This window comes from Pomacea canaliculata, linkage group LG1 (assembly GCF_003073045.1).
Source record: "Pomacea canaliculata isolate SZHN2017 linkage group LG1, ASM307304v1, whole genome shotgun sequence".
Lineage (NCBI taxonomy): Eukaryota > Metazoa > Mollusca > Gastropoda > Architaenioglossa > Ampullariidae > Pomacea > Pomacea canaliculata.
Window position 1 is genome coordinate 4,617,525 of NC_037590.1, and position 545,791 is coordinate 5,163,315.

At 41.5% G+C, this 545,791-nt stretch overlaps 13 protein-coding genes, 1 long non-coding RNA gene and 1 pseudogene across 24 annotated transcripts; 6 read left to right on the forward strand and 9 right to left on the reverse strand.

The window, feature by feature from the left end:
• Positions 1 to 994: 994 nt before the first annotated feature.
• LOC112553608 lies at positions 995 to 7,918 on the forward strand. Of its 2 annotated transcripts, XR_003097095.1 has the most exons (7): positions 995 to 1,174; positions 1,982 to 3,867; positions 4,184 to 4,359; positions 4,877 to 5,008; positions 5,527 to 5,581; positions 5,842 to 5,859; positions 6,184 to 6,252. XR_003097095.1 is itself a non-coding variant. In XM_025220987.1 (6 exons), the coding sequence occupies exons 2-6, from the start codon at positions 1,995 to 1,997 to the stop codon at positions 6,381 to 6,383; spliced, it is 2,322 nt and encodes a 773-aa protein (XP_025076772.1). In that variant the 5' UTR covers positions 995 to 1,174; positions 1,982 to 1,994; the 3' UTR covers positions 6,384 to 7,918. The 2 variants fall into 2 exon arrangements, 1 of the variants encoding a protein (XP_025076772.1); XM_025220987.1 differs by lacking the exon at positions 4,877 to 5,008 and having other exon boundaries at positions 6,184 to 7,918.
• Positions 7,919 to 8,748: 830 nt separating this feature from the next.
• LOC112553708 lies at positions 8,749 to 12,626 on the reverse strand. Its single transcript, XM_025221145.1, has 4 exons — positions 12,485 to 12,626; positions 12,072 to 12,223; positions 11,589 to 11,665; positions 8,749 to 8,900 (listed from the first exon to the last, which is right to left on the reverse strand). Exons 1-4 carry the CDS (start codon positions 12,573 to 12,575, stop codon positions 8,792 to 8,794), a joined length of 429 nt encoding a protein of 142 aa, XP_025076930.1. The 5' UTR covers positions 12,576 to 12,626; the 3' UTR covers positions 8,749 to 8,791.
• Positions 12,627 to 12,755: 129 nt separating this feature from the next.
• On the forward strand, positions 12,756 to 86,750 carry LOC112553782 (dynein heavy chain 7, axonemal-like). The gene is given in 73 exon segments (XM_025221262.1): positions 12,756 to 12,935; positions 15,786 to 15,978; positions 16,803 to 16,941; positions 17,113 to 17,218; positions 17,720 to 17,824; positions 18,146 to 18,224; positions 18,510 to 18,708; positions 18,929 to 19,048; positions 19,271 to 19,454; positions 20,612 to 20,791; positions 21,719 to 21,877; positions 22,524 to 22,640; positions 25,501 to 25,628; positions 26,060 to 26,363; positions 26,798 to 26,944; positions 27,743 to 27,879; positions 28,809 to 28,944; positions 30,872 to 31,135; positions 32,452 to 32,600; positions 33,126 to 33,399; positions 33,726 to 33,832; positions 36,447 to 36,645; positions 36,938 to 37,291; positions 40,957 to 41,066; positions 41,524 to 41,692; positions 42,387 to 42,489; positions 43,050 to 43,177; positions 43,380 to 43,585; positions 44,158 to 44,398; positions 44,724 to 44,837; positions 45,074 to 45,223; positions 46,800 to 46,982; positions 47,462 to 47,638; positions 48,488 to 48,619; positions 49,155 to 49,250; positions 50,877 to 51,002; positions 51,824 to 52,021; positions 52,393 to 52,548; positions 52,961 to 53,129; positions 53,269 to 53,395; positions 53,699 to 53,915; positions 54,799 to 55,115; positions 55,428 to 55,569; positions 55,767 to 55,880; positions 57,995 to 58,113; positions 59,041 to 59,221; positions 59,474 to 59,703; positions 60,494 to 60,683; positions 60,980 to 61,067; positions 61,070 to 61,119; positions 61,324 to 61,527; positions 61,894 to 62,036; positions 62,458 to 62,709; positions 62,988 to 63,102; positions 63,479 to 63,642; positions 64,004 to 64,157; positions 64,639 to 64,830; positions 65,158 to 65,291; positions 66,517 to 66,649; positions 66,994 to 67,272; positions 67,409 to 67,654; positions 67,887 to 67,979; positions 68,883 to 69,059; positions 69,894 to 70,055; positions 70,258 to 70,458; positions 71,334 to 71,495; positions 76,615 to 76,800; positions 77,383 to 77,520; positions 81,614 to 81,844; positions 82,052 to 82,204; positions 82,798 to 82,975; positions 84,237 to 84,340; positions 84,676 to 86,750. Coding segments are annotated over 73 exon segments (12,036 nt in total). The 5' UTR covers positions 12,756 to 12,920; the 3' UTR covers positions 84,883 to 86,750.
• A 2,084-nt stretch (positions 86,751 to 88,834) lies between these two features.
• Positions 88,835 to 99,075, reverse strand: LOC112566738 (fatty acid desaturase 2-like). The gene is made up of 11 exons (XM_025243080.1): positions 98,701 to 99,075; positions 98,013 to 98,108; positions 97,441 to 97,638; positions 97,070 to 97,171; positions 96,560 to 96,685; positions 96,030 to 96,090; positions 95,431 to 95,507; positions 94,832 to 94,929; positions 93,665 to 93,841; positions 93,271 to 93,396; positions 88,835 to 93,157 (listed from the first exon to the last, which is right to left on the reverse strand). The coding sequence occupies exons 1-11, from the start codon at positions 98,884 to 98,886 to the stop codon at positions 93,109 to 93,111; spliced, it is 1,296 nt and encodes a 431-aa protein (XP_025098865.1). The 5' UTR covers positions 98,887 to 99,075; the 3' UTR covers positions 88,835 to 93,108.
• Positions 99,076 to 102,547: 3,472 nt separating this feature from the next.
• On the reverse strand, positions 102,548 to 106,952 carry LOC112575369 (transcription elongation factor, mitochondrial-like). Its single transcript, XM_025257185.1, has 4 exons — positions 106,802 to 106,952; positions 105,990 to 106,367; positions 103,947 to 104,096; positions 102,548 to 103,451 (listed from the first exon to the last, which is right to left on the reverse strand). The coding sequence occupies exons 1-4, from the start codon at positions 106,838 to 106,840 to the stop codon at positions 103,002 to 103,004; spliced, it is 1,017 nt and encodes a 338-aa protein (XP_025112970.1). The 5' UTR covers positions 106,841 to 106,952; the 3' UTR covers positions 102,548 to 103,001.
• A 2,005-nt stretch (positions 106,953 to 108,957) lies between these two features.
• LOC112575384 lies at positions 108,958 to 109,798 on the reverse strand. Its single transcript, XR_003101618.1, has 2 exons — positions 109,739 to 109,798; positions 108,958 to 109,186 (listed from the first exon to the last, which is right to left on the reverse strand). It is a non-coding gene; the product is annotated as an uncharacterized LOC112575384 (long non-coding RNA).
• A 2,388-nt stretch (positions 109,799 to 112,186) lies between these two features.
• On the forward strand, positions 112,187 to 115,073 carry LOC112575365 (annotated as a pseudogene).
• A 1,126-nt stretch (positions 115,074 to 116,199) lies between these two features.
• On the reverse strand, positions 116,200 to 119,467 carry LOC112575357 (transient receptor potential cation channel subfamily V member 6-like). The gene is made up of 5 exons (XM_025257142.1): positions 118,893 to 119,467; positions 118,472 to 118,621; positions 117,764 to 118,211; positions 117,050 to 117,160; positions 116,200 to 116,829 (listed from the first exon to the last, which is right to left on the reverse strand). The coding sequence occupies exons 1-5, from the start codon at positions 119,429 to 119,431 to the stop codon at positions 116,644 to 116,646; spliced, it is 1,434 nt and encodes a 477-aa protein (XP_025112927.1). The 5' UTR covers positions 119,432 to 119,467; the 3' UTR covers positions 116,200 to 116,643.
• A 103-nt stretch (positions 119,468 to 119,570) lies between these two features.
• On the reverse strand, positions 119,571 to 138,526 carry LOC112575374 (transient receptor potential cation channel subfamily V member 1-like). 2 transcript variants are annotated; one of them, XM_025257207.1, is made up of 7 exons: positions 136,964 to 138,526; positions 136,300 to 136,357; positions 122,367 to 122,448; positions 121,652 to 121,824; positions 121,158 to 121,445; positions 120,311 to 120,544; positions 119,571 to 119,720 (listed from the first exon to the last, which is right to left on the reverse strand). In XM_025257207.1, exons 3-7 carry the CDS (start codon positions 122,374 to 122,376, stop codon positions 119,604 to 119,606), a joined length of 822 nt encoding a protein of 273 aa, XP_025112992.1. In that variant the 5' UTR covers positions 122,377 to 122,448; positions 136,300 to 136,357; positions 136,964 to 138,526; the 3' UTR covers positions 119,571 to 119,603. The 2 variants fall into 2 exon arrangements, with proteins under 2 accessions (XP_025112992.1, XP_025112984.1); XM_025257199.1 differs by lacking the exons at positions 136,300 to 136,357; positions 136,964 to 138,526 and adding an exon at positions 126,840 to 127,198.
• On the forward strand, positions 131,016 to 134,473 carry LOC112575363 (actin, cytoplasmic-like). Its single transcript, XM_025257157.1, has 2 exons — positions 131,016 to 131,234; positions 133,317 to 134,473. The coding sequence occupies exons 1-2, from the start codon at positions 131,109 to 131,111 to the stop codon at positions 134,319 to 134,321; spliced, it is 1,131 nt and encodes a 376-aa protein (XP_025112942.1). The 5' UTR covers positions 131,016 to 131,108; the 3' UTR covers positions 134,322 to 134,473.
• Positions 138,527 to 140,629: 2,103 nt separating the features above from the next.
• Positions 140,630 to 169,230, forward strand: LOC112575350 (kinesin-like protein KIF19). The gene is given in 21 exon segments (XM_025257134.1): positions 140,630 to 141,147; positions 141,709 to 141,789; positions 149,356 to 149,385; positions 149,387 to 149,467; positions 150,711 to 150,798; positions 151,556 to 151,650; positions 151,652 to 151,693; positions 152,225 to 152,350; positions 154,367 to 154,646; positions 155,136 to 155,320; positions 157,618 to 157,762; positions 158,127 to 158,301; positions 158,640 to 158,704; positions 158,873 to 159,051; positions 160,118 to 160,331; positions 161,308 to 161,423; positions 162,831 to 162,880; positions 163,265 to 163,811; positions 164,113 to 164,194; positions 164,694 to 164,786; positions 165,094 to 169,230. Coding segments are annotated over 21 exon segments (2,871 nt in total). The 5' UTR covers positions 140,630 to 141,093; the 3' UTR covers positions 165,237 to 169,230.
• Positions 165,970 to 178,950, reverse strand: LOC112577320 (sphingosine kinase 1-like). The gene is given in 9 exon segments (XM_025260379.1): positions 165,970 to 174,237; positions 174,303 to 174,337; positions 174,423 to 174,543; positions 175,099 to 175,180; positions 175,182 to 175,320; positions 175,908 to 176,023; positions 176,372 to 176,466; positions 177,050 to 177,199; positions 178,177 to 178,950. Coding segments are annotated over 9 exon segments (1,872 nt in total). The 5' UTR covers positions 178,589 to 178,950; the 3' UTR covers positions 165,970 to 173,515.
• A 284-nt stretch (positions 178,951 to 179,234) lies between these two features.
• On the forward strand, positions 179,235 to 181,603 carry LOC112557060 (60S ribosomal protein L18-like). Its single transcript, XM_025226683.1, is given in 9 exon segments — positions 179,235 to 179,302; positions 179,431 to 179,517; positions 179,872 to 179,979; positions 180,210 to 180,311; positions 180,738 to 180,792; positions 180,795 to 180,836; positions 180,839 to 180,859; positions 181,043 to 181,112; positions 181,451 to 181,603. Coding segments are annotated over 9 exon segments (564 nt in total). The 5' UTR covers positions 179,235 to 179,299; the 3' UTR covers positions 181,527 to 181,603.
• A 15-nt stretch (positions 181,604 to 181,618) lies between these two features.
• On the reverse strand, positions 181,619 to 322,961 carry LOC112577331 (caskin-2-like). Its single transcript, XM_025260389.1, is given in 26 exon segments — positions 181,619 to 186,798; positions 187,075 to 187,264; positions 188,253 to 188,385; positions 188,546 to 189,286; positions 189,289 to 190,056; positions 190,058 to 190,491; positions 190,647 to 190,785; positions 191,046 to 191,089; positions 191,092 to 191,146; positions 191,845 to 191,955; positions 192,488 to 192,655; positions 192,853 to 193,074; positions 200,184 to 200,248; positions 205,910 to 206,066; positions 208,948 to 209,063; positions 210,062 to 210,508; positions 210,967 to 211,078; positions 222,880 to 222,974; positions 247,724 to 247,832; positions 262,434 to 262,542; positions 263,315 to 263,445; positions 265,162 to 265,257; positions 265,595 to 265,740; positions 268,926 to 269,023; positions 286,682 to 286,733; positions 322,366 to 322,961. Coding segments are annotated over 26 exon segments (4,941 nt in total). The 5' UTR covers positions 322,463 to 322,961; the 3' UTR covers positions 181,619 to 186,692.
• Positions 322,962 to 334,345: 11,384 nt separating this feature from the next.
• On the reverse strand, positions 334,346 to 450,627 carry LOC112558319 (voltage-dependent T-type calcium channel subunit alpha-1G-like). Of its 9 annotated transcripts, XM_025228740.1 has the most exons (38): positions 448,429 to 450,626; positions 398,841 to 399,086; positions 388,279 to 388,302; positions 385,627 to 385,724; positions 384,399 to 384,567; positions 383,593 to 383,878; positions 383,079 to 383,171; positions 381,668 to 382,478; positions 376,453 to 376,647; positions 375,305 to 375,426; positions 374,608 to 374,759; positions 373,548 to 373,733; positions 370,241 to 370,394; positions 367,209 to 367,364; positions 366,513 to 366,678; positions 365,881 to 366,149; positions 365,461 to 365,714; positions 365,080 to 365,100; positions 362,736 to 363,084; positions 362,119 to 362,207; positions 361,461 to 361,584; positions 361,034 to 361,102; positions 360,575 to 360,759; positions 359,998 to 360,124; positions 359,634 to 359,762; positions 358,849 to 358,938; positions 358,138 to 358,354; positions 353,838 to 353,989; positions 352,694 to 352,803; positions 352,045 to 352,175; positions 351,207 to 351,356; positions 350,896 to 351,017; positions 350,343 to 350,498; positions 349,317 to 349,340; positions 348,022 to 348,126; positions 346,018 to 346,146; positions 344,446 to 344,572; positions 334,346 to 343,812 (listed from the first exon to the last, which is right to left on the reverse strand). In XM_025228740.1, the coding sequence occupies exons 1-38, from the start codon at positions 448,905 to 448,907 to the stop codon at positions 341,882 to 341,884; spliced, it is 8,397 nt and encodes a 2,798-aa protein (XP_025084525.1). In that variant the 5' UTR covers positions 448,908 to 450,626; the 3' UTR covers positions 334,346 to 341,881. The 9 variants fall into 9 exon arrangements, with proteins under 9 accessions (XP_025084525.1, XP_025084532.1, XP_025084543.1 ...); XM_025228747.1 differs by lacking the exon at positions 365,080 to 365,100 and having other exon boundaries at positions 376,441 to 376,647; positions 448,429 to 450,625; XM_025228758.1 differs by lacking the exon at positions 349,317 to 349,340 and having other exon boundaries at positions 376,441 to 376,647; positions 448,429 to 450,625.
• Between the last annotated feature and the right edge of the window lie 95,164 nt (positions 450,628 to 545,791).

The following is a 545,791-nucleotide window of genomic DNA, read 5'->3' on the forward strand; positions in this document are numbered from 1 at the left end:
GGAAGGAAAATAGGTAAGAAGAAATAGTAGGAAAGGAGACAATCAGTTATGGAAGGTATTTACAATAATAATGGGTAGCTCGTAAAGCCAGTTTTAGTATCCACTTGTTGGGCAAGACTTTTTCTGTTTCGCCACCAATTTCTGCCTGGCTCTGAAGTCCGCCTTCACATTGAATATACCTCTGCTGCTAGAGTTAAATATTTGTTTCAGCAAATTTATCACCTAGAGCTAAAGTAGTATCAGCCATTTCAGTACGTTTTCTTGAACTTACTGTGTGTCAAGTGTTTTCTCGACTAGAGATCGACCTCGCTTGATTTCACTAGTAGGTAATTTATGCTCTGTAATGGGGGCCAGAATTTTTTTTCTTTTTGAGCAGTGCATTAAAAGGCCATACACTTCCGGGCAGTAAATCACATTTAGATCTTGGAAGAAATAAGTAACTGGGTCATAGACATACATAAGAAAGACACTGCAGCAAACTTTCTGAGAATGTATTGCTAAAGAAAGTTGTGAAATACAGTGATACCTCGGTTCTCGAACATAATTCGTTCCGGTCGAGACCAAATTGTTCGGAACCGAAGCAATGAAACCCATAGGAAATAATGGAAACTGGATTAATTCGTTCAAGCCCAGAAAATGCCTATTACTGGCCTAATTGGTATATAATATGTAGAAAAACATAGTCTCAACAAGAAATAAGAATAAAAGTGTATTTATTAAAACAAAAAAAACAAAACAAAAAAAATGTAAACCCCTTTTAAAACCTTCAGTTGCTCTTCGGGTGTTTCTGTTCTCTGTATCTTTTGCTGACAGAATCAGTTGCTTGCTGAGCAATTGTTTGCACTTGAAATAATGGCTCAACGATCTCGAAGTTCGATTTGAAAGACAAAATGGCGAATAAGTAAAGTCAAGGCCGAGGCTGTACTTGTGTCAGACATTCCATTTCAATTTGTATGTCGATTGAAGCAGTTCACGTCGTAATTCATTCATTGTTTTAGGAATAAGATGGCCGCCGAGGACAAGTAAAACATTTCCGTTTTCATGCAAAAGATTCGAAGCTTTGAGTCTCCACAAATTATGTTAAAACTTTAATTTACTCTAGAATTCAGCTTTAATTTGTAGAAAAGAGAACGGAAACGAACGAGTGTTTGCGAATGATGTGTACATTCTACGAGTAAGTACCCTCTTCAACATTACTAGTCTCGGTCTTTAAGTGGCCCTAGTTTTAGTTCTGTAAATCATTTTATTAACGTAAAAACTATAGTTCTAGCTGTATAGAGAATAAAACAAGGGAAAGAAGAATACCCAGTAAATTTTCAAAAGTATACTTTTAGCAACCCTGTTGATGATAATCGGAATCACATAAGTTTTGCCAAAATATTTGAGTTCCAACACCTGTGTGGAATTATTTCTGAGTTATAAGCTATGCCATTGATCACAGTAAATTGATTACATTAGGTATTAATGAAAGAGACGGACTTTGAAGAATGTTCTAGTTTCTAATTGATGTATTTAATTAATTAAATCTTGGGAAACCTAGAATCAGGAAAGATGTGTAAAAGAAACACATGACGTACACATACATAACTGTATACCTGTTTGAAATCATATGCAGTATAATACTAATAGAAAGAAGAGTAATAGACAGAAAGGGAGCAATCCTTAGCATGAATATCCAGAAGCTGGCTCAGCATTATCCTATTGTGCAATAAATAATGCTAGTTGAAGGAAACTAGTAGTGTTGCATAAGAGAATAAAAACTCTTAACTGCGAGAAACAAAAATGACCTTAAGCACAGAATGCTTTTGAGCTTTACAAGTGGAGAGGTTTGTTGCAAGGAGTTTGCTCATAAGCACATTTACATCAGAAATATTTTCTAAACAAAGGAAAAGCTGTACCAATAATACTTGCTCTTAGTATCTAATCTGTTTGCAACATTAAATGAGAATATATACATGTTTACATGAATCTTGTGTTTCAGATAGTAAATTTCCATGGATTTCGAAGATCAGTTAGTAGACCCAGCCCTCAAAGACATAGACTATCTTACAAAAAATCTTGGTACTGCCCGTCCTTGTTTGAAATCCGGTAGAGGCACAATACGACACATTTCTGCTGCTGGTAAGAATGTCACTGCAAACTGGGATGCTTCACTCGATTGGCACAAAGACAAGACCAATAAGAGAAAGAAGAAGAGATTTTCAAAACTGAGGAACACAATTGGATCTTTCTTTTCTTGTGTCAGTAAAGTTGAAGATGAAAATATTTGCACTGCTTGTACTCAAAGAAAGCAAGAGTTTCCGGTTCAAAAGGATGAGTCTGCTGAAGCTTCACTGGATGAAAAGTCTGTGCTAAGGGTTTATAAAGAATTTTCTGATCGAACTCAGGCTTTGGAGGAGCCACCAACAAGAAGAAAATTCCTCTCTGAGACAACAAAGAATAATGTCTTACTAGACTTCAAAGATTTGTCTTATCATCATGTTGATCAAAGTCCTGAACAGAGATGCCTAGATCTTTCAGAACAGACCTTTAGAAAACTACAGAGTGCGGATGCCCAAAAAATGGAAAATGTTTCTCAAGCTAGAGAATGTGTAAACAATGCAAAACTCTCTAGAAGAAGTGTTCTTGCTACTCGAAATACGGCCATTGGGAAACTTTTACAAGTAGATTCTACATCAGAACTGATTAGCCATTCTCATTCTAAAAGAAATCATGTTGCAGGTATTTCACATTTTGTATCTGAGGAAGTCCAGCCTATCTTTGATCAGTTTAGCAAGTTAAGAAATAGTCCTAAGATTTATCCTTCTCTGTTAGGAATGACACGATCACGACATAAAAGTTTAGAAAGAGGAGGAGTGAAACTGGGTAAGGATTTTAGATATGCCCTTCATAGAAAAGTCAACAGAAGTTGGGCTGTACGAGATCTAGAATACATTCTGATGATGATGCATGTTGAGGAATGGTTTTCACCACGTTTTGCTGCAGAGGCAGTCCGAGTAGACACCATGAATGAGTGCACAAGCCTGCAGCTACAAGGATTCCAGCCACAAGAACTTGCTCGAGTAGGGTGGTATTTTAATGGTCGCACCTTGCTAACATTTTGCTGTGGTATGGAGATGCCTCAGCAGCCGCGTGGACAGCCACTTGATGTCCATCGAGGGCTGTCTCCACAGTGCTCATTTGCTTGTGGGGTTCAGTCCCCAACTGACATTGAAAGGGAAAGGGCAGAGCAGAGGCAAGAGCAATTGCAGGCTTGTGGCAGTCAAGCAGACATTGGCTATGGTTACCAGCCAGTTGATGACCCTTATGGTCTCCATGCTCAGGAGTTTGATGCAGCTTTGTTTGATTTAAGCTTCAATCAGAATGTTGGTGTGCAACAAGAAACCTCCCCTGATCAACACTGGAGGACAGATGGAGATGGAGCGAGTTACTCTTCACCAATTCCTTCTGCTCAGGAGGGCAGGCTGTACATGGAGAGTGTTGTCACCAACACCACACCTGCTGATGCAGACAGACGGCAGCCAGTTGGTGCTACCTCCCGAGCATCAGAAGCTGCTGCACGACCAGCAGAGCTGACTCGTGATATACCTCCAGCCATTAATAGTCCATTTCTCATGCCAGGGGGGCTTGCAGCAGATCCTCAGAATCATGGTCTTCTAAGCCTGCTTAGGGGATCCATTCAGAATCCAGATCTAATTAATCCAGGCATGTTTTTTGATGAGTACCAAGGACGTGAAGGGATTCAAAGACATCCACGACATCCCCAGTATGCATTTCCTAACCTAAGGCTGCTTACCTTTGAAGGCTGGCCTGCAACACACCAGCAGAAACCACATGATCTTGCAGAAGCAGGACTATTTTATGCTGGTGAGTAAGTTTTAAGGTTTGTAGATTTTTAGTGGTAACAATCATTTTTCCAGAAGCAAATAATTGTATTTGAAGGTAGTCTTTAATAAGAGGGAAAAATTAAAACATCAGCAGTTTTCATTGTTCAATAATGTTGAATGCAAATCACTCTGCTTCTCTCTGTTTTTCTTTAAGCTTTACAAAATTGAACTATAAACAAAACTCTACATGATTCGTAAGTTTATAATGATATTATAACCCTTACTTCACTAATGTAAACTTTACTTGGTGCCTTACTTTTTGATCATTAGATGGGTTCTTTTCATTGATGTTTCAGGTTATGGAGACTATTGCTTGTGTTATTTCTGTGGTATTGGTCTGCGACACTGGGAGCCTATGGACAATCCATGGATTGAACATGCTCGATGGAAGCCTACTTGTGAGTTTGTGCTGGTGAATCAAGGGCAAGATTTTGCTCAAGCAGCCCGAGAGTTGACAAGTAACAATAGACATGTAAGTGTGTATGCTTACTTCTTTTTTCCTCATCTTTCCCCCTCCCCTTAAATTATTTTATATAGTAATAATAATTGATGCAAAATTTGTAGAGTGCATACTCACACTCCTAAGGAGCATTCTCTTAGTGCTTTACCCTCTTAGTATGATGGCCCATGATCATGACTTTGCCGGGAAGCATGGGGAAGGTAATGTTTATTACTTTTATTGCAAAGTTCAAGTTTTCTCCTTTCCAAAAATATATAGGTTTCTTGGTCTAGTGTTTACTTCAGAATAGCTATAATAAAAACAAACTCCACCCTATGTCGTCTTCACAGTCTTTAGTTATAAGTTATTGAAATGTTATATTTTTACATCGTGCTAAATGGATTAAAAACAAGACTTGGCAACATACGAAGGACATAACAAACAACATATGAACTACATAAGAACAAACAACAGTACCAATGATAAAGAGCAAATGCAGAAAAGACAAAGAGGGGCTGAGAGGACTAAGAGTATTGTGATTTTGCAAAAGGAAGATGAGCAGGGAAGTTGCAATAAGTGGAGAATGGGGAAGGATGTGAGAAAGGACTAGCATTGTGGGACCAGGAGTAACACTTAAGGGAGAATTGTCCCTGAGATGCTTATCTGAACGTGGCATGTCCAGGTAAGAACAAGCGTGTCATAATCAAATGTTTCTTTTAAATGTACATCTAAAATTAGCTTCTATATGGATCCTTTAGTTGAGAGTTTACTACTACTCTCAGTAATTACTGAGAATGTGTGTAATAGGCAGCTCACATACTTAATGCTAAGCTCTCCAGAGAACTCCAGAGACCTGCTGTCTGCTTTTACATGTGACATTTTGCATGTTGGTGTTAATTTTATCACTATAAGTTTTAAAATTAGAGATAAACTTAACTACTGATTAATTTAGTCAGCAAAGTACTACCAGATTAAAATCTGAAGTTTATAGTGGAAACTCTGTTGTAGCCTTTGATATCTGTCACAAGAAACACTAGTTTTAATGAAAGCTATAATCATATTTTTAAAGTATACTTTTTAAAGTATTGACATTGTAACAGTTATGTGCTTTGTGCACTTTATTACAAAGAATAAATGGTACTTTAGGATATGATGCATTTATAATAGCTTAAAAACTTTTCTGATCTGATTGCATTTTAGCCTACACTTGAAGAGGTTACTCAAGCAGCACAGCAAAAACAGCGCCAGCGAGAAGGTAAGATGTTGTCACTGTCAACAACTGGCCAGGAAACACACAAAAAATATACCCCTTACCTATTGGAGTAGAGCTAGTAAATTTCTGATACTCTGAGGATTTGTCTATGTATATTTTTTCAAAATGAAAATATGAAATATCTTAAAATATCTCTGTGTTTAGGAAAATTTACATTATGAGTTTACCCTTTTTTTAAAAAAAAAATCTTTTTAGTTTTTGTTTGTCACCTAGACATGAAAGTTTTTTTTTTGTATGTGCAGAAGCTTTGCCTGTATCAGGTAAGAGATGATATAGCAGATGCACAAGTTCTCACTTCCTCTCTCTCACACACACATATCTACGTGTGAAAAGAAAAGTGACAAAATCCATCTGTTAGCATCTTAAGCTCCTAATTGTTTCTGCAGAAGTCGGGACAGAACCAGTTATGTTTCATTAAGCTGATTTATCTGTTTAGGACATGTTTTGACATTTATAATATAATAAAGGAAAGGGAAAGGGATTGTAACTGTTCAGCTTGGTCTGTTCATGTTATGCTTTTGATAGTGAATGTTTTAACATTCTGGTTCACCATTTAAGACTGAAATAGAGATGTGTATCTGCAGCATCAGGAGAGAGAGAAGATACGGATTCAGATGAAGAATCAGAACAATACTTGTGTAAAGCATGCGTCACCCAAGAAATGGACACTGTTCTCATGCCATGCCGACATCGGTGCCTCTGTCATCAGTGCAGTCAGAATCTAACATCCTGTCCCATCTGCCGTGCTGTAATAGAGTCAGTTGTGAGAATAAACCAGGATTAAATATTTTGAGCCATCTCAGTGATGGAACTCTCTGAACTTTGCCGCTAATTTTTTTGTGCACCTACCTGACAATATTAAATGTGAATGTGCTTGTTATGGTTAAAATGATGGAGAAGTTCCTTCAAAAGTTGGTTTTAAAAAGACATGTGCTTTCTTTATATTTATTTGAAGATTGGCTTTTGGGACATTACATTTTTTAGGCTTCTTTCCAAAAAAAGCTTACCATTTTATAATACAAAAGTGGTATGAGAACTATATTACTGTCTACTACACTTTGAGATTTTTTTGGTGTGCATTACATGGCCACCTTATTTTGCTTGATTACTTTGTACTCATTAATGTTTGCCAGGAGCACATTGAAGAAAGGATTGGGAAGTGTGTAAAATTTAATGGCCTTTTCTTCAAGCACTCCTTTTGATTGTCCAGTCCAGTAAAATGATGTTAAATTTTGCAAACCACTCACATCGTCTAAATTCATTTTCAAAAATATGTATTTCTGTAGCTCTTGAGAGATTGTAATGGATTAATTTTTTTTATTTTATGCCATCAGAGTTAATCAGTTAATGCTGTATTGTCCTTTGCAAACAGGCCTTCCATTGATCAGAGCATATTTTGTCTTTGCATAAAGTTATGGATTAGAGAGTCTTTAACAAGGCATAATAAAAGAGGATAACTCTTCTTTTAATTTCTTCTAACATGAGTACAAGATATATATTTGGAAAAACGGAAAGATATGCACTATGCTTGCCACATCCGTACTACTTTGAGATCCCATTGAAAAAGATAAGATGCTATCCCTATTCTGATTAGATCTGATACTTTGTGATAATTTTATTTACTACAGTAATCCCTTTTTTTAAAACAATTTAATCAACAGTCTGACTATTAGAAACAGTTTTTTTTGTGTTTTTGTATATTGATGTCTTAACTTCATACAGTAAGACTGTTTATATTCTAGTCATTCTAGACTCTTTTTAAAATGGAAAATATTTTAAAAAGAAAATGCTGGAACCTATAAAGACAATATCGTTGTTCAATTAACGTGTCGGCAAAGCATTTATGAAACTCGGTGGCAGCTAGCTGCTAGATGATGGACAAATTGACAGACAACATAGCCAATACTCTATATTCTAATCAGTTTTCCTTAATGTCCTTCTTTGCCAGCCATATTTCTGAATATGTAGATGTTGGGCAAATTTTTACAATTAGATAAAACTTAAAGTCATATACTAGACCAGGGGTGGGAAGTCTTTGGACCATCCTGTTTACAAAAATGTGAAGTTTTCATTTTTTTTTAATTCAGCCTAGGTTGGTTTGATTGAAATTTATCAAGTACAACATCGTTAGAAATTGACAGTCCGTAACATTCTAATAAAAAGTACAAAGATAACAAATAACACAGCTGACATGTCTGATGTAGTCATTAGAGAGCATTGGGGATGGATGCATTCAAGGGAAAGGCTGGTTTTAAAGTTTTATTGTGAGAGAATAGCAAACATCTTCACTTGACACAATAAACTGGTAAGTGAATACCATTACGTACTCATTTGTTGTGCATTCCACTATGTTTATTTTGTTGTTGCTTGGCTTGGGGTTTTTGGTATTTTATTGGCCTGTTGCATAGCTCAAAATTTTGAGACTGGCCTGCAAAAAGAAAACTTTACCCATATGGCACAATGTGGTCATTTTGTAGTTGAAGCAAGCCCAAACTGGCAACCAGTGCAGTTTATGGTGGTTTGGTTTAGAATGGTGCTCTTAAATGTCCGGTTAAGAATCTCCATGCAGGCACCTACACAGACACTTTCTAAATGGAAAAGGACTTTGCACAGTAGTAGTGTCTATGAAACTAACATTTAAAGAAAGAAAAATGACTTGTAAACCATGTGCAGCTTCTCTGATGTCTGGTGACAGCAAGGAGGTTCTGTTAACGTTTGTGATCTTTGATGTATCATTTGGCACTTCTTTCAGCACATTAATAAATGTTGCACATGTACCTGCTCATTGCTTTGCTTTTACAGACTTTGTAACAGATTTTGGTGTATTATATTATTGCCTTGGTGTATTATATTGGTGACCAAGGTGACCTGGCTACAAAAAAATGAACCTGAATACCATGCAGGTCTTGTGTAAGAAGGTCAATATGGCCATCCACAGCCTGAAGGGTGAGAAGTCTGCAGGATTTGATAATGTTCAAGTGAAATTGCTCAAATGTGGAGGGAAAGAGACAATGAATGAAGGTACTCCCTGACCTGTGTCACAAAATTTGGAATACCAACCAGTGGACACGAGAATGGATGCAATCACTGGTCATATCCCTGCATGCATACATGCGTGCACACACACAAATGTACACATCAAGAAGCAGTTATCAGCTGTGCCAGAATGTTTCAAATTTAGTGTTCAGCATATCATGTTTTCTCTTTCTCATAGGGATAATCTTTCCAGTTCTCTGTCTTGTGGAATGTCCTTAGTGAACTTAGTTTGCTGACCTCTAGATCCAGCCGAGTAACATCCCAACTGCACAAACACAAAAATACAATTACACTGTGCAACATACTCAAATTTTTCAAACAACAACAACAACAACAACAACAACAAAACAGTTGCATGGGTCAGCATGCATGTATATATGCACACACTCCACTGGTAGCAACTGAAGAGTGGTTATGCTGGTTTGTTAGTACTGGTTGTCAGGGGAACAACTGACGGGTCCAGCGCCCAACAGATCATGCTGCTTAGGCCTGTCTTAAGCAATAACTATCCACATAGAGCATAATGCATAAACATGTACATGAAAGTAAACATTTAAAGTGGTACCTCAGAGCACAAACATACTGGCACCAACTGACAAGGAATTATGCTGGTCTCTTGATACTGGTCATCAAGGGAAACAATTGGACAATGGCAGTGCCATACAAAGCTCTCTTTTTAGACCTGCTTTGAGTAGTGGTGAGCACCACCCATGTCTCTGTGCCCCTCAGTAGGAAAGTTTTAGAAAGACATGCTGTTCACATCACTGAACCAGAAAAGCCTGGGCTGCTTCAATATTGTGATAAGTGATTTCTTTTGTCCTATTAGAGTGGCAACTGTGTTCCATATGGTCATTGTTTCCTATACAATATTTGGAGCATCCTGAAGCAGTTGATCTTGACTCTCTCCTCTCTGTATCAGCAAGCAGAGTTCAAGCCTCACAGCTGTACAACAGAGGATATAACTACAAGGAACTTATGATTTGCTGCTGTCATTATTGCAATCCAGATGTCTGCCATGCAGCTGCCATGGAAAGTGTGGCTCCAAATATTTTAAGCTGTTCACCCCATTGAACTGTACTATGTTCATGTCATTATGTTGGAGCAAAGATGGATAACACCAAATGCATAAGCCCAAAGAAATGCCTATCGATAATCCATGAAAAGAAAACATCATTGCTCATAGGTCAAGGCCTCAATCAACAACTGCAAGCTGTACTAGCAGGCTCCAAGGTGGGAACAGTGAAAAGTGTACCACTGAAGGCATATCATCAATAAAGCTTAGAGAAGGAATTTCCATAGGTATATAGAATATATGCAGTAGTGTGGCAAGGTGAAAAAATTCACCCATGAGCTACAAAGATACCAATGGAACATTGTGGCACTGGCAGAAACCAGGCTCTGGTGGGGAGGAAATCATGCAGGAAAGGGGTTGAAGCTATCATCAGTTATCCATTTCTGGTTGACATCTTTGTCAGGCCTCACAATGTCACCAATGTCTAAGTCAGTCATGAACATGATATAAAATCTTGCAGGCCAAAACTTTTTTTTTCCAGAATCATGATGTTAAAAATGAAATTATGTTGAGTCTGGTTAAAATGAGCAGGCTGGATGAGGCACTTTTGCTGTTCATAGGCTGGGCACTCCTGGTCTAAGCTAACACTGACATTCACACACCAAAATGACAAAGTGGAAAAGTTCTATGATGAGACAGTACCTAGGAAGGACATCCTAGTCGTATTCTGGAAATGCCAAGATCAACTCAGATACCAACAATTGGCTGCAATGGTGGGCAAATTCAGCATAGAGCTTGCAAAGAACCATTGCCTCTCCTTAGCCAATACCCTCTATTCCAACAAGGAATTCAGGACAGCTACTTGAAACCATCTAAATTGTTTGGTCCACAACCAAAATTAAATTCATCCTATTGTCAAGGCATTTTAAATCCAGTACCGACAAGCCAAAATGAGAACGTAAAATATCCAGGCACTGACATAGGCAGTGACCATAATCTTTATCAAACCTGAAGTTCAAGCGGAAGGCAAAATGCCAACCAACCAACTCCTGCATCTGCTTTGACGCTGATAAGCTGCATGACCCAAATGTTGCTGAAATCCTAATCCAAAAGGCTTAAGCTGAAGGCAATGTTGGTTTCCTAAACATGATGGACTGTGATGTAGACATCCTCTCTCAAATATCAATGTGCTTCTACTTTCAATAGCTCTTGAAGTACTAGAGAGGCAGAGGAAGAAGAAATATTAAAGGTTCTATCTATGGCACTGAATGTGTGAACACATCCAATAACTAGTCATACCCCTTTCATGGAAAGGAAACAGCAAATAGCGCTCAGCTACAGAACCATAAACTTAATCATCCACCCAAGCTAGTTATGCTAAAAGTTATCCAGAATCTCACTAACATCACTGCTAAAGAACTGGCTGCAAAAGATGAGGCTGGCTTTACACCAGGCAGGAGCAGAGTTGTATCCTGATATGAAAACATCTCCAATACCAGTAGGATTTCTTCCACAACTTCATTGACTTTAAAAAGGCATTTGCCAGAGTCTGAAATAAGGGGCTATGTATGGCCTGTGCTGTGAAAATTCAGCATCAAAAAGGACTTGATAAATGAAAAATAAAAGCCAGTGGACAGTGAGGTACACTGAGAGACACTGTACAATATAGAGATGAGGCACAAGAGAAGAATGTAAAGCAATAGATGAAGGTATGAAGGGATATAAACAATGTAAGATTGTCGTCACATGACAGTTAGCATGACAGACAGTATTGCCTGGGAGTTAAGTGCTGTGAAAATTCAATCTTGGTTATATATCCCAAATGATGGCTATGAGCAAGTAGCATTAAACTACACACTATCACTAAAACCAGTGCTTGGGCATTAATTCCACAAGATTTTAAATAAATGTAAACTACTGTCCAGTCCTTGGGGTGTTTACCTGTCTCCAGGCTTTTCCCTGCTTGCCCATACATATAGGGTTCCTGTATCCTTGGATCCTTTTAGAGGGATTGTAAGCTGAAAAATTTCAAGTTTATATTTTTTTTCTGAAAATAAAAAAATCTTGTGACAATCCATATACCTGAAGAAAAAAATGGCTCAATACCAAGTTTTAAACATGACCTATTTATGCAAATTATATTCCATGCTGCCTTTATTAACATAATCATCAAAATTTCATGGCATTCTGAATTAAAATTCCAAAATTATCGCCCCTTTTCTTAAATCCCCTCCTTCCAGACTAACCTTATGTTTTTTATTTGGTATGACAAGTGTTCATTGCAACTTTTCTGCATCCCTTCTGATGCAGAACCAACTTAAATCCCCACAGCTATCATTATGTATTTATAGTTGTGGACACAACAGCAAGCAACAATAACAACACTTGTGATAAATATACAGAGGGGATAAACGTTCAATTTACTTTTGCTCGCAGGCCATCGACTCTGTTCTTCCCAAAGTCACCAAGATCCATACGCTTTGTTCTGATAGGATGACCAAGGAGTTCTACTGCAGGACCATACTTTCGCAGCATGGCTACAGATTTCGTGTAGTACTCTCCACGTTCAAGATTTTCTGAAATATTCAGGCAGAGATGTGTTACTCAAGAAAGTAAAAGTATGCAGCAACACCATGCATTGGACTAAAACTGGAACTGTGTATCTGATAAACAAAGCTTTGAAGTACACAAAGTTACAGCCTTCGCAAGATACAGTTTCCTTGGTAAATGCGACATAGATCATTTCCTTTGGATGACACCGAAGTATTTCCTTTCAAATCAAAGAGCTTTAATATATAAAATTAAAAAGTACATGTATTCTACAGTAAAAAAAGTACCATGAATTCTTTGAGTTAAATATGCTGCTCCAGCAACAGATGCAATAGCACCGTAAACTGCTATTTTCCCCAAAGTTGATGTCTGCACCATGGTCAGGAAGAGTCATTGCCCTTCAATGACCTCTTTCTAAAACTGCTATCTTACATGATATGATCTGGTAGCATAAATTTTACAATTAGTTATGGATTAGTGACATAAATAAATACTTTAAGTATAAAATACAGTGCATCGCTAGTGATTCATGAAATCACGCTCATACGAGAAGCGCCTAGCAACGGATCTCATAGCGCCGCCATCTCGTTGCTGGCGGACGCCAATGCTGGTGTAGTAGACTTGCCACTTGTGCACATCTTTTGCACCTTAATTATATCCTTTTTAAGGGATTCATCCATACATCGCCTTAAAAACAAACAAAAAACTGGACTGCTAAATTGAATGGCGAATGTAAAGGTATGTTTTGGCATTGATGCTTTAACGATGTGATGTTTACCGCATTTATCATAGACGATTTTGCTGGACACAATTAAGTTACCAGAGATTAATAGATATTTGCTTTTCACCATTTATATATCTTAGAATTTGTGTTAAACAAATTTAATGTAATCTTCATTTTCATCAAATATTTTTCTTTTAAAAACTCCTGTGTTGTGTTTGTTTATAAGACTGTACGTATATATTTATGCATATACACATTTAAAGTGGTTAAAAAGCACTTTGATTACTCATAACTCTTCACTGTTTTGCATTTCTGCTGGTAAGAACTGAATTTTCTGCATTGATTTATACTTTTTTAAAATTACTTTGAAACTGTGTAACTTTGCTTACAAATTTGCTTTTTTGAATGACTTGAAATAATTGTTGTTTTTTTCGTGCATTTTGTATTTTTTCTTAATATAAAATAATTTTGTGTTATTTCCATGTAAAAAGCCATACAAAGGCAGCAGAAAATAGAAGTATTTAAATTTATTTCTCTTCCTCAGATTTATTGTATGTGTATATCTATATGTCACAAAAGAAACAACATATACACTTTGACCTAAACAGTTATAAAAACAAGAGAATTTTTAATGATAACAACAACAATAATAATAAAAAATAAACACAGTCTCTAATAATGATCAAGGACTAGATATTAGAAGATACATTTAAAAAATTGATTATGGAATGCATGTTAATTGTAAACTGCTCAAATTATTACACATCATGTTTAAAAACAGCTAATAGAATATAGTATAAAATATAGAAAGGAAAATAAATTTAAAGATGGAGGATGTTAGTCTGACAAGTTATAGCTCATGTTTCATCTTTAGTAAAATCTGTTGCATTTTTTTTGTTTGTTTATCTACTCTTTCTTTCCCATTTTTTTCTCGTATGCTTTGATCTCACTTAAAAAAAAAAAAAAAAGTTTATACTGTGTAATAATGATAAGCTTCAATATGCCATGTGCACATGTGTGTGTTTACAGGTGTGTGTTTACAGGTGTGTGTTTGTGTGCACATGCATGCACATGTGAGATTATAATAGGTATTATTTATGTAGATATATTCACCAGTAATTATAACTCCATAAATATTAATAGATGATGAAATCAGTTTTGTACATTATATATTTTTCAGTCTTCTTTCCTCTGTGAATGGGAATAAAACGTCTTTCTAGGATTAGTCTGAAAGTTTATAAAAGTAAATAATTATTATTCTTATTAAGATATAATTGTAGATAAACACATAATTGAATTAATAGTTTGTATTAAAAATAAATGCAGTTTTTTTTTTAATATTCCCCATAGCATCAAACATTTATCTGCATGTGGAGAGGAAAGAATCAAAATGAAGTATGCTGGGCAAATCTCATATTGAGTATTTGGGAAATTTGTATTCTACATTTCAACCTTATATGTTGGAATCTATGTAAATGTTTACTTTATTTACCTAGGTATATAGCAAACAATTAAATAGATCAGAAATAAACAGCAGTTACTTATATTTAATATCTTAATAAGAGAAAAGTTTAGGTTATTGGGAAAAGTGTCATTTCTTTGTTTAGTTCAGCGATGCAGTTTGCCAGCACAGATGCTGTCTTTAAAGTGTTTATTCAGAATTCAATTTTTCAGATCTAACTTTGAGACCATAAATTAAAAGTCGACCTAGTGGTTCCCATAATAGGGTAGGATTTAAAAAAAACAACAAAACCGCTTGATTTCTTATAGTAGAAATTTATATGTTAGGGCTTTCGATACTAGGGTTTGAATGTATTTGCTCGTTCAATTAGTAGAGTAGCATTACTTCTGAACAAAATAAAAAAAACAGGTTTACTGAAAATATAATCACTGTATTTGCAAGACTGGTATGGTGTTAATTTTTATTTAATTTTTTTGATAATTTAATAGTAATAATAATAGTTATATATTGCCTTTCCCCACCTGCAAATAGGCTCAATGCACTTTAGTAACAGCATAAGATGAGTAGCATGTACACAACACAGCATGCAAAAAGAAAGAACATTGAATGGGGAAGGGAGGAAAAGAGGGCAAGAATTGAAGATATAGTCACAACAGAGGTGGGTCTTTCAGTCAGCCTTGAAAGTATTGAAGGTCATTGTGGAAAGCAATAGAGGCAAGGCTCGAAAGACAAATAGTGTCAAATTGGTGTATTTTACATTGAGCATTGATTTTGGGGGGTAGATCTAGGATTATTTTGTTCACATAGTTTCATGATGTTAACTTATGTAACATAATCACTAAATAGCTAGACAAGAAGGCTGTATCATGTATGGGCACAAGTGGGCCAAAGTTAACAATAAATATAATGAAAATGATAAGTTTTTATTCATGATAAATGTTTCAGTAATGAGTACAGCAACTACTGCTTTTCAACTGTAAATGTATAGGTCTTATATTACGTTTAGGTCTTATCCACATGGTGATGATGGCAAAAATCTTTGATAGTAAAGTATGTAGTTAAAGTTTCCTTTACTTTCTAGCAGTACTAAGCAGCTTTTTTATGAAGTCAAAAATATTTAATAGCTGCAAGCTAGCATTTCTTGTAAGCTCTGATAGGATTATACTGCTTAAAAAGTAAACATTAAATATTTTTTTTATACCTTCTCAAAGAACTGCAATTGCCTGATTTTCTTATGCAGTAGCATATGGTGTTTATCTTTCCTCTGTGAATTGATAATTTACTTACTGCTTATTTTCTTTTAACTTTTACTATGTGGGATTCATTGCCTTCAGCATTCACACTAATTTTAATTGCAATAATGAGCACTGTGGTGACTGTGGTTGTTCTTATTCCTATACAGCAGCTGACTCCCCGAGCAGGGGGAGGAGGCAGCAAAGGAAAGGGTACAGATGACCCCATACGATTCCTGCCAGTCCTTCCACTGAAACGCAGTAAACCTGAATGGCATGACAACCCTCCATCTTTCATTCTTTCCACCAAATCAGAAGATGAGCAGCAAGGCGCCATTGACCTTGTCCGAGAATTGACAGCACGTGAGTAAAGCTCATGAATCAGTAATAACATTGCAGCTGTTAATAACACTTGTAGGCTTGTAGCATAAATAATGCAAATGAAATGCTGCTTTGTTGTCATATATCTGTTTTTCCTATTTATGTCTTTTTCCTGTTTATGTCACTATCATGAAAGGTATTTTCCTCACAACTGAATTGCTTAATGGGAGTACGATTTTTAAAGCTTTCAGTATGTTTTGTGATAGTAGAGGAGAGATCATTAAGATCAGGCATTGCATAGCATAGTGCTGCCAATCTGGTTTATTTATGAAGCTGTCTCATATCCTACTAGATGAGCTGGCAGGGTTTCAAGTAACATGATCATGCAATCTTCTGAGTGCAACACTTTACTCAGTCTGCTTGTACTTGGCAGTTGTTAACAATATTTTTGAGCACAGTAATGTTGCAGCAATGTTAAAGAACATATACCTTGTGTATATCTTTATTTGCATGCATTTAGAAAGTCAGATATCACACCAAAAGTTGACAAGTCAAGTTTTCATTTAGAGTTTAGCCCATTGAACACAAATTCTACAATTTTGTATCATTATATAAATAGGATCTGTAATTTTCTAAGCAAATTAAATGTTTTGCTGGTCACTAATAAAAACTAATAAAATAAAAATGTATTCATTAAATTTATAGCATTGAATTTTTAATAAAGTGCAGGTTATTGGAGGAAGGTTATTGCCTCATTTTGTTTACAGTTAAAATATACAATGGTTATGAACACTTAGGTACATTATATATTTTATATTTATAATGGTGAATGAAATCTTTACATGAGGTGAAATTTATCTCCTCAGGGGATTCACCTCAGCGCAAAAAACCATCTCGTTTGAAGCCCATGGAAGGGACATCTCAACAGAGTGGAACTGTGGATTCCAGTAAACAACCTAAGAAAGACAGGGAAAACTTTCGTAAAGCTCTTGTGGACATAATCCTGTAATTTGCCTTTTGTGTTTTAAATTTTATTTTCCCTAGGATATGGAGCAATGACCCAGTGCATCTGTGTACCATTTCAATGGAATATTCTGTATAACATCATTGTAGTACATAAGAAGTAACATATAAGTAGAAAAGTTTGATGAGGACAAGATGACATGTTTATTACAGACAAGATGACACATCATTACCACAGCCTGCACCTATAGCAGAAAATGGGGAACTTCCAAGCACAGCTAGGGTAGGATCCCCAACACCTGCTGAAAAAGACATTCTGGTAAGTTGAGAGCGTTAAAGTCTTAGCTTGCAAGTGTAACCAGTAGCTGGCTTGCATATATGGTCATTAGTAAATTCTTCAAATGAATTCTGCATGACACACACCCAGAAATCAGGTCCTTGTTTGACAGCTGACCTTTCATTTATGAAGAACTTGCAGTTTTATGATGCATTTTTTTGCTGGGGAGTGACGTGTTAGTTACCATACTTTCCTTAGGGCCAGCTCTTTTTTGTGAGATCAGTGCCCATCTCCTCTCCCCCTCTGCGTTACCTTCCTCAACCCTATGATATACACCATATAGGTTTCGAATCGGTTTACTAGTCCTCTAATCATGTGCCTATTCACTTCCCCATATATAGATAGCATAATTGCTCACTTATATATGGGAAAGTGAATTGCTGAGGGGTTAGAGCAGCATATTGTCCACTGGCTTACTCCCACACCCACCCAATAAGTGCAAGTTTCATATTTTTATTGTTCTCTTAATGTTTATTGTGACAGCGCTACTACTACTATATCCATAATGGAATCGATACAGAGCATGTGGCGCCCATGGAAGACTACTGGCTTGACAATGTGCTTTCTCTTATTTCAAATGACCTCAAGGTGAGCCTGTTGTAAAAATAGTCTCTTTAAAGTCACTTACATTTTGAGATTAGCTGAGACATACATATTAATATGTTATTTTGAACCTAACAATGTGGAAATGTTTTGTTATTTGGGACCAGAATAAAATCTTATCTTGTCAAGAAGTAACATATATAATTTTGCCTTGGCTTTAATTACCTTTTCTCCATACCTGGTTAAATGAAATAGGTCAGTTATGCAAGAAATTATGCAACAATGTATTTTAGAGGAAGATATGAAACAGTAAGTCTGTCACAGCTGTTCGAGCTTTTTCAGCTTAGTCACAATTTATTTCTTCAGAATGGCCGCACGGAGACCATTGAAAACTTGTCTGATGAGATGCGAGAGGATTATCTTCTTAGTGTCAAGAAAGCCATTGGTGTGTGCATGTTTTATTTCACCCACAGGACATTGTAAAATGCTGAATTCTGGTCAATCGGAGAATATGAAAAAAGTGTGTATGCTGTCATTAAAATGTGACAATTATAATGAAGAGCTATACATACACTCATACGCTTGTCTGATGGGAGAGCTAATGATATTCATGATTCCGCTTTCTTTTGTTATTCCGCATTCTTTTTTCCTCTATGATTGTTTGCATGCACATGCATATGCATATGCTGCATTCTAGTTTTTATCAGCTTCTAAACAATGTGTCTGGCAGTTGACTTTGTACTGAAAGATCCACGACAACCAGAAGATGAGAAGAAAGAGAAGCCATTACCTCATCGAGAGGAGATGGCTGTGGTTCCCAAACCATGGCATCAGTCCTTCATGACTGCATTTGAAGCCATTGCATACAATCTTCACAACACCAATCCTTGCATGATGCAGGTTCTCAGCCTGTGGCATACTTCCTTCAGGTGCTGTGCTATGACATTCAAGATTTTTATACATGATGATGCTGTAATATACAGTGATGTGATGATTTATAGCATTAGGTACATCTGAACAAGGAAAGCTTTTTTCTGTTGACTGTTGGATTGAAAATTAAATAGGGTAAACTTTTTAGTGCATATGTGCATGCATGCAAATGAGAAAGAGAAAACAAAGTGATCCTGACAAATTATTGTATATTTTCAGCGGTCTGCGTTTTATTGATATCGAAGAATTTCATAACCGTACTGACTCCATGGAACTGAAGAGTGCTCAACAGACATTCATTCGCCACATTGAAGCTGCTAAAGAACGGCTGCTGAAAAAGTGAGTGTTTATAGAGTAGTGGGCAAAAGCATAGTTATCAGTATGTTTGTGCTTTTTATTCATGTAAACTGTGATAGCATGTTAGGCCCGGGGGTATTACAAGCTCTGAAAAGTAACAAAGAACTGCCTTGTATTGAAGTAAAAGAGATGCAAGGGAACTGATTTTGTGGCATCATTTGGAGAGCAAAACCAAGTATGGCTAATAAGGTGACTATTTTGCAGGTGGTTCCCTGAAGTTCAAACCATCTTTTATCAAGGGAACAAACGCAAGCAGGTGCCCAGCAACCAGGATCAGGCCAAGCTAGAATCCTTCTTCAACTGTGCAGCCACTCTCATGACAGATAACTTGCAGCAGCTAACCCTCAACTCAATCAAAGACTACACAGACCTGCTTTGTCAGCCCCCAGTATGTCGGCCCATTGTGACACATTTTAGTGTGGGCAGTCTTAGTTTCTGTTTTAATCACATAATAAAAGAATACATTACTGTAGGAGGGGATATGGGGTTGCTTGCCCAGTCACACTGCAATAATGAAAACAGTGAACACTGTCGTGGGTATAATGGGCTTTACTTGTAGGCCAGTTGGTGTTGCCAGCAAAAGTGAAACATTCACAAGGAATCTAAACAATCTCTAAACTCATCGGTGGGGCGATGCTCTCACCTTGACAACTCTTCCTCCCTGTGAATCCCCTCTCCCCTCATTGCTACTGTAACCAACACGTCAGTCTCTGATGGCTACGTAGGGTTGGGCTAGTCGTACAGGAATAGCAACAAAAATGGAATTTCCGCACACTGAAGTTTCTTTTATTCAGTTTCGCTCGGTGGCTGGCCTGATGTCTCTCCACTCTTACTTACAAATCCAAAATGCCCCCTCTTCACTGTAAAGCTATGCTACTTATTCTCCCTACCATCGAACCTTCCAGAACCATCTATCCCCTTTCCCAGCCCACGTGGCGCCACTGGACACACCTGTCTGGTCATTGTTTCCCTAAGTGGCTCAGGCACCTGCGTAACTTCTGATGTAACAATGACCAGTAGCCGTGGGTGGGCAGCTAAAGGCTGGTTATTACGTGTGCACCCGGCGTGGGAAAGGGACAGTCCTGGGCTGTTTGACGCCTACTCTCTACAAACAATTACATAACTCGGTACACTTCTAGAGTGCTACAGCTACTCCCGAATATTCTAGAATCTACCCCCTCCTCCCATCTCCTTCTCCTTGGAAAACCCAGGTCACAGGGCCACAGGTCGTGAGGTTGGAAAAGCCAGGGAACAGGAAGCTGGAGGGAAGGCTGGCAGCCTCCCATCCCACTTTCTCCAGTGGGGATGACATTGCCAGACCTTGGTCACCTCCACCGTGCCGCACAAGTGTGCTAGCCTGTGTGTGTGTGTGCATTACTGCATGCATATCGGTCCTTTCCTAACCCCTCACTATCTTATTATTATGTCATTAAATGTATAACCATCAGTAAGGAATCCCACATTTGTTTGGTACTTTGTTATTTATTTTGTATGAAATTTCCTATATGCATGCTCTTAAATAGGTTTTTTTGTGTTTCATATTAGCTGTCAACAAGGGCTTTTGAGCATCCAGGTTTCATACAGCGTTTGATTTTGGAGGATACTCAGATCAAATTTGAACCAACATTTGAAGACTTTGAAGCTGTTTTGCTCAATACCTTCGACTGCATAGTGAAGGCGTCTACAGTTGTTCCCAGGGTGGAAACTAAACTCTACTCAGAATGGGTCAGTTTCAACGAGCAGACCAAATTCTATGCCTACAATATTTTTAAAAGTAGATTGGATCTAATTATAAATATCTTTGCACTTATATATTTGTATGTTATTAATCTTTGCATATGCACCCAGTGTTTGGCCAAAGTCTGTCAAGAAGATACTTGGAAATTCCAGATAAAAGAGTATTTCAATACTCCATCCTTGCAGCAGAAAGGCACAGATTAGAGTTTTAGTTGCATCATGGTGAAAATGTGACAAATGGTACTGATCATACAGAGTTCAAGGTAATCATTTTTGCAGACATAAGAAAGAAATATGCTGATGGAAAGGCAAAACTCTAATCGAGAATGATATAGGATTGAAACCAGGACAAAGCAACATCATGAATACCAAAAGGCTGCTGAATTCTGTGTAGAAGTATCGAATGATCCCCAGCATGAAATGCAGCATACAAATGTCTAACAATTTATCATCGTCAGCACGAAGTGTAGATCATTTACAACTTTTAGAAGTGCTGATTCAGTACCATGGCCATTTCTATTAGATGAGTGGAATGGATTAAAGAGAGGATTTTGCTGCATAAGCTGGGAAAGAACGATCTTTTCCAGAACCTTAGACAGAAAGGACAGGTTTGAAACTGGTCTGTAACTGCTTAAGCAGTTATGATCTAAAGATGGTTTCTTTATAATAGGACGAACAATAGCCAACCTGAACTCAGGAGCAAAGTGCCCAGAAGATATGTTAGAGAAGATTTTAAGATGTGCATCACAAGTTATTGACTGTGATCATCCATCTCTTTCCTCATCACTCCTCGTGCATGTACCCAGAAATCAGTTGATGGTGCTAGCATGTCTCCTCCATGAAGCATGTTAAAAATAATTCAAATACATTTGAATTAAAGTCTGTTGGTTGACGGATAATTGTTGTTATTTACAGCATGGCGACAAAGCAAAAATGTATTTGAAGCCTGTCATATTAGAGAGTATCCTGGTGACCCACATGAGGAAGGTGTCTGACATCATCAAGAAAGAGAGTGCTGGCCCCATAGAGTACTGCAAAGTCTTTGACAGATATTCATTCCTCATCAACAAACAGGTTAAGAATCCTATTATTATCCTATGAATCCTATGTATTATCAATTCTTAAATTTCTGGCTTGGCAGGGTGTCCTCCTCCATCTGTTCCCGAGTGCTAAATTTTGCTGATGACATTTGCCAAAGGAGATAATTGTACTTTTTTGTACAGAAAATTTAATAGTGAAAATAAATTTCAGAATGCAAATAAGTATTGCCTAACATTTCAAATTTCCACTAATGATAAAGGTTAAATGTTGCCTAATAGTAACTGAAGACCCAGTCAGAATGATACAAGTCTGGCCTCAGGCAAGGATAAATTACATCATACAGAGGTAGAGGAAGTTACATTTAGGAGATGTCTAGAATGCATCAATCAAAACAGTTTAAGTTGCTGAAGAACAATGTTCAGTAATGTCTTCATGGTTTGTCTTTAGTGCATATAATAGTTATAATGAGTAATTCACTAATTTTTAGTTTTGTACTCTGAATCTAAGTTTTCCATGTCTTTTACACTTAAACGTGTAATTTCTGAAAACTAACATGTTTTTACTTTCTTTGCATGAGCAGTTTTTGTTCTTTTGCCATGTTGACATGTCATATTATAATAGAGAAAGCTGACATGTTATTTCATCACAAAAAAATAGTATTTGTATTGCTCTCTTGCAGGCTGATGCAGATGTAGACCGTTTCATCACAGAAGAAACTCACACATTTTCAGAATATTGCAATGAAGTCAAGAAGTACCAGAATCTTTATGAAGAAATATTGTACAGCTCTCAGAAGGTGGGTTTAGGTGACCTTGCCTTGATCATTTTAATAACACTTAACCTTATGATATCTAAGATCTCAACTTTTCTTTTGTATTTTTTTTTAACATTACCATGAGATGGTTTTTCTTTTTACTCTTCTGACAAGTCTTATGGTCTTGGGAGTTGGAAGAATGTATTTTAAGGCATTGAAGGTGGGAAGAATGAAAATATCTTTTTAATGTGTCTTTCCTGCAGAAAGTTGGCACTGTTTCTTATTTCTATTCTAAAAGCAATGGTCATATCAGGCAAGTGGGATATTCTGTATTTTTTGTTTTGTTCTTTTATTTCATGACTGTACTTTTAGTTTCTTTTAAAATATTTGAGTTTTTAATACGATATTGTAAAGTTTAAGAATGTTAAGAAATTTTGGTGACATTTTCTTGTTAAAAAGATTTTGGGATGTCCTTCGGTATGTCATATTTTGAATTATTTCATTAGCCACCCCTTCACACTGCACGGTGTCTTAAATTACTTAAATTACCAATTGAGGTACTATAAATGTACTTCATGTAAATAAAGGTTTACCACATTTTTCAGGTACATTATACATACTTAAATGCATCAGTTTATTACAATCATAGTTAGCGATTATTCTAGAATTGTCTGAATTTTCCACATTACAAATCTTCCAGTTAATTTTCTTTTGATTGTGCATATGCATGAAATACAGTCAAACCTCCTTATTAAGACCTTCAATATTGTGATCCCCATCTTAGATTAAACCTAAAAACTTTTTATGCATTTCATTATATAAACATCATCTCCATTACAAATACCTCCCCAACACAGCGTATGACCTACATGTGTACTTTATTATTATATTTTGCAGAAATTTCATATTGAAAAAATTTATAAACATTGTAAAATAGACTGTTTCTGGCTGACCATTTGCACTGTACTATGTCGTTCTGCAGAAATAACATGAAATAAATTAAGTACATTCTGAAAGAGACTGCTTGTTTATTGGGTCACCAGTCATTTTGACTCAAAATCATATTGACCACCTGCCTTTGGAGAGTTATTTCCCTTTATCTCTTCAATCAATCGAGACAGTTGCAGAATAAATAAGCATGACTGATAGAAAGCAAAACCAACAAAGAAAAGCACTATGATATGGTTTTAAGCATTATTTTCAACATTTAAATAAACGAAGGAGTTTGAAGTCATATAGTTCTTGGAGTGAAAGTCGATTGGTCAACCCTTCTCAGTTACAGCCTGATTTTGATGGATTTTTGGCAGGTCTTAATAAGGAGGTTTTAATTTTTGTCAAGGATGAGACACTTGAGCTTATTAATGCTTTAAGATGGAAGGTGCTTTACTTAGTAATTCATTAGGGTGCTTTAAGCCAAGGATATTGACTTGATGTCATTGTGCCAGGTAAAAGGTGACAACTGGAATTAGGAATCACTTCAAAACTATTAAAGCAGGGATGCACAACCTACGGCCCGCGGGCCATATCCGGCCCGCAAAACTTCTGCCCACAGTGCAGGAAATCGGCATGTTAGTAATAAAAGAAGACCTTAAAAAAACGAAAAAAAGGGAAGAAGAAGTATTTATCCCCACGTAGGGGCGTCTCTCCATCTTTTTTTCGATGGACGAACATTTCGATTCAGTGCTCCGACTTGGTGTCTCTACGATGAGGCCGGACATTCAGAAGTTGGTTTCGGGAAAACAACTTCAAATATCCCACTAATTACCACATAATTAATGGTAAGTACAACTTGTTTCTAATAAAAAAAATGGTATCTGCTCTATTTTTTTGTATTTTTGCGGTGAAGTGGCCCGCGACACGGCTGTCCGAAATGGATATGGCCCGCGACACGGCTGTCCGAAATGGATATGGCCCGCAGGCCGAAAAAGGTTGTGCATCACTGTATTAAAGCATATAAGAATTTGTTAAGTATTTTGCCTGGTAAAATTTTGGGAAATTGCATGTGAGTTTTTTTTTGTAAAATATATAATAAGTATTATGAAAATTAAATTGTTTTATTGATGTTTTTATAAGAACACCTAATAGATTATTGAAATGTAAAGCTACACTTTAAATAAATAAAGATTTTTATTATTTATTTAAAAGATTTCTTTGTATTATTTGGGGCAGCACAAATCTTGCACATCTCTTGATGTCATTTAAATGTTTTTTCTCATAGTCACACTTACACTTTATGCATAACCCTTGTCTTTTTAGAGTTAAAATGTTTTTTCTTTATAATACCACAAATACACCTAAAACACCTTAAAGCACTGACTTCTTGCATTCTTTTTAATCCATACATGGACACTACTATTTATATATAAACTTTCTGAAACGTAATAGATTTTGTGTAATGTTTAACAATACTTGACTTTTTTAGCACAATACTGCTTTATGTTTGCTGTCTGACATCTTCATTGGTACAGTTGTGTCTGTTTGGGGTAGGGGTGATCGAAGAGGGCACAGAGTTCAATGACTATCTATCTGCTGAGTCTTTTATGTATTCTTTATTCTGTTTATTTTGTGATAGATGTTGTAGTCATTCATATTTATATATAATTTATATTAATCAGGAATTTCAAATATTCTCTATATTGGCTTTGTGACAGACATATATAGCAAAAATATTAAAATTATAAAATCATCAGAAATCATGTTTAAATATTCTACAAGCTTCTTTTGAGATCTGAAATTACTATGTAATCATGGATGTATAAAAAATTTTTAAATCATAAATTAAAAGAAGTATTTCTATTAAAAGGTGCTAAGTGTGAAGACCAGTTTCCTGAGCAGAATGGTGTTTACTGCTCCATTATTTTTGTACCCGCATATCAGTAAATGGTTGCTTCTTACCTGACAGGTGAGTAGGCTGGGGATGTTTGAGCTACACTGTCAGGACCTGGTTCATCAGCTGAGTAGGCGAGCAGAGAACCAGCGCAACAAGCTGATGACCAAGATGTGCAAGGATCATCAGGAAGAGAACAAGCAGTTAGTACCTCCTTGCCTCAGATGATAAGCTGTCATTCATCAGCTTAATTATCTGCTGTGGTCCGCAAAAGTTTTAGAAGACTTTGCAGAACCAAATGGTGACCAGCATACAAAGTTTTGTTTGAAAAATTTTTAAGATATTGCCTAAAACTATATTGTTTTGACTATTAGATAACAGTTTCATGATATAAGTTCATCCTGTTTTGAGGCATCTGTCAAAAAAAGACCAACAAATGACTACAGAATGATACTCTAATAAATTGGTTTCTTGTCATTTTTTTCTTGCACATTCATAGATCATAGATTGGTTTGTAGGCAAACTTCCCATTTAGGAAGAGGAGTTTATACATTTGTCTGTAAATGATGTTCTCTTTATACATAAATTGTTTTTAGAAGATTTAATATTGTGAGTGTGGATGGTTTTTTTACAGACTTTGTGATGACTATGAAGCCATTGCTGAGAAAGCGTTGACCACACCTTCCAACACAGAAGAGCTGATGAGCTTGAAAACATTCATTGAAAAAGTGGAGTCAGACACTATCTTCTTGATGGAGAAGCGTCTCATGGCTTCCAGGGAACGATTGAGCTTCTTGTCAGATTTTTCCAGCTTTTCACCTGCTGAGATTCGTCTAAATGCACAGGTCTTTATGTGGCATGGGCGAATGGCAGCTGTCTTTGAGGAACACAAGCTTATCATATCAGAGAAAAAAGCACAATTCGAAGAAGGGCTCAAGGTAAGAAAGAGATTATTACTACAAACTATTTTCATCATTAGTTTTGGTATTTCAGCAGGACATTATCATCATGCAATCTTTCTTCTGAAGAAGATTAAAAAGACTCCAACCTAATCAATGTTTCTCAGACAGCAGGTAGCAGTACATATTTTTCTTCTTAGGTTAATTAAAAGCATAATGCATATGACTTCAGTAAACATTTTTTTACATACTTTCATGTGGTTAAAATGAAACTTTCTGCCATGAATGCTGTATAGTGTAATCAAAAGAAAAGGGAAAGATATCAAACTGCATGTTCATTAGCAATAGTTAAATTATAACCATTGATTTTCCATCTACTGTTGCTACATCCACTATATTTCTGGCATGTATACCAGCAACAACATGCCCACTATTAAATGTAACAGTTTTTCTTTGAAAATATTTATTTACAGCTTCGGCGTGAACGCTTTGTGGAGGAACTTGAAAGCTATAGCAAGCAGGTGGAAGAGTTCCACAACCTTGGAGAGATGGCTGAGATCAGTCGCTATCTCAAAAAGTCACAGATGCTGGACGCTAAGCTTCAGGCTGCTGCTGAAAAGGTGCCAGTCTTTATTTATTGGCTTCATATCTAAATAAACATGGTAATCTTGAAGGAATGTCACAGCCGTGCTTATATAAAGACTTGTTTGGTTTTAATACAGTGGCAGTTTTGTTTGCTATGTCCCTCTTCTGCTTTATCACTGACAAAGTGTACAGCATATTTTCTGAATAACTGATTACATACCCTAAGTCATATCTATACAAATTTAATAGTTTATTTGTCTTATTTGGAGAAAGTAATTTCCTGGTTATTACCTGTTCAGGAAACACAAGCCCTCAAACATTGACTTTCTCACCTCTACACAGGGAGAGGTCAAATAAAACATTTTATTAGAACATAGAGTTAATTAGTATACACTCCTATCTCTCCTCTTGGATGTAATCTTGCAGACATAAGCATTTGATAAATTCTGTAATCATGTCACAGAAATGAAATCTTTCTGTACACATTGATGTTTAACTCATTTTACAACTTGATTTTGCAAAATTCTTAATCAAAGGCTATACCTTTACAGGGCATTGTGGTTAAAAAAGAGCAAATCCAATTAGCAGAATTATCCTTACTTCACAAAGATTTTATCCATTTAATTTTGTTTTCACCTTGTTGTAGCCTATGTGAAAAGAACAACTTCCTGCTACAACCCTGTACAAATTCAAAGATAAGATAACTGGTTCTTTTCAAATTAGATGAAAAAGGGTCACAGCCTTTTTTTGATTTCTTCATCAGGTATTAGTAGGGCAGTAATTGACATTGGTAAATAAAGTTTTTTAAAATGATAAAATCTGGTCTGCTGCAGATTGAAGCCTTCAATAGTGAGGAAGAGGCCTTTGGCTGGGAAGTAACAAACTATCCTCAGCGTATGGCTGTCATTGGTATTCTAAAGCCCTATCTCAATCTGTATGAGGTCACTGTCGACTTCAACAACAAGTACAAGTAAGCAGCTTCTCAAACCTATCCACATCACATAAGGTAGTCTCAAAACATAATGATGAAATAGAAGAAAGAGAACCTGATAATTGCAGACACGGTGATGGTTCTGATAGACCCATTATTTTGTGAAACAGTAAATGGTTATTTCATGTGAATTATTATTTGCACTGCTGACTCAGGTAACATGATGCAGCAAGTCCCAATGTCAAATGGCGTAAGCTGGTCTGGCTCAGACATGTGACCCAGCACAACGCTCTAAGATTATCCTTCAAGGAATTTTGTTGATGCCTAAGTGGCCAGAAAAAGAACTAGCCTACAAACATAAAGGAGTGGATGTCATTCAGTGCAAAACTTACTCACCATTTCTTAAGACAAGCCTGAGTGGTGGTCCTTGTCATTTGCTGCATCTATCCATATGCTTCTCCCCCAATAACTGGTACAAGTCACGGGACAAATGAATGCAGCCTAAGCATTGTCTGTCTTAAATTACAGTTTTTATTATAGTTTCCATAAGCTTTCTTAATCTCAGATTTGCTGTTGTACTTGTATAGATCATGTACTTGTCTGTGACCATTTGGCAAACATAAACTTAATAAGATCAAAAGAGAATGAGTGAGCAATAGCTATCCCCCTATGAACTGTTTGTTAGAATCACCTTAAATCTTTCTGAATAGTGTTTTCCTTCTTTTACATATTTGCATGTATATGAATATTCAGATGAGAATCTTTTAAATAAATGTGCTTGAAAATAAGTGTATTGGAATGCCGAACAGGGGACCATAAGCTCTGTGCATATTTCAACTTCCACTAAAAGTCTTTCTTCAAAAATGACAGTTCAAAATGGCAGAATCATGGCTATCATGAGGAGTGTTTCTAATCTTAAATATTGAAAATAATGGCTGCTATTGCTTTTTTGATGCTAATGATGGCAGAGCATGGATGGAAGGACCAATGAGCAATGTCAACCCAGATCAAGTGGACCAGGATGTTGGGAACCTCTGGCGTTTACTGTACAAGCTGGAAAAAGGTTTCGAGGGTGTTGCTGCTCCAAAGAAGATTGCAGCTAAGGTGCTGAAAGTTCATGACAACTATTTAAGACTTAGTCATTTGTAACACCCTTATGTAGATGTTACAAAATTGAAAGTGACAGGACTACTATTTCAGCCATTTTTTTTCTTGTAAGACATTGGTGTCTGTTCACCTGACATTTCTCCAGTGCCTCGATCTGAGGTCACAGAACTTGAAAAGAGGAAATCAACAGTCTTATATTTCTCAATGGTCATGGATAGTTTTCAGCTGAAGTGCTGCCATAAAAAAGAAACTAACTATTAGATGAGCAACAAATGCAAAAGCAAAATTATTTACTTTTGAAAAAAAAAACTGCTATGATGGTAGAGAAGCATCATAGGACAGTAAAACCTCCTTATTAAGACTCTCTAAAATCCACCAAAATTGGGTCATAACTTAGAGGGGTTGTAGTAGGGAGATCAAACAGTCTGCTTTCATTTTGTGAACCATGACTTCAAACACCTATAAATTCAAGTTCGTTTATTTAAATGTTGAAATAAGGCTCTTAAAAACCAATATCACAATTTTTTTATTGTTTTCACTTTCACTTGATCATGAATATTCTGCCAATGTTCAGCTGTACTGAAGATTAATAGGGCAACTCTAACTCCAGGTTAGAGCAATCGATTAACACCATGGCAGAGAAAGACGTTTTCTTAAAATGCACTATTTATAATTTTTGAACATGATTTCTTCAAAAAGTCACAGTAAAGCACAATTAGTCTCAATTTTATGTTTAAAGACACATGGCTTCTACAAAAGTTAACAAAGCATAATTGACTGATGTGTGCTGGTAAAGAGACAGCAATGATCGGGGATGAAGGGGCTGGTAATTTCAACCAAAAACCACATCACCTTGGCTATGTTGACCTCCCACCTGAGTCAAATTGACTCGGCCATGACTATATCATCCCACATAAGACCACATTGTCCCAACGTCAAAAGTCGAGTTGACCAGGCACAAATGATTGCTCAAGGAGTCACACCTATTTCATATAAACCTTTGCATATAACTTAATAAGAACCTCCAGAATAATAACAACAAATGCCATTTCAAACCCCACCCCCCAAAAAAACAAAAACCTCTCCAACAATAGTTTAAAACAAAGTTATATTATGCGCCATTGTATGATTTGTTCTCCGAATGTGTTTCAAAGTGGCCATTTTTGTTAAGCATGATAGTAGCTGAATTTGTTTGAACAATTTGTTTGTCATTGGAGATTGATTCGTCTTTTGAGTCTGGATGGATTCAGCTTCAGTGTTGGGACAATATGGTTAGCTGTAACTGGAACGATATGGTTTGGGTTGAAATGACAGGTGACCCACAGAAAAAGCACTTATTTTACATGATATCTGCTGAAAATCATAATATAGAGTAAGAGGCTTGGCAGAAGCAGTATATTTTAAAATGTAATACATTTTTGTCAGCATGCAACTTTTGCAAAAGATTGTAATAGAGCATAAATTGTTGGTCATAAGTCAGGTTGAGGAGGTAGTCATAAGAGACACGATGTTTATTTAGTGAAATACGTCCATGACAATTTGTTGGATTGTAACTAAGAGGGGGTTGTAATTGGGAATGTCTTAATAAAGAGGTTTTACTGTATTGTTATAAATGGTATCATTAATATGTGGGCCAGCACCTTTAAACTGCGACAGCATCAGACAAATGCATTTGTTTTTTCTCTGAATCTAAACTCGGAGTGGATGCATTCTTTGTCTCAGAAATTATTTTCTTAAGCCAAACATAAAGCAGAAAAGAGCATTTTTGGTACAGGTATAAGTGATGATGAATTATGTGGCAATGCCATATTTCAGTAGGAGTTTATAAAGCATCCTTTCTGCACTAATGTTACTATGGAGAACCTGTTACCTGTGGAACTCTTTTTATTTTAACATGTGCCCTTTTTATTTGTAATGTCAACAGGTCAAAGCTAAGGTTGAGGAGTTCAAAGAGCACTTACCACTGGTGCAAACCCTTTTCAATCCTGGTCTTAGAGACCGCCATTGGGAAAAGATTTCTGAAATTGTTGGCTTCCCAGTTAAGCCAGATGAAACTTCATGCCTGAGCAAGTTTGTTGACATGAACCTTGAACCTTACATTGTAAAATTTGAGGGCATCTCTGAAGCTGCCAGCAAAGAATATGGGTTAGAGAAGGCTTTGGAGAACATGAAGAAAGAATGGGCACCAGTAAGTTAATGGAATTTATGTTGTTTTTGCTTTTTTTCTAATCATGAAAGAATTTGCAGTAAGATATTAGTTCATCAGTGGTAAAATCTGAAAACCTAATGAATGTTAACACAATTGCAGTTAGGTGTTTACTGCTTTGTGCAAAATATTAAAATGGAAGCTGTTAATCTAACTGGATGACCTACCACATAGCTCATACTCATGCACACTTTATAAAGATAATGCTTGAGGTGTAGCCGGAAGTTGTTAATACCTTTGCTTTGGTGACCGCTTGCTGGCCACCTGCAGATACCTGTGCAACCACTGATTAACAGGGAAAACAGGCAAGCTTTCCACTTTGTCCTCAACTGGGCTTCTGGTTAAGATGGCAATGACTTCCGCTAGCAGTGCTGGGGCATGACTTGTTCTTGCCAAGCTTTTCTTGGCCAACTCTCTCACTGCACTTCTCCCTCACCTTTTGTATCCACCTGGGGGATAATATATGATGGCTGCCCGGCCAGATTTGAAGGCAGTGCTGATTGTGCTGCTGGGGTTCATCTAGCGGAAGGTTTGGTGTGGCCCCCTCCTTCACCCTGAAGCCACCTCCATCCCCTCTGGACACAGTTACTACTGCTGACCAGTGTTATCAACCAACTAGCCTTCAGCTGGCATCTAAGCCAACCTCTGCCACATTGCATTTATTTAAAAAGATTTCAAATGAAAAACTCGTACATAATGTTTCCTGAATCCAAAGTTCACTTTTCCTGCTTTGCAGTACTTGTTGAATTTAGGTACTGGAATTCAAATCTTCAACAAATAGTTTACACATGTTGCTGATTGATGATAGAAAATACACTATGAATGTCTGTTATTACAGATTGATTATCTGATTCACTGTCTTAATCACAGTCTTTGGATCAATTTTAATATAATTTCTGCCATCAGATGTGTTTTATCATGCTTTGTTCTTTTCACTATCTTTGTGATGAAGTGGGGAGGAGAATCTCTATTGCTGCCTTTAAAGTAACCATATGTGGTCTCACAGAGTAAACTCACATTTGTAGTTTTCTAATAACATGGTTACTTCCATTTATACATTTCATATTTTCAAGAAAATATGTTAAAATACTTGTTTGAATAGCACTTGGCTAGACTTTACATAGAGTAACTACTTAGGATTAAAAAAGTGGTTTAGCATTAAACTCTGTGGAATCAACTGTAAACCAGCATGCATGGATGGATTCATGTCATTATTAAACCTTAAAGACAAACCAGCATAAGAACTCTCCTGTGACAAACTAAGTTTTAATCATTTCTTACGTGATTTTGGCTAACAGATGGAGTTCACCATTATCCCCTACCGAGAGACAGGCACATCGATCCTATCTTCGATTGATGACATTCAGCAGCTGCTAGATGACCACATTGTCAAAACACAAACCATGCGAGGCTCTCCCTTTATTCAGCCCTTTGAGGCCGAGATGAAGTACTTGTTGTTAATAGTCTGTGCATTGCCGTTATGTTGTGATGTATGAATGATGCGAGATGTGATGCCTGAGTATTGCAAGAAAGTAATTTATTTGTACATGTATTTGTCATCTTTTTACTGTGCAAGGACTGCAGGTTTTCTTAATGAAGTTATATTCTTATAATTTAGTAGGCCTGTTCATTATATCAGCTTTTTTTGTTGTTCACAGTCCTCATCAGTGTTTATTATTATGTGTAAAACCTTTATTTGTGTGGGCACTTAAAAGCATTCACATTTATTTATGGCTTCATGCTTCTAGGAAATGACCAGTTAGTTGGAACATAAAGTATTGCATTAGGGTCCTTAAGGTTTCCACAAGAGATGAGAAAAGGAAAAGATTAGAGATGCATGTCTTATAGCAGGGTTAAAAATACTGAATTTGTGTTTTCAGACTTTGTTCTTAAAAAGTCGAAGATTTACCTCAGTGATGAAAAATATAAAGATGAAGAGTTTGATGTTAATCTTTGTTATATTGTCTTTCAGGGATTGGGAGACAAAGTTGATGACGCTACAAGACATCCTGGATGAGTGGCTAAAGGTACAGGCCACCTGGCTGTACCTAGAACCAATCTTCTCTTCTCCGGACATCATGGCTCAGATGCCTGAGGAAGGACGAAGGTTCACCACAGTTGACAAAAACTGGCGTGACATAATTAAATCTTCACTTCTTGATAAGCACGTGCTGGCTGTACTCAACATAGACAAGATCCTAGAACGCTTGAGGAAGTCCAATGAACTTCTTGAGTTGATCCAGAAGGCAAGAGAATAGCTTTTCAACCTATCACATGTGGTCTTTTATTGGTAGTACATGTACATGGAAACAGTTTCATTTCATTTTCACAAAAACAAAGCAAGGAGTTTTCTTGAAAAAAGTTTGTCTTCAGGAAATGATGTTGATTTTAAGTGAAGATAGCTTAATATTTTTTAGATGCTTGCCATGTTGATGATACATGCATATATTTGATATATAGCTCAAACCAGTAGAGTAACCTTGTAGGTGGATAATACAAATTTGTGTAGCCCAGTCATTTTTGGAACAAATGCCTTGAAATCCTACTTGAAATGTGTTTGATGATGTGACAGGGTTTGAATGAATACCTGGAAAAGAAGCGTCTCTACTTCCCCCGCTTTTTCTTTCTGTCTAACGATGAGCTGCTGGAGATCTTGTCTGAGACAAAGGATCCGACCAGGTGACACATTTGTAGATCATTGAAACATAATCTTCTGCTTATCTATGATGATTACACAAAGAAGTGAAGGAAATGAGTGAGAGTTGCATACATAAGAGATAACATGATAAAAAGCGAAAGGAACTACAGCAATACCTGCTGTGCTACTACTTATTTCCATGGAAACTACAACAGGCACAAAGAATAAAGTAACAGTAAGAATGAACTTACATGCTGTGATTGGAAAAGTTTGCACCAGCAGAGGTGACTGACTCTTTTATAGCTGCTATGATGGCATTGTTGCTAGCAACATTGTGACCACACAGTTCCTCTTTCATTGACCCAAGTAGAAATCAGAAGGCACCAAATCTGGACTATACAGAGGGTGTTGTAGGACAGTCCAGCCAAGATTGGCAACATGCTCCACAGTCTTATATAAGGTCTGGAATTATCGTGTTGTAAGAGAAAGGTTGTCTTCTTCTCTGGCCTGTCATTGGAAATTTGAACGTTCAGCTTAGTGTCAAGATGTAGTGGTCAGGGTTGATGGTTTCTCCATGCTCCAGAAAAGCTCAAAGGATAACCCTTTCCCTCATGTCCCAAAAGGCAGTGGACATCCCCTGCTGAGGGATACATCTTGAACTTAATGGAAACCTGAAGTTTGGCATAATTCATCACTTCTTGGATTGCAGTTTTTACTCCAGTTGATAGTAGTGATTCGTCCCAACACTGGTGATGATGAGATCTAGAAAACCTCATATTGGTTCAGTAGGTCTTGATATTCTTGCAGACACCATTCTTTGTTACTTTTTGAGTGTTCATAGGACACACCTGATGTATTCTAATGTTGCCTATATTGTTTCCAATGAATTGAAGCCAATATTCAGCTCCTCACACAGTTTCCTGGTTGTAATACATCAGTTCACATTGATGAGCTAATTAACATGCTTTTCATTTTATAATGTGATGGCTGTCTAAAATGGAAACATGGCTTGTCTTTCATATTGCTGTTCCTACTGCTGAAATGTGCCACCCACTGCCTTACTATGCTAGTGTTCACTTTTTGGTCTTCATAAAAGTTCACCTAGAGTTGATGCATGTCACTGGGTGCAATGAGGGAATTCAGTTACACAACTTTGCTTCATAAGCACTATCATGTCAAATGCCATTTTTTCAGACTTTCATTCCATCATATGACAAAAAACTTAATGGATATTGGTGGGACGGTTCAAACTCATCTGTCAAGCTGTCAACATTCCCCTCTGACATCAAGGACCAACACAATCAAATAAGAGTTGTTTCAGAACATCCATCACATATAATAACAATGGGTATTTGTAATGCGCAGCATCACTGCCAAGAAAGATTGCACTGGCTTTGCAGACCAGTGATGATAAATGAACAGATAGTGGATGGTGAGATATGTATAGGCACAGAATGTAAACCAATGGATAGAGGTATGAAAGATACTGTAAAAAAGTTGGATCCGTACTTGATGGTTAACATGACAGACAGTATTACAAGGGAGTTAAGGATAGTATTTTAGGGATAGTACTTTGTGAACAGATATGTTTTCAGAGAGTGTGCGAATGTAGCCTTGGAGTCCGAGTGGTGAATGTGATGTGGAAGAAAGTTCCACTGCTTAGCAGCACAGAGGGCGGACGTCTGTTGTCTGTATGTGACTGTCTTTGTGGGAGGCAAGGATAGAATGCACGAGTCTGATAAAATGTGATGAGATATGAGGTTAAAGATTATTATGAGAGACATTTCACTGTGACAACTTTGAATTCCTTGCTAAATAGCATTTGCTTCACACCATCAAACACCAGCATCATTGGAGAGCAATTTTCATCAGGATTCTTCTACCATTCTATCATGGTTTTAAAAGGAAGTTTCTAACATGTCATTTTGTGCAGTCAGTGTGTCAGAGTAGTGCTGCATGATTTCCTTTTTACATCTGATGATTATTTTCTGTTGAAGGGCTATTCTCATGTTTGCAATATTTTCAAGGTTTGTGCATGCAAGATTTCATTTGCAATGTAGCATTGCAACACTGTTTTCCTCTTACACAGCAAGGCCACTTGCAAATGGCTTGCAAAGTGATGTCTGTAAGAGGACTATGGGTAGTTAGCAATATAGCAGACAACATTGACAAAAAGATACTTTTGGTAACTGCTGCGGCTGCCTTAGTCATATTACTCAAGGGAGCAGAGAGAGAAGAAGAAATAGATATAGGTGAGGGAGAGAGGACTTGGTTAAATGTACATGGGTATATTATTCTCCTACAATGATTATAACATGACACATTTCTCTTCAAACCTCTTTGGCATTTTTAACATTATAATTTTCAGGTAAAAAGGAGCCTACAATACTACTACAGCCATGCAATGTAGGTCATGCCTTGTGGAAAATAGAACTACGTCCTGTCTATGCAAACCTTGCCTCAGAGAGCCTTGCGCAAGGCATACAAACCCCAAAAAGCGCTGTACATTGCAACATGAGACTAGCCATTAAGTATCAATTAATAGGTGATTTTAAAATATGTACTGAGAGGGAGGGATACATCTAATGCTAAGTAATCTTTGTATTTGTACATGCAAGCATATTTTTTCATGTGTATGTGTTTGTGTGTAATAAGAGTGCAGCCACACTTAAAGAAGTGCTTTGAAGGCATTGCCAAGCTGGAGTTTACTGACGTGCTTGACATAACACACATGAAGAGCAGTGAAGGAGAGGTTGTGCTGCTGCGTGATGTCATCTCCACATCGAAAGCTCGTGGGCAAGTGGAGAAATGGCTTCTGGAGCTTGAGGGTGATATGATTGCATCTCTCCACAAGGTTAGGTTTTCTCTAAAGTTTCACAATAGAGACAGAAGGCTTTCAAGAGCTGCAAGCAGTTCTCTTAAAATTTTTTCCAGAAGGCCCAGAAGAGTGATTTTTTTTCCCCAGTCATTGGGTTGAGCTCAGGACAAAATTCTACTTTCCAAATAACTCCATTCTCTATAAATATCACAGTGCACAGAAAAAGACCCAGACTATGACACAAATGTTCACAGATACAATTAATTTATGACAATGCCTGACAATAATTCAGTGCAATAATGATTTCATGACTGCATCTTTCCTTAAGGTGATTGGTGAAGCTATAGCAGCTTATGATTCCACACCTCGAGGGCAGTGGGTACGTCAGTGGCCTGGTCAGGCAGTCCTTTGTGTTGGTCAACAGTTTTGGACAACCTATGTTCACAAAGCCATCAGGGAAGGTCTTAAAGCCATGAACGCTTACCTTGATACCAACAACAAACAAATTGATGAAATTGTAGGCCTTGTGCGAGGAAAACTGTCCAAGCAGAATCGAGTCACCCTCCAGGCATTAATTGTTCTAGATGTTCATGCTCGTGATGTTTTGGCACAGTTGACCAAAGACAAGGTGGAATCGGAGCTTGACTTCAAATGGCTGTCACAGCTGCGTTACTATTGGGAGGTCAGTGCAGCATTATAATATGGTTGATGTTACACGAGCATTTGAGACTTTTGGTGGTGAACTGTGCTTTTGGTGGGATAAATTCTAGCATGAACGAAGTTTGGAAATTTTATGAAGTTAAAATGTGCATAAAAACATTTGTTTTGGCATGTTATTTAGTGATAAATTTATTGCTGTGGATTTCACAGAACTTCATTGTAACTGCTCACTAAAAATACAATATCTATATATGTGATATTAGTTACCTGTAGTTTTCTGTACATCCACATTTGCACATTTTTTGAAACAGCCTACAGAGTTCAAAGGAAAAACGGTAAGGTGTCAGTCATTCATAATGAGGCACAATTTAGAATTTGCTTTGCATTAAATTAGCTTTTGTAGAATTGATGGTGGCAGAGATGAGAAAAATCTTGTGCTTGCAACTGTAGATTTTTTTTTTTTTTGGAGATTGCACCATAGCTGAGTAAAATTGCTGTGATCAATGAAAAGTATATACTTATTCTTTACATAGATATAACATTCAAATCCATAAAGTTGAAGAGTCAAATTAATCCATTTTTGGACTTTCCTCCTCTTCTGTTTTATCGGTGTTTCATGCTGGCATTGCTGCTGTCCTCTGCAGAGAATAACTGAGGAAGTGCAGTGCATTTTCCAAACCTGACAGGGGCTAATACATTTTAGCTCTGGGTTAAATAACCTTGACCAATTCACAACCTTTCTGTGTGTTTATTATCCTCCTTCCAACAAAAGAAACAAGCTTGACAACTTTGAATTCCTTGCTAAATTGCATTTGCTTCACACCATCAAACACAAGCATCATTGGAGAGCGATTTTCATCAGGATTCTTCTACCTACTGGTATGTGAAATGCCTGAAATCACTTCTGCATGAGTTTATGTTGGTTCAACCCATGCCCAACGAATGACATTGCTTATTCTTCTTCTTGCTCCTAATCACCCCCAGTGGAGCATAGGGCCGCAACCACACCCTGCCATCGAACCCGGTTCTGGGCGTCCCTTTCCAGTTGGGACCATGTCTTGCCAGCTGCCTCCACCTCTCTATGGACTGATCTACTCCATGTCTGTCTGGTTCTCCCAACCCTGTGCCTCCCTCGTGGGTTTCAGCCCAGAGCTTGTCTTGTTAAATTGTCTGCTGGCTTTTGCAAGGTGTGACCGATCCAGTCCCACTTCTGCTTCTTGGTGTCTTGGCTGGCAGGTTTTTGGTTGGTTCTCTCCCACAGGTCTGTATTGGAGATCTTCTCGGGCCATCTGATGTTGAGGATGTGGAGCAGACATCTTTTGATGAATGTCTGAATCTTATGGTTGTCACACACCATGTCTCAGATCCCTCTTAGCACAGGGTTCTGATGTTTCAGGTCCCTATCATGGTTTTTGCCTTGGCTGTGAGAAGATGGGTCAGCGAGCTGACTTCCTGAGGGCTTTTGCCAACAGGCGTCATAGTGTTCTTTATCATTTAGCCTTTTCTGTGGGTCATGCAAAATTTGGTCAAGCATTAACCAGAAGCATGGTACTTGCACACCTCAGACATAGTAAAAAGTTTGATGACCATTGCAAGCCATTTTTTATGACAGTTCACTCTCTTTTCCAACTGCCAGTTGAACAGCTGCTGAGGTTAATGCCCATGTGGGTTCTGAAGACAGCTTGTATAGGAACTCATGTCACTGTATCTAAGATTTAGTTGACAAAAAATTATCAGTGCACTGAGGAGGATGTTGAAGAAGAATGTTATTGGCTGTCTTCTTCATCCAATCTTTCTAGCCTACAATCTACATATGACATTAAGCATAACAACTTCATGCTTACTCTTTTTGCAATAAAGAATTGTATCATGGTTCTTCTTGTTTACTGATTGGAAAACAGCACCTTTAGGCACTACAGTTTTTACAAAGCTGGTGGGAAAATTAAATTTGTGTGTTTTCATCACTTTCCAATTTGGGAATTTCTCTCCTGTTCTAGCATAATCTTTAAACTATTGAAATGTATTTCGTTAAGAGTTCCATGGAAAGGTCTTGGCTAGTTTTTAAAATCTGTCCTGACATAGCTGCTTTCTAAGTATGGTTCCATGGATTTCATCACTGTGTGACTTCTTATATGATCAACTCTTTTGCTCCTCTTTACCAAGATATGGCTTTACAGTGAGGCAGTACTTGGATAAAATATTTATGGCTTCTTTTAGCAACATTAAGTATGCCTAACTTTAGTGTGATGGCAGAAGGTAAAAGTAAAAAGGTAAAGGTCATCCACTACCCTTTTCAGGTCATTGGGGGGTGAGGTGTTAGACACCTCACTTTCCTTGAGGCTAGCTTTATGTGAGGGATGTGCCCATCTCCTCTCCCTCACTGCCTTACCTTCTCCAACCCTCTGTGAAGTCAGGAACCCATTCCTGCCAGCTGGATTAACTATGGGGAAGTTTGCTGTGCTAATTGGGCATTGAACCAGTGCACTTTCAGATTGAATGCCAGTGCTCTTAACAACTTGGCTGTCCACTTCCACCATGGCAGATTGTCCAGACTGAAGATTCCAGTTTATTTGACAGTGGTAGTGCCAACATAGCAGATGCTGGTGTATAAACAATGGCTACAAACAAGCAGAACTGTAAAAAGCACTACATTGGTAACCAAGTAGCTCTATTTCATTGATGCAGCAGGACAGTAACAGTGTCAATGAGAATCAGTTAATGAATTAAACACTTAAGGTGTATCAAAATAATCACCATTCTAAAGTTAATGTCGATGTGCCCACTTGAACTTCTCATGTGTGTACTTTTTATAAATACACTTTACCTCTTTTCATTAGTATTTTTCATAATTTTTATTTTACATTTCCAATCAGCTTGCTTGATTGTAAAGAATGCTTTATTTCATAAGAAACTGCTGTGTACTAATGCAAAGTCATCTTGTGATGAACTCTAGCCTTTCAAATACTACTTCATTATTTATTGATAATCATTCATCAGCAATTCAGTAGATTTTTTTATGTTGATGTGTCTTTACTTCAGCACTAACTCATTTTTCTTTTCTTTTAGTACTAGCTGCTCTAAATCACTAACTACCTGGTTTTAGATACTAAATGTCTTAATTTAAAAAAAGTCACCCAGACCAAAGAATTCTGTTTTTATTATGGGTGTCTTTAAGGTAGCAGATAGAGCAATCCCCTGTATGGTATTTTGCCACTCTATATATCAGTATATCACTACATGCTTTTCCCTACGATTAGAAAACATTTTAATCTCTAGGACCATGAAAGCATTAAAGATGGGCCTCACAGGTTACTGTTGGTATATTCACCTCAAAAGTAAATAAATCTGCATAAATTTTAAAGCAGTTGGTGTTTCCCGTCACCATCATTAAATTATGTATTTAGAAAAACATTTGTTTATAAAGGCAAGGTCCTTAACGTGTTTTTTGCTTCATCTAAAGTGCTTTATCTTTTTGTTTACATTTGAAATTACATGTATATGTTTTCATTAAGTTTTTCTGTTTAGATTTATTTAGGTGTGTTTTGTGCACACATGTACATGGTATTATAATCTCATCATTTTTGTGGGCATACAATGTATGTGTGTTTCTTATTTATATGCAAGATGTTTGTTATTCTTAAAAAAGGATTACTGAATTTGTCTTGGAATAGATGCTGTCTTTTACAGGAGGAAAACATGGTCACTCGCATGATCAACTCCATGCTCAAGTATGGCTATGAATACCTGGGCAACAGTGGTCGCCTTGTCATCACCCCACTCACAGACAGGTGCTACAGGTGAGTTCTAAATTCATCAGCTATTTTTTGTGATGGTTATTGTTGTCAAGTAACCTTAGACTTCTGAATCATGTAATATGTTATCATCTGACAATTGGGTCATAGAGGCTGTATGTCTGAGGATTTGCCAAGTTTTTTTCCACCTCCGTCTCTTGCAGATGAGCTGTAGCTATGTAGACATTCACATGTGTGGGTGCAAACTGTATAGGAAGAGTTCAAGAGTAATTGTAACCCTTCATCTTCTGTGATCATGTCATCTGACAAATCTTAAAAAAAGAGAATTTGCAATAAATATTTTAATTTTTTTAATTGGGCACTTGACAGAGCCTGTGCACAGGTTCATTTGCGTTAGAGTTTATATTTTTTGTCACTGATATGGATTGCAGAAATTTGTTGAGCTTAGCTCCAGTATCAATATTTAGGTAATCTGCATTTCTGTCCTTGGCATTGATTGCAGAACCCTTTTTGGAGCTCTGCATCTACATCTTGGAGGTGCTCCAGAGGGGCCAGCAGGAACAGGCAAGACAGAGACAACTAAAGATCTGGCCAAAGCTGTTGCAAAGCAGTGTGTTGTCTTCAACTGCTCTGATGGTCTAGACTATATTGCCCTTGGGAAGTTTTTTAAGGTTTGTTTGGACCTAATATAGATGTGAAAAGGTTTGCTTCCTTTTTTTTGCTGATAACCAATTGTTTTGGGTAGTTAAAATCTTAACTATAGATAATTTTGTTGTAACAGGATAGATGGAATTGCTTTCCTGGTCTCACCACAAGAACAAACACAACACTCTCATGGGTTCCAAGTCCTTTTACCTTAATGCCAGTTGATGGTTCTGGCTAGGGCAAAACCTCCACACCACACACTTGTGCTCTTGATGAGTTGTAGCTCTCACCTCTGCGCTGTCCCTGTATGTTCTGTCCTCCTGCCCTCTTTACCCGACCTTCACACCCCACTTCTCTCCAAAACATCCCTGCACCTCCATCCTATCACTATTCGACCCCCTCCTGCTCTCCTTTCCAAGCCTTTACCTGTCCTGTGTGCATGTGCGAGCATGCATGTGTATGCATCCCATGTTCCATACTACTATTTTGTTACTTCACATTAAGTGTAGTCTTACTCAAGCAAAACCTAGGCCTGTACTGATTAGGAATGCATGTGCAGAAGGCACGCCTTCATCAACCTCCTAGCTCTTATCTAATTGTCCTAGTTTGGTTTTACAAAAATTCTACACCAACTTAAACATGTCATCAGGGCTAAGGATAAGTCATTTGTTAATGCTACATTTGTATATATTGTAACTTTTATTGTATGTTGATTGTTAGGGGCTGGCATCGTGTGGTGCCTGGTCATGCTTTGATGAGTTCAATCGCATCGACCTTGAGGTGCTTTCTGTGGTGGCACAACAGATTCTTACCATTCAGAGAGGTTAGCTTCCATGATTTTAGTGAATGCCTCCTCATTTCATTACAGTCTAATTTTTTTTCACAGGGTCCACTAAATTTTTATTGACCTATTATGAACTTCAACAAAAACCTGATAAAACCTTAATAATTACAATTACTTCTTTATTAACAAGAGGTAAAATAAGCTAAGCAAGAAGATTTTTTTTTCCATTTAGCCCTTGCCCTTTACAGGGAAAGAATAAACTATGTAAAGCAATTAAGTACCATGAAAATAATTAGTAGTAAACATAAGGTAAGATATCTATAAGGTCGAGAGTAGAGGGTGAATATGTACAAAAGTGGTGGTTAAGAAAAACAGATATTTTCAAGGGTCCTGGAGTTGGAAGGTATCTCTATAGGCCTCATCTAATTTTCTTAAATAAAATGCACTGAGTCTATTATAAGGTAGTTTTAAAGTCTAAATAATGATGTGGGTCCAAAAGAGCAGGGAAGATGTACATTCATTTTTGTTGACCATTGACACGAAGGTTTGGTTTGTTTTAATATTCAGTAGGTATCTATTAAATATTAAATATTCAACAGGTATCAATTCTGGAGCAGAAACACTGTTGTTTGAGGGCACAGAGATTAAATTGGATCCAACCTGCTCAGTCTTCATCACCATGAATCCAGGTTATGCTGGTCGTTCAGAGCTGCCAGATAATCTAAAGGTAAATTCCGAATAGACTCTTTGTTTACAAGTATTGCACAGATAAGGCAGTGTGTGTGTGTGTGTGGGTGGGGGTATGGTGAGGAAGATGAGAAACATTGTTGACAAACATTTTTACAATTGAATATTTCCTTTTCTTTCACAGTTAATAGAGATTTATTCAGGCTACCTGTTTGCATGACTGGATTCTAATAAAATTTCAGGCACTTTTCCGCACAGTGGCTATGATGGTTCCTGACTATGCCCTGATTGCTGAAATCTCTCTGTACTCTTGTGGCTTTGTACAAGCTCGCCCATTGTCTGTGAAGATTGTGGCTGTGTACAGATTGTGCTCCGAACAGCTGTCTTCACAACACCACTATGACTATGGCATGCGTGCTGTCAAGTCTGTACTTACAGCTGCAGGGCAATCTTAAGGCAAGGAAGATCACTTGTTTGATTCAAGTTGTGTGAGGGGTCATTGTAAGCTTGAACGCACTGGAGGCTTTTTTAAAAAAATTTTAAAGGCCTTTTTCTTGAGAGAAATATTTGCATTTTGCAAGCATACTGATGTCATCATCCTCAGCTTTAACACTGAACAGGCTTATGTTTTATATAAAAATTTGTGTGTATACTGAGACCATCTATGCTCAAATTTAACATGAGAATTTCCAGCTGGCATGTGTTTTTAAAGATTATGATGAACTACAATGATCTGGGAATAGAAATTAGATAGCCATGGTGTCCAGAAAACTTTCAAATGAAATATTGGCTTCTTGTGAAATGTGGAAAAAAATTTCTCATCCATTAGTGTTACTTTTGACATTGGGAACTCAAAAATAAATGAACAGTAACTAGACTTCTGATAATCAGAAAAATCAAAAACTCAATATCATGAAATATCTTTTGTGGCTTTCTCTCTGCTGAATCAAAATATCTATGCAAGGATGTCCCATTTTTGTGGCCATTGTAGATCATGGAGAAAATGTATGAACCTGTTTTATTACAGCTAAAATACCCAGATGAGGACGAGAATATTTTGATGTTGCGTTCAATTATTGATGTCAACTTGCCAAAATTTCTGAACCATGACTTGCCACTGTTTGATGGTATCACATCTGACTTATTTCCTGGTATCAAACTGCCTGAACCAGACTATGATATCCTGAATACAAATGTCCGTAACAACTGTGAAAAAATGAACCTGCAGTGTACCGACTTCTTCCTAGAGAAAATCCAGCAGGTCTGTGCAGATGATTTAACCTGTTACTATGTGACCTTCGTGCTATAGTGTCTCAATCAGTAGTTCTTATCAGATTCATCTGAAAATTTGATGACTTAACAAATTCAGCATTTCTGTGCACATAAGCATATGCATGCCTATGTACACAATACTACTTGTGTTTTAAATAGTGACATATTTAAAATGTGCATGATATCAATCTTAAATTCACTTTGAAATCATTCGCTTTTTAATAACTGGAATAATGTGAGCTGAATTTGTTAAAATATTTGTCTTATGTTTTTCCAGATAGTTACAGCTTTTGTCATTTTGTATCTTGCTACAGATTTATGAGATGATGATTGTACGACATGGCTTCATGATCACTGGGCTTCCTTTGGGTGGCAAAACCTCTGCCTACAAAACACTGGCAGGAGCTCTGGGAGACATTGCTGAGCAGGTGTGGTTTGAACAGGCTTGGCATGGTGTAATGTGCATGAACTGGAAGGTTTATTAGATAAATATATGTTAAAACAGTGTGTTTAATAGTAGTACCAACTGTGAAAAAAAAAATAGTCTCACAGAATCATACCCAAATGTTTTACAGAGAAATATTGCTAATAAAGGAGTTGACCAATCTAACAAATATAAATGTCAGCACTGTATTTTCATTTAGCTGAATTCATCATGGTACAGGGTCTGATGGAGGAGAACAGGGTACAGATTACTGTCATCAACCCCAAGGCCATCACAATGGGGCAGCTGTATGGTTGTTTTGATCCTGTCTCCCATGAGTGGTCTGATGGTGTCCTTGCTGTCAGCTACAGAGCATTTGCTGTGTCAAATGTGAGTGACCTGCAAGAAAGTTATTTCAAATGAATCATCATTGTTTACTTTTTGCTACTGGTCTTGCTAAAAATACTTTAAGATTTTTCTCCAGATCATCTGTTCTTGGTGCTTTTTCTGAATACAATTGTATGTACACACTTTGACAACTTGTGCAAAATTAATAAAGAACTGATTGCTGTAGATAACTGGTTGTTAATAAGGACTGCACTCTGAGTTAGTAGAATATCTTTATGACTTGCACCAAGCCCTCCTGTTATGAGTGCATGATTCTCTTGTAGTTCTCATCACTCTGATGGCCTTATTGTGAATTTCTCTCCCTCACTCACTCTCTGTGATGTTCCTCAGGATCTCAAGTGAACAGTTGTTAAGCCCCTTTTGAAGAAACCTGGTCTTGATTGTGATGAACTCAAAAATTATTGACCTTTGCTCAATGTCCCTTTTACTTCTAATACTTAGGGAAAAAGTTCCTTTGGAACAGTTTCAGACATGTCACTAAATGATTTCTCTGATGTTGTTTAGTATGCATATAGGTAGGGTCACAGCACAGAGACTGAATGACTGCACGTCTCGGATGATCTTGCTAAAGCAGATAAGCTTCTGGTCACCTTGACCTCACTCTTGGACATCAATGCTGCATTTAACCTGCAGGATCACTTCATACTGCTTCAGCCACAGCACTGATTCAATTTCTATTATCAGGATCACCACTGGTCTGTGTCAATGGCTCACTATCAGAACTAACTTTCATGAACAGTGTGTCGCAAAACTTTGTCTTAGGTCCTGTTCTCTTCAGCCTCTGCACTCAATTGTTGTCAGATGTCACTGTTTCATGTGGCTCTTCTTTTCACAAATATGCCAGTGGGACTTAGCTTTCTGACATTTCTATCTCTGACCTTTTTCTGTCTCATCATTTTCAGTCTTGTATTGCAGATGTCCTTATCTGGATAAGAGTTATAAACTAATGCTCAGTACTGACAAAATAAAACTGATGTATGTTGGCCTCAGCAAGATTGATTTGACTTCTCCTGCTAAACTGATCTGTTGCCTACAAGGGGTACAGAATAGCTCAGCCTAATTAATACTACAGAAGAGAAGATTTGACCATGTCTCTCCTCTACTTGGGTGACTACATTAGTTTCCTGTTACTATCCCTCAAGTACAAGCTGGAGATCCTGGAATACTGATACTAAATGGAATTTCTACTCCCATATCTTTCTTTGCTGCTGTCTGTGGTCTTTTGGGGAATTGAATGTTGAGTGTATGATGTCTTGTAACCTCTAAAATGCATTGTAAGAATCTTAATGGTTATGGCCACAAAAGTTTCAGTGTGGAAATGTGAGCAATGTGCCTACCCTGGAGCAGTTAAAGCGTTACCTAAAAACATACTTGTTCTGCTGGCCAGATTTCTCATATGTGTGTGTGTGTAAAATGAGATACAGGAAAGTTTAGTGCATCACTGTACGCTACCTAGTGCAGTGAATCATTTCTTTTAGATATATTGCAATTAACTAGAGTTCATCATCATCATGATGTAACATTGACTATGTAATATATAGGATACATGACTTTTCAGACACCAGATCGCAAATGGCTAATTTTTGATGGCCCTGTGGATGCCATCTGGATCGAAAATATGAATACAGTACTTGATGACAATAAGAAGCTGTGTCTGATGAGTGGTGAGATCATTCAGTTGGCACCCACCACCAACCTCATATTTGAGCCTATGGATCTAGAGGCTGCCTCACCTGCCACGGTACACCAATATGTGTTGCTAGTGACACTTTGGAACTATTATTTATGTTTTTATTAATTTTGTTCATTTTATTATTAACAGGGATCCTTTTACAAAAATTAGAGAACAGAGATAACCCCAAAGTTACTTGTTCACTCTTTACAAAAAAAACTTGAATATTATTAAGGACTTGTGCACTTGTAAAGGTTGGTATTCAAAGGGAACCATTCACCTTTGTTAGTAGGGTGAAGAATTTAGATGGGGAATTTTGTGTGTGTGTGTGTGAGAGAGAGAGTCTGTGTGTATGTGTGTGTGTGTGCATATGCATGCATCTTACATAGATATAGGTATCTATAGATATATCCATACATCCATTCACATGTGAATGAATACAGATTACAGGGTAGAGCAGGCTTTGCAATTTTTTGTCACATCTTTTAAGTGGATGTACATAGTGCCATGTTACCATAGTAGTTTAACTGTAGAAATTCACCTTGCAGGTGTCACGATGTGGCATGATCTATATGGAACCTCAGACACTGGGATGGCGCCCTCTTGTCAAATCCTGGATGAACTTGATGCCAAACACTGTAACAGAGACGTACCAATCTGTCATCACTGAACTGTTTGAACGATTTGTTGACCCAATGCTTTGTCTCGTACGCAGATGCCTGAAGGTGGGGTCACCACTTTTTAAGTGCTATCGTTAAACATTTACAATAACCTAGTTAATTGTGTATCTTTAATGAAGATTTCATTGTGTGTGTGTGTGTATATACTTCTGGTAGCCTGTCATATATTGCACACAAGGAGATAATAGTGAAAGTGTAGCCATTGGATGGTAATGCTTTATTATGACAAGAGCTTGCTCCTCACCTGCAGCTTCTAGCATGACCGTGCAGCAGAGAAAACTCAGAAGCTAAGACTGTACATAAACCCAAGTCCTGGCCTGCACATTCCATATAATCTAGTGTACATGAGGAAACACCTGTGGCCAGCAAAGCTACACTGGCATTCTGGAGGATGAACATCCATCCATTAACTTTCTTTATTCTCAGACAGGTTGGTTGTTGAGGTAGTGAGAGGCTTCTTCTCTGATCCCATTTGAAGTCTCTGCCGGCTGTTTAATGTTGGGCTACACCTTGAGACCCCAGAGAGCCCGCTCCCCTTTGATCTCCACTGGGGAACTTCTTTGTGATGGATGGTTGTACAAATTGGAAGGCAGCACTGTTAGGGATGCTGGGTGTAACTAGCAGTAGGCACTGCCCCCTCTGTCTCTTCTGGACCAAACAGACCCGCATGCCAAACAGCATATCTGATCAGTCAGCCTTCAGCTCATGTCTAAGCCAGCCTTTACTATTTATTAGAAAAGCTTGCTCAAACAAGGGTTAGCTGGGTCATATGTACAATATATTTTCTGAATTTTATAGTTAGCATGGAATCCAGTATAATATTTTGAAAAACGAGTGTTATTACAGTGTGTCGTGTTTGTGTAATTTATTGTAAATTTTATTTTACTGGTATAGGAGTTGTCACCCACAACTGACTCCAACATGGTGAGGTCCCTTATGAATTTGATGGACTGCCTCATGGATGAATTCCAGGATGAAGCTAAAATTGCACAACTGGAAGAGAGAGAAATTATTACTTGGCTGGAGGCGAGTACAGTTGATTACATTTCATATATTTCTATTAGAAAGGATCGGGAGATGTAGAGAGAGTGCAGCACTTGGTTGGAGCTGAATACAGTATATTAACACATTTGGTATGTGACATAAATGCTGTTTCACATGCTTATGCCTCAAAATGATTTTGGTGACTACTAAAATAAATTTTTACTCCAAAACAAATTTGGCAGAAATGGCCCACAACGGAATGTAACTTGACACAAAACTTTAGCTTCAGATTTCTAAATTGACTACTTCCCTTACCTTACAAAAGGCAAAGGAAGATGAAGAGGATGATGGATAAACTGTAGGATACAACAGATTTCTTTTAGGCACTTAAAAAAAAAGTATAAGCATGTGTCTGTAAAACTCAGCAGTTAAGTCTGATAACTGCCATAAATTTGAAAGAGGAGAAACTTCGGAAGCAGTAGTTTTTAAGACGGCCTTTGATTTTATATATTTCGGAAAATATATATAATATTGTATCTGTGCTTCTTAAATGTGGATGTTAATTTCTGTCTGATAGAGCATCTTCTTTTTTGCGCTCGCTTGGTCCTGTGGTGGGAGCACTGATGAAAATGGTCGTGTTAAGGTGGATATGTTGATGAGAGAGCTGATTAGTGTATGTATTATATTTATTGCCAATAATATTTATTGTATATAATTATTGTTGGGTCGATAATAATAATAATTTGTAAGGTGCCTAACCTATAGATCTAGGCACACCCAGTCATTCACACTGCAAGTAGTCAACCTAGCCACAACACCTATAAACAGCAAAAGCAAGAGTTAATTGAATCACTGTTAAAAGATGTTTTGAAAGTCTGTTTGATTAGTAAGATTTCAGGGTCTGTCTGTCACTCTTTTTCTCAATGTATTTTCATTGGTGTGCCTTTGTTTTTTTTCCTTCCTCTTCTCTCTCTCTTACCAATAGACATACATATATGCACATTCACACGTGCACATACACCTACACAATCAGAAGCAGTCAACATTGTCAGAGGGGCAATAACATAAATCTATTGTCAAAGTTTATTATTGAATATTGTGTTGAAGAATATAGTACTGAAAAATAGTCTGTAAATGTTAGATCATCTAACTCCATCAGCAAAATGTTAAGTTTGGGAATTATTTAAAAAGCAGGTAACAACACATCTGTTTGCCATTCTGTTTTCAAAATATTCATTATCAAACTATCAGTTTGACCAAAAGACTTCATAAAATGTTTTTAAGCAAAGGTTCAAACACTCTTAAATACTCTTTCCATGCATTTTTCTTTGCACTTTTATGAACAAAGACAATCCTTTGTCAGAACTTAACCTCAGGGTCCATCTATATTTATTTTGCTGTGATGTATTGGTACCAAACTATCACGTTTTAATTTAAAAGCTAAAGGTTTCTTAAATAACTCAGATATATCAGATATATAACTTTAGTTTTCTGAAGTTCTGTTTCTTACCAACGGCAAAGATCATCTGTGTGTTTCAAAGTATACATGTCCCATATAAAAATGAAGTACACAACAAGTTCTATTTTTCTTTTGATTGGCATTATTTATGCAGCGCAGATCAAAACCTACCGAAGAAGAACTGGTACAGATTTTCTGTACTTCTTTGCATGCTGTTATGTTTTAAAGCACTTTCTTACTGTGCATGGACAAGAGCATGGTTGACTTGAAAATAAATTTGAATCAGATATAGTTTCTAATATGTGTAGTGCACATGGTGTGCAATTATTTGTTGGTAGAACCATTTGCAGAGTCAAATTCTTGTGGCATGTGCATGAATTCTGTTGCTGCTTTTCTTTCATTAAAACATCATTTTTGTTTTGAAAGATTGGTGTCAAACACTATCTGAAGCTGATCACATTGCTATTTATTTTACAGGGAACTTTTATGGGAGTAATCTTGCTAATGGGCATGAACACTGCTTGAAATTTATCATCAAAGCATTAGTTTTCCTGTTTACTATATGTGTTTTAAAAACAGTGTGAGCTTTTTCAGTTACATTTAGAATGAACACATATTATCTTTTTTAAAATAAAAGAAAAGGTTCAGCTGAGTGGTTTAAGTTATTTGATTGTACATGAAAAAAGTATGTATGTATGGGGTAATAGAATAATTTTGCTGTATTGAGAATATTTTAGAAGCTAAACAGTTTCAAACTGTGCATGACTTAAGTTGACTTTATTTACTTTTGTTTCATTGCCTCTGCTTGCATGTCTTTTCTGAAGTAAATTTGGTTCACAGGGTGGCATGAGTGAAGAGACTCGAGAAATCATCAACATGGCAGATCTGGTTGAGCCACCCATGAAACCCTACCTAAACCCTATACCTCCTAAAGGCAAAGTCTTTGATTACAGATTCGTCAAGGAGGTAAGCACCGTTTCTGAGTACTTCAGTATTGGATGCATACAAGTCAGTCAAAAGGACACAGTTCTTTTGTCAGTGTCAGTAATTCATGATTGGCAGATCTTCCCCTCCCCCTGCTGCCTGCAGGCTTGCTTACCCTTGTTCTTGGCTGGCTAATTGTCATCAGCATAATAAGCTGATCTGCAGCTTGAGACATCAAGTGTCACATGTGCTCTACTTGCCATCTGGGTTATGAGAGGAGAGTGAGGAGGGGAGAGAGGGCTGTGACTGTGCAGGGGCTGTCCATCCCATCTGTAGTACTGTGACTTCCATCCACCATGGACCAAACAGGTTTATTCAGGCCACTCCTGCAGGTCACTCATACATATAGGACTAGTGTCTAAGTTTGCCTCTACCACATTTCTGTTTACCAGTTTTATTTACTTATTCATTTTTACCTTTTTTTGTGTGCTTTACTTTTTATTATCTTGAGCTTTTATTATGAGAGCTAGAAACTATTGGTATTATCATTACCTTAACTGGTAATGGGTGAAGAAGTGGCACTTCATGCAACAGTCTCACCATGTCCACATCACAAATTTTAACCTCAGTCATAACTTTTTATATCAGACAAACTGCTGGTCTAGAGAGCAGAAGTCACATGATGTTATTAAAAAAAAAAGAGAGAGATTTTTATGGTTTTTATCATTATGTTAGGCTGAGAAAAATTAAAATTAGTTGACTGATAATAGTGATTACTGAGAAATCTTCATCTGTATGATACATGGTTTTCTTCTGGAGTCAACTTCTTAGATGCAACAACTGTCCTGCTGATTGATGTGCAGGGTTCAGGTCGTTGGGTCTCCTGGAATGAGGATATCAAGGAATCTCCTCCCATTCCAAAAGATGCCTCATTCAATGAGATTATTGTGCCGACTGTGGACACCACGCGCTACATGTACCTCATGAGCATGCTGGTGCGTCATGAGAAGCCATGCCTCTTTGTTGGACCCACAGGCACAGGCAAAAGCTGTTACATCAATGTAAGTGACCAGAAAAGGTAAACTTCTTATGTTGAAGGAAACTTCAGTTTTGTTAACATATTTTTGTTGAAACCTGCTGTTGCAGGAAAAAGATGCTGCATTGGCATAATCAGAGAAAAAAAAGCTGGCTTAATGTTTTCAGCTTGGACAGTACGTTATAGGAATGAGTGTGCTGTAGGTTTATTTGCTACAAGTGATGGATGACTGATGGCAGCTTCTTATAGTCTTTAAACATTTTTCTTAAGTTTGGTATATATGATTTTAGGTATTTAAAATTTTATTAGGAACTGTTTTTAACCACAATTCAGACTCATGCAGAGATGAATATATTTTTAGTTTTATATGGGCTTTGACCCTTTCTTTCATTTTAGGAGTTCCTTCTGCACAAACTGGATAAGAATATCTACAAACCCAACATCATAAACTTTTCTGCCCAAACCACAGCCACTCAGACTCAGAATATTATCATGTCCAAGCTGGACAAACGCCGCAAAGGAGTTTTTGGCCCTCCACTCAACAAGAAAGCTGTGGGTGAAGTGCTTTTTAGGCTTGCCCATTGGTGGATGGGGCATGGAATATTATTTGTACTATCAGACGTACCATTGGAGGATATTATGGGGCATAGAATATTGTTAGCGTTATCAGACTTACCCATTGGTGGATGTTATGGGACATAGAGTATGTTCGGAAAATTTGATAACAAATTTTCACCAATTAGGTAGACATCCAGTTTTATAAATTGGTAGTCTGCTTTGTTTCTGCATGTGTGCTTGTATCTCTAAAGATTTAGTCTTTTCAATGCTTAATGAACGTAGTTTTTCATTCTTGTCAGTTGGTCTTGAGAGATTCTATGTGCCTGTTGTAAATTACTCTTTTTTTTTTTAACAAAAAAAGCTGACCTCCAGTCTGTTTTTCATTTATTGTTGTCTTTCCTGTTAGATTGTCTTTGTAGATGACCTAAACATGCCTTTGCGTGAGACATATGGCGCTCAACCTCCAATTGAACTGCTACGGCAGTGGTTAGATCACTGGAACTGGTATGATCTGAAGGATACTACACCAATTAAGCTTGTTGATCTGCAGTTTATGGGAGCTATGGGTCCACCTGGTGAGTAGACAATTTGTTTGCAAATATATCTTTGACTATTGCTTGATTAAGGGAAATATTTTTCTGAGTTCTTTTAAGCTTTTGTCTGAGATTTTGCCATGTTGTACTTCACAACTGACAATAATATGTGAACAACTAGGTGGAGGCCGTAACCCCATTACACCTCGTTTCTTGCGTCACTTGAACACAGTCACCATAAACGAATTCAATGATGAAACCATGATGACCATCTTCCGCAGTATAATGGAGTGGCACATCTCAGCCAGGTTAGTTTCTTGTGCTCTGTCCACATTTTTGTTAAACCTTTTTTGGGGGTTATTTTAATGGCTATATGCTACAAAGATTTCTGTTCTCAAAATATTTTTCTAGTCACCTGTTTTGTAACTATTTTAAAACATTGATAAAAGAGCTTTCTTGGTGTTCAATTCTATTTATGCTGAATGTGTAACTGACCTCTTTTGTGGGGAGTGGGGCAGGAAGTGGGACAGAGATGATAATTGCTGAGTTAATATTTAATAATGCATGAGTCATTAGGTCACCTCTTGAGCACATTTCTGCTGAAATAACAGGGGATTCAGCAATGAATTCAAGCCATGCGTGGACCAGGTTGTGCAGGGTACATTGAGGGTCTACAAGGAGGCCATGAAAAACTTGTTGCCCACCCCTGCCAAGTCTCACTATCTCTTCAATTTGCGAGACTTTTCCCGTGTGGTGCAAGGTGTACTTCTGTCCATGCCAGAAACGATGGAGGATCCTGCTGCACTGAAGCGACTTTGGGTCCATGAGGTAAATCCAAATATATTTTTAGATAGCTTGGTGGACTATCACTGGTACCAAAGTAGATACCAAGAGCAACTAATTTAAATGAGAACTCGAAGACAGGCCACACCCTCTTTACACAAGTAAACGTCGCTAGATTCAGACGATCGTGCACTGGCAACAAACACACCCATACACACAATCAGACGTGCATGCTTTCATACTTTTAGACTTTTAGACTGATACCAAAGAGAATCAACTTTGCTGATACTCGTAGAAGAAGAGTGTGGCCAGAGATAGATCTGGGTCAGCGCGGCTTTACTTTCCTGTCCAAGTGGTTTCTCTTGGTATCCTCTATGCTGGTTCTTTGTTCAAGATCTTAAGGTTCAGTACTTTATTCCCGGAAAAGATATAATTTAAATTTTTTTGTTAAATTTCATTTATCAGAATAGTATGTTAGTAAAATGAAAGAGGCACCATAGCCTGGTGGCTAATATGCTTAACTTTGGAGGAGAAAGTCACTTAATTGGAGATTTATGGAGACCTTTCTCCTGCTACCCAATAAATTAGTACCTGATTTAGCTGTGAAGGCTGTTAAAGTTAGCAGAAGATTGCACGCCACTTTACTATGCCATGCCTTAGACTTTGTGAGCTACTTAACATTTCAGTACTTTGCAAACTCTTATGTTTGCCTAATAGTAAACCATGTGTGCTCAGCTTGTGACTGTGGAAAACTGTGCATTGGTAAACTCAATATAGTTCTACAGCAGTATCGTGCTAAGAAGTTATAATGTGATTCTGAAGAAAGAAATTGTAGTCAGACATGGTTGATTGATTTCTTTTTTAGATCAGATGTATCAAAAGAAAAATAGTTTTTGCTATGATTTTTTTTTTTACCTTGTGTTCAAAGGTTTTCCGTGTATTCTATGATCGCCTGGTTGATGATGACGATCGCAAGTGGTTGTTCAATCAGTGTCGTGAAGTGATCAAGGAGAACATGCAGCAGAATTTTGATCAACTGTTTGCCCACCTAGACTCTGACAGTGATGGAACTGTCACTGAGGATGACATCCGCAGCCTCATTTACTGTGACTTTGCTGATCCCAAGTCTGATTCTAAGCTATATATAGAAGTGCGTGACTTAGATCAGCTGAGAGTGGTAGCAGAAGGCTACTTGGAAGAATTCAACAATATCAGCAAGAAGCCTATGAACCTTGTTCTCTTCAGGTGACACTAGCAATGACTTTAAAAAGCTATAGACAGTCTTCCAAACATGAAAGAAGCAAAGTCAATAAATTTCCAATTTTCAAGAGATAAGGCAGATATGATACTGTTTGATGTGACTTGGCAATGATGACATTCCTTCTTTTAGCCATAAGAAGTTTTGACATGAGTTAGAGGGGAAAGTGTTGATTGTAAAGTTGAAGAGACTGTAAGCCATATAAAGTTCATTAATATTTCTTTTATTGTACAGGTAAATTGACAGCATTTTCAGTGCAGTGAACAAGTCACCAGACTAATTTTTGTGTGTATATTCAGGTTTGCAATAGAGCATGTGTCACGCATTGCCCGCGTTATCAAACAGCCCCGCAGCCATGCTTTATTGGTTGGCGTGGGCGGCTCTGGTCGTCAGTCACTGACACGCCTGGCTGCACACATGGCTGACTATGACCTTTTCCAGGTATTCAAGATCTCTCTTTTGGCTATCTTTCATGACAGCTTACAGATACAAAACCCAACAAGAAAGCGATCAAGAGTCTGATTAAATTAAATTAGCCTTTTTAACTGTTACCAGTTAACATAATGTGATCAGAGTCTTTGTGAAAAGTTTATCTAAATGGGGTTATTGATAAGTTTTTTTCTGGGTCTTTTTTACAGGTGGAGATCACTAAGAGCTACACAACTAATGAATGGCGGGAGGATCTGAAGCGAATCCTCCGTAAATCGACTGAGACAGATAATCATGGTGTCTTTCTCTTCTCTGACACTCAGGTATTATCAAATACTGAAAGTTGTCAGTGTTGCTTTTCATTGGAAGCTGATTCTGAAATTATATTAGCTCATGAAAAAATATTATACATGTATAATTTAAAGACACATGGCAGATTCATCAGAAGGATCTGTACTCATGTGGACAGTTCATTTGACTTCATAGCAGAATGTTTTAGGTGTGGAGCTTAACTTGAACTACTATTATCCCCTGAGCAGAAAATATGGACCTGACAACCAGGGAAGTAAAAGGCAGCCAAGAGAAGGAGGTGAATCCTTTCACATGCAGTGGCTTATACACAGGGAACTAGCAGGGAAACTTTACCTTGTATGTTTTGATCTTGAGAGACCATGTTAGTGTTCCTGTTTGGGAACTAACTTTGGACATGGAAATATTAAACATATATAGTCTTTTGAAATCAGAAGCCTGTAGCAATGGTATTTGTGTCACAAAGTGTGGTCAAGTGTCAAGGCAGAGCTATATGTTTAAAAAACAATTCTTGATGACCTTCTGTTGCTGACTGTGCTGCCTGTAATTCAGCTTGTGTTAACTGAAGATGGCTGATATTTTACTTCTATTTGTAGAAAATCTGAATTACTCCATTCCTGTTGATTTAGTTTTGGGAATGTACTAGGGGTGGGTGAGTGGGTGAATGGAGCAGATGTAGTCTTTCTTCACTCTTGAATAGTATTTTTGTTTCAATGTACTTGTTTTCATGCCTAACCATGCTAATGTATTTTGCAACATGGCAGTATCTGTAGTAAATGTGTGCGCCCTTACAAAAAAATGGTTTAAGTGTTGTAAATCTCTTGTCTACAAGCTGCGGGATTATTTATTCTGCGAAGAAGGGCAGGATCTTGAGGAGTCTTTAGCTTTGGTAACTGAGAGTCTGCCATGATTGTTTTGTGTAGCTCACACATCAACACTGAGCATGGAAAAACTATGGTCATGTTTTGTTTCTTGTTTTTCTCTAACTCACTTTATTCACTTTATAAATATGTACTATAGAGGTGGCGTGCTGGGAAGAGGTTATATTACTATGTGCAATGATAACATGTGTGTGAGGGTGCTGTGAGGTCATATAGCTATGTTCCATAATAATTAATATGTGGGGGTGTTGTGAGGAGGTTATATAGCTATGTTCCATGATAGTCAACAACTATGTGGAAGTAGGGGTGCTGTGAAGAGTTTACAGTTTTGATGTAGAATCCTCAAGAATTTGATTTCTCTAAAAGGACAGAAGAAAAAATCTTGTCAATTATCTTGTCAATCTATGTTAGTCTATATTCTACAGATTCTGGCACAGTAGTAGCTTAATAAGAATGACTGCTGTTCCTGACTAAAAAACATATTATAAACTAGAGGAGCATGATCAAACACATTGTACTAGAAATTGGTGTGCTGTCTTTTTCGTAGATACACTTTTTGGCAGTTCTGCATGCACTCTACCTTATTCACCGAATTAATATATCGGTTGCAATTTGTCTAAGTGACTGGACAAGAGCTGTTCAGTTTACGACTGCACGTATATGCACATTGTTATGTAATGTTATGAAAATGTAATTATGATGTCACCACTGTATCTTACCTCTAAAATCATCTTTTACATAAACATTAGAATCATAATTTTGACAATAAGTCAATCCAGTTATTTCTTATTAAAAAAGAAAGATTGCTAATATATATTATTTTTATTATTTTAAATTGTAACTGCTTGCCACAAATTATTTTTCCAACAATCAACTTGTCTGCTGACTGGATGCTTCTGTTGACAATGACAGTTTCCGGAAAACTTCATGTCATTTTTCAGTGTAAATGGAGTCTATGTTTAAAAATAGGAATGGCATTTTACTGTCAAATCTACTTCTGTGATTAGAAATGAATTTATAATTTCACAACTCTGTCTGCTTATTAATAAAAGTTAGTGATATTTAAATTTAAGATTTTTGGAATAATACAGACAGGTATTTTCAATGAAAGCCAGTGGGGTTTAACGTCTTTTGTGACTCACCCATTTTTATTTGGTTGAGACCTCACTTTCCTCTTAAGTTATTTAACTTATGTTAATCACATTTACTAGACCCAGTAATGATCATAAAAACTATCTTATCCACAGATAAAACAAGAATCCTTTCTAGAGGATATAAATAATCTGCTGAATGCAGGTGAGGTACCCAACCTGTTTGCGATTGATGAAAAGCAAGAGATCTGTGAGAAGATGAGGGTGATTGACAGGTGAGAAAAAACTCCTGTGTAAACTTACTGCTATTGACTTTTTCATTTTTAGAACAGTTAGGGAAGTTAATGACAATGACAATGATCAACTTTATTTGTTCCCGTTGGGCAATTTGAACATGGAAAGGTGCTCAGTTACAGAGTAAAAGTTAGAAATAAAAGTAAGAATAAAGTTCATTGCAAGATGCAGTGTTAAAAGATGTCGACATGAAAAATATTAGCAATGAAAAAAGAAGGCAAGTGACAAATATATATGAAACATAAAACAAACAACAAACTTACATCAAGAATAATCAGGTTTACCTACAACATCACACACACACCACTGACACTTCATCTGAGTTTGAGCAGTTGGACCGCAGATGGCACAAACGATTCCAGGTGTCTATTACTTTTACATCTTGACATGGAATAACTTTTAACTGAGCTTAATAATACAAATTCTTAATTAGTACATGTTCAGGTATTGACATTATGCGTGAAGCTTTCCTTACTATTTGTTGATCACACAAAGAAACTAAATCCCTCTGTTTGATACCAATTATCTTAGAACAGATGTGGACAATACTGTTCAGACTGTTCCTATCATGGACAGAGAGATTGTGCAACTAGCATACAAATGAAAAAGATAAAAGACTCTCAATAAACGACTGGTAGAAACGGCCTAAGATTGCTTGACTAACTGAAAAACTATTAAGCTTACAAAGAAGATGCATTCTTTTTTGGCCACTCTTAACAATGTTTTTGGTGGAGAATCCTATTTCTGAAACAGGCAAGGTTCTTGTAATTCGTTAGTGATAAAAAGTAGGTTGAGCCATCTTTATGTTTTCTTGTGTTCATCATAGAAGAATAATGGTCAGATAACCAATTTTTGATGTTCCTTTTTCTTTAAGTTTTGTATTTGGATGCTTTGGTTTGTGTCTGTAGACAAAGAGACAAGACCAAACAGACTGATGGGTCACCAGTGGCTCTTTTCAACCTTTTTATTTCCCGAGTCCGAGACCAACTTCATGTTGTGCTGGCAATGTCACCCATTGGTGATGCTTTCCGTAATCGCCTGCGCAAGTTCCCATCTATGGTCAACTGCTGTACCATTGACTGGTTCCAGGTGTGAACATATTTCATTGATAATATGATAATATTGATATAGCAATGCATCATTTATAGCAGCATTACACACCTACTTCATATAATACAAAGATCCAAGTTTCTAAAATGCTATATATATAGACATGTCACTGAAACTGCATGAAAAGGTTTGGTTTAGTATATTTTGAATGTTTTGAAAATCATTATGCATCATGGACTGAATTCTATAGTTTTATGAATGCAACAAAATATTGTCACATGTATGCAACAGTCTTGGCCAGAGGATGCCCTCCAGGCTGTGGCCACACGCTTCTTGGAAGAGATTGAGATGTCTGAGGATGAGCGTTCGGGATGCATCACCATGTGCAAACACTTCCACACATCAACACGCATCCTCTCAGAACGTTTCCATCTTGAGCTTGAACGTCACAACTACGTGACCCCAACATCCTATCTGGAGCTTATTAACACCTTCAAAGTTCTCTTAGACAAGAAGAGAGAGTAAGTACTTCAGTGACTCTATGCCAGTGGTTCTTAACCTTGTTTGAAGTACCGAACCCACAAGTTTCCTATGCACATTCACCGAACCCTTCTTTAATTTCATATGCACATTCACCGAACCCTTCTTTAGTGTCATCACGAATTGAGGATGCGTCTTGACCTCCGTGGCGGAGGCTCCGCCGAACCCCTGAGACCGACTCGATCGAACCCCGGTTAAGAACCACTGCTCTATGCTAATCCTTGTTATCCATTTATTGTAAAGCTGGGGAAACCTAGATTAATTTAGGTTTAGTGTTAGGACTACCATTAACATCCAAATCTTCCACCAACCTTTGGAGTGAAAAGACTATTAATGTTCAGATATACGTCACACAAAGATGTTTTTTTAGAGGTTTTTGCAAGCATCGGGTGACCAGTTTAAAATGCTAGTATTACGATGGCATATTGTCTGCAAAAGTTTCAACAGATATGTCACTGTGGGGAAGTGTGACTTGCTTTTTTGCATCTGCAGTAATGCTTGATAAATTAATTGGCTTTAAGACAGTACCTTCTGTGTACTAGTTTTCTTTGATAAAATAAAGTTTTGTACATTTAAAATTTCCAGCTTATTTATTGAGAATATTAAGCCAGTGGAAGGCTAACAGCAAGAATCACAAAAAAAATGCTATAAACATTTCTTTATGCAGTTTAACAAAACAGCATTTCTGCACTTCTGTTGTTTTTTAAAAAAATTTATCTGATTTTATATTATTTGGGTAAGTCGCTGATATCTTTTGTTTTTGTCCTGCAGGGAAGTTTTAAAGCAGAAGAGGAGGTATGAAGTGGGTCTAGAGAAGCTTGACTCTGCAGCTGGTCAGGTGGCTGTCATGCAAAAAGAGTTGACAGACCTTCAACCTCAGCTGGTTATTGCCTCTAAAGAAGTGTCTGAAATCATGGTTGTCATTGAGAGAGACTCAATAGAGGTTGCCAAAGTAGAAAAGGTATGTCTTTTTGAATCCAAAGAATCTTTGATGCTGCAAGTGTAATCTTGTATACTTTCACATACAGGCATAAAAACACATGCACATTTGCACATGTGTCAGAATCTCGACTCCTTCCAATCTTGTGAGTCAAACAGAAGATCAAACAGAAGCAGAACAAGTAATTCATACTAGCTGAGCATAGTGAGGACTATACTGTACAAAAACTTTGCACACATTTGAACATTGACACAGAAGTGAGGTATTGTCAAGTTCTAGATTCACTGAAAGTGTCATGTCAAAATAACATCCAACAGGTGGTTAAAGCAGACGAAGCTGTGGCCAATGAACAGGCCCGCGCTGCTCAGGCCATCAAGAACGAGTGTGATGCTGATCTGTCGGAGGCTCTCCTGCTTTGAATGCAGCTCTATCTGCTCTGGACACTCTCACACCACAGGTCTGACATCTTCATTTCCTAAATATTTATCATCCTGGCCACCATCAGACCATAGGTCTGAGGTATCTTTTCCTGAATGTTTCTTATTTCATATTTTATGTTTCATAATCTTCATTCATGATGTTTTCTTAGAAGTGGTGACATAAGAGGTTTTAAGACACATATGCAAAGATTGATGAAGGTTTCTGGTGCTATTTTGTTCAGGATATCACAGTAGTGAAGAGTATGAAAAGCCCACCTGCTGGTGTACGACTGGTGATGGAGGCTGTCTGTGTACTGAAAGGTGTCAAGGCTGACCGTATTCCAGACCCTAGTGGCTCTGGCAAGAAGATTGAAGATTACTGGGGGCCATCTAAAAAGATACTGGGTGACATGAAGTTTCTTGAGGGTCTTCGTGAATATGACAAGGTGTGCTTTTGTGTTGAATTGTCATGTTAGCTTTTAGTGCCTTGATCTACATGTCTTAGGGGGAGACAGGAAATAAAGCAGCTGAAGGCTCTGCTTGGCTCAACAGGGCAGGGCAGGGCTGGGATGTCTACAGGAATCCTTTTTTATGGAACTGCCATTTTATGTTTCATTATCTTACCATTTTGTTTTTATGTATATGTGTGATTTCTGAAGGAATGCACATCCATTTGCTGAAAGTATCAAGAAATGCTTGTGCATGTTTATGTGTGTCTATTTATGTATGTGCTTGAGTGAAATTGTCAGAAATCAAATAGTTTCTGATTTCACTAAAAACAAGCATCTCTGAAATGCTGTATTCCTCCATAGGACAACATACCTGTGGCTTACATGAAAACTATACGGACCAAATTCATGACAAATCCAGATTTTGACCCTGAAAAGATCAAATTAGCCTCCACAGCCTGTGAGGGCTTGTGCAAGTGGGTGCGTGCAATGGACATGTATGACAAGTAAGTACAGCCACATGTCCACAGAATTGTGGATATTTATGACAAGTACACCCATATGCCCACAGTAGTGTGGCCATATATGCTAAATAATTATACCTTTATTCCCACAGTACTGTGCAGTAGATTGCAGTCTTATTAGAATTGTCAGTGTCATTTATAGTTATATTTAAGAATAGAAAAATACATTTTCATGTTTTATTTCATATTTATCAGTTATAAAGCTGGGAGAAAAAAGACCATAATGGGTGTTAAAGAATCACTGTTGATGTGAATATGTTGTAAATTAAATATTTTTGTTTGAGATGGATTTTGCAATTGTGTTAAAGACCGTTCATATTGTCTGTGACTTCTGTCAATTGCATTTGAAGAAGATTAGGACTGTAAGTCATAACTGTGAAAAATAAGCAAATTTGGATTGCAGAGTAGCCAAGGTGGTAGCTCCCAAAAAGGAAGCCCTGAAAAAGGCAGAGGGAGAGCTAGCAGAGGCCATGGGTTCCCTGGAAAAGAAGCGTGCCTCACTGAAGGAGGTGCAAGACAAGCTGAACAAGCTGCAGGATACACTGGAGGCAAACAAAGCCAAGAAGGCAGAGCTAGAGAACCAGGTTGACCTCTGCACCAAGAAGCTAGAACGCGCTGAGCAACTCATTGGGGGACTGGGAGGCGAGAAAGACAGGTAGCTTGACGACCCCAAATTCTTTTTTTTTAAAACTTGCAGTGTTGTACTCTGTTTGCAATATTTGCTGCAAGTTTGGTAAATCTTGTCAGGACTTAGAAAAAAGGTGCTTGTGAAAAGGTGTCATAAAATAGTAAGTGCAGGTTTTTTAATGTTGCTAGGTTTATGTTTTATAACAATCTATAAATTAAACAAACATGTCCTACAACAAATTTTACTCTATGTAACTTTCAAGGAGTTTGTATTAAAAACATTCTCTTGGATAATGCAAAATACAGGTGGAACCAGGCTGCGAGAGACCTTAGCAAGAAATACATTAACCTGACTGGAGATATACTGTGCTCTTCAGGCATCATAGCTTATCTGGGAGCATTCACATCTGCTTTTAGGCATGTATGTATCAATCTTCAAGTCATTCATGTCTGCTTTAAAGGACCTTTTTGATGGTTGTCATATCCTTGTGCCTCTCATTGCACTTGTGCAATAAACTATTGTAGCCTTTTTATTTTCTTCTTTAGACTTATGCATAGACATGCTTGAAACATGTACTTTGCGTCACCAGCCTTAAGAATGAACACTAGAATGCACACACACACAAATACACATGCAGAGAACTTGTGTGTCTAGACAATCTTGCATTACAGGCATACATAATATTTGCTTTCACATGATGTTCCCAATAGGGCACAGTAAACTGTAAGAGACAACTGTATAACATTGTTGGCATATATTGTGACATGAGAGATTTCCTGTATTTTGAAACATACAGGATCAGAGCAAGGAATGGCTCCAGGCCATAGTTGAAAAAGGTCTGCCTTGCTCTAGTGACTTTTCTTTAGTCAGCACACTTGGTGAGCCTGTTAAGATCCGTGCCTGGACCATTGCTGGCCTCCCAACAGACAACTTCTCCATTGAAAATGGCATTATCATCAGGTATACCCTCCTACTCATTTTAGACAGCTATTCATTAGCTTTAGCCAGAATGAAATAGTCTATTTCTTAGATAATGTTTTTTGGTACAAAAAAACTAAAAGAACTTCATATTATTTTTGGCATAAGATAAGAATGAATTTTGACTTTTTGTTGAAAGTGGAGAGATGTGCACTCATGCTATAGCGTGGGGATGGTGAAACAGTGGTAACAGAAACAGTATGAATGTGTTTTTACTCTCTAGCGGCCTAGAGGAAAGTTTGAGATATTCCTCTAAGCATTCTACTCTTGAGATGTCTGATATTAAAAAAATAGTTTGGTTAGTATCAGTCATGACTTGACTTAAAATCCTCTTCATTTTCAGCAACTCTCGACGATGGCCTCTGTTGATTGATCCACAGGGTCAGGCTAACAAGTGGATCAAAAACATGGAGAAAGCTAACAATCTGCATGTCGTCAAGCTTTCTGATTCAGACTTTGTGCGCACACTGGAAAATTGCATTCAATTTGGCACCCCTGTTAGTATATATTCTTTGTGCACATGCATACATGTTATATATTTCTGTCTACAGTTATTGCAGGTATGCATGCATATATATGAATATGTGTGTCTGTGTAAGCATGCTTCTGTGTATGCATACATACTGACATGTTTATAAACTGTGATATTCTGGCTATTGTGTATGGTCACAAAAATCTTGCTACAGATTTAATTGGTATATGAAAACTTGGTATTTTTTCCTAGACGGAATTAAGCTGGTGTTTGTTTTTTTAAGCTCTGTCTTCCTCCTGCAATTTAAAGACAAAATAATGCTTGCTGTGTTTCAATTGTCTTGACATGGAGTATTCCAGGGAAGATTTCTTTTTCATTGCAAGTAGAGTGAGCTCCCTTTTTCTGACTGGCTTATAATTGCAGAAACTTTATTCCTATGCTTGAGCAAGAAAGAGAATTTACTTTTAAAAAAGTCTTTTACCTATGAATTCTTTTGCCTGTCTCAGGTGCTTCTGGAGAATGTTCAAGAAGAGCTTGATCCCATCTTGGAGTCATTGCTGTTGAAGCAAACATTCAAACAGGGTGGCAGTTTGTGTATCAAGCTAGGTGACTCAACAATTGAGTACTCCCAGGACTTCAAGTTCTACATCACTACAAAACTTCGCAACCCTCACTACCTCCCAGAGACTTCTGTCAAAGTGAGGAACATTGCATTCAGTCTGTATATCCCATGTCTGATCAAAGTTTTTTTCTCTTTGTCTCACTTGCATACATGTTTGCACACATACATACACACTCTCACATTTACTTGTTCACTTTTTGTCTTACGCATTCACACTTTCCCAGCAGCAGATGAAGACATAAGCATAAGCAAAGAACTCATTTATGTGTTTTGGTCCATGATCATGGGTTGTAAATCTTTTACAATTACAGGCAGAAGAAAAAAGACTGTAATAACTTGTGACTGTAATGTTGCAAGCTTTCTTGCTTATGTTAACCATTTGAATTTCTTTAATGCTGTCCAGGTGACGCTGCTCAACTTCATGATCACACCTGAGGGTCTGCAGGATCAGCTGCTGGGGATTGTTGTTGCTAAAGAACGGCCAGAGCTGGAGGAAGAAAAAAATGCACTTATTTTGCAGGGCGCTGAAAACAAAAGGTAACCTTCACAACATAAGGGCTACTGGCATGTACATTAAAGTTGAATAGTAAATAAAGGATGAAGACATCTTAGCAGAAAAATACAATGTTAAAAATAGCCATTCATTTGTCAGCTTTTTAAATTTTAATAGCTATCTATTCAAAACTGCCATAAGGCAGTGGTTGTATTTTATGTGCTTTCTTAGGTCTCTTTGTGATAATTACTCAAGATTTGAGTCTTAAAGAGCATGAGTGCAACATTTGTTCTCAGTTATCTGGTTTATTTATTTTAAAACAATAATTCTCCAAATATGAGTACATATATATAATTAAGCTTAAGAAGCATTCCCACTCAAAAAACAACCAACTACTCGATCTCTACACAGGAGAGCTGTGTCACACAATAGCAGTATTTATAGCAGAAAGTATGGGCGAGCTCAGCAATGATGCACAAGTCGAGTCAGAAACTTTTCCTTTCCACTGCTGGTATGCTTTCCTTGGTAGATGGAGGGTAGGGGGATAAGGATGCATGGGGGTTGTATCTGTTGAGGAAAATGAATAGGAACTGGAGTGGGTAATGTAACATATTATTTTGACCATCATCATAACTTTAACAGGTCACTAATAATGCATAGTTCAAATTTATAAAGACTCCTTTTTTTCTGTACTCTCAATTTCCTAAGAAAAAATAAAATAGGAGACTATTAATGTTCTTACAATTTCAAAAGTTTTCTTGCTTATATCATAAACTGATGGCTCAACAGATACAGATACAATGACTCCCAAAGCAAAGCCATCTCAGTGTTGTCAGCTGTGCTCATTATTTCTGCTTGATCCTTGTTTCAGTTTTTCGCAAGCAGTTGTAGTTGCTTTTGACAGCTCATGTTTTATTGGGATGAAGTTCACATGGTTCATTTGAGCAGAGTTGATCCCCTGGTGTTTGTAGCCAGTATCTTTAGAAAATGAGTACAAACTCCATCTTACTGTATAAGTGAACACTCAGCAATTCACATTGTGTCCCTGTTTTCTTTTTAGATATACCACCCTTTCATCACTTCCTGCTTTCTTGACAAATGCAGGTGTGATTCAGAGAAAAAAAATGGATATATTTCTCATCCCTCTTTGTCAAAAAATACCACTGGAATATGTTTCAATGATACTTTATGCTCTATTTCCAGCAATTTTTCCGAGTACTCGGCTTAACATTTAACATAGCCTTTTGCAGACATTGTTATGTGCTTCAGGCAACTGAAGGACATTGAGGATAAGATCCTAGAGGTGCTTTCGTCATCTGAAGGTAATATTTTGGAGGATGAGACTGCCATCAAGGTGTTGTCCTCGTCCAAGAAACTGGCCAATGAAATCTCTGAGAAACAGGTTAGTAATGTCAGGATCATGATTAACTGTTGGGAAGTCTCGAATTGAGATAAATCGATCCATGCTTATCACTTCTATGTTAGATGCTGATTGTGATCAGCTATTTATACAGTACAGTGTGAAGCCATGCATTGACACATAATAGATTTCATAATAGAGAGATGTATTAAAGATAACAAGGCTATATTGATGAAATATAAATAGATTAATTTAAAGATTTATAATTGTGAAAATATTTTACTTTTGATGAATTTCCAAGACCTTAAGTGGTGCAGTAGCTTTTGAAACACTTGAATGAAATCCTGCGCCTATAAAGAGTCTTTTTGGCTTTTTTCATGCATTAGGCTATAGCTGAAGAAACAGAGAAGAAGATTGACTCAGCTCGTATGGGCTACACTTCCATTGCTGTGCACAGCACTATTCTCTTTTTCTCCATTGCTGACTTGGCCAACATTGAACCTATGTACCAGTACTCTCTCACGTGGTTCATCAACCTCTTTGGCATGTCCATTGAGAATGCTGAGAAGTCTGAAGACCTCAAGACCCGGCTGCAGTTTTTATATGACCACTTTACATACTCCTTGTACTGCAATGTCTGCATGTCACTTTTTGAAAAGGACAAGGTAAGAAGTAGTGATTTCTGCTGCTGTCATCTTATGAATCTTTGACTGTTGCTGAAGTTAGAATGTTCTCTGGTTACAATCGATTTGTTATTATATTTCTGCTGCTGTCATCTTACGAATTTTTGTTGGTGTCCAGCTGCTGTTTTCCTTCCTCCTGTGCGTTAACATTCTCAAGCACAAAAATGAGGTGGAAGATGAGGAGTGGCGATTCCTCCTGACTGGAGGCATTGGCCTTGACAACCCACATTCTAACCCAACAACATGGCTTCCTAGTAAGTCCTGGGATGAGCTTTGTCGTCTTAATGAGCTGGCCAACTTCACTGACATCCGCAAGAAGTTGATCGCGCAAAAGGAGCAGTGGAAAACCATTTATGATAGCTTGGTTAGTGACTTTTGTGCTTTGTTTCTGTTTCTTATTTTTTAATTACATTAAATTGTTACAAGTGACTTGCATATTAGTATATTTTCTATGTTAAATGCCATTAACAGAGAAATTTTTTTACATTTCCCATGCATTTTTTTGTGAATGAAGCAAATAGGAGACAATTATTTTCCATTTGTAAAGACTAATTTAAATTATTGCAGCTTTGTAGCAACAATTATTTTAATGACAGGAACCTCATCATGAGAAACTACCTGGTGAGTGGCAAAATAGCTTGCAGAGCTTCCAGCGTCTTCTCGTCCTCCGATGCATCAGGCCTGATAAAGTGAGTGTTGGTCATTGAGTTAGTCCCTTTGTGTGGCCTCATATACTAAGAGAGCTTTGGGACAGTGCAGATTACAAATATTCACTTAACTTATGGTTATGTGAAATGAAAACATAGCCCTCCCTTAAGCATTACTCTTAACAACAGTCCACACAATGCTAGTCCATTGTCACACCCTTCCCCCTCCCCCTTTTCCTCTTATTGCAACTTCCATACTCTCTTCCTTTGCAGTATCATGATATTTTCAGTCCTTGTTACTTGATTTCTCATTGTGTTTTCTGTATTTGCATTTTATTTGTCATCAGTATTGTTGTTTATCCTTCCATCATTCATATGTTATTTGTTTGTTCTTCTGTCCCTTGTATGTTGCCCATGTCTTGTTCTTCTTAAGCACTACGAGCATTCTCCTTATGAGTGTGAGTTTGCGCTACACAAATCTTGCGTTTATTATTATAGGGACCAGTCCTTTTTGTCATGTACACCAAAGCAGTCTGTTCCCTTATTAACACCAGGCAGCCTGGTGGTGCAACTGTTAGTGCCTGTCACCATTACAGTGAGGGTTGGCTTTCCTTGGTTCAGCTCTTGTCTCAGGCACGCTGTTCTTTATCTGCATATGGTATCTGTTTACATGGCTGGCTGCCTTGCTGTGATATAGCCTTAGTTATTGGCTCGGCATAACTCACTATTTCTCCCCCCTCACACTCTTTATTCTGTCATCTGCTGTACCATCCAACCTCAGAGTGGGTTAGTGCGGAGAGCATGGCCACATGCTGGGATTCTGCACTATAGAAGCATCATTGTCATGATGATGACTATTCATAGACTGTTCAATATGTGAGTGGTTTATTTTACAGATACTCATTTAGTGGGTGTTTGATCATTTCATTTCTTTGCCATTGATAGGTTGTGCCAGCTGTGCAGGAGTTTGTCACAGAGAAGATTGGCAAGAAGTTCATCGAGCCTCCACCATTTGATCTGCCGAAGGCATTTGCAGACAGCTACTGCTGTGCCCCTCTATTGTTTGTGCTCTCTCCTGGTGCAGATCCTATGGCTGCCCTTCTCAAGTTTGCTGATGACCAGGTAAGGACTACATGCAATGTCTTCATGGTTATGTATTTGTTTTTGTTGCTGTATATGTAAAATGAGGTATGTGTTTAAGTATGCGATGTTTAAATTGTGATGTGAATAGAATACTACTCTGTATTGATAATACTAAAAAAACTGAGCATAATATACTGGTTTTGAATGATAATAATAATAAATGCAAAATTTGTAAAGCGCATGCTCACACTAAGGAGCATGCTCTTAGCGCTTAAGAACAAGAATGAAAATTGGACAGCATATGAGGGACAGGAAAACAAACAAATAACATATGAACTATAAAAGAATCAACAACCATACGAAGCGAAAAATAAAATTAAATACAGAAAACACAAAGAGGAACTCAAATAACAAGAACAAGAGCTGAGATTAACTTGATATTGCATAAGGAAGGGTGTGGAAAAGGACTAGCATTATGGGAAAGGTTGTTAAGAGAAATGTTTACGGAAGAGGTGTGTTTTCAGTGCACATTTAAAGGATTCAATAGTGGGTAGGTGGCCGATATGGAAAGGGAGAGAGTTCCATTATTTTGCTGCACAATAACCTAAAAATCCTGTGGCCATATGTTGTTTTGGTGACAGGAAGAGTGAGGAGACTATAATCAGACAAGAGCAGAGTTGTCTAGATGGGACGTTAGGGAAGTGCAGTTCAGAGAAATAATCAGGACAGGTGCCAGCAAAGATTGGTTGTAAAAACTCATAAAATTAAAATTCTATTGAATTTGGACCGTTAGCCATGGTATGACAGTGTGGTTTGTGAATACTTTCACATAATTACAGCTCTGATGTGTTTGTGGTCTATGTGTATTTACAGGGCTTTGGTGGTGCCAAATTCGACTCCCTGTCTCTAGGACAAGGTCAAGGCCCCATTGCATTGAAGATGATTGAAAAGGGCATCAAGGAAGGTACCTGGGTCATGCTGCAGAACTGTCACTTGGCTGCCTCATGGATGCCTACCCTGGAGAAAATATGTGAGGTATGTGGAGAGATTTGGTAATGGTGGGCTTATAAACTTAATATATGCTATTTTCTGGAGACAAGTCAAACAGATCTTTTGACTAACTTGTCACTGACTGCTGAATTATGAACCAAGAAGAATACACACAAGTAAGCTGAGAGAATGAAAGGGAGAAAATTAACAGTTACACAGCAGTAGTCATAATTTTCTCTTGTTCTAGGAATTTAACCCAGAGACGACCCATCCTGACTTCCGATTGTGGCTGACCAGCTACCCATCAACTACTTTCCCAGTTTCCATCCTGCAGAATGGTGTCAAGATGACTAATGAACCACCAAAGGGTTTGAGGTTCAACATCATCCGTTCCTACCTCAGTGACCCCATCAATGATCCTGAGTTTTTTAGTACCTGCAATCAATCTGTGAGTTATGGAAGGATGCACTGCTGGTTGAAATCACCAGCTCAAAGTTACCTTGGTGTTTGTAACAAGTGGCTTTTGCATTGTAGTGGAAAACTGTATGACTGGTTAATGCCATATTTGATACTGCTATAGAAATGAAGGTATTTCATCAATTATTCAATTATGCATCAATTATTCAAGATATACACCGGTCAATGGTTAAAGTGGAAGCAGGGGTTCAGTCTCTTAGCCACTTAGCCTTTGCTGAGATATACAAACATAAAGAGGTTGGTTGATAAAAAAAAGAGATCACTGTTGGGTAATACGCTGTCACAAGGGTAAAATTAAAAATTTCAGGAAAAAAGTGATCAGTTTGCCTGATGGTAAATACTAAAAGTGCAAAAGATGAAAATTGTGGGTGCAAATGAACTAATTCGTGCTGACAGCAAATTCAACAGCATTCAACCCTGACATTTTTTAATCCTGATAAATGACCCTTGTTTAATCAGTTAGATTCCAATATTACATGAGTATGAAAGTCAGTAAAAACATTCAAGTGACTATGACAAGCAGAACATCCACTGACAGTGTAAGCTTGAACTTCTTTGCCAGGCTTGGAGAAAAGTAGCTTAAAAGGGATTGATTCTGAAATAACAGCTGGTAGAAGAATTTAATAATTGTGCAAATTAGCACTTTTGCAAGATATACATTAATAGATAATCACAAAGCTGTGATATCATAAACATTTAAAGAATGAAGCCATGCATAAACAGAGAAATATGCAGAGGTATGTTTTACCTACTGTCTTAAAATTTCACCTGGTTAAGAAAGAGGGGTTATATTGGGCAACAAATCTGTGGACTAAATGAGTGAATGAACTTTGTCCTCTTGTGCAGGTCAATTTCCACAAGATGCTGTATGGGCTGTGTTTCTTCCATGCCCTGGTGCAGGAGCGACGCAAATTTGGTCCTCTAGGCTGGAACATTCCTTATGAATTCAATGAAACTGACCTGCGCATCAGTGTCCGACAGCTGTTCATGTTCCTGAATGAATATGAGGTTTGTGAGCTATTTCCACTTTATGTTTTATTTCTCCTCAGTTGTAGGAGTGCTGCTTGATGACGTACAAATAGAGCAGCTGGTGTGACATAAGGCAAGTGTTGGCCTTATTCCCAAAATGAACAATCCGTAAAAGGTTTAGTTCCGGTTAGGAGATTTAAATATACTTGGGCGGGAGCCGACATGAAGCTGTCTCTTGTGTGTTTTCTAACTGGACAGTTTAATGAGTGCCACCTCTAATACCCACAAACCAATAACACAACATGGTGTCAGAAGTGAGCAGCAAAGTGCTAGCTGTGTGATTTCTCCAGAAACTTTCAGGTGGGCACGTTTTTCTCTTTTTGAAATATTGCGCCGTACGTTCGCAAAGTGACATTTCTCGCAAGATGGCAGAGACACATCAGAGAAAACACTTCACTGCAAACGTTCCTGTTCCCTCAAAGCTGGATTTGTCTTCTAACATTGAAGTAAATTGGAAAAAATTTATTCGTCAGTGGCAGAACTATGAGGTAGCTACGCGCCTTGATAAAGAAGATTCAGCTTATCGTTGTGCAGTTCTATTAGCTTGCATTGGTGAGGACGCACAAGAAATCTACGAAGGATTATCCTTTGCAGAAGGGGAGAACGACAAAGATATTCAGACTGTCATCGACAAGTTCAACGACTTTTGTTTGGGTAGCACACATGAAGTGTATGAGAGCTACAAGTTTCATTGCCGAAACCAAAACAAGGATGAGTCAGTTGATACTTACGTCACAGTTTTACGCAAGTTAGCAAAATCATGTGATTTCAAAGATGTTGACCGCATGATTCGTGACAGACTTGTGATCGGTGTTCAAGATGACACTATGCGTGAAAAATTGTTGCAGAAGAAAACACTCAAGCTTCCAGAAGCAATAGAAATTTGCAGAGCTCATGAGACGTCCAAGACTCAAGCACACTCGATGTTGGCAAGCAACAGCGAGAGTACAGTTGAGAAAACCATCAACAAGATTCAGAAAGGTCAGCGAAAAGTTCGTTGCGGTACGAAGCCAGGCCTTCGGGGAAAACCAGAGACTAAGCCATGCTCTCGATGCGGAAAAGGTTCCCACAACAGAGATGGTTGTCCTGCAAAGAACGCTAAATGCAGAAAATGTTCCAAGATTGGTCACTACGCTGCAGTCTGTCGCTCTTCAGGTTCTTCTAAGATTCACACAGTGGAAGAGGAAGAAGAAGACGAAGAAGCTTACATGGGTATGATTGTGGGCAGTGTGACAACAGATCCTTGGAAAGTCAGTCTCCTGATGGAAGACACAGAGAATGTATTTAAGCTTGACACCGGAGCTGATGTTACCGTCGTACCTCAGACCGCAGTTCCAGCAGCCAAGCGACCATTGCAGAAAGTGCGCAAGAAACTGTATGGTCCAGGTCGTGTTGAGATAGCTGTGGAAGGCATGTTCAAGGCAAAACTGACATACAAGAATGTCTCTACACTGCAAGATGTGTATGTCGTAAAAACACTTGAAGAACCATTGCTAGGTCGACCAGCCATTACAGCGTTGAAGTTGATTGAGAGAATCAACACAGTTATAGAGGACCACGAAAAACAGTACAAGGAAGAATTCCCAAAACTCTTCAGAGGACTAGGAAGTCTACAAGATCCTTACAAGATTCGTCTGAAAGAACAAGCTGTTCCATATGCAGTAGCAGCTCCAAGACGCTTACCTTTGCCCTTGAAACAGAAAGTCAAGGCAGAATTGGATCAACTTGAAGAACAGGGAGTGATTCGCACAGTCACCAAGCCCAGTGATTGGTGCGCCCCAATAGTAGTGGTGCCCAAGAGCGACGAGAGAGTCAGAATCTGCGTCGATCTGAGCAAACTAAATGAAGCAGTTCGCAGAGAGAACTACCCGTTACGTCAACAGATGAACTGTTAGCCCAGCTGTCAGGAGCAAAAATGTTCACAAAGCTTGATTGCAAAAAGGGTTTCCATCAACTTCCACTGGATGAAGGAAGTCAGGAGTTAACAACCTTCATCACACCTTTTGGAAGGTACTGTTATACACGCTTACCTTCGGGATAAGTTCAGGCCAGAAGTATTTCAAGACGAATGTCTCAACTTCTTGCGAACCATGAAATGTGATTTGTGACATTGACGATCTGCTCATTTTCGGTGAGAACAAGCAAGAACATGATCGTCACTTGAAGAAAGTGATGTCGACGCTTCAAGAAGCGGGCATTACCCTGAACGATGAGAAGTGCCAGTTTGCCAAAGAGAAGATATCCTTTCTCGGCACATCATCTCGAAAGATGGATCGCCATCGACCCAGAGAAACTGTCTGCTGTGAAGAATTTTCCCAAGCCAGAGAACATTTCTGATCTCAGAAGATTGTTAGGAATGGTTAACCACGTTGCGAAGTTTGCAGGCCCTAACCTCGCAAACGACAGCAAACGCTACGTGACCTGCTCAAGAAAAACATAGAGTGGTGTTGGGACACTGCTCAAGAAACATCGTTTGAGAAGATTAAGAAACAGCTGACTGAAGCTCCAGTGTTGGCACACTATGGTACTGACAAAAACGACCGTCGTCTCAACAGATGCTTCATCTTTCGGTCTCGGTGCAGTATTACTTCAGAAACAGTCAGATGGTCACCTCAAGCCAGTTTTCTACGCATCAAGAAGTATGACGGAAACTGAGCGCAGGTACGCGCAAGTTGAGCGTGAAGCACTCGCAGTGACTTGGGCGTGTGAAAAGTTCTGTGACTACATCACAGGACTTCGTGATCTGACAATCGAAACTGACCACAAGCCATTATTGGCTCTACTGAAAACAAAGAACCTTGAAGATCTACCTCCGAGAATTCAGAGATTCCGGATGCGCCTGATGAGGTTCAAGTACAACATTGTCTACACAAAAGGCAAGAATCTCGTGACTGCTGACACACTCTCACGAGCCCCAGTAAGAAACACTCAGAAAGATGAGAGAAGTGAAGAAGAAGAGATCTTCATCAAGCAAGTGATTCAGAGCTTGCCAGCCAGTGAAAAACGCATCGAAGAAATCAAGAACGAGACTGCAAGAGATACTGTTTGTAAGACAGTGCTGTATTATCTCCACAATGGATGGCCACGTTCTAGTCCAGAACATGAAGAACTGAAAGCGTTTTGGACAGTACGTTCAGAAGTCACAGAACATGAAGGACTTCTTCTCTACAGATCAAGACTGATCATCCTGAAGTACTGAGAACAGACATTCTCCACAGACTTCACATTGGACATCAAGGCATCGTAAAATGTCGTGCCTTGGCCAGAGAGAGCGTTTGGTGGCCAAAGCTTTCTCAGCAGATAGAGTCCATGGTACAGAAGTGCACAATTTGCATCAAGGAGAGGCCAATTTCCCCTGAGCCACTCATTCCCTCTGTCACACCAGCATTCCCTTGGCAGAAAGTTGGCATGGACATCTTTGAATTGAAAAAAGAACAGTACTTACTGGTGGTGGACTATTATTCACGTTATATTGAGTTGGCACACTTGAAGAATACTTCGGCGGAAACAGTCATCAACCATGTTAAGAGCATATTTTCCCGCCATGGAATTCCACAAATTGTCATCTCAGACAACGGCCCGCAGTTCTCCAGCAAGCAGTTCCAAACGTTCGCTCAACAGTACGAGTTCACTCACACAACAAGCAGCCCCGTACTATCCACAAGCGAAATGGCGAAGCCGAACGCGCCGTTCAAACTGTGAAATCAATCCTGAAGAAGGCAGATGATCCTTATTTAGCGATTCTCACATATCGCGCTACGCCACTTCAGCAAGGTCTCAGTCCAGCAGAACTGTTGTTCGGGAGAAGACTACGCACCATGGTCCCCACCATACCATCTCAGTTTTCCGAGAAAAAGGAAAAAGAAAGGAAGGACTTTCAGAAGAAAGACGAGATGCAGAAGTTGAAACATAAACAGAACTTCGACAGAGCACACCGTGCCAGACCAGCCGCTGAGTTGGAACCAGGTCAGCCAGTTTGGGTGAAGCCAACCCAGACACCAGGGACAATCATCAAGTCTCTGCCCAACAGGTCATATGAGGTAGAGACTCCCTACGGTCGCCAAAAACGCAACCGCCGTCTCTTGATTCCCAGAGATCCCAATCCAGAGACTCCCAGACCTATCCCAAAGACTCTGTCGTCCCTTATTCCAACAAACCCAAAGTCCGAAGAGGATCTCGACCCCTTGTCTGATACACACTCAGATGATCCAGACATTCCTGTTACCAATCCAGAGCCATGTCCAGGAGCCGCAGCCAGGAAGATGCCAGCGTCCAAAGTCATCGCTCCTCCAGACCAGCCTGTCAAGACTACCAAGAGTGGTCGCACCATCAAGATCCCACAGAGACTTGACTTGTAAATGATTGACTCGAATCAAACGCACATAGACTTGAATAGGAAATTCAAGAATATTAAAATTAATGTTAATTAAGTTATATTGAAACAATGTCCATTTTAAAGAAAGGGAGATGTGACATAAGGCAAGTGTTGGCCTTATTCCCAAAATGAACAATCCGTAAAAGGTTTAGTTCCGGTTAGGAGATTTAAATATACTTGGGCGGGAGCCGACATGAAGCTGTCTCTTGTGTGTTTTCTAACTGGACAGTTTAATGAGTGCCACCTCTAATACCCACAAACCAATAACACAACAGTCATCAGTCTAACTTTTTAGATAACTTGATTCAAGACCTTCTTAGATTACAGTTTTATGCATGAGTGCGTACCTCTGTGTGTGTGTCCTCACATGCATGCTTGCATGCCTTTATGCGTGTGAGTGATACATTTGTAGAGGGCCGGTAGTCCAGCGTTGTTGTTGTCAGGTTTGGCATGGGCGGCGGATGATTATTTGTTTTTTGGCGGGACCTGCTGAGAGAGGATACTTGGCAGTGATTGGCTAGGGTTAAAGTTCGTAACTGCCCTGGCCATATAGGAGGATCGCAAAGTTTTCCCCTCCCAGAGGTATATAAGGGCAGAGCTGAGGCGAGCCTGTGTAATAAAAGGGTCACACGCCTGCTGACTGTTCCTGCCTTTGTTTGAGTGTTGGACTGTTGTTGTCACTCTACAACCCCCACAACTCGGTTTCATCTTCCTATCTTACAGGAGGTCCAGTATGATGCGTTGCGCTACCTGACAGGTGAATGCAATTACGGTGGGCGTGTGACAGATGACTGGGATCGCCGTACACTGCTGACCATCCTACAGAAGTTTTACTGTCCAGAGCTTGTGGAACAAAGATTGTACTTCTTTGATGAGAGCCAGCTCTACTATGTGCCCCCTGAGGGAGATGTGAGTTGAAACAGTAGTCAAAATATGGATAATTCTCATGCACTTGAAGTGATGTATGTGGTTTGCTAGTAAAATGATTTTTTTTAATGATTGAAATTGTTTACTATAAAAAATTGTGTTAAGATGCTCTGTGTGTGTTTATATTAATATCATGTTATTCATTTAAATCAAATAGCATTTATTTTGTCAAGGGAGATTGAGAGGTGGTCTAGTGGTGCAGTAATTAAGTACTAGTGGTCAGTACAGGGAGGAAAGGATGTTCTGGGCTCAGATCTTGTCCTGGGTGTGCTACTATTTGTGACATCTGTTTACATGTCTGGCTGCTTTGCTCTGACATAGTTTTAGTTTCTGGTTTGGCATAAGGCAGCAGTTTCCATGCCCCTTAGGAGAATTGACAAATTTATTATTAGCTTCTTTGCTCTTTTATTCAAATGAGATATTGGAGTATAATATTAAATGAATGCAACAAGGTCATATATGTGTGTATATATATTTGCTGTGTGGGAGAGTGTCTTATGTAATATAGGCACCATGAAGGATGTGGAAATGATGCCACCAACCTTTTTGTGCTTTCTTTGCCAGCATGAGTCTTATTTGGAGTACACTCGTAATCTTCCCCTGAACCCATCACCTGAAATTTTTGGCATGCATCCTAATGCCGACATCACCAAGGACAATGCTGAGACCCAGTTACTGTTTGACAACATCTTGCTGACACAGGTATGACAACTCTTGACTAGAACTGTCTTGGATTACCTCCTGTCTTTGTGGTATGCAATGATCCATACTAGCGATGAGGGAGATATGCCATTGTAAACTGAGCAAGCATTAGCAAATCAACTGGGAGGGGTGACAGATGTTGTTGCAAATATAGCAAGGTTTGACCTCTATTGGACAAAACCTTTGGAGAAAAAAGTCTTTGTGGTGTGAGCTTCTTTATTTGTTTTAGTAGTTAACGTGACAGGCCTAGAGCTCAGGTTTTTAATTATTTTACAGGTTTGGTGTGTTTGCATTTTATCTAATTTTGCTTAATTTGCACACATTTAAATTTTTGAGAAGCATGAAATTTGTTAAAATATGAAATGGGAAAATGTGCAATATTGTTCAGTAAGTTTGATGATAGCATGCACCTGTTGCTTTCTTAATTCCCTTAAGTCTGCCATTATATTTAGAAAAAAAGGAATTGTGTCCTTTGTAAAAAATATAAAAAAGAATAAAAACTCTCTTTAGGGAATATAGAACATAAAATGATTTTGGTTAAAAATTGTTTAATGCACATATTTGATTTGGCAGATCATTTAAAGCATTGCTTAGCATAGAGGAAAAATACAGTGTCTACATGCATGCGTCTGAGCACATACTTGTGCACATAGGTGCATTGAAATGATTGAAGACATTTGCACAAAGCTACAAGAAGTCACTGCTTATGCATTTTGTTTGGTTTACTAGTGCTTAAACATTTGTTGTGGTTGACACTTTGATGATTAAAAAACAGTAGATGATATGATGTAGCTGGTGAAGTGACCACTGCTTATTTATGCCATGTGTGTTTGCTGTCATGCATCATCTGTCAGTAACTGATTGTTTCACTTGTTTGTGTTAATGTTCCTATGGCGTGGCACAAAATTGTCAACTATGGCATCTGTGTTATGACAGAAACGGGTAAGCCAGGGTCGCCTGTATGATTTCAGAATTATCTAGGCTTCTTGTTTTCTTTGCCTCGTAGATCTGATGCTTTTATTTTTGCCTTTTATCTGGCTAGTTTTATATTGATATTTTATAGTAATAGTTTACGTAAACTTTGGTCATTGTTTTCTTGACATGTAGTCTGACTTACACTAGTTTATCTTGCATATTGTATTTACTTACATTTATATACCATTGCTTGTTTGTGCTTCATTTGTAATCTGCATAATGGGACAATTGGTCTGTGCCAGGACATTGAAACTAACCAGCTCTTCTTTGCTTTATTTAGCCACCAGGACTTTTGGTAATGCTTTTGATGCAGGCACTAGAGATGGCACAACACTGCAACACTCCCCCGGGTCTCCCCTTGCCCATTCGTAACAACCTGGTACTTTATACACTGTAGGCCATCAGGATTGCTTACCACAGCTTCTGTACTGGTTGGCATTGATCCACGTATGATTATCAAAGAGGCTTCTAGATGATTAGTGAACTACATCTGTGACTGCAGCTTAGGGAGAGCTTCCAGTTATGCAGCTTTCTGTTGCTTGTGGTGTGGGTACCACTGTCATTAAATAGGCTTCACCTTCTGATGACGATACTTAGAAAAAAGCAAAAATATGTATAACTGAGAGAGGGAGATATAGGCACTATGTGTGTGTGTGGTGTGAAAAAGAGAGGCATGTTTTTTTGAGATTACATCAGTATCAGAGTGATCTAATTTTCTTTTTGTATGTCTGTGAGAGAAAGAATGGAGAAGGGGAAGCAGAGATGGACTATGGAGGGGGGAACCATGCCCACATGTGCTTATAGCTATTTGTTCATATGTGTATCTGTGTGTGGAATTGTGTTTCAATGTGTTTGCACATGCAAATTTATCTTCAGGATGTTCAGGTTTAAAAATCTCCTAATTTATCCCTTAAAAATATGGTTTTTGAGGTGGACTCCTTTGAGTGGATCACATGGTAGTCTTTCCTGACAATCTTCTTGGAGAAATAACTGCGTGATATAGGTTGAGAGTTGAAGATTTGTCTTCGAAAGAGTCTTTGTGTACAGTGCAGGCTGTTGGAAGATTCTGTGTACAAAGCACCAGGTCTGGCTCCAGCCAAATTAGGCTGGAGTGGTCTTAAGGGGGATTCCCAAGCATCAAATCAAATCCATTTATGCTCACAGCATGTCATTGTGACTGATAATGCCTCAGTTTCACTGTTGACACTCTTAAAAATAGCTTGGCTGTGTTTTTATCAAGCTGTTTATACAGAGTGCTTACTGCAGGCAAGTGTTGGTCATGGGAGTTTTACTGCATGCTGCCTTACTGTCATGCATAATAGTGCACTGAGTCGGTTGTGTTCACATTAAAAATATGTACATACTATTCCAGCATTATGATTTGCAGGTATTTATGTTTAAGACAAGGTATTTCATAACTATTCTGCAGAATTTATCATCTTATGTCAAGGCACAAATAGCATGACCAACACACTTACACCTGACAATTGCATGTTCTTTTAACAAATAATGATTGCCTCAGGCTTCCCAGATTTCGTAGTCATGGGCTTGGAACTTTACAAGCCACTGCAGCATGAATAATTTGCAAAATTAAGCATCAAAACAGTGTTCTAACGAGAACAGACACTCCAAACTATACGATATCTTGTAGACCTATAGTACACTCAAAAATCAATCTCAGAATACCCAAGTCACACTATCAAAATAAAACTTTACTCACACACCCCAGTCACACTCTCATACTGTCACACAATCTTGACAGATCTCACTGTCCCCTCATTGTAATTGCCAGTAATCGATGACTTTACTTGCAGTTTTGAACTCTAATCCTCCAGAATTGTCGTCCTTCAACAGGCCTGCAAAACTTAATTCTGATTAGCACAACACATATGCTGCAGGTTCTGAATCTGAGAATCATCCCTCAAGGGGGATTCTCTCCATCGATCAGGTGATACCGTACGGACATGGCCATGTCAGCAAGTGTGTGACATTGTAGTTATAAAGCATGATGAGTGTGACCATGTACAGGCAGACCAGCAATGCAGGGATGGCATGTTAGATGGTTGCCTGGGCACATTCCACCATAAACAGGAGATGAATCTGAAGGGTCAACACTGATCTGTACATTGTATCTGAAGACGATGTCAGCAAAAAGTTATGCTGGTTGCACACTTGAGTTGATCTAAACATACGCCATCTTCCCCACACCCTTCACCCAGTGTAATGCCACTGAGTTTATCGAGCACATTGGGTTGATAATTCTTGTAATGCATGATTTCATCACACTGAGCACCCAAACTGTCACACTTTCTCTGCAAATCTTTTTCTTAAATGTAAGCATGTCTTATTTTACAAGTCAGTCATGCAATTTTTTCCTGTTATGCTTGATAATAACAGACACGTACTGGTTTAATTACTTTGTGATATTTATTTCTTACAATTATACCATTTACATAACTATAATTTATTATTGTTTAAAACTAATTGCAGTATTATACAAAAGCATAACTGAAATGTATTTATATGCAATATTAGACTGTGTTGGAATCAAGATTTAAGTGCACTTCACCATCGAATCACTTCAGTTACACTCAAAGCTGTCATAGCCAAAGCTTTTAGCTAGCTGGTGTAGCATAGGATGTAACTCATGACTTAAGAATAAGAGGTTATTTTCTTTAATAATTGCATATGTACCTGATTCAAATGTGAAGGAAATCTTATTTAATAATGCTCATGTTGATCTTCTCTCAACAAGATTTGATTAACACTGTACATCTGATATTGTCATATTCTAAAAGAAGTAAGCAAAGAGCAATTCTGTTTGACTATCCATGTTTACAGGTAGGAAGTTGTCTAGTTCTGAAAGAGTAAGTAATGGATATTCTGTGTGATTATTCATGGGTTATCAAAACCTTCCAAATAAAAAGTGTGACATTCAAAGACAGATTCTCTTTCATGTGAACTGGGTTTTCTTAAACAAAAATGTTGTGACAAGCTAGAAGTTTATTTTGATGATTTAAAAATTTTGTTTAATTAGATTGCCAGCTGATGATGGCTATGTTGGATATAATCTGCAACATGTAACTATAACCTATAATCCTTTTTCATGCATGTACAGGCAAGAGCATCTGCCAAGGGAGGAAAATCAACAGATGATGTGGTAGATGAAGTAGCTGCAGATATTCTGAGCAAGCTGCCACCCAACTTTGAAACAGACTTAGCATTGCGCAAGTATCCAACATCGTACAAACAGAGCATGAACACTGTGCTGGTGCAAGAAATGGTGCGATTTAACCGACTGCTAATTACAGTTCGTGAATCACTCTCCAATATCCGCAAAGCAATCAAGGTAAGCTAGCCAAGTAGGGATCATTTTCTTTGGTGTTGCATGTATGACTGGGGCAGCTAATTATAGGGAATAAATAATGAAATGACTTGGGGAAAAAATCCACAGTTTTATTATTTCTCAGAATAAAACTTGTTTTCAATTGAAAACAAAACTGGTTAATTATATATAATAAGTTTTAAGTTGTGATGACTCTACTGCCACTGTCAGGGTCTGGTGGTGATGTCATCTGACCTGGAGGAGGTGGTCATGAGCATCCTGAAAGGCAAGATTCCTGGCAAATGGATGAAAGTCTCTTATCCCTCATTAAAGCCTTTGGGTTCTTATGTCAACGACTTCCTCACCCGCTTAAAATTCCTTCAGGTAACTTTCTTACTCCCATTAGTCAAGATTACAGTTAATACCAATGTTGAGAAGTGAATGGGGAGTGAGCATTCTGCTTAATGTTTTTTGTCTCCAAAGAAGAAAGGCCCACAAGTTCATGTGGTGTCTTATTTGACACAGAGGCCTCACAAATGTACTGTATGTTACTCTCTCCTTTCCTCTGCCATATCTTTTTTGTTAATAAATGGAGAGAACTCTGTTTTAAGACAAGAACAAATGATTCCTGTGGTGCAATGCCTTTGTAGATTTACTGATTATTATTTTTTCAAACTTTTTGCTATAAGCATTCAAGTAAATTTTTCAAGTTTTAAGACTTGGAATTATTTTTGCATGATTTCTTATAAAAGAAGAAAAAGGGGCGAAATAGTTCACTAAATACTTTTTCATGTTTGTTTTATTGGTAACAGTGACAACTTGTAGCTGTAGTGCCCAGAGCAGCTTCAGCTGTCTTGGCTTGGTGTCTTTCATTTGCCTTGCAATGTATAAACAAAATAGTAGTTGCGCACCCGACTGTTTGAAGCTTCTTTTAGTTTCAGAACTGGTTTGAAGTGTTACGTTACCTCTGGTTTCAGGACTGGTATGACGGCGGTCCCCCAGTAATCTTTTGGATTTCAGGGTTCTTCTTCACACAGGCTTTCTTGACAGGTGCACAGCAAAACTTTGCCAGAAAATACACCATCCCCATTGACTTGCTGGCCTTTGACTATGACGTATTGGAAGACAAAGACTATAAAACTCCACCAGAGGATGGTAAGGTTTTGACAATTCTCTACACTTTGGGTATTTTTATGAGGGAATGAAGTTCACTAAGTGCTTTATTGAGCTACCCTATAAGTGCTTGTACCAACTGTGAACAGTTATCCTCCTTTCCCACCAAACTAAAGCCTGTAACTAATGCCATGAGATGTATAGTTACATTCACTATGCAACTGACAGAAACAAGTATGTTATTCAAATACAAACACCTACAAACCCACAACAAAGACAACCATAATTATAACACCATTTTAAAAAGCATTTTTTAACTTATTAAAAATTCCATCACCATCCTCTTTCATTCTGATTTCAAGAAATATTTTCTTTGTTTTCATATAGTAAATCAGAATATATATTAAACTATATATACATATATCAAATTATGGAAAAAAATATTTTTTGAAATCAGAATGAAAGAGGCATAAGAGAGTGGAGCAGACAGTGTTGATGGTCTGTCATGAGGAATCAAGTTTTAAAAAATCATTTACACCCTATGTATAATGGAAGGTACAAAACAGTTGAATTTATTTACAAATATTTTGTCCTTTGTACTTTTTGTCCTGACAGTATGAGCAGCCAAATGCTGTCCACAACATGGCTTTGGATTGACAGATTTTCAGATACTTTTAAATCAACAAAACACTCTATTGAACCCTTAATTAGCTGTAAAAGGTCAAAATAAAGGCTGTTCCTTAACTGTTTAGATTGTTGGAAGTGAAGTGTAAGAGAGGGCAATGTTCTCGAGGATAGCTTTACATGAGGCCGGCTGCCATCTCTTCTCCTTCACTGCTTTACCTTCTCCAAACCCTCAATGAAGTCAGGTACCCATTCCTGGCAGCTGAGTCGACTAGGGGAATTATTAAGCCTGCAAGCTTCTGGCTTTGGACACCAGTGTTCTAACAATTAAGCTGTTAAAGGAAAATAATACAGAATATGGATTGAAAGGCCTAAGGGTATCTTCTTTTATTTGCTCTTGCACCTTTCACAGCATAGTATGTTTTGTACCAGGATTGTTATGAAAAGAACATCATGATGCAGCGGTCATGATCTTGTAAGTGGGGGAGGAAAGAATAAATTAAGGGTGTTGGACCTATTTCATTAACAGATGTGGCTATCACCACAAAAAACATTGGGTACCTCATGTGTTATATAGTATGTCTCAATTTGGATGCAAAGATATGCCTGGAAAAAGCCTGATTTATAGAAGGTAACTGTCTATATCCAAGTATTTTCTTGAACTGTGCACTGTCTGCAGGAGTGTATGTGAAAGGCCTGTTTCTGGAAGGTGCACGATGGGATCGGAAACTAAAAGTACTGAATGAGTCATATCCAAAAGTGCTGTTTGATACTATGCCAGTTGTAAGTTTCTTTTAGCTCTGTTGTTAAAGCACATTTGTGTGTACATATATGTGTGTGCGTGTGCATTTCATGCATACATTCATATATGCAGGTTTATTTGCATGTTGTTTTCCTCTAAATTGCCTTTTTGTAATAAAATGATGTAAAGATAAGAAAATCAATCAAAACTGTGTAAATTCTGACAGATTATCTAATCATAGGCTAGATTTCTAATAGTCACTCAACTTGCTTTATTTGTGTTTAGTGTGGTTAGCGGTGTTAAAAAAAAACCCAATAAGCTCCTAACTCAAGTCAGACAAGTTTCATATTGGTTTATCTGTTTCTTGCTTTTCCAGATGTGGCTGAAACCCATCAAGCGTTCAGACCTCAAAGATACCCATTCCTACCTGTGTCCAGTGTATAAGACCAGTGAACGCAGAGGAACACTGTCCACCACAGGTCACTCCACCAACTTTGTCATTGGAATGATGATTCCTTCAAACAAGCCTCAAGAACACTGGGTCTGCCGTGGCGTAGCCCTTCTGTGTCAGCTGGACAATTAATGTGCCATTGCCAGAACAATGGATCTTGTGGGCCATTACATATACATGAGGGTGCAGGGAGCATCTCAAGCAAAAGTAAAAGACAGTCTACACTTCACACAATGTACTCTGTATAAAAACATGATATTTAGGAGAATTCGAAGACAATTCTGTATATAAAAATCCCAGTCATTGTTTGCACATGAGAAAGTCAGGCTTTGTTTGGACAAGTACTTTTGTTCCACATCATGACTTTTATTGGCATGTTGTGTATAATCCCATCCCGGAAAAATAGCTATTTACATTTTTTAATCTTTTAATCTGTTCTGAGCTCTTCTCTGCAATCTTTATTTATTCATGTCCTCCTTTTTATGGGATATGCTCTTTTTTATTAGTGAGTGTGGGTGTATATATATATATCTTTTACAATCATTTCCCTCACTTGCCACTTAACATGCTGTCCATTTTTTATTGCACTAAGAATATTTACAAATGTTATGCCTATTGGCTACCATTTTAAGAGTGAGAGATATATATATTTAACAAAGTATGCAACTGACCAAAATCTGTTTTTCACATTCAGGTATTTTTTTTTAAATTGTCCTTCATGTAGAAGGAATTGTGATACAAAAGACTTTGTAAAACATCTCCATATCATTAATATCAATATTGATCTTAATTTAGAGGCTCCTTCACATGATGGACTACTTTTGAGTTGGTGGTGTTTGAGATGATGTCTGTGTAAAGGCAAAGGACTTACATAAGACGCTGCTTTTATTTAAATATGGTAAATTTTAGGAAAACCTAGGAGATGAGATCACCGAATCATCAAGCCTTGAGTAAAGGTACAGAACTGAGATAATCCAATCACTGCAGGTGACTTCGAGTGAATACATAGATCCATCACGAATTAATATCCCACATCCATGGATCTATCTTTCACAGCAGCATGAATATTATTACATCATCAAACAATTGTAATGCAGAACAGAAGTGAGATCACATCATTGTCATGTTTTGCGAGTAGGAGAGTGAGGTTACTACACTAAGGTTTTCTGTGTTCACTGATTTGCCAGAAGTCCAAGTATTTTTTGGTTGCAGTGAATTTGGTGCTGGTCAGAAATGGTTAATACTGTGCTGTGTTTATAACTAGTAGTAGCAGTGGACATTTAAAGGTTTTTGTTTTTCAGGCCACGTTTGTAATGGTTTTCCTGTCCACAAATTTTGTTTGGAGATAGTACTTTAGCTGCTTAACGGATATATCAACCAAATCCTTGCATAGTTACACTCACTGATTTTAACCATAACAGTATTTAGAGAAGGACATCTTGGGGTTCAGAGGCATTCCGTATAGCTGGAACTCAGTTATGTAACTGCTGACATTTGTTCACAAGCTGTTGACTGAATGTAATGTACATTTTTTTCAGGTCTGTGATACTTTTGTGTACATAAGGTAGAGCAGCGGAAATTCTGTTTGGGATAAAAAGTTGTTTTTCCCCTCATAATTTAGCTTTACCCTGTAATGGCAAATCATTTTTGTTGAATGATTAGAATGTGCTGTCTAATGACAAAATAATGAAATTTAAATCAGAAAGAGTGGCTAGGACTTGGGGTGATCCTTTCAGTTGGAATGATGATCAGAATCTTTGTTCCCTAAACATTAAGCTGAAGGAAGACTAAAAGTGTAGACTGTTTTTCACTGTTAATTATGAGACGGTGTTAACTTTCCTGATGGAAAATATTGTTAAAAATACTTTATGTATATTTATTTTACAAATATTGTGGAGAATTTATTCTTCAGACTCATAAACCATCCTTGTATATTTTGTTGTACAGATTGTAAGTAAAATTTTTATCAGAAATAAAATTTGAATACTTTAGCATAATTACCACAGTCTAAGCACATACACAAACTACTCTTGAAGGCTTAAATAAAAATCACAAATTAATAACAATAATAAATGCAAAAATAAAGTGCTTACTCACACTCCTAAGGAGCATGCTCTTAGCGCTTAAGAACAAGAAAGAAACATGGACAGCATACGAGGGACCGGAAAACAAATAAATAACATATGAACTATGAAGTAATAAACAACCATACTAAACGAAGAATAAAATCAAATACAGAAAACACAAAGAGGAACCAAAGAACAAGAACAAGAGCTGAGAGTAACATGATATTGTAAAAGGAAGGGTGTGACAAAGGAATAGCATCATGGGAAAGGTTGTTAGGAGTAATGTTTATGGAAGAGGTGTGTTTTCAGTGCACGTTTAAAGGATTCAATGGTGAGTAGGTGGCGGGTATGGAAAGGGAGAGAGTTCCATTGTTTCGCTGAACAATAACTAAAAATCCTGTGGCCATATGTTATTTTAGTGACAGAAGAGTAAGGAGACAATCATCAGATGACGAGCGGAGTTGTCTAGCTGGGACATAAAGGAAGAGACAGTTGTAACTTGTTTAGCAGAATCAAGTCTGCAGTGACAATGAATCCTGATGGAGGACGCAAAGGTGATGTTGGTTTCGCCCACCTTGATGTGACTTGGTGGACAAAGAAGTGAAGATGGATTTCTTCTTCTCGAACATAGGAGGGCTTCCATTTTATCATCTTGGAGTTTACGTTTGTTTGACACCATCCATTGTTTACATGTAATATTGCCATGCAAACAACAACAAAATAACTTCTGTTGGGAATTTTAGATCACATATTACATTGGTATTGATCAAATGTCAGTAGAACATTTGCACTTTTGGTTTAGCCAGAAATCAATGAGAGATAATTAGTTGTTTCCAATTCTTGAGATTAAAATGGGATGATGAACACCACAGGAAAACATGAATTGTTCAGACAATGGAGAACAATAACTGGTCAAAAATGATTAAATTTGGAGCACAAGCTTGCAAGCTTGAGAGATAATTAACTTTTAAAACTTTTTGCATATGTAGGTGTGTGCAGGTCATTAGCATCAAAGTTGTTCCTGACATTTGTCGCGCACATAATTGACAGTATATTTACAATAGACTGAATAGAGGATACTGAAGAAAATTACACATTTAACTATATAAATAAAGCGTTAGACATTGTTATAAGCTTAAATAAGAGACTGCAAGGGACAAATATGTTGGTAGAGATAAAAATGACTGATATTTGCAGCCATCATTCAAGAAAAACTGATCCGACAGATTCCCCCCAGCATCACTCAATGTCCATAGGGGGTGGTGATGTTGAAGTCCTCTAAAAGGAGGACAGGAGGAGGAAATGGGGCCAGAAAGACCTTCCAGGTCTTGTTGAGAGATTTGAGCAGGGGACACACTGATCGTCTTGGCCAGAGTTACTCATGCAGCATTCATTTGCTTGAAGAGTGTAAAGAGTAACTTGGATAAACTGAAGGGACATCAGTATGTTGAGTACGCAAAGCACGAGGGGCTTTGAAGAAAACAGGTGGAAGGTAGGAGGTAAATCTCCTGTAAAAGTATTACAGAAAAGAAACATGCTGCAAGACAGTGTAGATACAGCTGCTCAGCAAGCATGTTCAGGTGTGGTAGGCACAGGTGTGTGGTTTTCACTGGTGATTATCTCTACCACGTATCTTTCTTTCCTCTTATTCATTGTTGGGAGATTTGCTTGATGCAATCTCCCTCAGACACAGATCACCTTACATGACAAAGGAGGCTATAAAGAAGAGACCAAGGGTAAAGATAGCATAATGGAGAGAGACAAGACAAAGACTAGTAGGAAGATAATGCAGCAGGATAGAAGGTGGAGAGTTAGCTGGATAAGACTATAGATGATTGAGAAAAGAAAGGGGTGGGTCAGCACAGACACCCAGCCAGAGAGGCTGTTGAATATGGTACCACCCCATGTTTGTACTGGGCAAATAGTATATGTAATGTTGACTTATTGACAAATGATCATGATAACCAAGTACACATGGCTACATAGCTGGCATTTGACACGTTCAACAACTCCAAGCATTGAGTGACAAATAGCTACTTTAATCAGGCTGCACTGACAGATGCCTCCTAGTCACACTACCTGCCTTATAACAGGTCAGTGTTGTTCCACCAGTTCACCCAAATCCCAGCAATTAAGACTATCAGTAAATTCAAAAAAGGACTCAAAATACCTATACACAGCAATAATTTAAATACAAAAATAATTTAACGACACAAAGTAAAGAAATATACTTTTACAAATTCCATCACCATTGAAAGAAGCTAATTTATTTTCCCCTCTACTTTTTTTTTGTCTTTGCCCCTTGATTTCTGGCTGCAATGATGCTTTACATACACAGCTACGTGATATGATTTTTCTCACAGCTTCTATACATCTTCCTCTAGAGTCTAGATCACCTACACTTGCATTTAAGACTATGCACACATCCCAACATTTACACAGTGGCAAATGCTTATTTGAATTAAAATATTGCTGATACTAAGGAACCGGCTAAAACACAAATAGCTCCTTGCATTTGAAATAACTGTTTTCCAACTTCTAGCAGCACTGCTTTATTGCTACTTCTTAGTGCTTGCATAGCACAGTGGAAACAAACTCTAGGCTGTCTGAAATGACATCCCTGGATAGTACTTTATTAAAAACCTTCAATGTTTAATATTAGCATAATATGAAAATAAAACTATTTTAACACATCTCTCCATGCACAAAGGTGTCATTTAAAAAAAACACCAATGCAAGACATTTTCATTATGATCTTCGTTGCATAATCATCTTTAATATTTGTAGATGGGTAAACACATCAACCATATCCTTGACATACCCATGCAATGATGAATCTGAAAGAAGCACAGTTTTTGTACAAGAACAAATACAACAATGAGTCAACTATTCGTATGTAGGTCTGCTGCAAAAAGATAAGTTACCAACTTTTCTCATGCCTACAGAATGAAAGAAAATGTGAGCAGATGTAACTTGTACAGTGAACAAATGATCACTGTAGCTTGACACACTGAACCATGTATTCTGATGAAGCATGTTCTTACACTCTTCTGAGCACATTGCTCATTTGTTCAACTTTTGTCCATGCCTTTTGGAAATATTTGACCTGGCAGATTGCTGTGTATTAAATGAGTATGTCAAATGATGCATAGGACAAGAGAGAAAAAAAATGCAGAAATTCACATTCCAGCTTGAACACTTGCAATTCATTTGGCTTCCAAAACATTTACAAACTCTCAAAAGTATTCATGCTTACGACTATTTATTTTTGATAAAAAATACTTACACAAAGAAAAAAACATTATTCAATCTCAGAAAGACATAACATACCAAAAACCATTACGTCTAATAAAAGAAAGTTTGGAACATCAACAATTTTTTTCGATTGAAAGTCTCAAGTACATAATCCTTTGTTAGGATATTAACCAAAGGACTGCACATCTAGTGTTTAGTGATAAAAAAGAGTATTGTCATGATGTAATAATGATGCCAGGTTCAGTTTATCAAGCTGTCATTATGTATTCAACAGTTGCAACAGGGTCAATAATTTATGTGCATCTTCAAGGTACATCCAAAAGAAAATAAAAGATACCAAATAAGGTATAAACTTGGTAACAAAGCATTACACAAAAAAACCCAAACAAAACAAGCCCTATGCCATGACTAAATTTGTATGGCATTGTAATAAGAATTTGTTAAAAAAAGTTTAGAATACAAAATAAAAATGTGCACATCAAGATTTGTAATATTGCACATATTACCTCTGCAGATGCTGGTCTGGACAATATATTCTAATCAGAGTAGATGCCTAATAAATGAAGATAATATGAAAACTTGAAAGATGCCATATTTATGTGGATGGGAAAAGTACACTAAAATTTAACAAAAAACAAAAAAAAAAATTACACACCCCCACCCTCTAATAGTTAAGTAGATAAATTATTGTCTTATTACTTTCAGAATGAGCAAAGCCAAGAAAACAGAGACATTGACAAAATCCTGAAAAATCACAAATCACTGACCCACATCTGCAATTGCACGAGAGTGCAATCTGCTCGGCCTGCTTAATATAAAATGCAGCATATCTTGAAAGATAAATTACTTGAGAGTTGTAAATTTGCCACCACAGTTTAAGCAATACAGATTTAGAGAGAAGCTTCATCATGCTCTACTTTGTGAAATCTAGTTTACTGTAATCCTATAAAAATGTAACATGCTGAAAAAATATTCTCTACTAAATGTAAAACTGTGCATGCACACATATGATTGGAACATTACTCCAACAGCACCATTACATTACCTAGTCATCAGCCATTTAGAATCAGGCCAGATAAAAAGTGTTAAGTAGTCAATTCTTCCACTAAGTCAAAATCCACTCTTGCACCATCCCTTTAAATATTTTGCTGAATGATCATGCAACCCATTAGTGGCAACACAATCCACTTGAAAAACATAGCTCTGAATGTTCCCCCAACTAAGGAAATTGATAAGTGGGTGGAAAAATAAAAAGTGCCGCCAACTTCTGATGTCTCAAACGCATTCAGGTCACAGCTTTGGTCTATGGTTGCTCATCAATTCCTTTATCTTTGCCCTATCCAAGTGTTTGTGCGATTACTTAAAAATCATCTTTTCGAAAACGAGTAAAAGTTTAGATTTAAGAAAATGATCAGTTACACATCAAAGTTAGGTACACCACTGAAAAAGAACTATCAGCAACTCTTTAACATTTGTATAGGAAAGATGCATAGTCAGTAGACTCAAGCCGACGGGCAAGTATCAGTAGAAGGGGGAAAAAAGCAGTGAATATATGTACACAAGCACACCCAAGAGACTTCAACCCAATCTCCCATGCAACGTGAACTGAGGCAGAGTTAACAAAAGTATCTGGCCAGAGGTGGCAGAGTGAGGAACAGCAGGGACCAGCTGATAGCAAAGAACAAAATGTCTGGCATTCACTTGACAATGGACACAGGTAGCAGTCTTCCAGGTGCTCAGGTACAGACTTGTGTGCATCACAACTTTTTTTAAGGTCTCTAAGGTTTTAACTCAGCGGCAGATATCAACAGTGTCACAACCACAAAGATGGATATTTCATATAAATTTGTTTACATCTCTACATTGTTTAAAACACCAGGCTGCATCTTGAAATATACTCCTGCCATTCTCATCTGGGTAGCAGCAAGGGTGGAGATTAGTTAAAACCAGAAAAATATGCTGTGTAATGCTAAAGCTAACTATGAATCCATACTTCAACCAAAACGTTCAGTCATTAAGATTTGCTCTCAAGGCAAGCTTTGCAACCTGTGCAAAATGCAGTGTAACTGGCTTCTAACTAATCAAGGCAGTTTTGCTTCAGTTGGTCCCCACATCTATTGCACACGTATTTCTGGGGAGTAGGGTAGGAGAATCACCAAGGACCATAATTATATAACAAATGAGGGATGCTACATAGAATTCATCATACATGACAGCATTGTGCAACAATTGAAAGAGACAACACTAAAATTCAGCTGGAAGAGATCAGAGATGATGTATTGCATGTCTTCTTGCTCAAAGGTACGTTTAGTTTTGTGCTTTGCTATTATTATTAATTTGTAATGTTTAAGTACGTGTTAATAATTCATTTGTTATAAATATCTTAGGACTTTAAAAAATGCTTGATATTTCCAATGTGCATATATTTTTCCCCAAACACCAAGACAGTTCTTCTGTTAAGATTCATGCTGTATATACCGCTCAGAATACTTTTCAACTACAGTAATACAGTAATATGCGTGTGTGTACACAAGTGAAATGCAAATCGAGAATCAGAAGAATGAGTGCACATACTACATTTTGAAACTATTCCCATTTCAATAAAAGAGACGTTTACCTTTACAAATAAATAAAAAGCATATACTGTATTGTTTCACCTAAAAATTTGACAAAGTCTCTAAAGGACTGATATGTAACAACAGAGAAAAAAGCCTCTATCGCAAATGTGTAAGCAATGACACAAAAATTACAAGCTCAAGTCCTTAACAAGTTTTAAAACATGATCATGATTTACACTTTTCTTCAAGGTCTTAAAACTCTAATAAACAGTTTGCAGCAGTGAATGGGATTTGCATTGCTCCAACACTTACTTTGTCCAAGGAATGTTGCTATTTGTTATGGAAAGAAGATTGTATTATAAAATCTGCACAACATAATCAGATGCACTGTAATAATAATTTTTTGTGAATGGTGCATAACTTTAACCCCTTCCCTCCCCATCTCAAAAGGAGAAAAGCGTTTTGGTAAGCCAGGCAGTTTACATGTGGTAAGCTTCATACCATAGCTCCCCCGACTTGCGCAGTGACCTGCAAAATATGAACAGATTTTTCAGCATCACTAATTAGTAGTTGTAGGTTGTTTGGATAAGCTGTTGACTAAGCAATCCAAGTAAAATGCCACATCTACAAGTACGACATACCCTATAATATCTGCAAATGCTGTGAACAGAGTCTTGGACTGGTAGTCTAATCCGTGCTTCTTGCAGAGAGACTTCACAAGTGGAGCTGCCTTGTGTAGGTTGTGTCTTGGCATGGTCGGAAACAGACTAAGAGAAAGAAAGATACCTTGTAACTTAGGTGAAGAGATTGCACTGTCAACTTTAATGATGTCAAAAATCTCTGAAAACTTATCTATAAATATATTAAAAAAAGCAATGAATTGGAACTGTAATGCCAAAATGCATGCTCACATATACATGCACACAAACAACGTTGGTCAAACAGTCTACATTAAACTAAAATACAAGTTAAACAATGCCTTGAAAATTCATGCTCGTCTTTACTATGCAAAACATCAAGAGATGTAAAACATACTGATGCTCAATCTGAAAGTTGAGATGGCCTGAAAACCAGTCATTGAAAAAAGACTGGTCCACATTACAAGTAGCCTTGAGTTGACCAGTGACCCAGTCGTCATCCTGATCTGTGTCTACATCCATTGGAATGTGATTCATTTGTGTTGTCCACACAAACCAGTGGCTTTCCAAAAACCTGTAAAAATATAAAAAACAATGAACACCACAAAGTTATTATGGACTACGATAGGTAAAATGGTTTAACACACGTGCACATTTATACTTTTAAATCAACTGTATAAATGATCACATGGCATGAAAAACATTCCCATACTGAATTTTAATTAGCAAATTTTGAAACATCGATCGTGTATAGATTATGATAGGACCTTTGTGGCTTCCCTCTACATCTGACTGCTAAAACAGGGACATGCATATCAAGCCTGTACTGAAAGTTATACTTATCTTGTAACATTAAACTTACAGAACTCTAGTTCATTGTTCCCTATACTTTAAATTATTATTTGTTTTGAACTGACTGCAAGTTTTTATGAGATCACTGGTTTTAATGTTCTTATGCTTTTTTTCCTGCAATTCACGTAAACTATATAGCTAAAATGTCTTACTGACAAACATTTTAACCAAAAGAATTTTTGAAATTGAACAGAAATTATATCCCTTATATTTGTAGTAAAAAGGTTGTATGCACAAGAATTTCTTCCAGCACAGCATGTTTTAAACAAGGCCAAGGCATCAGCAATGTCATGGACAATACAAAGACCAATACAAAATTCCTGCCTCTTTCAAAATATCTCATGACAATTTTTGTTTTACTTATCATCTTGACTAAAATATATGAGCTGCATGTCAGCCACTAAGATATGAAGATAAATCATACTATTTTTTATTACACAGCTTAATTGAATAAAGCCAACGAGCATTTAAGGTGATTAACCTGTTACAAAAAAAAAAAAGCCTGTTGCTTTGAATACCAAGGTCAGGGTCTCTAGGGTTAGAGATCAAGTTACTTTTATCAAAGAACTGATAAAGGGGCCTTTGATAATCATGTCATCAGCACTCATATCTTCAAATCCAGCACGTCAAAAACTGTGACTGTGCGACTAGCTTTTACATTCACCACTGGACATTGATCCCAACTAATTTCTGACCTTATTGGCCCACTAACCTGATCCAAAGATAAAATGCTAAAGTTCCTCCAACACCCAGGAAAGATGCAAACATCACGCAGTATCGCACAAAAAATGCTACCATCCACAGAAGTTCCTGAAAAAATGGTTTATTAACAATGAGCATGCTAGATATCAAGAGAAGGTATTTTGTGTGTGCTATGTTTTTTCATTTTTATCAATCACAACAGTATCCATATTGTTGAGAGGTTGTTCACCCCTTACACTTTTCTTTTGATGTGTACTATTTGCTTATTTCTACATGTTTAAGTATGTTCCTATATCAACATTTCTGCATGCGCAGGAGAAAAGCCAACAGCACTAACTTTGAAAAATATTTCTATGGGCCTGATTCATGGATACAGCTGTCAAATCATCTTTAAGCATTCTGTGTAAAGATAACAGCAATTAGAATTATGCTGTAAATTGCCTGGGTCCAAAGAATTAATGTTCCAATATATCCCTATTCTTACAAGGTGACTTAAAAGTATAAGTTCTGACTGCCAATTGAGCTGTTTTTAATTTTCCATTCATTCATGAACAACAGTGCATACAGGAAAAATCAGAAATGAAGCTCAGATTAGAATCTTGCACTCACCCCCCACAGTTTTCTGGTGATGAGAAAATAGGGTATCTCAAAGTTGAAGTACAATGGTAGGAGAAGTGGAGGCATTACTGAAGAATAGATAAACAAGAAGTTTCAGAAGGCAGAATGCAAAGAAAAGAAATTAAAGCATATAAAAAAGCAGTTCATGAGATAAACTAGCTTGTCCCAAAGCTAAAAGCTGCAAACATATACTAAGCCTGTTAATTCATACTATTTACTTTACACCGTACTGTACAAAGAATTTTGAAGTTACAAGTTGGTTGTAGATGGCTTTAAAACAGACATTTATTTTAAAAATTCAAAGTAAGAAATTCTGCAGTTGCATCAATAAGACAATATAAGCCAGATGATATTTTTTAAAAAGGCAATGAAATAAATTCCTAAACTAGCAAGTACAACTGATAGGCAGATTTGAGGACAAGGAAGTAAGCAGCTACAGGAAGATTTGTTTGGGGACAAAAAAACTAAGCAGACTTCCGTATTATACAAAGCTATATGTTTCCCCCACCACTCGGTTACACAGTCATGTAATGATTTTTTTCCCAAGCATCCTTTAATTATCTTAATAATGACCACTGGTAAACACTCACTCAGGAAGAAATATTCGTGCTGATGGTTGAATGGCATTACCCCTTTTTTCTTCTGACCCCACTGGAAAATAAAAAAAGGCAATTTTACGAGTGGTCCAAGAGAGTGAAAAAATACTTTTTCATTCAATACTTCTTTCCTTCCTCACTCAATATACCTGCATGCATGCACAAATACTTCGCATGTGACAAGAAACCAATAGGAACACTAGCTATGTCTATACAAAATGTAAGTTCCTGATTTCAAACATAGGTTCCTTAAATGAGAAAGGGGAATTGCCGTTTTAAGCCAAGCCAGCAACTATGGTTATATCCCTTCAAGGAAAACAAATGCCACACGCAGAGAAAAAAACAGTGTGCCCGAAATAAAAGATGAACCCAGGACAGCCAAGCCTCACTGTACTGGTGACAGGCGCTGTTGTGCCACTGGAGACCACTGATGAAGTGAAACAGTAATTTTTGTTTACAATGCCTACAAAATAAAAAATGATGGAATATGTTGGTTAAAAATCATATGTATGTAGACTGAATACCTCAACAGGCTGCTTTTTCCCCAGTACAAATAAGTGGTCAAATCGTATATCAGGATCTTTACGCATGCGATTAGGCTTTGCATGATGAAGGAAGTGCCTGTAATTCCACCAAGATGATGAGGCCCCCTGTGAATGACATTTTCAATATTTTCAAAATGTAACATATTTATGCTTCACTTTTTTTAAAAGTGGAAAACAGATGCACCATTGTCTATTTGCTTCTGCTTTCAATGATGGCATTTCGAGGACACATTTCACACACAGCACTACAATTATAATGCAAGGATTTCAACTTTTAGATAAAAGATATGAAGTGTTAGTGTTTATGAATAAGCAGACATACACACACATCTCTAACAATATTAAAACATGAGGAGAAATTTTCATGAAAAATAAAGGTTAGCATCAAAAAGAATTGGTTTAAAGTGTAGGGTTAGAAACAAACGTCTCTTTAACTCAAAATTTAAGGAGTGCGAAGTTTTTCATATAACAGCAAAGTGTGTATCATACCTTGAGAAAATTTATGACAAATATATGCATACTATGGTTGATCCATGATGATTTGAATACTGAAAGGTGCCCATAATCATGCTGCGACCACCCAGCCTGTGCCTACATTCATGACAAAAAACATGATGCCATGTTCAAGGGATTAGGGCTACTAGGCAGCAAACATTGTTTAAAAAATTCATTATTAGATAAGAGAACCATAGGTAGACAGATGGAGGAATAAACATTTAAGTAGGTAGGCAGATAGAACATATGAAGACAGATCTGTACATAACCTTGTCTATGTAAAGAGTAATTCTTACTTAAATGACTTGAAACATCACTTTAACATCATTATCATTGCTTTTATGACCTCTGTGTATAGGTAATACCTGTGCAGTAACAAGAAGAATGGATGCCCCTAACAAAGTGATCCAGCTTGTTCCACAAGTGTAAATGAGGAACCAGGCCAGCACTTCAAGTGCAAGGATATGTAGCATGATGGAAAAAAAAAATAAGGGGCTGGCTTTAAACAACCCCATTTCTTCCGTTTTGGCTCTCAAATCTCGGAAGTCTTTTATCAGTTCACTCTGAAAGGCAAAAACAGCATTTCTTTAGTGTGCATATAAGCAATGAGTGATTGAATAAGAGATAAAAGCGTGATCAGCAATTACAGCCTGTTAACAAAGAATAATTTTACACTTCAGTTCATTTTATATTTCGTTCAGTGAATGAACAATTGAAAATGTTTAAGCATTTTTGTAATGATTTACTATGAAACACAACAATTTTGTTTTAGAATTACATGCAGAAATCTGTCCATCAAAAATTAATATTTCTTATTTGCATGGAATTTGCTTGTTTTAAGGGGCTGTTTGGGTTTATCTTCATTTCTCCACGTCTGTTGAGATGACACACTTCACTGACCATAATATTTTAAAATATGAAGTGCTAAATCTTTTACCTCCTTCTTCTCTTCATCTTTAAGAAGTCCCACCAGCAGAGGCTGCATGTACTTGCACACAGCTTTGTGATCATTGTGAAAAGCCACCCAGGCATCCTATCAGCATAGTGCATACATATATAGAAATGTGTTCATGTGAATGTATGGGCATAATAATATATATGCATTAAAGTGCCCAATAAGAAAAATATTTAAACACACACACAGAAAGCAAACAATGTGAAATTGTATATCAACACTACACTTACTAAGAAAGTAGATCACAGTTCAAGTGAAATTATGCCTAAAATGTTTATTATAGTTCCAAAGTTCTGGAATGAAACATCGACAGGGGTTAGCTTGCCTACTTCAATGTTCTAACAAATATTTGAATATGTCTACATTATAAAAAAAAAAAAACCACCAAAGAATCTATCATAATTCTGCATTATTCTGGAAATCAATTACAGCTAACAAAAACTTATTCAATTTTTCTGTTTAATTCAGAATGTTAAATGTGTTTTGAAAGCTTATTTATCAATGTATTTTTCTCTGCCAATGTCAGAGCGTTAACAAGAATAGAATCATTCGTAACGCCGGTACTGTTCACCTTCGAAGAACCCTGAAGCGACTTTACATTCAGTTACATAAGATCCCAAAGACAAGGATGCACACCCTCTCAATATCAAAAGATTCACTCATGAATTACCGTTGCATCCTGTCCGCAATGATGAGCAATGATTCTCTCACCACCTGGATGTTTTTTCGCCCACCTTGTTACATCGTAAATTCGTCCATCCACCACCAACCATCTGTCGTTTTTGTCTGCATGCTTCCGAATTTCATCCCATCCATATACCGGCAACTTGGAAGTGCCTTTCTCCTCCTTGCACATAATGTATATCGCGTCAATATCTCGCTGGCAAGTAAAAAAATACTAAGCAAACGAAAAATAAATTAACACCAGTGATCGATGACGACCGTCTCATTCAAGTCAGCGAGCGCGCTCAAGAACAAGCTTAGCAGACGCCACACCATGCCGGTGTTCGCATGCTCAGTGCACTCGTAATGTAATCAGCAGGCCATCGAAACGGCCTTGACCCTTTTTGTGAGAGGTCGTGCATGATCGGCAGACATAAATGACCAATGAAAAACGAGGTTAGAAAAAAACAATATGACGTCCATCAATGAAACATGAACTTAGAAAAAAAATATGATCTCCATCAAAAAATGTTTCTCATGTAAAAATGTGGCGGGCGTCGTCTGCAACGAAAGCGAAGCTAAATTATATCTGTTTTAGGAAATAGGGAGGGAATGGAAGAATATTTAGCAATAAGGTTGGCAGTTCGAAATGAAAGCGTTTCTATCAGGGATATCGAACGAGAAGAATCATAGCTGGCTGGGCATGCGCAGCATTAATGTGGAACCTTAAGCAACATTTTATTGTTACGTTAAATTCAGCTGTAATTAATGCTTGTTAAATAAATTAAATGTATACCCAGAGGATGAGGGAATTGCCTTGCAGGTCGTGCAGGTGCATCGGTCATCACCTGACACCTGCATGGTTGCAGCGATTGTTCCTATCGTCACGTACGATCTGCGGACGTGCCGTGGTGGTGATGATGACAACATATCACGGCGACGTGCCGACTTCTCTCACGTGACAGCAGCCTGCACCTACATGCTGCATGATCGTGCTGTAAAAAATGTAGTAAACGTTCAAAGTCTTTCTCACGTATCTATCATGCGTGCGTGTGTGTGATTACAGCTGGATGAAACGAGTCACCATCGTCACTATAACGTTTTCGAACATTAAATACTCCATCGCATACTAGCTTTTTGTTTAGTATTATGAGCGAGTTCCTAGCTTTGTCTTTTTGACTCCGATTGTTCACAAGGTCCTTGTCTGCTCGCAGTTCCCACCATTCAATGCTTTGGCCCAAACACCACGCAAACGGTCCACACTACTGCTTCAGTCGGTAGAACTTTAAAACTCTAATCATGATTAAATTGGTGCTCTAATAGCTCTTATTGCCTTTATTTTTGTAGTTTTCGCTGACTCCTTAAGTTGCGCCGTTTTATTGCTGTTGTCAGAGCGCGTTCTTTGTAGCCCTCCATGGAGAAAACCAAAAACATATATTAGCTTTTGGTTCCACACAAGCACTTGGATTTGAATGAATGCAATTCCCTCCTCCCGGTGCGGGTGGCTTCTTCTCCAGTCCGAGTTTATTATCCGCAAAAGTGATACCGAAAGTTTGTGCGAATTAAGTGAAGGATGATCTGTGGAGTGAGCGGAACAGCACTCTTGATTATGCAATGTATTTTGTAAAGAGATGGGTTTTATAGCCGGATTTGAAGGTTCGAGCGTATGCAGTTCGAAGGGGAAGAAAAGTATAAAGTATAAAAGTAATCATTGGTTTGGCGTTTCTTGAGAAAGATTTGGCGCAGCCTTCTCAAGCACTTGGTCTGGAATGCCTGTTTTCTTCCCTCCGTATGGGCTAGCAGAGTCCACGCCAGCAGGATGTGAACCACGAGAGACGCGAACAGTGTAGCAGGTAACAAATCCTGTCAAGTCTGGCCACCGCTGTGCCGTGTGCGGACTTTTTGCCGACGGACGTTTCACCGCCGGACGTTTCGGAGCCGGACGTTTTGTCGACTGGACGTTTCCGGAGTCGGATGTTTTGCCGACCGGCGTTTCGCCGCCGGACGTTTCGCCGCATTATGTCAGAGAGAGAGAGCTTACTTACTTCTCAAAGAATGAAAGTAACTACTAGATTACACAATAATTCTTTACTTCAAACAAATTTTACACACAGACTTCACAGACAGTTCACTTTGATTGTCCCAGATTATGCGCAACAGCTTTGAGAAAAAACATTGATACAATGGCGAGAGAAATGTGTGAGCTAACGGTTCACATGAGGAGGGATAGTGAGAGAGTTCACTGATACATTGATACAATGGCGAGAGAAATGTGTGAGCTAAGGGGCGTCACACACTTGACTTCGGCTAAATGTCCCGCGTGAAATGCCGAAATGAAGTGCCCCGCGCCGAAACGTCCGGCGGCGAAACGTCCGGTCGGCAAAACGTCCGGCTCCGAAACGTCCGGCGGCGAAACGTCCGGTCGGCAAAACGTCCGGCGGCGAAACGTCCGTCGGCGAAAAGTCCGTGTACCCCGCTGTGCAGTTGCTGTGTTAGAAAAGGGTGAGTCCTGAGTACTCAAAGCTGTACTCCACTTAATAAACCTCTGCTTTGCTTTTGTCAGTATTGTCTCCATTCCATATGCACGTGCACCATCAGTTTTTGCGTTGGAATCATTTGGTTTTGGCAGGGGTCGATCTGATCCTGGGTAGAAGTCGATATGTCTGGGTCGAAGTCACCAGTCCCCGCTCCGCGTGGCTCAGATCAGAGACGTTAATAACGTTATTTAACGTCTCTGCTCAGATGTGGACTAGAGATCAATGCCATCATTCCGAAAGTGAAACCACGGACTGCACAGAGACACGGCCATTAATTGTAAATTCGGAAACGCTGAATCACTTTAGTGTTGGCAGATTTCGGTATTCATCCGTGCTACCCACGACTCTTCGAATGCAGACGGTATGTCTGCAAAAATCCACGTGTCGCTAATACATGCGCGTGGGCAAAAGGCTCCAGAATACGTGTTAATAAATGTAAAACCCGAAGAGCAAGAACGAATGCATGACTAAGGTGACAAGCTTGCCACATGTCAGAAAGAACCAAAGACAGCCGCCCCAAGAATGTGGGGTGGGATCACCGACATTTCAGACAAGCGTGGCACGTCTCTACAGAAGAAAAGAGAGTTGAATACGGACTGTTGGTTGTGTCTCAGCCGTCTGAAAAAGTCGCCCGACACGCTGATGGGTTTAAAACCTATATAAGCTCGTGAGACGCACGACGGAGAGCGGAGAGAGCGTGGGTTGGTGGCTCCCGATAAGGGCTAATGCTGCGAGCATGTTTCTTCTTTTCTGTTCACCTGGCATTGTGAGACCAAGGCCTTCTCATTATCTTTGAAAGATTCCCAAAATGTTACATAATTAGGATAAAATATACATTTTGAACAATGTATTGACCAAATACACTCTATAATGTCAACCATAGACGGGAAAAAAAAAAAACCAACAAAAAGCCAACCTTATGTCTTCTTTCTGTGACACCAACCATTTCCTCGAAGTAGTACATATATACGTTCATGATGAAACGGCACACGGGAAAGGGACATAGCCACTATTTTAAACTCTATGCATCATTAGTTGTATCCCTTATATTTGTGTATAGAAATTAGAATTCAGCATCAAACATTATTGTTGCTGTTTTAGGGGTAATGAGCTTTTGCTAGCGATTTTCCTGTAGACCCAGACGTAAAGTGTATTGAAGGCACATAAATTATTTAAGCAGTTTTTGAACAGCTGTTTTCATTATCATTAATAGATGCAGGATGGCTTTCAATGTTGTGCTTTATAGTGGCATATCAATCATATTGTGTTTAAAAAGCTGTGTCATAAAGCTATGAAAAATAAAAAGCAATAACTAAATTTTCACTAGCTGAATGGAACTTTTTTTATCACTTAATAGAAAATTGTCAACACTGATACTTTCCAGTTAAAACTTAATGCGAGAAAAATGATTACACAAACATAAACAGCCTTCTAAATCTCCAGTGTTATAAAATTATATTCTTCTCAGCACACCACTAAAGTATTGTTCAGTCCAACTTGACAAGCCCTTAACATTTATCAAGGCTTAAAAAGAAATTGTCCTCTTTTACTGGTGCATTTGTGCATTTTAATGCAGAGCCATTAAAGACACTACGTTGAATGCATCATTAATCATATTAAAACATAATTAATGGCTTTTAATTACCAAAAAATTAAATAAACTACACTGAGAATAAAAAAGATAAAATATAAAGTGGTAGCCGCACGATAATATAAACATCGTTTTAAATAAATCTGCAATTATCAATAATCAAGTACGCAGAAATACAGATCACTGCTGCAGAAAGTGAGTCTTCAATACCACCAGTTTGTAAAAAGCTACCGCTAATAGAAGACAGTTTGACAATCTTTCTTGACCCAAAGACTTCTCATTCCAGTAGGTTCCCCATAACATGGATGGCACATTAACATTGGAGACAAGACTTTTGGGATCTCTCTCTGGCAATGCGGTGCGCTGGATATCCTGTATTATGTGCCTGCAGCTCACTTTCTCACCTCCAACAGAGAGATTGAAAAATTTCATGACTGAGTTTTGTTTGAGAAAGAATGTTCGATACTGGCATGTTTGGGCAAGGTCTGGGTTCAACAGTGTCACAAGCATGGCTTCCATGAGGCGAAGATTGGTGAGAAAGGGAACAATACGAAGATTAGTGTAGCGGTAAATCTGACTTTCTAGTACATAGATGTCTGCTTTTGGTAGTTGTTGCACCACCTGCATAAGCTGTAAGTAAAATATAAAAGAAAGTTGAAAAAGCCATACATGTAAATGTTGTTAATTTGTTTAGCATAAAGTATTAAAAAAATTGTGCATTGTTAAATCCAGATCCAGTATAACACAACAGACAGACAATTTTGTGCAGGACCACTTGAATTAAAAATTGTAATGTAAGCTTCATTGCATAAATAATTTTTTTTCTCTATTTGCTTTTGCATGAGACTACCACCATTGCAGTTTTCAAAAAAAAACCTTGTGTGCTGCACAATTTAGAAACTTACAAGTTGTTTTAACAATGCTCTTCATATCATTCAACAGGATTGAATTAGGATAGAAATGCATCAACATACTTCATTAGCTTTAACTGATTGATGATAACATTAGTTATTTCATTCCTTTTGCTCCTTTGAGGAGCATAGGGCCGCAGATGATAACGAGACATAAACAATATTTTACAAATTTTGATCAGAAATAAAAAGAAGAAAAATTCAAATGGTCTACCTTATCTAACAATTGCACAGGGTCGACACGTTGGAATGGCTTGTCAAACAATGGAAGTAAACTCCATGATTCTAGTGTCATGTCACGAGTCATATGTGCAAAGCCAACACAATCTGCATGTATTTCCAATGCAACAAGTGACCTCAAGTTCTGTCAAAAATGAACAACTTAGCATTAATTGTTTCTTTGTTCATTTACATTCATTATTATTCATGCTTATTGCTATATTAATTCACATATAAAGTCTGTCTAGCTGGTTTATGTTCAAGAGAATTTGAGAAAGAAGGAAAACAGAAAAGAAATGCAAAGCTATTTATTTCAGCTGTATAAGCAAACTAAGGTTAGAACACTATAATACAACAACAATAATCAATAATACCATAACACATTCACACCTACCACACCAGACAGACCCTCATATAATGCAGACCTGTACATGATCACAATTCATTTACATAGCCAGAACAACAAAAGACTGCCTCAATTTATTAGTCCTGCATGTAGGCACAGAGAATTGGTAGCCCAATGGAAGCTGATGGAACTACCCTGATACAACATCATCGCATAGAATTGAAGACATTTTTACAAAAGAAAAAAACTGCCTATTACACAAAATCTGAAAGTCACTTAGGGATGTTCCAATCATTTTTGAGCAGGTGTATACAATTCAAGCTGTTTTGCCCTTCATTGATAAATTGTTGTAATAACAGATGAATGAGAAGAGCATCCTTTCCATATGGGATTTATAAAACAGCTGAAAAAATCTATGGGCTACATTTAGCAACTAAGAATGACTTCAGCTTATACAGAAGGAAGAGGTGTGATCGAGTCTTAGGGAATATCCCAGAGACAAGGGAAGCAGATAAGTCTATTTTATGGTCACTAAAAATAGATGCCACATAAGTGAAAGATAGAGAAAGAGAGCCGTTTCCATTTTATTAACATCTAATTTTATTAAAGAGGTAGAATAGCCATTAACATAAAGATCTGTAGTTAGCAAAATCTAATAATGTAACAATAAAATAGTAAGGATAACGATTTAGGTAATTAAGACCATGTGTTGGCATAGGCATTCTTTCCTGACACTAATAGTATTAGTAATGCACTTTAGATTATTAAGACTAAATACTAGCATATGAATTGTGGTTGTCAGTATATTTGTACATCTAACTCAAAATATTTAATTGAAATACATTCCTAAAAATATCATATAATATCAAACAATATCATTTTTGGTTATTGTGCAGCGAAACAATGGAACTCTCTCCCTTTCCATATCCGCCACCCACCACCTATTGAATCCTTTAAACTTGCACTGAAAACACACCTCTTCCATAAACATTACTCCTAACAACCTTTCCCATAATGCTAGTCCTTTTTCACACCCTTCCTTTTGCAGTATCATGTTACTCTCAGCTCTTTTTCTTGTTATTTGGTTTCTCTTTGTGTTTTCTGTATTTTATTTTATTCTTCATTTAGTATGGTTGTTGATTCTTTTATAGTTCATATGCTATTTGTTTTCCTGTCCCTTGTATGCTGTCCATGTTTCGTTCTTGATCTTAAGCGCTAAGAGCATGTTCCTTAGGAGTGTGAGTATGCGCTTTACAAATTTTGCATTTATTATTATTTATTATATACCTTTTCAATTGCTTGACATGACCACCACTAGTGGGCTGTAAGATATTCTAGATAAATATTTCAACATGAAATACAGAAACTAGAGTTAGATAGTTATGCTGCATAGAATATTGGAGGAGGGTTGGGGAATTATGTACAACCTAACTGTAACTGTGTTTAATACAACAAATTTTATGGCATACTTACCATGAACTTTAACAAAGGCTTAAATGCATACACCTAACATGTAGATTGCAGTAATTGTCATTTAAATGAATTGTTTTTAGCCTGTGTTTCTGTAAGTAGTTTCTATTGCAGCTGATTAGATTATTAAAAGATGACAATATCTTTAGAACTTTAAACTACATCAATGATATATGATAACTTTTGCCGTAAATGCATGCATAAAAAAACCAAATTACCTACATCACACACGTTTTCTGGTAAAGGTGGCTTTGTTTTAACTGATTCCAACTCTAGGCTTTTCTTCAGTTGATGAACAGAAGTGAAGTCCACATTTTTTACTGTATTACAGATCTTTTGAAGGCCAATGATGCCTAACCCTGGAACATGTAAAAGTTCAGGCAGAGAAGAAAAATTTCCATTCCGTTCCCTGTACTTGACTATAGCAACAGCCTTTTGGTTGTTCAAAAGTCGAATGAATTGCAGTTCTTCTGTGGTGCATTTATTGAAGATATCTAGAATCCTTGTCTTCTCATCTGCTGTAAAAATTTCCTCAAAGACGTGTTCTGATGCTTTGGATGTTTTTGTAGACATGAGACGAATCGGCTTACTGAGAATCCTCTGATAAAACAGACGATTTTAATTAGTTACAAAATGATAAATATGCTTAATGAAATTAACAACTTTATTAATCTCGATGCAAAATTAAACTTGGGAAGTGTGCTCAGTTGAAAAAAAAATTCAAGTTTTGTTAGTACATGTTCTGGCATGGACAAAATGCTGGGAGCGTTTAAGGACTGTTGACACAATAAAACCATTTATACATTAGAAGCTGGTATCATTTCTTTTTGGATTTCGGTAAATTAACAACGCTCAGTCTTTCCTTCATTCACACAAAAGATACTAAGTAACACTGTCAGAACTCCAAGTATTAAAACTGTACAAGTATTTTTACTTTCTCTTTAAACATTGTATGCAATGTAAGGGATGTATGCAATGTTAGGGATATTTCATTGTCACATGACCGTACGAAGTGAAAGATTTCGGGTACATACCCGCAAAAGGCTATTGCAGAAAGTATAGTTTCCCCACATCTTGAGAAAACGTTAATGATTTTGTTGTGAGATCATTTACTACCTTCATCAGAAACGGGTGCGAGAGTGATTTCCCTTTATACCGGAAACCGTAGACAGCAGTTATATGTGACGTCATCAAAACATGGGGGAGGTCAGCTGACCTACAATCGCTTGGACCCGGTTGCATTGCTCGGGCGTAGCTAGTCCCCTGCTAGTCCCGACTAAACCCCCTTATACCCGACTAGCTAGTCTCCTCACTTACGCCGGTTGCACTGCTCTGGACTAGGCTCGCGACTAGCCACGTCCGAACTAGTAACTACGGACTAAGGGTTTTACAAAAACCTTCACGGGCTTCCACCGCGAAACGAAATTTTCACACGGGAGATCACTCTAATTTCGAAAATGTCAGATGCTAAAGTGAAAGACAAATTGAAAAATAAAACGTCTATGGATTAATAGTGACAGTCGCTGCAAATCAGACTTTGCTCTTGTAAAAATTTCGAACGGACTACAACTAAAAGAAGCAGCGGAAAGATGTGGTGAGGACGGTGTGTGCCCAGTCGTCGGCAGAACGATCAATGCATGAGGTAAATAAACTGCTTTAAGTTTTTTGCATGTAAACAACCACAAAAGTAATGCATAAAAATAGTTTTTTTTGGATAGGTGGAATCAATTTGGAAAATAAAGTATCGCTCTGGCTGACACAGGTTGCAATTTGTTATTTTCAGGCAATGAAGAAATGCTCCGCGAGTGATAAACAATGTCCACAATGTAAAGCTGCCCTGTACAAAATGAAGTCCACAACCTCAGATTGCAGAGTAGATTGATGCAATCCTAAATTATGTTTGGGTTGCATAATCATGATATGTTTCAATAACATGTTACTCTCAGCTCTTGTTATTTAGTTCCTCTTTGTTTTCTGTATTTGAATTTATTCTTTGTTAGTACTGTTGTGTATTCTTTTATAGTTCATGTTATTTGTTTTCCTGTTCCTCGCATGTTGTCCATGTTTGGTTCTTGTTCTTAAGAGCTAAGAGCAAGCTCCTTAGGAGGGTATGTGCTTTACAAATTTTGCATTTATCATTATTAATCCAAGTTTCAATGGCGTTGAACACATCAGTTACTAAAAAATATTTAAACTCTCTGTTATTTGATCATTCTTGTCTATTTATAGCCAATGTCTTGAATCATGGCAGTTTTTTTTAAACAATGTTAATAGTTCTTAAATATTAATGTAATTTTTATTTTACTTTATATTGAAACTTTATAGTTGAAACTTACTAGCTGTAGTTCTTTTTTGTGTTGATTCAGTTAACTTTTCAGTCTTAAGTCCTCATGGCTGAATGTGTATTAGATCATGTCACTGTTAGTCAGCATTCAAGTATTGGTTGATGAATTGAGTGCAACATGTATGTCTGTTATGCTGCATGGTACCAACATTCTAACATGTTAACATGCACATATTTTATGAGGAAAGAAAAAAGAAAGTGCAAGAATCCTAAATCCTTGTCTTGAAAAAGGAGTTGACAGTTGTTGTATATATAAAATTTTTTTGTTTTTTTGCAATCATTAAAAGTAAATTCTGCCGTACGCTATGTATTAGTTTTCATTCTGGTCAGCAGCAAGCGAGAAATGTCATGTTACTGCTCTCTCCCCCTATTGAAATGAGCTCAGGACTATTCAATAGCAGTTCAAGTGGTCCCTCTCTACTTTATTCAGGTGATAATGAAAATTGTTCAGTTGAAAAGGTGAATCCAGGTACAAACATAATTGTAGTTCATGTAATCTGTTTTTTGCATATTATGTATTATAAATGAAATATTTGTCAGTACGCAGTCTTGTAATTGCCATCTCAGACATGTCCCACCTAGAGGAGCAGTGAACCACTTTAGATCCCTCCAACATGAGTGACCATGTCAGGAGCTAGTCGGCATACTTCTAGGGGTCATCAAGACAAGAATGCCACTTGACCATGGCAAAGTGGTGGTCCAACAGAGGGGAAAAAAACATGTGCACACTAAAATCTATAGTATACACCTGTAAACGCTAAGAACTACAGTATTTACATGTAGGCTCCAAAACCTACAATGTGTGCATACTGAGCCACACAGATATTTAAAACTAAGACAAAACTATTTTCATTGAAAAAATCTCTTTTACTGTAAAAAAAATATTATACAAAGAAAAAATTGCTTGAATTATCTGGCTTCATACAAATTTAAATCACTTTCTAGAAGCACATCTATTTCCCAGTTGGTACCCTCTTCATCGTAAGCCCTGATAGGGAAAGTGTCACAAAGAATTACACGACTTCCATCATCTGGTCCCTGCTGCAACACTTGTGGAAATGAAAGTCCCTCTGTGCTGCAACATTCCAGAATCAGGGAAACATACACTGTATTAGTAATAATGAGTGAGGATGGTGACCATACAAGAAAATCATGTTCCAGTAAGGAACATTTGAAGCTGTTCCTGGGTAAAATAACTAGGTGTTGTGTTTAGTTTAAAGCTCCCACTGTTTGGGGATATTCACCATCCAAAATCATCAACACTTTTGTTTCTACCTTTCATGGTGATGGGACTTTTGACCTCCACACATCCCTTCCCACAGTAATCACACCTTCCTATACCATTAATCAAATACATTATTTAAAACTAGTCCTGTGTTGCATATTTGAAACTCTTTATGAACTTTCACCAGGACATCTTTATACAAAAGCTTTTAAAATTACTGACAAGGCTGGCTGCTCTACATATATGACAAACACTGTGCATGTTTGAGGCTGTTATTCATCCAGCCTTCATCTTAAACCTCTAGGAGGACTTATGCTGATCACAAGTTTTGCTTAATCTGATTAAAAAGACATGTCTTAATTTTAACTTTGAAATTCTGCATACAAATAAATTGTACTTTACCATCAAATATTAAAGCTCTAGGAGAAGGATCTGTGAATAAGGGATTCTTGCTTTGTTCTTGCACTTAAGGCTGGTTGACCTCCATAAAGTTCAACATCATGATTATCATCATGCTCATCATACAGAATGCATACCATACTTGTGCAATACTATGCATGCCATGATGATAACTATAGCTCTCTTTGGACTGTACCTGCAAATAGGCAAAAAGGAATCATATATTCTGCATCTTTATACAAATGACATGGGCACACAACAACTGCTTAACCTAGAAAATGATAGTAACCAAATTAATAACAAAACTGAACAGTATACGTGAGAAAAAGCTTAGATGTAGGTGCATAAATATATGTTAATATATTTCTTTAGGGGAAACATGGCTTGAAAGGTGTGCATGTATTATACATGCAAAAGCTTTACTGAAGAAACACATGTGAACACATTCAAACATGTCCATTACTTTCAGCTCTTTGTTATTTGTGCAAAATATAATATATTAATTTATTAACACATAAGACACTTACTTGAAAAAAAAACATAAGGCAGTTATGATAATTTTCTCTTCCTTCATTTGGACATAATATTCAAATATAATGTAAAAATATTGTTTCCAAAACTTATAACTCCAATATAATTTAGTATGACATACCTTGATGTTTCTTTGAAAGGCAAGGAAGGTGTCTTTTCAGCATGTTCAATTGTTTCTTGAGTTTATCGCGTGACGTATCAAGGATGTATACTTTATAAGCTCGGTACAGCTTTGACTCGGTCAAAATCCTGGTGTCATGACTGTTTCCAGAATACTTAACAACACAGTTAATTATATTTATGCCACTATCACAAACTAGCTGTACATTTATTGAATGATAACCATTTTTATTTACAAATTCACTTTCGTGTTCAGACGGTATTTTTACATGGATGTCATTTACGCACTCAAACACGCTTGGAATTCCAGCGATTGCGTAAAATTATGATTTCTGCTTTTTTTTCATCCCTCTGGCTAGGTATTTTATTTATTTAGACGATTTGTAAAGAGCCTTAGAAACACGGTGAATTGTTAGAGAAACTGTCAACTTATGCGCGTTGATCGTATCTCCTGAAACTGTTTCAAAACATCCCGAAGAATAGAATCGAAAGCGTGACTCCGAAGGCTCGCTTTCGCTGTATTTTGTTATAGTTCACGATAACGATTAACAAGTTTAAGGTCAATTTTGTAAAAGTATATAACTTTCATCTACCAAAAACAAGTTTCACATCGTCGTCCCACGTTTCTTCTGTAAAATTTATAAACGAAAACCGAGTTGCTGTGGACGCTCGTAAGTTAGTCACTTGCTAGTCGGCAGCTACGCCAACCCCCTGGTTGGACTAAAGTTACGCCCGAGCTGCGGACTAAAATTCGCCTAGTCGGGAGCAGTGCAACGGTCGTAAATTTAGTCGGGTACTATACCCCTGCTACGTCCAGACTAAGGCCTTACGCCCGAGCAATGCAACCGGGTCTTGGTCGCTGAAATGCAGATGAGCTGGATCAGAGTCTCTGACTGACTTAAGATAAGAGATGAGTGTACGTACGTAAAGCCAAATAAGGACAGAAACGTCACTAGCCGAATGATATTTTAAAAACACTTCAGCTGACGGCTAATACTTATAGCCATCTATAGCTATAGACGCGTGGGTCTTGCTGTGCGTGTTGCCCATGTCAAATTACCACGCACCTATTAACTTACCTCAGCAATCAGCTGACCGAACTATTCATGCATCACAAAATCCTTCCGGTCTAAATTAGGGTTCAAGCGATCGCTGTGGTAGAGCAAATGGCTGAAAAGGGGAAAACCAAATATATGCTAAGTTGAAGGTCAAGAAGCCAAGGCGAGATGGCACACTAGTAAATCGAGACACAATTAAACCTAGCAAAACGAGTTCTCGCTTCTCCACCATCTTTGTTTCAAAGACAAATTTGAAGAAAAGAAGCAGTTGAAAAAAGGATTTTAAAGACGACACAGCTCGACATTACTTCCTATGTAAATATAGGAAACGTTGAAATGTAGCAAATTAGTCATCAGCAACATTAAATTTTCTCTTCCTTATAGCTGCCACCTGTTCCATTTTAGACATAGGGTGCTTATAATTTCAGCAAGCACAGTGTTTACTTCTCCAGAGTATTCACTAACGGCAAAATTTACGACTTCGATCTTAAGGATTATGGCTTATTTCACGATCTGTTATTAGGATGTCATTGTTACATCACGAACTTGTATTACTGGTCTGCTTGCAGACGATTTTTTTCATGTTTACTACTAAAACGATGCTTGTTTGTACAAAGCTTCCGGTTGAGTCACATTCTTTGTTTAGGCTGTCCGAGAGTAACAGCGGAGATTTTCGTAAGAGGCTAAGAGTTGATCTTGGCAGACAGACAGCAATCCACTTATACACGTCCGTGGTTACATCGAGTCACCGTTGTATAACTTTGCCATATACGGGTAGTCAGAAAGTTTATCAGCACCATATTTAGCAAGCTTGCAGCGCCTTTCCGAGAAGCATATTGACCTGTCTCTCGATAAAAACTGTACCCGACTAAAGTATAGGCTCAGAAAGAGACGTAACTGTGAACTCGGTGAGACTACTCCGCTTGTCCCTCCTGTTTCTGCTTGCGTGCAGTTCGTTGAGAAACATGAGTAACGACGTTGCAGCCGTGATAATCGACAATGGAACCGGAATGTGCAAAGCTGGGATTGCTGGGGATGACGCCCCTAGAGCTGTTTTCCCGTCTGTTGTCGGCAGAATTCGTCATCGTCAGGTATTTTAGAGTGAAATAGATATTGGAGTAGCCAAATGAAGGACTGAACGATAGATGAAAATATTTTTTTTTCTTATTTATGGAAACCTATGGTGTTTGTAGATGGATAGGTGGATTGAAGAGAGATGAAGTAAAATAAGATTTATTTTTAGTTTTCAGAAAATTTTCTTCAGGGCAATAAAAAAGAAGTAATTACGCTGCACAACCACAAACAGAAAATTATGTATTAGGGAAAAAAAAGGTTTTGTTAGAATATGTTCTGTCTCCTTTAGTTACTTTCACAGAGTATAAACAGCTGTTTCTCTATGTTTTTCATCGGAGTAAAGCATATTTTTTGTGCACCTAATTACAAAAAGGCGGACTTGTGGTGACTCAGAGTATCAGTGTCATGCACACTTGAATTACACACATTGCAAAAGTGTTAACACAACGTGGCGAAACTACAGCTTGACCAAACAAAGCAGGCTAATTCCTAAGTAGATAATTTTGTATGATGTTATAAATATCAAAATGGCCGGTGGAGGAAAAAAATGTTCCCCACCCCAGGTCCATATGTATGATATTTGCAATCATGCATATATGTATATCTGTACACACGATTGTCTATCGATAAGTAAAAGTAAGTAAAACTTAATTGACGACTCTCACCAGAAAACACTAGAAAACAATAACAAGTCTGTTAGAATAAACTATATAATGGACAAATTTCTCCAAAGATGACATGTTTCTTGGCAGGACGTGACGATGGAGGTAAAAGACGTCTACGTTGGAGACGAGGCCCAGAGCAAGCGGGATATCCTTACCCTCAAGTACCCCATCGAGCACGGCATTGTCACCAACTGGGATGACATGGAGAAGATCTGGCAACACATCTTCGACAACGAGCTGCACATGGCTCCCGAAGAACACCCCGTTCTGCTGACAGAGGCTCCCTTCAATCCCATGGCCAACCGCGAGAAGATGACTCAGATCATGTTTGAGACCTTCAACTCTCCAGCCATGTACATCGCCATCCAGGCCGTGCTGTCGCTATACGCTTCCGGTCGTCAAAGTGGCATCGTGCTGGACTCTGGTGATGGTGTGTCCCACGCTGTTCCGATCAACGAGGGCTATGCTTTGAAAAAAATATAATGCGTCTGAATTTGGACGGTCGCGATCTGACCGACAACCTGATGAAGATGCTGACCGAGCGAGGCTACAGCTTCACTTCCGCCGCTGACCGCGAGACTTGTGCGCGACATCAAAGAGAAGCTGTGCTACGTGGCACTGGACTTTGAGCAGGAAATGCAGATTGCTTCCTCATCCCTGGAGAAGAGCTATGAGCTGCCTGACGGACAGGTCATCACCGTTGGCAACGAACGTTTCCGCTGTCCAGAGGCACTGTTCCAGCCCTCCTTAGCCGGCGTGGAGTCCTCGGGCATCCATGAAATTATCTTCAACTGCATCATGAAATGCGACTCAAATATCCAGAAAAACCTCTTTGCAAACACTGTGCTTTCGGGTGGCACAACTATGCACCCGGGAGTCGCCGAAAGACTACAAAAGGAAATGGCTTCTTTGGCTCCAGCAGGTACGACAGCCAAGATCATCGCACTCCAGGAGCGAAACTTTTCTGCCTTTAAAGGCGGGTCTAGTCTGGCATCTCTGCCTTTATTCCAGCAGATGTGGATTTCCAAAGCAGAATACGACGAATCTGGCCCATCCATTGTTCACAAGAAATGTTTGTAAGAGATGTTTCACAGACACTTGCGTACACGTAGACGCCTGTTCCTTACAAACAACTCCTCCTCTTGTGTAGGCCTGTATACATTTGATGATTTTACTAATAAAAATACACAATAAATGTCAAAAATAATTCCCCAGTAAACATACATCTGTCAGTCCCTACTATTATCTAAGATATCAAATTTTAACACAGTTCTGAAAGAAATTCTCTCTTGGTTGAAGATCAAACATAAAATTAAAGAAGTTTATATTCTGGCACAACACACAATGTCCCTTCACTCGCTGTGTCTCCTTGGGAAGTGAATCGCTGGTCCGCAACAGTTAATTTACATCGTCTTTTCCCTTTCTTATTCCACTATCTTAAAAAAAACCACCAAACAAACCCGATTAGTCATTCAATAGGTGTGGCTCATCCACCCTGGCTGTGTATCCTTATGTCACCTTTCTGTGACAATATGACAATTGGGGAATATTAAATTAGTAGTATAGTGAATTGAACTCTGAATGATTATTATATTTTAAGTGAATGTATTTTTTGATAGTTTTATCTGTGAATTTATATATATATATTGGTGTGGTGAGTCAGACTTTGCCAAACTTCAACAAGTGCGGCAACCGGGAAAAGACTTGTCTCGATGTTCTTTCATGATGGAAATTCTGAGAGAACTGAAGGAGTAGGCATCAAAGTGTTTTTCTACAGAAGTGAGCTGTAACGAAAGACTTTCATCGTAAAAGGGGGTCTTTACTGTTTTAATGTGTTAACCATTTTGTTACTGAACAATTTTCTGATAATATATAATAATTTTAAATTCATGTTGATGTTCTCTATTTTGTTCGAAAGTAACTTCAGAGTTGCATGTGACAGCATTAATGGAGGTGAATCCAGAATTTTGTAGTTTAATGTATTGCTACTTCGGACGAGATAAGTATTGTTATTATTTCTTCTATATTTTTAAAATCTATTATTATGTATGTGTAGTTGCCCTCTGGGATAAAGTGTTATCTTATCTGCTATCTCTATGTTAAAGTCGTTTTTTGTGATACCTTACTGTTTTCATGGCTAGCAAATTCGATCCAAATGCTGTTACTGAAGCTAATCCTGCCCCTTAGAAGCTGATGAAAATGTCTTTTAGAGAAAGAACTTTCTGAAAAGCTGAAGGGGTACGCAGGAAAACTTCAGATATAGACAGCTGAAGCTAAGTTACTAGCTACAGAACTAGGTTTGACAGGAGAAAAACTTGTCAAGCAGAGTTAAGTGATCATTATGAGTAGAGGTACACAAAGAAAGAAAAAAAGAAAAAAGACTTCTAATGAAAGTAGGAAAACAAAGAAAACTTCAGTCAGAAGAGGTGGTAGCAACTAAGGGTATATCACTGGGTTTAACTGTCCTTTCATAAACCCATAAAAAAATGGCTAGTCGTACTATTGTTGCTGTCAAGGACCAGGCTTAGCATCCTTGGTTACGTTGTATGATGTCCGGCAGTGCTCTCCAGGCTGACATAGGTTCCTCACAAGAATATTAACATATCACACAGATTTTACTAGACATATGTGGGAGCTACACCCCTTGAACACAAATACACCAGATCACCTAATAATCCACCGAGAACATAATTGACGACATAATCAGACACTGAGATACTTGTCTCCTTCGTAGATGTATTCTGTGAAAGGATTATCATCATAAGGGATTCCCAAAAGTTCATAAGAATATATACGAGTTGCCTGCATTACATATAAAAAAAAAACCTGTCTACCCACAGTGTCGATTGTTTCAAAGTTCTCACTAAACCACACATTCAGCCCCTTGAAACAAGCTCATACTTGCATGTAAACTTGCATGTCGTCCCGTCTACACGCGCACGGGCACACAGAATGTTTATTTCATAAACTGAAAATTTCTTTCCAAGAAATAGAGATAAACGAAAAGGTTTGTAAATATGGTTATTGTATAATTTTTATTTCCTCTACTACTAATTATGTGAATATACTATTAAACAAACTTAATACAAATAACTCAAACTGTTAGGACTACACCAGTCCATGCCATATACATCAATATTGAAATAGAATTAGTATATCCCCTCCGGCTGTTATGAGACAAAATCATATGCCAAGGAAAACAAACGCTGGATTTGAAGGAAAAGGCTAACAGAGGACTCGATATGATACCTGTGAACTTTTGTAAATAGGAAAAATAAATGAACTCTGCCTAAGAGGAGATTTGAACACAAAGCACCCGATCCTCGCGTTGTTACTGCCAATTACCTTTGCACCATTGGACTGTTCCAACGTAGGGAAAGGGTATCTTCAGTGCTCATATAGATGGCTATCTACAGTGTCAGCAACATACATCAATGTTTGTAAATAGAAGAGCTTTAACTCAAGAAAAGAAACAACTTTTCATTGAGTGTCTTAAGTGTCTGTAGACAAAGTTGTTAGTCGTCTTGGTTGTTTTCCGGTGAAGTTGATGGTTGTAGGAGGTGCAACATTTAAGGAGATCACTGCTGGTGACACAATGGTGCTTGTCACCACTGCTTTTCTTCTTGCCCTCTGTTGTGTTCAATGTCTGCAGAATAAAACATTTCTGTGAATTATAGAATAATGTAATGGAGTAAATTTGACATGTATTTAATATCACAATAATGCTTCCATATAGCAAAAGGTAGCAAACCAAGTACTCTCATCTTCCAATCTTTTATCACTGGAAATACTCATGCTTTTTATGCCACCGGTCATTAATTTATTCTCATAATGTTTTATCTCTAGTCTGGACATGAATGCCGTACCTCTTGCTCCATGGTGCTTGACCCTTCTGTGTCCTTGGTCCTACTCGGCTTCTGTTTCTGCAGATCGCGTGTCTGAGTCATCTGACTGCCATTTATCGATACTGATGTTATCTGTTATCACACATAGAACAGTACATCATCTGAAGCAAGGTGTTCTTGAAAGTCCTATGTGTTCAATGGTTCAGATTTAACTGCCTGTGTAGTTTTTACTAATTTTATATTACACAAGTATTAAAAACATCAAATATTTGTTTAAAGCCTAACTTTACATCCCCCATCGCAGACTAACACTTAAATCAGGTCCTTAATCCAACTTGATGGCAGAAAGTATTTCAAGCATTCAATGCTTGTGGGTTTACTAGTATTTACACCAAATTATACTGCTTTTGCAATGAAATGAAACCTCTGGGCATAATTATCTGCCATCGTGTAAATGCCCTTCTATTAATTTCTAGTATTCTGTTCATTTATGTCTCGCTCGTTAGATTTCTTGAAGTTCTGTTTGTACAGTAATAAAGTACATATTTGGATTTGTGAGAGGACATTGTTTTGTACACAGCATAATCAACATGTTTATGCCATGCTTTATCTGTTATTGTGCTGAAGTTTGTCTTCTAGATTTGGTGTGTCATAACTATCATTATTCCTTTCTGATTACTTGAATACCTCTTATTTAACCGAATTGTGTCCTAATAGAAACCTTGCCCTGCGTACCTTTGTGAAATACCGAATTTCTCGGGCTTTTTGTTCACGGCGGTAGTCGTAGTAGCTGAAGAGAGTGTCTTTTCCAGAGTTGCAGGTCAGACAGCCAGGCAACATGCCTTCGATCATCAGCACCACGGACAGTCGTTGCAGATCGCTCTGCTTAACCTTGTCCTCTGACACCAGGTTGCACGTGTTGGACATCATGGCGATGAGAGAATTGAGCATCAGCAGACTCGTCAGCAGCACAAAGCCGATGTAGAGGGCAATGGCAAGCCATGGGCGGGGCGCAGTGTACAGGTCTTCCAGACCGTTAAGTCCCATCATCAGGTTGAACATGGTCAGCAAAGTGAAGTTGAGACCGTGAAGACCATCAGGCGGGCCGCCGTCAGAGGGAATGTAGACAATGTACATGGACAGCGAGAAAGCCAAGAGCTCCAGGGAGATAATAAGACAGAACCTGCAGTCAGAATAAAAATGTTACATCTAAATGTCTTCCAACAAAAAGTTTGAGAGTAATTAATGATTCACATGGAAAATTGCTTTGAGATGAAGTCAACGCTGCGCAGTTATAGTTCTATTGCTGAGGTCGATGCCAGATTGACCCTAGCCATAAATTCTTACTGGTGATTGTCAATCATAGCTGTCTGCTTTCTTTACCTTTTCTCTAAACACTTTCTTGTCCAATACAGCTTAGCCTACAGCATCAGTCTTTCTCACCTGATCATATCCCCTAGAAGCACCTTCTGAAGCAACACCGTGTAGTAGCTGAACCAGTAAAAGGGTCTGAGGAAGAAGGTTAAGAACCACCACCCAACAAGAAGCTCCAGTATGAGAAAGTAGTTGTTCTCTGGTCCTGTTGTGAAGTACCTGTTGGTTAAGGCGATGCAAAGATAGCTTTATTGTGTCATGTTATAGCTTCTTCATAGGTTGAATGTGACAACGTAAGACTTTTTGTCCTACAATTTTACTCATGTCTTTATGTGTTCTTTCCCTCTGTATATCTTATTGCTAGAAATACTCAGATTACCTTTATTTTCATTGATTTATTTAACCGAAAATGCAGCTCAAATCTTCCGTGTGAAAGAGAGTCCTAAATAGTTCAAAGTCATACATATGAGTAGCTCACGTGTTCACTCACCAAATGCCATCTATAAATAGACTCAGACCCACGAGAAGCTGGAACAACCGGTAAACACCGTTATAATGAACCGACAGCAGTGCTAACGGCTGTCCTCGTAGGAAGTACCGTATGAATTCAATCAGCAACAGGAACACGCCGCCAACTATTGACAGTCCTGCCACTCCATCCACAAACTTCCTGTGCATGTCACTGGGTCCGGATGTGACGTTTGTAGCGTTGGACCCTGCCAGTAAGGCAGTGGGAATCAGCTTGGCCCTGTATATGGCGTAGGTTGACAGCAGAGTCATCCAGAGAATGTGCAGCAGGAACCATGTCCAAAAGTACTTTCGGTAATGAAACCATTTCTTCTTGATGATGCTTCGCAAAACGTAGGTGTCTAACATGCGAAATGCCTTCTTCATGTCCTCGGTCTCGCAGATCAGCTCCAGAACCGCCGCAGTTCGTTTCTGCGTGAAAGGATTTATTTTTTTCTCTGGCGGCGCTCTAATGGAGAGGGTCAAAGGAAGAGTGGAGGAAAAACATGAAACTTCGAGCATCTGCTGGCTACTCGGTGGCAACCCAAGGGCAGAGGCAGGCTTTACTTTGTTGGCAGACAGGTTACTCGCCCTTTTCTCGAGCCAGAGCCGACGAGCCACGGGGTCGATTTCCGTGACGTCATACTCCAGGGAGTCGAAGACGCCATCGTTCTTGTCCAACCGACGGTACACGTCATCCAGGTCCAGAATGAGGTTGAGCAAAGATGGCTTGAGCAAGCGATGCTGCCAGGCGAAGTGGAGTCAGTCCTTTATCGTTTTCAACAAACCACACTGAGCGAGCGACTGGAACCTAAAATGTTTAGCATTAATAATGGAGTATGTGCTACGTTTCCGCCAAAACGATTTTTAAAATTGCTAGGGATGGTGGATGAAGTCACAAAGAACTTTATGAAGGATATGTTTTGTTTTATATTAGCTCCCTTTTGAACCGTCAAACCTAAGAGCAAAACGATTAGGCTTAGTTGAAGAAACAAGTAAACAGTAATAAGCTGTCTATAGCCATGGTTCAGTCTCGTTTCATTCGACCAATTTTTACCAACAGCTTTTCTCCATTGTGATATAGAAAGGTTGCGAAAACTTTTTTCCAAAACCAAAATATTATCCAGTTTTTATTAAAGCTCATTTTTTTTTGTTCTTCTTGTTACGTATAATGAGTCAGTACAGCTCTTGATGCACTGTTTTATTAGACAATCAAGAAGAATGTAGCTGGGACATTCTATACTGGTCTTGTAGGTGATGAAGAATAAACTCGTGTCATGATAAGTACCACCACTGCCTCCAACTAATTATAAGATGATGGATAAAAGGGCAGATTGAAGATAATCAGTGATCATGCACTCTCTCTTTCGCATGCATCTTGACTTGTGAAACAGATATTACCAGCCAACTATGCAGATTTTTAATCATCTTTTCGACATCTTCCAGTTTCTCTGGATAGAGAGCCGCCCATCGCACCAGGCTGTGCAGCATCGTGTCGCCTTCGGAGTTCCTGGCGTGCGGCGTGGCCCCGTTCTTGTACAACAGCTTGACCATGTCCATGTTGAAAGTCAAAGCCGCCACAGTGAGTGGCAGCTCACCCATCAAGACTGTGGCAACGAAACGAGGACCTATTGCCTGGTTTCAATAACAAAGCAGTATTTTCTGAAACGGCACGTTAAATGATAACCTGCTTTATTTCTGCCTTTTTATTTGCAAATAACAGCTTTGATTAGTATTTCCAACTCCCGGGGAAATCCTTTAGTAACTATGGATGATTACTAGCTTAATAATAATAATAATCAATTCACTGCAGAGTAGAATCAATGCACACACACACACACAAATAAATAAATAGCACCTCTTAAAACGCAGAAAAAATATATTAACAATACACAGTGACAAAGCAACAGGCAGAAAGACAAGGCAAACATTAGATAGGGAACATTACTAAACATCAAGACATCCATCTTCTTGTGGACAAAGCAACAGACACAAATACAAGGCAACAACAACAACAACAACAACAACAACAACAACAACAACAACAACAACAACAACAACAACAACAACAACATATGAGGATCGTTGATCAACATAAAAACTTCCATCTTTTTGTTGATTTGCTATAGCCCATGTGTACACCTCAAACGTACATGTGTATAATCTCGCGCCAAACTTTCTGAGAATTTTCAATAGCTTCTAAACGAGGTAATTTGAGTTATTCACTCATAAACATACAATGCTCTACCTTTGTTAGCAGCAATGTGGGAAGTTCGTTAGGTTTTTTCGTCTTCATGATGTTTAACACTTTTCTAACTAGCCCTAATTTCTGCTGGCTGATGAAGGTGTGCAGCACCGTCTGACCCTCGAACTCGTTATTCCTTTGAAGAGCTATCAAACCGGGAAACTTCTTTGCTAGTTTTATGATAACTTCGTCATCTGCGTTGTAATTCGCGGCCATTTGAAGCAGACTTGCCTCACCCTTCTCATGGTTTTCGAAGTCCATTATAAGGTCATCATCCTTTATTGCCTCCACCTGAAATAGATAACGAGAAGACCTGTAAGCATCAGCAGTCGGCACTAAATCATTTTGAGATGACATAACAGGCCTCCACTTTACTTTCTTCGGGTTTCTTCAAAAGGTTTGGATGTTTCTTAGACGTGGGATGAAATGAAGACTCTCAAAGCATGGAGTTAGCTGATGATACATTGACTGGATAAGGGAATTGTACAATCACATACCTGTTTGAAAATAGCATCTTTCTCCTTTTTCTTGATGTTTTGTTTTAGCTCTTTGTAAACTTCTTTATACTTCTTCGGTTTTAGGTTCGTGTTCGGTTCTTGTTCTTTGAGGTTGTCTGCTTTTCCGCTGTCATTGTCCCGTTTGGAGTTTCCGTTCTTCTGACTGGACGAAGCTGACAAAAATAAAAACACAGTCTTTCTAAAGAATGACAGTTTGTCAAAAGTCTGGCTTCGACTTTGGCTTATCGAACCCAATCTGATGCGTTTTTCTACCTTTAAATGTAACTCGCAGATAAAGAGATAGAGTACATAAGTGATTAGATGGCAGTTGTAAGTGCATGTGGCATTTGCGATGTGTGTGTGTGTGTCTAGAATATTATGTGTGCACGTGAGTGCATGTGCCTCGTAAATAACATTTAATCTTTTATGAATGAAATATTTTGTGTGTTCCTCTTAATACGAGGACTTATAACGATGTGTTTTTGATGCGGTTTTTTCAACATTCCTTTGAAAATTCTGGGACTTACCAACGACTCAAATGTGAACCCAACAACCAGCCACTCAGCAATACCATGCTACCATTAGATACTTTGTGTTTATCTGAGCTACTTTCATGGCTAGACGTTGAGTGCACATTGTAAATACGATTCTTAGGCGTGGTACCCCCTCCCACGCTGTCAAGAAAGTTTTGATAAATAATCCTGGAGGCACTTACGGTTGGACATTTTGAGCAATTCTCTGGTCCCGACAACAGACGTAGGGAGTCCACTGAGCTTCTTTAAAATTTCCTGAAAATGCTGGACAAACAGACAAGGATCCTCATGAAAAACCTAATGTTGTCGACAAGTGTTGTTGTACCAGGTAATAAGAATAACATGAATACCCTATCAACACGATATGCACAATACACTATATTTACAAAGTACACAGACTGAAAAACGAGCTTGACAAATCAGAAGCTCAGTGAAGATGTAACAACCTCCATTTTTTGGCGCTGGAAATGATTTAGATGGTTAGTGTTTACAAAGGTACTAGAGAACTAAAGAATAAGCATTATCAGGATAATTGAACATCGATGGATAGTTAAATGATGGGTGGTGAGAAACAGAGAAACAAAGGTGTCAGGTGAAGGGGTTAGAGTGGCATAGGATCTTACATCAAGAAGTGATCTGTAAGTATACAAATAAAGTAAAGCATACGAGACACGCATGCATTCCAGACAATGTGGGAATGCCAGATTGGCCAAGAGGTGGATAGGAGTGCGATGACATTGTCCGGAACGCTAGTTTGTGCACAGCAGACGGGAGGGACACCAGAAGGTCTCATGGGTCAGTGTAGGTACTACCGAAACTAATACATATATCAAATGGTCTGTGCTACTGGATTTGGGATCCACTCCACGTTCCTACATTTACGCATCACTAGACTGATACTGGATTTTTTCTTGCTTGCACAATAATGTTTGTGTAATTGTGTGACACTGCTTTGTAATATGTAGCATGATTTCAAGGAGCTTTTTTTTTTGTTTTTTGTTTTGTATTGTGCTCATGCTAATCATGCTTTTCAAAACAGTTCGGAATGTGAATCAATAGATTATCACAGATGTTAGTGTTAAACCTGATGTCATGGTTGTGTAACCGAGTGGTAAGGTGGGGTTGTATGGTGACCACAACAGTCCAACACTCAACCAAAAGGCAGGAACTTGTCAACGGGTGTGCGAACCTTTATTACACATGCTTGTACAATGGCCACGGCTGCTCGTATCGTCCAGCAGTCAGCGCTGTCTCTGTCTCCGTTCAGCGCAATACGTTCTTGTAGAACGGGCCCCCACAGACTTGCTACTGTAATGTGTTTTGGGAAGAAAGGCCCCGATGAAACATCTACCTCTAACTATATACTAAGCAGACACGTGACTACTCGTCACCTAATCTACCTGTGCCTAACGCTATCGCTCTAATACTAAGGCTACTACTGACTACTGCGCTATTCCCGTACCTACTACATCTGCCAACCCCGACTCTGATTCTCGATCTCCTCTATAAGTCATGGCGCCCTGTCAAGTCGTTAAAACGGTCAGAAAGGTTTCCCCCACTGTCCGCTTTCACTGAGCCCCGCCCACTTATAATTAGGCTAATTCGTGACGCGTCTCCTGACACGTCCGGCCCTCTACAGTTGTGCCAGACCCTGTCTACTCTAGCCATCGCCACTGTTGCTGTTGCAGTCCTGATGCAGCTATACATCATGGAGCTGCTGTCCTCAGAGAGGGTGCCTCCCAAGTAAAAGCTTCTAACCTCTGAGCTGTACCCCGTTCATAGTTTGCTGTTGCCACTGATCATAATTTGATCTCATCAGCGATGGTCTCCATTCTATATACGTCCAAACTGTCTGTATGTCTGCTGACAAGATCTTTGTTAGTATCTGCTAATACGTGTATATGGTGTGATAAAAAGAGTAATCTGAAAATCGGCCTTCCACCATCTTTCATATTACATTTGCATAAATGTATTGCTATGCTTTATATAGGACAAAGCATATTTTTTGCGCACCTTATTCCTAAAACGTGGATTGGGATGACTCCGATGACAGCAGTTTCAAAAGTATTCACACACTGAGGCGAACTACATTATCGTTTAACGAAATAGAGCAAGCTAATTTTAAAGTAGAAAATTTTTGTGCGGCCCACAAATGATATAAATGTAAAAATAGCCCCTGGAGGAAAAAAGGTGTGTGGTGACGATGGCAGCGTGTGCATATTAGGTACCCGGACTTTTCGACGGCAGACGTTTCGCCGACAGTCGTTTTGGAGCCGGACGTTTTGGCGACCGGATCTTTAGCCGAGGGCGGTATCGTCGACGAACATTTCGGCGCGGGGCCCTTAGCCGACGGACGTTTTGTCGACGAACATTTCCTAACCCTAACCCTAACCCTGAAATAAAGAATTGATGTGTAATCTAGTAGTTACTTTCATTCTTTGAGAAGTAAGTAAGCTCTCTCTCTCTCTGACATAATGCGTCGAAAAGTCTGTCTGCGAAACATCCAGTTAACGAAACCTCCGTCGACGAAACATACGGCTAAACGTCCGGCGGCAAAACGTCCATCGGCTGAACGTCCGCACACGGCATATTACTATTTTATCTTATAGTATAATATAAAAATAATTAGCAAGGATCTATTTGAGGAAGTGCCCAACACAATTAAAAATTAAGTTTGAAGAGGATCGATCGTGTGGTTTTAGTCAGTCAGATTCTAATATTAATAAAGCAGAGCCTGATTCTTTCGTACTTTAGTGATGAATGGAATGGCAGTAACAATGATAAACGAAGAAAGCATGATTTACAGATCTTCGCGGGTGTATCACCAACAACAAGACAAGGCAGTGAAAGACAAGGTAGACAAGGTAGTGAAGGCAGTTCTGAAAACGGACATCCTCGTTGCACTCCTGTTACCGAGACGCTTCAAATCCAGCATCAACAAGGCCAAGACGAGGACGTACCCCAGGCGATGACACAGGTAGTGACCATGACCTCGATCGTTTAACGAACCCGAAGCTGAAGCTTAAAGCGAAGCGACTCTCAAACACTCCCCGAATTCCCTTTGATTTAGGAAAGCTGCAAGACACAAACGTTGCTTACAACAAGGCCACAGTTGGAGGAAAGCTGAACCTAGTGGAATGTGAGGTAGACACCCTCGATGGAAACAAAGAGGTGGTACTCTCAACAGCCCAGGAGATTCTTGGGCGACAAGGGCCTAAGACACAACCATGGGTCACGAATGACATCGTAGATCTTTGTGATTGAGGGAAGTCCTTGAAGAGAGAAAAGAAAAGCAAACCCGAAGCGACTTCCAAATAGAAAAAAGTGAACTGTGCCATCAAGGGATGAGAAAGCTAGTGAGAGCTGGACCGAGAACCAATGCCGGGATTTAGATAATGGAATGGCAAGATGTGATAGCTAAAAGGCCTACCAACTACTGAGGACCCTCACTATAAGGTCTTGTGCTTATCTGTCATAGTGAAGGTCCTCAGTAGTTGATAGACTTGTCATCGAGGGCAACATTGTTTTATTCAACCAATGAATTGAATATTGCAAAGGGGGTCTGTCCCAAACCTTAGCTTTATTGGTCCTGCCGGAGCTCCGAGTTTTCAACGACTCATAAATAACCTTACTTTAACTTTTACGAGGATTTTTCCTCAGGCAAAATGTAGACCTCAGTAGCGCTACAAACACTAGGTTCAATATTTTTTTCATCCCGGGCCTTCTTTCCTCGTGCACACAAGTTTAAAGATCTCGTTTCTTTCTAACCTGACGAAAAGCCAGGACACGTCCCACTGTGTTTGTTTTTCTTAAAATTTAACATAGTTGTTTTTTTTACAAAATGTTCATTAAAAAAACTAAGACGATTTTCCAAAATCCCTCTCAAATAAATGCAGATCTGTCTTTTAGGTAACTATTTCAAACAGAATTTTGAGTCTACTCACAAAATTGACGGAGTTATGAGCTTTTGAAAATGATTGTTTGTGCGCTATTTTGGATTGTTTCCACGGCAACCGATAGCGTGACAAGTGCAGTAAAACCCTTTTTGAAATTTCATTCAAGGGCTAAATAGCTGATTAAAAAAAATACACGCTATCACGTGAAAAGTACGAACGTTTTTTTTTCGACAGGTACCTGGGAAAAATGAGTCAATTATTACGAAACAATATAAACGGATTGACCACACAAATAAGCCTAAATAATTTGTAATTACACAAAGACTGGAATAAGACAAATAAGCCTAAATAATTCGTAATTACACAAAGACTGGAATATTATATCCAGTGTATTTTACTTTAAAATCGTGAACACAAAATAGCATAACTCAACTTCTATAACAAATGCTTTTGCGCATCTTCTTCGTGGACAATTAGGAGCAAGAAAGTTAAAGCGCTTTCCATGGTCACCGACACTTATCATAAGCTATAGAGACACAACCTTTCTAGGAATCTTTCATAAAATATGTGTCTTTTCCACATTTCATTTAATAGTAGTATAAATCAACAGAAAATCTGAGGCAAACTACACAACTAGATTTTCAGATCGCAAAATGCATGTTCTAGATAGGTGTGCCCAGCAACTGAGAGAAGTTATTGTGATCAAACTCCTTTTAATTTTATATGAAAGAGAATTAGATACACAGGACGTTTACTCACCTCCTGCGTTAAGTTTTTAGCAGATTGCAGTAAGATAGAGTGGTGGTTTTATACTCTACGCATGCGCAGCACTGTCCATTCAAGTCTTATCACGAACTTCGCGGGTAATATTTCGGGGAGCGAGGGCAAGTTGTTGCCCTGGGGGCAACATGGGGAATTCAAGAACAAACGTCTTGCTTCCCAAGTTATAAAGCGATTTCCAAACCTTGCAGATGTTGTTTTACCCTGGAGCTGTGGATATCAAGCTGTAGCAAAGATGCCCAGGGTAAAGAAACATCTGAACATCGCCTGATAACTTCGGAAACAAGACGCTTTTCCTTGAGTTCCCCGTTTTTATTTTCTCCCCCTGTGCCACCACTTGCCCTGACTTCATAACAACGGACCCAAGGAGTGCAGTGCCTGCTGTCGATAGTTTTAACCCTTTTCGAGAAATCAGAATCAATTACACAAGTCACTAGTACGGATCCAAGGAGTGCAGTGCCTGCTGTCTTGAATTAATAGATTTACACCCTTTTCGAGAAATCAGAATAAACTAGTCACTAGTAGGCAGATTGCTGAACACAACAGGATCTTTTTGTTCTGGGCGGACTCTTTTTTTTCGCTGAAGCCATTCATGCAATACGCACTCAAAGTGTCGTGTATCTAAAGCTTTTCATCCAGACTGGTTAAGAATACATTTTGTACGACCGGTACAGACAGAGTAGCATAACTGGTCGCCATGTATTATTAGTCAAAAATGAAGGAATGCTCTTCAAAATATTATTGGCTTAAGCTTTTGAATTGTGCTTTAAGGGTTATTCTTTTGTTGCAATTAATAACAATAACAATAACAATCGACTTGATTAATCCCAACGGGCAATTTGAATGGGATTGTGCTGTTTCCAAAGTATATTTAAATTATATGGGGAAAAAAAAACCCAAACACACACACATGCACACCTACCATCACACACACACACACCGCTGATAGTTCATCTGTGATTGAGTAGCTGGACTGCGGATGGCACAAAAGATTTCAGATGACTATTGCTTTATCATACTGGCTGGCATAGCGATTACCGGAGCTTAATAAAACAAATTCTCCCGCTAGCACATGCTCAGGTATGGACAGAATGCACCTCATTTTGCGGGGTTTCCATACCTTGTGCAGGCCCCCCGAGATTTGCGCACGGCTCACAACCAACCTTGAAGCAAGGTTTTCATGGAAAGGACGATCGAAGTGTTATGTCAAGGGGCGGTCACGGCCTGCCGTGCCTTTGCTATGATGATGGTGGACTGGCAACACGCAAGCTCACACGCACCTAGAAAAAGCTGAGTCATGCACGCACTTGTCGGAAACAGCGCTTGAAAACATATTTCAAATTTTGCTGATTTTCCTTTGCAGAAAAGTGTCTAATGCTTTCTTTCAAAGCAACATGCATCCGTAACTGAGCAACAATACTGCCTGGAGGGACACATGAGCGAACTCAATCTCTTTTCTGAACGTTCCAGAAAGCGAGATCTCATTCGATCTACTTTTATGAACAAGTATTCAAGCTTACTGTCACCAGGAGGCATTTTGCTCAACCCACGCACACTAAAATCCTGTGTATTCTCTTGGTAGTATATGATTGCAATAACTTCCTCTTTATATGACTGTGTGACAAAGTATTTTTAAAAGTATAGAGACACATTTCCCTTTTCGGCCTCCATTTTTTTTAACGGTTGACTCTGTGGCATAATGGATAAGATATCGGCCTCCTAACTCTGGAATATGTTTAAAGGAGAGCTAGCAAGGAGGTGCAGATTTTTTTGGGGAAACGGATAGCCGACTGGTTCGAGCACTCGAGACCGAGCCTTTCCACTTCGATACCCGTGTAGCGCAGCAAATCTTTCTCCAGTTGACTCTGCTGGCGGAAAGCAGCTATATTTTTTTTCTACAGTCTTTATGTGAGGACGGTACCCATCTTCTCTCCCTGTGCGGCCATTTTCAGTCTAGACTTTAACTTTTCCAGTCTTACACTATAACAAACTTCATTTGTAAAAATATTATTTTTCATTTTTAGATAAAGAAATAATAAACAAAAACCAAGCTTAACCTTTTATGGCATGATTTCTTTATGACTGGGTTAACGGGGTCTTAAAGTTGGTACAAAAACCATAAAATTTCCAGCTTTTGTCTCAGTGCATGTATCTTAAACCGTTTTCCTTTAGCATCTGTAGGTAGAGTGACCCCCATATTTCCAAGGTGTAGGGAATAGCAGCGCATCCTGAAATTTCGAAACAACAGTCACTTTTGATACAACAATCACACTTCACACTCCCCAACGTCACTGCGCATCACACTCTTGAGCCCTTTGTCACCACAGCCTCCCGTAATTTCGCAAATTTCACTTCATATGATCATCTTTACCACCCTTTCTACCTCAGCTACCCCTTCGACCACCTGTTGCCATTTCAAAGAGAAAGCGCAGAGTGATAACAGAAGGAATGAAATATAGAGAAAGGTTCACGACAAACAATGAATCGGCTATAAAGACAATTTTTATGCCGTTTTAATTTTTGTACCTGTCACTGTAGATAATGTTCTAAATTTTACGCTATAAATTAAAGATAATGAATCCGTCCGCACTATTTGCGACTGGTCAACGCTGTTATTACCTATCGCCGGATAGTACTTCAGTCTCTAACTCTTTCATTTGTAATGTCATTGTTAACATTTCTGCATGTCATCTACGCGGTCGAAAAATTCATAGTCCCTGCCTCCGTGTTTTTCAGATTATTTTTAACCCCTTTGCGACTTACGGACTGCAAGTGTATGTTGAATGTATGGGAGAATGGATGAGAACATTAGATGGGAAAGGGTTAACCGTGAGACGAAGTGTTTGGACAATCTGGTTCAGCAGTAGATTGTGGCGGGAATGAGGTTGAAAATGTACTCAGGGCCTGAATAGTGAAGGAAGATGATGTGCCTGAGTCACGACATGGAAATCTTCGGAGTTGAGATTACATAGTAGAGCAGGGTAGTGTCCATCGACGCTGGATGCGGCGCGGTGCTGACCCCTTGTTGAGTAACCTCGCCTAGAGGAGGTATGCCATCTTCTTCTGTTATTGCTTGTGGAATTGTAATAAAACTCACGTAGGTTTCAAAGTTGGAAACACTAACATGTGAGAGAAATATTTGTGAATTGGAGAATATGGTATAGAACTGTAGTATAGTGTAACTTCGAGTTACAGGTTTTAGTTGTTGGGCTGAAAGAACTGCAGAGCCCTTCTGGATGAGAAAGAATCGCCTCCAAGGACCATTCCTTGATCGCCTTCGGTCCAACACCCAGCAGCACTCGGGCTAGGAGCACCGTTGGCCCCGTGACGTCACCAGAAACCGCCTGACCGACACGGCCAGTGTGTACGGCCTTTGCGTATTCTAGTTGGCTGTATATGTGGAGGGCGATAACGCTAAGTGACGATGAACTGTTAGCAACGTACTCAACGATTGCTAGCGCGGTCATAAGATAATAGAACTAGAACTTTCTTTGCTAAACAGAAGAAAGCGCGAGGCGTGTAATCTCCATACTTGGATTGTAAGATTTGACTATGCTGTGATTGACTGGGGGAGTGTCCCGGTTGCAAACATTGCGTCTATCATTAAATGTTGGTCGCAGACAGACAAAACCTATGTTTTGTGGAATGCCTTATTGATACTTCACATTGCTTGTGCTAAATCTCTTATATAAATAAAGGGTATAAAAGAAAGAAGAAATAAGGGGTTGAAGGAAGATTGCATTTCCGTTGTCTTCACATGCTCTTTTTTTTTCTCTTTCACTTTAAGTTTTCCACTTCAAAGAGGAGAAAAAGCAGACTTACGAATAGAGAGAATTAAAGGCCTCGTATGGAATAAAAGAGCATAAGACAAAATTTCCTTGTAAAAAAATCGTCTGGTTGTCAGCATGTTTATTCCCACTGTCTCACTGTGTCTTTTCTAACTAGAGCTGTACCGTCTGAGGCATGTTTCACAGTCAGGTGCTTCTTCTCAACACTGTCATTGCTATATCGAGGTATCACACTAACTGATCACCTATGAGTTGTACTCGTTTACCATATAAAGGCAGCTAAACACCATCCGAACCATATTTGGCAGCCCTAGCAGTTGTTTCCGAGAAAAGCTGACCTATTTGTCTATAAAAGCTGGGCCTTACACAAGCGCTCTCACAAAGAGGCGTAACTCTGAAGCTGGTAGGACCAACTCGCTTGTCTCTCTTGTTCCTTCTTCAGTGAAGATCAGCGGCGAGGATGAGCGACGAAGACGTTGCAGCCTTGGTAGTGGACAATGGGTCCGGAATGTGCAAAGCTGGTTTTGCTGGGGATGACGCCCCCCGAGCTGTTTTCCCGTCAATTGTCGGCAGACCTCGACACCAGGTATTTTTAACTAAAAAAATACTTTGCTAAGTGCAGCGGTAGAATCGAAATTAATCAAAAAAATAAATAAATTGAGTGAAATGTTCATGAATAAGTAAACGCGGTAACTTGTATTCTAAGTTACTGACTATCTGTTTATATATATATATGAAAATATAAATTGATACTTACATAGTTTCCAGCAACATTTCTCTAGTCACTCACCCTTTTGTTAGTAATCTATAGTGCGAAGATTATCAAAAATATTATCAGTTGTGAAAATTGATATGTGTAAATCTCAAGAATGAATAAACATCAAGGACGCAAGCATGATTAATTTATTAACTAATATACCTATCGAAGGATAAAGAGACAGATGGTGTGATCTGACATTCAGATATTGCATACTCTTTCAAAACATGTTTAAAAGCAAAAACACCTAGTCCATGGATCATTGCGATGTTGACAATTTATTATTGCTATTGACTTTTCAGTATGTGTATGAAATATGCTAATGATCGGTTAGAAACTTGAGTATAACGTGTGGGTACAATTAATTTACGAGGGAATATGGTCATCACACCTTACTGAAAAATGCTAAGTTTGAAAATACATCGATCATCTTCTAAGGAGAAATTCAAGTAGTGAAAGGAAATCGAGGCGTCTATCAAGAGGGCCGTCACATGCAATGAAAGTGGGGGCGTATCCGTAAAGGGGCGGATCGCTTATCGAGAGGGTGGCACGTGAAGTGGATATAGATGTTGGCGTCCTTTCAATGTCAAAGGGCGAAATATCTGTCGGTATCAGGTAGTTACGTGTGCCATCCGTCAGTTTTCAGTATGATTCATCCGGTTCTATGGTTTGAAAAACTGATAAACTCGATGAACTTAAGGCGTAATAATGAGTTCACGAATTTCTAATTGCTGATTAACACTCACACCGCTGATAATGAGATCGAGGGGACTCTGTTGTCAATCAGTAGTGCGGGTCTGGGGATGAAATCAAGTTGCATGTTCATTCAGCAAAATAAATTTGTTAGCTTTGATGTGAAAGGTCTGTGCCAAAATGAATTTGTTTTAGACAAAGGCTTTGTCCTTTGTACTTTGACTCAGCAAGCAAAATTTACATTTTATCCACACACACGGAGCAGTTCAGCTTATCAAGCGATTTTGTACAGCTACACAACGTGTTATCACTCTTCGGATAACGCCCTCGACTGGCCGTCTGAGATACCTGTCTGAACAAGTGGATGGCATTGACTCTTTCACCCTGATTAAACAACATTTGCGATAAAGCAGCAAGCAGATAGTATTCTAGCGTGTTATGCTAGAATTTGAAACTAAAAGTCATGCGCGCATTAAAGAAGGGGAGAGAATGAGTAACTATAACATTTATGTTGTAGAAGGTGTTCTCTCCCTTTAGTTTTTCTCTTGCAGTTTCAAAAAAAAAAAAAGTGCGAAGAAATGGTAGCGTATTCTTAATTCCCACCATCGTTGCAAATTACAATTTTACGAAAAGTAAGAGAGCAACAATTTTAAATCGTAGCTTCATAAAGATCTCTAATGAGAGCAAACAGCTCCAACCATTCATCAATATTTCCACTCCTTCATGAGGCGATCTGGCGAGAGAAATAATTATGCTTAGACAGTAGGTCAATGCTTGTGGTTATTTATCCCGCTAAATCGAAAAGGTTCCTTAATTTTTCGTGGTAAATGTCCTTATTTTTTTCCAAAGAAAAAAAATCACATGGAGATTCTACATATCAGACTACCAAGGAGGGCAAGTTTAAAAGACCTATTGTAGATTCGTTAGAGCGGGACATGTGGACAGCATTCCATTGTCTTCCAATATCATGATATCGCGCAGCACCACGATCAAGCTAGATCACACTTGCTGTGAAGACCAGTAATGATAATAATATAGTACTCACGTGCATGTACGCACCCCACCCCCACCCCCAACACAAAAACAGAGTAAGAGAACAGAAAACACGAGATAAGATTTTCTATTGCATAAATTTATGGCTAAGCATTTTGTAAATGTCAGAACATGTCAATAAATGATATTGTGTATTAATGTCTCTGAACTCTGTATGTTTCTTTAGGGGTGATGGTGGGTATGGGCCAGAAAGACAGTTACGTAGGAGATGAGGCCCAGAGCAAGCGGGGTATCCTTACCCTCAAGTACCCCATCGAGCACGGCATCGTCACCAACTGGGATGACATGGAGAAGATCTGGCACCACACCTTCTACAACGAGCTGCGCGTGGCTCCCGAAGAACACCCCGTTCTGCTGACAGAGGCTCCACTCAACCCCAAGGCCAACCGTGAGAAGATGACTCAGATCATGTTTGAGACCTTCAACTCTCCAGCCATGTACGTCGCCATCCAGGCCGTGCTGTCGCTATACGCTTCCGGTCGCACGACAGGCATCGTGCTGGACTCTGGTGATGGTGTGTCCCACACTGTTCCGATCTACGAGGGCTACGCTTTGCCACACGCCATCATGAGATTGGATCTGGCAGGTCGCGATCTGACCGACTACCTGATGAAGATTCTGACCGAGCGAGGCTACAGCTTCACCACCACGGCCGAGCGCGAGATTGTGCGCGACATCAAAGAGAAGCTGTGCTACGTGGCGCTGGACTTTGAGCAGGAAATGCAGATTGCCTCCTCGTCCTCATCCCTGGAGAAAAGCTACGAGCTGCCTGACGGACAGGTCATCACCATTGGCAACGAACGTTTCCGCTGTCCGGAGGCACTGTTCCAGCCCTCCTTCCTCGGTATGGAGTCCTCGGGCATACACGAAACCACCTACAACTCCATAATGAAGTGCGACGTGGACATCCGTAAGGACCTCTACGCTAACACCGTGCTTTCGGGTGGCACTACTATGTACCCCGGAATTGCAGACAGAATGCAGAAGGAAATCACCTCCTTGGCTCCACCTACTATGAAAATTAAAGTCATTGCACCCCCTGAAAGAAAATACTCTGTCTGGATTGGAGGCTCAATTTTGGCATCTCTGTCAACCTTCCAGCAGATGTGGATTTCCAAACAAGAATACGATGAGTCTGGCCCATCCATTGTTCACAGAAAATGCTTCTAAACTTAGGCGAATACTTTATAGAATAATTTATAATGACTGTCAAGAGAGTAAAACGCTGTAGGGTCTATTGAAAAACACAACATACATGTACAACAGACCTCTCAATGCTGGCCATTATGGGAGAATAAAATATAAAGAAATACTGAACATAATGGAATACACTTGTTTGTTAGTGTTGCAGTGTGGCTTTGGTTTGCTTATTACCTGCTCTATCCTTCCACATTTTTTTCTCTCTTTCTCTTTGTCTTTCTCAGTCTGTTTCTATTTTGCTTTCCAACACACGTTTGACTTGGAAAAAAATGTGAGCGACTTTCAATGCATTCGTATGTGCATGTGTTTCTGTGCGCATGCGTGGTTGAAGTTGTGTAATGTATGATGTAGAACTGTATATTGCAGAGAGTATCTGGAAAAGTATACGCACTCTTCAAGTACTTATTACTTGACTACACATACAGAGATAATTTTCAATTCAGTAAGTTGCATCTACTGCAAATTAATATATCAACAAACTTTTCTACTAATTCAAAATGAGACCACTGCTCTCGTGCTCCAGACAGACGAATTCGTTTATTTGTCAAGTGACATTACACTAGGAATTTGACTTGATGATGGCACCCACTTACTCGACAAGTGTTAATCACACCTACACTTCAGACGCCACTACTCTCACTGTTATTCATATACATCCAGCAAAAAAAAAAAAAAAAAAAAAAAAAAATGCAAGTACACACTCTTTTATCGTTTGCTCTCTCCTCCTCACGACCCTCACAGACTGCGAAAAGACACATTCAACTGTTATTACTCCTGACATGAGCTACGGAGGAGTTAAGGAAGGATATTACTTCGGCAAAGAAACTTTTGCAACGGGGAAACTTTGGACCGGATGATCCTAGAGGGCATTAGACAAAACAGGCCGGTTTGGATGCATCGGTCTAGTCTGTATTTCTGACAAACACTACATCATCAGTAAAGAGGAACAGCAGAGAATCATTGTCGTCACTCCACGAACTTGTATCCCCTTATATCTTATATATACTAACTTAAATACACGTTCATGGTTACTCATTACTAAAAGAGTGCAAATTCAAGTGGCGTGAAGAAACCTCCAGATCACCAAGACACAAAGATATTGGAACCAATTCAGGGATGGAGAAGCAAAGGCAGACCACAGGAGAAATGGGCAGACAACTTTTAAGAGAAGACTGGCCTCTCTGGATTTATGCATAAACTTGTTTATTAAAATGTATTCAAATACCACTTGTAAATGCACACAGCGGTGTGAGAAACGGTTTCTATAATTACTGCATACTGGATGTCATAACGGATAGTTATGTTTAAGGTTGCTAATGACACCGAAAGGTCCATCTAGCTGTTAAAAGCATTCATAAATCAAATCCTGTGATGTCAAACATAATGTCGGCGTCAATACTTGGGCAGTCAGGTCACGGTCACAAGCTGCTTGTCATTCGATGAATGCAAGTCTGCTTTGGTTCATTACTTGAGCTGGTCCATACTCTTTCTCCAACACGCCGATAACGAGCAAGGATTATGTGACGATGCTAGAGTGGGCGTATTCCTGTTATATTTTTTAATAATAATAATAATAATAATAATAATAATAATAATAATAATAATAATAATAATAATAATAATAATAATAATAATAATCCATCTGAGGTAGTTCCCGGCACAACTAAAAGTAAAGTTTCAAGAGTCGTGTGCATTTAGTCAATCAAATTCTAATATTAGTATACCAGGACTTGATTATTTCTTAATTTAGTGATGAATGGAATGGAATGAAAGGAAAGTCCCAAGTAGGGCCATGCGCTTAGTGCGAGGTCAGAGAGACGTTCATTCGTGATGTGCGCTTGAGTTATGTCTGTCTTTAATGTACACTGAAGTTTAAAATTAAATAGAAAACTTGTTTTCAAGTGACATTTTGTGTAAAGCAATTAAACTGTAAAGAAAACGTGTATACTTGCAGCTAGAATTTAAGGGAAAGACGAGTCAATGCACGCATAGAAGTGACTGGTCTCCTGGAACATAAATAGGAACCGACAACATAAATAAACATAATTACACAAAGACGTGAATATTTTCTCCGGTGTATTTTATTGTAAATGCATGTAGCAGCATAACAAAGACAAAGTATTAGCACGTCTACCTAACTACTCACACGGTGTCGATTACTAAGGACCGTAACATACCGTCTATGTCTACGTCTAATGCCTACTTAAAGTATCCCGTTACAGTGTATAAATAATTCAATCGTACAACAAGGACCATTAAATTTTGAGTTGACCCACTCAACTTCTGTAAAATCTGCTTTTTGGCATCGTCTTCTTTGACAACGAGCAAGAAAAGAGTTCAGCTCCATCTACTTTACCAGCAATTACCACAGGCTACAAAGAGACAACCTTTCTGAGAATCCTGCATAAAACATGAGTCATGTCTACACTTCATTTAATAACATAAATCAGCAGCAAATTCAAGGCGAACTACATACAACTAGATTTTCAGATCGCAAAATACATGTTCTAGGTAGGTGTGCCCAGCAACTTAAAATGCTCAAACTTCTGCTAAAATATATTAATTACATATCAATTAGAATCAGCTACACAGGTCGTAATTTCTTTACTCACCCCCTGAGGTAAACTTTTGTAGCAGATGGCAGTAATAATGTGACACTTGATACGAGCACAGCACTGTAACACGAACTTCTCTGGTAATATGACAGGAGTGTGGTGCCTGCTGTCTTGAAGTATAATTTTAATTCTTTCCGAGAAATCAGAATCGATTGACCCAAATGAGATTATTCTGGTTAAACAGGTTTCCCTACTTCTTGACACCCGATTCACTACAACACGAGTTTTCCATTTTAGATGAGCTATTATGTAACCGTTTGTGGAATCGATTACACTCGGGGCATATTTCTAGATAAAAAGGTTTTGCTGCGCATTAACACATCGCTGAACACAACTCGATTGTTCTTTTTCGCTTTTTTCGCTTAAACAGCTCATTCAATACACACTCAAATTGTTCTGTGTCTAAAGTTTTAATTTAGAAATTCAAATTCTTTGTCACACAATCATCCAAGAGAAAGTTACTTTTCCAATCACAGACCAGAGAGCATAAAAAGGATTTAAGCGCTTGGGTTGAGCAAACTGCGTACTTGTCACAGTCAACTGAAATACTTGCTTGTGATGTGGAATAAAAAGGACAGGTAATCATCGTTCCCTAACCGTTTCAGGTCGTTATTAAGTCAGGTACCCATTCCCGACAGCTGGGTCGACTGGCGGAGGTTCGTTGCACCACACAGGTATCGAGCCAGCGTGCCTCCGGTTTTGGACGCCAGTGCTCTAACCACTCAACTGTCTGCTTCCCCGTTACGAAAGTACAGCTTAAAGGAGAAGTCAAAGACTTAAGTCTTAAGCTAATAATATTTTGAAGAGCATTTATTCACTTTTTGACTGATACTACCTGGTAACCAGTTAGGCTACTCTGTCGCTATCGTCGTTGAGGGCACTTGGATAAATAACGGTTGACAAGGCTCTCTCCTCAGGCCTGTCTTGGGCGGCGGTGAGCATGTGAACGAATAGGCTACTCTGTTACATTCACTAGCCAGTCCTTCCGCTGTCCACTTCAGCGTCGACCTTCTTCCAAGGTACCCAAGTACCCTAAAGGAAGTTTTTGGACAGAGCACCGTACCGGGTCACACGGCTAAAACTCGATCAGCCTGCGCCACTTGATTGTTGTCAGAAGAGGGTCCTCGAGTCCCCTAAGAGTGGCGAGCACACACTCAGTGCAGAAGATTGGGGAACAGTTTTCATAGACATTAACTCTCGAATGCCTAGATTAGATTTTTTCAGCAAACAGGATCTCGCGTCCGTAAAGATGGATGGGAACTATGAGTTATTATACAGTCAAGTATCTAGCAACAAACATGATGGTATTGCTGCGTCTTGTTCAGCCTCTATAATACAATATCCTATCTGGGAAGCAAAGTTCGTGCCTCGCAAAATGTAGAGCAGGATGGCAAGTATCTGACATTTTTACAGTCTGTATATGATAGTAGATCCAATGGTGTTACTTCGCTAATTCTTGTCCAGCCTGACCACTGCTGTTGTCGCCTTTGCAGTCGTGGTGCGGATGTCTGCCGTGCAGCTTCCATCTTTGGAAAGAGTTGCTCCCAAGTATTTGAATGTGTTCACCTCTAGCTGCACTCCGTTCATGAGTAAAGTTGTATTGAATTGAATTGAATTGAATTGAAATTCATGTAGCTTTGCTATCGCCATCGGCGTCAACAGTAACTTTGGTCTTGTCGTTACTGGTCTCCATTTCATATCCATTACTGCTGTCCCATCATTCTGTTTGGAAGATGTCTTGCAGTTTGCTGCTGCTCCTTGATATCAGATCAATGTCATCTGCAAAGCGCAAATTACATAAACACTCACCGATTAAGAGATTGATTTCTTGTTGTTTTCTCGATGTTTTCCATGGAGACGTTAGACGAAAGGTGAAATCTTGAAGATGTCCACTATTGCTTGAAAGAAGTGTCCCGGTTAGTTGTTCAGTTCTCATTGAGAAACTATGGAACAGCTTAATGAACTGAACAATTAATAAAAGTGAGGTAATTGCCGTTTTCTTCCTCTACAGTCTACACCACATAAATAGCATGGAGAGCTCGTGCTTTCCGTCATCGGGGCTCGCGGTTACGGGACACACGTGACTCCCACCGACCTCTGAGCTGAGATCTTGATGCCGACTGACCGGGATAAAAATCGGTCTGTTTGAAAATGAGTAAGGGTGATGACGGTTTAAGCCACTTCACTCAGTGCTATTTCAGATCATGTGGTCTTCATCCCTTGTTGTCTCTCAAAACTTTACTCATCTGGCTTCAGCAAGCTCTGCAATATCTCAGTGTTAACGGGTGGGTGGCGACCATTAATTTTTTTCACGCAACTCTGCCACTGGCCTGGTCTACGCATGCACAAAGAACTTAATGCGTTTGCCGATTTCACCCGAACATTTTCTCTGCCCACGGATATATCTCTCCATGTTCTGCCCAATTAGCATCCCAAAAACCTTCCCTTAAACTCTAGCTCTAAACCTTCACCCCGACCTAAACCGCTATGTTGTCGTATGCACTGTTGTCGAGTTAACAAAGTTCAAACATACGCGCGCGCACACACACACACAGACCACAACATAAAAAAAGTAAAAATCTGAGAGTGCTTACCCAAGAAAAAATAGCCAATTAAAAAACTTACAACCATCTCCTTTGAAAACACTTCGCTTAATCTTCTACGCCACATCAGCTTCGATTAGTTCCCAGTTAATCTATTAGAAGCATCGCATTTTAACTGCTGGACCATAAAGGAACAAACTAAAAGCCTGCGCATCCATGGTAGAACTTCGTGGACAAAATTAATAGTCACGTGGAGGAGAGTTCTTCCACTTTGCCGCTTCTGTGCAATGAGAGCAAGTTCCACGTTGATTTTGGGTTAGGCAGCTTCATGATGGAGTTAATGGCTCCCGTAGCATACCGTCCCTCCCATCATGGATCTTGTCCGTTGTAAAGTGCAGTCGTGAATCCGCTCCGGCTTGACATCCAGCTTTCAACATACAGTATCTTGTCCTGTCAGTAAGCGCCCATCCTCATCGACTGAGCTGACATCAACGTGCAGACAGATGATGTCGTACCGTCTAATAATGCTTTGAAAATAATATTCTAATACAATTCATATTACTAAAAAAAGCGAAAACAATGCATGCAGTATATCTTGTCCTATTGAGGTAAATGTACTTTGAAGTCAAATTACAAGGGTTGACCCCAGCACCGACAAGTACAGTATGGTGGGCAGGGGACCGTCTGGCTGACATTATAAATGAAATATAACACGTACAGTAGTATGGATCTACTTGAGACCTTTCAAATTCACTTGTATAAACTACAATTATTTGCTAACCATTTCTTCACATTCGAACTATTTGTTGTCATTTAAACTGTTTTCCATAGACAGCGAGAAAATCGAGATCTGTGCACATTGACAATGGTAATGTTTGTTTTTGGCAATAGTATTATTCCAATGCTCCATTTATTTTATTTTTTAAATTAGTAAAATAAGTAACATAAGGCTGATATGAAACCTACCAGTGCTCTCATTATTTTTGCATCGTGTATAAAATTAAACATCTCTGCTATTAAAAAGCCTCTCAAAGCGATCGTGCAGACGACAAAATTTTCCAGAAGCGCGGAAGAATATATATTGCGCTCGCAAACCCAACGGATAGATCAGGGAGTGAAGAGACACAAAATAGTACCAAACAGCGCTCGCGGGGCTTTGAAAGTAGTGCAAACATCGCCAATGGAGACGACGAAGCGTTTATATGGCGTCAGTAGTGCTAGCATTACGATAAGCAGTTGATAGGTGACGCTGACACCCGATGTATTCTGCTGGTGTTTTTTCTTGTGGATTTATGAGACTCGTCACAGCAGAGTCCCGCGACTGCAGCGCAAGTAAAGATGGAGGGACGATCGTGCACTCACTTGATACCGTGTTGCGCTTTCGGCTTGTCCAACTGAAATATCTAAAGCATTTTACAAGATGAATATTTTCGACAGGAGATGTAAAATCGTGAAAATATATCAAACTGTGGGCGGGAACGTTTCCTGTCTATACCAGTGGTAGATCACCGAAACTGTGTGAATTTTGCTGAAAACGTCAGTTAAAAGTATGCGATCAATTATTCATCATTGGAAGACACAAGAATGGCAGATGTAAAGTCCACATCAAAGATGGGTGGTGGAGAACAAAACCTCACGGTAAGTGTGTCATCAGCAGAAAACTGTCGTCGAGGTACCAAATGAACTTAACGGATATGACATGAATTTTAGTTAAATTTATGTTACATTTGTAAATTGAGGAAATGCTCATTACATGCACTGCACCAAAACAAATATTTGTGTATAAAAAATTTGCAATGCATTTATGTATTTCTGGGGAATTCAGATTCTTTTTCCTAACAATTCCTTTTAAACATTAAATTATGTCATTTGTCCAAGTATGTAGATGCTACAATGTCATAGTTTATGTGATGTCACCGTACCAAAAAATGATACTCAAATGTGAGCAGTCTAACACTATCACTGAAAAGTGCCAAAAGTATTAAAAACTTAAATAATATTTATTAGTTTGAAAATATTTGCATCAGGAGCAGATGTTAACGTTTAATTAATGATTTGATTTTTGTGTGTGCTACTATGATAATAGATAAATAGGACTGATACAAGTTGATTTATTGACTGCAATGAGTTCATGTTTAAAATAAGGACTTTATTCTAAATGTATACTATGTTAACTTTGTATTTATTCTCTTTTCACAGGTTGCTCTCCGTATTAGACCTTTAACAGAGGACGAAATTCTTCAAGGTGCACACCCAACAGCCTACAAAGTAGAAGAAAATGTAGGTTCTTCTTTGTTTAATAATAATTATGAATATTTGTGATGCATATACCCCTCTCTGATGGAGGAGCTTCTGTCTACATAAGTATGTAAAAATAAATTAATGTCACTCAAAAGTAGCCTACCTCTGTTCAGTCATCCAAAGAATATCTCATACATTCAAATGTCAGCAACAAATGTTTAAAAAACAAATGTTACTTTCAGTTCTGGCACACAGACTAGAACAGATGGGTTCTTAAAGACCTTTTAAAATACCCCACCCCAAGTATACATTATTTAACTGTGGGATAAAGGGCCAAGATATGAGAGCAAACACTCTCCATGTTTTTTTTCAAAAAAAAGAATCATAAAAGTCTGAAAATTAGGTGATGTATGGGAGTCCTGGAATGATGTAAAGCTGCAGCAAGCAGTCAAAAAAGTCTGATGTTGTAGATCATCTGAAGGGAATGCTATCGGCAGCCTTTCAAGAAATCACATTTCATACATCATCATATTATTTCACGGATGTTTAGTTCACTGTGAAATTATTGATAAAGAAAACACTGAAATTTTAAGATGTAATTATAGACGAATGAAAGACATTTAACTCTCTCCCTGTATGATGTGAAAAATAGGTATACAGTGAAGTAAAGATAGGTCTAGCTGAAATAAAGACAGGTGTAATCTGTTATCAGTTGAGAGGACTGCAAGCGTATAGAAGGTGCCTCTCTGTAGAATGCAGAAAGTGAATGCACCAGACTCTCTTCTTCCACAACTATTAAAGAAGTAATAATTTGAAAAAGTTAAGTGCAAGATACTATTTGCCTAAATCTGGTTGACTACCCTACTACCATTCTTGAGATAACACACCTACTGTGAGAATTGATGTTTTACACTGAGCCAGCAAATAAGGCTTTATCAGAACAAAGCAGCCAGCTCTGTGTAACTTGTGCCACATGCAGAGAAAAAACAGTGTTCCTGAGATGATACCTGGATTCAGGACAGCCAGTCCTCAATGTATTGGTCACAGGTGTGAACTGTCGCATCTTCAGACTGGTCTTCCATCTGCTGAGGCCTTCACAAAGTAAACATATCCATGCACTCTCTTAACTATGTGATGTTGATCTCTTTCTTTGCATGGTCATGTCTGTAAGTGTTTATCTCCCATCAAGTATTCATACATTATTGGGGGAAAAATAGGAACTTTCTAGTCAGTGGTCTCTGTTCTATAGTTGAACATACCATCACAAGCTCAAGTATCCCTTTAAGAACAGTCATAGTGGTGCTAATTAGCTTATATTTCTGTAAAATATGAAGTGATAGTGAAAACTATGTAAAACAGTAACAATAATGCAAAAGATGTAAAAAGTTAAAATACATTGCAGAGAAAAAAAATCTCAGGTAGGTGAAAGTTAAATTCAACAATCAGATGCTTGTAGTTGTATGCCAGAATGTTATGGTGATCACATTTCCATTGCTTCTTTTCTAGAAGTAGAACTATCAGGGTAAGTTGGTTATTTCAATCCCTGGTACTTACACTAGGTATTTGATTCTATGAGAAACATAAATATTTTATTTGATGTTACTAAATTTTCCATCAATAATTGATCAGATTTCACAGCTGCTAGCACCTGGTCTCGTTTCTCAGCTCTAACAAGTCTGCACACTACACAACACACAGTCCCCTCTGTGAAAGCCTGGATGTCCATTAACAAACTATGTATGATGTGTGCCATCCGCTATTGCTTTTATTTTCCTGGGACCGTAGTTATGAAACAAGGGCAAGTCGTTGCCCTGGGGCAACACGAAAAACCCAAGGAAACGGCGACTTGTTTTCGAAGTTGTCAAGCAGTGTACAGACTCTGCAGATGCTGTTTTATGCCTTGGAGTAAAGAAACATGAAGCAGTGTCAGCAAATGTGGGAATCACATTATTTATAGTTACAGTTACAAGACACTTTTCCTTCAGTTCACGATATTCGGATATTGCCTAGGGGACGTAAAGAGGCGAGTTTCATAACGACACATCCCTCTTTCCCATACCGTCGGAAATCTTGGTGTTACTGTCGATGCATTATTCTCTCTTGCATTTTACATCAGTGTAGTCTGTAAATCCGTCTTCTTTAAGCTTCTAAGGACCAGTCACAATCGACCCTTTATTTAGTTTCTGCCACAGAAAGGTTGATGATATCTGCTTTTACGTTATCAAGCTCTACTCGTCGGTCTCGCTAACCGCTTACAGGACTAACTTCACAATGCCACTCGTCTTTCACATGCGAAAAGCAGACCACGCTACACCCTTCACGACTATAGTCCGCCTAATCGATTGTCTTTCTCTGCAGATTTATGACACTTTCCATTCTTATGGTTTACTGATTTCTGTTTTTGTCTTCTGGGTTTGTCTTTTATTACTTGTCTGTAAAGTTGTTTCTCCTTCCGTCCTTCGTATTCTGTCCATGTCTTCTTAGTGAGCATGATTATGTGCTATATAAATCACACGTAACTACTACTACAAGATCGCAACAAATACCGTACCACCTTTGTCTTCACTGCTTTGATGCAGAATACTATTTTAAGCTTCTGATACCTGTCCATCCGATTCAGTTTATGTTGTTTTTCTCTCAGTCCCACACATCAGAGGGGAGGAATTCGACAGACGTTCTATCATCTTCTCAGACCCCACTCTTTGGAATTCTCATTTTCTTTCTCTTCGAACTGTGTATTCGTTTGAAGCTTGGAAGTCCTAGCTTATAAGTCGTAAGCAGTATCTTTCCGCTCTTTTCGCAATTTTTCACTTTCACCCATCCGCCTCGTTCATGTTTGTCATGATACGTGTCATATGCAGACGGATTTGGTTCTTATCCATTGACTGTAATCTTTCGTGTACAACTCGCCTACACACTCTACACACTAAAATGCGCTTTACAAATTCAACAGCAGTAATATTTCTTTAATATATTTCGTTTTACTGAGTACTCTCTATGGCATTTCAGGCCTCCCACTCAACTGGTTTCAGTCATATCTCTCAGATGGGACTTATTCAGTTATATTGGATGGCTGCGTGTCTCCACCAGTCTCTATTCACTCAGGAGTCCTCCAAGGTTCTGTATGTGGTCCCATCCCCTTTATCGTGTACACGAAGCCATTGACTACTCTAATTCAATCTCACGCTATATCTGATCAATCCTTTGAAGACGACACTCAGCTGTATACCAGCTGTTCTCCTTCTCAGAAACATACTGTATCCAGACCATCCAAGATTGTATTTCTAATAATAGACTATGAATGACCCAACAAGTTAAAACTAAATGACTAAACAAACAAACAAAATAAAAAACAAAAATAAAACAAACAAACAAACAGACAGAAGCTTTAATTTTTTTCCAAAGAGGAGAGCCAGTGTTTACCCTTCACTGCCTGTCTCTGTTTGGGTAACTTCAACTTCCTTTTGTAACTTCAACACGTAACAGGTTGCATAATGTCTGCTGAGTTGTCTCTTGATAAACATGTTTCTCGCATCTGTCATTCTGCATACTATAAACTCCGGAAGATCAGGTCCAATCGCCATACTCTGTCCATCTCAACCACCAAAGTTCTCATCTGCTTATTTATTCTAACCTACACTACTGTAACTCTCTTCTTGTTGGCTTCAGAGAGTCCAGAACTCAGCTGCTCGTCTCGTTTTCCGGGACTTGCAAATCTGAACATGTCATACCACTTCTTCACTCTCTTCAGTGGCTAACAAGTTAAGCCAGAATAGACTACAACCTCTCAGCTCTGTGCTGTGGATTCTTTGAAACCTTCTCCCTCCACTGCTTTAGTAAAATCTTGTCTGCCCCCACTCCAGTCCGAAACCTTCGCTCCTCATCAGACTTGTGCATTCTGTCCTCCCTCCCACAAAGACAGTCCACAAACGGACAACTGACGTCCTCCCTCTGGGCTGCTAAGCAGTGGAACTTTCTTCCACATCACATTCCCCACTCGGACTCCAAGGCTACATTCATACGCTGTCTGAAAACATATCTGTTCACAAAGTACTATCCCTGAATTACTATTAACTCCCTGGCAATACTGTCTGTCATGTTAACCATCATGTAACGACTCCATCTTACACTGTTTACAGTTCATCCATTGCTTGACGTTCTACTCTTGTACATCATCTTTGTGTTGTTCAGTGTGTCTGTGTACGTACCTCACTGTCCTCCGGCTGTTATCTTTCATTTATCATTAGTGGTCTGCATAGAGAGTGTATTTCATCTTGGCCGTGTTATTACGCGTTATAAGTTCACATTATTTTAGATTCATACTGTTCATGCACTAAAAAATTCATTAACTTTACTAACACTCCAAAGAGTATTCGTCTTGTTTCATGTTTTCACAGGCGAAATTCTTTGTGGTATCAAATACCGACGAATGAGAAAGATATCCGTAAAGCTTCCTATATACCACATGCTCTCAACTCAATTCTTTGGTATAACTGCTGTTAGATGTCTGTCACATGATTGATAGTCAAGTAAGTAAAACAGGCCTGGTCCATGACTTGAAAACAATCATATAATTCAAAGTGACACCGTGCCATCGAGACATACATAAGACCATTACAGTCGAACTTCTAGAAGTCGAAGCTTCAAGGGACCGACGAAAGAAAAAAAAAAAATCGAGCTACGGAAGGTTCGAGTTAAGGAAGTTCGTCAAAAAAAGAACATTTTTTTCACTGTGGACTTTTTATTTCTGCATGTGCTTACGCATCATTGTTCCCAGCAAAATAGACTGTTTTGGACGTCTGACGACAATTTCTCTTCATTTCTTTTAAAATAAACGAGTCGACGTAAAAAATGTTCATGGGTACATCTTCCCGCGACTCGATCAACGAACGCCGTTCAGCAAGGTTCTGGCCTCCTTCAGGGTCGGAAGTGACGGCCGTTCCCACGTGTTTCTATGCACAAAGGAGAATATGGGAGCGCAGTGTCGATGGGGGAGGAGTACACGATTTCACTCTTTCCGACGTATTTTCAAATGGTTTCAACATGCTGACCTGCTTAAAATTATTCGAGTTGTTGGAAACCAACCAATTGATGTTTAAAATTCGAGTAAGGGAAAATTTTGACTTACGCAAGGTCGTGTATTAACTAATCAGCTGTAGCCAGTTATGCAAAACAATGTGGCTGTGGCTTGTCTTTGCAAACAGGGTCTCACTGTTTACTATTTAATTTAAAATGACTGCTTTCTCGATCATTTCTTAAATAAACACATAGAAATAAATAGATGAAGAAACTATAGGATGGGATATTTATCTTGTGCACCACATTAAGTGACAGTGAGTGGCGTTTAGTAAAATGTTGGACGAATTCAGAAATAAAAAAAAAAAGTGAATTATTAAGAAGTGTGAAGAACAAATAAAATAATTAAAAAAAACCAACCAAAGCAAAGTGTATGCCCCTTCTTTTATAGCTTCTTCTTCTTCTTCTTGTCCTCTTCGTGCATCAGGTTGCACATAAGGCCTCGAACCAGAGTCCGCCACTGATATCGATCGGCTGAAACCCGCTCTAGGTGACCCCATGTCCAGCCCTTTCCTTTCATCTCCCTTTCCACTGTTCTTCTCCAAGTTTCCTTTGGGCGGCCTCTTTTGCTTCGGCCGTCTGGAGTCCATCGCAGGGCGACTGTGGAGAGGTCTGCTGTCTGCTGGCGGAGCACATGTCCAATCCATCGCCAACGCCTTCGTTGAACTTGCGTGGTGATGGACTCGGTTCCAGCCCTTCGGTGGAGTTCTTCGTTCGTGATCTTATTTGGCCAAAAGATGTTAAGTAGGCGCCTGAGGCATCTGTTTTGGAAGACATCAAGTCTCTTACAGATGGATTTAGTCATCTTCCATGATTCTGATCCGTAAAGGAGGGTGCTGATCACAGTTGACTGGAAGATTCTCAGCTTGATCTGGCTGATGTTTTTTGCCTTCCATGTGCTCCTGAGTGAGGCGAAGGCGTGGCTGGTTTTTGCCAGTCGGGCTCGAATATCCACCTCCGCATCCCCGGTGTTTGACAGTTTGGACCCAAGATATGTGAAACTGTCAACTTCCTCAGTCTCTTCTCCATTTAGTTTGATGCTGTCTTGGACTCTGGCGTTCACTCTCATACTTTTCGTTTTCCTTGCACTGACCTTCAAGCCAAGGTTTCCAGCTGTCTTTGATAGCACACAGTTCTTTTGGTTTGTATTAGGTTTTAAGCCTGCCTAAGACCGTATAATTATACATGTTACAAATAAAACTGTTAGTGAGGTGAAGTTTGGTTTCTCAGATGGATCACCTATGAACTTGAGCTGGTCAGACTTGTCCGACCACTTGAAAAACTAAGGACCTCTTCCTCTGGAATGGATTTTCACATCATATTGCGTAGTTAGTGTTGTACGGTCGTCAGCGACCGGCTGTTGGTTGAGTGTGTGGGAGAAGGGGCGACTTTGACGGCTGGCCTTGATCGTCTGTTTTTTAAACTTTGTTCGCTTTGTCTGCTATAATGTCTTCTCGGAACCCTTGCAATATTGATTCAGAACGTACGAGTCGCCGGTCAACCGAAGCGGTCGGCTTTGGCACGCAAATGTGCCCTGAGGACCTAACGCGGTGGGAACAAGAGAACAAAACGATCCAACAACAGCGCGCGGTCGTCCAAGCTTTTTTTTTTAAGCCCGTTGACAGGTTAAAGGGAGGAAAATGCCTTTTACATTCTGAACTGGCTGCTAGCATTGAGTTACGTGTTGTTTGACTAAATGTCGCGATCTGTTGAACTCGGAATATACTGATCCAGAAAAGAAAAAAAAACATATGTCATGTACGTGTATCCGCACGAGTATTAGATAAACTAAGCTTTCTGTACATAGAATCTTAAAGGCCAAATCACTACCTTATATGAGAACCATATGTGGTTTTGGCTACCTTCGTGTTCATTCACTTATTGCTTCCATCTGGCCTGACAAGTACCCTCATTTCTCTCTCCAGGTTTGAATCATTCTTTCCTGCCACAAAGTAGAAGTTCCATCTTAAAGTTAAAGGAAACATTGCCAAAAACAGGATGTCACTTAAGACTGAATGAAAGATGGGGACTAGGCACTAGGAACATTAGGATAAATGTTAATTTAGAACATATGAAGCATGCTTCAGAGTGACCAGTTCTGACCAAGAATTTAAACTGATAATTATTCTACCATGATTTTAGTATCAGAATGAGTAGCCAGGAGTTAATTTTCTTTTTTACTCTGCTCTTCCTATCTGAGTGTTTTATCATTTGTCTTGAGGAACACTTTAGAGATGAGGCTTAAGTGGGGGTAGGACTAGGGTGGAAACCACCAGATTCACTATACTGATAACTTTCCTTACAATCAGATTCAGCTGGAGTGTAAAGGGATACAGCCTCATATTCTGCCATACTTAAGCTACTTGATCTAAGGCCATAAATCATTTTTTTTCTGAAAAAATGGGCATTCTTGTTTTACCACTCATGAAATTATTTATATTTTTGATATACTGATATTTATTTTAAAATAATATTCCAAAATGAATACAATGGATAAAATTGGTTGCATCAAATTCATCAATTTTTCAGATGGTTGTATTGGTGGATCCTGCAGACGATCCCAGATGATGTCTTACGTGTTAATCGATCAAGAGAAAAACAGTTTGTTTTTGATTGCACTTTTGATGGAAATGCCTCGCAGGTAAAATGTTGATGTCATGTTTAAGTTGTTTTGGATAATTTATTTTAAACTTAACCAATTATAATTCCAAATTTCCACTCAGATGTGTATTTCTTTTCACCAGGGCTTTATCAGTCACTTTAGGTGCTGCACATTCCAATAAATTAACAATTATAAAGCTTATTTATCTATTAAATGACTTTTGTATGTGTTATTCATTGAACAAAATATTTAAATTAGGTTTTTATACTTCGCTCTCCCTTTCTTCTTTAGCAGATGACATGATCATAGCCCTAACTGTGGTTGACTGTTGTTAAATTGTATAAATCTTGCCCAGGCTTCACTCTTCCCCTTTTGCCCTTTTGAAACTCAGACCAGGTCCTTCTTACACGCACACACAATCTGTTTGTCTGGAATGCATTTCCCCGTGCAGCTAAACATAGTGTAATATCTATTGAGTCTATTGTTGCTAATGATAGGTAGAGATCTAAGCATTAAAAAACAGATCTAGAAAATAATTGGAGGTCTGTATAGCAGCAGCTAATGTTACTGATGATGTCTGGCAGGATGTTACTGAAGTTGTATGGCAGGTTCCATGTACTCCTATTTAATATGCCTTTGATAACTTCTTGGAAGATGTGATCCTGGTTTCCCTTGGGATGAAAGTTTTTCTTTAATTAACTTTAAGTTTGTCTTCACAAAGGGATGATATGTTTTTTGCAACTGACAAGACCGATCTTGTGTACATATGTGAACTTAATTCAGTGGGTCCCTTCTTTAAGCACTTTTTTTGTCATTGGCATAAAAGAAATCACCCAGCCTGCAAAACTATAGTGGTAGAAGGTACTACTTTGTAAAGTAGAAGTGTAGAAGGTGCTACTTTGCTGGAAAACAATTTATGGGCCTGTGTTTTAGTATGCTTCTATGCAATATTCTAAAGAAATTTTAACAAAGGAGCTTGTAAATGTGCAGTCTTTTTACAAACGTAATACTTGGTGAACTCAAAATTAAAAAACGATTGGCACATAGTAGAACTTTAATTGCCTTTTATAAAGAATTAGTCTTTTGGACTACAGTCTGTCAGCTATGGCTGCATTAACACCTCTGAAAATAATTAGGAGCAAAAGTAATATTCCTGTGTTCATTTTATTATACGTTTCATGAAGAAATAAAATATATTAAAAACTTATATTCAGAGAAAACTACTATGCTTACATAAAAATTCATAAACACATACACATTCAAGGTATTTTTTAATTTGCAGGAAGATGTGTATGGAGCAACCACAAAACTTTTGATTCCTAATGTTATCTCAGGGTACAATGCAACGGTGTTTGCCTATGGTGCTACAGGTAACTTGAATAATTTTCCAGGACATAGAATTAATTTTCTTTTTTTCTTGCTATCAATTAAAATGATAAATGGTTTTTCTCTTCGTTATTCATCCCTGTGTGCAATTTTATTAAAATGGAAACAAAATAGATCATTTCTGCAATAAATTATAAAAATAAAAATGCATTTTTTAGTGTACTATAGTGTTCTATTTTAACAGGAATTTAAAAAAAAAAATAAAGTATGGATAAGTGCAGAAGGATATTCACTATTTTCAGCTGCCTATCTCTAGCTCCTGAGCTGAACAGTTATGGTGAAGGTGAAACGCATCAGGGCTAGGTTATTGGTTTAGCAACTTTAATTATTTAATTAGGTGTGTTGTATAGCTCTTTTTTTTGCCAGAAAATCACATTACTAATTTATGCATCATTGTTAAGCAGAGCTGCATTTCTCTTGCTATCAGCATGGGAAGGTTGTAGTTCAATAATTCAGAGCAGGCTTAGGAGGAAGTGATTGCTGTTGTCTTTACAAGCCAAGTGTGTTTAGTGGAGAAAAATAAAACAAATATTCTTTCAAAGTTGGGCACTGTCTATATAACCAGATACATGATTTTAACGCAAAAGAGTATGCCAATGTAAAAATGTATCATGTTTAGCATGTTTTATTTATATTTTTGCTGTGTCCTTAAATTTATTTCTTATTATTAAAAAATCATTTTAATCATTTCATATATATATATGTTTGCTTTTAAAAAAGGCTGCTTTGTCATTTGTGTAGGGGCAGGCAAGACTTATACAATGTTGGGAACTGATGAGGAGCCCGGAATTATGGTTCAAGCCCTTAATAATTTGTTTTTGGAGATGAAGCACAGCAAAGAAGGATTTGGCCTATAAAGTCACCATGTCCTACTTGGAGGTAAACCATTGTGGAGACACATGAAAAAAACCCAAAAAACTATAAGTGGTTGGATTTTTGCATCCCTTTTTTTGTTTTCCTTTTTTCCCAACCACACAGTCTCCATCTACACTACTCTTTCTATCTCTCTGTGTCTCACACCCTACATATATAAAGTATATAAAATATGTGTGTGCATGTACATGCAGATGTCATTGATACATAAGAGATATGGTGTTCAAAGCACATTTGCTGTATAGTGCCTGGTAGTATAGTGGTTAAGACACTTGCTCACCACTGCAGTGAAAAGGTTTTGGCTCAGATCTTGTCTTGGGGACATTCTCTGCATATCTGTTTGCAAGCCTGGCTGTTGGGGGTTTTCCTCATGTACTCTACTTTCCTTTCGCCCTCCATCATTCTTTGTCCCCATAGTGTGAAATCGCCTCAACCAACTGGCTAAGAATATTTGCTGCATCTTTGAAAATTCATTGTTCTTCACTAGGGAAGAATAATATCGACATAAAAAGTTAGGATTTTATGTGTATGCTGCAGATATATAATGAGATGATCAGGGATCTTCTAAACCCTAGCTTAGGGTATCTTGAACTGCGAGAAGATGCCAAAGGAAATGTGCAAGTTGCAGGGATCTCAGAGGTCACTGCCAGATCAACTGATGAGGTATCATATTTTGTTGTCTTGTTGCAAAAACAAAAGCCCATGAAACATGTGCCATAAAATATTATTTTGTTTGTTTTTGTCAAATGTTTTGTCTTCTGTAATGGTTCGTGTTCATAGCATTATTACTTGTACTAACTGGGTCATAGTCTTTATGATTTATTGTTAGTTTTAGGTAAAGGCTCCCTTCCACACTAATAAGCATAATTTAAAATCTGCACAGGAGGACCATGGCATATACATTAAAATTGAAACTAGAAAATAGAAGCAAAGTTGGAGAGGCATTCATCTCATAAGTTGGACAAAGACTGGAACTCACTACCATTCTCCCTTCGTATCAGTCAGCTGAATGCTTGAGTTGGGCGTTAAAGATTTTCTTGCTCTAGAAATATCTCCTTCATCAATACTGCTCCCTCTGTATTTCAAAGTTACTCATGACTAAAATGTGTGTGTGTGTGTTGGAGAGTATTAACTTTTCCAAGTTCAGAGATCCTGTTTATTGGGATTCCATGGGATACGAGCATTCTAATTATTATTAAGTCATATCATCTTCAGGAAGGAAATTATATATGGACATGGCAAGTGCAGTGAAATAATTATAAGGTTATCCATGCTTTACAGAGTTGTATTTCTTCTCCGATCTGATATGCAAGTAAAATTATATAAAGAAATAAGTAGGGTAGTCTACTTAGTATAGCTTCTGCCTAAAAAGTGTACACTTCCCTATGCTGAAGCACATTTATGAACTTTGAAAAATACCCCATACTTGTCTACGATATTCCTGCTGTAGCTAAGGAACTGTGAAATGGATGTGCAAATCAATATCAGTAAACATAGTTATTTGTTATTCAGGAAGTGCCAGTTTATTAGCTTTAGCATTTTTTAAGAATAGGCTCTACTAAAAACCCAGCTTTTATATTCTCCATTATCTCACAGCAGTAAATAGAAAAGGCACAAGAAGAATCCATTTGCACCATGGTTACACAGGATATGCATGCCTCCGCTTTCATATATGGCGGGTGCATTCTGGTTTTCCACACAGATCGATCCATCAGTATCATCTGTTTGATAGCATGTAGCCATCAGAGACACTGTCAGTCTTTGTGTCCTCATTAGTAGTAAGATGTAGATGAACTCTGAATAAGGAGTTCATAAGTTAAATGAGAACCCTGCTGTTACAGCACAATTTTTCTGAGCTTTTTTGCTTCATGCATTTCCTTGTGAAGCAAATTAACTGGGCTGCAGGCTATGAAGTGATTTTTTTTTTCTTGTGATTGATCTTTTACTTTGTTGTAACAGATCTGGTTAAAAGAGCATGTGGAGATCCAAAATCAGCAGCCATGAAGTTTGAAATAAATGGCATTCACATATTAAATTTGACAAAAGAAAACAGTATTACACAAGATGTAAATGCAGTGCTTCAATAATTTACTGTTGCATTGAGCTTAAACCAAGTGGTGGTTGGTTTGGGGAAATCATGGTTTAAGTAAGCAACTTTTCTTACACAGCCAGAAGTAGGCAGAGCGCCAGCAAATGTTCTATCTTTTATTTGAATGGCTTTAACAAATTCCTTGGTGGCATTTCCTCTACAGCAATGTCTTGAAAGTAGACAGGTCCAATAGTTAGAAGAGGTTTATTTTCTAGGAATTAAATGACCTGAATTTCTTATAGCAGGGCAGTGAAAAAGTAGAGGGAGGGAGAAAACATTTTTTCAAGGGAAAACCCTAATCAGTCGCAAAAATGCATCTATCATTTGAATATCAACATCATTTAAAAACAAAGCAGTATCAAAACATCTGCATTTTTAAAGTGAATTTTTTTGCAGTGTATCATAATCAATGAACCTAGTTTCCAGTTCTAACAGCAGTGGGGAAAAACAGAAATTTGAACATTCCTAATGAAGATTTTTTAATTTGTTTGTCCATCCTTTGTTGCCATTTTTCAGATACTATACAGACTGTCATAGTGATAGCATTCATAAGTGTCAGATAAAAAAAAAATGTGCAATTTTTATTACAGGTGATGCAAATGCTAGTTAAAGGAAATCGTGAAAGAACCCAAGAGCCCACAGCTGCCAATGCTGCCTCTTCAAGATCACATGCCATTCTACAAGTGACTGTGAATCAGAGAAATCGTTTGCGTAGCACTATGCAAGAAGTTAGAACGGGCAAATTGTTTCTTATTGATTTAGCAGGATCAGAACGTGCTGCCAATACTCACAATCGTGGGAAACGAATGGTAGAAGGGGCTCACATCAACAGATCCCTTCTTGCTTTAGGCAACTGTATCAATGCTCTTAGTGAGTTATTATGACTTTTATGTTATTAAAAACATTTTCACACACACCTATATATATATACACACACCAGTGGTTCTTAACCGGGGTTCTATCAAACCCTAGGGGTTCGGTGAGTTGGTCTCAGAGGTTCGGCGGAGCCTCCGCCGCGGAAGTCAAGACACACCCGCAATTCGGGATGTCACTAAAGAAGGGTTTGGTGAATGTGCATATGAAACTTGTGGGTTCGGTACCTCAAGCAAGGTTAAGAACCACTGATATATACACACACACATCTTGTGTGGATTGGCATGTTTAAATCTGCTGGAGGAAATGATGATTGTATTTTAACACTTATTTAACAGTTGTTTCGTTCTTTGAAAAAGATGTCTTATTTCATAAATTGATCTTGATTTTAATGTACAATTTTAACTTAAAAAACCTTATTTTGCTGATTTTTGTCCATGTCTTTAGTAAACAAATCTTCTATTTTCATGTATCCTTGCTCGACAGGTGATAAAAATGGACCACGGTATATCAATTACCGAGACAGCAAACTAACACGTCTTCTGAAAGATGCACTTGGAGGTAATTGCAAGACAGTGATGATTGCTCACATCAGTCCAGCCAGCAATCAGTTTGAGGAATCCCGAAATACGCTTGTTTATGCAGACAGGGCCAAACACATTAAGACAAAGGTAAAAGATCTTTTGTATGATTTTTCTCTTGTATTTGGGTTCCAGTGGATTTTATGAAGGGATATGAAGAAAGGCTAGAAGAAGCAATAATAATGACAATGACAGTGATCATCTTTATTTGTCCGCATGGGCAATTTGAAAATGGGAAGGGGCTCTGGTTACAAAGAAAAAGTTAGAAATGAAAGTAAAAATAAAGTTCGTTGCAAGGTGCAGCGTTAAAAGATGATATTAGCAATAAAAAAGAAGGCTAGTGACAATTATATGTAATGTAAAACAAACAACAAACTTACATCAAGAATAATCATGTGGGGCACCTACACTCACACACACCACTGACAGACACTTCATCTGAGGTTGAGCAGTTTGACCGCAGGTGGCACAAACGATTCCAGGTGCCTATAATACTTTTACATATTGGCATGGAATAATGTTTACCTGAGCTTAATAATACAAATTCTCTCATTAGTACATGTTCAGGTATTGACAAAATGCGTGAAGCTTTCCTTACTATTTGTTGATCACAGAAAGAAGCGAAATCCCTCTGTTTGATAGCAATTATCTTAGAAGAGATGTGGACAATACTGTTCAGACTGTTCCTATCATGGACAGAGAGATTGCGAAAACAGCATACAAATGAAAAAGATGACTCAAAAAACGACTGGTAGAAACGGCCGAAGGCTGCTTGACTAACTGAAAAACTATTGAGCTTATGCGGAAGGTACATTCTTTGTTGGCCACGCTTAACGTGTTCAGTGTTTAAATTCCATTTGAGCTCGCAATCAAAAATAGTTCCCAGGTACCTGAAAGAGTTAACAGTTTCAACAGGTTTACTGTGTATCACACTGGGAACAGCAAGATCCTCTTTGCTTCTCCTAAAGTCTATATTTACTTCTTTTGTTTTGTCTACATTTAACTTCAGAAAGTTCTCTTTGCACTGCTTTACAAAATTTGTTAAGGCATTACCTGATCTTTCTTATGTTCCTGCAAAAGTGTTAACAATGCAGCGTCATTAGAGAACTTAATGAGGTAGCCATTCTCCTCTGTACTTCTGCAGCTGTCAGTGTACATGATAAAAAACAAGTGATAGACAACAGCCGTGTGGGGACCCGGTGCTTGTAACAACAGTATCAGAATAATTACTATTAACATACACCCTCTGCTGTCTGCAAGTAAAAAAATCCACTATCCATAAGACCATTTGATGTGGAAGATCAAAATCAAAGCCAGAAGGTATGGTTGGACTGTATTAATGCAGAACTAAAATCAGAGAAGAATAATTTAGCATGCGTCTTGGGCTTATCCAAATGTTTGTACATGTTTAGAATGAACAATTTGGCATCACCAACACCCCTCCCCTTCCTAGAAGCAAATTACAGTAGGGTCCAATTTACTTTCAACAGATGTTAAGATGAGATCTTTGACAATTTTCTTGATGGACCTTGACCCGTTTTAGAGATTCCGTCACACAGACTTGAGAAATTACTATGTCGTTATCAGAGACAAGAGACTGTCTGAGTTTCCTAACTTTATTGGAAAAATCATGGTTCTCAAAACATTCATAGAAGTTATTCAAAACATTTGGCAAGTCCTGATTGCTCATTGAGTTTGACTGATTTCCTAGTGCAGTCCGCATTGTGATTAACAGACATCATAGACTTGATCCTCTGTCAGGCATGATGAAGGTCACTGGCACAGTAACACAACTCTATCTTATCTTTATACTCTCTTTTCACTCTTTTGATCGCATCCCTTACCTCTCTATCTGCAGATCTTTTTCCCAAGGCATCACGGGTGAAATAAATATGTTTTTCTTATTTAGTACATGTTTCAAGCTCCTGGTTACCCACTGTTTGTTGTTTGGAAATATGACAATGGTTTTACTAAGTATTACAGAATCAACACAAAGAAATTTAAGAGGAAACAACATCTGTCAGTTCATCAAGGCAATCACATGAACTGTAGAAAAGAGCTGTAGAAAAGATCCCACACTGTACTATAAAAACAGCCTCGCAAACATTCAACTTTTTCATCTGTCCAACTCTTCACTGACAGGCTTCATGTGTTCACACCCAGGCCTGTACACGGGGATCAGAAAGCACTGTGGTGGTTGGAAGCCCCAAAGGAAGCTGCCATACTGTGAACACATAACTTTCATACGCTTATGCCTATGTTAACCAAACTGTTTGCTCATTCTTTCTCTTCTAAGCTGATTCCTTTGTTAGATTGTTCTTTTCTGGAGTATTGTTTCACTGTACCATGCTTGTTGGATGAATATTACATAATTCTTTATACCACAGGTGCGAAGAAATGTGACAGATGTAGCTTATCACATTGCACAGTATACCAACATTATTTCTGAACTTCGGGAAGAAATTGCAAGACTGCATAGCAAAATTCAAGATCAGGGTCGGCCACATGTGGCAAGCATCCTGGCTGTGCAGTGTAAGTGTCCTTGCTGACAACTGTTAATGCAGGCCTTTAGATTTAAAGCTATCACATAGATATTTTTGAAAAAATTATGGTTATGAATGTGGTACTTGTCTTGGGTTAGCTTTACAACATTTTATTTTCCTATTTAGCTTCCTTGTCAGTCAGTGAGTATCATTATCATCATCATCTAGCTTTTTTACTGCCAGTTTTACTAGTTTCCTGATCAGGATTTTCTGCTCATGTAGTTCATCTCTACTCTTACATAAGGCAAAGCTGCATTTTGTACATCATTGACAACATTAAAAAAAGGAATCAAAAATGATTAAAAATGCTATCAAAGAATACAGAAATAAAGAATTCTTTTCGCTTTTGGCAGCGGAGGTTCTTGGGTCTCAGCAAAACAGAGACAGAGAAGAGCTTAACCATTACAAAGAACAGTTACTAACCAGTTTCAAAGATCAGATGGAACTGAGGCGAACTCTGATGGAACTCACCAATGCCTCAATGGAAGTTAGCTTAGAGACCAGTCGTAACCAGCTAATTATCAGCGAGTGAGCTTCCTCTTCAGATTTTTGTATATTTATTTAATTAAGATGTTTGCAGACCTATAATGCTGCCTTTCGAAACATTATAAGTGAATTATTTAAACTTGTAATAAAATTTATTTATGTTTATGCCCTCTATTTAGTGAAATTTTGCTGTCACATAGGTAAACTTTTATGATATTATTCACGTTACTTGGGTTCCTTCAGTTTGGGCATGATTTTTAGCACTAAATAACATTCTTAAGTGAAAGGGGCTTAGATCATTTGCAAAAGGATGGATAAAACAAAAGTGGAGTATTTTAGAGTTTGGTGTTTTTTGTTACATTGGATCTTATGTATTTCAGATGGGAAGCTAATAAAGCCAGAAGATGGGGGGAGTATCCTCAACTCCAAGATAACAGATTTTTAGGTGAGTTTAGTTTCTGATCTCATATCTTTGTTTGTTTGTCTTTTTAAAGTAGTCTATGACTCTATGACTAGCCATATTCAGAATGTCATCTATAAGCCACTAAGATTTTACCATGTCTTCAATGAGGTAAAAATCGCATTGCTGAAACTATATTTCACTATTATGCAGAAGATGAAAAAGCATTGGAACTAGAAGGAGGAGATGATTTTTCTGACCCTGAGGAAATTCAGACAGCACGAGATGAACTGAAAGTCTTGCATGATGAGAAACATAAGACTCAACGCATCATTGCTACCGTACAGAAAGAGCTGGAAGTGGCGCAGAGTAAAACTCGTAAACTAGCTGAGGTGAGGTCATTCATTCAACTAGCAAAGGGTTAGTTTAAAAAAAAAAAACTGCCTCATTTGTAATCAATGACCAAGAATATGAGCTGGCTACAGTATAAGCTTTACCACCACATACTAGTTGTACAAATTCCTCATCATCCCCAACATTCTGTATAGTTTTACGATATGGATCATATTTACCAAGACAGAGAAATGATCCAAGCATTTGAAACAAGATACTTAAGGAGATTGCTCTGTATCTGTTAAAAGAACTCAAATCCAGCTATCACATGGTCAACATCTTTGTGGAGCCTCATAAGATCCTACTAGATAGAGTGAAACAGTGCAGGTTGGTCTGGTTCCGCCATGTCACCCAGCATGACAGTCTGTCCAAATCAGTTCTCCAGGGGTGCCACCAAGGTAGTTAGTGTAAGAACTAGATGGAAAACGTAAAGGAATGGATTGGCAGCTCCATGTAAGATCTGCTACTGCTAACCTCCAGGACTAGCCCAGAAGGTCACCATGGCCACTGCTGCATCTGATCAGATCCCTCCAATGGTGTGTACCAGCAGGCTAGCTTCATGAGTGGGCTGGCTTTCTTGGGGATTGAATGCTACCAGTTTAGGGATGGATGATGATACTAATACCTGTACATCTACATAAGTGCACATTTATAACTCTTTTTCTTTCATTCAAACTCATACGATTGCAGGGAGTTAGACACATTTGGCACTTAACATGTGCCACTGTGGAGTTAATGTAATCTACTAAGAAATAGAGATGCATATAGACCATGTAAAAAAATATGGGATGGATCAATGCAAATTTATATTGGTCAGAACCAAAATAAAGATAAAATGCAGTGTGTGGAGTGTTTAAACCTCCATAATTTGAAAGCAGCTCTCTTCCTTTCAAAGTTTATCAAGAAAATGGGGACAGCCATTTCAGCTGCTTACAGTTCTTACTGTGATCTTAACTGCTACATTTTCTAGAATGTATGTGTCATGAATTTTTAAGGAAACTTTCTCATGCCGTTGTCATTTTTAAGTGATATGGTTGATCATTTAGAAAAATGATACTATTCCAGATGATCCCAATGCGGGTTAATGGAGCTGACCAGCAGGAAATTATGTTCTTGCTGTGCCGGGTGCACCAGCTGGAAATTGAGAACCTGGAATCCCAATCCCTTAGTCTTTATCGAGACTTTCAGATAAAGAAAAAGGACATGGTTCTATCTCGTCAGCGTCACTATCGCAACCTTTCTGATGAAATCATCAAGCGTCAGAAGGGTCTTTTAGATGGTAAGTATCTTATTTTGCATACTCACATGAGAAAATTCTTAGCTGTATGCTGACAGTTTTTTTTTTACAGAATATGGCGAGTAAGGGTTAAAGGAAGGCAGTGTTGAATATATTGTCACAGTGTGTCACACACTGTTTTGATTATCTTGTTACCAAACTTGCAACATTTTTCTCTAGGTAAGCAGGCAACATCACAGCTTTGGAATTAAATGTTTATTCTCTCTCCCTCAAACTTTCTCCTTCTTGGTGTCTGAATTTTCATGAGCATGAGTGTGTTTGGGCTCATACATGTTCAATTGTATGTGAAAATGCACATACAGTCAAATCTCGCAACTATGCCACCTACCGGGACCGAGCAAAAGTGGCATATTAGCGAGAATGGCATCGTAGCGAGGGTTCGTAAAAACAGCTTTATTTGCTCAAGTTACCCGTCAGTCCAAAGCTCTCAAGAATCGTCTGCTGGCGCTAGCTGTCTCCTCTCATTCTCCCTATCACCTCTTCATCCTACGCCCCTCCTAACCACATCCGTGCACCTGCATCATGTCGCTTGTCGAACCCCTCCCTCTCTGCCTCTGTCACGGGGCTGTCACCCAGCCAGCGACCACCACCCCCTATCGCCAGCCTCCACCCTCCCTGTGTGCGTGTTATGTTCCATCCCACCTAACTGCTATGTCCCACACTACCATATACATGTAATAATCAAGCACTGCGCGGAATTTCACAACTTGTGTCTTTTAACAGTCACACAATAGTGGCATAGTAGCAAGAGTAGGGGGTAGCATAGTAAATTTATTTTGCATTGAATTTATAGTCGGGACCGAGTGAAAGTGGTATAGTACCGAGAGTGGCACAGTAGCGGGGTGGTATAGTAGCGAGATTTGACTTTAGTTCTTCCTGCTTTTCTTATGCAATTAAGTATAGTGTTAGTTTTGCCATGTCCTTTGCATTATGTTCTGACTTCCAGTAATTGTTGCAGATCAAGATGTCCTTCACCCTAAGGACTTAGAGGAAATGTACAAGCTGTATAGTCAGGAAAGGGATGAGAGAATGCAGAATGGAGAGGACTCTGGCACTATCACACCATTACCTAAGGTTCAGTATTTGACATTTTCCCAAACATGTCAGCCTCCTTAATTTTTGTGGGTGAGAAGGTTGGTGCAGTCTGCTCTATCCTCTCTGCTTCACTGTTTTGTTATTTCTAGCGATTGACAGATGATTTCATATAGACACAAGACTATTTCCAGTTCTAAATTGATCTGCTTTTATTACAGATTCATGACTTTGTAGATGTGCATTACGACATCTATAAACAGACGCTACAGCCCTCCATTTACCATTTGTGACTGTTGTTGATTGTTGATTTGGTACTCTAGAAAAAACAAAACAGGAAAAAAACCTCAAAGCACACTAGTTATCTATCTCCTGTGATATGATTCTTTTCTGTGGAAGATTTTTGTGGTGATTGACAATTCAAAAAGCACCAGATCAACATAATATATATAAATCACCTCTAGGTCTGTGTCACTCTGGATACTGACAATTTGAACATATTTTGTAAATATTATATTGGTGAATTTGCTCTGCTTCTCTGGCTTGTGAGCTTATTGGATGATTTTCTGAGAAGCATTTTGCAAGCTACTCTACAAGCAGGAAAAACAATAAAATGTATCTATTTGGTCTATCTTGTGACTGTGGTGTAGGACAGACATTCTCAACCTTTTTCATGGCTGTACCCCAAAAGGTGAAAGTATGTTTGTGTGTACCCCTCATGCATAAGTTTGGGCATAAAAGTACTTATTTTCATAATGGCATATGTGTTTACCTTTCTAATGCACTAACTGTCGCATGTATTTTGGCAATGAGTCATGCAGCGAACTGCCGACATTCTTCAAACTCTTTGGTTGTTTTAAACTTAACTACTACTATCACATTGAAAAAATAATTATTTATGTCGCTATATATCCCTGCATGACCCTTGCTGCACCCCTAGGGATATGTGTACCACCAGTTGAGAGCCGCAGGTTTAGGAGGATTTGTAGCCTTGCTTGCAGTTTTTCAACTGCGTTGAGAAAGCTTGGAGTGACTACTGGATTCATGTGTTTCATCATCCCATTTGTCATTCTTCCTCTAATCTTTGCATGTTATGTTGTGTGCGTCTGTGTATGTATTCTTATCATTGTTTGTACCATATTTTTAGTAGTATTTCTCCAAACTGCAAGTGGTATACATGTGATCTGTATGTGCTTTGACTCTTTATCACATTGTCATTTGTTTTTATTTGTGTACAGCATGTTGAGTCAGCTCTGTAGTAGAAAATGCACTATATAAATATGTTTATTATTATTTTCTCAGCCTCTTCTCTCTCTCTTGGCATTAGTTACGTGCATGCACATATTTTCTGTGCATGAGTAAAAATTACTGTACTCCGTTGATGTACACAAAATATGATTCAATTATATGGTCTTTAACATTGAAATTTGTTTGTTTTTGGTCCACTAGCCTTTGCCTCTGGTTGGTCTAAATTTTTACCCAGCAGCTGAAGAAAACCGGTGAGTTGGTATTTTTTACTGTTATTCATTATGAAAGCTTATAATAAGCCTTTTAGATCATCAGAAATTTATAAGCTTTCAGACCTTGTGCGGTGATAGTGTGCCTGTTAATATACATTAGCATATGTTTAATATTGATAGGTTGCAAAAGAAATGTAAGTTGGTTATGCTTAAGGATGATATGGACTATATCAACAGGTTGGGAGAGTATAAAAATACATATCATGTTTCCAGCAATGATTCGGCCAGTATTGTTTTTAGTTGCTGCAATGACAAAACAGCAGAAAAAACATTGTTTCTTCCACCTTCTTTGTATACACATATGCACGCAATCATCCTTGTGTCATTTATTCTTTCACTGTACCATGTTTATTTTTTCGTCAGAGAGGATGGAGCAAAGGTGTTTATGCAGAGTGCCAAAACTAAACATTTACGGCGCTCCCAGGTGCTCAGTCGCCTCTGGAGAAATGAGCAGGCAGGAGATGATGGTGATGATGACCAGCCATATACCCATCAACTTTCTTTGCCAGCTGCTCCCTCTCGCCTGTCTAAGACTTCATTTGAAGACAGGGAAATCATTGCTTCTAATACACGCAACATCGCGGCTTTGGCAGCAAGAAGACGAACACAAGCAAATGCATCGAATCAGGTGATCTACCTAGGAGGCCGACCATTATACCGTCCAGTTCCAGATGCAGTGGAGGATTTTCCTATGGTGCTAACACCCAGCCGACTTGCACAGCATAACAGGTTGACAGAGGATGGGGCATACCTGAATTTCAGTGATGATAATTTGTCACAAAATACTGTAGAAAAGACAAGTGTGCACACAGACAATAGCCTTCCACCTCTTTTGGGAAGTGAACCACAGTATACTTACAAGAAAGGAGATTCTGCAGAGAAGAAAAATACAGGCAGTTACATCCATGAAGTGAGTATTGGTATATAGGTTTAGCCATATGATTTTGAAAAATCATTCAGTACGTAATCCAATTTATAATACAAGCTAGCTTTTATTCCACGGTCTAAAATAGTCTTCTATACTCTTCTAATAATAAGTAACCCCTGCTGTACAAAAAATTATCTTTGTGTTCTGTTTATCTAAACAAAAAGAAAGATTAAGGGACTGTCTTCTTTTAAACTTGAAGTATTATAGATTTTTAAAACTTTCACACTTTTTTAATCCATGACAAGAAAATTCAAATATTTTATTTTTTGTCCTTATTCTTTAGTTTTCTAAGACACGAGCTAAAAAGAATGCAGGGAAAAAACTCATAAGATATCGACCACAAAATACTAGCCATTTACAGCCAGGTAAGGCTTATTTCTTCTTTCAAATTTAGCATTATGCAATCACCTGGACTATTGGGCTTTAATAGTCCTGATCTTTGTTTAGCAACAAAAAAGTTGTGTCAATGCCAGCCTACTGTCCTTGGATATGAACAGTCCTGCATTTACACGAGATAACTTTTACATAGAAATAAATAGTTGCAAAGCTGGATTCAGGTTATTCTTCCTTTAGTTTAAAGATATTTGCTTCCCGTTCTTTAATACCAATTGATCCTTCAAGGCATTAGAGTGGCCAGACAAGAGGGTTGTCATAAAGTGTTCCCACAATGGTAAAGTCTTTAGTTACAGTTGTTTCACATTTCTATGATGTTCAGTTACAGACACAAAAATGCAACGTTGAATGTTTAATCAAGAGCTATATGAACTTCAAGTTACCAAAAAAATATAGAGATTTCAATTCAAACAATTAAAAATATGGATCCAGCTTCTTGAATCAAGAACTCATAAAGAATTTTCATAATAGGAGATAACAACAGCAACCGTGCACTGTCATCAGGAGGTCAGCTAGCAGCACCAGTTCGAGGACAGAAAGGCAATGGACGTACTCGCACCAGAAGTATGTACAGTGTGGGCAGACTTTTATGTCTGTGTTCATCATAATCATTTCATCATTCCAGTTTTCTATTTCCTTGTGCCACATTTTCTGGCTATTTTTAACCATGAATCTCATCTGATGTTTTGCACTAAGAAATGCCTCTTTTATGTCAGCAATGGTAATTTATTGGGAAAAACCATAATCTTTACCACCAAGCTGGGATTTTAAGAAACATGATATTTAGTAGTGTTATATGGCCTAGTTACATTTTTTGATTCTCGTGTTCATATTATAGTTCAGCTTCAGAAACTCATATCCCTATTTACAGCTTCCAGTGTGCTAGCTGCAGACTCCTCCACAGTCAGCACCCCGCACAATGGTGGCAAGGCTCCTGCCAGGAAGACACTCCCATCCATTCCTCATTACAGAAAAGGAGATATCACTGTGACAGGACAAGGATTACCAAAGTAAACAGCACTGATGCCAGTAACTACTGATGAATATGTAAAAATATGTGCATTTCCTATAGAGCTTATGGAGGAAAGAGATTGATACTTTGAATGGATGGAGAGGACTTCCCTTGCGTAAACTGCTGTCTGTGCGTCTGCTCAGCTTGGAGTTATTATTACCTCATGTGGAATGCATTTGTGCCTGGCAGAGTAACACAGGTTTAAATATGTCTGCTTTTTAATAAGCTTGCATTATATTTATTTAGCCAAGATGATACTGTGGTTGTGAAAAGACTCATCATGTGAAGTTTAATAAGGAAACTGAATACCATTCATGCAACAAGACACAAAAATTGTCATTTTAAGAATATCTTTTGAGGTTTCATGTTACAGTGAGTTTGGAAGTTGTTTCCAAAAGTTATACGTTGAATCTGTTGCATCTTGTCATTTAATAACATTTCACATTAGGGATGCTGTAAAGGATGCTCACAGAATTATAGCTAAATCCCAGTTTCTACACAACTCATTATAGTGTTTAGAAGAGATATATCTCATGATTACATAGAAGTAACACTTATTTCACTGTGCAGATGGGCTAGGATAAACTGGAATACAACATAAAGCATGTAAAGACTGGACGATTGTGGTGCACTAGTGGAGGCTAAAAATGAGGGAAATTTGGAGGGTGGGGGAGTGGAAGTCGTAATTATAATCTCCATTTAAGTACATGATATTTTCCTTCGTTTTTTTTTTTTTTTTTTTTGTGGTCAGTCCTTCAAGAAATTTTATATCCCACTATGAATTCAGATTTCTGTTATCTACTAAGAATAACAGGAATAAATTATTTAATTTTCCATTACCTTTCTACAAAATACTTATAACCATAAAAAAACAACAAAACAGCCAGCTTTAAATAGGGAATGTGCTTTCAGTCTTACCATCGAAAAATATTCAGCACAATGCAGTCTGCTTTAGTAATAGTTTATAAGGTCTTTACTTTTATTTCCTTTTTAAAACATATTTTTGAAACGCATTAATAGTTCCCTCTTTTCATAAATTTAAGAATTAAAGATTTAATAAGTAAATTTCACTATATAATTAATTTTGCTTATTTGAATTTATCTTACACCTCTGGCCATTAAATATTTTTGCTCATTTTAAAACTGCATCTGATTTTTTGGAATAAAGAGGAATAGAAGACTATGCATGCATATTCTGGCTTTAATATTCTCAGCCATATTCACAGCTATATTTGTATGTCTTTAGAAATCTAGATATTTTATAGCAGAATTCTGAAATATTTGTTTTATGTTGTCTTTTTTCCTTTGTAGTTCAAATGCATTTAAGTGTTAGTATGTTTGTGCTTGTATTTGTAAATGAAACATAATAATGAGCTTTATAAGTTAGCATATTTTGGCATTGTTTATACAGCAATTAATACAGGTATGTCATAGTATCTTTTGCTATATGACAAATGATGTCAACATTTGACTGTTTTTTGTGGTACTTATATTTACTTTGATATATATATATGTACAAAGACTTATGTTCCTGTCTTCCAAAGTCTTTTGTTTATGGTCCTGAGTCTTTTAATGTTTTTAATCATTTATGAACAATGACTGTCAGAATCTGGCTCTGTCTGAAGTGCAATTAGTTCATGTAAAAGTTACATGCCAGGAACTAGAAAACTGACAAGCAAATCCTTCCTTAAATTCAGAATTATCCTTCTGTCAGTTCACATGTGGGATTGAATTTTAAAAAAATTGAACACAGTTCCTGATGTATTACATATGCTTGTGTGTTCTTTAAAATTTTTTGTTCTTTTCTTAAAAAATTAGAAGAATAAACACAAGGAGATGCTTATGATGTACTATGGCATCACTACCAATATATTTATGCTTGAGTCAGAAGGATTGCAAGATTGTAGAAATGGGTTAAGGGTTACACATATTGCTTACAGGCATTATTTCTTTTAGTTTCCCCTTTTAAATGGTGTTAGCCACTGAATTGCCCATCAAACTGTAAATACTGCTGAATGACATAAACACCTTTTTTTAACACTTGTTCAGTAAATGTAATCATTTCATTTATACAAAGTATTTTTGTATATTATATAAATAAAAGTGATACTGTATGGTTGTGATATGTAACAGTAAACTCATGGCATGATTTGACTACCTTGTAGGTTTCAATAGAGTTTCTTTGTAAACAAGTTATCCACAATGTTACATTTCTGCTTTAGATTGCTGTGCCAAATCCATGTCCATTTGTTAGAGCAGTTCATCTCATGCACCCTGTAGCCATATTTTGCTGACCATGCATTATTTTGGCATAATTTATAAAACTTTGAAACATTGTTGTGGTTGTGGTTGGGAGCATGCACACAGAATAGGATTTTGGGAGTGCCTTCAAAAGTATAATTAGTGAACATTACTCCTATCTCTGACCCATCTTTTCCTTACATCCCTCCAGTTGCGTACGGGCATGTGTTCTTATTTATTCACACACACACATATATATATATAGGTCTACATTGCTCCGCAATTTTCCTACTTTTGGGCTGTGTGCTTTGTTGTTACATTTTCAGCTGAGTGTTTAGATTCTCTGTGTGTCAACTGCACACCTGATGAGAAATATGTTTATTCTGCTTGTAGATTGTTAACTTCATTGTGATAACTCATATTTCCTAAGTCCCAAAATTGACATTCTTGTTCCTTAGCAGCTATTATTATTGTCTCTTCTTGTTTTTGTAAAGTTCTTTAAGCCTGCCTTTATGATGGGCCTAAATAGAGAGAGAGAGAGTGTGTGTGCACAAACATGCATGTTAGTGTCTATGTACACACATGCATGCATGAGAAAGTATAAGAGAGAACCTTGCCTTTCTGTTTGTTCCTATGTCCACAATTTACTCAATAGTTGTTGCAGCTGCTTAATTACTCATCCCACTTGAATAAAATATACAGTCGAACTTAAATAAGTTGATCTTCCATAAGTTGAAATTCTCCCTAACTCGAATTTTAAACATTTGGTTGGTTTCCAATTAAAGCAATGCATATTCAACTTCCGTAGCTTGAATTGGCCTAGCCAAAAACTTCCACAACTCAAAATAATTTTAAGCCAGTCAGCATGTTGAAACCATTTGAAAATACGTGAGAAACCATAAAATCTTGTACTCCTCCCGCATCGACACTGTGCTCCCATATTCTCCTTTCTGTAGAGGAAAAGTATGTGATAAAGGCAACTCCTTCTCCACAAGGTGCCATAGGGTCTTTAAAAGAGTTACAAAAATTTTTGACTCACTCTCTGTCCTCCACTCGTTTATTTTAAAAGAAATGAAGAGAAATTGTCTTCGATAACAGGCTATTTTGCTGGGAACAATGATGCACGAGCACATGCAGAAATAAGTCCACAGTAAAAAGATGTTCTTTTTTTGACAAACTTCTGTAGCTTGAATTTTTTTCTTCGGTCCCTTGAAGCTTTGACTTATAGAAGTTCGGCTGTATTTGGACTGTATTCATTTGGACTAGGGAACACTGGGCATGCTATGAGAGAGGAATAGGTTTGCTTGCGTGTGCACACATATGTGTGTGTGTGTATGAGAAAGAAATGGAAAGAAAGGGAAGAACAACAAAAAATGTTGTCCTTAAATGGTTATTCTTGTCTTTCAGTCTTAATGACATACCAAACTTTAGCCCTTTGTTAAGCTCACTGCTCTTTGTTCTTTATTTAGATATGCATGATTGCAAAACATTTGAAAATATGTTTGTAAAACCTATTATGCATAACTTCATTTTTACAGTGTAATTATAAAAGAAAATTGGCATCCAACACATACACATTTTTACCAGTTTTATTGTTCATGCAAGATTTAAAAAAAAACGTTCATGACTGCTGACCAGCTATGGAAAAAAAGTTTTTATCATGTTTCTTTTCGATGTTTATCTTTGTTGACAAAATATGCTGAATAACCTTACTAGAGGGTCACTATACTGTTGTAGTTGACCTGTCTAAAGAAATTTGGTTGGGCTTCTTTTTTTCAAGTGTTTTGACTCTATACATCATGTTTGGATGTATGTATGCATGTGTTAAGGACAGAATGGTCACCATTTGCTGGCAGATTATGCCAATAAAAATCCACAGATTTTTTTTATCGCACACCATAGTTGCAAACAAAAACAAAGGTTCAGATGCAGTTTTAATTACCAAAATATTCCATAGATTCTGTAATAACTCACCAGGAAATGTAAAAAAATTGTCTAAATAAAGAAAGAAAAAAACAATCCTCAACAAAGCATTCTTTCACACCCAAGACTGTACTAGCCCACTAGCTATGCTGGTCCACCAGTACTGGTCAGGGAGGTGGGAGGATTTGGATTTAGGTAACTGACAAGCCTTGCCACAGAAACCTGTTTTAAACAGGGTAAGCAAGTGAGCAATCGATAAAACGACAAAAGGTCTGTGGTAATAAACATCTGATCAGTAATCTTGTCATTGCTGGTTCATGCAATACTTGTTCAGATTACACAGTAAAATTCCTGTTTCGTGTGTTATAATCACAAAATTTGAATCAGTTGAAGACTACCATACAAGGCAAAAAAGATTCAACTATATATATATATAGAACTCAAACTTTAAGTACACAACCAATGTTGTTAACAGCCAAAATATTGCTTGGCTCATTAAATATTTTAGCCGTTTTCCCTAATCCCATCCTGCCTCGAAGGATATTTTATTATGAGAGTAAAAACACTCGGGACAGAAGCTCAAAGAGCAATGCAGCAAGGTACAAAATGCAAACATAAATGAAGATATAAAGCAGCCAGGAACAAAGCATGCAGGTCTAAAAAGAAAAAAAGTATCTGTGACATGAGGTTTATGCAATAATCACGTATGTCACCAAAATGTTTTTCTAGATCATTAAGTTCAGTCAGTTATATAAGTATTAAAAACAGTATAAATGATTTGTTCAACTGTTCATATATTTTTTTAAAAAATATGTTTACTTTAGGAATCCGATTAGTAAAAATTAACAGTGAAATTTAAAGCATATAAAATAAAGATACAAGTTTGTTTTTACATTTTCAAAAACTGAGACAGCTGTAAGATTTTTTATAAATTTGTGCAATAGTAAATATAACTACTTACAGTTATATTGAATTCTTAAATAAGTAGAATGAATTAGGCATTCAAAAATACTAGTACTAGAGAAAATGTGAACAGAATAATACAGTGTGTATTCTACCTTCATTTTTAACGATACTGCTTATTAAGGAAGGCAAAGTGCAAACTTATCATACTGACACCTGGTTTTACAAATGCCAAGCACAGATAATAAATTCTAGCACCTTCTAAAATTTCTTTATTGATAATAACTTCTTTCTTATTTATTTGTACCTTTACAACTTTACCTAAAAAACTGCATTATTCCGCTGCATAATGCATATTTCATTCACTGAACAAAATGAACTCTTACATTATCTTCTATAAGTGATACTATTCTTCTGATTAGGAGACAAAATACTTTGTCATTTATATTTACTTAGAAGCATCTATTACTATATAAGAGACAAATGGTACATTGATCTGTCACTTTAAGTGGTAACCTCACCATTTAAAAATTTGACCTGCTCCTTTTGAGGTGCTATTTAGGAAAAAATCTCTGCGTATCGCCTAGTCAAAATCTAGCATTTGATCTGGGTCCAATAACACAGTAGCACTCAACATTACACAGTAAACAACTATTAATAAAATGTTTTAATTCAGATAAGACAACTATGACATATCAGTCATGTGCAAGGTGCACAGTCGGTCTACAGTGGTGAACTTACAAACATGCTCATGAGGTTTTGATGTTCCATAACTTCGTATCTGTCAGAAATGATTGAACCCAATGAAACTCTTCTTTGCATGCCTTTTATGTGTAAATCTCTAATTTAATAATTTACAATGGTTCACTAAACTGTTTTATTAGAAATGTTTCAACTTCACAGACCTACAGATATGGCTATCTGATAGCATTTTCAAACTTGAAAGAATGTACATAGGTTGCACCAGAAAAGTAACACTGTTACAGAAGTCTTAATTATATCGATGAGCACATTTTTCTGTCTCTTCCTTCTCTGCATAAAACTCTGATAACATTCTGCTCTTTTCTGTATCCTCAGACAAATGAAACCTTTACAATTTCCTAATAAGTGACATTCCAATTTTTTAAATGTTCTTCTTGCATCTAACCACACACCACAGGAAGCATGGATCTATTTCATAGAATATTTATAGTCATATTTGTACTCTCTCTGACCTATTACTCACTTTGACAAAATGAACTTGTACCATGTTACTTATCCATTAGTCAAGAAAATGTTAATCCTGTCAATTTAGATATCAACCTCCATCTTTGTACCAATTCTAATTTTTCTCCCTTGCAATTTTAATGCCTTTGTTTTATAATAATGTAGTGCTTCAGTTTCTTCTGCTTAGATCGAATGCTAGAATTTAAAAAGCACAACTTTTGCTTATTCTGTTTACCCTCACACATAAATATTTGTCAAAATCTGTCTCTCTGTGCTAAGCATTCAGAACCTACCCTGCAAAACTCAATATTTCCATTAGTTCATGGCACTACAAAGTCGTAATTTCAAATAACTCTCACAAGCTAAATGTACTAATAATAAGAGGATTTTAAATAGCACATTTCCCTTCTTAACAGAAGTGCTTAAAGCACTTTACCAAAGAAAGGCAAAATATGTGGGGAAAAAAGCACAACACACATAATGACTCAGCAAACATATATATATGCACTAACAGCAAAACAACAACAAATAAAAAAAACTAACCGAAAAACCACCACCCCTCTCCCAGACAGCACTGTCTGCATGTGCAGCAATTGCAGAGGAAGATCAGCATTAAAAAAGGACTGTGCATATCTATGTGTGTGGATATGATAGCATGCATCAGGAATGTTTAATAATGTATTCTACTCACAGGTGCACACGAATGACAAAGAGTGAAATAGGCTAAACCAAGGTCCTTGTGAGACAGCATAGGTCAGTACAATCATCAGCATTGAGAATGAACTGAGCAGTCATGCTGGACACAATAGATCGGAGCAAAAAAAGAAAAATTGTGTGCACTTCTGACGATATAAAATAAACTTTATAAATCAAAAGATTATAACAGATTATAGGTACATTACTTTATATATTGGTAAACGTAGCATAGTTTTTTTTAAATAACAACATAAAAAAACAATGACACACTTGATTTTCACAAGGTTTTATCACATAAGTAGTACTTATTCCAAGTATATTAATTTTACTAAAATTTACACCAGAAATGTGCTTTGTATTCACTAAGCTTAGTGGTAACCATGTCAATAAAAGGTCATTTTGTCTAGCTGCTTAGCTCACAAAGGTTTACACATTAAGGGACCTGAGTTTCCATAGCTTTAAAAAATGTTATGCTTCTCAGTCAAGCTTTTTTTTTCACCCTTTGTCCAGTCTTCCTCAAGAAGACAATATAAGACATCACAGACACAATATTGTACTGCTGCCTAGTAAGTATATTTTCAGAACCAGTCACACATAGTAAGCTTGCTGTGACAAGTGATATGCAGATCACAATATGCACTGAGTGCATATCAACAGAGTGGACACAAAACATGTCCAGAGGTGGACATTCACACTCTCACATCTCTCAAATACTGCACCATACACTGCCTTGTCCCTTTCTACTGACTACTTAATTTTCCATTGCTTTCATGAGATTCTATTATTTTGGTTAAGTAACACTATTTATTAATCAAAGTTTATTTTCCTTCATTGAAACTTTATTTCATGCATATTTTGTGATGGGAAGTTTGTGGTGATACTGATCAGGAAACAATGGCAATAACCTTTTCTCTCACACAAGATTCTGAATCACCATTTACACAATTTCAGATTTTCTCCACATTGAGATGCACGAGGAACAGTGTTGTAGATTTGTGCAGTTTGTGCTTTCAAAATTTCAGCAGGTGTTAGTTCTCATGTCATGACAACAAGACAAACATCTCATATTATTTCTCTAGTCTGGAAACATTCACTCTTGGTGCCATTAAAAAAGTATTTAATTACATGATGGATATTATTATTTTTCTGTCTACAGCTTGAAGTTAAATATTTTTGCTGCACAGATTTTGGATTGTGATGTAAATGAAATAAAAGTAAGCATACTAGTTCAAAAATAATGATATGAATGAATATTATACATATTTAATTTCTGTACCATTTCCACTTTATATACTTCACCTTAAAAATAATTTTACTTTATTCCCATGATTCGTGCAATACTAGGCAGCACCTGACCTTGTAAGGGCATGGGGTCAAGTCGCTCACCATCAATCATAATGTTGCCACTAGTCTCATAAGGTTCTAATCGGAAAGCCAGGACAGGAACAAATTCCACGTATGGTGAATCAACATGACCTCCTTCACTGAATGTAAGAAAAAGACTGAATAGTTGGTTGCGAGTAATCCCTTCCCGAACAAACATAAGATGAATGACCCCATCAGCCATATGAGCAGCTGGGGCTCCCAGCATCTCACTGCCTAGATGTGTCTGATACAAAGCACAAGCAAGCACGAACTTGTCTTCAACCACCACCCAATTTTCAGGCACTGGTTCAACAAGGGGCGGCAGCAGTGTTGCTGGAACAGCCTGTCCAGCTTTCTTTTTGGCATAAAATGTCTCTTCCTCAATATCTGCTTCCTGGACTTCAGAGAATCCTTCAGACATTTCTTTGGGAAATGAGCCTTCAGGTTCTGATTGATGTGCAAGTTGTTGCTGACCTTCTAGGTTCTGAAAATGGGTACTGTCAGGAGCTTTTAAGCTATTGGAATCTGCTGCTCCCATAGAGGTCGATATCCATTCTTCTTTCTCTTCATCACCTTGACATACAGCAGCATTATTTGCAGTTACATTGAAATCCAGTTCTCCATTTTCTTGTTCAGATGCATTGTTGTTCTCAGGCACACTGGTGTCTGCTTCTTATGGCTTTGCTCGGAGTCATTGTCATCAGCAATGCCCTGAGCAATGGTGTCAGTATTACCATTGCTTTGAGGGTCCTGTTTAGCTGAGGACACACTGTTGGAAGTATTAACATTAGTTAGCACTACAGGAGGTGTTGAATGTCTGGAAGTGCTGCTATCTGCACTCAGGGAACAGCTGCTACCAGAACTGCGCAGAAGAAAACCTCCGTAGCTTTACTAATGTCCTCGGCTTGGTAGGTGTTTTAGGGGTGTACTGAGCTACAGGAAGGAATGACAGGCGGCCTTGGTAGGATCGGAGATCTAGGGATAAAAAAATGCATAAAAAGATTTTACTTATATTTACAATGCAAAAACAATAGTCAAAACACTGAAAACTTTTTATGTCACAAAATGAAAGGAAACATAAACACTATCAACACAAGCCTCTGCCAAGAAAAATTACAAAGAATTTTATGCTATCTGTGATAGATTTCTAAGAAAGAAAGGAACTAGAAACTAACACAAGAAGTTATTTAATTCAGACACCTCTGCATTGCTGTCAAAACACTCACATTCTGTCTGACATCAACCGATACATTAGTTAGCACTGGAGAATGAATGCCAAATTTACAGATTTTTCAATAATTAATGGATGGGTGATCACTGTGTGGAAAAAGGTTGAGGGCCAAATCTCACCTTTCCCACAAAACAAAAAACTGTTATTGATACTAAAATTGGATTTATAGAATTGGAAACTGTATTTGTCTTAACGAGTACATAGCTATTCTTGGCCCATCCATACATGTGCATGCAGGCATCATATATACTCTGCCATTGCCCCACCCTCACCTTAAAAACTTCAACTTTGCTACATACTTGCAATTCTCTTTATGGCTCCAAACGTAAAACGAGCTTCTCCAAGGTTGCGATATTTCTCAGATTCAAAGTCGATGTCAGCGAACTATTCCCCATGTAACAGAGAGGAAGGAAAAATACTGATGGGTTGGAGTTTGTATGAGAACAAGGTCCATGGGCAGGACTCGATGTTTGACCAATATAAACGTTGAATGAAGGGCAGCATCCACATCAACTGGTTCCCTGAAACAAGAACAAAACTAGTAAAACATTCAGCAGTTATTCTTTGACTAGTCTTATTCTGACCATTCATTCAGAAAGATCATGACACATTTCTAAGGATATAGGGACGTTCCTTGTTTTGTGTTTTTTTCCTGTTAAGTATGTTGCCAAGTCTCTTTCTCTCTCTCACATGCCGAGGGTGGTCTGATGGCACAATGGTTGGTGCCTGTCAACAATACAGTGAGGGTGGCTATCCTGGGTTCAGCTCTTGTCTCAGGCACCCTATTCTTTGACTGGATGTAGCATCTGTTTACAGGGCTGGCTGCCTTGCCGAGATATAACCTTAGTTGCTGGCACAAATCACCCTTCCCTCATAAGCCAAAATGTGGTGTGTAACACCAGTTTCATAACTTTTTTTCTTCAGAACATTTTTCACAGATGACTAAAGAGTCTGACCATAAGCTTCTGAAGACATTATAGGCAGCAAGAAAGCCTGCTGGAAGTTTACAGGGGATTTGAACATACCCTCTCAACATGTTATTATGTTCTTGATTTTCTTGATATATAATGTCATACAACATAGCAAAACCATACATTAATAAACTCACCCTGCAGAATAGTTGATGGAACAGGCCAATGCATTTCCAGAACCACCTGGCACACAGCCTACTGGTGTCTTGATGGCTGAACTCCAATCAACCCGCTTCATCAATCCATTGATCACCTAGATAGACATTTCAATGCTTATTTCTTTGATGCACTGCTAGTTCGACAACTTGCACACCACTGTCCACTAATACAACAGGTTTAGAACAACCCACACATTGTCTAATTGCTAAATTTTATAGCTTCTCTGATCACATTATTTATTTTTTTTCTTTGTTTTCTGCTTCTGCATAGCAGGACTTCAACAGGTTAAAAAAAAAATACAATGATCAAATAGGAGACGGGAGGAATGCTAGCTGCATGTATTAGAAAACATAGTTAATAGTGGGAGTCTAAAGTCAAAACTCACACCTTGCAGGTACAGGTACTGAAAAGATTAATTGTTGGATATACACTGTGCCCATACCTCAAATATCAATCCATCTCCTGATACAATGACCAACCCACCCCAGTCTGAAAGCTCCAGATTCTGAACCATATCCTGGGCATGACCAGCATATTCTGAAAAAAATTACTAAGCCATCAAATACTCTAATGCTTAGAGGTCTTGTCCAGATCAAAAACAATACTGTGTACAAGCACTTTACAAGGCTTGTCTTTTAGAATACATACCTATGCTATTTGTCATTCTACAATCTGCATTGTTAAACTTTGTTATGTGGTAACTTGTACACAAGTTTGCTTCTCTCCACCACTTAGCTTATCATTCTCTTCTGCTCTTCCTTTCGAACAGAAGATTGAGAACAGAAGATACGCCAATCTTCTTTAAAATAAAAACTTTGCCATGTACCATGATGGACAGAAGTCTTTTCTTTGTTGAGAAGCAACCAAAATAAGTTATATTTAGAGCATGGTCCCCAAGTGAATGAACATTTCACAAAGTTTTAGATTGCTGTTATTGCATTTTTTTCAGTAACTGCTGCAGTGGTGCAAAGGGATTTTATTTAGCCTTGGGTACATTATTTAGACAATGTTTGCATACATTATATATGTATTTATATATGTGAGTGAGCGCATGTGAGTCTGTCAGCAATGCTTTTGTTGTGTGCTTATGTATTATAAGTAGAGGCATCATTCATCATACCAGTAACAACAAGCTTGAAAGGGATGTTGGCTTCCTCCAGCATATTCACAACTTCATTTTTGAAAGTCTGCAGGGCACGACCAGAGCCACTAGAAGGGTTGACAAAGACCAGGAGCCTGCCACGGGGTGGTGGAGTACATGTATCAACATCTACAACAAATGCATGTTATCACTAGCCAGCTGAATTAATGTCTTAAGATAAACACTTCTTAGTAATAACAACTGAGCTGGCTATCAGTTAATAGGCACAGTGTAAGTATGAACATGTGATTGTTCGCCAGTGTATTTCACCATTTTCTTACCTTTTGCAATAGAAATACACATCTTCATTGCTCTAAATAGCATGATGCATTCAATACCAGTCTGAATTGTACAACTATTAATACAGTCTTGTGACTGGAGGTTTTTGGGCAAAATAGCTGTGATTTCAGGCAATTACCCATAAAGGCTGTTATAAGATGAGCTTGGACCTAGAGGTGATTTTAATTTTGATTGTTTGATCTGCTTACCAGCAAGTTTTCTGTGACTTCAAATCTCTTGATATTATTTGCTCTTATGTTTTTTTTAGTTTGTTGTTTTTAAAGAAAAGGTTCAACAAAATTAATGAACATTGCTCAGTAATGGATATCAACAAGGTGACAATGGATAATATTGCATATTTAAAATCTATACGGGAAAGTTTAATAACACTAAACATTTACGAGTTCTTTCTTGTTGCTTTTTTTTGTATCCTATGTGATTTAATGATTAAAATATTAGTTTCTGTGAATGTAACAAGTCTCTCACTCTTTGCTGCTGATGTAAAGTCAGTGTATGTACTTCTCTTCTTGGTAGTGTATGCATACATGTATCTACATACACACATTCACAAAAGACAGCTGCGCTCTTGAGCACTTGATTCTCAATAACTCATACAACCAATAGAAATATAAGGATGTTCTTTCCTCTATTAAAACGATTAAATCTTTAGACTGCTACTTATCGAGATTACTGTTTTTCTTTTCGTACCAGTAAAAACTATGCTTTCTATGGACACTAAAGCAGAAAACACTTGTTAATGGCAAGAATTTTTCCTATTAGAATATCCAAGAAAATACACACTAACTCAAGTCACTGCAGTGACTTACCCTCTGGACGCACTGGAATGTCCCTTGCTAAACTGCAGATCACACTTCGCCACTTCCTACATATTTTCCAGTTCTCTTCAAACGATTTGCAGGTACTTATTTCAAATGTTGTGACTTGACGATGTCGTATTCTTTTACCGGTGAATACTTTCTTTCGAAAAGGGTACGCAAAGACTGTGAACGCTGCTACTATACTATCCGATTGCAATTTGGAAGGAGTGGAACTTGACTCGGTGCACTGACAACCTACGATGTCGCTCATGCGCACCAGCTTTTCCTCATATTGATTACTACTGGTAATTGGACTGTAGTAAAGTCCTACTGGAGTGAGAGTTACTTTGAAAAGTACCCGCTTCTTTGATGAAACTCGAAATTCACCTTCCAAAAGGACCTCTTCTCTCCAATTCGCCATTTTAGCGTCTACAGATCATGTGACCACTGATAGGGCTTGTGGTTGTCACGTGATCACTTCCACGCGCATGTTTTGGTTTTTTGCGGACATCCATGGTCGCTACGAAGTCTGTGGCATCGTCACTTAAAAGTGTTCTCTTGTTTCCCTTACCCATAAATATGTGTGCTTTATCAGATCTATGTGATCGAATCACATACAGTGTCCCGAGACGAGCTTCGAACTCCGAATTTCTCAGTGCAGGGATAACAGCTCATGCAGGGCCACGATATATGCGCTTTGCGGAAAACAAAGGGCAAATGAGGTCCGTGAAATTTCTATTGATGTCCATTTCTGACAGAAAAAGGTTAATTTTAGCTGAATTAGTAAATGTAAATACAGAACTAACGAACTTAAAAACAGTTAACCGAAATGTTCGTTATCCGAAACAATTTATATTTAGTCACATTATATTGATGTCCATTTCTAACAGAAAAAGAAAAAGTATTAAAAGCGGAATTTTTAGCTGAAATAGTTAATATAAATAGCTGCTGTTATAAACATGGAGAAATTATTACCAAATGGTTACACACGATTTATTTAGTCGCACCATTTATATGGAAAAATAACGTGAGAAAATTTCGTCTGCTAAGAGGCTTTGTAAGTACGCAGTGATCTCCCGCAATTTCCCATCATTCTACACTCCTTTCCCACTTCCTTTTCCTGTAAACCATCATGGTAAGTGGGATGATGTGCAATGAAATGTTGTGATCCTAACAAATCTTATGAATTGCGGATTCATCGTGCCTTTTTGTGCATTTAAACATTCACCTGATTTGTGAATCTATCGATTTCTGTGGTTTTAGGGTATCGATATCACCCACAAGTATGACCGAAAGGTCCGTCGGACGGAACCGAAGTCGCAGGATATCTACTTGCGTCTGCTGGTTAAGGTGTGTGAACCTTTTTGTGTTTTTAAAATTAACAGTTACTTTATTATTTCCCACGTGTAATAGACGAGATATATTAAGATTTCTTTGGCGGATTTGTAGTTACTTTTTCCAGGGTACTTTCGATAAGCAAATGTGAATCGGGTCGGTTACTTTAGTTAACCATTTAATCATACTCGGTAAAGTTTTTATCGGTTTCATTAGAAATAAAGGAACATGTTTTATTTTTAGTAAAGGTCTTGCTGATGTTAAGACCTACGAATTAGTTTAAATGATACGTTGTGGTGACAGATCAACTAATATACGCATAGGCAATCAAAGCCAGTTCTTAACACGTTTATGTATTATTTTTTACAGCTGTACAGATTCCTGGCACGCCGTACAAATGCCAAATTCAATAAAATAATACTGAAGAGACTCTTCATGAGCAAAACTAATCGGCCACCATTATCTTTGTCTAAAGTGGTAAGGAAGAATTCAAATTTTATTTTTTATATTTATTTATATTTCTGTTTTTGTGTGAGTGTTGTTTGCAATGATAAATGCAACTATTGTTTTGGTACCATCAACAATTTTGGGTTGATATATCCGTAACTATGTGCACCTTAATTTGCCTTCCATCTATCTATATTAAAGTATTCTTTGTCTAAGGATTAGTTTTATAGCAGTGTCTTGATTCATTTTTCGAATTTTAGATTCGCTTAATGAAGAAACCTGGGCGTGAGGGCAAGACTGTGGTGGTTGTAGGTACTGTTACAGATGATGTTCGCATTCACAAGATCCCAAACTGAAGGTATGTTTTCTAATAATAGGATTTCTTAGAATTTGATTACATAATAAACAATAATTGGAAAGATGTACTGCTGTCTTTAGCTTGTGCCTTTATTTAAACGAAAGGTAATTACGGTTTTGTGTTGGTTGCTGAGACCACGAATGATGCCAAGACTGCAGAGAACAGTTTCCTAGCATCCATAACTTTCATTTGATTGGTTTGTTTATGACATTTTAAGATAGTATCTGATATTACCCTTTGAAAATGAGGACATGCCCTAGCAAACCATTAAAATACTTTCCACACTTTGCACACATGACTTATGCCAAGACCCTAAATAGCCCATTGGCAGAAGTACTGGTAACAATGGTCGGTAAACTTCTGTTTTTATTGTTATATGTACCTAAACATTAGTTACGTCTCACTTGGTAAATGATCTTTTTTGTTGTAGGTGTGTGCACTTCGTGTGACTGAAGGTGCCAGAGCCCGTATTCTGAAGGCTGGAGGGAACTCTTAACCTTTGATCAACTGGCTCTGCGTGCTCCAAGGGGAAAAACACCGTTCTTGTGCAAGGTTGGTTCTGAGAGAAACTGCTTGCTGTTTTAACATAGTCTGTAAATAAAGGTTCAACAATTTTCCTTGTTGGTGAAAATATCTTAAAATCGATGTAAAACATATTTATCATCCATGGCATTGCTACAAATCATCAAGTCTACATGTTTTTTTATTCAGACACATTTGTTTCTGTAATTGCAGGACCACGCAAAGCTCGTGAGGCATACAGGCACTTTGGACCTCCTCCTGGTGTACCTGGCAGCAAAGCAGCGTAAGTTATTTTCTAAATCTGCTCTTATGTGGGGATTAGTGTGGGTAAATTGATAACTGCTTTTGATGATGCTGAGAAATATGCTGTTGTATGCTTGCTGTAGTGACTGGGAAAAACCCGGCAAAGTAACCCTATGGTGGCTGATATCGTTTTGCAGTATTTGGTTCACAGGTTAAGTGTTGCACTATCCATGAGTGGGAATGTTGACTTTTTAAAAGTACAGGGCTTCTCGGTAAGGAAGTATGTTCAGTTTGTGTGAAAAGAGTTAAAAATATATTCCCTCCCTCTCCCGTTTTCAAGGATTTAGAACTTATCAGGCTTGTTACTTTTATTTTCAGCCCACATGTACGGTCCAAGGGCAGAAAGTTCGAACGGGCACGTGGTCGCAGAAAGAGCCGTGGGTACAAGAATTAAGGCAGTGTCTTCACAGCCATTTGCTTGGACTTTGTGGGTGTACAGTGTCTTGTTGCAATAAACAACCTGTACAGTCATTGTTTTTTTTTTTTTTTTTGTATTGTGTGGGCACAGCAAATCAGCTTCTTGGAATAGATTTCAGTCGTTCTAGAACCATATGAAATTCTGTCCAATTGTGATGATGAAAGTAACTTTCTTAACATTGAAGATGTACAAAGACTGGCTAATAACTGGAGACTGATGGGTGATGGTTTTTATTATTGCTGGTCTCAGGTAAATGGACCAAAAATCTTTTTTTTGGAAAGGAGAAGGCTTGAATGAAAATTCTTAGGTTCTTCCCCGGGAAAGCCAGGATTGTGGCTCATCATTCTGTAAGGGTGAAATGGTTGGGTCCCTTCAGCGTCTATTAATGCTGTACGGCCCACTCCTCCCTCATGGATTTAATAATTTTTTCTGTGCAAACTTCAAACAAAAAAGTACAAAATCCAGTCGTTTGGCTAAGTAAATCGTATTTTTTAAAAGTTGCACGTGAACAGGAATGTTTTTAGATTGACCTTTTTCCAAGTTTATCTTTTCAAAATTGATATCGACACAAATGCACAAATTTAAAGCATTCAATTCTGTGTTTTCCTTTTTCTAACACTGAAGTTTGTCGTCATTAGGAATGTTTATTCATTTCTACATGGTGTGTGACCATTAAAATCCACTGAAAGTTACCTCTGCTGTGCTTTGGTCCTGCTTGTGATAAAAGTGAAAGCACCTATGAAGCAGGACCAAACCACAGCAGACAGGTCCACAAGTCTAAACTGAAGACACGTCTTTTCCAAACTCGGACTTCACTGTGATCCTGAATGTGTAAAACGCATCAGTAATTTACTAAGTGTAAGTTGTAGAAGTGATTGTGATATATGGGTGCATTATTGTTATTGATTAGACTTTGTATGATTTATGTAATGCACTGAACAAATCTTTGGACAGGCACCATATAAATCATTATATGTGGTAGAACCATGCCAGCTATGGTCAAACATGAATGACAAGTTTTTAATGGGTGTGAATGATGTAAATAAGAATTTTGAGGTCAGAGAAAAAAAAACTGCTCATGGGAAAGGTTTGCTTTTTTGAGTTTGGGCTGCTTGGTGGTGGTTGCAGGCGACCAGCAAGCAGTCACCTTAAAATGGTACCCATGAGTTGAAAGACTAGCATACTAATGACATTTTCACCAAAGACGCTGTCCTAACACAAGAACATTCAACATAAAACCCATTACACATAACTTGATCACATTGTTTACTGTCTGACCATGAACAATACACGTCAAGACTACCAGCACACATGTAGGTTTGTTAAATACATACGCAATGTATAATGCAGTATTTTGCATGCAACAAAAGAAGAGCAACAAGTCCTCCCAGAATCTTCGTCATCTTTCGTCATCGTTGATGATGAGATATTCCAGCTATAGTAAGAGCACTGTACACACAAGATGCCACTTTGCCTGGAGCACGTATTCATCTGAACATTGTCTGCAACCTTAACTGAAGTCCACAACACTTGTACTTAACAACCCTTGATGAAGACTGGGATAAGGACACTTAAAATTGAGGTGATGTGATCTGACCATTGTTAGATGCTGCGTAGAGCTATTTGAAGTAGCAAAAAAAGAAAAAAGTGAATTGTTTTTATTAATAAAGGTGGTTTTTAATGATACAACAGTTTCCTAAGGTAATTAGATGGTGGAATTATGTAAAATCTAGGAATCTCTAAACCACTGACAGCAGAAAGCATGCTTTGTGCAGATTGGTCTTTCAGAACTGTTAGAACTGGCCACTGTAGTATTGCAAATGCTAGAGAATCAGCAGGGAGACAACAAATCTCTAACTTCTGTTAGAGACAAACATATATTCACTTTTTTGCTGGCATGTGCACAGCAGTGGGAATTCATACCCCAAGCTCTTTACATAACTGTCATTTTGTGGTACCTCTAGCATAACATGGTCTCTCTGCTATCTTCGAAAGGTCGAAAAAAAAGAAATGATGATGGAGACCTGATGGTTGCTGTCAAGCTTATCTCTGCTATTGAGGTATCTGAATATTTATTTTTATATTTATGCTGATTTATAATCATCTTATTTACTGGGAAGGTCTACTTGCACATGAGTAAAAACATCTGGAACATCCCTTTGCATTCCGTCTTCAGCCCTTGACTACAGTTGTCTTGGACCTTTGATCAAAGCCTGCTGATGCAGGTCAGTACTACACAGTCACCTTTCAGGTTCAGTGTGTCAGTATAATCATTTCCCATCTAGAATGGTTGGTTTACAATGAGGGGAGAGGAAACTGGAGTACTCAACGGCTAGCTATGTGAATAGGTATCACATACAGTGTCCTGAGATGAGATCTGAGCCTGGGCCTCTCACTGTAGAGATAACAATCGAGTTGATCACTACATTACCGAGGGCTACTTTCCCCAACCCAATGATTGGGATAATTTAAATGCCATTAGTATGTCAGCAAGTAAAATCTAATCACGATCGTTATGACAAAGCATCAAAAGATGTTTTGATTTTCACTTTGGGATAGCTTTGTGACCACTTAGGAAAACTAAGCTGTATTTATAAGTAGCAGGGTTAATTTAAACTGTCACTTTAGTCAACCATGGACAAGACAAAAGCCACTGAACGCAGAAAAGAGCAGGCATCTCCTGGCTCCTTCATTTACTAACTGGAGCAGAATTGTGAATGGGAGACAACTGAATAATAGTAATGCTCTACTGCAAAGACAGGAAAAAAAGCAACAGGTAAAGATCACAGTTAATTAATCATCAGAAAATTGAGGAGGGAAAGCTATGCTTATTTTGTCAAGATGTCTACCACAACTGGCTGATGAATATAACAAAACATCTTTGTCTTTTGTGTTAACATTTCAGCACTATATGAAATGAAAAAAAAAAACCTTGGGTTAACACAGCACCAATGTATAATGACAAACCTGAAAAAGAAACATTCACATCATGGTGTGTCAGTGCGTGTGTGTGAGATAGAGGGTGTGTGTGTTTCAAATTGAGAAATATTGGTTTCCTGAGTGCTATACAGTGGAGGAATTTGGAAGATGAGTAGCAACCTTCAGCAGCAACAAATCTGCAGAGTAGCTGCAGATTTTATGTTTGACATAACAAACACCTTCACAAAGAAAAGTCCAAACTGTCCATCACATTTGCACAAAGATAAGCATGCATTAAGTCTGCAACTGTTGTATCGGGGGCCTACATGTAAAGTGTAACAATTCATCAGTAAAATAAAGGGTACAGATCTTTTTTAATTCAATTTTCTGTCCCTTTCCTCAAGAAATGAGGAAAATAGTGCTTTATTTAGCTAAACAAAAAAGCAAAGTATTTGTCAACAAGTCAAAGGTTAATACTTTATCGTCCACATTGGGAAGGATGAAATTTGCATTTTCCCCAACCCACGAATGTGCCATGCTCATGTGTGTTGCACTCATGTGTGCTCTGTATTCTTCATGCACAGTTTGTGTACCACAGTAAGTAAATAATTTACGATTCTTTGTGCACAAAAAAATATGTGAAACCAAAATGGACTGCAACATCTATTCCTCTTTTGATGTTTGCTTGAAAACTTCCATTCTGTTTAGTTTTCCCCATCACAGTTCTAGTGACAGCATAAGTTATGTGCATTAAGTTACAAAACTACAACTTCTGAGTGCACAAAACAGCAACATGCATTCATCTGCTATTTTGAATAGTTGAGCCTTGGAAGCTTTCAAGTCTAGTGAAAAGAACAGTTCAAGACCAAGCATAGTTTCCAGTCACATACATATTTTATGAATGATTAGAAAAATACATGAAATACTTTCATGTGCTTTAACAAATTCAACAAAATAATCTTGAAAGAAATGGTTGATGTAGACTGCTCTCATTTTTCTCCTATAAATCCAGCGAAAGCATATAATTATTATTTCAAAGCCTCCAGCTGTGAATTGATTGTTGCATACGTCAGATGTGCTCATGCATGCTGCGCATTCATGAGACTCCTTGAATGACCCACATCAATCAGCATTTGCATTAACAGCAACAAAAATGTCCAGGATACACACCTAAGCACTAGAATGTTAGCACTGCTTTAAAGATTGAATGTAAAACTAAAGATGCTGACGATCAGATCTTGATCTGCCTCAGACATCATTTTGGTTCACACCAAATCTGGGTTAGTCACTTGTTTTTCTGTAAGATGACCCAGACTATCACATTTCTGGCGATGCTAATCGGAACTGCTAATCTGTAGAGTCAACTCTGACATGCAAGTGCCTACATTAAATCTGTAAGCACTGGGTTAGTTTTTCAGAATCTGCTTACTGCAGCAAGTAAGTATATAAAGCTTATTCTTAGGATCAAGGAGTAGGAAAGAAATGCAGTTCTTCTGCAGTGCAAATACCCTTCTGTGTCTGTATTTAGTGAAGACACATTGTTGTATCATATTTTGAGGCTCTAGCCATGAAATCACACAAGATGATCTGCCAATAGCTAACTTGTCTTTTTCCACTGCATCACTGTAAGACCTTGGGTGCACTGTGAAACTTTATTAAAAGCTCAAACCACTTCAGGAGTAAGAAAACTTGCCTGAAACTACTTCATCTAAGTGTAGGTCATCTCAGTGCTTTTTACATGTTTCAAATTATGAAATGCAAGCAAGGCTGTTTGCTGAATGCTGATTAACACACTGGCCATGCAAAGCTTTTAAGAGATCTTATAAATGATGGTTAATGATGCTTGCCTGATGGTCTAGTCACAAATGATATACTATACCATTCCTCTAAAACCATGCATATGTACCTGTCGGCTGCTACAGGGACACTTAGCAAGATTTGTCTCATTTTCCCATCTCCTCCACACACCGACAAATTCTGCCTACTGTCTGGCAAAAGTTTTCATCTTCAAAATGCTACCCTTTGATACTGCTTTCACTTCATCTATTAGTTTCCATTTTTAATGTGATCATGAGCCTCAGTGCAAGATCACAAGGAAACACTCATCCCCTGATGCAAGAACGAAGCAGTGCTGACCATCTTGTAGTCCAGCATGTCCTCTCCTCTCTGATACACAAGTATCATATTTTGAACAAAAATTCTGCCAAAAATCAGCATAACTTTTCATGCAGATGTTTCCTCCTTTAACATTGCATCTAGTTCATCGGTGAGATCCTGAAGCATGTTATCGATGTCGCTCAGCACATTTCCTGTTTCAACACGTGGGGGCCTAGACATAAGAAAAAAGGATGTGATGTGAACATGTCCAGCATTTAACAGCTAGAATATATAAACGCCATCAAGAAGAGACCATTTTGTTTGCTGTTTCAAGAAAGTGTTCTATTTTACTTTTATAATCCATTTAAATGTATCCAGGAATTGCAAGTGATTGAAAAAAAATTAAAATGTTGTTTTACCCTAACCATAGATTTATCTTCAAAAAACCCTGAACAACAAAAAGAAGTTAAAAAGCCATGCAACGTATTCACTAATGAATACAGCTTACACCATGTTTGATTCAGTGTCTGTCACTAGGGTTTCTGTCATCTGTTGAGAGGGTGGTCTCTGCTGTTGTTGCTGGTGATCCTGCTGTGAATGTGACCGGGACAAAGGCTGTCGTTGCAGCTGCTGCTCTTCTGAAGGCAGCACTGGTGCCTGACTTGGCTTTCTACTTGGTACTGGAGGCCTTACAGATCCTGTGTGAAAACATGTCTCAGCATAATAAAAACCTGTTGCTGTGGAAATGTTGGTTAAAATATGATGATCTAATTGAACTTTCTTTATAATTTATTTTGTGCCAAATGACGAATAATTCTTCACCACATAAAAAGCCCTTGTGGTTTATTCTTAGAATGTATACAGCACACTAATCGTATTTGCACTAGTTCTGTGTTGTCTTATTTAGCATTTCTTTAAGCAGTCTCCACCAGCCTTCCTTTTACTCCAATGAGCAACTTGGTAGCATTAAATGGGCTCAAAACCAGGGGGAGCATGCAGAGGGTCAAGCATTCTTCTCTCCCTTGTGCCCTTAGCAGTTGATTTCACCGTCTCCAGTTGTACATGTCTTTAACTGGGTCAAGCCATAACTACATAGAATAAGTTTTAAGTTCCCAGGAACAAACATTCAAGAAACTCCATTTATATAAAAACATTAACGCTCCTAGTTAATTTATAATCTGGCGAACAGTAAAAGTATGCTATTGTTTGACAATCAGTTAACAGACTATGACATGAAAAAGGCCCATAAGAAAATGCTGCTATTATTACAAAACTGTGTTAATTTCCCCGATGCACAAACCAATGGTCTGATCCTATCAGGTCTCTTTGCCCCTTTTAGTTTAGTTACTGGCTCAGCATAAAACACCAATTCTCTTCTCTCTCCCTCCCACACACCTCGCCATTTTCTGATGAAATGTTAAGCTGAATCATTAAACAGCGAGAAACATAAACTGAAAAATCTACTTATATAAGAGACATCACAGTTCAGAAATAATATTTAAAACATCACCCTTACAGTTCAAATTCAATCAGCATTATTCAAAGAAGCCTTACAACATGTGAGCTCCTTGTGCCCACTCCCATATTTGGCTCAGTTACATCCTGTTTGAGGTGAGGGCGAGCTCTACCCAGAAGCAGGCTAATGCGCACATAAATGTTTAGAAATTATTTTAAAAAAATACTTACCATCAGATAGACTTTGGTTCCCCTGTGGAAGTTTGGGAATGCTGGCTGGAGGACCTTGTCTGCTGCTGGCAGAAGCCATGCCCTGTGGAATGCCCGCAGCAACAGTTCTGCTCACACCAACATTCCCCACTACCTGCACATTTTGAGCTCCTGAGGGAATGCCTGCTGAGCTGGTGCCAGATCTGTTCACAGAAGTGGCTGCTGTGTGTGCACTGTTCATACTTGCACCACTACTAATATTAGTCCTGTAAATATTGGAGTCTTCGAACAATGACACATTTACATTGATATTACGCTGGCTTTTCCACAGAGTCAAATGTTTGTATGATTGAGGGCTTATTCACAGCGGCTCTTTGCTTTATTGTGCCCACATTTTCATTTGCGAAGGGTAGAGTGTTTGAGTCTGTGCTTGATGATGATGCTGTTGATTCAAAACTTGTGGTTGATTCGCTACGCTTGTCAACAAGATTAGAAGTGTACAAGTTTGGTTCTGTAGCTTTCGCTCTTTCTGGAGGCAACGAACCAGCATGGACATCTCTTGCTGGCGAAGTCCGCTTAGATGAAGAAGCAGACGCTGGTAGAACATGTGGTTCAGGACTCTCAGCAGCAGGATGAGCATGAGGGTGGGGCTGCTTCAAGCGGTTCTGGAAACTATAATCCTTAGGATGCGATGGCTGGTGACTGTGTACCAAATAGTCCTTTGTATGGGTTGACATATGGGTGTCCATTCGGCTGGGGATGCCATAGTTGTGGATCTTTGGTGTGATGATGTCCATGGCAATAGGAGGAGGAGGAGGAGGGAATTCATCGCTGTCAGATGACAGGCTCTCCTGTGAGCCCTCCATCTCACTCTTCTTACCGAAACGCTCTGACAGAGATTTGACACAGCTGGCAAAAGCCTGTGTTTGAGCAGGAGGTTTCTCTAGCACAGGTGGTGGTTGTTTGTGACTGTTTGGTACAGGAACGGGCTGTTTTGAGGCTGCAGCAACTGGCTGCTTGGACACATTGCTTGGAACTTGTGGCTTTGGAACGCTGCCAATGGCGCACCTCCACTGCTCGTGCTAGCATTACCTCCGTGAATTATGTTGCCATGGCTTGCTGTGACTGAGGCTGTTGTTGTAACAGAGAATGCTGGTCCACTGTCAACTTTGGTGATGGGAGCAGTATCACTGCGGATCGAATGTGTGCGTTTAGGAGGAGGTGGAGGTGCCTTTTTGCTACGACCTGTGGGTGAGCCTGAGGATGGGGTAGATGGATCGTGGTGTGTGGCCACATGGAGAGGACTTGCAGGTTTTGGCATGACTTGAGGTTTGGGTGAGTGAGGAGCCGCAGCAGCATTTGGTGAATGGCTGGCTGTACCAACTTGAGGCTGATCATAGATGTGCTCTTTGGTTTCTACTCGAAGCTGCTTGCTGGTATCCACCAAAGCTCCTGTTACACCTGATTTCTTTACAGCACCACCTGTGTACACCTCACCTGATTGCTCCATCATTGCAGCTATCGCTGCGACAGATGTGGACATGACCGGTGGAGTTTTGTTTCCGTCAGAATTACACTCTGACTCGTGTTTTTCCATCTCTGTATCTGGTGAGCTCTCCCGACTAGAGCGCTTCACCTTGGCCACTGCCATGGTCACCAGTTTAGGTTTAGGATGAACTTTGAGGGGAACAGTTGGCATGGTAGACACACCCGGGTCAGAAGTGCTCATCTGATGGGGAGGTGGGACATATTCTGCTGGGCCACCTTTACCCATTTGTCCCTGAAAAGAGTGATATGTGATTGGTATCCCAGCAATATCTTTTGTTTCATTCTGAGGTGCTTGACCGAGCCTGCCGCTTCACTTGAATGGCTATGACATCTGTCTGATGCCCCACCGAGTTGTTTGAGTTTTGACGGGTATAGGGTATAGCTCCTGCCATACCTGCATCATCCCGAGGCAGGGGAACTGCTCGCATCTCTCCACTTCCTTGACTGCTGCCACTTCCACCACTGCCAGTGGTGCTGATGCTGTCTCCTGAAGGTGACTTCTTTGGTTTGGCACCCAGTCCAAGACCACCATCATACATGTGTGGTGGCAGAGCAGAAATCTCTCCAGACCACCGTCCAATGGGAGGAGCAGGTGGAGGAGGCTCAAGCATTTCAATAGAGGCATGGCGAGGCTCTATTGATGAAAGACGTTTTGTACCTGATGTGATGCGCTTGAGCCGGTCTATGGCCAGCATTATCTTCTTCTGATGTCCTGGAATCATAGAATGCACATTTATAAGAAGAAATACATCTATACTGGCACCATCAACTTTCTCCAAAGAGCGGCCAAAAGAAAGCATAAGAATGTCAGAGACAATGCTGGTTATTAAATGGTGGAGGTGTGGGATAAATATATGTGACTCCTACCAAGCTTCTTGATGCCAATCTCTTCCAGGTCCTCCCATGTAATGTCTGTCACATACTCAATGTTGTCGTAGCCTTGATTGGCCAGTGTTTCATGGTATGCACCAAGTCCCAGAAGATGAAGCCACTCCATCAAATCATGCTGTGCACACACACACAGAGGCAGATTGCATTAACAGTCTCTACTTGTTCACAACCACTTTTATTTTATTTAACATATTCTTTTACATCTAGCTGTAACCCGAATTTACTTTGGCTTTGAAAAAAATTTCCTGATATACCAATGGGAGAATTCAAAATTCAAATTTAAAGTAAAAACACAAGAAGAATTGTCTGATATTTAATATAGTTCATTGCAGTTTCCTGGCACTTCTTAAAAAAACGCCTAAAGAGTTAACATACTGGACAGAAATCAGGGATTCCATCACTTATATGGAGACGTGCAATTCAGCTTTGAGTCGCTTCCTGTGAACTGGTTTGGTGATGCCAATAGCCGTGAGATCCTGAACATAAGCAGAAAAAAATCAATGCAAGTGTTAACAATGGGTCATTCAGATACGAGGCACACAGACTGGTCACTAACAGCAGACAGAACTACATTCAGTCAATGAGAGGCAGAGACTGGTCACTACCAGACTGAGCTTAATTCAAGCATATAATAAGAGGCAGACTGGCCATCAACATATTTAGCAGAGCTACATGGTGGCATCATTATGCTAGATAAAGTACATTGTCAGGAGTGGGTATGGGTGGAGGATAACTAAATGTTTGTTATAAAAGATTTCAAAGCCTAAATTAATTCCTGAACAAACAACTGATACTTAGAAAAATGTTATATCAAGTTACATAATGTATATAGGCTCAAGATACAGCAATATACAACTTAAAAAAGCAAAATTTTGTCAGTTTATAAAAAAAAAAAAAAAGTTTTTATAGATTTTTGTAAAAGTTGATACATTTCCCAGTCAACACTTGTTTAAAAGCTTAACATACAAATCTGGCCTTAAAACAAACTTTACAGGAAGTCCATGTCCATGCAGGACATTAAACAGCCGCAAAAATCAAAAACAGAATAATCACAACAGCAACTTAAGATGGTTTTAAAATGAATTTGGAATAATTTTGTTACTTCTTCCAGTCACTACCAATGAAGAACATACTGTTTAATATTCTCCCCTGATCTTCAGGCCTTTGTGCTTACCTCTGGTGTCATGCGAGATATAGTTGGCATATCGTAGCCAGCCTGGACAAAGTTGTTATAGTACTCCTCAAACCGCAGGTCATGCAGCCATGCTTGAAGCAGTTCTCTGTCCTGTCATATCAACAAAGGCCACTATTTACTAAACAGCATACAAAAATTACCACAATTTTAAAGGTTCAAATCATACAGTTTGGCTTCAATTTGAATGGCGTTAACCGATATTTCTCACTTTATTAGCAACACTGAGGTTGTCAACACTCAGACTAGGATATCTTTAACATGAGCTGCAGGACTTGGGCAACTGTTCTGGATAAAGACTTAAGCCTTCACCTTTGTCCACCATCTCTTCCTCCCTTTTTCACCACTCACTTGATTGTGTAGTTTGTAACTATGTTACTTTATTTGCTTCTTGTACTGCTCTTGTTAAGTGTACTGAGCTCACTTCTAAATGCACTGATCATTATTATTCTCTACCAACCAATAGCATCAACAGGCATCAATCCTAAATCTGTTACCATTCAAGAGAATAACCTTACAACACGGGATTTCATGATGCTTGTCCTGATCAATGGACATCAATCCTATATCTGCTACCAGTGATTTTAACCACAGTAACTAATTACACACAAATGAAGTTACATACAGGCACACCAGCCTGCAAAAGCTCTTGGACATTGATGGTTGATGAGTGACCAGATTCCTCCAGCCGGTCAAGACTGCCCAGGCTGGAGCTGGAGGTGCTGTGATAGCTCTGTCGGGATGACACACCCGACTCGTAGCTTTGTCCGGACAGCCGATGTTGCCCAACTACCTAAAATAAAAAAAAAACCTGATTATTTTCTTTGTTTGGACAAGCTTAAAAAAAAAATTCCAGATTTTATTTTCTGGAATCCTACCACTTCTGTATAGTGTCAGTAGACTTTATGATGTCAGTGTTAAGCGCCTGATAAATTGAATAAATTAATTTTCACAATGATATTAGATCACCAAAACATTCTGGACACTTACTGTGACCACTTTGGGTTCCAAATGGCCTGTGCTGAAACCGCGGCCACTGTCACTGCTGGCAGCGCTGTTGCGGTTGCTGTGGGCCGGGCTGTGGTTGTGAGTAGGACTGGCTGCCCTCATGTCCCCACCTGGCCCTGCCCCTGCCACAGGTGCTTGCCACTCACCATGCTGCTCTACAAACATGTGGTTGTGGACGCTGCCCACACCTTTGCCAGCCAAATACTGCACAGATAAGCAGGTAAATTCATGTCAAGACAAGCTCACCTGCTTGAAAACAAAACATTTATAAAATGGTCACGAATAAGTAAATGGACAGAAAAATAATACAATTACTAATAATAACCATTACCTCTACAATTTACTAATTTCCTGCTAACATCTGCAAAAGGAGCAAGACATTATCTGGTCTGAGCTGAGACTGCAATTAATTAGAGACAAAATTTATACAATATTCACCAAAGCTGTTTGTAAGTTGAGTTGAAAGTTGGAGAAAATTGCACACTGATGCTACATATTTTGAAGATGAAAATAAATCTGTAATCCTTTTCTTGTTGTTCTTCCAATTTCATGTACATCTACAGGATGTAGACTGGTACTGAATTTTGTCAAGTTGCTATTTACACAATAGTACAAAGGCATTTAATATGGCACAAAGCAAAAAATGAAAACTGCTACAAAAACACTACAGGGAATTTTTTTTTTTGTGTGCCCCGACTCCTTTATTAACCTTGAAAGAAAGAAAATGTCAGGGTGTTCAAGAAAACTAGATGCTTGTCAAGCTGAATAACACAAAGCAGAAAACCATCTGTCTGGGAAAATCTACTTCCTTCCCACAAAAACCACCCTATTGTTCTTTTGCTGGTGCCGCTGTGGTTTGTAAAAAACTCCAAGCAGAACACACGACAAACCTGAAAAATTATCAAACTAGGGACTTGTGTAGGGTAGGGGAGTAGGGTGTCAGAAAAAACAGATGGGAACCACTTATTGCAAGGAAACCTTGCAGACCTAGGCTTACATAAGCAGAAACATGAGCTTCCATTTGAACCACTTTGTTCAGCGCCAGTTTCTTGTGTCCGTTTCCTTTTTCCTCTGTTGACGCTAATGCAAGCATGCAAGTTCTTGAGCAGGAACACATCACACCTCGATGATGTAGTCACTGCTTATGCTCGTTTCTAGGCGCCAAGCAAAGGGTGTGAGGAAACGGGAGAGAGGGTAGGGTGTTGGCACCAGCCATCTTTGCTGACATTGTGGTTATGTGTTATTTATGTAATCAATAAAGTGCCATGTAACACTGGGTCCATTCTCCTAACAGAAGTCCCTCTTCAAAAAGGGGAGGAGTGTCCAATTTCCTCTTTCTGTCTATGCATGAAAACCAGGATTAAAACAAGTATAGTGTTTGTAAGATAAAAAAAGAAAATTGTAATAGTGAAGCGGACTGCCTTAGGTCTTATTCTCTCGCTAGTCAATATTCTACAACTGGGTGTTCGGATCTTCTGTCATTTCTTATGGGATTCTCGCCAGTTCCACTGACAGCATGTAAGAAAGAGCAGGAATCTACACAGGGAGTGAGGGTGGGTAGTGGAAATGTCAGTCATAGACGTTTAGGAGGATGTTTGGGGTGTCACCATGTCCACCGACTAGGTACAGGGGTCCTTTCTGTTCAACAGCAAGCTAGAGACTGGTCTGCTGGATTACCAGCAGATTCATTGACATAACACCACGACTTCAAGCTGTCACCTGGCTAAGTTCGACTATGCGCAGTTCCTACTGGTATATTCTAGAACGAGTTGTCTGTCGACGACTTTCTGCAGGGCAGGTCACTCTCTGGTGCCGCTGCCCTCAGGGGAGGTAAAGTGATGGCTCTTGGTGCCACAACTCGTGCCGTAGGGGTGGGGTGGGGAAGTGGAATTGTGCGCGCCCGTACATCACACGTACCAAGGGAAGTGAGGCCAGCATGAAAGCCAGCACACCGAAATAATGGTTGTGCCATTTTTCGAGGAGGACCAGGAAACCATTAGCTCTACTGGACGACAATTTAATGAAACAAGTGAGTAGTGTTCAGCTGTCTAGAAGTGCAGGGAGGCGCTGGGGACGCGGCATCTGTTGACCCAACAGTGTCTGGCAACATCCTCCTGCAACACTTCCATCCCGCAGCTTTTACATTAAGCGCCAGCTAACTAAAGCTCTGTAAATTGCCTTTTCTCTAAAGGGATGAAGGTCTACTGCGGAAAGCCATCCAACACCCTTTGAAAAAAAAAACCAACAAAAAGTGGTCAGTAATTTGGTACTCTCTTCAAACGCAAATCCTGTTCAAGGAGCGCACATCAGAGTGTATATTTTATAAACATAATTCCCGAGAAAAAGAGAGACCGCGTGTAAAAGTCCATTTCATTCATCACCATCACCAAACCCAAAGTCTGATGCGTCCTGGAACAATGAAGATGTCAACCAAGCAAGACACTTGTCTTTTAGCCAACCACGACCCAGAACGCCTCAACGACCCAGAATGCACTCACATGACGTCAGCGAAGTCCCACCAGCGCTACCGCCCTCTACCCCTTGCAAGGTCCGGTAACCTGCGGTTGGCGATGTCATCAAGCAGCAGCCGCAACCGCCCCTTCCCCCTGTCATTCGTTACAACTTGGTGAGGACAACTCGGGACACGATCAGCATGCACGCCCCTTGGTAGACAAATATGCAGCAGCAGTCAGCGCCACAAAGCGGACACGTGGCGAAGCAAGAATGGCAGATAGGAAAGCCGCACCAAGTTTTGTTTTTGTAAATTTTTTTCCTTTTTTTTTTTTGGCAACAGCAGCGATCGATTGCACGCTGGAATGCACTGAGACCCTTGTCTTCCGCTACCTTATTAACTTGACACCAGCTCACCCACCCCACACCCCGCCATCGCCACCACCCTCTCCCTGTTCTCCACCTCTACGCCCACTCCATCCCTCCCACAACGTGCCCACGAGACAATCCGCAATGTTCCTGACGCGCATGCGCCTACAAGATAGCCACTTCCACCTCTGGCACGCCATTCCCCACCCCCCTAAGTAAACACAGATATATTGCAATTTTTACATGACTCGACACGGAGCCTATGATTTATATTTCACATTCGTGATCTCATCACAATAACCCACCTTTAAGAAGCTGGAGTGATGTGTTTACAGCCTCCTTGATCAGTGTCCGGTAACATCCTCCGGCCGTTACAATGAAATCAACGAGGCCGCGACGACATCGAAACCCGGGATACCTTTGTCCACTCGGTCTTGGTAACTCGTAACCCTTGCACCACCACCCTGAACAGAAGAAGGATCTGGAACAATCTGACCAGTGCCTTGACCACAAGAATGATCTGGAGTGATCGAACCCCGAATCGTTCCAGCAAAGCAGCGTTCAGCGTCCACCACACACACCACAGCCCTCGCCACACCAGCAGCAACCACTGCAACATCCCCACAGCACCGCGCGTGCATTTGCTACAAGCACAGGGCGTCGCACCAAAAGGACCACCGGCACTGCCATCGATTTTGAAACTTATTTCACATCGTCCCCTTGAGGACTGACCATGTCAGTTGTCGACAAAGCCGCCAGTCCCACCGGAACTATTTATTCGAGGGTAAAAGCACCGCTCAGCTCATTGTCCTCGAGGTGCGGAGGTCACAGGGAGGTCAAGGTGACCTATGTCGGCCACAGGACACCAGCGGTTCTTGCAAGGAAGGATCCTTGGACCCCCACTTCCTGCTGACACCATGTCAGTGTTTGTCGGACAGCACTGCCCCTCTCCTCTCGTTCACAACTTGGAGGTGTGTGTGTGGGTGGGTTACCTGCATCTTAGACAACCAAGTAGGGGGAGGAGAGAGTGTGTTGGGGTGTGTGTACAGTAGGTGACTGTCGTTGTACCACAAAGTTCTGTCACTGACCTGTTGCACACATACGCTAATTCCCCAGCGCTTGTTGCTGACTGGCAACCCTTGACCTCAGCTGTGTTTCATCTGCGCAGTCTGCCAAAACAAACACCTGCACCAACAACTAAACCCTGATTGTAACCCCAACCCTAGCCTACACACCAGTGCATCTTGTGAACACTTGTCGAGTACTCAACACTCACACACACCTGTCTGTCGTCTAGTCGTAGTATATTTTGATAAAAGAAACTAAAAGACGCTCTGCGCATGCGTGGAAGAACCTCGTGGCGAAAACTACAGACGCGTCACAAGGATCGAAAGGACCAGGATTCATATCCCGTGTAGAAGTGCATGTGGTTTCTTTTGCTTGTAGCATCTGTTCACAGACCCAGCTGTTGGTTTCCTCTACACCCTTCTCCCCCCGAAAAAAAGAAAATCCAATAGCCGGCCATCCACCCTGCAAACTGCCTTCTAGACAGTTTCACACAAAGTCAAGCAAGCTCAAGTATGGTCTTACCCGCCAGTCTTTCCGCCAGGGGTCGACTGTACCTCCGGATCCGTTACCGTGGCTGTCATGGGGCGAGCAGTCGATGCCAGGCTAAGACAGCGCCAATGAGTGGCTTCGTCTTTCTTCTGTCATCGGTCTGGCAACAGTCGATACCGCAAGGCCAGCAATTCCACACAGTAACCCCGGGCCCTGACCCTTGACACCCAGTGACGCAAGCTGGCAGCCAATTGCATGCCTTACACAGCATTTGTATGGAATGCATGGCAACGGTTGGTGTCTGAACGCGACATGGCGGCAACGAGAAAGACGAGAGGGGTGAGGGGGAAGAGGGAAAGAAAATTTAAAAAAAGACCCTGCAAATTTTTCCGCATCCCTCGCGCTCAGGCGCGTGACGTGCCTTTGCTGCTGCGTCAGCGCCACCACCATCACCACCAGCGGTACGCCATTGTATCGACCCGCCGCTCTTGCCGCTCACAAACCCACAGGCTGCTGCTGCTGCTGCCCCTCCCTCCTCGTACTCTAGGCACGCACGCGGACAATGAGGCGCTGGGAATCGAACTCGTGTACAGCTCGGTCACAAGGATGGTGGTCAGGGGCGCAGTCTCTCTCTCCCCGAACTCTACAAACCACAACCTGTCTGCGTCCCCAGAGAAACATGGACCCCGCAAACTCAGTGCATACACTAGTCAACAACAACAACAACAACAACAACAGAAATGGTAGAGTGCGTTTCCCAGCGTGGAGGGAGAGCTCGGTGCTCTGCGAGGAGACGGGGGGAACCACAAACAAAACTTGACCTTACAGCCAGGAAACAAACAGCAGCATGGGAAACGACGGTCATGGACATCAGGGAGTGCGCGTGAAAATTCAACTGTTTATGAAAGACATTCACAAAGAGGTGGGTTCTGGGAGCGGACTGGAAGCATGGAACCCAGACAAGGGTTTGTAGGGACAGGGCAGATAATTTCTAACACTGGCGCCGGATGTCTCTCTGCGACACGTGGCACTGAACACAGCTCACTAACAGACTGAAGAGACAAGTCTTGGGTGGTAAGGTGCCAGCAGCTCAGACACTAGCAGACTGAAGGCACTGGAGGCAGGGTGTAGCCATCTTGTCATCAAGGCAAAGCTAACAATAGCCGCGAAGCTGGAGGACGAGAAGAGTTGTGTTGTCAGCTTTTCGCTTCATTAAGACAGCGCGAGCGGAGTTTTTTTTTGTTTATCTCGAGCTCTTTGAAACTTGTCAATTATGTGGTTAGATATCGCACGTGAAATAATAAAAAAAACAAAAACAAAACAAAACCAACAAACAACCGTCAGCATCCCATTCCATTGACTCGACCCCTCAAGAGTAGGGAGGAAACAGGGAAGGAGTCCAGAATCTTGTCAGAAGGCGACATTGCCACAAGTAACCGACTGGCTGGTGACTAACGAAATGAAGAGAGTGACTGTTTGTTGCCCCTCCCCCCACTCCAGCACGCACACACGCACACAAACACACGCAGCTTCCTAGTTCCGCCCGAGCCTCTCTTCCACGCACGCGGCAAGGCACGTGTCTAAGAATTGCACTTGTTGACACGAGGCTGATGGTGTCTGATGACAACCCTCCCCGCTTGATGGGGTGAAAAACCACAAATGTAAGCAATCAGCGTCTCGACGACATCCACCACCTCGCCTGAACATCGCCAGTTGTCTGCCGCTGTCATCTCTCGGTGCGTGGCGCCCACAGAGGGAGCTGCCTCCTTTCCCGCCACACCACTTCCTCCCCGCACATTTGTTTGTCATTACCGTATACATGGGTATGAGGCCAGGCTTCAACAGAAACACTAGATAATATGCTTTTGGCTATGTTACCTATCATGGTAGACCATGCTCCCACACGGCTAGCCGAGACTGAACAGAGGTCTGTGATGTAACAAGACGCACTACGTCACCAAAGTTGTTACATAACGGTCGGCGATACGTGTCTCGCTCAACGTCTGTAACAATACCCCTGAACTTTCAACTCTCGCAACTTTCAACATTTTTCAGTCAGCTGCACAGACGAGCATCTCGAATGCCGAGACATTTTCCTCCATCAACCTGAAGCACAGGCCGTTACGCCATTTGCCGAAGCGTTACAGCAGCTCGGCACTAAATGTTTGTCCCTCAACATTCACCCGTAATTCCTCCTGGTTTCCGATTTCCCCTCCACCCGGCCGTATGACTAACCGGCTCTGTTAGGAAATTCCTCCTGTCATTTGCGAGACGAGTGATGGATATCCGGGAAACATTCAGTGCCACGGCCTGAGAGCAAGGCACTCTAACACTCTCTCGGCTAATGCTTGAAAAATGTCTTCTTAAAATAAAGGAAAGAAACAGCGTGAAGGGAGAATAAGAAAAAAAAAAATCCCAGAAAAACCAAAAACATTTCACAGTATGCGCCGAGAACTTGGCTCCACCTACGAGTCCTAAAACTCTCTCCCCCCACCCCTTTTCCTGTTTTTTGTTTAAAGGGTGTGGGTGGGGGAGGGAGGGAGAGTGGCTAGAGGAAGGGCAGGAAAACATTTTATGTGCTTGATGTACTGAGGAGGAAACTAGTTTACTGCTTAGAACAGTTTAAAAACCGATCTTTTTTCTCTCTCTCACACGTTCACAATCCCCCCCAACCACCACCACCACCACCAACAACGCCCCATACAACGCGCGCTGTCTTGGATGATCGGCTTGCTTTGTTCAACAGCAAGACAGGCAGTGTATGTCTGATAGATACAAACAGCAGTGCCACAGATCACCCAGTTGTTTGGAAGCACGGAATATGTGTACTTATAATATACATGCATACACAGATGCCGGTCCTTTGAAAGGAACAACAATAACAACAACAGAGGTCCCTTGCTATCAACAACGATACCAAACGAAGAAACACTCACCTGTGACTGCTGTGCCGATGGGTAGGCAGGGAACCCATGGGCCGGAGGCAGTTCCTCGTAAGCATCTGTAAACGTAAACAAACAAACAGTAGGGCAAGGTCTCTTGTCAATATTAGTAGCTATTACCCAATAAGCTAGACAGTGGCTACAACATTCCCTCCTCATGCAGACCATAGTCCATACAACCATTCACTACTCATCAGAAAGGGTGTGGGTAACAGCAAATCTCATCTCATCTCTTTATGTGCATTTGTGTTTTACTTTTTGTGTGAACTTGCCTGTGACCTCTACAAACAATATCAATCCTTCATGTTTGGGTGAGCTGCATTTCACTGAACTGGAGGTGACAACACAATCCGCCATGAGACTTTCATGTAAAACCTCACATCCTTCCAGCAAGTGGGATCCTTCCCCTGCCCTCCACTCCAATATGGAATTCCTGATTCACCTTCTACCCCAAGATCTACCCCTAAAATCAGCTGGTATTTGTCACCCAAGCAACTGATACTACTACCCACATCATATTTCATCTGTCGCAATATTCCAGGTGGTGGAGGTTTGAAGGGTGTGAGGAGAATACTGCTTGAAGTTGTTCAGACAAACAGCTGTCTCATAAACACTCCAATCTTTATATAGCTGTCAAGTAAAACTGCAAAACACCCTGATGGCATAAATAAAAGATGTAGCACATCAACGATAAACACAATCCTCAGGCCTCCGGAAGATCAGAGGCATTAACAGCGAAAAGTTGAGCCCTAACCGACTTCAAAATAAGTGCACACACACGCATATATATATATACAGGTATGAAGATGTAAACACCCGTGTCTGTCTACAACAATACACTCTATATACATATCATCAGGTTTGAAGATGTAAACAACCGTCTGTTTATAAGAGTAAACTATATATAAGTATGAGGATGTAAACATTCATGTCTGTCAACAACAGAAACTATAATTATATGTCTGAAGATGTAAACACCCGTGTTTGTCTACAAGAGTAAACTACAAATATACACACACAGAGAAGTCTGAAGATGTAAACAACTGTGTCTGTCTACAACAGTACACTACATATATATACACACACACAGAGAAGTCTGAAGATGTAAACAACTGTGTCTGTCAACAACAGTACACTACACACACAGAGAAGTCTGAAGATGTAAACAACTGTGTCTGTCAACAACACTACACACACAGGTCTGAAGATGTAAACACCCATGTCTGTCTACAAGAGTAAACTACAAATATACACACACAGAGAAGTCTGAAGATGTAAACAACTGTGTCCGTCTATAATAGTTCACTCTATATAAGTCTGAAGATGTAAACAACTGTGTCTGTCAACAACACTACACACACAAGTCTGAAGATGTAAACAACTGTGTCTGTCTACAACAGTACACTATATATACACACAGGTCTGAAGATGTAAACAACTGTGTCCGTCTATAATAGTTCACTCTATATAAGTCTGAAGATGTAAACAACTGTCTGTCAACAACATACATAGCTGAGCAAATGGTTCCTCAAGACACTGCACAGAGCACCAAGCTGGTGAGTTCAGGAGAATAAAGTTGTTTACTTGGTGGTAGAGCCAAGCCACGAAATGTATCACACAAATGTAGGTAGAATAGGTTTTGCTAGGAGCTTGGCTGATCAGCTCATCTCATCATCAGCAGCAAGCAATAAACAAACACAAAGACTGACTACAGCGCTTGTTGCCTGTCAGCCATGATAATGGCGATCATCCAGCAGGCGCCATTAACTCCAAGAACTTGAGAAGTTTGACAAGAGGATGAAAAGAGAAAAAGAAAATAAAGAGTGTGTGCGCATGCTCTAGCGCGCTGTCAGGTGAACGAGTTAATGAGATACCAATTAAGTTTTTGTTTGCCAGCAAGTGAGAGAGCTGGGGGAGGGGGATGAGGTTGGGGGGAGCTAGCATTTAATTTACAGACTCCATTTCACTCAAAGCCTAAAACTGTCCTTTAACACCCAGACGAGACTGTTACTCAACTGCCCCTCCCCAATGCACACACACAAATAAATGCTGTATTACATTGTAAACAAATTCCTCTCGAGGTCTTCATTTATCTCGTCTTTGGTTTACCGTTTCCCTGCTGATAACAATCAGAGCATTGAAAACTCTGAATATCAATGATCAATGCCATCATTTGTTTTGAACAGCTCTCACCGCCTCACACACACACACAGCCGTACTAAGACCAGCAGACACAGAGGCAGGAGGTGTGTGCGTGTGTGTGTGTGGTGGGGTGAGTCCATGCACCTCACTTTCTATGTGTGTTCACTTTTCCTTGAAAACACATTAATCACATTTGACCGTTTTTCCTCTTGTCTGCAAAACACATTTCTAAAGAGTTCATTTAGAAAAAAAGAAAGAAAAAAGAAGTCCCGTTTGCTCAGGGAATGGCCCCTTCCATAAATGCGTAGGTACATGTGAGCTCGAGAAAAAAAAAAGAGGAAGCAATCACTTGCACCTGGCTGCCTGAGGCTCCATCGTCTAAGACATGAACCCTCCGCGACCTCAGGATACGAGCGCGTACAGCGACTAAGTACAATCGATGTATGTAGCTGGGTTTACAAATAATTACTCGCCCACCAGGCGCTCGGCTATTTTGCTAAAGACAACGAGTTTGTCGAAACGAAGGACGAGAGAGACACACACACCAATACCATCGTCACCACAAACACTACGAATACAATGATGGGTACCTTGGGAGGGAGCGGGTGAGTTGGGGAGCTATGGTCTATCAAGATATCTGCACGAGAAGATGGCATCTCTCTCTACTGGAGCAGAACAGAACCTGCACATACTGCGCCTGGCTCTGGCCTTTGACCTTTCGCTGCACGTACGGGTTCCCGCACTCGCCGTAGTGTCACTCAAAGTATCACATCTCAGGTACAGTCTCGTAACCATGGAAACTACATACGATATTTGGCAGTAGCCTTTCTTTTAGTCTCCTTTTTAAATTTCTGAAGCGAGAAAAATGGGTTAGGGGCATCTGCCTCGCCAGTACAATAAAGTCGGCAGCTGAGAGAGAGAAAATTGCAATGACTAGCACTAAACGCATACCTGTACATAAGACAGACACTAACAAGATGTAGTTAATCACGGACTGGAGTTTGTCAAACTTTGTCCTGCTGACCATAAACCTCGATGTTCATGCACACTTCCTGTTTGCAATAACCATTAAAGCCTGTCTGTAACATCCTTCCACCTCCAACTTCAGCTGCATATCTCCATTCCGCCCTTCGCTGCATCAGTTGAAAACCTACCAGATCCTCGCCATCGCTGCTCTCCAATTTTCGGATGCAAGATAAAAGACCGCCTGAAGGAGTTTCCTATAGCAACGCTTCCGATTTATTCGTCTTATCTTCAAGCTGCGCTCGTCAGTCGCTCGCGCATGCGCCCAAACAAGCGTGGGAGGAGGTGGGAGGAGGTGGGAGGTTGGAGGTGTGGGACTCGCATCTTTCCAATGGGGAGCATGTCTCTCTACTTGTGCTGCACAACACCATGGCCTCGGGCCCCGAGGTTTTCAAGTATTTATCGAAGAGATTCTGGAGAAACAAGGACGTGCTCTGTGCATCTTGAAGAGCTGGTCTCTTACCTGAAGGGCCTCGAACTCTACCTGTAAACTCACGGATCTACAGAGACATCCGAGCACAAACTCCCCGCCTGCCACGTTCAGCACTGACTCTTGACCCTAGAGCTGGTCACGTGACCGCGGGTGGCAGTCTCTCCCCCTACAAGAACTTTCTACACGTATCGTCCGACATGTGTCCGGATTCTAGTACATTCTCTCTAAACAGGGTTTGTTTACCGGGTGGACTACCTGGCCATGTGATTTTAGTTGCTGACTAACGTACACAACCAAGTGATGACCTCCACGTGGTGTCAGTCTGAACACCATCTACATTCTACATCATTCCACTAACTACCGGGGCTGCCAAGTGGTCGCAGAAAGACTTGTTTGAATAGCATTCTGAGTATTTTCTTAAAAATGTGTGTTTGTATGCAGCGCGTGTTTGTACACAAGATGTGTAAACAATGTAGTGTCAGGACAACACACACACACTGTATACAGGACATGTCAAACAAAACACATCAAAACAAGTACATTCAAGCAGAATGCATACATGTTAGGGATATGGATTGGTTTGTTGGGCGAGAGGATCCTTGTATACCCTTCAAGAAAAAAGAAGAAAAAAAGATGTGTTATGCAGTGGAATACGATCCCAGGTCGAGATCCGCGCTGAGCCGTGAGTGGTTCAACGGGAAACTTTGTCTACTGACAGGATGACTAGTGTACCCGCTACTACCACCACACACTTTACATACAAGTGTCCAACCACGAATGACAATCATTTTAACAGTGATTCTGTAATTTACAACACTTGCAGTTCAAATACAAACACTGGTAGATAAACTCCGCTGACCAGACAGACAGGGAATGCCGGGAAAGGTGTCAACGAAAGACGAAGCCCCGGGTTAACATTATAAACCATGTGTGTGTGTGCGTGTGTGTGAGAGATAAGTGTGTGTGTGTGTGATAGTTGTGCTTCTAAGACTATTCTGTGTCGAGGTTGGGGGTTCTAACAGTTGTCGCTGCATGTCTTGCTCACATCACTGGAACTCTCGTAAATTCTCGTCGCTCTGATGATTTCAAACATCTGTGATAGGGTTCAATCTTCAAAACTTCACACGAGTGAAGAGACAGGGTGGCCAGCCTGCAGCCTGTTGTCTTCACAACTGATTGTGTCCTGCCTCACTTTGTATTGTTTGCTCCTGTAACACCCATAATGTCTTTGTTCCACCCGTGGACTTGTCAGTCAGTGGCACCAGACCTCGCGCCTACACGTGCAGAAAACGCCTTCACTGTTCTACCCGGCATCAGAAAGAGAATTTGTTCGATCCCGAGATTTTTTTTTTACACAAATATCATTTAATAAGGGATATACACGTTAAAACAACATTTTAGTATCTAACGCCAAGCTGCCAGTCCACAGATGAAGGAAGGAAGGGAGGAAAAGGAGAGAAACGTGAAGGGAGGCTGCGGCAGACAGGAGGACATGGACACAGTCGCCTTTCAAGATGTCTGAACTGTTAAACCTAATCTTTCCCTAGTCCAAAGGACCTGAGGGTTAATATTAACTGCACGCGCTACATGACAACCGCACCACAACACTACAACATAATGCACGGTGTAAGGAATATCACGTGACCACAAGTACCATTGCGCGCGCTGTCGTGACCTTTTGAATGATGCTCCGACATACGGCGCTGTGCAGCAAAGGTCAGAAAGTACAGGATGGGGCATGTCACTCGTTAGGACATTACTAAAATAAAATTGTCTGAGTGCTCATCCTCGTATTCGGATAACACGAAGGACACATACAAGATAAAGCATAAAGATTTATATAGCCACACCGACGTCTGTACGTAACCATGGTAACCGGTACACTGTCACCACGAGACGCCACGAGTTGGAACTTGAAACATGTTTACAATTATTTGCAGTTGTGTCTGCTTCGACCAAAGTCAGGAAACGTATCGACAGGCTTCGACAAGAACATCAACGACGACAACGACGACAGTGCAACAACAGCCTGAGGACGGCTACGCGGCCGGCGTTGCGCAAGACGCCGTGGAGGGGTGGGCGAGGGTCTGTGTGACGTAGCAGCACGAGACAAGCACCTTACCTGGTCCTGCTGAGCAGTACGTCCCCAGCGTTGTGCACAACAACTTGCGCTTCAGACGCGTGTAACTCCAGCTCGCGAGGCAGTACGGATTGTCTGGCTTCCGGCAGGAGAACAACCGAAGATCCAGCTTTCCTGTCGTCTGCTGCCGACAGTTGTGCTTTCAAGCAGACACTGACCCTGCCATGCTGCTAGGGTGGACAAGCAAGTGTGTGTAGTGGGTGTCAAGTGCAGAAGATCCGGACAAGGCTCGGGACTACTTCGATGATACCCATCTTCAAAAACCTTGGCGAAAGCTTGTTCTGACGCCCAGTTCCTCCACACCAGGTCCAGCCGCGATGGCGATGCGTTGGGTCGTCTAACCGGAAGTGTTTGTGTGCGGCAGGGCAATGCCGCTGCGTGTGAATCTCCACAACAAACCTGTCTGGCGCTTCATCTTTGGCAAAAGTTGGGAAAACAACCTCGCGTTACCGTTAATCGAGGGCACGACATCGACAAGGGTCACGTCAGGAGGAGGAGGAAGCGTCGACGACGACGACCGCCGCACTGCACCACATCGCGCCAGCACGTCACCTCCAGAGCGGCACACCACGGGAGAGGGGGTGGTGTGCTTCACGCAGGGCTGCAGCTGCAGCAGTAGTAGCACCAGGCGTAGCTATGCTGATCCCCCTCACCCCCGTTACTCTGCCGCTATCAAGCGCACAAATGTCGAGTGCCGATAAATCCAATCCGCTCGTCAGACAAGTAGCGCGCTCGGCAGCATCCAGGCGCGGAGAAGAAAGTGCGCGAGGCCAGGTGAGTGGTCGTCACCTGTGCAGGCACAGATGCGGGTACATGGGAGGACGGGGTAAACACGGGGGTTTTGGGGGGGAAAGGGGGGAAGCAGAATTTGATTTTTTCTGATGTTGACAGGTGAGATGTGAAGGACCAACAGGCTTGGGTAGAGGTGGTGTCCACCAATGCCGCTGGTAGCAGCCAGCTGCTTGTTGTATTGTCGGCCACTGACCACAGCAGTGCGGCACTAGGCGCAGTTGTCTGCAAGCGGCACGCAACAACAGCAGCAACAGCAGCAGCGCAGCTTAGTGCCGGACTGCGATCTCATGGCTGCTGCAGCGGGTTGCCGCACTGTCGGCACTGCCACCTGTATCACTTGCACATAAAAGAGAGAAAAAAAATCCAGCCACTGTTTATACCACATCACCGCCACCAGCCGACCACTACTGCTGCGGCCACAACGCCGTCTCAAGCCCGGCGAACTGCTTGCTTGGAGCGTTTGAGCTTCCAAACCCTCGCCTCTGGTAGGAGCGAGGATTGCGCGACAAGACAGTAAAACCTGGACCGGACCCCGGCACGGATCGGACCAGACGAACGCGAAAATTCGAGAAATCGTGAATGTGACCAATGAGGAAGGGGAATCGGTTGTGCAACATTCGGGTGGGTTTGGGTGAGTGGAGGCACTGGTTCAAGTCGAAGGCACATGCACAGACACACGACGACGGCGACGACCACCACGCTGCGCACATACGTCGCTTGCCGAGGGCAGGTCCCTGGGTCCGTGCCACGTTAATAAAGAGATCGATCTCCGTGCTGCCAGCCGCTCTCTCAAAGACAGGCAAGTCGGGTGTGGGGTGATGGGGTTGGAGGGTGGGGAGAGGGGAAGCGAGGCTCGCCCGCATCCGATCGAACACACGGCAGAGCAAACAGACGTACTCTGTCCGCCGATCACCCGATTTTTCGTGGGTATAATTTCGCCTCTCGATTTCGTTTGGCAGAATGGCGAAGTGTGTTTTGCCTCGGGAAAGGGGCGGGGTGCGAGACAAGCAAGTTTGCATCTACATCCACTGCGCAGCCGCAGTTCCAACAAAGCAAGCGGCGTGTCTACGACCCTCGTCTGCGTCTTGACCTTCAGCCTCTGTCTTGGATCGCGTGACCACTGCCTCGCTGTTTCTGCACCGCCAGCACCCGCTGCACCACAACATGCATCTGCAAAACCCACTTCTACAGCACCATTTCCACTTTTAACCCATTTCTGACAGTATAATGAACTTGGATAATCTCTTTTTTTTTTTCATGCGGAGAACCTCAGTCGATAAGCACTTCGTAAACAACATTATCATCAACATTATTTAACAAAATAAATTTGCAAGTCAATTGTCAGATGAAAGGCCCTTTCTTACTGGACATACATTGTTAAACATGTGACAATTATGGACAATTTGTAAACAGGACCACCATGTGAAGAGCAGCCACCTATTCCACGAAAGAAGCTGTGAAGAGCCGAGCGCCGCACGAGGGATGGAGCATGGCGGTGCGACACTCACATCAACGCCGACGTGTAAGAGCAATAATTACATCCTGGTCGATGTTAACCCTTTTATTTACAGGGTCCAAACCGCAAATACTTGAAGGAAAAAAGTCAAGTTCATGCAAATAATCACGTGTATCTAGAGCCAATAGTTCCCGGCATTAAGTCAGCGCGAAGTCAAACAGTTCTCTCGATGTATCACAGGCGGAAAACAAATATCCCCGTAACATTTTGACCCGTAAAAAAACTTACACGACTTTCACATAGAATGCAAGCTTAATTCTTTCTTTCTCGCGGTTATGAATGCATTGCATAAGACGATCCAGCGATGTTGTCCTCCGTAAAAATAAAAGATACGCCACCAGTAACTTGGAGGCAATCGTCCGGATCACGTGACCCCTGTATTTAGAGATGTCCGGCGCATTTGAGAGCCAAACCGGGTGTTACAGGTACATCACACAGCGACAGAACCTTAGACACATCGAATGTCGCCAGCAGCTCACATCAACCGAATCGTTTCCTTCACCATTCATGGACGAAGGTATCGCAGAGTTCAAGATGGTGGTTCAAGCTACGACCTCTACTTACAAACGGTCTTACAAAAGGGTGTGCATGGGGGTGTGTGGGTGTGTGGGGGCTATGGTTATCTCCAGCTCGACTAGCACCGTGTACCTCTCCCCCGCTCTCCTGGTGAAGCAGCCCTGGTGCTGACAGGCGGCCTTTAAGGGTGTCGTACCCACGGTCCTCGTGGTGCCAAGGCCTCCAGGTCTCGCGGTGTCATGCCTGCCCCAACCCCTGCCCCGTGACGATAAGTTCGACCTGGTGTAAGTAGATGAAGAGGCACGACCGTTGCTATAGAAACACGCACCCGGGATTGATGGGAAAGTTTTAAGAGGCTGTCTCTGCATGCTGACTTTTAATCACTGGAAGCAGTCTCCTCCCTCTCTCTGTGAAGCATGCCTCATCCTACAATTATCCGCTCACCAAAATAGCCGCAAAGAAGTCCACTGGGTTTTGGGGAGTGATGGATCGGGGGAAACGAGCAACCGCGGAATTTCAGAAGAAAATCTAGGAAAAGGGTCGCCGACGACCATAGTTTGTCAAAGGTCGAGGACTTGTGAAGATCGGACGATCGTGAACACACGCGCTGAGCTGCCTGACCATCCACCATCTTTGTCACCTCTTAGTTTCTCAACCGAGACTGACCGCTCTCTCCATGTACTGGACCCCAGGGACCGGGTGCACAGGAAGTCGCTAGGTGCTAACTGAATGGCTGAAGCGTAGCAGTCAACTCAAATGATTATACTTTATGAACATTTTATCTTTATGGCTTCGCAATAGTCATCCAGCTAATACCTAGCGACGCTTCCTGCAGCTGGGCCCTGGCCGTTAACTGCCGTGTCTGTTATCACCTGTGCTGGCCCACCGACAGCTCACAGACTCGTCTGACGGCCCACCAACAGCTACCAACAGGCACAGCGACCTCTTGTGGTAGCATGAAGCTTACATTTCACCCTCGCCCCTGGAGCCACTTGCTCGAGATAACAGAACAGCAAGCCACACCGCATCACATGCACGACAAGATGGGAGGGGGATCCATCAACCCTGATAAAGAGTGAACTGCAATGACGGCCAGGTCCTTCAATTCGCCAAACGACAGGACAGCAAACCGCCAACCGCTGTGGCTGACAACTGTTTGTGTGTGTGTGACGGGTGGCTTGGGGTGGACAGTGGTACTTAAAGGAAATTTTAAAAAGTGTGATATATCTTTCTTTCTCTCATCACACGCAGGTACGCAAACCCACAAACACCTACACGGGTACGCATACCCACAAACAACAGACACCTACCTCTGTGGGGACTGCACGGCGAGGCGGGTATGTATCCAGAGCTGGAGGACGGAGGGACGGGTACTCCGTGTGACGTGTACCCTGGGCTGGGAGGCGGCGGCTGAGAAGAAAAAGCAGGTGTGGAGGGAGGTGGCCCTCCGTGCGTGGTGTTACCAACACCGGGTACGCCGCCATAGTAGTGTCCCGGTACTGGCGAGCCTGGCACCACCCCTGGGTGGGTGTAGCCAGGACTGGGTGGCGGTGCGCCGTACGACGTGTACGCAGTGGGTGGCGGCCCCAGAGCGCTGGTGACGTGCGGTGGGGGAGGGTAGCTGTCGTCCGTGCTGGAGCTGCTGCACGACGTGGTGTCGCTGTAGGCGTAGCCGTTGTGGCTGATGTGGCCGTTGGTGTACGGCCCGCGGCTGAGGAGGTCCGGCACGGGTGGCACCTTGTTGTGCTGCTTTAAGGCTGCGACACCCGACATGACACAAGTGAGTCTGAGGTTTCTCATACCGACTTTATTCATCCTCACGGAAACGCTACCACAATCTGTCTTTACAGTACTGTGTCGGTCACACCTCCACTCCACACAGTCCATAACCGCACATATTCTCTCTCTCACACACACGGACACACATATTCTATACTACCCAACACAGCCCAGATTCACAGGTTAACCTCTTAAGGTCTGATTGCTGTCGGAATAAAGAACCTGTAACAAGTCTGTCCGTGTCACTGACACAAACCCGTTATGGTGTCATGGCGGTCTCTCAGACTATCAACAGGCAACCTGCAATCTCCACCGTCCTAAACCTTACGGGGTTTCCGTCAGCGACACGGCAACTGTCAGCTAGTTCAGGACTCTGACCACCATCTCGCTCGATACATTAGACACCAAGAGAGAAAGTATTATTCATTCTACTGACCTTGACCATCCACGAGCACCACGTGCGAAGATGGGAAGACACCTGTCTTGGCCATTCGTCCCTCCTGTGCCACATACCCCTTCCACAAACCGTCTGGGCGCTGTTCCAGTACCTAAACACAAACACACAGAGAGAAATGGTCATTGGATCAGCTTGACCTGTAGATGACAACTACTCTCTTCTACTTCTACTCAACATCTATTCACTCTTCATCTATTCAAGTTTTGCACATACGAATACATCTTCTGCGAGCATATTTCTGTCTTTCAACTGATCTCACCCTTCTGTAAAAGGCAAACGATATCTGCTCAGTCTTATCCAAACAGTCGGAGCGGATTGAACAACTACAAACACATCTTCCATCTGGAAATAAGCTCCCAGCCTGCAGCCTCGTCTGTGTGTGGGTCCCTCTGTCTCTCGGGGAGTAACCCCCTCGTGTATTTCACCCCCACTGGGCGTTTGTACTAATCAGGTTACTGCGTGTTATATTGTGATTTATTCATGTGTGAGCTCTCACCAATGCATGCAAGGCCACGGTCTGGTATAACCGTGACAACCCGCCATGAGAAGCCGCCATATTGCAGGGGAAATAATCACGGCGTGCAGGCGCCATTTTGGTGTGTCAGAGTGCTCCCCGTGACACAGGATGCGTGCACGCATGCGCCGTGCATAATCGTTGTCATGCCCTACTTTCCGGTTTTTCATAAATTTAAAACCCTTCCCTCTGTTCCCAAGATTAATCTCGTAATATCTCCTTGCTCCCCAGCCGCCATCTTGTCTTTACCACCTGTCTGGCAAAGTGGAGACAGCACGAGCATGAACCACGTGACCCTCTTTGTTATTGTGTTAACATGTTCTACATCTTTGTTACTGTTTTGTGATCTTGTTCAGCACAATGAATCCGCCTTTGGCTGAGATATTGCGCTTGATAAATAATTATTATTCTTATAAGACATTATGCAATGGCGTCAGGTGAAAGTTGCTCTTACAAATTTTGTTAATAATGGTCATGATAATACTAATGACAATAATGAGTATTCGTGACGCAACCTCACCCCACCCAGGGGAGCTGATGGCGTTTACAGTTTGCACAAACACATACATACACAATAATAAAACATATAAATTTCTTATCAGTTGCCCACATTGTATCTCTCACACCCAAACACAACAAATTCACACAAAAACCCAAACCGGCGAGTAGTTCAAGAATTGGTTAAGAATGTCAATAACAAGATATTTAATGACTAATTACACGTAGCACGACCGTGATGTGAAATATTCCACTGACAGGTGCGCCTGTCCAGTCCAGGGCCACCCACTGTAAGATGACATCTGCGACAAGAGGACACTCAGCTGGCGGCTGTTTAAAAAACTTCTGTCCGCCTCCACCCGAGATATTTCTGGCTACATGCTTGAAAATAGTCCGCAAATAGCCCTCTCCCATGGCACTTTACGGAGCGAAGCAAACTCCAGTCCGGAGTGCAACTGTCACCTACATCACATCCATTACAACCCGCGATGTCATCAAAGGCGATGTCACGTGTTCTCTTGATGGCGGCTCAGCGATAACATCGCCTGGACAAACAGCGAGGTGGTGGCTGAGACCCTCTGACCATCACGAAGAAACTACAGCATGTAGCGGGCACCGAGAGACTGAGACTGCGAGAGACGGAGAGTATGTGCGGCCCCGGATGTAATGAAACAGTTGGAAAGCTTATCATGTCGCAGACCTCCCTTCTGACCCCGCAGCACGTGCGGGCAAGACGTTTTGTGATTCCGGGGGATTGACAGCCACTCGACTGACTCCCGCACTTCGGGCAGAAATGAGTTCATCATCCTGACGGCCACCAGGCGTTCAGTCCCATATTTTTATTATTTGTAGGGTGGATGAATCAGAAACTGAGAACTGCAGGCGCTGAGGTCTTGGCCAAGGTGTCCCTACACTTCTCCCAATAGCCCTGCGGTTCGCTCGGTCGATTTATTTAGGTAACAACTGGAATTTTCATAAATACACAGGACCGTGACTATTCTGGCGACTGTGTGGACATTTTTGTCTGACACAACCTAAGAAGTTCACCATGACAATACTCAAGTGTTGCATCACGAAAATGTCCGACTTCTCGTTCAAGCGGAAGTGACATCACACACATGAGGTGCAATAAAGTATGACAGACAGGATATCCTCTTCAGTACGACCTTTATTTTGGTGTGACTCTGAAACAGTCGTGTTAGTCGATCTGCAATTTAACACAGCCGCGATGTTTCAATGATTTCCGTTCAACAATCAACATAAAACTCCAGCAAATACTATTAAAACTTTCATTTCTGTGGAAAAGAAATATTTGCAAACATGATCATCTTAGAATTTCATTTTCTCGTCCCGGGAGAGAAAGAAAGTGTTTAAACTTCTGACCCTCTGTGCCACCACGAGAGGTGGTAACAGCCGCCAGTAAACAGAGGAATCGCACCATCCAGTGCCAGACTGTTGCAGACCTCTCTGTCCTCATGCGAAGGTTGTTAAACCATTTTTAGAAAAAAAAACCCCAAATATTTCCGGTCACGATATAAAAGTCTTCACAGATTACCTTCGAGAATTTCGTTTTCTTGTCCCTTGAGAAAAGATGTTTAAACTTGTGACCCTCTGAGCAAGAATGGATGTTGACAGACTGTCTGTCTTCTCGCTGCTGGCGTCCAGGCGACTAGTCCAACAAACAACACACGCCACGTGACCCTACACTGATCAAATAAACATACAAATGCTAAACCATCTCACGAAATAATACGCGCAACATGTTTACAGACACACCGATTTTCATAATTTCCTCGACAAGTTTACGCAATTACGATGAAGGAACTATTTCTTTCGTGTTTGTGAAGCACGCCAAATCGCCGCTTCAACGGCAACTGCTAAAGAAACATTTCCGGCCAAGATAACCTCTGTGCACTGCAGACTGTTCTGCCTCGCAGACCTTCCATAGCTGCCTGCTGGTGCAAGTCGGTCAAAGCCAGAGTCTGCAGAATCGATCCTTTCTCCTCCCGTTGCCGTCCCTAGCCATCGAGTCCTTGGTGTGCGCAAGGTGCTTCCACAGAAAGGCTGTGCGGCTCCAGCGGTAGCTAGGGACAAGTTTAGTCCACGAGCAAGAAAAATGAAACAACGATGACAACGACGAACAAACAAAACTGCCATCTAGTGAGGTCACAGACATTAAGAGAGGACGACGACGAAGTTGATATCACAAAGATAAAGAAGGATGTGAGCTTCTCGAGCGCTAGCGGCCCCGGACATACTCTCGCGAAATCAATCAACCTTATCATCCTTTGTTTGAGGCCAGTAAAGATCCGGTGCCAAAGATAAAACACTCGGCCATAATGAAGCAGGAGAGTGGTCAGTAATGAGCAATTACCGTCCACAGTGGCGAGCGACATTACAGAATAATCTTTCATATAAATGTGTGAATGGTCCTGCTCCTGGACCGTCTTCAGCTATCTAGTCGCACAGAATATTGTAAATGAATATGGATCAGAAATAAGTACAAGACTAAACTACAAATTGTTAAAAAAGACGACAGACAGACAAGACCTTTGTTTTGCTCTGTGAATTCCCAGGTTGCTTCTGTCTACGAGTAAAAAGCTAAGTGCAGGCCTTGACATTTCCGCCAGCCTCCATCTTCCTCCTTCAAGATCAATTGTCTGTTGTGTACGCGGGTAGCATTCAAGTTGCACTGCAAATAGATGACGATGGGGATGTTAGAGGACGGGAGTAAGGAGTGGACGGGTGGGGAGACGGGGAGGAAGCTGACCCAGACAGGAGGACTGGCTAGAGGTCATGCACCCTGACGTCTTGCAAGGCGCCTCCACGTGACCACAGCCTCTCGTATTCTTGCTCTGCACGTGCGTAGTAATACAGTGAGGACGGTGAACTGATGACAACTTCAATGGAGGAAGATGTGCAAGCGATGACTGCTGTGAGTGCACATCACTAAGACATTGAGAGAGGGGCATCTGACAAGAGAGGGACGAGCATGCCGGAAGATGAAGAAAGTTATCCTCAGGTGTGGTCGCTGCTGTGTCAAAACCACTTCAGGGTAGATTTTTCACACACAAAACCCACTCCTTCCTCCGTCACACACACACATACACATACGATATGTAAATGTAAATACAATACAACTGTATTTATCCCCACGAGAATTTCCACATAGAACAAGTATAGGGTGGACATTAGACGGACGAGGGAGTAATAAATAGGTATTGCAATGTACGAGGTAGTATTCCATTATATATATATACAGTATATAGATCATAGCAGCACGTGACCAAACAATATTAACACTGAGGACAACTGCTAATATACACAATGTATAGCTCCCTCTGCTCGGTGTAAACATCAACCTAATGCCACTGTACATCACCCTCGCCCTCCTCTCAAGTCTTCAGACTCGCTCTTGACAAGGATTGTGTACCTACATGTGATGGACGCCTGGCCAACTCGAGACTGATGGCTGGCCGCCTGGCTGCATGTATAATAAAGCAATACCCAGCAAGGCAGTGACAGTGAGTGGTCTACTGCGCCCATGCTACAGACAGACAAATTCATTCACATCTACACGAGTTCCTGGCATCGCTGTTTCCAGAAGGTTCAAACAGAACTGAAGGGAATCCTCCCTAGCCTTATTACATGATGTTCCGAGCTGTCTGAGCCGCTGTGAATAAACTGCTAGCGATCCTCCCCACGAAGGGGGAAGCTGTGGGCAGGACAGAGCCCCGAGATCTCAGCAACCCTGAAGGTTTCTACCGGTGATACTGGTGATGGTTATGGTCGCCATCATGATGACGATGACGATGATGCAATCGTGGATTAGAACAGGATGAAGTACTAGTCACGTGGATGAATGGACAGACGCTAGTAAACGCGCCTCGTGTTTACAGGTAAGCTGCCCCCGTTCCCACAATTTAAAAGAAGGTGAGGTGGGGGATCGGAGTACAGCAAGACCACATGCAATGCCACATGTGCAACATCAAAGGCTTTCGGTAATAAAGTGTATGCCAGGTAATGAACACACCTGTAGCTCCAAGTACAAGCAGCACGAGATGCAGGACTCCAACACGAACCCAGCAACTATGTTTGTCTTGCCCTGTCTCTTTCTGTCTTGTCTTGCCCTGTCTCTTTCTGTCTTGTCTTGTCCTGTCTCCCCGTATCTTGTCTTGCCCTGTCTCTTCATGTCTGAAGGTCTTAGCCCTCGTCATGGTCGTTACCGTCGATATGTTTCGAGACGCTTGAGATTTGATACGATCATTATCTTTCATCTTCTGCTCTTTTACCATCCCTTTACCACACTCGCCCTTTCTAAACCTAACCATCAATCTCAACTTATAGACCATGCATCCCTTCTGGTACCTCATCATCCTCCAATTCACCCCCACCTCCCCATCCACCTGTAACATCCACTCCGTGTAAGTAGCTTTGTGATAAAACAGTTCACGAGTTCTGTAGCCAAGGCGCCATCACTCATTCCTTACAAGCTGCTGAAGAAATCCAATCCATCTGCTGAATGCCTAAAACTATTGTGAACAAGTAAACAAGTAACTGGACTGTCCACAAGAAAATGGCCCGAAAAGGCTCAGTATTGTCACAAGGCGATTAAACAGAACTGAACACATCCTATAAGCCGATCTCATTATTTATCGTCAAAAACAAACAAACAAGCAAACAAATAAACAAAAAATAAAAACCCGCAAACTGCAAATACACCGAAGCTGTCTTATCTGTGTCCATAAATTTTAAAAAACCCAACCAATGCAGTTCTACTTCGTGTGCCTCCGAAGACGAACCCAAGGCTTCTGGAAACTTCACCAGCGCTTCCCATGACACAGCAGCTTCATCCTCCACATCGCAGGCGAGGAAATCAACTCATCCACCCGAGGCTGGCGTTCAGCACGTGCTAACGACATAACCGCGCTGGGAACACGAGGTGTACATCATCACTGGCAAACGATCCGGTGCAGCACTTCTCTGTCAGCAAGGAGTCGACAGACTACAATTTCTCACTTGCACATTCCTGGCGCGGACGGGAGCTAAAACAGTGGAATTATTCCGCTCACGAACACAGCGCGAGTATTTATAGCCCTCGCCAGGCCAGAAAAAGAAAGTCCCACATCAAAGTTTGGGCGGCATCCAGATCACTTCAGGTAAAGAGGCCTTTAAATTCTTGGTGCGAACCAGTTTTTGTTGTTCTCCTGAAGTGGAACATGCGGCAAACCTTCTCCAGAGTCAGAGGACCTTCTTAACAAGACAAATGGTGTCCATGGTGACCGGCGATGTGTGTGGTCACAGGAAACCAGGAACCTGGCTCTGTATAGAGTTGGGGAAAGTCAATCAGCGATGTAGAGACGGGCACCACCCTCACAAACGCTAGCAACACTAGCTCTACCCTTCTTATGAAATACACAGTACAGTAAATCGTTTTCCCCAACTCCACCACCCCCTTCCCCCAAAGAAAAAAATGCGCGAGCAGAAGGCGAGAGAGGGGAAATAAAGTTTGTCGAGAGCTCGGCTTCACACAGACTCACTCTTCCTGATGTCAGCCCTCTCTCTCTCACACAATGCTCTCCTTCACCTGATACACCTGGTACATGTACGGTAATCAAACCCTACATATCCTGTCAAAGAAAATCGAGAGCTTGGACTGGGTGACCGACGGTGCATCGGTTGTGATTACAAACTACGCACATCTACAGGCTAAGTTCAACAATGTGTATACCGATGCAAGGTGTGCTGGACAAAGTATTCACGGGTGGATTTTGTTAACCCGAATACGGCTGCGTGTTGACTGTACAGTTCGCTATTTCCTACCTGTGCTTACGTCATTCTCTCAGCGCACGCCCTGACCTGCACGCGCCGACGGACGTCCGCCATCAGCATGAAATCAATTACCTGAGTGACCTTCCGGTGACTGAGCGCTGAGTAATGATTTCTTCTCGAGCCCCCGTGAGCTGATTGATCCCTAAACAACTACAGCCTCGCCCCCTACCCCACTGCCCCCTACACAGTGCAAGGCGCCCTCGTGAATACATCTCCCCCTCCCATGCCCAGCCTCAGCAAGTAAACAAGGTTGTCAGGCTCCCTATTCCCTCCTTGCAAGAACTGCTCCTGCCTCGGCAACACACCCACACCCTGAAAATGTTTGTATTTTCTCTCGCAATCACGTATGTACACACACGAGGGGCATGTTGACATATAAACACACTCTCTCTCTCTCACTCATATCATTGGATACAGCACACGATAACACTCTACAAGTAGTTTTTTACAGAAATAAAAATATCATCCACCCAGTCAGGGAAGTTTCTACCATCCTAGGGTACCGCAAACGAACGCCTGGTTGTCCTGGTAACACGAGACTTCTCTAAAGACAGACTCGGGTGGTCCACGTCCGCACACGACTAACTTCCTCCCTCTATCCCCCTAAAGAAACCGACACCTTTGAAGCCCGAAGTATCTTCAGCAAAATCACCAGCCACAAGCAACTCAGCCTCCCGTACCACCCCCTACCCCATCCCACCATTAAAAAAAAAAAAATTCTGAGGCTGCGCGAGCTCGGAGTAAAGTAATGGATGTGCGCCAGGGGTGAGCTGAGGGATCGTAAATATGGAAGGTTAGGTACGAGTATTCTCCCAACCCCTTTACAGAAAACTTCACACTGCCTTCACACACGAAAGAAATTTGTAATTTTTGAAACAAGGAAGCACGTGGAGCCAGTGCCACAGCAGACAGACACAGACTCCAGTATGACAAGCGCTCCATGCCATCTCACGCGAGTGTGGGAACTGAGCCACTTGGGAACCCGCACCCGTAACACTGTCCTTCCTTCTTCCACCCCCTATCTCTCCTTTTTTTTTTTTTGGAGACGCTTGATTATTTTATTTAATGACTGGATGCGTCGTGCAGTAAAAAAATAAAAGACAAACATACCCGAAGACGACTCAGGCGGATTAGTCAAGTAACTGTAATCACAACTATTGAGAGGTGAAAAGACTAATCTTCATACAACAAATGATTTTAGGTTCCAAGGATTGGATGGTGGATATGGAATGGAGAGAGTTCCACTGTTTTGTAGACGGTAATTAACTATCTGTTGACCGTATGTTGTTGTTCTGGTGACGGTTAGAGAGCGTATAGTCATCAGACCAAGAACGGGTTAGTCCGGGTGGGATGTAGGGGAAGAGAAGTATCAGAAGATAAAAACAGTGTGTGTGTGTGTGGAAGGGTGTAGTCTAAAGAACCTGGACTACTTTATGTTGGTCGAGTTTGACAGAATCGACTTTACCAGGATTTCTTGTGCTAGAAGGTCAACAAAACCTCGCGGCCTTGAACTTGTACTAACAAACAAAAAGCGTACTACGCACGTGATACACACACACACGTGCTCCAGTTTTACGATAAGGAAGCCTGCATGCATCTAAAGAGGACACTTATCATCAAAACAGTGACTAAAAATAAAATGAACATCATGGTCTCAAATGACGAGGGCTCTAAACAGATAATTACCCAGCTCGCAAAGTATATCCAACGATTTTTTGATTACGCGAACGACGGAAAAAAGAACGCACAAAAAAGGAGGCCAGACCTTGGCTTTTTTGGACCAGCATCCGCAGCCAGGTGTGAAATCCATCTTGAGGGCCCGCGTGACGTCTGGAACTTCCGCCATCGCCTTTCATTGCCACACAACACCCGGTGTACCGGGGCACGAGCGCCGTCTGGCGGCCGTCACGGTGACGGAGAAGCTGTTGGCGACGTGCGGGCCATCGGAAGGCGCGACAACTCTCTGACCTTTCCGCGGAGGCGACCCCTTGCGTGGCGGCAGAAATTGCAGTTTGGTGAAAGTGGGTGAAGCATTCGTGTGTTGACAATCTCTGATGGTCACTGATCTCTCCTGTCCACCCTCCCCCTTCCCCGTCAAAACCTCCTTTAAAAAAAAAAACCCTCGCCACACGCGGCCACAACAGCATTGCTTAACACAGGTGCCTCTGTTTGTCAGGCCGCGTAAAATTTGCTCAAGACAGCTCCGAACACTTTACTGTTGGCAACAGGCGTGTGGCATTTCTATGGCCCACCATCTCGCCACCACCACCACCACTACCACTCACACACACACAAAGGCAGGACACGGAAGATGCAGGAGGAACGAGGGTTTTTAGAAGTTGAGGAAGGGATGACTGTCTCGTACCTTCGCCGCCGTAAACAGCCTCGACACAGTCGCTACATCGCTACACCGTCGGAGTTGACAGGTTAACAGCGCGGTATTGTATGCAGGGTGCTGCATCAGTTGTGGGTAAGAGCGACTAGAGGCCCCCCCTCTACCTTCAGCTTGTTTGTGCTGCCAGAGGGAGACACCATCAAGCAGTATAATCAAGATCTTTGGGTACTTTGATGGGAAAATCCTTTTCTTGTGCTCATTTCTCAATATCTGACAGGGTGAACAGAGGGAAGCAGCAATACCCTGAGGCAATATCCACACAAATCATCGATAGCTAACGCAGAGGTTAGATGGCACATCCAAATATCCCGAGACAGGATCTGAACCCACTACCTCACGATCCTCAGGTGTCAACACACGAGTACCACTGGCGGGCTGGGAGGGCGGCTATGGTGTCTTACCCATTCAGCAACTAAGACTATATCATAGCAAGGCTGCTAGCCTTGTAAACAGATGTTACAAGCAGAGAAAGAACAGCATGCCCAAGACGAGATCTGAACCTACGACATCCAATCCTCACTGAGCCGCCTCACTCTATTCCCTCAGAACCAAACATCTCCTAAATCATCGCCTGCAGTGACCTCTGACCCGAAGTTTTTGTCCCCCAGAGTAGCATCAGTGAACAGAGGTTTATTTGTTCGCCCAAGACTTCTGCAGGTTGCACAACCAATCACACGACGACAAAAAGACAGATGGGCCATGTTTGAAGAGGAGGAGGAAGATTAGGAGGAGGAGGAGGAGCCTAAAGGTCGATTTGAGTGTCGGACACACGAGAAACGCAAACCACGAAATTTTTACAAACAGCTCCTTTCGTTTCTTTGTCCTTCCTGTTTGCCGTGTGATCTTCTCTGCACACGTTTGTGAAACAATTGTTTGTCACGTGTTCACCCTTGACCTGCCCTGAAATTTTGAGTCGGTTTTTCAACATGGCTGCCATGTTCGCCCTCCACATTTGACTACCTATTTACATTTACTAAAGTGAATCTTTTAAAGGTTATGAAGCATGTGACCCCCCCCCCCCCACACACACACTTTTTGTTGTGTTGTGATATTTTCGCTATTTTTTAAAAATAAAAAACTAGTTATAACTGAACTCTGTAATACTTCTTTTATCGTGTTCCCGCAGCTCTGCCATAATAAGAGATTCGAGAAGAAGACAGTTTAACAGAAGAAGACAGTTTAACAGAAGAAGACAGTTTAACAGCCTAGGACACGCCGACTCTGTTCTTTATTCAGTGTCTGACCCACTAACTTCTTTACCTGTCTACTTCACTGCATATAACTGTAACAAGCAAGCACAACATTTATGACCTCCGCCATCGCAACTGCGGATTTCCGGACTGCAAATGAATTTTCTCGTCTGCCCGAAATAATTTAGTCAGCAGCAAGGTCCTGTAACAGCGATGTGGAGGAGACCAAGGCGCCATGACAGGCCATGAAAACTCGGCGAATTAATCCAAGGACACGCACACAAGTAGTGACCGAGGGCGTGACCTCATCAGCATCCAGACCGTCCATCAGACCATATCGTCCTCCTGGTGATGTTTGCGCGTGCAGAGGCTGAATGGAGCAGCACAGTGTGTGTGTGACGAGGGTTCAAATGTTCGCTTTGGTCCACATCCGAGACTGGACTTGATGGATGATCCGAAAATCCCAAACATCGGTGGTCACGTGTCAGGCTCTTGGGTAGGGTGGGATAGGGGGAGCAACTGAACTACTGGAGAGGCGAGTCTGTCCGTTACGTCACACGACAACACCTTCGTGACGTCATGTATGAAGCGCGCGAACACGGAAGACCATCGAGCATGCGCACAGCAGACAAAACCCGACCGTTGCGTCTTTACCGGGGTTTGGGGTGTTGGGAGGAGGGGGAAGTAGGAGTCAAGTGCAGAGCCCAGATTAGAATCTTCTGCTTCGCGAAAGTCACACTTAACACCGAATTAAGCACCTGTCGGCACGCGCTCTAACATACATCAGCATCCGCGACCCTGCAGTGACGGAAGGTCACAGGTCACGTTCACTTCCATTCTCGACTGACTCGGCACAAGCAGCTCTGTCAAACACGTTTAGACTCGCACCTGCTTAAAATCCTCTTCCCCAGGCCGGATGATTTCACTCGCACCTGACATAACCAAGACGAGGCTGAACACCTTAACGTGGTCGACTTTGTCGTGGTGTAGAGACGACCATCCACCACGATCAGCACTGAACTAATGTGTTCACTGAGGTTAACAACTGTTGTCCTGTCAGCTGACTGGTGGTGACACCACTACAGTTGTCACAGCCTGTTGTCAACATAACTGAACAATATTGAACTAAAGTGGTTCCCAGAGATTACAGTTATTACAACTCTTCGGTCAGCGATGTACCCTCCACACCTAGGTTTTGTTTGAACCACCATGTTTGTTTCTTCATCCAGAAAATGAAACGTCTGCTTTGAATGGCCGTGTGTGAGTGTGTGTGTTTATTTATATGTTGAAGAAAAGTCAAATCCCTGTCACTTACTATCACAATCTCACCCTCTAACTGGTATTTACAATCACATCTTCGCTCAAGGAGTTCTGTGTATCGCATGATCATCATTACCCTTTTAAAAATGGGGTTTGATCGTTTTATCGTTAATATTCAGTTGACTATGGGTGGTTGTACTCACAGTGATGATGTCGCCCTCCTTGAAGGCCAGGCTCTGTGGCTCGTACAGATTAAAGTAGTCCTTGACAGCACGCGCCTGCACGGCGAAGCTGGCCTCTGAAACATCAGCACGAGAACAGTTAGCTGAGAGCCGCTCGGGCGTCCACTTGACTATGCCAGCTCACACCTGACAGGTAAGTTCAACACGGTGACTAGTGTAATTATACCTCCACAAATACATTCGCACACCGCACAGGGCCAACAACCACAGTGATTAGATAGAGGTTGTCTATAAATAAAATTCGTGCACTTCCATAATCACATGCATGATTTTTTGTTCTTATTTTTACTTCTTAAATCTTTAGCTACAAGGTTAAGTGGCTGAATGACTGGCTGGCTGACTGGCTGAAACACCTTTAAAAATGGATCGAATAAAAGAGCAGCATGCGAACCAACATTTCAAAGAATAAATTACAAAGATCGGACAAAGAAATAAACTAATAAATAAACAAGTACAGGAAAAGCAAATTATGTATCTGCTTTTAATTAAGTTAATTAATTAATAACCCATTAAGGTCTATGTGTATCATTGACTTGCAAATTAGAAAAGAAGGTATGGGTCCCCGCTGCCTTCTATCAAAAATGACCGAGAAACTACGAGTTGTGATGGAAATTGTTGACAGCCTGCCCTCTAGAGAAACCAACAAACAAACAAACAAACAAACAAACAAAATAAACAAAGGTAGTTTTGTAACAAACACAGTATGATAGTATGATAGCTTCAAAAGTAGTTCTCTAACAAACACAGTATGATAGTATGATAGCCTCAAAAGCAGTTTACTGATAAAGGCGCCGAGAGAAATCGCCGCCGACCCTGATGGACGGCTGATGAAGCGTGGCGGCTTGCGAGTGCCGACTGCAGTAGCCATGGCAACAGAAGTCTGGCGGCCAAGAAGATCCTAGAAAATCCGAAGCAACAAGAAGAGTAATGTCTTGGCTCTCCTTTACAGCACTGAGTACAGCTCAGCCGCCGACTACAAAGCCTGATTACAGCTGACAAATGAACCTCCACACCACAGCCCTCCCCCTCCTGTTGTCCTCGCTACAGGCGCTCGTGCTTACATCAATTAACGACTCGCTCACGTGCCGCAGGGAGGCAACAACTTCCTCCAACGACAAACATGTGTCAGTCATCAGCGAGGTCGATTGAAACAGAAAGAAAAGGTTTGTAGACCTGCTATCGTCACACGGATTATCTTTAGTAACTGCTTACATAACATCCATACACAACTACTTGTGACACAGGTAAACAACAACAATGTGACTTGGACTTTGATGAAGAAACAAACTGGATAGTGTCCTTGATGTTTCTGGTTATCTTCCCTGGAGGACACAACTCTGACACACTGCTGTCGATGTACAAGGGTTCATAACTCGTGGTAGGCGCTGCCACGAACAAGAAATGAGCGACGACAGTAATACAGGAAATGAAGACGACCCTCTCCCTCCAGCCACTAATGTGAAGCTCGCCAGGCGACCTTTCTAATCCTTTTTCTGATGTGGTGTAGAACTTCTCTCTCACACACACACACAGAGAACAAGTCAGAAATGACAAGAAGAGATACAGAAAGAAAGAGCGAACGGAAGAAAGAAAGGCTGATGTTCAAGTATCAGGTGTATAAAATGAATCTGTCATCAAAGCACCGACTGTTACTCGTAGATAATCACACGAAGAATTACACACGAAGCTCGTTTCTGGCTGTTTAACTTATGTCCTCCCGTACACACGTACAAGGAAGAAAGGGAGTGTGTGTGGGGAGGGAAGAGAACTCGGAGGACTGAGGCAACATGGCCGCCAGAAGAGTATAAGCACGAACTAGTATCCCTGGACTGCTGGCAGACGATTTTTTCTTGTTAACTGCTAAAACGAGGCACGAGACAAGAAAGATTCCGGTTTATTCACATTTCAGATTAACTACTAAAACGAGGCATTAGACGACATAGCTTCCGGTTTAGTCACGTTCATTGTTAGGCTCGCCGAGACTAACAGCGGAGCACTTCACGAGAGCTAAGGTTGGTCTTGGCAGACAGACAGCAGTCCACCTATACAAGTCCGTGGTATAAGTGTGTCGCGATCACTGCACAGACATTCCCCACTGTGCTCCCCATCCCCCGGGGAATGCACTTCTCGTGTACTGAGGTGAGCTCGTCCTGGTGTCCTGGACCTTCCTCCACAGGAGGTTTACTCGCAGGCTGGCTGCCCTGATGTTCAGATCTCAGGGGCGAGGGTTGGTTGTTATTTTACACCAAACCAGCAACTACAGCCACAGGACTTGAACCTGACTACAAGACATCATCCACAAACACCACCGCGTGCACACAAAGGTCAAACAGCTGACATGATGGTTGTCCCCAGGTATGTTACTTAACAAGTGACCTCATGTGCAGCTCGTTGCTGTACCCTCCACAAGGTAAAGACGCCCAATCCCTGGTGTCCGTGGTGTTGACCGATGTACCACACCTCGCTAAAGTCTGTAGTGGACCCAGAGAGATACACGAGTTACCGAAAATGGAAGGTGCGCAGAAGAAAATAAGCTGGAAGATTACGAAGAACAAATCCTTAACTGTCACAATCACAATCCCTGTCACTTACTATCACAATCTCACCCTCTAACTGGTATTTACATCTTCGCTCAAGGAGTTCTGTGTATCACATGATAGGCTCAAGACCACGTCGCGAACAAAGACATATTTACGAAAAAGGTGTTTTGAATGTACCCTGAACTAGCAAAGGTATTTAGATAAGCAGCACAAGTATCCCACCTACCCACCCCGTAGTGGAATACAATTTGCTATATCATGACAAAACAGTGAACAGGTCCCCAGGCAGAAAAAGAACAGCGTGCCCGAGACGAGATCTGAACCCAAGGCACGCAGTTCTCAGTGTTGGTGACAGGTGCATATCGTTGCTCTAGCGGACCGCCCAGGAGGACAGACAGAAGACATGAAGCATGACTTCATCAATATATAGCTTATTCTTTACATAACATCATACAGACACGAAAACAATGATGAGCAAACACGAAATTTATTGAAATAAAAGCGTTTTCCCGTCAAAAAGGTCAATTAAAGAAAACATTCAAACAATTATAAACCTCAAGTTCGCCTGTAACTTATATTTCCCGGTGCAGTCACGTGCAGTGTATATACAATGTTCTATTTTTATCAACTCACGTTATCTGTCGGCGGACACTAGACAAAAGTTTTCATAAAAAAGTCAGGGTTGACACTGAGCTCGACAAGAAGGTGAAAAGGACAGGTCACAATGTGGCTACAAAATAAGTCCCACTCACCCACCAGGTCACAATATGTCTTCGAAACCATGTCGACGCTCAATAAAATGAACTGACCCTAGTGTCCCAATGACAAAACATAAATATACCCGAACATGACGAACACTAGTGAAGATACTACGGTGTCAGTCGTTACAGACCCGCATGACCTCCCATCCAATGGAAAAAAAGTCGAATGACTCAAACATCACGAGTAATGTTTCATCTTACTTCATTAGTTTCTTTAGACCAGATGATGATGTTACTACTGAGGGAGGTTGTAAAATGTTCCAAACAATATTTGTCTCCGACTAGCAGACAGCTCTAAATGCCAGGGTAGCCCTCCCCCTATCATGTTTGTCCTGCAAACAGACGGGGAATAATATGAAGGGAGGACACCTCCGCAAACTTGGAGTCCAGCCTCCCGATTAATCGTGGGCATGGCGGTGGTGGAGGTGTGTCGCTGCCGAGCATGTTAGTCATGGGTGGAGACAAAGGTTACAAGGGTCGTTGTAGACGAATCTCGCAGACGCCCGAGCAGCCTAGGAACCGCCATTATGAGGCAATGACGATGCAAAGTTTTGTGACAGATTGTAAAAATAGACCGCCGGCCACCCACCCCGTCCTCTGTCGCAGGTCCTCCATGGGTGATGGTGCTGCTGGGGACCCAGGTCCACTGGCAAGATGCAAGAGGCCTGCATGACAGAGGGGAGAGGGGGCGGCACGCAAGGCCGATAAGCCAACCAGATAAACAACGTTCATCCGGAAGTTGCGCCATCTTCGTCGACACGGCATCCGGTGATGCCGACAGTTTTGCCGTTTGGACTTTGAATGCACTGCCATTCAGAAAAAAATTACATGTCTCGCAAAAAAAAAAAAAAAAAAAAAATACAGGTGTACCTGTGCTTCCCAAGTGTCAAGTGTCGGGTGCCAGGTGCTGAGGTTTATGATTTACACACCAGCTCTGTACGCCAGGTGTTGAAGCTTATCATCTACACAGCATTTACCTGTGTCAGGTGTTGTGGGTTCGTTTTCACTTCTAGTCTTCTTTCAGCTGGCGGGCCGACTTCATACTGGCCTGTAATTTTACCTGGGCAGGTGCCGCGGTTTCTTATCTGCCCACAGTTTACCCTTGCCAGCTGAGGTGACTTGTCCACCAACAGTTTACCTGCACCAGGTGCACTTTTCATTATCCTCTTACTCGCTTCCCACAAGTCCGGTGCAAAAAGTGGCCCACCCCTTACACAGGGCGACATGAGTCGGTCAGCAGCTCGCGGGTGTACATGTACCTGCGTACAGGCACGCACACATACACATGGAGAATTAAAAAAACAACAAACTTTGGCTGCCATTTGTGATGGCCATGTCACTGAGTGGAAGCCGAGCTCTGATGTCGAGGGCTCGAGCAATTACTGGCTCCATCCCCCTTCCTCCTCACCTTCATTCACTCTGTCGTTACCCTTCCGTTATTCCGCTGCCATTCGATACGATGCAGCCCGTTTGTCCTTTCCCTGGTTGACTACTGAGACAAGACTACGACAGCTGCAACAGTGAGGGGAGGAAAGACGGTGGGAGGAAAGACGGGACCGAGACACAGGGAGGGGGGCAGGATCTGGCTTCACAGGCGCCTGTCAGGCTGGCACGTGCTGCATGTTGCCTCTCTTCTTCAGACGATTTGTGTTCACGAAACAGGACCGTAGAAACAGTGAACGAACAGTCTGGTTCTGCTTGACTGGAGCCAACAATGACAATGCTTTATTAACGGGAGGTAAACTAAGCAAGAAAATGCTTTTTTTTCCTATTTAGCCCTCGCCTTTACAGAGAAAGAATAAACTAATTGAAGTAATGAAATACCAGAGGTGTAGTCAGCAGTCGGCCAGTAACACGCATTTTCTCGAAACAAAAGCTTGATTTGATGAGAAAAAGGGAATCTTGTGATCTGTACACCTGTCGCTATCATCACTCAGCCCTCGGGGTATTCCTCTCGAGTCCGCGAGCACGTAGATCTCCCCCTCCACCCTATTTAACCACCCCCTTTAGAAAGAAGCAGGATGGATGGTGGGTGCGGGAGCAGAGTTCCTCAGAAACATCTAAACAGGATTTGACTGCAGAAGGACTTGCCACAAACACCCATGTGCCCAAGTCACGTGCTATCTTGTCAGGGTAGCGGGAGCTACAAGCGACGCCGAGCAGCACAGCGGAGATGTCGATGCTGACATACAAGACAGGTGCACCTGTCAGTCATTGCTACTCACTGATCTGATGGCGAGTGAAGTTCCGCCGGTTGCAAGCCCGGTCCCCCACCCTACTCCTTTACACGCATGTGTGAGTCGTACAAAGCCTTACCCCATTCTTCCACCAGCGAACTGTTTCCCAGTTGTTTACGTTCCGAGAGAAAGAAAAATCAACAGGAAGGCGATTATCTCGGGTCCGCTGGCGACCGACCGTTTCACACGCTGCGCTGATCGCCTCGCCAGCTCCGTGGTCGAGAAAGCTTCCATTACTGGAATAGCAGGGATCCCCACAGGGTAGACAAATCATAGATGACCCCCCCACACACACACACTTTGACGGAAGTAGAGAAAGATAAGACAGTAGCCGCCCCTGGTCCGACATGGCCGCCAGTGTGTGACGTGGCAGATCGCGGTTGGTGACGTGACGGCCCTGTGTTATCATGGACGTGTATTGATGGACTGACTGATGTCTGTCTGCCGAGACCCACTCTTGGCCTCTTGCGAAGTGATCCGCTGTTAGTCTCGGCGAGCCGTAAGAATGTGAATAAACCGGAAGCTTTGTCGTCTAATGCCTCGTTTTAATAATTAATGTGAAATCTTAATAAACCGGAAGCTATGTCGTCTAATCCTCGTTTTAGCAGTTAACTGGAAATAATCGTCTGCCAGCAGTCCAGGGATGTTAGTTCGTGGTGTTTTACTGACAGGCAGCACGTGTAGCCACGTGATACGGGTAAGAGTGAGTACAACTTACCTAAGACACCCGACGTACGAGTTTAGGTCGTGCTATGGCTGAGGGTGGAGAGAGAGACTGGAAGACATTGTGGGGAGCGATGGAGTGGGGGAGGTGTGTATATAGTTGACAAAGCGAATATTGTTGATAGGACATCTGCACATATTTGTCAGTGTGAAGGAGAAAACAGGTTTTTCGCCCGTACAAGACTGAAAACCGACATTTGTAACACGTGAGGTGAGCTCATCATCATGTGAATCGTTCTTTCCTGCTTGACAACGGTCTCTTAGACTAAAAAAAAAAAAAAAAACCACCTAGCCCACTATTGAGCTTCCTCTCTTTGTATTTTTTTTTTTTTGCTCCACATCTTTCAGCAGCATTCAAGCATTCTTCATGGTGTGTTTTTCACGAGCGTTAGTGGAGTGCAGACGGTGAAAAGCTCAAGCCTGAAGGTGCAGCAAAGCGCGTGCCCGTGAACTCGACACTGACTCGGTATCTTCTCCACGATCTGGAAGCTTCCTGCAGCCCTACCCTCACCGTCCCCTGGTTTTCTCTACCCCGACACATCTCTAGGCAACATGGGCTTCACTACAGGCTGTGGGTCTGGTCCTCCCCTCCATACGGTAAAAGTGTTCTCCTCTTGTCAGCAAGACTATACTCATTTGTATTTTAGTATTTTAGTCAAGTTGCTATTTCGGGTCTTCGCACCGAGGAGGAAGATCAATTAACTTCTTTCGCAATTCCACTCCCCAAACATTATATTTTAAACTTTTAAAACCGTTCCCCACGTCCACGCACAAAAATAAAGACACACACATACACCTCGCTGTTTACTTCTGTGACTTTTTTGTTCGTGGCCTGCACCAAGTGGGCTTTCTTTCTTTGCAACCAGTAATGCCACACCCGACCACCCTACAAGAGCCACCAACCGTAACAGTTACCTTACACCAACATCATTTCGCGCTCCTGATCTTGACTAGGAGAAGGGTTAATGACACAGGAGGGTTAATGACACAGGGCAACAGTTGCTCCCGATACCAAGTCATCCCTCGCCCAGCCTGGCGGGTGTAGGGTCCAGCAGGTAAAACTTATCACAACCTCCGCACACCTTCTCTCCTTCCGCGATGGTTTCGCACAGACTTGCTTTCTTTTCAAGCACCGACCAGGTAAGACAGGTAATTTCCTGGAAGTGCATCCTCTCGGATCTTCAACAGCCAGCGAACTCTTCTACCACTTAGTGAGGCGTGGAGTCGCTTTGTACTTGTGTACATTAGGCTAGGACCACCAGCAGCTGTATTCACTCAATACTGACAGGTAGAAGCTCTGACATCACACACCAGCTGTACTCAATACCGACAGGTAGAAGCTCTGACATCACACACCAGCTGTACTCATTACCGACAGGTAGAAGCTCTGACATCACACACCAGCTGTACTCATTACCGACAGGTAGAAGCTCTGACATCACACAACAGCTGTACTCATTACCGACAGGTAGAAGCTCTGACATCACACACCAGCTGTACTCATTACCGACAGGTAGAAGCTCTGACAACTTACACTGAAGGTAACAACGAACCGTAAGAAAGATGCCGGCGGTTAAGATGATGCAACAAACAGGGGTGGGGTGGGTGGTGATTACAGTCATGCACCATGACTCGACCCATGGATGGTTAAGCTTAGAAAAGGAAAGTCGAGAGCGGGATGACGAAGACTATTACTCAGATGTTATTTCCATCATAAAGACTCAGAGCAGTTCAGCTCACACCATCACGCGCAGTGTGTCTACCTGGTGCCGGAGGATTGGTTCAACTGTGAAAAAAGGTTTGTACTATATACCTACCTCAGTAGCCCGCGTGCTTGTGTCGACAGATCGTCACTACTTTGTCTAGTCTCAACTCGCCAGTCCCTCAAAACTGCATGTTTACGCGCATGCGTATTTGTTTCCATTATTTTTCCACTGCTTACCCAGTTCCATTAATTTAGCCAAAAGATTTCTCGGATAAGCCGCCTCCTAAAAGTGCGAGTGCTTTCTCCAGCTGTAGAACAGTTGTTCTCAGCCTGTGCTCATCCTGAGCCCAAAGTAAACGTCTTTTAATTACAGTGCAACGGGTGACCGACTGAAGTGAGTGGCTCAACGTGCCTTCTCCCTGCATACCAAGGGCGCGTGCATGTCAAACACAAGCTCAAACTGTATCTCGTGGATATCAAACAAGCCTGGCGGTAGTGGCATCAATGCAGTAAAAGCCAGACATCCCCAGATAGGGAGGCTTCAGATCAGTCGTAAAAAGGAAGCGACACAGGCTTCCCTGTGAGGGTCTGCACATCACAGAAGTTCGCGGGTCCACGGCGGGAAGAGGAAGTTGGGGGCTCGCAGCTGGCGCGACTAAAGCCGTTTGTTATTAAACAGCTCTGTACGCACCACCGAGTTGCGAGCTCGTTAGCTGCTTGACAAGTCTTCACCTTTACGAGCAGCAGGAGGCAAAGATACCTCCGTCCAAACAAATAACGACCACCCCTACCCTCCTGCTCGTTTGTCAGGCCGAGCGCATAGCGAGGTCACTCAGATTTATTGCTTTATTTCCTGGACGTCGCCGTCTTGCTTTCTGACATCAACTCTCAAGACAGTTCCTCTAGTATAGGGCCAGGCACTTGGCTGCCCACCACAGCACTAGTACGGCCCTCTGTGGTCACCACAACACTAGTATGGCCCTCTGTGGTCACCTCAACACTAGTACAGCCCTCTGTGGTCACCACAACACTAGTATGGCCCTCTGTGGTCACCACAACACTAGTACAGCCCTCTGTGGTCCAATTGTCTTGTGTTTGTGTACAACTTGCTGAAGCGCGAGACTGCAGCGCGTGCCGGGGCCAATTCACGTGGGCGCTGACAAAATGTTTCCTGCGCCCTCCTCTTTCATCTTTTCCTAGCATCCCACCGCCATCCGCCCGACTTACAGGGGCAATGCCCTTTCACCAAACAGTACCCGAAGGCAATCTCCCTGTAAATTACCCTTCACACCTTTAGGCAACAACAGGGGTTGTTGTAATGATCAATGACCTGGTAACACCCGAGATATGATTGACACGGAGGGAAGCGCAACAAGCTCAGCCCTGTACACCTTCGGACACCATGTCGTATCTTGTCAACATGGAGACACAGGGGTAGTGTACTCGACTAACACTCGGTTATTCATCACCTGCGGTATGTCCATCCGCTCGAAACAAGACTTGCTGATGTGCACACTCAACAGTGCGTACTAGTGATGAGGCTGTGCAAACATGGGGCTGGGTTATATCAGCAGTAAGGTGCTTATAAATAGCTTGCCATATAGCCCCAGCATCAACATGCTATTTGTAGTCGCACGGCCTTACATGTGCATGAGGGAGGGAGGGACAGTTATCTGCTGGGAGTACACAGCTTTCAACGGGACAATGACTGTTTTCTGCCAAATTTAAAACTTAATTTAAAAGCAAATTCTTCACTAAAGGCAATAAAATTACAATTAAAGATATTTTAATGATGAAATCGGTTCAGTAGCAATTAATTAAAACTGATCATTAAGAACACAGGCCCTGGTACTACGCACGCGCGCTCAGTATGTGAAGTCTATGCTAAAAGAAAAAGGAAATTTAATGTATACTTAGACATGGTTTCTATAATGCTTTGATAATTAATAATTTATTTAAAATCCATGACAATTAGCCGCTGTTTCCTTCATTTTTTTATGTACAGGAGTGGAGGTACTCATCCGAGGATCCCCGTCTGGCAAAGCCGGGTGTCCTGAAGGGTTGTTGGGTATCCACTGGGATTCTATTCCACGACACCGCTTCTATATTATTAAAAAGGTCTGGAAAAGCGAGGAGACCCACTACAGGGCTCCCTGTCTTCTCAAATCTTCTCTGCCGCTGCAGTTAATAAGCATTGGCAATGACCTGGCGTGACCTTATGCCCTCTCGTTTTCTTTTTCTTTTTTTCTCACGAGTCTTGGTGAAAGTCGTGCGCGTGCCACTGTAACCTCCTACAATATTCACTAAGATGTCTCCATAAACAGAATATTTCATTGGTACGCTTCCTCGTTTGGCTAGTTTCTATGGAAATAAACTTATACCAAGCATGCTCCTCTTCCCTCGCCATGAAAAATTGAAAGAACAGCAGTTAGGAGAAAAACAAGAAAGAAAAAATTAAAGGGCGAACAGTTAGGAGGAAAAGAGCTGCAAAGCAGATTGTTATGTTGACAGAAAATACATCAGTCTGCAAACAAACTAAAGCAATGTCAATGGTCGGAAACAATCAGTGCGCGGAGTATAGGCGTACCTGACAAAATAATAATAACAGACAGAAGAACAGACTGAAGGAATAATAGGAACAGAAAGAATATTGGGAACAAACTGAAGGAATATCAAAATCAAATTGAAAAATAGAAGAACAGACTGAAGAAATAACAGGAATAAAGTGAACAGTAGGACTACAATGAAGGAATAATCCAGCTGTGACCCATCACCTGCATGCGACTCTCACACTTACCCGGTGCATACTGCACCCCGGCAGCCGACTTGGTATTCCCGCACCCGACACAGCTTTGCCCCCCTCCCAAGCACTGGGGTAGGCAGAACTTGACCATGGCGCCACACTAGTCCAGCAGGTACCCGACCTCAGTGCACAAGCAACCAAGGTACCCGACCTCAGTGCACAAGCCAACCAAGGTACCCGACCTCAGCGTACACGCAGCGCCAGGCCACACGTTTCCTCGACTTCCTGTCCCAGCAGATGCTCGAGCACCCCGGCGAACTGCCGAAGCAAGGTTACGTGCGTGTATTTCACTTCCGCTCACATCCGGGCATTTATTACTCGCAGGGGTTCTGACTTCCTCCGTCCGAGGACGCACATAAACTGGAGCCTGGTGCGCAGAAGGGAGGCCACTCTAAATCCACAAACCGTCCGTCAGGAGTTGCTTACCCAGCGACAAGCTAGTCCTCGTGCAAGGTGACTTGGTGAATGGTGTTGTGGTGGTGTTGGCGGTGTGGTGCGGGGGAAGAGACTCGACTCGCCAGCACACACCTTTCCCCGTGTCATGTCTTTGAAGTCAGGTCGTTGCGTAACGTGCGCCAGAAGCCTGCTCTCCAGGTGCGCTCAGGTGCTAAAGTGTGCACGTAAACAAAGCTCCTGGAAAACACAAGGAGAATAGCGATTCCCTTTTCCTTTTGACCGCGTACTAACACTAGAACCCGATGATGATGCTCATCAGGCGGCTGTTAAGGGGCCGCAATTTGTCTGAAGCGTCAGCGCAGTACACCTCGCAGCGCCACCACACACGAGACCGACATCCATCCACCCTCCTCATTGGAACCCTCATGGCTGGCGCCCGGGCCAAGCAAGATCTGTCGCAAGCGGCCTCCTACATCAGCTGCTGAGTCTGTTCAGCCCCCCAACACTCGTCTTGTGGTCGTGCCACCAACCCGACATCACAATGCGTGCAGCCAGCGCTCCAGCCACCCAGGGAACAGAGAGACGAAAATGAAGACTGGTGTAACTACTACACCCTCCCATGCACCCACACACCCACGCACTCACCCACGCACAATCGAAAGAAGCTGCGCTAGTGTGGCGGTTATATTTTTGTTATGAGCCAGCCAGATGAAGGATGGGGCGGCTTGCCTAGAGGGAAGGAGGCTAGAAGGGGACGAAAGCAAGAGCGAGCGAGAGAGAGAGAACGCCGTAGGGAAAGAGTCAAAAATAGCAAGAAACAGGCCGGTCATACGGAAAGGCAATACTCACAAAACAAAGCACAAAGTACCCGGCCTACTTGTTGACAGGGTGCACCTGGGATTGCTGTGGCCACCGCCCCCCCCCCGCCCCCCCCCAAAAAAAAAAGTGCCTTCTTCAGTTACTTTTGTGTCAGCATGCGATTTGCCCCTCGTGCATCCCTCGGCTTCACTCGTACACCATTCGCCACGCTAAGCTCCCTTATCTGCACTGTATCGAATTACACAAGCACGCGCGCGCGCATACACACATATATAGCTTATAGGTCTCGATAAGGTCATCACAACTTTGTTTTAATTGCCGACCATCAGTCTCTCCCCCTAACCAATAAATACCTTTCTCATTTGGTTGTCCGAATAGCAGTCGATTATGTTTGCACCCGGTCTCGTCTTCACAGCCACTAGCGAGCGGGGAGGGGTAATCTACCGTTACTGTAGATGACGTCAGGTACCCGAAGGATGGAGGAAGGCGTTTTATCTTTTATGTCCAAGTGTCGTTGTGATGCTAGTGACCAAGGTCAGGACAGAAGTCAGTCTCTCTCCCCTCGTGGACCATTTCAACACTACCCAGAAGGTCCAGGTCAGGGGCACGGAGCAGAGATGAGCCAGGAGCTGACGGCGTCGCCAGAAAACACCCACACGCACAAAATAGAGAAAAGAATGGGAGCGATGATGAATGGGAGGGAGGAGTCGAGACTTTCAGTACGTACCCCATTCCCCCACATCGATCTGGTTGCCAAGATGGCAGCTGGATTCCCCCCCCCCACCCCATTAAATCTATTAACTGGTGACGTAAATAGCGGAGCCTCTTCCACCACAGCAGCTGTTGTTTATCTCCTGACTTTCTGTTCCAGCTGCTATTTCTTTCTCTCCCTCGCCCTTCTCTCTCGGTGCTAGTTTCCCTGTGAGCGACAAGCGAGTGGCTGGGCAGTGAAGGCACGTGGCCGGACTGTCATGACCCGGAGAGAGGCATGTCTTCATTCTGTCGCACGCACGCACTCTTCCTGTTCTTCGTTGTCACTGGTGACGTCTTGGCCTATGCGTCACTTAGCAACGTGGTCCCTGGCACACTTCATGGCAACGGCAGGAAGACAGAAGTCTGCAGAGTAAAGCGCTGACATGTGACCACCCAGAGTTGTCTCCTCGCATTTCCTCTTCGTGTGGACGACGACAGGTCAACGTCACTTCTCGACGCATGCGCATTTCCATAGTGTAGGCTTTAAAATTAAAGGCATCTCGAAAGCCTCTCCAATGTCTCTAAAACTTCTCTAAGAGCAGCAAGAAGAACATCCACCCGTCCCCAATTGAGCAGTCTGTTTCTCGCATCATCCGGGCATTTGACCTTTGTCAGCACAAGCGTTACGGTTTGTTCGTATCGTACTCCCCTTGTAACCCCCGCCCCCACACGCACACTAACTCCACAAGACAGAAAGCACCGTCCCTCGTCAGGCTGAAATTCATTTCCGGAAAACATAAAAGTTAACAGCAAGCACCCTGGCCTCTTCCACCACCCGCACTATACAACTGACAAAAAAAAAGTTCTTTCCTACATGATCTTTAAAATAACGTTGTGTTGAACAGTATTGACTGTTGGACTGTATTACAACTGGCAGAACGCTTGGAAGATTGGACTGGGTAACAGTTGGTTAGTCAAACTGCACCAGTAGAGAAGTTATCGGCATTCAAGTACCGCCAGCGGTGGTGGCTGGGACAGGAGGAAATGCCACAGCAGACGATGAGCTAGCTGATGAGGCACTAGCCTGCTGCCAGCATCCTGCCTCCAACTCACCACAAAACCCCCACCACATGCAATCAGAGATATAAATCCACACCTACATAACATTATGCGTGGCTGAGGGTGAAAAATGATTTAGTGTAGCTTTGAGTCTGTACATCATTATGTTGTTTTGTCTATACAACATCATGTAGTTCTATGTAATAGCATCATGCAGCTCTGAGTCTATGTATCGCCAGCATATAATTATTGATGCTGGTGATAACTATGCACCACTAACCCTCGTACTCTGTAGGTCTGCTACGAGCCTGCTCCACCTGCAATAAGTTGTTTAATTAGACGTAACGACGGATGCGCTCCACACATTAGAAACAACTTCTTTGCCGAACACGAATGTGGTGATCCACACATTAAAAAACCTCCACACCTGTGCTAGTCTTTAACGGACCACTCTGTCGAGTTAGATATGCATCACCGTATTTCAGGGGAGTCTCGACCCTCTATCTCTCAGCTTCGTTCCACCTGGACACGCCTCAAACCACACACTCCCGACGCTCCCCGCACTAAACAGCTTGCGGACGTGAACAGTCAAGGGAAGCAACTGAGCTTCCTTGAAAACCAGTTCGCATCAGAGGTCTCTCCCTTTAATCTCATGCAGAGGTTACAGTCTTTATAACAAGATAAGTAGATTATAAAATATACATTTGCTCCAAAAATGCTGCACACACGAATTCCTATCAAAATTTAATCTCCGATACATTTGCTTTCGGTACCGAGACATGCTGAGTGCACACAAATAAAATAAGAAGCATTACAGCCTGTAATACCTTCCCTAGTCCCCTTTCCCTAGTCCCTCCTTCCATTGTCACCTCCTCTATATTCCCCCAGATTTCCATCCTTCCGTCAAAGCGAAATCCCCTTTAGGTGGAAGCACTTTCCTATTTCAAATACAATAACCAAGAGGAAGTCACTTAAAACCCCGGGGGTGGGGTGGAGTGGGGGAATCGTGATAAGAAAGATAACTCCTGCCGACAAACGTGCTAAGTGTGAAGTTCTCTCCCTCTAGTCCATGACGCGTGTATAAGAGAACCAACTTCGCTGAAACTCTTCTGTTTCAACAATCACGCAGTGAATGTATGAATACAACACTTTCCTGAGAAATAGTCAAAACAACAGGTTGTGAACATACTGTCAACAGCTGGCATAGGTCGACATTTTTTTGTTTCCGCCTTCGTTAACACCACCATGCAAAGGAACAATCGGCTAAGCACTGCATGCCAGAGAAAACTCCCGCCAACCTTCCGCTAATAAAAGTCATTCTCAACTGGACACATATGGACAAACGTTTGGCAAAGCTTTTACTTCACTGTTTCTTACACACAGTCAAAGGTTTGTCCCTATTTTTTCGGCTAACAACGGGTTTTAATACAGTTCTTGCTTCACTAACATTATTCACTTGTAAATTAAATCAAGTTACAGTAAACAATTGCAGCGTCAAAAATTAATGACAGATAAAATCCACTGACCATTCATTATCGTTTCTGGTCTCTGTCTTGACTACCGAGCACCAAAGAAGTGTAGGACCAGCGGTCATAACCAGCACCTGGTTATTCCAGTCCACACCGACTACAATATTTTTACGAGTGTTCCAAGACACACCTTGAATTTGCCCCAGTCCTCAAAACAGCGGTATCCCCTTCCCCCGACCCCCACATCTTTACCTTGATATAAAGCAAAGTTAACTACGGTGTAGTCTTAGGATTCTCCGAATGATAGGTGGGGCGCCTGCCAGGACAGAGTCCGGTGTCATATTCTGGCATCGACTACCAGGGCAGTGTATCGCGAACCCACCTGTCAGCACTGACACCCCTCCCAGTGCCTGGCCGCTATTAGCACTGCAAAAAAAAAAATTAATCTGGAAGTAAAGGTACAATACAAACACCTAGGCGCTCCTCTCACCTGAACGTAAAGATGTCATACTGACACCTAGCCCCTCCTCCAGAATGCTCCCAGCCTCGCTCCTCTCGCAACAGGCACAACATTCCCCATCTACCCCATGTATATGATTGTCTCCGCTTTGCAATCTGTGTTGGTCGCCATTGAAAACGCCCTAAGTAACGAATACTTCTTGTTTGCGAACAGGAACACACGCCTTATGTAACGCATCCCGGGGTCTGTCGACGACGTGCACTCACACGGCGATAAAGGTACAACACAGAGCCTGCCGCCAGACCTGCCATCAGCTCACACTCTGGTTCTCAACACTAGCTTTTGGTCTTAAGGCTTTTTTCCTCGCTTTCAGAACTCGTCTGTAACCCTGACTGTGGCAGCGCTTTTCCTGAAGCCAGTCCGACAAACCGTTGCTACTAGAAACAAGAAAACACCACACACACCCTGAAGTGGGCCTGGGGTATTCAGTGTACCTCTGGGCTTATTCCGTCGCTCCACGTGATGCCACCACAGAGGGGGACCATGAGTTCACACAACAGCTTCCAATAAAATGTCGGTGAGTGATATCTATCATGAACTGGAAAGGAAGCGAGCGCTCTTACAAGGCTTGATCACAAATACTCAGGTCCTCTCGACATAACATCAGAGCTACCTGACTGTCAGATAACATCCCGAGCTACATACGAACAGACACCAAATTGTCAGAAACACCCAACGCGAATAATAAACAAACAAAACAAAAACAAAACAACATTTCACGTGTTTCTTTCTTCGTGAGGGGAAGAGAAATGAGATAATCCAAAAACCACAAAATGTGAGTCAGTCATAAAAGGTGTTGACGCATTACGCGGTTGTCAAGCAACCGCATGTAGAGAAGGGCTGTGTTATGAAGAAGCAATATGCCGATGAAATATGATAAGAAGTGGCGATGAACATGTTGCAAACCTCAATCCGCTCAACAAATTTCGCTATAAATTCGTGGCACATGGTGTTTGTTTTATAGTGTGGCAAAGATGGATGATAAGTGAAAACACGTGACAAAGACGTGATGGGAGGAGTGAAAAGATAAATTTAAAAAATGGGTGGCTTTAAAACAAACAATAAGCAATATTAAACAGCAGCCCAAAAACTAAAGTGGCAAATAATTTTTTTAAAAAGCTGAAAAAAAAAAGAAATTTAATGAAGGAACGATCAAGAGAAATAACAGGTCTGGAGTACTAAGTGGGCGGAGAAGGTGCCAGGTGTGCACAGACCTGGCAAAGGGCAGGACACTTATTGTTCCTCGTTGTGCTTTACTTTGGTGTGTCTGTACAGGGCATGCAGCCCCTCCTGTCACCCTCCCAGACGACAACTCTACAGGCAGGAGCCATTTATTGTGAATTCTTGCGATAGTGTTGCATGGAACCGCCCAGAGACTCCAAGAGAGCATCAGACCCGCTAGTGTAAAGCTGTCTTCAGTAAAAGGCCAGGAATGGACCCTCAAACACCATGATCATTACACTGAGAGATGGTGGGGTAGCCTGCTAAAAATATACGCAAAATGTCTTAGCACTTGTACATATATGGATATCTGGAGATTTACTGCATACACTCGTACACCAATCTTGACCTAGCCACTGATCAACAGCGACACACGGGATATAGGACAGGTGAGAGCAGGTGAGGTGAGGCGAAAAACTGACAGTAAAACGACACGTGTAGGCGGGAAGTCTTTCAGTCCAACACAGAGGTAATCTCTCACAAAATCTGCAGGCAGCGATCTCCTATTATAAGGCTACAGGAATGTAGCCCATGAAAGACCTTATTTTCCAGATTGTCATGGGTTAGTGTTTCACTGCCTGTCCTATGAAAACTCGCCTTACAGGCGATCCGGTAGAAGATTCAGCATTTTTGCCATTAAAGAATTGTTCCCTATTGAGATGGGCGTGCAACATTTTTGTCTATTGAGAAAGTGTGTGGGGGCTGGGTGGCGGAGCTGATTTATGTCGGCCTGGAAACACAACAGAAGAGATGTCCTCCGGTGTACTGCTGCGCCTGACATCCAGCTACTAAAAGACAGTCCCTGAGAGCACACATAAGCCCACCCCGGGTGCCTGTACAAAAGGATGTATGCGACTCGTGTCAGTAAGGGGACAAAGAAAAATCCATAGAAGAGAAATCCGATCTGTCGTAAAAACATCCCCAACCTTTTTTTATTTTTGCACGAGGATGGGCAGACAATCACACTGGACGGATTGGGGTAAGGGTGGAGTTCCACGGTTCGTTTCCTTCCCATTAAATAACAATGGATCTCATTCTCAAAATGAAAGTGCGAAGAACTGGTGAAAACAGGCCATTAAAATTATTTCACTGACGGACAATTTATGTGGGTTTCTTTTTAATGTTTAAAATAAAATTTTATTATTTTTTGAAGCGCATGGCCGGGTGGTGGGGAGGGTTACGAAGTGGTCAAAATCTTTCGGATAGTGAAAGCTACAACAGCACGAACAGCTAGTCAAGCAAGAAAAGCCTAAAATACAAACCCACTAAACAACCAAAAAGGCAGCCAAAGACAACAGGTAACAACCCACTACATGCCTACAGGTAAGGATGCCAACACAAGGCCAGGTTGCGAGGGAGTCTTGCACACACATTCACGAGGTGAAGATAGAAAGATCTGACAGCCTCCTCTGTGGCACATGCTGCTTCCATTTTCTCTCACTCCTCTCGACACGCACCTTTCACGCGATGTCTGTAGGTGTTCACAACACAGGTAGAGGATGTGGGGGAGATGAAAGGCTCAACACAGGTCAGGCGAAGGGGGAAAAAAAGGAGGGTATCTTATCACCTTCTCATGGAAGTAAATGATGCACTTTGACTACTAACCGACTTCCGGGGATGGGATCGAGTTCCCCCTCTGCCACGAGCAGCAAAAGCAAAAAATGTTTAATCAAGAGTAAGAAACGCTCGCTAGAAAAGAATGCGGCTGTGCAATGTGATTACAGTTTTATTCTTGTTCATATACGCAAACACAGACTAATTAATATACATCAACCAAAATATACCGATGTTATGGCCTTTTACGAATGAAAGAGAAAAAACATAAAACTTCATCTCGAGAGGAACCTGATGGTACAAGGTGCAGTTCTCATCCCCCTCTCTCTCTCACCTTGATCGCGCGCACACACCTTTCACGGGAAGAGAGTAAGAAGCGATGTTTGTTTTTAAAAAAGTGCTGACAAAGAATCAAAACGAAGTTAAAATGACTAACATATTTAACAGGATTAACAACCTCTCTACTGTCAAGATGTAGAACAAAATTTGGTTCCGGGTGAAGGTCGTAAACGATCGTGCACAGATTATTGCCGACATGAGCACACCGGGAGAGCAAGATAAAGGTAGAGAGAGAGGACAAGTCAGGGTGCACAGTCAACAAAAGCGCGGCAGTGGCTCTCGGGTAGGGCAGGTGCAAATCCGGTATTTACATCCGCCACCGACTTCACCTGTTCCAAGAAATCAGTTAAGAACCTACCACGGTCAAAGCAGTTCGATAAAAACAGAAAATAAGACCGGGGTCGTCGCTTACACTTCATAAAGGTCTACTTCGTGATGACTACACATCCACACCTTTAGACTAAGTGGCTGTCACACGTGGAGCTCGGTGCTACACTGTACTTACAACTACTGCTGGTGTGACATGAGGTGGGTTGGACGGTTCCTCCCTTTGGGCCTCGAGTCTAGAATAACGAACGTAAGCCCTGGGGACCAACATCCCCTCCCCCCACCCAGTCACGATCTTCGCTACACTACGAAGTCTTGAGGTACACGGGGTATCCGAGCAACAAAGAAACCAAAAGAACAGACAACAGACGATCGCGTTTTGTTTTATCCGAAGCGTGAAGCATCTACAGTCATCGACACACAAGACGCCTGCGGCAAGAGCTCGAGGTAAGACTAAACCGAAAGGTTCGCGGGTTGCTCAAGGTAAATAAGCTGAAACCTGTTACCTTTGCCGACAATCGTGGTTGCACCGCCTCGTCACCTGTGCCGACCGAGAGAAGACGACGTGACCCGGCAGGTGGGGAGCGAGCCAATCACACGGCGCACAGCCACCCATCCGTGGCTGGAACAATGACGTCACCACGTCTCATCCACTTCTCGTCCACGCTGCACCCAACACCACCCTTAGTCACATCCACAAAGCAAGGGCTGCTCCAGTCAACAGGCAGGTGAAGGCCACGAAAGAAAAGAGAAAAACCGACACCCACCTCCCTCGCCTTTTCTTCTCTACATTTTCACGAAACTTTGCCCCCTCGACTGTACTGGTCTCTTACAGCTCGACCTTCAGTGGCGGCAGCGGCGGTGTGAGAGGCTGCACAGCAGCAAGACAGACAACAAGGTGCTCACCGCGGCGGTCCAGGCCGCGCGCCACACACAACACTGCAGGTACAACAGGTGCAAACTGAGAAGCCAAGAGCTAAAAACGGAAGGGAAGAATTTTATCTTGTTCGGATTGAGGGCTTTAGGTGTACTTATGAGGTACTCGTTCCAGAAAACCTACCCAGCACGACCTATATAATAATTATTATCTAAGGTTTTAAAAGCCAAGATCGGTGGGGCGACATCGCTGTACCAACACTCTTCCCGAGTTTGGCGTTGAGTGTGTCAAGTGTTTTCAGTCGGAGCCCAACTGTTGTGCTCAAGGCTGAAGTTGCTGGAGGTGCTGAGGAAAGATGGATGAAAACAGAGGTGGAGTTGCGTGGTGGGGGGAGGAGCAGGATTTTTCTTTTTTGTTCTGCGCGGAGGACGATGAGGTAACCGTCTTGCGGCTGTTTGATGCACCGCGCGGTGGCCGCGCATCACGTGGCCCGACACCATCTCCGACGAAAAGCACGCATGCGCGCGGCACCCGGTATGTTGGAACTGGAAACATGCCTGCGAGTTGCCGCTACCCTGGACAGCAGCCTTTGAGTTTTACAAGTCCCGAATCAGCAGACAGCCCCCAAGTCATACCCGCAGTTCCCGGATGTTTCCGGGGTAAGTCAGGAGATGCCACCCTCGTGATAATCACAATGACGACCGAAACAAAACATTTTTCTGGTGTGATTTTGCACGTCACAGATCTACCACAAAATGTTTACAATCAAAAGGGAGAGACTGATTTTAGCAGTCATGTTTATTTCCTTTGGGACTTTTTGTTCTGTCTGCGCGTGTGTTCTTAGTTCTCGTGAAAAAGATGGTTATGGACATAACCATTCGAGCCTCATAGTTCTCACAAATACGACCTATTTCGTCACCTTTGACCCCTAACACCTTGACTTTTCCTGCCCAAACTTTAAAAATAAAATGTGATCAGGTGAAAGTGCTTCACTCTCGCTCTCTCTATCGAGGCTGACGGCGGTCCACACAAAAGGTCAAGAGACCGCCAGAAGCTCAAAAGTCTGCATTCCCCGGTAACCTCAGATAACCCCACACGTATTTCCGTTGCTCCTCACATACGATGTTTGCTTGATTTCTGTGGACTATGCTGAATCATGGAGAACAGCTCAAGGGCGCACACCTCAACACCCAACCTTAGACGATAATGACAACTCAGTTGTCGAGAATTCTGTCAACAGTCGTAATGATGATTGCAACGACACGCGGACAGCCTCCTTCTATCCACCATGTACAGACTGCAGAACTTTCCAGAATTTCTCTTGCAATTTTTAGTCCCTTGTTACGATGAAGGCAAATAATAAACAACATATTTCCACGCTGATATATTTTCAGGCAAACAAAATGCTTCTCTACTTCCATACAGTGACAGACGGACAGGAGAACAAACGTACAGGAGTACAGAGAGCGATATGTACTATTCAAGGCCCATAACACGATTTTCACAGGTAACAGTGAAGTGAAAACCACGTGATTTGATTTCGGGTCAAAGGTAACTACTGCCGCTGTTGCCAGGGACAACGTGCATCCGCGGGAAAGACGCCGTAAACAACTGAATGCGCGCGCAGGTAAACGTTACGCCATCGCTACGACACCTTTAACCCTGGCGGCGGATGAAATGCAAACATTTGAAACGATCCGCCAGCTGGACGCCTTTGCCTCGTGGTTCACAAGATTTCTCTCATGTATGTGTATGTAAATATATACAAACTCTTCATGCAGCGTGCGGCGAAAGCACACCCGTGTTGCTACCCCGTACTCCTAACCCACTTCTACGTCCAACGGAAAATGAACGGCTCCAAAATAAATTTGCCTCGCTGACAACCCAATGTGCAAGTTCGCAAACAAGTGGCTGGCCGATAACCCGCAGAAGCGGCAAAGGTTCGTGCGTGAGATAAACAATGCAGCAGATAATGTAAACAACGTGAAAGCAGAGGCCATAACAGCGCCTCGTTACACGAAACACACTGTGAAACACCAGTGAAGTGCAACAGCCGTGTGATGGTGAATGGCGGCAGGAAAAGATTTTTTTTTGGTGTCCGTATTTCTTGACTCAAAGGTAAGGCTGCCTTAGGTGTGTGAATTAGGATTGACTTCTTGTCTCCACCTGTGTGTGTACATGTGCCCGCAGTGCATGACTCACCTGTCCTGAGGGCCAACAACAGTCTCAGACTGCAGCATCATCATCTGAGGACAAACTCCAACAATCCGTCAATCACTGACGATGTCAGCGAGCACAAGTGTCGATGCCCACCCGCCAATCCAAGGCTGTGGACCTATTTCTCCTTCCCTTACCTCTCTGTGATAAGCAAGTCAGTGATGGCAAGCTGAGTGTGGCGATGGTGGAATGTTCATCGCAAAAAGGAAAGAGAAGAGCACAGCATTCCCACCTTTATTCCCGAAACCTGACCGCCCAGCTGTGCGCTGTGTTAACCTTGCATCAGGACCCCCGCTGCATAATCGCAGGATGAAAGAAAGACGAAGAGAATGTAAAGTATAAATCAGTCCTGCCCCTCTGTAAACGACACCAGAGACTTTCCATGTGTAAACAGAACTGACAGACAAACGGCTGGTCAGGGTGACGTAGCCGAATGGACAAAATAAGTGGCTCACCGAGTTTAAAGTTCTGTGAGGCAATGCCCGGCAGAGTCCTTTCACTTCCACTTACCTCCCCTGATAAATCAGGTACCCGTATGCTGAGAACAAGGTAGGGGAGGTCTCTCTCTCCCGAGTACAGGCGGCCTTGTGGTACGACGCTTGCCCAAATGAATGCTGGGAAGTTGTTAACAAAAATGAGTTCTGTAATATGCGAAGATCTCTTCTCACAAATTTATCACACGCCAGGTTTTATTATCTGCTAATTAAAAGCTGCATGGCATCGAAGGTCAGGTGAAAATGGCGCTGTATGAATTTCTGACAAATTATAACATGGGGTTCGCGCTCAGACATGTACAGTTTTATTTGTAGTTTCCTCCGCTTCTGAAACACTGCGACTACAGCACGATACTGTCTGAATAATCCGACATGTCGCTCATTCTCTCTGTTTGGTGTTGACTGCTGTGAACTTAGTGATTGGTGAACTGGAGTGACGTAGTACACTGTTATCGTGACGTAGTACACTGTCAGCGGCGCTCGATGATCGCAGGTGCGAATCGCGTACGTTGCTAGCGGATAATTAACGGATGGATTTTGGAGGCTCAAATTTACAGGTTAGGTTTATACACCTATGTCTACCGATATCTGAAAAAAAAAAAAAATTTGCTTGTCTGCAATTCTTCCGAAGCAAAAAAAAAAAAAAAGATGGCGGTGGTGACAGCGTGCCGAAGGTCAGGGTTACAAAAACAGAGTGAATAACTGAATAACCCTGTCAGCAGGGAAATGGTGGGGGGGGGGGATACGACAAGCCTTGTGTTACAACGAGAGATTATTCACACCCACATCAAAGAGTGAGACAGCGACAGCGAGAAGGAAAGAAGAAGCTAAACGAGGACAACGAGGACAGCTGATCCCGTCTGCTGAACAATGGGGTCCTTCACCTATTCACGGTGAACCCTAGTGGGTAGTGTCCCTTCGCTGGCAGCGTTCCAATGTATCAAAGGTCAAAGGTAGCTAACTCCAAGGGTTTTGTGACGATGTCTCTTATAACTTCCATAATGACATCTACAGGCGATGTCTCCTAAAGCTTGCATAATGACATCTACAGAGTATGGTCCCCCCCGCCCTCATAGCTTCTATGCATGACATCTACAGAGGATGTCTCATACAGCTTGCATACATGACATCTACGGAGTGTGTCCTCCATAGTTTTCATACAAAATATCTTTAGGTAAAGACTACATACTAACGGCTCTTCCAACAAATAAAATTAAAGTCCAACCCTACATAAAATGGCTTTCGAGTGGGTCCCGTTAATTTGAATTCAAGCTCGTCGTCGAGACGTCTTGTGACCTGACAAAGTAGGTTGACTGGAGGGGCGACACCTGGAGGATCTCATGTTGACTGTGTAGTCTTCCATAATGTCAATCAACACTTATGTCCCGCCCCAGACCTCACACATATTGTTTTAATTGACGCACTCTTGTGATAAATTAATAGCAGCTCTATGTTCTGTGAACTTGTCAGCAAAATCGAGGTGAACTTCATATTTGACTGGGTTAGCCTAATAACCGAAGTGATGGCATGTGTAGTGGCTTGGTCTTTAAAATGTTGCACGTCCAGTCTGTACAATGTCAACGATGGAACAGGTGGCGGTTACTGTATCAAACAATATTGCGCAGTGCACTGTGAGAACAGCTGGCCCATTGTTTTAAACTGAGCAGACCGAGTTTCAAAGAAATTAAATCCACGACGCAATAAAGTCCTCTTTCACGATCCCTTCATTTAAGGAAACCCGAACTACACAGGCCCTCGTTAGACGAGTCTTATTACAGCTTCATGATGTACATGAGTACGACTACAAGTGTGTTTAAAAAACTTACAACAGACATTTTCATTATCCCGATTGGTAAAACAAGGTGACATGACAATGACATCGCGCAGTGCCAGGCTTTCAAAGTGAAACATCTCAACAGGGGTGTAAAAAATTACCGAGAAAGTAAGAGCGGGAGGAAGAAAGGTTAATTAAGAGAGAGAGAGGTTAATCAAGACTCGAGAGGTCACCAATTAAAGGTGCCAGTGTTCAGAGAGTTCCAAAGTGCACTCACCTTTCAAAAGCTGCTTGAGTTCCCTGGCTGCGCGGGTGGTGGTGAACTTGTTGACGATATCCAGCGCCGTCTGGTCGTAGGAGTCGGGCTTGTTCACATCGATGCCGCACTGTAGGACAGAAAGTGTGACGAGTGTTCAGAGACACGACTACAACAGCGATGGTGTGGTGCTGGTAATGGTGACATCGGTGTTGGTGATGAGTGCATGCCAGACAGAGGCAGTTGGCTTTTGTAAGTAAATTAAAATGTAGGATGCTGCGTGCAGCTACTGGTGTGAGCTTGACTTTGTGAGGTACGATGGAACTCACTTCGGTACAATCATGTGGCTGCAATGTAAGGTTAATTAATAAATCTCTCAACCACTGAAGCAGTGTGTGTGTGTCCATTCATCCATCCACACAGACGTGGTTGTGTGTTTTGCAAGTCTACATCCTTTGTCAAACTCCGACTAACGTTCGCACGAGTACTCCCCTCTGTACACAATAATCGATAATTGAAATTGAAATACAGAAACCGATTTGGTCTCGTCTATGACAATTTCAGCAAAAAGATATTTTGGAAAGTGTTTTGAACCCGACCGATATCGATGCTAACATCACTCAGGTGATCAGGAGAAGCGACTGTGAAGGTGTTAGGCAGGAGGGAAGACAGACAATTGCAGGATGGTCGGTAAAGCGCCGCTGTATCTGGGATTCACATTAGACGGGTCGCATCTCAGTGAGCGAAGCAGCAGCAGAAAATATGTGGCGAGCATCATCCGGAGGTGCTGCTGATGGAAAAAGATAAGCATCAAGTCACTGAGGGCTTTTCTCTGGGGGGAAATGCTTGTAGCCAAATGTCTGGAATGTTCGGTGGGTGTAGCGAATATGGCAACCTTTCAGTTATCATCTCAATGCAACATTTCTCGGCGTAAGAGGGCGCTCCGTACCTGGTAAGCGGTTTGGTGGAGACCAAGGAGACCGTGTGGGCATATAGGTGGACATCTGCACTGCTCTCGCTCAGGAAATGTGCCCTTCCTTACATGAGTCAACTGGCATTGCAGGGTATGCTTCTCGGAACAGTCAGACTTCGGGGTATGACTCCGTTCTGAACTTGGTGCTTTTGGGGAAAAGTAGACTTAAAAGGGAGCAATACTTTTATGTCTACATGGCAGTAACTTCAATTATTGCCTGGCACCTGAACCTACATGGCCACGATGACTGGTCAAGAAAAGAGAAAAGCCTTTTTTTTAAAAATGAGACAGCGGACTGTGGATCAGAAACACCAGGCGACGGCCGTGTGCACCCGAGAGGCTTTTGGATAAGAAATTTGTGTGTGTGCGCGCGCTAAATAAATCGCAAAGAAATCTCTTCTTGTCTACGTAGAGACTGACTTTGAAAGGTTCCTTCTGGCAGTCTATGTTGGTACACAGTGTGCACCCGGTTATAGTGTATGTATTGCTATTGTGTGCCCGAAAGGTATGTCTGTCTGTCGTGTGCCCATCATGCACAGACTTTGTGTTCTTGACCCTAGGTCACGCGTGTCCACTACTGTCTTGACTAAACCAAGAAGAACTTACGGTGCCCATCCGAATGCGGGTGTAGCCATAGCGACCACTTCGTAGTCTGTTTGCGATCATGGAGAAATGCTGATTGAAGGCCATGTTCCTTCTCCTGGTACCCATGAGGTCGGCAGACAGACTTGATCACGTGATAACGGACTGCACGAAGCTGTGGACTGTAGTATACAAAACTGTGGAAGTCTAGGTTTCCTTGAATTTGTCTGTCACATTCGACTAACACGAAACATTTCATACATTTTCTTCACCAACCTCAAATGTCCGTGAAGGTGATTTTTACTTCTACGGCGATCAGAATAACTGCTGAAGACAATCCTAGTGGATCCACCTCTACAACAATAGTCTGAAAATCCAGAAAACAATTGACGGAGGGAAGAAATCCCAAGCATCAGGTCGTTCAACTCGTCCACCGGAACATCAACTGACTAAATGAACTAGTGATGCTGTTATGAGCTATGTTGTCTTTCCTTTTAAACAAACAATTCGGCGAAAATCGCGCAGGCGGTGGAAATCTGTTATGTCAACATCGGCTGCAAGATCAGACATCATCGATGGTACATCTCTACATAGGTCACTTCTGAGAGGTCACACGCAGGTCACGTAGTTCCATGTCGCAAACCGTCATCTGTCCAACATCCAACAACAACATTATCCACGCGCGACGCCGCCTCACTGGTGTCCGCCGCGCGGCTGCCGCCTAGCAAGGTAAGCAAGATGCCGAGAACCGCCGCCCAAAAACCGCTGCCCGTACACACCCTCGACAGACTTTTATAGGCCGAGCTGCCAGACTGGCCACGATAAGCCACTAGCTCGGATTTGGGGAGGGAATTGAGGTAAAGGGGTGTTGGGGAAGGGGGGAAGATCACGGCATCCACCCACCTTCTACAGACCTGCAGCTGTCGCCTGCATGAACAGCGCACGGTGCTTGTCTACCCAGGAACTGTAACAGTTGGTGTTATGGCGGCTACGAGACTTTAAAAAATGGGTTTCATGGTGGGTCTTGGGATTTGGTGCAAAGGCGGTTAACGACTGAAAGGTTTGATGCAAGGTAGGGGACTAGGAGTGGTGGTAAGCAAGTGGAGGATTACGACGGTAACTAGCGACTGTGAGGCTTGAGGAGAGGGAAGGTAGTTGTGGCGGTGTCGAGGGCCTGGGGAAGAAATAAAGGTGGTTAGTGACCGTAAGATTAAATAAATGATGGAAGAGCCTGCGACTGTAAGGTTGAGTTGTAGATGAGCTAGCGACTGTAAAGTTTGGTTGATGTTAGCAAAGGCAGACAGCAGCTGAAACTTTGGGTGGTTTTGATGACTTCCTCTATCACCTTACTCTACTATCCTTGCTCTTCACTTCATGAAAACCACGTGTATGACCATGCAAACAGGATGTTTTATATCTCACTGACGTATACACGTGTTATCGAGAAAGACAGGTGTAAATGTCAGGCAGGTTTTCATGTACACAAGCTGAATTTTAAAAAAATTACTCAAAAAATAATCTCCAGTGAATTTTAAAAAAAATTACTCAAAAAATAATCTCCAGTCCCTGAAGTGTACACAGTCTTCACTCGGTATAACATGACACTGTAAGGTAAATAATTCGCTATAAAGTAACTCGCTAGAACTCGTCTGTCTCGCCTCTCACTACTTTGTGGTCCAACGAATCTACTCCTAGCTATTTATTATATCACCTATTTATGCTGCCAGCCTCGCCTCTCACATAACATTTTGTGTTGGATGGGTGAGACAAGCTGAGACCGTATATATTTTTTCTTAACCACCGAAGACTCTACTGACACACTAAAGCCCTCCCTCCCACCACCTCAACTAAAGGACATGTCCAGTAAACAAGCAGTTGACATCAGTTTCCTCGGCGATGACACGAGTTCTCCACTTGTCCCTCCCAAGACAATCAGAAGCATGAACACGCGGTTCTTCCAGAAAATGGAATAATTCCTATATTTCGGTTTGGATAATAGTTGCAGTAGTAGTAGTAGGTGGCGGTGGTGAGGCTTTATATCTCGGTGGTAGATGCGAATTCAAAGAAAGGTCAGGAAGAAGCGCATGTGGGAATAGCAGGCAGCACGAAGCCTCGCAGCACTCAGTCATCAGAATCAGCCGCACGTACCCATGGGTGGGAAGGAACGGAAGGAACAAGATGTGGGAGGGGAGGGAGGAGGAAGGCCACGTCATCGCAACGCCTCAGCCTGTAAACAAACCTCTCTCGTTTCACAGATCTTGCTTGTCAACACGCTTTTCTGTCTTCACGGCCGTTTTTACATTGCGCCAGAGGTAGCTGCGATCTGTATGACTCCTGGGTTCTGTGAGTCAGGAAATGGCAGCCAGAGGGCACCACTTCCGTTTCATCAGCAGGAGTTTCAGACAGAAGTTGTGGCCCTTAAGGATGTGGTTATAGCAGGTGTGCGCACATTAACTCCACGGCATTACATTTAAACACAAGCACAGGTGTTTGGCCTGCAATAGGATGCTGTTTATAATAAACGGCCTTTACAGGTGATTACGACAGGTAGATGTATTCCAGCGAAACCCAGTAGTCTCTGTAGTTGCGGACGATTAAAGTCTGGTGTCTGCACTCATGCTAGCAGACAGGTAAATAAAATGTGGACAGGTAACAGAGACAAGCTAAAATAATAAAAAAAAAAATCCCCAACATCATAACCATATCCCTTTTTTGTAATTATGTCGACGAAAGAAAGAAAAAATAAAATAAACGACAGCGAGAACAGATAAGAGCTCTTAATTCCATGTCCGACTTTTTACCACAACTACAAGATTATTTAGACACGGTTAAATAATGTTAGAGCTGCAATATAAACTTACAGACAAACCATTCAATATACACAGAACTCATGCACTAGGAATAAACAGTCTATTCCTTCAGTCTATTAGTTTTAACTGTAAGCGTCTATTTGTTACTGTCACTTTTAACTTACTGGTTTAATTGTTATATCGGGATATAAGTTTTGTTTTTAATTCTATTATAAAAAGCATTCGACCTTCAGTAATTTTTCACTCAAATTCCCCATGCTAATAATATTTTGCATTAAATAATCAGCATTCTGTTTTACAGTCAGTAATATTAATACTTATTAAACTTTACAATAAATTCTGATTAGTGATAGTTTCTTTCATTCAATGTGTTCGATTGACTAGCTTTCCGGATCAAGCGAAATAATTCAACTACTGTTCGCTGCAACGAAAAAGTTTAAAAAGAAATGCCGCTCATTCTCTCAGTTTAAAGAATTTTTTAATTTTTTTAAAAGAAACATTTGAAAATAGTGAAAACTCTCAGCGTCTACACGTGCTCTACCGACGAAGAGCACCTCCCCTCAACCTCCCACCTCCGGATGTTTTCCAGCTCGCAAAATATTAAATCAACTTCGGTCAACAAGATCTTCAGAGGACCGCTGAATCGGCCACCAGGTCCATAAAACAAAATAAATAAATAAAAACGTATCAACGTATCTCAGTCCAAGCATGTGGTCCCTGGCACCATCCGTCTGGAGCTTGGGTGGGACTACCCAAACACACATACCCAGCTCATGAACTGCGCGAGGTATGGAAATGGCATCAAAATTAGCCCCGAGATAAACACAGATAACTGTGCAAGACATACACCCTCCACCGCCAGTTTAGTGCCGTTAGCACGAAACAGTTTATGGTGATGATGTCTTGTGAACTGGGCCCCCTATCTCTTACACCTCCCATAAATCTATCAGTCGCCCCGTCCCCCCGAGTTCCTCCTCAAAGGCAGTCAAGGCGGAAACCGCCAGAAATGCCCCGTCTGCATCCATGCGAGTCGCTACCTGAAGAGCAGCCTAGGTATAGCAAGCAAGCACTTTCAAGATATTTTTTCATTACAAAATAGCACATGCCGCCAAAATAGCGATCTGCTCTTTCATTTATTATTTGTTAGCCATATTTAGAACAAGAAGAAAATTACAAATGGAAACAGACAAGAAAAACATGACATTAAAAGCCATCATCTTCCTGGAATGATTATTCTACCCTGGCCGACTACTGGGAGGCGAAAGCAAGTGGCGTCACAGGCCTTGGGGTAGTTATCAGCATCAGGGTGAACCGAGGGTAATCTCGTCATTAGATGAGCCCAGTAAACACAGGGTGGAGGATGGGTCTTGCCACGTGTGAACAGTGACTGAAGCCGTCTCATCTTTCACGGTTACCGCCCCCATCTCGATAAACCTGTGAACAGAACTCACTGACCCGCTTCTCCCTATCAGCCAACTTCAAGCTTCGTTAGCGCCCACACTAATTACACTCTAACGAGCCCGCGACATGTCACGTGACGACTGTGGCGACGTTCATGACACGGTGATATAGTTTCCGCTCCGTTGTTAATCGTGATGCGCGTTCCTGATGCAGTTGCCCCATCAAAGGCTGAAGGAAACGGTGAAGGAGCTACCCAGTGGGAGCAGGTGGGTGCCGGGTGCACTTGTATAGTAAAGAACAGCAGAACACAAGTCTTTAGACATTGTTGTAACCTCACCATGCTATGACCCCTGACCCTGACCTGGGAGTGTGACGTCAAGACGCTATGACGATGGCGTAACTACGTCATGTTGTAACTATGAGGTCATCGATGAAAACAAAATTGAAGAAAAATATTTCGTACAGAAACTCTTGCAGCAGACACAAGCGGACATTTGTTTTCTACCGACCAAATCGTCTGGAAATGAAATCCGTCAGTAATGGAGGACATGTTCAAATTATCGGGTAGCGATCCCGTCAATGAATTCTCCTTCGCTGACCAGAAAGGTTTTCTGCTGAAGGAGGAAGGAAGCGAACTCAAGTACGCTGTAAGTTTAAACCTGTTTATCTGTGTTTACAACCATCCCGGTTATTTGAAATCCACTATGGCGACAGTGTTCTTAATGTCTTGCGCAGTTTCAAGATACGGGTTTGGCTCGAAACAACTCGCTGGCGTTTGAAAAAAAAATCAGGGCTTGTGGCAAACAACAGGCGCCCAAATTCTTATAGAGTAAATCAGAGAAAAGAGATAAAATAATGTATACAAAACTAAATAAAAGAGCTGCACTTGAAAGGAGTGAGAAGAATCCAAAGATTTTTTTCACCCACTACCAACAATAGAAACAGGGCGTTGCTGTCATCTCTTTGGAACTTGTTTGAAAAAAAAAAAATTAAAAAAAAAAATCTTAATCTTGTTTACTTTTACCAACACTGCCATATTTTGTTTGTGAACTAAAAGTGAAAATGGCTCTACTCTGCTTCAATCCCTTTTACATTCCTTTATTATCGTATTAAAAGGCAAGCCATCTGTTTGTAGCTCTTGATATTTAATGGACAACAACAAAGATTCTTCTATTACACCAGAAGCAAACCAAACCACTTCAAGGAGAGCCAGCCTCTTCACACCGTCTCGAGTTTATATTTGTTTCATGTGCAACAAAGGCTAAGAGGCCAGTAAAGTATCCAGTGTCATATCCACGAGTTGGTCAAAGCTCTGGGCGATGACACACTCACATTCCACAAAGCCGTACCATGTAAACACGGAGCATTTTTAGCATCGGCATAACATCTTCTATGACCTTTGTAATAAATTCTATAACAGGTCCGGCGGCGCAACTATGAACCTCAGTAATACAGCGAGAATCGATTGTTCTAGGTTCAGATCTTGGTCCTGGCAGGCAGGTAGTTTACAGTGGTCAACTACTTTGCCGTAATAAGCCTTAGTTGCCGGCCAAGCGTCCAAAAACAACAAAAAACAAACAACAAAATCTAACCCCAACCAACAACAAAACAAAGATAAAAACCATTTACCTTTAACAATTCCGGTTTCTACTCTCCGACAAGAGAGCGTTAAGGGGACTCCTTGTGTCTCCTCCTTTTATGTATCTCTACTAATTCCTGAGTAAGGCGGGGAGGAGGGAATTTTAGCCAACGTTTCAAGAACGCAGTATCACAGCTGCTGCCGCTGCTTCCAATTTTATCACAGAGACAAAAAGGTTTAAAAAAGTAGCATTGTGTAGCAACTGAAGAAAAAAAAAATGTTGTAAACAAGTTAGCCCGTTTGACTCAAAATGTTGCTGCAGTCGCTGTGGATTTCAACCTTAGCTGACCCTTGAACCCAAATCAGATGAACACTTCCAAACGCAGCAGTAAAAAGAGAGGGTTTTCGACGATGGACAAAATATTACGGAGGAAAAAAATGTTAGTAAAATCATTCCGTTATCAATGCATACATTAGTTCTCTTTCTCTCATCCTATTATCAGCAACATGTGTCAATTGGTAGTTCTCGTCTGCAAGCCTGTGAAATATCCACATCTCTAGAGCGGGGCGTAGCGGCTGTTGTACAGGTGAACACCGTGTACAAACTTCATGATTTCACTCTGTGTCCAGACAGCTTCACTGCAGTTGTCTGCCCGCACACCCGTCGTACGTGTGATGCACCCCTTACGGCGGTAGGTTACACGCGTGCACACACAGAAATGTAGAGACAGTGGATGCTGCCTACAAATCAAGGCGCTCACCAACCACTCCCCCAGCGCCCTTCCGATAGCCTCCGTCAACCACCCGCTCTAATTTACAAGCCGGCCGAAGACCTCTTCTCCTCCTGTCATCGTCCCGTTATCGTCCTCACCCCTCTCCTCCTACACCCCCTCACCCCAAGTGCAACCTACGTCAGCAGACGGAGGGATTGTACCAGCAGCTCGGTGAACTGACTTCGTCTCACGCTAGAGTGTACTAGAGGCACTGTCCTCCACAGACTCGAAAAAACCCATGCTTATTACTCTACAGGTACATAGGTAATACCAGTACTTTTGTGGAGGGTGGGGATTGGAGGGGATTATTGTGTCTGCGACAAAATGGGTGTGATAGAGTATTTGACACAGGGAGCAGTACAAGTATTACTTACCGTGTACTTCAATGAGCTAGAGTGTGAAGTTAATATTAATACAAAACTTGTCCGAAGCACTGCCCGCCAAGACACAAGGACTGACTGTCAGCTACTCACGCCGGGTGAAGGCTGCTCCTTAGAAAGCTTCTCCCTTGTGTGATCTTGACCTTTCTCTACATTATTCCAAGCTCGCGATGCTCAGAAAAAGGACCCAGAAATAAGCAAACCTCGGACAGCAGCTACAGAAACCGGAGAGGATAAAGAGAAAGCGAGTAGAAGTGAAATACTGAGATAAAGTACAGGGGTGGGGGAAGATGGAAAACAGAATGAGGGGGTGGGAATGGGAGGTAGAGAGAGTTTATTATTGCTTTCAGATCATTGGCTACAGCAAGGGTGCGAGTATCCCCTCAGTGTAGTCGTCATTATATACACATATATATATATATCATAGCGTGGCTTGATAACATTGCAAATAAAATATGAAAAAGTGGCGAAACTTCTTAAACTGTACATCAGATTGCAAACGTTCGTCACAGCCTCTACAAACACAAGCACAGTCAGCAGCTATACATTTAAATGCTCTTTACACACACACAAATAACTCCCCCACTAACAAACTCTATACCCACCCATTCTCGAGTGTGCATGTGCGTGCGTGCTTGTGTGGGAGAGAAAAGAGAGAATGAGTAATACAGAAAAAGAGCGTGAGTGAAAGACAGAGAGAGAGTGTGAGTTCGGCAAAAGGAAGAAAAAGAGAAGAAATAAAGTTCTTAATCTATGTTTACATCTCTCACCACTAACCTGTTTACACCACGCTCTAGTGCCACTGCAGCCACAGGTAACATCTCACCTATCACCTACAGCTGGGACTCTGTAACCTTTTGTTTCGTGGTGTAATTTTTTTTACCTGCTGTTTAGCGCGGTCTTGGAGCGTGAATATGTTGATAATAATAGCATTGCTGCTCTCTTCAGTTTCTTCTTTGCACACAGTTTCCTATTGTCCGTACTTACACAGGTAATGTGTTGCATTTCATCAGGAAAATCTCCCACCACCCCCTTTCCCCCAGTTAAAAATAAAAAATCGAAGCAAGGCAACAAGAAAGGAAAGCAACAGAAAATAAATAGGAGAGATGAAGATAACAGAGATTTAAAAAAGGAGACTGTGTGTGCTGGCTTATTTTTCTTTCATTTTGTAAGAGTTATGTTCATTTTATTTTTTCTTCATGGATTTCAAAGGGAACAACTCCAACCCAACGTAAGAAGAAAAGGCGGGTGCAGGAGTCGAGCGCTGTTGTCAAAACCGATGCACACATCGCCATGTTTGTTTGCGGCACGTGAGACGCCAGCTTCCAGCATCGCAAGGATTAAAAACTACACTTTGAGTGAAGTCGCTGTTGCAAATCGCTAGCAGGAGGAAACCGCCATGGGAGCCCACAGCGCCTCCCAACTCCTCCTCTCTTCTGGATCGCACCTGTTTCCAAACGCTACGTGAACAGGTAAGGAGATACGTCACGTCACGTCTTGGGGTGGGGGGGTGTCCGTGTTTTTAACGTTAATGCCGTGCAGCGACCCCCATTTTTCATGCAGCCACAACCTGAGAGCTGAAGCAAGACGATTGACTATAATTCAGTCTGTTTGCAGACGTTACAACACACAGCCAAACTGACAGGTGCTGAATACTAAATCCGGTTTACACAGCGACGTTACAATGGGTAAAGATGAGACGGACATACAGAAAGAGGACAGACACGACTAGAAATATTGGAGCGGGAGTGGGGGAAGGGGAAGAAGCTGGAGAAAAGAGGGAAAGCACAATTATGCTTCAACCATTGTCTCTGAGAATAAAAATAAAAAGATGAAGAAGCGATGGAAGGGGACGGTCAGCTACATAAATCGGCCGAGCAGAAGCACGTTGGCTGCAGAAGAAGACATTAAAGGATTGGAGTGATGCTTCTTTCTAATGACTGGTTACAGCATTGTCCAGCTGTGGTCAGTCCCCAACACTACTTACTCCTCGGGCAGCACATAGCTTGCAAGATACTTAGCAAAGGATGGGGGAAGGGAGGGTCATCTCTCCGATTGGGTAAATTAGTATCTTGCTCTGAAAACCCAATTATTAGACAACGAATGTTCGCCCTATTAGTCCTTCAAGGGCAAGCGCTGCAGCCAGACGACAAACGATGCTAAATCTTGACAGAAAGGTGTAGACTGGTGGTGAAAGGGTTGAGGCAACATGCACAGCTGAGACGGGGTAGCTCAGGGCGGGTGGCTTAGGGTAGGAGAATTGAAATGAACTCAGGAAAAATAATTTTCCGAGGCTCCAAAGCTTGTCTTTTGGACATTGTTCAAAAATGCGAAGTCAAGTCAACCACTGAACTATTTCCCGCACTTAACAACCCCCCCCCCCCCCCAATAAATCCAAAGTTCGGTGTGTCTGTCCCGTGGCCAGCCCCAACCCTGCTCACTCCTCCTCTCTGACGTCACATGGTTTGCACACGAGTGGCCCTGACTCTCGGGCCCAGGCCTATCGCGTCTGCAACCTCCTTGGATGCGTTTTCCATCTTCCCATGTTGCACAGCGCGCCTGTTGCGTCATCTCGTCTCAATTTAGCTCCAGCCTGTCTACCCCACCTCGTCCCCGGCTAACTTGCGCGCTTCGTTCTATCTTCCTGCCACCCGGACTGCGCTGTGGGGGAAGGCCTCCCACTCATTCGCTCCTTCACCTTTTAAATGAGCTGTTAAAGCCATACTACAGTGCGGAATTGCTATTTTTTTCCTACAAAAAATTGGTGTTGCGTTTCTTACAATGTAATTATTCCCCAAATTTGAACAAGTTATGAAGTAATGCTGTTTCTTTGGAATTTACATGTCTTTGATGATGATGATGATGATGATGATGATGATAAACAAGATGAAGAAAAATCACCAACAAAATCTCTAACCCAGCGGTTCTCAACCTGTGGGGCGCGACCCCCTGGGGGGTCGCGACGTGCCTACAAGGGGGTCGCAAAGGTGGTCATTTTTTAAAAAAGTTTCTTATACTGGTATTAGTGAAATTAGTTTACATTGTGTAACCGAGTGGTGCGGGGGCTCAAACTCCAAATCTCTTCTCCCTATTCAAGTACACTGTCTCGGCAATGCAGTGACTTCTTACTTCCAAAACTCAAAACACAATCACCCTCTCAACAATTAAGCCTCCAATCTCCCTCCTCTCGCCTTTTGCCCTCTCTCTTCCCCAATCTCTCATCTCTGACTCCCCTCTCCCTCTCCAGTCACACCTCTCTTTTTTTTTTTTAAACATCTAAAAGGCACGCATTCAGGAAGCGTCCATCATTCACACCCTTTCGCCCTCACACGTGCTCAGTCCTAGTACTCTATAGGTCCCTGACAGAAGGCCATGACCAGACAAGGGAAGGACACCACCATATTACAAACAACTGACAAGATGAATGCTTTCGTCCGAAAAATTTCGTTGTGGACGAAAAGATACGCCAAGAAAATATTTTTGATATGTTTCCGTGCTTGTGTAAGTGCAAGGCTGACAACTTGAATCTTGATCAGGTGAAGAATGTAATTATTGCCCATCTAAACGGACTGCAAGAAAGGTTTCAGCATTATTTCGCTGAAATTGATGTGACTAAATACGATTGGATTCGTAATCCATTTCTGGCTGATCCTAGCACAAGCGGGTTGTCCACGCAAGAAGAAGAGCAGCTCATCGACCTTTCGAGTGCCAATCCCTGAAAATGGTCTTCCACACAACACCAGTGCCAACATTCTGGATTAGCATCAACGGTGAATATCCTCTCCTTTCTGAGAAAAGCAATGAAAGTTCTGTTGCCATTTTCAACTTCGTATATGTGTGAGCAAGGATTTTCAGCATTGGCAGCACCGAAGTATCAATACAGAAATCGTGTGGACGCAGAGGCTGAGCTGCGAATAGCAGTGGGTACGAACATCGCACACAGGTTCGCTTCTCTATGCAACAGCAAGCAGGCTCAACCTTCTCATTAATCAAAGTGAGTGTCTAATAAAACTAATAAAATAATATTTATTAGCACCGCAGAATTTGCTTTAGTAAAATTTCATTAACAGTTATACTTCTTGCAGATACAAACTTTGTTCTTCCGTTGTTGATTTCCTCGACGCGGCGTTCGAGGTTTGCTAAGGCTCCCCCCCCCCCCCCCCGCTCTTCCACCGACCTAGCTGGCTAAGGGGGGTCGCGGACGTACCGGTGTTCGTCAGGGGGGTCGTCACATGTAAAAGGTTGAGAACCGCTGCTCTAACCAGTGACGCCAGGTAAAAACTGCGACAAAAGGAAGGTGAAATGGGACTTTCGTCTAGATAAGCGAAACTGTCAAAGGCTGATGGTTTATGTCTCGCTGGAAGGGTACTGTTTACTATGATCTCTTTTGCTGTAGGAGGGTGGAGGTAGGGTAGAGAGAGAGAGACATTTTGCTGTACCAAAAAACTCAATCATTCGACAGAAAAAGTGCCCTTATGGAAGTATAAAAAGATATTTTCTTGAAAGGAGAAAAAAAAAAAAAAAAAAGCTGATAAGCTTCTTGATGGCAATAGCGGGGACTCCGTGTCCATGCAGACGGAGACTGATGTCGTTAGGGTCGATGTGTTGCTGCAGTAACTGATGATCGGCCTTGAGAATATTGCGTCGATGGAAAGAAGCCGAATTAGTAATAAAGTGACGATGACTCGAGCTGAGCTTGATGATAAAGGATACAGCGATAGCGATTACAACAGCAACGTGAACTACAACAGGCTTTGTTGCTACGGCATGAGAAATAACGTAGGGGTGTGGTAAGAACCATAAACATAACGTATCGGCAACGTACAAATCACGTGAGTCAACGCAGATACAGCGGCAGATATAATGACCTTGAGGCGACGTAAGTGATGCAGAGGCGACGTAAGGCGACGTAAGGCGACGTAAGTGATGCAGAGGCGACGTAAGGCGACGTAAGTGATGCAGAGGCGACGTAAGGAGACGTAGTGATGCATAAGCAACGTTAAAACCATGGTAACGGCAGGTCACTCTGAAGTCCTCTCTCACCCACTTCCTTACAAACTTTGAAGGACGCGAGTTGAGTAGTTGTGACAGCGCATAAATAACATTAAAACTAATCTTGTTTACTTTCTCGTTCTCAAGCACACGCACTTTCAAGCTAGTGGAACTAAGCGTAGGCTGGAGAGGGCGGACTGCGACCACAACCACACGAACGTTGCTGGCCGTCTGCTACTACTACGGCCTGTAACCCAAGGGAGTAAGGATCGAGTGAGGTTAACAAGACACGGGATAATGCACCAAGGATGTCTCTCCCAAACAAGAAGCAGCTGACAAGATGCTGTTCGGTTCATAGTCAGGTCAGCTCGGAAAGGGACAAAAGGTTATTGTGAACGCCAAAACACACACACACAAACAAACACAAAAACAAACAGTGAGCACCGAACTAAGAGACTTGCTAGAATAAACGTAAAGACGGCGGAGATGGGACGGTAAACAGGAAAGACAGGTTGATAAGCAATTTGAGACGTGTCAATATTGTTTCAAATAAAAAAACTGGAATTGGGGCGGGTGGGGCAGAGCAGGCTTCGTAATTTAAACATCTTGAAGTTAATGGAAGGGGTGATATCTCCTTGGGTAATCCAACAACCACCTATATTGGTGACGTCAGAGTTGTGATCCAACAGCCACCTGTGCTGGTGAGGGATTTGTCCTCGTGTGAGCTGAGAAGTAAGTTTTCGCTTTTGATGTGCAATGGCTTTCTACGATGTGTCGATGGAATTCCAGCTATAAATACAGAACGTGTTCCGACAGAAAGTCTGCAGTCAACAACTGACACTGAGGATGTATAATCAAGAATGAAAGCGAGGCAAGAACTAGGAGGGCAGGGGGTGTTTCTTTGCGTGGTTGAACGCTCAATTTGTTTGGGGAAACAAAAATCCAGACGAGGATTTGTCTTGGTGTGTGTCTAGGCGATTGTCCAGGTGAGTATGTGTCCAGGTGAATGTACAGGTCAGCATGCAGTCACACCTAGGGCGACGCGGGTGGTGCACACCGTCTTACTATGCTCGCGATTCACCTGATGCGCGGTTCCTAAATATCGACTGGATGACATAGAACAAAGTGACACTGACTAGGTCATAGGTCAACGGTGAGGAAAGTCGGTCAAGATCCGATAGAGTCACTCTCGTGTGTGTGTGAGTGTTTTTGTTCCAGTGTTCGTGTTTGTGTGTACTCACGTCCAGCAGCAGCTTGACCACGTCCGTCTTGCCGTACAGCGCCGCCTCGTGTAGACACGTGCCATTGAGGGTGCTGCGGTTGATGTTCATGCCGCTCTGTATCAACAGCCTGCAGGCAGCAAGCAACACGGCCTTCAGCCACGTGCACGGCAGTCAAGCTCACAACATGCTTCAAACAGCCACAGCCCAGTCGCACCTCCATTCAAGTCTCTACGGCTACCCAAAGATCTGAAGCAAGGCTGGCAGCTGCACTGCTACTCATTACGTCTACAGCTGAAACGTTGTTCACTACGTCTACAGCACACTCCATTTCTGTATCGCCATTCACGTCTTCAGCTTTATTTCCTATTCATGACGCATACAGCTGGTGCAAATCTACCTGTACAACTGACTGAAAAATCTTCCTGTGAAAAAAAAAACACAACTGCATTGAAAAACTACCTTTACAGCTGCACTGTTATACAGTATGTATACAGCACCAGCGCTTCTCGTAATGCTAGTCAATATGTATACAGCTGCAATGTTAGACAACATGCAAGCAGCTGGAATGCAAACAATAATTTTACCTATAGGAGCAGGTAGCTCACTGCTTCACTCTACCACAGTGGTGATAGTCATATCTTAGAGAACTACTCCAGCTCATTTCACGTCCTGAGATATTATCTGGATTCCGTGGGCTGATCTGGTTGGAGTTTTAATCAACTCGAACTTGACTGAATATCAATGTGTATGTTCGACCTCGATTATTATATATCAAAATAAGCTTGGTTTTTACTGTTCAGAAATAACATCCCCATCATAATGGTCGTCAATCATCCCCATCATACCTATCACCATCATCATATAATGTTTCAAGACGATTCGTCGTGACAGCCGCATACCTGATGATGTCACTATGGCCGTTACGAGCGGCCAGGTGAAGGCATGTGGTCCTGTTGTTGTCCAACGTGTCTGTGGGGCTGTCTTCCAGAAGCTTCCCGCACAGGTTGCTCCTCAGCAATTGCTCCACAACCTGGAGGCAAGAAGGTCAAGATCTAGCACACGCAGCAAGGAGAACAAAGACATAGTGACATGAGAATTTTTATCATCATCGTCATCATTGACACTCCCCGCCCCATAACATCAAAACTCATCTCAGACGACAGTTAAACCGCAATTTGAAAATACCATTAAGTTTAATCACTGGTCTGAACGACTTTCGAAATCGTCCATTTATCTGAGGGTGAGTGGACACAAAATACACACGATGCTCATCACCTGTAACGAACAGATGTTCATTCTGCCTTATTTTAAAATGAACATCTGTCGCTGAAAGGCTAATTATCTATGTTTGTTAAGATACACTACATGATTTGTACAGCTACCCACCACTTACTTCAACTCTAGCACGTCGTTTGGTCTGTGTGTGTGTGTGCACATGCATGTGCGCGCGTCTGTGTGTATAAAACACTCACATTTTTAAAAGCACTAAGGTATGATTCAATTATATCGAAATTATACATTCTACATATAAAAGCATTGCTCTGTGAGTTATTTTTAATCTCCGAAGTGAATAATGGGTAGGGCTTACAAGATTACGTGCATGAGAATGAACACAAAAACATAATAGAAAATAGGTCGAAGATACAGGTTGATTGAATGAGAAAAACAGTTCATGACAGATGAATGGATGAAATGGATTAGACGACAAACTGGTCACATAAAGGTCTGACTGTCATCCGCTGGGGACCTTAGCAGAAAGACAGCTCTCGCCCGTTAACATATCTCCTTCATGCTCTCGTGGTCACGACTGGAAAATAGATTTTTAAAAATCGATTTCATGAGCTGAAAGAGGAGAAAGGAGTTTTTCTGTATGATGACGACCTGACAAGGACGGCGGGTGTGAGCGGAAATCAAGGGCGGCAGGTTGTGCGAGTCTGAATACCCCGAATGAAAACTGCTGACGAGGCGGAACAGTTCAAAATGACGTTTTATTCCTCCTTCGCCATGTGGAGAAAGACGAAGACCTACAAACCTTAGGACTACGGAGGAGACCCTCCAAAGCTTTTCTCGCGTCTCATTCAGTGTCAACAGAAATGGCAAGACACCTCCCCCGCTTTTTCTTTTTGCCTTTTCTTCTGAGGCGCAGGTGCAATCAAGCGCAGCACCTTCCAGAAGCAAATTGCTATTTTGTCAGTTTCAGTGCCTCTGTCAGTAGGTAGACAGGCCTAGGGTGGCAACATGGCGGCTTGTCGGCAACTGCAAAAGAAGCTGTTCAAGCTTTGAGGTCTAGCAATCTGTTGAAACACCAATCTTTTTCAAGTACCTAACCGTGAGCCGTCATAACTGTTCGGATAAAGCTGAAAGAAGATAAAGTGTTCCATAGCCTGGGGATCACTGTGGCGGTAAATGTAAGTGGTTGATCGTTTCTAGTGTGGTCTCCTTCTGCCGCCTGTACCTTCTACGATAAACCAGGTACAGATTTAATGGGTGGACAGGAGTGGTGATGCAGTCACTGGAGCGAACAAACCTACGGTGTATACGCCGCGTAGCTACTGAAGACAGCTGGTGTCAACTGAACGTACAGCCGACAGCTACTAACATACAGTGTATGATACACCCAGTATCTGACGAACACGTACCCGGTACCTACTGAACATGTCTGTTCTCTACTGAAACAGATCTAGAATCTACTGAACACATAATCGGTATTAACTAGATATATAATCGGTGTTTACTGAACACATACCCGGTATCTGCCAAATTCACAGGACAGGTCTAGCGGGGTCTTGAGGTCCTTGCTGCAGATGGTGGGGTCCGCGTGATGCGCCAACAGCAGCTTCACCTGAAATCCGAGATGGACAGGAAATCACACACTGCGTGTGCGCTTGTCCGTACGACCATTGCAGCTTTATAAACTTCATTTTGAAATTACAGATAACAAGAAGCCAGACAGACCACCAAACACTCTTGAGTGTAGTAATCGGTTAAAAAATACAAAAAAAAAGATTTAAAAGAATGAAAAAGCAAAAACAAAAACAAAAAACCCCAAACAAACAAACATGAGCAACACACAGAGGTAGGGGGGCTGAACACCAAAAATTATCTGCCCGAGTCTAGGCCTATGTACACTCGTTCCCAGTGTGTGCTCTGACACTGCCTCACTGGAGCATCTCACTGACCACGTGGATGTGACCGTGCTGACAGGCCAGGTGCAGTGGGGTCTCTCCGTTGAGGGCTTGTACGTTGACGGGGGAGTTCTTGTGAAGCAGCGCTTGTACCGGCTCCGCCACACCCTGCCACGTGGCGTAATGCAGGGGCACCATCCCTGTACACACCACACCACACCACGTGCTCGAGTACATGATATAAAGAAACAAACGTAGAAGCATAAAAATATGTTAAGGTAGAAACGAAAAACATTATTTAAAAACTTAAAGAAATGAAAAAGGGAGAAAGAAAAGCGGTTGGACAAATAATTTATCCAGGTGTCTCCTTTAGATGACAAAGGCCGTATATGTTCGACAGGTTAATTTGTTAGAAAAGGGTTTCTTTTTGAAGACGAGATCTGAACTCAATAAGTACAAATCCTCTTTGTAGAGGATTAAGCAAGATTTCAACCAAACAAGAGGCAGCAGCATCAGCAGAAATACCTCCACCAGATGTATGCTGTCTCACATGGGCTCTAGGTTTTGTTTTCTCATCAGATCATGCAGCTACGCGAATTGCAATAGGTGTTTACATCTCCATCTCTCATTTACTTACAAACACATACTCCCACCCACACCTGCCACACATTTCATGACATGTCAAGCGAACAGCGCGTGGCGAGTCGTTTCATAACGTAGTCAACCCTAATTAGCAGAGAAGTGCGTGAACAATCTTTATTAACCATACACACAGTGGAATACATGGCCGACCCATTTTTAACATGACCACCATGATAAGCCATGGACCACACATTCCATGATAAAATTTTGTCCCGTCATGCAGCGGGGCGATTGCAGCAGCTGCCGATGTTTTCCAAATGAACGGCGGTTCATGCGTCGCATCTGGAGCGGAAAAGAACCCTCCTCCCCTCATCTCTTTGAGACTTGCTATCAAGTAGGTTATTCCCTTGGCTTCCTTCTGCTACAAGAGCATGCAGCATCACTAATAAGGAATAAGGCTGAGAGGCGGGAGTAGGCCCTTAAAGGCCAGACCCTCTACAGGTCTTATACCAGCATAGATAACGACAAAGATGACAAGTTACAAAAATACTTCAGATATCTCTCTGGCAGGAAATGCTGTATCAAGTACTTTAAACAAGCCGATACTCTCTCTCTCTCTGCGCAAGTTTGGCGTCTGAAGGAAGAGAAATTACACCCTACAAGTCTCCGGTACCAATAAACCTACAAGTGCAGAGAGGTATTCGTTCGCAACTAGTGCAGAAAGATTGTGAGAGGGACGGTAAAGGAGTCGGAGGGGGAGAGATGCTGAAAATTAGATAAAAGGAGGGGATGGGGGAGAAAGAAGGGTAGAACAAGGCATCCGTGTAATGACATGTGCCCATGTGCATATTAGCCGGCATGACGAGGAGGGCGAGGTTCAACATTAACTTGAGCCAGTAAGATGAGAAGTCCGCTTGATGTCGAGGTTCTAAGTCAGTGGTCTCAAACTCATATTAGCATGTGGGCCGCAGTGGAAAGTAACAGCCAGTCAGCGGGCCGCACCACGAAAAGAAAATGTTTTTTCATTAAATTTTACGAACACTACTGTCACTGCAGTTAAATGCTAAAATAAAGTTTTTATAATTATTAATTACATTTAGTGTAGTTTATTACATGCACATGCAGTTTAGTTTATTAAAATAAGTTGACGCTGTCTCTGTCACTAATAACGGGGGTAATTTTCACTGCGGGAGTTAATCACCAAGCACAACATACATATACACCGCGGACGTGGCCGAGGGCCGCACAAAAATGTTTCGCGGGCCGCATTCGGCCCGCGGGCCGCATTCGGCCCGCGGGCCGCGTGTTTGAGACCCCTGTTCTAAGTTATACGAGCAGAAGTCGGCTTGCTGGGCCAAGTGTTTGAGCTTACCTTCGCAGTTTGTGTGGGAAAGTGTTACGCTTGTGGACCCCGCGTGCGTGCCACGTGGCAATAGAAACAAAGCGCGGCAAGCCGGAAATAACAGTGGGAGAAGGAATCAAACAGTTTCTTTGAACTACTCCAATGCCTCAGCTGCAGAAGTAACTCTAGGCACTTCCTGTCTGCCAGGCAAGCAGTCTGGGGTCTGAACCTCGCTCCGTGGGCCCTGCAGCCGGACCTAGACCACGTGACCCGTTCTTAGACACCGCTACATGCCTTCCATACCACCCTTGCGCTACCTAACTTAATGTAGGCGGGTACACATTGTGCAAAGATTACCTTACACCTGTGACAACTGATGCAAACACCTGCTGATCTCGTGCGAACTAAAATGGTGTAAATGCCTGCACACACAGGCCTATATTTTCCGCCTAATTTTATTGGTTTACCAGTCTGGCTTTTCTGCGCCTCTCTCTCTCTCATACACACACACTTCTATTTTAACATAAAACAGATGTATTCACGAAAATAGTTTGAAGAAAAGATTCGCAGGTCCGCACACAAGCGCGTGTACACACACCATTTGTATTGCGATTTGTCTGATTAGTGTTGGCTGACGAAGAGCGTCTCCCAGTGGTATGTTTTCATAACCCAACGTGTCCCGCCTTCAGCCCGTCTTTTTTTTTTTTAAATCTTTGGCCCCTGACTACTACGTGTCGCCGACAGGATCAACCAGCACAATGGTGACGCAACAAGGAACCTCGTGACATGCGTCACGTGTTTGAGCGGCACAAACAGACGCACACCACATGCCACTGCGCTGTGAGCAAACATCCTCACACCATTCTTATTACAAGGTTGTAGGGTGTCCGAGATGGCGTCATCCTTATCGCCGCTGTTAGCGCCCGCTTACAGACAGGGCAAGAGTAGAGCTGAGCTGTTATTTCACGAGCTCACTGTGTGTGTGTTATTTTGTGAACTCACTGTGTCTGTTGATAGGCGTTAGTACGTGTGTGTTTCGTGACCGTCGCCTCCTCCCATTACTACTGTTTGATTTTTGCTGGGAAGTAAGAAACGCGTTCAAAAATTAGCATTTTGTATGACCCCGTAGATAATAAAGCAATTTTTTAAAAGTTAAACCTATGGGTTCACCTCAAACAAGCGCAGACAGGCAATAACAATACTCAACCGAACACCTCATCAAGTGATCAACGAGTTCACCAGAGAGAACAAGGAGTTATAGGCCAAGAGTATGGGAGAAACATGGAAAGGATAGGAGGGTCACAAAGCGAGAAAGAAATCACGACAGTGACCACGTGATCATCCGTATGACACTCCTTCCCACTACGTTCAAATGGAATATTTGCAACCTGTTGCTAAAGGTGGTTTTCGAACAACCGTAGAGTAGCACAAGGATTCAAGTATGTGTGTTGTTCTCGTCACCTTTATTGTCCTGCAGGTCCGGCGACGCTCCCGCCTCCAGCAGCAGTTTGATGACCTCAGTGCTGCCCATGAGAGCCGACTGGTGGAGAGCTGACATCCTGCAAAAGAAGAAGAAATAAACACTTATACAACTTCCAGCCTTCTGATCCAGGAACTGAGGCAACTTGTTTAAAGGGAGAATACTCTTACTTCAGATACTCTGTAAATGACGGCAGTTACTTCCCTTGGCGTGCATATGACAGGATGAAAGCTGCAAGAGAGGAGTCAGGGGATCGTTCTCAACCCACGCACTTCCACCTATGCCAGAGCCAAATATGTTTTAATAAGGCTAGTTTCTACAAGAAAACAGTGGCGAAAAAGTTTGTTCCTCTAAAGTATGATAGATATCGCACACTGCACAGTCATGATAAACATCAACGCTGATTTATTCACACGAACACCATCGCCTTCGGCCGTTCTCGTCTGTCGACACAACTAACGTCTCCGTCCCGTGGTGATTTATTTGATTACCACAAGTATTACACCAACCCCAGTCTCGAGATTGCCACTGACACTTGACGGCTACATCACAGTTGACAGTGACACGACTATCAGACGACACCCGTAAGGCTGTCTCATCCAAGAGGGACGGTCCCCGGCAAAGGGTTTACGTACCCGAGTGAAATGGTGGTGGTGGGTGGAAAAGAGAGGTGTTGACGTGGTCAGTTGGTTTGTTTTAGCAGGTCGGTGTTTCCTTTGCAAGAGACCGAGTTATGGGCGAACGGAATGAAGGTTCCGTGTGGCCTTTCGACCTCGAGTGGTCGTACATGCCTCGTGCTGTAACGCCTACGTGACTTCGACGTGAAGTTGTGTGTATGCAGTTTACCTGCTACGTGTTGTTGATTCCACCTCTCCATTACTCTTACAAAAAACACTGAAAGACAACTAGAAAATGTGGCTTCTGGCTAAAGGTGGTTAAATCTGCTTTCAATACACTTGGAATCCTTGGCTCCTGGTTCAATACACTTGGAATCCCAGATCTCGTCTTGGAACACGTTTATTTTGATAACATCACGGAATTGTTATCACCTTTCCACTACAGTAAAATTATCACAAAGTAGGAAACATTTTCCAATCAAAGAACCAACTCCTCAATACTTTCCTGTCTAACATACATACACCTGACGTCTGAGTCATCCGTGAAAAGAGAGAGGCAACTTTCAGTTCGAACATAAAATAATGATTGCTAGAAGATACGTTTTCAGCGATGACATCATCTCCTTCATCATGTATCTCTAACCCTACACCAGTCTGGCGGTTAAAGTGCACACCTGTCCTGTGGCCTCGCTACATGCGTTAAGCGACCAGAAAGAGGAAGCAAATTTTGTGGATTTGTTTTTGTTTTACTTCACAGAAAAAGAGATGGAGAAATGTGAGGAGATAGGACACAGGTGAGTCACAAGGAAACTTGAAGACCTTAGAGTTGTGTGTTCCTTGCCCTTGACGAAGAGAGATGTTCCTGTTCTCTGGGACACGAGGAGAAGGTCACACACAAGACACCTCGTGTCATCTTTTCTCGTTCCTCGCCCTCACCCTACTTTTTAAATCTCTTCATGAGAACACAACTGTCAGTAAGACAGTGAGAGGCAGCAGAAGGCCCGTGACCAGAGTACTGCACACGGCACGCTACTGTCAGATGGATGGATAGTTTCCGGTGTTGTTCTCTCGTTAGTCTCTCGCCCAGCGAGTATGTCTACTAACATTATTAATCGCCATTTGCTTGTATAGCACGGAATCCAGGTACGTGGCCAGGTCTTCCGAGCTTTATCTTAACAGGTTAAGGATACATAACATAAACAGAGAAAATTGATGGTGTGCAGTAGTGTTTTTGTTTTAAAACCTTTTCCCTTCCCTCCTTCGCCTCACACACTGTAGGTCGTGAAAAGTAAGAAACAGCAGTGAGTAATGACACTTGTGTTAAGATGTTTAGGGAACAAGAAGTCTGATGTTTGAAAACATGGAGCTGACTGTTTTAAGCCGTGACAGGTGGCGGGTTCTAAAGTTTGGATCCTGCGGACCAAAAGATTTACAAAAAAAAAAAAGCGCTTGCCATACAGTTTGGTGCAAAGTCTTGCAGGACAAAATACCGAAGAACGAAGGTGTCTGGATGGCGAGTGCATAATAAGCCTCACACAGCCTGGGGAGGAGGGCCACAGCTGAAGCAAATACAGATTAAAGGGACATAAACAGGACGGGTCGTGGCGTGCGTTTTGTCACCTACGTTGTTCTAGACAGAAAAAGTGTAGAGCGCTCAGTTACAGAAACTCAGAAAATCAACAAAATGTTGTCATCTGCCACACACCACAAACAAGGAAGAAGAACGCGGCACAATGACTACAACCTGCGACATTCAATGTCAGGGGTGTGCAGATAAGCAGCACGAACAAACATCAAAAGGTATGAACATAGTATAAACAACAAAAACAACGTCCCAGGATGGGAAATATCACAGAATAATAATAAAACCTCAATTACAGCACCCAGCTGATGAACTAAATTAAAGACAATGATATAGGCTAAGGGGTCGGTGGGGTAGCAGGTGAAAGAAGATGGAAAAAAAAAGGTGCGCGTAGAATTTTGCCACCACACGTGTCCAAGTAGGTCACACTCGTAGGTCGCCCCGCGCCGCGTGAGGTCAAGGTTAGGAAGACGGTGATTACCAGCAGCAAGGTCGCACGTCATCTGCATCTCAACCTCCCGGTGACTCGCGGGTGCACCTGCACACCGGTGGTGCAATCATGCACGCGGCGCTACCCCCTCGGGGTCTAAACGAGTGTGTCCTTTACAAGAGATATAAAGGGGAAGAAACGGTGCCCGACAGGCCAGAAAAGAGCGACGTTGTGGAGAATTTACAGTTCAGCCGGCAAACCCTTGCTAAGGCTTACAGGCGCCATGTCGACTAGAAGCTTCGCGGTCGATTCTTCTCACGTATCCTCTTGTACGTTCGATTGTCTGAGTGGAAACTAAGTAGCATTGACATATCAATATTTCTGATAATGACCTGGTCATTCAGCTCAAAGTCTGATAATAATAATGATGGCGATGATGAAGATGACGACAAAATCGATGACCAGGTGGATGAAGGATAGAGAATGCAAATTGATCTTCAAGAGTTGTCTTCAGGATTACATCTACCCAATATTTGTTAGCCTTGGATATGGCAGATTCTGGTGAAAGTGTCGACTACGACACACGGAGTTGTCGAGCTTGACCCCCAAGTTATGGGACTTTAAGTCCTTGCTGAACGCAGCACACGTGACTACACTGTCTTGATGACCAATGCTGCTTACATTGCAGAGGGTATGATCCACCCCAAACACTGTGCACATCGTGCACAATGTACATACTTTTACTAGCTGGTCCACATCACATATGTTGTATGACAGTCTCGAATGAAGATGTCCCTCATATTTGACAATGTGTGCCCTCGTTAACTCAACCCTGACGCAATTGCTAATTGCAGAAAGACCTGAACATCTGCTGCTTATCATCATCTTGACGCAGTTATTTTGAAAGTTTTTTTTTTAACCCAAGAACTATCTACTGTTCTACTCAAACTCAGAAAATTTTCTACAACTGCCTAACTTAAAGGGATACTAAAGGGAAAATTAAACTGCTTAGAAACTCGTAAATAGTAGGATCAATTTGAATCTCGTCTATTTTCATGTCTGTTCATGTGAAAAAAGTTGAAGGTTTGTAGTAGAATGTTGCGTTTAAGAAGAGAAATTACACGGACTCTTTCGTCTGCTTCGACGAAGTCTCGTTCTCGGTCACGTGACCTTATATGACGTTTCAGTAGGATTGTTTACATGTGAGACCGAACCATGCCTGCACCCGATTGCCACGAAAAAATGGGAAAAGATTCGACATTGTCATCATTTTCAGTAAGACAGATCGAGCCTTACAAAAAGAGTGTGTCATACAATAACAAGGCTCGATGCCACACGTTTGGTAGCCCAGAGAGGTCGAGGTGTTGTGCAAGCATTTTGTTAACGATCAGTGCTTTACTAGCCGGACCCGAAATGTCCGAACAGTTAGATTTGGCCTTCAAGGCACAGCTTCTGCCAGATGCAATTCCGACCATTTTTCAACACAATGAAATTTCTCGAAAAAGAATGAAGGATCTATCTGACAGACGAGTTTCACTTGCCAAACGACTACAGCATAAACAGGTCAGTGTCAGTGCTATATGTACTGTTACTGTGTTTACAAAATGCACTATTCATTATTGGTAGATAACATTACAATATACATATATCAAAGACTGTATATATCTATAAAACAATAAACGTGTTATGTGGTACTTATAATAAGCGTGTTTCAATAGGTAAAAATTCATAGTACATGCATAATAAATGAAAAATGTCAGCATCAAACTGAAAGTGTAAAAGAAATGATTGTTGAAATCCTGTCACTTGTTACATTATTTTTTTAAAAATCATTGTTTGCTTTTATAAAATGAAATATTTTTAAATTCATATTTTTGAAAAGACAGCCTATTTGTTTATGAAATCTAAAAACAATGAAATTCATGTGAAAGGTATTTCCTACATAATGAGCTTATCAACAATAGTAGTGAAATCTATGTGCAGTACACTGCGGAAGTTAGAATTGATATTTCAACATTTGAAAATTAGAGTAATATTAATGATTGTGTTTTATGTTGGATACTGTAAAGAATTAAAAATAATAATAGCTTGATCACATGGTATAATCATACATGTTTTATTATTGTTTTAATGTTTTGTGGAATGATTACTTTATAAAACTTTAATGTTCAGACTATAACAAGTCAGTCACAACAAAAAGTTCAACTGTGCTTAAATAAAGAGGTCCAGACCCAGATCTCAGCTCCAATCCTGAAAGGTAATGGCCACTTTTTAGTTCTTTTCTCTATTACACATCTCTTTTATCTAAAATTGGCATGAATTCCACAAACTGTGCCAGATATTTTCTTCTTATAAGGATATTCAAGGCCAAAAAATATGTGCAGTTTTAAACACTTAGATAAAAAAATAATTTTATATGGCTTTGTAAAATTTTTATGTGGATAAATTTTTTTCATAATGAAATGAAAAAGAAGGAAATTGTGTCTATAAATGTCTGCTAGGTGTGATCCTGATATTGATATGGGAGTCAGAAAATGAAAATGACACCTCAGAGTGGAATAATTCAGCAGTCGAGGAGCACCAGTAAACAAAATTTATATTGCAGTTACTAACAAACAGTCAGTACTTGATAGTTTATATCAGAAACATGCTAGCACAAGAATTTAAGCTGATATTTAGCTATAAAAATGATTTATGGTTTTAACTATGATTTTAGTCTCGATATTTGTCTCTAGGAATTCTCAGAAAGATGAACTGGGCACAAATCCCTTCCTGGAAAGAAAATTTATCATTCACAAAAAGAAGTTGGAGGAGCTGCTGAGTGTCTGCAGGCAGTGTAGCAACCCCTCTATCACAACTATAGATGAGTGTCACATAGAAGTCAAATTTATAACCATATGCCAAGACAGCTCCTGTGGCCATCATTACTCCTGGACATCACAGCCACACTCTTTTAGGCTTCCTAAATGTTCAACCTTTGACAAGTACACAAACACACATGTGTCTCAAATTGTCCACTTGGTTTATTGGAATCCATAACTGTGCAAGAATTAAGAAAATTATGACAAAATACATTGTTGAAACTGTTTTAAATGCTTACAGAGCAATCAAATGAAAAATTCACATGCAGTGGAACTTGAGGAAATAAAAAGATTAAGCCACATGTCTGTATATTATGTGAAAGAAAGAAATCGGTTCTCACACAGTTTTCCTTGCATTGTTATTAGTTTGTAAGAAAATAAAGAATGAAAGGTAAATTCAGCACCAAGTATTTCAGAAATGATGTTTGTAAAATAAAAATGCCAGATGCATGCAAGATTTGTTTTGGACATAAAGATAAAGTGTGTCCCATACCTGAGTTTGAACAAATAAAAGAAATTAATGTTAACAAAGGGAAGATTTTATTTTACAATTCATGTCAGATACATGATGCATCTGATATGAAGTGTGTCCAATAACTGGATTTGGATAAATGTAACAATTTTCATGATGTATAGGGAACATTTTCTTGACAATTCACTTTTAAGCTTTTACTCTACATTTTTTTATGCTTCAACATTTGTTGTGGCCATTCCTCACAATGCTCACAAATGCACCAGTCTGAAACTGTGATAAATGAATCTATGTAAATACACATTTAAACAACAAACATATAAGTTAAAAGCACAGGCATAATAACATATAAAGCAAACGTCTCTGCTTGAATTCTATCCATCGTTGTTATAAAGTAAGTCATTAGTGTAATTATTCAAACTATATCCCCCCAAAAAGGCTGCAAATAGTATTATATTAAAGTCTGTTTAAAATATTTAAATACAGATATTTCAAACTATTAATTTTTTAAACTATCCTTAGGAAAGTTCACTTAAAACCCAAATTATCATATACAATGTGAATATTCCGGTGTGTGTGAGGAAATAATTAGCATACCAAATGTAATTTTATTTTTTAAATACACTACGAAGTGAATTCGTCAAGAACAATGCCCAGTGTAAAGAGTTTGAGTGCATTATGTTTATTTAAAGTGCTTGAAGGTAAAGCATGCGTTCACTTTCTGTTCCCGTGCACACAGTATGACTTACTTCTATAGTCCTACCAGAGATCTGTCCCTACAGATCTCTGGTCCTACGTACCTGCTTTGTGCTTCGACTGCTGCAACATTTTCCTCGTCCTCCGAGGATGTGCAGTCGATTGTGAGCTGATGCAAGTGGTTCAAATTGGTAAAATTGAACATTATTCATGGCCATCTCGATAGTTAATGACTTTGGAGATCACAAATCCAACTAAGAGACACCACCGATCACTATCCTAGCAATGACCACAGACACTTCCTGTCGTTTGTGACGTCACAAAAGACTCGTCTGCTTGACTCATCTCGGGAAGCTATCGTAGTTACTCGGCGGAAGGACACAAGGGTCGATTTCACTGGATTTTTTCGATTTTTATAAACATCGGCAACAGAAATAGTGCTAATAAGTGGTAATTAAGTGAGAAACGAATCCTTTATTTCTCCTGTATCGCTCTCGTGCTCTGTAATTCTAACTAAATCTATTTTTGAAACGTTTGACTGTCGCCACAGCCTTATCACTACCCTTTAGTATCCCTTTAAAATTTATTTCCTTTATGACACGACAAGTGAGTTTATAAAGCTCCGACTGATGCTCCAACGTGTGCGCTGGTTCTCACACATCTATCTTTAGCATTCAATTCTTCCCTCAAAAAAAGTGGCTGTCTGGGGGGAATAGATCCAAATCATCATCACCCCCCCACACACACACCACGTGACACATAGAGTTGTTCAGTGCTGCCTGCTTCACTGTTCCCAGGTCACGGGAGGGGAGGAACCGTACAGGTAAATCCCGGCCCCTCCTCCTACCCGTCTGTCCTGCCCTGACCCGGCGCCTTCTCGCACACCCATCCTCCATCACCCTCCTCCAACACACACTCCTCTCTTCCTTCGACTTATGCTATCAGCGGGTGCAACGTCGGGTGGAACCCGTGGCGTCGACGTGGCGAGGGGAGTCGAGCTCCTGGGATTAACGTCTTTCGGCGATAAGAGATGATCAACGACGGGTGTCTGCCCATACCCTGTGTCTTGTCTGCACCCGCCGTTGGTCTTTCCCCTCCCCCCTCTGCACAACTCTCGGGACCTGCAGTCTCCACACGTGCTAGTGCTTTAACTTAAAGCACAGAGATTAAAGCCTGAGTGAGGCACAAGGGTGCGAGCAGCTTTTTCTTGTTAACACAAGCCATATTCCCAGCGATGGCACAGGACATGGGTTAAGATCTTCCAAATTGTTTGGGGGTTACAATAGGACCCAGATATTTTCTCCCGCGTTTCTCCTACCGTGGCACAATGTAGCAGCTGACTTCTCTTGTGTACCCCCTTGGTCAGGGCCTTTTTTATTTACTGGGCATGATTTCATATGTCTCCTCTTCCCTCCGTGTTTCTATAAGCATGCTGAGGCATTTCTCACAGAGGCCGATTGTCTGAGGACTGCACCCAACCCCTAAAGCACTCGAGTGATTTGCCGTAACAAAGAATTTGCTCCCGGTAAACTACATCATTTTAAGGCCCTCGTCCCATGAACCTCGTCCTTCTGACCTGAGATTTCCAGGGTCAAAGGAGACGGGATGACAGCAAAATGGCAGGCAATCTTCATGCGAAACGTAACTGTCACGTACAATGCCTGCTCCCATCCACCCTCCTCCCACGTCCCGTCCCAACGAACTGGTTGACCCCCAATTACGCGCGCGATCATCCACAAGCAGTCTATCCACCTCGGTACAGCTTGCTTCAAAAGAACACGAGTTCGAAAAACGGAGCTTCCAGTCGGTCTCCCCAGCCCATCCCTTGTCTGTCCGAATCGTCTGTAGGTAGGTGAGGTGTGTACACGAGCTAGTCCCGTCGACTCCCGCTGTCTGACAGGCAAATCGTGAGAACACTCGTGCACGCGAACGCTCTAACACGCGATTACAGAAATTCCCGCCAAGAGTACCATTACACCTCACACACGTGAGTGAATTTTATGGCTGTTTCTTTCTCCCATAGCAAAGATGCTAAAGCAGTACTTTTGTGCTCTCTCCTTCCTCCCTCAACAGCAGCAGGAAGCGGTCACGACTGGCGAGCACCAACATGGCGTCACACAAGGGCCGCGTGCACGGCGTCAGATGTTTTGGCTTTCGCTGCCCAGTCTCGGCACGTGACGACACAAACCGAGGAAGACAGAGCATCGAACAACTGCCACCCTACATCTGCGTCGCCGTGGTTACCATGGCAACTTACTCTCCCTCCACCCCCAACTCCCCCTTTCTCTTCCAGATTTGGTGCTTTCTGGCCCCACGGCCTTGGTCTCTCCCGATCCACGAGGGAGTTCTAGTGAAGGGCCACAAAATGCCTTTTACACTGTGTGGTTGGAGGCTGTCCCGTGGTTAGCTGTTGTCCCGATCTTTGCACTTAGACGTTTTTTTTTAATTGTCCCTCGATGCTGCACTGCGAATGATCCTGACTCTTGACCTTTTTTATTTTTTTTTGGTTTTGCGGATGTTTAAGTGCGTGACTGTAGGTGTGAATTGTCCTCATGTTCTCTGTCTTGAGTATACTAATACCTATCTATGCATGTGCATAGGTGTGTGCAAGCATCACTTTCAGAGAGAGGCACTTAATGACTACATGCCCTTAATCGATAGAGGTGAGCTTCACACTTTCTTATTCGATTAGTCCTGTCTGTAGGGACAAAAACAGTAATGAAATTAAAACGAGAGAAGGCGACGAAAGCATGCTACCTTTCCAGTAACTCTGACACGAGCAAGCGCGTGCTTGGATGTGCAGACATGCAGGCTTGCGAGGGAGTTCATCGTGTCATTTCCTGACCAGGCGATTACTTTCGCTCTGACTGACAAACCCTGTAATTAAATGATGCAGTGGCGCTTTAAATGTTCTAAATTATTTAAACTGGGGACGACGAGCAGTAAATTCTCACGCAAGGGCCCCGCCCTTCCCCAGTGGCTGGATCCCCTGGCACGCGACCAAAATAGTAACGAAATTAAAACGATATAAGCGACGGATCCAAGCTTACTTTTCTCACCGGAAGACCAATAAGCAAAGGAAGGTATGGCGACGGGTAGCTTCCGGCTCAAGTGTGCATGCGTGGCTGCTTCTGTTCTTCCTGCACGTGCCTATCCAAACACGTGCCGCAGCATGTCTGAAACTGGTTGGCTGCTATTGGAGCAATCTCCTCGAGCGTGTCTAAACTCTTGGATGATGCAACCAAAACAAGAAAGTGATTTTGACTCTCAAGAAAGGCTATCACCTCAAAACTTTCTACCAATAAATTTTTTTTTTAAAAAGATGAAAAAGAGAAAAGGACGAGGAAAAGAGAAATGGGACAGAAAAAGAGAAAGGGCAGATAACAGAAGAGACTGGAAGACAGTGAAGACTAAATCTGAAAAGACAGATCGATCTCGCTCTCTGAAGAAATTGGTTAGTTGCTATGGCGAACGGCTGAAAATAAAATCCGGTCTCCATGCTGATAGTTTGTCATATAACAGCAATAACACTGTCCACCTTCATCAGGGGACGTTAACGCTGGCGTTTGGCAAGGGAGGTAACCATGCTATTGCTGCTGTGTGTTAAGGAGACAACTACTTTTGTCGAGCTAATGAATCATGGGAAGGAAGTACCCGTCAGGATATTCTCGTAATACCTGTCTAGCAACAAGGAGCGGCCGTGACATCAGTATAGTTAATGAGACTTCAACCATCTCCAGGTGTGCATTAGCACAAAATTTCACAGGTAAAGCGGAACGTCATCGAACAACATGACGCCTGCATCCTGTATACATTTTATCATCTCTTGTGACCACGACAAGATGGAACACAGAACAGTGAAGAAAAATGCCCTCCCCTTTTGCAACAGCGAAGAATTTTTGCAATTTTTCATCCATTTCTCTGCGGCAGGTAAACAACTCCAGGGATATTGTGTCTAAGCGTACTACCTGTACAAGGTAAGACACTTAACACTGCCGGTGCCAGGTAAGACCATTATTCCTGCTTGTGTTCCAGGCTGGCTGCTGTGGACGTGTAAACAGAGGTAATGCACTTCGCCCCATGTCCATGAGAGAACTGGAACCCCGTAAAGTCACGTGGTAGGTTCATATAGTTACACGCCGAAAATAGAAATTACGGGACATCGTGTCCTTCTGCAGTCTCTGTTACACGTTGAAAAGTGAGGAGCAAGACAAACAAAGCTGTGTGGTAACAGGTCCCACAGTAACCTGATAAAGCTGGACAGGTCCTGTCGCTGTGTGTAGGACATTGCACTAACTTGTCCCACTGACCACAGACTCCATGGTGAATGAGAGCACAACGCTGAAATCAAGTTGTAAAATATCGGGAATATTGAGTGATCTTGACAATGACGATGAACAACCCTTTAAACCTGATGATTAGGATGGCGGATGATAATGACTACGATATTGGGAATAATGAGTGAGGATGCTGATAACACCAACACTAGTAAAAATGATAATAACTTTAAGCTCTGCCTGAAAGTTGCACTCCTGGCTCTCGCTTCATCATAAATTTTGACCGATTGCTGACGTGGAGTCGTGCGAACGACCAAGGAAACTCGAGTGACACTTTACACAAGATTAGGCAACTGTTTGAACAGCAATCAGCGAGTTATATCAGGTTCATTTTTTTTGTTGTGAGCTGTCCATTCAGCGTGTTCAAGAGTTGAGAGTTAAGACCCCCGTCCACCTCTGCAACCCACGCAGTTGTGAAGCTTGAAATTAAAGACAAATCCACAGAAACTCGCCCACGTACAACCGCCAACAACCCACATGCTAGACTGACTTCACGTGACTTTCAGTCCAACAGACCAAACTAGTCTCTGCTTCCAACTCTTGGTCGCTAGTGAAGACGAAGTAAGAGATGCCACGGGAAACAATAGAAAGACAATAAATCGAAGGTTGTAAGGAGAACAATCTGCAGGCCAATCAAAGTAACTGAACATACTGATTAAGTTCTTTTCAGATCATTATATGTTAATGATTTTTAAACACGGAGCAAAAATCTCCCTTTGAACCACCACAACCATCTGTGCACAAAATGACAACGCCACGACTCCATGCTGGAATACATGTAATATAATATAAAAACACATATAGGTCTCACATTATCTGCAATCTTGACAACATGTCAATGAAATGCATCACAGATGAGACATCTTTCTGCGTTTGTCAACGATTTGTATGTCAAAGAAATTGTATAGAATTTGAAAACTATCCTGCAACAAACCTATTATTCCTCTGAGATTTATAGTTACTGCGACAGGTTGTTAAATAAAAGACTGAGTAATACAAAATCTCAACTCGTACATGTTGTGAAGGTACCCCAGCTCTACAGAAGGGAGCTTAAGGACATTAAGGTGAGAATAAACACAACTAAAGGTACACGGAAATGAGTCACATCACGACACTAGCACACACAGGACTGTAAAGGGCATGGGGTCACCAGCGACAATTGTAAACTTTGTGAAGTATGAGCAACTGGGTCATTGTAGTAACATTCTTTATTTAGACAGCTTGAGAAGATGTATACTTTTAAGGCGATCGAGTGCGACAGGTCAGTATGCGTGCTTTCCAGGACAGACTAGCCAGTTCTTGTTGAAAGAAACCAATTTGGAAATGAAATAAATCAAAGAAAAAAAAAAGGAAAGAATACAAAAGCTTGGGGGAGAGAGGAGAAAGATTTCCATGCTACTAGTAGGTATGTTTTTGTAGAGGACGTGTTTTCCACGTATCATGGAGTGCTCTGGGAGCCGTAAGTACACTCGGGTATGCACATGCACGCTGCTGAAGCGTAGCGCAGTCGAGGGTTTACCGCAGTGAGAGCTACTCACTCGTGTCTACCAACCCTCAAAAGCAACAAACCTTGCGCGAAGTCGCCATCGTCTTGCATTCTTTGCCGTCTGCTGCTACGAAACCGTTATCGTGGCTGCTTTCTCCGTGTGCTCAACATAGCTCGTGTAAAAGGAGATGGCGCTGTAACAAAGCGCACTTGCCTCGCCTTCTGTCAGGTGGTACTCGCTTCTCTTCAGGCCCTAAGCAGCCCCGGGATTACAGGGATTTCTACCCTGGCTTGCCTTTTCCCGAACTAGATTCCTGTAGGTCTGTTGGGGATTCTTGCAGCAAATTTACATTGTCAGTTTACCGTTGGGTACGTAATCCTCACACAATGTGGCAAAGCCTCTCCTACACAAGCTGATGACAATTAAACTAATCAATTTTCTTTTCAGAAAGGTTGTCCTAATCTCACTGTATACAAAGCTGCAAAGGTGCAGGACGAGTTACTTTTGGTCCAGAAAAAAACTTCTAGAAGACTGTCCAACTTGTTAGTGATTTTCAAAAGATACACGTCCATGTCCAACGCCCAACAACCAAGAACTAATATTCCTTCATCATTCTCCCAATCTCGCTCGTTCACCAACACACACACAGAATCTTGTGTCTTATACAGACAGACTGAAGAATGGCAACATCTTGCTGGAGTTTGCTTTTCTCACCCTACCTTCTACAGGCTCATTTTTTAATTCCTCCCTGAAACAAAAGCTGAACTTTATGCCAGACCTACGCACCACCTGCCGTCAATTACAGGGATGCAATGCGTTAGGTGGTAACACGGAATGTCAAACAACAGTCTCACAACATGCTCACATCTCTGTACCCAGTGCCCTTACAACAGCAAAGGTAGCGAGGCTGAGCTGTTGTTCACTGATGGTAGATACCACGTTGTTTAGTAGATGGATTGGCTTCAGCCTAGAGGTGCGTTCACACTATGGGGAGGTGGGGGAGGGAAGGAAACCCCCTGATACCCAGCCCTGTATATAGGTGTCACAAAGAATGTCCCAAGACGAGGTCTGAACGCGAACCACTGTCTGCAGCAACAAGCGATCGTCTAACCACTACAATAAGAGGCTACTAACCCATGTGCTCCACCCAACGACCGGCACCAGTCAAGGCGCGAATGACTGAATGAAGACCTGGTGCCGTAGTAACGAAGCGAAAGTCAATACCACCGGGGCAACATAGGGGAGGTCAAAGGAAACGTGTCGTTTCTGTAGTTTGCGGTGTCTGGACCCCGTGGATGTTATATTCCAGGGCATCTTTGCCACCCGCTTATAACTACGGCTCAGGGTAAGGCAGTATTGGCGTGCCATGGTTTCACCATTGTAATTATGTAAACAAGACACCTTCCCTAGATTTCCCCATATTCCCCAGGGGCAACGACCTACCCTCGCTTCATAACTTCGGCCACCGGGTGGCAGATATATTTACCCCTGCCTACTGCCTTCAATTAAAATTGCCACTTAGACTAATCGATAAGCGTTTCGAACTGCCCAGTGGACACCATCGTCAAGGTTAACATGGTCGTGAACTCTAGGGTCACTGACCGCTCTTTCTTGTTTGTTTATAGTGAATGGGTGGATGCTCGCTGAAGCAGTGAGCGGCCTGCACAGAACCTGACGACAGCAACTCGTTAGACTGGTGTAGGAGACTGTGCACCCCAACTTCAGCCGTCATCGGGTGAGCTGGGTGTCCACCCCAGTGATATAGCTGCCCCCTTTACTGCCTATAACTTCTGTCATCCCAGTAACAAACACTACCCGTCACAATAAACCGCGCACAGCACAACAAATGGAACTTTTATGGCTCGGTTTGTCGATCATATCCAGCAATGGTCGTCTACATGTGAAGATACAGGGCCCGCGGTCCGAGGAATCTTAAGCGCCGGAAACTCATCTGGCACTGATAGCTGTGCACAGTTGAGTAGGACTGTATAGGAACGGTTCTGTGGGTGTAACTATACACCCCCGATGCTGTGTAACCCTCATCGCCACAGAGCCAGTGTACCGACTGTTTGCTGTTTGCAACACGACTTATATAATAAAACAGCTTGCAAACCACCCGAACACACAGAACGCAAAACCACCTACTCCGCGCATCCACAACACGTGCAAAACCCGACACCCGTACTGCATCGTACAGTAAACTAAACACCCGACCCCTGTACAACCACCAGACCCCCCGTAGAGTGCAAACACCCGACTCTTCCTTCCAAAAATCAAGGAAAACGCGGAGAGAAAAAAAAAAAACGCGTGGTGGACAAGACTGAAGCTGTTGTTGCTCAGTCAGTAAATTGGTTGCAAGCCTCCAGGCCGTGCTCCAACCCTCGGAAGCCTCGCTCAGTTCCACGCACCAGAAGCGAGGCAGCTGGCGAAGGCAACGTGGCGCGCTTATCGCCAGGAGAGGAAGATAAGCACAGTCCCTGATAAAGCCCACAGCCCCTCGCCATTTCCCACCTGGTTAATGAATTCCGAGTTGTCAGCCCCTCGTGCTCGCATCAGTTACTCGTCTGTCACGTTGATATGGAGATTTTATACGTTATTCGCACGTCACAACTGTCTCAGAGCGGCCTGCACTCACGTGCCGATGTTTCAAAATTAACTGCAGTGCACCGCGCTAACCTTCGACCTTTGGCTGTTTTGTACTCTTTGGTTTGGCCAGTCAACCGCACTCTCCGTCGCAGTCACTTGGGGGTCATAAACCTAGCGTGCACGCGTGTGTCATGGGGTTATCGGGTTGTCTTTATCAGTCGGAGGCCTCATCAGCGCAATCATGACATACGGGATCCCAACGTAATCACGTAGAAGACGTAATCGTGTCCTTTTGACACGCGTCGCTTGTTCTTCCAGCCTTCCTTCAACGAACAGAACAAACTATTGTACCGAGGACACGATCAGCATCAATGTTTGCAGACAGGCGACTGGATAAACAAACCAACGGTGTTTCAAGCACACCAACGTACGCTACATGCAGCAGAACCATTACTGAGGAATTTCAAATATGCTGAGCTGTTTAAGACGAACCATCACTAAAATCTCGTTATCCTTGAAGACACCAAAAATACCAGCTTGGAGAGGGTGAGGTGAGGCAACTACTACAGACGCAAAATAAACGACATCAGCGATTAATCACGAAATTTTACGATCCTTTTTTTTTATAACCAAAACCTAACCTCCACAAAACAAACAAACAAAAATTACCGACAAGCCTTTTTCTACCAGTGTACTCCACCCTCCCCACCCCACCTTGCATTCCACAAAACTCCCGATTCATCTTCACGTGAGAAATGATGAACTGAAAGGTGTTTGGGTGCAATGGCTGTTAGTGAAACATGCCCAGGTCAAGATAAACAACACAGGAGTCAAGTTTTGATACATGTGTGTGTTGTCAAGGCCTCAGCCTGTGGGACAGCGGTCCCCGTATGCGGATGTGTACAAACATGACGTCACGATGTAGACGTTTGTCGGCTCATGGTGATGTTTGATGGTATCTCGAGAACGAAAGGGAGTGCTCATTGTGGGAATTGGGAAAATAGTATTTTTGACTGAGCTTTAACAGATTATTGAAACAAATGTGGACCTCAATAGAGCGTGCAGAAAACTTAGAGAGGTGAATGATGAGAAGTGAGAAGAAGATCTCTGATGGTCACAGCGGGGTGGAGTTGATGTCTCTTTGCCCCCCCAGTTCCAGACAGCAGGTGACATTATCCTTACAGGTAGCTGCTATCTGCACCAACACCACAATGAGCTTTGAGATTGCTTTCCGCTTGTGAACTGTCTCCTAGCAGTAACGACAATTCCACCGACAGCCTCTCAAAGCCTGATTTTCCATGCGTTTTTCCCTTTATTCTGTCTTTCTCTCTCTCACACACACACGAAGCGAGCGAGAAAGAGCGCGTGCGACAGTTACTGGTCCCTACAGACACGTTAGCTCCTTTCTAATTTAACATCCACGGGATGCAGGCCCGTTGAAATATCAGTATTTCACACACACACACAGAGTATTAAAATTTTGTTTTCTCTTCATGCTTCCCTTCAATGAACTGTTGGAGAATGGATGGGAAGGTGGTGGTGGTGGTGGTGGGGGTGAGGGTGCGGCGGAGCACCAGAAGAAAGAGTGAATTTTCAAACAAATCTTGTTTCCTGAGGCACACAGGACTTTATGTATGGAATTCTGGGACAGCTCATTCTAATCAGGAAGAAGCATGGACCTTGGCGAAAACCTCTCTGGTGGCCAGTGGTGGGCGAGTTCCATCCAGTGTCATTCTTGTTGACAAGACTCGTACACCTCCACAGACGACACATAACGGTCAAGCTCAACGTACACACGAACAATAAATACATAAAGCCGCAAGAAGAATGGACCCCACGGGATACTGTTTTCAGTTACTACCACCAACAGCGACATTTCCTGAAGCAGAAAATATTTCGGGGTGAAAATTGTGTGCTGCTCTACGGACTCCAGGTTTGGCCACATACGAGTGAAGGATATGGTTTTTCCCGTGGGTACTTAATTCCGTAAACCAGACGGCAATAATGTAATATAGAGGAACGGGCCTCAACCTAACATAACCTGGGCGTTGGCATTTTAAGGTAATGGGACGATGACGCCATCGCCGACCTAGCAACCCATGTGATGTACAGGTCAGCTATTCACTTCTATAGACTCCACTAAACATCGGCTGAATAAAACTATTCCACAGGTTATTCTGAGGCGAGGCTTCCTTCCTACATTCTTGTATTTGGATAGGACCGCGGGTGTGAGGTCTGTCAACTAGCACAGGGTAGCCATGGACATGCCTGAATTATGTCGCATTCTAGTCCTTAATAGCTTGTACTTCACGGTAAAAATACAGTTAGTCCTTACTAGCTAGTTCTAGTACATGTTTAAGATACATTTAGTTGTTATTAGCTTTTTGCTCTAGTACATGTTTAGGACTATCGGTCTTTAGCGTGTTTCAGATGTTTTGTGTTCTGGTGAGTTTAAAGCATGCAGTCCATCTATAGCGTGTTCTAGCTTGCTTAGGATATTTATTCTTTAGTCTTTAAGGTGTTTTAATTGTTGTTAATATTTTCAAGTATGTATTCAGCGCGGTTCCCCATCATGTGTTTAGAGAGTAAATTTCATTTCCATTTTCCACCTTGTCTAGTAAATTAAACATCGTGTACAATACAGCAACAACTATAAATATACCACTTACCCATCTCCATCTTGAAAGTTGATGTTCAGCTTCTTGTTGTTTCCAATTATTTCTGAAAAAAGAAAACAATATTAATGTGCTTTTCGGTCTAATAACAGCAAAAGACCTGCAGAAAGAAATGGATGATGAAAAGATCCTAAAACTGTCGTAAAGTCTGCTTTGTGCAAAGCTTCAAACGATCTCTTTTCCACCTGCCCCATTTTCCTCACAAAAAGGACTGCAAAATGTTATTTCTATTTTATTATGAACGTCTCCTGGCGCTTTTACTGTGAAATGCACAATACGAAATAAGCAGTCTTGCGTATTATGTAACATCATCTTGTGAAGACACTGCAAAAGAGACTGTACAACAGCGCCATCTACTGCAAACTGCCATGCACTTTTTTTTGGTCGCAACATTATTATCAAGCTTTATAGCATGGAAAAAATGGCCAGCAGACAAGGCAATGAAGACTTCCACCGCTCAGGAGTTTTATTATCACAGCAGCAGCCGCGCAATGATACGTCAAACCCAGCTGTTCACTCGCCCTCGCCCATCACACCCTGGAGTCGTTGCTGGCAAGTTTCCATCACATGCTGCACATTACACTCGGCGCATAAACTATTTGTCAACAAAAACTGTTGGCGCAAAGCATCGACCAAACAGGGGATAAGAAAATGCCATATTGTCAATAGCAAAATAAATCAGCGCGGTCGGAGGAAAAAAACAACCCACATGGAGTTCTTCTAAGGGAAACTTCTTCAACTGTTAATGTCCTGGCGTGTCTCGGCATGAAAAAAGAATCATGGTTGGTAGTTACATGTCCCTCGGCACTTAACGCCTGAGAAAAGATGTTCTGTCTGTGTGGACTCATGGCAGATAGGGAGTGTAGTGATAAGAATCTTGTCATGCTAGTAATAGCATCCTGTTGATGGCAGTGTGTCCTGTCTGTGGGCTGCTGAAAATGAAAGGCACGTCCAGTTGGTGGGATTTAATTAAAGTGAACTATAACCTTTTTGTAGGTTTCTAGTAATGCTAAAGGTAACCACTCCTCGGGCTTCCAATTCGTAATAACCTACAGGCCTACGGCACTTTGCTGTAAGGCAAAATCCAGCGGCCGGCGAAACCAGTTGCACTTTCATACCTATCGTTGTGTGATCGACAAAAAATAATGACAAGGGGTAGGGGTATGTCATTTTGTTTCTGGTTTTCCCTCTTAATATCCTCGACTATCCTCAAAACATTGTTGTCTACATGACAAAGCTATGTCTATAGCCAAGGTAGGGCCGACATACACCCCACCTTCAAACGTACGTGTTCCGCACACGGCTTTTCTGACCAACCGTACCCAGGACTTTCCCGGTGAACCAACCCTGTTGCGCAGCAAACTAATCAAACTTTATTCTTTTTTAGCGGAACAAGAGGGAGATCCTAGTGACATAAAATCATTCTCTGGCAGTAACATAAAGGTCCTCCTTCACTAATGACCCTCTCTGCAACATACGCGCCGGCCATTAGGAGGGGAGGAGAGACAGTGGTTATTTTGCTCTAAAAACTCTATTTTGTCTCAATATCCCCAACACCAGCCCACTACCATTGGTCCAGTTTTAACCACCACATCACCGTTTCCAATGCTGAGTTGCATTCCAAGCTTCATATCTGTCCTACTCTGCATCCCTCCCATCTTTTTGTGTGTTCGTCACCAACAACCCTGACCCAACGCGCATGTCCACAGCCTCTATTTGACTCGCCCCTACAACCCTCCCTTTTCTTTTGCTTGCGTAGCATCGAAGGAGCTGACCGGAGCCAAGACTTATCACACGCCTCACCCCGTGAGCCACTCACAGATCGTCTATTTCTAGCTCCGTGCTTTCTGCTTTTCATGAAGGCTGAACAAACGAAGGGTGGGACTAATCTGCAATAAATGATGATTGATAGGACGTGCGAGGGGCTTTCAACTTCCACGAAAATGATTTGTGTTCCGCTTGGCGATGAAGGGCTGAGAGTCCCATGGTCAGTCACCAAAGGTCTTTACCTTGCACGCACCTCCCCACTTCCTTTTACAAGCCTGTCGCTCGCTCGCTACCTCACTTCCCAGCCTTCCTTCTGCAAGTCCATGCTCCTACTTCCAAGCACCCCTTCCTCTACTTCCACACACACTCCTGTGGGTGCTTCCAGTTTAGCTACTCAGGAAAGCCAATGAAAATCGATCTGATTTAGACAGATGGCGTTCTCGTACATTCGTAAATGCGCTTGGTGCGCCTAATGCTTTGTACTGAAGGAGCGATAATTCAAGCTGTCATTTTCCCCCCTGCTCGTGATCGTTCTTGCACCTGCCTGCACCACGACTGTGTTTATCAAGGTGTGAGTAGGCGCGCGCTAGTACTGGTGTGCACGCACAAGTTCGTGAGAATACTAGACTCTCACAGTGTGCTGGGCGTTGACAGGGAGACAATCCCACTGCAGGCGCAAACAATCGGTGATTCGTTTTGCAGCTCGTTAAGAAAATTTTCCTGGCTGGGTGTTATTGTTTTATGCCGAGTCAGCAAACTAAGGCTATACCAGGCCGATCTAGCTCTCTTAAGTTTTGTGTATATCTAGCCTTCCCAGAGAAACGTTCCATGTGCCGGAGGCCGAGATCCGAACCTACAACCCCTCTTTCCCCGATCCTCACGGTCTTGGCGAAAAGCCTACCGATGGCCACCTCATCTCTGTTGGCGGTGAAAAGTTGGTGCCGATGCCAGGACCAGAACACGTGCGTTGGTTGTGGCTTGACAGGAAGTGCGTAGTTCTGCTCAACAGACCGTTGGGCTGCCCGGTAACCATCGTCTCATCAGCACTGCAAGCAGTTTCCGGCACAAATAACTATCTCTTCTTCCTCCTGGGTCAATCTCTCAAAACTAAGGGTCAATCACCACGATTCAGAAACAGGAAAACAGAGGCGCCCCTCAGCAACGCTTCTTCCGGTCACGCGCCAGTTTGTCAAAAGAAGCGGCGCCACTGGAGACAACTCTTTCACACTCTTCAAGTCATTTTGACGATTGGCATCCAACACTCTTTTCTCGCTCATCATCCGTAATGACATTAAATTAGAAATTTGTTCAACTTTTGTAGACACCAGAGGGCATGATGATGATGAACAGAAGGGAGGGACTTTGAGGGGGGCAGTGTGAAAGATGAATACAAAGCAAGCGGTATTTCTGTCGATTTTAATGACGACTGTGTTAAAGATACAGACCCTGACTGACTTGCTAGCTCCTTATTGGATTTCCAGTTATTTGCTTTTTTTTTTAACCCATAGTCCTGAACACAAGCGCGCGCACACACAGACAGGGAGAGAAAGGGAGGAGAGAACACGACGACTGCGTTGGAGGAAATGAGACATACTCCTTAAAAAGGGACGCGGGTCAAGGGTTAAGATCTCTGCTAAAGACTCTACCACTACAAAATACACAAATATATATTATCAAGTAAAAACTGACATGTAAAAAATGTCATGGACACGATGCTAACTGCAAAGGTCAAGATGGCCCGAGGTCTAGGGAGGCAGACAAAAGATGCCCCACGACCCAGTCACATGTTTCCTCCCATTAGACCCGTCACCACAGGTGCCGACAGGGGTCACACATATCACATACAGCTATTCACTACACCTCCCGGGAATGAAAAAAACATCGCGAGGCGTGAAGTTTTCTTAAGAAACAGCAAAAACATTCTCTCACGTGCAGTGAACAGAGGATTTAAAAAAATAAAAACGAGATGTAAAAAAAGCGCTCGTCATTCTTTAGGAGTTTAATTCCTGTTTCCCTCGTTTCCTCTGAGAAGGCCTGGGTGTGAACACAGTAAAATCGATAGCGTTTTGTTCTCGTCGAAATGAGCCTCGAAGTCGATTTTGTTTTTACAAGTCATTGCCCCCCAGGCATGAACGTGGCTTTAAATTTCCCATGATGCATTGCGTGCTCAGTTCATTTCTAGCTGCAGCAGCGACTCCTAGGAAAACGGGACTAAGAACTGACCATGTTTGCTTTAAAAAAAAATAAAGAAGAAAGAGGTCACCATGTAACCTGAAGAAAGGCCACGCAATCAGAACTCTTCCAAGATTTAAATTAATCCCACAAAATCACTAGAGGTCCCCTTTAAATCTAGAAAATGGCATCTTTCACCCCCAACCGCTTTTCCTCTTCATAATGGCTGTCAGGTACCGCTTCACCCATCGAACCGGGCCTCGAGACCTGCGCGGCATATTTGTTCACCTCTTTCGCGTTTAAGGAAAGAATTGCCTCAAAGGACGGTTGGCTTCTTGTCACGGGGTGGGGGTGGGGTATGAGAAGCTATCCATGAGGGATGAAATAATGTCGAGGTTAAGTTAACCCCGGTGGGTCGTGCCACTTGAAAAATCAATGTTCGAAAAACAGCCTGGCATCTCCACGTCTCAGACAGAAAGGTTTAGGGCGGGGGGTCGGGTAGGGAAATGCCTCCAACATAACCTCTGACAACATCCAACATCACCTTTAACAAGGGTTCCTTCCTTTCCTCGTCAGCCCAAAACAGTCGGCGAAAATTGCTGTGAAAATCCAGACATCGGTAACAATATCTGAACGCTTCATACACAAACAAGAGCCTTTAGAAACATTATTTGATTTTTATTTAGCAAAAAAAAAAAAAAAAAACAAACAAAAAAAAACCGCCACAAACGCTTCACTGCACATTTCCACGAGATGCTTGTCGACATATTTGACATATACGCAAGGAAAGGGTGAAAAAGTTTCGCAACTATCATCTTCTACACAGATCGCACTCGAAGGGCCTTCGCTGACGACACGCATGAGAATGTGAATAAAACTACTTCGTGGCAGTGACTGCAGCGGCTCAGTTCCTCTCTAGCACTGTGAACGTGAAGTGAAATGTGTTCACAATACATCTCCATACCAATGAGACATGCCCTCCGGAAACCAACGATGGCATCAAACGGTTATTTTCAAAGTGACTGCAGGCTGCTGGTCATAATGTGTATTATATGCATCGCCTGACGCTGTCACACAGTTGTTCCTGTGGCCCTGGCAACCAAAGCTCAAAAGAAATGCAACAAGAATGCATCCTTCATTCCTTCATGCACGCAAGAGATCCTCAGTGCGGCCTCGTGCAGCCGAGAGCCAATGTGTTTATGTGCGGGTGGGAGCAGAAACGAACCAGAAAGAACGTGCGCACTACGGGTGTGTATGTGTCCAAAGACACCTGCCTTACAAACAGGTGAGGAACAGGTGAGGTCGATTACGTCATAAGGTCTCACTGACGGGCTTGGCAAGGACTCAAGGTCGTGTCCCATTGATTCTGTCGGGACACACGAGGCGCATCAGGTGAGGAAAGGATCACCCCAGCGCGCTGCCGACGGGGACAGAGCCAGTGGAGCGTAAACAACAAACTGACAGACAAGTCCAGCACGCGAGTTGCGACAAACCCCGGAGATTACCTCATACCTTGTTGTCTGTGCGTGTAAATCTCTGTGTGTGTGAGAGAGAGAGAACGGACACAGCCTGTGCGACACGACAGCGGTGGGTGCGTGCATAGACGATTGGGCCTAACCTCAACTGACAGGTACATGACTGTTTACTTTTGTGCTGTATATATATATACGAATGAACACACATCACGTTCATGTCTCTGGCAAGACTTACCCTCAGCTTTGAATGTGAGAGGGTAGTGGTGTCTGTGTGTGGGGGTGGAGGGGTGGATGAGCGGGAGGACCTATTACACCCTGACTGAACAGCACAACTGCTTGCAGAATGCGGCGGCTCTCGAGCTCTGATCCTGCAGATACCTGAGGCCGGAGAAATCTCACCTGACCGCGACCAGACGTTCCCACCGGCGGCACGAGAGCGAGAGGGCGATGACTCATATCTACTTATTTATCGGCCTGCATTCCTTGCCAACGACCGGACGCCGGAAACTCTGTTCCCGTGGGTTTCTATAGGGCTAAAATGAGGTCGCAATTGTACGAGAAACCTTGTGTGTGAGAGAGAGAGGGAGTGGGGGAGACAGGCAAGAATCTAATGGCTAGAAACCAGAACAAATTTTATTGGGCTGCAACATCTTACATCAGACCAAAAGTCGCCTGTGTTTTCAAGGTCTTGAAAATAAGCATAAAGTCACCGCGAGTCGACTAATCAGACCAACCAGTCAAAACAATTTACAGTTGAGACCGGCTATTTCATGTTTATCAACACCTCACACGCAACTTCGCCCTAGTGAATATAACAACCTTTCAGAAAAGCACTTACTAGAGACATGCTCCCCACCAGAGGGCGCAGCTATGTAGCAAGGGTAAGTCGTTGCCCTAGGGGCGTCCTGTCTCCGTAATCATAAAGCAAGTGTCCAGACACCGCAGGTAGCTTTACCCCTGGAGCAGCCGTTATCAAACAGCGGTAAAGAAGTAAAGGGTAAAGTAAATAAAACAATGTTTACGGGGTCTGTACATCGTTTTGCAGGAGACGAGATGTTTGCCCTTGGTTTCCCCATTTTGCCCCCGGGGCAACGTTTCACCTCAGCCCCAGGGAGAGGGGGGGGGAGTCTGTTGTCTACACAGCGGAAACAATGTTGTCAGAACAACTGGGGCCGTGTGCATAGAGCACCGTGTGCATGGAGCATCCAGGAAAAGTAAGCCGCGCTTATTCACGATCGTGTCCAAAATAAACTGTTCGCGCGAAAACACTCTGCTCCCCCCTCCCACACACACACACCAATTCCTTAATATCTTAAAGGAAAACATAGGTCGGTTACTATAAAAATATAAATCGTTTACCAGTTATATCAATAACGATAAAAGCAATGAAAAACGACGTGTGGCTTGCCTGGCTGTACGTTATTTTGAGAACTATGGTGACGTAGCAGACTATCTAGTAGCGATAAGCCGGGTAGAAACTGTGGGGGACCGTAAACTTCGGTTTAATTAAAAAAAAAAAAATCAAACCTAAAGTCGCTGTCCTTGATGGCTAGATTCATACGTCATGCAACCCACCGGTTTCTCACTGGAAAAGACTGGAATATCTTCTCCCTCAAAATAGCTGCTTTAAATCACTAAATAATGTTGCCGTCTCAACCCGAAAGCCCTCTCGTACAGAGCTCGTTTCCTCTGCAGACCAAGTCGGTTTTCAAATTCTTCTTGCTTTTAGCTTATTGATTTGGGATTGTGCCTTCTGAGGAAGTCGTACAAAAAATATTTGTGCAAGAGCAAAATGTGCTATGTCTATGGGTAAAAATAACCAAATGGCTATATTTTCGTTTCAACCCTGAGAGAGGTCCCCTCCACCAAAAAACAAAATTTGCTTAGTGCAAATGCACGAAGACCGCGATGGAAGTCTGTAAATGCTTTTTAAATTAATGGCGGAAAAGGAGAGGTCTTCACGTAATGTGAACCCAGTTTCAGTGCCACCCCTTGGCTCTCCCAAAGCCATGAAAGCGACGTCCACTTCGTCTGGAAGGACGACAACAAACCGCTTTTTCTGCTGCGAAGCCCAGCCGTTAGAAAACTCTGAAGCCATCATCAGATTAGAACTCTGCAAGACACCAAAGGTCTGTTACTGGCGCACGAGGATGCCACGGGCACTTCCATTCGGTCGGCGAGCAACATACCCCTCCTCCCCTTGCTACAGCTCCAAACAGATGCTGCGGGCCAGCGCTATCGCAATAGTCCTATAAAGCTGCCACCCTCACGACCTGCTCTTAGTCTGCGCCTCCAGCTTTTGCCAAGTTTGTAACCAATCCACGTCAGCGGTAGTTAGATTCTCACTTCCTGAACTCTTTCACTGATGTATTTGTAAGCAGCAGACAAAAACCCTCCACAGGTCGCTCACATACACACTTTGCTCTCTGCTGAGAGTAGGAGATGATGAATATCCGCTTGTTGTCGAGGGCTCTCGCTGTCCTACAGCTATGAGGGGTTACCAGCCTGTTGCATCAGAATCTCACTGTTCTACAACTTCTCTTTCGAGCAAATCTTTCAAACAGAAAACATTAATGTGATGGAAAATTCACGACAAATTTTTTAACCTGATAAAAATGTAAACACTTAACAAAATATATAGCATTTATGTGCTAACATTCTTACCCACGATATATAAAAGCTTTATTTTCTTTATAGCTGGATGAAGTGCTACTCAAATTTTGATTAAAGATTGCCGAACATTAAATTTCCATCTTTATGTTGGGATCCCGCGCAGGTGAAGAAAATGGCGAGACAAACATTCGCCCTGCCCCGAGGTCAACTGTCCCTAGGGGCACCGCCCACCTTTAAGTGCTCAGTTGGGGCGCCAGCTGACAGCGGTGAGCCACAGAACATCAGCAAAGGAAGAAAGAAAGAAAAAAAAAACAAAAAAGGTAAGGAGACAGCTAGGTGCGTGCGTGGGTATCGGGTGGGTAGGTGGTGTGTGTGTATGGGGGGGGGGGGGTCACATCAAAGACACCGACACGCTGATTTATTTTTGTTCCTGCCGCCATCAACTCCGGTCGCTCGCGAGCGCGATACCGTCCCGTGACTGAAGCCAGTGTAGACAAGACTTATTGCGCGAATGATTACAGACATGGATATCATCCCACAGATACACACAAAAACTATTTGTCCGGGGCTCTGATCTGTCTGGGGACCAGTGCTGTCATTTTATGAAAACTTATATGGCCTCACAACCACCGTGTGCTTCATAAGCTCTCATACTATCGCTACTGAAAGGTATAACTCAGTGTGTGTGTGTTGTTTTTGTCTGACAAGTTCGCGGCCCAGAAAACGATCCGACGCGGCCCAGGTAAGCTAAATTTAGACACAGGATTGCGTGGAAGGAGATTCATCATCAAGGCTATTCCTAGCCACGACCCGTCAATCTGACCTCCATGTTTGCGTTTGATGGTCTAGACACCGCGTGGTCTAACGGCGAAGGAATACGCGCTGCTTGTACAAAAAGCAAGTTCCAGGTCATCCACTGTGTTCTCTTGTTGCTTTTGACCACCATCACAACAGAACCCAGTCCCCGAAACTCAAAAGTTAGCATGTTAAAAGGAATCCACGGTCCTTTTTCACCTGGTGTGCACCTTTACTGCTGTTTCAAAGATAAGCAAACAGTGAAAGGTCATGGGGCACAGAATTGAAGGTAATCGGGGAAGAGTTACAGGTAACGGTAAAAGAAATATGGACAAAGAAAAATGATTCGGCAAAAAATTGCATATGTCTATCATCCGGGTACTGCACGCTGTGAGCTGATGAAAACCAAGCCGGACTGTGGGCCTGACCAACTGACAAATGTCCGCTTCACCAACAGCGCCCACAACTGCTTCATCAAAGACTGCAGTCAACCAACTATACTTTTCAGCACTTTGTTGTCACCCATCAGGTAAATTCCGTCCTTCTTCTCTTTCTGCTCTCGTACACACACTATTCCACCCTCTTCCAAAATATAAAACAAACCCTCCTGGGTGTTAGTACTTGATTCCCACAAGACAGGTAAGTCAGAACTGTTCCTCCCAGCGAGTTTTATTGGCCGTGTGTTCGGCCTACCTGTAATTTATCCAGAGCTTGCTAGAGTCAGCTGCAAGATAACCCTGCCTCATCTACCCTGAAGCTGGCTAGGGGTGTCTCGGGACTTAAAAAACAAAAACAAAAAAAAAAAACCAAAAAAAACACGACTGCTTTGCCTTTGCAAGATTCCGAAAGGCTGAAAGAGACTGTTACTGCTTCTTGGACGGCGAAGCTGTTTGATTGCAGTCTGTGTAGATAGTGTGTGTGTCGTTAGTGCCCGGCGTGGGTATTCTTATCCCAAGGCTACCAGTACTTACCCGTCTGACGAAGCGATAACGAGAATGCTATAGATAAAAGTTTTCCTTTCAAAAGGTTGTTGTATCATTGCGCACCTGTGCATGTCCTAGTTACAAAAATAATGTGCTGCAATTTTAAAACACTGGTGTCATGCATGTTTGAATAACTAGTTAAATGAAAGGTTGAAACACTAATGTCACACTCATATTACCTGTTAGAACCTTCAGGCAGTTCAACTAAAGTGTGAGAAAATCATCATCGGCATCTGCCTCCTGCACCAAACCTGTTTGTAAATGCTTCGCAAGCGCGATGTAAATAGTTATAAATAGAACATAATTGGGACAATAAAGGACATGATATGGAAGCCGCCTTGTTCACCTGTCGATAGTTTGCAAGCAGCTGCACTTATTCATACACTTAACACACTTCAGGTGTAGTTTTTTTCTGTACAGGTATTCCTGTGGAGGAGGATATTTGGATAAATAAGTGGCACGCGCACACACAGTTAAAGAGGGGAAAGAAGCATTCTGTAAGTGCTCATTAATGTCAACAATGAGGTTCAAGCAAAACTCTAGCCTCTGAGTCTTCTGTTCACTCGCTCCTTTAGACGGACACATCAGCCCCGTCCTCTCCTCCAGATGAATGTTGTTGTCCTTCAAAATGAGGCGACCTGACCAGCCATTAATCACCAAATCATGGTGTCCTGCGTTCGTTGGTAATGTACTCGTGAGTACAGTTGCCCTGACCTGGCTAGGGAACTGGCTGGTTAAAATCACCAGGCACGCAAACTCACTCCCGATTCTAGAGTCACTGAGTAGCTCGTTTCTAACCGACCAACATAACGAGAATTCCAGGAAAGGTGCCAGAGTGTGAGCACAGACACTTACAGCTAAGACGACAAACTTTTTTTTACTAGGGAAAGCAAGAAGCTTGGGAAAACCGAATATTTTAATTCTGACAAATAATCAATAGCAATTTTTACAAAAATTTTCATTGGAAAACAAAATGATGTGTTTTATGGTGTCTTATACTCTCACATTATTAAAAACGGTATTTATCGAACAGTCTGTACCATTATGTCTGTTCATTTTTACCTGTTGTGCGTACAAAAAATTTGCGTCTGCGACCAATCGCGATCATCGCCATATTTACAATAGGTGGGAAATGTTACTTGATTAAAACACCTCCGATAAAAATGAGACTAAAATGATCTGTGTGGGCCTACCCTGAGTGAATACGGGGTTTAGCAGCCGATCCTACCGTTCAGGTGTGGTAACTGTCTCATGACTACCAACTGTAGTCACTGCAAAAACTCCTGTACGATCAGGGATAGCCAGATGGACGTGTGGAATCTTTAAAGAATGTAGCAAAGCAAAAAAAGGGAAGAGAATTTTGAAACACTGATGACAAGCAATTTAATGTGCTATCTTTGTGTATGTGGTAGGGTGGGGGGTTCGAAATCGGAGATGTGCACAATACTAAATGTCTATGCCACAAAATATTGTAGACGAGCTGTTGTCAGTCCACTAACAGAGGTCGGCCTACTGTGAAGATAGTTTACAAAACCCGCGCTTGTCAACACCGAGAGACGAGTTAGTCGATGGACGCCCAACTATTCAGGACCCTCGTACATTCGGCCCCAGTCTCTCCCTCATTTTAATAGCGAGCAAAGGTCATGTCGCGCTTACATAACGACTGTCATTCGTCCCCTAAAAACTCATCAGCAGACGATGGAGACAAGATGGCATCGTGTTACTTCAGAGCAACCGCTGGTCCAAGACCCTGGGATATGGTGAAAGTCATCTACAGGCTTTAATTTAAAAAAAAAAAGACACCACCGTGCTCGTCCAGGGTGGGGTAACTTAAGTTTCTATAGCAACGCATGAAACTTACTTTTACTGCCAGGATTCGTTCAGGGAGACCGCTACGAGATCCTCCTGTTCTGGGCTCGTGCTTAAACGTGCGTCTGGGAGCTTTCTGGAGGGCGCTTTCACCCCCACGCACGGGGCCAGGGTCGGGGCTAAAGTGAGGTCTTATCACTTTAATAGCTGTGGGCAATTTACTGATGGGGTGTAGGTTCCGACTGATACCCTCCACCCTTTCCTCCTCCCCGGTTTCACCATGCACAGACAGAAGGCTTTAATAGTGGAACCTGCGTGACCCACATCGTTCGACTGACATTTATAAGAAAAAAAATGTAACTCATGAAGTCAGGAGTAGGGAAAATGTGTGTTTGAAATCACTTTTATAAATATTAGATTTGCGTTTCATCTCTCTTGTATTTCGATCAATAACTGAAACTGGACAGCGAGTGCATGTCTGATCGCTTCTCTCCCCCTTGGAATGACAAGCAACAGGTTGGGAGAGATGTGGCGTTCGCATCGCTCCTCGTCTTTTTTTTTTCTTTTGGAAATCTCACTGTTTGCAGCCTCCCTCCTACCCCTTTCTTCCCCACTTCCCGACAAAGCCCCCAGACCACCCGAGCCTCCCAAGAAGCACAAGTTTCGCACAACCGCGCGCGCGACGAACACCGAACCCTGGCGCTGCGCCCTGCAATCACCCTGTCAGTCTGACAATGAAACACGCCGGACCTTGTCAATCTTCACACTCGCACTCCTCCACAAACTATAACTTGCATCTTTTCTTGGAGAAGGTGGGACCATTTAAAAGGCGAGTTTGTGTCATTATTTAAATGAGACAGTGCTCAGACCCGCGAGGACACTACTCACAGTCTTACATCCCCTGACATTTCCTTCAAATTTGAAAAAAGAACAAAAAAACCCTCGCATTTACGTGAGGGAAAATATAATTACTAGAATCAGAGTTAGTACCCATTATCTATTTTACATTCAACTGCCAGTGTATGTTCGTAAGGTAAGGGGAAAAATTGAGAGACAGAACCGCCCGCCCACTATTTCCAACTTTCACAACACAAAGAGTAAAACAAAACTCAGAAAATTACATGGCACGGTTCCATCCATTTATCATAGCTCAAAAGTTTACGGCTGAATTGTCATCACTGATTATACACTGCGCCATCTTTGCTGGCATTCATTGAATCCACACCGCACCTTACTGTCTGAAACAAGCAGGAACATTATTTCTGTGGACATCTGCTGGAAGGCAGTGCCTGGTAACAGCAACAACAATACTAAAGAAATGTCGACCAGTTTGCCATGACGATATTATCTGGTGTTTATATTGTATTCTTTATTTTGCTCAGCTCAGCGTTATTCCCACATGAATGCGCAGATGAAATTATTCATTGAAGTTTCATCAGCAGCTGGGATTGATTTCAAACCAGTCTTCCGCAGATTAACGAGGGCTGCTCCTCTGCGCCATTCATTACAAGCACCCAGCTCTGTGCACCCAGCAAAAAACACCCACGGCCGTCTGCAATGGTGTTGATGGACAGACCGCTGAGGGTGCAAATACACCCTGTTAATTGTCCCAACACTGAAAACACGTGGTATGTGACAGACAATAGTTACTGAAACAAGCGATAAATAACAAACCACGTATCTTGTCTTACGGAAACATCTATGGCAAACGTAATTACGTGGTTATTACGTGCCCAAACCGCCGCAACTTAAATCTATAAAATAGTATTTTTATAGTCCAGCAGAAGACTTACGACTAATGCTATCAAGCAAACGAACATTAGTTGGCGCGTAAATGACAGTGGGTGGAGGTTGTGGGAGCATGTGGGTGGGAGGGTTACAAGGGTGGAGAGCAAGATCAGCGTTAAAGGCTGTATGATAACAGTAAGTACCCAAAGAATTCTCTATATCTTCTTTATGTGTATCAATCTAGTCCCCAATTTCTCAATCGCCAAGAAAAGGGCAACTGTTGCCATCATGACGGCCATCAAAGCTCTCGCTGGTGCCGCATGTTGATGCCGAGGCACGACTTGCTAGATGGCGAACCAGTGCCGGTGGTGGTGATCAATCACAGCTTGCCGTCACCAGCAACCAGTTGGGTGAGGTGGGCGGCAAGGAGTAGAGGGGGGAGTAGTGTGAGGAAGTGGCGGTACCGCGAACAATCATCAGCGCAGCTTTCCGGATCCTCAAGACTGCGGACTCTTTCTTTTTCTCGGTCGATTCCTTGCCGAGGGCGTGATTGCTTTCTTTGCTCGTTTTCGCTCCTCTGCCATTGTCTCGGATGAAGTGCGCCTCCGCCTGGGCATTTACCCTGCACCAACCTTGCAAATGGCGGGCCGCGACTTTCGCATGGCCACCACGGTGGTCTGCAACACCCGCCTGCAGGGGGCCGGGGCGGCTTCAATTGGCGTGCTTGACGAGAATCGACGAGGACACTGTTCCGAAACCAGAAGTAGACGACAGCGACTTTTTTTGTTGTTGCGCGTGACAGGGAAATTCGCTGACTGGCTTAGAAAAGTTTTCACAACAGTGATGAACCTGATTCCTAAAGAAACCAAACCACTTTTCCTCCCACCTTCCCTTCGCCCGAATGACTTCAAGGTCGAGATAGCGAGGCAGGGTGACGGCAGACCTTAAGGCCGTGAGACCCATCATCACTTGGGCCTTTAAACGACTATCGACTATCTGCACCCGATTTACCTGTTTGAGTCTGCATCCTGGCCGATGCTATGAAGGGACTCGCGCTGTCAGACCTCATCCTCCACAAGCGGCAATCCGTAGTTGGGGGTGGGATCAAAGAGGTCACCGAAAGGGAAAGTGATTTTGTCGGCTGGTGTCGTGCTTGCACAATTCTCATCATTTGTCTTTTCTTCGCGTGAAAAACTTTCATTGCTATGGCAGCAGCCAAGGTTCTAAATCTACTCAATGAAACACAGTTTAACCTAAACATTTAAAGGAAGGGGTGTCCCACACCACGGTCTGACATGTTCATTCGTTCCAACACACAACGAAAAAAGATCATTTTTTGTGGGGGCCTCTCCCCCTCCCCAGCGCGACATCAATGTATTTTAACAAAAGAAGAATTGTAAGAATTCAACACAGCAATTAAACATCTAGTATAACACAATTCACAAAATATCTTCAATCGACAGTCAAATGCTCTTCGCCTCTAACCATCAAGGTAGAAATTGTTAGGCATCCATCTTTTGTAACAGGTGGTTCAGTGGCTGGGATAGTCATTCCCTCCGTTTAACACCAAAGCTGGAAATGTTCTTACTTGGCCCAGTTTTTCTTAGATCGACGGAGTATCTCACCCGGAATAAAAGCACAATACCGCTAGTCGATGCTCTACCGACAAAACTCCTCCCTGTGAGTTGAGGCGACTTCCCCCGGGTGGCGGTCGTGTGTCCCGCTGTCTCCGGCAGCAGCACGGCGTTACCCTCACGGCCACCCTGGTCCTCAGCTGCTCTGTTCTCGAACTCTTCTAACTCGACCCGATGGCTGTCCAGTGTCTCAGTAGAGGTACCAACAGCTCTCCCGCGTGTCGATGTTTTCTCCCAGCATTCGGGTACTCTTGCAGACAGAAATCAACCACCCTCCAGGCTGTGTGCGGCCGGCCTTAAATTTCCACCCCAGTCGGCTTGACACGTGAGGCCCTGCAAATCATGCGAGCCTTCACCTGTCCAGCGTCTAACGTGCAGGTTGTTGTGGTGGTGATGGTGATGGTGAGGTGAACACCAGTGTACTGACACGACCCCCACACGCTCTATACTCTGACCGTGACACGGGGGCAGAGCTAAGAGGGTGAAAGGTGAGAAAGAGATGAGAAGAGGAGGGACAGGGTGTTGAAAAAGCAAGACGAAGGAGTCGTGTTTGTACAGCTGCATTGCGATAACACATCTGATGAACTGTGAAAACAGGCTTCTGGCGCCGAAGTGGCGCTGACCTCTTGGTGTGGAGGAGCAACAGTCACACGAGCACAAGTTCTGGTTAGACGAAAGGAAAACACGGTGGACTAGAGGAGCAGGCAGAAGGAACCGAGGAAGACGACGAAGTCTTTGAGAAAAACCATTTTTGTTTCGCCTTTTTCCTGATCGCTTAAATAGTTGCGATAAAACCAATTTTCCTTATTGATAATGAATATAAACATGTTAAAACTTTTACTAGTGGTATGAAAACAGAACAGTTGTTCATTCGTGGAATGTTTTGGGTAGGAACAGAGACTGAGTGTCACTAATTCCATCAGATGTCGATGTTCGATGTCGCAACGACTAGAGCCTGTCAACAATGCAGTAAAGGTTGGATGTCCTGGGTTCAGCTCTCGGGCACACTGTTTTGTTCTGTATGTGACATCTGTTTACAGGGCGGCTGCCTTCCCGTAGTTGCTGATGGTGTAAAACACCAATCCCCCTCACACAATGAAGTATTGGCCTGGCACACCTGTCCAGGTATGTTATAGTCTGACCAAGAAGCCACAGACTGGTCAGGGGGGAGACCTGGAGGTGAGCCGCGCTGCCAACCGTGTGAGTCCCGACTGTCTGCTAGTTGCTGGCAATGCCAGACCTGTCATTCCTGTAACGGCCCTGTGCACAGAGCTGTTTAGTTTGAACGTTTATTTGGCAGGCTGAGTAAACCTGTGATAGGGAGGATAACGACCTGCTAGGGCCTCCATGTTTACAGTGTGGCGCTAAGTCGTTGAGATTCGCCAGGTCCCAGCGGTCCATAATTCTTAGACACAACACTTTTCTCCCAGGCACCATTGCGTGCATCTTGGGCTTTCTTGATCGTTCACTTACATTGATTTACTTACAACTTTCCTTTCCCGACAAACCCACACCTGCATGCACACTCTCTCTCTCTCCACGTATTACAGGCTTTGAAAGTCGACCTAACGCACTTTGTCATCATTTTCGTCTTGCAGACATCTCATCAGTCATTTTCACTAAGCCTGAGTGTGTGCAGATAACCACTGACAGCCAAACCTGTGAACAGGTATACTCGTATACAAGCCATATGTCCGTACATCCGTACATCCTCGTACGGGATCTGAACCCACAACCTTCCGAGTCTGACATCAGTAGTGGCAAGCAAGTGTTTCACCATTTGCATTTCTGGGGTACCATGACAGCTGATTTTAAAAGGGTCATGATGCTAACAGCACTTTTCTTGGGGACCTATCTACTCAAAATGTAAGAAATAAAATGAGCATTAAATAAAATAATCATTACGGTTGTGGGAAGTGTCCTAACATCTCGGTCTGTATAGTCATAAAAAATTCAGAGACAACAAACACATCAGTCAGTAAGGGAAAACTTTAGGATATGCACCAATCCTCGGCCCCTACTATAAAAAAAAGGAAAATGTGCCTATTCTAAAATCTACATGTATTTTGCTTACCATCATCAAAATACTTTTTGTTCATGTATTTTCTGCCTGTGACTAATGTATCACATGAACAACCAGAGCGCGCTCCCCTTTGTACTGACCTATATTCTGCTCCGACCTTCGCGACCTTTCACACCTCTTGTACTCGCCCCTCTTCCTGAATTCCTTTCTTCGGCGACGTGTTTCCTAACATGTCCCTTTGGACAGCCCCAGGGTCATTAGATGGGAGGATTGGTTGCTAGACGCAAGGTGAAAGTGACACAATGTTCAACGAAAAGAAAACTCGTTTGCCTACAGAAGGTCCGGAGCCCGCCCACCGAGGTCTGGTGACTCATGGTCCTTGGTCCACAGACAAGTGGCCGCACACAGCGCTTGCCTGCACGGCTAATCGTGCTTGAACTTTAACGAGAGGTCTCATGGATGCACGTGAAGCCATTTAGACTAAGTAGACATGCACACACTATTATACACTACTAGAGAAACATAATCTGAACCTACTGAACCACAACAGACGCATAATCTGAACCTACTGAACCAATCGAATCTCGACGAAGATGATGGCGCAGGCCTTAACCCTCTCTTTTCTCTAACTCACACGCCAACCGCTAGCCCTGGAAGATGTCACTGTCTCCTCCATTTTCTTACCTTTAGAAAGTGCGATTAACTGAAGCTGTAGTGATGCTGTTATCCATTTCTAATGAAGCCACCCAAGACTCTCAGTTCTAATTCTTTCTGATGTCGTTTGAAAAGCAATCATAGCCTGGCCTTCTTGCACTAGTTTGTGCCACCCACAATCCCTGTAAAGTCTATTGACACAAAAATGATTAATCACCCTTGTGGGAATGACAGTGTGATGTCCGAGGGGTAAAAACTTGTTTAAACACCCGTCAAATCAGTGTCCAGACTGTTATAACGGCTTACAAAAATGACGGAATACCACGAGGGGTGGCTGTGCACGACCTCGTACCTTGAGTTAGGTGCAGGTGCACCTGCACGGAGGACCACTCATAAAGAGGGTGGATTACCTGGGAATGCCGTGGTGCGCTGCTGAGCAACGTGATTGACGTGTCGCCTGTCGGTGGCCGCGAACTTTACGTGACGGCTTATCGATTAACGTGCCGCATCCAACGCTCGACATTCATGCCATGCCTTTACTGCCGCGGGCGGTAAATAGTTTTAACTTTTAAAAAACTTCTCAAGGAAATGTGAAAATAAATAAATGAGCTGCAGCCAGTAGGCATTTACGCTTGAACAAAAATTAGAGTAGGACAACGGCTTGTTGTTGTTGTTGTTGTTGTTGTTGTTGTTGTTGTTGTTCGGTGTGATAAGTGAGGTGATTTTGAAGTAGGGGACCTGGGGTGTACGGGGGATAAAGAGGAAAGGTATGATCGGAGAAAAGGTTATGGTAGGTGTTGGTACGGAGTGTCGTTGCTCCATTATGTCGCAGGTGTTGTTGCTACTTGCGGCTGGGTCCAGGAGGGACCTGCCAAGTCCACAGTGGTGGTGTTCATTGCTGACTGCCAAAGCCCTTTGTTACACTCTTCTACTTTCTAGCCTGAGACTTTTTGTGTGATACCTATTTGATGTTTATCAGGTACATGTACTTTTTATTATATTTCATTTACCTAATTACTCATGTTGGTTATAATTTTATGAATGATGTAAAACACCCATATCTTTACTATTTTAGGAAATATATGGTAGATTAATGGTCAGGATATGCTAGTATCTTATTGCAAGGCATTAATATCTTTATAGGGGTTGTATTGTCTGCTCTTTGCCTGTTTGTAGAACTGGGATGGGTTGTCACCATCCCTATAACGAATGGCATAATTGCTCGCATCATGCCTTAGTTCTTTGGGAAGGTTAATTTATGATTAATGAGAGTTTACATTTGTGCAAGATCTTTCCAAGTTGTCAATTTGTTTACCTTCACTGCACTCTAAGAGAACATGTCTCTATGTGTGCATAAACAAAGGGAGAAAGACTTTTGGTACCTGTATACCTCATTCGTGAGCTATAAACATCTTGCCTTCAAGTTGTCCTGCCTTTCAAATCACCCGTGTAAATGTATTCACAAAGGGATTTGCGACCAAGGAGAGCGGAGGAAGGGGATTGGACGGGATGACAGCTAGGTTTGTCTTCCCCTCTTTTTTCTTTTTTTTTTTCTTTCCCTGGAAAATGTGCTACTCGTCTGCAATCAGTTGCATGAATTTATCTTAAGTTTTCTTCAAAAAGTCTTCTTAAATTAACCAATCATTTATGTTTCTTTATGAACAAGCACCGACAAGAACGCGCACGTACACAGTGGCGAACAGAAAACTCGCTCCCACTATAAGCCTACTCTCGTCATCTTTCATCGACGAACATCTTTTAGGCTGAAGAATAACATGATACCCCAACCTCAACCCCCACACCAACGCAGGCACGCACTTATTGTTTAGGTGTAAGGAGGGACACGGCACTAAACACCGTTTCATGGCAGATGCGCATTGATACACAACACTTCGTCCTTCTGACGAGACCTCCATAAACTACAACAAATGGCGGTACACGGACCTTCATCTCTAAATGAGACCAATCAATGTAGTAGAACAACATCAAAGACAAATCTTCCGACACGACAAAGACACAGAAATTGCCCCCCCTCTCCCCCTCTCCCACCCACGTGCCACATCCCTGCAACATAAAATCGAGGGAGAACAAATATCGTAAATGCTGGTTCTCCATTTGCCAAAGGTTAACTTCCGCAGCCCTTTGTCCGAGCGAACGGTATGGCGGGTCTGTGATGCCGTCAGCATTTATTAGATTACCTCTCTTATCTGCCATCCATCGCCGGGCGGAGGACACGCAAAAGCTCGGTTCCCAGAGCGGCGTCTCATTAGTCATGAGCGGCGAGGACGACAGGCGGGTGTGTAAAGAAGACATCGATCACAAGCAGCATTTGAAAACAAGGAAAGAAACTCCAGCAACTGTTTTAAATTCACTTTGGTTTTTATTTCCTTTGTATTGACATCCTTGTCTCCACAAAAATATGAATTATTTTTAAAAAGCGAAACGAACTTTCGATACATCCTTTCTTTCCATCTATCACACATTTCTTTCTCTTTCATATCCCCCACCCACTTCTGGTGACAGCATGCAGAAATATGTTAAAAGGTTCTTTGAATGTTAAATCTTCAGCTACTTTAGTGCTTGCGTATTATTTTGTCGAAGAAATCGCTTCAATATACACTCGTTGCCATGGCCTGGTGCTGGTGGAAGATAGCAGAGGGCGTAGTTCGACATGGTCTACTCTTGGAACTTACAATCTGGTAGGAGACATTCCTTGCAATCTAGCAGATGAACTGTTGGAACTGAATATGGTAAAGCACGCACAGAACCACAATGTCATGACACTTGTAGCTGTCTGCTGATCAGGTCAGAGGTGACACCTCCCACCCCACCCACACCCCACCGCACACTGTCGGAGTGCACTCGAGTTGCCGTGTTGATGTCATATAGTGTTGCTCATGCTCGGGTACAAGTTGTTTCAATGTTGTTACAGTCCTTGGCCCTCACGATGTGGGTGGAAACACGCAGTGAAGTCATTAAGCAGCAGCAACAACAGATGTGGCTGTTCATTATCAGCCAACAACAAAACACGGCGACCGCTCTCACGCACTTTCACCTGGGAGCACCTTCTGCCCACTGTCAGGTGCGCCGCTCGCACTACATTTCCGTGACTAGTCTCCTACATCCTTCAGCTCACACTCCCCGTGGCAAACAGCACGTATCGGGGGTGGGGAGGCCAAACAAGAAGACATCCAACATCTAGATTAACACCCAACACGGAAACATTATCTAGTGGTGTACCCTAATTGCCCCCTCCACCCACCGTACACACACACACAGACACGTGCGCGCGCACACGCACGGCCCTCGACCTGACACACTGCGAAGTCAAGCACGTCACATGACCACGTCACGAAGTCGAGTACTTTAAGGCTTCAGTGTTGCCGTTTGACTTTTAACCCTGAAGTGAGAAACATGCGTGAGCTGCGACAGGTGGTTGGCCGTGCCAGGGTGTGATCAGGACACCACGAGAAGCTTTCTTGGCACAGCAGCTACGGGACAGAGGTACGCAGCTACCTCCGAGGTTATGAAAAGTCCGGTCCGTAGCTGCGGCTCTCGGAACTTTATATTCACCCAACGCTTGGTAGCCATTGAAATGACAACCTTAGTAATGTGTGGAAATAGCTACCTTTGTAAGGTGTGGAAATAGCTACCTTTGTAATGTGTGGAAATAGCTACCTTTGTAAGGTGTGGAAATAGCTACCTTTGTAAGGTGTGGAAATAGCTACCTTTGTAAGGTGTGGAAATAGCTACCTTTGTAAGTGTGGAAATAGCTACCTTTGTAAGGTGTGGAAATAGCTACCTTTGTAAAGTGTGGAAATAGCTACCTTTGTAAGGTGTGGAAATAGCTACCTTTGTAATGTGTGGAAATAGCTACCTTTGTAAGGTGTGGAAATAGCTACCTTTGTAAGGTGTGGAAATAGCTACCCTACGAATATGTGGAAAGGTGTCACACCAGTGCTGGAAAGTCGCGCCGCGCCGGTCAGACAGGTTTGAGCTATTATTGGGAAGTGCTACATTAATGCGGGTATCGGTTGCCAGAGTTTGTTTTCTCATGCAGGAGTAAAGCAGTTCGCGATTCAGACCCACGCCTGCAACAAAAAACTGCTTCTACGAGTTAATAATGCCAACAGACGAGGGGTGGGGAGGGACGGGGCGCTGTGGGGGAGGGGTATAGAACTCCTAACGACTGTTGTTGGCGCTCTTGCTGGTTTGACCAGACGACCCATCACCGGTAATCGATCCATAAGAGTTTGTGTTTTTTGCCAGGCAGTCGGTGCGATGTGGGAGGTGATGGTGGGGGGATTAAGTGGAGAAACAACGTGGACCCTGGCCGGCCGATCTCATTTACTGGACACAAGTATTTGCCTGCCTCGGCGGTGGACAACACCGCGCCGACTGTGGGGGCGTCCAGCGTAAACTTCCGTTGTTCTGGCCGCCACCAGAGACTGGACTTGTGTGTGTGTCAGATGCCAGCCACGATCGAGAAATAACGATTGAAGCTTCCGTTAAGACTCTCTCCCGCCCACCCTAAGCCTCTCACAACCTGGAGGTCATTAACTGTAATGACCTTGCAAACATTTGCAAACTGACCAATGGCCTCTCTTCTTCCAGTTCACAGTATGTGTACACCTGCACTAGACTGGTCAAGGCAGAAGTAGGAAACTGTCCTTGTGAAAGTCACCATTTCACTGCCCTCTCGTGTATTCAGGTGTCAAAGAGGAAAGCACAGACAAGCCATGATCACCAAGGTGTTCTATGTCGACGACCTACATAAACAAACAGGCGATACAGCACAAATGGCGACGACTGCTGGCGAGGAACATTGCGAGGTCAAGTGTTGGTGGCTACAGTCTATGGCCACCTGCCAGGTATGACAAGTGAAAGGACCTCACGGACAGGCTGAGAAAACTTCAGGGGCCACAAGTCTGCGAGTTAACACTCTGAGACACTAACTTAACCCACTGTGACAATAACTTAACCCTCTGTGACACTAACTTAACCCACTGTGACACTAACTTAACCCACTGTGACACTAACTTAACCCACTGTGACACTAACTTAACCCACTGTGACACTAACTTAACCCACTGTGACACTAACTTAACCCTCTGTGACACTAACTTAACCCACTGTGACAATAACTTAACCCTCTGTGACACTAACTTAACCCACTGAGACACTAACTTAACCCACTGTGACACTAACTTAACCCTCTGAGACAATAACTTAACCCTCTGTGACACTAACTTAACCCACTGTGACACTAACTTAACCCTCTGAGACAATAACTTAACCCACTGAGACACTAACTTAACCCACTGTGACACTAACTTAACCCACTGAGACACTAACTTAACCCACTGTGACACTAACTTAACCCTCTGAGACAATAACTTAACCCACTGAGACACTAACTTAACCCTCTGAGACACTAACTTAACCCACTGAGACACTAACTTAACCCACTGAGACAATAACTTAACCCACTGAGACACTAACTTAACCCACTGAGACAATAACTTAACCCTCTGAGACAATAACTTAACCCTCTATGATACTTCAAGTAACGGACGACGCATGGTAGCAGCTAAAAGACACGTTTTTCGTTCCAGGTGGAATTTAAAACAATGAAAAAATATGATTTTTAAAAAGAGAGGGGTGGGAACAGTCTGCGCAAAGACTCCTGGTCGACAACAGAAAATCCCTAAAACTTTCCAGCGGCTTTTAGTGAGTGACACAGGCTGAGTGTCTCGCGCCTCTGGATGCTAACTGCGTAGTTAACACTAAACACTCGGCCACGATGTTCATACAACGAGTTTGCATGTTGTCCATCTGGCGCCTAAAGACTTCAAGAAATACAGAAAGCTGCTTCAGAAAAGATGGGTGAGAAATGTCGGCAAGATTCTGAAAACCGCGAGAAACAAATGGATGGGATTGTAATTAGGGAATAAATTGTTGTCCAAATTGGGGCTTTCCTAATGGCCATCTGACAGCAGTAATTTTGGATCGATCGCGAATAAATCCTCTAGAACATTTCGTGGTCGATGAAGTGAGGCCATGCAGATGTTTAGTCAGAAAAAAACATCGCGATTTCTTTCAAAGGGTGATTTGGGTGGTGGGGAAAAAAAAGCATTGAAGAGGTGAGGTTTGTTTTTAAAGTAGGGTAGATATGGGTAGAGTTCGTGTGGGTGCAAAGGTACAGCATACAATCTTACCAAAGGAAAATCTGCGAAAGGAAAGTATAGAGAGGTCAGAGGGCAATTCTGCGACATATATGCACGCAAGGATGGCTGCATGGTGTGAGTGTGTGAGTGAGTGTGTGGGTGTGAAAGACTGAGCTACATAGTGTGTGAGTGAGTGTGTGAGTGAGTGAGTGTGAAAGACTGAGCAGGCGCGTGTGTAGCTGTGTGTGTGTGGTAGCAAAGGTAATCACGAGTGCACTTCAATCATCCACTATGTAGGTATATGACCTGGTGTCAGAAAAACTCGCCGATGCTGTAGATAATGTTGGTTTCCCTTTCCCCACCTTTTCTTTGATCTCTGAGCTATCTCGTTCCTGTTTCTATAACATTATCCTTATCAGTCGCGTTTGTTTAACAGAGCAGAAAGCCAACCGACCATATCACTCGTTATCATCACTCAAAATAAATAATATCATCCAATGCACTTTACGAAAAGAAAACACAATCGAAGTTTTCGAACCTCTCGGCAAATGGTATCAGCTCACATCGCATTTAGCCGCAGTGTTCAGTTATGTCTTTTAAAACATGCTCCTCCTCCTCCTCCTCTCCACGTTTTAACCTTTGACACGCATTCGATCCACTGAAATGCGCATTTCCTCTGCGTGCACGTGCACTTTAGCGCTCACCCCGTTTGTGTCATCTACGTGGCAAACAGAGAAACAACTTTCATGAACCTGTCAGCGGGGCTTAACATTGGGCTGAGTTAATCCGGAATTGGTTGGTGGCAACACAAAGGACTGGGTATACATACACACGAACCTGTTGACCTACTTGCTCACAGAACTACATGCATGCCTGCTCTCACCCATCTAACTCTACGGTCCCCTAGCGCGGAACCATTTTGCCGACGGGCGGTTAAGACAATCGATGTGCTGGGCGTTGTGATTTCCACCATCCCAGACGACCAGGAAATGAATACCAGCCCCTGCAACACTGCAGAGGGAATGGCCCAGCACCGGAATCCTAAAACAGGCAATCGGCTGACCGGCCACACAGCTGCAAACGACACGGTTATATAGAGGATTTTATCCCCTCAACCCCCCCCCCCCCCCCGTGGCTGTGACGAAGCCCACTTTATCCTCTGACCCCAATGGGGATGGCTTGACATGTCACTTCAACATGCGTAAATGGGAGAGCGGGGTACGGAAAGCAAACGATGACAAGTTCATCTTTCACTGGCGGTTAAAATAGCAGAAGCTAGCCCACGTGAACGCTCAAACAAGCTCGCGTGATTTCTCGAGAACGACGCCACGTGATGTCTTCGAGGTCGTTGCTTCAGTCGGTGTGACGTCACGATAGTGTGACAGGTTCCGTCTGCCTGCAAAACGATGTCACAGCACAGCATACATCACGTGACAGGGAACCCGTCAGCGAGGAGAGGTTGTGGGCAGCTCAAGGTCGCATCCTGCCAATCACAGCTCCGCCACAATCCTGGCGTGGACGTTAAATCACCGCCGTGATCAAAGGCTAACTACACCGCGGGTTCCTCGCCAGCCTGCAAGCGACTCCCATCCACACTCGCATTTCTGTGACTCTCCTTGTTCCGCCAGTGACAGAAGCTGTATTCTTTGAATTTTTTCATTTTAACATTTTTTTTCGTCAAAATCCAATCTCACCCGCCAGGCCGGAAATAACTATTTATAGCAAGATTGAGCTCTCTGGATGCTATTTCCTTCTCAGTCAGGAACTGTCAACTTTCCGAGCTCTGATCGCAGTTTCTCAAGTTAAATATTGTTTTTCCTATACAATCAGCCATCTAAAAATATTCATCGATACCTTCTCGTGACTGCGCCTTTGCCAACACAGCTCGAAGGGAAATTAGTCTCGCGATCGTCTACAGCTTCAGAACAGATCAGGTCAGTCTCGGGGTCTCAGTATGGCGACAGTGGGTATGGACAGTGTATGGTGAGGTAACATTAAACTGATTCTCCAATCGGCTGCTAAGCTGTCATGTCATTCTACCAACAACGTTTATTCTCTACTACAAGACCTCAGTAAATGTAAGAAAAAAACGTCTGGGATAAGTTTGTAGTCGAAAAGAGAAGTGGAGGGGGAGAGGGAAGTGTTTTGTCTCCTCAACCATTTGATTGGTGTAGCAGACATCCATTGCCGTCCTACCCGAAGTTCTTCCTGCGACGATGTATCGTCGTCCCCTACGTGCTACGTCGATCAGGACCACTGTTTCCACTGAAAACAACTCACGTCTCGCCTTCCTCTCCCGAGCCTCTCGAGACCTAAAAGCTGTGTTTCAAGATGCCAGATTTCTGTCTGAAGTGCGCCGACTCTCTAAAAGATGCCATAAGGAACGAATGCAAATACCCAACTGCAAAGACAGCGGTGATGGCCACTCACTCTTTCCCGACACATTTATGTCAATACACGAGCCCTCGGATTTAATATGCAGCCCTACTCGAGTCCATTGCGAACGGAACGGATCCTCCATGAAATGCTGAGTGGTCCACTGCCAAGGCAAACATGGCTTGGAGGGGAGGTAATCGTCAGCTGTGAAGAAATCTTATCTCGCAGGTTTCTTGTTCTCGCCCTGCGCGGCCTTCTGAAGATTGCACGTTCTCCTCGGAACACCGCCATCACCTCCGAGTACAACCTGAAATAAAGGCTCTGATATGTGAGAGGGCAGGGAGAGAAGGGGTAGAAAACCGGAAATGTCGATATTTTTGGTCTGCTTTCAATCGCTGATGTTGTTTGCATGAAATTTGTCGATGTTGGTGAAACGCTATACGAGATCCTGCTTCGGACTAAGTAAACGCAAAAATCCTTCAACGTTTATTTGGCAAGAAGTTTCTCCGGAAGAAGAGAAAGAATGAGTTCTAGAGAGCGAAGAATAGAGAAGAATTTGCTAACAGCAAAATGCATCGGAAACCTGACGACGACCATGAAGATGACGATGACGAAAAAGTAATACATTGTCAGTTTGAATGAAGAAATTCCGCCAAAATCGCCATCTCTACCCACCCCTTGTCATCGTTTCGTTTGTTGCCAAGTTGACACTTGAACTTGTAACACTCTCTTAGCAACTATTCTCAGAACCAGTCACCGATCTGCACATTTTGCAAACTGTTTTCTCTCAGCCAGAACGAGGTTATAAATGAAAATAAACACAATGTGATTATTCTGAAGATAAATATGACGCCTTCGATCAGCTCAAATTATCTTTCTTATCGACAGTAAGTTTCTGTCTCCCGTCTCTTGACAGACAAATGTTTCTGGACACTTAAATCAGCAGCATCTTGATGAATTGCTTTATGTCTGCCTCATTCTACAGCAACATCTCTGATAAGAGCATGAAGCACATGGCACCGGCCACAGCTCCTCTTTGCAGTCTGTTCTCCGCACGGTGGGCGGTCCGGTGGTTCCAGCCTGTCACCAATACAGTAAGGTCAGCTGTAACGGCGGTTTTCGCAGCCACACAAGGACGGAGATGATCGGTCTTTTGTGGAGCTGTAGTTGGTCTAGAACCTGGAATTGCTCTTTACCTATATTCTGCTCTAACATAAAAGAGTTTTTTCCCCGTTTCATGTCTATCTTTTTATTTTTCTAGGTGTTTGCCTTCGTGTCAGAGAGTGAATTTTATTTCTAAAATATTGTCGACGATTTCTTATCAGCAGCGACTCGTACACGAGCAACGATTACGTGACTAGATAATGAGGTCAAAGGCCCTACTGTCAGTGTAGCGCTCTGATATCACTAGTACAATAAGGTCACAGGCTCTAGCTTTACTGCACGTACTGAGGTCACTAGCTGGGCAATGCGATCATACATTGCTTCTACGGCAGGCTCTCTGACGTCACTAGGTAATGAGGTCACGTACCCTACTTCCACTGCATGCAGGCTCTCTGACGTCACTAGGTAATGAGGTCACATACCCTACTTCCACTGCATGCAGGCTCTCTGACGTCACTAGGTAATGAGGTCACATACCCTACTTCCACTGCATGCAGGCTCTCTGACGTCACTGAGTAATGAGGTCACATACCCTACTTTCACTGCAGACTCTCTGACGTCATGACCTATCCCCGCGTGCTAGCCAAGAGCTTGTGGAATACACATGCGCGGTAACCTGTTCCTGCCCTCCAGTACATTTTCCGGCAAATAGCCCCGACAGGCGTCTGACGCTTGCCAGACCTCCTACGCACCCACTCCCCCACCTACACCCCTGGCGACACCTGCCGGTAGGTGTCTGAGCCGTCTGTACAGCCGTTATGCGTGATCGCCCATGCATGAAAGCTGGCCGTCTAACTTTGATCGACCGGCAGACGTGGCGGCCTAAGTTTGGGACTTCCGGTCGATGGTGAAGACCCAGCGGGAGCAGTCGTCTGCCTGAACCTGAAGGGACCGACCCAGGGAGGCAGGCCGTGGGGGTCTACAGGAGGGCGATGCATGGTGTTTTTCATCAAGTGGACGGAGAGTGGTCGTGCAAAGTTAGGGTGGGTGGCCTATGGCTCGGTTCAGTCTGGGTGGTTGTCTGGCACGGACGCCGCGCACGTCCATCGCACGTCTGTGGGTCCAGTCGTGGACTCACACGCGGCACAGTCAACATCAGGGGCGTGCAGGCGCATTGTGCCTCAAACATCGTCTTCACTGAACTCTGCTCATCGTGTGAAGATCGGTACACGCACCCCACCCCTCCCTTCTCTCTCTCTTTTCATCGCAGTCGGTGCCTTCAGCAGAAAACGCAGACAGAATGCAAGAGAAGACAACGGAAACTTCAATCTGCTTTTTACTGGAATGATGAGAGCAACTAGTCCGCAGTCGGCAATGGGTTTCAGGACACACTTATTGTCTCGACCGTTAGGGTGGCATACAGTTTTGCCAAACAAACTGACATTTGTGACAGTATCCGTACAGTTAGGAAGGCCAGTGAGACTTCGGTCAGCTCCAGCCAAGCGGCCATGTCCACCGCAGACTGTTCCTTTAAAGAGTGGTCGAAAATCTCCACAACTTCTATTTTCTTATAATTCCTCGCTCACAGACGTCAACATTAACGACAACCACAAACGGTTAGACAAACGGAAGTAGGGAGGTGGTGTCGCATCAAGATCATTTAGTTGACAAAGACATGAACGGGCTGATATGTTTGTCCAGTGGTTTCCAGTCACGTGATCACGATGGCAACTAGTGTCAACTGAGAAGACAGTAGTCGCGAGTTGTGTAACCTGCTGCACTGTCCGCCTTCAGTTACATCCTGGCGACATGAACACTTACTTGCCGAGGCTGCTAATCACCTCGATTTCTTTTTAAATGTTACGACTGGCTGTTCGTGGCTAAATCCGATAGTTTGGGCTGGAATCGGTTCGGTTACTGGATCTTCAGGGACTTGGCACGGCATATAGTTCAAGGTCAGGGGAGGGGGAGCGTCCGGAAATAGCTTGCCCTCCTGCTCCTGAGAGAGAAGGGTGGGGGTTGAATGGTAAAGTTCTGTGGTAGAGAGGGGAGAGGAGAAGGAAGGAAGCTCCGGGAAGACAAAGTTTTATCTAATCATGTTCTCCGCGAAGGAAAACGTGGGGTGTGGGCAACGGGGACGGGAGGGGACATGTTAATGGGTGGGGGATGTTGGAAGCAGGGTGGGAATGTAGTCGGGAGGGGGAAGAAGATGGGAGCAAGAGCTGTTAGTGATATGGACCTGTTATCGATTGTTCACTTCTTGGCCTTTCTGTCACTCACACAGTGAGAAAGAGAGAATGTGTGTGTGTGTTCGAGTTCAAAATATCCCATCCCAGTCCAACTGTAAGCGAAACTCGGTAGCAGATGGTTTGTTAGTCGATAAGTTTGGCTACAAGATTTCGGCGCTTGTGTAAACACCAAATGGCAAAAAGATAAAATGCTTACAATATGGCGTGTGGGGGTATAAATCGAGCAGATGGGACTTTTACCAAAAGTATAAGAATGTCCGCACTCCCGACCTACATTACTACAAGCGGACTCCACTAGTCAAACCTGCCTCTTCTTTTATTGTGCTTGTTTCTGTGAAACCATCGCAAACGCAACTGGTGCAACGAGAGATAAAACCACGGATAAAATCCACCAGGGATTCGAACATCTCAGATTTTACTGGCAGCCACGACTCGTCTCTTTTATTTAAAAAAAAAAAAACATCAGGGCGAGCGGTCCTTCCATCAGCCTCCACTTTCCTTCGTAACGCGAGCAACTGGGAAAATGAAACTTCTGGAGCTGATCCACTTGCGAACCATTGCCTCTTCGTCCTCTTTCATGCGCATGCGTATGAAGAAGCGAGCGTCTGTCTTTTGTTCCCACCGTCTTGTTTCATGGGGCCAATCACCTGGGGTCGTAGTCATGAAGTGGGAGTAAGTCGTTTCCCCAGGGCAAAGTCGGGAACTCAAGGAAAGCCGTCTTGTCTTCGTAGTTACAATGCGATCCTCAGATCTCATGGACACTTCATGTTTCTTTATTCCAGGGCATCTTTGCCACGGCTTTATAACCACAACTTTAGGAGTAAAACATCTGCGGGGTCTGGAAACCGATTTACAATTTAAAAACAACACGCTTTTCCTCATCTGCTCTGGGAAACGACTTACTCTGGCCTCATAACTACAGACCCTGGTGAGTACTGTAACTTGATGTCGGAATGTGAACATCAGTCTTTCAAATAACAAAGTTGTCTTCCAGCCTAGCTGAAATGACACACGGCTGGCAACAAAGAAACTCTACCTCAGTCTTCAGAAATGTCTCACCAAAGCCCAACTGTTCAATAATCCAATCAAAGTCAAGAAAAGGGGGGACAAGAAAAGAGTATGGAAGTCTTTCCACTTACGCTTTAATTTCAAATCGTATTTTTAACACTCTGTCCTCCCAACAAAAACTTATTTGCGTTCTTTGCGAATGAAAGACGAAACATTTGTCGAAGGACAGGGGAAAAAAAATGCGGCAAAGCAGAATCCCACTTCATGGCTATCAATTTCTGACGAGTCGCTTTTTGCATTTTAATAAAAAGATTTCGTGTTCGATTATTTCTAACAACAGTTGCATGTAAAAGCACTCCAAAAGGCTTCTCTAGACATCAGATTCAACAGGATGTGTGTGAGTGAGACAGATTTCCCTTTCTCGTCAGCAGCAAGGACCTACTTATATATAACTATCTGCGCAAATGGCTTCCCAACTTAAATACACATCAAGCACTGGCATTTTAGTATACAGTTTATGTTATATACAATACATTACATAAATACAAGCACTCATGCCTGGATATGGGGCCACACACATATATATTAGAACATTGATTAGCTCCATCGTTTGTCAAGATCACTGAAGTGGAACCGCTGTTGAGATTATATAACAAAAACTTCGGAAACGAGTTTCGCGAGGTAAAAAAAGTGAGAAAAGCAATCCCGTGATGCTCTAAGCAGACGAGACACAACCCACAATGTGTGATACCGTTTGCCAGTGTCAATGGCGCTTGCCATACAGTAAATAAAACACGGACATCAGTGCTCACTGGCAAAAGGGTTACCCCAGCTCTAGTCCATTACCACACCTCTCGTCTCCACACAGGGCGGGGGTACTTAACCTCCTGGGTAACAAAAGATTTCCTGTGTCTGGCGAATCCCAATTTCACCTACAAAAGATGTAGATGGCGCTTGAATGTTGTTTAACCTCTTACAATGCATTTCTTGTAAACGAGCAGGGAGGGCGACATGAGACGATTACTGGCGAGGGAGCTTGTGAAAGAGCACAGCACCGGTGTCATTAGCTAGGCCCTCGCGCAGAGAGAGGGGGCACCTCAAATGACCTTGCCAGCAAATTGTTTCCATTACGCAAGCGTTCACATAAAGAGGTTATGCGTGCGAAATGTCCTCATCAAATATGGATGACTCTTAAACACAACACACCCATACTGGGTGAGGAGAGCGGGTCTAGGCGGCCACGAAATGTGAAGAGGCACGGTGGGGGAAACAGATCGGCGAAGAAGAGAAAGCTGCTGACCTCGGCGTGACAGACAGTTGAATAAGTGCATGCATATGCACGTGAGCACACAAACAGCGCTGTTGTACGAAATTTGACAGCGTCTGGAAAACTGCATTTTAAGAGCATCAACGGCCATATATCGGAGCCCTACTCCCCCATTTAACCGGTACTTGAGGATAAAAGCAGTCCCCGCTCCCCAAAAAGAGAGTGATAAATCCATGCAACTCTCTCTCCCTTCATCCTCCTCAATCTCCCCCTCCCCCCACTCTTCACCGTTTTGCTTCTGTCGTCCGCCATTATTTGTTCGACATTTACACACTGGCCTACACATTGATCCTCCACACTCACTGTACTTATTCTGACATCGACCAACAGACGTCCCCTGTTTACTTTGTTCACACGCATGACATTCCCATAACTGGTAATCTACCCAAGATAGACAGCTCCCCTACCCTCCCATATATATATAAGCTGGGAAAGCATTCATGACAGGATTCTTTTTTTTCTGAAACAGAAGTGGATGATTCAAGAGAGAGAGACAATACAATGTTCAATGTGTGTGTGCAAATTCAACCGCTAGTTGTTGCTGAAAACAATCGAATTATCTGACAAGAGACTCGTCACGTGATATGACACAATTATTCACCCACCCACTCGCCAGCCTCCAAACCAAGAAAAAGCTGAGGTTGGAGCGTGGCAGCGGATCTCTGTGGTCGAGAAAAAAACGATCTTCTCGGGATGTATGGATGACGATAATCACTAACAACCCTGATTATCTTTCACCATCACTGCCGATGGTGTCACGTGGACATTTTAAGAACATGCACACGACCGCTTGTGGTCACCTTTCCACGTCAGAGCCGGATGGTCAGGTGTTTTGGCTGATGTTCATCTCGATAATACCCCCACGGTTCTTCTGAGTTTTGTTTTGTTTGTTGTTCCTGAATGACGAATGCCGCCAACATTGGTCACTGACCAAACCTTTCGTTGTCCGGACTTGAGGAACCGAACGCCGACCCTAGTTTTCTCCTCGTGAGACCAAGCCGCATCACTACTCACAGACATCGGTTTCCAATAGATCAGGAATGTGGTCAGCGACTGGACACCGCAGCCGAGGGTCGAGCGACCGTTGAACTCGGCTGGTCACCAGCGCAAGGTCACGCGACTGCCCAAGCATGTAACTCGATGGTGAAGATAAATCGCGAAACGATGTGGATCAGATCTCATATCGAGACACTCAGTGACACCTATTGCAGGGCACTTTCTTGCCAAACCAACCAATGGACAGCAGCGACCCTTCGAAATGCACGCCTCCCCGAACCCCCGATGGGGAGCCTGCGGTTTCACGACGAGCATCACGTTCACGGCTTCACCGTCTTTAGTGCAGCCTTGACCGAGTCTGAGGAGATGGCCTTTAGGGGAGACAACAGGCAAACGTAAATAATATTGTCAGCGGATGTTGACAAAAGGTAGGCGAGGGGGAGATGCGCAAGACAGTCCTTTGAAGGACAAAACCGTTAGTGAAGTGAACCGTTTTTTTTTAAATGACGTGTCACGCGTGCTTACCTAACAGGCTTTGCTGCTGTGCGTAAGCCAGGAAGACGTGGTGGGTGGGAGAGAGAACAAAACACATAACTCTTCTAACAAGTTCAAGCTCGGTCTTTGAGGCAATCTGTTTGCCAGCTCCAAACGTTCGTATTGTTCTTGGCGTATTTGCGGTTGAACTCCCGCTTACACCCCCTCGCACGCACGCGCGCACACACACACACAGATACAAGACGAAAAGAAAAAGCCATGAAGACGTCCGAGCCATTGTCGCAATCCTCGTCATGGACAACCACGTGACTGTACATACCACGGTGTGCTGCCTCCCTCCCATCTCCCCTGCGTCCGACAGCAACGTGAAGCGCTGTTTGTGGATCAATACATGCCACAGCGGCCTCTGTCTCCACGTCATGGCGACTAACGGCCACCTGTTAGTGTGTGTGTTAATCGCCATCGTCTGCCCCTGCACCAGCAGCTGCCACCACCACCATCCCTGCTTTCCCGCCACAAGTCACAGCTCGCGCAAAATAGTACAATTGACAACAGGTTACACAGCTTACAAGGGTTTCACAGGTGACAAAGGAGGATCTGTAGGGGAGGTGAGAGGGGATTAGTGTGAACAGGGAGGTGGTTGCATGCAGGCAAGTGACACTTTCACTTTCATACAGCACTTAGTATATACATTAACAGGTACATCAGTGCTAGTCCTCCAATACCATCACAGTAATAAACCTTACACATGTAGCTACAGACACTTCAGCATGCATGATGAGTGAATGCTGGTAAACCTTAAAGTTTCACAGGCAGAAAGACTAACTCTGGATTAATGTATACTGGCTGAGATAATCAAAACAAGGCCGGGACCAGACTGTATGTGCAGGGGTTTGGAGGCAAGCACTCGGCTTCATACATCCCTGTTGCTTTGTTGTCTTGCACTTTCCATGTTATTCCAGGCATTCTATGTGTGTTGATCTTATAAATCTATCTCTCTCTTCACGAGGAGCTAAAAACAAGACAGGCTTACAATAAACATCATCAAAATGCAGAAGAACTGGTTTTTCTCCTAGTGTTTTCTGCATAGATATATGTAGATATGGATATCTGTTTCTCTCTTCGTGTGTGTGATAGAGAAAGGAAAACTATATGCACATTATTTATGATAATCAGCAAGTATGCCCACTTGTTTGTCAACTTCACAATTCACTTTTACTTGATCATAAGTATTTTCTAATCCTCAGAAAAGCTCCTATTTTCATGTAAAACTTTATTATCCTGTTGCAGGGCAATACCTGATGTTATACCCATTTGTTTGGTACAACCTTCATACCTCCCCTCACAAACTATCATTCTGCTAGCTCTCCATTATTCTCATGTTATTAAAGGGTAACAGGAATATAACATTTTTAAATCTCTGGGCTCAATGAATTACAGCACACAAAATCACAACCTGAAATCTGAGTAAATAAGTTTTACGAAGCCACTTAACATGTAGTTTGCAAATACTTTTAGGAAAGAGAGGATCTCATTTTTAATAAAACTAGGTTCTGCTGTTTTGACAACACTTCAAGCTCTCAAACTGCATGAAGCCTTCAATGGTGTCAAAAGCAAGAATTTGCTTTGTGATATATAGATATGCATTACTGTCATACATACAGCAGCATATTCCAGCACTGTCAACATTGTCAAGAGTAATGTACTGTTTGACACCAAGCTTATAAGCGCTGAGAATTGATAGAATATGACAGCCCACCTCCCACACATGTACAGAACACACACAAAATGAAGCTGTGAAAAGTGTACTTTTTACAGGTGGATAATCTACGCTGCTCGTCTGCTGTGCATGGTCCTGCATTATTTGACATATTATCTCTTCACCACGGTCTACTGCACACACCAAAGCCAATGTAACAGCCTAAAAACAATAACTGTCGTCACACCTGTGGCTACCTGTCTGCTCTGGGACCACGCGAGTCTGTTGCGTGCACTGAGGTCCCCGCTCGCACCGGAGCGACAAGAATGACACACAGACACAGTCATCTCATTCTAACTTTAGAAAGTCGTCCTGCAGGCTTACAATGACTGACAAGTCCTTCAGATAAACGAACAAAACTAGTGTAGATTTCTTTCAGTGACAGAAGGTTTGAAAGTTTCCACTGAGATCGTGACTGACAGGCGATAAAAACACAGCAGAGACACTAGGACACGAAACCCAGCAGAGTACACAGCTCCTCTTACACTGATTCGAGGACAAAGAGACACAGAATAATTAAAAAAAGACGGGAAAGTCAACTCACTTGATTTCGAAGCTTTTCCGAGTTTCTGAAGAATTTTATGAATGGCACTCCCATCGTTGTCCTTCACAGCCTGCAGCAAGTCGTGATCCTTACCCATTTCGCGGGTTAGTTGGGTCAGCTAGTGTCGGACATATCCTGTGGTGAGAGAGAAAGGGCAGACCCCCTCTTTTTTTTTTTTTCAGCCCTCGCTGACGCAGACGACAGGTCGGGGTCGTCGTCCAAGTTTGAACTTAGTCACAGTTATCGGCCCCCTCGCTAGGTACTCTCCGCGCTCACACAGTCCGCGAGGGGGGCAGGTCGACAGAAGAAATATCGCTGTACAAATCCAAGGTAGTATCCAAGCTTGCCAGAAGTCACGAAAGCCGACCGCCTATGTCATGCTTGTGTTTACATTCAGCGCTTTCTCGCTCACCTGGATAACTTGCTTCATTGCGCTACCCCTCCTCGCCAGGCCGCCATGCGCATGCGCGACTGCTGTCCAATGGGAAGACGCCGGCGTCAGTCCGCGCGCTGAGGCGACTAACCACTCACTCTCTCCTCCTCCTCCGCCCTGCGCGTTGCGTGTTTCCTCCTTCTACCCCTCACCACCCCACCACTACCCCATCCTCTCCACCCCACCACGCTTCGTACTGCTACTACACCATCGCCAACGGCGCGAGCGACTCGTCTCGCACATGTGCTGAGCTGCAACCTTTTGACCCCCACTTTCCCCACCTACCCACCTCACCACCACCCCCCACACACACGTACCCCGCCAAATCCACCTCTCTCCGTTTAACCGTATCGGAGGTTGATATTCATCTCGCTTGTCTCGACCCATGAAGCCGTGTTGATGAAAGGTTGCAAACGTTGTGCGCAGGAAGCACGCGCTATCAGAGTGGTACATTCACAGCTGTGAATCATCCGGGTAACGCCGTGCAGGCTCGGGGGTGAGCAGACGACTGAGCAGTTAGTGAGCACGGAGTACGTGTTCGTGAGTGCATAGCATGGTGTTGAGCACGAAAGTACATTTGTGTAGTGCTGGGTAGTAGCGGTGGTGAACATTCAGGTCCAGTATGGTGTTGGAGGTACATTAGTACACAGGTGAGCACACAGGTACACGGTATGAACACACAGGTACACGGTATTAACACACAGGTACACGGTATGAACACACAGGTACAAGGTATGAACACACAGGTACAAGGTATGAACACACAGGTACAGTAGCAAGGTGCTTACCACGGACTTAATAATGATAAATGAAAGATTTGCGCCTACTCACACTCAGAAGGAGCATGCTCTTAGTGCTTATAACAAGAATGAGACACGGACAGCATACAAGAGACGGAAGAATAATAAAAAAAAAGTGCTCACGACGAAAGAAAGACAAATATAGAAAACTTTAAAAAGAGGAACCAAGTGATAAGAACTGAGAATGTGATTCTGGAGAGGAAGAAGGTACAGGGTAGTGAACGTATAGTACAGTAGGAGGGGATTATGGAGGTATAGTAATTAGTATATGGTAGTGAACATATAGGTACAGTAGTATGGTGCTGAGCGCGGAGGTACATGCGTAACCCTACATGGTAGTGAACATACAGGTACAGTAGTATAGTGCTGAGCGCGGAGGTACATGCCATATTTCGGAAGTGCGGAAGAGAGAGGTGGATGTGGAGAGACAAATATTTGCCGTCCCTCAGTTGTCGTTTGTGAAGACCTCGGGGGTTTCTGTTCACACGCTACTTTTCCTTAAGGATGCAGATGAGAACGAGGTCGAGCTGAAAGAGCACGGGAGGGGGGTTGGAAGGGGGTGGAGTGAGGTGAATGAAGACAAGAGGGTAGCGGTAAATCTGGTTATTGCACGAACAGACGCATACATGCGGATGAGAGAAGCACCCAAGGGGACGTAACTCGAGACTCCCAGTCGACGTTCCGCCTCAGGAAGCAGTCGCCACACCACCAGCGTCTGCATCCGCTTAAAAAGTAAAAACAAAACAAAAAAAAAACCTCCGCCATGCACGGAACACAGGGGCAGTCAGCTCTGGAACATTCACACATCGGGATAGAAACAACCTTACTTCAACATTTTTTTTTTTTCGAGTTGTCAGGATGGATGGTGGAGTCAAGGAAGGTGAAGGGGAGAAACCGACGACAGCGGCGATGGAGCAATGAACAAGGGAAGATCACTCTTTAAACAAGAAGCTATGAACAGAATGGGTTCGAAAAAGGTCGATCATTAACTCCCGTGCTTTGATTCTAATTTTTAAACTAGAGAAGCAAAGTTCCTAAAGATGACATTGATGGAACGTTCCCGCAGCGTTTATTGCCATGTTTGCCACGAAGGTGCAGTCTTCCTTTTTTTCTTTTTTACCTGAAGCCATCATTCCAAGACATTCATTGGTTCTATCCATTTTCTCGCGGCTGCTAGACAGCAATTCGCTGGAACATGGATGTCCCGCGAAAAATCACGCAACATCTCTTTGTTTCTCGCGTAATCTCATTTCCGGCAACCGCGATTCGATCATTATTAATAACCTTCATTTTTTCGCTTTAGTTATTATCCCGGTTCGCTAAAGATTGTCCAATGAAATCCGCAAATAATTGAAGCTTTTTTCACTTTAAGATTCCTTTTACCTAATACTGTTATGCTTGTGTAAAATGCAACGAAAATGAGGAGAGAAGAAAGATGGCCCATGTAAACAGGTCATCGGGTAATTTATTCAGCAACATTTCTAAAATTAATATTAGGATTAAAAAACTTTATAAATTTGTGAACTAATATATCAAAGATACATCTTTGTTGGCAAGGGACTAATGATGGGTTTTCACTGGAATATTATTGGAGCAGGTATCGTGATTTGTTGTTAAATGTCAAGAGAAGAGAATACAAGTGTTATCGAGCTTGATGAGAGTGCTATTGGGGGCATGGACGGTCTGGTGATTGGTCTGTATTGTTTCTTATTTTATAAAATGAATGATAGGCTGGTGTGTGTGTCCTAGTGATTGAGATATACACGAAAAAGTTGACGAAACGACGTGTGAACAAAGTCGATGACCCAAGGGAGACAACCTGGTGTTTGCGCCATCACATCATCTGACCGCGGTAGCAACGAACACACACACACGCAGAGAGAGAACGGCGCACAACCACACACGATAATTTACTGCCAGAGAATGGTGGAGAAGTGGAAAGGAATTAAGCAGGGTCTCTCCACGGAGACTCCAGGCTTGCGGAAATGCCATTGGCACCAGGCAGTGGACTGCCAGACGATGGAGTGCGGACAGCTACAGTCAATTACCCTCGCACCCCGCGCTCCTCGTCATTGCCGGCATGTGTGGCCATCACACTCGCCTCGAACCTACTCCACAGAAAGTTCCAGTCGTCTCCACGACTTAACACTCGGCCTCCCTTCACAAAACATGTTTGCGTCTCGGTCTCTCATGTCAGGCGACGAACAACCTGGAACACAGGCATCGTCCCGCTTATATATATATTTAATAAAAGAAAATTCAACCTTGCAAATATAATCGGTGCTTATTCATCCGGGGATGAGTCACATTGATTAATTGATTGATTAATTTTGCAAGTCTTCAGAGTGAAAAAACAAACCAGTGGACTTATGTAAAACTAGCCGGAATACCCGGCGTCACCCGAGTGGCTGTCAACATTGGATGCTCTCTCACGGAGTAGATCAAAAGGAAAGAGGAGGCGAGAGACACGGTGAGTGTTTGAAGGTGGAGATACAAAATAAATAAAATTGCAGTGAGGTCATCACTACGCGACTCGCCCTGTCTTTATACTCACATGAGGTCGATTTTCAAACCTGAGTGACACATGCATGTCGACATTTCTTTTCCAACTGTTTAGTTCTCTTTTCTTTAATTAGCATCTTAGAACGAACAGAATAAAACGAAAAGTAAACGTGTTCCAGGGGTAACTTACATCAACCACAGTCTACAAGTGAACCCAAGACAAAGAAGAATATTCCTCCCAAGTCTGATTGGGGTCGGTATCGATCTGATTAGCTTTCGACTGCTGCCCGACACACGTTCACATACGCACACACACACACACGCAGGCACGCACGCACATCGCCAAACTGTTTTATTTCTAACACACAAACGATGCACAGAAATCAATCGAGTCTATAAAAGGACATCAAACTTAATACGATTTTCTACATTTTATTTTATATGATCAGTAAATTCCTTTATCAATTTTACATTTCGCCCCTTCTGGATCCAAGCTCAAGGCCTGCAGTAAACACACCTACCCCAAGGTTGAAAGTTGAGCTACACAAGGGGATGATTAAATAGCAGTATAGGCAGTATGGTCAGTATGGTCACAGCATGGGCAGTATAGGCAGTATGGTGAGTATGGTCACAGTATAGGCAGTATGGGCAGTATAGGCAGTATGGTCACAGTATAGGCATTATAGGCAGTATGGGCAGTATGGTGAGTATGGGCAGCATGGGCAGTATGGACAGTATGGGGGGTATGGGTAGTATAGGCAGTATGGTCAGTATGGGCAGTATACTGCCACACAGCAACATTTCAAGTGGCGGAGCACTTCAAGCAGCCAAGAGAGAGGCGCGCCATTGATCTGTGGTCGCTGATTTATGAAGATCGATATCTTTGAAAGCCGGAGCCTGTGTGGTTTTCCCCAGAATTACCGAGTCAGCTGTGCTTCAGCGCCCGTTTGGTGGTCGGCACACATGACCCTGACATTTTTGTGGAGCAGCTGGCAATGAAGAGGCTCCAGTCCTGATCGACTCATAAATCAAGGCAGGGGGCGCACGTGGGCTTCCGTCCTAAAAATACAACACTCGGAGGGACTTGAGCCTCACTTAGGGGGAAAGGCAATACTACTACTACTGAGCCTGGAATTTGAAAAGAAAGTGTAGTTATAGGCAGACTCTTCCACAAAACGTGCAATCTAGCATGAGTGGCATACAGATGAAAGAGCAGGCAAGAGTTTGGTCCTTCTTTGTCGGGAAGGCAGACGTCATGCACGTGGCATGGCACGTGACTTCATAACGACGACGGGATCCTGATTAAAATGTTATGCACATACAAAGACTATGGCACGAAAAATGGGACTAGGTTCATTTAATGACACAAAACATAATTTAAGTACAAACACAGGAGCATAATGTGCTTAATAACTCACGGACACGGAACTTTCCTGAAGAATCGCTCATGACATTTAAGATATATATAAATAAATAAAAACACCTGCTGCACGTGATGCATCAAAGACGATTTTCAGACCTGTTCTCGAGAGAAAGTGACTGCTGACCTGACCATGGGTCAGTGATGTGATAGACAGATCGCAGCTTCGCTGGAGACGAGGGAAGAGGCAGGTGGACGGCGTCTGCCACCGTAGCTGGGTGGCGTAGACGACCCGCCAGAGGGCGCGCGTGCACCTACGTCACGACACGCGTGGGTGACACCTCCCGCCGTCCAGCCCAAAGCCGGCCATTGATTTTGGTGGGTATATCGTCTGAGAGGTGGAGGAGATAATTGTACGGACAAGGAGGATAGATGGCGCCATCGGGCAGGGAATCAAGTTTTCACATTAATTTTTATTGATCTGACAGCTGAGCATCTCTGGAAGGACGACTGCTTCTATTCCTGTCAAACAAAGTTTTTGTCAAACATAAAGACCGCGGTGTCTACACAGGACACCAGTACAAACACATGTATACAGGCTCCATATGAACAATCTTAGGGATTGTGAACAGGGATCCAGATGAATGGAGTAAACACGTTCTGTGTCACCAGACACTGTATGTCATTGTCAGGACACATTGGAAGCCAAATAATCTCGTTGTACTCTCGTCATCGCGTGCTTTGTGGGCAATGACACCTTGATGTCGACAGATACTTCACGTTGATTCATGACTGAGTAAGAAAAAATCCCCATGCAGATGTGGTTGTTTTGTAATATTAGCTTAGAAGCCATCTTGTATTTCGTAAATAACAGAACCCTACTCTGTATACATCAGATCCAACAATGCCACCTTCCAATGGATTTTGAAAACAAATCACTAGGTTTGCATTCTAGCGGAATGCCTCTCGGTTTCTCACTTCCAAATATATATTTGTACACATACACAACAAAAATAAAGGAAAATAAAGATGTGGGAAAGGAAAAGAAAGTCCAGTGTGTTCATTATGTGGAGGACGAATTTATTTTTGAATAAGGACCTTATCCAGGTTGGTAGTTAACCGGCATACTCGTGCAAATTTTTATTTTGGAAAATCACGGACTTCAGACTGTAGGCCAGCTGACCATGCAGTGGTGAATGCAGGCACAGTGGAGGCCCTGGTCATACAGCTTGATGAATGGTCCAGCAGAGACCCCTCAGCTCCTCAGAATGGATGCCTTCGTCTCATTATTAGGAGAAGCAGTCCTCATCGGGACAGCGCTCCTTGGCAGGCGAAATTCATTTCATTGAGAGAATGTTGGAACGTCTCTTTCGTTTTGGCTGCATTCCTTAGTTCCCAGACAGACTGATGGCCCGAGAATATTAAGCCTTGATTGTGCAGCTGGACTGTCCATGAGTCTTCCAGCTTCCCGTGCCATCTTTAGTTAACAAACCAAGATCTCAAAGCGTCTTACCCATCCCGAGGTACAGAGAAAGAAATAACGAAGAACACACACAAACAGAGAGAAGAAAGGTTAAAGAAGGGGACAAAAGTATAGAAGAATAAAGAAGGAAAGAAAAAGAAGGAATAAAGGCGGGCCTGGAAGCCAGTTATCTGAGAGAACTGACCGTATTCCGTGATGTGTCATAGCTAGAGGGTTTCACTGCACCACTCCAGCCTTTCCCAGCCTCACTCAGTACTCGTACTCCCAGGGGGACTTCCCGGAGGATAGGCTCAACAGGAGGCCGCAGGCCAGGCGGGGGGGGGGGGGGGGAGGGAGAGAGAGAGGGGAAGAGTGGGTGTGACAAGGGAGGGAATCTTACAGCTAAGGGACAGCATCCATGGTAGAGCAGACCACGTCGGACCCAGGGAGGTGAAACTGAAGAAGCTTCCATCGTCGAAGATCTGCCGGGATCGGAAAAGAGTGTATATGTAGGGGGACGGGTTCGCAGGAGGGAGGACAACTGAAAGGGTGAGAAGGCGCCAGTCTTCCTTGTGGTGGTGGTGGTAGTGGGGTGGGTGGGGTTGGGAGGCAAAGTGATTGATGAACAGAAGAGCGTTAAAAGGACCTAACTTGAGTGGGAATATCGGATAGACTGGCTGGAATAGTGGAAGAGGGGACGAATAAATTACAGTGCATAGAAATAGAGTACATAAAAAAATAGCCGAATATAAAAGTAAAGGTCGCCTTCTAACCTTTTCAGGTCTTTGTGGAGGGAGGTGCTTGAGCCCTCACTTTTCTCGAGGCCGTGTTTATGTGGGGGCGGTGCCTTACTCTTTCTCTCACTGACTTACCTTCCCCCCACACTCTGCAGAGCCAGGTAAACATTCCCAAAAAGCTGAACAGACTGGCGGAAGACTACTGCGCCACACGGGTATCGAACCACGCTTCTCTCAGTCCTAACCACTCGGTATCCACTTCCCCACATTAGATGTAGGTGGTTAAGAAAAATAGTAATAATAAAAGGGGGTTCAGGTCTTCGCCCCTCTCCTCTTTAAATTGTTGAGGGTTTTCAAACCTCAGATAGCTGTTTTGTGAGGTGGGTATCGACCAGTCTCACAGGAAAAAAATAGACAACACTGCCATGGGTGATATTACTATAACATTGATCCTTCATGTCAAGAAACTCCTTTATTAGTGTCATGTTTTTATACTTGCACAGCTGCTGTTGATATTAGATAACAAATTATGACACAGTCTCGGCTTTTGTGTGACTGGTTTATTGCACAATGTCTTATATGCAACAAAACTTCTTTTGTGTGTTTAGACTTTAGACGCAAAATCATTATTTTGTCCACCTCCATCTCTTTCCCACCCATGGCAAACTGTCTCTACGTGATTGGGATTTCTGTTAGGCGATTGGCGCAGGGTTCGTCTCTGGCAGGTACATATATATACATGTACATACAACTGGTCCAAGCGTTTCGTGATTCAGTTCTTCACTACCTTCGGAAAGGTGGGCGATGTAACTTTAACAGTTGTACGAACAGCTTGGCTTTGTATTCATTCCTTCTTTATCACTTCAACTAGAGAGTGATTCCCCCTGCGACGTCTATTAACGACGAAAGACGAAACTCCACAAAACTGCCAAAGTTACCTGATACCCCCCCCCGCTCACCCCTCCCCGCTCACCCCCTCGTGTGTGTGTTCTGGGAGTGTTGCATGTTCACGTACAGTCGTACACAGACACACTGACTCCCCCCCCCCCCAACACATCTTGATGTGTAGAGTCCTGTAAGGTTTCAGAAAGATTTATATGAAGATTTTCCACAAACAACTGAAGTATGGGTAGTGTGGATGGGGCTGGAGAGACACAACTTTTATCATGTTGATGTACAGCAGACATGGATGTTTCGATGTTTGATGCACACACAGCATCACTGATGTAAGACAAATGTTTAAGCAGGAATTGTCTTGCAACAACACAAGCTGGCAGAACTGTTCTGTTCTTCCATGTTTTGTCATACATTACTCTAACAATACTACCACCTCACAATGTCAACAAGTTTTCATAACAATTATTTTCGTCCTTTGGTCAGTTACCTGCGACAACTATCAAAACACTGAAGACAGTGGTATAGGTACAGCAGAAGCACTTTAAGGCTTGATATATGAAATTCAATACAAACGCTACGGAATTACCTAGGGCATTCAATTATCATGTTTATACTTGTTTGTTTCTGGGAGGGGGAGAGGGAGATAATACACAATGCACACGACTTTTTAAATTGTCCTCTACTTTTAAATGACAGATTGTCACTGTTAAATCACAACCCCCTTGTATAATTTTCAGACTGCTTTAATAGTATATTTTAATCTTTATATTTATAATATTGCATTTACTTTCATCATCCTCATCCTCCTCATCATCATCATCATCATCATCATTCCTCTTTAACTGGCACCGGCACCGGGTGGATGATACCAGTCGCTGGAGGGGACGCCCTCGGGGCCGATTCTCATGAGCAGGTCTCCGAGTGAGCACACAACCGTACAGCATGATGGGAACGAATAGGGACTTGTAGAGCTTAATGTCACGTGTCACGCATCGACCCGTGCCCTAGTTTGTTTTTACCCTTTTCATGCTATTTTCTGCCGAAGGGAGCTAATACAGTGAGAGGGAGGATAGTAAGGGTTAAGGAACGTGCTCGAGTATGGTGTTCACCCAAGTCAGCGCCCAAAATCAGAACTTGCACTAGTGAGGCAGCCAGTCGCCTAAATGGCGACAGAATTAAAAAAAAACAGCACAAAGAAAGAAAGAACGAACGAAAGAAAGAAGGAAACCAACCAGCCAACCACCCAACCAATCAACCAACCAACCAACCAACCAACCAACCTTCTCGATCAGAGGGAAACAAAGGAACATTGCATGAGAAGATAATGGGAATGAGAGTTGATAACGCAAGTAAAGTATCCGATCATTAATAGTATACCTTGCTCGAATGAACTGAAATCATAATTATGATCCCTTATCGAACGCTAAGGCTTTTAGACCACTTCACATTATTTACAGCATCTTGATATCAGCTCCAATACACAGCCATGCTTTCAGCGTCCTCCTCTCTTTAATGCTATTCATAATAATAATAAAAACAATGTGGAAAGAAATGGCATTAAAGTGGTCGGCGATTTTTTTTTCTCGTACGGGCAGAACTACTCTGCTACTGCCGTACCAAAGGGAGACAACTCCTGGCACGGTACAGGAACGCTAAGCAGGGAGATAACTCGCCGTCTCCGGCCATACTTCAGAATTCTGACAGTCGGCGCATCCTGGTCTCTGAGTGTTGTTCCCTGGTCGAGACTGGCTACACTTATGCCTGCCCCTCCTCCTATACAAAAAAGATAAAAGATGAGAATGAGACTGTTGCTACAGGCGTCGTCAGGGACTATTTCTCAGACACAACAGAAAGTGCAAGTTGAGGAAGAGAGAGAAGACGGAGGAGGGAAGTCAGACGGGCCAGTGGCACCCCATGCTTCGTCTGGCGGCTGTGAAAGCTGGTGTTCATTGTTCAGAGTGGTGGTCATTGTTGGACGAGCACCATGTTTGTCGAGGTCTTGGCGAGATGTTTGAGGCGCTGTTTGCCCCGCCAGCCCGCCCCGTCTCGGGATGTGTGCAACGACAAGGCGCTGCCTCCCCGCCATTCATCTGCACCAGCGACAAAAATGCCGCGGGGATGGCCTGTGTTTGGGGGACAAAGCCAGGAATGTAGCCATCAAATCTTTTACACGAGGAACGAACAAATCTCCTGGCGCGCTATTCATTAAAAAAAATATTCATGCATTTTAAAGTGAATGTCGAGATCGGGCGAGAATCTCTTTATCACCACGTGACTTCTATTGAGAAAGTCTTACATAGGTGCTCCCTACGATCATCAAAAGGTCGTCAGTGTCGTTGTAGATATTCTTGTAGATGTGCAATGGACCGTTTCCAGACAGCATGCGCACGCACCCAACCAGACGCACATTTCTAAGGATTGCTAGAACGGAGGAATGTGGAAATCTTACTTGCGTGTACATTTTGTACCTGTGTGTGTGTGTACGCGTCCGTGCCTGTGTGTGAGAGAGAGAGAAGCTGGTGAGGAATAGTGCAGTAGAGTTTCTTGCTCGAGGTTTTCACTCGCTCATCGCCAAGATATCATCTTCAACTGTATCATGCAGTTTCTTTTGCCTCTGGCAGGTCCCCTCAAGAAAACGACGGCCATTTAATAGTTGACGTTACATGATTGCTTGCGTTACCAGTCACGTGTTACCTGTGTTACCTGCGTTACCTTGACTTACGTGCAGTCGTAAAGACAGCGCTGATCCAGTAGCAGAACGACTCTCGTGATACTATTGCGTGGGGGAGAAGCTTAGGGTGGGGGGAAAGAAACACCACGTGACGTCCTGTCATCACCACCTCCACCACCACCACCAGCAGCAGCGTAGAATGAGCTGGAAAGGGTGGATGGGAAATGTGAAGATTTATGCTACGCCGATGACTCATGTCCACACAACCGTTACAGACGGCCAAGCACACCAACGGACATGCAGCACAAAACCAAATCTTGACCCTGACGAGTTACTAGTTATGACAGGTTTGTTTTCAGCTATAATTACAATCTTTTCGAGGAATCAGAAAACGCTCCTATTCCCAAAGCCACAAGAAGTCTTCCAAAGTTTCAGAAAATGTTCAAGGGGCTGTAAAAATAAATAAATAAACTTCTTAAAAAGACTTTTTAAACGCCCCAGTTCTGCACTTTCAACTCATACTGGTCAGAATCCCCGCCTGCCGTGTGTGGAGGATACAAAAACTGTCGACAATGTGACTATGGCGCAGGTTCATATAACATTTTTACAAAAACAATTTGCTATAATCACATATTTAAAGATTGTTTGTTCGACTCATTATGTACCACAGACAGCAGTGAGCTGCAGCACCACACACGATGCTCATAACATTAGTGCCGCCATATAACAATCAGCAATCCCATGATTGGCACCACTGTGGAGGGGCGCATGAGTTACTGAGTCCCGTGAATATCCTGGGGACCAAAGCAGACACCAGAAGTCTCCCACAGTGCCCCACAGACAGTTTATTAGTTAGAACCTGGCTGTACCTGTAGACAGTCTTTCAAGAGAAAAGCAGCGACAGACACAGATGGGTCGGGTAAAAGAACATCAGTCTTTCTTCCAGAAAGTTTCGCATTTACTCGCAAGCCATTCATGAGAAATCTGTTTTACAAATACAAGGATGTGTCTTCATTTCCTATCTCACTCGCTTTATCCTCATCAACAAGCAAATACACCGCACACACACACACACGTACACACACACACACGAAGAAGGCATCAAGACAAAGTCAGAAGACAGGAACAGCGTGATTTTTTCAACCTTTTAAAGAGTTTTCTCATATAAAAATGTACTCCCTGATCTCAAATACATTATCTCACGTCGTGCATTTAACATCCAAAATGAAGTGAATGTACAATATCAAAATAAAGACCCATTTGCAAAGTTACCTTTCGAATGCAATTCAGTGTAAGAAAAAAAAAATCTCTACTAACAACAGAACCACAAGGAGATGACGTTAATAAAATTATATAATAATTTATTGAGGACCTCAACTTAGGATGGCCCAGGTAACATTCTACTCCGACTGATAACTGAAAATGCCGTTGTGACCATACGAGCGATGAGATGATGCTGAAGAGTGTACATAGTCTTGTCAGGCTTGGTGAACTGCTTCATAAGGCCGTGAGAGAGCGGGGTGGAGAGGAGGGTAGGAGGGGTTCAGTCTACAGCACCCATGTTCTCATGGCAACACACGACAGAGGTGAACGGTGACCACAGTGTGTCGGCAAGCAAAGGATAAATGTTTCTTTTTTCAATGGGTGAGATCGTGTATGTGTGTGTGTGGCGCACGTGCCTGTGTGCGTGCATGGGTCTGTGTTATGTTCAGAAGACAAATCATCACCGCACACAGGTACTAGAAGTCCACCAGTGGTGTACACAAAAAAGAAATAATTGTTATTAACATTGTGTAGATTCCAAACATCTACTGAAAGTGCCAAAACAGTCAGACTGAAACAATGGTGTGAGTGGTGGTGGTGGTGTGTGTGGGAGGGAGGAAGGGACCAGACGTAATGGCAATGGAGTAGTGTTGTGTAAACACAACGACTGAGTGGTTATGACGAGGGAGTAGTGTTTTATAAACACGACTGTAGGGTGAGGAGTGGTGGTGGTGGTGGTGGTGGGGGATGGTGGGTGTAAAGTCCAAGGAGCAGTGTTGTGTCAACACAAAGGGTGGGTGGGGAAAACGGCAAACAAGTTGTGTCGAGTGAACTGAAGATAGGAGGGATGAGTGGGGAATACTTTTACCTAGCTGTCCGGTGAAACAGAAACATCCGGGGTCAACTCTGACCTTAGTCCTACGACAGTGACTTCACCAGGCGCTTCAAAAATCTGTGTGAATATAGAAAGACTACCACTGTGTATAACTATAGAAGGGGAACAAAAGACCCACAGTGTTTTCAGTTTTGCCTCAACCACTACTTTGTCTTGGGTTATTTTCCATTAAAACCAAGGACAACTAGAAAAAAGATAAAAATGACCTAAAACATCAAGAAATAATCTAACGATCTCTTTTTGCTGTCATGGTGGAAGCAGATATGAACCAACGAGCTCACTGTTGTGAAATTTTGGATGACTATACACATTTACAGAATGTTTCCCCACATCTGAGAGGCTAAGGGCTTCATTTGCTGGTACTATGGCACACCTAGCCGGTGGACGTTCTTAGAAACACTACTGAGCTCGGCAGAATACATTTGATGCACGTCTAGAACATTCTCCGAGTACAGCATGAACACCTACTTCCTAGTACTTACCTCCCAGCCCTACATCACCCTGATTCTGAAAGATTCACGACCCTTTATTCTCTGTTCTGAAGGATGTAAAGGACTGTCCGTCTGAAAACTATTTGGACATTGCCTCACACATCCACGGCAGGTTAACCAGAAGTGCACTCAAGCGCACGCTTGATCACGTGAAAAGGAATAGACTTTGAAGAAAACAAACAACAGACTGCGAGTAATAAAAATATCGCCCTATATAGACTTAAAAACCGGAAGCTGAATAAACAGTATGTCTTTTTTTAAAATGAACACTTACAGACCCAAACAGGGTGCACAGCTGTAACTCCTCGGTACTACAAGAGTCACAGACAATAATCTGATTTTATCCCCTTTCTGTCATTCTTTGTAGTTTATTCCAAGTTACTAAACACGCCATCATGGACTTCCGTAGATGTAGACTTGTACAGCATCCATAGAGATAGTTCAAACTGGAGGCATGTGGCCACATAAATATAAATAAATTCAACAGACAAACTGGACTGGAACTAGAATTACCAGCCATATTGCACGCGGTTGTAGGGGGCGGATCACGAGGCAAACAAGTTCAGGTCTTTAAGCCCTCGTCATCTGTGGAATACCTCGAAAAGTCTCAAGCATCCCACGCTGCACTGCCTTGTCGCCCCCGGAAGAGGCGTAGAGCAGCGATATTGCACTTTGTGTGAATCACCCAAGTCCAACAGGGACAAAAGGGAAGAGGCTAACAAGGGGAAGGGGATGGGGCTTCTTCTTATTCCTATTCACCCCCCGTGGAGGACAGGGACGACTGGGATGGGGTTACCTTTGTTGTGGAAGGGATCAAAATATGACTGTGTGCTTCTTTCTGTTTTCCTGTCACACACCAGTGAATGTTCTGGTGTACAAGACACGATAAGGTTGCACGTGAAAAGACACTGAATGTCCCACTGCACTACTTATAGACGTGGGGGGAAAATGCGAGGCACATTTCAAGGTGCTCCTGAGCTACACCTGTCGCCTGCTGTAGAACTTCTGAGAATGACATTCTTCAAACGTCACATTCGTTCTACTTATCATTAGACTGTTCTCTGCTGACGATAACCCATCAGACAAAGTCAGTCTCTCCCACGGTCTCACTGCAAAGAATGCGAACTGGTCAGACAATGAACCACTTTTTTGCCCATTGTAATGTTGACATTTTGGATGACCAACGCCATAATATTATTTCAAACTACACCAATTAATCAGTTTTGCAAAATGCATTGGTATCCCCTGAACTGTATCAAGCACATGTTACTGATATGTCACCTCCAAATAACCATGCAGGTAGGGGATGACTGGTGTTCAGTTAACAAATGAAAATTTTTTTCCTCTTAGCCTGACATAGTTATGTTCCGGAAGACATAACAAATATGAGATGAGAGAAAGAAAGGGAAGGAAGTAAAAGATGCCTGTTCTGCAACGTTGGTCATCACTGAAAGCTGAACAGAGATCTTATATAAAGCTGACCTTCACCAAAGACTGAACACCTGAAGAGCTAAAATTTCAAGAAGCATTTTCACTACTTGTGAAATTTATTGTACAAGTTTCGCTGATGCCCCCACTAAAAAGTCGATCTTGCTTAAAACAAAGATCAAACACGGGGTGGAGGGAGGAAAGAGTCAGTGAGGTCGGGTGGTGGCAGACATCGAGCAGTGTAATGATGGGAGGGTCACATGATCGTGAAATGCGTGCAATTAAAATCACCATTTTGGCATATTTTAACATCGCAATATGTACAGAATTATTCACAGATGCATAAGGACAAACTCTTGACTGGAAAGGCATCTGGGTGAGTGAAGAGAAATGAACAGAAGTGCGTACAGTGCCTTGGAGGGAGAGTATGCAGCAAAGTTTAGGGGGCAAGTGGGGAACATCACAACAATGCTAGGTCTTACATACAGCTGTACACATTATGGTACAGGTGCTTAAGGAAGGTAAACAACGGGAGGGGATTGGGGGGTTGTTTCATGTGCAAGTGGTTCAAGCATTCGTTAGTAACTGACCATGGTATCAGAGGCAAAGACCAGAAAAAGTCTGCTGGTCCTTGGTCAGTGAGATGGGCAGGGTGGGGTGCGGGCTAGGTAATAAACGTGCATTTATATTTTACTTACTGTGGAACCCATCTACAAATAACTATCAGTACAACACATGGACCTGTACAGATTACAATCACAAAATTCGCTGCAATTCATGCATCTATTTTAAATACTAACAACAGGTCATATTGATGACAAAAAAGACTAGGTAGCAACATCTCAACTGGGCTACCACAGCTTGTCTACTTGCCCTAACCCACTGCAGGGAATCACATAAGATCAACAACAATTTGTACATTTACAGTCTTCTGTCCTGCAGGCTCTTCAGAGTGGACGGGGATGGTCTAGACCTGATTGTGTGTGAAGGAGAACAAACAGCTCAGCAAGAAAAGTATTTGAACAACACTGCAAACACATTCCTTTCATAAAGACAAACAACACTGCTCAAGTTCACTCTTTCAAGTCGCTGTCCGCTCAACAAGGCGCCGGTATAAGGTGAATCAAGATGGGTTCCACAGTATTTCATTAGGTGCTTTGTTGCGGCCAGCGCTCTAGCATTATGACATAAAAAGTGGGGGAACCAACATCAACAGCTCACTTAATTGCACTATTCAAACAAAATCACACAGGGTCTTTGATATTAAATAGGGGTTGGGGAAGAACAGGAAAAGGTGGAGGAGACAGGAAAACAAGTCTCATTAACAACAATAGTTATAATAGCAACAATAAGTGCTGGTAATAGTAACAGCAGCAGTTGTAGTGGTGGTCGGAAAGAGAAGATGAAAAAAGCTATAAAGGAGAAGCAGTAGACTGCTTGGGAGAACTTGGGGGAAGATGAAATGTGCAATAGAAGTGGTTGAAACAATGGAAGCAAGCAGTTATGTAACAGAAGCAGATTTATGATAATCTTTAACATTAAACTCGATCATAGAGAGAGGAACAACAATAATAATACTTTCATTAGAAAACAAATGATCAAACATAAACATGAACAAAAGGGACTGCGAAGTATGGTATGAAATCAGTGTTCACTAAACAGCATGGCAATAGGAATAAATATGCAAAAAAATAACAATGCAACACAACGTTCTGCAAAGAATTGCTTCAAATTCTTTTCAGTCATTCACAGATGGAAGTAAGCGACCATTTATGTTCCAAGATAAATAGGCAGACATCTTATAAGAGACTGTACTCTTGCACAAGTTCTGATCAGTACAGGCTCCGTGAAGTGTCATTGTAGGCACAAGTTTTCTCCCCTAGTTTTAGGCCAATCTTTTGTGGATAGAAAACTGTCCATTAAAAAGAAGACCATCACAGCTATAATATTTATGGAGCTTTGCAGGATAAATTACACAGCAACTGATGGTATTAAAAGGTTATAAATATCAAAGTTTATAGTAAGCCCATTTTTGCAAACTATCATAATACCGGAGAACATAGTCTCACAAAATCTGTAATGCCTTTAAAACCATTAATAATACAATCCATAAACTGCACAAAACATCCCATACCTTCTCCTTCCCCCACCTTTTCGTCTGCATGTCAGCAGGTAGTATGAAAATGCTTAGTTGCAATATAAGAAGAATCACAGAAAAAGTCTCATGTTCTAACAAAAAGGCTATTTTAACAAAAATCCAACATTAAAATGTTTAATGTCTTAAATGTCTTTTCCAAAGTTCATTAAAATTTTAGGTTTTGAACTTCAGGCAGAGGGAAACATACAAAAATGTCACACTTGCGATCACCTCTATTTATTTTCTCAGCCAGTGAAAAATCAGGCTTTTGACAGAAAATATTACAACTAAATGGACTGAAAATTCATGCACACAAAAAAATGAAATTGCATTCCTGTACAGTCTGATGAAAAACAGACACTGTTTTATAATTAGACAGATTTGTCAAACTGTAAAAATTCCTTTTTATGTTTATTTTGTGCAAATGATTTTATAAAACCCTTTGTTTAGTACAGATAATTTCATAAAACACTAACATTTTTATCTAAACACTTTCTTGACAAACTTAGTGCAAGCCCTTTTACAAACTTCTTTCTTTCTGGCGTTTTCTGCCATCGTCAAGCAAGTGATGCATTTTGTTTTTATTTCATGGAGATCAGTTCAGAATCTAGCTATGCACTGCATTCATGCAGTGAACCCAAATATGTTACATAATATTACATGCTGGCACAAGACAAAGCAATTTCTTTTAGTGTCTTTTGTTTCATAATTGCAGGACATTATGATTCTTGTTAGTCTCGTCAAAATATCGGCAATAGATTGTGGATGCTGTTTATTTTCACTTATTCAATCATTTTAATGTGGAGTAGCATTCTACAAATGATTGTGGAATCCGAAATTGTCTATTGCACTTCTATGCAGGATTCTGTGTTTATGCATCATTGATAAAGTCACATTAACACTAGAGCTACAATAGTTTGGCAAGAAATGCTTGGATTTATTCTTACAGAATAAAGAACACAATATCAAGACTGCTTTCTAGCTGTTTATGATGCATCTATAATTTTGAGCAAAAGCATTTCTGAATGTCTTTAATAAATACTGCTGATAGCTTATGAACTTGGCCTGTTTCCAAAAAATTACCTATATGAATATGCTATCACCTTGCTATTTTCTCAACCAGTTCTTTTTTGCACTGAATATGAACTGATGACAGGATATGAGCTGCTTTTGTCATTTCACAGCATGGGCTGAACAACAAGAAAAATAAATAGTTGTACACACTAGGTTACACAATATGCAAACAACAGATTGTTGTTGTGTACATTTAGTGCTTCTGCTGTTCACAATTAACATTACAAATATCATCAAAATTTCTCTAATTAGTCTTTATTGTGCATGATAAATTGGAGTGACAGGGATGAAATGACCATCTCAGCACGTAAAATGCCATCAAAATATCTACAAGAATGAGAAGCAAAATCGTCACCCATATGCAAAATTCAACCTTCCACAGGCAGAGAAGAAAAAAAAAACTAAAACCTCACATATTCCCACATGCATGTGCACAGTCGTCAGTCTGTCTGCTCCTACCCCTCTATGTGCACACACACACACACACGCTCACAAGCACATAGTTATACACATGCATGAAGGTATATGGACAAATACGATGTTGCTTTTGGCAAAGAAGTGCAGTGGTCAGGGAGTACTCAAAACATTGCTTTATCAACAGGATGATGGGTGAACAAAGTAACAGTTTGTCATTTTGTCTCATGCAGCTTTGCAACCATTCAAGCTCAAAAATGGTCACATTCAGTAGAACACTGACAAATGCACATCATCTAAATGTGTATTGCAGTAACTGTTTCAAAACACCGACAAGTGTTTGCATTGAAACATTTATGCCACAGTTCACTGCTTTCACACCATGAAAGACAGAATTTTGGCCTCCAATGTGAAGCCCCAACCCCCTCCCCTTTGTGTACCCCCTTGCATTCTTTGTGTGACATGCATCAGATACAATCACATTCGCTGGACTGTAACAGAGAATGGCAAACACATAAAAAAACTGCTGCATACCAGTAACCATCACCACTCTTTGTCCCCCCAAAGGATTTCTGTCTAGGATTACATACTGTAAAACTGCACCCTTTGGTTGGCGCTCTTCTTGACAATCAATGTGCAAGTAGTTTATTGTCTTGGAAGTTTGATACTCGGTGCTTTCTATGAATTAGACACATAACACCTTCCTATGTGCCTGTCAGGGCACACTGCAGCTAGATGACTGACATGGCAATGACATGACATGACTGTTACAAAGACCTAGGTCAAGATTCAGTTCCAGACTCTAGTTTCAAGCACAGTTACTGTGAGGTTTTGCTGGAAGTGACTCATCTTCAACAGATGCTACTGTCTGCACCTCTCAGCTCAACATTCATTCAGGCAGCATGTCTGATGCCAAACTGAACAAGAAGAAAGAAAGAAAATGTGTGCGTTATCAAAGATGGCCTGAACTGTCTGATACATCTGGATCCGTCAACTGGCAGTTAGGCAAGGTTCGATGTTGGTTTATGGGGTTGTCCGTGCTGGCACCACTTCCAGAAAAGGATGATGTCTGCATGGAGGGAAGCGGTCCAGAATTGGGAGAGGCAGCAGGAATGGGTGATGTCTGCAGGGGATGTGTCACAACTAGGGGCAGCAAACCCTCCCTTGAATGCAAGGGTTGAAGGCTGCTTCCCATGTTTAAGTTTATCAAAGGCTGTGCAGACGTTGATGATGTGGGCAAAGGAAGCAAGAGTGAAGATGAAGCTGCTTCTAATGGACCTGTGAAACTGTGAGGTTGATGATGATGAGAGGGCAGCTGCGCAGCTGGTGAAGCCGATAACAGTGGATAGGAAGGAGATGAGGCTGACAGAGAACTGCTGTTACAATCCATGGACAGACGGTGTTGGTGTGGACTGGCAGGATTGGGCGATGTGGAATATGCATGATGAGGTGGCGAAGATGAAGATGTTGTCAGTCGTTCTTGTGAGACACCAGGAATGGACCTTGGACTCAGGAGAACTCCACCACTAAGTCCAAGACTGCGGGGCTGTTGTTGGAGCATCCCAGAAATAGGGGAAGGGGTGATAGAGGCCTGAAAGGACTGCAAAGCAAGAGGTGGGGAGCCATGCATGCCACCGGTTGCTGCAGTCAACAACTGCTGTGGCAGGCTGGGACTGGGATAGGTGCCACATGGCCCTGATGGATACACAAAATGTGGTGAAGCTCCAGTCCTGCTTGTGCTTGCTGCCAGTACCGGTGTAGCAGTGTTGTTACTTGCCATTCGATGAGAACCACTGCCTGCTGAGTCACATGTTGGAGTCTGGACATCTTCACCAAGTTCAAAACTGGAATTATCGATGCCAGGGTCAGTCAGATGCTTCCTCGCCTTCTTGCGCAAACTTCCTCCTCGTGGAGTTGGACCTCGAGATCGGGACACAGACGACCTTGGAGCTTCATGGCAAGTGTGGTTATTTGTCATTTCTCCTGCAGGATGGGCATTGGAATGACTTAAAAGATCATAATCAAGAGAAGAGTTGAGTGAGTCAACAACGTTGGAAAGGGAAAAGGAAGTATTGGTTCGATCCTCAAGGTCACTGGATATGCATGCCCCAAGTGTGGGTTTGATGTCATCCTCTTCATCACCAGCCTCTCCAGTTATCATCTTGACTTCTTCATCACATGCAGCTTCCTCATCAGCCCAGTTACTGATTAGAGAATCTTCAAGATCTGAACCAGTCTCTCCACTCCCACACTGACTGTTGCGAAGCTTTTCTTTTGATCGAGCTATGTTCTTGTCCATCATTGGCTGGGCAGCTTCCCCACATTTTTCATGTTTGTACTTGTCCCTGAAGCGACTGTATTTTGCTCCACTGCTCTTGCTGCGTAACAAACGCTGCTTTAGCCTTTGACGGGGTGTCTTTCGGTCAGGTTCACTTTCCAGTGAATCAGGTTTTGGAAAGGCAAGAGACGGCTGTGACTGTGAAATGCCTTGAATGTTCTTTGGCTTTTTAAGATCAGGTTTTGGGACAGATTCCTCCTTGACCTTTTCCCACACATTTGGAACGCTTCCATGATGAATCTGAGAGTCTGAGCCCATATCCATGCTGTACTGCTTGAGGAGTGGATGCCGCATGCCTGATTGGCCCTGCACACGGAGGTGCATCAGCTTTGGGCTGTGCTGAACTGGACTCAGTGGTGGAGAGGTGATTCGAATACCAGGCTCTGAAAGACTAGGTGAAACAGGGCTTGGTGGAGCCAGTGAAGCTGAACTAAGGGAGGTCTGACTCAAAGATGAAGGAGTCAGCATCCCTGGGCTAAGCATTGTGTTGCTAGGAGTTGACAGAGTCTCCATGGTGATAGCAATCCTAGCAGGAGAAAAACTACCTGCAAAACAAATTTTTGACTTAGTAAAAAAAGCTTGGAGGTGCAAACAGAAGAATCATACAGCATTCAGCAAAAATAATGATCAATAGTTAAAGGATACGTAAAAGTTTCTGAATGTGGCATTTACATTTTGGTGTATTCTACGAAGACAGGAAAGTGAACAGGTTGGAGCTATGCATATGAGCTGATTTGACACCCATGTATCAAACAGCTTACCTTTCCCAGCTATTGAACAGTACCTGATGCCTAAGAAAGGGATAAGGAAGGAAAGGTATCAAGGGAGAGGAGATAGGCACCACCCTCAAATAAAATTGACCCTAAGCTTAGTTTAGTCTCTAACACCTCACTACCCAGTGACAAAAACATCATGGCAACATGGGACCCTTCTTATTAAATGAACGTTTTGTGTCATGCTGTATATAGATTGTTTCTCAGTCTGTCTTTTAAGCATCTCAGGAACTAGTGAATAAGCAACTGAACAATTAAATGAATGACTACATGAACAATTAAATGATTGATGAAAAAGGCAGGTGACATTTATTTTTTGTAGGAAGAGAATAAGAAAAAAGTGGTGAAACATACAATCTTACATCTATTGCCGAAGCATATGATTGAGAAAACTTGTAAACTTACTGTTGTCTTCAGAGTGGTGAGACTGCTCCTCACTAGGTGGGCGCACACTGAATGTGAAGCTTGGAGGCTGGTTTGAAATGGAGCCAGCCAGGCAATCTGTATCATCATCACCTGTGCCCTGGCTCATCTACTCACATAAAAAAATATTGGAGACACATTATCATATAGCACGAACAAAAGTTATCCACAACTATCTCTTTCAGCAGTTAGTCAGTGGTATTATTATCTGTCTAGTGATGATAGAAATAATTGTTAAGCAAGACCCAGGATCATTTTACAATGACAAATCAAATGATTAGCCTTGCTGTAGTTTAGGAATGTTAGGAACAGGGGATTGTTGCCTCTGTTGTTGGGCAGGCATTATCGCCCTTACCCTTATTGTGGGGTATACCTGCTACTCAGTTGGATCGACTCCAAAGAGTTCAAAACACAGCCGCCAGGATTGTCACCCGTGCAAAGTCGTCCACTGAGCACATCACCCCTATCCTACAGAGCCTTCACTGGCTCCCAATGAACAAGCGTATTGACCACAAAGTACTTTCCATTGCACAGTCCTGCATGTTTAAAACTGCTCCTGACTATTTGATAGTTCCTACTTATCAGCCGTCGCGTAGCCTGCGCTCAGGCTCCCAGTCATGCTTCTGTCTCCCTGCAGTGGAAGACACCAACAAGAAGCGCACTGGAGCCAGGGCCTTCAAAAACGCGGCACCTAAGCTGTGGAATGCTCTGCCATCATCACTCTCCACCATCACCTCACCAACCACGTTTCGAAAAAAACTGAAAACCCATCTGTTTCTTTCAAACCAGTCTTAAACTACCAAGCAACACTTCTGTCTTTATTTTTACTTTTCTGATGTTTTATATATTTGTTCACTTTATCTTTTTCTTCTTTTTTGTTTTTGTTTTTTTGCTGCACAATGAGCATTCGTCTGAATGGATACCTGCGCATTATAAATAGACATCATCATCATCATCATCATCATCATACCCCTGAGTGAGCGAGGGGAGGAGGGGGTTGCTGCGTCAAAATCTGACGCAATTTTGGATTTTATTTTACGTTTTGGGAAAAAAGAAAAAGGAAGGGAGCAGACAACAGAAAAAAAAAGAGGGCGGCGGACTGAGTGAGAAAAGGTCTTGCTGTAGGGACCGGGAATATATGAACTAAGTTGCTTGCCTAGTCAAGCTTCTGAGGGACCCACTGGGAATGAGGCAGAAGTAATCACGGCAGAAGATCGTTGTGTTTTGTGTTGTTCGAATGCGCGTGAACACCGTGTGTGAGGCGGTGACGTCAGTGTGTGACGTGGTCGTGACATATTGGTGTATACAGTATAACAGTAAACAGTACTGAATAACAAAGATATTTAAAAATGCTTTTCTTGCAGATCCATATTCTGTAAATTAAGGTAAAAAACAAAGGTTTTTGATTATTTTTCCTTCATGCACAAACTATGTTGAACATGTTTTACAATCTAAGGCAAATCCAAACAGAACAAGCTGCAGAAATTTTTGTAGAAAACATTTTTCTCAGTAGTTTTTTTTTCAGCTTGGTATCAAGGAATTATTTGCACATACCTCATCAAGGTCATCAGCTACAACTTTAGGAATGCTGTCAACAGTGGCATCCTCCTCAAGCTTATCAATACTATAGTTCTCCTCTCCTGGAGCACTTGTGCCATCATCGTCCATCACACGGTGTGCCTCCTGTGGGAGAGATGGCTAACCTTGACCCACTGAATGCTTATTGCTTCATTTTACTTTTTTCCCTATTTTAGGTTCATTTTTAATAGTCTGATAAATCCTCTGTTACAAAAGAATCTTGTGATGAAAATTCTTAATTTAAAAGAGAACTGACAACACATTATATGACATAAGCTGACTTATCATGCGGTTAACAAGATGAACATAGGTTAACAAGCAAAGTTTGGGATAATACCAATACAAACAAATGCAGACAAATACAATATTCAAGAAACAAAAGAATTTTAAGTAACTATTGGAAAGCATAATAGCTGATAAAGTTAAAAAAACTTAAAACAAAAAAGGAAAAATATAAAAAGTATTATAAAAGTAATTTAAAACTGAAGTGTTATTAAAAAAATTGCTCTGTCAGGTAGGTTTTCACTTCTCCGACAATTAAAAAAAATGCTTCAGATATCAAAGGACACATTGATGTTCTTTACATGATGTGAATGTTCCATTTTCAGGCAAATATAAATCTCGTTTTATATTTAACTATATCAAAAGATCTCTTTTCTATGGAGTGTATTGGAAGTTTAAAAATTAAGGACACATATTCTTCTTTAAAAAATTTCATGAGTCATTTTGCAGGATCTGCTTGCCTTTCCCCAAAAAATGACAACATAGAAATAGTTCAAAAACATCTTAAAGTATGAATTTACTGCTTCATCTGTATAAAATACAAACTTTCATAAATGCAGCTGTTGTTACAGTAACTTTATCATGGTTTGAAAGAATATTGTTAGAATCTAATGTTTTATTACAAGCCGCAAGACATCAAGCAGTAAGCTACACATCCATCTTCATGCAGAATTTTCTAGCACTACATTTAATTGCAAACAGAGCTGACTTGGGTAATGTTCAGTATAATTGGATCAACTCTGTATTTTGTTTAACCACTGTAACTTCTTACAGTTCAGGGTTTCTTGTTGAGCCACTGGGAAAATGTGGGTGTTTTCAACTATGTTTGAGGAAGCCATTAAAGGGCTAATACACATGCATAGGTCAATTCCATTAACAAGTATTCATACACTTCTAGCATCTACATTTATAATGTAAAGCTATAGATGTGCTTGCATAATAAAAATATCAAGAATGCAAGTCACCTAGGAGGAAAGGGTGGGTGGAAGCAATTTTAACCTGGTATGCACTAGTTGTTGCTTCAGTAATTAAAAACATATTCTGAGCTTTCATATGTGCAGCTAACAAACTAAACACATAGCCTAGTTCTCTACTGTCTTTCTTTTGTGACGTTTTTTTCTTTTTCTTGTATTAATTCACTCACAAATTATAAAAACTGCTTGTGGCTGATAAAGGATTCTTACAGCTTTTACAAATTTCTCTCTATACTTCTTCGTTATATCTGATATGTGATGATGTGCACCCTCAGAAGGTGTCAGCAATGTTATAGAGGGAGAGAAGTTTTTGAAAGATGCTACATGCTGTAAGTTAAACCCGTTTGTTTAACAGGATATCCCTGCAAATAGTGACGGTGTTGGATAGAAATCACACAACTCAAAGTTCCAAAATTCTTTAAAATTTAATCATTAGCTATGGTTATTATAAACATTATTATTTAAATTAAAATCATAGAACAAAAAGAGCATGCTGAAATTGAGTAGGTAAATAATAAAATTATAAGGAGACTATAAATTGTACAGAACTATTATTTCTTTTCAGGATGAGGAAAATGCAGGGAGATTATAAATGGTACCATACTAGGTGCAATTCTCTCCAGGATCTTTGTGAATCTCTTTTTGGTGTGATATAAACTACTGAAAGACTCGTGAAAGTAAAGGGGCAATATTTTCGTGGCATTGTCACTTTCAGTGTGCATACCTTCAGCTCAATATTCTCTTGCTGTTTATCAAGCGCTAATGTAGCCATCTCTTTCCTGAGTTCTTCCTCCACCTCGTCGTCCAGCTCTTTATACTTGTATGTCTCCTGTTAGTCACATGCAGGACAGAGAAAACATGCACAAACCAGTGTGACAAGGCCAACAATGTGCACAGTTCATGGATCAACACAAATGCCATACATGTAATGGGATAAATGCCCAGCATTGCCCTTCAGCATAACCATAACCAGATTTTACAACAAGGCCTTAGCCATTCAATGGATGTAAATAATGCTGTTTTACATTTGTTTTAATTTGTAAGTGAAACTAGTATAACTAATTTGTTCTTAAATTCAAGAAAGGAATTGATGAGTAACCCTGTATACAATCCTGCACAACATGTATGTGCAATTGTGCATATATGTAAAAAGCTAATATCAAACACACAAAAAGAAGATTATAAAATTTTCACTTTGTGGACAACCTGGAAATATTAATAAAAATATTAAGATTCAAAGTACAAATTTCTTGTCTGCTTGTCAATTTCTTGATTAACTAAAAGTGTAGGCATGATAAAAATATACAGTTCATGTTTGCTATATGCTGTATATACATAATGACCACACTCTGCAATATTAAAGCTATACAATTTTATACTTTACTACATAAAAATGGATATAAAAACATAAGCTATTTTTTTTATCCCTTGCTTTGATGGCTAATGACCCCTTTCTATAATGCTTATTAATGTTAGTGATGAAACTGAACCATACTGCAGAAGAATTGTGCCAAGAACACGTCCTTGATGAGACTGAACTATTGTCAGAAATTATTATTTATACTTGCATAGTGTGGTAGTTTGTTTGAGGGCAGAACTGGGACAACTTGCACATGCAGGAAATCACCACGACATGATTATCATTTTTATTAGTGTCAGAATCTGTTAGCAGTTTCACACAGATGCCCTTAGTACTAATTACTTTCAAATGGAGTTTGTTATTTTGTTCAGATAAAAGAATTCTGCAAGCTCTGAATGTGAGTAATCAAGCAAAGTATACTGCAAACAAAAACAATCAGCAATTCCAAAGGCAAAAGAGCAGCCAAAAATGGACAGAAATTATTTGAAAATTTCAAGTAAATTCTGAAGTGAAAATCTTAAAAAATTTGTCAACAAATACAACAAAGAAACTGTTTATACCATTCATATCATCTTCTAAAGAGTAAAAAAGGTTGATGAAATAACAATAAAATTGATCACCACTTAAATGGTGGCAACACGGGATTTAATTGGTCTTACCCAGTCACATGTAAACACTGAAGGCTGGAAAATCATATTCACTGATCACAATATTTTAATTTCTGTAAAAGCATATTATATGATAATATTTATGTAATTTCTCTTATTGGCCTCTTGAACTATTGATTTTTTTTAAACGCTTTGTTCAAATATGGTTTCTGAATGCACAAAATGTACTGACTATATTGACTGAAATCTAAGAAACACATACAAAGTCATTTTTGTTGTGTTTTTCTCAGCAAAGACAGTGTGCCTTCTGGAAGTGTAATTGTTTCTCTGGTTAGCAATCATACACATTAAGAACCCTTCAGCTAATCATAAGATTCACTCTTTTGTAATATCTTTTGTAATCTTCTATTACCCTTTGAAAGATATCTAGAGCTGGACAGCAAACATTTCAATTAGCATTTGCAGAATACGTATCTATCACAGCATGCTTGCCTTTGATGGACCCCCCATAAAAGATATGAAATTTTTCAACTGGAAATATTGAAGAAATATAATATTGGTAGTAGCTGAACAAAAATGGCTACATGGACAATATACACAGGCAGAAATGCATATTAATACAACTGAAAGGGGACTGTTCACTCCACTGAATTCATGCTAAGAGATGCTTCAGATAAAAAGTCACATAAATGATATATAGGAAGATCAAACATAAGAGAAAACAAAGTGAAGATGTTTCTGAGTAGTAATCACAATATTTAGAGGACAAGGGACTTGAATCATAAGAATGTTTTAAATGAAGAGAATAAATGGTTGTTATATAACAGCATGGAAAAAGTGTAAAGGACTTTTAAGCAGGTCTGATATAATTAACACAAATACACGTAAAAACAATGATTAAATGAAAGGAAAGCTTATGACATCAGGACTGTGATCATTGTCAATAAAGTTGGCCTTGATGCTAGGGCTGTTTGAGGCCTGTTATTTGACAAGTGGACATAGATCTGACATACACACACAAGCGTACGCATACACACACACAAACACCTCCTTGTTCTTGATATAGTAAATACTCACCTCTAAGTGCTTCATGAGAACAGCCACAACTACATTGACGAGGACAAACTGAGCCATGAGGACAAAGACAACAAAGTAGACTGGTGCGATGAGTGGGCTGACGCAACAGTTGTTCAGGCAATTATCTGAGCGATCACAGTCTTCTCTCAGTGTGTCCTGCAATTAAGCATCATCAAATTGAAGTCAATGCTTACATGCAGACATATTTTTTATTCCTCCACCTAGGGAAATGTGGTCTACAAATTCAATTATTATTATTATTATTACCAAAATCCTGAAAGTTAGAAAGTAGCAGATAAAATATATGACAAGGATGCTCAATGATGGCTTTGTGATCAAAAAAGATCATATGATGATGAATTTTGATGATATTTCCTTTTATTCAATTTGATTTTAATAATAATATGAATGTGAGATGATTTTTTTTCCAAACCTGTAGAACAGCCCTAAAACGTTTCATCATAATATGCCCTTTTCAACCAGAGTTGGAAAAAAAAATTAATGTCTCTTAACTTTTAAGCCATCTTTTTTTCCTTCAGTCTTTACCCCATACCTTCATGATCCCATTCCAGTTGTCACCAGTGGCAACTCTGAACAGCGTCAAGAATGCCATTCCAAAGTTCTTGAAGTGGGCGTGTTGGCTAAGACCGACGCACGGATGTAAAGCTGAGCAGTCTGCAATGTTACTCAGCTCTTGAAAACACTGAATTAGTACAACAGCAAACACTAACACCCTACAAAATTTACAAAAACCAGAAAGTTATAGCAATTTATTAATGTTTTTTCCCCATTGGGAAGTTCCACTGAAGTGATAAAATTGGTTAACATTTTTTTCTCTCTTCACAGTATTTCTATGATGCTTACCCAGGCGTCCAAACAGCTCAACACCAAGGGCAGCAAAAATAAAGAAGAGAAGGAAGAATAGCAGGCCCAGATTGCCCACTTGAGGAAGAGCCTGGATAACTGTATCCAGCAGAGCACGGATACCTTTTGCCATCTTCAAAAGCTTGAGAACTGCACAAAGATAACATTTATCTATGTTGTGATGCATATTTCTCAGTATTTACACTCTTTTATTTAATTCTATATTGCACTGGTTTGCCATTAATTTCATGCACAATCCAAAATCCCTCATAGGAGATCCATAGCAAGGCTTAAAGGATATCACAATATTTGCAGAAAACATGCAGTTTGAGTGCATTGTCTCTGGCTCACTTTTTGAGTAAGCAACATAAAGTACACTGTCTTAGAAAAAAATCCCTAAATAAATCTCAGCCCAGGTCCATTACAGCCAGAATAAGCAGGTGGATTTAATCTCATTTAAGCCCTCGCACAGGCTGGAAGTTGATAAGGAAGGTCAGGAGCAAATAGAAAGGTGTCTTAGGTCTTAGACCACCTATATTGTCCAACATCTGAGATTGGATGAACACTGGCTGCAGATGCCAGCAAAGGAAACCTCTGACCTTTTTGGTGCTAACTTTCTAGATTAATAAGCTATTAATGACAGTACAGTTGAAGAAAGCGCTGATTAAAAGGGAAAAAAAAAACAAATAAAACTTCCTCAAGGTGAGCCATCATGTGTGCACTGAAAATAAACAATTAGGGGTCAAATAATATGGTTAATAAAGTTGCTAATGATATGTTTCTGAATATTTTTCGTTATCCGATTCACAGTGATAGATAAACAGCATAAATGATGTACCTCTGGCAATGCGGACGACCCGCATAACTCTGATGATTGTAGGGTTGATTGGAATGACATTTGTACGCATCTCCTCCAAGATGATGCCAATAATTGACAAAATCACAATCATGATATCAAGCTGATTCCATCTGTAAATGAAAATATTTATTCTAAATCAAATGATAATCTAAACCAAATTGCACTTAAGTTTTTGGCATAACAAATGCAACAGCATAAACAAGTTTCAAATGAGTTCAATGCCATATGTACCTCATGGAAACATACAAGAAGAAAATCATTTACTAGTATAATGATTTATTAAAAAGAAAAACAGACTACATAAATAGCACTCATGAAAATTTAAGAAGATATATTTCCAACAGTCTTATTGAGTCACATTGGGTCTTATTGAGTTCATCTCAGGGTGGTGTTCACCGAAAACATCGGTCACAGCTTTTAGTTGCTGAAGAAGACATGTGGATTCATGTCAAAAGTCCCAGTGAGCATTACTTTTTCCTTGAGTGTTGAGGTTTAGTTTTCCTTTTACTGAAACAAAACTTCTTCTTTCTACTCTAGTTAATCTGGAAATGAGCCATATTTTTCACTTCAAATGTTTTTACAATCAAAAGCCAGTGATGATATTCTGTTATCTTGAATATTTTCATACCTGTCTTTGATATAGCGAAAAAAACCAAGAGCAACAATCTTCATAGCAGCCTCAAGTATGAAGACACTGGTGAAGAAGTAGTTGAAGATCATCAGGGCAAACTCTAGTTCCTGTAGATCATAAAAAATGACTGGTATAATATTTGTTTCTTTAATTAGTACTGAGGCAATCTAATAGTAGTACTACCTTGTTCCTGCATACCTGAATCCTTCATAGCCACTCTTCATAAATGACATTAACACCTCCATATCTATCAAATAGGTCAATGAAGCTAAGCAGCATTACTTTTGTAACAGTTATGAGAAGACGCATTGAGAAAATGAATGTGGTGGAAAACTCTCTATCTGAAAACTGTCACCTTCTCATTTCTTTTCAAATGTTTAATCTATTTCCCTTCTAGTTTTTCTCCCCTATTTTCCTCTTACCCCAAATTAGGATAATTACAATAACACAAATACAACAAACCAGAATGCTCTGATTCAGCTACTGTCTTTTCTTTTTCACCAAGTGAACTCTTGGATACAACTGACGAAAATCGCCCAAGAAAATCAGAAAAATATTGCATTGGTACAGAAGCTTTAAATATTATTAAAGTCATTATAATTTGGCATCATGTATATTTTTTGAATTACAGTTTATGAATAACTATTGAATGAAAGTTTAGAGGGATTCAAGAAAAGCTATTCACTTTGCCAGCGCAGATAATGCCTGTATAGTGTCTTTGACAAGCACTATACTTGATACTAGTCTTATGTTTCTGCACAGGAATATTTTAAAAAGACATGCCAAGGAATATACTGCTTTGCTAGATGCTAAAAAATTACAGGGAATGAAAATTAAGTTGTTCCTGATGCTACAGATAGAGTTATTGCTACCTAGTAGAAGATGCAAACATCCCAAAGGATTCCTGCCTATATTTAAATGCGTGATTTTAAAGGTTTTGGGGATATTGACATCTAATTATAGGTGCTGAAATTTATTAAACCAGAAAAGTGAATTTTTCAAGAATTAAAAATATATGATTACCATAATTTTAAGCAGCCTAAATAAAACACTACAATTTTGCTCAAAATATAAGATGGGAAAATTCATACTTTTTAAAACTATTCACTTCTATGTTTTTCCCTTTTTCCATTCTACTCACAGGTGGCATCATGTAGTACTCCATTGCCATGGTGATGACATTGAGACCAATCACACCAGCAATAGCTAAGTCAAAGTATTTGCTGCTGATTATTGTGTGGATAAGGAGGCGTGGCCTTGAGTACACTGACCAGTAGGGAGGCACTCTCAGCTCTGCAGAAACATGTTACAAAAATTATTTACAAGCAACTGAGCATTTTTGTTTAAAAAGCCATGGTATTTTTTAAAATTAAAGTGATCCTTGTTTGACAAAACCCCTATGTCATGCAACTGTAAATGCTGAAAGATACTGTTCTCCAAAATCGGCACATTTAAGAGGACCCTCCTGTTGGTTAAGCCGATCTAAATGTTTAATCTTATTAAAAAAATAAACTTCCAACAAAATGCAGAGGAAATATAAGAAGAAGGTATGAAAGACTCAAACAGCACCAAACTCCAAATTCAAACTTTTGCTTATGTGCTAACAGAGAAAAATTCTCCTTAACTTTTATGAACAATGAAAAAAAAAAAAACCCAACAAAAAACAATAATAAAAATTACAAATAATATATTTGCTTTTCTGGCTGCTTCCATTTCAATGCAATGTGATGTACAATTAATAAAAGGGCCTTTTATATTATCCTGAAATCCTATATGATAGCTTGTAATCCTAATAGTTCATAATTTAAGTTTCAATTTAAACTTTCTTAACTTTCAGATGAAGAAAAAGTTCTTGATGCAAATTCAAATCAATAAATCCATAGCCATTTAAAAAAAATTAATCTGCTTCAGGAATAAAGGAAAGAGAAGGAAAGAAATAAGCTTATAGTAACCTGAACATTTATCAAAACTAAGCAACACTATCAAATAACAGTGACAGTTTTTCCTGGTATTTACAACCAAAGAGCATTGTTTGAATTGTGCTAGGATGAAGAAGTCTGGATTACTGTAGTTTTGGGACTAGAACAGCTTTGTAACATTTTTGACAGGTTGGGTGAGGAAGACAAACGAATGCAGAATGAAAAGATCTGTCCTTTAGCAATGGTGTGAGACTAATGATGACCTGCTTACACCTTTCTTTGTCTATGCAGAACTGTCCTCAATCTCCTAACAGAGCAAGGTATGCTAAAATCATTATGTTGCATTGAACAATGACCCACGGCAAAATGAGGTAAAGATATGGGTATGGTCTTGCAAACTGGTGATCGATGTAGATGGCTCCAAACATAAGATGGTGATCATTTATGACATGGTGGCCATTCCTCTCAGGCGGTTAATCAGCAGGGAAGGGAAAATTTAAAGACTGACGTTTGTCTTAAAAGATATAAAGCTTCCTCAGAAATGCAGACACAGTGGAGGATGATAGTGGGGGCAATGCAGTATGCAAAAAGAAAGAACAAGCAATCTTAAAGAAAACTTTCAGAAGTTGGAAAGAACTAAATCTGCTTATGAATAAAGCTTTCAAAGATAAATAGCAGAAAACAAGGTAAAAGGCTTTTCAAGCCAGTCATGCTTGTGATGAGAATCATGAATGACATCAATGGGCATGAGTGACTGACAACCTGATATATTGCTAATGACTGATGACCTGACATATTATGACTGACAACCTGACATAGTGCTAATGAGTGACTGATGACCTAACATTGCTAATGAGCACTCATAAACCTCTCACCACTCACAAGTGTGTTTCTTTACATTTTGCTCTAAGCATCATGTTGCCAACCTCAAAAGCCACTGAATGTTTTACATTTCTAAAAAGCATAAGAAAATGTTAGTGTAATCAACAGAAGCAGACTGCAACACTTGGAAGCACCTGTCTCAAAATCCTACACATTCTGATCAAAGATACAGTTCACAGAAAGCCTGAAGATAAACCAATTAAAGCTTGAAAGATGGTACATAATATGAAATAGCATCACAGCTGTAGAGTTTTATGGTGCACAACCACTCAATAAAAATACTTTAATACAAGTACATATCAATTTCACTATTCTGATATTCAAACTATTCTGATATTTGTGTGCAAAAGTAAATAAAGTGGGACAGAATGTTTTCCAATATCTTCAATCCACCACAAATATTGTACACTATGCATTATATATATATATTTTTGCATGTTTAGATACATTTTATCATGGTAACAGATAATTATGGCAAGGACTTCATGATACTTTCAAGAATTCTGAAATTATTTAAAAGTATTATGGATTTTACAAAAAAAGAATTCTTTTTTATACATGTATCAACAAATATGACACTCTGATAAATGAACAAAGCTGAAATATTTTAAAGCCACATTCATTATGAAAAACCATTTAAGAAGTAAACAATATGTAAAGGCAGATTACATAGAATATATTTGAAACTAAATAATCTGAACTGAACAAAATCCAAAAGAAGAAGGTAGCAGAAAACCTCTAGCTGTCTTTATGCCACAGTTTGTAGCACTGTAGACCTCCAAAGTTCCAGTTGGGGGTCAAATGCAGATGGTGAGACCCCTGCAGAATTTTTTTTAGAAGAAATTTAACAGACAGGACAACACTGATACTGAGTCTGGCCAGAATAGTTGGAAGCAAATTAAAGCCAAACATTGATTATGAAGAACACAAAAAACATGCTGGCAGAGCCCAAAACTTAAAACAGTTTTTTTATCTGCCCAACTGAAAATAAAGAAGTATGTGTAGAAGTTTCATGTGAGTAGCAAGCCTGTACACAAGCTAGTGATTAAACACAACAAAGAGTTACAAACTACAAGAAACACTTAAGTTTTATGGTGAAGGAAGCAGTGTTTAGTGCTCACAACAACCAGAATATAAAGACCAAAACTCCAGAGATTCTAACTGTTAATACTGCAATATGCTGACTCAATGTAATGAAACACACAGAGTGTGGTTCTTGATATCCACACACTGATAAAATGGTTAGTATCAATGGCCATGATTAATCTTAGCATGTTGGTCTAATGGTAGGATTAGAGTTATTAAATGTTCTATGATGATTTGCTAGAGTCCATGCAAGTAACACTGTATGACCAGGGACTGAAAAACTTTTACCTTTTTTTTTTTATAAATTTACAGAAGGATTTTTTAAAACTACTGACACAAGATTGGTGTACATAGCAAAAGAGAAAGATAGATTGACCTACTGATAAATGAATGTTGAACAATAAATGAAATGGACATAAATAAAAATAAGTTGTAACTGACGTATTTACATACATTCAACATAAAGTAAAACCTTCCATAAATGTTAACGCTTAAACAGCATCAAACAGAAACCAGAGGACCATAAAAGAAGGGATAAATAAAAAGCCAGCAACAAAATTTAGTGGAGAATAAGCTGATAAGGAAGGAAGACCTATCACAAATGCCAGTTTGGACTGGTTTCTAGAAATAGATAGATAATGAAACTCAGAACTGCTTAAATATACTAATTACTAAAGGTAGAAAAGGAAACCAGAAATATTATTTGTTTTTCTTAGTAAAAAATAGTTCTGATATTTCTGTTTGATAACATTAACTTTTATCTTCTTTACTGTCATAAGACTTTGCTAACAGAAAGTGCTAATATGAGATGTCTGCTCAGTGACTACATATTGAAATCTGTTATTTGAATTAATAAACTGTGAGTATAACAGTCTGTAATTAAAACAGAATTGTGTTAAATAAATTAGAAAGTGAGAAGACTTATAGAAATGACGGACATGTTAGCCAAGTATGAGCCTGAGCCAGTTTTCTCTTCTTGGTTGATTAAGAAAAGAAAAAAAAAGAGGATTTTGTAAGTCTCAAGGTTACGATGAGCTTTTGCTTGATAAGCGTGATGAGAACAGTAAAACACAGTTACTTCTACAAAGCCATTTCTACACATTTAAAATCTACAACCAGAAAATCACATAACAAGGCTTAGAGTAAAGATTGTCTGGCAAGTTGCTGCTGTTGTCATCATATTTATAATGAAGATCATTATAAGCAGACAAATGTGGACAACTAAAAATGTTGATGAGAAATGGTATGATGATTTGAACAGCAACAAAACAAAAGGTCTTTCACCATATGCCCTCTCCGATGTGTCTAATCTTCAGCTTGTTTACAAGTTACACCTTTTCATAATGTTATTTGAAATTACTCTGTGTTTAGGGCAAGAATCTTGAATCAACCACAATTTTAAAGCACAAAAATATCTCAACACCATCTTACCAAAAAAGGTGCCCAAAAGTTTTAATTCATTAAGCTGCCCAAAGATCAGTGCTCTGAATTCCATACCAAAAAAAAAATTAAGCCTTGTTAATGTGAAAGCCAGACTCAGTGGACAATACGAACCAGAATCATGGTTAGCGTCCTCACTCTTTCGCTTTTTCTCCAGCTTTTCCTGCCTTTTGGCAGCTCGCATAGCACGCTCCTCTTTTTCTTGTGACTCTCGGCATTTGTGGAAATTTTCCACGACCACCCCAACAAACATGTTCAGCACAAAAAATCCCACTAGTAGTAGAAAAGAGATGAAGTAGAGTAATCGCCATTCACTGAAGTTCTCCTGTGGCTGAAACACATGATGCAATGCTTTAAGTGACCTCCTGATCTCTAAATACTGAAAGATTCCAAAAGGGTAAGGGATGGAATGAAATCGAACTAATGGATAGATAAGAAAAAAAGGAGGAAAATATAAAAGACAAATTCCAACTGTTTTGGTTTCTGACATGACATATAGATACCGATGACACAGCTCAGATGATACAATAGCTCTTTCTTTTCGAAAATCTAAGTATTTTATGCTGCTTATACAACAATACATCTAAACTACATTTAGACCCCTTCGGTCCTTGCAAGTGAAGAATATTATTCTCAAGATTCCCTAGCCTTTCAAGACTGTTCTTCATGCAAATCCTATCATCCTAAGAATATTTAAAAAACAAATCTATAAAGCTACAGACTAGTGCAGTGGACACTATTTCTACATATAATTAAATGTATTTGTGTGTGTAGATGTATTCTGTTATGATTTTTATTTATTCTACCACATTTTGTTGTCATTACCTGTTGGTCTATCCCTACTGCATCCAAACCAGTATACATGATTTGAACCCATCCATCTTTGGATGCCAACACAAACAGTGCCATCAGGGCCTGGAAAAACCATAACAGAATAGTAATAGTAATTGAGCACACACATCAAGCAGCAGTGGTAGAAATTTAAATTCACTCTCCACTTGTTAATAAAGAGAATTCCTATATCAATATATATATCTATATATATATATATCATACAGGGCTGAGAAAATAGCTGCATGGTTCTTGGCTGATGTCATTTTGAACTAATAATATGTCCTCCAAAAACACTAGAACAATTTATCATAATGTAGATTTATTTACACATTGTAACAAGTAAAAGGTGCAGTTTGCAGCAGACGTCACTGGTGCCTAAAGGCCGAATTTCCACTGTCCAGCTGCAAGAATGGTTTGACTGGAGGAGGAATGTGAAAGTACTAATTGTTGGGCCAGATGAAAGCAATTAGCAATTAAGCATGGCCACTAGGAGTCGACAGCACTGATTGTTCTCCTTAGTTTAGTTTATTCCTTGTTGTTCCTCTGAGGAGCAAAGGGCCACAACAACACCTCGCCAACGGACCCAGTTTTGGGTAGCCCCCTTTAGTTGTGCGGCTGTTCTCCTTACCTTACTCCATTCTTTCCCATCCTAAGGTAGAAGCTCAGCATTTGAGATATTTTATTCACCATTACAAACTTGTCAATATTGTACTGATGATTGTTCCAAACATTCAGTTTAAAGTAGTAATTGGTGGCAGTTAAGATATTTTACTCACCATTCCAAGGTTGTCAAAGTTGTACTTATGGTTGGTCCAAACATTCTGTTTGTCTGCCTGACACTGGCTTTTGTTTATGACATGCTGCACGTTGGGACCCTTACAGTAGTAAAATGTGCCCTTGAAGAGCTGGTAAAAGAAAGCCCAATCATTGCCACAAGCATAAACATTTTGAAATACACTGCCTTCCACAATTCTAACCATTAAAAGAAAGAATATCTAAAAATTGCTGTGAAATTTCCACTTTAAATCTTCTCATATTTTCAAGGAACTTTCCTGTCCACAAAACTGCGAGCTAATAAAAGTTATTTATGTTCACTTTAAAAAGCCCCCCAAAATTGATTCCTTTGGATGAATGACTCACCTGGACCCCTAAAATGCCAAAGATGATAAAGAAGGTGCAACATATAAGAACAATGTTGCCGATGGGACGTAATGAGGACAACAATGTCTGCACAACTAACTTTAGGCCAGGAGCTCTGCTAATTACTCTGAAACATCACAGAAAACCAAAATTGCTGACATTAAATATAATTCCTCTCAGCTTTACGAACATGACTTAATTGAAAAAAAGCCATCTGAAATGTAAAATACATATTTAATTGTAATTGATTTCATTAGTGAATAAGGCTCTGCTGAATGCAGGGACTCTTTCATTTATTTATCTATAAATTAAATGATGAATTTATGAAACAGCATATTTTACAAAATAGAGCATGGTGGGTATGTTTTGTTTCCCTCCACCCTAGCTGGCTGCACAAGCAGTGAATAAGGTAAGTGACAGAGCAGGTGTCCTAAGACTGTAAAAAGCGGCACCTGCACCCTGTTTTGTCCTAGTGTAATTGGTCATTCCAGCTCCTCACAATTACTTAGTTCTCCACAACACAATGTGGTCTTTGCCTCTTAACCTCTTCCAAATATATTGAGAACAAAATGAATACCTGAGGGGACGCAAAGTCCTCAAAAGTCTGAAAACTCGCAGAATACCAAAAATGCGAGGACTGCTGTCAGCTGTGATAGAAATAAGAACATCAACCAGAGAAATAATGACCAGGAAACCATCCATGACATTCCAGCCACTTTTCAAGTAAGCATGTTTTCCTATCAATAAGCCCTTGGATAGCACCTGCAAATAAAAGTATCATACAGTATTAGCATAATGTAAAATTCTGCTTTTAGTTCCAAAGTAATCTGAATGTAACAACCAAGAAAGCCTTTATTCATTTGCAAACATGGTTATAATCTCTCATCTCTCTATTTTGTATATTTTGTTTATAAGACAATGTTTTAGGTAAACATTTAAGATTATTAAGCTCAGTTTTGATTTTAAAAAATTACTGGAACACAAAAACATTTTGTTTGCCAGGATGTGGCAGAGTAATTTCCTCATTTGACCTAACCTTTATCATCATCTCAAAAGAAAAGATGACCGTAAAGACATAGTTGGCATATGTCAGGAACTCGCGCTCCTACAAAAGAAGAAAACAGTGTTAGTACAAATAAAAATAATGCAGTCTAAACTATTTTGCTAAATAACAAATTCATATAGCTGCTTAAATGATAAAACCCCACTAAGTTTGTGTGTGTGTGTGTGACTTTAAAAAGGAAAGAGGGAGAAAGATCTTTAGGATGAATGAAAAAAGACACAAAAAGTAAAGATAGAGTGGTACTGATATAAAGGGCTCCAAGGATTTATAATTGTGTGTAAATAGCCAACTATGGTGCTATATATGTGCTGGATTAATGGCATAAAACTATAACACTCTTTCCAGATTTATAGCTATGATCATACAGTGTCTCTAAGAGCAGTGCAGGAATGTAACTCACTATGCTGTCTGGGGGGATATTCGGTCTCTCCATAGCCAGTGTAATACAGTTCAGAGCAATGAAGAACAACACAGAATTGTCAAACCATCTTCGGGAAATCAGATGATGACATAATCTGCGTAAACTGTAACACAAGAAGTGAATATTTCATATTATTCTCTACTGCTGATAATTATCATGAAACAAATTTACTTCTTATAAAGAGCTTACTGATTCCTCAAAAAAAACAACAAAAAACAAAAAATAAAAAAAACAAAAAAAAATGTAGCAGCCACACATTAAGAATAGTTTGCCACTGTAACATTTTTAACAATAATCATGCTGCCTTCTTAAGTCTTTGAAGTTTATTTCATAAAGGATTAAAAACTTTCCATTGAGAATTTGAGTGCTCTGTGATATGCATTCAGATAAAATAAAATGTTAAAAATATGGGAATAATGGTATTTTGAAGAAAATGTCTTTAGGGTCCGTTTTCAGATGATGTTTAGCTAAAATCCCCAATAATGCAAGTTAAGAAATATAATCTTGAAATATTTTTAGAAAACATAACTAAAAATGCGTGCAAGCTTTCACAAATCATTTTACTGAAAGTAGTCCTTTCCTTAAGTGAATTATTAAGTTACTATAACACATTTTATACTCTTGAAAATGCTCTTACCAATGATCAGGGTGTAGAATATATAATGAATATTCATGACGTCGAGCAAAGCAGCCTTTTGGTTCAGGGCACCAAGAACAGTTCCAGTCCTGTAAGGTGTATTATAAAAAAAAACCACTATTTGTGAAGTATGCAACATACAACAAACCAATGTGAGGGTGGAATGCAGAACAATTATTCTGATTATGCCATAATTATACCTGCACTTTTTCCATCTGCACATCTCATATTTTTTGTGACCCCACATTTTTACCTCATACATTATAATGACTAATTCGGTCAAAGTGGATCATTGTTAAAATTCTGTTCATTATATTTTTGTGCTTCCTTGATACCAGCTCAGAGCTGCTATACTCTTTAATTTCTCTGGTTGTCTTTCACCTTAGGGCTGTACATGCTCACATGTGCACCACACACAAGCACCCACTCACCCACACAGAGAAAAACAAACAGAGAGAAAATGTAAAATAAAAAATTTGTTTCTAATGAGTTAAAATACTTTATCCCAACACATTTGTGCAAGCAGGCTCTCACTTTTACAATTACAGCTCTCTGTGTTAGCAATAGTGATACATCCTGTTAATGACTAATTTGATGTGATCCAAATAGTTGCTCACTGTTTCATCAATAGCATCAGGATCATCTTCCTCTTTAGCATCATCATCTTCTCCACGGTCAAGTGCCAGCTTTATTTCTGGCATGTCCAGAAGATTCTTTGGCTTGTGGTCATCTTTGGAAGTGCCACTCCCAAGAGAATTCACAGTTCGATGGCTGGTGAATGAGTTTTGTCTGCTAAGCTCAAAGGAATTGCACACACTGCGATTGGAGCTGACAGAGTTGTTCCTACTCCAGCTATAGTTGCTTTTAATGGAGTTTTTGGGTGTAAGGACTCGCTGCCCTTTGATAGAATTTTGGGGACTGAGAGTCCTCTGGTTGTTCAATGGTGGATGCCCATTGCAGTCAGTGCTGAGTAAAACAAATGAACATCAACCATACAGGATATGCATTACAATACACTGAAGTTCATAGAGAAATTACAAAGATATAGATTGCTTTAAGATGTAACATTCATTATTTAATTAATGCATCATCTATCCTCTCTATATTTCTACAGAAATGATTTTATTGATAAAATAGACAACATATTTTTAAAGAATAAAGGAGATTCTATTATAGAAATTCTATCAACCATCCATGCAGGCTCAATTCTTCTATATATTGAAGGTTTTGTACAAAGAATAACAAATAATAAATGCTTTGCATAATGGTAATGGAAAAGAAGCTTTGATAAATAACACGATTACAAAACCCCTATGCCATAAGCTATATATTAAGCTATCATGTGACATACATAAAAAGTAATTTTTAAATGGTTATTTTATAGATGTTAGTACATTAATTAAAAATCCAACAAGTGTCAAAAGCAACAATAAAAGAAATTATGAGATAAAGTTTGTGTCACACAAAACAGAAGCCGATTTGCCAAGGTCTTTTACAGGTCTTTTTTCAGCACTGATAAATGATCAATACATTTAGAAGATTTCTTGATCAATTAAAAGGAGATGTAGACAATTCCTCAGATTAAAGAAGAAAATAGAAAAAAGGCAATGTATCAATAAAGAAAGCCAAATATAAAGCACATTCATTGCAACATCATTTGGGAGACTATATAGTGAGATAAAGATACAATCTTTGAACTATTGGCATGCTTCATTTTCATGTATTTCTTACATTAGCTTTGTGTTGTACATCTTCTAAACGTAAACTAAATGGTAAGTGTGAGACTTTTGCTTGTTCTCATAATTTTATATCAGGATGAGTTAAGATAGAGAAGCAGCCACAAATATGGGAACCAGGGAAAGCTGGTTGATGGGAAAGTATAAACATGGAGAAAGACGTTAAAATATAAAAGTATAGACTAACCGTGGAGAACTGGGTTGAGTTGGGAGGAGGTCTTTTAACCATATTCTACACAATCCAGCAAGATAAATTAAGAATAAAATATGAACAATTGCAGGTCGAAAACAAATGCAGCCCCCCTCCTCTCTCTTTCCTTCGATCCATTGAAAAGAAGTCATCACACCTTACAGAATGCTGTACTGTACTAGTATAAGTCCAATTCGCAAAATCAGATCATGTACAGCATGAATCTAATCGAGAATATGTTTATTTTTTAATATGGCCGGGTGTTTCAGCAGTGGACCATTCTCTAGTCTTCAAGACAGATGATCTGTTTACATCAGATAAGAACACATACACTGTTTCTCTAGAAGCTTATAGTTTCTGAAATGTGAAAAGTAATTACACATGTGGAAGTACCTCTGTTTCCTGTGGTCTTTGCTGATAATATGGTTTATTTGCTCAAAAAACCCATAAAACCCCCCAAAAAACCTAAAACTAGTGAAAACTAGAAAGTTGGTGATGGATATTTAATGCAAACCTTACTGCTTACAATATGTTCCATTTATCAGTCAGTATTTACATTTACACAAAGACATGATAAACTTTAACATGCAAGTTTACAAAGGTTTATGTCCCAGAAATCTTTTCTAAGAAAAGAATTTTGAGTTTTTAAAAAAGGGTCACAAAAGCTGCTTGGAACAAGTAACAAGTTGCAAATTGAAATCAGTGCAAAGGAGAGACTTTATAGTCACGTCAAGGAATAAGAGCTAAAAACATATTTTTTACTTTTCACTCATACAATCCAGTACTAATGATACTTTATATTGTAAAAATTATGCATAATATTTCTGTTTATTTCCAATCTTTGAGCTGTGATAGACATGTGATCAATAGAAATTTAAGAGCTGTCAATCACAAAGCACCAAAACCTGGTCCAAAAGCAGAAAGTAATGGAATAAGATTAGTAAATACATGCAAAGGTCAGAACACTGTAAAAAGAAACAGCAGACTGTTTAGGAGAAAAAGCATAGCTTGCAGGATGATTGTATTCATTCATACCTGAAGAAATATGTGACACAGCTGGAAAAATAAACCAAAAAATAAACCCCAAGAAGATCCAATAAATATTTTTGACAAGCCATGCTTTGGACACATTCAATGGAAGGCGTACATGCACATGCCCAGTCAAAATTCGTTTTTTTAAAGGACTTCTGAATTTCATTGTCATGCAATGAATAACAAGCTATGCATAACAAAAAATGCTGTTGAGAGCATATGACAATTCAATACAAATATGTTGCTAACACAAACAAATCTCAATCCATAATTAATGACAAAATAATATGAAGCAACTAATACAACTTCCATTTGGATAAGCACAGGAGTTCAGTTTCAATATTATGTTAAATAAAATAAAAAAATTAAAAAGATCTGACAAACCTTGTGTTACCAGCCCCAGCTGAGCGTGGGATTCCAGGACTGTATGTCCCTGACTGAGAGTTCTGACTAGATGACAAAACGTCATCATCCGCATCATCAGCGCTGTCAGACAGGCTGTCAACAACTAAACTAGTTTTATCTCCATTTCGTCGTGTGTTCTTCTGGCGCCATGTGATACTTCGCTGGCTGCCACGGCTACTTGAACGATGCAAACGTGGAGAAGGTCGTGGTGAGCCTCGGTGATACAAGTTTGTCTGAAAATAACAATTCACTTCAAATAAACTCAAAAGGAAACATTTATTTCACAGTTCTCTTTCTTTCTTTCCTTTTCTCACATAATCTTTTTTTCGTATGCTCATTTATCCATCCCTTTCTATTAACTTCACCAAAATCCTCTTTTCCCTTTCTACACACACTTACAGAAGTTTTGTCACTTTCAACCGACAAGGAGCTGCGGTTTAGAGTTCGATTCACAGAAACTGCCAATTTATTACTGTCCTTGAGAGCACTCTCATTAGGTGATCCTTGGGGTGTGGCCATGGGTGTGCCCATAGGTGTTGCTGCTGTATGAGTAATGATTGGTGGATTGACTGGTCCATCAGATGCCAAAGTTTCAGAATAAGGCTGAACAGTATTCTCCTTGATTGCTGTGACTGAGACTGGAGCAGGCACAGCCAACATTTTCTTTTCTGGAAGAAATGCAAGATTCAACACAAATAAAATTTTTTTTTCTAGTTTTAGGGAATGAATCCCTACAAGAATGATAAATAATACTTGATAGTGAAATAGTGCTGCAGACATTTTGCATGCTCACCAAGCTCATTCAGTGTTATGGGAAACAGTTTGCTCTTTTTCAGTAATTGTCTTGGTACAGACCAAGAGTTTTACAAAACAAGCATGAACAAAATATTTCTTGAAGAGAAACCTCTAAAAGAGGACAAAAATAATTTGTTTAAAAACAGAAAATTCAGACTATCATAATTTGAGCTCTTCAAAGATGTCTTTTGCAAAGGTCTCCAGCAACAAGCTAACACAGACTGAGGAATTCTGACCTTTTTCTTTATTGTTTTTCAGATCTGGTTCAGAGGATGAGATCTTGTCTTGGTCTTTGTGCAGTTCGATGTTGTTGTTTTCTGCTAATCTGAGCCGCTCCTTCTCCTTCTCTTGCTTTTCTATCTCCTCCTGTTCCTTCTGCTTCTCACGCTTCTTTTCTTCATCCTAAAGCATCAGAAATGTGACTGAACTTCCTGAACATTAAAAGCAAGCTCCTTTGATATGTAAACATATAAAGGCTGCTTAAGACTAGCACTCAACTTCGGAACTGAACATTACTGATTCAGGGCAGTGACTGAAGAATCCCTGCTCACTCAGCAGCTGTACCTTATTTGTCAGTGGATACATTATCAGTGATGGATTCATCATGCATAATGGATATCTTATTTGTGATGTATTCCTTGTGTACAAGTACTAGATACCTTATTTATTAGTGATGGATATCTTATTTATCATTAGAAGGAAAATGAGAAGGAACCCCCACCCACCCACCCGAAGAGGAGGAGAAGGCAAAAAAAAAAAAAAGATAACGATTTTAATTTTTATTAGTTTGGTCAAACATTCATAGTTCAACAACCCTGTTTACTCCATGGATGAGTTTTAAAAATCCCTCCAAACTGGAAAGACTTAAGACCCAAGAAACACCAACAAAAAAGTCTAAGTGTTGTTGTGATGATAAAGGAAAAGGATATTACCTCAGTAGAAAAACCTTCCACAAGAATGGCTACAAGTAAGTTGAAGAGCACATAATTTCCAAAGGTCATAAGGGCAATGAAATACAGAGATGCCCAGTTGGAAGTGTGTGCCATGCCGTTGTATAGCACAGTATTCCAGTCCTCTTGAGTCAGCACCTAAACATTAACTGCTTACTTCAGACAACAAATCACTGAAATAAACATCTTTCTTGTTAAGAACAAATTGCAATTAACACAGGTAAGCTTTCTTAGTTTCTTAGCTTTACATAAAAAATTATTTATAAATATTAATTTGTAAAATAAGAAAATTGCCATTATATGACCTTTCAATAATTTGAACAAAATGTAAGTAGTCTTTCTTTGTGTTGCTTTAAAAAAAATGTCAAGGTAGGTAATATGATGTTAAACTTAAGTAAGTTCTTTAACACATTATTAATTCTATTCTAAATGTATGTGGCCTTGGCTTAATCTATTAATACAGAAGTAAATAAAGTCATAATAGTAGGCAGAAATTTACTTTAAATTTATTTACGTTCCTCTTAGCTAGCAGAAGTCCTGCATGTAACTTGTACATAATAGGCATTCAACAGATTTTTAAAATACTGAGCCAATATTTTCGTATGCTTGCTGAGAAAAAAACTAGCATAATCAAAGTAAATAAAAAAGCTTTACTTCTGTGTAAAAATATTTATGTACACAGGTAACTGTAAACTTAATAAAATGGCCATAATTTAGCCATGTAATCCCAAACTCAAAATGCTTTTGAGTGTGAGGTGTGTGTACTACACAAATCTATGTACAGAGATTTATTGCTCTACTTTTTGTCTGTGGCAGTCTATGGTGAATGTGTACACAACACTGTGGTTGCTGCTACAACAGACCAGTGAAAGGCTGAAAACCTTACCTGTGTGAGAGATAGCACAACTACATATCTCACTTCACTATATATATTGACATATACATCTATGATTTATGTGCTCACAGAAACCAAATTGAACCTGTTAAGGTTTGCATCCCAGTTATGATCAAGATTGGGTTCTACTTGCTCCTTTTTTGTTCATAGAAGCAAAAGGAGGGAGCAAAAATAATATGTGTGTACCTTTGACTACACTGTTTCTAAGAAAATACCTAGAGGTCAATCAATAAAGTTTTAAGATTAAACTAGATACATCCAATAGATACTTAAGTGTCAGTGATTTCCTTTCCCGTATTATTTATGTTCTGAGTTACTTGTTCATACCTTAAAAGCTGAATTCTACAATAAACCAATGGTCATTGTTTTCAGTAATCTCAATGGGTTATTCCTTTTTCTTGTTTTTATTTGAAACTGCATTTCATTCACATCAAGCACAAAAGTATGCTCCAGTAGAAACATACTAAGTGTTGACTTCTAAGGGTCACTCAGGTCAAATAAGTGGTGAGGCAGAGGTCAGACAAAATACAATTGCTCTGATTTTGCACCTTGTGGGTGTGGGTTTTGGACTAAAAAAGCTTTCTTTTATAAATACAACAGCAACTGCAATATGGGAATGCTATAGCCAATCTGCTCACTGGTTCTATAAATGTGGAAGACCTTGCAAGTGGTGGCATAACAACTTATTCAAAATCAACAGGGTCAGCAAAGAAAGTCAGACATTGCAATAACTATACTGAGACAAAACGTACAATATTTCCTGGAATGGAGACTAATTAGTGATAGTCTTTGGTAGATCAGATATTGACATATCAATTCATTACCAGTCCTACGTACATGCTATGGACCAGCTGATACTGGGGACAAAACGAGAGAAACATAGAAAGTTTTACATATTTAATTCACATCCGATATAACATTAAAGACTATCTACCCATGATGTAGAAATCAGTTTGCGACTTCAATGCAAGGAACGTAAGCAGCAAGATTTAAGAGGGAAAAGGGAGACAACAACTGAAAGAGGAAGAAAAATTCTAGGCTGTGGCAGCAGACTGCAGTATTTCTAAGAAGAAAATTACCTGTTTGGTCATCAAGGGAAATATAACTATACTCTCGCATAAAAATAATGACACAATACAAAAGCCAATGATAAAGTAATAGAGTCCTACTGACCAAATCATTTTTAACTGGTAATTGGAAAGCCACCCTTCATGAAGTTATAAGAGTAGCCAGGGTATTCAGTTGCCAGAACTGCAATTGTTAGTTGACTAGTAGGCTTTCAAATCAAATTTAGAAATACTAATAGAATTCATATACTTCAGTTCCTGTGTGGATGCAAGACTTCAAACGAACTGACAGTAAACCATTCAAGAAACTTAAGTGCCAGCAAATGGAAGACACCATTGCAAACTTGAACATGGTGCAGGTAAATTGAAAGACCATGCAACCTTAGTTTATTACTTCTCCCATGATCAATTAAGGTGTCAATAACTGCTTATGACAGACCAAAATTTTGGCCCCAAAAGAGAAATGATTCTTTACAATTAAGGGAGATAATCAACTGGAATCCTCCCTGCCTATAAAAAAATAGCAGTCCCAAGAAAGCCAGGCAAAGGAAAATGGAAACAGGATTGAAATAACATGATCTTGCATAGGAAATCATTAGCAGATGCATAGCCATCTGACAGCCCAGAAGTCTGTAGAGAAGCTAGTGGCACTTAGGCATAGAGAGGGTTAAAATCTATACTGAGTATGGAATAAGGACTTACTGGAACACAAAACCAGCACTCTAAAGCTTTAAGTAAAATTTTCTTGGAATCAGTTGTGCAGTCTCCTTAACTGATTTGCAATCTTTCTTTATAAGCTGTAAAGGTGTGTGTATATTTTTATATTAAAAGATAATGTAATATAAAATTCAAGTATCTATTTTTTCCCTCTTAGCCCAAACACAAAAGCTTCATGTTGAGAAAAAGATAAATATCACTTCAATGTTGTTACCACAATTTTTTTCTGGTGAGTTGGGTAACCTAACAAAGCAGTGGTGTTAGTTTGCAAGCTGTTGTGTTTAAGGCATGCAAGAATATGCTGACTGGTCAGGTATGTGACTGTTGTTCATTACCTGGAAGACGGTTACTAGGGACCACAAGAGTGTGTCAAAGTTTGCTCGATCACACAGACAATCACTGGTAGCATTGCTTCGTTCCTCGCAGGAGCATGATGTCCCATCGGGATGCTCACAAAATCTACCACCAAAGACACTCATGCCTAGGATACTGCATGCAGGAAAGTAAAGGAGACAATCTGATGAGAATTTTTCCTTTTGTGGTCAGTGAAGTACATGGACAAAGTCAAAAATAGCAACACTGCAAAAAGTGACAGATTAGCAAACTAAGTAACACAGCTTGTGTGTTGCAACCACATTGTGCCCCTTGAGATGAATGAATGGAAAGCAAACTCTATACTTTCACGCATATTCTTCTATAAAGAGCTTTGAAAGATCGTAAAGTGAAATGTCGAAAATTAGTGATGACTGGGTGTCTTTTCTTTTCTCTACAAATATCTTTCTACATAGCGCTAATGTCAAGGGTCACAGTGTTTACATATGGCTGGCTGAATACAAGTTAGCAAAACCCACGCACATATACAGCTAGGAAAACACTTGCAGAACTGCTCTGAAATAAATAAATTAAAAACTACACACAATGTATAAGAACACAAAGCTGATTCACTCAAGGTTCTTACACACTTGACACATAAAATAAAGACCAGTGATTGTGAACAAAAGGAACAAAATTCTAAATGATGCTCTCCCGATTAACTACAAGCAAATGTGTCTATGACTCTAGCTATGAATAAACCAAAGGCAGAAAGATGATCTATAAATCTTTCTTCATAGCAGCTCGAATGCTGTTCGATGAACAAGATCTTTTTGCCAAGATGTGTCATGGTTCAAGAAGGAGAACTGAGATGCTGGTACTTTTCAAATGTGTTTTACAGCTCAGAAAATCCAGCAACTCTAAAACCTTCTTAAGCCAGGGAACAAAATATGATCCCAGGGAAGTGATATGAGTCTAAGCAATTTAACAAAACTGTTCTTCACCTATCAGATGTTGACAAAGTATATAAACATTTTGGGAATGGACTGACTGGCTGAAAGAGTAAAGCAACATATTTTTTTTTAACGTACATTACTATGGTTTACTACTTTTGCTAGATTGTTTCTTTCATACAGTTATCTTCATACAGTCAGATGCAACTCTGGGCCCATCAATCATCTGTTTGATGACTTGAAACTGAATATTGTTCTCATTTCCCTTTCAGGAAATATATTTGTGGAGGACCACCACAAACTGTTAATTTTGTATTTAAAAATATTAGGGCTATAATGTGATACCAAAAATTAATTATAAGAAAATATCTTTATGATTTTAAAATTAAGAACTGAAAACTTCAAATTCATAGTACTTTAAGCTCGTTCTTTTGCTGTACGTAATTATTAATCATAAGGTCAGAATAACTGACCACGATTTCACATCTTTAAAAGGCAAGCAGGATTTCTAGATTATAGGCTTTGAAACACGGATGCTATGTGCACTCAAAAGCCAACAAGAACAAAGACATTGTTAGCGCCATTGATGGTACAACTTCATAAACAGCAGCGGTACATAACTACTGTTAACAGGAAATCCAAGGCACTGCGCAGCATGCAAGGTCAAGGTCGGGGTCACAGACCTCAGTGGATGCAGACTAGTGAAAACAGTACCTGGAAGACTGTAATTATGGCCCATAGGAGAGAATCAAAGTTCTTGCGGTCACATTTCCGACCAGCACCTTGTATGCCATTACAGAACTTGCAGCCAAATAAGTTCATTCCCAGAATGCTAGATTGGAAATCAAGAAAAGAATGAGAGTAATCAGGAATGAAGCAAACTTATCATGAGGCTAGAGATGTGAACATAAGTATTAATGAAAACCCCACAAGCAAATGGCAGTTTTCTGAACATATGATGTAGACAAACATTTCAACATAAAACTCAACATTGACATACAGGCAAAAGACAGCATGATAAGACTCTCCAGTGATACAAATCTTAAAACATCAAGGATTACATTAACTATTATTATTAAGCAGGAGGAGTAATGTAACATGGAGTACAAAACAATCCTAGCAATTCTGCTGTCAAACAATGTAAGTATAAAATAGGTTTTATGAAATTATATTTATTTAACCATTAACTGAAATTAACCATACTAAGTGTAAGATTAGGTGGAAACCAAAATATGCCTTGCAAAATAAGATCCTTCTTGTGTTAAATGCTACAAATAATGATCTATATATATATTAGAAAAATTCAGGCCTGTGTTCTCATGTTCTCTTCAATTAAAACTAATATATTTTAATATACCTATAGTGGTTCCCAGATAGATAGGTTGTTTACTAGTCATATCATATTCTTTAACTAGTGTATTCTTTTACCTGGAGTATTTTATTGCACATTTCAGATATCTCACACAAACAGGCTTTATTTTTCTACAAAAATGTACTGAATGTTAAGAATTATCTTCCTATCAAAGTCTCATAATAATGGCATGAAAATATGGTGCAGGAAATACTTTATTATTAAAAAAGCACAAATCTGTGACTAACAAACCATTTTGAGGAATAAATTTTTGTTGAAAATTTCCTACTTTTAGTTGTCAGTCCCTAGAATAAACCAATAAAGCTGGGTTGCACTCGTATCCTTAGCCTGGCTTACAAAAATCTATTCAATTTAGAGGCTCCTTAGGATACCTCTATGGATTGTGAAGGAAACAAAGACTTGTAAAACACAAGAAGTTCAAATGACAAAGATTATAAGAAAAAACAAATTCAGTTCAAATTTCAACAATTAACAAAAGTTGAATTTTTTTTTTTTTTTTTTTTGCCTTTCTTTTGTGACTGTTTATCTGGAGAATTTTTGTAGAACAAAACACTGTAAAAGAGACACAATGTACAATATATCTGTATGACAAAGAAACTAAAAGCACATGAAACAAAAAATGTGCATGTAAGCAGCAAATATAAAATATATAAACATAAATAGAAACATTTATTTATGATTGCATTATCATTATAATTTGGCAAAAAATTTACAGAAAGGACAATATTTTATAAAACCTAATAGCAGATAGCATGTAAAAGTACTGATTGTGGGAAGTTTAAAATTGATGGAAGGGGAATAAAAAAGTACATTTATTGAAATGTTGTCATTCTTTGTTCAAAATATATTATAACAGATCATTTTATGATTAAGCAGAAAAATGCCGAGTTTAGATAGAAATTTAATTAATATTTAGTTTTTGGCAAAGCAATAAAAATAAAAGGATAAATAATAAACTAAAGAAGGTCAGTAATTTAGAAGTAACAGATTTAAAGCAGGGCACACCTGAAGATAAACATGAACAGCACAAGCAGAGCAAAGAAAGTGGCTACGTTGTCCATGGTTCTGAGCATGACCACTAGCTGGCGCCTCAAGGCTGGCATAAATCGAACCAGCTTCAGGATCCGTAGAAGTCGGAATGTTCGAAGAACTGACAAGCCACTTGCCCCACCTTGAGCCAACTCCACTACACTGCAATCAGGTACAGGAGCACAGTCACCTTAATTTGTTGTAATTGTTACTTACATGTTCACACAAAATATGGATAGCTTATTGCTTTATTCTTTAATTAGAAGCTTGTTTTTCTGTTGGCTCAAAATTTGATTGCTGAGGACTATTTCCAATGGACCAATATCTGTTGTGTGGTTCCAAATTGTCATAAAGGTATATTGAATATTATATTTTGCACAAAATCACAAAAAATTAAATTAAAAGGTTAACAAGGACCATTTTGTGGCTGGGTGTAACCGGAGATAGAGACTATCAAGGGAAAAAATGAAGCCGCGTATTGGTTACCTCCCTTGGACCACCCAGAGAAGGTCCATGCGCTACCAGCAAGTATTCAAGAGAAGACAATAATTTTATAATGATGTTTAAAATGCCCCTAAGATTTTGCAGTTTCTATTTTATCTTTATACTTAATAATAAATTATCCGCCCACCAATAAAACCAAATCTTTTTCATTGATATTTATATTTCTCTATGTAATTTTGACAGGTTTCAGATTTAAAGGAGGATACAATATCTATGGTCACTGTCATGGCTGTGGAGGAACAGCTAGACACAGAGTTAGAACTGTTCAGAAATAAGCCAGGAAAAGTGAAAATCTTCTTGTTCTTTGCATGCACAATATTCCAAGATACAATACACTCCTATAAAAGTCCTTTGTGAATGGTTAAAAGCAAATATAATGTACATGCATAAATGAAATAAATGTTATTTCATTAAAAATAAAATCATTCACACAGTACCTAAAACATGACCGCTCTAAAGGAGAACAGGTCAGCACCTAAAACTTCTTCCCTAAATTTAGTATATTGCAAAATCTACTGCAGGAACATCCTACCTTAAAATCACAATGAATCCATCAAATAAATTAAATCCATCACTTATGTAGCCAAATGGGCCATATGCCATGACTTTGAATCCCATTTCTGTGGCAAACAGGACACTGAATACCACATTGCTGTACTCAAGAGTCTTTGTTAGCCAATCGGGCTGTAAACAAAGCAAGATCCAAGACACTGTAAAAGTATATTCAGTGTAACTTAAAATTATTTCAATATTTTTTATGAACAATGCATGACTAAATAATGCTTAATACATCTATATGCTTTAATCCCTTACAAGACCAAAAAAATGTAAAAGTAGCTTGTAATGTACTTTATTTTTCTTTGATGAATTTTCTTTGTTGTTCTGACCGTGTTGAGGGGTTACTTGTCAGTAAAGCAGAAAACTTTTAAAAAATGTTTAAGAAGAAGCATGCCCAGAGTTCTCTTTCCTGAAGATGAAATCATGGATTGAAGTCTTTCATTATAAAAAGATAAAGGTAATCCCATGATGTTTCAGCCAGTAGGGAGACCACACTTATCTTGGGCCCAGCATAATTGTTTGCAAATGCAAAGCCACTTGCTCTCCTTCACTGTCTAAATCTTTAACCAATCCTCTAAGAAGTCAGGTACTCATTCAATATTCAATGATCTGTGCAACTTTATTTTTGTCGTGAGATCTGGACAGAAATAGGGTTAAAATAAATGTCTTACCTGGAGATGATGCTCTACTCCCATGCTAAGTGTGTTGAGAAGGATGGCCACCAGAATACTGCGATGAATGATGTTGCTCTCAACAAATTTCTTCAAAAGCATCTGGAACTGCTTCATGACAGCTGCAGTAAAGATATATAAGGATTACTGAAGAGCCAAAAATGGATACAAATATTTAGGTGTGTTCCATGAACATTCCATTCAAATCATGTTGTTTTTTTTATGAACTGAAAATATACCGGAAATTGATAATCCATAGTACGTGATGATTACAGGGGATTTTTATTTCTCCATGGTCAAGTTAGTGGTGACAGAAATGCCTGGGATTTTTAGTAAATGAGCTGATAATATTTTGTTCTTGTATCACATTTTCTGATTATAATACTGTCAGTTATGCCACTTATTCTGATAAGCATCATGAACTATATCAATGTTTTTAGGAAATGACTGACTTTAACAGCACTTTATATAATAAAAAAAATCAAACATTTTGCTAAGGCACATGTGAAGGACTTCTGCATGCCATTTAAAATGAAGCAGGATAAAATAATCTGGCACATGCATTTTCAGTGATGCATCCTGGTGAAAGTATAGTTTTCCACATAATAAAAAAAAAGCAAGATTTTCCAATAGGAATAATAAAACAGCATGGATGGGGTTGGTGGGGACAGTCAAAAGAATCATAATAAATTAGAATTTTTCCACATCAGAAAACATATGTATTGCATTTCTTTTCCTGGAAATATTTAAGTAATTCAGCTATTAAAAAGAGAATTGCAAAAAACTCCAAAGCAATTGGTACATACCCAAAGGCTAGCTGTAACTGAAATTCACAAGCAAAATATAGAAGCCCCAGCATAACTTTGTTGGTTTCAGAATACACAATTAAATACAAACTGAACACACTGGCAAAATGAGCCAATGGTTAATGATAAACTTACATAACACAACATTCAAAATCTGAATCAGGCCTTAAAGGGCTGCTGTTTCATTTTATCCTGGTTGAAAAAAATATCTTGTAAGTTGGCTACTTTTAGTAATAAAATTGTTAAAAATCCATTGGCTCATTTTGCCCTTTTGGCAAACTCTACAAAAGGAAGGTGAAAAAAAGCCGCAATCGACTATTTCAACAATACCACAGATATTACTTGGAGATCTCATACGGCTGCTCTCCCTTTCTTCCTCTTCATCCCCTTCAGAGTCACTTTCATTGCGATCTTTCTCACTCTCTTCCTCATGCTCAGAATGGCTTAGGTGTGTGTCGCACTCGCTCTGCATTGAGAACTGTGTACTGAGCTGTTTGTCAGCAACTATGTCCATGAGTAGGTTGTCTGCAAATAGACCTGTGGAGAGATGGCGCCATGGTTCGTGGAGATGAAACAATCTCAAAAAAAAAAAAAAATAAAAGATTATTTCCATGCAGTTTCTTTGTCAATTTTTGTAAGGTGGATAGTGCAACATTATATTTGAATCTTTGGAACTGAAGCCATATAATTTAAAATAGTAGTGAAATACATTCACTACACTGGATAAAGTCTCAAGAATAATCAGTGTGACTTCATCACCATTTTCCAGATGTTATCTAAAGTTATCACACTGAAACATGATACTGTGAAGTAAATCTTCTACTAGAAAATAAGTTGTAGCAAGACTACTGGTGTAAAAATGCCTTCATTTTATGGCAATTTTTGATATGGTGACTCCATGGAAATATATTTTAAACAACTGTGGATCATTTAACTTAAACATTCTGTATAAAATTAGAGGGAAAACAGGAATAGGAAGGTATTCTTGTATTAATAAGTAATAAGGCATTCACAAATTTTACTTTAAAAAAGACTTCACTCATGCGACCACAAAATAATAACAAAAAAAATTCAGTATTAAATACCAGTGGGTCAGGAAACAATAACTGTGAAGGTCATTTCATATATTTTCAATGTAGGTACCAAGGACAAATACAGATCAAATACAGATGGAATAAAAATAATAAAATTGTCTAGGCACATTATAATTAAGCATAAAACTGATCATAAAAACACAGAACACATCTAAGTCTGTACAGACTTACATACATGTGTGGAGCATAGACAACAATGAAAACATGAAATGGTAATGGCATTATTTTAGGGAAAATGAGAAATTCTGAAAAATGATATGAGCAAACATTGCTTCCATCTTTGTTTTGTGACATGCTTTTCTTTTACACTTGATGGATGTTGGCATACGATGCAGTTTTCACTCATCTTTTGTGACTAGACACTGGTAGAGGCCTGCTCTCGCTGCTGACTGATTGCTGTTATACCTCATTGAAGCATGTTATTTAGTACAAGGTTACTCTCAATGTTGACACAGACTACAAGCTCAAGAGAACAGTGGTTTGCAGACTGATCTAATTCTACAACATTTCAATGTTAGGGATTAAAGCACATTATTCAAGCAAAGCAGGTTGAGTGGGCTTTTTTATTTTTAATTTTGCAGTAGTTTACTGAGCTACACTCGCTAAAGGCAACATACATTGCATCTACAGGGTATAAGAAATAATAAACTTAAGATTTTTGTTTTACAAACTTCTTGGATTTAAAAATATGATCTGGCTTTTTAATAAGCATTTATAGCTAGAATAATAAGCACTTGCCATAAGAATAAACTGTGAAAATTCGAAAAGATGAAAGAAATTTGTATCTTTCATGACTTGGCATTAAAATTGTAACTGTGACTGGTTAATTTGTTCAAAACAGAACTCATGTATGTTACAGATCTCTAAGAAAATAATGTAACCAAATGTATACATCCTCTGGTCAGTAATTGTTTGAAGATGAGCATAAAGGGTTAAGAGCACTATTATGTCCAGGTACAGATCTTATAGCTCAAGTTCAGCCTGCTATGGTAGTCATGTGCCAAGACACAGGATGAATCTTTAATAAGATGATGGCTGAGGTGGTGCCTGCAAGTGTTTAAATGTTTTATCCTATTCATTCTGACTAATTGAAGCGTTTTTTTAAAATATATTTATGTATTATTTTTTTACCACAGGTAAGATAGGAGATCACAAAAGGATGTGACAATACATGAAGGATTAAATGCAAATCAGTGAAGCAAATATAAGTGATTGCAAACCGGGTCAGGACACTTAAGAGATGCAGTTCATGCATATAAAGCCAGGAAGATGTCCAGTGTTTGCTTCAAGGTGTCCCACTTGTTTTGCATAAGCCTGTGACTGGTCTCCCATGACCAATTCTTTATTTAGATGAATACGTTAGCTAAACAAGCTGATGCTTTTGCTGCTTCCTTTTCAAATTTCATCTGTCCACTATAAATGACATTTAAAGGAGACAACACACATATCCCCAACTTTTATTTTACCAGCCCAATGTTCCACTTTGACCAAAATATGTATTGGCATATTTGTCCATTGTGTAACAATGCTTTATACTTCCAGATTTTTTACATAATATTTATATTACTTTTGCAACGTGTAGCACATTAATCTTTTAAGTTTAATGACTAGGTCTTTAGGGTTACAGCTTTTGTTGTTCCTATTGTGTACCCTCACACACTGGAACTAACTTTCTTTTAGGTTTCCAATCAGCTAAGGTATTTATTTGTGTTCTTAAAGGAAAAGCTTCTCCATCCTGGCAGGAAATAATGATTTGACCTGGGGGTGGGAGGTGAGGAGCAGATGCAGTACCAACTTCCCTAGTGGTTATACTTTGCTAATTGCTTCCATCTGGTATGACAAGTGCCATCACCCTCCTCCTCCAGGTCCAGCCATTCTGTTCTGCCATAGGATAAAACTGATGGCTTTATAACACATCTCTTTAGAAAACATTATTCCAGACAGTAACTTCTGATACCTGAATATTGTTTGTTCTGTTGCCTGATTTGTATGACTTTTATTCTAATTATCTGATCTTCAGATTTTGTATGCTCTAAATATAAATTATTTTAGTTTTTAATATTGTGTTGTCCAATAAATAAAACACTTTTTTGAGAAACTTTAGGGTAAAGTCTTTTGGAAATGCAAATGAAAATTTTTTTTTCCAAATTTGTTTCATTCCTTTTCGAAATTGTTGTTTTATGAAAAGGACTGTCCAAGCAGAAAACATAATAAATAGGAAATCTTAAATAGCAAATGTTTCATTTATATATTGTATCTTTTAAACACCTCGTTCAAATGTTTCAGCTACATGCTTTTGTCCTCTAAAGCTTGGATGTTGTTTATAAATTATAATGCATAGAGAATGAATTTGCACAAAATATTTAATTTCAAACCTACGTCATTCAAATTATCATAAGATGGATTGAATTTATTCCATAAACATTATTCAAAATGACATTTGTCCAATTATACCTGGTTTTGTCATGTGCATAAGTACAAATACTGTATCTTGACTCATGCTCTGTAATGATGTGAGAATATTCAATCTATATATTAAGATGTAGTTGAAAAGCATAAAATGACATTGTTAATATCCTGTGACAACATAAAAGAAAGAGCATAAATTTTGTGCACTTTAAAAATGATTATTAGTTTAATATATGCATTTTTATATTTAGGGCTACAAGAATCACGTCAAGATTAGTGTGTCTACAGGGATTACAAGGTGTTAAGAAAGATTTGGCAGGAAAAGCATTTCCCATATCCGTTAGTAACATATGATTGCATGGTGTATGACGTTTGGCTCTTTATACACTGAATAAGCCGTGTTTCAGAATCCTCAGGACCAGTCAGGCATCAAGGTTTTTACAGAATCATAGGTATGTCCAAGAGACACACCATAAAATATAGTTTCTATTTGTGGGCAGCAATTACCTTCAAACTATTTTATAAAACCTTTTGTGTCTGATGTTAATCATGACTTAAACAGATATATCAATACAATTGGTTTTCGTCAAGCTAACTGCGGTGAAAATTCACAAAATTTTATGGTGTGTCTGCAGATAACAACAAACAAGACTATTTTCATCTGAGTTTCAGAAGAAAATTCAACAGTGAAGTGGCTAGAAAAGGGATGCAGGGGGAAGAAACCCGAAAAAAAGAGCACAACAGGATCAATGTGAATTTCCTGGGATTATTACAGTTAAAAAAATGTGTCTAAAGTTTGGAAAGCTGCACCTGGAAAGCAAAACATCATGCACCTTTTAGCACGCAAGAATAAAAACAGCAGAACAGGGTAATTGTTCCTTTACCATCCAATAGCTAAAGTATTGCTGGAGCTTCTGAGAGATGAGAAATGATGAGCCACAAAACTACCGAAGAAAGAATTCATTATGGGAGAAAAGGAACAGTGGTACTTCAATTGCCATTACCATTTCGAAACATATCACAAAGTTTAACATAAAAAGGAGAAATAAAAAACAAACTGGTTGCTACCCTCAGATGAGAATAGTCCTTCTGAAAACACTGGAAACAAAAGCATAATAAGGTTTTGATTTGGGACATTCATTTGCCGTCCATAAAGTCGACTTGTGTTCCATGTTTTGAAAATAGTAGCCTAATTTTTATATCCTTTTTATGTGTGTTTAACATACTACAGTTCTTATCTGAATGGACTGACAAGTGCTAGTCCCAAAGATCTGTGTGTGATTCAAGCAACCCTAAAAATAAACACTAGCTACAAAGGGCTATGCAAAGAAATTGAAACTGTGGAGTCAGCAAGCTTCATATCCATTAAAAACATTTAAATATCAAACAATTTAAGCCAAGGAAATTAATACTGTTTGTTTTTGTTATTTTTTTTTTTGCATACAATAAAGGTCAGTGAGCAGAAATCTGTTTTTTTGTTTGTTTTGTTAAGCTCACTAAAAACATGAAAGACAATCAGCTTAGTAAAGTGCTGGACTGGTTTCTGTAATAAAATTTCAATTTTTCTTTTCCTTTAATAAAATCATTTAGTACAATAAAAATGCATGCAGCTTTGTCACTAAGTTTTATGGTATCAACATATTCAACAATAATATAGAATTAGACAATAAAAATTTACAAAAAATCTAGTATTTACAAAAATATACATAGTACTACAAATATAAAAATACTGGAAAGGTCTGCTAAAAATGTTCTTGTTACAAAAGTGCTTACCGGATATGGACCATCGATTAACAGCTGCTTTGACCAACGACTTCCCTTCCTACTGCCACAACAGTAATTGATATTCCCATGTATTTCATAAATTATTTTCACAAAACAGACGCATCTTTCAAGCTTTGGTAATCCCCATATTATGTTGAAGCTATGCTGGCTCCACATGCAAAGACAAAAAATAAGTAGGGGTGGGGAGTGAACTTGGGTGGATTGAAATAGAAGGGGCTTTGGGTGGTAGGCTGATACCGAGAGAAAGGCTAGTAGTCAGCCTAACTTACCTTTATCAGCTACAGACTGTAGCTTATTGGGCTCAGTGTCAGAGTTGAGAAGCATATTGGAGGCGGCAAGAGCCGCGTTCTTGGCGCCATGCGCCGCAAGTACTTCAGGCAGCGAGGCCAAGGCTCTACCAGTAACACTGCTATTGAATGATGGAGTCCGCGTCAAGGGCAATAAGGCTGCCAGGTGGTTGGGCGTCGACTGCTGGGACTTGAAAAGGGCTGGACTGAACACCTCCACTGCCCCAAGCGCCAGAGTGTTGAGCGATTCCGACGACGGGTTCAGGCTATAGCTGTTGCCAGGCAGCATGAGAAAGTTTGGGCGTCTAGGTGACGAGATGGGGTCCACATCCGAGGCCTCTGGACTGGCGCGAGGGGCTGTGGGAGAAGAGTCTGCCCGAGATGGGTACCTATCGGGGCTGACAATGTTAAGATGGTAATGGTGGTGGTGGTGATGGTGGAGGTAATGCTGGTGGGGTGGTGGATGTATGTATATGGTCTGAACGGTACCTTTCTTTTTAGTCCGTTTTCTGCGGAGCGAAATAGATTTCTCTGGGTTAATTTTTTGCCTCTTCTTGCCACGAGTCCTGCGGTAGCCCCGAATAATTTTCCGCTTTGCTTGCCGCCAAAGCTGCACCAACAACTTCAACAACTCTGAGTAGCAGCCCCCAGGTTCTGAATTACTGGCTAATGTACTGCATGACTGAAAACGCTTTCGTTCTTGAAGCATTCGTTCTGTCTCCCGCTTTTTGGTTTCAGAGAACTGGGTGGCAATCACAACAAGACACAAGTTGATCATGAAAAATGAACCAATCTGAAAATAAATCAAACATGCCTGTTATGAGGTAGATGGTATAAATGATACAGTAAAATGAGTTTAAATCTACCTTCATTAGCTCCCTCTGCTGTTTATATACCAATACCAAAGACAAAAAATTTAGATAATAAAAGATATATTCAGAAAATAAAAAAATATAAATATAATGATCATTATAGGAAAAAAGCTAAAACAAAAAACATTTTAGCATCTAAAGCAATATTTCCAGATAATGTGTGATAGATGATCCATTAATAAGAATATTGTTAGCAATAAGTAGAGCAGGACGTAAACATTACTGTGTGAAAACACTACAGAAACGACAACATCAAACCAAAAGATTAATGCTTTAGTGAATACCTTCACATGTGATTTTGTGAAGCAAGAATTTATCTGGATCACATGTAAACAACCAATTAAAATATACACAAGCATACACAAACTCACTCTCTCACCACTCACTAACAGCTAGAGAGAAGGCCATCCAACATGTATAACAAACACATACTCTCTGTCCCCACTCACTCTCACCACACAGCTATCATTCACTGAACTTCAAGTTCAGATCTTGGTTAACATCAACAAATGCAATCATACCACAATTAATGCCACAAAATATATCCAATCCCAGAAAGAATGGGCATCCTGTATGTAGTACATAATGTTCACCCAGCTCTCCAAGCTGATCACCTGTAACATTCATGAAAGCCCATTGTCAGCAAATGCTTTTCCTCTTTGGCAACTAAAAAATGGTGGTTAGGAATAACCACTGCATGGTTAGCCTCCAAGACTCAGTTGATAATCTAGTCACATAACTGAATTAATCACTGCAGCTTTTTCATGCTTTTATACCATTCTATCATCTTCACTTGCACTAGGAAGGCATTACCTGTGGCCTTGCAGCACCTATAAAAAAGGCAGATGTATGAGATTTGACTTCTCACCCAGATGTGCTCGTCAACCAGATTTTACACTTAACCATAAGTTAAGCAGCACTGAGTGTATTTCATTAGATGTCATCTTAACTAACACAATGGTTGTCACAACATCCTTAACTTTATTAAAAAATAAAAAGTACATAACAAAAATAAAACCAATGAATTATGTGTACCTGAAAAATGACAACCCAGGCTAGGCCAATATTGTCAAATGAAACGGCACCCTTAAAGGGGTTTGTGGCTTCTGGTATACAGCTTGTATAATACTGATTCCAGTTTACACAGGAGTCGTTTGTGGGCGTATTGTTAGTGTACATTTGTGCAGTACCATTGCACCGAATTCCTTCATATTCAAACTCTGGAAGATTTTCACACTTGAGCATTCCTCCATCAGAAGGATGGCTACAAATGTAATCCACAAGAGGAGGCTGGTAGTACCTGTTCACTTTCATGGATTCTCTGAAACAAGGTATTGGATTTTTAATGTTTTAGCTTTGTAATTAAGGAAAATGCCCTAGTTTGTAGTTGAAGATTATGCATACCTTACCTTAAGCAAGAGAATTATATAAAGCAAGTCGTTTCATTACACTGAGCTACATACAACTTTGTACCGTAAACAGCTGCTTTCTTGAAAAGAACTCAGAATGATACCTCCTAATGGACTTCGATCTTTCAACAATTCTAAAACTTGCCATAAAAATTATGACTTAAAACTCTGATCATAAATGAATAATATGAAACAGATGGAATTTCCACAGGCAGAATAATTATCATAACACAAACAGTTTTGACAGCTTACTTAACTCTTTAAAAAATTTATATTCATCAAAGCTCCATTTCTTTGCACATCATGATAAAAAACATGTCAGAAAACTGTGTTTTCTACAACACTATTTTTACAAAATTTGTGTGCCACCAGATAAAATAAAAAAAGAGAGATTGATATAAGAACATGTTTTAAGTAAGTAAAAATGCTCACGGAATTGAATAGCTTGCATTCAGATCTAGAAAACATCTGTGTCTTAAAACGCCTGCCCATAACTGTACACCAATGATGCCAAAGATGAAGAACACAAAAAAACACAGAAGAAGTACATTGCCCAGCATAGGAAGTGTGTCTAGGAGAAGCATCACCAGGATTCGCATACCTGTTTAGCATAAAGAAAAAGTCCAATTACTTCAACAGTATTAGCAGCTTCATAACAAATTGTGGAATGTAGAAGAGAATTTGAACCGTAATAGTACATTCTTACTACTAAGTAAGCATACTTTAAGGTACACAAGTATGCACACATTGATATATATATTAATGTACACACAAATCAAGCTTACATTGCTGCATTACTACTAATATTTCTCACATGCTGCAAATGATAATGGTAAAAAGTTCATGTGTGTTTGCATTCTAATTATTTAAAATATGAATAAATTTCTTCTTTCATCACCATCCCCAGTAAGCTAGTTATTTTAGATTATAATTCTATTTTTAGCAGTGCGCAGAGCTGCCATGGGTGGTTGAAAGTCATATAGACACAACTTAAACCCCAAGGGACAATTTGGCGGCAGCTCACAGTTATAACAGTCAAAAACCATGTAGATTATCATCAACAGCTCCATTGCACATTTATACCAATCACACAGATCATTACCCAAACCCCAGACATTTTTCTCTCAACATCTCTCTCTCTTTTCCCATCTTTCTTGTCACTATCAGTCTGTACTTCTACACAATAACAAAATGAAACAACCATTCAAAAACCATTGTACTACACTTTTCAAAAGGTTTTCTCTTTCTTTTTTTCAAATGGAAACTATTTCTTAAATAAAGTTACATTTTGAATTCTTTGTTTGTAAACTATGTCTTTTGGTATCTCTGCTTTAGATAACTACATATTTATTAGAATTATGCAAAACTTCTATACGTAAACTAGGAAGAGTTTTTTGGGGTAAATTTTTGTTATTTATGGCAGACAGAGCTGTGCTTAAAATACCGTGTACTGTATGTGTGTGTGAGAGAGAGAGGAGCAAAGGATGCTACAGGAAGGAAAATCTTATATGTATATATTTATCATGTTTCCTGCTGTGAGTACTCATGCAACGATAGCAAATTTTTTTTCCTGTCTGGCGATAGATGTAAACTAGGGAAAGTTTTGTGTAGGGAGGAACTCAAGAGGACAGATCAGTTCCATTCCCAATGTTTTTCTTACTTGGAATTCGATTGATTGCTCTCAAAGGCCTCAGCACACGAATGGTTCGTATTGCAGAGATGCTGAGATTTTCTGTGTCCACTGCATACTCCACAGACCTGCCAACCCATGACAGACAAAAATTAACTCATTCTTTTCATCCATCTTTCATTCGGCCATGCCAAGAAAAGGGCAAACAACACATCAGAGCTGAACCCTTGTGTAGAATGAAAACCCACGGATAGAAGGGAGGTCTGGGAGGCACCGAATTTCAGGCTTGACAGTATGTAGACACAGCGATAAAACAAAAGGGCACGGAAGTACAGAGGTAAACTGAAGTTTGGACAATATCTCAACGGAAAGGTTGTTAACACAGTTTGTTAACATGTATGACTATCATGCTTAACATCAAAAGGCCAGATCTGATTCTTTCTACTGCAACTTTTTAAATGTCTTCCTAAATCATTGCACATAAATAACCATACCATGTGCAGCTTACATATCATGATAAACATCTACAACCTTGAAATGCATCAACTTATTAAGAATTAATGAGCTACATAACCTAAGCCTACAGTAATTATCGCACCATGTATACTCTGATGTCTAATTCTACATAGCAACTACATCTGATTCATCTTAATAAAGTACTTATCAGTTTTTACAGCATCAAAAGACCAGTGATGTAAAGTTGAGAGATGAACACAGGTCAAGAGTCCTTCAAGTGTGAATGTTCTGGGGTCAAACGAATATAAGAATGCAAACAATGTGAATTATTGTTTGTTAAAATGGTTTCACAACTTCCATCAAAAAAAGGATGCTTGACCTGTAGAAATTGTCAGAAAGACAGAAAAAAGAAAAAAAAAGAGAAAGAGGACGCAGAGGAGAAATAGAAGAAGAAAGGGATGAAGACATGAGGTGGGGGAAGAAAGAGTAAGTGGAGAGAGTAGAGGAGGGGGTTAAGAAGGGCAGGAAGGGGAGAGATATCACAGGCCATGCACACGATCATTTGCTGCCGGCAGGGGCACATGTTGGTACATCCATCAATACAGCCAAAGAGGGCGGGGTAGGTGGGTGAAGGTGTGCTAGCGGATGCTGCTGTGCTGTGGAAACCACCAAGGCAATGACGTCACAGACACCTGTGAACACTGAACACCCGCCACAAAGAGTTATCTTCTGCTACACTGAACTAGCATCCTACTGGGACAGCTCGCAGCACGCCTGGCAGATCAACCGACTGCAAAACAACTAAATGTCATCTTGTTCAGACAAGTGCCTATGTAGCACTCCGTGGACAACTTCTTTGCATCAAGGGTCTGAGTGGCAAGGACCTTCTGTCATAATTAAAGGTAGCACATATTTCATATAATATATTATTACTTATATTTCCAGTTGAAGAGAGGGTGAAAGGTAAAGAAATGCCACTGTTTTGTCTTACATGAAAGAAACCTAACACAATTAGGGCATTATATCCTGCTTCTATTAAAACTTTTGTAAGCAGAAACACGGTGTTAAATGCCTTAAAGACCCTTGCTGATGGAAGAAAGACATGGAACATTAAAAAGGAAAGACACAAGAATGCAACATAGGCATATGTGATGGTGGTGGTGGCTGGGTGGTGGTGGTAGTAACAATTGATAGTAGGAACATAGAGACATCTAAAAGTAATAAAAATACTACACCAGATTGCCCACAACATAACTATGAACAAACGATGGCCCAAATGCTTGCAGGTTTGTCCTCAACCTGCAGAAACACTACAGCATGCAGACATACACTCTTTTGCATGCGGTTATTAATAGGAACGTTCACATGCTCAAGCACCATGCTAATGCATCTTAGGTTCGATAGAAAGGTAGTACAGGGTCAATGGGGTAAGTTAACAAGATAAAATCTGAAGAGTTTCTAGGTAGGAAACTTCAAAAACTGTATCAAAAGAAAACACATCCTGTGAATATGTCTGGCTGCTTTTATTTGGCTGCTAAATTGTAAATAGAGCACAGTCTATGGTTTCCCTGTGGAGATACTAAGTGAAAATGGGAGATTTTGGAGAAGGTAATGGCTACTTTCTGGGCGTAGATAACTCCTCTTAAAGGGAAATGACAAGATAAAGCTCTTGTTTTTCACTGCTTCGTATTGTTTTTTGGGATACTGTTATTGTATCTCACAAAAGTTTGATCCTCATGCACTGATAAGCATTTTAAAAATTTCAGTGCAGGAAAAATAAATACATAAAAAATTTATTTCAAAAATTACTGTGAAAATAATTCACAAAGTAATATGATTTCAAGCATAACAACTGCTCCCCCTACCCTGGAACTACCCAAACATAGCTTGTACAGATAGAAAATAAATATGAAAGATTTTGGCTGAAGAAGGGTATAGCGAAGCACAGATGTATAAATATCCATAGTAAACATGTACAAATACCCATAGTAAATCAAATAAAATCCCACAACCCCAAATAAAGTTATGTACAAATACCACTGAAAGCCTAAATAAAAAACAAGGGTGACTATTTCTGGTAGCTGCTAATGACATGCAAATTAGAAGCGTGCCAGCATACAGAAGCATGGCATGCATATGCAAATGCAGCAAATTGTTCCCCCAATCAGTGAAGTTTAGTGGAAAGTGTCATCAAACACAAAAAAATTAAAAGCAAAAATATCTTACTTGTTTAAAATATATTCTGCAACACTATTCAGCATGGAACAAGAAACATAAATAAAGTTTGTAAGCATTTATCTGACATAAATTGGAAGAAAGGCTAAACAATAAACAGCTGTTAAATATGATGGATGAATTAAGTTTGAGGACAGCGTTAGAGCCACTATGCTGGGTAATTTTTTTTTTTGTTTTGTTTAGTATAAGAGATTCGGAAGCAATGTCTAGTATTCGTATTGCTGTTCAGAGAACCTAAATATAATGGAGAATGCCTACATTCCACTTACTTGTCACTTTAGAGACTGACATATGCACGAAATAACAGCAGAGTTTTTGCTACTCAGGTCTGTGCATCAAATCAACATTCTCTTATGTCTCATTCAATCGTATGATGAAAATGCACACAAAAGAATTTGAAAAACCTCCAGTCAAGAAATGAAAAATCAAAGGAAAGCATTTTAAACAGAAAGATAAGCACTCTTGATGCGTTAGTAAATGTTATTTTTATCACAAATTTAAAAGGACACTTATATTAATGATCATTTGAAACCTGAGGGTAGATAGTGAGGTTTGTTACTAAAGTTCTGGTTTGTTGAATGTTAGGAACACATGCATATTGTAAAATCTTACTTTGCTGCAAAACCAAGTAATTTATAGTCTAGCTTTCCATTAAGAAAAGGCACAGACATGGATATGCCTGTGCTGAAAGGCATGTGCTGTTTTCTATGAACTATAAAGTATGGACATGGTTAGAGATTTAGTCATTATTTCTCATGGCAATCAATACTCAACAAGAAATAGTGATCGTGGTTATAAATAGCATTGTTGACCATCATGTTGAAGTAACTATCATGCTTTGGTTTTGAGTACAGCAGTCAAAATGGATTTTGTTAAAAAAAGGGATTAGTGAACAGAAATGCATCCAACACTTTAAATGGATTGCCACACATATACTGCATTAAATTGCAAAATGTTACTAATTGAAACATCTTACAAAAAAAAGTTGTAATAAGTAACAGTAGAAAGAATGGTCGCGAGTATAAAGTAGCTTTACAGTCTTCAATATTTCCACTTTTGCTAAACCTTATCTTTGGGTGAGCTTGAAGAGATTTATAAAAGTAATCAATTTGTGCCTAAGATCTGTATGTGTATGAGATTGTTGCCGATTGAGACATTGTTGATTTCAGGCTTTGGACATCAACAGTTTTTGATGATGGACAGCCATTGATGCCTAGTACCAAGAGAAGTTAGCACTAGAAAAGTAATTCTTGTGAGAAGAACTGAGATAAATGGGTACCCAATGCAATCAAAACATCACTGAACAAAGACTGATCCAAGCTTGGGGTAAGATGGGCATTACACGGGTGTTAATGAAACTTAGGATATAACCAGGGTTCACCCAATATTGAACCAATCTGGAGCCGGGATGGGCGATACATTGGCTTATGGATTTATCCAATCTTGGACCAAGACTAGGTCAATTTTCACTTCCAATCTTGGGCCAAGATTGTAACCGAGGAAACGCAGTAATGGTGCCATTGAAATGCCAATGCTGGGCTCTATCTTACCAATATCTTGGTAAGTTTTCTGGGTATCATTGTGCCCTATGAAAGGAATTATTATTAGAAGTGTCTGCCATTCTCTGGTAGGGAGTGAATGGCAGACCAGGCCACACATGGATGTCTACCATTACCTTCTCCTTTTTGGTCCCTGAAGGATCTTTATCCTGATGATCTAGAAGAAACCCCATATTGCTGCATCTTTTCATCATGTACACCCTCGCTGGTGATGTTGTAGGATGAGATGGGAAAGATTATCTCGCCTCCATGAAATGTTATTCTGTTGTGCAAGACCATTGTTACCTACCAAAACTGATATGCATATCAAGAGATGGGAATGACAGGCAGCCCATCAACTTTATTCAGAATGGAGAGAAACATCATTTCAGATGGGATTCTGAAAGCTTGGCCTAATAGCAAGTCAGACTGATTGCATCACTGTTTTCATGGACATACCCAGGACAGACATCCTGGTCATTTTCAGAAGCCATTACAATGCTTGTACAGAATGGTAGCCTCACAGCATGCAGAATATAAAATCAAGCGAGTGATATTCTGTCTGCGGCAGACATGCACCCCAGGCTATAATTAAAAAATATTCTGTTCCATTCCAGTTGTCAGTTGTTCATACTCGTGGCTCCATGCACACTGCCACTCTGGGGAGTTTCCCTAAACAGCAGTAGTATTTGTTTGTGAGATGAGGAGAGTTAGACAAACACATCTGGAGCGCGTTCTGGGCATGCACGAGTCAGACCTGCAAGTTCTTTTGCAACAATGTGTGCCAGGGAAAGATGTTTCACTGCATTTCATTTATCTTATGCTATCTTGACAGCCACAATGGGAACAATGACTCGTGTTGTATACTGTGTTTCATACTGAAAGGCAAGTCATCAATGTGGTTCTAGGTTTCTGGGAAAGTTACACTGGCTCAGATGTCTCAAATTCTTGAAAAAGTGGATGAGTTTGTGAAACCTACACCCTTTACTGATCATATGTCACTTTTCCCACCTTACAAATGATTGTTTTTAGATGGCGTTCCAGTGTAAATCTTGGTCAGATTACAGATGCTGCTGTTTAAGAACAAAATTAAATTCCCGAGTACAAAGGTCAGGAGATCACTGGAGTCATTTAACGAGATCTCTGGAGGCATTTCACGAGACCTGAGATAGCTGTGAGTCTCTCCCCTGTTCCCATGCAGGAAGCGTCTGTAGCCTGGAAGGGACATAAATAAATCAATACCCTGCGTGAAAAGGTCAGCAATTCTAGAACACCTCTGGGTTTTTTTTTGTTCATTCTAGTTGTCCAACCAATTCCATGGTAATTCTAAAACACTGTGACTTCTCAGCACCCAGTATTCAGAAACATTCAGTGACCTCAACTTAAGGATGTCCAGTTAAGCGAAAGACAAGATAATTGTTTACCCCACCGACTGTTAATCCAGCGTCTTCCTATATTTAAGGGAAGAAAGGGAGATAAATACAGAAAACTCACAGGTCAAAGTAAAATGGAACCATGCGTACAGTGCCTTTAAGATTCCTACTTCTGAGTAAGACAAACTCATGAGAAAAAAGGACAAAGAGACAATCTTCTTACTCTGAAATGTTCCAGTCAATATGTTTTGATTAGCGTTATTTTTTGTTTTGTATTGTTACCATTATTCCCACGACTACTTAGACTTGTGGGTTCTGACCTGGAATTGTATTTATTTACAAGCAGTAATCAATGGATGTTTCCCTTCGAGTTGCTTTACGGCTATGACCTCACATTTCTCTTGTGGTACACTGCAGTAGGAGCTAAACATTTCTTCAAGGCGACATTAAAGAAAACAAAAGATCGCAGCGGCAGACGTTGGGTACGAAAACTCTCCAGTGACGTGTGCAAAGCGGAAGTAGCCGCATCTCCCCGAGATTGAGGCTGCGCATGTCAATCAAAAGTGTTGTGCGACGTACAGAAAGGGGAGACAAGTGGCAGTATAAATCTCACATCATGTCACTCAGCTTGGCATGAAAGATGCTCACTTATGCAACAGCTGTGGTGGTGAGAGTCCCCACGCCGAGCCTCGTGTGAAGCAGCTGAGGTCGTAAATCCTGGTCTTTTGCTTTCTACGGGGTCCGTGCCGGTGTCTCAGATGGGAAACACCCAGAACTCAAGCATGCACGGACGTATGAACACAGTCACCAACGCGTGCATGGCATGTGCAGGGCATGAAGTCTTAAAATAAGTTTTGTGCATGTCGACTTGGCAAAGTTTTGTCTGAACTCCTGACTTGCCTCTTGAGACTCGATTTCAAGATCTTCCATGCACATCAGCCAACGGTGATTTTTTGAAGGTTCAAGAAAATGTGGGCTTAGAGTCAAGTTTTTAACGACTATAGACCAGAGGCCTTAGCATCGTTGGCCAAGAAAGTACTGGAGACAATTATTCAAAGATTTTAAATGCCACTTACAAATGTATTGACCTAAGTACTTCATTTTACATACACCAAACCAAAAGAATTGCCAAAAGATAATGCCAAACTGTTCATCCTCCATACTCTGTATAAACACATAGAGATACCACATGCGCATGCTGATTTCTGGTCAGCTTTCAGCACCATCTAACCATATTTCCTAGTTAGAAAACGTCTTGATAAATTTTCCTTTGGCCATCAGTTGATGTCATGGATCATTCACATTTTAGTTAACAGGGAGCAGCGAGTACATGTCAATGATTCCATTGGCTGTACTGACTCACCCCAAGGCTGTGTTTTCATACCCACTTTTGTTTATTTTGTTTATCAACAGCTGTCGCAGTAACCACGAAGGTCAATATCTTGTCAAATTCTCTGATGACACTGTCCTTCTCTCTCTATTTGGCAGACCCATGGCGTATATTTGGATGAATTTATTGCCTGATGCGATGACAATTTCTTCAAACTTATTGTGAGCAAAACAAAGTGTCCTTAATTTCCGTCAAATTCTCCTCCAAGTCCCGTAATTGTCATCCGTGACGAGGAAGTGGAAAATGTCAACACAACTGATCCCTGGGCACATCTTTTACAGGAGACTTTGGTGGGATACCAAAACTCCCGCTATCATGAAGAAGGCTCAACAACTTCCTAAATAAGCAAAAACTATTTCTGTCTCCCTGGGATTTCTTCAGCTATTTTATAAATCCCACAAAGAGAGTGTGTTCTCGTTTATCTGTTTTCACAATATTTTGCCAGTGAAGGATAAGAACAGCTTGAATCGTGTTGTATATACCTGCTCCAGAATTACTGGGAGGGCCCATCCTGGCCTTCAGACATTTTAACAGTCACACACTTCTAAAAATGTCTGCAATCTTATGTGATGAAAGGTCTGTTCTGCCGACAGAGTTTCGGCCATTGGGGCCGATAGAGTTGAGAGTCTCACCGGTGTCCGCCATGTGGTGCCAGAGGTGAGAAGTATACAAAATTTTGTAACAAAAATGCTTTCAATGAAAGATTTTGCTTAGTTCCTTTCCTCATTGTAGTGTGATGAAATTTTAAAACAAAAATTTTCGTGTATATTAGAATAACAAATACCAGATGTTGTTATCCACATGCAGTCGTGCTGGAATGTTAACAATAATGCAATAATGCGAAAAGGGTGGAGGTGTGGAGTGTAGAACAAAAGTTTCGACACCTTCAAATGAAGATACATTATCATCAGCAACTGGGTAGCCCTTAGGCAAACAATAATAATTATCAAAATGGGTATTCTAATCATTAAATCAACAATACTTTTCTAACCGCTTATGTCTTCACTGCAAATAGTACTTAAGTACCTCAACTTAGGATGTATGTCAATATTAAATTAATAAAAATGGAAACTAGACACATGCTGTAATGAAAAAAAATTGATAAGCTAAATGAAGTGAAGGGGAAACAATGGAACAGATTAAAATTCACTGCGAATAAATGCTTGCCTTAGCCCTGATTTAGAAGGGATTTATGAGTAGCTCGGATCAATAGACATAAGTTATTTACCTCTAAAATACTTTGCTTTATCCTCATTACATATTAATAGAATGCCATCAGTCCCTAGAGCCGTGACAGAGGGTGTTGTTCCCTAGAACTAATCATGTTTCCCTGTGTAAATATGCATGCTGCACACAGCAGTCGGTGTTACTGGTTCTAACAACGAACATAAACTACCCTGCTTCTCTCAGTTTGCAAGGATTATCTTCTCTTGCTCAATTTGAGGTCTGAATGGTCCTGAAAGTGTTTGAGGGCATAGCAGCTATTGTTGTGGGGCTCATCGTCTCATTGTCACCTGGAGCATCTCGACCATCATTTTTCAGGACACTGGTCCGGATAGGAAGTTGAGACGCCTGGTGCTGAGACAGGAGGTAGGGATAGTGGTTGGTAAACAGTACCATCTACAATCGTCTGGAGAGTACCTTCTGTAAGGCTTTCTTCACATCACATAACTGTAGAACTCGCAGTGCCAGAAACCCAGGGGACAGAGGCATTGTACTACGCCTACTACCACCACCGCCACCACCACCAGCACTCGCACCGCGTTAATGCAATTCATGTGTATTCCGAATTTTCTCCCTTGTTGACGAAGATCGGGGGAAAAAAAGGCGTCGAACTCGAACATCTACCACTTCTCCGCCATCCGTTTTGACACGTCCACAGTGTGTTAGTGAAATCTGTCTGAGAGCGCACGAGGATGTTTGTTAAGTTAACCCACATGCAGGGAAACAGGCCGCGTTTAAAGGCTCAAGTGTACACGAAAGCTTAATAAAGCAGCAGACTTCAAGACAGCCGATGTCTATAAAGTAAACGAGAGACAACCGCACGGTTCTTGCAATGCCCTCTCCCCCTTTTTAAAGTCTAAACTAAGGTGTTCTAAAGAGAAAGAAGGAGAGAGGGAGAGAGATAGTGAGAGAGAGAGAAGGTATACAGAGGAGGAATTTGAAGATCAAAGAAGGCAGCCTGCACCAAAATTCGCGCCAGGCTGAACAAAAACCACTCAAGATTAGGAAATAAACAGGAAGCAAGGCTGCAATCACTTTGATGGTGAACTTAAACCAGATGCAGGAAACACGGAAAACGTATAGCCCTAGGAAAGGTCAATGGTCACCAATTGCTGGTCGATTACAGGACAGATATCCTGTGTGTTATGTTCATATAGTATGCACTGCCTATCATTCTGCTTGTCGGAGTCTTTTACTCTGTTATTAGCTTTTACAAAGACAAATGCATTCTTCGACCCGTAAGAGTTTTTGATATGTAAAATGTTCTGGACTCAAGAGTTCATGGTTTCTGCTTCCTCTACTGTTTTTATGAATAATTTTCATGCTACTCCTACGACACCTAGTGGGCGCTAGGTAAACGAAAGTTGATTTCCACTTCATGATAGGGCGCGTAATCAACCCCTCAATCGACCTCGCCCAATCTGTTGGAACAAGCGGTTTGTATCCATCGGCTGTAGGCTATAACAATCTGTTTTATTCATCGACTTCTCCTGACAAGCTGGTACAGTCTGTTTTATCCATCAGTAGTCACAGACAGACCCTTTTATCCGTCGTCTGATGGGCAAGGACAGGCTAACCGCTTATCAGCCGCATTTCGCCAAAACTTGAAGCAGCCCCATAGAGCATCCAGCACCGCGTGCCATCAGAAACTGCCAGGACTTTCTGCAAAATGTGACCCAGTGACCTTCTTTCCCCATTTGCATTCCGATCGGCGGGCAATCAATCTGTTCTCCCTGACTGCTGGCGCAACGGTTGCTGAAAGACGCACAAGAGCAGGCTGGGTGTTATTGTAACTCTTGGCCTGAGAGGCACTCGGTACAGCCGTCCTGGCCACACAACCGGGGTCCAATCTCGGGTGGAAATACCTCACAGCTTGATAGCATGTAACAATGTTTTTCGTTGGCCTAGTCTTGGGGTCTGTGTGTGGCCGGTAAATGAAGGTCTCTTGATTGATCGACTAAAGACAGAAATTCGCTCACACACCAGGAATAGCACAGGATATTACCGTGAGTATGGTTAGATAGAATGGCTGACGACAGCAACTGCGACGACGACGACGATGATGGACGTGCTGTGAAAGCACCAGGTGCTTACTTGTCACCCCAGAGTAAATATACTCTTTTTTTTTTTGGGTCATCGTTTTTGCTTCATCTGAAGGTTTCTAGTTTAAAAGGACACGGAAAGCTCCCGCTTTGAAACACATGCACTTATTCTCTCATTAAATCACATTGTTACAGGATGGAGAGGAAAATGTAATTTTCACATAATAAACAGTTGTAGTTGCCGATTCATATGGCATACGAAAATACGTGGTAAGGTCAAGTGTCATTACAAAATTTATTGTTGCTATACTCATAGCCTTTCCTTACTATCATTAACAAAAGAAAAAAAATATTTTGAAAAGTGCGATAATAATATGTGAAAGTGAGGATAAAATAAGTTTTAAAAATAGAACCGCATGCTTTGTAACATTTATATAGTGAAAAAGTGAAAAAAAAATATCTGTGAGGAATAGTAGTAAAATTTATAAAAATGTCAAAAACACATTAATAGCTATAAAACTAACTGCATCTACAAATGGACACTTTTAAAACCACAGATGATGAGAATAGAAATGAAAAATATGTCGTTATCTATATAACCATACATATCTTTTAAAAAAATGAGGCCAGTCTAAAGGACTTTTGCAGAGGGAAACTTCAAATGTTGTGAGGAGCTTCGCCCAAAATCAATATGGAAAGGTTTACCTTGTCACAAAATCTTATCATTCACGAGGCTGTTGCCTAATTTACCATATCACTTGAGCCTGCTGCCTGAAGTAGGACAAAAACTGAATATACTCAGTCGAGGTGCAAAAACATTTCAAATGTTGACCTCGAAAATCATCATGCTTCAGCAGGCAAACAAACACGACACTAGACAATACATACTATCCACAAAAATTCATTCTATTGGACAATAGATACTATCAACAAGAAATTAATTCATATCTGCCGCAACTCAAATAACAAAGCAGGCAAGAATGATTTGTCTTTTTTTTAAAACCAAAAAATGACCAGACAGACAGATTAAAAAAGACATAACGCAGACGTGGGGGAAAAACTGAGAAAGAAGGGAACAATGTGTGTGTTGGGCATCACAGCGACAGAAAAGGGTCATCAAGACATGCGCAGACGAGATACAGGAAGTCAGGAAGATGTTTTCTAGGTGTCAAGATTCTTTCAGGCCTCCAGGTCACGAAAGCATTTCAACACACACACATACACACCGACAGACACGTGCTGAAGAGAAGATAAGATCATGGTGATTTGATGCTGTAAATCAAGCTTGAAAAAAATCTGAAACAAGTACTCAAAGTTCAGTTCCAGCACTGAAACCATTATCACTGAAGATGCTACACACAGCCTATGAAAAGCTTCAGCCAATGCTTGTTTTATCCTTTAGAATATTTAGGATACTAACATTAGATTGCAGAATGCAGGCATTTCAAGTTATTCCCTGCAGGCCAGCCACAACTATATATTTTATTTTCTTACTACCTATCTTGTGTAAAAAAAAAACACAAAAAAAAACTCAAAATGAAAACAAACCACTGGTGATGGCTTTGCTAGGGAAAAGCTGACATGGGAGGGTCTAGAGATTGAAAGTTCAGCGATAAGTGTATAAGAAAGTGGAAGCTTCTGGAGGCTGGCCAGCAGAGAAAAAAGATACAGCTATTTCTAGACATTTTTTTTAGCAAACGAAAGAAAAATGCTTCAATAAATATTGTTTCCAGAACGAACATGCGACCTGTGCTAATGCAGCTGTTAAAGAGAATGTCTACTTTTTAAAATGGAGAAGATACTAACAGCTTGACACTCCTGAAATGGTACTTTAGCGTGTTCCAGGTTTAAAGGTCAACAAAGAAATTTAGGAAATAATACCAGTCCTATCACAGCCTAATATCATATATTCTTATTGATAAAATTAGAGTTAGCTATCAGTGGTGGTGTTAATTACTATATTAACCTCTTATTTATCATTATGAAGTCTTAATTATTATAATGACAGCTTAATTATCCACAAATAGGATTTAAGAACTTAAAATGTCCATACTAAAAATGCATGCATCTAGTTATTAAGGAAACACTGAGAAATAATTGTTAAGTAGGTAGTCTCCTGTGTAAAATTCTCAAGGAAGGAATGTAGAAGACTACCTTTTCAGATTATGCACAAGTTATTTCTAAACGACACATGTAATATAGATAAGGCTTAAACCAAACTAAAAAACAAAACAACTAAAACACACTTAAAGCTTGGTTTTGCATGTCACTTTCTATAGTATTTGCGCAGGTAAGCATCCCTTCTCAGGTTCCTTAGCATTTTGATAAGTTATTAGTCAAGTCCTCCAAAAAGATTTCATTATTAAAAAAATCAGCAAAACTCTCTGATTATTACTTAAGCAGCAGTTACGGATTACTCTCAACTGCAATGATAAAACAGTTTAAGTTAGTCTGAGCCATAAAAGATATGTACATTTACACACACAAACACAACAAGAAGGGGCCTGAGCAGATTAACAGTTTATCTAGATGTAAAATTCTCTAAAGAAGCAATTGTTTCTTTTATGATTACTTCTAGGTTTCCTTACCACATCTAGTATTAAGATAAAAAGAGTTATAGGAGAAAAAATATAAGAGAGAAGATACTTAGATCATCAACATCGTTAAAGGAAAGATGAAAAAAACTGGTAAATGAGGTTGTTGACAGTAATATGTATCGTTAAATCATCTGAAATGGGCCATCAACGGGAGCAAGCTGAGAGGTATTGCAATAACCATGAAGATACTCTCAAGGTAGTTTATTAACATCAGCGTAGATTTCGTAAAGGTCTTTGTTGGAAGATGGCGCTAAACAAATCCATCCGAATCGTACATGTACATGCTTCCAAACCCACCTCAAACACGATACATGGGGATACAAACTAAAAATAATCGTACAGTGTTATGTCCAGAGAGAAGATATGTATTTGCGAAAGAAAACACTCACCCTGCGACAACAATGAAACAGTCCAGCCGGTTCCATGTGTCCGCCATGTAGGTGTCCTTGCCAAAGACTCCCATGGCTATCATTTTGATGATCATCTCAGCAGTGAAGAAGGCAAAGATAAAGTGATCGAATCCAGCAAGAACTTTGCACCTGGTCGTGTCGCACACCTCGTCCACGCAGGGCTGGTACATCCCCAGTGTGATGCAGTTGAGCAGTATAACAGCCATGCTCATGCGTTCAAAATATGTGAAGAGAGTTAAGGAAGGTTTGGCAAAAACAAAGAAAACATTTTAAAAATAAAATCTTTAAAGTCAGTCCCCTGAAACGAGAACACACGGAATTGTGCAATTTCTGACAGAAAACAGCACTGATGTTTCGTGGTTAAACTGATGGGCAGCTTTTGCAGAGAAACAGTTGTGGATAATATAAGTGAAAAACCAGGAAGGGCAGAGGTCTGAAATTGTTAGGAAAAGGATTGTGGACTAGTCAAAACCAGAACATCATCATTACATTTTGTTCAAACGTGCGCAACAGTACTACATGCGAGACAAATATATTTACCAGTTAAGAAAAAAGGAACATAAAGAAAAGTACATATTAAATAATGATATTAAATAATAATACATGGAAATAATTTGTGCAAATGCACACACTATGGGATATCTATCCCTATATATATATGCTCACGTGTAAACACACATACATCTAGAAAGCAACCTAACCACATATTACTGCGCGATAATAAAGATCTAGTCCCCTACAATATTTCTAGATACTCTCGACTGGACAAAAAGAAAAGTACCAACAATAACAAATTAACTGACGAATTGCCCAGCCATGATCTGACATGGAGTGGTCTCAAGCAGGTGATCACATCCTCAAAGTAGGCCCTTCACACTAGCACGTGGCAGCCGTAAAGCTATCTTCAATGTTAAAAAAAAAACAAAAAAACGAACACAAAACCTCTTCCTGATGTCAAACGCCTTAATGGGATGCGGAGTTTAAAGGTATTTTAGGATGTTATAAACAAACCGCCTGTCATACCTCCAGCCCCCAAGCCAGACATTGTTCTCATCGCACTCTTTGGCAGCGGATGTGTAAACCTGTTTGACGCGAGACATGATGGAGACCGTCTGTGCGCGCGCTTGATATTTGTCTACGTCACTGTCCGTGGGCTTTTCTCTCGGTTCATCGTCTCAACGAGTTCGCAGGTTCGAAGCGCATTCGCACCAGCGAATGGCAATGGACTTACATACCAGCAACGGGTATGTTTGTTTCAGGGAAGATGAAGGGATGTCAATAAAGAGTTTAGTTCTTTTGATATTGTGAACCACTCACACTTCCCTCTGCTAGAGCTTTTGCTTTGATCTGAATAAGTGTATTCTGAAACGATGTTTCACCCCAGGAAACAATGACCATTTGCGATGAGGAATTTTGTTTACCTTATATGCGTCTACCAATTTTTTTTATTCTTTTCACGAATAGCGGAATATTTTATGAGGATCGAAAAAAGGATGTATTAATAATCTTCAGTGTTTTTCTTACCAGTCGCAGAAAATGTTTGACAAATTTGATATCTGGGGAAGTCTTAGTACTGTTAGCATCAACATTTGAGGTCTTAGTTATTATTATTGTACCTGGTCGGGTTTCTTTAAAGATTCAATGTTCTTTTCTGTTTCCACTGCAAACCCTGGAATGTGCAGAATTTTTCGGCTAAATGAGACTTAATAGTTTAAGCTGTCTATCTAGTATTAATGCTGTTCCTGACACTAACTACTAGCAAAGATACTAGCATAGCATTCTATACATTTACATATGTTCTAGGGGAGGAATTTTCAATGTTGAGCGATAGTTTATATAGGGTTAAAGTACTGGAGATGCTAGAGCAAACCGCATTAAAGACTGGAGGGGACTGGAGGGTTCTGCTGTGGTAAGCGCGAACCAGAAGGCTAATGAATGCCGTTAATACGACAAAAACTCACAAATCAGGGTGGAATGTTAAGTTCCTGCACTGCAGCGATCTCGGGGTGAGTGACAAGGGCCGCAGTTCTCGTGTTCATTATAGGCCCAGAGTCACGTGCCATCATCGCAATCACCGGGTCTCTTATCGAGGTGCATGCAAGTCTGTGGAAGCTTCCATGCTTGAGACACCGGCCATTATCCCACCATTTATACGATGTGTGTGGCACAAACTACACAAGAACACACCTCTGCTGGGGGTTCGTCTTGCGACTAGACACACCATACACCGAGAAGCCCTGACAGGCTGGTGTGCCGACTGTAAATGTATTTCTTCTGCTACTCACTATCCACAGACTAAAAATGTCATGACTTGGCAAAACATCAGAAGAATTCGAATCGGGAAGGCACTGCTGCTGCCAGCTTTTTTATTTTTGATCTAACGAAAACATTTTTGAGCTTCCTGTTAACTATCCTGGTTCTCTTTCCAACTGGTTCAACCACAGAGCTGCACAATTCACACCATGTCTGACTGTTACAGGACAGAACCGGGTGCATCTCGTTCGTTCTGGCCAGAATGTATGATATTTAATTTACATACTGATCAGTTCCAAACTCTTGTGTGGAATGCCTTGACAAAATGAATTTAGCATTATGAACCCACATCCTATCAGTTCTTCCAGATGCTGAAACTCTTTGGAAGATAAACAGTTGAGGGTGAGTGGCACGTGCCTGCAGGGTATGCTGATCTCAAGCGATGACTAAACCGATGTCGAACATGACAAACAGCAACATCCATCCCCTCCAACATACATAAGCACGCCCACATACATCCCTCCTCCCACACTCTCTACAAATAAGCAAACATAAACAAACAAATAAAACACAAACAATAACCATAAACATAAACAAAAACAAACTTAAAATTCCACAAGAACTTCAACAGAAACAAGAACATTAACAACAAGAAAGAAACGTAGAAGTAAGGTGTAGCCTGTGATTCTAAACACATGTATATATGACAGAACTGTAAACAAAACAAGCTGTTTGTTTTCTAGAATGACTCGTTATGGCTCTGGCCACCCTTGTAAATGTTTGCAGCGGAACAATGTCTGAATACTTAAGCCGACATTTTCTAACATCTGATCACAAATGATATTTGCAAATCCTATAATCCAGACCAGAGGGATGCTTTCTCTCCTCCTTTTTATGAGCCAGCCTGCAAGGAAATGTTTGCAGCAAGACCTATGTCTGAGTGGGTGAGGGAGGACACGACAGGCTGTCCAGAATGAGCTAGTCACGTGAACATTGCAGTGGAGTTCATTACAAAGCCTTTATTGATCCCCCTCCCCGTCATTACCTTAATGCATTTTGTACACCGGTAATGCTGAGATCCAATCTGCCGAAGCAGAGCTGAGCGGAGACGCGCGCGAGGAGGGGCAGCCGCAGGGGAGACCACTCTATACCTCCGACATACCTCAGCCCAGGAACAGACAACTGGGCATAATGATGAGCAGTGATGCTGCAGAATGAAATCCGGAGGCAACCAAACACGGGAAGAGCCACGGGGGCAAAGTCACCTGGGAGCCGCTGCGGTGCCAGCGCGGTGACCATCCACTGAGGGGAGACAATCCGCAGCAGAAAATGATGTCTAGACGTCGCGTGGACTCGCTGGTGGTTGTCAAGGGTCTTAAAGAATTTTGCTTGGACGGCGGTTTTTTTTCGCACCCGGTATTCGCAGATGCTTCTGACCTCATCGAAATGTCAGGGTGGGATTTACCTTTCATTACATCGGCCTCGCTTTGATTCCTCTCAATAAGACAGACTGGAAATGGACGGTCGGTACAATGTCTGCACCTATGTCATGCACGACAGCTACACTCTGTAGACTATATGTAGCAAGGCAGATGCCATTTCACTACCAATCACAACTGTATATCAATATTAAATATGTCTTAAAGCTTCGGTAAAAGATTTCGGTTTTGAGGAGTAATGTTAGTTGTCGCCCGCTAGTAGGCGCCACCGTGTCTGCAATAAGTTGCAGACGGGTCTTCGAAGGTTTCAAGGAGCCATCATATTTTTGAAGACTTTCTGTAGCTAATTGTCTCCTTTTAACATCGTCTCCCCCTCTCTCCTCTCTCCTTTTGGTTTTTTAGACTTTGCGGACTGTGCTACTGTATTTTTTTAGTTCTTTTTGTTTGTTTAAGCGCATTGATCGTACTGCCATATGCACTGCATAAGGGTTGACGATAAATGATGATGATTAATATTATTATTACTACACAAATAAAGAGACAAAAGTATGCAGTTTACACTCAGGAAATGACGAATAGTCTGTGGCGTGCACCCAGAAGCTCGATGGCGAGAGAGAGAGAGAAGCCAATGTTTTCTCACATAGTGATATATTCGGTCTGCCATAAACACAAGCATCCGTGCCTAGCATCCTATGACAGACAAGACGAGCTGTAGCAAGAAACATCTAGACTTCAAGAGGAGACAACCATCATCACTCGTTTTCTCACAGTCGGTGTCGCGCTGGTAGAAGTTGCATGTGCAGATAACAAGGAAGCTTCTAGTGCCGTAGACTCAACCATAAAGTCACCAGCAAAATGGGGGAAATGGGGGAAATGGGGAGGGACCTACAGGTACTGCCATTTTCTGAGATATTAGTAACCAGATAAAAATCGTCCCGGACTCGTGTGTGACAGGGCGATACATCACAGTGGTGCATCATCTCTCACATGTCCACACAAAAATGACAACAACAACAAAAAAAATGACAAAAACTGACCGAGATAAGAAATGTCATCTTCTCTAACAGATTACACTCATAAAAGTTTCCCTTAGTTTTGAAGGGAGAATAGGCAGTTTATAAATTTATTGGCAGTTTAGAGGGTGAGTATCTGACCCATTAGAGACACCCCGTGATTTCGAAAAACTCCTATTTGTAGTAAACGCACGAAAAATCTGACATCTGACATCAGCACCTATCAAACTGATGGAGATGTCAAGGGTGAAGGGTTCAATGATACATGGCAACAAGAAATCAATTTACATGAAATTTCCAGAGGAAATACTGCAGTCTTCTGAAACAGACACAAGTTCAAAGTGATAGTACATTAACAACTTAAGGTAGATATAAGATAGACATAGTTCACCAGTCCTCTTCTCAGAACACTTCCCCATACAAAAGAAAAAAAAAATAGTAGGGATGTTCTCTGAACGGCTTGTATGTACACTAAAAAAGAAGTTAGCACTGCCTAAATAAAGATAAATAAGCCTTGAAGAGAAAAATACTCCGAAGTTAAACGAAAAGAGAAAAAATCAGACACGGCGGGATGCTGGCAGGATGAGGCAGAGGATGGAGCCAGAGAGAAAGCTGGATACGAGGGTGCCAGAAAAAACATTTTTCTCCCTTTTTTCCCTATTTTTTGCTCTCTCCCTGCCAGTCTACTAGAAACATGAGTTCCTTTCCTTTTCTTTCTACTCTTGATATAAGATCTACAGGCCAGTAATAACCAACAAAAAAAAAAAAAAAGGAAAAATCAAAAAACAAAAAACAAAACAAAACCAATATTTAAAAACTACAAGAAGAGTTAATTAACTATCTGGAAAAGTCACAAGCAAAACAATATTTTCTAGAGCTTCGCAAAGCTGTAATAATTTGAGTAATGGGTCGGATTGTTTGTTGCAATTTATTCCTCGTGGATATATCTGGACGAAATTGGAAAAAGATATTGATTAATAAAATATTAGCATCATCCAAGAAAGAAGACGCAAAACTATGACACAATTACAGAACTACAAAGTCCCACAAAATGATACGCATCCAAATTCTAAAGAAACAAGAAGAAAAATTTCCTAACGCCTGCTATTCCAAGTCCTATGTAGCAACGAGATGCGAGTGAGATGATGGGTACTTTTTGGATGGGGAGTAGTAAAAGACAATCTATTTAACTTCTTTTTTAGAAAACAGATATTTTTGCAAGCAGCTTTAAAGACGTATAGCTGCGGATCCCTCAAATGCGCAATAATTGTTGGATGCGTGGAGCCGTTGGAACCCAAAGGTTCATTGAATCCTGTGCACAGCACCTGACATGGAGTCGCCCGTGGACATGGCTACGTCTTGACAGGAAGAGTTTCTCGCTAGCTAATGCTAGCAACCTCTTCTTTCTATTCTGACAACATTCGAGGACAAACAGTCAGAGGAAATGGCAGGTTGACGAGGTCTTTTCCACGTTTGTCTCTGATTTGAAACTGCAACAGTTGTTGCGGCCCTTTGCTCCTGGAGGATCAACAAGGACTAAACTAAACAACACCAATAAACCTTCGGTAGGTCTGGTCTAGAAAGGCATCGCTGCACCTCTTCAACGAGCCACATTAAGGAAGCCATTAGGTCTGACCTTCCTAACATACTTGCTCGTGCAAAGGCTGGGTGGGGTGGGGTGGGGTGGGATATAGGTATAACTCCGCGAAGCCAAGAGAGCGCGCCTTTTGCCGCCATACACAGGGTTAGGGGGCAAACAGTAGAGGCCCCCAGGCGAGCAGTTCACCCACCGTCGTGTCTCGCCCAAGGTTCTCATCATCGCACATTAGTTAAATGAATCACATTAAGGAAATGGACTGGCACAGGACTGTAGAGCAAACGGACTGTTTGAAGGCAGCAACAGAATGTTTACTTTCATCATTCTAGCCGTCCCACCAGTCCGCAGGAGTCATGAATGAATGAAAGGCTTGCGCTATGTGATACTTTGTTGGCCATCATGTCTTCAATGGCCGGCCATTTCCAAATATATCACACTTGCTTTCCTTTCATCACATCGTCCTGCAAAGGTACTTTGCAAAATACTGCACACATCAAAAGAAGGCTCGACTGACAGAAGAACAAAATAGTCTGCTGTCAAACAAACGATTTTTCCTCTTTTGGGTTCTAAAACTGGCATTTTGACTTCTACTCTCCAACAACTGAAAAGATTTCAATCCCTCCTCCTCCTTAAACGCACACACACACAAACAGAGACACACATGCATAAGAGCACGTCTAGGGACATCCTCTGCACCTGACCACTCCAGTCAAGACATTTGTCGAGAAAAGAACAATGGACTATTCGGGTGGGCAGGACAATGGGACAGGTCTTCTTCTGGACATTAACCAGCTCGGCCATAACATCAATCTCGTTATCCTCCCCCTTGTTGCTATGGACGCCCAACTGCATAGCACATGCGCAGTTCTTGAAATCACGCATGCAATGAACAGACGAGCCGTTATGACTACCCAGTCCCTCTCATCCCTCTATATAAAAAGGATGAGTATTTTTGGCAACAAAATAATTATCGCGTGCTCTCACTGTCCACACTTATCCTCCTTCCCCGCAACACGAGGGTACAATAAGTACAGCGTTAACATTTTTCTTAAAGCACATTGAACACGAATCCTTTACATTGCTTTGCAAGACAAAGTTAAAAAATGTCTCTTTCTGGCACAGAGATAACGATGCACCAAGCTGGCCGTTGATATAAACATTTCCTTCTTCTCGGGATGGGCCGCTCCGAGTCTTTGAAACGTTTCGGCTGCAAATGTCTGTAGAAAGAGGCAGAGGAAGCCCTTAATGTAAAGTGTTTACTTTCAGACACCAGGACTGCTCCAGCCAACGACATCATTAAAATTCGTTGAAGGAAGAGAAGCGGTGGCTGTTTTAATCCTACTTGTGTGTTGTTTTTTTTCGCATTGGGAGAACGAATGATCCGCTCATCCCTTGCTCCATGCTCTGGTCTCCTAAACACGCTCGTGTCGGCGAGAATTAATTAAATTCAAGAATGCACTCCCAGTTCAGTCAGTCACCTCATTATGTTCGTCTGTGTGCGGATAAATGTAACTTTGGTGGCGGAGTACGGGGTGGAGGTGTCGGAACAATTCGTTTAATTAACTTTATGAAGTCAGAACTGTTTTGCTATTCTGCGTTTGTTTGGGAAAGGGCGAGCTGGTGGTCAGACCTTTCGACCTGCATAATATTATCGCTTTCTAGTCATGCTAGAAAAAGGGTTGTGCTACTGGCATGGACATTTCATCAGGACAACGACAGGGTGCTATGACATGACAATATACATGGAAGCAGATGTTGTCAAACTGAGCTGCACGTGCTGCGCATCAAAGCGGAGCATCTGGCTTGAAGGGAGTCGCCGGACTGGTGTTTGTATCCTACAATCCTCCAACACTACTTACATACACCTTCCATGGTACAACTTACTGTCAGTGCACTTTGATGGACCACGTGCCTCAAGCACTGAGCTGTAGCTGGCTGGTTAAGACAAGATGTAGGTTACAATAATACTCAGTTATGAGGAATGTAGCTGACATACAAACTACGCAGCTAAAGGGTTTTCTTGGTCGGACACACACTGACAGATGTATGATTATGCTTGAGAAAGTTTAACATTTTATATGGCAGTCATAAACAAATTTTCCAAAAAATTTTTGGCACTGTGTGTGTGGTTAAGAAAAGCCCAGGTCCTAGAAGGCTGTTCTCCTGGTTCCAGTTGTCTCAACACTACTCACCCTTCTCGTTACTAATTGAAGACTTCGTCGCAAAAGGTCTTTTTATAGAATATCTACTGCATTCTTTCATGCTACGTTGAGAGGAGAACAAAGCACACAGTTACTCCTTTATTTGAAAATATAGCAGTTGGTTTTAGCATTGATACACATTGCTACTCTTACATGGTGCGTTGGTCTTTCTCTCTCTAGCTACGCAACGATTGGCCAAGCCAATCACATGATTTCATAGTTTTGCTCGTTCTTTTTCCATTCTATCTCTGTCTTCTCTATGTGCGCACATATATGTGCATGTGTGCGCACGCGCATGTCAGGACGGACCAGCATCGCAAACATCAAGCATTAAGACATGAGCGCAACAGACCTGAAGTGTTAGGTGCGGAAATACTTCTACAATCGCACAACAAAGCCTGCAAGACAGCAACAAAGGAAAGTCGTTAACGAAAGAATGTCTCTTCATAGACGAATAAACACGACAACCATGCGGTCCTGTCCTGTTTAGACTATACCTTACAGTGACGTCATGGAACAAAGACCCACCCCACCAAGCCCACCCAGCCCACTCAACCTACCCACCCGCTCTTCCTCTCCGTTTTCTCAGCCTCCCACTTTTTATTTCCTGCGGTTCGTTTCTTGCCCACCCCTGGTTCCGCCAACAGCCCTATCCTTCTGTCGACTGGGCCGTTGTTTCACCCAAGGAGCCAGCGAATCGGGTGGATTCCGTTAGCTGCAGGTGCTGGCACACAGACTGTTTAGCTGCTGCGTCTCTCACGGTCTCGAGCTCTGGAACATGGCTCGCTGCTATGTGATAATGATTTCATAAGAGATTCGAGCTCGCGGCCGACAAAATTAGCATGCTGGGTGTAATGGCTGCGGGCCATGTATACCCGAGTGCATAAATAAATTCCGGCGGGGTGGTTTTCACCTTACAGATAGGCGACAGGCAAAGCGAAACAGCTTCGAACACATGAGAGATGTTTCACCTGTTCCTACATTCTCTCTCACTCCCCAGCTGCATTCATACCTGTCATTACTGTTTCTCGTCGATAGAAAAGTGAGCTGAGCCGGTCTCCATTCCTCATTTCGCTTTAGGAATTTCAGAGATTTTTATAAATGTGAAAATCTGAGACGTCTCTCGAGAGCTTTTTTTGGGTTACAGCTAATAAAATTTCGCTTTATCTACAAAAACAAGTCTATGTTTTAACGATATTCAATATGTTATTGCAGTTGTCAAAGCGTTTCATCTTGAGCATCTTTCAGTATAGTCAAAGTTTCAGTTCAGTCCCCAGAAGCTGTAGTAATAAAGAGAAGGTATATGTACCCTCAGGTTAGAATCATGGCCGCATTTTCAGACCTAGCAATATCTATGTCGGTGTGGACTGTAAGCAAGACAGGCAGCTATGGAATTTTAGTCGACCTCCTAGTCTGTGTATAGTTACAGGACCCAAATAACACGTGATCTACACCTGAGGTAGTGCTACCACTGCTTGATGGCTCTAGCCCAGGACTGACCCTGCTGTGTCCCACGTGACCTCCCTCCCATGCACGATTGCACAGACCGCACTGCAAGATGCCAATTCAGCTTGCGAAAAAAAATCTTAAAAAGAAGTAAACCGTCCTCCACCAGCCATTGTCTCCATCCCATCCCTCCTATCAAGTCCCCAAGTCGACATGACCAAGTTTCTTGACCCCTCCATTGCCCCTCCCTCACCCTGACCGTGGCCGCCGCGAGTATCGAACGCAGCTGTACGTGGCTCCACCATCAGAGTCGCTGTGACAAGGAAATTCTATCTGCAGCCGCCACTACAAAGGAGGCCGACACGAGATGCTGATCCGCATGCCAAAGCCGGCTGGTGCTGGCGTTTATGGTGCCAGGCAAGGCCAATCTCTAGTCCGGAACATGACGTCACTTCCGGATCCGTTTGTGAGCCGTGTGGGGGAGCTCGTTTTATTCTTTTTTTTATGTCTTTGTGCACGCGCGAGCAGTTAGTAGTTAGCGCACGCGCTTTGGACGAGATATAAAACCAGCTTTCTGTAGTTTGAGGAGTACGATATGGTGTCTACACAGACGTAAGAAAGAAAATTATGACATTTGACCTTTTCTGGAACCTCTTGATCAGATTAGTCACGACAAATGACGATGATGATGACGAATAGGAGGAAGAAAATGAAGGAAAGAAAGAAGAAAAGGAAGGGAAGGAGGAAAACTGTAGGTAATGTGAGTGATAGGAAAAGGGGGGCTAATAGGTTCTGGAAGAGAAGGCTGGGAGGTAAAATTGCGATGGTGATGGCGAAGTCTGGTTACAACTGATCTGCAGTAAGTTAATGGTTTACTGAAATCTAAACACGCAATATACACAAACTGTAAACTGCTTCACTCATAAGCTATAAAACTGTTTAATATCTAGAAGGCTAATTACAGTTTCAAACACAGTGCAGAGAAAGTTTCAGTCTCAGGTAATAGAGGGAAACACCTGTCCAGATATCTCCAGCGATTTCAAAGTAGTTTGGCCTCTCCGCTTCCTCAGCATTCGAGGAGAAGTGAACGTGGAAACCAAGGCATTCGTTTCTTTTTTTAAAATTTTTTAATATAAACTAAACATTCTGCGCGTGAGCAATCACATTGTGGAGGTGAGGCATGACGAGCAGACATTGTAAGTTGTGAAAAGCTGTAGGACAATATTCTATAGAGAGCGCAAGAAAAGCAACTAAGGAATCTGTGTGTGTGTGGTGTATGTGTGTGTGGGTGTGTGTGGTGTATGTGTGTGTGAACACGAGAATAGAGAAACAGCTGATCGAACAGCCTCTGGCCTGTGGCGTGGGTGGGTGTGGAGAGGAGGGGAAGTGGTAGCCTGGATGGAGCGAAGCAGCCATGGCAGTGTAGGTGAGGGCCGCGGTAAGGCACACAGTAACTAAGTCCATCAATTATGGATGTCTCAATAGAAGAACTTCCCAGCTCTCCCTGCGCTAGTCGCCAACTGCACGGCACTGAGGGTTGCTGCCGCCCCGAACCCTGGCGCGTGCTGACACATGTGGCGACACCCCGGGTCCTGCTCAATCGCACGGTATGGTCGATCGCGAACACGTTAGCAAGCACACACACAAGCATATATACACACAAACACACACATACACAACATGTAATGCAGCAACCAAAATGACTTCCGGTGGCGCCGGTAGCCTGTGGGCAACATGGCGCTGATATCAATCGCTTTCTATAAAATCGTTTTAGCCGTTCAAGATGGGCTAAACCATAAAGAAACTCAAGAAGGCAGAAGAAGCAGACAAAATGGATGGAGATGATGATGGAGGAGTCGGAGGAGGAGGAGGACAATGATTTCCAATATATGGGAGGTAACCCATCAATTTTACAAACGCCACGTTTTCACAGCATCTCCTTCCAACAACATTCAAACCATTTCTGTACTTTCAGACGGCTTGTGTAGGCGAAATCAATTATAAAAATATTTTACAGGTCGGAAAAGAAAATAGTTTATGTAAATGTGGAGTGCTGCCAAGGTTCGGATTACATTTAAATGGAAATGGGCAAAAGTTAGTCCCCATATCTGCAACGAAAATTTCATTGAAGTTTGGAGAAGCTGTCACCCACTGTTTTCAAAGACAGTTGCCAAAACATTTGCTTCTAAACAGAAATGATTCAGTTTCGACTGAATAAGTGAGCTTTTTTTTTCTTTTTTTTAATTTTTGTTGCAGCCGTCTGGAAAAGTTCATTACTAATTCGGCTAGTCGGTATCTACTGGTACCGATTGTACCTAGGTGAGTCTATGTACTAGTATACATAACACTTACAGGTCATTTTAAATTCTTTATTTTCTTTGACTGTATTTTATCCTCTTTACAGTTTCTTTTTCAGTTTAAGTACCTACTGGTGACCATCACAGAGAACTGCGGGTAAATTGAAGGCGACGTTGATGGGTAAGAAAACTGATGAAGTTCAAACTACTTTTCTAAAAATTCTCTGTTCGCTTTGGAGCGAGTTCTGGCTGGCCGACTGGCTGGCTGGGCGCGTGAACACCGCGTTTACATATGGGTGTGGTGCAGGCGCATGCGTTCTGGCACCTTGCCGGGCGGCTGTATGGGTGGACAGGCGCGTGAGGCAAGCATTGAGTGAAGTACCGCTCCGTTTTCTGGCACAGGAGGGAGTCTGTAAACTGTACCACAGCTGCCTTCTTTCCGCCCAAACACCTGGATAGGGCCAGCAGCAAAAATGATTTACTACGAGTGGACGCCAGCTTCCATGATAACAAATAGCGTATACAAATTACAGGTAGGACCGGTACAGGTACAGGTAGGCAACATTAATCGCATTTTCTCTTGAAGATCGTACATGTGGCCTTGAACAGCAGCACGAAGATACCTGGAGATTTTACACGAACATACCTGTGGGTCTCTTGTGTGCCTGCATCATAAGCGTGTCACAGAAGTTTACTAGGAGATACTAGATAATATAACCGATAATAGAAATGCAGTCGATACATGCACAACAAAGAGCTGACGCACCTTTACATGATTTTCTGTCATCATGGTCAAGCACACTAACATACTATCCGCAAAACCGTTATACTAATACTGGCCTGGCCGTTCGGTTTAAAAAACACAGGTAACTTCAATCTAGGCAGCCTTTAAGAAAACTTCCTTTACAAAACATTTCAGATATTTTTCTCTATATATATTTATTTAATTTCCTAATGGGTCTATAGATAATTTTAAAAATCTTACTGTATGTGTAAATAAATTACATACACATGGATTTAGTTTGCAAGACAAATATTTGTGTGTATATAAAGTATAGGTGGAGCACAGGTACTGCACTTCATGACAGGAAAGAAGAAGGTGCAGTGGACGGGAACCAACGGCTGCGAGTGAACGAGCTCTGTACCGAGAGGCCTGACGATCGTGCCCACCAAGTTCCGTCTGTAAGACACGGCCATCCCACTTCCTCCTCCGCCAGCTGCTGCCTCCACTCCTGCGGGGTACACGTGTCCTTCTCGCAACACATACTACAACACCGACACCCTTGGACTATCACGGCGTACCTGGCAACAGGTGTACCGGATACCCCGATACCCATGACGAAACAAGAGCCAGCGCTCCACTGAGCAAAGCTTTCGGCAGGCCGGACCCCAGGACCGAAGGTACACGAGGGCAGGAGCGGGAGGTGCACGAGCTGTGCAGGAACCCAAGCCTCACCCCGGGCTGGAACTGTAGGAGCAGCCATGGTTGGTCTCATCTCCTGCACCATGCGCTGGTGCTACAAGAAATGCCTCCAGGCTGCTGACGTGTTCGCTGGTGGTCTCAGAACAAGAAATACTTGTTCGGGGGAAGGAAGGAGGAAGAGGATGCAAATATTGGTGTAGGATGTGCGATATCTGTGGATAATGTGCATGCATACACTCATTCATTCACAAAAACATGCATATTTACTCGACACATGCGTAGACAGAACGAGACAGCGCAAACACCCCTCGCATGTATACTTAGATTTATATATATGTGTGCACACACTTGCTTCGTTCTTGCATATTATTTTTGGTGGGGAAACTTTAAACCGGGAAAATTTTGCAACTCGCTGGCGATTGCACGAGACTATCCGCATCTACATCTGACCCCGTGACCCTGTTTTGGCCCGACATACTTCCTTGGTGGCTCTTTCGGCAGTCTACCCGTTGTTTGTACCTGCAGCCCTTCCCTCCCATCATTCGTGCGGTTACGTTGCAGACATACCTGCCAGCGGGCAGGACCGTTCCTTACATTCTAGACTGCTGTTAACCCTTCACCACCTCTCGGTACCGGCGAAACAGAAGTGTCGAGTGACCGAGCAGCCAGCACCCTGGTGGTGCCTGGAAGGCTACTGCCCTACTTCTTCCAAGCTTCTCTCATGGTACTTTGACCTATCTGCCGGCCCGAGTTTTTCAGACGGCTGATCGTCAACCAATCTCAGGGGCCATTACCGCCGACTTCCCCCTTCTCTCCTTCGCGAGCTTTCCCTTTAATCAGCTTTTTTACTATTGGCTGCAGACAATGCTGTAATGTTTACCAGGTCAGTTAAAATATTCGCGAAGAAAACAGATAATGAATAATTCATTATTTTTTCACAGAAGAGCTCATTTAGTAAAGTGAGAGGTTTTTCTTTAAAGGCTGTGTCAGTTTTCATCAGGGTTGTCTTCTCCTAATGGCACCGCCATCCCTTAAACAAACTGCGGTGTTTATCTGAACTAGCCTGAAGGCTTGTAGCGGCAAAAACAGCATGTGCCACACGTCCTCTTGTTTTTATCTGTGCACCACCAACCAAAGGGAAATCGATCTTGCGATACAATGCATTGAGATTAAGTAGCTACACCGTCGTTTGGGAGGAAACACTAGCCAGTGCCAAGATGGCCGTCCTTCCTGCACACAGTTACATCCAGCAAAATCGTGACTTCCTCCTTTATTTTATTGAATACAAACTAAAAAATCTTGATCTGTGTCTTTTCTTGTCTTCTTCACCAAATGTGGAAATGGTTGGGCAAAATCACAACCATTATCTACCGTGCAGGATTATTACATTTTGATACTCTTGGAGTAAGGAACGATAAATCTCAAAGACAATTCTCCTGGAACATGATTTAATTGTTATCCTTGTTCATTAGGCTCAAAGATTTTAACATATTATTCAAAAAGTCACCCTCGGACCTTCTTACACCGATGAGGTTAACCACTGTGTGTTCTGAAAGGCGATATTTTCATCGCACATTGAGTTTGTAGTCGAGATAAGAGGCTGCCATTAGAGTTGAATGCCACGTGATCTCCCATAAACCTTGGGCAGACGCGGCGGTCTACAGCTGCTTGTCCACAGGAATCTTCCAGGGGGAAAAATACCCCGACGATGTATAATTCATCTGTCACTATAAATATTGCCAAACCGCCCCCTTCCCATCTTCTCACGACCTGATCAGTGATGGATCCACGCCAGGGCCCAACCGCAGGCAAGCGCGTGCCCGGCACATGTACTCAGCAAGGAGGAGGTTAAAGTGTGTGTGTGTGAGGGGGGGACCAGGGGGAGGAGGAGGCGTTGACCGTTAGCCAGGAGGAGGGCTTGGAGACCACACGTGAGATCAATGCACAAAAGCAGTGTCAAAACAATACGTGAGTGGCTGTATGGCAGCACTCGGCATGACAACACAACATTACGAGTGTCATGACATTTCACGAGAAACCATTACTTGGCAGAATGTGTCACAGTATTTCGACAGAACATTGCACTAGTCAGGCTTATGACAGAACATTTGTCAAGAAATTATCGCAGAACTGTATATTGATAGTGGCTAATGGTGCGGGTGCACCTGTGAGTACTGCACTGATTGTGGCTAACAGTGCAAGTGTACCTGTAAGTACTAAACTTTTGTGGCTAATAGTACGGGTGTACTCACATACTGATGATATAGTGCTTGTGATAGTGTACTGTCGATTGTAGTGCACGTGTTCTCAGTATGCACTGACACCACATTGCTATTACTAGGTTCACATCCAGACGATTTACTCGGCAGAACTGACTCTGTCTCCACCAAGAGCCCCCCGAAGCCCTTTAGCCTTTCTTCTCCGCAGTTCATTCGCTTCCTCCTCCTAAAACAACGATAGCAGTCTGGAACCATGACAGTCGTTGAGGTGGGTGGGTGGGCTGTGAGGAATGGAGGAGACAGGTGCTGATTAAGCCGGCTAATTAAAAGCAGAGCACCTCCTTTAAACAGATTTTTTGTAGCAGCAGCAGATGGACAAAAATCGACGGATGATATCAGAGCAATGGAAAAGGTAGATAAAAGTGACGATGTCGATGTAACGATAAGCCATCGCAGGAAATTGTCTTCCATTTAATGGCATCATGACAGTCAGTTTGACAACAGCTCAACATTTCCACGGTGTTGTAGTTGTCACTGTGGTAGCTCAGCATGTCTCACAACAGTCGCTGATATCTGAGCTTGTATTAGGATGGAGGCCTGTGGTGCACCGACCGAGAAGTTAAACTTTGACCTCGCACAGATGCCTCCTAAGGTGAGGTGAGCACAGCTGTGTGTCTGTCACATAAAAACAAGACATCAAGATCAAACGACCCCGAGTTTCGATCTCGTCTGTTACATCTTTCCACAGGGTAGTCACAGCATGTGACAGCTGTTCACAGGATGGTCTCTGTGTGCGACAGCTGTTCACAGGATGTTCACGGTATGTAACATCTGTTTACAGGATGGTCGTCCTGTGTTTTCTTGGTGTACAATTTTTCAAGACATCCTTTCTACCACAAACCTGTTTAGCTAAGTACTCCTGACATCACAGGTATTTTCAGGTGCAACTCTTACAGTTTCATTTACTTTATTTTATTTCCTGAGTCCGCGGCTTTGATCAAAGCGGAGCAAAAAGATGAAAATCAATAAACGGTATTTTTCAAAGTTTTGTTCTTGTCAATACTTGACCTCCGAACCCTTTAGTTTGTCCACAAAAAAATGAATTCGATTCTGCATCGTCGTCAGAGAACTTAATTGCATGTTGAGGATTTGAGGTTTCCTTCGTCAACATTGACAGACAGACCGACCGACTTGCAATTACTGGTCAGAAACTGAATGCTCGCTGTTTCAAAAAGTTGAAATCCTTGGGCGAGTCCTATTTGATGTGACCGTTACTACAATCTGAAATTTGCTTTCATGTGGTCTGAGCCACCCCTACCCACTGCTGAACTTTGAACTCTTTCCAGCTTTGCTCACTACTAACGCCTACTATTTATTTCTAAACAATTAGGTTGTTACTTGTTGTGTACCTGAATGTGTCAATGAGATCGGTTAGTGCAATTACTCTTCTCTATATTTGACCTCGACAAATGTGTTTATATACATTGAATAGTTCATCGGGGCTGCATGCATCAAAGAAAGTCGATAACAAAGAAGACAAATATAGAGTTAATTACAAAGACATAACTCTCCGCTCCAACAGTACAGATGTTTGTGACAAACTTACAGGTGAGTGAAAATATTAGGTGACATAGCATGAAAGTACAGGTATCACGAAGAACAGGTGAGGTGATTTTTCCGATGCTCGTCGAAGTCTCATTTCTGTTGGCACTATAAGAGGGCATGAGGCAGGCACTGGCCTCAGTAACGGGTTTCCAGTGTCTCGTGTCTGCGACCAGTCGGACAGGAGCCGTATGTCAGCAAGGGGAAGAAAACCCACCCACCACATCGGCAAGCAATTTTGCTAAATCCTCTTTAATCAAACGAATTCCTGCCTAGAAAGGGCAGCTCGCTTTAGAAGCCAGAAAATCAAAGAGGGAGACTAGGCTCCCGGCATCCCACCTCCTCAGGTAAGTGAAATTGTTGCGAGAATAAACGCTTCAGGAAGGACAGAGGTAAGGGTTGCAGCCAGGTGAGAGGCACACGTGGTGAGTAGAGGCCATCTTGCTGATTAAGGATAGCAGCAAGGTGGAGTGAGGGTGGAGACAGTTGGTATGCTGCGGTTAATTGGTCGTGAAATTATGGACTACACTACACCTCTTGGGAAAAAATCATCTTCTTTGTTGTCAGCTGTCGTTAAAATGTCGGGTGGGTGTGCTGCCATCCTCCAGCCCCTGTCATTGTGAGATAAGGGGAGGGGGAGCTAATTCTATTCTCACTGCCACGGGCTGGTCTCTGTAACAGTCTGCATTAGCCAGTGCCAGACCTGTTGTTTGGTTTGTTGTTAGTAAACTACTTAGTCTACCGGTTGTCTGTAAGCATCGACAAACTGATCGCAAGAAGTTTTCTGTCCTGTTCGTAACCATCGTTACTTCCACCATTTTGCTCACCACATGTTGTCTGGCAGTTGCACACCTCATTTTCTATTATTTTAAAGTACTTCCTGTCTTCTTCCGACGTACTTCTGATAAATAAAAACTTAAATAATCAGACCTTTTTTCTACATCCAGTCTGTAGTTGTAGACTACAGTATTTGTGGATACCTGTTCGGCTGGTTTCATAGAAATATGTAACACAACCCGGATGATGATGACAACAACAACATATCGTGCAGTATAACAACCAAAGCAGGTCGTACTCACTGCACTGACCAAAGATAACAGAAAATGGCATTAAAAACACTAGTTAGCAACAACATGAATAATAATTACCAAAAAAAACCCCACACCCTCAGCCACTGAGCCACAGGTTAAACTCCAAGACGAGAACTGAACTCGAGACCTCACGACCCTGACTGTAATGGAGACAAGTCACTTTACCTCAAGGCTGCTGGTCGCCTCAACCCGCGGCCCCTCGGGGAAAGCAAAACAACCTTCATCCCTCCCTACTTCTCCTTTCGACACTCCTTCCGTCCACCCGCAAAACTGTCAGAACTGAACTGCATGTACATCCTCCCCCTGCAGACAGAAATGCTGGTAGCAAATGTAGAGACGAGTGTGGAATCAGTTCTCTCAGCATTTTCATGCCATCTCGTGCTGCCTACCTGCTGACTGATTATGTGGCGTTCGAGTGGGTGTAAACATTGCAGGAGTTTTTTTGTTTGTTTGTTGTTTTGGGTGAGAATGCGCATGGCTGTTTTGCTCTCCATTACAACATTTGACTTTTATGGGTTTGAAGACAGGGTAATCGTCCACCCCCTCCCGCTCGGTCCCTGCTCCTGCGGAGTCTGGGTGCCACCGAGTTACTGATGTTGGCGATAATGACTAAGCATGGCTGCCATCTTCGGCTCCAGGTGGTGGAGAGGGACGATGGGAGGGAAGAGCGTTAATTGCATTTCCGGTGCTATACGCACGACTGAGAAGACGAGCGCAACACGTACGCACGATGGAGATAAGGTCAAAGGTTGCATGCATCTCATCCAGATGCGCGTGGGATGAGGAAATGCTATTAGCTGGAAATGTGATAGCAGATGCTCGTGCTCCTCCCGTGGAACAAGGAAAGGGACAAACATGTTTGTTGTGTCGTGTTCTGTCATTCGTTGGCTTGTTTGCTGCATTCCGATGAATCGCAAAAGAATAAGGCTTCTTGGTTAGGTGTCAGGTATGTTCTAAGTGGGACTTGACTTTAAGCCTCAAGTTTTTGTTTGTTTGTTTTTATTTGAAAATTGGCTGGTGTGCATGTGAGGACATGAAAATAAGTATAAAGTCAACAGCTGTTCAAAACAACAAAATCCTTTGCCGGCGACCTAGAACTTACTTTCAACACCCAACATGAGGTCAGACCATAATTGCAATAGTTGCAGCACGTGACCACCTTGTAATCCAGGTGTGTCCAGCAAATAAAGCTACAAAGGTATCAAACTTTCTCAGCCATAACGAGGGTTAAAGCTGCCCCACATCCGGCAAGGGGAAAAACCCACAACATCTTATCATCTCTGTTCGCAGTCACTTTAGTTTTGTAAATTCTTATTCTCGAGACATTTTTAAAAGAAGTATTGAAGGTTCATCTCTTTTGAGGGACAGACAGTTTAGAGAGAACGCCCAGACATGAGCCCAGCCTCCCTGTAGCAGTGGGCAACAAGTGCGCACTCGCATCCACCGAAGAGGCGGCCAATTAAGGCGAGAAAAATGCACTTCCAGGAAGATTCCATGCGGATAGAATCTCTCAAAGGTGACTGTGGCTTGTCAGAATGGCCTGGGAAATGACAAACTTGTCTGGAGCCGACATCCCATTACTCAAGCTCGCCAGGGGTGCCTGGGTACCGCGATTCCTAACAGAGACCCATACAGTGCTCTTGTTGGTTGGTCCACAGGCGGGAGAATCATTCCAGAGTATGCGAACATGCGCAGACAGGAAGTGGCAACAAGGGGGAGACCATCCAAGATGGAAAAAGTGAGCACAGACGACCACGAGAACGATGGTACAACGGTGTGTGTTTGTTTATTTGTTTCTGTGTCTGTGTGTGCGCGCGCGCGAGTTCCACCACACGTTAGACCACAATAAACATCCAAACCACAGACACAGACTCCTCAAAACATCCCTCTCTCGCGAACACACCATAAAACTATCATTAGCTGCGAAACATTCCAGGCAATAAATTGTTTACAGTCGGTTCAGCGGCAAATCATTTGAACATATTACCCCAACATTAACACGATGCGCCTCAAACCGAACAAGCCTCTATTTAAAAAAAAAAAACACCTGTGGTTGTCGTAGCTTCCGGAACACTATTCCATGAAGACTTGGAAAATGTTCTGCAGATAACCTGGAACACCACAGGGCAAGGAAACGGTCTTTAAGCTGCTGGTATGCGTGTGGGGGAAGAATGAATGGCTGAGAAAACTGTTGTCGGTGTTGGTTGTTAAGGCAGCAGTTAACGGCGCTGCGCTTCACAGAATTCTGATTTTTTTTTCTCATGTGATGCCTCTGTCTCAGAGCAGAACAGAATTTGCTATGTGTATAGATGGCTTTGGAGTTTTTGTCTACTTTTAAAATCACAATATTATTGGTTATTTTTTCTCAAGATCCCCCCTTCTCCTTCCTTTTATATAAGGATGTCAGAGTTGATGCCCGAGTTTTTTTTAAAAAAAAGTGTTTTGGTGTTTTCACGACTAGGGCACGCCAGGCTTTTTAAAATTCGGTTGCAAACTTCTCCGGGGGAATTTTGTTTTGGAAACAAGTGTTATTACATGTGGATGAGTAGATCCTGCTGTGTGCCGTGTCATGCGTGCACAAAACTGGAAATTGGCGATCATCCCGGGATGCCTTGCCTACTCGGTCAGGTCTCATCGTGTCTGAGTGCGGTCTCGCCAGGTGTGTCTGGCAAGGTCTCATCAGGTGTGTCTGGCAAGGTCGAGCCTGAATGGCAGGTGCTCTGTGCAGCCAGTGAGCCGGAGGGAAATTCTTGCAGGTGAAGACCCCTAAAGCCTTCCGGAGGTATCCCGCTGACACGGTTTGGCTGCTTCGTTTAGGAATTGTGGGAAGCGTGTTTTGTAAAGCGACTTGGGCTGATACAACCTTCCTATAGGTGTTCACTCGTTTTGCTAAAATCTCACTATTAATCGTAATAAATGTTTTTCCTAACAAACCTGATGAAGCGACGGAATTTTTTATGTCAAGACTACACTCAACAGGAGAGCTGCAAGCACGTGCTAATTACGCATTTAACAGATTTTCGTGACATCTCAATCTGACCTCTTAAGTTTTGCATATAAGCTTGTGTCTCAGGGTATATGAGCAACTTCTGGGAACTCCTGTCTGACAGTGAAATCAGTATATTCATTTGAACAAATTGCACCCTAGTAGGTCTTTAACATAACTGCCGTACTGCTTACCGTTCATAAATATGACTGGCGCCGCGCTAGAGGAATGAGCTTGCTTAGGTGGTCAACAGCAAATCAGCTTTGTTTTTATTTCTATCTTTATCGTTTGTTGCCTGAGCTGGCCTCACTTTTTATTCCTTGCATGGCCAAGTAATCCATACAAAGAGTGGGAGGTTCGACAGGAAACTGATGAACACTAGCGTCACCGTCGAAGTGAAAACTGAATGATTAGTAGTTCAAATCCCGTCTCGGATCTCATTTATGTCTTTCTGTACGCGACATCTTTCGAAGATTTTCTCCGACTTGTTCATTTTCATTTCCTTTTATCTCTATCTTCCTTTTGTATAAAAAAATAACACTATATGGAAACACTTTATCAAATATGCCAACCAACAAGCCACTCTTACCGTCATACTCTGCGCTTTCTCATGTTGACGTTGAAGTTGTTCTGCTTCCGGTACCCTGGGTAGGCAGGCTAAAAGTCTTTTAAAAGGTTGTACTTGGAAGAACATACTTAGAAAAGGTCTTAACTGTCAAAGTTCGGCGTCTTTGTTAGTATTACTCTAGAAGCTGGACTCACTCTGTCGCTCACTAACGGCTTTTTCGCCCATTGAGAGGTTAAAGGTGATCACTTTTAAACGCAGTCATAGTGATTGTAGGAAACATCCCCTCTTGCCATCCATTATTACACCTGGTGTTATGTCACCCTCAATTATTTGACAGGAATGTTCACTCGTCTGTTATAATGGAACTGTTGAATCGAGAAAGCAACCAAAAAAAAGAACAATCTAGAAAACAGGAAACTACTGCCAGTCTCAGAACGGTCCCCCAGATGCCAGGAGCACGAGAAGAATTTCGAGATGAAAGATACAAGAGTGGAGGGTGAGATGGTTTGTCGTTAAAGGGTTACACCAGTCAAACATGGACTGAAGCTCCGAGTTTGTTGACAGGAAAAAAACATCTGGCTTTAAAATGTTTTTCTCTAAGAACTGTATTGTGATTTAAGAGCATTTGGGGGAAGATGTCTCAGTTCGCATCTCAACTATCGCACGACTAGAAACGACAGGTTTTTCTGTTTCTGGAAAGCATGTGTTAAAGCCAGCAATACCAAGATGCATGCGTGGAATTAAGAACGGGAAAGGAGAGGAGATGGAAGGAGGAGTGAGAAAAGTCTCTCAGAGTTTGCCCACGTGATCAAGAGCTTTACTTTCGACTTCTGGCAGACCGCCTAAGCCCATCGATTTTTTCGTAATGATCAGATTGCTTAAAGGCAAATTTCAATCTTTGCTTGGCCTCCGGCTGCTGAGAGGGCTTCTCGTGGATGCCTTGCCTTTGTGTACAGCAAGGGAATGCAGAGCGTGTGGAGCTACAGAAATATCTCAGAAAATGCTGACACGAGTCTCGCATAATGACAAAATAATGACAGAAAAAAAGAAGTGAGAAAAGATGAAAACAGAAAGGACAAATAAAGAATAGAGAAGGATTTAAAGAAGTCAAAATACATTTTCATCATCCATGTGTTTATATATGTTTGTACATAAGCCATCAATTAATGATGGATATCTGAAGGGTCGGAGAGATGAACTGATGGAGGCTGAACATGTGGACAAAGGACGAATGAAACTAACGGATCCTTGTAGCTGCACGTGCGTGAGCCTACGTCAAGACACCGTGCACGTTTCTCTGTGTACAAGCAAGCTCACTGTATCTATTGTCAACTAATCATGCCGACCATCAAGCGGACCACAGCTGCCCTCCAGCGGGTTCCACAAATATTTCTTTGATGACATTTCCTCTTGGCCTGATCCAAGAACCGCAAGTACCTTTGCAATGGAAGCCCGCTGTTTGTCGTCTGATCGACCACTGACTCATCGTGGAAGAGGCAGATGATGGACCCAATGGCTTACAGACTTTAAAGATTAGCCCGAGCGATTTGTCTTACCCTTTAAATGACTGGATTGTGTATTACATAATACCACAATTGTTTTAAACATCTTTGCAAATAGTGTTCTGCTTCGGACGAGTCTACAAACACGAATGAACACACAAAGAGATCATAACACCATTTTTATCTTATCTTATCATAATTATCTTGCAATCATGCCCAGTCTTTTAAAACAGATTTACAAGCAAGTTGGTCTTCAAACGACCATGTATTTGATGCGGTAGGTAATATGTAGGTGCCCTGCCTCTTAAAGCAGCAACAGAGTATCCACCGACTCTACCCGCTTTTGTTTTTAAAATGTGTGTGACTAGTTTGTTCGCTCAATACCCACAAATGTTCTTTTTGTTATTTCCTGTGCAAGTCACCCCCGTCAGCTGTTGCCTTCTTATTAACATCAGCAGCAACCTCGTTCTGGTGTAATACCAAGCAGCGAGAAAACCGCCAAAAGGCGATCTTGTAATAACTACAGCTAGCGGAATACCTGCTCCGTGTGCTGGGACACGAACCTGTAAGCAATAACATCCAGCAGCTGCCGGCCGGCTCCTGGCACTAGCGACATCTGGTGGGCCAGCATGTCACACTAATGTAATCATAAACACGCTAAACAAGCAAACGGCTGAATCTTTCATAAAATGCACGAGGTGCTATTACACAGGCCTCCCGCATCATGAGCCGACAGATATATTGTTATAGGCCCGGGGCAAGGTGCGAGATTGCCTCCTAATGACTGGGTAACGATCAGGTAAGATACTAGTTCCCCAAATCTGTGTGAATGCCCTACTTCCGTCCTGGAGATACACGCCTACGAACCCCACGAGGCACAGAAAGAGGTTAAAATTGTTAAGTGCACAAATATGACCTATGACCTCATAGACCCAGTTCTCCCACTGAGGCTTCGAAGGTAAAGGGCTCCCAGATATTCTTTTACGGGTAGCTAATTAAGAACACACCCAGAAGAGAACTGCGCGTTATCGAGCTCAAAACTACCAGGAACGAGAGAAAAGAAAAAAGTTGTAATTCAGGAAGATTTATACATCCAGTTTCGCTGTTACATGGTTTTTGTTACCCCAGTTCGTTTTTTTTTTTGGCCCATTTTCCTTAAATTTCAATTTATATTTGATGCGTTAACTTTCTTTTTCCGTGCAGGAATGAACATTTGAAGTGAATTTTTTCTCTTCTGCATTATCTTTACTTAATAATTTTTTTTAGTAAGACCGACATTGTCTGTCATTTCACACACGCGTTTGTGGAAGCTAACAAGTGCGTTTGGGAAGTACAACAAATATTTTACACATAACTGAGACCAGTCACTTCCGCAGGAAAAGTATTACTGTATTACTGTATAGTAATAGTACTGTGTAGTACTGTATAGTGGGTACAGGCTTACTAATCCATTGCCTGACTGACGTAATGGCACTGAGCTGTGAGTGGCTCACTGTTTCTAAGACAGGCTAGGAAAGTTCCTGTACTCAGAGCTGGATGGAAATTTCCATCATTGTCTACGAAATGGCCACACGTGGTCCCAAGCTAAGCATGCTAACATGGCTGTGGATCCTTCTAACTAAGGTCAGACTAGCTGACAGTCTATGTCACTCATCACTTTGGCAGCGCGCGCAGTGGGTGGCTTTTTGTAACAAAGCAACTTCCGGTTTCTTGCTTGAGATCCTAGCTGAAAGAGAGGACGGTGGTTAAAAATATGCCGAAATTGTGGAAATCACAGTGTCTGCAGGAGAACTGTTGTTTGGTTTTCATTGTTTGACAATGTAATCGATGGCATATGTCTTCTTGTAAATGTTCCAATTCTAATCAAAGGTTTTAGGCAATACTCGGACACTGTATTCACTCGTCAAGATTTTATCCATGGGTCACACCAAAATAATTATTCTCCGCATAAATTCAGAGAATTAAGGATTACATATGTATTAGAAAGATGGATTACCGAAAACTATACATCTTTCGATTCTTGTAGACCGTTCTCCAGAGCAAATTGCGTGTAATTAGAATTTTTTTTTCTTACGGACACACTACATTTACAATGTACATTGATACAAATCGAGTGGCTGACTGTTGACCTTTCGGAGTGCGATGAAGACCACCATGGTCTAGTGGGCGATCAAGCTGTCAAGAGCCCAGCCCATCGCCGACTTGTAAGGAAACGGTCACGCAACAGTCACGTGGCCTGGGGTCATTGTCATGAAGGAAAGGTTAGTCGTCGTCCCGGGTAAATCAAAGGCAACATTTTGTCTCCGTAGTTATAAAGTGGCATGTAGATTCTGTTGATAATGTTTCATCCCCCGGGACCGTAGCTATAAATCAGGGGCAAAGATGCCCTGAGGTCAAGTGACACAAGAAGTCACGAGGTGTGGATAGCATGTCGTAACCATAGAGACAAGGTGATGTTACCTCGGTGTGGTGCCATCCAACATCCAGTTACATGGCTCTCCCATCTCTCTCTTCTTCCTCCTACATCCTCATACCTTCTCAAATTAAGACACGTGGTAGAACTACCTTGATATTTCTTCTGCGTAATATTTTTTTGTTGGAGGTACCGGCCAGAAGTTAGAATGAAGTAAATAAACACAAAAATAAACCATCTCCTGAGTAGCGTATAATAAAGAAACCTAACCTGCAATGACCAGAAACTAATATCCCTGGCCAGCGAGGATATAATCGGAGTTTACTCCCTTTACTTGTTTTACACTTGCCGGCAAAGTCTGCAAACATCGTTGGGATCGACCCCATAATTTCCGCTTTAATCGACACTTGCGACTGCAGCCTGCTCTCCGATGTACGGACAATGGACCCGACCTGACTCCACGAATCATCGACCATTTTGGGGTCTTCAGGGAGCATCTTGTTTCCGGAAGTTCCTGTTTCTAGGTGTGACTCAACCCAAACAACTCTAAATATGTCTTGTGTACTAAGACTACGTGGTTACCGCTTTTGTTGCCTCCAGTGTGCCAACGGTTTACCTGTACCCGAGTCGCTACCTGCATTGTGACCGTGTGTGCCAGGACTAAGCAGGTGTGTGTTTGCACTTGGTGCACCTGGTCGGTGTCCACGCTCATGAAATTCAAGTCCATGTTCTTGTACAAGTACTAGCTACCATTCCAGAGAAACAATTATTTTAACATTATCTAGTACAGAAAAGTCAAAACCATGGCATCTGCAATGCTTATGGATTCACTTAAAATATTGTTCCTGCTCTTCCATTAGCTGTTGCCTTGTAACAACACATACATGACTTACAAAGTCCACCAACGACTGTAATACTCTTCTTCAAACATACGGTTTCTGTTTTAAGGATCTTGATGAAAGATTTTTCCACATTATAAAAAAAAAAAGAAAAAAAAAGAAAAAATAGAGTCGGTTTGTGATAGCATGCAAAAATCCTTCCTTGAATACTCTTCTCTTCTGTGTTCTCAGAATCGTGCACGCATGCGCAGTGGTGGATGACGGAAGCACCAGGTCAACTTTCAGAAGTTCACGACTGAGTGCACTGGCGCGTGCAAAATTCTCTGTGCCTACCCGCTACTCAAAACAAGGGAAATAACACGATATGTAACTCGGCTCACCTAAAAATGTTGAAAAACACATCGCTCTCCCAAAGATTCCAAACTTTTTCTTTATTTTGGGCTTCCGTGAGCATTGCCTAAGTGAATGTAAGCAAGGAGGTGAAGAGGTGAGAGTCGGGAGAGAAACACTGCTATCGACTCTTCGCCATTGTGATGATTATTTACTCAAAACATGTCATAGAAGTTTTTCTGCAGCTTCTAAGGAAAAAATACATTATATTTTTAAGATCATCCATGTTCACGTTTTGAAGCCATGAAGTTTGTCCTCTTTCCGTGCTCGAGAACAAAAACAGAGATGATTATTCACTTATTTAAAAAAATAATAAATCCTATTTAATAATTCCTCCGTGTCAGCACTTCGGTCAGAGCAAAAAGTTAAAATCCATGCAGTGACCTAAGCTACCCTGTAAAAATTAATTCTTTGAGAGCAGGACATTCTGTTATCTAGTTAACGCTAGGGAGCTGGAGAGAAGGAGATAAGGGACAGATAAAAAGAAAAATAACACTTAAGTAGGAACGATGAAAGATAAGACAAACAGGAGGGGGATGATGGGGGTGAGAGGATAATGTCAGACAGAAAAATAAATTGCATGTATACTTAAAAACCATATCTTAATATAATGCCACAAGAGAGGCAAAGCAGATACAGTATTGGACTCTGATGAACTCTCATGGCTGGAAATCATGATATTCATTTTGGAGTAGGCAAGTAATAACACCTCTGGTAAGAAAAAAAAATCTGGGTTTTGAAGGTGAGAACTGAAAGGCTGGGCACGCCTCAGCCATAAATAATCTCTTTTTAACTGGCGAAACTGGAAGCTTTGATGAGACACGTCCACTGTGCATAACAAAATAACAGGAAAAGAAGCTTTTATTGATCCCCACAGAGCGTGCTTTTTGGTTACCATAGTCACGCCTGTGTAAATGTGTTCCCTATATAATAAAAACAACATCCCAAAGGAGAGAATTCTCAAAAATCAATACATGTCTCTGATATGCAGCTGTCCTTTGCACATGGAATAAAGGAAGTTTGGTGGAAAGCATGAGTAATCACCAAACATATGTCCAGGTCTCTAGTGCGTGTTGAGAGAAGTAAGGAGTCAACAACTGCACAGCCCCGGAGAATTCTCGTCTAAAGTAAACTTCAGCAAGACCGTTTGCTTGGCTAGAACCTGCGGAATAATAAAATAATAAACAAAAGTAATATACAGGTTTGTTAAAGAGTAAGCTGTACATTGACAGACAGACGGGGCCAGGACAAGTCTTACGGCAACTGATAGACAGAATGCTGCACATCTGGGAGAAGAACACTCAGCTGTCACTTATTGAGGGTTAAAGGATGCCGAGTGCCACAAATTGTGAGAGGTCAATGATGTACTCTCTCATGTCCACGAACGACAATGAAGATGGCTGTGTGCTGCAACAGGATCTTCGTGGCGAGGAGGAAAGGTGAAAGGTCGTGGACAGCATTTTCGCAGGAAGCATCAATATCAAGATGTCCGCAGATACTTCCACTTTCTGGCATAGCTCTGGTGCAGCAGTTTAGCTCTGTGGCAAGCATAACCACAAGTCTGCACAGCTAGGGATAGAGGGTATGAAAAGAGTGAGTGGAGGAGGGGGAATGTTTTTTACACCGAGCCAGGAACTAAGGTTATATCACAAGGCAGACAGCCCTGTAAACAGATGCCACATGCAGAGAAAGAACAGCGTGCCCGAGACGAGAGCTGAATCCAGGACAGTCACCCCTCACTGTATTGATGACAGGTGCTCACCGGACCGCCCAGTCAGGGCAGGAAGTAAGAGCAGAAAACACTTGTAATGTTTTCAAGTCTTAAGACAAAACCTTCTCCATGCAAACCATCTGATTATAAAACGATTGGGAATAGGACTGCACTGTAACACGCCTTTTTGAGTGTTCCTTTGCTGATGCTTACCTTGCGGGTCAAAGTACATCACGTGATATCCTCTCAAATTGGTGTGTGCGCGCGCATGTGTCTGTGCGTGTGTGGGAGTGGGAAACATCATCCTGATCAGCAAAACCACCGTAATGATATATCTTTGCCAAATGTCTGGAACAGCTTCACGCAATCCCAAACCAATCGTGGACACACAAAAATCTCGTTAAATTATCGCACAAACGAGATTCCCAAAAATAACACCGCGCCTGAGGGCAGTCATTCATTTTTCTGTGCAAGAAAAATTACTTCTGAAAAAAAATTTTTTCCCCTCCTTCACCGATCAGTTTTTCATTTTTTTTTCTCTCTCCAGCAAAGTGTGTGAACCCAGTTAGTGCACAACTGCAAGCTGAACCGCAGACCTGTCTTTTTGCTGTGTAGGATGAAGATGGCGATTGACACGTTATGCTTTCTGGTCTTTCTCTGACATCTTTGCTTTAGTAAACATCGCGAGGCCCTTTAGGCCTCGTTGAATCTTCTTTTTCTTCTCTTTAGGCCCTTCGCCCCTCCTGGGGCATAGGCCATCGACGACAGTCTTTAACTGTTGTCGATGTTTCGGTAGCAAGGATTTGTTTTACGGGGTGGGGGTGCTGGCCCCACGCCCAACCCTCCTCCTTTTTCAGCCGGGCTTGGGACCGTCCTTGGCGGAGGGCAGCCAGCTCTGTAAACAGATGTCACGTGCAGAGAAAGAACAGCATGCCCGAGACGAGAAATGAACTCAGGGCAGCCAACCTTCACTGTATTGGTGACAGGCGCTAACAGCGCTAACCGTTGCGCCACCGGGCCGCCCCCCTCGTTGAATAACCAAGGTAAAATAAAGCTACTTGTAAATGTTAGTGTACTATAAAAGTTACTGTAGTGACACATTGTAAGGCCTACCCTGTATTGTTTCTCAGCCACCCAACAGCCACCCACCCAACAAACTTTCCAAGTCGCTTCTCAAAAGCCGCGGCGGCCATTTTTCGCAAATGCGTGTCTCACCACGCACTCCGGTAAGCTAGCTATTTCTTGAAAAAATATTTCCTGAAACCGATGTTGCATTACCAGTGCCCTTGTGAGGGTGGTGAGGGCGGTGAGGGCGGTGAGGGCAGGAAGGAAATCAGCTGACTTGCCAGGAAAGCTCGTGATTAATGACGTCACACTTGTCGTGCAGCACGCGCAGCATGCAATATCGGTGTCAGCTGTGGTTGGATTCAAACTGTCGGAAAATTCGATCCCACAGGAAACTCACCTTATTGTTTTCAATGCAAACTTGTTGGGTGGAAATGGCTGTACTCATAAATCACTAGGAGGACGGCTTGGGGGAGAAACAGAGAGACAGAAAGACGTTAGGGGCACGCACGCACGCGCTCTCACAGACAGACACGCGCATGTTTGAAATACAGATGTACAAAGAAAAAAAAGAGAGAAAGACAAAAGGAAGTAAATAGTAAAAGAGAAAGGGTGTAGGCCCCCAAAAAAGATCAGACACTAGTAAGTACATACAAACATTGCGAAAAATATATACTAACGCACACCCCTTCACTCTCACACACGCACGCGCGCGATTTCGCGCATGCGCACAAAGGAACACACAATGTATGTGTGAGAGAAAGAAAGAGAGGCACTTGCAACAAAAGGATATGAAAGTAAAAGCTAAACAAGATGTTTTGGACCGTCGGCAACGATGGCTACATTCACTTCCATCCCCCGTTGTCTGTTTGAAATATTTTGGCAAAAGTTTCTCGAGTAAAACCGCATGAGCCGCTACTCATCCACCGAGAACAAGCATCTGACCATTACTGGCATCTACTAGCTCGCTGCAAGCAGACGATTCAGCCACATTCCTGGCGGATTACAAAGCCTTTGCCAAAATCCCTGAAAAGTGACAAACGAAAAAGAGAGTAGAAGGCTTCTGTTGTAAATTTGCTAAGTGCCTGTGCTAACATTACGATGTGTATGTATTGGCAGCTTCTCAAGTGTATCCAGTCTTCACTCGATTAGCCTCAGTGGGAAGGGTTGTTAAATGTCTGTGCACATATATATATATTTCAGCAAAGGAACTGCCCTTCTGCAGCATGAAGTCAAGTATTTTAATGCCTATATATACATTCGGAACATATACAAAACCAGTTCCTGCAAAAGCAAACAAACAAAAGCAAATCGTAAAGATAATACACAAGGTTCCCTAAAACTCGCTGGTCTTGTAACCAGAAGATGTCCTTAACCAGTTGTGACTGTTCTTAAAGACCGGAAGGTGTATTTAACCAGTTGTTATTGGTCTTTAAAACTTCTGTTTTGAATTTAACTCCTGAAAATTGAATATATGTTGATCCTGCGTCTTCTTTCAAACAATTTTTAGAGAAAGCATATTAGAAATGACAAATTGACAGAAGGAGCATATTAAACAAATATCTGTTCAACACAGAAAAGAAAAATGAAAACAAACAGTTATCAACAACAAATATTGGGACAGAGACTGCAGAGTTAACACAAAAAGCACTTGTTTGAAAAAAAGTTATCGGTTTCAAATTCTGGACACCTACCATCGGCACTTTTTTTAACGAAGGAACACGGAAGTCATTGTTGCACAAAGGCTTCTCCAACCACTCCCAGCCTTCTGCTGCTCAACAACAGATGGATGGTAACAGTAGTCTGTGAGCTTTGCTTATTTTACTCACGAACATCCTGATTGTGTATACCAACCCTGTTTATACTGTCCCAAGTAATAATGAAAAGAAGAGCTCGAGAACATGTTTGAAGAACAGACTTTTGGTTGTGTCAGCCTTCGTATGTCCATCACTGAACGATGACAGAAGGAAAGAACTCTCATCATGTTCAGTGGGATAAATAATCAGAGGACAAAAGTGAATTCGACGATTTCCTTATTAAAGAAATATTGTGTGTATGTGTGGAAAGGCCTGAGCTGTTCGTACATGCTTGCTACATTTTATTCTCAGCCAAAATTCCCAGAAGCGATTGTGGTCCATCTACTCTCCGGTTCTCTTGACGACGCCGGCAATAATACACAGAAGTGCAGAATGCTGACTATAAACTAGGAAAGAGAGAGAAATATGAAGACTGAATTTATGTAGCTTATCCTGGAGATAACTGAGTAAAAGAGAATGTGAAAAAGAAAGAAAGCCACACACGGCGAAGGTGTGTTTATGGTGGAGGGATAGAAGAGAGTGATCCACACAGCTGTGAGCGATTCAAAGCCTTAAAAAATGGAGGAAAGGAGATGGTGTGACAGGAGGGGAGGCGGCTACTGGCAGTAAGCTACGCCTAACCTAAGAACAAAGAAATGCGAGCTTAGGAATGGGCAATGTTAACCGTGAAATGTTTCTAAAAGAAGGAAATTTGGACGAAATCGCGAAACGCTATCCCGAGACCTGTCTGTGTCACCATGGTAACAGGCACGTGAGCCTCTCGCGCATGCACTTTTCCCTCTAATCACTGTAGAGGGTTCAGCAACATCCACCGCTGCAGGTGAACCGGGTGTTCACAGCTTGGCAGTTCCCTGCATTCCTACAAAAATGCTGCTCAGGCATTGGTCAAGTAAAAAATTCTGAAAATCTCAGTCTAATAAACCTTTCCTTCGTTTGTACGCATTTACTTACATCGTCTCATTTAAACACACATTATGAATACTGACGATTATCTATGAATACCATTCATGTTGCAGCCAACTCACAAAAAACACATCTTGGATTGGGTCCTGCGTCAGCCTGAAGACCAATTACTGGTATCAGTCGATGTTTCTCAAGATCTCTCGTCTGACCACTATTGCATGCAAATAAAACTTGACCCGTCTGTTGCATTTGATACAGTGGACCACTCTATGCTCCTTGAAAAACGTCACATCGGCACAAAAATTGTTCAACCCCTATCTAACTGATAAGACCCAGACTGTGTTCGTTGACGGTTAAACATCACGCCCTGCTTCACTTTCTTGTGGGATCCACCAAGGTTCTGTACTTGACCCCATTCTGTTCATTTTCTACAGAAAGCCACTATCATCATGCATCCAGTCTCTCTATGTTTTTCATCAATAAAACATGGTGCACAACAAAACAAAGCGATGACAAAGCAGAAGTCCTCTAATGCTTGAGAAGAATATTCGATCATCACTCATCAATCCTCCCAAAAATAGCATCAAGGTGGGCGAAAGCATTCTCCCTTTTAGAACCTCCGTCAGAAGAAACAACAAATGATAAACAAAGAGAAATTCTACACTTTCTTTATATAATCGGACTAGTACCTGAGAGTGGCGGAGGGACAAGCTGACATATTGAACAAAAACGTTCCCAAGACAACATCAGACACGTCACCACAATTCCAGACTACGAGAAATCCTCCTCTGGGTATTATTCTTAGCAAAAAAAATCATGTCCCTTCACATACAGAAGTGAAAGTCAAGAAGATTTTTCGGTGTGTTTTTACTAAGCATCCAATGCCATTTAAAGAAACGAAGGAGGTCGTGGGGATGGACAAAGAAGTAAGAGAGGGAAAGAAGAGGTTTTTTTTTCCTTTTCCACTTGCTAGCTCAAACAAAATCTTCCTGGCCAAACTTACGCTTGTCTTTGCCTGGTCCCCGGTTTGGCCCCATCAATCACTCGGCATTACATGGAGATCGAATTGTGCTTCGCCCGGCCCCTGGTGCTGTGACAGAAAAAAGTGCATTTGGCGGACTCAGATTAGGTCCATTTGTCCAGGCGGCACCTTGATCGATGGTTGTAGACTGCCGACAGCACACTAAACCTTTTAATACTTTCGTCACTTCCGCTTGTCCCCTTTACACCGTCTGCCTTGGATCATTGCTGTTGGTAGAGTGCACAAAGGGTTCAAGGCTACTGGAGCTGAAGGTCCGCCAGTTTGGGAAACCGTTTCCTGAACAGTGGAAATAGATTTTAAATTGTGGCTAAAGCCTTGCAAGCAGTGACCCCGACATGGTTTCCGCTGCGGTGTTCCAAAAATTCCTTAAAACAAAAGAAGTCCAGAAACTTTAATCTCAAACGAAACAAACCGGAAGCAGCGAGGAGTAAGCCCATGGTGCCCCCGGGAACAGTGGTTCCTAGCCTCGTGTGTTTTGATGTCCTGTGCATTTGATCAGTGTTTCGAGACAAGATGGACAAGCAAGTAGTCGATGAAACATTTTTTTTTCATATTGACACTGCAAAAAGTAACCTTTCTCAAGTTTTCTTGCAAAGAGATGGTCTTACCTCCAGGATATTACATTTTAACATATACAACTGCAAGTGTGTGCACGTTCATGTGTCAGGTAGAGAAGTCGCTCACACAAACATATATATAATATACACAAGCTTTCCTCTATTTTTTTTTTTGAGTAAGATTTAAACACCTCATTTAGTTTCGTGTAAAGTCTCTGCCTTAATAGTAGGTAAACTCGTAGGTAGGTAGGTAAAACTCGTCCAGAGAACAGACCCGAGGTGCTAATTGATATTTTTTAAAGTACACAAGCGGATGTGCAAATCGACTCGAATGGTCAGGTGCTTGCATGATACTTGCATACTGGACTCTAGGCCATTTTACAATTGAAAACTATTTTAAATGACATCGGTCATATTTTACTTTTCCTAGCATTTATTTTGAAAGAACAACATCAATGTACTGTTGCTGAGCGCCATGTCTGCTTGTAGCAAGAGATATGAGTGTATGATTTCTGGCATGAACATAATTTATAGCTAGCGATAGCAAAATACCAACCACAGGTTGAACCACAGGTAATGATTTTCTCAGCTGGTACAGTGTAGAGCATCCATCTATCAGTGTCTCCATGCGTTAATTTGTTAGAGGTAGTCGGAACGATCCTCAAGATATTTCATCTCCAGTACTAATTCACCAACTTCTAACCGTCGTCTGCTGTTGCATTTAAAAAAATTTCAACTAAAAGTAAATAAGTACCTTTTGGAGAACTTCTTGGTTTTTTTAGCCCTTGAACACAGTTGTTCACTTTTTTTTAAACAAACATCCAAAACTAGCGATATTTTTCTTTTTCTGAAATTATACTACTACAAGTAAATTAAATTTTTAAATTATGGTCTACAGTTTTTAGCAGATTAGTTTCTATTTCACGAAATCAATTTACTTTAAATACACTACTTTATAATAAAATTAATAATAAAATGCTTCTAGAAGGCAAAGTGTGGTTTCCCCTACCCCCAGATTTGAGGGAATGTATGTTGTTAAAAATAATTTTTGTATCACACTGGACCTTTACAAAAAAAACCCCCACTTGAAACACATGTTCTTCTTAGAAAGCCCTGAGCAGTTTGGTGTGAGAACTCGCAATGGACACCATCGAAATTCTTCCATCAACAGCCGTGAGAACAGAAAACCAAGACTTTATTTATTTTCCAAGACAGAAGCGGAAGCTGCACCGGAGCTGTCCCAAAATGGTGACAAATTAGGACCGGCAGCAAAGGTGAGAGATCATGGATTTCCAGACACCTCTAGCTGTTTCAATGATGCAGACGATAAACAACCGAGGGCTGAGTATTTTAAATCACCTGGCGGTAAACGGGGAACAAGAAGTCTTTGCCTACTCGCCAACACTAATGGAAATGCTGGCATGCGCTTTGTGTAAATCAGTAAAGCCTCTTGGCAGGTGCTGTGTGTGTAAATCTGTAACAAAAAAAGTGGAAAGACTTGTGTTTAAATCTGTAAAAAGATTCACCATTCTGATCGATTTCCACTCCTGCCTGCGTTTAACACTTCAGATAGAGTGCGTGTGGCTGCTGAGCGAAGTAGGAAGACAGAAAAAAATAATTGCACATGTCTTTCTTGCGACTGTCTTTGCAGCTTGATGTGATGGTCTCCTTTTTATGAAGCCAGTAAGAAATAACTTATGATTAAGATACGGTTAAGGAAAAATAAATTCCTCGCCAAAGAAATGAATGCAGCAAGGTTTCTTCCTCACGAGAAGCCAAAGATAAAAAGTTATGAAGGCAAACAACTTTTTTGTACAAGAGAATGTAACTGGCAGGTAAGAAAGAAAGTGAGGGGTGAGGAACACAGAAAGTGCTGGCAGTTTGGTTTATACATACAATTCATAAAGGTTGAGTGCATTTTGAAGTCGACATTTTACGAGTTATGTCTTCAGCTTCTTAGAAATATGCATCCCTATAGTTCATGATCTCTTAACGAACATTCGCCTGCACTTAAAGTACGAAAGTAGAAAAAAGACGAAGAAAGAAGTCGTTTTGACATAAGGGTTAGGAGTGATGTATACAGGCTACAACGAGAACATGTCTACAAATGTTCACATCGAACAGTAAGGCCAGGGTCTGAAAAGGGTGGGAGAGTGAGTTCACACAAAGAGCATCCAGTTTTTTTCCCACAGTTGACAGCGAGACACACCCACGAGTGCCGGAGAATCGAAAAACAAACCACCCAACCAACAAACAAGCAAAAATAGGAAGTGCTTATACAATTATTGGTTTTCAAAGTTTTAAAGATAGCAACAAGAGTATAGGTCTCCAACTGAAAGTCCTGTATGAGTAAGGTGAGTCGTTGTCAAGTTCTGTATGAGTAAGGTGAGTCGTTGTCAAGTTCTGTTTGAGTAAGGTGAGTCGTTGTCAAGTTCTGTTTGAGTAAGGTGAGTCGTTGTCAAGTCTTGTATGAATAAGGTGAGTCGTTGTCAAGTTCTGTTTGAGTAAGGTAAGTCGTTGTCAAGTTCTATATCAAGAAGGTGCATGAGTGACACTCTCAAGACTTGTGTGAGGAAAGTGTGTCACTGTCAAGTGGTGAATTCAGAAGGTGACATCAAATTTATATCATTGCAATGTCCTGAACCGTGAAAATATTTCTTATTACAATTGGCGAGGGATTGTACTGTATGCCGAGTGTAGAGACTTGTGCAGGTTTGAAGTCAGTTAAGGAGGAGAACCGGTTCTTTACCTGAATGAGGATTCTTTCTATGCATGAGAGGTTTGCCTACTGCTCATATTTCCTGCACCTCGGGGCCCGCGGGCTTCCGTGCGAGTTTTTCTCAAAGACCGACGACAAACGCCCATCAAATATTCATCAACACGTGCACATTTAAAGGCCAACGGACTCTCTCTGTCTCTCTCACTCTGTCTCTCTCTCCCACTCGCAACTTTAGTCTTAATATGGCCTCGTTAACTGTTCTAGAACAAAGAAAGGAGAGACAGCGATAAAAGAAGAAAATAGAACAGAAAGAAGAAAGATTGTTGCAATGACGATTTACTCATTTAATCTGTTTGAGTGTTTCTACCTCCTAGTGCGGCTGTTCTTTCCGTCTCTCTCTCTTATGTGCAGATGTGTGCACGAATGGAGATGTGTGTGAAAACAAACTGAACTGAGATCACGAATCTGCTTTATTTTTCTAACACTACTTATCCTCTTTTGTTTACTTTTGTTAATTTTCTAGTGTTATGCTCGCCAATATTGCGATGTGCTCTTATGGAATGACCACAGCTGCAATAAATACGGATCACCACAAATCCCACTAAAAATGGCGAAGCGATTCGTTAGAGCCAAAAAAAGATTCTGCTAACCCCGAGTAAGACAGGACCAACGGGCTGCTAGAGAAAGCAGAGGCAATGCGGGTGTCTGTGTAGCCTTTCGGGTATCTGCACCGGGGCTGGCCCGGCCAGGTGTTGAGATAAGGCTGTACGAAGAACTACTGAGATAGAAAGTTGACACACCTGTGTGGCACGGCACAGCTACTGTCGGGGCCAAAAAAGACAGTCCAACCTATAGGCCATAACCGAGGACGGCCAGAGAGAGGTGAACTCTTGGCATCTAAGAAATGCCAGGTGAGTATGTCTGGCGGTCTTGGAGTCGGTGCACTACGAGCGAGTTCGATAGACAGAAAGTGTAAGGCAGCCCCACCTGTCCTCTCAAGCACCCGGAACGATAGGTTGTAGTAGTCTGTGGAACTGAGCGCTAACAAGTGTATGAGTGTATGTTTGCATGTGTGTGTGTGTCTTTCTATATATACATCTTCGAATAGTCGAATTGACAAAGTACATTTTTTTGACTGGGTAGAGAAGTGTGTGTGTAAAACTGCAAATGCACGAGCTTGGATTCCCGTGTTTTCTGGAGCACTAACGGTAAAAAAAAAAAACAAACAAACAAACAAACAAACAAACAAACAAAAACAACAACAAAAAAAGAAAAAGAAAAAACAAAACAAACCAAAAACACAGAACAGTCAGGGTTATTCCACACAGCGCGGACTTTCCATTCCTACCCGAGTCCAACGCATTCATAAAAAAATCAACCTATGGTATGCACGATTTCTTTTCAGTGCCTTTTCTCATAGAGGAAGGTGTGATACTGATGCTGAAGAAAATAATGACAAGGACCAAAAGTTTATATCATGTTTACTATACAGGTATCATGAACTTACGGACTCCTCTAACATCTACTCATGAGAAGACTAGCGATACAAACCACAACCCACAGGCAGATTCAGCAAGTTCTCGTCCTCCTCAGTAGTTTCGGACACTCTTGTCTCTCCCTTCTCCTCTTCCCTCCCTCGTCTATCTCTCCAATTAAACCTCTGGCTAGAGACCGGAGAAGTAAAAGCAGCAGTAAGCCATTGGCTGGTCATTAATTTCTTCTCCGCGACCGCGAGAGGGGAAGGCAACTCCAGCTGACCTTATTGATGCTGCTGACACGGGCTTAATCCCGGCCCCTAGTCTGCCCGCCAGTTGGATGCTCCTCCGTGCAGCCCTCGTGGCACGTGCAACCACAAGCAGCACATTTATGGCGGTCGCCAACATTTTGATAGTCTGCAGCCACTACACTAGTCATTGGTACCCATCACCTCTGTCACCACCCTTAGTCTGTCATCCATCTTGAAAGCTTATAAAGCAGTCTATGTATAAAACTACAAGTCTGAGAGTTCAGATGTACTAACAGGTACATCACTCCTCAGTATCTGTGTTTATATATATACTTAAAAATCTAGACCTGGTGTATTCTAACCCCTGTTCACAGCCAGTAACCAAAGCTTGCATGGCAACCATAGTTGTCAGTTGTCTACCCATGAAGTAAAAGAAGAAGAAGAAAGTCCTTGTGGCGGGTGTGTTAACTCACATCTCCCTCGTCCCCCACACAGACAAGAGGTTCTCGAGCCCATCGACACCTTCTGTCCATTCCGCGACATATACAGAAGTAGGAGCAGCTCAATGAAGAACAACCTCCCTTTCTGCCTTACTTTTATTCTCTCTTCTTTTCCGTTTCCCTTCCTATTTTTTTGTTCCCCATAAACCAAATTAGAAAAAGTGGTAGAGGTCAGGCTTTCCATGTGCACGTTCTACCCGGTACTGCCTACTTTCGTCTGCTTCTGCGAGTAGTAGGCGCCCACCCGATGCCGCCAGTGCACCCAGACCTTTACCCCGGCGGCCACAAATGTTAACTGCTTATCATATCCTCCTGCTGCTGGTTATCTAGCAGTCAAGCAAATTCAGACCGTACCATCTCTCTTTTATTAAAAAAAAAAGAAAAAGGAAAAAACCCACCTAGTTGTCTCGGTCATAGGGTAGGTTGCATGAGCATTTGTATTCCCCCTTCATACAGGTAAATGCCCATAAATTTTCGGAAGGTAAGCGGCCCCTACAGGCACTTTTCTGCATGGATAAGGAGGTATGAAGGCTCGTGCGAGCCGAAGGTGTAATCCCCATGTAGGCGTGAGCTGCATCTGCTCGACGCACGCGGCCACACGTGGGTGTCATTAGGGTGGCTACATGAGCCGTGCTCAGTGACAGAAGCGGGTGAGCTCACAACTATACTGCGATGGTAGAATCAGAATGCTTCCGGGGGAGGCAAAAAGAAAGCTCGGGGTTACTCCGACAGGAGGTGTTCATTAAGCGTGTCAGATACCTAACGGTCTCCGCATCGCGAGAAGTCGCATCGCCATTGGCTGGTGTACTGCGGTAGTGCATTCCTGTGTTCCGGGTGTTTGTGAATCACTCGTCAAGCGCTCGAGAGAAGAAGTTGTCAAAGACAGTGCCGTTCCTCTTAACTGCAAAACCATTCACTGCAAGAACTCAAAAATATGGGTGAGATTCCATCCCGGAGTCATTGTGAGTCATTTGGCAGCGGGAGTGGAAAGTATGAACAACATGTACAAGGCGCAATTTTCTCTAAAAATGAAGCTGGAGCAATCAAAATAAAGTTGCTTTGGCTGCCGAGCTGTTTAGCAAACACGTGTATGATTTGTTGCAGGTTTTTCCCCTCGACTGGTTTATACATTAGCATTTGTAGCTGATTTACAGCTTTAAAATCTGGCTGACAATTTTAAATAACTGTTCTTTGGCACAGAGAAGTCGAACAAGACAAAAAACCCACAGCCATACTTCTCATCGTAAGAGATGGAAAGGGACTCGCCCGACAAAAAAGAAAAAAAAAGAGAAAAAAAGAAAAATCAAGATGTCTTCACAGACAGGTGGCATCTCTGGCAGACATTTTGCTTGGCAAGGGACAAGTCTGCCTACCTCTTGATCTCTCCCACAGAGCACAATTCAGTCTTTTGGAAAGCTTTCATTCTCTAAAATAAACACGAGTGTGTGCACGAATACCAAACTAATTGCACCACCATCATTTACTGACGACACCTGCCAAACGGAGGTCTTTTCATCATCGTTTTATATATAGACTCCTAACTTCAGAGTAATTTCTACAGGTTGTGATGCCACATCCATTGCCATTACCACTATTGTTGTGAGAACTAGCCAACGGTTCCAAGTTTTCCCAAGTATTTCTCAACAGTATATCTCGATGGAAAAAAAAACCCCAACTAATAATCGTTTTTGTAAGCGGTTTATACGAACATGCTGGCAACAAATGAAGAAGAACATACTCCTTTTCGATGGAAACATTTGGTAGATAAGATAGAAGTAAATGTCTGTTGGCTTTGCGTGCTAGAAAAATTATAATTTGCCATTTTGTGTTCTTATTTTTTAGACTGACTTTTCAAAAACGTTTGCATCTCGATTTAATCGTCTGAATGGGGTTCATCTATGCTTCTCCACAAATTTTGTGTATTGTATACACATTTTAAAAGTACTTCCGTTTACATTGCAATAACCTACACTATAGTATGAAATCAAGACCGAAAATTCATGAAGAAATGAATGAGGAAGGAAGAAAGAGGCTAACATAAAACAAACGACAAAGGGATGTACTCAAGGGGTCACGGAATGGAGAGCTGAAAAGAGCCCAGAGTTGGGTATTTACAGGATGTACAGACGGATTAAAGAAGATGAGCAGTGAAGATGAACTGCCGGCTGCTTTGATACCACGTGCCGACACATTCCACGCCTGCTTTCCGCACGTGAACCCGAGGTGTTAGCGAGGTCTTTATGGCTGCTGTCCCATTCTGCTTACGTGGCGCTCCTGCAACATGCGATGGAGATGACCTGGCCGAGATAGGAGGATTAAACGAGGTCTTCATCGCAGACGATAAGACATCAGCGGAGCTTGTGAAAGATGCTGGATTCTAGTGACTGTGCTGTAACCTTTACAAATGATTCGACCTGCATGACCTGCATCAGATAAAGGACGGCTTGGACCGATGTGTGTGAGACAAGAATTCTCGAGAAGAACTTTCTTATCAGCTAGGATATAATGTGTCTAGAGCTGAAAGGATGTAAGGGGTTTGGCTGAAGGCTACCTCTGCATGGACGTCTTGGGAAGACACACAAACACGCAAACAGACAGACAGACAGACAGACAGACAGCGTCGGTAAAGGAGTGGGTGCGTGCATCCGACATGAGGCCTTAAACTCTCCATTTCTTAGCAAAAGCAGGAAGTTCGGAAGTTTCTAAGATATTCTCACCTGCTCTTCGAAAAGGGGTCGAACACTTTTTTTTGGTCGACGTCTTCAAAATCTTTAAAAAAAAGCTAAACTTAAATTCTGTTCAAGAAATTTTTTATCAGCCAAGAAAGGTAAAAACTCCAGAGCTGCGCTTTTCTGGCAGAACCTGGTCGTCTTCTGGGCCTGCTGGAAGGAGCTGCTAGGAACTGTAGAGCGGAAGTAATGTGCAACGCGAGGACTCGCGAGAGTTCGCCGGTACCTGGAGCACGTGACTTCAGTGTGAGGATCTTCGATGTCTTACGTAAGTTCATCTCCAAAGGGACACAACTGCTGCCGCAGACTTGCTTCCTCTCTTCCTCTCCCTGTGTGACGGTACACATCCGGTTGCTAGGTAACGGCCTTACATCTACCTTGCTAGCTTCCTGCTGCAAAAAATGCACGTGCGAGGGAGAGCAGGGATAGATGAAGGGACTGTGTTCAGTACTGCGGGGAGGGAATCAGACAGGGGGCGCTAGGGCGCGGGCGCGGGCAGGGAGAACCCTGACGTTAGATAAGATCATGTTGAGAGGAAATGGGTTCGTGCTACACGCAGGTACATCCAAGAAATTAGCGTGGATACTATTATTTACATCTTCCGAGCCTTTGAAACAATATCAGTCACTTTACACTCAGACAAAAATGTTCTGGCAAAACTGAAAAAAATTGAAAAAATCGAAATGGTTTGAAAACAAAAATTAACCTTATTTATTGGTCAAAGGATAAAAAGATTTGTTGTTTTGAGGAGCGAAGGTTACGAAATTCTTAATTATTATTGTTAAAGCTTAAGTATTTTAAACAATATGAAAATGTGTGCATTAAAACCATTCTGGGAATAAACAGGAAAGAAGAAGAGAGGAGACAAAAAAAGAATCACAAAAAACTTTGTTTTAAGTTTTGTTTTTTTATTTGTTTTAAGAAGAGGATTAGAAACTAGGATGTGTGTGCGCTAGGGTGTTGAGCATCACGTGCACATGCGCAGTCCTACACTGAGTCCTGTCTTTACCACCCTATGGCCTGGCCCAGTGGCCGACTGGAGGACTGTCTACCAGTCAACTCCTAAAAGGAATGTGGGAGTTCACATCTTTTTAACTGCAGCATTTCTCTATCAGAGGACATATTTGCTAGAGACTTGTCCCCTAGAACACATTCAGAAATACGTTCACAAATTTATTCCACGTTATTCTTTGACCTAAAAGGTTGCCCTGCAGGGAGCAATAAGGAATGCAGCTGTGGAAGGGGCACTCGCTCGTTTGTTCAACAATTTGTTGGTCACACGGTATGAGGTATCATGTCTAGAGACAAACAGCTCAGTGCCCGACGAGTGCAATCTTCCTCATTGACCCTTCCTTCAAGCTGCCATGAGACCGACGGGGCACGATCATGTCTCCCAGCATGCAGCACGGCCGGGCCCGGATGGTAGCAGCAGCAGCCCCGTGCACCAGCTCCATGCTGAGAGCCTTGTGTGTCAGGATGGTGGCCTTATCTCACCAGTACAAAGATATAAAGAATGGCAGGCCAAGGAGATGGGATTCCCTACAGGATACAAAGCTATTGGCTTGTGATAGCAGTGGCAGAGTATTTGCTGAAGAAGACACACACGCGCGTGCATCAAAATCCCTCCTTTTCCTTCCCCATTTCATGGCAAGTGTAATATGAGTCCTTCACCTGAACTACCGGATATGGACAGGTAATTATAAATTAGCGAGATGCTTGCGTTGGCGAAATATTACCTGACACAACCGCTACTGATTAGACTGCTGTACTACTGTTCTACTTCTATCAGATATTGTGTTTTACACAGCCAGCAACTAAGGTTATATCTCGGCAAAGCAGTCAGCCTTGTAAACAGATGTCACATACATAGAAAATACTAACGAGGTAAAATGCAAATGTCCTTACAATGAAAGCATTGTGCTGAGGCCAAGAATATGCCATCATGAATATCATTATATTTTGATATCTGTCGGTAGGTATCGTAAGCTCGTTAGATGATTTTTCGCTCAACGTTTGGGGAGTCATAAACGTACCTCAGTAAGTAAGAATAATTTTGTATTCTGGTGGTTATTTAGAATGATTGCATGGTGCTGAGAAAAAATCAGACAGACAGGCAGGCAAGCGTACAGACTAACACATTTAGGACTCCACAAAATTGAAATAAATGTAGTAAAAAGGGCAGGCTAATGAAAGATGGGGTACAGTCGAGAGTAAGGAAGACTAGCCTTGCAAAAAACTGCTCACGATCGGTTCTTGCCCAACATTTTGCTCTGAGCACAAAATCGTTTCAAAACCCATTAAAAGCCGAATATTACAGGCATGAGAGATTTATAAATGCAAGTGGCCCAGTCTATAAGATTTTACTCAGGATAGAGGCAACAATGATGAAAAGATTCCAGCGATGCTTCCATTCATGGAAGACACTAATGTTATGTGGTCAACGAGTGCCAAAAAAAAAAAAAAAAAAGAAGATAAAGAAGACTTTCGGAAGTAAAAATAACCATAATGATATAGAGTATGAAGAACTATCATGCCCTATAATCCCACAGCGGATGGTGAATATCGAAAAGCCCTTAAAAATATACAGCCATCAGAAACAACAACCGACATCCCGTTTGTTGGTATGGGAATTAAAAACTGTTTATTAGATCACTACTGGCAAAACAATGTTGAGTGTGTGAAAAGACAGTCAGATGTGAATGCGGAAACACGTGATCCAACAGTGTAGCTCTTTAAAAAAAAAAAGCTCTTTAAAAAAAAAAAAGCTCTTTAAAAAAAGGTTTGGTAAGCCAAGAGCTGCCACGCTGGACAACTCGACCTTAACTTTGCCAAATCGCCCCGTAGCTCGCCAAGTCACGCACGAGGGCGGTAATGTACTGGTGCTCTCCATGTATACCTCCCGTAATGCACTGTCTCGCGCAGGTGTCGTGCCGAGCAGCCAGTCGTTGCTAAGAATAACGACAGCGTCATTCGACACGTGACTGCTGACGTCAACAGGTGGGGTGGGCTAGTGGCCGACGGTTGCGTGCTGGCTGAGCACAACGTGGCAGCGCCGTACAGACATGTCCAATATCAAGTCTACTGCTGGTTCTTGCTTCATGCCCTGGCATGTGTCTCATCATGCCCAGCAATTTAATCTTAGCCGGTCACGTGGTCTGCTCGAGACATAATTAACACAGTACAGACGAGACTTCAGTAGCGGTTCTTTGATGTTTCGATTCTCGTAAATATAATGTATCTGGTTTAATTAGAATGCACCAAATGTAGTGTTTCATCGCATTTTAGTTTTGGTCACATTAATTCTCATTAACCTACATTTTAAACTGGGATTTTTTGAATTGATACTGTACTGTTCCGATGTGAGACTGACCAACTGGTAGTTAGAATTATTCTCTTCAGCTGTTCGACGGGTGCATGTACATATGGGTAACTGTATAAGAACATACTTCACTGACAGCAGAGTGTTCAAAAAACAAAAAGCCACGTTTCTACAAATCACGACAGCAAGCTGTCACCACCATATATTTTAATGAAGCAGCAGATGTCTTTCTACATGTGAGACTCCTTCCAAGGAGATTAATATTTTGAGAAGACTGTTCAACAGTCGTGCAGGGAGAAAGTTTTGACAGTGCGAACAGAATTTTGTGTCGTTTTCAGGAATGCGAATCTTTTTAACAGAAACGTAAACCACACATCCCTTGAGAATCTTATCTTTTTCTCAAATAAACTCGATGAAAGCATCCAACCAATTTGATTTGTCATTATATCTTAGAAGTTTATGGTTGTTCTTTCAGTTAACAGGCAACTTTGGGTGAGCTAGAGAAGTCTGTGCTAGTCTGGCATTCTTTGAGCATCAGAGAGCACCTGCAGGGTGTTGGAGGGCAGAGTGGAGTCACTTTGAGGTTTGGCCAAGTCGGGGCAGCAACATCCAGGCTCAAGGGATGGTGTACACTGTAAACCTCGAGAGGTCAAGCTGCACGTGGATTTCAAACAGTCTTCAGATTTAAAGAGATATGCCATCAGGGGGGTGAGGATAATGCTGTTAGCTCTTTAGAGACCATAAACATGTTCAGAGGACATCGCTGCTCTATAATTTTCCTTCTGTGGATTAGGTGCACCTTGGGTTGCATGTTGCTCGAGCGCGCGCGCACACACATTAACTGATTTCCCCCCGGGAATTCTTCTGATCACTACTTCAAAACAAGCCTTGCACCCATTCATTAAATGAAACTGAGACAAAAAAAGTGTCCCCCTTCCAGTTCAGGTTTTTGAACTAATTTTTAGCTCAGGTCAGGTGTCTCAGGTCAGAAGCCTGAGCTCCGACGATGCCAGTTGCTTGAACGTCACGCACGACTGACTCCCGCATACTCCAAACGGTCAGGCACCAAGGCTACTCCCGACACCCACCCCACTACTGGTAACCCCCATTTCGAGGCGAAAGCAAACTTAATGACATCGAACGTACGAAACAGTTTCGCCACATCATCGATCCACTCGTCGAACCATCTCATCTTTCTCTTTCTTTCTTTTTTTTTTTTTTATCATGGCGGGCGGGCCTGCCGTTATTAATTGTCCTTGTCACGGCGATCGTGCGTGAGGCATCGTTATGGCGTGTGTCGCGCGCTGGGACAAAGCGAGCCAGATAGGAGAGGTGGAACAGGGAGGAGTACAGGAGGAGGGGGAGAATATCGACTTTGTGATCGCCGCATATATTCGTTTGCGCTGCAAAGTCCTCCAGCGGTTGAATGATTCCAAGGGAACGCACACTTTGCTGACGTCATAGAGTAACTTCTGGAAGCTCGGTGCCAAAATAAAGTGTAAAGAATAGGCCGGGCTGACAAGGTAAGGGAGGTAATCGATAAATCAAATGGCGCAAGCAAAAGCTCTCAGGCCGAAAATAACCTCATTGAACATCAAACTCCACGCACTCCAAAAGGAACAGTAGACATTTTCCAGGAGGAAAAGATTTATACACCCGTGTGTCAGTCTCCGACAAGGAGGCTCGGCGCTTTCTATAATTTTCCAATGAATCACCTGACAGGTGCATGACGCAGCAGGAAGGACCAACTTCAGGAGAACTCAGACCAAACTCTTGGCCTTTCCCTTCTCCATCCCTACAGCTTCTGTCAGTTTATGATGACCACTCTTTTTGCTCTCAGGGAACAGATTATAACTACTAACTTGTGTCTAAGGTGTGCCTGTGACCATAATCTTGCGACTAAGTAAAACTTCAAACTCATACACTGGAATGTATGTAGACATCAGTTTATGCACATAGTTCTCATACGATAATTCATATATTCCCACAGATTAACTAGAAACACACACACATATCTATGGAGACAAAGTACATACAGGTAAACGGTTGCAGTCGACACATACTCAATGAACAAACATTCCAGAAGGCGAACTTCTTTTCAGTGCACTCTACTGTTAGATGACCTTTCCACCCTAAATAATGCGAATACCAAAGAAAAGAAATGAATCTGAGTTTAAGCTCTGATTGTTGATCAAATTAGCCAAGAAAAGAGGAATTACAATGCTTTCGCATGGGTTAACATATGGAATAACATTTAAGACAACTTTATGAAATCGGTTTCCATAAATTCTTATAGAGAGACTGTACACAAGGATAACAATAGGGAATAATATCTTCTACAACTGTTCTTCTAAACCAGTGTCTTTGAGAGAATCTTTTAATTCTTTTCCAACAATTGTACTACAAAAATACCAACAGGTATTATTTATGAAATAAATTTATTAAATACAGCAGACAGCGGAGTAGCTGTTCACTACTCCAGATGTCCTGGCCAAGGGTCCACTTGAAGGTCCTTGAAGAAACATTTGAGGAAGACACGACCCAGACACCAAAATGCCATTAACAGCACATACCCCGCCCTCCTTACTTACAGCAAACTTAGACCAAGCCTGCCTGCTCAAGTCTGTGGAATGAGCCCAAGAGTCGGTTCACACTCGTGGAAGGACGATGAAGCAATTGCAGCACACTGCACTCTCTCTCTCTCTGAGGAGGAGGAGGAGGAAAAGTTCAAACTGACGAGGTGCGAGATCAAAGACCTTCTCCGCCAGTCGAAATGCCTCCGCAAGTTGATGTTGGATGCTGGATGAAAAGGGGGTTGTAATGGAAAAGGATGCAATGTTGTGGGGGTTGTGATGTAAAAGGGTGCAATGTTGTGGGGGTTGCAATGGAAAAGGATGCAATGTTGTGGAGGGGGCATTGTCATGAATAGTGACCGAACGTGTGAGGCTCTGGCATTTAATGTCTGGAGAAACTAAGCAGAGGGGAAGTGCGGTGTTTACCTCCTACTCCTCCGGGGAATGGGGAACTAGAAATCGGCACCTGGAATTAGAATGGCCAGGAAGAACTTCTTTCAGGAAGAATTCTTTCCTGACACGTGACACGCAAGACAAGAGCGTTAGGTACAGTACAATAAAAACACGGAGGGGGAGAGGATGGGCCGAGGCTGTTATGAGCGAGAAACATGGTGGTGAAAAGCATGTGCCAGCATATAAATGAGTCAGTGTTCCTGGTGGAACGGTTGTGTCAGGTTTGGTAGCAACATGCTCCTTCAAGTGCATTACCGTATCGTCGGAAACAAAGATGCGAAAAGATGAACACAGGCAATGGGAAGGACAGGGTACGTGGTACGTGTGTCTGTATGCATGTGTGTGGCAGTGAATCAGCACGGATGTTCCAGTGTATATGTGTCTGTGAGTAAGAAAAAATTACTTAAGATGAAGCAACGGGTCAAAAAACTGCAGGATGTGCGGTTAGTTCTTGTGGTTTAACTCTGAATCATCTGCTGAGTCTTATATCCGGGTAGCCAGTAAGCAGGTATCGCATCCGGAAAGACATTGCATAACTGTATTAAGACCTGAACCCACAACCCCACTGCAGAGGCGGTCTTTGGGGGTAGCAACTGGGGTAACTATCCCCGGGCCCCGCGATAGGAGATTCTTGTAGTACGGTATATAGTACTTGTATATAGTAGGTATAAAGATTCTTGTAGTAGGTATACAGCCTACATTTACGGCTCTCGGCGGCCCCGCACGTGACACTCGATCAGGGCCCATCGGGGCCCCACGTGCTGCTAAGGTCGTTACCGCCCCACTGTTTTCGTAACAAAGGGAAACACCTAAAATGTGTCTTTTATAAAGACAACGACGATTTTAGTTATTTTTTCGAAAAGTTGCCGGTACTAATGTTTCCTACATGCAAACCTGAATATCAGATTAAAGAAAGCATAACAATCTAATTGCATACGGACCTAAAAATATACGGACACAGAATATTATTAACAAAATACTCGCTTGAACAGTCAACGGAAGGTTAATAAGACTAAAAACCTTCCCTTTGTTCTAACAAGACAGCACGCTGTCAACCGTGATTAAATTCGAGACAGAGACACTGTGACAGACAGACAAACCTGATTGGCAGCGATCCCAGGGTCTTTTGTTAACTGCAGAGAAACGACAAACAACAAATTGGACAAAAGGATATGGCCAGGTGATGAGGCGAAGACACGAGAACCGTAACCAGTTTCTTTGGGTGAAGAACATGAAGGTCTTGGGGGCAAAGCCAGGGAATGGCAGATCCTCCCCATCAGCCTCGTCTTGGTTTACTCCAGACGTCGTTACTCGTTGCTGGAACCTGTCGTTGCCTTCCTGGTCATCGGTGTCCTCTTTGTCCCCTTCATCGCGACCGTCTTCCATCTGGACGACCGAGTTGATTCGTCGGCGACCACAATGATGGTTGGCCTTGTCGTCGCTGACATCTTCAGCGTCACGCGCCGACGATCCTTTCTCCTCGAATCTTTTCCCCTGGGTTTTGTCCCCTTCGTGGTGAGCAGTGCGCGGGGCTTCAAACTTGCTCCTCCCGCTTCTGCGGTTGGGCCTGCTGTCGGTGCACACGACTACCCGTACCTCTGGAGCGGCTGCCACGGGTGGGCTTGCTGCTGGACCGCTCGATTCTTCCGACATGATGTCGGTACCCGGTGGGTTCAGCTCCGCCAGTTCCTGGCCGCAGCAATAACGTCTAGCTCCTGTTTACAGTACATGACTGGCAGGGTAGACAATCCACATGCACAATGTCGACTGATTGAGAACCACAAAACATCCGGTTTTGTTCTCATGCATCCTTTCCTTTCACACACTTGCTTCGTTAGAATCCGCTTGAAAGGGGTATAATCAAATTTTCTTTCTTTAAAAATAATCACTTCAATACGAAACACAATTTTATTTTCACCTGTGGAAGAAGTTTGCGAATCACATCGCACTCCCAGCTGCTTGAAAAGAAACAAAGATCAATACTCCAGTCTTCCCGTGGTTAACGGTATCTGTGCTCAGTACACTGAGGTCGAGTTAAGTTTCTGATTTGCAGATTAAGTATACCCAAACACGCACACAGGACAATCAAAAGATCCTGTAGAGAAGCCTTAGAATGAAAGGGGAGGAATTGTACAGCACTCCATTGGAAAACCGCCTACATACCGTGTGAACACCTTTGGTTGTAGTAGCAGCAAAGCAGCAGACGAGCCACGCATCCGCCGTACTCAAGGGTTACCCGTGTCCTGTGTTCGGGCACTCAGTATGATCGTGAATGAAGCGAAGGTACCTCTGCCGCTCAGCGCCAAGCCTGTGCCTCCCATGTTTGGCATCTGGCGACCTTTGAACTCCCAGCTTGCCTGCCGCTCGCAACACACGTTCTGCTCGGCTCTCCGACGTTCGCGGCGAACGTCCCACGTTCAGACGCCTGCTTCCTCACAGCCGCGCCGGTCGCACACGACCAGCAACATTTCTGTGCAGCAGAGAAGATTGTCTTCCTCCCTTACACATGTACACGCCGAACAATCCAGGTAAACGCTGTTCACCGACTCGTTCGATCCATGTTTTTTTTTTTTTAATTTCCCCCGCTGTCTCTTCTCTCACAATCCGTGGGAACAACACGACTCACGACAATGTCGCCAATCGAATGGGGGGAAAAAAATCGAACAAATCAAACCTGAGAGTTTCTGAAATCGTTTTCAGTGAAAATTTCAGCGAATAAGTCTGTTGTTCGGCTAGCACGCTCTGAACACGCGAGGGGCCCCCAGACAGCAGCAGGCTCGAGCGGCGCGGCAGAGGCGGGTGTCGTCTGCTCGTGCGGAGCAATCTGGTCGCAGCACACCTCCCCGAGCAGCCGTGTTGGCGCGCTCCGCAAGGCTGTCTGCACTACTTCAGTCAACGGCGTGCCGCGCGTGTGCTGCTGCTGCTGCTGCTGCTGCAGTTTCTTTCGCTTCTCACCGCAGCCTCAGTGTACAGAACTCGGAGAACTGGCAAGGAGGACGTCCATATAGCTGCAGAAATCGATCCATGGCTGACAAGCATAGGGATTTTTTTGTGACTCCCTGCCATCGATGTCACAAACGCAGGCTGGAGAGACAGTGAACGTCAGTGACAGTCCTGACACGCAGACGACACTGTGGCGCACGACTTCACAGCACACAGCTTGCACATAAAATTATTATTGAAATCATATCTCGCTCTGATGGGATATTATCGGTTCTTTCTCATAACAACAAGTTTTTTCTCTCTCTCTCCTCCAGTTTGGTTGGTCGTTAAGCGTTGACGCCATCGGCTTACCATGGAGACAGTCATGTGATCAATAAGCAGACGGCGAGAACTGGTCTGAAAAAGATCGTTTGACTGAGACATATGAACGTGTAATGCATCAACTGATTTTTCCAGTGACAAGACTTCTGTATGGTATGGAGTTGAGTTTATAAATACCAGAGTGGTCATCGTTTTTTTTTTCTTCCTGCCAACCTCTCTCTCTCCTCAACAGGAGTGCGGGAGTGTTTCACTCGCGGGTGTGGAACCTTTTTTTCCCTAGAGGAAAATATTTATAACATTATTCACGGGCCATACAAAACTATCAAATAATAATAATTAACCAAGAAATAATTAGCTTGCTTTCTTCAGTCCACAATTGACACGTGTGCATTCCCAGCATGCCTATTGCAATACAGGTCACGTGTCTGTCCAGTCATGTCCTGCGTCCTGTCTACTACGTAATGGACGTTCTTTTCTTTTCTCTCAAAATTCGCATCATTATTAATACTAACTTCATATATAATCGTGTTGCTGTAATAAAAAAAAGCTAGGTTTATTCAGTTTTGAGATCTGTCTACAGTTGCCATGGCGCTCGGACCTGACGCTCTCCACCCCTCGGTCTGTCTACCTGTCTACCTGCTTCTTGCCTGTCTGTGTGTCTCAGGTACTTTCTTTACGTAACAACGTCTTCAGTATAAATCCAGAAAGCAGGTAGGGGCTAGGTAAGATAATCGATGTAGGACAGACATATAAGGCAGGCATTGCAGGTGATATGAGAGATGAAAAAGGTGAGATAGCTCAGCAGGTGACGTAGGTGGAGTAGGCGGCATAGGTAAAGAAGGTGGCGTAGGTGCGACAGGTGAAGTAGGTGGGATAGACAAGATAGACGAGATGGGGAAGTTGAGGTAGGTGGAGTAGGTGAGTTAGTCGAGGTAAGTGAGGTACGCAGGTGTGATAGGAAAGGTAGGTGTGGATATGTGTAAGAAAACTATGTCAGATATCGATTAGCTATGACTTATTACCATTCAAATTGATGATTGTTTTTTTATATCGTCTAAATATCTATATATACCTCTACATCCACCCCCTTCGCCTTCCTCCCACTCACCTGTCCGGCGCCTCTCACTTTCCCATCCACACTCCAAGTTTTCACTTTCTGTCTCCTTCTTTCACCACAAAAAAGTTCTCGTGCGTTTCCTCAAGTGGATTTGCTTGACACTTGACAAATGTTGAAGCTTAATTCTTCCTTGATTTTGCCTTTTTTAAAAGCCGTCGTTTACATCTTGCTGCTTCTACTTGGCTGATTAGATTGGCTAAGGGCGGAGACTGTAAATGAGAGGGGGGTGGAAACTGGCGGTTAACACGAGCCAGCAACTGTCATAAGGCTACATCACAAAACACTCAGCCCTGTAAACAGATGCCACATGTAGAGAAAAAACTGTCCCCGAGACGGGAGCTGAATCCAAGACAGCCAACCTTCCCTGTATTGATAACAGGCGAGAAAGAAAGAAAGAAAAGAGAGAAAGAAAGAAAGAAAGAAAGAAAGAAAAGAATAAAGCTGGTTATGATGCAGGAGATGGACTGACGACTAGCACCAGCTGTTTGTACAGGTTCCGGTAGGTCTGGAAACATGGAAGCAAGTGTCACGTGATAGGCAGACTCGATGAAGAAAGTAACTTGACCTCGACATTCTTGCTTATTAGTCGATTCTGGCGAGAAACAGGAAGCACGTTGATCGATCCTCCGAACGGCAGCTTGCTGGATTGATAATTACAAAGCCATCGAACAACGCTCGTCTATACTGAAGTTGTAATTAATCTCCCCCGTCCCTAGCTTGTAGTCTGCTTCTGCTGCTGATACAGCTGTTATTACCCATAATACAACTGTACTGCTACTAGTAAACATGCTCTTGTTAATTTATAGTTGATTACTACAGTAATTACTACAGCTGCTTTGTATCGTGTTGCACCCGATATGTATTCGTATTATCCACTGAACATAAAGCAAACATTTTTTTTTTCATTTTCGTATCTTTTGCTTTATAGGAAGGGATGCAGATGAATTGAGACACATCATTATAGCTTCAGTGTTTTGATCCTTTGTTTATATTTGTTACTTCATCAAATTTTTAGTATCAGTAGTAAAGTGACAGGAAGTTGATACTCGTGACAACATCAGCAGTACACACGACTTTGTAGCCAAGAAGATAGTATTAGTGCCAGCTTCAACAGCTATGGAAGTACAAAGGTTATGTTTATGGTTAGTGGAGACGGACACGCCCACTCAGGTGTGAACATGATTGACATCTGGGCATAGGTGTTTTCGTACCTCCTCTTTATAGACACTGATGAAACAGCTGGACAAGGCTGGTTCTCGCTCCTCCTCTTGTGACGACACCGCCCTCTGTCTGCTGGGCGGCTGCATGTCTGCTGGTCATTTCCATTCCTCGTAGACCCACAGGTCATGACCTGGTGACCTCTGACTTCCGAAGCAGCCAAAATGAAGTCGTGACATTCTTCTTCTTGTCACAAGAAGGGAAATCAGCTGGCTACAGAAACCCAAGTCTTATAGGAGAATAAAGAAATTGCAGCACACAGGTTTTGACTAGAATATTCAAATCTCAGCTCAATGATGATGACGATAACGACGACGATGATGAAAGCAATAGTACTGAGGATAATAACGAGGGTAATGGCAAGAGTAGAATGACACGAATCACGATCGTTAGAACGTGCACAAGCTCGAGACAAAACAGAATACACAAGTGCAGACATATTTGTTAAATCAGTGATAATACAAGGCGTAAATAAAGACAGCTGTGCAATCACTGACATGCGCAGTTATTGCAAGATGGATGTTAAATCACACCTGGGTGTTGTTGGGTGTAGTTTCATCACACAGCTGCGTCAACAGACTGGGAAGGATGGGCATACAGACACTACATGTGATGGGTTACCTGAGAGGACAATGTTTAAATCACAGCTGATTGGAAATGCGTAGACGCCATAGCCTGGTAGCAACAGGAAAGAAAGGGGACGTAAGTGGCTCACCGTGTTCAGGACATGGCGAAGATAGTGTCTTTAGCTATGTAATTGTGTCGTTTCACTATTCCATTTGTCCGAAAAACTACTCGATGAGGAAGTTTAGTTTTCCACCCACAATCCTAAGATCAGCGACCTTAAACTTTACAATCGAAAGCACAAGATAAAGGTAGTTGCTTGAAAATAAATGTACACACCCTAACAAACCTCAACAACGATTGGTTGCTGGGTTTGTCGGCTCCTGATAGTGTCTCTGATGGAAATTATCTTTGTTTCCAAACTGTCTCTGAAAGGTTAGTTTCCCCCTTCCCTAGTCAGCCAGACTGCTGGTATTCTGGAAACATTTAGCTTATGTTAGTCTGGGCTTTGACATCCAGCTAGCGCCCCCTGGCCTTCGGGGTTTTTAGTCTGGGTCCAGGCCCTCCATGGCAATGATGCGTTGGCTGGAGTAGACTGTGGGTGGCCGTTGTTGGCGCCACACCTGCGTGATGTGCGTGGGCAGCCACAATCCTCATTTGAAAGGCAAATTACAACAATTATAAGGATAATGCGGAGTTTGTGTGATGACTGTGGGTCAGCAGAGTGCAAACCATGTTTAAAACTGCAATCTAGGAGATAACAAACCACAGCTTTTACCCGTTCCTGTAAGGGTTCAGACGACAGGATTTTGCGACTGATGTGTGTTGTCTGCCTGGGAATGAAACTCTGAAACAATTCATTATTGTCGCTTGGTAATGAGGCGTAAAGGCAAAGAAAGGTTGTCATTACCGGATGAACTCACCGTGTGCTTTGATAAGCGATTGACAGAATTGGGAGACTGAGATGTCGTGTTGGAAAGAATCGGCCAATCGCGTGTCAGTAAGGACGAGTCACGTGACAAAACATCCTACTGATTTCATTTCTTTGATCACCCACTCAACAAAAGACCACAAACACACATTGGAGGGCAGCTCTGTATGCAAACAACTTCCTGTCTGCAAAGTTTTGTTTAACCTTGCCGTGTAACCGATATTTTCTTTCTTTATTTTTTTTTCATTTTTTTGTCATGTTATTAATAATCTTATTTTCCACCCTGCTCCTAATATCTCACTTGTGGCTCTTTCATGAAGCGGAAAATGATTTGTTCGCTCTATCACGCAGCCACAATGTTTACTCGTCCGTGACATGATCATGAAGCTTATATGCAACTGATTTCTCATTTCTCCCTCTCTCGTTCTCTCTTCGTGTGTGAAAATGCATTATCGATCACTGCGGCGTTCAGCGTGAATAACAGCAGTCAACGGTTTTCTGACGGGTGACATACCACGACACACATGTGACATTAATGTGACGTACAAGTGACGTACAAGTGACGCACTCATTTCATACACCTGCTGCAGTAAGAACATGTACTGTCTGCATGACTAGGAGGTAAGGTTCCAACCCCTCCCATACACACTGAGCTGCTCCAGCCATCCATGCAATACATATGGGGTGTAGCGCCGTGCAGCGTTCCTTGTTAGTGTGCCAAACAAACAAACAAACAAACAAACAAACAAACAAACAAACAAACAAACAAACAAACAAACAAACAAACAAACAAACAAAGAAGTTGCATATTACAGTTGACATAAGCTATTGGCTAACTGTTAGAATTAAGTTTTAGTCTTTCTTCCCCTTCACCTAGCTGGTCTGCACTTCTGAAAAAAATGCTCGACAGAATTCATTCATGGCTTACAAAAATTCCAGACGACAGTTTAGCTTACTGATTGGGGGTTTATACTTTCCAAGTAAGTGTTTCTCGATTACTGTAATTCTGATGTCCAGCTCAATTCATCAGAGGCGCACCCACCTTTCATCGGAGCGGTCGGAACCTTGTGATTGGCCTGTTTACTGTAGCCAGCAGACCGTGACCACAGCCCCGTCATTGCGGCCTGAGCAAATAACAATGACGACAGACTGTAAATGAGAAAATACACTGAATGATAGGTGCCTGAACCTTTAGACGAACACTAGGAGGCCCTATTATACACGACAGGATGCCCATCCACCCTGCTGCCTGTTGTTTGCCTGGGAGCTTATCTAAGTGGGAACAACTCATCGCTGTCTAATCCTTATCGAAGTCCATCTATCACTCCCCCCCCCACCTTCGACAGCCACCCTTCGATCGTATGTTCTTTTTTGTCATTCCTTCTTCGATCTATAATCTTATTATCATTGTATACCTTTCTCTCTTTTGTATATTTTTGTTTTGATACTTACAAATAACGATAACTGATTTTTGTTTTCGTGTTTGCTTATATTCATTGTCATACTTGAGGTATAATGTAATGTTTAATGTTTATATAATAATAACATTGGCAGACAAACAGTTTCCTGAAAAGTATACATGAAAATGTTTTGTATTTGTATTTGTATTTGCATTTGAATTTTGTGATTGCAATGGAAGTAAAAAAGATAAATATTATCTGCAAAACATTGAAACAAATCTGCATTTTAATCAAAAAATGAGTTCTCACTCCGTCTCTCTCACAAGATTTTACCGGTTGAGAGCTTGTGAACGGAAGTTGTGGCTGGGATGACACCAATAGCGCGGCAGCCATGCTAGACTGACATTGACCTTTTCACCTCTCATTAAGGGAACTCGGAGAACTTGCTTGAAGGTGGCGCTTATGCCAAGAAGGTATTTTGACTTAATTTAGATATGTAGGAGGTAGGGGGAGCAGTGACAGGCTGCAGCAGAGGGCAGTCAGTGGTAGCAATGCTGGTGGTGGTTGGGAGGGACAGGAACTAGCTATGGAATTGTGGGTTGATGTTTGTTTTGCATCACATGACCGTTGCTGCTCAATGGCGGTTTTAGTAATAATAGATTGCTTTGGCAGGCTAATACACACTCGTTTTATTTGTGAAAGATAGGGATGCACGGTGACTGCTGTAGTCAATTTGAAAGTGAATTCGCTGCCTGGAGCGGTACCTCCAGAAGAACTTGTTTTCGATCCAAGTGCAACCATGCAAACTCTTCTTGCTGTCATGGAGAGTTTTAGGAGTCACTTTTAAACTGCCTTTGTGACTGTTGATTATTTAAGAGCAATAGCATATTGTGATTTTGTGGAGTATTTGAGAAGACACTGCAGAAAATGAGTTATTAAGTGCTTGACTGAGGTACTAGGTACGATCTCACTGAGCAGTGTGGGGCGCGGTGTAGTGTGTTGTGATGAACGCCCGTTAATAAAGCGGATGATAGGGAATATCTTAGGTTTATGGCAGCAGTTAAATTAGACCCGTGTGACTAAATGTGAAGCTCTGCCCAGCTTTGATACGACACATTGGCTGACTGCAGTATCGACTACTACTCCCCCACCCACCAGATCATATCTGGTCCCCTGTTTTGTTCACATTTAAAAAATGTCTAAGATCCATACTCTTCCAGGGATTTTTGGCGCAAGCATTAAGGTCAAAGAGGAATGTCGGGGACCTTTTGCCCTTTTACATCCATCATCCATCAATCATCAATCATCATCATCCCGAACGTTCCTTCTCGTTGCACCAACTGCATTTGCCTCTAATTTAATACAGACAAAGATATCGCTCAGTCGCCAATAAACTTAACAAACAGTCTGAGTTATCTAACCCAAACAATCAGCTCATTTGTGAATTTACACTACACAGCTCACATAAAATGCAATGATTTACCAAGCTACACGAGAGTTAAGCAGAACTATATTATTGGGTGGCGGTAGTACGTCGTCATAGTTACGACTCCCCGAGGGAGCGAGGTGTCGGGTAGACTCCATCGTTCAGAGGGGGGCGAGGAGCTGTGTCGTTAATGAACCGGGTGATAGAGATAATTAAGCTTAGTTTTGTTTTGTTTTTGCTCCTGTTAAAATGAGTGTCTGGCATCACGGATGTGTATATGGACTGCTGTCGGTCTACCGAGACCAGCGCTTAGCCTCTCCGCTGTTAGTCTCGGCGAGCCTAAACAATGAATGGAACCAAACCGGAAGCTTTGTTCTTAACTGGAAAACAGTGACAGGGAGAGACATAAAGAGACTGATAGCCAGTAAACACTGACAGACAATGACAGTGAGAGACATAAAGAGACTGATAGCCAGTAAACACTGACAGACAATGACAGTGAGAGACATAAAGAGACTGATAGCCAGTAAACACTGACAGACAATGGCAGACATCAGGAGACACAGAGACCGATAGACATAATAGATACCTACAGATACTGAGAGACATCGACTGACACTAATAGACTCCGAGACATCGACTGACACTAATAGTCTCTGATAGACACAATTTCTCACAACGAGGCTACAATAAGAGTGTGTGCACATCTTTTGCAAGAATGTGACGAATAACTTCCTCAACTAAAGCATCCAAACTCTTGTCCACCGTGACACACACACCCAAACACACTCTCACACACCGTGATCCATATTCTTGGCGCAGGGCCTTTTCCTTTGCACAACACAAGAAATAACTATGAAGGAACAGTAACTAGGTACCCGTGGTAGCTATGCACCAAAGATAGCTATGTACCTAAGACAGTTATGGATGAAAGCAATCTTTGTCAAACAAACTGTCACAGACACTATCAAACTTCAGTAAAACTTTGACTTTCCGCTCCATGGCCACAACTTTAGCAGACATCCAGGAGGAGAGCAGTCTGGTGGGGCAGCCTCCCATCCCAGCTCCAAGCCCCCGGCCTCTTGCGGATGAAGAAAGGCGCAGTCCTGCTGACCCTCGCTCGGATGTGACCTGTAGTGCAAGTCGCACAGCACACGGCGCACCGCTCGATCAGCACTCACTCCCAGTGCGCGTGCACCCACCACTTGGCTGTGGCCGGCATCTGCTGTGGGCTTAACCTGGGGGTGGGGCTGGGGAGCGGGTGGGGCTGGGAGCGGGTGAGGTAGAAAATCGTTGTAATCTTCCCTTCTCGAGCCGCTCTCCCCCCGTCGACTGCCCGTAACTGCTGTTGATGCGAAAGATTATGAACTCAGCAATCAGACATGCCGTCTGTCACACGCTGTTCAATACGACGCAGGAAGGACTTCACATGCAAATCACCTGCGTGACGTCATCACACACAACCTAGTAATTTACGATGATGAAGAAGAGGCTTTGGAATTTCCACCTTCAAAATTATTGTCATAATAATAAAATAAACACTTGTACAAATTTCCACAGTTGGGGCATCGGTAATTGAGAAAGGTTTGCTGGGGGGAGGGCGTGAAGACAAGAGTGGTGCAGTGTGGCGATCTTGTAATCAATGGCAGCTTCAGCTGGCAGCCATGGAAGTGCATGAAGGAGGGTGGAGCGTGGTCTGCTTTTCGCCTACGGAGGACAATACGAGACAATACATCAGTCTCAGCCGAGTACACGATGTCAAAGCAAAACATTCAAATAAGGATTGAGATGGAGCCAAGATGGTGTTAATATCCATTTAATTTCTTATGAACTTTCAACTCTTTAATATAATGAACTTCGCTTTTGTCGAAAGATTTGTTTCTTTTGAGATGAAATTTTGATGCAGTAAGTAATGTTGGGGGAGGGAGAAGTGAATAATAAGAAATAATATGCTTATCTTTCTTTCGGTCTTTCTTTTAATTTTTTTAATTTCTCCGTTTTTTTCTATTATTTCAAATCATCTACTTTTTTGTTATTAATCGTGCTTCGTGAAGTTTCAGCAGTCAGCAGCAGAGCTCTGCACGAAAAACAAAGGTCATAGGTTAAATTCAATCTCATCCTGATAGGTTGTTGACAATAGCTGGTTATTTTGTGTCAGATATGTACGGACAAGAGAACTAGCCTAAATATCAACTCTGACCTAATGGTTGCTTAGCCATTTCCGGAATTCGAATCACTGGCCAATCAGGAACGTTCAGGAAAAGTTTAACCTCGTCAAATATTGAATCGTTGAAATTCATGTAGAGAAGCCTGCTGCCCCAGAAATCAATCAGACTTACATGTGCACACACGCACGCGCAAACAGATACATGAAAATGGCAAACATCGAAAGAGAAAAAGTCGCCTATTTCGTGATTTAAGATCCTTAAGGTATAAAAAAGATTATATGTCGCAGAGAGCATGAAGATCGTATACACACACACTAGTGTTAAAATTAGAAGAAGAAGAAAATAAAATTAACAAAAGGGAATGAAGAAAAAACAATGTTGAAATCTTGGGTAAAACTAGGGGATTGGAAAAACTTACAAACAAGGTCCCCAAATCCCCAAACAGGGAGCTTAAATCACATTGCCCTCGTTAAGAACTCCTCCCTGCCAGTGCTGAGTGACGTAAGTGCTTAATCACGGAGTGCGACGTCACTGTTGACATTTCAGTTTTTAAAGCCAACGACGTCCTCAAGTCCCAGAACATCATAACCATGCACTACGACATGTTGAAAAAGGACTTGAGGGAGGACAAAGATTTTGGATGAAAGAAATTGTGGAAGAAAACCCAAAGGCTTTCTCCGGGACAAGGCTGGTGACAATACCGGCGAGAAATTGTTATCGATTTGTTATCGATTTCTCTGTCTTTTGGCCTGAGTCTGGCACCGTGCCCTCCACTAGCTGCCCGCCAGAGCCCGAGCCTGCAATGAGATTAATGGGAGACAATATGGAACAGAACAATTCGTATATCAGATTGTTATCCACAGGTTTGACCCACAACGAGACCATGGCAAGAGCAACTATCACAAGAGAAAATAAATATTAAAAAGTACAGGACGAGGGAACTGAAATATGTGATGTTCGAGAAGCATACAATTATCATAATATTTTCTGCAGTTGTTTGTCAATTCGTTATCAGCCAATTAGTTTTCAGGATATCTTTGTCCAGTTCATGCTTTATTGTCGGTCAAATAATCGTCATGTCTTACATTGTAAACTTTTATCAGACAAAGAATTTTCAATACATATTTCTCAAAGTCATCGTTAACCAGGTTACAGTAAGAATGTCAAGATGGATGTCACAGTTCATACATTCGTCACCGACCTTGTCAAGACGCATTTCTGACATTTGTTCAGACATTGATACATGCCCTGTCGCCCGTCCAGGAACCGATCCAGGCAGATGTTGGTGTCCAGTGGCAGGCAGCCTTGGGCAAGTCGCCAGATCAATCGGATGTGTCCACAGCTTCACGGCCGAGGTGCATCTCCACCATACCTACCCTTAGACAAACGCTTTGTTCAGCTCAACACCCAGTCTCCGCACGCGCTACTCACGTGAGCTCCGGTGAAATCCGCGTTTAACGACTTTTCCTCCTCCCTCATCATCTGGGACATAAGTGCCTGGTGTGGAAGAGGATTTCGCTAGACATTGTTAGACAGGCTTACCGCTGGTTGGCTTGCAGGATATGGGATTCCTCTAGTCTTCCTGATGGTCACCTCGAGCATTTTCGTGCTGTCTCTCTGTATGCATTCATCTATGTGTCGCACTTGTGTGTATGTGTGTGTGTTTAGAACCCATTTTAAAAGATATGTCTCTTTTACACTTGGTGTAAAATATTGCCAAAAAACCTCAAAGAGATTTACAGAACGCATAGTCTGATAAGAATGGCAAAGAGCGCTGTTTCTGTGAGCTCTGCACCCCGTGCACAATGTTAACTGAAAGTGTGGAGTGAAAAAAACAACAAAAAAATGCTTGCAGCCTTCGGTTTCTGCCATGCAAAGCTTGACGGCTCAGCACACAAAACACACACTCAGGTCTCTGGTTTCGTCTCCCTCCTCAAACACCCGGAGTGGCGGCTCCCTGCACAGCAAGCATGGAATCAGCTTTGCACAGGAAGGTCTGAACATTGCTCCTCCCTGCAGACCCCCACAGTTCACTGGCTGCACTGAAGACATGCTAACTCTACCTTTTCTCGCGTGCACCTCGTAAAATGTTATCAGGTAGCGCATAAGTGAGTTAAAAAAAATCTACAACAAAGTACGTGGCGCACTGACATAATGAAGGGCAACGTTTAAAAATTATGCCACGTCACTGACAACTTGTCAGTTCCGAGGGTTACAACTCGAGAGCAGAGCGAGGGTTACATCGGCACATTGTTACATGGTAATGACAGGGAAACGTAGTCTTGCCATCCATACACACTCACTGCTTCATACTTTGCTGTGTGATGTGCAGCAGCACCCAGTCGTGCACTGGCTCCATGCACACAATGCATATGGCGGACTAGTGACGTCAGAAGTGTCACGTGACGCCTGTACATACAGAGCCGACGTTTAGGAACGTTACGCACGTTTTGTTTCAGGCGGCTTCGCACAAATTATTATTAACAGAACTATTTTGTGTGTGTGGGTAGGGGATGGAGAAGGCGGGGCGGTCACTGGACTCTGTGTGTTTATTCAGTGACATACTTGTGGGTCACCGTAACCTCTTTCTGTGACCTTACTGCTTCCGGTCATAGGTCCACTGACGTCATCTTGTGTCTCTAGGTCGTGACCGCAAATCCTCTCCATCACACAAAACATCTCTGCTCTCAGATTGGTGTACCTCACACTTATCTGTGATGTAGCCGCGATACAAAGTCCTGATTCCTATTCTTTGATGGATTTGCCTCATAATGTTATGTTATATAGATTACACATTAAGTAAAACGAGAGACTACAGTCTTTACACACATGTACATATAAATAAATAATACGTCTAAAACACATAAATATACAAACATATTAAACATACATAATTAAACATACACAAATTCATACACGCGTTATACACACAAATATAAGTTACATATAAATGCGTGCGTGGATGCATAATATATAAACATACATAAATGCATAAACATAAATGCATGCATCAGATACATACATAAAATATACTTTCTGAGAATAAAGAAGGTGCAAAAAGAAAAGAGCAGAGTAGCAGAGAGAGAGATGGCTAGCAGGCCCGCCCTACCTCCAGCCCACAAGGAGGCAGTGTGTTGCTTGAGGCGGTAACCCCGCGGAGGGCAGGCCGGGTCGCCAGAGGTATGGTTGCATTATTGATAGACCAAGTGGGGCTCCACCAAATCTTTCTTGCTTTGCACAGAGGACACACATTAATGCATCGATAACCCGCTACTTCGTAGGTACTGGTCTCAGAAATGTCGGGTGCGTGTGTCTGTGCGTGTGTCTGTGCGCGCGCGCACCTGCGTGGGTCTATACTTGTACAGGGAAAGAGAAAGCATTCATCACTTCGACTAAAACGGATTCATGTATACAAACCTAAACACTGAGCATTTATTAATGGACACCGGGTTTCACACAACTGTTCAACTGACGACAACAAAATATTTAATAATAAAACTTATATTTATACAGAAACCTATTCAAGACTCAACAAAATAATTAAGGCGAAGACAGTAATTACACTCTACTTTTTAAAAAAAAATTTGGTCGGAACCGGTTCTTGCTTCCTGCCTTTCTCTCTCACCTACATGCTTGTGTGGACTGGGACAAAAGGCTTTCAAGGGAAAGCAAGTCGAAAGGTGAGCACAGCTCACTATGGCGCCTGCAGACATCAGAGCCGAGCTGCCTGCAGAATGGCGAGCTGTCGATATTGGTAGTCTACTACACAAAGCCAGTCTTGCTCCCCCTCCAGTGACATTAATGGTTCGAGACTTCTGTTGTCTGTCAAGTGCCGAATCCTCCCTTTCGACCCTCACGTCGAGCTGAAACAAGGTTTGCTCGTATCTCGCGATAATCTCGTTACGCGTGATAACCACGGGAAGTCTCTGGACAGTCGGTACTCTGGTCTTCAAAGTTTTACAGGATTTGCCGAGTGCATGAGGTGACTAGGCTGGGTAGAGCGTACCCCACCGGTTGTGTAGGGTGGGTAGGCAGTGAAATTGTTAGGCGAAGGGGAGGTAGAAGCAAATATTTATCTGACGATTGTAGCAAAACAAAGTCAGGTTACCGCGCCCTCGGCCAAGCATCGGGACGAGTCAAGAGATATGAAATGAGAAAACTCCTGCCACTGGGTGTGTGTATGTAATGAACAAAATCAATGACATCAGATGAAACTTAGTAAGCGCTTCATTTACGACTTTAGAAGAAGAGGATTAAATAAGTTTGACAATAATAAAAGTGTGATTATTCCACACGATGTTCGGGAGATACAGTTTGCGTAACAGGCTTCAGAAGCTGTTCAAATGATTATGCTATTTTACATGAGGTTTAAAGATATTTGTTCATCGTGTGTCTGCAAATGTTATAGCAACGGACAGAATGGAGAAGACGGTGATTATGTTTGCTATGCTGTATATGGTTTCTTGTAATCCCAAACCATTACGAGCAACATTCTCTTTGCAATGCTTGTCCTCAGTTGAAGCTAAAGAAGGGAGGCTAGACTTCCACCCAGGACTGACTTGTCAACAGCTTCGATGTGAGATGTGAGCAGCCTGAGGCAGCCTCTAACATCATTTGCGATGATTAAGCCGCGAAAACGAGGGTCTTAAACCTCGCGAGACATTCCATGCTTGTTGACATTCCAGGCCTGGCCACGTCTTCACTCGAGCTGATGAGGCTGTGTGCGCGTGCTGACAGCTGCTGTAAAAGACTCTAATGCCACATAATATCACCGGAGACAGAATCTATGAACAACTAATGGCGGAATCAGGCCCCGTGGACGAAAACGCCCTTTCGAGAAGAATCCGATGAAGAGATATTTCAATCTGCACAGGTAGATAACAACGGTGCAGCGGCAACAGCAGACAGGTAAAAAAATAGATGCCAGTGAAATACAAAGAACGAACTGGGGAGGATATGAAGACTTCTTTGTACTTTGACTATTGGAATAAAGAGAGAGAGAGTCTGGGTGTCCTTTAAGAGTTATTCTTTACTTCCCTCAAAGTTCTTCACATCTGTAGACATTGTGTGGATTTTTGTTGTTGTTTGTTGATGCAGCTTACTTCTGTTGACTTGTCTTTGAGAGAATTCTCTCATACAAAGGAGTAATAGTCACATTTGGAATTGATGCTGAGACAGTTTGCAAGTTTTTGTGTGAGGCTAGCTTTAAGGAAGGTATGTAAACACAAAACATAAAATTATCTATGCATGTATACAGAGCATTGAGCGACAGTGTTGCCCACTTCACCCTCCATCGAAAAACATTTCATCGAGCGACATGTCGTTTGTTTGTTTATGCAAATGACCGAATTAATTCTGTGTAAAGATTGATTTTGGATTTTTTAGAACAGCCTGGGGATATATGCTGGTGTCAAAACCTGTTGTCATCGTTACAGTTTAGCTCATGTAGGTCTCACATCAACAAATTTTACATGGCGGTTTGTACTCAGCCCTTTCTCTTTTTCTCTTTTTGTCTCTCATAATGCCGGTGATGTGAGGTGGGGTGAATAGAATCAACAGCTGACAAAACTAGCCACCTACAACAGTGCTAAGCAGGGCATGTATGTTAAGGTTGTTCTATATGGAGCGACCAGTCCACTCCTCGTTCGCCATCCAGTTCTTCCTCCGTCTACTCCGGCTGTGACTTCCTCATGTCGATGGGGAGACAAATCTACAGAAAACATTTCTAGAAGGTTTTGGGTACTTCCTTCGATTAAATTGTTTACGTATGTCAGAAATATTTCAGTCGAATCCTAGAGGTACTTAAGTAGCTTCTCTTTTTCTCTTTCCACTTTTTGCAGACGTGCACCTCCTTACAGATACAAACAGAAAAAAAAAAAAAATCAGGAAAAAGGTCAAAGGTTAAACAAATGGAAACACTATCGTGTGTATCGCGGGTGGAGTCATGACGGCTGAGGAACAGAAAGTAGGTTTATTTTGAAGCTGATGACTGTTCGATTCCCATGATGTTTTTCTTTTTTCCGGTGTATATATATATTGACATATATCATCCACACACACACCACCAACAGACACACAAACACTGACATGTACACGTTTACGCGCACACAACGTGCACGAGCGCTGCTGATACCCGTTTGTCAGCATCAGCGACTTTTGTTGTAAGTATCGGGTGGGTAAAGCAAAGTTGTGCAAGTTGATATATCGACCAGCCAGCGCCTGGCAGTGGGCAGCCATAGGCCCACCCCGCCTGGATTGCGCTTTGAACAGTTTAATCTTTGCACTGCTTCGCCAGCGCAGTCGCGGGTTGCTAGGCGACAAGGGCATGACACTCGTGGACTACTCATGCTTGGCCACCCCCACCCTGCCCGCCATGACGTAGATAATTACGCATGCCCGGTAAGAAAAAAAAATTCTACACAACCTTCTTCGTCCTTCATCACCCGCTCGCATATCCATCCATCCTTCCCCCTACCCTGGCTCAGGGAGGAGAGTGGAGGGGTATTTTACGCCGAGCCAGCAACTAAGGCTATATCACACCATGCCAGCCAACCCTGTAAATAAATGCAACATGCAGAAAAAGAACAGCGTGTCCGAGGCGAGAGCTGAACCCTGGACAGCCAATGTTCATTGTATTGGTGACAGGCGATAACCGTTGCTCTACCAGACCACCCGGGAAATGGGGTGGGGCGATAAACTGTGTGAAAACCAAACAAACAAGGAGACCTGTATTGAATTTATTGAATGAACTTCGTTTTCTCTTCACCATACACTAAAAGGCCAAACATTTTACACAGCAGACGGATGCACGTGTTTCTGATCCAAACGCTTCTCTGCTCCACGAGACTGCCGGAACCTGTCGCTTGCACAGGTCAATGGTTGACGAGCATGCAGACCTACCCACTGCCTACAAAATGCAATTATTTGCTACATAACCATGAAGAAAGTCCCCCCAGTGTATCTAAATTTTTAGCTTCAATAAAAGAACGAGTAAATAAACCGATACGACTGCTGATAATATTTGTGCATCAAAGCCTCCACAATGGCTCCGCTGGGTCCTCGAGCCTTTGTCCGCCAGATGCCAGCGCTGTGGCCCGCAAAAACAGCCTCGTTCACAACCTTCTTCTGCACGTGCATTTGTCATAATTATTTCGCGACTGGCGGGTCGGCTGGCAGAATTCTCGCGTTCACAAACCTGCAGCGACGTCAGCAGGGCCGCAGCAGCACGAGGCGACAAGCTGACGGCACGCGCGTGCTGGCGTCTTCAAACAGCAACGTCATCGATCCGCACCCTCGTCCAGCGGAGAACATCAGCGGAGAACACCTCTGTCTCCAGATCAACATGTGTCGACTGCTAAAACGAATTTGTGTGTCATTTAAAAAGAAAATGTCGGTGTTTGTACTTGCAGCCAAAAGTCTTTTGTCAGGGATGCTCATCGGTGCTGACGTTTTCTGAAAAGGACTTGGTTTCTGAATTCCTACATATGGTTAGGACTGTATGTGTCGAGTGTTACGTACTGACCACTAGTTTTTTTTTTTTTTTAGTGGCCTTTCATCCGTTACACCTCATTGATCCTCACCATAAATGTCATTTCTGGTTATTGCCTTTGGAGATATTTGTTGTGGTTTATAGTTTCCTGCTCGGCCTCCATAACAAGTGTTTAACGGCTGTTATTGTTTAATGTTAATTTTTGCCAGTATTTTATAATGTTTGTTTCAAAAGTGTGGATAAACACTGATGCTGTCAATGACAACCTATTACCTCTGTATTTGTTCTTCAGTACATCAAATGTTTGACGGCTACGACTGCCGGCGCTAATGGGCTAAACAAGTCTGTTGTGTTTCATCGACAAAGCGGTATTGAGGTGCGCCTGTACAGGTCTGTAGACTAGTCATAATGTACACACTAAATAAATCACTCAGCTTTAATCACCCAAGAAAGATGCAATGCCATACAAATGCCGGACGCCCAGACTGTGAGCAACCAACAAACTCAGACAGCTGACGATAAATCAGAAAGTTCCAGTAAACCCAGAGAACTCGATAAACTACAGTTTGAGGCACACACTCTGGTCGTCTTAGGGGTGCCCGTCAGGGTTTGTTTCCAGACTACTTCAGCTTTCATCCCTCTTTATCATCTCATCCACCCACAGTGCAAAGTCACTTCTGGGTGCAGGTAATTTCTTAGTAAATTAATCAGCCATTCATTTACTCACATCACCACCATCTCCTACTACTCCCCACCACACCCACCCAGCCCACACAGTCCACCAAACGACAGATGACCACATCAAGTGGCTTCTCAAAGAAGTTAAACGAACCTTTGTCATCAGCAGCTTCCGCCGCAGCAGTCCATCGTTGTTGTCGCATCCTGTCGCGTGCCGTCCGCTGGCGATCGTTGAGTGTTGTCATGCGTCACTGAACACCCGCAACAAACTCTCCCAATCATCCACCCACTTCCCGAAAAGCCACATAATATTCTAATGAGTTGTAGTAATCATTGTGTTTTGTGACCGATGGCAAGTGGTGTTGTTGACGTATTTATGCATCTCCTAAAATTTTACTTTCTTCGGACTTCCTTCCTTTCTGACTGCTGTCCAGCATCAACTGTCTGCTCTCCATCTCTGTGACTTCAGGTGAAGATCATCAGACTCCACTTTCCTTCACATTCATCTGCGTGGCCTCGTGAAAGTCTTGTGTGTTTGTAATTTGTCGTGCGTGTGCGTATTATTATACAAACATACATCCATGCATTGACTGTACCAACTGCCAGACACCTATGATGGTTAATTATTGCTGATCATCAGAGGAAACGGTTGAAAAGATGCAGTGTCGGACAAAGTTCGCCATTTAGCCAGTCTTGAGACCCGGTAAGACCCTCCCTTGACCACCAGTCCACTCCACGTTTACCAATCATTTTTTTCCCTCGGTGTTGGATTCCCACTTCCCCTCCAGCTTACCTTGAAAGAGAATTTTAGACAGTCATCCTGAATCACGTGACCAAAGCACGCAGCGTGCGCCACCTACACTGTTGCAACACTCAGGTGTGGGACCAGGCTGTTTACACGACGCCCCGCGGTGCCTCCAAGACCATGGCAACCCTTTACCTTAAAGGTGCATTAAATAATAATGTTTTGCTACAAACATAAACGTCCGGAAGTTGCTCTTTGCGCAAGACCGGCACACGCTGCTCCACGCCGACAGAAATATTTCGGCTGTTACTATTAGTGTCAGATAACAAACGCACGTGACGCGCAGTAACGCCAACCTCCGGCGCTAAACGAGCTTTGACGTGCGGATAACCGCGACTACATCTGACTTAACGGTGTAAGCCACAGTGTCGGGACTATCTTCCATGACTGCACTTTCATTGATATACTGCTTGGGTCCTGTATCCTTGATATACTGCTCGAGTCATTTATCCTTGATATACTGCTCGAGTCATTTATCCTTGATATACTGCTCGAGTCCTTTATCCTTGATATGCTGCAAACTCTAGTGATGACGCATGAAAAAAAACTAGGGTGGAGATAGGCCGAACATTAGTCTCCTACACCTCGTAGAAAAAAATAGTTCGGATGGTGCGAAAATTTGGAAACAAAAACACAGTTTCCATTCTACTCTTCTTCTATTTCTCCATTTTACTCAAACCGCCCATCTACCTTCCTGTATTATTTATGATACCCAATCACATAAAAATTAATGAAGTCAGCATGATCTAAAAATAGCACGAATTACACAGGAGATTAGGTTTATCACCGAGTTACGTGCACGCAAACACTTGACGGCAAACACGCACACACCGCCATCTTATACATAATCACCTTTGATGTGGAGCTAGAACCACAAAGTGATTTAGAATCAGCAATTAGTACAAACATTAAGGAAGCGGGTTGGCCGCGTGCAGTGAGGAACTATTTGTTTTAAGTGGACGTGAAGAAGTGCGAACAGGGTTACGACGGAGCGTGAAAGCCAAGAAGGACCAGCCACTGAACCCAGATTTCTCCATCAGTCGGGCTAATTATATTGAGGTTTACTAAAGTTTATCACGTGCGACATTGAACCATTCTTCATGCCAGCCTCAGCCAAGAAATAAATTGTCCTCCTCCAGACAGGTGATAGATTTGAAGCACCAGGCTGCACATGGTTGCCGGCAGTTTGAATTCCACTTCACCATCACGGCAGATGTATAATGCCTTCAGTTTACGACTCTTAGCCAGAAGGAATTTGCGGCCGAGGCACTAGGGCATTAATTCATCCTTCCTGCCAATTCCTTCGATTATGCAACAATTTTCAGATATTGTTTTTTTTTAATCTGTTTCAAAAATTCTGGTGCAGGGAACAGACGTGGGTTTAAAGGCTTACTAGAGTCACAACATCAAAACAACATTAAAAGAAATCCCCAAACATGATAAAGAAACATCTTAAATCGAAAAAAAATGTAAAACTATAAAATGTGAGAATGAAAAGAGTATTGTAAGAACTTTATAAAATGAAAACGAGTAATCATGAATAAAAAGCAAAAATAGTGAAAAATAGTTGAAAATATGTACAAGAAGGAAACAGGGAAGACACCAATCATCCTGTCGTACTTTCGAAGGGGTCATAAAAGTGTATGTATCTATGTCCCGCTGTTGTCCTGCAATAGCTGTGTGTGGGTATCAATGCTATCGATACTATAGGGAAGGGAAAGACTATTCTTATATTTCAAACAGCGCAAACAACTGGTTTTTTTCCCTGTGCTGAACTTTTTACTAGATACTAGTGTCCAAATCTGAGTAAAAAGCCCACTGCATGATATATATATATACAGAGAGGGAGAATCAGTTCTTGTGTAACCTTGGTGAGTGATGTACATAAGGCCCCGCCTGTCCAAAATGCTTGCCCGTTAAACATCCTTATAAAGCAAGCCTGACGATGCCAGCCCTGGGCAACCAGCGAGATGTCAAAGGTTATCTTGCTCTTGCAGCGTCATCTCGTGTATGACGGCAGTTGAAACAGTTCAACATTTGTTCTTCCGATAGAAAAACCTCTACAGAGAATGAATGAGCAATTCAAACCTCCCCGAAAACCTGGTTGGACGAGAGAAGCACGTCCAGGCTCACCTCGTTTCACGATCTTTTTCTTTCAATGCAACCACTTCTGACAGTTGCCGCCTTTCATTACAGGTGGAGCCACACAGATTTATCATTTTTCCTTATCGCTTGATTTTCGAGTTTGTTTACACTGCCTCTGAGCACGACTTCTATACAGAAAAATATTGGGGTAAGCCCTCAGCTCTACCACAAACCGATAATTGAAGTCTAATGACACTGGAGAGACCAACGCTTCCAGAAAGTGGGGGAAGCTCACGTCATTGGTCAATAATTTCTCTCTTTTGAAAGACAACGGAAATGAGAAAACGTAACTGTTTATTTTGCCCTTTGCGTCAGGAAGAGGGAGAGGAAATTAATAGTTTCTGCTTCAGCTAGCCTCTCAGACAGTCAGGTGTGAAGACGACAGTGCAGAAGGTGACAGTGAAAGAAAATACAATGAAGATAAAATACCGATTAAAATTCAAATTAAATTGTAATACACGTAACGGACAAGAAAGTCTCTTGAAGCCAATGTCTTATAAAGAAAAAGAAAAGCAGGGATACAGGTAAGGTCATACAAACAAGGTACACGTGCTTGTGATGTGCGTAGGTCAGAGGGCAGAGTGCGTGTTAACGAGGATGGTGCTGGTGCACTCGGTGAGGGCTGCAACAAAATATGGACAGACGAGTAAACAAAGGATTGCCAAACAAACGAGAGCTTTCAACAACCTCAGGTAGCGCGAGGGTGACATGGCCTGGCAATGGCGTCACGCGCAATCTGATCGGAGGATTTGATCGATCTGAACCCCCAATGAACCAACTCTGGCCGCTCCACTCCGCCAGCTTCAGTTACATCCGGGTCATTCGTCAGCCTTAGCTTTGCTGGATCCTCTTTGGTTGCTCCAGGGATTGAAAACTATGCTTGCTGGTCCTGTGTATAAAGTAGACGAGAGACGTGGCGAGGTGCTGCCCACAACAATCACCCAACACTCAGCTGCCGACCCAATGAGACTGAATACCCGAATGTCCACGTGTGTGCTTCTCTCTAGGATGGCTGAGTGTGAACTGTGGACTTGCACTCGGTAGTGTCAGGTCTCAACAAAAGTCGACAGAAGTTCATCAAGGCATCAGGTGTTGGTTTGATGTTAGATAGGCTGTCAATCTGAGGTTTTTTATACATTGCGAGAAATCTGAGCTCGATGTTGTTTGCCTGTTTCCTTGAGTGATACATATGTGCACATACACGCACGTACGTATGCACACACACACACACACACACACACACACACGCACGCACGCCCGACATCACATGCATTTTTCCCCACTAGAAAGTGCTGGTCAGGTGTGTGTATACGTGCGTGAGTGCTGTGTCCACGTGGCGTGCAGGTAGGGATGAGCTGTCCAGGTGCTACAGTCAGCCGACAGAAGCAGCATGCAAGCTACTTTGTAGTGCCATCGACTTGCCCAGGTAGGCGACTCAGCCATATTGAACTGGCCTGCCCCCTGCTGCTGGAGGGACCAAAATAAACATCACAGGTATTTTTAGAACCCAGTCCCACTGTCGCACCAGACAGAAAGTCTGTCAGGTGTTGTAGCGACATCGCCATCGACAATATTGTTACAAGTTCTAAAATTATGTACGTGTGTGTGTAAGCTCGAGCGCGCGCGTGTGTATATATATATGTGTACGTGTATATGTGTACGTGTATATGTGTGCGTGTATGTGTTTATGTGTGTATGTGTATATATAAGTATGTGTGCTGAGGTATAAAGCTGTCCAGTCCAGTGTACTTTGTGTGCTGACAACATTCTGGGTCTGAATTCTAGAGAAAGTGTTTGACACCAGGGGTCACTGACGTCACTTGTCTCTTCACGTGGTTTCTCGCCGTTGCATGACGTCATGTTGCGAAGCTACCCCACAAGCTGGTCACACCCGATCGCCTCGCTGTAGCAGCTGTGACCAATGGCGGTGGTCGCATGCGCAGTAACGGGCTTCAGGTAGGATGACATCATTACGAGACGACACGGACCCAGCAAGTCCGGCCAACTCGCTGTTAGCTTTATTATATTAACACGCGGAGAATCAATCACACCTCCATCCCCCATCCTCCCGCCCCAGGTTCTCCATGGCAACGGTCTCGGGGTCGTCTGTTGGCCGCAGCAGTACGATGCCTTCGATATTTGAACCCGCTGGGAACTGGGAATATGACTTGTTTGTGATTTTTTCCCCCGACTACATTTTTTTTTCTCGCCTGTTCCGCGTCTTCGCCATGTTTTGATTTATCTGGAGAGAGGGATCCGGTGTCACAGCGTCCAGGAAACATGACGAGGTCTCCACCAACCCCGAACTCCACCAGTCGCTCTATCAGACGAAATCTTATATTTTCGTGCTAATCCATAATGTCTGTTACAAAAACACATGCTGAGACAACAGGCTTAGTCATCTGTTGCTTCTAACTTTTTATAATTTTTTTTTTGAATCCCCGACAAACACGCGAATGATATTTGTGAGACCTTCCTGAAAGTTCTTGACGTCTTCAAGATCGATGTCTGTCGGCTGCCGAGCGTCGACAAGAGCTGCTTTCGGTTCTTGACATTTCTTTTCTGATTCAGCAACAACTGCACACAGTGTGACCTTTGACGTGAACTCCAGTAAAATAACTGCAAAGTAGCTTTGCCCTGGCTAATGGTGCTTAACAGCGATGCCAGTATGTCAAAGCTTTAAAGGACACATTGGATTTATTTCTTGTGCAGACAAACATTTCCAACCTACAAAGTGTGTTCCTCAGTGTGTTCCTCCTCTCCCATCACGAGACACAAGACAGAACACAACCGATACTACGAGCTAAACATTTAAAATGTTCAAAGAAAACGCTTAAAACAGAAAAATGTCACTAACTGAAGAGAAAGGAAATAGTATTTACTCTTTAAAATAAATTTAATTATGTTGTTTTTTCACCGTCTTTATAAAACCTAGTTTTTCAAATCACACTTAAGGCTTCTTCCTAGTCGAGGAGGATATTTATAGAATGGGGAACACTGTTTACACAAAGTTAAGCTATTTAAATAAACATGATGGAAGAAGCTTGATAAAGACTTTTAGAAGTGAAAAAATTTTATATGAAATAAACTGTTTTATGAATAACTCCAATATCTTTATATATATATAAGTGGTTTCATGCATGTTCATTTTCCCAATGTATGTGTCTATGTATCTATGATGTGTATCGATACATCAGAAAGTTTCTTACAAACGATCTTCATTGATTTTTCTGTTCTTTGTTTGCTGTTTCACACTTAAGGTTTCAGGTAAAACGATATTTAAATAGAAATGTTCTGCTGATAAACAGTGGTGCGGACTGGATGCAAGACAGCTGCTGTGGTTCCCACCAATCGCAAAAATGTGAAGTTAAGGAGGAAAATCACGGGAGAGGAAGAAACACCAAGGAAAAGCTGAAATCAACTGAGAATTCCTCCCTCCTTGCTCTCTCTCTCTCACTGACACTCACACACACAAACAAATTCACATTCATACGCACACGCGCGCGCAGGCAGAAAGACACACATGGAAGAAGAGGGATGAGGACAGGGACCACACAGGATGCTGTCTACATGTCTACATGTCTGCAGTGGCAGTGGCAGTAGCTGTAGCAGTGGCTGTAGAAGTAGCAGTAGCAGGAGTGTAGACAGGCAGCATGGAGGCTAGGAATCGTTCCTCTTGAGGTCTGTAGTCTATGGAGTCAGAAGAGGGATCGCCATGACTGCTCCATTGTCTCCCAGCATCCCAACCATCGAGAAGACAAATGAACAGCGTTCACTCCTACTTCCATGGCGGGCAGTTGTGAGTTGCATGATGATGATGATGATGATGATGATTATGATAAAATAAAAGATACAGCGATTGTTCACACATCCTGTCCGTGTGTATGTGTTTTTTTCACTACTCAGGAGATTTAGCCATTTTCCTGTAATGGTTATAAAAGCTTTTCGTGGCATGACTCCGAGATTTCTTTCTAAATCCAATTTGCTGGCGACCGTTAAGTCTGCGAGGGCTGTCAGTCGGAGCCTGGGAATGCAAGGGAAGGACCAAAGACAATATTTTCACAAGGCCCTGGCACCAAGGGCATCACCATTTCCGTCCTTACTACCTGTCACTTAGACACGAAGGTATAACATGCTTTCCCTTCACAGCCTTGAAACTCTTCCACCTGGCACCTGATGGAATCCAGATGTTTATTTTTGCTGTTATTTTGCTGTTTTGTAGATGTTATATATTTGGTTCCGCTGCAAAGTGGTTCGTATATCAATTTTAGATATCCGCTGTTCTCTCTGCCAGAACTGCATGTGTAAAAACACAGACATGATGTCAAGTGGGTTTTTTTCCTAAATGACTTTGATGCCCATAATAAAACTGTCCTCCGTGTGAATGTGTGTACTATGTGTCTACTAGAGAATACTGCACATCGATTTAAGCATTAGAGACTCCCCCAGAGAGTATGCGATGTCCATCTAGTCGTGACAGTAAGACCGTTGGTCATGCACACAAAGCACTCCTACACCCTCCGACTGCCATCAGTCAAATAAAGAACAGGATCGGGAAATGAATGTGCAGAAATAACTGTGTGGACCAATAAATTTCATTTGACATTAGTTACCTGGACGGACAGACAGACAGACAGACAGACAGACAGACAGACAGACAGACATGAACTTGAAACATCTGTCTCTTGTTGTTCTACGGCTCAAAATGTAAATACCAATAACAGTTCAAAACCAATTTCGTGAATTTTTATCAGTTAAAAACCAACTTGAGGATAGATCTTGAAGTGTAAAAATAAAATGACGATGAAAATAAACTGAGTAGAAATCGATTGTCATGGAAACCCTTCTAACCCCGATGACCAGGCTGCAGTGTCCTCTACATGAGCAGTCCCTGCCTCCGCATCATTTCCTGGCTTCAAGGCCGCGATCGTTGTCAGATGTTTACAGTCTTCTCAACATTTTTATTCTGTGTTTAGTTTCAAAGATTCCTGGCTGATGAAAAGCTGATCCTATGCTTGTTTTCGCAACATCAAACTGACCAAGATGTTGAATTACTTGTACATATAACTTACCATGGACGTGTGTAGGTGGACTGCTGGCTGTCTGCCGAGACCAACGCTTAGTTCTCCATTGTCAGTCTCGGCGAGCCTAAACAAAGAATGTGAATAAACCGGAAGCTTTGTAGTCTCGTGCCTCGCTTTTAGTAGTTAACTCGAAAAAAAATGTCTGCCAGCAGTCAAGTAATACATGTTCGTGAATTTACAAACATTTTATCAGAAAAGTGAATGCAGGCTATCATCAATCACAGATTTCAAAGATGATCAAATATCACGTGATAGATTGCTGTGTGTTTCTATGAACCATCTAAATTTGGAGAGGTTTGGTTAGCGAGGTGTTAATCCAGCAGTTTGGTTACTGTGGAACATTAAACCATCTCATTCGTCGTGCTCATGTAATATACTATGTGTCTTATATATATATGATTTCCTACACTCGACCCCTTTCTGTGAAAGGTCAGCACTTTTCCGAGGCCAAGAGAATGACTGAAAGAAAAAAAAAAAGCAGCCGAGAGTTGTGGCAGCGAGGACACCCAAGCCCCGGACGTCTCCCTACTTGTTATTCGACGTCACGACGTCCTGGAACGAGCCAGGGACTATTTTCAGTGGCGGACGTTTCGCGCAGAAAATAGACACAGCGTCTGCCTCATATCCGCTGTTAAGATGGACTGGTAGTCTGGAAAGAAAAAAAACGTACAACTATTGATTGGCCCGAGGTTTACTTCATTACAGTTAATCTGTTCGTCCACCGTTGTTCGATGTGCGACGCAAGGAGAAAATTTGTAACGAGACAAGAAAATGGCGCTACCTTGGAGGTGGCGTGCACAATCGATACAGAATATCCGTGGCGGTAGGAAGTTTCAAGGGCAGATGACTAACCCCCAGAAATGACCCTGCAGAGCATCAGGCCAGACAGGGGTTAATGAGGGCACAGGAGGGGGACACAGCTTTTGTGGAAACTTATCAGACGAGAACATAGTGCGTCCTGCAGGAGGGATGGCAACAATGGCAAAGCTGGTGCTAGAGAGACAAGATATGAATACAAAATGTCGGAAAGAAACCTTTTACAGGATGCTTCTGTCTTTTGAAGTTTGGTCAATACTAGTGGTGATGCTAGACGACAAGAAGATGAAAACATCCCACTCGCCCACCCCCACACACAGTCATCGCCTCATCGAGGTGGTGAGGAAAGGTGAGGTCAAATACAAAAGGAATGCAAGCTCAACTGTACAATAAGCATAGCATCATCACCTCCCACAACCCCCTTCGCTGAGGTCACAGCCGTTGCAGCAGAACAGAACAGGCGGAAAAGAGGGCGGAGGCGGAAGCGGCGCGGCGGTACATTGCGGCAGACTGAGCAGCGTCGGCGTTTGCAGGTAAATGGGGCCACGTTTCCGGTGCACACACGTGGGAGGCGCTGAGGGCAGGAAGCAGACATACACTCAAAACTTGCGATGCATCGTAATCATCCTCGGCGCGCAGACGAGTCAACTGACAAGAAAAGGATTGAGTTGTAAAGGATGAAATCAATTTGAGAAAAATGCCCTGAAAGTGCTGGTCTTCATGTTGTATTCAAACTTCATCATTCAGTCAGATTTTTGTTTTCTCTAAGTTTGCGACTTCATCAAACATCACATTTCTTATTCCAAGGTTTGCCGCTCTCTAACAATCTCTTGACAAAAGTAAAAAAACCAAAATATAATATATTGAGCTAAGCATGTTGTTTCTGCTCGAAAAAGCAATGAGGAGATTGAGCAAGCTGATGTCAGACATTCGGAAAAGTGAAACCAAGAGAAAAGAGCATTTATCTGACAAGTGCGGTGTCGCCGTCGTCTTAGCAGCGCGTGACACCTTGGCAACACTTTCACCTCCCCCATCTTCTCAGCAAGCAGCGTGCGACACGGCAGTTGCGAGGCCCGAAGCCATCAGAAGGTGTGCTCCAGTATAATTGAACTATCACGTTGGAAGCTGTTTTATTTCTCCCTGTCTACAGCTCCACCATTTAACTGCCAACAGGCGGCAAGTCACGTGGTAACGCCCATCGCTGAAAGCTCCTCCTAACGGTCTTATTCGCGTTTTCATGTGTTCACAAGGAGATAAGCTTTGGACTCGGATAAGCTGATTTCTTCACGACATGCAGCAGACATTCTCGGCAGGTGTGTAAATAAAATGTCGACTGTTTATTGATAAGTTACATTGAAATACATAGGTCTGTACCGCAACACATCCTCGTCACCGTAAACCCGTGTGAGAGACGTTGAAATATGCGAATACTTACTACCTCCTCCCTAAAAATGGGGGAATAAACATCAGCACTGTGGGCCTATTTTTGTCTTCACTCTAAAAATTCTCAGCTTCAACGCCCACAGCCTGCCCTTTGCAGATTCTATTGCCATCGTCTGAAAGGCAGCAGTCTGGAGCATGATTTGGTCCCCCTCTCCACATCAGCTCCTCCCTTGGATGGCGAGGACTCCCCTCGATGGCGAAGACAGTGCAGCGCGTTGACAACGGCTCACTGTGCTGGCAATGGGGAGGGAGGGAGGAGAGGTTTGGGAGGTGTGGGGAGGGGAAGGCTAGCTTGTGTACGGAGCACCAAGAAGCATAGAGAGCTCCAGTCTTAAAAGAACCAGTCAAATGCAGGAAAATGTAAAGGACAATTTTTTTTAAATGCAGAAATGGATTAACATGGAAGACAGAATAGAGTTAGGTTTCTTCATAAAAAGAAATAAATTTTCAAAAGATCTAAGCTGCTATGTCGTGCCTAATGTATGCATTTTAAATTAATGTCATTAATAATGAAGCATTGTCTTGGTGACGGAAGGGGCGACATATGTTGTGGGGGCCTGTATGGGAGGAATTTCCCTCTTGGCCCTCACATACTGGAGCCACCCGTAGCTCTGAATGTCGGTCCATGAGTCGAATACCCGGCGAGCGGAACCAAAGTGCACGCAACATAACAATAGGTGATTGCCTGACAGGAACAAGTCTAGAAACAGGTTGTATTTAATGAACATTTAAATTGATGTTTTTTTGAGTTATTAACCAGCCGCAGGCGTGCAAAGTGCACCTAATCCCACGAATTTCACGCAAAAAACACACAAGTTGCCTCGTTTTCATGTGGTTTTAAAGACTGGCATTGAGGACCGAAAGAACGATCGAATCCTTGCGCCAAATGAGCTCTGGCGTATGACCAGATCGTGACTTCACGTGGCACTCCCGCGGAGAAGTCAGAAACCATCGAGCGAAAGATGAGAAAGGGCGAGAAGAGAGCTACACAAAGATAGCGAGGACTTATTGGCACGGAAGCTGAACTACATTTTATGGCGCAGGGACAAAGCAGGCGTAGGCTGCAGAAGGTTAAACAAAATTATGGAATGTTGACGACAGTCTTCTGTCAGGAAAAGAAAAATTGCGAACGCGTTGGGACAGAAAGGACATGGAAATGAAAAGCATTAGTTTAATCGAATCTATTTGTAAAAAGGTGAAATGAACCTAAACACACGATGGAGGAATTCACCGACCATCATCACGCGCGGAAAGACAAGACTGGAGACAAAGAAGGCCAATGAATCAAAGGAGGGTGTGAAAAGCGAAGTGTACAAAGAACGTGGAAAAGCCAAATGATGTTACTGGGATAAGCGGCACGAGAGTGGCGAAATGAGTGGCAGACATGGGCAGGCAACCCGTCAACATGGCCACGGTTCCGGGTAAATTAATGGCGGCACATCAAGCTGACGAGTGCAGCGAGAGAAGCAAGGCATGCCGGGACTAGCACAGAAAAACATGAAATCCTGATGCAGCAGAAATAACGCAGAATGAAAGATGAAGAGGTTTGCAAGATTTCAGTTCTGAAGCAGTTGAGGCAACTGGTCCACTTGCACGGAGAGAGAGAGAGTGTGTGGCACAATGACTTGATACATTGCATAAAGATATGTTGCAACATGTGTATACATGCAATTATACATTTATATATCTCTATAGATACCAAAATACTACATATTTAAAAAAAAAATAACAGCTAGTGAGAGGGAGAACAAACGAACTAGTTATTGCTTAGGGCATCCACATGAGAGCGAATCGACAGGATCTATCGGGGTAGGGACGATGCACACACACACACAGACAACACACACACACACACACACACAACACACACAGACAACACACACACACACACACACACACACAGAATCGTCACACAAATGTGTTCGTTATCACAAGCCGTTGGCGCCGCCACCCGTGTTCAACGATTGCTGCCACTTTGGACTCTTGTCGCCGGGTGGCATCGCCATGGCAAACACAGAAACTTTTTGCTGGGTGTCAAGGGGACTAACCCAGGCCACTGCGCAGCGCTGCTCCTTCCGGCGGCAAGGGAAGTGAGCGATGTAGCTGCTGGTGTGCGAACCTCCCCGGGCCATCCAGGCGCGTAACCCAAGAACACCCCACGCACAGACAACTCATTATTGTCTGCAACAAAGTTGTCGTTCTTTACGCTCCGTGATTGCGCTTACCGGGGTTAGTCTCACATTGTCCACCTTCTACAGCACTGGACACACACACACACACACAGATGCACACACATACACATAAAATTGCACGCATTGACATGCACGATAACCTGCAAAGGTGAAACATTTTCTCTCTCTCACATAAAAAAAAACAAACAAACATAAATTAGTCGAGGCTACGCAAGCAAGACAACGAAGTGCAGCACGTGACATTGCGAAGAATAAACGAGAAAATATTTTCTGAAATCCAGTTATTAGGTTTTAAAAGCCTCAGCTTCGGCATTGTTCATAAAACTAATCAAAAAAAGAGGAGAAAGTCATTTCAGCCTGTGAAGGAACAGTTTCAAAGGATGTTGGTTTAGCCCTCTCTGGCCGAAAAAAATGTGGTTACCATGGCTACAAAACAATTGCTGGCTTAAAGGCCATTTTGCGAGCTGTTAAAGAGACCTTCATATTAAAAATCACTTTTATAGCTACACAATGGACTTGTCATGCGTGGGTTCTTCCTTCTGCCAGGGTCCAAGCGGTGCATGTAGATCGATTCGTAAAAGAATGTTTCACGAAGTTTTATTTTTTCAATATTTTCATTAATGCAACTAGCTATAGAGCTGTCTTTCTCTAACCATGATCGATAACTTGATAGCTAACTAATTAACCAAAGACCCAATCCTTTTTGCGACTTCCATAAACACTAAAAAAACAAGTTCAAGAGATTATTATCCTACTTGCAATGTAAATCACAATAAATTTCATATTTAAATTCTTACGCCGGCCTTACAGTTGGTTACAGTCATGGTCTGCGACAGCTACATGCTACATCTTAGAAAATCGACATTTTTACATTTTTAAAAAAATTTCAATCTTTTGAAGCTGAAGAAGGAAGCGGTTTGGTCAACTTGCATTATGAAACAATACAATCGTTCTTCCTTCAGGCGCCATCTTCTCGGTGATGGTTTGATGGGCGAGAATCGCGGTCTGTGCACGTGCACGCCTCCCCAGGCACGTCCGTGACGTAGTGGCAGTTGAACGGTGCCAGCGCCATGACAAAGGACCGCTTCCAGGAAGAGATCGAAGACCTGCCTGAGGCCAGAATTCATTCAGTGGCTTGTTACACACTGTCCACCATCTTGCACACGTACACACTCACGTGCAGACACCAGCACGAGCACAGAGAATGGAGAGTCCGGGCTGGAGGGGAGAGCAGGATGAGACTGAAGCTAACTTTCAGGTTAGCTAACAGTTAGCGTGTATATAGTACTAATGCACTCCTGGTTCCTGACCACTACGTTTGGCAGCCAACTTGTAATATTGTTTGCGTAATAGTAACGAGCTTGTTATATAAGTGAGGGACTGCACTATACAATAAGCTACATCAATAAACTTGTTTATTATAAACATTAAAACTTTAGAAATGTACACATGACGCTCCACATAATCCTCAGTAAACAAATAATCAAGTTCTCCTATACTCTCAGTAAATTCAAGGAAGGCTTAATTTATTCATGTCGATGCGATCGACTTTCCTTTTCATCGAACAAATACAATCGACAAAAATATTGCAATTACCTGCCGTTCTCCTTGCATGCTACCTTTTCCCACAGCATCATTTGAAATCTTTGTAGCTTACAAAAGTTCAGAAAATAAACGGATCACCCAGTGATTGTCTGGAATGTTCAGTCTGTCATTATTAGAGAAACAAGTTGCCAAGTATTTCTCCAGAAGTAAAGCACGTGACCTGCTCCACTGGAGTCTGACAGTCTGTCTAGGTGGGCTCTGCTTTCTTAATTTTTTTAATTATTTGCCTTCAATGCTAGTGCTAATCATACAGAAGCTAATTATTTTCACAACTAATCTAACAATAGCAGTGTATATGCAGAAAACATTATTCAATTGTTTTCTTTAATTTTATTCACACACTAGTAACGAAACTCATACATTTTGCATCCATCAATTTTATGTGAGATGTTTTTGGGGTCTCCTCTTCTTTCTACAAATTTGACTAAAACCACTTTTAATCCCCAGATTGGCAAACAGCTAAAATGTCATTTCAGATAATATGACACATGTAGCAAACTCAGACATACATATTCTTTGAATCATATCAGATTCACTTGATGGAAGGGAGATGCCCAAACTGTCGTGTGCCTGTGGATGCTGGCTGATTGACCTGTCAAGGGACTGACCTCAAGATAATTACAAGTTAATCCACTTTTGTGTGACTGAGTGTCCTAGCAAGAAAAAGGAAAAGAAGAGAATCATTGATCGTGTCCCGATAAAACAAGTCTCAAACCTGGAAGGATGCTTTTCCATTCCCACAGTGGTAGTCAGCAATGAATTTTGTTCACAGTGTCTCGACATAAAAGACCTCATATTGGATAGTTTATTAACAAACATCACTTGTAATTGGTACATTTATGTCACATGACATGTACGCCACAAATAAAAATAAGTATAATCAGCACTGAGTCTGAGCAAATTATAATTTGGAAAATGTTGGAGTGCCATGATTCGTTAACTACCTACTTCCATAGTGAATATGAATTCCCTCAGCTCGATAATGTAATTGTTATTGTTCTTCTCCTCTTTCATCCTCCTCCTCATCATCCTCATCATCATCATCGTCGTCGTCGTCAGTAACAACAATCTTTGAAAACTTGTAGGTATGCATCACGAAATCTGGCTTCGTAAACCAGACCTACCTATATATTTGCAATTGCATGTAACCTCAGTAACTGACTCCTTTTTCTCTGCGAGAATAACGTAATCTGATGGAGGAGGCCATCCATGAATGAATGTTGGGGATTTCACAGACACTCCTTTCAGTCTCGCAGTTCAAAGACTAGGCAAGAGGATGAGAAGAGAGCCCGGAGAGGGTGGACCTCCTCCCGCCACCAAATTTGTTGACCTCATTTCAATCACGGCAGACTTATTGACCGATCGGCAGTTGCATTCCCTGTCGGCATGATTCCCCCGGAAGTGCCACCCAGGCACGTGCCCTTCCCCTCTTTGGGTTTTGACCGCCTGCTCACGCCGTCAAAACTGTTTCCATGACGACCGATTACGCATGCGCGCACTGCGGCGAGCACGGCAGCCGCTGTTCATGTTGACGCATCTGTCTGATAACTATTACTGACCGTGGAGTGGAAAGCAGCGAGAGAAAGACGAAAGGATGAAGGATGACCATGAAACCGGCCACTGGCATTCATCCTCCACGTGGCGATGAAAAGTTCAAGGATGGTTAGGTTATCGGACGGAAGACGATGCAGATGACTGAGTACCAGCTGAAACAGAACAGTCCAGTGGGACCTGTAACTCTCCTCAAATACAACAGTTAAAAACACACGTGTAAAATTAATTTCTTTATTAATCTGATTCTCACACTCACCTACAAGTGTCGTTTTCGTGATTTTACTAGCGGTCAAACAGATTTATATTTTTCACACAAAGAACTGAAAAATAATTTTTTTAAGTTTTTAACGACCTAATTCATACATTGGAGGTCACTTCCCTAAAATAAATATTGTTGTTATTATTGGCATTTTTATTGGTGATGTGCACGTGCATTTGAAGCAGAAGGTTTGAGGTCTGCTGAAGGCCTGTGGTCGAAAGTCCTCCCTACCCCCTGCCCCCACACAGGAACTAAATATCGAGTAGACATGTGTACTAACTATTGTCAGGGGAGGTAAAGCTTACGGTAAACATTTATTCTCACTCCCATTATGGCCACTAGGCAACTGAAGTCTGCCTTTCTACCTTTACCTAACAGAAATCAAAGCTCTGCTTGATTGTCAGTCCGCCTCACAATCAGATGATAATTTTATTTTGTCCTTATCTCGGCAGACCCACACTGTTCATAGTCGACTGAATGCGTCTGGAGACCATTCATGTGTTAAAAGCTCAAATGTCGAGCAGACTTCATCTTCTTCAACCAGCCGGAAAACTTTTATGTTCCGATGGGACTAGTCCATTATACCAACCGGATATTGCTTCCAGAACGAGAAGACGAGCTTCATTTCCGGTGCGCGGACCGAATTTTAATGGTACAGGCTCTCTCATTTGACCAGAAAGGAAAGCGGAACAATTTGCTGTATTGACTACAAGCTGCTCATGCGTTGTTTCACATTTCAAAAGTAGTTGAGCTGTTTTTGGATGCTCGACAGTGAGGTGGCTTCTGGCAGTGACGTGCATTCATCTATCATTACATTTTTTCTTTCTTTTTAAATCTGTCTTCATTAAAACTGTTCTCATCCAAGTCGACCATCCACAACAGTTTGCTGAAGTGTTTGTGTTGATAGCGATGTAACCTCCACAGACAGCAATCAAGAAAAGCAGGCACCAGACTGCGCACTTCCGTTAATCTCAATAATTTTTCTAACCGCCAATCGCCATATTACTAAAAATAGTTCCACAGAAGTTTTGTTACATTTGTTACGGTCGCGTTACAAGACAAGCACAGAGACAGGAAACAGCACATAAATTAATCATACTTTTAAATAATTAGGCTAATCGGTTTTTTCCGCGCAGGAAGTAATTAGTCACGTGATAAGAAGGGAAGGACGTCATTGCCAGCAACAAGGGGACGTCATTTCCAGCGCCAAAATAGCAGCGCACTTGCGCAAGAAGCCATGTGTTGAGGATTGTCTGCCCGCCGCCATATCTGAGGCTGACAGCATCTACACACGAGCACCTGGTCATCCTCTTGTTAAAGGTGTCCTTCAGGGGTGGTGTCGGTGACTGCTGATGCTGCGTTGCTGGTGTTGCAGCAGCTGCGGTGACTCATGCAGTGAGTGGGAGGATGGGCGGTGTCTTCAACAGCCAAGACATCACACCGTAACCTTTCGGTCCTTGTGGAACGAGGTGTTAGAATTTTTCTTTTTTTAACCTCATGATCTCAGTTTGTTGTTGTTTGGGTAACTCTCGTCACCTGTCCACCGTTGCTTTTCCTTTGTCCAGTTTTATTAAAGATGGTGTAATTTAACAACCGGAAAATAACGCTGCGTTACATGGGTTCCGAACAAGCTGTGGCTCAGCATGTCGATGTTCTGTCCAATCAAACCACTCAGTTCTCCAATACCTCAATATTTCTAGGATCCAGTTGTATTTCTTTGTCCCAGCACACCTGAAGTTTCTATCGTCTTCTGTCTGTCTTTCAATATCTCTCCGTCTTTCTGATGTCTCTCTTTCTCTCTCAAGTACGTACTCACACGCACAATTCCGTTTTCATCTTCATTCGCACACGCACACACATACACGCACAGCATACACATGTAGGATTAGTGTGTATTCTTCTACTTGGTTTCCAAGCAGTTTAGCTACGCTCCAACAAAAAGTAAGCTCATCCACCAGGTGTTGTACTTATAAAGCACGAGTGCACAATCTGTTCCCCTCCCGAGCAGGTACATCGCTTCCTTCAAGCGGCTCGAACTCTATTGTGGACTCAGCAAAGGAGCAAAGCAGCCTTTTGTCCAACTACTTTGTCCACAAAGAAGTGAATTGTTGTAGATGTTACAAGTAGACAGATAGAATTTGTCACACACCGTTGTTTGGACTTCATAATCTAATCGTCACAGACACCATGGAGTGAAACTATCACAATGGACATGGTCCCCTTCCTTGTTTTCCCCCGTAGGTCATTTTATTTTTTAATATAACAATACTTTAGTCGTTGGGTCGAAATGAGTACAGTCTACTTTCCTTAACCTTTTGCTTGCTTTTTAGATTTTCATAATGCTTTCTTTGTCTCCCCCATTTATGTAAAAAACGCATGCTGTAGGGCAAAATATTTGAAAAGGCCAAAATGTCTGAACTTAGCTTGGACAAAAGTGTGCTTCTGAGCTGGGCCTGGTGTCTTTTTATGAAGAAGTCTTCACTTACGCAAAATCCAAATTGCAGAGGACGCCATCTTTAATCATACTTAATGTACGTCACTTCCTTTCTTTTTGAAAAAGCAATATATGATTTGCAAAAAAATATGAATCTAAATTTTAAGTAAAAAAATAATTTTTATTTTAAAAAACTAGGATATATTTTTGTAATACTTTATGCTCTATTTCAGCAATTTTCGTCAATTTTTTAAATTCAATTTCCGTCCAACGAGGGAGGTTAAAAACCAGGTCATCCGCCGGTCGTGCCTCGTGTTTTCTCGTGTCTGGCAAATGGTAGTGGAGATAGGAAACTGCTCCATTTGACCAAAATCATTTCGATATCAACAAACTCACTAGTACTCACTGCTGAAGTGTACAACTGTGTACAGCTTGCATACCAGAATATGTACAGCTAGAATTTTACCCATTGCGACTTTGCTGATGTCGATGAATACGAGCCCAAAACAATTCACCAGGAAGTCTATAAGTTGTCTTTCCTTCCTTACATTCATGGTAGTATAAAATATGGATGATTTCCTTTATTATCAACGTAATTTACTTGATAAAATTAAAAAAAAAAGTGTTTATATTATTCTTGGAAAACTGAGCATCTTTGCCAAATAATGACTTTTCCTTCTCTCTCTATCTCCCCATCTCTCTCATTTCAAATATTTACGGTTGACAAACACATGCAAAGGATTTAAAAGAGAATTGAAATTAGTGTTAATGTCCGATTATGTTCCTTTTGCGATATTCTTCATACATTAATTCAACACGATCCAAAGGTGAGAAAGTGCAGTCGATGGCATCCTAGTTTTTGACTTCAACATATCTGATTAAAAAATAATTCTATGGGCTTACACAATTGCTGGAGGCTGGCACTGATTCTCCTTCTGTCATCTCTATCATAGTGCATTGACCGCACGTGGCCAAAGCTTGAAAACAAGAAATACTTCATTCCTCCAATCAATGAGGCAGTGAACTGCAAACAGTGGCACAGATTGTAGTGTAGACAGATGATGGACAGAAGATGGACTGGAGACAGAAGATGGACAGAAGATGGACTGTAGGCAGAAGATGGACAGCAGATGGACTGGAGACAGAAGATGGACAGCAGTCTGGACATCAGATGGACTGGAGACAGATGATGGACAGCAGATGGACTGGAGACAGAAGATGGACTGAAGATGGACTGTAGACAGAAGATGGACTGTAGATGGACTGGAGACAGAAGATGGACAGCAGTCTGGACATCAGATGGACTGGAGACAGAAGATGGACTGAAGATGGACTGTAGACAGAAGATGGACTGTAGACAGAGGTGCACACTCGATGTAGACTCTGGCTTACTCTTATAGTCTTCCCTCTGGTCTCACGCCTCCGCACGATTCACAGACCGCAGTGCTCTCTGTGATCTGCTTTGTTAAAAAAAATAAATAACAGAGCTTCTGGCTTTGCACTTCAGTCAAGCAGCACTAAGCAGGATTGCTTCGACAAAGTCCACATCAGGCATGGATAGATGAGGCATTAGGACACTGAGTAGAGGTGCTTGTTTCCAAGACAACCTGTCCTCATAATCGGTGATAGTCATGATCCTCCTCCTCTTTACTCGAACTTCTTTTTTTAAAAAAAATTCATCATCACCGGATCTTACTGGTTATTTCTGCATCATGACTGAGCCATACTGGTTATTTCTACATCATTACTGGGTCTTATTGGTTATTTTCTGCATCATGCTGGCTCTTACTGGTGATTTACTTTTTTTAGCGAAGCCTGCAAACAGGAAACGTGTCTTTTTCTTTTTTTTCCCCCTCTAGGTGTGACTTGCCTGAGATGTCTGAAAATAAAACAGGAAATAGTTTATGATGCCAGTGTCTAGAGGTCATGAATTTTGTTTTCTAGACAGATTGAGAATGGACGTGATGTTTCTCCTACAATCACCTACTTCAGAATAAACATTAAAACACTCGAGAAATCTTTTCAAGTTAATAATGTCGGTCACTCAGTCCACCAACCGTTCAGCAGTCACTGACTGTTTCTCAAGACAAAAAATCTGAACAAAACATCTCTTAGGTCAAAGGTCTCAGTTGCAGTCGCTGTAACTGTTTGGATACATTCGTAGGTACACAACAAAATGTTTTATCTGAACAACGACTCGTTCAGCAGCTCACTCACTCACGAGCAGCTACCTCGGGTGAGTAAATACATTTTATTCAGATTTTAGTAGCTTTGTTCAGAGGCCAGCCACTGTGGTGCTTTGCTCGAGATACAAAGCAGAGATCATCACTTTCCAAGATGTTTAGTTGGGGATGCAACACAATTGTATTTACACTTGAGACTGACAAGGGATGAGCACAGACACTCAGCCCCATCACACATGACCTAAGTTTGGATGCCAACAACACCTCGTTTGTTGATTTTTATCCTAGCTCTAAATAACTTGTGAAAACAACAAGTTCCAAGAAAGTTCCCTGTTTTTTCAGTCAGTTCCTTGGCATCGCCGTCTGCTCAGGTTTTTTCTTTGTTGTTTCATCAGCAAGAAACGTTCTTCGGCAATAACCGCGAAGAAAACTGCTGTCATTACGGTCTGAATTAAAAATAAAGTATTTTTCTGGAGGTCTAAGGGCAAAACAGTCTCACCACTACTTTTCTGGCCACAGGAAGTTTAGAATGGATTGTGCAACTTGAACAGGTTGGTGCAGAAAGAAATCATTCACAAAACGGTTATGGCGGACAAAGGGAGATAATTATCTAACGATGGAGGTCTTTCTTCACAGAACTCAACACTTTTGCAACAAAGACTTTACCCAGGACCACTGACTGGCCAAGGATAAAACAACCAGTTACTAGCTGCTACCTTTTATGCTTAGAATCCGAGGTCCTTATCGTGTTGGATGGGTTTTGCAGGCTCGTCCACGGTCTGATGATCAGAAGAAACGATGTTTTGATAACGCGCATTCCCATCACGTGACCAGGCTGTCCACGCTTCCGTTACCACACGTCCTCCTACATTATGACTGGCATGTGATATCATATTATAATGTTTGTTGAAAAAATAGAACAGAGCTTTCTAATAAGAGTTTGTACAAAACCTTCAATCTTTCCAAATTTATCAGTGAAATAATGGATTTGTAAAATTAAAGAATAAATAAACATTGGTCTTATGTTTCGATGTCTCTGTGGCCTAAACGATTTTTCTGTCATAAATAGTAGCTTTCAACATTTAAAGATGTTTCTGCTTGATGACAGTAATGTGATGGAATGAAGCTTTAATATACTACGACGGTCTCGAGTATCATTCGACTTAAGGTCAGTGCATCAAACAAAAAGAGGCCATCAAAAAAGGGGGAAAACAGCAACAGAAATTAGCTCATTAGGACTCAGTCGTTCGACTGTATACGATTATCAAGATAAAGATCGCATCTTTGAACACGTGTCCTATGTGGGGTGGTATTGTACTTATGGCGCCTGTACTACAGTACTCTGTGACTCTGTCCTCCGCTGGTGAGGATTAGAACTAATGGAGGGCACAGAGACAGTCTCACACAAGTCTTACACCGGACCTGAGCTGCCACCCCCCGTAGTCAGGGAGGCGCAGGTGCAGCTCCCTCAACACCCGGTGCACCCCATCGCCGCTCGGCTTTTACGACTATCGTAAAGCACTCTGCTCTCCTTAAAATCTTTGGCTTCTTAAGTGGTTTTAAATTAAAAGGGGTATTCCACCGCGATTATGTTACAGAAATTCCACAGCTAAATGCTCCTTTGCCTTGGGCGCATCTCAAGGCAGTGGCTAAGAGTTTGGCTTTTTTCATTCTTTTTGTATTTATCAAACTAGGTGTGGTTAAAAAAAATATTTTTTCCGGTGACCTTAAATACAATTTTTCTGAAATAACCCACAGGTATTTACTCTCAATCTCCTTCTCTCTTTCTTACTCTTCTTATTTTTTTTTTTTTTTTTTTTTTTTTTTTGACAAATTCAGGCAATTCTTTTGTGTGATTTTGAGGTGTGGGGCCTGTGTATTATGGTATTGAGAGTCCATTTGCTATGAAACATTTTTTTTAATGTGACAGCACGTCTAAGCAGAATGATTTACGGGAAATTGTTCATACTTAGGTAAAATGTATTATATATTACTTGAAAATTGTACACGTGCCACCCCCTTCAATCGACTGCCAAGATTTTTTTAAAAGATGTTAAATATTTAAAGGAATGCGAAGGTCGCAGGCATTCACAGCTTTATGATACTACTTGGTTTTTTTTGTTTGTTTGTTCATGTTTTATTCATTTATTTATTTGAAAACGTCATGTTTGAGCAATTTTAAGCACTTCTGGAGAGAATTCATGGTCACAGACTGTGTTTCAGTAAGAATAAGACACTAAAATAATTGAGTAGTATTTAATATTCTTTCCTACAGCTAATTTAAGTCATCTTTGAGACTAAGTATTTGATGAATGTATATAACAACACACACATATACACACAGCAAATTCCTGTTCACCCTCCCTATATGCACACAAAGCCTCGGATGTTTATGTACATGTACTCGCAGATTGGTTCATTAGGAGCATCCAGTGCACTTTATCACTAGACATTATTGCAAATGCGAAGTTCAATGGAAAAAAAGACTAAAAATGACTATATGTCACATACATAATATGTCCCCTAATCTTATGGTACAGATGTATACCACACACCTGCAAGCAAGCAAACCCGTTAAAAAGAGGAAAGTAAAAGCACACAAATAAAATTGACAAAATCTTTTGATTTCAAAAAAACAAAACAAAAAAAACAAGTTCAATCATAGAAATGAAAGAATAGATTGAAAGAGCACAATTTTTTTTCTTGAATTTACAACTGATACAAAACGTTTTCATTAAAAAGAAAAAAATTCAATCGGGAAAATGAAACGGTAATTTGCAACTATTTTATTGCCAGGTATTTCTCTCTTTCTTTCTCCCTCATAAAACTATATTTTTTCCTGAACATTGGAGTCATTTAGAGGTTGTAAAAGTTTTTATGCTTTCAATTTATTGCGGGACTTTGCCTCAAAAAAAAGGAAGAAAGAAATCACTTAAAGGTTATTGAAAGCTAACGCAGTGGATTTAAAAAACTATTTTGGCAAAATAAATTTTTAGACTACAATGATTAAACTTACAGCTTGATATCACAATCTCAAAACTTATTTATTTCTAATCTCATGACTACCATAGACTGTAAGTTTGAAGGCCGATCAAGGAGCGAACTTGTATTCAAATGCGAGGACTAAATTCGTTTTTTCGCGAAAGTTCGCGAGGTACAAGGCTTTCAATAAGACATTTTTGTTTTTGTGGAGGACAAGAAATACTTGTTCAAGGCCTCGTTCCAAGCAAATGTCATCGACATCAGAATTGCAGCCACATTCTGCAAAACAATTTATAAAATATTCACTCTGCTTATTTGCAAGAAACTGATGCCGAAGATCGGATTTCTTCACCTCAGCACTCAACATAATTTCGCGATTGATCCCGGCTGGTTTTTAAATATCTAAATAATTTAAACTGATCGAATTTCTGAACCAATCGGTTTAGATGACTGTGCCTGCAGAGTTGTCATTAACTGTGGAATATTCTCATTCTATTTCACCCTCTTTCTCCCATCCCACATTTCCCTAACAAGCACAAGAATAGGTTTTGTCATGTAAATATTACTCTCTGGTAATAATTCCAGGAAAAAAGGAAACAGCTTTCCGTCAAATGTTTTGGAAAACGTTTCCTTGGACAAACGACTCTAAGAACAATCAGATACAAACTTAAGAAGTTTGTTTTAATTTTACCAGATAATGTTTATTGGAGAGGAAATAATGCAGTTTGGTGATTTTGTTTCCTTGTGAACCAGCCAAACAGCCAACCTTATTTTCCTTCCATCCGTCCATCCATGCCCCCAACAGTCATCCGCCATCCCACAATCTCACAATGATCTTCTCGCCTATTCATCATAATACTGGCGAGTGATGTTTGCAAACACAAATATGACACAAGATTTAATAATGTTCATAAGTAAACAACACATGTTGTAACTACATCTGAAGTTTTTTAATAAAATCACTCGTTTTCTCTTTTTAAATTAAAAAAATAAATTTCAAAGACATTCATCTCGCATTAGCAGCCCAGGCATCATATTGTCAATTCGAATTAAAAAAACAAAAAGGAGAAAGAACTGAGAAAAAAAATTTGTAAAGCCTCTTTTTTCCGTTCAGAATTAAATAATATTAGCCACTTTGAAGAAGTCTCATCTATACGTGTAAATGAGTCAGTGGGACGAGTACAAATATTTTGACCTGCAGCGCGAGTTAGGACATGACGGTAAGGGCCGCAACTCTATTTACTGGGTGTGGGCTGAGTAGTCCGCGGCCTGCTGCCCACAGTTGGCTGCACTCCAGTCACCAACCAGGGGAAGGGTAGGGGGAAGGTAGGGGGAAGACACGAGTTTACAGTTACCTGTGTTCTGAAGAGGGTCGTGTTGAACGCTCATAATTCTAGAGTAACGTCCCTTGATGATGTGAAAATATTTGCAGTCTGAGTGTAAAATTTATTGCTCAAAATACCGCAGATGTTAGCAGGTGTTCGAAACTAAACCTTTAAAAAAAATCGAATTTCAGGATGGCTAATTTTATTATAATTATAAAACTAATTATGTATCTTATGTCATTTGCTGTAGTCTGTGTGTCTTTCTCTCTCTCTCTCTCTCTTCATGCCATCTACTCCACCACAGTTCCTCGACTCTTTTTCTTTCGCGTATCTAGAAAAAGAAAGATTTACTAACACTATATCACCAGGTCGGATGATAAAAGAGATTTTTTGTTTTTGTCTTCGCTTTACGATCTGCTATCAATCATAATAACCGTGTTTATCTGCGTAAATTTGAAAAGTCTCTTTCCCTGTTGCTTTCTCCATTTTTTTTTTTTTTTGTCTTCGATTCTGTGTTTCTTTACCCGTTTCTCTCTTGTTCTTCACTTACTTTGTGATGCACACTTTTTTGAACACGCCATCAACGTTCTGTAAGAAAATAAAATGTTTTTGTGCCCTCTCTTTGAGCGGCATTCTGTAGCTGGGACTGTCTGTCCGCGCTGTATGGACACCTAGACATGTATGTATTTATTAATCAAGAGTTCTGAATCATGTGAAACTTTCATTAATGCTGACCACGTATTTTATCCTACCATGTTCTTTGCTCCTCGTCAGTTTTTATCTGCAAATAAAGCTGATGAGCTAGCACATTGCCCTCAGTGTGGCGGAGGACCATTTCTACAATCCAGTCTGCCTTTTATTTTGCTTTGGCTTTGTCCTCAAAGGTCGCAGTCGCTGATTCACTGACCTTTCTTCACTGGAAAACTAAACATCGTTTTCGGTCATCTGACATGTGCTGTATACATAAAAGGTTGCAGATACACAGAGAGTGGGGTGTGGAAGCACAAAGAAAGCGAAACAAACAGAGACAGAGACAAAGAGAACAAAATAAAGATAGAAACAGATGCAAAAAGCGAGAGACAGAGAAAGGTGAACTTTCATTAATCCATCCATAACTACTAAAGAGGTATAAGTACAGAGCGAGACTTCACTGACAGGCTTGTAACTACCACAGACAAACAGTAGTAATTAATGGATTGGAATGTATGTGCAAGTGAAATAAATTCCCATTTATCATGATTATTATATTTCATTATTTTATCTTCTTCAGGTTCCTTTAGAAGCCAATTGTTTATCCTCAATTTAAGTTAATCAGGTATCCAGACTGTTGCCAATAACAACTTTGGTAACGGTCATTCAAACATTGAAAGGAGCTGAGCTCGTCAATTCTTATTTTCCTGCCTGACATGTCGAGCAGGGTTGTCATCGTCAGTACTTCGTCGCTAAGAACCCTTGACTACCAAACATTTTGGACATTTAAAAAAGTTATCTAACATTCAACCGGATGCCATGCGTGTGTCTTCACTCCCAACCCTCTCTGTTGGTGGTAAGTTTACCTTGGTGGCATGCCTCTGGAGGCATGTTTTCTGTCCTAGCAATGCCAGCCTCTTTCCCAGGAACAGACTTCCTGATGCTAACATTCCTCGTAATCTTCCATTCCAGAATTAGCATATGGCCTCGTCCTCAAACCTTCTGGGCATTTAGCGCACACACGCAAATACCGGCAAGTAAATAAAATAATAAAATAAATGTTTGTTTGCTTAACGACTTTCCTTGACACCGAAGGCGACATCAGAGAGATTTACATTAACACCCACACATACACTGAAGTGCACAAACAAACTTTAACCAATGATCAAATGTATCTTCCAAGCCTTCACACACACACACACAGACAGACACACACAAACAATACACGCACGCACACACACAAACACGCACACAAACATTACACACACACACACAAACACGCACACACAATACACGCACGCACACACACAAACACCCACGCACACTAAGAGGGGTGGGAAGGAGAGTATCGCTATCTAATCAAAGCTAAGCTTGTAGACAAAAGCTATCCTGTTTTGCTTGCAGTGTCCTCCACGCACAAGATAATGGAATCAACTTGTCTGATTTCCGCCTCCGTTGATTACTGAAGCAACAAAGCGAGGAACTGGCCGTTGGTGGAATAACACGCAATTTGGCCTTTTACATGCAGTTAGCCCACCTCCTCCTCCCCTCTGGCAGCAAAGGACGAACACTAAGTGAATCTGTATTATTCGATAAACTATGCTGAGAGCTGCAATGACACGTGTGTGTGTGTGTGCTTGTGTGTGTGTGTTTGCCTGTGTGTGTGTGTGTGTGTGCAAGCAGAGGGAGGGTGAGCTGCTCTCCTTACCACCCTCGCTATCTGCGACAAAAAAAAATCATGTTATTCGCACAGAAATTTCAACTGAAAAAAACCAGCACATTATTTTGCTGTCTTTTTTTAATTATTATTATCATTATTTTTGGCTTGGACGACGATGATGTCGAAAAACTGCGAGGGCATCCAGTGCACTAGTCGAGGACACTACGGGAACGGCCAACAGTGGATCAAGTCCTCATGTTCAAACACCTATTAAATCCTCCTGAACTTCCAGATATTTGAGCACGCTTGTGAGAAGGTTACTGGCTGTAATTCCCTTTTCCATTCCCACTTTTTTTTTGCCAACCTATGTGGGGGCGAGTTTGTGAAGCGATAGAAAACATTCCGGGTAGCAATAATTAAGTCGCGCACGTGAACAACAACCTTCAAGAGGAGAACTGCTTCGATGCTGGCAGTCACGATAGCTGCATGCTAAAGTCCTGACAGTCAGTTAAATACTGGTATTTTGGACTCAGAGGACTTTACAGGCTTTGCCATCCGGGTCCTGATTTTGTCCATCTTAGCTGGTGACGACAAGAAGATCCATGGCATGTTAAAGGTCGGGTAGCCAAAGACCCAACCTCCACAATTCATCTGTATCGCTGCTTTGAGGATGGTTTCAGTCCAAAATTTCGGCTTGAGCTTCAGTGTGTTAAAAAAAAAAAAAAATTCCGATCCCCAAAACTGTTGGTTTCCTGTGACCTGTGAAATTCACACACAAACTTCCAAAGTTAGTCAACACGAGGTGTGAGTAAATATAGAATATTTATTCTCGAAGATTCTGAAATATATTCCTTTCCCTTTGTTCGTAGATTCCTCAAACGGGCTACTGTTTCTCTTTCCAATTAGAGGCTTGCTTGCATCTAGTGTCTTATACTATAACAATGCTACACCTGCCTAGGCGTTACTTCATTGTCGAGAACACGAACACTCAAAATTTGGATCTTAAGTTCTATTTTTTGTTAAGCAGCTTGTAAGAGAACTTAGGCTATGCCGGTATCCGTGATCATTGATACCAACGCAACTTCAGTACTTGAACTACGCCGACCTGCTATCCCACGTGTTGACTTGGTCACGTGGTTCCTCTGGCGGAAGCTCCGCGCGCCACGCGCATGTCTGGTGTGATCATTGTGCGCTTCTCGTGACGTGGCGCCAAGCCCTCACTCCTCACTCCAGCCCTTTCATGTGCAGTAACTCCACTGGTCTCGCTCCTGGGTTATCTTCCCTTGTCTACCAGACGCTTCGAGTTCTTGTCATTCATGAGCGAGAATTTGTTTACATCACTTCCGCTGTGCAGTACTTCCACGATCACCTTACCGACAGACCTGGCTGTCATCGCGCTCCGTTTAAGGAATGCCAAATAAACGAATATTAGCAATTCTTGACACCCGTCCAAGCAAGTGTGTCTCATCTGGAAGCATTCTTAATAGACCCAGTCTGGCCTGCGTCTGTCAGGTACCTGTCATACCTGTGCTTCACACTAGGCGTGGCTTTTGGTATACAGGAACACACGCACACGAAAGGACTTGCCAACAGGTAAAGGAGCGAGAAATTTCGTAATTAAAAAAAAAATCACACCAGCTTAAAAGCAGCCGGAGATATGTTTGCTCAAGTTTTTGTTCATATTAATATCATCCACACCAGCAAGGAATGGAAAGAGCAGCGCAATACACTGCGGAGAAAGTAAGAAGCTATTTGATGGAATAGACAGACACAGGCAAGAGCAGACAATCAACAGAGTCAGCTCGTGCAGGTGGCGCGACGATCGGAGTCTCTGACACCTGACCTCGAGTCGTTGTCGCACTAGACGATGATGTCACCCCGATGATGACTATTAGAGTCCATATTTGCCGTCTGGGATTTAGGAACACATTACAGTAACATTGTCATTACAGAACTTTGTTACAGTGTTACACCTGTTACAATTCAACCTGTCGTCTGACTCGTTGTGCAGTGCAGCAAGGATTCCTCAAATACCTGCAAGTCCTCAATCAAAGTGAACAGAACACAAAGATCCCCAGGCCGCCTCAGGCTCCCCCCAGTCGCTCCATCTCGAGGGAACGGGCTTGCGAGAAGAGACGACAGAGCGTGAGAGACTGACCCGCCACCTTTGATGCGAGGCAGGGAGGCAAGCTTCCAGTGGCATGAGTCGTGGATGTAAGGGTGGCATTCACATCCTGACTTGCCAGACAGCTTGCTTCGCCAAGACTTCACGTGGTTGCAGGGTTCCTTGTTCTCAGTTCAAAAATGTGACCATGCTGGATCTGACTGTTCGGAGTGAAGCCTTGTCTTGTCGACGGATGCTTTTCTCATCCCACCACCACCTTTCCTCCAAGCAAACATCTATTCCTTCATCCTTTTACTTCATCGGTCCATAGATATATTTAGTTATCCCTTCTATTTGTCCATATATACATCGTAATATATATATACTGTATCCAAGTACCCATCCGTCCACTCGTCTAATTCATTCATATCAGTAAAAGAAGACAACCAGACTTATGGAGGCGTTTGTTTTGATGTCTAGTTGATAGTCTAACATTTGTTCCAAACATGATGACTATTGTCACCTTTGTCACAAGAGCTGCACTGAGAGTCGGGATCTCACCCCGAGTACAATGGCATCAGTACCCGGGTGTGCAGTGTTGTATGGAGGGTGTCGGCACCTTTGTATACTGGCCAGGGTGTGTTGGAGCTCGCCATGTATACAATGTTCTCATGGAAGCGGGTGGCCTGCTGCAAGCGGGGTGCTGACTGGTTGCCATAAACAAGCATGGCTGACAAGATGCAATTGTTCCCGGCTGATTCTGCTCGTCACTGTCGACGAATAAAACTTTAAAAATCAAGACAGTATCGCGACATCTTTGTCCCCCTCCTGTCCCACCTACCTTCCACTTCTCTACATACAACTGTCTTTACCTGAGTATTTTTCATTTTCTTCATTTGTTTGGCTGCTGACATTTTTGGTTTGCTTGACATTTTTCTCGCTTGTTTGCTTGTTAATGTTTGGTCACGATTAAATTCCTTATCATAGAAGATTTCGATATCAATTAATGAATGAGATACAATTATTTTAATAGTTTAAAGTTGAATGACTGCAACTTACACATTAATTGTCATGTATTAATTATTGACATTGACTAACAATATTGCATCCACGTCGTGGAAACGTGTTCTCCTAATAAATAGTGGATGTAATAAATACATTTTATTACACTTGTTGACAAGGGGCTGGATTTACACCAACTCATGTTTCTTACTCTCACGCTCAACCGAGAGTGATCTCCGCTTTGAATGGGTGTTACGCACCGTTATGTATTTATTATTATTTTTTTTTTTTACAAGACCAGAAAGAAACAAAAATAATTTACTCGTTCTACTCACAGCTGTCAAAGCGAGAATACCACGAATTCCGCAACTTTCCAGACAGCCATTCCACCACCGCCGGTGGTTGTTGTCGGGAGGTAGTTGCCTGAGGGTTACTGTGTCCTGGAGCAGACTACCTGCTGCTTCCTCTCTCCTCCCTGCACGCGTGGCTTTCATACCAAGCACTCAGTGACCTGTCTTGTGCATCCACTTATTCTTTGATTGTTGGGTCGTGTAATCGGGTTTTTCTTCTTAATTTAAGGATGAGCATTTCTTTTATTATTTATTCAAAAGCGTTGGAGCCAGGAAGAAGCTCCTGAACACTAAAAGCAAAATGAAGATAAAAAAAAATGTTGGCATCACGGCTGATGTAGAAATGTTTAAAGCGCTGTCAAATGAAACATTAAACTCTTTCTTTGTACATATTTTAATTGTCTAATATCTATGTTATGTTGATGTCTGTGTTTTAAAATGTAGTAGTGTTTTAGTTGTTCCTTTAGATTGAGTGCTAGACGTAAAAAAATTATAATTTTTCTTATTCTTTTACACTCGCAAAGAAAGATTTCTCCTTTGTCATTGTGTGTGTGGTGGTGGTGGTGGTGGGTCAGTCTGTGAGAATAAAAAAGCAAGATGCAAAAACAAACTGATACATCGGATACCAATAAATCATGGTAGGGGATGGAAGTGTAGCAACGACTGAGTCGTCAGGTCTGCAGTCGAGCAAACGACACAAGAGTTACAGAACATAGCGGAAGTCCCTCACTTTCCAGCAGACGGCAGACAATGTCAGAACAAAGCAAACCTTCAAACTGCACGAGAAGGAATTACACGCTAGGTGTACATACATAGGTGTACATACATAGGTACACTAAAGACCAAATAGAGGCTCATGGACACCAGCATGCAGACAACATAAAACAACCGTTACCATGACAATCGTCACGGTCAGTTTGAGTGTGTATGGTGCAGGGTGACCTCGGTGACCTTTCAGGGCCGAGACAGGCAGCGCCACCAAGTGAACGCTTTGCAATCGATGGTTGCGCCGTGGTGCTATTATCGCCGTGCTGACGTCTCTCCTCGCTAACTTCCGCTAGTGACGTAACGCGCCCGGGGTCACGACCTCATTCTGGGGTCATCTACTGACGTCAGAAGCCCTTTTCTCTCTTTTTTCTTTTTGTCGCTCTGGCCATCTCTCTCCCTTATTACCTTGTGTGAACGGATTTTTTTTTATCATCTCATTGGTTTTTACCTTCACTCGCGTGCCTGCGCACACATACGCACATTTATAGTGTGTGAATATGGATGGGTGAGTGTGGATAGATTGAGGGTGGGTAGGTTGACGGATGGAGAGCGTGCCAAATCGACAGAATGCTTCTTTTTATCTGCAGACGACAGGAAAGAGAAATCGAAGCCTGCGCTCATACCTGTGAGCTCCACTATGTCTGCTTTATCTGCTGCAGCTCACTGGCATCCTGCTTGATCCCAGCATCAATACACTGTTGCCTTGTTACCTCAGACACAGATAGTCCAGTGGCTATTTCTGGCTCCTGGTTATTGTGGGATGTGTTATTTATAGTCACATCAAAGATATCCAGGGCTAAGTGTGAAGATAATTTACTCTAGATTTTGAGTGCAAAATCATTTTCTCTACTTTGTACCTGGAGACGGCGATAAGACAGCAGCGCTACCTGTTCGTCTTGGGCCTACAACATTCTTCGTCCTCTACTTCTCTGTCATTGCGTTCCATGTATCGAAATACTAATTACTTTTAATATTTTGCTATTGCAATCAAAAGACTGTGTCTTGTCCCAGCAACAAAAGCTTTTAAATATCATTCCTGGAGGTAGGTGTCTAAACTCATGCTTAGCATTGTATACCGCACTGCCGACGCTACTCCATCACTACAACCACCAACACATCATCATCACCTTTGACCTTTGGCCCTGTGGCAGTGGGCTAATGTTGTTTGTTCCATGTTGCTGCTGCAATGTTGTGAACTTGCATCAACACACTCGGTGTTGTCCTGGCGCCGTCTGGTGGCGTGCTCGACTGCTTTCAGCTCTCGGTGTCTCTCTCTCTCGTGTTTCTCCAACTGCCCGGTCTACAGCCAGCCAGCCTACGTCCTCACAAAATATTATAAAAATTAAACTGGCAATCAGTCAATACATAAAAACCTAATCAGGACTGTTATCAACGCGTTCAGCTTTGCGTTACAATCTTCGGCTCATGCAAACAGCCATCCGTTCATTTTCATGGCCATTAACATATAACAGCGATTTGACTTTACTCTCTCAACACAAGGTCTGGCAAGCAATACGACTTTTGTTCCGCAACAACAAAAATAAAAATAAAGCAAATATCACAAACAAAAAGAAAGAAGTGGAAAAGACGCCAGCCACAAAACTGTAACTCCTTTTTGTGTCTGGTGGCACTGGAAGATAAATATTCAGCCAAAATTATAAAAATAAAACCCAGAAAGGATGATGATGTGGTTGTTGGCGCTGCAGGCCAAAGACGGACCGAATGTTGTTGTCGCCGGGTCCACCCGTCAATCACAATCTCAGTCTCCATCGGCAGGTGAGGCGCGGTGTTGTTGGAAGGTCTGGAACCCGCACAAAGTCTGTCTTTATTTGAAGACCATTGTGGACCAGCGGCTGTGGGAGTTGACATTGGCTTGATTGGTGAGGGAAGAAAGCAAAAATAGAAAAAAAGAAGAAAAAAAGATATAAATAATAGAATGAGAAGAAGCAAGAACATTTCTAAGACAATCAAGATTGATGGAATGATGTTATTCTCGTCCTTGCAGTGGTTTCTAGAAACTCCAGTATGTGGCTGTTTCGATGTTGCTATCAAGCGGAATTTTCCATCAGATGTGGGTAAGATAAGATCGGCAACTGGTGTTGGAGGATGGGCAATCTGAGATCAAACAGCAGTGTGGGCCATGGAGGACTTCCCTCACAAAGCAACACATGACACTCGAAAGGAAATTGCCTGTGATGAGTGTGTGATCACTGTGCTTTGCTTGTGTGATCACAGTGAATGTTTTGTTTTTATTTGATTTCGGTCCAACGCCAGTCTCTGATAAAGTGCTTATTTAGTATATAATTACCGGACTTTGGTCATTGTTTCATTATAATATCGTCCATGTCTATGATTACTTATAGTGTGGTGTCAGTCTTTGATTACAGTGAAGTGTCAGTCTTGAGTCCAATGCCATGTCAGTCTTGAGTACAGTGTCGGGCCAGTCTTGGATTTAGTTGTAATGTCGATGTATGATTATATTTCTGCATTAGAGAAGCAATGCAAAATTCATGTTAATTTATAAATGCAGTATCAATTTCACCGGAAGTACATTTTCGATGAAACATTACACACCGCAGCAATTAAAACCACAGCAACATTTTCTAAACATTATTTTCATTAATAAAAAATTATGACACTTTTAGTGTCCATCCCCACATGTTAGTTGGTTTTAATTGACATGCCTTTATAATTTTTCTTTCTTTATTTTTTTTTTTACCCAGACTCCCTCTCCTGTCGCATTTTCTTGAAAGAAACTCAGAGCCATCGATGAAGACAGCTTTTTAAATGTTAATCAGAACCTCACCAACCCACCGCTGCCCATTGTGAAGCTGGTCTTAGCAAACACACGCCGCGGCTCTAATGGACGGATATATTAATGTTACCTTTAAAACCAACAAACACATTCTTCAATCACTCCAGCCTGCCTTCGCCGTCGTCTCCTACACAAAGGATCGATGTGGTCAGCGTGTGGACGGAGCGAGTGCAGACCTGCGCAATCGATGATGATGATGATGATGATGATGGTAACGGGAGGGAGAGTGTGTGGGGCAGTCCGTGATGTACTGAGCCTCAGCCTACGACAGCTGCAGCAATTTTAACGCTGCCCACAATGTCGCCTGCAGGACGATCAGTCAAAGTGGCAGCCACGTCTGTACAGACACAAGACACTTACCAGACCTACATCCGTCTCAGCCAGCCATCACGTGATAGGGCTAATACTCCATTCTTCTCTCTCTTCTTCTTTCTCCGCGCTCTCCCCCATCTCTGCTTTGGTGTTCATTGATTCCCTTTTACTATGAGGATTTGTCTGTCAGTATTTTTTTTTAAAGGAATTTCTACCTACCTGGCCTAAACTTCAAGTACCCACAAAATTAAAACTGTCTGTAGCCTAACCAAGGTACCTATTACCTAGTAGTACCTATTAATACACCTTTTTCTTGTTCTGATGTCACATGACTTTCTGGGAAATGTGTATTGTGTTCTGACTAGTTCTTATCTTTTATATTAATACCAGGCAACTTCCTGTTCAACTGTTGTCAAAAGAACCAGCACCTTTTTGTTGGCTCATTTTTCTTAGCTTTTTGCTCCCGATGTAAAAGTAAATTATTATCTTTCAAGCCTTTCAAGCTATTCCTCATACATTTCATTGACTTTCTTCTACCTTTTTTCTCTAGATCCGTGCAGTGTGTTCGTCCTCAGAGCCCTTCATTAAAAAACTGATGGCCACTCAAGCATTTTCATGTCTTTTCCCTCAGCGGTCGTAGTTACGAAGCGAGGGTAAGTTATTTCTCTGGGGCAAAATGTGGGGACAAGCGGCTTGTTTTCCGAAGTAATAAAGGAGTGTACAGATCCCTCTGGTGGACAGCTGCCCTGGGGTCAAGGAACACGAAACAGTGTCCTCAGGGTCTGTTACTACGGAAACAAGATGCACCTTCTTGAATTCTTTGTTGCCCTGGGAAACGACTTTCTCTCTTCATAACTACTATCTTAGGTTTATTTATGTTTCCTCTTTTTACTTTCTCCCTCCCGAGCTCTCATAGGTCAAATGTTTTTGAACTCAGTTCATCAAAACGCACTCACACACACACACAAGCCACATGTACTTCACAATACAAAATATCAACACAAGCAGTAAGACGAGCGCGCACGAGCGTCTAACTACATGCATCCACCCCTAGTTACACAAAGACACGCAGACAGACACACGCAAGCAAATGTTAGATATACACACGTAAATACAATAATATATTCCACATATTACACCTAATACACACAGATATAGGCAGTTCATGCAAAAGTCAAGGACAGTAGTTGAGGGCGCAAAAATGCATCGCAACCATGGCTTGGCGGACATAAAAGATATATCACGACTCAGACGTGAGCACTGGCAAATGGCAAATAACAATAATTCAAGTGGCAATAACTAGTGGTCCACAAAGCAATCATGACTTGCAGACGCGTTTTTTAGGATCCGGAACCGTTTCATCGCTTAGGGTTTTTTTTTCCCAATGTAGACGAGGATGAAGAAGACAAGCAAGAAAGCGACAGATAAACTCGTAACACGTCACTTCACATGTTTATAAGAGAGGCTAGAGTTAGGACAGACAGATAGAATCACTATCACACAAAGAAAAAGCCGCAAATAACGACAAAAAAATAGAAAGAAGGCAATAAGAAGTAAAGGAAGGAGAGAGAGATATAAAGAAAAAGGAAGACGAAAAACAGAACAATAAAGAAAAAATAAGAAGACTGAATGAAAAGAAAATTAAGAAAACGATAAGAGGAAGAAAGGAAGAAAAATAAAAAGATAAGAGACAATACAAAAAAGGAAAATAAAGAAAAAGAAGACAACAAAAAAAAAAAATTGATGGAGATATTAAAATAAAAATTCATGCTATGACTAAGAGAAGAAATAAGCAGGATATTTGGCTGTTGGTTTTTTTTTTCACTTTTACACATTTTTTACAATTTTGAAAGCACGTTAGTCTGACCTCATTTTTTTATTCCTTACTTAATCGCATTTCGCATCTTTATTCACACAGTCTTCTGCGTCTGTCAAAGAATACAGGCTTCGGCTGAAGGTTTGCAATAAAACCCATTATGCTCTTAACATGTCTGTATTGCTAAAATGCTAGTACTCGTATTGTGCATTAACTCTTGCTATTACTCTTGGAAAGTAAACAGGACCAGACTAGAGCGGTTAGAATGCTCAAACCCCTCCTCCTCCTCATCATCATCAGCAGCAGCAACAACAACATCAGCAGCAGCAACAGCAGCAGCAGCAGCAGCAGCAGCAGCAGCAGCAGCAGCAGAAGCAGCCGGAGTTTCTTCTTTTTCTCTTCTCTTCTCTCGCGATTCCTTTGTAGTTAACAGTCTTTCATGTCGAGTAACGGAAGCTTTATGGTCGACGATGAAAATTCTCAGAGAAATCATAACTTACACACCAAAAAAAATAAAATAAAAAAATAAATCTCAGTATCGATGACTGAGAGATGTGTAGATACCAAAGGCAGCGGAGACAGACGCAAGTGACAGAAATATGTGCACTACATCCTACTGGGCTGTCGGACCGCCCCTGAAGACCCCGCAAGGCCCAGGTGATATACAGATTTCCGATAAATGCAACAAAAGTGAAAAATTACTTGCAGCTGTATGCCAAAGATCGACAGCCGCAATATCTGGGGATGATCATCATCAGCTCGTCCATTAGAGGGGACGTCTGAAACAATTTATAAGAAAAGCCTTGGAGTAACCTGCTGGGAGCTGTGCACACACCCAGTGTACAAGTAGCCAAGAGCTCTCCTGCGTTGCAGGGATGTAAAACCACAAAAGCTTCTGGTGTAAAGTTTATGTTGTTCTGAAGTTAGTTTTTTATTATTTATTTTGTTTACTTGCTTGGCCCTTGCCAGGAATACTGTTTCAGCTTTGGCCTCTGGTGACCTGGAGGAACAGCAGGGGTCTGAAACCCGAAAGACAAGCTGATTGCCAGGTCGCCACCCGCCAAGACTTTCTCCCAGGTTATCGGCGGCCGCTATATTTAGACCTTACGTCATGGTGCTTCGCGGAGCTAGCGGGCCGTGTGCTCGGACACGTGATAGTAGGCGCTCGTTGTGAACGCGCGGCGTTCGTGGGTGTGTACGAGAGCCAGTGAACATCTGTATGTGTTTGTCAGCGTGTCTGTGTGTACGGTGAGTATACAATGCATACATCACTGCCTGTCAAGCACTAAAAATAGAACGCGCATGGCTAACGGGGTGGAATTTTTTAAATCACATTTATTTGCATATTCAATATTTTGGTGTTACATATTAATTGTTTCGGCAGATAATGCTTTGATGAAATAAAGGCAGGGAGAGGGAATGATGGACGCTTGGTGGTACAGCAACAACTGACCAAAAAGAAAAAAAAAAAACTCCAAATGACCCGTATGAATGTGCTGCCACTTGTTCGAGGATTGACACGGGGGAGGTCGATAAGATCGATGAGAAGAAGGGTGGTTAGAGGACAGAGGAAAGGAGAGAGGTGATGCTCTCATGGCTCATCAACACCACTGTCTGACGCTCATTGTCACCGTGATTACCTCCCCCGCGTTGCCTTGGCGCTAGGGTGTCCTTCAAGCGCAAGCTTCACTGTTTTCCGATGGATGCTGTCAGACAGAGGAGGTGAGGAGGCGAGACACCATGCACACATCTCCTCAGAACACAATTTTTTTTTCTCTTGTAATTTTCGCCAAGCTGCCGGCAACCCTGATCCAGACTGGTTGAAACTTCCCGAGGTGGGTTCAGTCGATAAGGCCAATGGAATGTTTTACATTATAAATGCAAATGTACTTCAAAAAATTGTGACTCAAAGAGTTTTCATGTTCACAGTGAGGACACTGCATCAACAGGAGTTCTACCACTTCCTCTCTCTCCCCGCACACACACACTTTATACATCAAGGATGGTGATGGGTCATCGAGGTCATGTTTTGCAAAGGAAAAGCGGCAGATGTACGGCGATGTGATGAGAGAAAGACAGCGGAAGGCCAGTCGCAGCCGCCGGGTGCAGGGTACACACCCAGTGGGCAAAGACCAGTGAGACATCAGTGGAAACTGTTTGTTTTATGTTACATTTTAATTACCAACGGCTGCTGGAATCCTCGGCTCCTCGCTAGGAATACATCAGCAAAATGCAGCAAATGTCCTCCTCTTCTCTCAGCCCGCCGGGGAAAATTGAAACTTCTGTCGTGCAAACACCGCGTCCACGACAAAGCTTTGCTTTCATCAATAAAACTTTCTGGGAATCGTGGATTTTATTACTTCATCAAAAAAAAAAAAAAGTTATTACAACTGCTGTGCTGTTTGAGGAAGAATGTTTCAAATGGTTTAGAATTTTTTTTGTCCACAGACACCAGCAACTGGGTTTGTTTTTCTTTGTATGTAATGACGATGAACATTTAACAACGTTGGAATTTACTGGGTGGTTGGTCTTAGTTGCCCCCAAGATACAATTCATTAATATTTTACGGAAAATAAATGAAATTACGTGAAAGTGACTCGATGTTTATTATTAATTTATTACTTTAGGTTCCTTTGATGTAAAACAGAAACAGATGTTGTTTTATCTGTTGATAAAACTGTAAATAAAATGTGACTGAATTCCGTAGTGGTTCCTTGAAAGTCTTCCCCTATAATGATTCATTTTGGTTAACCACAAGCGCCTGCACACAGAATGACGAGGGCCGAGTGTTTCGCGAGGTTTGACGAGAGTTGAACGTGTAACTAGAACTCACTGTCGTCCCTGAAAGCAAGAAATCTGGAGGTTACTCCTCTGCCATTCATCTCAAATTCTAGCGACATTTCTGTTTGTTGTGTAGGATGCTTACAATATCTGATTTGCGACTGTGAAAGAAAATACCGTTTACAGTGAAAGAAACTCGCCGCCAACCTTCTTATTTCTTCTCATCGGCTCTCTGGTTAGGATGGTCTTTGAAGATCAAAATTATCTCTTGATTTAATTTACAAAGTGCAGTTTGTATTAAGTTTGTCGCTATGGGTGCGATTTTGGAGTGGCATCGCCGCCGGGGATGTCCTCATTAGAAGTGTGTGTGTGTGTGCGCGCGCTTTCAAAGGAAGTGACGTGGGAGGAAGCGAGGACAGAGGCGCCAGCTGGCTGTGTGAAAGTCTGCTTCACGTGCAGCAAGGAGAAGTCCAAGTCTTCTTCATCATCAACATTGAGCAGCCTTCTTCTCGGCGCTCGATATCCCTGTGAGTGGCTCAACGAGTCAAAACACACAACACATGCACTTAAAACACAGCACACATCTAGGTTAGTATTTGGACGAGAGTACAAGATACTAAAGTATATTTTTAGCAATTAGACACAATGCAATTCTGTTGCATACAACACAAACACTAACAGCCAGAGCAGTATCATAATGTCCACTTGTATGTTTGTTTTGCAAACTACAGAATGGCAGTAGGACCAGACCTTGTTATTCGCCGAGCGCTTACTAGTTTCAAAACTTCTGACATGTTTATGATGCTAACATAGCATCTCACCCTCATTGCCTCCTGGGCTCTTTCATGTTTTTATGTTACATGCGGACTTGCAGTAAATTAACACGACACTTCCAAGGAACCGTTTGTGTACAATTCCCATCTCTCCGTTGTATACGCGTTCAAAGTTATTATTATTATTATTATTATTATTATTATTATTATTATTATTATTATTATTATTAATTGCATGTCATGAGCCTAAGACCTGCACAGGATCGACTTGATGTTAGTGATCATGTATTTTTCTTAGGTCATCTTTAGAGAATCGATGAGAGCAACTGCAAAGGCGTCCCAAACGCAGATTAATCACATCTTCTGCTCTTTTCAAAGGTTGATTGAAGCACGAGCCTGCTTGATCTATGAATAGATTTTCTTTCTAGTGAGAGACGAATGGGAAAATGGATGTGATTGGCCTTTGAAATTCTTTCCCCCCACGCAAGTGCCAAGTGAGGACCATCGTCACCCATGATTGTAACAGCTTCATCAGCGCCATCTTAATCCACGTGTTGCACCAGAGTTACTGCCTTCCTTGTGCAGACCGTGGTTACTTCCCCTACATTCAGACCCGCTTAAAGGTTAAACGTTAAAGGACAACCCGAGCGCTCAGAAATGGAGCATAAAGTGTCAAAAACATATTCTGGTGGTGTTTTATGACGAAGAGGCACGAGAAATATTATATTAATTTTTTCTCTTAAGTACACCTGGATTTGCCGAGAAAACAGGAAGTGACCAAAGCGAAGTATTTCTACATACTTTTACATTTTTATATGCTAGCTATCACTAAACTAGTAAGATTTAGTTAACGCTACAGGGATACAAAATTTCTCCATTTTGTCTATAAGCTAGTAAACAGCTGAGATATGAGAACTACTTCTAAAGGATTGAACTCTTCTTGGAGCTTAATTAACTTCATTAACTGTTGCCATCTTTTGACTCCATAAGTCAACAATACTCTGAAAGGTTCTTGTCCCCCGTATAGGGCAAAAACAATTAACCACTATTAAAAAAAGACTCCATTTGTTCAGTCAAATATCAAAATGAAATTATAGAGATGATGAAAAAAGTATTGAGTAGCCAGTCCTCGCTTCTCCTTGTTTTCATGACCAGGTATAAACAAAGGACTCTCTGACGAATGAAGCCGCCAATGAAGACAAAACAGGAAATTGAGACGGATATTGCAACAAAGCTATCCAAACAGCAAATGGACAGGAGAAATATGAGCAAAGTAACATCTGTTCGTATGTTTGAAGCGATTTAAAGTGATGGCCAGGCTTCACCTGTTGTCCACGTTTTTCCCTCCCGTCTTCTCCAAGCTCATCGATTTCCGTTTGATGTGTGGCATGTTGTTTCCCTCCCCAGCTGTGCGTTAAAACCGTTTGCGATGTTTATGATATCCAGATTTCGCAAGTTTTTGTTATGGTTCGTTTGAAATTTACAGTATTGTTTGCCAGCTGTCGCCAGGATTGTGTGCAAATGCTGACATGGATTTTTCCTTTACCTACGTCCAAAGGACTAATTTACCTTTCTTAACCCACACAACAATATTGACATTGCAGAAATTTCCATTGTCAATGTTTTGCATAATAATAAACTAGTGTTTCACGACCTTCAGGAATATTACAGACAGAATTTTAGATTGTTGACTCGTCTAAGAACTCAGAAAGATTAAAGAGAAAGTGAGCTTATGAAGACAGAATGAAGAATACGACTTCTTGCCATAGGTCAGCCTGACATCTGTGTTTTCAAATAATTTTACTGACAACTGACAGCAGGGCAGGGTTGCCTGTCGGGTAGTAATTCGGACTAGACTTTAACCCCATGTTTTTCTGATTAATTTCCATCGAAATTAACGGCTAAGGTGCATGGAAAATAAATCTTGTCGCGAGTCTCAAGCTGTAAGTCGACTTAGCTAGCCTTATGGTTAGTCGACATGCGCTTGATGTCGGCGACTTTAGACTTAAGACTCCCCATGCAACCTGGCCATGCACTCAAATATCAGTGATAGTAAAAGCAAGAATATTTTAAAAAAGGATTTCACTCTCTTCCTGCCTGTCTCTTTTTCTTCATGTGTGTGTGGATATGTGGTATATATATATTATGTGTAGCACAATTTTATAAATATAGACAGGTCGATTTTAACTAGTCGCAATTATGTATGCTTGATTATGTTTCTACGATGTATATTGACTGAGATGGAGATAAATCGCATCCTGAGATCTTGTAGCAGTAAACAAACTGTTTATATCTCCCTGTACCTGTACTCGCACCTCGTGCCCTCACGGGCTTCGTCAGGAAAACTTAATGCAAGGGAGAGAACGCGCAGTGATATTCCGTGTGAGGGGCTTGGGAACACTTCAAGTGCAAGGTGCTCGTCGTCTGCTATTTAGTGCTAATGATCTACTTGCACACTCCAAACTCCTGAAAACTTCAGAACACTTTCTCGCAAACTCCAGTCGTAATGAACTAATGCAGCTCTTCAAGTGGGAAAGAAGCTTGTGTCTACCCTCTGAGCTTACCTCGAAATTATTCGTTCCTCTCACGTTTGAAGTAGCAATCCATATTCTTTCACTCCTGTGATGAAGTTATTTTTACGTTTATATCACAAACTATAGGAATAATTAAGTTATATCACCGGTGGGATGATTATCTTTAAGTCTTTGCAAGCAATTGTTGATTATCTCATTGAAACAATCAGCGAGGTGAACGATTGTGTTACACCAATCAAAGATAATAAAACTCACTATCATTTTCTGCTCCTGCTTTGTCAGTCAACATATCCATCAGTTTCTGTATTTAATCTTCCTCTTTTGATCAGCACAACACTTTTCTAAAGACTAGGCTTGGTCATAAATATTTCAGGAACACGCGGTGTGCAAGTGGAGGTTGAGCCCACGCCATGGCTGCCAACACCGACAAACAGAGCAAACAATCAACAAAGAACCACAGGTAGACTACAAGCACAGACGCTCAAATTGAACCAGAAATCCGACCAGTGAATACTGGCACAATTTGTGTCCACGGGAAAAGATAGCAAATAAAACATCCGGGGTATTGGGTCTCCATTGATCCGAGGGCTTACATCCAAGCCGCTGGCTACAGAAAAGGTCAGATGGTGATTTTGTTAGCGCTTGAAAATGGCCACTGACCGGCGAGAGAGGAGTGAAATAAATTAATCCCAGCAGCCTCTGCATGCCTGTGTTTTTCCACTCAACAAACACTACAGTAAGCAAAACGGATCTGGACCCAGCCTTGCCTCTCAGTCACGTGACACATGTTTCTGTGCCCTGTCATCGCTGTCAGTGTTGGCTGTAGATTATTTTCTTTGTCGTGTCTTTGTTTTGTGAGCCTTCCATCAACGTGTATCCTTTTGTTCTGTTTGCGAGGGCTTGTAGAAGTGGAAAATGTCATCGTCCGTTTGTCACATGGCCACTCCAGCCTCTTCCTCAACCGAAAGAATGTAGCCAGGGTTTGTGTATTCAGTCTGAAACTCTCCTCCCTTTCAGATCCACTATCCAGTCTCTCGAAACATTACACGAGCCAGTATAGTTGTCAATATTGTTGTTATTGTTGTGATTATAGTCAGGTGACTAGTCAGCGTGCTCGTCTTCTTCTGCACTCTCCATCTTAATTGTTTGTTCCCTGATTCTGTCTTTTATGTTTGTCTTTTATTACTTGTCTGCATAGTTGCTTCTCCTTTCGTCCATCGTATTCTGTCATTTCACTTAAGTGATGAGACTTCGTGAGAGTGGTTATGTGCTGTATAAATCACATGTTTATTATTATTAATGTCATCGTAATCCTTTAATCAGTTACCTTTGCAGTCCATCACTCACAACTATTACTTTATCTCTAGCAACATCTTGATTCTGTCGCTGGTTTACTTAAATTTTCACTCTCTACAGTAATATTGATGGACCCTAACCTACTTTCCTTTCCTACAGAAATCTAAGAAGATAAAAATTGTACAAGTTACCCAGAGCGCACTAAATTTAGGTTTTTTCGCTTATCTTCCATTGGTGTGCGTTGTTTTCAAACTAGTTTCCATGCCTACTAGAAAGCTCAAATGCCAGGATGTCACATGACATCAGATTTATGCCAGTGGCCTATAGGGCAACCGGCGCTCGTCCTCAAGAATAACATTTGGCACATCTACCAGACATCTACATTTTTCTCGCCTGCCATGAGACCCTGGCCTGCTGCCTGCATGCAGTCTGTGACACACAGGTACTTTCAAAACAAACAACTTAGCAATAAAAAGCTGTCAAAGTTACATATTTCAAAAATTGCAGCAGAATGTTTTGTCCTCGACCGACTTTTAAGTCTTTTAAGTTTAAAGAATTCGATGGTGTGTAGCTTAAGGATATGGAAGGGAAGATAGTACTCCAGCCAGCAAGTCAACAAACAAGTCAAAAGTATATAAAATAAAAAAAAAGCTGAAATAAAAAGTTCAGAGACTAGCCTGTGTACATACAACAGTTTGGTGTTGCAATGACTGTTTCACCGCAGGATCTCATTCTACGAATCTGAGCGAAGAACTCTTTCATTTCTCGGCTTGGGCTCTCATTTACTTGGACATCTGAAGTGTCCCATGGGTAGAATTGCACAAACTTGGATAGGGAGCCAGCCCCAACTGGGAAACTAACTCAATATTCACGATGAGCCGATGAGGAGACGAAGCTGCCTCACCAACCGGCAAAGCGGGAATTCCCCAGAGAGGATGCCCTTTGTCTTGGGGTCAGAGGGTGCGGCGTGAAATTCACAACTAAAACGATAAAGGCTTAAAAAGAAAATAAAAAGCAAGCATAAAGCTATAGAAAGCCAATTTTATTCATTCTGATCAAATATTGTTCCTCAAGCAAGTATTAGAGAAATAAATGACCAGCAAAGGAAAGTGTACAATGGTGACTGCAAAGTTTAGTTTTATTCTACGTGGAGTCTTCTACTTTCAGATTATGAATTCAATAACAGTGACTGAGCAGTTCTACAACATTATGTTTCTCCAGTTTATTTGTTAACTTTAGAAAAATTCAGTGTTTACCAGAACCTAATCAGTCAATGTCTGTGTGCATGCATGTATTTACATATAAATGTAATGTGTGTCTATATGGATGTAGTATGTCTTGTCACTGGCTATGCACAAAAAGAAAGATGAGAAATTCCTGTATAGGAAGGTCATATTTCAATTGTCCCTGAATCATATCCTTTCTGTATGATTAAGATAATGATCGACATGCCTGACATTTAGCGGACGGATAAATGGACTCAGGGAGGAATGGATGAATTTCTTTTTGTATTAAAATCTGACTGCACGTGACGTGTGCACACGAAAATTTCAAGAAAGATGGGAAATGTCATAGACTGACAATAGACGAGAAAGTTGCAATTTGAATTTGAGAGACACCAGAAGAAGCATATATTTTTTCCATATTCTTTGTGCTTTCTATTATAAAGATATCATTTCAAGAACGTTGTTGTATGTCTCTTTCTTTCTTTCTTTCTTTCTTTCTTTCTTTCTTTCTTTCTTTCTTTCTTTCTTTCTTTCTTTCTTTCTTTCTTTCTTTCTTTCTCTCTCTGTCTCTCTCACACACACACACCGGAAACATTTCTTTCTCTCTCTCTCACAAACCGGAAACAGTACTACTTACCAGAACCATCAAACGTTGCTCAAACGCAGAGCAGCTTGCAAATTAGCTTGAATACAAAGTTGCTTATTTACTTCTCCCATAAAAAGTAAAGAAAACAAATTCCTCAATAACGGTTACAGAAATAAAGATCCAACCACGTTGCTGAAAATGAAAGATAGTCTTTGCTCCCACGAGGCACAAAACTAAGAACACGTACGTCCTTCAAGGCCTCAACGGGTCACGTGACCCGGCTTGAGATGACCCAGACACCTTTGTGGGCCAGAGTAGAGCAGTACACACCACAGACAGATTATAGGAGGCTGCTGGTGAAAGTAGGGCTCGGTGAAAGTCGATGGGACAACTCTCCTTCTGTGGCTTCCATCCTCCCGCTAATCCCTTGCTGACTGCTTCCTCCTCCACCCGTCCTCCTGCAAAGGTAGGAAGCAAAGTATGTGTATACCGGCAGTTTCTCATATATGACTCGTGCTAACCACTCTAAAACGCTACAAACGCCTGAATTTTTTTCTACAGGGATTTTCTCAGAAATGACCCATTGCCAGCCCCAGCGAGGTTAATTATATCATTTTCTCATTTATGAAATCTCTCATTGGTATTAGTTGACGACCAGCTATTCTGGGCCCTCAGGGGTAGGCGTCAGGTGGGTCTGGACAGACACAGAGGCTGACAAAGGCGGTTACTCACGCCTGACTGGAGCTGTGTCTTGCAGGGTATGGACGGTTCTTTCTTTTTGTCTCAGCCTGAGCTCCACTACTCTCCACGGTGCCTGAAACCCTCGGTCTTACAGAGTCTTGTGCCTGGTCACATGACCAAACCTGACCAGCCTGCGTCGCTTCACTGTCGGCAAGATGGGTTTGTGTTAGTGGAGTCCGCCATCTGCATATATTTTCTGGTCTTAGTTTCATGTAGGAAATAAGGAGAGATTTCCTCAGGTATTTGTTCTCAAATACAGATTTTTAAAAACTGAATTAGCAATCATATTGAACATCAATGTTTACAGCGGGATGGGGACTATGGCCAATCTGTACACTCTTCCACATTCGACTGGTTGCACCTTGTAGCCTCTGTCCTGTGCAGGCTGCGATGTAAGTGGTCCACAAAGCCTGACATTTATAGAGGTGCTAGGGGTCATTTTTTTGTAGTTCTTGTTGGTGGAATGAACAAGACATAAATTGTTTGATAGCAAACCTACTGCACCAAAGCCTGCCTGGCCTGGTCTCTGCTCTGTTTGCTGCAATACTGATGTAGATTTCTGCTTGTCTGTAAAAAGCGACTTGTACTTGAATGTGTCCATTTTTGTCAGCCTTGATCTCATTACATGTGTATTCGCAGTTTGCCTGTCTGTTGGTACGGTCATGCAGTTCATTGTTGGTCCTGCCAACAGATCAATGTCCTCTGCTAAGAGCAGGTTGAATATGGGCTGCCACCGATGAACAGGAAGATGTGGTGTTCATGAAGGGTTTCATGATGTTCTCCAAGCACTTATTGAAAAGTACAGGCAACGGACATCTTAGACCCGTTGCTGGCTAGAAGATGTTTCCAAGTTGGTTGCCGAGAAGCACTGTACTCATTAAGTTCTTCTACAGCTTCGATGGCTTAAAAAAAGTCCCTCATCGATATTAAATTTTCGCATCACGTGCCACAGCTCGTCGCGGAGGACTTTGTCAGATGCCTTTTTAAAGTCAATAAAGTCATGGCGTAAACGATCTCACCTTGTGATCATGGAGCGTTCGTGACCAGTCTGTTGACACTGTTCGTAACTTTCGTGATGGAAAGTTGCTGTTCAAGATGAGAAAGTAATTGATACCTATTAGAAGATGAGAAAGTAATGCACACCTATTAGAAAGTTTTGCACTGCATGGATGCAGCGCCGATGCCTGGCGAACATGATCGGTGCAAATGTTTACTTGCCTCTTACGCCTGGAGGTAAGGAAACATTAACCACGACTCGTCAAGGCGGAGCACAAAAGTGTATTAAAATAGAAATCGAACTGAATATTTGCGTGGTTTAGCTGGGCTGGATCCCGCACAGAGCGGCAGACACTGGATGAAATGAAATAAATTCTTAGTAAAAAAAAAAACTGGTTTGAAGTAATGATCTGACAAGATATAAATGGTCCCTTCCTCTATACCCACACGACCACACTCTCCTCCCTCCAACTTCCTTAGCGGGACTAAAAGATTGCTCCGTATGACCTGTAACCTTAAGCCGTGAGACAGAATTTTTTAAATCTTTAATTTTCTAACGGTAATTTTTTTTTGAACTGGGTTCAAACAGCGTTCGTCTGCGTCAGAGAATCAACACAGACAACTCAGCATTTGTTGGTGTGTGCGAGAGGAAGCGGCGGGGGATGTCACATGCCAGACGACGGCTGACGTCAATCAATGACGGGCTTTCAGAGCCGCGCACCATTCAGGACCGTTATGACGTCACAGGAGCAATTACCGGCGACCGTTTTGTTGGAAGATGCGTCATAAAGAGTCGCCAGTCTATGGCACCCTACGTCTTCACATTTTGGCTTGTTTGTGTGTGTGTGCGCATGAGCTTGTAGCACCTTGTCATGTTGAATTATATCTGAAACTTATGTCTGCCCATCAGCTGTCACTGTCACACTTAAAAACTTTGTCACATCATCCCTTCGTGTGCATCCCCTCATCTTGCAAGAACCATGACAAGCCGAGAGGATGGACCACAAATCCTTCCGCGATTTCGGTCCTAATTTTGGAAGCTGTAGATCCGGTTAGACTATCCGCAGGTCTTCATCTTCCAGTCTGGTTTAACGGTGATGCTGGCCGAGGTGTCCTGCTGTGCCCTCGGGGTTCTCTCGTATGCTGCATATAGCTAACCACGCAGTTTCCCACCTCTCCCTCTCTCTGTGCGATCTTCTTCCAATTAAGCCCATTCACCGCCATCTTTCCTGCATCATCGCTGGATCCTGAAGCCAGGGGGAGCCACGGTCGTCCTCTCAGTGGAGGTGTACATGCAGTAAGTCTGCTGAATCAATGAGGAAGCAGACAAAATTAGCGTTGGATGGATGATGGTGAGAATGAGAAAGAGTAAGGTGGCGAAACTGTTCACTGCCCACATATAGTCCCTTGACCAGTCCTAGAAGTCCAGAGTGGTGGACGGATGCAGCATATGACGAAGTTTTCCACAGTGACCTTTACTGAGAGGGCAAGGCCAGTTCTCGGTTGACCTTAATGCCATAAAGAATGGTTCTGTAGTGTAACACGAGGGCCACATGCCAAACCAGGCAATTTGCCATTTTTTTGTTGCCAGAGGGTTTCTTGCTGGTCAGTACTGAGACTACCTGCTCTGTGGAGTCTTTTTAACAAGACTTTCTCCGGTTGACAACAAAAAAAATTTTTTTTTTGATAATAACCCTTTTCTTTCTCTTCTGCGTGAATTACAAAGGCCCTCTTTCATATCGCTTGTATAGAAAAGATCAAATATAAAATTTTTCTGCTCCACTGCTTAAAAATCTGAAAACGTAATTATTATCTTTGAGCTAAAGAGAAATAATTTTCAAAATTCATTTTGATGCTTTCAGGATGTATCCCGCTATCTCGTGTTTGATTTTGTATGATGTATTCCACCATCTCCAAATAAATCATTATTTGAATTTTTTCTTGTTGTGTCATGGGAAGGGCATGGTAGTATTCATTTATGTGTTTGTTACAGCAAGAGTGCTATAAGGCGCGATACGAACATGAAAGTGATATGAGTTTGATATCAAAGTGGCATGAACACGGTATGAGCTTGAGAATAACAGACATCTGATAAATTTTAGGTTTCACCGATTGACGAATATTAAACTTATTCAACTCTTCATAGATTTTGCTTGTCTTATCAGTTTTAATTTCGGTGCATTGCATTTATTCCAATGTATATAATACTTCTAGTTCTCTTCATAATTTGTTTTTCATTTTATTAAATTCGATTATCTCTCTGTATGCTCCAGTGTAAATTTGCCAAGTATGGAACTAGACAGAAGACTGCCTATTGAAGCCTCACCTGGCTCTGACTGATTACCTCCCCTACCAATCAACAAAAACGCAGACTGTCGGACTCGGTCTTCGAAAAAAACAAAATATCCTCTGGATACAGTGAACCATTTATGTTTTACCTCCCTATCCCTCCACTGAATGATATTTATACAACTTTTCCCCAGAATGGTGAAGAATGATGGATTAAAAGCCAGGAGCAGTAACCCGTTGTGAGATCACTAAGCAGTGTATTTTCATTCAAAAAAAAAGATTCAGTCTGTGAAATATATATCCAGCAATTATCAAATACAACCCACGCGCACATACACACACACACACACAGACGAACATACACGCACATATCGCCTCACTCTTATGCCAACATGTATCAATCTTCTTGTCCCCGTTTCCAGCCCCTGTATACTCTCTTCCCACTCTCAGGATAAAAATGGCGGGTGCGGCGCAGCCAGACGGCGCTGCGTCCATTCACCGCCCGAGCTGTCGTCACTTCCTGTGGCGGGCTGGTGATTGCACTCCGTCAATGTAATTTCTATCGATGCGACACAGAAGCTGAGAGTTTGCCTTGTGAGGCTGACGCCAGGCACAGAAACCTTAGTGTGCTCGCAGATTGATACAAGTCTCGCGAGCCCACCATTCACACCAGAGGGGCAGGACGGTGGGGAGGGTGAGTGGAAGAGAGGAAGAAAAAAAAATTGGCTAAAAAAAGTGGAGATGGAAAGACATTCAGACATTCAGGCTCCAACAATTTTAGAAGCCAGTGCACATTACCTCATGTGGAAGATGCTTCCAGTCTCTGACCACTCCTCTGATAGCTACAAACTGTCCGTGACACGTGATCCAAAACTGTTCAACGTGTACTTTTAGATGTAAAACTTTCATTTCATTAACAAGTAGTTCGCTCTAGTGCATATTCAGTCGCACACCCCGTGTACACAGAGTCAATAGTTCAACACGTTCAATACCCATGTTTCCCTACTGACAAAATCATAAAAAATAAACTTGTTCCACTTGAGAGTTTATCTGGAACCTGACATGAAGCTGGATCTTTATCACCATAGAAATTCTTCACTCACTGGTGTTAAATTTGAGTTGTACACAGCCATGCACTTTGTTGATCGACGAGTAAGCTCACAAAACTCAGCAACATTTTCTTCCAATGGTCTTTTGTGGTTGATGACATTTCTATGGCCATGCTCGAGCTGGCAACAGCAACTTGCTGTTAACACCCGGTAATTGATACACACAGCACCCGGTGGTCAATTGAGAGGACTGAGGCGACAGGAGGTGATACACAGTCACCCCCACCTAAAATACCCCGCACACACACCATCCACAACTCATACCTCCCACCGGCAACTGCAGAAGTGAACATCCGCCATGAACAGGTCCATTGTGAACTAAACTAGCTCCTCCGATCCTTGGACGACAGTCAGCCATTTTCTCCATGAATATTCGTTGACTTTCAATCTTAAAACCGACTGAGTAAACTCAGATTGTACTCCACCCCTCAACATAGTCATCACTCACCTTCTGACCCCTTATTTGCTATTATCGCATGTCATGGTCATGAAAATACTGGTCCGTTAATCTTCCCCCACCATCCCCACACCCCACCCCGAGCTCAGCATCAGCTCCCCGCGGCCATCGTCTTCCTCGTGTTGTCAGGTTCTGTGAGCTCGTCTGTAATTACACACACAGACTCCATTTCCCTCACCTCCCACCAGCTGTGCAAAGAAAAACAGAGGAGGGGGAAAGTGTCCAAACACCTTCGTGGTCTAAGACCTTCATTTCCGAGTGGTTAAATGATGTATGCACCTTTTATCCTTTTCCCCATCATTAAAGATCCTCCCTCAGGGCGACAACTCCTCGGCTTCTTGAAAGTTATCTGTAGAACACTGCGGGAAATAATTCTCGTCTGTGTTTAGTAAGAAAAAATATCCAAAGACCAGTTAATTCACTGGTGCACTGATCACAATGCCACTGTTGTCTTTGATCACACACATCCTTGTAACAGTTGTTTACTAACACACCCTTTCACTTGTTTGTTATGTTTAGTCTGATAGCGAGTGTTTTTCAGTTACAGCGCCAATCCCACAATCATCGTCTATAGAATCGGTTGATTGGTTAGAAAGTTAGAAGTTCTTTCACACATTTGTCTTTGGAGGGAGAGTCAACATTTGTCGGCACAAAAGAGTTGTGTTCCACCTGCTGTACACCTGTACGTGTGTATACCTTCTGTATACCTGCTGTGCACGTGTACACCTGCTCTACACCTGTACATCTGCTCTCCATCAGCGAGTGATTAACCCTTCTGTGGACTACGAGCATCTCTGTAAATTGCATGTCTGTTTGTATGTTTTGACAACATTGTTTATTCGCCCTTTATTTTTGTGAGCTGCTGACAAGAAATTACAGAACGATTTTTGCACTAAGAAGTCATTTCGGATAACTTTAAAATAGTGAAGCTGTGTGAACCATGGAGAAAAGTAAAAATAAAAATCCCAAATGATGAAAAACCCTAATCCATCTTATCAATTTAATAACATTTACAGGATTAAAGGATTTTTTTATCACCACCACAAAAACAAAAACAAATGAAACTCTAGGTTTCTGATTAGGTAATCCCGTGAACACCAATTTTGTATTTTATTCCTCCCACTATATCCGAAAAAGCTAAATGGAAAAACCTTGGTCTAAGGTTTAATAAGGTTTCTAACACTTGCTTCACGTTTTCTTTAATATTGAATTTATTATAAAAAACTGACGATATTACAGCAAAGTCAGAGGCCTCCCTCATGGCGCCACTGACGTCGGTGACGGCAATGACGTGGCTCTGTCACTCAACATTTTCTGGCCTCAACTTGTAAACCAAGTATAGAACATAAATTGTTGCAAAGGATAATATTCCTTTTCTTCTATGAAGGTGATTAGTGTAGCGATAAAATTAATCTGAATTATATTTGTCTACCCTATACTTACCAGAGAAAGGCGCGCTCAACCACACACACACACACAGAGAAAGAGAGAAGGAAGGAGGAAATCAGAAATGGTGAATGACATTTTCATTACAAAGTTAGTTGGGTGAAAAAATTGTTTTCTAATTTTTCTCATAATTTGGGTGAATGCACTTCTTTCCGTTTTCGAGATTGTCGTCTGCATACATCATGCACAGAACTGGAGAAATCTGTGAGGGTGTGTTTGTATGCTAATTAGCCTTAATTAATAAATGTCCAGGGCCCTCAAAGTCTTCACAACAGGAACTGAAATCTCTGTCATTGACCTGTTTCTGTGTATTATGATTTTTGTAACTTTATATCTCTGAAACAGAAAATAACTATTAACCCAGATTTTGTAAGTTAGTATGTGGACGCAATGTTACCTGGTCCTTAGAAAAAATATGCACCTAGTTACACCTGTACGGAGAGGTACCAAGCTTTAGTGTATGTGTGTGGATATATATATAATGTATGTTCTCTCTATCTTATTTCCTCTCATTCCCTCACCCTTTCTACCCTCCCTCTCTCAGTCTATTTCTGTCAATATTCTGTAAACGTCCCGTCGGCGCCATTTTATCTAAACACGGTTATCTGACAGCATGAAGAGTAACCTCTCTTAATATTCATGCTCGATAGATGGCGCTGATTGTTCAGCACAATAAACAAGAAGCGACTCATTGAGTGTAGAGCCTGCAGACTGAACCTCACTGACCGCCCTCATAGGTCACAGGTCACTGAACACAACAAGCAACGAAACCAACAAGAGGAAGAAGGACGTGAACAGCGACGACAGAAGTCAGAGGAAGCAATGAAGCTGTCACATGACTCTGACTTTTACTCTGTGGATCATGATTCAAACTACTCGCCAGTAGTGTACTGTTGTTATTGTTATATGTCTAATTTTATCTATCTATCTTATTATCCAGTTAAAATATTATCGACTAATTTTTGAGAAAAGTCGATAATTACAGTTTCCTGGTCAGCAGAAGAAACACATTAATATTGAGAACAACCGGGAAGTCAGAAAGTTCATCAAAACAAAAATAAAATTAAGCCTAATTAGATCGTCCTCTAATTTTTTTTTTATTATTTATTCTGGGGAAAAAGTGGAAAAGAACAGTAGTGACATGGAGTTAAGACATAAAAAAAACAAGATGGAAGAAAGATTTAATTTTTTCAATTAGAAAAAGAGCTCTTCCACAAAGAGAGTTCTGTACTCTATGTTGATCTTGCCTTTGAAAATAATAATAAAGCTAATGAAGATTTATTTTGCGTTTCCCAATGATTTGCTCAGAGATGTGATGTAGAGACTGAAGGAGCCACCACCATCCACCATAATGGACAGAACAGACAGCCTCACACCAGAAATCACAAGAGAATCGGGTCACATCCGGAAGGGAGTGAAACGAAACTCCTCTCTCCCAATCTCTAAACGTAATATTTTTTTTTCAAAAGTGTGGCTGCTGAAAAGCCGGCTTGTTTGATGCACACACTTGATGTAAACCACGTGCTGGCACACCTCTCTGTCCTTCAGGCAGCTGACAAAGTTCAGGGTGCAGCAGATGTGAGAGGGTGTGATGGCAGTGATGTGAACATCAACCTTCTGTTCGGCTGCCTTTTCTCGGTTCAACGTGGTTCACGTGCACCGGAAATTAAAGAGCAAAGTACTCATGCGCATGTCAATAAACACACAAAGACCGAACTCTTGCGTAGCCTTATAGTCCTGGCAGTCTCGGCTGGCCCAGTGCCTCCCTGTGGCTCTCGTTTGGTTTACACAAACCATGACTCTACCAGTACTGATCGACATGCGATTTCCAAAACTGGCAAGATGCTGCCCCACAAAAAAAGCAAACAAACAAAAAAAAAAAAAAGAAAAAAAGAAAAAAAAAAAAAAGAAAAAAAGGAAAAGAGATAGACAATAATAACTTTGAATATCTACATTCTGTTGTAGACAAACAGGGCAAAGAATTTGTAAGACGATGATTGTACCTTGGGTATCTTACCCACCATTTCAAAATTATAGACTTCAAAAGAAAACTATCTACGAAAATAAAATTGCAATGTGAAAAACAAAGTATTCCTCTTCATTCGTTGTCGGAGATTATGTAAATACGACCTGGATGCAGGAGAAATAATAACTATGTGGCGGCATCTTTGCTTTGGTGAATTATTTTGGGAGGAAAGGATCGAGCCAAGGAGGAGAAATCGGTAAACATGTTTGAGTCATACAGGACATTTTGAGATGTTGTGGCTCGTACGCATGAGTGAAGAGCACATCGCTAGTTCCAGACCCACCCTGTAGATGAGTGGGTGAGTCATCAAGGGAGGTAAACCACGGTAAACAACTTCCGCTTACTGCCCCTGCGGTCTGTGTCTCAGTGGTCCTGTCTCCTTATGTGTTCATCTTGTGCTTTTGTTTCCAGTGATCATTGTCGAAATTTACACACACACAAAAATAAAAAAATAATAATAAATAAATAAATAAAATAAACAAATAAATAAAGGATGTGCAACGTTTTTTAGAAATACTAGTTGAGAAGTCTATCATCGTGAATAATCTTCCTTCCTGCAAGATTATTGTCTGGAAAGGTCAGATAAAACATGACAGTGCAGATAGTTCGGCTTGAGAAGAATGAAGCTCCTACTATGCCTGAGGAGCAGGGAAATGAGTTTTTCCTCTGTTGGGCTGTCAACAAATGTGCTGAGCACAGCACGACTGTCAGCATACCGTGACGGACAGCGAGGTAACCAGGCTACAGGTAACAGGAACACAGGAACTGCAGACTGCGCATGTCTGCTCTCCATAGCAGGCAAGTCTTGCAGGATGCATCCCGACATCCCAGCCTGAAGGTCTGACTGCAAAGCAAGATCATGTCGACCTGCTATGAGTCTTCTACAACACAAGACTTGACTGTCACTGAACTTTTTTGTTGTTTATTACTTTCTGAATATCTGGGAGAAACACAGCGAACAAACAAGATAATTCATACCGAGTATGTATTTAGTGATTTATATAAGTCTGTTGCTTGCATACATACACCATAAACTTGTACATGTACATCTCTTAATTAAATTAGGATAGGACATGACACGACACGACTTGATGCTGTATATGATATGATGTGGCATGACATGACATGACATGACACTGCATTGCATATGATGTGATGTAGAGATGAATAATAATATATAATATGCTCTGATATGATGATGTATGAAAAAAACTTGTAAAAGCGCAAACACCACATACACTTATGTTGCCATGCCTGTGGCAGATGAACATGTTTGTGGAGTACAGGCAGACTGACGAATGCACAAACTTCCTAACTGACAAAAATCTGTTTTTACAACAAATAGTTCTAGTAGAAAATAAGTGTAGTCCCTACACCTTCCATCTGCAGTCTTCTCTCCTTCATGTAATCTTCCCTTCCTGCCAGACAGTTCGTGCGGCCATCTTTATAGTCGCAAGGCATTGTGGGTGGCAAGAGGATGCTGGCTCATGATGGCTGCTTGTTTATTATTTATCATATCCTTTCCATTGTTCTGTGCCCAGAAGGCGGATGTCGTCATTGGGACAAGGTATACACTGCCTGAGACAATAGATGTATTATCTGAGTCCATGCTTTATCTGTCACAATGTAAGTGTTACTGACACAGTGCAGGTGTTACCTAGCACAGAGCATGTCCTACCTGACACAAAGTGATGTTAAATGTGTTTCCTGAAAACTACACATTACTTGATGCAATGCACGTGTTATTGTACATGACACTTGAGTTACTGGATATAAGCATGTGCTGACAGTCGCAGTGCAACCGTTCACCTGACATGACACAAGTGTTACCAGTAACAACATTAAGCATTACCTGTTACAACACAGACCATAACTCACGAGGGGCAGGTGATGTGTTAGCTGACAACAACGCACATTACATGACAACACCTGCATTACCTGTCCTAAAACATGCATTAATGTGTTACTTGAGATAAACTTAAGTTGAATTTAAAGCTACCTGGCACAAGCTTAGCTTGATGTAAGACATACTTGACACCAGGTCCACGTGATGTCAAACATTCTCGACACAAAGTTATTAAAATTGACCTTCTCCTGACAAAGGTATTTATTGGACGATGGTAATGGCCTGGTAATTAACGACATCTCGAACCAGAACAACAAGGTTCAGAAGCACTTCTCATGGTTGTCAGCCTCAGAACCTGTGTGTAGGGGGCGCTGCCGGTGTTGATGGCCGCGTTTTGCTGCTGGCACCGAGTCAAAGTTTGCACAGGTCTGGGCGTTTTCCTGCTTGGTCTCATCTCCCCCTCCACACATCCTCACCTCTTCACATCGAGGTCACAAAGTGTTAGACATACAGCCTCTAACATGAGCAAATGAATTTTCAGTGTTGGTGACTATGGTATCCTCCCACTCCCCCCATGTACACACGTGCAAACCCGCGCGGACACATACACACACAGAGCAGACAATAGATTGCAATATACGATACCGTTTTGTAATGTCTGACTTCTTTTATTACATTTTTTTTAAACAAAATATTCGCGGATCTCAGTTTAAAGACAGTTACATGTTTCTTTGTGATATATTATTTTTTCTCCTTCTTTCATCGTTATTGTTTTTCTTTTTTCCTTCTAAACAATTTGATGCTAGGCGGCAGGTAAGCAGATGTTCCTGTTGCCGCGGTGGCTTTGTTATCGGAGGTATGCAGGGCCTTCCCTTCACCTCCCAACGGGTTAATCGGCTGTAGACCATGGCCAGGGCTGTCTATGCTTTGAGTATACAGACACAGCGACGACAGCTGAACCTTAACCTCATAACTTGACCCTTTCTGTCGAGATGAGCTGCGGAGGGTCACAGAGGGGTAGTGGGAGGACAGGATGGGGGTGTCTTACGATTGTGGTCGTATCATGCACTTGCACTATCACATGATTTCCTTAGCCAGAACTGGTAAAGATAATTGCTTTTACTGCCTGAAAAATTCTGATAATAATAACGATGACAAAAAGATGAAGAGTAATGACATCAGCGTTTGGCGGTTGTGTGCATGTAAGCGCGCTTGGTGTCGGTGTGTGTTTGTGCACGAACTCTTTATTCATCCCGATGTGAAGCTGTCTTTATATCCTAGGGTTTTCCAGCAGCTATCAAACGACTGTGCATCATGATTCTGTCTCTTATTACCTGTCCCTTCATACCTGTGGATTCAAAGTGTTTTGGTGGCGGTTTATAACGAGGGACAGTGAGAGGGTTTAACAACAGAAGGTGGAAGGGAAAACTTTGATGTAGATAAATTGAGCGAATAAAGATCGTCAAAATTTCGCCAGAAGACTGTGAGATACACAATTGTTTATACATGTTCTGTCCTGCGCAGTTTTAGAGCCCATGGAAAAGATGGAGATATGCTCAGTGTTGAGAGAACACCCATTTCCTTTCTGTGTGGTGCTTGAGGATCACGTGCGCACGAACGGCAGATTGTGGCCCTAGACCTCTAAACCTGCTGTTCTTGAAGGTTCAAAACTCTAGTCCATAAAGACGTTTACAATAAATGAAACCCTGCACATTTGATGATAAGAACAGAACTGACCCCGACGACCCGTATAAACTGTCTTTAGCACGCATCTAAAGGAACTGCTGGTTATGAAGAGGCTGCTGCTCAGAAGCTTCAGCACCAATAAGAAACAATAAATAAAATTCGCTGGGAAATAAACATTTTGTCTCTAAATGTATGCAGTCTGTAGTAAAAAGTGAGGAATTTTGTTTGTAACTTTCTGTTTTTTCAGATAGCTGTTGCCGTCTTGAAGTCTGCGGACCCTCAACGAAGTATTCTTTTGTTTTTTGTTTTAACACACACCCTAAATGTCTTTCTTATTTTCTGTCGTTTTGATGCAGCACCCGTTCCTTCCTTCACTCTAATGCAGGCTAATTCATGCTCTCGATAATGGATCGGTGTCTGGGCGATAAGGCGAACCTTGCTACCCCTCGCCAAACACTTGATGGCCGTCGTCTCCCATGGCTTTCTGATGGCACGTGGTCTTGACCTGCGCTGCGCGAAGCTGTTTGCACCTTGTGAGGAGATCGCCAGGAAGTGGCCAGACAGGCTCCAACAGGTTCCAGACAGGCTCCATGCTTCCACCCACTGCACCCCCAACCCCCGTGCACGGGGATGTACTCTGTGCAGTTTGCTTGACGGTTAACATGCTCTGCCCAGGGTGAGACCCTGCAAAGTGCAGTCCATTAGTTCCTTGGGATAACTCCAGACGGATTATCGTCATACTTCCATCTTGTCATCGCCTTTGCTTTGGGCTGTCTTCTCCAGATCGAGGAATAATGATGCATTTTTTTTTAATTCTGCAGGATACTTTTTTTTTACAAAGTTCTACAGGACTCAAAATGATGATGACGACGATGATGATGGTGGTGGTGGTAGAGATGTCCAAAGGCAAGAAGGAATGAATACACATACTCAAGGAACGTATTGAAGACAAGACAAAGGACTGGGCGTAGGCTTTGAATAGGTTAACAGGGTCAGCTGAGACAAGAGATAGAGTGAGGAAGAGAGGAAACAAACTAAAGGAAGAACCGAGATTACCACGATGTGAGAGAAGGAGAGAGAACAGATGTACACAGACGCGCGTGCATGATGCAGCACATCTGCTCCAGCAGTTCTGCAGTATAGGTAAGAAAAAAACCGCATTGTTTAGCATCTCTTTGTGCGAGGCAAGCATCTTTCTCCGCTACCAGATGCTAGAATTCTACCTCAGCACCTGGTCGTCGTCAAGACAACGGCAAATTGAATGCTCATTAAAACTGGTCACGACTGCCTACAAAAGCACTTCCGGTGCATGTGCCCTTATAAAAACTGTATAAACAGCGATTACTAACAGCTTTCAGCTTTACAAAATTCTCGATGGCCATTCGTTGCTAAGAAGCATCCGTCAGTAAGATATGTGAGAGGAGTAACAGACTTTCCTTGTAAAGGAAACAAGACGACAGGTAACGGCGATGGGGGAGACGATAAAGTTTGTGGAGAAGGTTTGGACAGGAACATGGTCTCTGCTGTCTGGAATATTCGCCAGAACAATGACGACATGCAGTCATAAAGCTCTGGCATTGGCTAACAGCTGAACAAGTCTCGGGGCTGCTAATGGCTCCTGATGTGCAAGCCTGGCTGGTCCTCCGCTGTTGAAATATTCTGGCACTAAACCAGCGCCCTCTGATGATCCAAAGCTGTTTTTCTGTCGAGCTGTGCACCTTCTAGTCAGCGATAATGCTTTCTAAAATGTTTGTCCTCCCAGTGTAGGAAGGCACGTGCCTAATCGGTGCAGCAACTCAAATTAACAAAATATTTTCTCTCTCTCTCTCTTCTTGGGGACTGCAAGAAGCTGATTAGAGTCTAAGGCATTCGCAGGAACGATGTTTTATTGTGTGATGTGTGGTGTTTGATGTGTGTAGTGTGTGTGATGTGTGGTGTGTGTGTAGTGTGTGTGTGTGTGTGGTGTGTGTGTATGCTTGTGCACACGCATACCTGTAAAGCGTCTGTGAGTCCGTGTGCAAGTCTCGTGTTTTTTTCTATGAATTTTTTTAGCTTGCAATTTAGGAATTAACTAGGTGGATCAAAGGACCAGTTAAGGTGACATCAGGTGACTAAGGGATGTAAAGGGTGGGCAGTGTGGATTGTCTTGCTCTGGGTACGATGCGTGATTAGTCGTCTGTACGTAGACAGGATGTCCTGGAGAGGTCTTCAAACTGTCGATGTAACATCGTACCGGACCTCCACTTTGCTACCAAGTTTCTGAAAAACACAAGTCGCAAATAGAAATCAAGATTGACCAGGCTGATTATGTGAAGTCTTTGCTGTGTGTGACGTCAGCTATCACCTGTCAGGTAGAGCCAGGCAAAGTCTCGAGTGTTTGTACGAGGGAACAGCCATCGACAAGCAGCAAAGACGATCGGTCCAACTCTACTACGAAGCATCTAGATGGCCATTGGTGCCTCAAAGGACAATTCTGTGCCAACAAAGGACGATTCTGTTTTGTGCAGCAAAGTGGCGTATGCATTCGTGTACGGGTATACCGGGTGAATGTGTTATTTAAGATCGGGTAGGCCTGACTCACGTGTTGTCTGGGTTAGTAGGAGGAGGGATATAAACAGGACTCCTTAGACGGTTAGACCTCATATTTACATTTCTTTAATTATTCAGTGCTTGTTCTCCCAGAGAGCGGGTACCATACCTGAAAGTTCTGTCTTTCACATGCATGACCAAACATGGACAGAGTCTGACTGTAAGCTTTCGCAAAAGTTCCTATCGGAGCGACTGAAGAACAAGTCTATTTGTCATTTCTCGTCTGGTGCAGGCATTGTTGTATTATACATTGTTTGTTCCTGTGCGCCAAGGCTGTCTGAACACGATACAAGTCGCAATCGATCAAGGTCGACGGAGGAACTTTAAACAACAATCTGGAAATGACACGAGTACGAAGATCATCAGAAAAGTCACCTCGACGATGAGAACAGATGAGAAAAGGACAAATCACGTTCGCATGTTCACACAGCCATTTCACATTCACGAGGCCACCACACTCTATTGTCTATTGTCACTCTGTTGTCCCACTATTGTCACTCTATTGTCAGTGTATCATCATTCTATTGTCCGTCCCTTTACTGTCATTCTAATTCCCTCACCAATGAGAGATGGCACAGACCACCCCCAGGGTTTAACATAGAATTAGCCGAGTGTTAGCTGTTAGCATGCACTGGACAACTCATCGCCGATAAGATTGTCAAGTGAAACCTCGATGATCGTCGCTGTGTATCATCCTGTGTGTCGGTGTCTGTGGCACAATGCACGTGCACAATGCACGCAGTCGAACTCGCAACATTAAGTTATACAACCGCTATACAGGCGCGGGCTTATCCCGAGGGTTAATAAGTTCTAAATGGGTTGCCTCCACCTCTTATCAGCACAGAGATATTGCTGAATCGTTTTCTCCCTTATCTGCTCCCCTCTCCTCTCTCCTTCTTTCGCTGCCCAACAATTCGACTGTGGGATTGTCGAGGAAATAATAATTTTTAAAAAAAAAAAACAACACAAGCAGTTGACGAAATAACCACGTGACTGATGATGTCTTGATCCCGCATTATTGTATTCAGGAGATGAAAGTGCAGCGGGCTCCCAGCCTGCAGCTGTTCCTGGCTCTGGAGTGAGAGAAGAGAGAAGAGGGGGGAGGGTCTGTCCAGATAATGTCGGGAGGGTTTTGGTGTGTGGGAGGCCGGGAAATGTATGGATTTCATCATTGCGTTCTTTTATTTCCATCAGCACATACGGAAAGCTTTTGATGTGCAGCTGTTCTTGCTGGTACAGGACGTCCCTTGACAGAGAGGAGAGCGAGAGGAGGGCAGGGCTTCATTCTGACTGGGACCCAAGGGGTGGGTACAATGAATCAGGCTTTAAACGTTTTCTTGCCCTTGTTACTCTCTTTTCATTGCCACCCTCCTCTCATTGCTTTGCTATCCTACCCCTCCCCGTTCTCTTGTGTGTGTTTGTTGTATGTGTGAGCACGCGCGTGCTGTATAACATGGCCACGCATAAGAATTGTTGATCCAAGTTATTGGTCGGTGAACATGAATACTGCTCTCATTATGGAAACAATTTGCTGTCAGTGTAAAATAATTTTGATAGAGCAAAGACTATACGCCGAGTGATCTTAATTGCAATCTGATTGTGAATTTTAATCACCAAGGTGTCTGACATTTCGAGCAGCTTACAGCAGGTGTCAATGAGCGTTGCTATGACAACCAGCCTACTTCAGTGACGTCTGCAGAACGGAAATTGCTAAAAGATGTTCAAAGGTTTTATATCGTGGCTGGATAAAATTATTTTTTCGCATTCGGGTAATTATTATCGTATAAGGAGATAAATTCAACCATAAAAATAATTGTCCATTCACGACATGATTTTATATTAAGTATTTTTACCTTTGTACAAGATAGTGAACTGAAGACACAATCATGCTTTCTAGTCTGCGCATACATTTGCATGTCTGTACATTATTGGTCTCATTCACCATGAGTAACTAGTAATATTAATTACTCTTGTGACATACTCTTGGACTTTTATGTCACTGAACTTCTTATAAGATGGCGATAGAATGATGAGTTTATTCCCTTTGCGACTCTGTCGACGATTTTTATATATATTTGTAAAAAGTAGTTCTTCTGTATTTTTGACTGAGACAGAACAAAACGAAAATTCTAGAAAAATGAAAGAAGTGTGTTTTCTTCTTTTTTTTTCAACAACAGAAAGACTAAGAAGCACGATCTCTCAACAATCAAGAAAAAGGCAGAGTTGTCTGTTCCGGAACATTCCACACGTGGGCTCCTAGAGGTTGCAGCAGCGTGAGACAGCAAGTTCCACAAACCTTTTGGCACGGTGTACCTCCTACCCCTGTTCGCTTGCTGCTCCTCCTGTCGTCTCCCCGGAGACGGGATGCAAGGTCGACATGGCGTCTGCTTCCTGTAGGTCAAGGCCGTGAACTGCTGTCGGTCTTGCAGATGTCGGAGACTAACGATTGTGGAGAGAAAAACCTTGGACCTTTGGCCTTTCACGAGGCTCATCTTCGAAGATAAATGACGATTTCAACAGACAAGAGCTAGAATTGCTAGGAAAGAGAAGCGATATAAGCAGATGTGACCAATAAATATGTTGACAATAAATACTTTAGTCTTCGGACTGTTGTGCACTTGGTACTTGTTGCTTGCTACATGCACAGTTGCACAGCCAAGCCCTTGGCAATATCTCACCTGAGTTCAAGATAAATGTGTTTTGGAAGGTCATCCACTTCATCGACAGTCTGTCTGTCTGTGTGGTCGTCTTTGATGTACAGGTAGAGAAAACATTTGGTCGTCTGAAGACTTCACGATCACTTGACACATCTTCCCACAGATACCTGCTAGGACGTCTGAAGCTAATTAAGTGTACATGAAATTTATTTTATCATTAGCTTCATAACTATTTTGAATTTTAGAATATTTTTATTGATTTTATTGTAGTTTTAGTATTTTCTTGTTATTATTATAGAAGTATTCTTCGTTTTATTTTATTTGTATGTAGTCATTAGATTTATTTAATCGTATTATTTTTATTATTGCTGTTATTTTCTCTGTATCTATGTGATTCTATAAACTTTATTTCCAAATCCTGAGATCAAGAGACAAAGTAGTCAGTGATGAGACAGTTGTGTTCATTTTGTGTTTCTCGTTCTTTCATGTTTCGATCCCATTACATTTGTCATTGCAAGGTTCGAGCACTTAATGTGTTACTTTTTTGTCTACATGACACAGGGTTAAAGGTTAACAAGTACATGCTATATCTTTTCGCCATAGTGTATGAAAAGTAGTCCTCCTCTCTCTTCCTCTCATTATTTTTCTTTCTTTAATCCGTATGTGTGTGTGAGAGAGAGAGAGAGAGAAGATGCGTGTGCTCGGGCCTGTGTATGTCCATGTTCTTTGTGTCAACTGTAAATATTTGTTTTTCTCTATGGCAACGACCAGCCACAACCAGTAAAGACAACATGATTCACAAACAAAACTAATCAACTACTGACACACACACACGACTCCCCCCTGTACACCAGCAAAGTCCACAACGACAGACTCACTAGTGCTGGCCGCCACCTGAGGCTCATTGTCTTCATCGTCGCTGTCTTTGTTGATGACAGGACCACACAGCAAGCCAGTTGCTCGGTGACTTGGGGATGCGAGTGATCTCCCCCAGCTGTGGATCGCCTCCCTTCAGATCGGGGGAGCATCACACAGACAGGCAAACCTCTTTCCGCGATTCCCAGTTTTATTCTTACGTGTGAGGATAGTTGAGTTGGTTTTTTTTTTCTTTGCTTCCTTTTGAAACTGCAGCGAGCAGATGGCATTCGCGCGGCGGGCGACGGCGGTACAGGCGGCAGGCAGGCGGCAAGCGGTGTTCGCGTTCACTTCTCGCGTGGCGTGTCCTGAGTATGTGGTCGTGTGTGGTTCACTGACCGGAGGAGGAGGCTCGCCGCTTTCGTGTGTCGCCACCTGCTGCAACCCCCGAGCTGTGTGCTGTGACGTCACTGCTTCGTCCTGCGAGCACGTGCAGTTCACGCCGCCTCCACGCGATAGTCACGTTGCCGGCGACACGTGAGTGGTCCTCAGCAGAGATTATAGGGCCAGCGATTCGCTGTCTTAAAGACCTACTTGAGTGCGAAGATCACCTCTCACACCCTTCCTCTATTTAAACATCCGGTTTTGTACAATCATACGGTGTGATTAAAATATATGAAAGTAATTCTTTTTTTTTTTCTCGATATATGTATATAGACATAAAATGTCATATATCTGACTTAATTGTTCCTGTGTATAGTTGGAAGTGTTTATATTCGACACAGCATTCGTTATTAATGTAACAATTAAAAAGGAAAAGTAAACAGTTTCGCGACCTTTCGTTTGCTGGGGACTGAGGTGTTGAAAACATTTTTGCGGGGTACGAACATTTTTGTAATTATGGTACCTATATCCTCCACCTTTCCCTCCTGAACTCCATTTTAAGAGGTCAGGTACCTATTCAACAGCTAGCCCCAAGGGAGAAAATAATTGTATCCTACAGAAAATTACAGTCCATGAGATACGAAAAGAAAACACAAACAAACGAAAAAACCACGAACATGGTGTGATCTTCTTACATACAAAAGTGGTGGAAGCCGCCATCAGCCCTACATTCACACCCAGCCCGCTGATGTTCATCACGCCTCTGCCTCATCATTGCTCGAGTATAACTGAATGTTGCGACCTCCACGCACGAGGACAGTGTAGTGGGGTCACTTTATTAACAGCTAGACGAGGTCATAAAGACAGTCCAGAAAAAGGACATACTTGTCGAACTCGGTGAATGGAACGCCAAGGTATCGCCTTTCTACACCTCGACAAGACAAATATTTTAAACAGTCGCTCGACAACATGTAGTGTACTTGAAACCATGAAACTTAGCTGCCATGACACCAGCAGCAGGTCAGAGGTAACCACAAAGAGAATACAAAATTTAGAAACAGTAATGTCTTGCGTTTTGGAGACTCATCATCCACAGCTTAGACCAATTTTTTTCTGAAGAGTTTGCTGGGTAAAAGGTCCTTTCAAACCAACACATAAAAAAAACTGTGGGACAAAGCAGTCAGACCAGAAGTCTGACAGATCAAAGACTCCATCATTATATAACGAGATAAGTTGTGATAATATACAACCGTCAACAATCTACTTGGTGTCACTTCCTCCGTGAAATGGGATAGAAAAAGGTTTTACTAAAGATCTACTAAAGAAAAAGAAGATATCTAGAAAAGTTTATTAACCCTCAACATTAAATGTTGCTTTTATTTTAGAAGAGCAAATAAAAAGCTGCTTCCTGGTTATAAAACTGTTAAGTGGTCTCATGACAAAATTAATGCATTATATCGAGATAAAATGTTAATGGCGGTATTCAAGGTAGTATGACATGTCACTCAGTGCTTCAACATTTTCAAAAAATCGTAATTATACGTTAAAGCCTGATAATTCACGAACAAAACTGAACATAAATTATCTTATGAAACTGAATAATTCAAAGTAGAATAAAAACCATAACTACAGTCAACACTAGTGTAATTAATAAAGCACCCATCTTGCTAGTGAAGACTCTGTGCACATACACCCACAACAAGGAGGGTCACAGTGAGGGAAATATCAACGTTTTTTTTTTAAAGTAAACAAGTAAAATTTGCGAAAGCTGGAGCTAACCAACTTCGAATGGAGAAACTCGTTAAAAGTCTGGAACTGAAATTGTAAGATGGCGAGCTTGTCCTAAAGACTTCGGATCTGACTTACCATTGTTACTGTTCATATTATTCCTCCATTCTGTGCTGACTTACCAACCTTACTGTTCATTATTCCTACAATATTTCGCGCATGCCAGAGTGTGTTACCTACGTCAGGAAAAAACAACTGTGGCGAGAGTTAATGAGGGCGAGAATCGATGACCTCACGTGCGGACCGAGGAATGAAATGTGAGCGGTTCAACAGGCTCGGGCAGGCCGGCTCTGCTGGTCCTCACAATGAGGTGCAACTGGTGCAATTTACCTTTGCAGCTATCCAGGCCTCTTGCTACACACACCCATGCACTGGGAAACGTCAGGTGAAAGTCCAGAGTTCATCCATCCTTCCCTCCCACCGCTTGGCTCATCCCATACCCACTCACCGACAATTCGTTTTCTCTCTTGCTCGCGTGTCGAATTAAAGGCGCTGTCCTAACAAGCATTTAACATGGCCTCCATAGTCGTCTCGTCTCTCATTTCTAAAAGTTGGCATAGCTCTACTGGAGTTTGGAGGCTGCTGCACATCCTCCTCCACTTGCTTCTTCATCATCATCATAGTGGGACTACGAGGCAATATTTTGTTATTTAGACCCCATGAAGGACTGCACAGTTGTTAGTTGAAAATTTCTTGTAATGATTACATGGCATGATGATGATGATGATGATGATGTTTCAATTGTTTATTGCTTGCTGTTCCCATGCGATCATAATTCACAATTTTCAACATGAGTCTCGAAAGGGAAATCGTGCCGAATCTCAAAATGAATGGCGAATCCACTTTTTTGTGTGAGAAGTGTGAGACTGCGGCGTTAAGAATGGACAAAGTTCTTACAACCCCGAGCAACAATAAACTGATAAGGTAGCCTTAATGAATGACCGAAGTTCTTGGACTCCTAACAACTATTTGAGCTGTGGTGGCGCCACTGCGACTGTGGCAGATAACTCAGGTGTGCTGCTACAGGTAAGTGACATGCCAATTATTTTCCCTCCGCCTACGTATCATTCGTTCGGACAATTACTTTGTGTTTTGCGCCCTCTGTTGGCGAGGGCCAGCATCTCTGACACACATGTTTACTCTTGTGGATAAACAGTGGTAAATGCTCTTCTGAGTGCGCATGCGTGCGTGCATGTTGATGAGTGTTTATGTGAGTGCGCATTTATGTGTGTGATTGAGTGTGTGTTTACCTGTTGATGGTAGAAACTATCTTCTACTTCCGCAAAATGTCAGCTGACGCACTTCTTCCATCAATAATAAGATTGTTGGAGACATTGTTATACACGACTAAACAAGAAATAGTATTAATCAATCATTTTTATTATCAGCAATTACATAAACCTTGTATGGTAACAAATTTGAGTAGACAAAACATGTCTTGACAGTTATTATTACTATACTCACCAAACTAAAATAATAATTTACTCAAACTCAATGAAACAAAATTTACGCAGTTAGATAAAACTTTTTACATTTTGTTTTCATGTTAGTTCCATCACCAACTCATGTTGCTGTAATATTTATGACAAAACTGTAATAACCATCCCCATCCACCCACGATATCCGTCTCCCTCTCGAGCCCCCCCCCCCCCTGGATTGTGGGAGAGTGGTGTGGTTGTGCACTGCACGGAGGGAAAACAACTGCTGGAGTCAAATAAATATTGAGGCGGTGGTGATCCAAGGCTTGCACCTCGTTGAGAAAAAGTCCCCTCCATTGATCTCTGCAACTGCAGTGTATTTATTTTCATAACATCGTGAAGCACCCGCCGCTCGCCTGCTGTCGCACAACTCTGTTTCAGCGAGGCTTCTTCCTGTCATGCGCAGATCCGTCTGCACAGAAGTTCCGCCAGCAATGTCGCCTGCACACGATACTGCGTCGCGCCGCTAGCATCTCAAAAATATTTATTTATTTATTTTTAACAACAAATCAAAGAATGAGTATCAAGAACAGCATGCAACGCTTGTCCTCCAGGCTGATGAGTGGTCTGCAGAATTCAGTTTTTGTGGAAGAGAAACAAAAAGAGTTGATAGTTCAGTGGGTGGCTGATGGCTGGCTGGTGTTTACTACCAATGGGCTGTTTTCTCTGATGCCAGGATTCCGCAAGTTTTTAATTTCTGTAATAGCCTCAAAAGCTGGTAATATCCGAGGGTGGAGGAGATGATGAGAATCAACTAAAAAAATTATCACTTTTGCACACGGACACGGTCTAGAAACCAGTTTTTGAAAAAGGTCCACTCTTTGCTGACCACGGCTAACAATATGTTTAGTGTTTACATCCTATTTAAGTCGGTAATAAAAAGCAGTGTCTAGGTACCTGAAGGATTATTTTCAGAAGGTTTACCATGTGTCATACTGGAGAAGAACACCTTCATTTAATTTTTTAAATCTGTGCCTATATCTTTTGTCTTAACTACATCTAATTCTATAAAATTCTAGTCACACCAATGAGCAGAATTTAATAAGAGACTGCCATGATATTTGGCTTTTGCAGATTTTGATACAATGTATTCAAGACGAACAGAGTGGTATCAGCTGAGGAATGTCAGCAGACTGATTACACCCTAGATGCCATCTAGGGAAAGTTTTGGATGGTTATATAGTGACTGCAGGAACCCACCTGACTGGTCAGTTGTAATAATTTTGTCAGTTATGTGGGGTAGTTGCATATACGTTGTTTGCACAATCAATTGAATTAACAATTATCATCATTATCACAAAAGAAATTGCCTAATTTTTTTAGAAAATATTACCATCAATAACACTATAAGCAACAACAATAGCAACTGTAAGTACACCAGAGTGCTTTGTGACAAAGACAAAAGAAATCATATATGAAAGTATTTTCAATTTCACTTCTGATACCTATTCTCCGGTCTTGTTTCTTTTGTCTTTTCGTGATCTCTGGTATGTCCACTACTGTGTGTCATAAAAAATACCTGACAGCTAACGGTGGCCCTCGCAGACACCTGCCGTGGATGTGACAGGACCATCCCCGCTCTCACATCCCCCACCTACCCTGACCTTCCCTCAATCCGTCAATAACGGCCTTGTGAAAACTTCTGGCACGACGATGAAGCATTCCTCGTATTCTCCTCCTCATCTGTTTCCTTACTACTTTGTATATTTCTCTTGACTCAGACTTTGGCGCAGCCACCCGTGTCGACGGATCCCCTCCTCACGCGCTCACCCCTGACGACGAAGACCTTGGTCTGGATCATGGACGGGAGGGACGTCATTCACAACCTTCTACTTCCGCCAAACTGTTGCATAATTTTACGAGTTTGTTTTTCCTGCCTGCAAAGCATGCGAACTATGCGGAGTGAAGGGACTCATCTGTCAGGACCTATAACACTTGCGACCTGAGGCGCCCGAGGGCTGATGGAGTGATGTGACCTCGGGCACGTCAAAAGTGACCTCTGAAGAGGAAGTTCAACTTTTCATAATGAATCTGCACCGCGCCAGCACGCACGTGGTGCCAAGACCATCAAGACAACTGTCATCTTAGTGCTGCTGCTTCATTTTTTAGGATTCCGATGAGCAAGGGTCGAATGGTGCCCATCATACAAACTGATTAACTAACTGTATTGGTCATTACTGGATTTATACTAATGAGAACCTTTTGAACCTGCAGCTGTTGGTAATCAAATAAATTTAATTCTCATTGTGCTTAATTGGTCTTTTAAATGCTGACAACTGGTACCTAAAGTGTAAACCTAAATAAAATCCATTGCTTCAGAAACCTATAGTTACATAACTAAACTTTGAGTATATTTGTACTAAGAATACACAATTGTAAGATAAAATACAAAAATATTAATATTAAAAGGTAGCAATGGTTTCTTTATAAATACTCTCGTGGAAGACAGAAAACTGATTTAATGTACAAGCGAAACGACAACCCATATAGCCTCCATGTGAAAAGTTCTTCAGTAGGAACACAAGGAACACACATCTTGTTTGGCAGGACTGACAAACCCTGAACTTGCAGGCTCCAAATAGGTTAATAATAGGTAGTGCTATTCAGAGTGACTTGCTCAATGGTGCTCCAAAAGAAAAGAAGAAAGGAACAGAGAACAAAGAGGCCTTTCCCCCAACACAAACACAAAAAAAGAAAGAAAAACAGCTTCTTGTTGACAGAAGGCAGGTTTTTCCATTGCACAGACATTCTTTGCACAGAGTGCCATACCATAATTTCATAACAGTACCACAGAGCTATACTGGCACCGATGTAGATTCATTTAGAGGGCTACTGTTCCTGTGTCACGTGGTCTGTGTGGGGCTGGGCCGGGGCCGGGCGAAGCCAAAGAAAGGTGCACGTCACGTGACAGGTGAAGAGAGCAAGACCGCGAGAAGCTGAGCATTTAAAGACAACCTCAGGTGCAATGTGGAAAGCAAAGGCCACACCCATTGCCACGTGTGACTGCTGTCCTACACCTGGCGATTCAGGAGGAGGACGAGGCCCACATTTCTGCCATTGCAGGGTTGTGATGCGCATGGCCGACATTCTGCACAGGAAGCTGAGAGCCTGGCTGAGGTCCTTACGGTCTTGTATACTTGACACAAGGACCCTGCAGGGCTCACGCTTTAGAAACCTTGCAGGTGATGGTAGTTCGCTTAAGTCGGAGCAGGAGGATGCATGAAAACCACGTGACTTGGCTGATGTAATCGTCCACAGTTGTCGTCGTACAGGACTTGGGGGCGTCCTCTCTTCTGAACACGGTCCTAGGTCGTCATCCATTCAATAGGATACGTGTGTTAGTCACTCCGTCTGCTTTTAGGTGTTACTCGCGTTCCCCCTTTTCCCCGGCTAGAATATTTTTTCCTTTACAGCTCTCGTCCTTGTCGAGTAACACAAAATCGAATGTAATCTTACCTGGACTGTATTTACAGAAGCGATCACGCATTGTTTACTACTTTTAGAAAAGGGTGATTCATCTGGTGTTACAGCGCACTCAAGTGTATATGTATATCTAGCGCATCCATGCATGCATCTGTGTGTGTGGACGCGCACATTTAACGAGCATGTCGTGAAGTTACCCTCATACATGTTCTGTACCTTTTACTACGTAAGCGCGTGCATGAAACCACACGCGCGTGCCGAGGAAGTCAGAATAGACAGATAATAGAGGAGCTCTTCCACGTCCAAAGAAAAAAAAAGTCCCGAGATGCCCAAACAATGTCGTTTACAGCACAAACACAAACAAAACTGCATTCACCCGACATTTAAGTCAGCAGTCACAAGACTAGACGACAAAGGGAGATAACCAGCCGACCATCACCGATAGCGTGCAGACAAGACAGGCAGGGGAGATAAACCCTTTCTCGCTCCCTCCTGCTATCATGCCAACGTCTGGTCTGCATTGGAAGCAAGGGAAGGGGTGGGCGTCGGCAACCCACACCCGGAAGTTCCGCTAGATGGCGCCGTGTCCTCGCAGCTGGCATTCTATTGTCTGGTGTGGAGGTGAGGCGAGGGAGCAGCTCCATACCGCGCTGCACATTCCTGGCGGTTGCCATCGCCATGTGCGCGTGCGAGCAGAGATGCGACCCACAAAAAAATAGAGACTGCATGTGCGCAGGTCAGCACGTGCGCAGGCACGAAGGAGAAAAAAAAAAAAAAAAAGAAAAAGATGGAGAGAGAGATGTCAAGGCGGCTGCTTCACCTGTTCGAGCCCTCAACACTCCTCCTAGTTATTCCCTTCTCCAGATTTCCCAGCGCTGAGTTGGCAGCACTTGAGATGGCTGAACAGGGAAGAAGAGAATGGAGAGAGTGAGAATTAACAAATAAAAATATGTCGTTGACCTTGAAGATAACTTCTTTCTTGTCTCCTTTTGCTCTTCCCTTCTTTTCTCTTTTTGTTTCTCCCTCTTGTTCTTCCAACTTTCCCTTCTTCTCTCTTTTCTTTTGTTTTAATTTCCGTAGTCTTTTTATTCTCTCCTCTCCTGTTCTCTCACTCTTCTTTTGTTTCTCTCCATTTTGTGTCATTACATGGACTTTTTGTCCGCCTTTTTTTCTTCCATAATTATTTTTTATTTTTACTTGTTTCAGGTGTTATGTTCCCCTTCATCATAATAATGTCAATGTTACGGTCTGGCAGTAAGAAAGTTGATTTCTATCGCATTTTTCTCTCTATAGCTCTCATTCTCTTTTATTCTCGACTTGAACGGCATGAGATGTAAGGTGGTATAATGCTCTTTATGCTTATTTGTATTTGTATTTGCATGCTTATCTGCACACCTGCATGTAAGAGAGGTGGAATACTTATCTGTGTGTGATTATATTGTTGGCATGTTGATCGCCTGTCATTAGCCGGGAGGAGTAGGTGACCTCAGGGAGGGTCCGTTCCTTGGAATCGTTCTCACGCGAGGTCTTGAAGAATAAGTCACTAAGTCTATTCTAAAAAATCCACTTGCCACTTGAGACCAGCGACTCAAAGCTCATTTCCAAGACCTGACATGCACACCAACAAACGGCGAATTTTCAAAGTTAATCAGAAAAGCATGGGCTTAATGTCATCCGACATGCAACCCGTACACAGCGATCAGTGCACCCGACTTGGAAGAGAGTCACACAGTCAACACTCGTCTATCCCTCAGGAACTGTGCCCATGTTCTAACACCATGACGATTTCTAATTTTGTCATTAGGAATGAAAGACGAGAACATGACAGTTATCGCCACCTTCCACAACCCAACCGTAGTCATGGCAAGCTGCTGATATCACTCCGTCTCCGTGGCCACCAGACTTTTACATTTCATTCCTTTCTTAACTTGACATCAGTTTCTGTCTCAGTGTTTTCGGGTAGTCTATGAGAAGACCGACAGTCAGCAAAGCTAATGTTGGGCTGTTCTCGGGTACCTGGCTGCTCATCCTGACTGTTGATGACAGTTTGTCCTCCGACCTTCTGGCCTTCTGCTCGCGCCAGGTCCTCCCCAGAGACTAGCAGCCTGGACCTGTTCATGGTCATCACGCGACTTTTCCATCAGATAGAGGATCTCGATGACTTCTGTGCTGATTAATTTAACACCAGTCTTGACCTTTCACCTTGTCTATTACATCCGGTGTCACCTTTGGCTACTGTGCCCTGTGTTGCAGAGGTTAGCCTCTTGTTTGTTTCCTGAAAGTCTCGTGTGTCTCATGTGTCTCCAGTTTCATTAACGACCTATCAAAGAGTTTGGTTCTAGCAGTCTTCTGTTGGATGTAGTTGACCTTTTAATCTTTGCTTGATGTTGTTGACAAGCAACAATGTGATTCAGAAAGGGATTGAAATCTCTGTTCTGTGAGGCTGACAAATAATAATAATATCACACTCACACACACACACTTTGTAAGGTCTGCCACAGCTGTGCTGCAAGATAATGAACAACACATTCATCAGTCATCGACCATCTTAAATATACTGACCTGACCTGACCTGACCTGTCTTTACACACAGGCTCAGACGGTCGTCTGGCTTTCAGGGTGAATTATCAAGATCATGCCATGAATCATTCATCCACCTCACGCACTATTCTCCTTCTTTCCTTCTCTCTGTCCCCAGCCGTGCAGCTTGAGATTCAGAACTTCTTAGCAGCACCTTCTTACTTATTGAATGTAGTTGTCAGCTGATTGTTGACAGCTTGGCTTGTTTGTTATTCGAAACATTTTGTTGTGTTATTATTGACGATGTTTCCCATGTTCTTAGTTTCATTTGAACTCCACCCACAGACAAACGGTCAACAACAGGATTGCTCATTGATACTCTTTGTTGTCCGAGCAGATGTAGATACTTTTACTTTGTCTAGGCTTCAGTTGGTTGTGAGAGCTGAGTGTTAATTATGTATAAATTATTTGTGTGTACACGTCACGTCACGCGCTTGACTTATTTTTGTCCTGGAGATATTTGTAGGCGAACGTGGGCGGGATGTTCATGAGATATTCATGTTTGGAAATTGTTTCTTGCAGCAAGCTTTGCCCCAGACACACATTTTCAGCCTGCAGGTCCTTGAAAGACCTTCTTAATGTCAAAAACCACTACATGCGACACATTTTTATGACATCCATGTGAAAAAGCGAGAATGTCGTACACGACAATATGTTTGTGGTTCAGAGGGTCCTTTGCAACTCCTCTTACAAGGACCTGCAGCTGGTAAGAAAAGAACAAAAACAATGCCTGACGTGGGAATCAAGGGCTGTGCCTTCAGGCTCGGACATCATTGTGGAACCACTCGGCCACCATCCTCTCTCACCCTCCCCACCCCCGGACCCGCAGAGACAGAACAAGTTCAAGGATGCATAGTAAGGAACGAACGGGGTGACACGTAAAAAAAATGTGGAGAGAAAGTGATGGATGTGTTTTTCCTGCCTCCGGAAGCAGTTGTAGGAGTGCAGGTTGTCTGCCTTGTTTTCGTGATTGCTTAGAACTCTGGGGGTGCGCCGTGTGCAGCTGGCAGCTGCTTCCCCGAGATGTAAGAACGAAAAGACGGCTGCGTATTATTCATGTCAGGCTTTGTTGTTCTTTGTGCTTGTTGTTTTCTTGTGGAAGTGTTCAGGGAAGGAGATGGGGTGACGTGTAGATGTGAAGATCAGTGACGTTACTGTCGATGCCACTGGTAACGTGTACGTCACCTTGTTACATTCGACTCCATTCTTCCTCTCGGGGCTTTTACTGCATGTCTGTGCACGTGACCCTCGAAATCTGTGTGACACAACATGTCCACGAATGTGTGCACCTGTGTGTGTGTGAATATTTCACGTGCCAATGTGAACCTGCCAACCCTTTGTCTGTACAGAGTAATTAAATTTTATTCCTTCAGTTCAAATCCTGTAAGAAAAGACAATCTATGCTAAGAATACAATGTAGGTCAAAGGTTATGTAAAACTGTAATCAGTTTACTGTGTCTAGGGAACAGAGTGTGGGTGGGGTTAGGCCAAATTCTTCTTCCGTCCGCCATTTACTTTTCCATTAACCCATTGACTTCTTGAGCTTCCAGCCCGCTACAGTAGTCTCCGGAGATTGTCAAGAAGAAAAAATTAGGACAAAGAGAGTAAAAAAATGACCATTTGAATAATTGTACTTCGTTTTCTGCTGAGAAGAAGCGCAGATAACTGCCAGGTGAGTCAGGGACTTGAGGGAGGAGGAGCGAGCAGGCAGGCTGCCAGAGTTATCAAGACAGGGTGACGTCACGGCAGGGTCAAGAGCAGGACAGAGCTGTTGGGTGTATCCTCCATGGCACAGTTTTTCTGGGCGCTCATTATTTTTTTTTCTTTGCCGATGCTTCAAGAGCTGGCAAGAAGGCATGGGTATGTTGTTTCTTCTGTTGTCTGCAGAATGTATTTTCTCCCCTGCGCATGTGTTGTGTTCGTGATTACATGGCTGTGTGCGAGTTTTCTTGAGACCTTCGGGACGTCTTGGCCATGGATCTCTATCACATGCTGCTCTCGCAAACTCTCGCTTTCAAAACTCGTGGATATCGATTTCAATTCTCCTTCTTCTCCTTGAATTTGGAGAAATGTAAAGAAAACACACTGATTAAAACCTGTGCTTGTAATGGATACGTTGTTTCAATTTGTCAGCAACTTTCTGTAATTTCTTTCAATTTGTGAGAGATGTTCTACAATTTCTGTCTTTATTTAACCTCTGTCCTTTTTGTTGATAAAACATTAACCCCTTACTCGCACATCCAATAATCCGTGCTTTACAATCACCATTATCGCCCTCGAGACTCCACGATCTTCTAAAGGTCACTAGCCAATATAAAAATAAGATTTTTGTGTGCTCCTTAAAACAGAGTTTTCTTTCTTCTATTGGTTCATTGCAACTACGTGATGTCTCGTGCAATATAAAAAGAAGCTGTCATGCGCGGTGTGCGCGTTGAAGTGAAGTTTTCAACTATTTAAAAAAATAAAAGTGTGTAGGTGTATTGAAAGCAAATGGAAATCTTACCCTAAATACAAGGGATAAGAATGAAGAGAATCAAGCTCTTAAACTATGAGCTAAAAAATTATTGAAGTCAAAATATATTTCAGAGGTAGTGCAAGCGAATTCTACACCATGAAGAAACTCTTTCTTTCCTTCCATCCTTATATCCAGTTACATACACCATGTGCATTTACTTCTATATATGCAGTTTGAATTTCAGATGTTTTATTGTTCCTTCTTAACTATTTTCTCGTCTTTTTATTTACTTCTTTATTTGATCTCTTATATGAAAGATGTAGCCATAATGTTCATAAAACTGACTTATTTTTTAGCTACCCTGGTGACCAGGAGTGAGAGCATCTACCCGTCACCAAACCACGTGCAGTTCCATGGTTTAACTGAGATATATAGTTTACATATTCAGTCCTCCACATGCTATTGATTGCAGAGTAAAAAAAAAGACGCGTTTGTGTGCCATGAGATCGACTTTCGAGGACATCAACTATCGTCTTTTTCTTCCTGCTATCTTCGTGATGTGACAAACTGAGGTTGCCAAAACACGTGACGACAATCCCATGAATCTCTGCGCTACACTGGCAATGGCGTCACCATCTGGAGAGGGTGTAGAAGGTGAGAAAGCACATTTGGCTGGCTTCTGTTGTTTTATCGTCAGGCAGTTCTGGAAACATCTACAAGTTTGGTGTAACTGTAAAGTCGTCAGGGATCATCGGTTGGTGACGACAGACAGGTGCTGCCACACAATGGCCACCGCTGACGCCAGCAGGACAAGGTCTCCGACTCTGCAGATGGCGTGTCCAAAGTTCATGTTTTCATAAATGTTGTGTGTATCTGAGCCTGGCTGGTTAATGTGTGTATTGCTGTGTATGTAACACCTACCTAATGGTCTGCTCCTATTGTTGAAGACGGGGCTTCAAGCCCATTTTGAGAACATAATTTTTGCCGGGAATTCAGACAAATACTCAGACAAAGAATCACTGGAGCGTGGGACCGTGCAAAGATTTATTCCGGAAGAGAAGGGAAGTAAATCTTGTGGCCTCTAGTACCTGTGATGTAACAAAAACTTTCCCCAACACACCCAGCAGTGACGTGCATCTGATTTATGACGGGAGGGAAAGACGAAAGAAGACGGTTGGACGTGTGTGTGTGCGTGCGTGTGCGTGCGTGCGTGTTGCCACACGTGCACTACCCTGTCCCATGATCTTCAGTAACTCATCGTCTCACTTCGTCCTTCCCCCGACTAAAAATCGAGTCGCAATTCTTTGCAAGTCTGGTGGAAGTCTGTCAGGGGTTACGTAGCCATGACAACCTGTAGTGCAGTCATTAAGATGTCGGCCGTGACGTGCACACAAACAGAATGACAACTGATGTAAGCACGTGATGAAAGCTTTCCTAGCCAATCACAATGACGGAGCGAGGTCTTCAAATACTCTGGTTGTTGTTCTCATCTCAGTATGACTCATCTTTTCTATGAAAAAAAATTCATCAGACGAAAATCATTTTAAGTCTCCTCGTGCTGGATTTTAGTCGTTAAGTAAATGTCATTCAGTCTTCTGTCCTTAGTGATGTTTCAGGTTTTAAAGAGGTTTTAAAGTGCAAATCTTGATTGTATTAGTCGTACGTGCACTGCGCTCTCGCGATCCCGACTGAGCTCCAAGGCACTTAAGAAGCCGACTTTGGGTTCGAAACTCTTTGTCATCATTTTGCTCTTTTTTTTTTTTAGCTGTTTTCACAGTCACTTGCTGATCAGGAGGGAGGGAATGCTGTCACAGAAAAGTTGAATAAAAAGGTCAAGGTTAAAATGTCCTGAGATTTAACATCAACAGCGTCCTAACAGTTCAGAAGAACAAAGAGGATTTGAACCTGGAAGTGCACCTTGAAACATAAGTAAGACG

What these genes read in the sequence shown, in the direction of transcription:
- LOC112553608 (XM_025220987.1), top strand. Translation starts at nt 1,995, where the DNA reads ATGGATTTCGAAGATCAGTTAGTAGACCCAGCCCTCAAAGACATAGAC. An exon ending in AGCAGGACTATTTTATGCTG is followed by an intron (nt 3,868 to 4,183) that starts GTGAGTAAGTTT and finishes TTGATGTTTCAG; the next exon opens with GTTATGGAGACTATTGCTTG. An exon ending in TGACAAGTAACAATAGACAT is followed by an intron (nt 4,360 to 5,526) that starts GTAAGTGTGTAT and finishes ATTGCATTTTAG; the next exon opens with CCTACACTTGAAGAGGTTAC.
- LOC112553708 (XM_025221145.1), bottom strand. Translation starts at nt 12,575, where the DNA reads ATGGTGCAGACATCAACTTTGGGGAAAATAGCAGTTTACGGTGCTATT. An exon ending in TTTAACTCAAAGAATTCATG is followed by an intron (nt 12,224 to 12,484) that starts GTACTTTTTTTA and finishes TGAATATTTCAG; the next exon opens with AAAATCTTGAACGTGGAGAG. An exon ending in AGGGAAAAGCCTGGAGACAG is followed by an intron (nt 8,901 to 11,588) that starts GTAAACACCCCA and finishes GTGTTTGTGCAG; the next exon opens with TTGGGATGTTACTCGGCTGG.
- LOC112566738 (XM_025243080.1), bottom strand. Translation starts at nt 98,886, where the DNA reads ATGTGCAAGGAGGAGAAAGGCACTTCCAAGTTGCCGGTATATGGATGG. An exon ending in TCACCAGAAAACTGTGGGGG is followed by an intron (nt 94,930 to 95,430) that starts GTGAGTGCAAGA and finishes CCATTTTTTCAG; the next exon opens with GAACTTCTGTGGATGGTAGC. An exon ending in AACTTTCAGATTGAGCATCA is followed by an intron (nt 93,397 to 93,664) that starts GTATGTTTTACA and finishes TCTTTCTCTTAG; the next exon opens with TCTGTTTCCGACCATGCCAA.
- LOC112575369 (XM_025257185.1), bottom strand. Translation starts at nt 106,840, where the DNA reads ATGTGGGGAAACTATACTTTCTGCAATAGCCTTTTGCGG. An exon ending in TACCAGAAAACGTGTGTGAT is followed by an intron (nt 104,097 to 105,989) that starts GTAGGTAATTTG and finishes CATTTTTGACAG; the next exon opens with AACTTGAGGTCACTTGTTGC. An exon ending in CTGTGCAATTGTTAGATAAG is followed by an intron (nt 103,452 to 103,946) that starts GTAGACCATTTG and finishes TTTTACTTACAG; the next exon opens with CTTATGCAGGTGGTGCAACA.
- LOC112575357 (XM_025257142.1), bottom strand. Translation starts at nt 119,431, where the DNA reads ATGCTCGAAGTTTCATGTTTTTCCTCCACTCTTCCTTTGACCCTCTCC. An exon ending in CTATTTATAGATGGCATTTG is followed by an intron (nt 118,622 to 118,892) that starts GTGAGTGAACAC and finishes CTTAACCAACAG; the next exon opens with GTACTTCACAACAGGACCAG. An exon ending in CAAGCACCATGGAGCAAGAG is followed by an intron (nt 116,830 to 117,049) that starts GTACGGCATTCA and finishes TTTATTCTGCAG; the next exon opens with ACATTGAACACAACAGAGGG.
- LOC112575374 (XM_025257207.1), bottom strand. An exon ending in AAGATGCTATTTTCAAACAG is followed by an intron (nt 121,446 to 121,651) that starts GTATGTGATTGT and finishes TATCTATTTCAG; the next exon opens with GTGGAGGCAATAAAGGATGA. An exon ending in AAAATCTGCATAGTTGGCTG is followed by an intron (nt 119,721 to 120,310) that starts GTAATATCTGTT and finishes TAAACATTTTAG; the next exon opens with GTTCCAGTCGCTCGCTCAGT.
- LOC112575363 (XM_025257157.1), top strand. Translation starts at nt 131,109, where the DNA reads ATGAGCGACGAAGACGTTGCAGCCTTGGTAGTGGACAATGGGTCCGGA. An exon ending in TCGGCAGACCTCGACACCAG is followed by an intron (nt 131,235 to 133,316) that starts GTATTTTTAACT and finishes TATGTTTCTTTA; the next exon opens with GGGGTGATGGTGGGTATGGG.
- LOC112558319 (XM_025228740.1), bottom strand. Translation starts at nt 448,907, where the DNA reads ATGTCGGAAGAATCGAGCGGTCCAGCAGCAAGCCCACCCGTGGCAGCC. An exon ending in CCTGGGTTGTCATTTTTCAG is followed by an intron (nt 383,172 to 383,592) that starts GTACACATAATT and finishes TGAATGTTACAG; the next exon opens with GTGATCAGCTTGGAGAGCTG. An exon ending in TTGAAAGTGACAAAACTTCT is followed by an intron (nt 365,715 to 365,880) that starts GTAAGTGTGTGT and finishes TGTTATTTTCAG; the next exon opens with ACAAACTTGTATCACCGAGG.